This window comes from Paralichthys olivaceus, chromosome 19 (genome assembly GCF_024713975.1).
Source record: "Paralichthys olivaceus isolate ysfri-2021 chromosome 19, ASM2471397v2, whole genome shotgun sequence".
NCBI classification, from domain to species: Eukaryota; Metazoa; Chordata; class Actinopteri; order Pleuronectiformes; family Paralichthyidae; genus Paralichthys; species Paralichthys olivaceus.
In genome coordinates, this window is record NC_091111.1 from 9671034 (window position 1) to 10247749 (window position 576716).

The 576716-nt window shown below is 41.1% G+C and overlaps 22 protein-coding genes and 1 long non-coding RNA gene across 62 annotated transcripts in view; 11 read left to right on the top strand and 12 right to left on the bottom strand.

Moving 5' to 3' along the window:
- Positions 1–874: 874 nt before the first annotated feature.
- On the bottom strand, positions 875–8315 carry LOC109632333 (CSC1-like protein 2). Of its 2 annotated transcripts, XM_020091559.2 has the most exons (23): positions 8171–8315; positions 7661–7882; positions 7444–7523; positions 7295–7355; positions 7108–7145; positions 6831–6973; positions 6439–6484; positions 6198–6306; positions 5605–5675; positions 5394–5474; positions 4946–5063; positions 4642–4775; positions 4160–4297; positions 3799–3946; positions 3605–3711; positions 3416–3502; positions 3232–3297; positions 2771–2933; positions 2380–2485; positions 1990–2157; positions 1487–1602; positions 1351–1395; positions 875–1168 (listed from the first exon to the last, which is right to left on the bottom strand). In XM_020091559.2, the coding sequence occupies exons 2-23, from the start codon at positions 7844–7846 to the stop codon at positions 926–928; spliced, it is 2454 nt and encodes an 817-aa protein (XP_019947118.1). In that variant the 5' UTR covers positions 7847–7882; positions 8171–8315; the 3' UTR covers positions 875–925. The 2 variants fall into 2 exon arrangements, with proteins under 2 accessions (XP_019947118.1, XP_069370789.1); XM_069514688.1 differs by lacking the exons at positions 6831–6973; positions 7108–7145; positions 7295–7355; ... (1 more) ...; positions 7661–7882; positions 8171–8315 and adding an exon at positions 6709–6780.
- A 9146-nt stretch (positions 8316–17461) lies between these two features.
- rsph9 (radial spoke head component 9) lies at positions 17462–21458 on the top strand. Of its 4 annotated transcripts, none has more exons than XM_069514701.1 (5): positions 17462–17836; positions 17924–18080; positions 18794–18869; positions 19173–19319; positions 21169–21458. In XM_069514701.1, the coding sequence occupies exons 1-5, from the start codon at positions 17610–17612 to the stop codon at positions 21327–21329; spliced, it is 768 nt and encodes a 255-aa protein (XP_069370802.1). In that variant the 5' UTR covers positions 17462–17609; the 3' UTR covers positions 21330–21458. The 4 variants fall into 4 exon arrangements, with proteins under 4 accessions (XP_069370802.1, XP_019947031.2, XP_019947030.2 ...); XM_020091472.2 differs by having other exon boundaries at positions 17463–17836; positions 17924–18086; XM_020091471.2 differs by having other exon boundaries at positions 17465–17836; positions 18794–18923.
- Positions 21459–21536: 78 nt separating this feature from the next.
- On the bottom strand, positions 21537–24243 carry mrps18a (mitochondrial ribosomal protein S18A). Its single transcript, XM_020091473.2, has 6 exons — positions 23987–24243; positions 23534–23565; positions 23046–23150; positions 22824–22947; positions 22172–22244; positions 21537–22040 (listed from the first exon to the last, which is right to left on the bottom strand). Exons 1-6 carry the CDS (start codon positions 24132–24134, stop codon positions 21896–21898), a joined length of 627 nt encoding a protein of 208 aa, XP_019947032.1. The 5' UTR covers positions 24135–24243; the 3' UTR covers positions 21537–21895.
- A 56756-nt stretch (positions 24244–80999) lies between these two features.
- On the top strand, positions 81000–94885 carry vegfab (vascular endothelial growth factor Ab). 2 transcript variants are annotated; one of them, XM_020091775.2, is made up of 8 exons: positions 81016–81792; positions 83843–83885; positions 84856–85052; positions 85799–85875; positions 87617–87649; positions 90247–90321; positions 91902–92045; positions 93039–94885. In XM_020091775.2, the coding sequence occupies exons 1-8, from the start codon at positions 81739–81741 to the stop codon at positions 93058–93060; spliced, it is 645 nt and encodes a 214-aa protein (XP_019947334.1). In that variant the 5' UTR covers positions 81016–81738; the 3' UTR covers positions 93061–94885. The 2 variants fall into 2 exon arrangements, with proteins under 2 accessions (XP_019947336.1, XP_019947334.1); XM_020091777.2 differs by lacking the exon at positions 90247–90321 and having other exon boundaries at positions 81000–81792.
- A 24611-nt stretch (positions 94886–119496) lies between these two features.
- naga (N-acetylgalactosaminidase, alpha) lies at positions 119497–124340 on the bottom strand. Its single transcript, XM_020091773.2, has 9 exons — positions 124116–124340; positions 123502–123658; positions 122883–123023; positions 121590–121801; positions 121410–121504; positions 121162–121323; positions 120801–120998; positions 120550–120690; positions 119497–120148 (listed from the first exon to the last, which is right to left on the bottom strand). Exons 2-9 carry the CDS (start codon positions 123654–123656, stop codon positions 119957–119959), a joined length of 1296 nt encoding a protein of 431 aa, XP_019947332.2. The 5' UTR covers positions 123657–123658; positions 124116–124340; the 3' UTR covers positions 119497–119956.
- A 2480-nt stretch (positions 124341–126820) lies between these two features.
- LOC109632332 (adenylate cyclase type 3-like) lies at positions 126821–135955 on the top strand. The gene is made up of 20 exons (XM_020091558.2): positions 126821–127633; positions 128264–128413; positions 129714–129850; positions 129966–130077; positions 130260–130387; positions 130693–130851; positions 130927–131086; positions 131237–131344; positions 131564–131640; positions 131768–131929; positions 132092–132179; positions 132417–132533; positions 133226–133497; positions 133639–133720; positions 133906–134064; positions 134415–134561; positions 134700–134816; positions 134923–135049; positions 135124–135248; positions 135332–135955. The coding sequence occupies exons 1-20, from the start codon at positions 126950–126952 to the stop codon at positions 135512–135514; spliced, it is 3294 nt and encodes a 1097-aa protein (XP_019947117.2). The 5' UTR covers positions 126821–126949; the 3' UTR covers positions 135515–135955.
- A 1748-nt stretch (positions 135956–137703) lies between these two features.
- LOC109632482 (WD repeat-containing protein 26) lies at positions 137704–151154 on the top strand. The gene is made up of 14 exons (XM_020091786.2): positions 137704–138448; positions 140449–140548; positions 141699–141755; positions 143037–143173; positions 144487–144584; positions 144666–144822; positions 145149–145287; positions 145675–145815; positions 146184–146303; positions 146777–146922; positions 147267–147345; positions 147431–147560; positions 147832–148026; positions 148700–151154. Exons 1-14 carry the CDS (start codon positions 138144–138146, stop codon positions 148723–148725), a joined length of 1830 nt encoding a protein of 609 aa, XP_019947345.1. The 5' UTR covers positions 137704–138143; the 3' UTR covers positions 148726–151154.
- A 3154-nt stretch (positions 151155–154308) lies between these two features.
- On the top strand, positions 154309–164774 carry LOC109632532 (fasciculation and elongation protein zeta-2-like). 4 transcript variants are annotated; one of them, XM_020091856.2, is made up of 11 exons: positions 154315–154735; positions 157555–157663; positions 157796–157912; positions 158227–158368; positions 158986–159113; positions 159573–159722; positions 159935–160015; positions 160531–160606; positions 160735–160800; positions 161510–161537; positions 161951–164774. In XM_020091856.2, exons 1-10 carry the CDS (start codon positions 154425–154427, stop codon positions 161518–161520), a joined length of 1191 nt encoding a protein of 396 aa, XP_019947415.1. In that variant the 5' UTR covers positions 154315–154424; the 3' UTR covers positions 161521–161537; positions 161951–164774. The 4 variants fall into 4 exon arrangements, with proteins under 4 accessions (XP_019947416.1, XP_019947415.1, XP_019947414.1 ...); XM_020091855.2 differs by lacking the exon at positions 161510–161537; XM_020091858.2 differs by lacking the exon at positions 159935–160015.
- Positions 164775–165348: 574 nt separating this feature from the next.
- On the top strand, positions 165349–169032 carry LOC109632331 (dynein regulatory complex subunit 3-like). Its single transcript, XM_069514703.1, has 12 exons — positions 165349–165638; positions 165720–165836; positions 165952–166118; positions 166238–166384; positions 166538–166657; positions 166738–166850; positions 166947–167121; positions 167291–167422; positions 167587–167657; positions 168048–168171; positions 168491–168622; positions 168743–169032. Exons 1-12 carry the CDS (start codon positions 165500–165502, stop codon positions 168848–168850), a joined length of 1545 nt encoding a protein of 514 aa, XP_069370804.1. The 5' UTR covers positions 165349–165499; the 3' UTR covers positions 168851–169032.
- Positions 169033–170767: 1735 nt separating this feature from the next.
- LOC109632430 (dynein axonemal intermediate chain 1-like) lies at positions 170768–173286 on the bottom strand. Of its 2 annotated transcripts, none has more exons than XM_020091694.2 (2): positions 173127–173286; positions 170768–172949 (listed from the first exon to the last, which is right to left on the bottom strand). In XM_020091694.2, the coding sequence occupies exons 1-2, from the start codon at positions 173169–173171 to the stop codon at positions 170952–170954; spliced, it is 2043 nt and encodes a 680-aa protein (XP_019947253.2). In that variant the 5' UTR covers positions 173172–173286; the 3' UTR covers positions 170768–170951. The 2 variants fall into 2 exon arrangements, with proteins under 2 accessions (XP_019947253.2, XP_069370803.1); XM_069514702.1 differs by lacking the exon at positions 173127–173286 and having other exon boundaries at positions 170768–172719; positions 172841–172949.
- A 6892-nt stretch (positions 173287–180178) lies between these two features.
- LOC109632330 (estrogen-related receptor gamma-like) lies at positions 180179–208006 on the bottom strand. Of its 4 annotated transcripts, none has more exons than XM_069515229.1 (8): positions 207857–208006; positions 195564–195818; positions 195275–195432; positions 194433–194549; positions 188547–188657; positions 186986–187168; positions 182626–182895; positions 180179–182511 (listed from the first exon to the last, which is right to left on the bottom strand). In XM_069515229.1, exons 2-8 carry the CDS (start codon positions 195803–195805, stop codon positions 182267–182269), a joined length of 1326 nt encoding a protein of 441 aa, XP_069371330.1. In that variant the 5' UTR covers positions 195806–195818; positions 207857–208006; the 3' UTR covers positions 180179–182266. The 4 variants fall into 4 exon arrangements, with proteins under 4 accessions (XP_069371330.1, XP_069371329.1, XP_069371328.1 ...); XM_069515228.1 differs by lacking the exon at positions 207857–208006 and adding an exon at positions 207626–207766; XM_069515227.1 differs by lacking the exon at positions 207857–208006 and adding an exon at positions 200772–201143.
- Positions 208007–209837: 1831 nt separating this feature from the next.
- gpatch2 (G patch domain containing 2) lies at positions 209838–217590 on the bottom strand. Of its 4 annotated transcripts, none has more exons than XM_020109443.2 (10): positions 217406–217590; positions 216201–216444; positions 214922–215457; positions 214205–214269; positions 213806–214003; positions 213043–213163; positions 212597–212636; positions 212440–212504; positions 212138–212226; positions 209838–211150 (listed from the first exon to the last, which is right to left on the bottom strand). In XM_020109443.2, the coding sequence occupies exons 1-10, from the start codon at positions 217453–217455 to the stop codon at positions 210981–210983; spliced, it is 1578 nt and encodes a 525-aa protein (XP_019965002.2). In that variant the 5' UTR covers positions 217456–217590; the 3' UTR covers positions 209838–210980. The 4 variants fall into 4 exon arrangements, with proteins under 4 accessions (XP_019965002.2, XP_019964994.2, XP_069370922.1 ...); XM_020109435.2 differs by having other exon boundaries at positions 214919–215457; XM_069514821.1 differs by lacking the exon at positions 217406–217590 and adding an exon at positions 216972–217339.
- A 1129-nt stretch (positions 217591–218719) lies between these two features.
- On the top strand, positions 218720–236215 carry lpin1b (lipin 1b). 3 transcript variants are annotated; one of them, XM_069514818.1, is made up of 20 exons: positions 218720–218931; positions 225716–225919; positions 226010–226105; positions 228159–228445; positions 229831–229944; positions 230288–230411; positions 230531–230882; positions 231022–231121; positions 231216–231400; positions 231526–231619; positions 231718–231787; positions 232468–232560; positions 232713–232774; positions 232862–233000; positions 233308–233456; positions 233783–233869; positions 233982–234134; positions 234237–234351; positions 234510–234613; positions 234728–236215. In XM_069514818.1, exons 1-20 carry the CDS (start codon positions 218857–218859, stop codon positions 234900–234902), a joined length of 2778 nt encoding a protein of 925 aa, XP_069370919.1. In that variant the 5' UTR covers positions 218720–218856; the 3' UTR covers positions 234903–236215. The 3 variants fall into 3 exon arrangements, with proteins under 3 accessions (XP_069370919.1, XP_069370920.1, XP_069370921.1); XM_069514819.1 differs by lacking the exon at positions 218720–218931 and adding an exon at positions 223124–223384; XM_069514820.1 differs by lacking the exon at positions 218720–218931 and adding an exon at positions 225561–225616.
- A 664-nt stretch (positions 236216–236879) lies between these two features.
- gnpat2 (glyceronephosphate O-acyltransferase 2) lies at positions 236880–245105 on the top strand. Its single transcript, XM_020091534.2, has 16 exons — positions 236880–237016; positions 237952–238143; positions 238227–238403; positions 238495–238624; positions 238720–238847; positions 238947–239022; positions 239498–239649; positions 239794–239924; positions 241296–241537; positions 242524–242781; positions 242859–242938; positions 243172–243312; positions 243837–243936; positions 244016–244109; positions 244243–244304; positions 244468–245105. Exons 2-16 carry the CDS (start codon positions 237976–237978, stop codon positions 244518–244520), a joined length of 1992 nt encoding a protein of 663 aa, XP_019947093.2. The 5' UTR covers positions 236880–237016; positions 237952–237975; the 3' UTR covers positions 244521–245105.
- Positions 245106–248093: 2988 nt separating this feature from the next.
- On the bottom strand, positions 248094–283898 carry itsn2a (intersectin 2a). 6 transcript variants are annotated; one of them, XM_069515094.1, is made up of 40 exons: positions 283763–283898; positions 278044–278115; positions 272429–272521; positions 272235–272298; positions 271161–271336; positions 270734–270955; positions 269590–269683; positions 267783–267925; positions 267487–267550; positions 266607–266744; positions 266391–266494; positions 266044–266306; positions 265812–265961; positions 265580–265720; positions 265393–265480; positions 265162–265301; positions 263802–263882; positions 263005–263144; positions 262435–262867; positions 262075–262244; positions 261869–261929; positions 260809–261035; positions 260670–260710; positions 260406–260572; positions 260179–260212; positions 259948–260069; positions 258340–258436; positions 256956–257147; positions 256663–256707; positions 253055–253176; positions 252849–252955; positions 252422–252605; positions 252208–252306; positions 251928–252095; positions 251438–251650; positions 251115–251236; positions 250928–251010; positions 250228–250311; positions 249982–250155; positions 248094–249642 (listed from the first exon to the last, which is right to left on the bottom strand). In XM_069515094.1, exons 2-40 carry the CDS (start codon positions 278048–278050, stop codon positions 249491–249493), a joined length of 5205 nt encoding a protein of 1734 aa, XP_069371195.1. In that variant the 5' UTR covers positions 278051–278115; positions 283763–283898; the 3' UTR covers positions 248094–249490. The 6 variants fall into 6 exon arrangements, with proteins under 6 accessions (XP_069371195.1, XP_069371196.1, XP_069371198.1 ...); XM_069515095.1 differs by having other exon boundaries at positions 283712–283796; XM_069515097.1 differs by lacking the exon at positions 270734–270955.
- On the top strand, positions 257039–283925 carry LOC138405581 (uncharacterized). The gene is made up of 7 exons (XR_011239368.1): positions 257039–257170; positions 260793–260975; positions 263499–263682; positions 265198–265321; positions 281583–281656; positions 282882–283682; positions 283772–283925. It is a non-coding gene; the product is annotated as an uncharacterized lncRNA (long non-coding RNA).
- Positions 283926–285587: 1662 nt separating this feature from the next.
- On the bottom strand, positions 285588–292286 carry ddx1 (DEAD (Asp-Glu-Ala-Asp) box helicase 1). Its single transcript, XM_020091772.2, has 26 exons — positions 292180–292286; positions 292011–292062; positions 291839–291902; positions 291723–291752; positions 291414–291510; positions 291268–291315; positions 291042–291125; positions 290827–290910; positions 290665–290741; positions 290486–290558; positions 290297–290373; positions 290091–290205; positions 289794–289932; positions 289546–289606; positions 289348–289446; positions 289099–289188; positions 288649–288837; positions 288510–288561; positions 288207–288353; positions 287924–288012; positions 287766–287838; positions 287562–287634; positions 287384–287426; positions 287201–287296; positions 286463–286583; positions 285588–286196 (listed from the first exon to the last, which is right to left on the bottom strand). The coding sequence occupies exons 1-26, from the start codon at positions 292193–292195 to the stop codon at positions 286066–286068; spliced, it is 2220 nt and encodes a 739-aa protein (XP_019947331.1). The 5' UTR covers positions 292196–292286; the 3' UTR covers positions 285588–286065.
- nbas (NBAS subunit of NRZ tethering complex) lies at positions 292285–435949 on the top strand. Its single transcript, XM_069514751.1, has 53 exons — positions 292285–292602; positions 293018–293069; positions 293938–293974; positions 295884–295961; positions 296701–296748; positions 297881–297924; positions 300694–300827; positions 302196–302329; positions 304871–304969; positions 306621–306759; positions 306846–306911; positions 307005–307133; positions 307582–307645; positions 308154–308347; positions 309771–310046; positions 315612–315737; positions 316062–316213; positions 316719–316856; positions 320797–320875; positions 322481–322585; positions 322959–323095; positions 326859–326945; positions 328099–328252; positions 334209–334394; positions 336782–336955; positions 337309–337442; positions 341072–341134; positions 342785–342907; positions 342989–343091; positions 343394–343471; positions 343615–343769; positions 347666–347778; positions 350119–350232; positions 353592–353705; positions 355238–355395; positions 356377–356460; positions 358905–359069; positions 360071–360184; positions 361314–361437; positions 366348–366424; positions 367189–367326; positions 377495–377718; positions 377911–378021; positions 383175–383425; positions 387692–388032; positions 390164–390388; positions 393357–393559; positions 396394–396483; positions 397269–397452; positions 418000–418139; positions 422514–422661; positions 424457–424591; positions 434967–435949. The coding sequence occupies exons 1-53, from the start codon at positions 292510–292512 to the stop codon at positions 435240–435242; spliced, it is 7110 nt and encodes a 2369-aa protein (XP_069370852.1). The 5' UTR covers positions 292285–292509; the 3' UTR covers positions 435243–435949.
- Positions 435950–466217: 30268 nt separating this feature from the next.
- LOC138405589 (uncharacterized) lies at positions 466218–551379 on the top strand. 17 transcript variants are annotated; one of them, XR_011239379.1, is made up of 7 exons: positions 466218–466370; positions 467178–467253; positions 479543–479647; positions 484695–484851; positions 494050–494126; positions 506480–506624; positions 506742–507244. XR_011239379.1 is itself a non-coding variant. In XM_069515156.1 (7 exons), the coding sequence occupies exons 1-6, from the start codon at positions 466280–466282 to the stop codon at positions 507318–507320; spliced, it is 549 nt and encodes a 182-aa protein (XP_069371257.1). In that variant the 5' UTR covers positions 466218–466279; the 3' UTR covers positions 507321–507344; positions 549761–551379. The 17 variants fall into 17 exon arrangements, 15 of the variants coding, with proteins under 15 accessions (XP_069371257.1, XP_069371247.1, XP_069371256.1 ...); XR_011239378.1 differs by having other exon boundaries at positions 506480–506633; positions 506742–507243; XM_069515156.1 differs by lacking the exons at positions 506480–506624; positions 506742–507244 and adding exons at positions 507278–507344; positions 549761–551379.
- On the bottom strand, positions 473473–478568 carry lratd1 (LRAT domain containing 1). Its single transcript, XM_020091530.2, has 2 exons — positions 478388–478568; positions 473473–477930 (listed from the first exon to the last, which is right to left on the bottom strand). Exon 2 carries the CDS (start codon positions 477891–477893, stop codon positions 477105–477107), a length of 789 nt encoding a protein of 262 aa, XP_019947089.1. The 5' UTR covers positions 477894–477930; positions 478388–478568; the 3' UTR covers positions 473473–477104.
- Positions 551380–554213: 2834 nt separating the features above from the next.
- LOC138405591 (mitoregulin) lies at positions 554214–555315 on the bottom strand. 2 transcript variants are annotated; one of them, XR_011239380.1, is made up of 2 exons: positions 555009–555315; positions 554214–554490 (listed from the first exon to the last, which is right to left on the bottom strand). XR_011239380.1 is itself a non-coding variant. In XM_069515159.1 (2 exons), exon 1 carries the CDS (start codon positions 555230–555232, stop codon positions 555062–555064), a length of 171 nt encoding a protein of 56 aa, XP_069371260.1. In that variant the 5' UTR covers positions 555233–555313; the 3' UTR covers positions 554214–554490; positions 555059–555061. The 2 variants fall into 2 exon arrangements, 1 of the variants encoding a protein (XP_069371260.1); XM_069515159.1 differs by having other exon boundaries at positions 555059–555313.
- Positions 555316–555854: 539 nt separating this feature from the next.
- scml4 (Scm polycomb group protein like 4) lies at positions 555855–568769 on the bottom strand. The gene is made up of 8 exons (XM_069515210.1): positions 568579–568769; positions 567845–567915; positions 565009–565275; positions 561160–561362; positions 560527–560653; positions 558462–558674; positions 557996–558141; positions 555855–557810 (listed from the first exon to the last, which is right to left on the bottom strand). Exons 3-8 carry the CDS (start codon positions 565232–565234, stop codon positions 557685–557687), a joined length of 1041 nt encoding a protein of 346 aa, XP_069371311.1. The 5' UTR covers positions 565235–565275; positions 567845–567915; positions 568579–568769; the 3' UTR covers positions 555855–557684.
- Positions 568770–569302: 533 nt separating this feature from the next.
- sec63 (SEC63 homolog, protein translocation regulator) overlaps positions 569303–576716 on the bottom strand; it is an 11952-nt gene continuing 4538 nt past the window's right edge. The window contains exons 9-20 of the mRNA XM_020091778.2: positions 576673–576716; positions 576453–576585; positions 576052–576144; positions 575398–575543; positions 575165–575312; positions 574879–574961; positions 574623–574691; positions 574373–574528; positions 574101–574274; positions 573786–573986; positions 572509–572613; positions 569303–571693 (exon numbers count right to left, since the gene is read on the bottom strand). The exon at positions 576673–576716 is cut by the window's right edge and continues 51 nt beyond it. Coding sequence (XP_019947337.1) covers positions 571556–571693; positions 572509–572613; positions 573786–573986; positions 574101–574274; positions 574373–574528; positions 574623–574691; positions 574879–574961; positions 575165–575312; positions 575398–575543; positions 576052–576144; positions 576453–576585; positions 576673–576716 — 1490 coding nt within the window. The 3' untranslated portion in view covers positions 569303–571555. The remainder of the gene's footprint in view (positions 571694–572508; positions 572614–573785; positions 573987–574100; positions 574275–574372; positions 574529–574622; positions 574692–574878; positions 574962–575164; positions 575313–575397; positions 575544–576051; positions 576145–576452; positions 576586–576672) is intronic.

Here is a 576716-nt window from a genome sequence, read left to right on the forward strand (position 1 = left end):
TTACTCAGAAATCAAACCACCATCTACAGTTAGTCCAGAATGCTGCCGCGCGGGATTCTAACACAATCCATAAATATAACCATATCACCCACTGACTCCCAGTTTATTAAAAGGAGAATTTGCCGTGAGGGCCCCTACACTTTGAAACAATCTGCCAGAAGAGAAAAATCAGTGACCTTTGTTGTAAAGAACTTTGTTACTTGTATTGAAAAGCGCAATACAAATAAAGTTATGATTTTCTCCTTCCATTTTGCCTTTGGCACTGTAGAACTGTAGTTTTTAGGTTGGCGGCATATTAATAGTCCCTTAAAGTAGGGAGGGATATATTACGTAAGAGAAGTCTGTTTGTCTTTCCCTCAAGTTCTGGGAATATCATAGAGTCTATGCAATTTGTTTATAGTAATCAACTGCTTATAGTGATCATTTTGGCCTGGGACAAATGTGATCGCTATAAACAGCTTCCACTGTAAAACTACACATTTGCTTGTTCCATTCCTGTAATTGATTGGCAGGGACCTTACCTGGTTGGGACATAAATAGATAGTCTTAGATTGCTGTTCCAAGAGATATCAGTTTGCCCCTGATAACTGCCTTTAAAGCATCCCATAGTATAATTGGGTTTACCTCCCTATTGTCATTAAGATCAATTTAATCAACCAATCAATGTAATTTCAGATTTAACTTCTTGACTCCTTTGTTGTTAAGCAGACTTGCATTGTGTATCTAAATTGTTGTATTTAGTCTACAATCCAAATGTAATGCCAAGTAGTAGGTTAGGGATCTGATGTTCCTGGTTCTAATATCACTGTTCCAAAATGCACATTTAGAAAAGCTGCAAAAGCATGATAAAAAGGAGTCCGAATGGTACAGTGGCTCCTGTTGTATCTATTTACAAAAATTTATTTACAGTCAGGACTCACAGGGATCATGTCTCACAGATTAACTCCACTACATCAGTGTATGGGTCTTCCACCACTGGACTGGTTCTGATGGTCTGGCTGTTAGCTGCATCTTCAAAAAGGTCATGAATTACATTTTTTGCTGAATCAGACTGATTTTTAGCCACTGGACTGACTCTGATTTTCAGGCTGCAATCTGCAGCTTCATCAGTCTGCTGAATCATGGTGCGGGCAGGTGCTTCAGGATGAAGCACCCTAGGAAGGTAGACCTGTAATTATACCGTTCAAAAGAGAGAAATGAGTACCGAAAAAAACTAAATGGTTTTTCTCAATACTCACTTTTGTGTTTTCTTTTATTTCACTTTTGTGTTTTCTATTATTTTACTTTTGTATTTTTAATGCAATATTGCAATATTGTTATTTTACTGTGAATATTGTTTGATTACACTACCTCTTGTTCTTCCTCAGCTACCTCTTCCCTGTCTTCTTTTTTCACCTGCATAAGAACACAAACAATATGAGGACCGGCTCGTTCTGAGGGATGGTGAAGATCTGTCGGACATATGCACACACATGCAAAAACTCACCTTATAGCTGTGTGGGCTGAGGTATTTGAAATAGCCAAAGAACTTCTGTGCCATGCAGACGAAAGCAGTGATCAATGGAAACACCATGGTGAAGATAGCTATGGAGCTCCAGAAACCTAAAAACACCACACAGGCATTGAGAAATACTGACATGAGGACTTCTCTCATTATGTAGCTGCTTGTCATTTCAACACATTATAATAACATATATTTGGTCCACAGTTCACTGGAAGAATTATGGTGTGAAACTGGATCATCTGACAGATTTGTGTGTTACATTTGATCAAATTAATTTCCAGGAGCAAGCTGAAGCAACATAGCTAAAATTCAGTAAATGAATGTAGAGTGACCACATGCAACATGCAGGACATTTTGCTTTTGTTTTTAAATTTTAACATCAGGTTTTTAACATCAATAGATATAGTTCACCACTTGTGCTCATCTACCATTAGTGAATGTACTGAGGTTCACATTTTCAGGTTAGGCCCATGTTTGTTTCTCACCTGATGTGACGCCAAAGTAGAAGTAAAGCCACAGAAGGCAGATGATGGGTGCGGCCATGACCATGTTGATAGCTTCTATGTGGACATGGCTATTAAGGGGGTTGGGAAGGTAGGCAGAGTAGAGGTTGTGTTTGTCCACAAAGTGTCTTATTGACATGAACAGTAGACCTGATGGAGTCAGACACATATACACACACACGCACACACACACACACACACACACACACACACACACACACACACACACACACAACCTTTAAGAAGCACACCATGTAAATGACTGGATATACATCGTATGCATAAAAGTGAAAAGGGGACATTGAGGTGTCTGGTAAAGTGAATTGAGTGTGTACAGGTGCATGTTGGTGTAAAGCAGACCTAACTACTCACCAAAAGGCGTAATGATTGGACAAATGATGCTGTAAGTCGTAATAACGGTGAACACACAGAGGGTCCAGCCATACATGGATCCATATTGAGATGCGTAGGCCTGGTCCTGTAAGAGAAAGTTAAAAAGAGGCTGAGAATAAAGTAAATTGCAGAAAAATATTTCATTCTTGTTCAAATGTTCCTTAAAAAGACTAAATCTAAATAGTTAGAATAATATGAATAATTAAAAATTCCCTGATGGAAAAAGCCTGTTCTGAACATGGTAGCATTTATAATACAATTAACAATAAGTTATTAACTATAACTTGTAAATGTTATATATTTATATCCCTTTCTGCTTTTACTACGTGTCGGGTATGACATTCCTTTAGTGGACAATACTGTGACTAACCTGTTTGACATATTTCCTTTCAGCTGCAGAGCGTGCAAATATCAAACGAAAGATATAAACCAGTAAGTCTGGAAACCGCAGCAATTCCAACACAGAGCCCAAAAACGCTGCTGTGATCACATAGTTGACCACGAATACTCCCTGGTTAGGCTTAAACAAACACCTGGTGTAAGAAGGAAGAGGAAAATAAACAGTTAAAAACACAATGAGAAAAATGCATTAAAGACAATGAGAATTATGTTTACAAACTATAATAACCAGCAGGTACATTTTTGATGATGTGAATAGCACAACTGTTGTAAATGAGCAACTAAACCCGAGAAGACAATGTTAAATATGAAACTTGACAAAACCTGACTGCTACAGGAAGGAAAAGGATCTTGCTGTATGCTCAAAATTAATTATAACATTTTTGATTAAAGTTTAAAATAGCAAGAAGCAGAAAAGAGAAATTTACTTACGCAAACCTCAATGTCCCTGTGCCGTGGAAAAAGCGTTCAATCAGCCATTCTAATAAGCCTGCGATACTGAAAAATACAAATAAAAAGAATTACAAAAATGCACTAATTGCTAATCTCTGAATTACTGTACATATTATGGATGCTGGGAACTGTTGCTTATTAAATCTGGTGTAACACAAATTACCTGGTGAGTCCTAGTGAGGGGAGGATGAGCACCATGAAGAGCAGGAAAAAGTAAAGTTTACGCATCGTGGTCAGCTGCTCACTGGAGCTGAGAGACAGAAGCAGCAGGATTAAAACCTTTACTCTAAGGTAACGGGAATCATGTGCATGTGAGCGTGTGTGTGAGTTAGTGTTTGTACGTGTGTAATACCTGCTCCAGTGTGATTCAAAGGATGTAGAATGGTAAACTATGGAAGGAAGCAATGAAGAAAACACCGCCAGCAGAAGAGTGGGGAAGAACTGACTGAGAATGGGAACCTAAGGTGAAAACAAACATAACAAACTTTAGCTTTTAACCCAAACTCGTGCTAAAAATATATGTGTGTCTGCATGTGCGAGCCTCACCATGAGATTGGTGAGGGGTACTGTCACACTGTTCAATGCATTCACATTCATGGAGGGAGTCGTGAGGAATGTGACCAGGGCCAGGAGGGCCAAGTTGACGAGAAGAAATCGCCCAAACCATTTGAACCTCTGCACTGACAGATTCTTCCTGTAGGAAAAACACAAGCAACAGGAAAGTTACACACAAAGAGGATCTTATTCCTCTCTATTCCTCTTCATCAGGCAACTAAACCACAATATTTTGAATGTTGATATTTAGCTAAAGATGATTTAGACATTTGCAGATGACATTATTCACAGTAACTTCTAGAATGATGAGTGCATGGAGCACATACTGAGGGGTCGGTGTGGAGGACCTTACCAGTTGATGGATCTGGCAAAAGTTGCGAATTTGACTCTCCAATTCTTCACTTTCAGACCTTCACTTTTGGATGAAGACTTGGGCCTTCTTCCGCAGAAGAATGTCTTGCACTTGACAGCGTTGAAGTCTTTCAGAACTCTGGTGTGAGACAGCAACAGCAGTTGGTGATATCCATTAACCAGCCCTCAACACTAGCATGTACCCTGTGGTCTGTTTCCAGTAAAAAGAAAATTCATGCCATGACAATAAAACTGATGTAAAACTGTTCTGATCAGTCAATGGACAAGCACAGTCATTGAAAAATAAAAAGAGTGGCACAAAAGAATGGTCAAAGAAAGAAGCAATGCAGTTTGATCAATCCCTCGCTCATATAGCAACAACTAATGCTATTACACGCAAAAAATTACATTATCACTTCTCAGGTTGCTGCTGTTTTTCCAACCTGTAAATACAGACATATGCACAAACATATAGCTACTCACTGTTTGGCCATGGCATTGGTCTTAAAGGTCACAAAGGCCATCCCCAGGGGGCGTGGTAATTCCTTTTCCAGCTCCTCCCTCATCTTGTCCAAGAGGTGTTGTTCTTTATTTCTGTAGAACTCGATGGCATCAACCTGAGCGAACACACACAGACACAATGATTACAACTTCACATAATCTCTCGCTGTAAAATACTTTGCACATTTGCTTCACTTACTTTGCCTGCAAATAAGAAACAATGATACAACCTACAAAAACTGTCTTTAGTACAATGTATTTTGTTTTACCATAAATTCCATCTCACCTCCTGAGAACTGCAACAGCACCGGAGTTGGCCACACACACGAGGGTTGACCTTCCTAGGTTTTTCTGAGTTCTCTGGGATAGACTTGTAGTAGTGCAGGTGTTCTCCTGCTTTAATCCTTGAAAACAAACATAGAAATTGGTTGAAGTTAGTAAAAGTAAACCTAACCATTTAAAACTTCTATATATACTTCTAAACATAGAATTTCCACTTCATGCTGGTGCTTGCTACCAACTCCTTTGCAGACAAGCATATATGTAAATATTGAACAGTCTATATGGCTACAATGTCCAGTAGAGTTGCTGGGATCTATTACAATTCTCTATGTGGGTTTATAGCAGCAGGCTACCTATTTCACACATTCCTTATCAAAATGAATAATATATAGTTGCTCGCTTACACATGTTAGAATGTTTTTTTATTTATTTAGTTACTTCTAATTTCTTACCTGTCCTGATCAATGCTCATGAGCTTGTTCACGTCATAGCCCAGGGTCACAGCCGTAACTTCGCAGGTCGGGTACGCCTCTCTGCAGAAAAACAGGACATTGAGGTGAGGAGCAGTTGGCTACTGTTGACATGCAAATGCGGTGCATCAACACTAAATGTAAACTTTATACAAGATGGAGACTATGGGAGGAAACGTTTCAGTCTACTCACATGAAATGGGCATTGATATCTTCTACCGTTGCTGTTTTAGGAACTGAACGCACAAACAAGGTGTTTGTGGTCTGCAAAGTAAAAAAAAAAAGACACATCAGTCACGTTTACTCACAGGTGACATCAAATGAATGGTATTCACCACACTATAATCAGTTATAGCTGTCATTACGCATTTAGGTCCTCATAAACAGATGTAATCCAATATTAAGAGTAAAATGGAGGTAGAGCATACCTCTGCCAAGGCCTAACAGCTCTCTTAGGAAATCAACCAAAATGTTGAAAAAGGCCCGATCTCACAATGTTAAAGAAAGTGAAAAAAGGGACCAGCATTCAATTTCAATGGGTTCTGCTTTGAGTCATGCCCCACCCCTCCACAAAATTTTATTTTTGTGTCACCCTGCTAAATAACAACAAACAAATGCAGATATAACCTCCTAGGCAGAGGTAACTAATAGAAACAGTTTGGGAAAAAAAGTCTCTGAACTCCATAAATGTAAGTATCAGTGAGTCAGTTTAAATGTGGATGATCAGAACATTCTGAAAAATAACATCAAATCTGACAGTCTAGTCCCGAGTAATCGTAGACTCACCTTCTCTCTGCTTCTGTCTTGTACTTGAGATGTGTGACGTCGCAGCAGAATAATTGTCAGGATCAAGAAGATAACTGCAACTCCTGTGTGCACCCATAACAGGCTGTTTCTAGAAGCAAACAGAAGACACAGAGAAACATTTAGGTATGAGCAAACCACAAAGCTCCTCTACATTACACAGCTTTACTCATACATCCTTGTACATTTATTTTTTAATTTCATACTCTGATAGAGTAGTTACCCATTTGGAAGATTCCTGATAGTTAATCCTTCGAAATTAACATCGGCTGAAAGAGATAAACAGCACATTTTAAATTAAACTGTGGTTGAGACAAGAACGTGAACAGAAAAATACAGGCCACCTAAACCAGCGTTCAGTCAAAACCACTGACAAAATGAAAATCACAATATAGTGACAAGACACTGATTATGAAGTAGACACAGTTCAACCCCTCCATGTTGATTGCTTGATTCACTTGAAGCCACCAGAAACTATTTAGTAAATACACACCTGAATCAGTTTCTAACATCTGTAAAGGAACAGTCATTAACAGACACTGGATATTATTATCATTGTGTCATTTAGCATGTGTAAATTTGAGCTGTTATCAGAGACAGTGATGTCTAACACACCTAGTAGGTTTACACTCAAATTGATTGGCAGTATGACTGACAGGGAGATCAAAGTCATTAGGAACAGCAAGAAGATCAGATGGCGCTTAAAGGATAAGTAGTTAATTCCGTCCAGGCCACTTTTGGCTTGTATTTGTTCATCACTGTAACACACACAGAGACACTGATGAGAGGAAACCAACACATCTTGTATACGAATCATGATAAAACAGATATAGATGAGCCACAAGTTAAGAAACATTGATAAACAAGGAAGAATCAAACCATAGTCACTTACCTCAAATTGTAGGTGAAACGAATCCAAGACAAGAATCCCTAAAGACAAAGACAGATATTTGGATCACATTAACATACAATAATATTGATATCTGACTGGCTAATTGTCTAGCAGAGTGTTTTCCCTTTGCCATGCGTTATTTGCCCCAGGAGCATATATGGCAAACTAACTATTTTCTTTTAAATACCTTTTCAGCTGCAGTAGATGGAAGTGACGCATTTCCATTACCGTGTCCTTCCTCCATTACCCTGAAATACAAAGATCACAGCACTTTTCATATTCATTGTGTCTACCACACATAGCTCAAACCTCATATTTGTCAAGTTGTAAACTGACTGTGCATTGTCTGCAACCAGAGCTATACGCCCATGGTCGCAACACTTCGTCCTGATGAGGCAGAACAGTAATAGCAGCAGCTGTAGATAAAAAGAAAAGTCATTATAGTTTATTACATTTGTCTCTTTCTTTGACTTTGTTTGTATTTGAAGATGTATTCATTCATAAGAACTCTATATTAGTTTGATCAGAGTCACATCAGAAGTAAGATACAAACCAGAAAGCCACCACAATTGAGTGCTAAAACCATGGGCACTCCTCCGAAGAAGATTCCATCGAAACTGCTGTTGCGGCCGGAGCAGGTAGCATTTTGTGGGATGAAAATGGTACTGGCCTGTTGAATCGGGAAAGAGGGAGTATTGATGCCATTTTGCAACCAAAATTGTTGTTTGGGAGGCATCATTGGAGTAGAACCTGCTGTTTAATCTGAAGAAGGTATCTGCAGACACAAAAAATAGGAGAAATGACCTCCCAGAGCCAAAAGTGCTCCAACAGTGTGAAGAAAAACTTAATCTGTTGGTTTTTTTAATCCATACACTGCAAAACTGTTTTTACATTAAATGTGGGTCACAGTGTCCAAGGTCGAATCTGCAAATGTTTTGCTTCGTCAAAGCAATGGTGAAAAATATGTAATATACCATTTAAATTCTACTAAGCATCTTTTGTAAAATTTTATAAAAAACAGCTCTTTGCCACCTGTGAAAAGTCATTCCATAATTTGGCTTACATTAATTTTCTTTAAAATGCAGCGCTGCCTTTGAGAAGTAGAGTATGAAACATTGAAGATTCACTGGTTCTACAAAAGTAGACTTGTGAAATTGCTGAACGTCTTGAAACTTTTATGTGAATGTTATGGTGTCTTTCCCTTTCATTCACACACAGATTTGTCTTATCCTTTAATGGCATTCAACATCTATCATAAGCAAGTGGTCCTAGTTCAAAGACAGAGCAGATCAAAGCAAATAGACAGTTTTTTTTATTTATTTACAAAAAGGCAAAAATAATCTTTACAATAAATTCGGGCCCATAAAAGGTCAGCCTAACATAATTAAACTCAGACACCAACTGAGGACTACTTAACAGGACAAACTGACCTCCTCAACTAAGACACAGGGGAAAGGTATATAGGGCTGATCAGGCCATACGAACACAAAGGGGGATAGACTAAGACATAGTAAAATTTAAACAAACTACAACAACCACAAAACATAACAGTATAATGCTATTGAATAATAATAATAATAATAATAATAACTAAGGAAACATAATTAAACATCAAAATCAAAACAGTAAAACCAAAATTCTAAAGAAACCAATGTCCCTTCCCGTGATTATGAGGAACATGGTGCAGTGCAAAACTGTGGCTAAGGCTGAGGGGTAGAGTGGTCGTCCTACAACCAGAAGGTCTGTAGTTCAATCCTCAGTCTTCTCCATCTGCAAGTGTGAAAGATGTAAACAATTCAGTTGAATTATCAGTATCTTTAATTTCAGTTTCAGATCTACAATTGAATTCTGACTAGTCATAATTCAAGTTCTTGATATCTACAATAGTATTCTGATAAGTTCAAACTTAATATAAGGTATCTTGAAATGGGGAGAGTTAAAGATATATTAAACTTCAAGTACGACTAGTCAGAGTTACATTGTAGATACCTGAAACTGGAATTACAGTTTTAAGTAAGTTGCCAGTGTTTCTAATACTTATAGAAACATCCCTGTTCAAGTTGCTTTTCAAATAAACAGCTGGAAAGGATAAAATGTGAAATGAATAAGATTATTCAATTACCCCACAGCGGTTGTATGCCTTCGCCAACAAGTGTAGTTTTTGTCTACATACTTCAACATCTTTTTTTTTTTTTTTTTTGGTACACTGAAATCCTATCACTTCATCTTTGCATACAAGTTACAAATGATCAAAATTATATCACATTCAAGAGGCCTAAAACCTGTTTTTGAGGCCCTGTGACCTTGACCTTTGACCACTAATCAGGTCATCCATGAGTCCAAGTGAATAATGACAGATGTAACGAAATAGAAGTTAGGATACCACTGATTGTTGAAAACAATTTTCAAGGTGTGAAATAATCTGTTTGCTGTAAATATAGGAATACTTCTGTGAAACTTGTGCGTTATGCTGAGTCATGGATGCAGTGATAGAGGTCTTTATGCAAATGAAAGGAGAAGGACAGAACAAGTGACACACAACACAATTCAACAGAACCGGGGCCTGTTGTCTGTTGAGCCATGGTCCCAAATCCCTGGACTCCCAATGAGCAGGATTTGCCAGTGTGGAGACACTCCATCAAACAAATAAGCTTCAATACATTTCATATTGAAATTCTCTACTTCGTCTGGCTTCCTTTTCCAAACTGCCTCAAACCTTTCAGTGTAATGAGTCAGACAACATGTAATGGGCTGCCTTTGTGAGAATGCTGTGAGGTGCAATGTCAACAGCAGATGGCAGCAGTGACCACTCATAAAACAACCGTGATGCATCTGTACTGTCTTCAACAAATTTGACAAAATTGGGAGGACACAGGCATTTAAGGAACTTTATGCCATGTGGGTAAAATGTCAAGACTATAAGATCTCTGCCCTTAAAATTGATTGCACAGTAATTGGACATAGGAATGAGTGCTTTACAGTTAAATCAAGAGTACACAACAGTGGGCTTGTAAACAGCTCTGTAACAGTCACCTCCGGCACCCACAGTTCGACATGTCCTCCCACTTTTTGAGTGGTTTTGGCAAAGCTGATAATTCCAAAGAGAAAATGTTTCACCTGAATCTACCAAACAGGTGACTTGATGTCCTGATATTGTCATTGATAATTCTATCGTTTCCGATAGCCTACTTTATAGTCATTACAAATAGCAAATGTGTGGGCATTATTTTAGCTTCAATATGACTTACAGCATGCATTTTTTGGCATAGTTTGTTTGATGCTGTGACTCAGCCTTCATTATGTTTGTGTGTGCGTGTGTGTGTGTGTGTGTGTGTGTGTGTGTTGTGCAGGCTGGTCCATGACATCCGTTCCCCCGCCTTCAGCTCTCAGTCAGTCGGTTGCAGAGATGGCTCATCATCCTTCTCTTGGGCCTGAGGACAGTCCCAGATAATGGATGAGGGAACCAGTGAGGCTGAATTTAAAAAGAAATCAGATTATTTGATATGATTCATGAAATGGGGGGAACAAACTTTTAGCATAGGCCTTTTATTGTGAGTGACCACAATTTCTATATAAGAATGACCAACATTTTAGCAAGTTGTGACTTCTCATCACCTCCATGTATGGGAGCGAAAGGGGCTAAAAATTCACACACACAGGGTCTGGGCTGGCTTCGCCCCCACTCACACAAGCCTCATCCACCTCCACTCTCTCCCGATCGAGGCCCACATCAACTACATACTCCTCCTTCTCACCTATAAATCCCTCCATGCCCTAGCCCGACCATACCTAACTGACCTCCTCCAACCCTACACTCTGCTCCAAAAGCTGCTCCAAACACAGGTTTGCTCTCCATCCCGAACACCAAACTGCGAACCTTTTGGAGGCAGAGCCTTGTTTTTTTTCAGCCCCCACCCTCTGAAACTCCCCCTGCTGAAATCTGCAATGCTGCATCTCTGGACAGCTTCAAAAAACTCCTTAAACATCCCCTGTCCATTAAGGTCTTTGGCCTCAGTTAACGCTCCACCCTGCCAGTGTTCAGTCTATTTCTGTCCTGTTTTGTGTGAATTACTTTCTTTTCTCTGTCCCTACTGACTCATGTTTAATATTATTATTAAAATACAACAGGAGCAAAATATGCCATTCTTGACATTTGGGGGCACTGTTGAGCTGCAGCTGAGTAGCTGAACCTCTGAAATATTCATAAAGCAGCAGAGGGGGACAAATGCAAAGTGTTGCGTTGAGGATTTCTAACTTACTCTGACATTGGTATGAGACAGTTTACTAGGCTACAGTTCCAGTAGCTCCACTTCCTCACCTGATCTTTTAACATTATCTCCCTCTCTGCTCCCCTTTGCTTCCTCTGCTTCCTGCCCTTTTCCCCTTTATCACCACAGTACCTGCCTCAGCTGAGAAAGACCTCTGGAGTGTTTTTTTTAGCGTGACATATTTGCAGTGGATAGCCTGTACCTAACTTGTCAAGAATTATTTAATTGTGTGTCTGTATGTGTATTTATGTGGTTAAGCAAAAAGGCAGTATGCTCAGTGTTAAATGATTTTCAACATACTTGAAGTGGTAGCAAAACTCAGAATATGGCCCTGGTTCCTTGATGAATCACAAAAACATAAACTGCATGACTCCTATACGAAGAGAATTCAGGACAGATTTGAAAAGACATGCTGTACCTCAACAAAGTCACATGAGAAAGCTGTGCAGGGTCTGGATGCGAGGGCACTAATAACTTGCAGATATTCCCATGTGGCTCTGAGGATGAGCTGGGAAAGAGGTGGAAGTTTGATATCAGACACCTGATATATATGGTTGAATCTATTTAATGTGCATTTAATAAACGCTCGCTGCTGGAGACTGCCTTCTGCTTGCTCAGTGAAGGAGTAATGTGGATGTTAAGGCTGCCGGAGCCTGGGAACCAGCTTAGTCCCAATGGCAGCAGCTACAACTAAGTGCAAATATGAACAAATCACAAACACACCAAACTTTGATCTGATGGAAAAAAGCAAAAATTCACTGGCTCTGTTTCGACACACGTGGCTCTTGATTTCTTGTAATGGGTGTGTGAAAGTTTGATCCAATTCCCTGCGGACTATCTTGTTCAAACATCTTGATCACATATCCGCATTAGTCATGTTTGGTTTTGCACACGATGCAGGGCGGCAGACAGCACTGGTCTGTAATTTAAGGAATGAGTTAGTAACAGGTTATGGTGATGATTTTAAGTAATAATGAAAATGAACAATTCAGGCAATACAGGGTTAATGTATTTTTTATGAATGCATTTATTTTGTATTAATTAATGTATTTACTTGTGGGTTATTTTCTAATGTCCTATGTCTATAAACATATTTCTCATCATTGTGTGTTTAACAAGATTTGCTCACCAAAAACTGACTCTTATGAGTCTGAGTTCACTGAAAACAACTGAGCACCATGTGTATTTCCTTGTAATTCTCTTTAATCCAAATAGCAAAGCTCTTTTGAGGAAATGTCTAGGTAACCTGTAAGATATTTGTTGCTATAAGTTTCTTTACAATAATATTAGCTATGTTTTTGCCAAGTGTTTGGAATAAAACATTGATGCTACTCTCAGACAGATCACTTAGCTCAGTCAGGCACATAGCCAACTGTAAAAATCTGAATATTTTATTTATTTTAGAACATAGGACAAGATGGAGAATATCCCTTGGATGTTTGAAGGTCTACTCTACTTTAAGATTCCAACCACAAGTTGATAAAACATGATATTTAGATTATCACACTTTAGATGTGCTCAGACTAAGCTAGGGTATCTGTTTTCCCCCAGCTCAAATCTTTGTGCTTAGCTAAACTAATAATGCTACCTGTATAATTATAGACACAAGAGTGGCATCAACCTCATTTAATTCAGAAAAAGGGAAATACGAGTATTCGCTAATGTAGAGCTATTTATTTGCCCTGACCAAGAGATAAGACAGAAATTGTACTCTTAAAAAATAAAGCATCAGTGCTCTCTGGTGGACAAATTATGTGATGAAACATGGTGTATAATTTCTCTAATTTATCTTTTTGCAATTTTGCACTGGAATTCCTCATTGGATGACATATAGGCTAGACAGTAAGCTATTATTAGCATATTAGCCTCACCAATTTGTCAGTCTATTTCTAATCTTAGTGTAGATACTAATTAAGACGATATAGACAAATAAAAAATGAGAGTAAAAGAATATGCTTTGAAATTTGAGGAGATAAGATATAAATCCTATTAATTATAATAATTACTTTTTTTTAACAGATTGTTTTCAGGTCAAATAGGACTGCAGTGATCTGCAAGTCTGGGAGGTTTTACTAGTTTAACCAACACGCCCTTCTCCGGATCAAAATATTTATCAAGGCTTAATCCAAAACCTCTGTGACTGTGGTTTTTGTTTAGGTGTGCAACCCACTGAACCCAGTGCCCTCAATGCATTCTTGGTATTGTTGTGGTCTGTGCTATTGTACAGCACAGACACTATTATTTGGTCACTTCACTCCCTCTCTTTCAGTATTCACTTAATACTGCACTCCCAGGCCACTGGACTTAAGAAAGAGCTGCTGTGTTTGTGTGTACGTATCAAATAGGAATTAAACCCATTTAGAGTTCTGAGGTTTTGGGGTCAGGTTTCCTTCATGTCACCACCAAGATCGATGGATGTGACCTCTGACTGCTCCAATTTGTATATAAACATAGCACTGGCCAATCAGTGCATCGCGTGGGATCATGCCAACCAATGAGAGCGTCTAGCAGCATCGTGCTCTGTGGCACTCCCATCTTTTGTCCGTCAGGATTAGTGCCGTGGCAACGCTGGTCGCCTGGGAGGTGAGTTTCCCAGAGCAGTGGGACAAGGACAGAAACAGGCTGCTTCATTCCAAGTATTACTTCCTTCCCGGCCAATTGGATAACACAAATGAAGTGCTGTGTATGTGTGTGTCACTCTGTGGCTTGCAACTCCAAAACTTCCACCTACACTGCCAACTCTAATGAGGTGCCATCCTGAGCAACAAGCTCAGAGTGTGTTTGTCTGTGTGAGTGAGTGGAGGGGTTGGTGAGGGGCTGTCCTTGTGTATTCTCTTCTGTGTGGGGTACTTTGTGGTGAAGTCACCCCACTCTCCCTCCCTTTTCTGTTGGTGGACTACATTAGCCAGAAGGGCAGAGGGCCAGGCAGCTGAAATCACTGCTGCTGATCAAGCATGTGACTCCAGACCGAGCCCTTTTGTTTAGACAATTACAGCCAACACACAGAGCTCTGCAACTGCAGTGTGGCATGGGAATAGGCAAGCATGGGAATGAATAGACATTAGGAATTATTAAAACCTGCCTTTGTTTTTTTCCGATTGCGATTCTTGAGAGGAATTGCCTGCAATTGGTTCTAACCCTTAGATTTTCATTAAATTCGGCCCCCTATTTTGATACAAGTGATTGTTGACATTTAATGTAACTCTACCCTGAAAATTTCACATCCTACATGGTGCTGCCTCAAATATAGTGAAAAGCAGCAGTAGCAGAATATAATGTTCAGTTAGTATTAGCAGTAAGTTCACACAATACTCTGATACAGCTCTAAAAGGTAATTTGAATGATATCAATGTGATCAAATTAACAGTTAGTGCAAACATTTCTTAATTCTTATGAATCCCGTGCATGTGAAGACAATCCGATGAATCACCACTACCAGTGAAGATGACCTTCCAAAGAAGTAATTCGAATATATTGTGTCACTGGTAGGACATTACTGAGCAATGTGAATACTAAATGGGGTTTAATTAACTGAAAAAACTGTCTTCCAGCTTGAATGAGAACTTTTTGTTGTTTTGTTTTCCTACATTTAAATAAAGTTCTGAACATATACATGGATTTCAGGATCTGAAAAAATGTATACAGCTCAAACCAAGGGACCTAAACAGATTCAGATCGTCTTCAAACATTTGTTGGACAGCATCCAATCATGCTTCTCTAAATGTAACTTAAACAGACTTTACATTGCTTACACTACAACTGTTGGATCTGTTCCAGGGTAAACAAAAAAAACAATGTCTGCTTAATGTCTTACGAATGGGATTTGCAGGATACGCTTCCCTATTCGATTTGCAGGATACACTACACTACATGCTCGGAGCAACTCTAGATTTAGGCACTACTTGGTCTGCCTGAAATCAATCCACTGGAAATGAAAAACAATACTTTCACACAGACAATGGACAATGGTTTTGGCTGTCTTAATAAAGTGCCGACGGTAGAGGAGGATTCACCTTTTGAGCCAAGACACTGAAGCTTGTGGACGATGAGCGAGCTGCATGTTCAATTTCTCTCACGGACAAACGGATTTGACTGTGGGAAAAAAAACAAATGCATTATTCACAATATATTCACACAATGACAAAATCACACAGAATATACTGAAACTCAACAGTATCCCATTCTTCCTCCTCCACTCAGGCTAGATCACGTTTCAGCTATTTCATTTGCACCCAAAAACGCCTCTACAGCCTCAATCCTAAAACAGTCTCACAAACACAAACACACAGCCTCATTTTCCAGTAGGAAATCTGATTCATGAAAATGCCATAAGCCTCAAGGAAGATAGACTGTTGTGTTTGTTGTATGACTTTATATCATAAGCCAGTCAGTTATTATGACTTATAGGCCATGGGAACACATAATGAATTTACCTCCACGACATGTCATTGTTTATTAACGGTGAAGCTATTTCTATTCTCTACAAACACATAATGACAGTATTTAAATGGAAAATATATCCTGTGATTATTATCAAACACTACACTGACTCTTATTCCCATGCAGTAATATTACAGGGATCTGAGCATGCATCCTGCCAGCTGTGCAAAGGACTTAACCCTTTCTGTCCACCACACACTGTTCAGTGAGTGAATGTGGGACTTTATCTGTTAGAAAGAGGACAATTAAAAATCGAATCCACAACTGCATCAAATAATCATCTGCTGTCAATGAGCATAGTCGTACACTATTGAAAAGGATGCGTTTCATAAGCAGATGTGTGCTCCATCATCACATTCATTTACTGTAGAGAATATAAAGAATACAGTTGTGTTCTCAGGCGCTCTCCTGGCCTGCATACACTCATCACGTGTCAACACCTTCTTCACGACCAGCCTCAGCATTGTCCTTTTATACGATCACCAAATAGGAGCAATAATAAACAGTTACATTACAATACATAATAAATACACATCTATTTCTATCATAACCTGATCCCCTCCACTGCTTTTCCCTCCTGGATATCCACAGTAAATCATTCATTTTCTAATTGCAGGGATCACAGGTAAGTATCAATTTTACCTTTAAGATTAAGCAATTTCAGACACAGGCAAATTATTAATTGGAAAGTATTTAACACAACAGTAGTTGTATGACCTTGTCAGGTCCTTTTATCCTTTTTGACACTGAAAACTATCCGTAAACACTTTGATGACAGATAAGGGCTGCTAAACACAGCAAACATGACGAGGACTCTTATTTTGAAGACCTTGACACCGTTTTCAACTCTTAAAAACCAAGGCTGTAGCATTAGCAATGCTAACAACAATTCGCATTACTCAATTAGCATGACACTCTCATGACACAACTGACTACAGATCATCCAGAAAGATCCTGAATGTCCTTTAGTTTGGCTAATGGATTTCTCTCACTCGGCGCCCGCCATTTTGATTATGGCCAGCCGCCATTACTATGGTCAAGATGAACGTCTCGCATGTCAAAGTTACTCACATGAACTCGCATCGCCTGAGGTTGTGTTTTTAATCAGCTTACCTGAAAATATAAACAACACAGTTTAGTTCTCACATGGTTCTGACAACTTCTTCTCTGCCAGCGGCAGCCACTAAATTACCATCGTATTATGCAGGAGGCGCCCCCTGCTGACCATATTGTGCGTAGCATGGGTAAAGTAAAGTCAAAGTCTGCTTTATTGTCTGTACCTTCACATACACCAGACATACAAAGGAATCGAACCTGCGTTCCTAACTATCCCACGGTGAAGACAAGACGAGACATTTCCTAACACAAGTAACAGTAAAGTGCACAGGCACAACAAATGAAGACAGACATATGCTCACAAAAGTAGACAATAAATAAAAATAAAAATAAAAGACAGTTCTCAGTGAAAATGTTTGAGGTAGCAGCAAAGTTTTATAATATAATATAATATGGTGATATACAATGAGTTGTGATAGTGCAAAGACAAGTAGTAGAAGTAACCACATGTCTCAGTAAATTACCTAAAAGCAGAAAAGATACAGGCAGGTAACGCAACGCATATGTTTAGCGTTACTATAGCAACCACGTCGACGAGCGTCGTTGTCAGTAGCAACCACTGCAGCAGCGCTCGCACTGTGTTGTTAGCTGTTATGCTAGCTGGCCAGCAGTTGAAAACACCGCAGCGACGTTGAGACTCGGATTATTGACGCTGTGACCAGGTTCACTGGAGAAACAATGGATTCCCAGTCGCTGTACTTTTCCCTGGAACTCGTCGCCGGAAGTGGGGACACTCTGAATGTCGAGCAAAGAACCGCCCTGCACACTTCCTTGTTGATTCTGCAGAAAAACCACAAGTTCAAGCGAGTTGTGCTCTGGGGCAAAGTGCTTGGGTTGAAGGGGGATTATTTTATTGCACAGGGGAGAGGAGAGGATGAGATGAAGGACAGGAAGAATCTGTATAGGTAGGAGAATCTCACCCATGGTTCTGTTTCATTCATCTACTGTGTGTAGAAAAGCCAGATTGTGTGTGTTATGGCTGTTTCCTGCAGCTTGAACTGTGTGGACTGGTTCCTGCTGCCCCCTGCCACAGACCCTTTAATCGACCAAGTGTCCAGAGCTGCCAAGGGTGGCTTCACAGGAGACCCCTCACATGTGTATGAGCATCGGGAGATCCACAGGCGAGGAGGAGGAGATGAAGAGGAGGAGGTAGTGGTGAGCAACATCAGTACTGTGGATATAAAGTCCAAGTCACAGAAATACAAAAGTCACTTAGGTGCACAGTATAGACAAAGTGATCCGTGGTCCTGGAGGCCGTTGACAAATAAATCCATCCATCTATTTTTATGCAAAAGAAAGTATTTTAGCTCAGCGTCATGGATCAGAACTGACCTCAACCAAAAATAACAGCAAAGATGAATGTGGGACCTAAATTAAACATACAACTAGAATTGTGCTCAGTAGAGCACATACCTCTACCAAGGCCCAGCAGTCCCCTAAAATTAAAACAAGCCTTACAGCTAAGGCCACATTACATTACATTTCTCAACTGCACACCAGTGGTACTTACATGGAACCAAATTTAAATTCACTAGATCTAGAATTGTTGTTGGATCAGCATGCAGTTACACACTGTCATAGACATTAACCCCCTAGATATATTTTTTCTCATAAGGATTTGCACATTATTCTCTGAGTAATCAACAAAAATGTTTAAGAAAGTGAAAAAAGGTTTTCAGAATGTGCCCAGTGATCAAAATCCACCCAAAAATTCTGTCCAGTAGTTTTTGTGTAATCCTGTTCACTGTAATGAACACAGATGGCAGAAGAAGAGAGTACGAAAGAGTCTAACTGGAGCATTTCTGTGATTCGTTTCTATTGTTGCTATCTGAACAGTCATGAAAAGGTGCTCTTGGTTTCAGACCAAAGTGAATGAGGAGAGCAGGCTGGCAGTGACGGTTCATCACATCGATGAGGAAGTGTCTGTGGTACCACGAGGTGCGTTCATCAAGAGTCCGCACGGCCTTGTCCAGATCAACCGCAGCTTTAGTGGTAAACACATTTCAATGTTTCACATCATGTGTGAGTCTTAATCCTGTAGTGGAGCTTAAACATTTGCAGCTGCGTGTAAGGTGTTTCATCAAGCATTGATAAAATGTGGTATTTATGTTAATGGGACCAATACGTCAATCGAAACATTGGGAAATGTTTCATAAAGAAATGTATTTGGTTAACTTACAGTTCAGTACCCTGTGGAAAAGTTTATTTCTTTGTGAATTTATTTCTTATGTGCATTGGCAGGTCTGTCTCACTCTGAGGCAGGAAAGCTCGACAGTTTCCTACACTTCAGCGAACCAAAGAATCTGAAGAAGAAAAGCATCCTGGAGACAAGTCAACTCAACCCAGCTATTGACTTCCTGGATGTGCTGAGTGATGACATTCCTAAAGGTGAAGCCACAGAGCTCAGTTTACCCGACACTAAAACATGTCGCCGATTGTTCTGATGTCAGTCCCTGAACACTTGAGAGGATAGTTTTAATTCATGTGTCAATGAGGCCTTTACAGAGCCAGTGATACAACTTGAGGTTTTTCACTCACATGCTATATTATAAATAATGAGATGAGATCACAATATGAATTAGTATGGTGAAGGGAAATTCAAGAGACGTTTTTCAGAGTAAAACACCTACGTCATTCTAACTGTAAAATGAAATTGAGCAAGGCTACACTGATAAATCCCCCTGGCCTCCAGATTTCATGGGAATGTGTTGTAAGAAGTATCTCACTCGAAATGAGGAAGTTTTGCCTCTTGTGGTTTGATGACATCTCTGCTATAGATTTGATTTGATGAGAAATATCTTGGCTCTCAGTTCTAGATTCAGGGCCCAAGTACTGCAGGAGTAAAAGGTCTAGTGTGTAAGATTTAGGTGAAAGGGAACTCTTGGCAGAAATTGAATGTAGAATAATTCTCATGATGTTTTCAATAGTTCATTTCATCTAAATTGTATGAATTGTAGTTTTCTTTACCCCAGAAAAGGCCCTTTATATTTAAATACTTTATATTTACATCGGGGGCTCCTCTCTACGGAGGCTGGCATGTTTTTTACATTAGTCCAGACTGGACAAACTAAACACCTTTTGAGTTTTTATGACAATTAAAGGCTGCCACAGGTTCTTTTTCATGTGTGGAAGGAGAGGGTGAGGTGAGGGGTGTTCAGCTGCAACATGCAACTTCAACACTAGATATCACAAAATTCTACACACTGTACCTTTAAGTAAATGTAATCTAGGAGTGTGTGCAGTTTGATTAGATTTAAGGAGACTGTTGGGCCTGAGTGCCATGCCATTTATTTATTTGTCAATTTGTTATTATGTTATGTGGTTAAAAGCAGGAAATACTGATGTTGACTTTTTCAGATTTGTGTGGTCAAATGCTGAGAATTGGGTGTGTGGCTCTGCTTTGTCATCCTGGGAGGATCTTTATAGTTCAGTGCATGTCGGCAAGCAGCTTTTGTCTAGCAAGCCTGTGAGGTTGGTTTCTTGGCTGGATGTGATGTAGATTAAGTGACGTCCTGCATGTTCAAGTGTATGAGCGTCCAAGACTAAATGTGCAACAGATGTTTGATTTCAGAGCTTCCTCATGTGTATATGTTTGCGTGTGTTCTTTGAGTTGATACTGACGTTAACAGTGTCATCGCTGCAGCAGACACTACACAGCTGTCTCAATGCCACACTCACTGCAGCCGTTTGAACAGCATTTCACATGAGTTTGCTGAAAAGGAGACAGTTTTTTTCTTTTTTTGAATGGGACCTTGGGGAAAATGCAATATAATGCATCTCTACCAAAAGACAGATGTTTACTTCGAAGACCCCCGGGCTGTGCTCCACCTCTTTTCCACAACCATTGTGTCCAGCTCTCGATTTACAGCTTTAGATTTTTCCATTCTCCCACACCTCTTAGTCATTTATATTTGAATTGAATCATACTTTATCAGAAACAAAACAATGAGGGAAACTATTGTCTTGTTTCTCAGAATCATCTCCCTTTAGTGTAGTTCATGTTGTCTATGCTCTGGGTCTTTGGTTTGTGGTCACACCCAAACATTTTCAGGAACAGGTTCAACTGTAGATATCATTAAACACAGTGTTGATTGGCTGCCCCTGGCATACAAAACAGCATAACTTTCTTGGAGTGATTTCCAAATAGTACTCCAGCCGGCTACTCTAGTCAGAAAACATGACGTTGCAGCCTCTTGCATGTATCAAGTGTTTACAAGCTTTCTGCCCTTGTCTGCAGGATCATGGAGCCTCCAGTTTGAAAGTGGCAGCAAAGTGTGCGTTCTTCGCAGCCTGTTGTGGCTCGGTCTGACCTTCTACCACGTGCCAATGACGCCACAGCACGGATACATCTACATTGGTAATGGGGCCAAGAATTTGGACCTTCCCTTCATGCTGTAAAGAAACACTTAAAAACGTATTTCAAGCTGTAGTTTTCCATACAGCTCTTCAAAACCAAAGTCTCTTCTTTGAAACATATTGCACAACTGTTTGCCTTCTCTTAAAATGAATAAACTGTTCAGTTATGCACTTTGTGTCGACAAGCCCTCTCTTATTTAGTTCTCATGCATAAAGTCTATTTCTATACAGTAAACAAATGCTGAGAGGTAGAATAAACAGACATTTTATTTGCACATCTGTGTTTCCTTGAGTTTACACAGTCAACATACCACCTACTTTGAAAGTGTAACACTGACCCAGTTGTTGTTCACATTAAGTTGTCAGTGAGTGAGTTCACTTCAAGGCTTTTTGAAAACCCACAGAGAGAAATGGATGAGTCTGATGGGTCTGAGAAGTGTGACACAGTTTTATAAACAAAAGGTAGATTAACAGATGGATGACGCGTTTAGGCCTTTTCCCAGGGCACTATCGCAAAAGTCAGACGTGAAAATCCGCAGCATCCATGCGTAATTGGCCCACCTACTCTTCCGACAGCTGCTGTGCTGATTCGTCAGGCTTTTTGTCCTTCAGTGTTTCATGTAAAGAGGCTTGACACCATAATGCACATTGTCCTTGAGTGCTGGGTGGCCAACAAGCATTCGCTTCTTACACCACTTCAGTCCTTTTTTATAGATGGGTTTCACAGAGTTAATGGACCAACGAGTCAAATATCTGTAAAAAAAAAAAAAAAAAAAAAAAAAAAAAGAAAGAAAAGAAATGTAAAACATTTATCTATTGATAGACATACATGCTGAGAGTTGGTAGATGATGGTGAAAAACATACACACAGACACATGTATCACCTGTTAAGTTGTGGCTTGGGCCTCTTTGGGACATGGCCTTCAGGAAGTTTGGGTTTGTGGTCAGGTAGTAGACCTTGAGCAAAGCAAAAAAACAAGGAGTTGAACTCAAACATGTCAGCAACACTGTCATCAGAGAAAGATCGTCAGTGAGTACGGTGGGAAAAAACAGTTTAGTTGGATTAAATTCATGCCACACATTAAGAATCACTTTCCACCAAATTTGCGGTGAACAAAGGAATTACTTATCCCTGTCACCAACTTTCCTTATAGGTGATAGTGTCCAAAAATATATGGGAACCAGGATTGTGACAAGCAGTTCAAATTCAGCTTTAATACTTGAATCTATAATTAACATCTAACCAAATGTTTTTGTTTTACATACAAACAGTAATGATGCAATCTCATTTTATTAGAAAATAACATATTGGGGATTAGGGTTCAACTCTATCCTGCTTTCTTGACACAGTTTCCTGTTTGCCATTCGATAGAGTCAAACTCAACACTATCAACATTATCTTGACTACTTGTTGTCAATGTTATAAAGATACACCTACAGTTTCAGTGTTAAATCAGACAGACAAAATGAGGATATCTTGGGATCATAGTAGATAATAATGTATGTGAAACCACACAGAGGGGCAGTGACACAGACCTGCTCTGTGAGCCATCTGCACACAAATGGTAATCTTGCGATGTTCCTGTGGACAGAGACCAGTGATTCTCCTGGGCAACATCCCTCCATCTGACCTGATGAACTGACTGAGCAACAAGACGTCCTTAGAGAGGGAAAAAAATCCAATCAAACACCTTAAACAGCTGATAAAACTTTAAATAATATCTTATTTGGTCATTGCCTGCCCCTGAATGCATTTACAGTGTAGTTGTATTTGTGCTGTAGGTTCCATCTGTAGATAGGACATTTGGCTGTGGGGTTTGGAGGCTGTGGTCCCACTGGAACATCCACGATCTGTCCTTCGATCTGAGAAAAGATGAGCGTTACTACAGCTGGTCTAATACGGAGCAATGCCAGCTTCTTTTGGAGGCTCGCCATTTTAGTCGGTGTGATTCACCTTTGAAATAAAAACTGTTATGTCCAGTCACAGTCCTTTGAGACCCTCAACCAACTATATCACAGTATAACTGGTTGTTATAGAGGTGTGCTGATGGAGGTCAAATCAAATGTGAACGTCTTAGAAATATGTTGGTGTTTGAGATGCATGTCATAAAGCATTAAAATCACTATAATGGATACTGTATACAACAGATAAAAAGAGAATATATTTAACAACCAAAATAATACAGAATATAAATTGCACGTACACTATTATTGTCAGTTTACCATCACAACACTCTTTTACTTACCATCGTTGTTTTACCCTCCTGCTTCTCTACCACTGCAAAGAAACAGGAAGTAAAACATTACACAGTATTCATAAACACAGCTATTGCAGTTGCTATTTTTCAGGATTGGCCTCCTCGTCTGTGAGAGACAGTCATACAACCACTGACTTTTTCGATGGCAAGTAAATATATTTCACAGTCAGTCTCGAACTCTTCACAAACATGACAACATGTGTGTTTGAATAAAGGTTGTTTAAAGACAAGCAAATGAGTGACTCTCTGCTATATTCGTGTTTCATCTTGTTTTGCTTTCACACTAGGAGTTGAAATAAGCAGCGGATCCTCTGAGTTTGTTTGGTGGCTGCAGGTTTTTCAGTGAGGAGACATCTGCGCTGAGCTGTCAGTGCCTCTACATTAGCATGCTAGCTAACACACCGATAGGCTGAAACCGTCACGTGTGGATGAAACACTCACCCTGGCGGATCCCTCTGCTCGGGACGGTGATGGCAGACAGCCGAGGGACATTTACCGTCTGGAAAACTCCCACTTGAGAGGCTGCACTTCCTAATTTTAACCCCGCAAACGAGGTGTACACAGACCTCAATGCACCGCGGAGCGCCATGTTTAATTCTTGACCTTCGCCGTCATCGCTTCCGGTATGAAAGCCTCGCGAGAGTGGAAACAGCGACCTCCTCGGCGAAGACTGCGCATTACAAATACAGCAGGAATGAAACAACTCAAGACTTTCACAAACTAAAGAGAAAGTAAGAACAGAAATAAAGGTACATTCCTACCACGTTCATGTATGAAGTTAATAAATGTTTCATGAACTGGCTTAATGAAATAGGTCACTTTCAAAGTCCAGATAGATATATTTATGGGAAAGTGTAATGAATCTTTATCTAAAGCATTGCTCATGACAAGTGAAAATAAGATGAAAACTGGTGCATAGATGAAGCTAGAGGAGCCAAGAAAAAGATTAAGAAGCCATTTTCATGTAATTCTCTGCAAATAACGTGCAGTGTGCATGACAATAAATGCTGCAGTCCACACAATAAACTGCAGGATATATCTGTGGATCCCAGAGATTACTAAGAGAGGCTTTCATCCTAGTTTAGATGAGTTCATAACAAAGACAGGGGCCACTGTTCATGCCTCCATTCATACCAGGCTCATCAGATGAAAAGTAGGAGAGGCACCTCCAGGAGCGGTGTAGGAACATGCCAAGCTTTTGTTGCAGGAAGCAAAAGATACTGGCGGATTCTTCACACACAGAGGCTCGGCGAAGATAAAGGGCTAGATGCTTGATAGTGTTATCGTGAGGACACTATGCTATTGTCTAGCTGCTATGTTTTTGTTTGCTGTTTTTCAGGATTTACCTCATCGTCCGTTTGAATAAGAGAGGCATTAAGAAAGCAAAAGCAGACTGCAACAATAGAACAACAGAAGTGCTTCCGTAGATGCAGGAAAATACATTTATGTAACTTACAACATAATACAGCACCATGATAAACTGAAGATTGATATAACAACACATTGTCTGTTTAGCAGGATCTCCTACAATTGCACAAATGTGGGTCTCAACAAAATAACAACAATATGAAACACAGTCTTGAGTTTATATATTTCTTTTTGCTCATTTTTGGGTTCCTCCTCATCATAACTATTACAATAACACAACAAATGATGAATTGATGATTGAAATTATACCTAGTTATGGGGGTTTTGACCATCAGTGCCTTGAAGCAATGTTTTTTTTTTGGGTGTAAGAGGATTTACATAATCACACAATCAACTTGTGCAATCTGATACAAATCCCTGCCAAAGTTTTAATGTTATTCCACGGATGGTGGTGGTAACATTCAACAAACAAAGGTAAGGAAGAAGACTGCAAACAGGTTTAAATAGATTCAAAGAAAACAAAAGTTTCAAAATATACAAAGATCAGCCTTGGGAATGTTGATCTTTGTTTATTTCGAAACCTTTGTTTTATGAAGAAGTAATTCCATGCTCCACATTTGTTCAACCTCAAGGAGACACACCACCTAGTCAGAGTATGTCTGAAATGACAAAATAACTTTTGTTTGTTTAGTTGCACCAGAAAACTCCACTGTGTGACTTAATCTGTTGGTTAAGCATAGTTCATTGTGAGAGGAGCACAGTAATTACATGTAGGGCATGTCAGGATATTCACCATCACGGTTCCTTAGGTTCACAGCCAAAAATGCGAGCGATTTCTCAAACACCATCTTAAGTGTGGAACCAAAAAGAGCTGCACACTGGGATGCAAATAGCCTTTTCTGTGTCCATCTTGTCTACAGAGCAGAGAGGAGATAGAGATTACCGTCGCCCTGCCACCACAAAGCAGACATTGTCTCAGTGATTAGGTTCCTTCGTCAAGGACACTTAGGCAGTCACATTCCTCAAGAGAAGCCCCAAAAATGGCATTTAAAGTGTCTGGCCATCTCCTCATAGGCTTTGATATTCAAATGAAACATGGCCCTGTACAAACAGACGCCTCAGCTGAGGAAGGCAGGGGGAGAGTAAATCAGATAGGATTTCCCTGAGATGAAAAGAGCTCGCCTGACATTTTCACAGCGAGCACTGGGGGACACTGAGGCAATGTTGGTTTGATGTCATGGTGGGAAGTTATTGCTGTGTGGAAAAGGTTAGCATTTTCACCTCTGCCTCCCTGGATAAACGCTAAAACGCAGCATGGAACTAGCAGATGAGCTGAGACCAGAGAGAGGAAGAGCGGGCACAGTCTCATAACATAAAAACAAATCCAACCCATCCTGCTGCATTCCTCTTTTATTGTCACACTGGTCAGTTTGTTTGGCCTTTAATGTTTTTGGTTTAGACTGAAGGGCCCCTGGTGATGCTGCAGAGGAGTCTTCACAAAAAGAGCTGAAAGAGGATCTTAATAGCATAACTATGGGATCTGCAAAGTAGAATTAAAGGCCACATGCATACTACTATAACTTCATTTGAAAATAGTGTTTTTAGACTAAAACAGTCTCTGTCCACACAAGTATGTTGGTTCCATATCTGATATCTGAAAATGCATATCATGTGACCACTCACTTGCATGCACATGCCGGTGTTAACAGGAAGGCACACACGTCCCGCTGCACATGGAAATTGTCGCAGATTGCTCAAATAATAGCTTGTGTTATACACATGTAAGCAGTTGTGTCAGCAAAATGCAGAATTCAACTGCATAACAGCTGTTAGCAAATACAACAGGGTCAGCAACAGTTGTTGTGTTCTACACTGGTACCTGCAGCTGATGCCTTTTGTGTTCTTCTGGAACAGGGTTGTTATATTCGCTAACAAATTAGCGAAGGCTACATCTTGACCGAATCAGCAAGCGTGTGTGAGTGTCTGAGTCATTTCAAAATTCTCCGCTTTTGCACATCAAGAAATAAAACGTTCCCCCTGGAGTTTTCAAACTAAAATGGAGCCAGCAGCGTTTCCAAACCTCTCTGTTTAAGCAAGTCTAAAACTCTGGAGTAGTGTTGGCACCAGGCATATCAGTAGCACATGCAGTTGATTGCAACTGTTGTGGCATAGCTCTCTAATGTTTCCTCACATGCAGGATTTCTCCCAATGAGCACCAAAGGTTTTTGACAGAATATCTCATTACCATGCAGGTGGAATGTGTGGATTTTCGGCCGCGAAATTGATGGGCACAGTCTGGTATGCAATTAAGGCATAGCTGTCAGTAAGAGGCTTTCCTGGGTGATTAACTTGTAAGGGCTGTTGCATCTAAGGAAGTCAACTGAACACAATTAGCCTATTTCCAAGGAATGAGTTTGGTTAAAGACCCCTGCTGCTCGTAAGATGAGGTGAGAAGAAAGATGTTCTCTGAAGCAGACAACTGGAAATCAAGACGCAGCTTTCATGGACAAGGAGTGGACCTCAGTGTCCTGAGTGACATTCAATGTGCATTCATCGCTCCTCTTCTTCTTTTTTCCCTTTTGAAGCAGGGTAAAGCTTTCCTGCAAGTGACATGAATCTTTATCCATCCAAGTATCCGCCGGCCCCCCCACGTCTTCTGTTTCTCAACCCCCTCACTCACTACCCTTCCCATACTTATTTAGGCGTACGTGCTAAATGGCACTGGCTTCTCCAACAAATTCACTGCTCTTTGAAGAGGCTCTTATCCCCATTTTTCCTCCGCTTGGCTCTCAGAGAGTGGCAGCTTCTATCCTCCTTCTCACACACGTACCCACACACACTCAGTCTGTCTGTGAGCACACACACACACTCAATAAAAAACACAAACCTCTTCAGATGTTTGAAAACATTTTGTCCTCTCCCTTTGCATTTCCCTTCCTGCTGGGGATGTAGTTTTTGTTTTAGTTTGAAACTGGTTCCGCACCTCCCGAGGTCCAGTCTCCTTTGGCTGGGTTTTGTTTGTCTGACCTTTTAAAGATTCACCCCTCCACTTAATAGCAACAAGGAAGTCAATTAAAGCAGAGACGGGATAAGGTCTGAAAAGTTAAAAGAGACAACTAATTTGTTTTCGTCTGGATCACTGTCACAGATCAGGAATTCTCCCTCTCCATGTGTTTTAAATTAAAGAATCGTGTTCCACCTGTAGGAACAACAGCCAGAAATATAACCAGTGATTAATATAAGCTCGGAGCGATGTTTTAATGTGATGCAGGGATATCCCATGCTGTGCTGATTTCTGCAGCACTGGCCAGATTAGTTTCCCACCATTGCTGCCCCTGCTCTTAACTTCCTCCTTGTGCATGTTGCCATGATGCCTGCAGCAGCATTCTCACATAGACCAGATGGTTTCCAGCAAGCTGTGGTCCTCTTTACTAAAAGGCCATCTGCATGTGGTCATGTGACATATGAGGCGTCCATTTAAATTAAAGGAGCTGCAACTTGTTTTTCTTCATTGATTGAAAAAAACAAACCGTTCATCCTCTTCGATAACTAGGTTGCAATGTATTAATTCATTTTAGTCTTTAAGTTGTATTGATTGATATTTTGGTAACTTGGATTGATGTATTATCACCCTCAAAAATCAAACAGGAGATATCTGGCTCTTTTAATTCTTTGATTAATGTATATGTAATTGATTTAATTGACAATTGAATAGAGCAGCTTAAGACCAGTATGTTAAATAATATGTTATATCTGTGGTAAAGGCCTGCTCTGGTATGGCCGTCTGAATAAAAAGTGAAGACTTAACTCTTCTGCCTTTGAAACCAATTTTTAAAAATGATATACGTCACCATTGTGCTTGTGAACTGTTGGACAAACTAGCAGTTCTTGGCTGATGTTGACCATACATACTTCAGACAAGGTGTCACTTCATATTAGGGTTATTTTTGTCCGTTGACCTACATGCAAAATGAGTTGTTGACAGTTCCATCTCATGTCTCATAAGGTCCAGTTCCAGAACAAAATGAATAAGGGTGCATCTGAAATTAGTGGGGGTGCACTTATGCAAAAGCCTAAAACGTCAACTGATTATTGCCCAGGTTATATATGCCTACAGCTGCTTTTATTGGGGTCAGAACATGCAAATACACACAACTTTATGTCCGTCAGCATTCATAGCAGAGATATACAGTATCTTTGCATCTGTGAGTCTCTTGAAACTGTCAATCAAAGCCCAAGCAGTTTATAGCATAACCAGGTGTGACATTTACATGTTGCGCCCAACACATCAACAGAGTCTTGGAAAGGCAGCTGGTTTATCATCATAAATTCAATACGTCTGCAAGAGCTGACAAATATGAATAATTCTTTTCAAGCTGGGATTTATTGACAAGACTGGAAACATCTCTCCTTCCACATTAGATTGATTTCATGTGCTCAAGTTCGCCAGTTGCTGGAGACAAAACAATAACTTTGACTGAAAATTTCAACTAGTAAATAAATCTAAGAATGTAACGCAGATATATTCTAAGCAATCTCTCTTTTTAAACAACAAACTACAAAACAAATGCCTCACGCCACCGACAAGTTGGGTTTATTTTGATACCTGCACAGGCTCTTCTTTTGCAAGGTCATCCGGCACTTGTTGAAGCTGTAGGCCAAGGGGTGGGGATAAGTCACGAGTGAGCTGGTCACCAGCCAGTTGGCACTAAACTTGAGATGGCTTGGCTGAAGTCAACTTTGCTGCTGGTAACGTCAGCGTTGTTGTCATGAGGATCCTTGGTGTCCCTGGCTGTGAAGGCATTGTTGTTGCTGGTGTTTGACCTTGGACTCACCAATCAATTACGAATATCCATGTAAAGATATTTGGACGATTACAGACCATCTGCTCAATCCTGATAGATGTTTTACAGAGTGCATCACTTGGTTATGTAACCATCTTCAAGAGTTCCCACTTACCACCAACAAAATAATCTATCATATTTATCCCTTAAATGTTAACTGAGGCAGCACAATTTGAAACATAGGGTGCCTTGCATACTTTTACTTCTCTGTAGAATCAGGCCTTTGTTCAATGCTTATTTTACCGATGCAAATTTTAACACAATTATGGTCATCTTGACGTAGCATCAAACAGTGAAATTCCTTCCCTCTTTGATTCATATTAGAATTCGGTTTGAAACGATGTAACCCTACATAGCAACTTCATATATATACATCCATCCCTGAACTGCTTGCCTTGCAGCCAACAAGTCAATGTATCACAATGGTAATGTGGGATATTTTATTAATTGTACTCTACAATATTCAATATAATGGAAATCAGCCATAATTCTGACTATGTAATCTAACAGCTAAAAATGCGTTGCAAATGCTAGCTAAACTTTTGTCCAAAGCGCCAGTTCTGGCTTTGCTAGCTTAGCAAACTTAGCACACAAAACCCAGATAATTCACCTGACTTCCTCTACGATACTCCTCGTTCAGCAGTAACATTATTAGAAGGTATCAGAGGTCTGCTATGGCAAAACTGTGGTACAATCCCTCACTGTCTGAATGTCTCTGTAACACTGCAGTTAAAGTGGTCATTGCATTGACTGCTTAGTTTGTTGATGATCTTGTTTCATATATAAAAAAAAAATATTTCTTTTAACAAAGTTAAAAATCTGTTTTTCATTGGAGGAGGGTGATGAAAGTTACTTGACGTATCTACAGTACAACACACGACTCACCATCATTACCTACTTCACCAAAATGTGAATTGGTTTAACAGTTTTTCTTACAGTTTTCATACATTAAAATACACAATAGGATTAGAGTGTGGGGATATCTCTGGATGCTCTGTACCCCCTCCCCCTTTATGGTCGCCACACCTTAAATGAAAAGTATCCTGATGTCACACAAGTTCCCTGCAGGATTTTCTTGACTCTGTCTCCCACTGTTACTGAAACTGGGTTTAACAAATTGAAAAGTATAGAACTGAGAGCAGGCTCCATTGGAGACATTTCTAGCCCAGCAGGGGGCAGTAGTGATTACCAGGTGAATCTATCCCCTCCTCCTGTAGACTGTAACCCTGCAGCAGCCTGACCAGGTCATCAAGACCTTGTGGATTAAATAATAAAGCCTTATCAACAATTTCACAACTTTTGCAGCATAATAGCTTTCTGTGATTGACACATCTCAGGCAGTTCAGAAGGTCATACATAGAATTTAAACCTTTCAATAAATTGTTTCATAAATGTTAAACAAAGGTTATAATTGTCAGGTATCTAAATAAACAGTGTCCTCTTTACAACTATAATAAAAACTATTAAACCCTAAATGACTTTTCCTTCAGAGAAAAGTGTTTTCAGACCTTATAAACTCCTCTAACCTACCATGGGGAACATGATCTTTGTGCCTTGTTCTCTTCCTCTCCCAGTTGGGGGTCATTCATGGAAACAACTTGAGACCATCTTTTAAAAAAAAACTTTTACTACCGTCTTTTTTGTTGTATTTTTAACACCATGTCCAATACATCTTACCCTCTGAATGAGAACGTAAAAACCCTTCTTTCCGTGTGTGTCTGTGTGTGTGCGTGTGCATGCCTTGCCCTGGTGAGAAGAAGTCGTACAGTCGACTGCAATCAGTCAAGTGTTTCTCCAGTCCTTCTGCATTGGGCTTAATTGGGAGACATTCAGTCACACAAAGACACATGATGCGACAAAAGGTTGGACGCTGAAAAGAAGCAAACCTGAAGTCCTTCCATCTCCTTTTCATTCACATGTAGGCCTGTAAAGGACTAGGCAGTCAAACACAAGGCAAACTCTCCAGTAAAATTCCATCACTGGAAAACACAGGACTGAGCACTTGACAAAGGAAGAGCTTCTTTTTCCAGCAACTGCTTGTTATTAAGTGGGAGTGCAGACATGCATTTAATTCTTTCCATTAAGAACAAATTATGACGACTGCATGCAATAACCAACTGTATGATTCATGGTCAACATACAAGTTAACAGCTGCCATGTTTCAGATTTCAGGTCCAGCATTAACTGGCAGAAAGAGTCTTACTTTAAAGTGGAACTGTATAACTTTTGTGGCCATTGTGGCAACAAGTGGCAATTAAAAGGATAACTGCACTGCACATTGAACTTGCCCCCATTTCCCCAAACTCTCTTGAACCAGTTGCTTTACAGTCATCCTCCTGAGCACCTTGGCCGAGGTCAGCTGGAACAGGAAGACTTTTAATGGCTGTGACTCATTGTGTATGATGACCTTAATTATGGTAACAATACAATTAACAGATTAAAACATTATTACATTTATATTGAATACATAGACTAATTGGCTTTGGATTTGACTGCATGGTTCTATGATCTATATACCCACGCTAAATGGTAGAAGGCGGGTGTATTATAACTGGTGGCGCCTGTCTGTCTGTCTGTCACAGCGATAACTCTGGCTGTTTTAATCAAATTTGGATTTAATTGGTTGAGGGTAGGGTCAGGACTTACGCTATTTATTGTCTTTTCAAATTAGTGTAAGGTCAGTTATTTGTAGATGTTTTTTTCCTAATGGTAATGGTTGGAAAATGCATTAAAAGCACATATACACATACAATTAGAATTTAATTTATTCAGTTACAGGTTGTATTTACACCTTTCTGACACAGCATTGATATTCACAGTTATACCAAACATATGCCCACAAATTAAATATATTATGTTCATCAGGTCTCATATCTTCAATGTATTATTATTTTGCTGGGACGCTACCCTCTTATAATCGTCAAGTTATGATAATGTCGCCTTCAAAGTCAGCCTGGAGGAATAGTTCAAAGGGAGGTGCATGCTTAAGTTTCTCTGGTAATCATTGCAGCATTTGAAATATTAGCATTGTTGAAATTGCAATTTGTCAAAACTTAAGTACAGGTTAAAAAATAACTTACTGCCGTTTCACTGAACATCGTCTCACTAATTTTTCAAGGGCACTTGTGTTTTGTCCTTCTTCACAGTTTACCTTCTTCTACAGTTCAACCAGACAGCATATGAGGCAACAGGCAAAAATGAGCCAACTGAAACCTTCAGCTGTCAGGTCACATGACCTTCACCATGCAGGTCATGGGCTGTCCGTTGAGAATGGAACATTGACTGTATAAAAGATGGATGACGTATCCACTTCCTCCAACTATCCAGGAGCCAAAATATCCTGGATATGAGCACTGCCATCCTGTGCCTTTGGAGCCAGTCTGAACAGTAGTGACAGGAGGACAGAGTGAGGTGCTGCCCAATTATGAGTCAGGCTCAGCTCAGCTGTCATAATTGACATTCCTGTTTGTATCACATCAAATAACTAATTAAAATCAATTATTGACAGAAAAATTTAAACTCAGACATACATCAGTGTGTTGAGAACGACCTTAGTTGACAGAAACCATCGTTATACTTTGACTTTTTAGTTTGGTCCATGTCCCAAACATGGAATTGGCAGGATTTATGACCTATGCTGCAGCTAGCCACCAGTTGGCGATAAAGACACTTTGGCTTCACTTTTGGGAAGCTGTCATGCTGTTCATCTTCATATGCAGTCTAGTGATGGGAAAATGACTGTAAACATGTCACCTGGAGCAATGCAGTGTGTTCACCTCCTTGTCAGTAATACCAGTAAAATCTAGCCAGCTAAAGTTTCCATGTGCCACTTGTGATACAAGACTAAGGCTGTAGCAGCAAAACCACAGATTGTTTTTAATTTGAGATATATATATATATATTTTATCAAAGGTGCTATATTAGATTTGGATTGAGGCATTTTTCACACTAAAATGTTCAAACTTTCTTCTGGACTTCAGAAATAAATCTGGCTAATTTTACATGTGCTATACATTTCTTATTTGTGTTGGATTATTCTGTGGATTTTATTACTGGAGCTGGTTCCTGAGACCAAAGTGTCTTTGACACCTAGGCAAATCACCACTTTGGTTCTTATGTTGCGGACTTAAATCACATAATGTAAATACATTTGAAATATAGCACTGGTGTCAAATATTGTTCAGACTTAGACTTGAATTCATTCATAATGTTTCCATATCGTATTTTATGAATAATTATTTGCTATATGCTCTTACTGGCAGTGATCACTTCATTTTATTTTTTTCTCACATAAAATACCATAAAACTTTATGGTAGTTGGATTTATTTGGTCTTATAAAAAGGCTCAGTGTTAAACATCTGGCTGACATAGAAATAATACATTCATGAAATACTGTCCAAGGGAAAAACTTGGATGCGAAACAAGTCAATGTTATTATTAATAAATCCCCTACAGCTCACAAGAATCACAGTGATGATAAAAGAAATCTTCAGGATCTCACTCGACACTGAAGATCGGTAAATAGACACTTAGGACTTGCATCACTTGGATTTGGAGAAAGGTGTCAACTGTGTGAAACATCTAAAATCTAATTATGTCTGACAAGATGACACATTTCACCCTCAACCTACGCTGTTTACTGCTGTGATCCAGTAGAGCAGACTTCCTTTCCCCTGCTAAAAATCTTGTTTAAAAAGACCTGTCCAACTGGCAGCAGCCCATTTACAAATGTGCAATGTTGTTTCTTTGTTGTGGTGAGCATAATGTATCCCAAGCACCGGGAGCTCACAAGAGACCTTCGTGGGCTGTGGGCTGATGAAAAAAAGAAAGGAAAGGATTAAAGAGGCGAGTTAACAGCGAGGAAACAGTGAAGTACCACAGAGAACAAACACAAAGTCCTCTCAACTGATTTAACTCTCTCTATGTCTGATAAACGCCCCATTCAAAGAGTCTCCCCTTATGCTCGTATTGGGGAAATAATAATCACAAAAGCATCAAAGACTCTGGTCCCTCATGTCCCTACATTTGATCAGTGCACCATGTGCTCTTTCATGATTTGACCCCACAGCTGTTGTCTACCGGTGTGTTGTTTTTTTTCGCAGGGGTAATCTTTTCATTGTCATTGAATTATTTCACGAGAAGATCTTTATGGTGTTATGAATAGTTTTTTAAGATCCTTGGGAAAACATGAGTGATGAAGCCTACCTGAGGAAAACTTGAGCTGAATGTAATGCTTTGAAATCTTACTTTGCATGTTAAATGTCCTGGATAACTTTAACACAAGTGAGGAACCTATCAAGGACCATTTAGTTTTAAAACATCCTTCGATAACCATACTAAATCATTTAACAGGTTAGTGGCACTAATTGCATTCATGGTCTGTTTGGCGGGGGCCTCTGATGTCAGATGGTAGTGATGAGGATGATGTTAACAGCTAGTTCTCCAGGTCTGAGTCAAAATGTATTAAAAACTGTACATACTGCCTAAGTAAATGATACACAATAAAGTACTAGAAGACACAGTAAAACACTTAATATGATAGAACAATGAATAAGCCTATAAACAAGAGACTAAATGCAAGAGATGACAAACTATGAACAAGAGACAAGCATGCAAAGTTGCAGTAGTTGTTTAGATTTAAAGAAAATGTAATGAGGGAAACTTCTTGTAGTGTCCTTCAGGTGAATCTCTTGTAACGTATCAGTAATCTGCTCTGCAACACTTCTTCAAGACAAACTGAAGAACAATTTTACTCTGTCTGGTTCCAGCATTTCCATAACTGCAACAAGGCTCCTTCACAAATTTCATTTAAGCTGTGTGCTCACAAAAGACATAGTGTCTCTGTCATAATTCAGTCCTGTTAAAAACTTTCTGATGGGCACACAAACCCCTCTGAAGAGCTTTAACTCTATCCAAAAGCTTATCTTCATTAAATATGCTCAAAATTTCCAACTGTATAGATGCTCAAGATATGCCTTTCTCACCACTGTGAGAATGTCTCTGTAAACCAGGTTTAATGGTTTGTCTTCTACTCCAACCACATATATTTTGACAATTTCTCCATGGAAAGTACAACATTCTGCAGCTGCTTGTCTTTTCTTGAGGGAGGATGCATGTCAGTGATGACACATAACCACTAAATGCATGTTGCGTTCACCCTGAGAAGCATACAGCCAGAAGGGACCACCCAGGAAGAAATATTAATCTGCAATTTTTTTCATCATACATTTCTGAGTTTGAATTGGACAGACATCCCCCACCCCTGCCCTATAAAGAGGCTTGTTATCAGCAGGCCCTGTGAACTCTGGGTTTAGCTACTCGGCTATGAGTGTGTTCGTGTGAACAAGTCGGAGTTGTTGATTATAAGCAACATCATCAGAAACATTGAATTAAATACATATGACAAGAAATGAGCCAGGGATACCTTTATGCAAATTAGGTTTTGGCAAGACATATCTAACATGGGCAACATTGTCGTGCAGTGGTCAGCAGTGTTACTTAAGGTTATCGGTACGAATCCGGCATCGGCCGCAGCCTTGTGTTAAAATGTGTGCCCTCCCCAGCACTTTATGGGTTTTCTCCTGGTACTCTGCCTCCCTGCCACAGTCCAAAAACATGTGGATTGGGGTTAAGTTGATAGACTAAATTAACCATAGGTGTGATTGTGAGAGTGAATGGTTTATGTCGGCCCAGTGATAAGCTGGCAACCTGGCAACGTTGTACTTCGTGTACTTTGCCTCTTGAAATTGGCTCCAGCTCCCTTTCAACCTTTAAAGGAAAAAGCAGTATAGATGGATAGATGGATGGACATATTTAATATAATATATCTTGAATGACACCCTGCTGCCATCATCTAATCTTAGTCTGACTCCATTTTCTGTGTTTAGGTAGGTTTTTCTTAAAAATTGCTCTCTGGCTACATCTGGATCATGTCAGTGCTTCACTCCCTAGTAGGGAGAAGTGTTTCCACTTTTAAATAGATACTTATTTGGATTATCTCAAACTATCCATCCATGGAGAACTTTATTTTGACACACTCATGTATTCTAACCAACAGTTCGTTGTACATGTACACGTGTATGTATTTTTCTTTAATCACTGATAATATAACACTAAATACTGGGTTGCAGTCCTGTAAAATGTGTTTTCATCCTCTTGGAGCACATGCCATTGGTTTATCTGCCTTATTGTGCACATATATGTACAGCGCATTTTCCATGATACTGATTGAGGAAAATCTGTTTGCATAGACCGCTCCACCTGTTAGATGTTAGAGGAGCTCTCTCTGCTGTTTGTATAAGTATTCTGTGCGATTCAATCACTACTGGAGATCAGCTACAGCTGATCCCCAGGAAATCTGCAGATATTTGATCTGAGGAAGATCTCTTTGAAAGTTCAAAAAGATCTGGTGTCTCTGCTCCATGCAGAGCCAAAAGTTGAATGAAAGCCGGACACAATCCATGCTACTATTAGCGATTAGAAACAGTAACAAAGCATGTATATTCAATGTACATTTGAGATAGTAAAACGAGGATGTGTAAACGTAAAGGAACAGCTTGACGTTTTGAGAAATAGACTTTCTCCAGAGCTCAATGAGAACATTGATACTGCTCTCATGTTTGTTCGGTTAATATGAAACCATGGTTGTCGGCCAAGTAGCTTAGCTCAGCAGAAAGACTAGAAAGCTTAAAAAAGTCCACCCAACATCACATCTAAATCTTACTAATTAAGATGCTATATGCAATTAAAAGTCCCAGGCGAGACATTGTCAAGCACTTAATTCTCTGTCATTGTACAGACCTTACATGTTGTGATAACATATTACACAGAGAGCTTCATAGGTTCTAGTAGGAGGATTTTATTATTTTTGGACAGAGTTGGACTTACTGTTTCCCCCGATTTCTAGTTTTCATGTTGGCTCCAGCTACATATTTATTTCACTGACGTAATTTATTTAAACTCAAAATTGATCACATGTCCCAACTATTCACTAAAACACTGACAGACAACTGTAGAATATTTATAATTGTAATGCTGCTCTGCACTGTGGTCCACCAGACCAACGCAGAATAACCATCCGCTGCAAATTGACGGTATGATCCGAACCTGGACCTCATACATTGCAGCCCAGCAAGTTCCCCGCTCCCTGCAGCAGAAATGTGGGTCTGATTATCGGAGTTGTATGTTGAATGAGTTACTGGGTAAAACCTTGGGAGGTACGGCATAATGTGAAACAGACAGGTTATATCTTTACCACAATAGACCACACTTACAAGGAAGACATACCTTTGTCATCATCCAGAAAATCATATTAAATTTGTGCGCTCTGGGCTGTGAGCACCACTGCTCAAATCCAGATAGCAGACAACAGTCTCTGACAGTATTACCTGCCTGCTGAATGAGATTCTTTTCCCTGAAGTAATATCTGCTTAGCCCTGGGCAGCAGAGCGCTCACTGACAGGCGCTATAGAGTTTGCATGCCACTAGTAATAGGATAGTCCGACATCATTAACCACACGCACTGTCAAAATATTTGCAACTCTATTACAGGTAAGTGAAGGCTCTGGAGCATCTTAGGCAGGTTTTACTCTTTTTAAATGAAATATTATCAAGTATTAAGAATACTTTTCATTGACATTCAAAACAGTCAAATATTTTTATCATGTCGAAATTCATAATTTGCGAACCCCCATAAGTTTGCCCTCACTAACACGAGACTCCTGCAACTGACCTGACTTGTGATGATTTTCAAACCTTTGGACTGTTTTTTCCATATCGATAAAATCCACAGCATGGTAGATTGTTTTAAATGTAATGTAATGCAAAATAAGAAAAACATAACTGACGAGCACAAAACATTTCCAGGTTACCGGAAAGCTCCACCGATAAGAGACGTCGCTTAGACATGAGCATTGTGGGTAGTGTATTCATATGGACTCCTTATCATAATTTTACTATCTAGAAGCTTGTGTTAAGTCTACCTTGGATAGTTCCAACATTATGGCTGCTCATCAAAATCCCTATTCAGAAAACAAATGGGATTTTTACTCCTGGAACCACGCTTACAAAGTGATTTAAATAACCTGACTTGTCCGTCTGTTTTGTTAATAAATATGAGCTCAGGTGGAAAACTTCAGCCTGGTTTTCTCTGTTTCGGGTCAGTATTTGATGTCCTAACATATCTTTGCATGACTCTGGAGAGGATTTAAAAGTAAGCTGTCTATCCACACATTAATTCTGCTGAACAAGACACAGACAACCTCTAACCTGAGCATATACAGCGTATGAAACTTGTCTCTGAACATTTTTCCCTGGGACGTTCGCCAGATTGCAATCACGCTGACTGCCAATCAGAAAAAAGAAGCCCCCAGGGGTGTGTGTTTAGAAAGGAGTGTTTTTAGGTGTGTTTGTTTAATCTTTAAATTCATTTCTTTCTGACAACCTGAAACACAACAGCTTACTTCATCAGTCTGAAGTTTTACAATGGCCAGAATCCTTACACTATGTTTAAATTGTTCAGTTGGAAGCACTACAAGCACAGTTATCTTAAATCCCACACAGGGGTGTAATTTCCTTACCTCATTCATAAGATATGGCTGAATCCCAGCAGTGAACTGAAGGATAATGAAAATCACAAAACCCTATATCCCCATTGACTTATTAAGACGTGCACATAAGATTGTTTCTGTTGTATCCACATTAAATGGGTTTGGAACACAGTAAAAGTTTGGCAGGACCTCAGGGCCCATGACTGCGGGCTCAGCCGTCACATCCAGCTTTAAAACATGGAAGTAAAATTGAGACTGTCATCCTCTGCAGGTACAATAAAGACTTTTCATTATTAAAGACATGTACACAGAGTCATGCAGTGCTCCCAGCAGAGAGCCTGTATTGGGTCTGTGATCTTAACATGCTGGCAGGGGATCCTGGTAGATCCGCTCCAAGCAGAGTACGCCTCTGTGGACCGGGGGCCCTGCTGGAAATTAAATTACCGCTTCTCCATAGAAGCATGGTGGTCACATTTACAAAAACATGGAGAATGATATTACTTTTTAGATTACTAAAGATAATGTTGATGAATAGACACACGCTCCCTTTGGCAACACCACTTTACATTACATGCTCACTAAAACACACGGAAGGGATGTTTTGTCTGTATGCTATAGAACGGAACATATATCTGTCATGGAAGTTGCTCTAATTTCATGCCTGTTGCGCAGCCATGACTATTTGACCCCCTTAAAATTGAAGAACTTTCCTCAAAACACATGTAATTTATAATACATGTGCAGTCATGCATCAACTTTGTATTCAGTGTCTTCGTTGTCAAAACTGATAATGGAATTTTTATCAGTGTAATCAGGAGTTGTTAAGGGACCAAAGGATGACTTTGCTGCTGGGGAAAATCTTACATATGGCATCAGTTTTTCATGGTTCTCACTGTAACATAATAATAAAAAAGGGCTGGACATAAATATCTTTAAGGCGATTTCTGTTTATTCTGACAGAAAGAGCCAAATAGCAAAATCCTCTGGTTATTTATGTAAATAGGTGGATCTCCTATACAAATTAAATAACAGAAATGGGTTTCTTTACCCCCAAAGTGAACGTAGGGTACAGAAACTTTGTTATGAATGTTCCACATATTAACTATGGAAGCCTGGATATGTTAGGTAATAATTATTAAATGTATGTTTGACTCTTCCACAAACATTTCTGCTTAATATTTGGCATTGTTACATCAACAACTATGGGATGGTGTGTCATGAAATTTTGCACAGGCATTCCAAATCCCCAGGGGATCTTCAGAAAGTAACTGAAGTCACTTGGGGACAAAGTCATATCGTCTGACTTTCCCTATATGCATCACCAAAAGAACTTGATTGGATTGTTGGAATGTTTGCAGAATATGTTCTCACACACACAAAGATAAACTCTTATTACTTTCATCCTGCATCATCATCATCTGGTGAAAATTTTTAATTTGTCCAATAGGTTCGTCCAAACTAATCACATTCCCATCAGCCTCAGCTTTAGTTACTTACTCACAGAGACGCTAATGTGGCTGTAGATTACAGTTCGGATTTCAAGCAATTGGTTCTGCAAGTCAAGCTATTCTACAAGTTTTCATTCCAAGAAGCCTTAATCAGGCTTTCAGACATGAACTTCTGTTTGCCTTTCACATGTGAAGAACGCAGTAAAATGTTTGCAACATCTTTATATTGAGCTTGCATAAATTCTACTGCAGACACAGAACATCAAGAAGGGTGTTGGCCCTTATTGTCAAAATCTCTTGTCTGTCCAAGTTCACATCTTGATGCCATTTTGAGTTGAAATGAAAGCTGTAAAAACAGATATTTTTCAGATTAGTGGAAGAAACATAGGAGATTTGATTTGTCTTTATTCTTAATCCTGACTATACAGCTCTAACACAACCAGCACCAGACACATGAGAAGTGCAGAAGAAAATTGTATAAAATGTTAAAAGCAGAAATCTGGGCAGAGATTTAGAGGTCTGGAACCAGGCTATAGCCTTTGGATCAACTGTGAAATGTTGCCCCAATTATTTGGATTTCAATTTTATCCAAACATGAAACCAGCTGGAGTGATGTCTTCTAGAAAATTGTCTTCTAAAACAAATCAAGCAAAAAAGAGGAAAAGTATAAAATTCTGTAGTAGTAATCCACACTGACGTAGTCTATACTTATACTACTCTCTTTACATTTCATCTTGTTTCTTGTGATTTTCCTTACTCACAGGGCTCTTCGATAAGCTTCTGCTGTCTGTGTAGACAGTCGTGAGTAAGCATTACAAATTGTATAACTGATATCCCAGTCTGCTGGCCAGGAAGCATTAGCTCAGTCATTTGCTTTCATTATCGAGGAGTCACTGGTAGACGTCAAACCCACATAAAGGGAAGACATGTAATAACCCTGAGGCTAAGCAGAGATTTCAGATTGTAGGTCCAGACTTTCATGCCAGTTAAACACGGCCACATAATTCTTTCTGTGATTGTTGGTCTTTATTTCCCATTACTACATGTTACGCTGGGGAAACTCTGTCGGAAGAAGGGGTCGCAAACTAGAGAGGATGCCACATAAGTCATGTCTTGAGCAGAATGACAAAAATGCTCATCGTGCTGTGCCTCGACGCTGTCAGTGGCAGTGCTGTGGAGTATTTCGGCTTGTGTTGCTCGGGGGTCCCGGGGTCGCCTCGGATGAAAAATCTTGACAAAGACATATACTGAGAGGCTTCTTCAAAGTCACCGCTTGCTCCTCTCCGTCTGACCTCCATGCCTTTCATTCTTTTCCTCTCAAATATCCCCCTAAAAATGACAAGAGGGAATGGATGACCGTCAACCATGTGGAGCTACTGAAGTATCCGGTGGTCTTCCTGCCCCATCTGTTAATCAACACATCTCAACAAATCACCAGACACAACAAGATGGAACACAACCCGCACAGTGACATCCTGACAACCTCAACAAGCACGACCAGGACAAAGATTAATGAAGCTTTTTTGTTTCAGTCTAGAAAATGTCCCTTCATTCAACAAGAATGGTCTCTAATTAAGGTTTATTATTAAATTGGATAAAGTCAACAGAATAGTTCCTAAATGAAACGAAGGAACCTGCAGGAACGTCTCAAAGAGAGTATCTGTATGATGCCCTCTGGAAGAAATCAATTATATACGTCCAGTCTGAGCAGCAAAGGGTCACAAAGTCTCCAGTGCAGCACACTATGAGAGGTTTTCTTAACCCGTATACCATTTATTGTAGTTTTGAACAGTGTCTGGCTCGCTGCCTCTTGGCGATCCTACCCACAGTGTATTTATTTCCTGTCAAGATGCTCATCCTCATTATTCTATCATTCCCTGTGGTCCCACCACACAGACAGCACAGGCCTCCATCTTTCCCACCTCACCCCTGGAGGCAGCAACAGCCTCTTCACCCCTACTCCTCACTCACCCCGCAGTGTTCTCCCTTTCCCACCCCTCCACTCTCCCTTTCTCCCTGTCAGCACCATTTTCCCATCTCGCTGCTGCTGCACCTACCTCGTCCACGCCCTCGACTCTCAGTCGACTCGCACATCTGGGAAAGGTTAAGAGTGAAGAAATGTTGGCTTTGTGGTCATTTAGGTTAAGAGGTTTCATAAAGTGGGAGCGAGGTCCCTAATCTCACCCTTGTTCGTTAGACAGAGGAGGATTCATTCACCTGTTCAGTATTGCTTTTCAAATATTTTAGACTCTTGAGGATCTTTAAGTGGAATCAGGTCAATTTGTCTAATAATCTCTGGCTTAAATATTCTTAAACAAGAGTTTATCAGTCTGTAAATGCTTGGTGAAGTAATAAAAAACAAGGAAGGCATTTAGATAAAGGAGATAGAGTGTGCTGACTGGGTTGAAGAAAGAGAAAAAAGATCTGCTAAAAATCCTTTGTAACACGGGATGAGAAAAAAAAGCAATACATGATTATTAATTTATGGTTTTCCAATAATAATTTGCAGCAAGCAGTGAGATAAAGGATGATTTGTGGGGGATATCTCAGAGAAAGTGATTCATGGTGTTTTTGTTCCTAGAAAAACGAATCACTTCTGCATAATTGCTAATTCCTGTACAAAAGAAGAGTCATTGCCTTTGTAACAATACGGAAATTACCAAAAATGTAGACCACTCACATGTTGTTCTTTTAGTTACAAAGCAATAGATGCAGGAAACTGTTAGTTTAGCTTAGCATGAAGACTGGAAACAGGGTTTGTCCAAAGAGAAAAACAGTTTTCAGGATAGGCCGTGAAGAAAGAGTTTGGAGAAGATCATATGAGTGGGGAGATCCCATTCATTGAGGTGGGATAAGAACCATCAGGTGAGGGCAAAGGATGGGAAAGTGAAGCGTAATTAAGAGGCGTGGCGGGGACCTCCAGGTGAGCCTTACCTGTCTGAAAATGTAAGACCACCTTAGACGAAATGAAGACAAAGTGATACTTAGCCTTGTATCCTGAGGCTGCTGAGCACATCTGGTCCGAGCGTTGTTAAAAAGCAACCTGCTAAATCCATTATCATTGCAGAGTAGCTTAAATTACAGCAGGAGAACGAGAAGAAACAGCTGTGAGAGTGATAACCTGTGAGAAAACTCCGACTAACACAGGCCGGCAGGTTTACAGGGTGAGAGATTGACTACCAGTGGCAAAATAAAATCAGGGAGGGTGTTTCCATGTCAGTCAGAGCGTAATGCAATCCTAATGTCACAAGACACGGGAGGGGGAAGTGGGAATGGTCCTTCTAAAGCCACATTTTCAGTGTAGCAGCACATTTACATCTCATATCTTGTTATCTTGGATGTTAAGGCTTCTTGAAGAGAAGTCAGAGTAAAACTTCCTTCCTTGAAGACGTGCGCTACAGGAGAAATTGTGGGGCCTGACTAGAGGCCCCCGCTCTTAAGGGGGCCCTTTGGTATTTGAAGGATGGAGTGCTGACAGTGGGACACTGTTTGTGTATAAGGAGGAAACAAAGTGAAACAGCTCTGAACATGTCAGGCCGCTCTGCTCGTCACCTCACAAAGAAATGTGTGTTGACCCGGCACGGCTACTAAGTCTGCTAACCCCACAACAACACTGTTTGTAGTGTGCTGAGGTTTGTGTGTGAACAGCTGAGGTTTCTATTGAATAAATGTACTTGTTTCCATTTTGTTTATTTAGATACATATAAGGTAAAAAGTATTTTTTTATATATATGTAATTTCTGTCATCTTAATGTTCCTATTTTTTGTGTGATTTGTTCTTCTATGGAACCAACACTTAGAACACAGACTCACAAGCAAATGGAAGTTGTAAAAGTAATTTACTGCCGACTTATGGATTTCTAAGAAGGGGCGGGGGCAGGGAAGGGTGACAGGCTGGTCGGATTGGGAATGGCTGTTGTGGCGAAGCATGCATGGATAACTGCAGCATGATCCAAACGGATAAATGATGGGGGCTGAGCAGAACATGGCTCGATGGCAGATGTAGCCGGTTTAACATCAGGGGCAAACAATGTATAATGAAGGATGAACACATGGCCAGTCAACAGATTTGTCTTTCAAATGTTTGTATTGGCACTTGTCATGGATCACGATTATTCATTGCTGTTTGCTGCACAGCGTGAATAAAACTTTATTACAAAAACAGGATTTGGATTTCTTGATTGATAGACCCCTAGCAGCTAAAGTTAGATATGTATAATTTTTGTATTGATATACTGAGATGCTAACAAGTTTATATGAACTTGTTAAACTTACTTTATTGTTATTTTTGTAGCTTTTCAGGTGCTGTTTGGGAGAATTTTAGGCTGTCTCACCCAACGCACCCAAGACACATTTGAGACCGAATCACTGAGATCGCATCACTGAGACCACATTGGGAGGTGGTCTGAGATGCATGGGGCCACATTCTTTTTAGCTGTGTGAGCGCAAATGTGTCCTGGGCCACTTAGAAGGACCACCTACTCAGCTGACGTCCTTTGACCTGCCCAAAGTATTTTTACACCTCTCAGTGTTTCACATACACTGAATTATTTGTGACCACTGCCACAATATGAACACTGACCACCACATATTGAGTTTCTCTTTCCAAATGAGTCATCTGTATAGTAAAACTAGTTGGTCTTTGTAATTAGAAATGACGTAAGTGATTATTATTATTATTAGGGCGGGGAACTGAGATCTAATCAAAAGTGGCCACTGGAGAAACATTCAGGACACATGCTCATACCAGGTGTGAACTGATGTACTTAAAGCTGTCCACTTATGATTAGATCTCCCAGGACGGATGTTTATACCAGGTCTGAATGGGCCTTTATGCTAAGCTAAGCTAACCATCTCCTGGGTTCAGCTTCATATTGACAGGATTGAGACTGGTATCACTCTTTTCATCTGTCTCCCAGTAGAAAAGCAAAGATGTGTATTTCCCAAAATGTCAAAGTTCCTGAATTTTATTTTCATGAATTGCTAATTAAAGCAATATAATAACACTGCAATACATATATATTGTACGTCAGTATATATACTTTCCTGTGTTTAAATAACATGTAAACACCTCCCATCGGGGTGATCCCTGCTGCTAAAATCAAATGACCAAGTTCATGTTGCTCTGTGATCATAAAGTATGTATACATTCAGTTAAAATATGTCCACAGATGTACGTTGTCTGCAGCGTCACAACAGTGGAAATCATCCCATCAACATGCAGGGTCAGTCCCATGACACGTCTTTCGACCACACATCGACAGTCTTGATATAGCGTGTTTGTCATGGTCCGGCTCTGTGACCTTACAGGTTCTGGCAGATACACAGTGTGGAGATGCAAAGGGCATGGAAATGTCACAACACCACAAATAATGAAAACTACTTGTGGCATCCATGATACATTACTGTACCTCATGCTTTATGAGTACAGTCTCTCTCTCTAACACACAAACACCCTCTTGTACTTCTACCTTAGTGAGGACTATCAATGGCATAATACATTCCCTAGCCCCATACCATAAACCTAACCATAAAAACTAAATGCTGAACCCTAACCTTAGCCGTATTCTTCCCTCAAACAACCTTTGAAAAAGCAAGGACCAGTCAAATTGTCCTCACTCAACCCAAACCCTCAGATGCTTGAAATGGTCCAAACAAAGTCGTAATTACAAGTACACACACCTAACCTTAGACAAATTCTAACCCTAACCTTAAAAACCAAGTCTTGACCCTTGAACAGCCTATTGAAAAAGTGAGGAACGTCCAGAATGTCCTCACTTTCACAAACTGTCCTCACTCTATTTTTTGGTCCTCACAAACATATAAGCACAAGCATCAACACTCTCTGTCTCTCTCTCTCTCTCTCACACACACACACATACAAACACATACACACTCATTGTTCAGAAGCCGTCCTCAGTGTGTGTTCTGGTGTTGATGTCAGTCACCTGTGTTGTGAGGGTGCTGGGCAGGTGGGGCCGACAGCTGCTGGGATCTATTTTAGTTTGATCTGACCCAATGAAGGCATGAAGACATGGTTTGTATTTCTCTGCCTGTATCACGATGAAGATTAATTCTCTGATATATATCAACCAAAACAAACAAAAAGGAAACCTATTCTTCACCTTTGGTTTAGTGTTGAGAAAGCGTTTAACCCATGCTGAACTAGGACACTTATGAATGAATGGAATTTTGGAGAAAAAAAAAATTCACATGTGAAGTATGCAGCAGGACAGTGTCCCGGTCAGATGTGTAAACAACAACAGGAAAATGTCCAGAACAACAGTTTGTCCAAATTGTCCTCTTTGTCAGTGCCTTCAAAATGTATGACACCTCTTGCTAATCTCGAGATATTTGTATCATTATAATTTTTTAGACATTTTCCTGCTGCATTCGAACATGAGTTCACTACTTGGACATTTTACCAGGGGCTGGCCGTAAACCTCATTCTGACATTTGTGTTCTTGAAAACCGCATCTCTGGAAAATTTAAGAAAATTGTCAGTGCATGTCTGAAAGACACACACACACACACACACTGAGGCAGGCATGGTGGTCACAGTGTACTTGTTCAACCCTACTCTGTTTCATCTTGTACCTGCTGAGTTATCTGCCTGACAGACGGGAGTCGAGCTTGGCTGAGCAAGGGCTTCCCCCTTCATACTGTTCCTCCACCGTATCAAAAGGATGGTTTGTGCGAGTGAGATTGTGTCTGGGGATATCATGATCCAGTATGCAGAGCCATCCAAAAAATACTTTACAGGATATTTTCCAAATGAGGTGTCTTTTAGCGCTTTGTCCTTGTAAACCACCCACCTGTGCTGGCACCGGGAATGCTCTCCTCCTCCTCCTCCTCCTCCTCCTCCTCCTTCTGCTTCTCTCCAGTGGGGGACGGCAAGGGAAGAGTCAAAGCTGCGTTTGTGTCTAATCCTCCTCATGAGGGAGACGGCTCTTATAGCAGGAGCCAGCTTTGATCCCCAACAGATGAAGACAAAAAACACTTAAGCTACTTAGACAGCCCCCTTTTTCTTTCACTTCCTTCTTCATCTCTTGACTCATCCCTCGCCTCACTGCCCCGGAGATCTGTAACATCGAGGGACGAGGTCAATGAGGTTGTGCAGGGCAGCGGGCCCAAACGTTAGCATGCAACAGATGTGAAAGATTTAACACACTTACTTTTAAATAAGGGTGCAAATATTGGTCATTTTAATGCTACTTATTACACATTAAAGTATAAAATATACATATAGATACACACACAGCATTCTGGACGTCTTGCAGTAGCCAGAGGCCTGAGGAGTTTGTGTTCTTTGTGTACCAAATGAAGCTTAAAAGTAAATAAAAAGCAGCTGTGTTGAAACTAGTGTCAACACACACACACCTGCATGTCGGGTTCAGCGCGTGAGGTCAGGCGACGTGTTTCAATCAACTACATTTGCTGTTATAAATACCAGAAAACAGTGCGTGTTGTGCATTTATGTTTGAATTTGTGTCGACTGTTTTGGTCATAGGTTTGAGGAGTCTAAGTCTAGTTTGACTTGTTTGTGCGTGGTGTCTGCCACCGCACGGTAAAAGATAATGAGCACATGTGACTGGTGCCAGAACATGATGACAAGAAAATGATCGCACACATGTGTGCATGTCTGTTGATGTGTTTATTTTCCAGCTGCAGTGACACGGAGGACCTCTGCAGCGACCCTTGAAACGAAAAGTATACAGATACAGACATCCTAAAACCTCTATTCAAACTCCAGGTGTCCACACACACACCACACACACACACACAAACACACACACACACACACACACACACAAACACGAACACACACATGTACGGATACGCACACACGCACACACACACACACACACACAATGATGTACATTGAGGTCTGGAGAAGCTCACTGAGTTTTAACCATTGATGATGTACACAAACTATTACAGACATTACAATTCCCTCCTTCAGTCTTATTCTTTCTCTCTCTCTCACACACACACACACACACACACACATACACACACACACAGTTTGAGGGTTAAGGAGTACAGCTGGGAGCTGCAGCCAGACCCCCCTCCTCTGTCACTCTCAGTAATCAATCTGTCAGTATGGTAATTAACCTAGAGAGTAAAGTAAGCACGACTACTGAACTGCTCCACCCCATCTAACATTCCTCATCTCCTCCCTCTGATTCACGCTCCGACTCCCCCTCATATGGTGGCAGGCGGAGGTCGCTCATTTGCTGATTGTTGGGGTCTGTGATGTCTTCAAACAAGCGAGGGCCTCTTCCTCGACGCTGTTGCACGTTGAAGAAACTCACATATGACTAACCTCGGCTTCATCAAGCCCTGGTCGCAGATGACTTTATTTCTAGCTTCTGAGAGGATATTATCTGTTTAAAATGTCTTTTACATTGCTTCTTTTCAGTTTTGGCCACCAATTGCTTCAATTATGGTAAAATTGTACCCTCCAAAATTCTAAGAGCCAACGTTGCTACAACTAAGTCCTACTGAGCAAGAGATGAGCTGGAGAACAGTCAGTCAGGTTAGCAGAACTTTTAAACAAGAGGATAGAATCAGTAAATTTTAGGAACAATTGTGAAACTGAGTATAATTGATTACATTTAGAAATTTAGTTGTTACATTCCATCTGATGATCCCAATAACCCTGTTACTTTGAGATTTGTTGTATCACTGGGAAACTGATGGAGAGTTGATATCTGTTTGGTCTCTGTTCAATTGGCAGTCTGGTCCAAGATGTTGTTTGGGTGCAGAGAAGAAGGAGGAAGCCTCCACCAAAATAGACAAGCTGTGACTCCCAGTAATTATAAAGTTGCACTTTAAAAATAAGCAATGAGTGGGGGTGGACAATTCAGCTTTGTTTAAAGGTACCTGTGACGGAGCTCACAACTGACTAAAGAGAGTAACGTTACAAATTACAAAGAGTAATGCATTAATTTAACTGCTAAGTAATTACTGAATTAATGTAAGCACTCAATGTGTAGTTTGTAATAGATCAGTGTTTCAGTGTAACTACACTACCCGTCTAGAACTAAGTAGCAGGCCCGACTTGAGCTAAAGTGAACATCCTGGAGCAGCTAAAGAGACAGAGGCATTGGTGGAGACTTAAAACTGAGCTGAAAGCTGATTGAAAATTAGATTTAGACTCATCAAGTGGACACAAATACATCTCCAGAAAAAGCAATGTTCAGTATCTGGTGGATGTTTAAAAAAAACTTACAAACTAGCTGACAAAGTTTATCTATCACATATGTACTGTATAAGGTGATGTTGTGTCTGACATGTGAAGGAAAGCCGGTGACGCAGAGAGACTGAAATTCTGAGAAACAAGATACAAAGACAAGATACAAAGAACGGTTTCTGGCTTCTTACATGGTTTACTTTAAATCACCCAACAACACATTTCAACAGAATAACCATTGACTCAAAGCCCCTGCCCACTGAAAATGAATAACACACACACACATGAACATGGAGCTGTAGATGGTAAGAGTATCAGTTAACTTCCCTGGATGAATGAAGCTAAGAAAAAGCGGCTCACAGAGATGATGTGGGCAGAAACCACGATCCAGAATGGAAAATGAACTGTCTTCACAGAAGACTGAGATTGTTCTTGGACCTGAGAGCGAGGCTCAGGTAAAATCGAAATAGATGCTTTTGGGTCCACACAGCAACAGCAGGAAATTTTAGATTCTGTGAATGTGACGCGTCAGCCAATTGTTACGAAATCAATCGCCAAATCTTTTCATCTTATACTTAGTGTTATTGAGCCCATATGTTCTAGCCTGTTCCTGTCATTCCTTTTTCGCCAGGGTAGTTCAAGCAAAGGCAGCAAGTTTTGGCAGAAGAGTGAAGCTGTAGCAAAAGTAGAACCCAGTAAATTTTTCACTATTATGTGACGAGACGGGGTGGAGATCTCCCCTCTAGTTACCAAACGCTAAAATGAAAATCATTCATAATGATCATGGTATATGATATCTGCTAAATGTTAGCATGCTGATATTGTTTTTTTTTACATTAAGTGCCTAAAAATTAAAAAAAACAAACAGACAAACAAGACTTTAGTCTACATTCATGTCAGCTCCTCACTGACAAGGCTGTAGACTAAAGTCTTCTTTTGTTTTTTTTTAAGTACTTTTAAGGCAATTTGGAGTATATGAATTAACCTACACTACAATAGAAACCTAGCAAAGGAAGAAAGATTGGAGATGGAATGTAACCGATGTCCCAGGCCTTGAATCACTGCTGTTGAGATTACATGCTCACCATCTTCCCTATGCAGCCAAGATGTCCCATTCTTATTTTTTCTCTGTTTCTTTTTTGGTGAATGTAAACACATCTCTGTATACTCACATTTGACCTTTTCCCAGGCCAGTAGTTTAAGGTTGGATTATTCCATCAAAGCACTAGAGATGCTGTTTAAATGAAGAAATTATACTTATGAGGTAAAAATAAAAGCGCAGAGCTACTATTTAGCCTGACACTGTAACTAACTTTATCCAAAAAGAATCAGAAAGGCTGAAAGTTCCCTTCTGTCTTTCTGTGTTTGAATTTGATTCAAGAAGCATAGGTGGCTTACACTCAGGGCCATGGGCTCTTGAGAAGAGTGATGACAGGATATTCAGTAAGTGGAAAATGGCTTTTGCTGGTGTTTCATTAAGACCAGCTAATAACTGTAGGTAGTTGAGTACTTCCTTCTACAGGGACTTTGTTTGTGAGTTTACCATGGAAACCATCTAATATCACTAATCTGAGATCTGTCCTTGTTTGACTTCTTTTGGTTTTGGCAATGCTTCCACCTAACACAGAGGGTCATGATGTGAAGAAGAACAGGAAGCAGATTTGAGAGGAAGAGTGGAGAGGCAGATTCTTTGATAAACAGTCACATTCATTCATTTCTATGTGTGTAGTCTTGAACTTGCACTGTTTAGGTTCATTTGTTGCTCAGAATAAATCCCTATATAACTGTTTATAAACCATTATTTGCATTGGATCCTGCAAACTATTTGAGCATGGGGAGGGTGATCCCCACTGACCCAGGTTTCACTCCTAAGATACTTAACCAGGATAACACCGGCACGCATTATTACAATTATCCAGATACTCCTACTACACAATGTTGGAAAAAAGTTTATAATAAGTAACCATTAACATTATACCACTGTAGAAAAGTTCAAATTGGCCAATTTTTTTCCAATTCTTAATTCTGGAGAGTTGTATCACGTATCAATTTTGTCGTAGTATGGAGAATTCTTTGACTGTTTCTCATTAGCACAGCTGCCAAAATCTAAGGTCCTGTGTTAATTTCAATAAAACCAGAAATCCAGATCCAGAAACAAAACACTCTGAAATAACAATAAGAATATTTGAATTTAGGTCAACTTCATGTAATCTGGCAACAGTGAAATTGTTAACTGAATGCTCAAATTCCTTATACTGTAAATTAGACTGTATAGTCTCTACCATCTTTATCAAGCAATTGTTGAGAATGGGAACAAAATGACTGCTGACAGGTTCAGCTTCCAGAATTTTCAGTATAATAAACTGCTGTGCAGTTTTTTTGTTATTATTTAATTGGATCTGATGATTGGGGCTGTGAATAGTCAAACCTAAATATTGCTCAACCTCTCATTAACCTGGAACAAACAATGCTAGAATTTTGGTTTCGACCATAGACCGTATTTAAAGATGGACAACGTGTCTCTGTATATGGTGCCAGAGCCGGAGTCGGCAGTGATCAGGTGAAGAAGCCATGGTAGCAAAGGCCCAGCAATACAACCAATCACAAGTCATTCTCAGCTGTCAATCATGAAGTTTCACCTCATTTTTATAGCATCAAAAGACTAAATCAGAAGGATGAACACTTGGACAAACATCAGTGTGGTAACAACTACCTAAAATGACGAGTTGATGAGTACTGTGACTTTTTAGTTTTGTCCATGTCCAATCAGCTAACATTGAGGAGGAAGGATTTATGACCTGTACTGCCTTCAGAGACTTGGTGGCGATTGAGACTTGATCATCATGTCGTCCATCTCTGGTCTATGGTTATCACTCACGCCTCCTTTCAGTAGTTTTTTATGCAAATACAACAAAAACATTTTCACAAATATTGGAACTGTCAAAAGCAACATCAGTGTCACTCATGTTCATTTGACTGATTGTTGAGACTTTTTTCAGTTCACTATAGAGCTCACATTGCACTCACTGACGATTCCTATGTTGCTCCAATGAAAGTAAACATTTTCTTTACAGTAAGAAGTTGGATCCTCTGAATTTTTGGACTCCGTGTCTTCTTGGTGGGAGCAGCACAGCTTGCTTGGTTCAACATAACCTACAGGAATGACCTTGTCATGCACTGACGCAAGCCAGAATATGAATAGTGTGTGAGTAAATCAAACAAGTGAAGTCCACGTCTACTTAGGTACAGTAACAAATTACTAACTCTTCATTTGTTACTTTACACTCCTTCCTGTGTCTCTTAGTCAGGCATCCTCACTGTTGGAGACATCACGTCCTCATGCAGGTTTGTTGATACCGTATACACACAGATACATCTGCACATTCCTCTCCCACACAGACTAGACTGCACCTGTTTGGTGCTGTAATGGAAAGTATGAATGCTCTGATGCTACTGTACAGCAACGGGATGAGATCACATACAGACTGACGGCTGACGAGAGCTGGAGTCAGGCTTAGTGATTTATGGGTGTTGCTTTTTGTTTTTAAATAAAGCACATTTCTTTACTATTTTATCTTGAACGTGGCATAATAAGGGACTTAGATATAACCTTTTTTGAAAAACGACTAAATGATGTCATCTGCAATGATGCCATTTGTATAAGCATTTGGTTACAACACATTTACTGAGATCTCTTTTCACTATGTCTCCTCCATATTTCAGTATGAAACCTTTAGTTTGGGCTCATATCTTTAATAAATAAGAAATAGAGGGTGTTGAAGTTTTACACTTTTTGTCAGGAACTATGTATTACTCAGCACTGACACATTTAACTAAGAAAGGAACTGCACATTGATTCCGGTAGGTTTGCAGTTTGGCAATGACTTATAGCCATATTCACATTTAATTTTTGGTTTTATGTGTGTTCCCTGTCAAAGACAGTCAGTTTAACCTTTTTGAGGCAGCCCAATGATTTAGCCAGATAAATATTTAGGTATAAAACAGTGGCTGATCCTAGATGTTTCTAAATCAGGGGTCATAAAGGGGCCACAATTTACACAGAGGAACCAATCATGTGTCCAACATTTATGGTAAAAAGTCCTGATTCAGTAAGTCGAACATTTAAGTCATTCCTTGTCTAATATTTGCTCTATAGCTCTGAGCAAAGCCACATATCACTAAATGTATTTTTAAAATTGTTCCTTGTTTAAGCACATTGTGTTCTTAAAAAAAGCTTAGAAAATAAAACTCTTAAAAATAGTCATATTTATTGTTAATATTGTTTGAGGTATGGCTCATGTATATTCGTTAAAAGACCATTGACAGGACAGGGGCACCTCGGGGAACAAAACTAGGTTTTCACTGGGGCCAGTGCCCCCAGGGTCCCAGCCCTGGGGGCACCACTGAAAAAAACCCTGTATTGTTTGATAAAGGTGTCTAAAGCACTGTGGTATTATGTATGAGCAGTACATCAAGTAAATGTCTAACAACTGCTGACTAACATTACACAAAGCATAAGCTGTCTCCTCGAATAAAAACCCACAGATATTTCTACTGTTCAATGATGATCATTCAGTATGCTACTATTACCTAACAGTGATGTAACACATACAAAGTTATATTCTTTCAGCCAACTTCTAACTTCCATAGTGAACAGTAAGGAGAGTGTTGAACGCAGCCTTGCGGTTTCGCTACTGTTCATGAAACCCAGTAAACAGAGCGAGGAGTCATTTGTGAGCAAAACTGTCTCTCCAGGCTGTTGTCTCCCCCTCCAACTGTTTTTGTAGATGACTCTGTCAGTTATTTATGTTTCATATTTGAATCTTATAAACAGGAAGATTTCTTTTGCTTAGTGTAAGCAAACATTGCTAAATATGAACAGACGCTGTGGGTGTTCCAATGGAGTAGAAACATTGTCTTTAAAGTTTTGCTCACCAAGCTAAGTGTGAGTATTTAGCAACCACAGAGGAAAATGTGCCTGATTCATTGTTTTTTTTTTTTTAAATCTCTGGAAAAATACCGTTGACAGTGTAGGAGGCCTCATTGCCAGTCAGGCCAACCACAGCTGTAATCTGTCTTTGAAAATAAATCTTAAACTGTAGTCTGAGCGTCTACTCGAAATACTCCACCCTACTCAATTCAAGTGTCTCCCATATTATTAAAGCTGCTGTCAGACATGCACTGAACTCAGGACATTTTCCTGAAATAATCCGGAGGGGCTGTTCGTGAGAATACAAACGTCTGAGACAGTTGCACTAGAAATTTTCCTGCCAGCCCCTCTAGTAAAACATCCAGAAAATGTCAAAGTGACAATACAGCAGGACAATTCACAGCGAGAGGGGGCGTGTTGATGACATTTGTGACAAGAGATGGATGCCAAACTGAAGAAAACAAAAGGAATACAAATATCTCAGAATGAAAATAGCTCTCAAACATGGAGAAAATGCTGATGAAGATTCCGCCCAGGAAAACTTGCGCTGGGTTCACACCAAATACGAATTAAATGTTTATGCCTTGTTACCTGCGCATGTTTGGCCACATGATCATTTGTGTTTACTTGTGGGCCTTGCACCTCAACTAAAAACAACATGCGAATAGTAGACCGTTCTCTGGAAAAGAGGAGGACCTCTGGCTAAAGAGACAACAATTTCACTCTCTACTCCAGGAGTTGCATCTGGATGACTTACATTTCTAGTGATACCTGGGGTGTCAGGACCTGTCTATGCTGAGTTCCATTCTCAAAGCTGATTGGCTTTAGTGACATTGCATCATGCAAATATTTTGAATACTTGAACTCAAGGGAGTGAAGCGAATGACGTGAAGTACTCATCTTTGCATTGATTTTGAAGGTGATCTCAGTGACCTAAATTTTCGCTTTGCATTTGGTGTGAACGCACCATTAGAAACGTCCTGCTCCATGCTCTACTCAGGCTCCATCCTTCACCTGGGCACTTTTAGTTGTGAACAAATCTAACTCTGAAAATCTCCTGCTGTTTTATTCATATGTGAAAGACAAACTCCAGAAAAAACCCAGACCCAATTTTCTGGAGTTCATGTTTTGAAATGGGCTCTGTTTTCACCTGTTTGTTTTTTCAAACTCAACAATTGACATGTTGTATTGGCTAACTTTTTCTATCTTGATTTAAATAGTGCTCTAGAAATAACAATCGTGGTTGTAATTATCACAGATTTAAAAGAAAGAAAGTGAGCTATTTTTATGACCAAAATGAAGAAGAGAATAAGAGAAAATGCAGAGAGAGAAAGAGGAAGAGGTAAGTCCGGTATAAATATATGTGAATAAGAGACGCAGAGTACGAGTGAGAGCTTCATCCACTTTACCCAGCTTTGATCTCCTTAATGGGGTGCTGGCCTCTCTCCAGGTGGGATGTGTCGTCAGGACAACAGGACAAGAGGAGGCTGATAAGACAGGCGAGCTCCGGGCCTTTTTGGCTGCTCAGACAAAACATAGTCCACACACTGGCCTCCTTACTATACACTACTTTTAAAATGCAACAGCGAGAGAGTGAGATTTCAAGTCAGATCAGAATAATACCAGGTGTTTCTTTATTTTTTGGCACATTAGCAGGATGAATTTACAACTGTTGCTGGATACTTCTTTCTCCAGGAGCATGCATCATTTGGGAAACATAATGTTTCTGTAAAACTATGAGAAGCCTGGTGTTAATCTAAAAGGCTTAAGGAGTATTAGCTGATTTAACAGATTCAGCAAGCACGGGCTAAACAGTGGTCGGTCATCGGGCAAGAAGCACATTACAAAGGGTTTTATGCTCTTAATTTTACACTTGAACTCTCTTAATTCTTTCCCAGATCCTCCTCCTCTCCTTTTCTCTTTCTCCATTTCCTCTTTGAACTCCTCTCCCCTTTTCCTGACCTCTCTCCCTCTTCTGTCTATCTCTCTTCCGCAGTCACTCCTTCCATCTCTCCCATGAGAGGACTTTCTTTTGATATTCTGCAGGATTAGCTCAGAGCCTGTCTACATGTGCGGATGTGCCTGATAAGAGGGTGTTGTTCATTGCACACACACACATTTACAAAGACACATTCATACAAACAAAATCCTCACTATGTGTCACTGTGGAGAGATATTCCTATTTAGTAATTTAAATATTTTAAGAATATTTAATTATGAAGTCCAGGTTTGTGACTAGAACCCTGGTAAAACTGTTATTACTCTTTTTGAAAAGTTAATCCTAAATATTCCTAGATTTAAACATGACAAAAAAAATATTATTTTACAAATATGATGATTACAGATTCAATCTGATTAAGATAAAATTTCACCCCATAAGGAATGATTTGGATTTTTTTTTGCAGAGCAGTCAGCATCACCCTCATTGGCATTTGGATTACTTCAGATAATAATAAGCTCTGTGACAAACAAAAGATTACAATGCTTACATATTTTGTACAGATAATCTTTATGCTTAAAGCCTGACTACAATCACCAGGAACAACAGGCTAATGTTAGGCTCCAGACGAACTTCACCACTGTTGCACGACTTCAACACAAGAACTACTGAGCTTCCAGTCTTTTTTAACTTGTAATTGGATTTGATGCTATTTCCTCTTTTGCAAAAGTCTTTTCCTCTTAGTACTAGTTTGGAAGAGTGCAAGTGTAACAAGGCTGTAAAGGTGGACTAGTAAATCTGTTTCCATGTTTGGCATGATGTCCCTCGACAACCTCGGTAGTTTTCTTTAGGACACATAAAAGCTTTAAAAAATCATGGCGTATTTAGGCCTACTGATGTAGTTATATCTAATAAAATGTTTTACGCTTGTGTTAACCACAGACCTTAATTCAGGCATCCAACCAAAAACCCATGAACTTAGAGAAAAAATGTAAACTTATTTCTGGGTTTTAGGACTCATTCCTGCAGAGCTCTATTTTAGCTGTTTAACAAGTTGCAATACCCAGTGTCTATGGCCATGCTAGCAGCTTTGCGAAGCTATAATGCTCCTTGTTTAAAATAAAGTACGATAATTATTGTTGTTGTCCAAAGAAACTTGTAAAACTATGATATTTCCATCCGCATATCATCAGCTGAACTCCATGTTTTTTTAATCTTTCTTTAAGAGTGTGGTCTTTCAGTTTGCATGCAGAACTTATTTATTTCATGTTCAATTTTTAGTAATGCTTTTACTCAAATAGCCCCTACTTGCAGGATTTTGATCCGCTACTTAGATTTGCTCAGCTTGTGCTTCGCCTGTACACTTGTACTGCTTGTACAGATTTCTGTTTTTGTGCAAAATTCTCCAACCAATAGAATGAATCACATGACCTGCCTCACTCTCAACAATCCTCTATAAAACACACCCTCCTAAATCGTCCTGTTTAGACAGCAAAATTCCCCATCTTTGCATGCCCCCCCTACTGTTGTGCCAGTATTGCTATCGATATAGCCCCTTCACCACCCCAGCATCCACCTGTAGGGTCCACCGGGGGAGTGGGGAGTGATGAAGTTGAATCCTGAAATAAACATTTCAAACGTGAGAATAAACAAATGTCCTTAAGCTAAACATTTGATGACATTGTAGCTGCAGTACATCTGTATAGGTCACTGTTAGTATTTTAGCTTTGCTGTGTTTATTTACTGTATAGTTTGATAATCACGCTATAATAGAAGTGGACTGTGGCTGTCATACAAACATTCTCATGATATGATGATGTTAAGACGCAAAGGTTTAGCAAGTAACCTAGCGTGCTAGACTAAACATTTCCTGTTGTCTAACATTGGTTAACATGGGCTTTTGATAAGAACCAAGGACAATTTGTAGTTATGGCTCATCACTAGCTTCTCAGGTATCCTAAATTTGACCTCATGACTGCGCTAAGTGAAAAGAGCAGACTTACGTACGATCTTGAAGTCAACCATTTTTAAAACTGACATGTTACTTATTATAGCAGGAGGAGCAAAAGTAAAAACCACTTTTACTAGCAAGTTCCATGAAGTTTCTTAGTCAAAACAGTGAGTCAGCATGGACAATACAAGCGGACCTTAAAACTAGCTAAAACTAACAAACCGAAATGGAATGCAGTATTTCTTTATATTGTCAAACACACCTGCTTTTCCTCCTATGACATCTCACAAAGTCTGTAAACATGTTATGGACTAGCTGGACTATTCATCACCACCACGTACATTATCATGACTCTGACGTCATCATTCTCTCCTGGGGCTACAGTCGTCTCTTCTATCGTTTGATCTCGATCACCCTTACAGTCACCGAAATGTTATTCTGGTCTATGCAAAATATTATTTTATTTTCCATAAAGATTCCACATAACACATGAAAATAACAACGCGGGAAGTTCCAGAGAAGGGTTAATGGGCCGCATGTTAAAGCTCATGGGAAACGTATCGCAGACACCCCGGGAGGCTTTCCTCACATTGATGGAGAGGAGGGGGGTAAAGCAAGGTTCACTGGTTCCCAAACTCCTGTGGAGCTTCAGTAGCCTTCACTGCCACCCTGAAACTCCTCTTACCCCTCCTGTCTCCCCTCTTTCTTCCCCTTCACTGCCTTCATCATTCTCAAGCTCTTCCCCTTTCTTTTGTCCCCCCACCCCCACGCTCTCACCTACTGGCCTGTTACACCTTTTTCCTCTGATCTCTCTAGAAACTTCTTCCTGCCGCTCACACCTTTGTCCATGTTGCATGCTGTTCTGTGACCAGGATGTGTCTGCGGAGGGGGCGGGGCTCTCGTGCTTATGTCTCTGGGTTTTACTGTAGGCCCAAGCAATAAATTACATTAGATCTGACACGCTGCTTTATGACTGGAGGTCAATATTGACTTTCGACAAAACCAGCAAAGTGGGAGTGAGACATAAAAAGCCAGGGAGAGAGGGAGATGTGAGTGTGTTCTCTGAGGCTTTCTGCCCTTCACATTACATTATTGAAACTGGCATGTGCTCAAAGTCAACAATTTTAGGGATTTTCCTTCCTTTAGAAGAAGCTTTTTACTTCCATTTATTTATGTACTGACAAAGAAAAAACTTCCTAAGTATTGGAAACTACCCAAGCTACAGTAGATAACCCCTTACTGAAAATATGACGCCAAATATCATCAAAGCTGCACATACGTACACAGAGCAGATAGTCCACAAAAATATTTCAGGATGGACAAGTGAACTGTACACAGCTCATCAATCAGAATCCTATCTTGTACATGTTACACAGTGAGTGTTGTTTTAAAATATTTTTCATTCTGATCTAACGCGTGAATGTTAAAAATGTGCAAACATATGGCACAGATTGCAAACTGACTGATGGGAAATGTAAACCAGAAACTAGACAGTAACAAATGGAGTGTACTTCTAAATGTAATCTTTTCCACGCTGCTGGAGGAAAGGAGCTAAGGTCTGAGAAAGAAAACTAATCAAACTGAGAAATCTGTCTCTTGGGGCCCACTGTGCCGTGTGGATGCATAAATCCACACACACACACACACACACACACACACACACACACACACACACACACAAATACACACCTTCATACAGACCTACACACTCACACAAATGCACACACTCTTAGGCCATATTCTGTCAGGCCTGTCGTCTATCTACATCGCATACGAGTTTTGGCATGCAGCTTTACTCTGTGACAAAAAGCGCAGTCTTTTGTACATCGACAACTATTCCCCACATCCCTACATGGCCCCAGAGGGCCTTTTTTAGAGGTGCACGCAACCAAAACCACACAAACACACACACACACAGTTTTTTAAGCAGACTTTTTTTACACTACCTCTTCCTCACGTTCTCACGTAAAAAGCAACCTTATAGTTCGGACTCTAATTCTGCAAAAATTAAGCCCATAGGTTTTCTGACTATGCCTGCTTATTCTGGCCCATAGTTCAGTTTTATTGTTAGGTGACTTCTAATGGCCGTAATAGTCATGAAGCAAAGGAGGAAGTAAAGAGTTAAAAAGTTTATGTTAGAGGAGGTCAGGGTGGATGGATGGATCAATAAAATACAGGAAACCATTTGTCTGCATTGGTTGTTTCACTCATGAGACAACATTAGCTGCACGTTTATTATTGTTCCCTTGATGACTAAGCTCTGCCTCCCACTGGTGTACCCCTATGAGTCATATTCAAGGGAAGGGACATTTCTGGTTCGATGTTGCAATTTAGGCAGCGCACTTAAGAATTTCGTTTGTAATATGTAAATCCTGTCATCATCACCTTTATGTGGGCTGCATCTACCCTTACTGTCTTACAAGTTCATAGACAGGCGTGCGCCTGCATGACGTTGGCGTTTTGTCAATTTGGAAGGGTCTTAATCTTCCCATTGTGATGGAGAAAATCAATGAGCCGGTTCATTTAGTTACTGTAATATCATAGTGGTATTACTATCAGCATTACCAACTTCAGGTGCAGTACTCAACACTTTTGAATGCGCCAAATGAACGTCCTCAGACACAAATACTGCAAACAATACTCTGAGCCTGGGCAAATGTCAAGGCAACTTTCTGGAGAGACTAGTAAAACGTCAGCCAGTTCAAGTTTGAAAATTCAAACTATCCAAAAACGTGTTTTCACTCTGCAAATGAACCAAACCAGGTCAGTTTGATCTAGACCAAGACCACCTCATTTGGTCAGTCAGAATTTTAGTATGGACTGTGGTTGGAGGCGTGTTTCACACCTGTTATTTTGGTTCAGACTAAAATAAAAAGTCCAATGTTCCGGAACAAGCAGGGGAGGTGTGAAAGCTCCCTCAAACCTCTGCCATTGATCTGTATCACTGTCCCTCAGTATTTTTAAGACACCTGGATCTGTGTGTGTATTAAAAAAATCTTCTTTTGAATAAGAAATGACTGTCAGTGTCAAATAATTTAAATCATATATGTTACATTATTTGTGTGGAGACTACAAACTATAGTAACTGGTTTCTGTGTTAGCTGAGTCAGGCAGCTATATTAACAGTTCCATACAACGGTGATCCAGATCTGGTTGGATTTATATGAGCACGCTGTCACTGTCACAGTTTGCTTAGTATTTTAAAGGCAACCACGGCCTGGTATTTCGCATGCTTGCGTGGTTACACTCAAAGAGGTCAGGTGGAGAGGAAATTCTGTGGCTTACCTCAGACGTTCATCATGATGGTACAAAATCATGTGTTTTTCTTGTGCATGTATGTGTGTGCTGTAGGTGGTAAAGTTAACATCCTTGTGTGCTGAGTTTTCCCGACAGAGAAAATACACATCCATCAATGCGACCAGGCTGCCTGATGAGTTGGTTGTGTTTGAGTACTTCCTAAACCACCAGTGGTTGGCTTGAATATTTGAGGTCTGAGGTTAAGGTGGCTGCTGTTTCTGTCTGCATTGTTTACCTGCCCCAAATGTTTTCTTTTTCCAAACAGGAAGATCTAATCACGATAATTAGAGGAGCATTTTTTTAAATAAAGCTGGTGGAAATAGCTGAGCTCGTGGATATTTTGGTAACACAGATGCTGAGAGGCAGGGGCACCTCTTGGTATTACAAAATCAAGATCAGATGTTTAACCCTGGCTCTTCATTAGAAAACTTTTGAAGACACATGCGTCCACGCTTGTTTGACACTGCCTTTGTTCACGGACCACCTTTTCCGATTGGTGAGAAGTGACTCACGTGTTAACGGGCAGTGTTTTGGTTGATGCTGTTCACTGAAGGGATCCTTGCCTTACTTCAGCAGAGGTCATGCACAGGTCAGAGTAGTGGAGGGTCAGAAAGTATAGTCCTTTCTCCCGCTGTGTCCTCAGCCATGTGTAGAATGTGGGTCATCTTCAAAGAGGCTAAAGTATTAGCCTTCGACACAAAGCATCTGCAGCGTCCACAGCATCAGTCTGAAAAGCAACACGGGAGGCTGAGGCTGAAATGGGTCAGTAGTTTACTACAACACGAACTTCAAATTTACTCTCTTAAAACAGGTCAGAACGAAAAGGTTTTGTGTGTGAGTGAGTGTTCTCACCGGTGGATATTTATACTGCACTTGTGTTTTGACACATGAGTTCTGTGCACGCTTTCATTCCAGCCTCCATTCTTTGTGGAGCCTATGAGCAGCATGACATTTAACTAAAACATATACATTTTCACCTGTAGGAACTTTCCTACACATTTCCCACTCACCAAAATATATGGACTTAACCACGCAGCTCCTAAGGATTGATGCCGTCATGTCCCCAGTTGAACATAATTGTTATATGAGAGGGAAGTTGAAGGTGTTTGGACTGAGGTTCCAGTCCAAATATTTATTCATGAGTATTAAATCATCAGTGGAGGATGGTTCTGCAAGCACAGCAATAGGATTTTAGAGGTAGATTTAATGCTTATGGGGATTTCCTCCAGCAGAGGAACTTCTGCTGTAATAAGCTGATGTGACGTACAGTGAATATGTCTGTTTTGACGGTTTGACAGCATTGCCCATTGGAGGAGTCCAGCAAGTAAACGGTCAGTGTTGCTGCAATTCCTACAGTTTACTCCAGTGTGTGTTGATACAGCTCAAATGATCATAGAAGATGTATTGTTAAAATATGGGTGTCAGGCATGCGATTTGAAAACATATTGAACTGGAAGCGCACTCTGAAAGAAAATACCTCTGCCATGGCTAATGCCCTGTCTCGCCATTTTGAAGTATGTGAAAAAAATATACTGGATACGTCCATTTATCCAGATCCACACAAAATTGATTGGGTTCCCTGGATCATACCCCATCCTTTCACCTGATATACATGTAGTTAATATATGTGATCAGCAACTATGGAGTCCTCTCATGACAGAGAGGTTGAGAGGTGTCACTCTGAGCCTTATTGATTACTTCCAGATTACTGATTATTTCATGCTATTTACACAGGTGCCAGTTGTTCAATTGACATTCCTGCAATCTTTAACTTTTGATGCATTCGGCTGTTTCTAAAGAGAAGCCACTTCAAAAAGCATGGCTTGTAGCAGACAGCACTATGTGTAGTGTAGTGTTTGAAATGAACTGTATGTAGAAACGTTGGAAAATACCAGACTTGTTTTACGATTCATGAGACCTCTTCACTAAATATATTTGAATGGGTCAGCATACTTTCTCCTAAATGACCAATAACATTCATTATCAAAAAAGAAAAAAGTCTTAAACTCCTTCATTGCTCAAAAAGTGATACAGTTGTTCCGTCACTTAGCTGTAGCTCTGCCTGTGCAGGTATTTGGATTCTGCCAGAAACCTGGAGAAGATGTTCTGTATAAACATGTGTCCTGTTTTCTAATCTAGCGTGAACATCAGGGTTTCTAAAAAAATAGCAAGATATAATATTTGTTTGAGACAAACAGAAGAAACCTGATCATAATGGGGACATTCATGTCCATATAAACACACTCATGGGAAGCCAGTGAAGTTGGAAGAAGAGGGACTGGCATGTTATATTAATTTACTGTAAATATGGTTCAAAGTGTGCTACTTGGAAGAACTCCCAGTGCTTATTGTTTCATTTTTAATGTTGTTATTACCTCTGCCAAGGAGGTCATGTGTTCATTTGCATTTCTTTGTCTGTTTGTTTGCAAGATTACGCAAAAATTGCTGTATGGATTGACAAGTAACTTGGTGGGATGGTTTACTATGGGTCAAGGAAGAACCTATACAATTTTGGTGCTGATCCAGATCACAGGGCATTTTCACTCTCTCCTCAACAATGCGAGATGGGAGGGTATATTTTGATGTTTTCATTGATTTCTTGGATGCTTAGGGGTTTACGTTCTGGTTCACATGTCTGGAATAGCTAGTGGAATAGAGATATTAGCCTTAGTAACATTATTTAACATTGTAAAGGTAGATGCAGGTGTGTAGTTATACAGTTTACATGTCCTGCTTTTTTGTTATTATAAAAAGTAAAGTTAATATTTGGTTTATTGAGGGTAAATCCAGTGTCATCCAACCATCCACCAATTATCTATATTTCTTATCCTAACAAGGGTCTTCGCACCTATGGCCAATTCAGAGTTGACATCCATTTTCACAGTATGTATATTCACATTCAACCAAAAACCATGTCCCATGACTCTAACAACAGGGCAACACCTAGTAAACATTACACATCACTGAATAGCAACAATAACAAACAAGGACATCTGACAAACTTCAACATTGATTGACAGTGAGGAGCTGGGTTAGCTGCGGGACGTCTAATTAAGTGCTGCTATGGCTACAGGTGCTAGACTATCGTAGATGCGGGCCCTGTTGCACCTTATTAACTTGTGCCTGTGTCCTGAGGGCAACGATTAATCATGGCAGCCGAGTGGTTGAGTGATGTTCTGTGCTATTCTCGTTTATGTAGTTTCAAAGCAGAAACAAAGATATTTACAGTTGTGGCTGGTTGTGGAGGGGCAATGGGTTTCATTATCTGCTGTTCATACAAACTCTTCATTAATGAAGTTTAGAATTTAATGACCAAAAACGTCCCCCTCCATCAGTCGTCTCTCCTCTGATTAATAAATATCTGTGGGTCTAGATGACTTTTCATCATTTACTGATGATGAAGCATTCATTTAATAGATTTTCATGGATTTTCATCATCCATCAAGAAGGCTTTGAATAATCCTGATAAATAAAAAACATCAATGAAGACATAATCTGTTTGGTGGAGGTTAAAATAACTTCCTTGATGAAGTTAATTACTTGTCACTAATCAATTACCTCACTGATCATCAGCAAGAGTAATAAGGTAATTACTCTACATACCTTTACTTAAAAGTGACCTTTGACAGCTCTGTAGTTTCCACACCCTCATATTTGATGAATGAAACATTAGCTCTGTTCATACCAACATTAACAGGCAGTCTTGGGTGATTTGATCACAAACGGATAGCTCCAGGTGTGACTTTGAACACACCAAGGACCAAGTCATTTACCATCAGTTAGCAGTTTCAAATTACAGACACTTCTTCCCGACAGATGGTGACTAAAATAGACAAACAAGTTTGTCTTGGTTTCTTAAGCTAGTGATGTCATACATAATTACATCCTTTAATAAAACCACAGTTTGGATCATACATATTTTTCACTGTCTCTGCATGAATGCATTTGGAGGCCACGCTTCTAATCCTGTGTCTCCAGGAAATGTCTCCAGCCTGTTGCTATTGGCCTTTAATCAGATATAGTGGGAAACGGTGTTTACACCAGCTAATGGACCAGAATCACTATCATGCTTTTCATTGCAAAATTCCATGTTTTGACAGGAACCTCAAAATTGCCTTTCTCTCTCTCCAATTTTGCAATAAGTGTGGCTTTATTTGCCGCTTTATCTCACTCTGACTTATGCGTCACCAGTTAGCATCCAGCCAGTTAGCATCCTCTCCGCACTGTCTCCCGTGTGCTGCAGCTAACTGATCATACGGCCTCCAGAGGTTTATTAAGTGCAGTGTTATATCGTTAGGTCTGCGAGCAGACCACACAGAGCCGACGAGGGTGTCTGTGTCCTCATTAAAACTCTGCCTGGGCAAAACCAGAGACGGCCAATATACACAGCAGATAAGACAGTTAGCAGCTCGCTCTGATTTACGGCCGCTGCCTCGGGGAAGTGCTAGGACGAGGAGCGAGGGAGAACATGGTTTCATGTATCTTTTAATGTCTGGAAGCCAGATGAACGAAATGAGAACAATCAGTGATTATAAAAGGATATATACATACATATATATATGCAGAAAGAATGGGTGTGGAGATGGGGTGTTTGACAAACAGACAGGAGTGATTTTGGTTTACACAGATGTGAGTGAGAGTGAAAAGGCCAGAGGTGATGCAGGGAGGTCGATAAATGAGATGGATGGAGTGGTAGAGATGCTTGATGAGGAAAACGAGACAGGGAGAGAATTTAAATGTGATGCTGTAAAGGTGAGGCTGTGTCCAAACTTATGTCACATTAATGCGCTGCAAAGAAAAAGTCATATTCCACATCATCAATCAGTTGAAGACGTCACCGCAGCAGCTGAAAAACGCACCAACCTTCTGAAATACTGCAACACTCAGTCATTAGCGAACCCCAGTTTTACACCAAATGTCAAATGTTTCTTGTCAACACCAGAAATCAGCCTCCACAAAACCCCAACTTGATCTCTCACCTCGTTCACATAAATAACTCTCCCTCAAGAGCAGAGGTCAACTCCGTCTGATCCACCCAAACTCTCCCTTTACGTCCCTTTTGTCTGCCTTTGATTTACACCGGCCGTATTAAAACCTGGGCATCCTGTGCTAGAAAAACAGCGTCTTAATTTCTTCTGGGTAAATTTTAAGTGCCATGGGCTTGTTTGGCGTGTTCAGTGTCAGGTTTTGCAGACTCCCCAGTGTGCGGGCCCACCTAGTGTGACACTGCACCTCGTAAAGAAATAGAGCCACAGATTCGGGAGAGGCTTTCCTCCCCGAGCGAGTGTTGGGTTTCACTACCAGTCTGTGGATTCAGTCACAGCACAACGAGCAGCGCTAACTAAGACATGGCAATTTAGCCACCTGAAAGTGGATACACACACACATATACACACACACACGTACGGCAAAGTTCCTCTGCTTTCAATCACACATATTCTGTGCATTAAGTCTCTCATATTTCTTTTTTTTTCTCCTCAGGTCAACATCTGCCTCATGAAACATTTTTGAGATCATGCTTTTTTAGTTCAATCTGAACATTTTGAGGTCGATTGCGTGTCACTGGGAACATGTGTGGATTTTAAACATACGTTGTTTGGAAAACTATGTGTGCTTTTCTTTTCTTTTTTTCTTGCTTGTTATAATGCACACATTGTCTTAAAAATTAAAACGAAGTGTACAAAGAATATTCACACGTTTCTTTACACACACTTCCCAGCAATGTTGTCCCACAGGCGCTTTTATGCGCCAAGTCACTGGCACTGGTAAGAAAACCACAACCATCACAAACATGAATGCAGACCACATCAGTGCTCTACAATATTATTGTGTTTGAACTTTGTCAACCTCTGAGTTGAAATGCCAAATGACATTGGTTTTCTCTAATGTCAGGTTGAATGGATGTAATAGCAACACACAATTATCTGTTCTTTCTAGTGTTGCACTGATCCCAGAAGGGCAAACATAATAACATTGAGTGTTTCCTTTACTTCAACCACTATATTCATCTTTGGTAAACCAAAAACACAACGATGTGTCCTGCCATCGGAGCATCAGAAGGTGCGCTTGGCGATCATGTTTCTCCTCGCAGCAGGCAACTGTTCCACTGAAGTTGAGAAATCTGCTCCAGCTTTCTGAAGGTGATCTGACCTCTGACCTGATGACGGCCCAAATATGTTGGCCTCCTTTCTGAGAGGTTTTGCCTTCAAAATTGCAACAGTTTTTTTCCAGCATCTGGCAAGTAACAAAATCTTTCAGAAATAGCAGAGCTTCTTTTGATTTAGCAATTATCTTACCTTATTTTCACAACACAAGTCTCAACCTGAAGTGTGCAGCTGACTGGAGCAACATAGAGCAGACAAAAGAATATACCAAGGGCGAAAATGGAATAACAATAAAACTGGTACTCGGTAGAGCATAAATCTCCTGTAAGGCCCAACAGTCTTCTGTCAGTCAAGCTGCAACACATTGTCCAAACTCCAGTCTTCTAAATATAATTTATTTCAACAAGATGCATGAATTGTTTCCTGGGAAATCAATGAAAATGTCAAAAAATGACAAAATAAAGTGAAAAGAAATCTTGATCTGCACCAAAATTGTGTGGACTCATTCTGTATCCTTCCCACCAAGTTGTGTGGTAATCTGTCCTGCAGTTTAATCTTGCTTTTTCAAACAAAGAAAACCTACCAACAAACAAATGGACAGTGGTGGACATGTCTGAAAACGTTCTATCTCGCAACGTTATAGAAATAGGGGAACGACATCCTGGATTCGCCCCTTTGTCTGGATCCACTTAGGTGAGTTCTTTCTTGACCCATGTCCCATCCCTCCGCAAAGTTGCGTGGAAATAAATTGAGTAGCTTTTGCGTAATACTGCTGACAACCAAGCAAACAAACAGTGACAGGGTTGAAAACATAATCTATTTAGCGCAGGTAATAAAGAGATTACTGGTTTACTGAAATTATCTGTGTATAATCATACAGTTGATAGCAGCTTGGGAAGCCAGTGTTCATGTAGAACCACTGTTGGCTGTGAAATGTGAACTCTGTGATCTTACAGATGTTAACTTAAGGTCTGACGATCACTAATTGAAGTTACAGGACAGAATGCTACATTAATCAGCTTGGGGCACAATTTGAGTTGCGGAGAGCTGGCCTCCTCCTCGACATATATGATATATGGTATCAAGGGTATCAAATTACGCAGTGACTTTTTAGGAGCCCTATTTTCTGCAGGCACCACTAAACATGTCACATATTTGCACTCATATAGGTGCATGGTAGCACATTCAACTGCAGGGTGTTCCGAAAAACATTCTGTTTGTGTCTCTGTGGGTGTCCTGTCACTTTAATGGCAAAAAATACAGAACAAGAATGGCACTGAGTAGAGCATATACCTTCACCAAGGCCCAACAGTCTCTTTAGAATCAATCAAGCTGCACACACAAATATCAGTCCCCTAAATCCGCCCTGAATCGGATCCACACCAAAATGTAATGGGTTCTCCCCCGGCCCATAACGCATCCTTCCACAAGTTTTGTGGTGATCCATCATCAATTTTTGGTTAATCCTGTTCACAAACAAACAAACAAAGGGACAGGGGTGAAAAGATCCTTTTCTAACTTAAACATTTACCACTGCACCAGCTCAGTGAAGGGGAGTTCAAGAGGTGACCTGATGTTAAAAGGTGTAACTTTGAGGGGTTCAAAAATCAAAGTCAGTACCTGTTTCTAAAATTCAGGATGTTTCAGAGCTCATCCCTAAATATCTCGAAGTCAGGTTTCGGGAGATCATGTCCTTTTCATCGGAGCCGAACTTCCCTCTGCTCCCCTTATCTAATTCAAACCATGTACAGTATAGAGCCGCAAGGAGGAGGTTGTTTTACCCCAGTCTATATTTGAATTTTCATAACGTAGAAACATATTTCTAAGTAAGTAAAACTCATCTTACATTGAGATTTAAAGTTGAGTTGTTTTGAGTGTAGATTGGATAATCAAGTTATGACTATGCAACACTGTTTGTCTTAATTCAAGGAAATGTCCCTTGCCTTGTCTTAATTAACAATCTTATCTAACTGTAATGTTTTGCTAAAACAAGGGACAGTCAGGGTCTCCAGACACTTAGCTCCAAAGTTTCAAGACAAAAATATTTATTTAAGATTTAGACTTTTGTCCTGTATGATGGTATATTCTTAATGTTATCTTGAGGGAGAAGAAAGATTTGACCTTTTGTTCAGTAAAGCTCTTGTTTTTCAGCCTGTCACATTTTATTCCATCCACAACAACAGTGCTTTATTTTATGTTATCTTAAATGTTATACAAATCTATAGTCTCACAGTTATCATGAGACCTTAGACTCCTCTGCAATGAAGATAATTATATGAACCTGAAGAGCACATGTCACATCTACAGCAACGTTTTCAAACTTTGACTTACTCTAAAGTAACCCCATTATTGTTGTCAAAGGCCATGACCAATGAAGATGAAGATGAATACAGTGCTTTGAATTAAGTACTGAAGACTTTTATATACCTTGCCTTATAGTGTTTTCGTTAGCTTTAGTTTCTTTGTTTGTTAGCAGGGTTACTCAAAAACTACAGAAAGTATTTCTTTAAAAACTTTGTGGAGTAAAAGAAGCATGACCCAAGGAAGTACCCAGTAAATGTGTGTGGATCTGGATTAACAGGCAGATCCAGGAATCTGTTTTCACTTTCTGTGACATGGTGAGATAGGGCATCAGCCGGGGTATGCACTCTTGAGACCTTACTAGCCCAACAGTTCCCACAATGGACAAGCATTGGCGTTCATGGAGAGAAAAAACTCCCCTTTAACCTCGAACAGAACCAGACTCAGAGTGGGCGGAAATGGTGGAGAGAGGAGAGGGAGACCAGAAACAGTTGTGTCATATTGAAACTCTTTCAGACTGGTTGTCATAATGAAGATACAAACATTGATTCTTATAGATGTGATGCTGTTATTAACATTTTAAGAAATCTTATCATGACAAAATGAATTAAATGACTTCATCCGCAGCTGGATTTGTTTCAAACCAAAGAAAGTTGACATCAAACATCTTTTTACCTTAATATAATTTGGCTTTAATGCAGTTTGTATTATATCCTATTACATTTTCTGGAACCAGGAGCAATTGAATAAGCTCCACTTTGCAACAACTTTGTTGTTGTAGTGAAAGTGTCTGAGTGAGTCAATGCGGTAAGTGTGGTAATCCCTTTTATACCAACAGTTCTATTTCACCAGTAATGTTTGACTAAACTGTCATCTTCCAGGATTCAGACTGTAAGAAGCTTCTGCTGTTTCCAGCAATGAGTTGTGGAATAACCTTTGTTGTGACTCAACTTTACACACACACTATTGCAATTTGTCTCAGGGGAAATTATTTTTTTCTTTTGTCGTGTTTTGCCCTGCATTGAAGGGCAGAGACCCAGTTCTGACTGTAACAAAAGATTTTTTAAATAGTTTGAATTTGTTGTTGCTGCAAAACTGATGTTGAACAAGAAAGACTTTAAGTTTCCCAGCTTCATCACTTTCTCATCACTGACCCACCCACTGGGTGGTTCCATTATTCCTGCCAGGGTCACAGGTTCAGACATATGTCATCCATGGAAAAAGGCGGCTTCTGGAACAGGAGTGTGTGGGTGTTCACCGAGAAGTGGGATAGGACTTGAGATAAGTGCAGAAATAAAAGTTTCTCCATAACCTCTTCTCAAGAAACCGTGGTGGGAGGACACTTAGTATCTTCAGGTGGGCAAAAAAACATGACAAGATGGCACCTTTCCAGTTACACAGTTAAAAGAAAGTAGCCTCCTTGTGATGAAAAATGCATTTCTTACAGAGCCTGATTGATTAAAGCTTATAGCAACAAGACATTCTTTGGCAGCATTTTATCTTGAGGACGATTCCTGCTCATTCATGCTATATTTAGACAACCACTCATGATATTGACTCAGATAAGATCTAGAAATTATATTTATTTGGGACTTATCTAAATCTCTTTGATGTTATTTTACTCTTTTGTGCCTGCAGGCATGTGAATAACAGTTATATGTTTCATAAAGTAAGGATTAATTATTGTTTCTTGAAATAACATCCTGAGGGTTCTGTTTGACGGGAATGCATTGTTATGCTGTCGTAGGGAGGCCTGGAAATCTTGCTCCGCGTAGGTAAACACCTTAATATAGTGCCTCTTTGCCCACAAAGGAAGCGTCCTTTCAAAAACAGATTAATTCCTTTAGTAATCCTTTTTAGTTTGTTTGTGTGTGTGTGTGTGTGTGTGTGTGTGTGTGTGTGTGTGTGTGTAGGAGAGAGAGAAAGACTCCTCCCATGACAAGAAAGCTACAACACCAGTCACTGAATGTCAGTACCTTGCCCCATCAATCAGGTTGGACGTAACTTCACAACAGCAACAAACTCACACACAGTCACTCATGACTTGAACGCACCGGCCGCCTTTGAATGAATAGAGGTCATGCGTTCTGCAGATACCGCTTCTCAAACAAACAGAAGGAACACATGGCGTTGAGCATGTGACAGGCAGACAAATTGTGTGATCATTGTTAATTGCAGGTTGCTCTCTGGCAAAACGGCATACACAACCTTATTGGCAGGATGCGTCACACTGTGATTATGGTTTAGGGCTGAACCCTTTCGCGGGCAGGGAGAGGTGGTATATCATTACATTGCAACATTAAAGGAAAGTGTGAGGGGACATATATACAAGTAAAGGTGGTTTTGAAGATGTCTGCCCAGTGTGTCACTCAGCAGATCACATTGTCTTCAGCTTTGCTCTTTGCCCGTCAGTGTGTGTATATATGGGTGTGTGCATGTGCGTGTGTGTGTATGCAGTGAATAACTCACTCCAGAGGGAGGAGCAAGGTGGAGGCAGATACATATTCTACCTGCCTCTCTCACCTTGCTGGTTAATTTCCACACTTTTGATTTCCTGGAATTCCACTTGACGTGGTGAGGAAAAACACACACCTATTCAATTCAGTGTAAACATGTACAAAAATGCACACCTATTCCAGTCCTCTTTATGCCACATTAATACCACAATTAGTTAACAGAGTGTTCTAGGTGGAGCATCATAAACAAAACTGTGAAGTTTACAGAGCCAGTTTATACTTCAAGAGGTTTATGATGCAATTGTGGACTGTGTTACATTTTATGGGTAAGGCCCTTTTGATGTTCGGGGAGTAAATACTTGCGCAGTGCGTTCACTCAGTGCATGCTGTACAGTATTCTACATGTGCTGTCAGTGCTATGCAAATATGAACTGAGAGGAATCTATAAGCATTTTAAAATGAAAGTTCACATATTTTCAGACAATGATTTCAGCGAACCATGCAGCTGAACTACATGCCTGGAAAAAGCCAAAGTCATGAAACATGTGTCTGATACATTAACCATTAAATCTGAAACACAATGAAGGGTAACAAAGGTCATTAGTATCCGTGTTGGCCATGAGAGGTTTGCTTTCTCTACAAATACATGGTTAAAACTGGTTGAATAAAATTATGATGAATAAAATTCCGTTTAAACCAGTGTTGTTTTAAGCTAAATGCCAATGTCAGCATTTTAACACGTTACATGGACTGTATAGAATAATAGGCGTCTTCGCTCCATCCCCCCCCACCATCCAGAAACAAAGCCAAAATATTCTCCATATGAACGCTGCCATCTTGATTCAGTAACATCATATTGAGGCATGGTCTGAGCAGTAACGATTAGGGAATGGGGCTGCAGGATCCAGGTTCCCTGCTTGACCAGTCGTGAGTCAGTGATGACAGTTTCCCCCCATGAAAAACCAAACTTACTGGAAAAATTTGAACTTGAGCAAATGCCTAAAAAAACTTTTTTTTTTTTGAAAAAATGATTCAATATGTACTTTTACTTTTTAGTTTCATCCACGTTCCATCGACTAACATGGAAGAAGAACGGTTTACAATCTATACTGCAACCAGCCACCAGGGTGTCAAAACATTACTGACAAAGCCACACTTCAGAAGCACAAGCACAGCAGAGGTGAGCGACAACAGATGTTGACAATTCATAATTAATATGAATAAAACTTCAGGACAGTCCATCCAAGACATATTTCAGTCTTGATCAAAGTGGACAACTGTGGACATCCTGAGAGCCATGTAGAGACAACGATGTCATAGTGATGTCTTTCCAGACTCAGTGTGGCCTTAACTCTGGATTATCCATAACGCACGCTGTCAACAGTTCCCATAGAGACTATTTGTTTGATGGAAAGTGTCCAGTGACCCTCTGTAATCCACAGAATCCGGGGTTTAAAAATGGCCCAGGTATATTCCGGTGGTTAAATCAGCTGGCGTTTGTCTTAGCTCGACAATGCACTAATTAACGTGGGGTCAACCCTAAAGTCGGAGGTCAATGTTTGTGAGGAGTCGTGCAAACAAGTGGATGTGTGTTTGTGTTTGCGCTTAAGAGGACGCCTGTGTGGCCATCAACAGGCCAGGGTGGGAGAGTTGTGACAGGCCCACAATGGAAGGTACACACAGATAAGACTGCGTGTGCGCAAGAAGAGTGACTAACAGAGAGTTCCCCAAACACACCACAGAGATGTTCTCACAGGAGATAAAAGCCCTAAAAGCATCTAAAGCAAATACCATTCATTAAAAGGCTTGACATTTAGGACTGGATAAGATTTTACTTTGCGTTCACAGTGAGGAATTGTGCTTCTCTGGGGATTATTTAGACAGAGGGAGACAAACTCATTGATGCAGTTTGAGATAAGTCTCACTTAGCTCAACAAATGGAGAGAAGGTTTTTTCTTCTCATCTTTCAATGGTCAACATTTGGCAGCAATCGTTCCCGTATCTTAAAACTGAAGTAAACAATATTTGATATTAACGATTGGGAAATGACGACACTTAATGTTGCTCTTAGTGACAGATTTATCACCCAACGCTCCGAATCCCCTCAGATCAGTTGAGCGATTTAGCATCTTTCAGCTCAGGTCCGTAACTTTACTGCTTTCCTTCACTCTTTCCCCGCTTTTATTAATCTCAATTTATTTTCATAAGAAGACTTCTGATAAACCCACTGTGCAAACAACATGCAAAGTTAGCAACTGGTGAGCATAGTGGAGCATTTGGCTGCTTCAGGGCCAGAGAGAAGAGGACAGAGCTGTGTGTCAGTTCAGTGAAAAATGGTGCCATAGTATGAAGATACAGACAAAGATGTCAACTCAGACAGACAACGAGATTCGAGAGTTTTTGTGATAAGAGCCAATTTTCCAGCCATTTTCTTGAGTTCATGTCTAAAACTGCCAGTACAGGGTGTACATGATTGGTGGTTGACTGGTTGTCCACTAACTCTGCGGTTGATTCCAGGCATTTCCCAGTCTGCATGTCACATAGACAAGACATGTTTAATGTGCTATGTATGGCGAGCACTGTATGAATGACGTCTGCTGTGCTATATCAATGCTGTCCAATTCCAATTCGAAGGCAGCATCTCGAAATGAAATGTCAGTGTTTGTGTTGCATTGTAGGTAATGTGGGCACCACATATCTCACATGACAACAGGGCAGGAAGGGTGGAATTAAAAAAAAAGATATATCTGTTTCTGTTGCTTGGATTACATTTGTTCCATTCCAGCATGACAGTGTCACAGGAGTTCAACCATAATTCATTTAATTAAAGTGGCAGCACATAGTTCTGGAAGACTGAAAAAGAACCAAGTATGAAAATTTGTTCGAAGAGGAAAATTCAATTTACTTTCATTAAAACATATTTTATAATGTATCCCTACCTGGCAACTGATCCCAGAGACATGCGGTGACTTAGCTAAGCTCGCTAAAGTCCATATACAGCACCAACAACATTAAAAGGGTCACGCTGTACAAGTAGGAAAAACACGCAGGAAAAATACAGCATTTGACGTAAGTAGTTTCAGATTATATTCAAACAAAGACTGACCTGAACTCGCACTGTGCTGGTTCACAGTAACTGAGCCTGCACAAAGTCCAGTTAGGGAATGAGAAAATGCCCTGCAGATTTGCCTGTTTCTGTGTGTGTGTGACTTCCTGAACATGTGTTCCTTCAGCCCTCATCCCAACACATCGGATCATGATCGATGCTGACAGGACTGCTTTGGTCGGGTTAAAGCAGTTTATATTCTTCACTCTCTCTCGCTCCTTCCTTTAATTTTTCTTCTTCGCTGACCAAATGGGTTCATGACCTCTCTGAACCGCTTGACGGAGAGTACACAAAAAAAAACATCACACTTACTGGAACTGACCGAATGAGATAAACTGGAGAGGAGAGAGAGACAGGAGTGATGAGGGAGTGGAATATGCTGTTATCTTAAGAAAAGGGAGAATATGTAAAGAAGAAAAGGGGGAAGTCATTTTTCTTGCTGTTTAAAAAAACACTCAAACAGTCATTCTCACTTCATCTAAACGCTCATCTACTCATCCCAATAAGACTTCTTGGATGGAGGAGGGTAATGGAGGTCAGGTGGACGAGCGCTGCTGCCATCCGGCACGCTCCTCACAGCTGGGCAGGGTCACTGGCCGAGGCTCTGATTGGCTGAGGATTTATAAAGCCACTGTCAGGAGTGAGTGAAGTCATCTGCACCACATTGAATCCAAATGGGTGTCAGATGTTTTGCGTGAGGAATGGAATGACATTTGATGAATAGTAACAAAAATAGAAAGAGTTGCTTTGTCCCTGTGATTCGATAAAGAAAGACACAAAGATTCCTTCTTCTCCTCTTGTGTAAGAGTCAACTTCAGCGGGGGATTTCGATTAATCATTTAACGGCTGCAGTTACACAGCACAATCATATCCTCTCTTCCACTGAGTTGTTACAATAGATGTTGCTTTTTTAAAACCCCAATCTCAGACACACACACAATCGCACGTACACAATGAACACAAACCCCAAAACAAATGGACACACCTGAGTTCACAAACATATCGCACACTGCATCTCATTAATTCAGTCATCACCCCCTATGCATAAATGTGCACACACGTATGCAGCCCAGTCACATGGTGTTTGACAGCGAGCGTTATCAGGGCACATTATCGGGACAAGCGGTGAAGGTTAATTCCTGGATAATTTATACAAGATTGGTGAAGAGGTTGGCTCTGATAACGCACACACACTGAGAGGCAAAGACTCACTTCTTTCTCACAAAAAGAGAGCGCACAAAGTGGAGAAGGAACTGAAGGAACGGAGCGGAAGAATGTGTAATTTGGTGCCAGGTGATAAAAGAGTGTGGCAGGCAGCCATTCGGCTTTTGGTAATGGAATGCCTGTTACATTATACATTTACACAATGTGACTTTCATCCTGACATGCACACACAGACACACATACACACGCTCTCCTTTCTGTAGAGGGAAATCATTCATTGATAGTTTGAGCATTTTCAGGCTTAAAAATTAAATTTCTTTCTATGTGTATGTGAGAGTAAAATAGGAAAAATGTGAAATGTCACTCAGACAAAGTCATGATTATATAATTATAATGGAAAAATGTAATAATTGATTTGGATTTTTTTATTCTTAGCAAATTAGAAACTTAAGCAACTTGAGTGGATCTCAGTAGAGTGCATACTTCCACCAAGGCCCAGCAGTTAAAACTCAATCAAGCTGCACCAAAGTGCACACACTTATAGAGTGTACCTGATTGTTCCTTTGATCCTGGGAAATTGGTTTAAATGTTATAAAACTAAAAGTTAGATAAAGTGAAAAAACAAATCCTGGCTCCGCACCAACATTTTCTGGTTTCTTCCTTGGCCCATGTCACATTCTTCCACCAACTTTGAAATACATTCAGTAGTTTTATAATAGTGCTGACAAACAAACAAACCAATGAACAGACTGCTGCAAAAACCACAGCTCCACTTTTTCCCACTGTCCAGAAACGAAGCCAAAATATTCCGGATAAGAATGAGCCAGAGTCTGCACAGTATAGCAGTCGAGGAATGGAAACACAATCGCCAGTGGTCTGGCCTATACATACATAACCAATCACTTGTACATACTGTCCATCAGTGTGATAAAAACTACCTGAATGTACTTCAACTTTTCAATATCATCATACATGTTTTAGCAAGTGCACTTTAATGTACTACTATTTAATGTCCTATTCTGTACCTGTTTTTTAGAAGTTTCCATGGTTGGTGGCAGGATCCTCCATTTCTGCGTGGGACTCAAATTGCCATGCACCAGATTTACAGCAAACAACGCAAGCGTGTAATCCAACGTTACTGCTTGTAAATGGCCTCTGTGTTTACTGTTCACTCTCCCACAGCCATTATCAGAGCACTGCTACGTTACTGCTAATGTCACCAAGTTTAACGCTGAAAGTGCGTCTTTAAAGCGAGAGTCGGTCATTAGTGTAATGAAACGAGGAGCAGGCCGGCCGAGCTGTTAGATGAGGAGCTGCAGGCTGCAAACAAGTTAACCACGTCTCGTTATCGTGTCCGGCTGCTGTATGGAAAACTACTCGTGCCATGAACTCAAGACTGGGAAAAGGCCAAAATACAGACTTAAAACGTGACCTTGGCTTTGTTGTATTTCTTTTTTAAATACAGATTAAGGAGCTATAGCTGCTCCAATAGGAATCACACTGATTTCCTGTCACCATAATGACATTTACAAGCGTGCGTCAGCATGCATGTCGATGCAGGGAGGCTGTTTATTGTACTTTCAGGAAAGGACTGTTTCATTAAAGTTTGAGTGTTGACATATCTGTGTGTGTGTTTAGTCAGCACAAACTGGGATGCGCACATGCACACTGTCCCACTGTTACCTTGCACACACTCTGAGTCAGCAGAAACAGGAGCTCGATGACCCCACTAATGAACCCAAGTGTTATTCTTCAATTAAACTGGGGACAGGTACGGAGCCTAGGGGACTCCTCTCTCTCAGCACCGCTCCAGTTACACTGGAGCCCAATCCCTCTCTTCCTAAAAGCTCTTTCTCCTTATCCATCACCTCTCCTCTCTGCTTTCTTGCTCCATCACGCCTCACTTCCCCTCACTGTAAAGTCTCATTGTCTCCCTTGGCTTCTTTTTTTGTCTCTCTCTTTCTTTACCTCCCTCATTTCAGTTGAACGCACAGCGAGGTATGAGTTTTCGCAAGCGAGCTGAGTATGTGAGGCACATAGCTGCCAACTTATGTCATTACACACTTATCAGCTCTTTCCACTTCCTCGCTGTCCATCAATAAGACACACTTGCAGCACTGCAGATGTGTCCAGCAGAGGGCGTCACGACTATGTGGTGATACTAAGAAATATTAGAAATCAGGGATCTTTTTAATTGACAGGTTATTAAACATTTAACAAGAGATCGTTACAGATTAAATCTGATTTATTTGAGGGAATGAACCTGCAGGTGTCACACACAAATGAAAGGGTCTTGAACTCAAACATTTTTAGTTCAAAGTCTCTAATCTGAAACAGACGATGATTTAACTTAATAACAAACAGAAGAAAAAACTATTTAACTTATTTCCCCTCATTAATTGAACACATACCAGTGGTGGATGAGTATATTTAATAGGTTTGAGTTCATTCTACTTCACTTGGGTATTTCTATTTCACAACCTGGAACATTTATCTTTTTGTGACGCTTCTATGTACTTTTCAAGTTTGTTATACAAATATATGATGTGATTGTAAAATATAATATGTGACTAAAGAGTATAGAAGGCACTGAAAGTTGTGAAACAATACAAGATATAATGTTTACATGGTCATACATTAATTATGATAATCCAGGAACATAATATGTCACTGACAGGGGTTATTGCTAATTATATACCTATTCTTTTTATATTTTATACATGAACTTTTATACATGTTTGCTAATAATTTAATTGTATAAACTTTACTTTGATGATTGTATTTGTTTTAGAGTATTTGTTTGGTCAGGTACTGTTGCTATAACTCGTTTAAAAACAACTTTTCCACTTCGACACATACTAAGTCATCCGGTGATGAAGAGGATGTTGTTCTTCATCATCACCATCATCATTAACGTCACTATACCACAAATTGGAGTCACTTTCTTTTTCCAACGTTGCATCACAGACAGTGAATGAGTCGCTCGTCCTCCTCGCCATGAATTACCAGCTGATGTTCGGGGAAGAAGGGATTAAAAAAGGAGGAGGAGATCCGGACCATCGATCAATTTCCATCGGTCTTTTACCCCTGAACTGACGGGCAGGAAGTCACGAGTCACCGGTCAGCCCTTTCCATGAGGCGTGTGCGCACTGACCGGCTCGACGCGGTTAACGACTCACGGTCACCGACTGCTACGTTGCACTGCGCACGCACACCAATCCACTCACACGCACACACACAATATAACCAGGCTACGTGTCCAGACACACACACGCTCACTCCCTTATTTTATGCATAATAACTGCCCCGATCTCTAATCTATCACCAGCTATAAGGCATATTTATAATATATATTATATGACGTATAAATGTCTCATATAATATTTTACAACATCCTATGATTTTATTTAAAACACAAATGGTGCATTCAAAGGCACATGTTGATGCGTAAAGAAGAATTTGGTCATTCTATGTCTGTTTAAACAATATAATACAAGACTATGTGTATAAACTATGAATAGATGTGTATCCCTGCAGAAAAGTATCTGTAAGACATGTGTGGATGATGAAATAGATTTTAGAAGCATGGAAACTGTGGCTGATGTTTCATCCAAACGTCTTATTCTCTCTCTAAAAAGATACATTTTTAAAAGACTTGTGAACTCAGCTCTGTGGTTTCTTTTTTTTTAAAGCTGTCTGGTGATGGTGTCACATGAGTCGACGTTTTCGCAGATGAAAGTTTTGAGAGAGAGAGAGAGAGAGAGACAGAGAGAGGGAGACAGAGGGAGGGAGTGAGAGGGAGGGAGAGAGAGAGAGAGAGAGAGAGAGAGAGAGAGAGATTTTGAGGCCAGCGCTCATCATGAGGACACACCTACCATTTTCAGAAGATCTACGACTCCACGTCTGTGCTAGTAGAATCGCGCAGAGCCACAGTTTGGAGCGACCGCGTTGTGCCTGAACACCGAGGGCTGAGCTGACCCGCATTAAGTGCGCAGCAGTGCCGCAGGAGTAAAACAGCGGCCAGGGGCGCGAGCGGACAAAGTTTTCTCAGTGGGGACGAATATTTCTCAGCAGGCGGTTTTATTTTTCACTCCGCGTCACCCCTGGTCTGTGGCTTCAGATTGCACACAGGAGTATAAATTTCACATGGACACTTCTTGGAGACGCCTGGCGCAATGGGATTATTTATGGGATTTTTGTAATGTGGATTCCCACACCGGTGCAGGCAAATAGAGGTCCGCTGCAGAACAATGTGAGACGTTATGCGTCTTGGATTTTCGTGTTTCTGGATATTCTGAAAATAATTGGCAACAGTTGAGAAGGAAGAAGTTGTGCGCAAAGGATTTTACCCCTCCAGCCCCGGGACCAGCATGGATTTGCCGCTACAACCCCCTTCCCCCTGCGTGTAGAGTAGAAGTTTCAGCCGGTCCACTTTGTGTTGTTGTACTTGTTTGTTTATAAACTTCATGTTCGAGGACAAATCGCCACATTGGCCGCTTGGATTTTAAAACGTCGCCTGCCTTTGGGATTTTCCAACACCATGAACTTTATTGACAGTTTGACTCTATTATTTTTGACGCTGTCAGCTGTCAAGGTGAGTCCGGAGATTGTATTGGAGCAAAAAAGAAAAAGAAAAACACGGGACGACCTGAGTTTGCGACATGGTCATTAATGTGTAGCTCGTCCTTGTCTTTCCTCTGGCTAGGTCATCGCTCATGTTTAAACAAGCTGAGCTTTCGTGGCTTTGGGGGGATTTCAACAGCCATTACGCAGAGCCGACACTATAAACCAAACCCCACACACTCGTGGGTGGTGCGTTTTTGTGTCACAAATGTGCCTTAAAGGCTGATTTTTATAAATAATGTTGTGAAGTTTGACGCTAGGTGATCAGCAGGCCTGCTCTAACACCACCTTGGAGATATTATTACGCTTTAAAGGCGCAGTGGCTCCATTCTGAATTAGGACATGTGAACAGGTTCACTCCTGGCACTGAGGCGACCCTCATGGTGAGCCCGCTCCACTGAGACGGAGCACTACTTTTCACGCTGAATTTTAACATTCAGCCCCAGGGGAGAGGAGGGGGAGAGCGGGAGAGGGGAAAAAAAGAGAAGAACAGGCGTCACTCCACAGATTAATCGAGTTCACTGGGGAATTTTAATGGCTCTTTGAGAGCGCACTGTAAATCGTTTTCCATGTAATCATAATCTAGCTGCAGTGTGCCCGAGCTGGCTCTGAGCAAAGGTTCCAAGGTGAAGATATAACGCAACACAGCACTTCAAAAGCAGCATTTCTCTCCAGCACTAATGCGCTAAAATTATTTTGAAATAGTTTTCCACTTAAGCGCAAGTTTTAAATTGCAATACAGTACCTCTCATCCAAAATCCATCAGATTAATTTCCCTCCACGGTCCGATGAAGTGTTTATTAGACTTAACTGCTTGATTTAATAAGAGCTAATTCACCCAATCAACGCGGAATAGTATCAAGATGCTGCTTCAACTGCTCATTTCCAGTCAGCCTATCATCACTCGGTTTAAGGGTCGATGTTCACAGCTTGACACCCATCCATTAATAATACAGTACATATGGGTTTGGAGGCGTCGGGGTCTCTCACCCCTTAAGGCTGGACCCTCTCACGCCACCAGAAGTGGGTGGAGACTGCAGACAACCAACACAGCCTTTCTTTCTTTCTTTTTTTTTACTCTTTCATTTAAGGGATTGAAACGAGTTTGTGCGCTTTCCTCTAAGGCGCACACTCAGTGAACACATGCCGGTGCGAGGCTGTACAGGACCCGGGTCTCACGCAATATTGGCGAGACATTGCACCAATTGCGCGCGCTTGTGTGTGGAAAAAAAAGAAGGGAGGGAGAGGCGAGGAGGCGCGCGGGGTTGCGCGTGTGCGTGGAAAAAGGCGACAGGGAGCTGTGCGTAAATGCGCGCCACGGATGGAAAGTTGCCAGAAAATCCTTTGTGGTCCGACTGGTGTGGTGACAGCTATACGCCCCTGAGTAGGAAAGAAGCAGGCTGAGGTTCTTACCGGTTTTAATGGCAATACGAATTAATCCGTGTGGCCTGCAGAGGTACATTAAAAGCTTTAAAAAAAAAACTAAAACACAAGCAAACTTCAATGTGTGTGGGGGTTTTTTGTGCCACGTATGATGTGGCAGAATTTGGATCAGCTCGTTTGGCTGCTTGTACCTCTGGTCAAATATTTGGCCATATAAGGACTTACCCACAACACACACAAGGATTTATGACAGCAACTTAATAAAGCTTCATATTCTGAGATATGTTCAAAAATGTTCAATGGCACAATCTGGCTTCATTTTAAAGTTCCATGTTCAAGAATAAGTTTACAAATATGCTGTAAAACAAGAATCCTGCTCTTGGAAACTATATCATTTCTTTATTGCTTATAACAGACACTATATCAACAGTTGACCCTCGTTGCCCTCCAATCTGTCAGTCCAAGAAAAGGCACATAATGTCCCTTCCTCACATTTCTGTCAACAGAAATGTGAAAATACAAATACATATTTTGCGCAACTGTGGATAAGTAAAGGGCACGGGCTGCATTTTTCTAAGCTCTTGCACAATCTACAGTCACTAACGTCTGTTTTTCTGTTTTTTGTTTCTTCCTTGCAGAGCGCCCACATACCGAAGAGCACAGAAAGAGGTCCACATGACGGTAGGTGTCCCATAGGGCACCGTGGGAATACAGTGTGACTGGGCTCCATGGCTGGCACACGGCCAAACAGAAACAGGGCTGATCTGAGGTTCACCTTGACATTAAAGGCAAATTATCGCCTCCTGGTGGATAACTTTATAGCCTGACCCTGCCAAGAATAATCCCCCCCCCCCCCCCTTACTCTTTTGGTAGATAAGAACAGTTTCACCCATAAATTTCAACACGTGGATATTTTCATCTTGTAACAGCATTCCTTTTCGTTTGAGGTTACGCCAGGGGAAATGTTGTGGTGACCAGACTCTTATAGAACGGAATTTCACCCTCTTGGCTCACTCAAAGTTTCATTATATTTTTTGCACAATCCCAGCGTTGCCCAATCAAATTTGGAGAATCAGAAGCTGAACTTCATGACATGTTCTGGCCCCAGTGTGTTTGGTTTGGCTTCAGACTCACTAATGTTTCTGAGCGATATTTTGGAAGTGTTGTTGTAATATCTTTCTCAAGAGCAGAACCCCTGCAAAGATGACTGGAGGTGAAAGAGCAGACTAGAGGTTATTATTGTACAGCTGAAGATGAGCTAGAACATAATGGAGCAGAGGCAAAGCTGTAAAAAAAAAAAGAGGTCACACTCAAGTCCAGCAGAAGGGTTCAAAATCGATATTTAGACTAACAGAGCACTTGTTATTTCCTGATGGATATTGCACACATAAGTCAATCTCTATTTATTCGTGTAAACCAAGGTTACCAAGAGCTTCTCAATGGAATAATAGCAAGTAAAACGTGTGTGTGCATGCTTGCACGTGCTTCATCTCCTTCGCTCTGGCTCCCTTGAGAGCCTGCCAGTTTTTTTTAATTCAAAGTCGTTTTGTAGTTGTCTGTTACTGTTACGCCACAGTGGCATTCAGGAGTCGGTGGTTTAGTCTGGGGCTCCTCTGCCATTTTATAACTGTGCACCCTCTGTGTCTCCCAGTGATCCCTGTAATGGAGGTATACAACAAGAGCAGGTGCCAGCCTCGGGAGCTGCTGGTGGAGATCCTGCAGGAGTATCCGGAGGAGGTGGAGCACATCTTCATCCCGTCCTGCGTGGTGTTGACGCGCTGCGCCGGCTACTGCAACGATGAGATGCTGCAATGCATGCCGACGTCCACCTATAACGTAACAATGCAGGTCAGCGTGCAGTGTTATTTACAAGTGTATGACTTTGTCATAGGGGTTCCGAGGGGTGGGAGTGACAATAGGGGTGACCATTGCTGTAGCTTCTATATTTTTCTTCAACCGTGAGGTGACTGTGTTTGAGAAAGACACTTAACGCTTATTTTTGCCCAAATGTCACAGCTGAAGAGCACAGACAGTGGGCAGCGTCAAGTGTCCCTCTGATTGGTCCAGAGCCCTCCAAGTGCCCTTCTCTTTGGCACAAGAGCCCCTTCAAGTCAGTCTAAGTGCAGCCAGCGCAAAGGCTGCTCTTGCATCACATTTGGGCAAAAATGAAACAGATGCGTCTTTTTAAAAATGTTCACCTCTGCAACTCTGAGACTCTACCAACGCCTCTGCTTTAGACTGCATGAGGACTCTGGTCGAGCTCTTTTTGAACTTTGTATCTATTGATCCTTGTTCCTGCTCCGTTTGACACAATTAATTTATGACAACACGTTAATTTGTTAAATTTAACATCTTTAAATAGATGTTTTCAGGTCACCAAGAGTTGTTGTCTTCCTGCTCTTAATCCCCTGAGCCCCTGAACCTTCTAATCATCGGAGGAGCAGGGTTGGAAACACAGTGACCTCTATATGTCCGTTTATGTCCATCCTTTATGATAAATCCTTTATCATAACTCACATCTCAGAGGACGTGTAAAATGTGTGTAAACATGTATGTTATTTAACTCTGTGACCTTTTGTCTCCTTCTTTTGCAGATTAAAAGAGTAAGACACCACATACAGCAAAATGATATTTTCATGAGTTTTACAGAACACAGCGCATGTGAGTGTAGGTAAGAAACCCCCCAACACACACACATTCGCACACACACACACACACACATACACACACAAACACACACACACACACACACAAACAACTTCTGGAACACAAATCACTGTGTGATTGAGCATCAGACACATAGCGTCAAGTTTGACACGCTTAACAGAAACATATCGGGATGATACACACAGCGTCTTATCGTTGCCTCTGTCTCATCACTGATCTCAAAAAGACAGAGCACACAGATCTCAGCAGACGTCTCAGCACATTGCTCCAAGGTATCCTCATTCCATCTCGTTGCTTAAGTAAAGGAAACACATTTGTGTGAATGAAACCCTGTTTCTTCCCTCTGTTCCATCGAAAGGTCATCCTAGCTTTAGTTATCGATCTCCGAGATATGTTGTCTCCGTGCCCTGCAGTCACAATAAGCAACTTCTCCTGTTAGACCTGCTGCTCGGCGACGACAGATTTATAAAGTTCACTCAGTTTGGTTTGTTACTCTCGCTTTTGTTTTCCCAGGCAGATAAACTGTTTTCAATCTAATCTACTGAAGCCTGTTTTGTCTCTGAGCCAGATTTGAGCGTGTGTGACACGAATGAACTGGGACACAGCAGCGCAGGGGGGACGTGTATCATCCTCCCACATTTAAGGGCAGTTTGACAAGCAAACAAACATTCTAGGGAGGACTATTGGCCTGAGGGTCACAATCCGTTGTCACTTTGAGCCTCTTCCCAGAGCTACTGAGTTGAAAGTATGTTGAAAAGTTAGTCACTGTGTGCTCGGAGAGGCCCTGGCTATTAAGAAATGCCACTCTGAACTTTATGCAGTTCGGCTGTAAAACCATTAAGATGAGGCGTTTAGAGCACCCTTTACGAAAACACAGGCTGTAATCAATATATTTACTGTTTTGAAGTTGCTATTTCACTAAAGTGTTAATCAGAAAAAGAAATATGTAGCCTGATATATACTCACTATAAAATATACTCCAAGTACACTTCAGAATAAATTCTAAGCACTAGTATTAAACAAAAACTTGATGATATACTTTATTTGTATGGTACTTTTATGGTACTTTTCTTAACAATGTTACATAGTTCAAGAAATGGAAATTAAAATAATATCAGTTAAAGCTGTAATCACTTCATAAACCAGAGGAGAATAAAGTCGAGTTACACACTGAAACTAGTAGAGTGCACACCTCTGCTATCACTAGGATAATCAGTTACTTTAATACAGCACCGAAACAGTTGCAGGAGGCTATTACATCCTTTTGCTTGAATCCAACATCCACAGCTAGGAAATTTTAAATCAGAGCAGGAATGACGTGCTCCGGTTCTAAAAAATAAAAAGCTGATCTGCTTTTATTTTATAACGATTACACCTTCGAGCTTTAGTTATTGCACCAGTCTGTCAAATAGAAACTTGGCACGGTGTCTGTGACATCTGAAATTAATCATGATTCATTGCTTCACACTCCATGTGTATCGAAACAAAGCTTACAATCTCAAGTGAAGTGTGTGTATCCATCCTCTGTGTGAGCACAACACTAGTTCACTGGTATATAAAAGTGAGACTTACCACAGTTTCTGGTAAAGCAAGCTGATGTAACATGATTTGGGAAGAATGATGTGAGCTCAGCCCTGCCGATAATGAGCCGTCTGGTCTCTGATGATCTTGCTATGTATCTGTTTACGAGGAAACAACAGCAGGCCTTGATCTAATGCCATTTTTGTTTTGTTCCTGCGTTTCAGGGTGAAGACAGACGTGAAAGAACAGAAAGAAAAGTGAGTACAGCGCTCTCTCTGCATGGAGGCTGTTTTTTTTTCGCAGGGGGAAACAATGGGGGATTTGAGATTTGATCTCTTTTTTTTTTTTTTCCGGTTTCGCTCTCAGCCGTCTGCAACTCGACATTATCCCTCATGCTTTTCGTGCTCAATTGATCCGTCTGCTATATTCTCACCTTCATTTTCGCTGTCTCTACATTTTTCATCCACAAATACCGATTCAATCCCGCAGCAGACAAGGTACAATATAAGATTATGCTGAGATTAGCGTTCAGAGCTCAGGTGATAACAACAGGGAATATCGGCTAAAGACACTCAGGTGAATGAGTGACACTTGATGGGGTCATCGCCCTCTCTAATCCTGTCCTTTACACCTTCCTCTCTCTTCTATCTCTTTTTTACATTCCTCTCTTCTTTTCTTTACTGTTTACATCCGGTGTCTTCTTCTCTGATATATAGATAACAGTGTTTCTGACCCGTTAAAGGTTTCTGTTTACGATCCTCACTTAAGTGATCCTCTCCTATGCGTCAGAACTCAGATGCCGAGAATCATAAAACCCTTGGATCCTCCTATACTGTGACCAGTTGGTAATATCTTTCTATTGCAGAACGATGGGTTGTTGTATTTTGGTTTTATGTCAGGTTGCCTGTCGTATAGATAAGGCTTCGTTTTGATACCTCCTCTTTAACCTTGTCTTTACTCTTTACGAGTCCCACTTCGGAGGCCTGCTGCTACAAAGTGATATGGTCTTAGGGTCGTTCAACTCCTGTTTCTGACGCTTATATACTTTTTAGTTTTAACGTCGGCCCCTGACCCCTCGGAAGTGTGAGATATGCGATTCTGTCGGGATGAGTCTTCCCACTGAGGTTGTGAAACCGCAAAACTGTCAACTTCCACAGTGGAACTGACCTCTGAACAATCAAAAGAGGAAATTGTTACATTTACATGACGTCAGCTTCATCCAGTGTCTTTCTGAATGGGGCCTCATCTGTCATTGATTCAAAACTGTGTCTGAACCAGCCACATTTGTAACTGCAGTTATTGAAGTAATTGTTACAAATTTGCTACATGCTGATGAAGAGCTGTAAAAAAATTGTGTACATTTTCTTGGGTTTATTTAAGTTGCAGCCTATTTAGTGCTAAGTGGCTGATATTAGCATGCTGACAAACTAAAGTGAGACTGTGAACATGGTAGACATTATATCTGTTAAACATCAACATGTTTGCATTGCCTTTGTGCCCATGTTAGCATGCTGATGCTAGCATTTAGCCTAAAGCACTGCTTTACCTCAATACAAACTCACAGAAGCTCTAGCTCGGCTTTAGACGTTTTCACCTGTTACCCAGTTGTATTTGTTCTTTGCAAACATTTACATTTCAATTTGTCCATTGACTCATTTGGCAATTTCCACTGCCTATGCAGACAAGGAGAACCTCTGTTTATCACCAATATATGATAAATACTTTAAATATGTAACCTGCTGCTGGGTAACGGGTAAAATGAAAATTGGAGCACTGTGACCAGATCTTGGAGTAAAATATGCGAAGTTACAAATTGGGCTTGGTCGGACCCTATGATGTACTGTACACATGTCATTTTTAATTACTGGACATGCCGTGCCTAATCATGGTGCGGGCAAATTTTTATTTATTTCGTGTTTGTTATTTTTGGTTTTGTTTTACCATTTTTCTGTTTTTGTGTATTTAAAGATCAGCACTTATAAACTGCAAATATCAAGTAACTGTAGAAAAATACCACCAACATTGTTTTTGCACTTCTATTTGAGTATGAAAGTTTCTAGTATAGTTTTATACATACAGGAAAAAACTTGTGCAACTCAGCTTGCGCTTGAGCAGACACAGATATTTTGAAGCAGCCTGCACCTGTGAAGCTCCGGGTGTATATACAGTACATACATACATCGTTTGTTACTGAAACAAGTTGAATCAGCCACAAAGCACTGACCCAGATAATTTGCAAGATGCACTTTTGGTGTACAAGTCCAAGTTTAATATCCTCAACTCATGGGGGAAATTTTGGGGTCACTGCCCGAGCTGAACCTCAGACTATTATTCGTGTTCTGCTGAGTCACTGCACTGTTCTACAAAGCGTAGATTTGATATTTATAATATTTCATTAATGTATAATATAGATAACCATGTACAGTAATATGCACTACCAAGGGTGTGTCTTTGCAAATCAGGTCACAATGGTTGCTTCATCTTTCAAAAAAAAAATGGTTGTGCAAATTTGTCGTAAAATCAAATCCCTCACTGAAGTTGTTGAGATATGGTTGAGACACTCATGTTAACACTGCCTGATGCCTTTCTCATAATGTAACAAGTCATAATCCCAAACGATTCAATCATTAACAATAAACTAATCAAACAGTAACCTGTTGGAATTATTAATTTTTTGACTCCTGCATTTTAATTCATAGAAATCAAGAAAGAACGCCTTTAATCCATGTTGATTTTTAGCAATCGCCATCGTATAAATACATCGTTATCGTATTTAGCAATTGTTTTCCAAACACCTCAGTCCACCTCAGTCTCTCAGGCATCAATCTGCATTGTTGTCCTCTCTCTCTTGCAGAAAATCCCGGAAAGGCAAGGGCAAAGGCTTAAAGAGAAAACGAAAGAAAAACCGTGACAAAACAATTCATGATGCGTATGTCAGCTCTGCCTTCTCCACCTACTTGCACCTGAGTGTTGCACTTCTCATGATTAAACTAATTTGGGAGGAGCTCCTCTGTCCCTTTTAATTTTGCACCATTTATTTTGCCCGTTAGCCACATCAGTTAGCATGCCGCTCCCATGCATTGTCCTAACTTTGTCTCATCCGTCAATGTTACCCAGAATTATCAGTTGTTAATTTTGCCCTGTTTGCTAAAGTAGCATAAGCAACACTTTACATAACAGCGATGCAGGAGACTTGCTCTGGTCGTATTTCATGAGAAATGAACCATAACCCATTTCCACCCCTCAAATCCCCCATCTAATCTCGTCCCAGACTCTCCAGAACAATGTTCGAAAGAATGTCACTCCGTATTATGAAAAGAGAACGATGGTGGGGATGAGATACAGACACGTATCAAGAATAACAGTAGAAACCTGAGGTACAAGTTGCTCCTAGCATGTCAGATAGCGAGAATCGTGATTGATTATAGACTTGTTTTAAGAAACAAGTGTTGCATTGACTGTAACTCGAACCTTCTACTGAAACAAATCACAGCTCCACCAGCATGGCTCCACAGGCCGGCTCATACTGTTCTGGTATCTGTTCTGGGATCGCCAGGATTGTAATCACGCTCCTGTGTTCAGTGTTGAGTCTGTGCTGCTTTGCTGTGTCTCGCACCCGTCTGCTTTCCATTCGTTCTTCTTTTCATCTTTTACAGATTGTTTTTTTGCTGTCCCATGCATAATGCTGGTACTTTTCATGTAATGTGAAGATAAGTGATGGCCATCTATTGCCTTTTTATCCTTTGTTGCTATGGGGGACTTGTAAACCAGCAAATTGTTAAGAAAGCACAGTTTTTCGTGTCTTTGTTCGGTTGCTTTTTGTCTCTGAACCCATACAAGAGCGTCCCTATTCTATTCAAACATACTACAATGATGATCTTGTGTGTCTTTATTGCTCACAATGTGACAGGATACATGATTGTGTTGTTATTTGTAATTTGTATGTTGAGATGTCAAAGGAGAACCTGAGCCTTCATTTGTCAATTTTTAGCCTGTGTTCTGAATCTAATGTCTCTCTATGGGAAATGCAGTCTTCAGTTTTCACTCAATAAAATGAAACTTTTCTTAACGGAGAACCAAGCAGACCCTTGAGTCTTCTTTATCAACAGTTCAACGTCTCTAACAGTGAGAGTCGGAAGTGTCTTGTCACTCGCAGTTCCACGCAAAGATGTGTCGTTTTGTGTTGCAAGAAAAGGCCCAGAGCTTTTCTCACTGCATGTCTGTCACATACAAGGCATTTGCAAGCAGTCTAATCCACGCAGGGGTTGTGGGGAAATTTAGTGCTTGGGTATGTGCCTGCTCTGTGGGATATCTGTGTGCAACGCTACCAAACTGCCACATGCAGAACTTGTCAGGCAGTGGCATGAGAGAGCAAAAGCGGAGCATATAATAAGGTTTGGACTCAGTGTGACCTCTTTTATGGTTGGTTATAGAACATAATAATAATCTGCGTCTCTCCCTCTTCCTCCCCGTCTCTCTTTGTCTCTTTGTCTGTCTTTCTATGTCCAGTGTTTGTGAGCCATGTTGCGATACCTGCACAGAAAGGAGAAAGCGTTTGTTCGTGCAGGATCCTGCAACCTGCCGGTGCTCCTGCAAACACACAGACGAACACTGTAAAGAACGCCAACTAGAGCTCAACGAGAGGACCTGCAAGTGAGTGTTGAGGGTTTAGAGAACTGAAGTTACAAGTGAACATTTGGGTTCTGCACAAGAAGTTAAAAGAAAATACAGTTGGATAGATGAGATTTGTAGTTTGCAATTACAATTTAAAAAGATTCTCGGCCTGCCGCCAAACTATGTGGTTCATGTTCACGAACCACAAACACATGTTCATGACGTGGTTATATTTTTATAAATAGTGCTGGTTATATAAGAAGATTGACACCATGTCTTGTGTCTTATCCAACAACCGATTAGCTTTGGTAAAACTATGAACACAATGTGACCTAATCGCTTAAAGTCATAAACCTCAATTATCTGCAACTACCCTCAGCTTTGTTGCAGCATTGTTTCACCCTCAGGAGTTGGTGGAGACTAAAATGTTGGATGAATGTTGTTCATCAGAGCTGCTAAATATGTTGATAGCCAACTCTTTGCTATGAAGTTTTACATGCTAACTTAAAATAATCAGATATTAGAAGTGGAATCCACCCTCTCAACAAGTCTCTGCAGGAATGCAAATACGCATTTAGCCAAATGTGTGGCTTTAGACATGAGTTCTTGTACTAATTAAACCAAGAAGAAATAAATTTTGCTCTGGAGCTATTTTACTACTTTCACACAGAGCTGGGCTAAATGATTTGTCGCCGTTTCCAGTCTTAATGCTAAGCTAAGTGAACTGCCCTCTGGCTCCGGCTACATTTTTAGCATGCATGCATACATGAGAGTACTTTCTGATGTAACTCTCTGCAACAGAGTCAGGGCGTACATTTTGCAACACGTTGAACTATTCCTTTGACTTTTTTAAGGTCATGAAGGGTTCAAATCATAAATGCATCTATCGTATAATATGAATAGCTGACCTAGAAAGACACATCAAAAGAACCATGAGGAGATATTGCACTGAGTTATAGAAAGTTGTCAAATAATGTAGAAAATGCCCCAAGAGCTCAAATCTTTTGCTTTTCTTTATTTCTGCTTTCTTAGATGTGACAAGCCGAGAAGATGAGAGAGGTGGGATCACCAGATGTACAAGATGAAGGAATATTCTAGAGATATTTCACAGCACAGCACTTTGACCTTTGAACCGTAAGCTCTTCTTTTCTGTGGAAAGCATTCCCCTTGGACTGGCTGAGAGAGAACAAAAAGAAAGACTGAACTGAAGTTTCCTCCCACTGTATATCTCTGTGTATATAGACCATGATAAAAGAAAAAAAGAGTACAGAATTGTAATGCTGCTACAGAAACGAATAACTAAACCCATCATTTGACAAAACACAAATAGCCGCCATGTGGTTTTGCATTTCTAACAGGCTTGCAGTGCAGGTGTAGTCTCGTTGTCGATTCATTGTATGCAATTACTTCACTGGATATGAGTCTACTGTGGTTGTGTGTCAATCAAAAGTTGCAAAACCTCTCAATCTAAGATATATTTAACTACTAAAACAGTGGGTGAGGCTGAAGAGGACATGGACGCACCCTCCTTTCTAAAACGATGGATGGACTCTCGTCTGCAAATGTCTACTTTTGTTTTTGGATTATAACAGAAGGACACTGCGACAGACGATGGAAATCTTGAATCTGTGTCTCCGTGATATTGCTTCCTATCCTCTGAGGACATTGCAGGACTGGACAAACACAATATTGTCACTATTGTGATCATCTTGCAGGAGGAAAGACTCTGGAGTGCCATATACTTTTAAAGGGATACTGGTCATCGATGATAGCATCATATGTTTTGCTATATCCTTCATGAAAACCACTGAAAACATCCTATACTGTAGATTCCATTTGAAAAACTGTGCCTCACAAAATGTACTGAGAAATCTTTCGAGTGCTTTTTAAATTATTTTTTGTTTCCTTTTTCAGGAGAGGGGATTGTCAAAGTAGTTTTATTAGTTGTTGAACTCAATACAGAATCTATTGATTACATATCTTGTATCTTGTACATACTTAATATCCCTTTATGCCATAGTCCATTCTAGATAATTTATAATGTTATAGAATATTTTTCAGTATTCAGTCTTCTACCCATATTTAATTTGGTCTATTTATATATGCAGTGTTATGTTCATGTGGCTGTCCTATCTCCCCCCATTTGTAAGGTCACTGATGGCTACTCTCAGCATGGAGACTCTCTGTGCTTTTCTAAGACAAAAAAAAATCAAACATGATTTGTTAACATTCCCTTAATGGATCACTTGTATTGATGTACTGATGACACTCTGGATTCTCAACCCCTCTTATCTAAGGGTGTGGGTGCTGTGTAGAATTTTAATGTATCTGCGTGTTTGTGTACGTGTGTATGAATGTGTGTCCATGTGCATTTGCCCACATGCACATATGTGTGTAGGTGTTAGTAAGTTGTATTTAAGTATTTAATGTAGCGGACCTGTGTTCTGTCCGTCCTGCAAGATGCAAATACAAATAAACTACTGCTAGCAGCTCAGCATACACTACTACCACACAAAATTGGATAACAATCTGCCATCAGTCTTGGAGCCCTCATTTTTAGTTGTCTTTGTCTCTTCTTCACTATTAACATGTTTTCTGTGTCTATGTAAAACAGTAAAGCATATTTATTTTCAAATTATATTGTTTTTATATAAAATAAGGAAAAGGTTGCTGTGTTGTGAATGCTGTGTTTTCAAGAGATTTAAATAGGCAGCATGAGTTTTCCATGTTTTTTGTGCGGCAAGTTGATGCTCACACATCTGCCGATGCAGAATGTAATCTGGATGAAAACAGAACAGACGAATAAGAAATCCCTGCACGCTTTTCATGACAGACAGACAGACATTCATCCTTATGAATAAAATGGCACTTTGAAGTAGTGTGCAGTAATTAATCTGTAAAAAAAAACTCAAGGCAGCTGTTTCGGAGCGCCGGAGGAAGCAACACATTTTCTGAAAAGTGTTGTCATCAATAAGGATACATACGATTTTTCATTGACAAATAACAATAGCGAAAAAAACTGCTAGTTGTGGTCATTATTAATGGAAAAAAAAAACCTGCATGATATCCTTACATCCAGCCTACGTACCATGTGGAGTGACGGCAATAACAATATTGGATGTCAACCAAGAAGCAGCCACATAGACTAGAACTGGACCAAATCTGGGTCACACTGTGTTTTAGTCTGGTCCAGATTTGGTGATCCTTTCATATCCCTATCGTACACACATATGGTGTGGAATGGTGGTTCTTGGGCGGTCTGTTCCTATTTGCCAGATCTGGGTCAGAAGTTAGCCACAGCAATGTCAACAAAGAATGAACCAGGACTCGAGCAATGCTTTAGTGTGGTTAAAGTTGGGGTGAGAATATTGACTTTCTCTGCCCATAATTGCATAAAAACTTATGATTAAATCCACATTGAATCTCTTATTAGCCTGATGCTAACAAAAAGCAAATAAAGAAACATGATGCAGCAAAACGTTGGCTCAAGTTTGGTTGTAATTCAACATCATCTTCACCAATCAAAACATTTCTTGTGATCACTTCACTTCCAAGCTGATTCTATAATTTTCATAAAACTTTAAATATATAATCATTATGCCTGTCAGGTAACTGCACTATCCTTCCTCTTAGAATTATATCTGAAAACCCTTCAAACTCATGAATCTATTGCTTAAACTAGCCTTCCTGGATCATATTTGACAGACTCACTAGTCCCGGAAGCATCACAGTATCCCTCACAATCTGCTCTTTGCATTTGTTCATTCCTCGAACAAATCCTGAATGACAACAATCAGTAATTCCAGAACTGGAGGTCGGATTCAAAACCTCTCTTGGATTTACATCAAGAAACAATAATGCATCTTGCTTTCAACTCAAATGAATTGTACTTCTGGTTTGACTGCAGCATTAGTCGCCCTTTTCACCACAAAAACATTGCCAGGAATCCAAATCTGTAAGATTTCCCACCACAGAGGTTGCTAGAACGTGTTTCACGGTTCTCACATTTTGGGCATGTCTGAAATGTTGACGATGTGTATATTTATGAATGACAACAGGCTATGTTTCTACTCTGTTTTACAAGATTATCATGTCACCTGTCCCCCTCATCCACCAAGGAGGACAAAGAGCAGTTTTAGTTTTGAGTGTGGGATTAGTGACTTGTTCAGTGACACTTTAGCAGTGGCTGATCTCCAGGCCCCTGGAACAAATCTAACCCTTATGAATGTAGATTAAATGGAGGGTTTTGGATATTTGGCCATGTTTGTTTTGAAACTAGCTCCCTCTTAGCCCCATTGCTTGCTACTTCCCACCGGATTATCTCTTGCATGGCGCTAATGCTCTGCTCCGCTCTCCGTTACTCATGCTCTTTGTGTGCATACCAAAATATAAAGCACACCACATAGTCCCTGGAAATTGTGGGGCCCACTTCACCGGGTAAAACACCCCGAAGAATGCCATAAACCATCTAATCTGTGATTTACCAGGAACCTAGCAAGCCAGCTAGCTGCCTGTCTTGCCCATTAGTAAAACTGTGTTTGGACAGTTCAGGTGGTTTTAATCTGACACTTAACAGGAGGTAGTTACTCAGTTTATATACAAATATATATTTTTTGATAAAGAGGTTTCAAGACAAACAGTCTATCAGTTAAACTGAGTTGCTTTTCACAATCTTTGAAGAGGAGTGAGTTGTATCCTATAAATCGCCAGGTTGTTATTTCACAAAACTATATACATAAACTGTGATTCATCAATTCCAGATAACTTCTTAGTGTTATTATGGGAATCTATAATGATTGTTTTATGAAACCCTTTAAACATACACCCTGACCCTTTAAGAGTAGAGATAAAACCATATTATAGATACTTGTACATCAACTTAATGTGCAGGTGTTACTTGTGTTGCGGGGACCCTACACCTGTCTACTCAGCCACATTATGGGGATGAAAAGCAGGTTAAGGTTAGGGTATGTTAAGTTTAGGTTATAATAAAGTCAAGGTTAGGTCATTAGTAATTGGCAATGTTATTGTAAAGTTGGTTCAGATTCAAGTAAGTCAGTATAAGAAAGGAAATGAATAGCGACGTGTGTGTGTCTGTGTGTGTTTGTGTGTGTGGGGAATGGGTTTATCAGTCTTATCTCTTCTCGACTCCCATTTGGACATTGGACATTAATAGATTATGCAGAGAGAAGGGATTCAGGATTTATGAGAAACTGTGGTCTTATCAGGCAAAAGTTGAATTGAAAAGAGTTGAATGTAATCATGTGCCGTTTACATATGATAATGCAACTCTGCAAGAGAGTGACTAACAACTTAAAAAGCCCAAGATAACGAGGCAGCCCACCATCGTAACTCGGCCGAATGTCACAGATCATAGGTCTTTATAACTTTTTATAATTTGTCTAGAACTGGAATTAGTTTAGGGTATGATGAGTTTTTGGCCATTTGGATGCAACAGTAATAAACTGTAAATCACTGAAGTGCCATCAGGTAAAGCATAGTAGGCAGTGCCAAATAATAAGCATCAATGACAATGATACCAAAGTGGAAAGGGTACCTCTCTTTACATTTCAGAACAACATTCTGTTCAATAACACATCTGATATTGCCTGAAAGTATTCATCTCTTAATTTACTGCCCCATTGTGGCTGCAGGAGGCTGTTGTCTTTGGAAGCTCAGTTGACAACCAAGCAGTCAACTATATTGTTTATATATTTTTTTTGTGAATGGCCCATTGACAAAGGGGGCTCCATTATAGTGTGTGTACCATTGGTGATGGAATGACCATAATTTCAGTCTGTATTTTCCCAGCATAGGGTGTTACGGTCCATCACTGGTTGACTAGCTGATGGGTGTGGAGGTGGCCAGTGCTCGCTCCACTGCAGCTCATAATAGAGGTCAGCGGCTCACATGGGGCAGACACCTGTTCTTCATTGTCCTAATCCTCCCAGTGGTTAGTAAAGTGAACATGTTCGCCGTTGCTCTGCTTCACTTCGGTGTCTACCAGGTTGTTAGGGTTTGCAAGATTGTCTGTCTTAGTTTTGAGTCATTTGTAAACTGTTCTATAAAAACTTTCCATGCCACACCTCAGCTTTGTCTGGTCATAAAGGTTTTGGTGTGTTGGTATTTAGGCAAACAAAAGTTACTCATGTCAGACACCACAGCTGTTTTTTTTATCCAGACATACAAAGAATTGACGCAATACAGTAAATGGATGACATCAGATTCAGGAGCAAAGCAAGATGAAATGAAAATGAAGAACAATGAAAGCAGGTGTCATTAAAGGTTATAATAGCTTTACAATAGCTCTAAGACTGGCAGCAGGTTACGTGTTAAATCACCCCACACGGCTGATGTAAGCCGAGAGAAATCGCAACTCCGCAAAACCCCTCCCTGAGGCGTGTCGGCATGATATGTGCTCACTCACACGTACTACGTCTTTAAGGCTTCTGATCTATATTTACCCACGTTTCCGACTGATTGTGACACTGAAAATTATCCTTCGTGAGTCATGAGGCAGGGAACCAGAGAGGTGAGGGTGGGAGGGGAATGGGAATAAGACTGGAATCAGTTTTAAGAGGGATCACCGGAGCAGAGTAGAAAAGAGACTAATTGAGCAGAGGAGGGGGAAGAAAAGAGGATAAAACTGGGCTGCAGGAGAAGGAGGAAGAGAGAAGGGCGGAGAGGTGGGGGGGCTGTACTGATGTTGTGGCGCCTCATGTGCACGCTTGTGTTCTGATGAGGGGGGAAAAAAAGAGGGATAACTGGTGTGAGGATGCGTAAGGTAATACTCTCTTCCATGTTAATAAAGACTCCAGAGCGGAAGGAAACGATTTAACAATCTGTAAACACGCTACAACATGTTACAATGGTGGCTGGTCAGTTGTGTTTTTTTTGCCAGACTGGCTGCACCCACTCACCCCTCACATGGGTGTAGTCCAGCTTACACTCATTACCACAGCATTACCATTCACCAGGCATATCTGAGTGTGTGTGTGTGTGTGTGTGTGTGTGTGTGTGTGTGTATATGTGTGTGCGAGTGTGTTTGCATGCGTGTGTGTGTGTGTGCATGCGTGTGTGTGTGTGCGTACTTGCCAGAAGACAGGTTTATTGATTGCTTGGACACCAGAACAGATCCCCTATTTGCCTTTTCTCCCCCTCTCTTGTTAAGAAATCTGTGCTTTCTAAAATCACAAATTAAAGCATTACATTTTGTTTGTAAAAAAGAAACTAAGGAATTAAAATGGCAATTTTTGGGCCGCACAGTCACTTCCTATGGTCAGAGTGTAATATTTAATCTATAAACACAAAAATGGTATGAATCTCTTCATGTAACTCCTCACCAGGAACCATACAAGTATATTTCCCCAAAAATGTCAAACACACCCGTTTTCTTTTTCGATTTTTTAACAGAACATGCCCAAACAATTGTGATACTTTATCTTCTTATGAAAACTTTCCCTTTGCTCCAGCTCAGAGGGGAAATCGCAATGATCCAGAAAAAAAGCAAGGGATTAAGTGTCAAAATTCATACAGCTGGGGTTTGACCAAGTTTGTGAAATCTTAGCAATAAAATCGTGAGACACTTTCACTGTTTTTCTAAAAGTGATTTGTAGGCATTGTCATTTCAAATGCATCTGCTACATATGTCTACAAGATATGCGAAGAGGAAGTGATGTGAGCCGAGGGCATTACTGCAGATCAGGCAGGAAGGAACTGGATTTGTGATGTGTTCTTGTATTAGACAGGCCCGGCCTTGTTAGAGAATCCACAAGGGCTCAGTGTTAAAATTTGGCAGCGCTATCCGACTGCTGATCGACCACAAATCACTGCGAAAACAGGCTAGGAGGCCGACTTTGAAAAGCATGAAATTTAAGGATTAGAGATAAAGAACAACACAAATTGAAAAAATTAAATCAGTGATTAGAGGGTGGCGATGCTGGAGGAGCTTTTGTAGAAGGTGGTTGGAAGAATGCTCTCAAAGAGAAACTTGACTCTTCTAATCCCAAAGTCCAAGTGGGAGCTCTGACTGTATCTCTGCATGTGTGTGCATGCAAGTTATTGTTTGACTTCTTGTATGTCTTACTCTGTGTTTATTTGTTGTATTTGCAAGAAACCTTCAAAGAACATTTATCAGATTCCTGCGTGCATGAAAAACATTTCTGCGTAATAATGTAAAATACATCTAATAGAGTTCATACCTCCACCCAGGCCCAGTCTCCTTATTAAATCCACATTTAAATTCACTTTTTCCTGATAGTAACTGCTCCAAATCTGCTCCAAATTGCACACACTCATAAAAATCTTTTTTTTCTATCAATTATTCTTTAATTCATTTAATGCGTTCCTCCTTGGGTCATGCCTCACCTCTCTCTTCATGGTAATCTGTTTAGTTTTTGCATTTTCTTGAAACAAACACAAACCAAAACATAACGTCCTTGGCAGAGTTAACTTTGCAAGTTGCAGTGGTGGATCTAGGGTTTTTTAAATCAGGGGTCATAAAGGGGCCCTTATGGCCTTAACATTGCCTACATGTAACTCTTCTTGTGACTGGTTTCTATTAATATGTTGACATGGTCCTGCCTCTGCTCCTGGTCTCCTCACCCTGCAACCACAGCTCACCTGCAGTGGAGGAGCTTTTCCAGCTACTGAGCCCCAACTGCAAAGTGAAGGGATTGGTTTCTTATGTTTGTGACATCACAAACCCTGGCTGTTCAAATCTCTGTGAAATCAAATAAAATGTTGCAAAGCGCCCTGTTTCTCAATTTTATGAAGTGAACAAATAATCCTGCAACCACACTAAAACTAAATGGGTTCCTCCTTGAGTCATGCCTTGCCTCTCCATAAAATTTCATGGTAATCAGTTGAGTAGTGTTTGCATAATCTTGCTGACAAACAAACACAAATGAAGTTAACTATGCAAAGTTGCCGTGGTGGATCTCAGATTTTTCCAAATCAGGGGCCACAAAGGGGCCATTATTTACACAGAGGAGCCAATTATATGTCCAACCTCCGTGCACAATTCCTGATTTCAGTAAGTTGCACATTTAAGTCGTTCTTTGTTTACTGTTAATTTTATAGCACTGAGCAAAGTCACACTTCACTGACTGAAAATGTTTCCTTGTTTAAAAGCATTGTGTGGTTCAAAAAAGTTGAATTCTTAACAAATTGTCATTGTTAGTATTGTTTGTGTTTGACAGGAGAGGGATAATTTAGGGGCCAATCAGAGTTAAGATGGGCCCATGCGATGTTTATTCGGAAGTACATGGTAACAGAATAATATTTTATACTTATGTTATGCTGAATAATAGTTTGCTTGACTTTGTTATAAATAAGAAAATGTACATGACATCACTGTATAAATAGACCTCAGGTTTTATACAGCAGCGTTGTCTTCAACGTAAACATTTTGCTCCTTCTCCCACATACACTGTAAATCTTATACCCTCCATAACATCTGGCTTACATGTCGACTTCTTCACAAGGTGCCTTATGGAAACATAGGAATGATAAACGATGCCATGTGTATCGTCTGATCTTGCATCTTAATAATGGCGTTGTCTGTTTTAAAGGTAACTCTATACATTTTCCAGAGGTCCTGTTGTGTTTGACAGTGTTGTCTTGTGATGCAAGAGTGTGATACTAGCTCTTGCTGTAGTCGGTCAGAGTTGATGCCTGCTCATTATCAACCTCTCCCTTCTTTTCTATTCCTTTTTTCACCCATCTTCTTCCCCTTTCTCTCACTCCTCCATGACACAGTTCTCTGATCTCCCTCCCTCTAGGGCAGACACAAAAAGCTTTTTTCCTTTCAGAATGACGACCACAAACTCTGACCAGAATATTTCGCTGGCATCAGCTGCCCAGGACAACTAACATGTTGCGCAGTGTCTTCTTGTATTTTTTCTTATAACAAACAAAACTCTAGGAGGGGTTAACTCAGTGATTCTCAACCCAACCAGAGGGTCCATCGCAAAAAGTCTCCAGATTCATTGTTTAAACATCTATTGAATACATTTCTATTGTGTTGTTCTTTCACATAACTGAGTAGAATAAAAAAACTAACAGGATTTAAAATTGGCTATATGCTGAGGTAAAATGGTTGCCTAAAATTCCTTTATATAAACTTATTTGGTAATAAAAGAAATTGAGTTAAAATAAGTAAAGTCCATTTCCTGCCACTTCAAGTAGTAGTTACATTCATCATTAGTGTTGTCCCATTTATGTAAGTAACTGAGTTACATTATCACCTATAATCAATAAAAATGAAATGGACTTTAAACATGACAAACGGGGAGGGTACTAGACTTCATCTGACAGCACTGTGGGTCACCATCAGCCAAAAAAGGGTCGGGAACCATTTTAGAAAAGTATCTCAAATATTTTGAATTGTTTTAGCAGCAGATTATCATTGAACTTGATGCATCTGACATCATGAAATGGTATCTTGTGAAACCGATTGTTACACAAGTGGAAAAAAAAGATCTGTAAGTGTGTTTTCTACACACCTCTAAGCACACAGAGACATCTGCAACATGATCCGAGCTGTAAAGCTGTGTACAGGCTTCAGACAAGAAGAGCCACTTATCCATGATTAATGGCCACTTTGAAAAAAAAAAAGTGAGACGCCATAAAAGCGCTAGACGTCATGTCACTGAGCCACGCTTCGCTGTTTTAATGTACATGCTGACCCGTGATGCTGCTAATTAGCCATGGCTAATTTGTTGGTAACGTGTAGCACAAAGACACGGTGTCCGGGAGCAGCAGATATTTCTGGGAGATTAGCAGTTTGAGGGGCCAGTAAAAGGTTAGATTAAGACATTCCCTGCATGTTCTCTGTGAAATCGGCCTATTTGTGACCACTTAAATCATTAACATGTGATTACTTTCGCTTGGCTGATGCTTGGCAGGTCTATCGCGGAGGGACAGCGAAGCGGTCAGTTCAAGTTATTTGGTTAAGTGTCAGATTGAAGCAATACATGGAAACACAGCGTTCTCATTAATGTCCAAATGTTAGCTGTGGTCCAGGTCTGTGGTTTAACTGCAGCCAGTAACATGAAGCCTGTCTGTGTGAGAGTGTCTCATGACATTTGTAGATTGCTGTTTATAGTCAAGTGTTGAAATGGATATGCTCAGCTATAAACACTGTTTTGTATATTTGTGTATCTGATCGTTTCTTCTTGTTGCCTCAGGTCGGTTGCTTAAGTTCCTATGTCTACACAAAACCCACAAACCAACCATGTGATGTGATGTGATGCATCTTTGCTTATATCTGCATTAAAATACACCAAGCAGGACAAGAGAACCAATGTTCAGCTATACAATTCAAAACAAAAGGTCTTGTTTTTCAATTTGACTCACATAATGTGCGACCTTGTCGCATTACGTCTTATATTGTGATCATACAGTATATTGCCTATACATTAGGGTAATTATCTAAAACCCTAAGTGGATTAGGCATAATCTTCTTACTGTGCAATATTTAGGGATTTTCACATACATGGATTGATAGCTACAGCCAAATCCGGTCAGCAAATCTTGCACCCCATCACTCAAAGCTACATGCTAACGTGTGAAGCTCATGTCTGCGTCAGAGGGCCGTCTGCTGCGTCACAGTGTGGGCTGGAGCCAGCCCCAAGAGGACACGCAGAAGAGGAAACTGATGTATTCCCCCTGAAGCACACTGCTGCAGCACGGCACAAACAGCCACATCACAAGCCAAGTGAACCGCCGCAGCACGCGACCAGACCAGCTGTTGCATGTCATGGAGGGAACTGACTGCGCCACAGAGTAAACTGTTGCATAATGGGATGGGACTGATTAGATCTGTGTCTCCAGTGAGAGTTACCTAGAACATACATACGCAAGCTGTGTCCGCGACCACTCCTCCATCCACTCGTTTCACTATTCCCAGTATAACAGATGCTATTGTTTACTTAATAATGGACAATAAAATGTGGAACAGTAAATATTGTTCATGGATAGAGTAATAGGGAGTGATTTATGACACAGGCCTATAGCAAGCAGCAACAGTTATGCTGCCGTGGCAACCTGCAGTTTAATAAACCTGACTTAATCTGTACACTGAATCTGCGTTTGATTCCTGGCAGCAACGTAATTTCTGTGGCCATGGCTGAACAGGTCTGTACAGATTAGAGCTCTAATTATTCAAGTTATGTTCAGTATCATTAGCTTTGATTCATGTGATTTAGATGAATCAGAAGATTGAAATCAAGTTTCATCAAACCGTGGCACATAAAGGAATTTCCAGAGAACGGGAACTTTGTTTCCCCAGCCAAGATGATTTCACCTTTCACTCCTGTCCATTTGTTTGTTTGTCTGTAAGCAAGATTACACAATAACAGCAGATCAGATTTCTACAAAACTCATTCAATTGTGCAGATAAGATTGTTTGTTTTTTTCATTGCAAGATAGGATCTTCTTCAAAAGTTTATTTCCCCCATGGAATAATTTATGCATCTTGATGAAAAGAATCAAGCATATTTAGAGAACTGATATCTATGAGTGCTTAAGATTTACTGTAGCTTCATGGAATTTAACGTGACTGTTGGGCCTTGGCGGAGTAATGTGCTCTAGTGAGTGCTATTCTGGTTCTTTTTGCTTTTATTGACACGTAAGCTGTGTGTCAATTATGAGGCTGCATTTGAAGACATTGCCTTACAGCGATACAATAGGCTTTTCCATTGTAAAGGCTCCGGCAAACAAATGCGTCCTACCATTCCTGAGCAATGAAAAATCTCTTGGCTCAACCTATCTCACGATTCATTGTGCATCTGTGACAAAGCTAACGATCTAGCTATCTGGGTGACTGAGCAGAAGGACGTGCAGTGGCACAAAGTAGCTAATGATGCAACAGGGAGAGCGAGACAAACTGGTGACGCAAATATGAACTCCTCCGTGGCCCAGATCGTCTGGTTCAGCCTTCACGGGAGACTGAAGCGGCCCTGAATTGGGACACAGCTATATACTTTTCCCACAATGAGTTTATAAATATTTTCTTAAACTACTTAAACTTTCTTATCTTTATTGAAAAAGTGTATAAAAACCGGAAAGTGGAAACTTATAATCCAGTTTGTGTTTGCTCTTAAAAAAGATACTGCTTGATTTAATCATCTCAGATGTTTTACTTTGGTTGCAGGAGTTTCTGCTCTGAACATTTTTTCCTTTAAATCATAGAATTTCAATGTAATATATATGTAATATTGTTACAGTGTAATGTTCTTCATTATGATAGAGGTTAGTGTGGTTCGAGGATGAAGAGAACATCGGAGGCTGTTGTTCATTTTGAGAGCTCAGTTTCTTGTGACCACCATGATGCTGTGGTCATTCCCAAACCAAACCACGATCTTTCCACAATCCTCACCTTCTTGTTTTTGTGCCAACACCACTCAGAAACCACCAAATGCTTATATCCTGCTTCTATATGACAGTGCTATAATAATAACCTGCCAGTGCAAGCACACGCTCAGCTTGTTATGAAATACTTGTCATACAGTCGTAGTGACCCCTCGGTGTAAAGGCCTGCTGGATTCATCTGGCAAGTCCAGCGGAAAATACAGGATCTGATCAGTGTTGTGATTTTACTGGAAGTAGTAAGAGGAAGAAACGTCCAAGAAATACTGAAGAATTCCAACTTTTAAAAACATGATCCTGCACTGTGTATTCAAAGGCTAACCCAGGTTTGTCTGGCCGGCTCAAGCTCAAGGACAGACAGATAAGAGAACACACACACACACACACACACACTCAGACACACTGGGCATACATTTACACACACACACGCACAATTTTCCGAGACTAAATCAAATATTTATCAAATCCAGGCAAAAGTTACAAAGGCATGAAAGACTGCCTTGACTTTAAAGAGTAGACCAGTGTGGCTCATCCATGCAGTATTCATTAAAAACCATGTTCTGCTCTGTGAACTTCACAAGGCATTTTCAACAAGCTCCTATACGGTATATGGAACATGTCAGGTACTGTGAATGTAACCAACCAACAGCTACGTGGAAATAATGCTAAATTAAATGAAAATACAGTGTAACATAGACAGACCACTTTTAGAACAGCTCTAGTACCAGAAGTGAATTTCCCCATTCATTTTCTAATTGATTAATTTAAAAAAATCCTTATAAAAAGAGTTTTAAACTTGGAATCAGGCTGATCAGCTATGAGATGACATGATGTCATGAGCACAAAACATTTAATTCAGAGCAAAACATAAATAAAATTGAGGAAAGGTAAATGTAAAAAACTGTGAAAAAAATTATTGTGAGGTGTGAAGAAACTGCGCATTCCATAAACCCTTGTGAATGATCCATTAAGGACGACTCCTGCTGCTTCTGTTGTTTCACCCCTCTGGACTCATGTAAGAGAGGGAAATCACGTTTGCTCTAATGTAACGCGGAGCCATCCCCATATGCTTTTTGTGATTTTTATAAATATATCCATGGAAAGTGCGAGCTTCACCAATCAGACTGTTACACCTGAGGATTGTGATCCTTGACATTGCAAATAAAACATGTTTTTATTTAAAACACACTTACAGAGTTGTGGCGTCTCCAGGATTACAGCATTGTTTGCCTGGGTGTTAAGTAAGAAGGAATAAACATCAACTCATTGACGTGATCGACGTAGTCCCACTTTACACTTCACTCGCCTACTATACCTCCTTTTTCTCCCTCTGCTTCTCATACCTCCCATTCCTCCCACACACACATACCCCCCCCACCTCTCTGCCACTTGCTCGCCTACCCCTAAGTGTCTCATTTTAGCATCGACTATCTGTAAGCCAAGAGCTGCTGTCACCAGATCCCCCCGGTCCTGCAGGGTTCTCAGGAATGGCATGTGTTCCCAATTGGCAACTTAGCATACAAACCAGGGGCTTTCTGGAGGCCAAGGTGTGCTAAAGTATAGGTTGGGGCTCGCGGCGAATCTGTCCCACCAGGCAGGAAAAGAACTGCGAAGCTGGGATGCACCAGGGTCGGGCAGATACATGAGGTTTTGGACAGAGGTAATTCAGATGTCTAGGGAGGCTGCTTCATCCAAAAAGAGCTTGCAGGTTCATCAGCAGTCTTGTGATGGACAGGTGTTACTGTTTTGGTTTTTGAGCAACCCCCCTCCTTACCCTATCACTGCTTTCCAGCAGATAATGTCATCGTTACTTCTCAGGTTTCGGAGGGAAGCTGCACAGGGAGAGCCAGACGTTTCTTGGAATTGACGATTGAACTCTCCCAGCTTCACCATATGGCATTGTTGACTGTGCATATGTGTGGGTGTGATTGTGTACATTTATATATGCTTAAGGGTATTTCAAGCTAGTGTGCAATTTTATGTGTGACTAACTTAAAAAATGTTTATTGTGCAAAACACAACTCTTATGCATATGCAGGCATTTTCATTAACATTTTTTTCCTGGCACACAAAGAAAATAAATTATAGTTTGAAGTGTGTGCCACAAAATATCACAGGGGAGTGGCCACATTCAAAGGAAAAACACAGTCAATGGTCAAAGTGAACATGGAGACAAGAGTGGAAATATGAAATTGAATCATCATCGTTTTTCTGCTTCTCTCATTTTTTCCTCTAGAAACACTAGAAACATTTGCTGAGTCATACCAGCTGACTGCAGTGACTTCTCTGTTTCCCTCTTTTCTTTATTTGTTGTTCTCCCTTTGTTTGGGAGTCATCTTCTTCTCCTTTAACTATTCATCAATCACGCTGTCTCCCACCTCGCTTGCACTCATTAAGCAATAATTGAATTTTCTTGGCCTCCACACTCACACACTCTCGATTACCACTTGACCTATGACCTACTCTTCTGTGAAATTGTGTAATGATTTAACATCTGGCTTCAAATTAATCACAGTGTCTCAACAAACATTGGTTGGATTGCTATGAAATTTGCTGCAGTCCTTCATGTTACACCTCGATAAATTCTAGCAACAAAGGTTATCCTTTAATGCTTAATTTAGCACAATCATTAGGTCAAAAAATGTAATCACCCAGTACTTTTTGTTCAGGACTTATTTGTAAACCTAATGACATTATCACCAGCCTCTCTTCGGATTTGTGATTAGTGCTAATTAGCAAACATTTGCATGTCAACATACCAAACATGATGAACATACAAACATATACAAGCTTAACACAAGGAAGTTGGTTTGCTGACGTTAGCGTTTAGCTCAAATCACCAGTGTTTAAGTGCAGCCTTACTATGCTGTAGACTTTGAGTCTTGTTTCTTTATCCATCCCTTGGCAGGGGAAAAGAAAAACGGTCTTACAAAGCAACAGCGCAGAGTAACACAGGCCAAATATAAGTCGGAGCTGTGGCAGTAAAAATGGAGCGGGAGAACAAAAAAACGATATCTTAAAACAAGCGCTACAGTCGGTTGCATGACATATTTAAGCCTTCTCCCTCTCTCTCAGGCCACTTTGTCACCTTGTGTTGAATTTTCAGGCCCACTCTGCAATTCATCTCCATCTCATTTTATCTGAATGCAGCAGCGCACATATGATCTTTCTTAAAATAAATTTCATGAGGGGAATCATGCAGTGGTGCAAGTTCAGGGATTCCACTCACACCCCCTTACCCACATCCTAAAATCTCTTCCTCCTGCACACGGTGGCACAGCCAGGCTGGAAGAGAGATATGCGCACTCACACGTACACGGAGGCGCATACATACACAGAGGTAAGCCAGTAATTAGAGGTACTGTAATTGTGACTTAGCATTGTAAACTGCCAGTCCAGCGTTGCCAGGGAAGGTTTGTTGACTATGGGATTATGACAGAGAAGTTAAATGGTGTGTGTTTATCTACATTCTGCAGTGGTGAGAGCTGCCGTCTTAAATATCCTACAGGTCCACGGTAATGGATTTGGCTTAGGCTGTTAAGTTTGAGTCATCATCATCATCATTATCGTCATCATTTTTATCATCACCATCCTCATTGTAACTGGCAACATCTCTGCTTTATTACTGGCTCAGCAGCAGGATTTTGGACTTAAGTATTAAACTGTGTCAAGCAAATGAGTTACGTTTGTTATATTTGATTGTGTTCCAACTATTTCGTTTTTTTCCACAATAATGGCAAATTATATAGGGATAGGTTCAAAGACTACACAACGTTGTAGCAAATGAAGACAACGTTATGGGGACTCACGCTCCGGCTGGTCCCCGCAGGGAAAGTGATTACATTTTACGGTCTTGTTTTTACTTAATGCTTAAAGTACGTGTTGAGGTTGGACTTGTGGTTATGGTTAAATTTAAGGTAAGTACTGAGCGAGCTGAACTGGAAGCTGGTAGCTGGAAGGGAAAACCTGTTGGACAGAAAGTGTCTGAAAATATAACCTCATGCAAAACAAAACAAACGACTTTTACAGTTGGCTAGACCATTGTTATAATGTCAGAGCCTGAAAATAGAATAACTCCGGATCTGCAACACATTTTCCATAATTATATAAATATCAAAAAACTAAATATAGCTGATTATTCCTTTGAAAATGGAGAAAATGTTGAAAAAAATGCCATGTGATGCCGTGTTAAAAAAAAAAGTCATGTGATGACATGTTGAAATAAAATTTCCATGATATGCACCAAAACTCCAATGGGTTTTTCCCATCACTCCACCAAGTTTGGTGGAAATGGGAAATTGTGAGTGGAAATTGTTCCTGCTAATAAATAAACCGACAAACTGTAAGAGGTGAAAACCTGATCTCCTTAACAGTAAAGAAATACTTTTATCCTCCTTCCTTTAGGGGAAAAAGCATGAACAATGGTGGCTAGATAACCTTTCTAAAACTTTTTATTACATTTGTATTACAACCACTGTCTTTTGATATGATTCATTTTGTGGGTGTGCTCTTAACCGTCAACTTGACGGCGTCAAGTCAAGTTTCCTGGTTCCTATTTTCTCATATCTCAGTTTCAGACATTGATTGCATTTTTATCAATAATGATGTGAATAAATGAAATCTCAAAACAAAATCTTCGGGGAATTACTAAAGCTAATGTTATGCCCTCTTGTGCGATACATACAGGGGTGGTTAAGTTGCACACGGCAGCGAGGTGACAGCAACATGGACACTAATGCTAACTGTCAGCACATAGAATCAACAGAGGATAAGAATGTAGTAAGCTTTAGCATACTAGAAGCTGGGTAATGAGTGGGGAAAACATGAAGCCATTTGGGATATCAACATTTTCCTGAGATATATTTTTGAAATAGAGAAAAATTACAACATTTAGAGGCTACTATGTTAACTTGCTGTCCCATCAACGAACTCCCACGCCATTCTGAAAACATCAGTAAACATTTATGAAATCAGAGCAATTGAGATAATTTGAGGTCATGAATACCACAAGAGTTCATATGGACTCTGCTCCAAAACCCCTGTAAACATGACGCCATGAGAAGACCCTGCTGCTGTGTCTCATTTCACCTACTTTACACTCACACTTACTATTTTAAGGGCATAAGTGCGTTCACGCTTACAAGTATGGCAACATGCAGTGCACTGTAAGTAACCAGATGGTACACGCAAAAAGGTCAAAAATGTGGGAGTATAAACGACCGTCAGTGCCACATAATAAGTGTAATGCACAAATGGGTTAAAAGTTTCTTTCTAAGCCAAATACACGGAGCTGCGGCCAGCAGATATTTTGGCGGTGACAGTCGCGGACTCGTGTTGCTATCGTTATGTCCGACAAGTACACAATGGATGTTTTTAATATGTAGGAATCCATGCAGTATGTCAGAGGGTGTCCTGTGTACGCAGTGTACTGACTGAAATATCTGATTCGACACGAGACAAAGCACGTGCATGGGTGTGTGTGTGTGGAGGGGGAGTGTGAGTAATGACAGGTGGTTGTAATGACAAAGTCAGATATTTGACACTAGCTAATTACAAAGGTAGTCTTGTGACTTTATACAGTCATAGTTTCCAGAGGTGTTGAAAATTAGGCTTTTGCGACATGTTGTTAAACTGCGCACATGAATGTACACATGCTATGAAGACATGCACACACACGTGCACAGAGCCGTATATGCGAGTCTGTGTATGTGTGTAAATACGAAACAAGTAGATCATGACAGCAGGAAACACCCATAAAAATGGAATTTATTTTCTTTTCTTTTTTTTCTTCCTGTCCTTCGTTCTCACACACCCCCACAAATAAATCCTCCTGTAACAATATTTCCATTCATGCTGCTGTAAATCACACCAATCAAAGTCACACATATACTCCAAGCTATTATTCTTTTTTCATGGAATCCTCAAACTCAATTCCCATGTCCAAAATTTCCATATCACTCACATGAGTGGCCGATCAGCAGATTATTCTTTCCCTCTCCCCATTCGGAAATAAACAATAGCTGCTTTTCAGGACTTCAAAGTGCTGGAGGGGGTGAGAACAGGCTGCCGAGTGGCATAAATATCAAGGTGAGAGATTAGGGCTTATCACAGATTTCCTTTGAGAATAAAATGTTTCTCCGTGTGGTTTCTGCTTGACTGAGCAGCAACAATGGAAGTGGATGAGGTGTCCATGTGTCATAACAGGGTCACAGGGTCAACCACAGGTGGTTTATGAATTCTGAGGATGGAGCTTATGATCTGCACAAGTTTTCCCCTGGTTCTCCTCGCCTTTCTGCTTCATGTCGTTCTTTCCCTGGTGTGCGTTTGACCTAATGTACCCTCTGACCAGAAAAAGCCAAATTACAGGAGAGCGGTGACTTTCCAAGAAACAAACTTTTCACACACAACCGTCCACTTCTGATCCCCACAGTGCAGGCGAAGGGAGGGAACAAAAACGATCTCAAAACAGCCTGATGGCCTTTTTACAGTGATGTGGTCCAGCGGTAAGGTTTCGGTTTCCAGCGTGATTCATATGTGCGCAGACAAGGTCGGCTAAAACTGAGGTGATTGCAAATTTCAAATGCCAGTCATTCACAAAGGTTTGGCTCAGTCAGGCGGCAGACGTGTGGCTCAGTGAGTTCTGAAGGGAATTTTATTTTGGCTCAGACCCCCCCCCCCCCGCGCCATTGGTCAGGTAATACCCTACCGCCCTCAAGTGGTCATGGGGCAAATGTGAATGACCTTGAAGTTTGGGTCATTTAGCCAGTTGAATAGACATGAAGACATGAAGTATATGAAAATAAACTGTAAATAAAAGTCTTTCTAAGTACATTAAAAGAAGTAATTATCTTATCGGCCACTTTACATGTCCTTATGTCCTTAGTTCTCGTCCAGAATACACCTGGCTTGATACCATGTTATACTCTTGCAAATTATTTATTAGTCTGCTTGTTTTCCTTCGAGCCAGCACCAGTCAGTGAGAGAGAATGAAAAGCAGCAATGTGACTGTACCTGTCTGACACAGTGGTGCCATAAGTCGTACGTGACAACCTTCACACATAATATGACTTGACCCAAAATCTCCCCTGACACTGTGACACAGAGTAGGGGACTTTTACATCACAGTTTTGACAAGTAGCTCTTTTCTTCGCCGCGCACAAAGCCTCGACTGTGCTCGTAATGGACTGAGAGAACAGCTGCTCACATGTCAGCTCCAAGACTGTGAGCCACACTGACTGGCGTGAAGAAAAAAAAAAGGGCCCTGCACTGCAGGTGGTTTTGTGGACAACCAAGGCGCAGGTGGGTTCCTCTGCGCACAGGTGCATGCACACTGGGCGCCCGAGTGAACCAGGAGGACTCTGGTCAGGCTGTGCCAGTGCTGCAGTTACTTTCTGCACCCTGAACTCAACGCTGCAAGTAAGTGATTATGACTGAGATTACAGATTTCAAGCAGCAGCATCTTTCCGCTTCTGTCGTTTACAGTTAATCAATAACACATGGATAATACTTCACTCTAACCTAAATCTCATTTTAAATCTCCTCATATAGACTTACATAGCAGGACACCACACACCACTCATGTACACACTTTAAGTACACACACACACACACACACTCAGAGAGGCTCCATTAGACTAAACTGTGCCCAGTCCTCAGAGTTAATGTTTAGACGCACTGTGCCTGCTGTGATATACGCAGCGAGCAGTGGGGGCACAGGGCTGAAGGTCAGCCCCACATGTGCTGTTTGATCTTTTCCAGCCAACGGCGAGCCAAATAACATGGATTTAAGGACCCGGGGAGCGGGAGTGGGGGGTGTGGGGTGATGGTGGTGAGAGGAGGGTTTTACATAAAGGAGACACAATCACCTCAAGAGAAGTAGGTCGACGAGAGAGGTAGAAAGAAAGAGAGAAAAAGGGAGGCCAAGTTGAAGATAGGGAGTATAAATCAGTTTGGGATATGTCCAAAAGAATCGGATACTCAGGTGTCGTGTGTGTGCGTGCGTGCGTGTGTGTGTGTAGCAACTGTTGCCAAGCAGCATAAAGTCATCAAAGTATCAACTAGATAAACAAGAACATATTACCATAGTTTTCAAGCTGAAGCTATTTTGTTGTCTGAAATAATAAAATGAAAAATACAATGAATTTATGTTCCATTAGTTTCCACAATAGATCTGGTGGCACATTTTGTATTTAATTATATTACTGTACCAGAGACATATTGTCTTTGAATGTTTATGCGTTTGTCAATACAGCACTGAGCTGCAGACATTTTATAGTCTTTTTATTTTATAGGGCAAATGTTATGGGACAATTTTATATAAAACTATAAAATCTTAATGAATTAATAAAAAGTCTACACCCATAGAAGCTTATGAACCTGTACTTTGGCACAGTGGTGCATGGAGCTTAATGCTAACATTAGCATTCTAACATGTTCACAATGGAAGTGCAAATGGAGGAAAATCCCATGAAGCAAAGTTATTGCACAACAACACTTGCACGTTAAGGAGAACACTGCTCATACTTAATCACTGCATAAAGCAACTCGCACTTTCTCCCACAACTAATGTGTGACGGGCCAATTAAGCAGCACTTTTTTTTGTAATTCTTATCATGCTGATTAGCATCTTTAGCAGGTTTAAGGTTTGCCATGCTCACCATCTTAGTTTGTTTGTGTTAACATGCCAACATTGGCCAATTGGCACTAAAAGTACAGCTAAGACTGATGGGGATTAGGCTCCACATTTACATTGTGGGTATGAGCCTGCCATTAGGTGCCCACTTTACACGGCATTCTCCTCCCCCTCCTTGGCCTGCAACCATCTTCATAATGCGAGACCAACCTCCGTGTTAAGTTGTGGCGACGATTGGGATCGTGCACTTACACATTTGACATTCGTCTTTTATTGTTTTTGTGGCATTTTCTTGCAGGGAATCAGCTATTGTAATGACAATGGTTTCCTTACGTGCAAAGTTTCCACCAAGAAATGCTCTAACAAAGGAAATACATCACATAGGGACTTTGTCACTGGATCCTGAGTTTAGCGCCCCCTGAAGACGATTGTGATTGGTTAAAGAAGTTAAAGAGATAATTAGTTTCAAGGTATTGAGACTTCACCAAAACTCTGAAATTTTAGTCTCATGATGCCATGAGAGGAAAAATCAGGGGATTTCTAATGTAATTCATCATCTGGGAACCATATGAAGGTCTGGACAATGTTTTAACATTAAAGCATGGCTCACAGTAACACAACAATTTTAGAGCAGCATTAAGTTGTATGTTGCACAGGTGCAACTTATTCCAGTGAAAGGAACTGAAATCAAATCATGTTTATTTTATTGGTGTTAATTCACCATTGACAAACTGTGACCTCCTGCTCAGGACGACTTTACTCTGAGAACCAGTTAATCACAGTGCTACAGTACGAACAAGTGACAGATTGACAGACATGCAGGCGAAAGTGGTCTCATTGACAACAGTCTGACGAGCAGAGGGGGACGAGATGACAGTTTTGAATGCCGTTAAGAACATGAATCTGTTGGTAAAAAAAAGAAAAAAGCCTAAATGCTGATGGACACGAACAAAAATAGCACAGACAATCATGCACATGGATATTCATGGACCTGAGTGAAGGTTGCGAGAAGCATTGTTGACCGATCACGTCTCTGTTTTCGTTGGCTGCCCCCGCGTATGAACTCCATTTTGCAGACTAATCTTGTCTGTCAGAGTTTTCTACAGCATCATGCTGTGTTTCATTTTGAGCCTTTACCCAGAAATAGATGAACTATCAGCAGCAGCAGCCGAAATGGCATCAAGTTACCCAACAAGTTGTTGCTGTGAGAAGGCATATCAAATATCTGCTGGAAATCTGACATGCCTCTAATCGTGTGACTCTAACCACATGCACACAAACACACACAGACGCACAGATACACACACACACACAGACGCACAGACACACACACACACACACACACGAATTCCCACAAACACACTTGCCAAAAAACTCCACCTGCTCCTTCCAGTCCTTTCCAACCATTATCCATGAAGCCAATTCAGACCAAATCCTGCTGCTGTGTTGGCTGTGCTCTGTTCCAAGCAGTGAAAAGGAAGATGGGGTTTTGTTCTGCAGCCCAGAAAGGCTTCGGGATGTGACGCAGAAACCTCAGACAAGGAATGGGGTGGAACAGAGGAATACAGAGAGTAAAATGGAGGGGACCACACACACACTCTCACAGATGTAGAATATGTCTGTCGGATGGTAAATGTGGTCACAGAGCCCCACAGGATCCAGGATATGCATGATTTGTCCATGCGGGGCAGTGGAGGGTGAAATGCAAAGAAAAGAGAGAAAATGAGAGGTTCAGTGTGTGTGAATCTCTTTATAAACAGTGTGTGTGTGTGCGTGCAAAGGCAAGAAGAGGAGATACAGAGCTGAAGGGAAAGAATGAGATCATGACAGGGTTTTTGTGTGTGTGTGTGTGTATGAGAGAGAGAGAGAGAGAGTCTGACTTTGACCCACACAAACTGCCAGTGGGGAGGCAGCTGACAGTCTGGCCAGTTGCCATGCGAAGCCTCGGCAACGTGCAGCCTGCCTCGTACGCAGCAGCGTCGTGGAAACAGTTACCAGGCACGTCTGTTTCACTGAGTCAACAGCTACCACTGGTGGACAAACCCAGACATTCATTCATAAAAACGTGTAACCACAGAGGTATTTCACATGACATTCAGTGGCGTCAAGATATGTTAGACAGTGAAAATATTGCACACAGACACCATGTAAGGTTTCACTCCTATGAGATACAGATGAGCCATATCCTTTAAACACGCACACATATTTCCACATTTGCTGGAATATATGTCTTGCTCACACGCCAGCTAATTTACCCACACATTCTCACTCCAGCTGAAATAACATCATCACCATACAGTCAGCAGCAGGACATCCTCTGCTGTAATAGCAAATGGGGCAGAGGAGGACAGAACAACCTCCGCCAGGCGTCCAGAGTCGGAACCCAAATCGATTTAATGCCCCAGTACATTTGGATTAAAGCAGCGAGCAGATCAAACAATGAATCTGAAACAAGCACACTGTCCTCTACTTTATGGGTCACAGAGTCCAAAAGAACAAATGTGCCAAAGGTGTCTGGTCTTTGCCTAATGCATGAGTGAGTAAAAGTAGGAGGCAAAAGACGTCAAAGCGGCACTAAGAGAGGCAAGAGTCCGGTTGCGACAGAAGAGTCCCTGTTAAGTAATACCTTGCAGACTTTCCATGTTTGCATAAAGTAAAACATGTGTCCTGCACAGTCACCTGTAGGATATCGTCATTGAAATGACAAATCATTGCTTAATGCAAGTACAAACTGACCTCTTAACAGTGCAGCTGTAGTAAGTAGTGGGCTCCATGTTGTCTCTCTCACCTGCTAAACACAAAACAGAACCATTCAAATGTTGCAGTTACAGTTTTGCCACAAAGGCCTGATATTGACTTGTTTTACCATATACAAGTTATTGACCTATAATAAAGTTATAAAGCGGACAACGCATATCCACTTGTTGCACATTTGGAGGCATAGTAGCACAGTAGCAATCAGAGGATGAAGCTGTGGTAGCAAGGTCCCGTCAATACACATGCTCGACCAATCATGAGTCAGTCTCAGCTGTCAATCATCTGACATTTAACCCCATTTTCTTTTTAGAATCAAATGATCAATTAAAACCAAGCTTGCTGGACAAATGAACACAACACAGGAGTGTGATCAAAACTATTTAATGTGCACTTTTTTGTTTGTTCCATGTCCTATCCACTAACATTGAGGAGGTGGTATTTTTGACCTATACTGCAGCCAGCCACCAGGTGGTGATCACGACGATTTGGATTTTGGGGGGGCTGCCTTGTCGTCCATCTTTATAAACAGTCTACTTAAAATCTACAATCACTTTTCATTGCTCTCAATCTGGAAAATCTAAAGCTGAGAAACATTCTTTCTTCCGTTTACGCTTTCTGTCACATTCTACATAGAAGTTTGTGGTTAATAATCAGCCTGTAAACATATACAATCAACTCAGCCCGTACACCTACATATCTTTGACACGTTTATCTAAAAGCCATTAAACCCTTTTATGATGTCATGAGTCAGCAGCCACGCAGACAGACAGCACCGGAGGGAGTGATGATGTCACCACGATGTCACCTGGATGAGCTGCGTGGCTGTGACTGTGTATGACTGTACATGTAAGAATTTGTGCTCACAGACATAAAGGAGCTACAGTTGAATTACTTTTCTTTTACCGTACGTGGCACCTTGGGGGTATTGAGTGTGCGGCCTCCTTTGAGATCATGGATTAATTCTGACCTATATGCACGGCCCTGTTCGCATCCTGTCCACCCCGGTGCAGCTGCGAGTGTTCGACCCCAGCCCCACCACTTCATCCGGGCTGGATTTTAGAGGCGCATGGTAGAGAGTGTGACTACCAGCATGACAACAATGTGTCTGTAGGTCAACAGAACTGAATTAGACGTGTTGATTTTGGTGGGGGTGGGGGGGCACAAAGACAAGCGTGGCAACTGCGCCTCTCTGCAGCTGTGGGTGTATGTGAGCATCGGCAGGAACACTTTCGCTCCACGTCTCACCCCCCTCCCTTACTGGTTCCCTCCCCCTCTCACTCTCACTCTCATGTGCCCTGCCCCCCCCCCCCCCCGCTTGTTTGCACCCTCTAATTGACTTTTGACAGCCCCCCCCACCCCCAGACGGATTTCAGCAGAGGATAAAGAGCCCCCTCTTTGTCCTCTGCTGAAATCCTTGTACTGTTCTCTTTTTTTTCTCTCTATCATAATTCCCTCACTTCTCCTCCACATCATGTTGCCAAGTGGCGGGGACCTTGACAGTGAGAGATGTGTCGTGTTCGCACAGCCGACAGATATCTGAGAGCACTGAAAGAGTTAGAAGGGACAGCAAAAGATCACTTTTCCCACAGACACACACACACACAGACACACACGCTGAGACACACAGACAGACATTCACACACAGCCAATCTGGCCTAAAATGACCTGGAGTGTGCGAAGTGTCTGTGCCCATGGATCTGTGTGTGTGTGTGTGTGTGTGTGTGTGTGTACTCAACACAAGTTTACTGTGTCATACATACGCACATGCTGCAGCAAGCATGCCATCGCACACTCATGTGACCACTCCAGTATCTTGATACAGTGTGCAAACACCAGGCCTCTAGCCCAAGGTCAGAGGTGATACCACTCTCAAGATCTCGCAGAACCAGACCAGGTGGTGGAAGACGAGGACAAGGGGGAGGAAAGAAGGGAGGGATGAAGATGAGGAGGCAGAATGAAAACAACAAAGGATAAAAAAGATGATGGGAGAGGGGAGGAACGAAAGACAGAAGACCGTTTATACACTGTTATACTTTTGTAAAGATGGGATAGTGTGATGTGAGAGGAGACTAAGTCATAACACAGAGATAAAGGAGCGAGGGTGATGTCCTTGTGTTCAGACATTGAGCAGCGACAGGAAGGCCTGTTATGTCCTCGTCAGGAAACAAAGAGCAGCGCTGCCCTCTACTGGCACAGTATGGTTATGAGCATTTGTTACAGTGGATAAAATATATAAAATATCTCTAATTTATGTACTTTAACAAATATCAGTGTATTTGATTTTTGTTTAAAATCATGATGTATATTTACCAGAAATATACATAATCAGCCACTCTTCAGATGACATCATGCCTAAAAGGCTGAAGAATTATGTCAGATTATAAAGTAAAATAAATTAAATACACAAATGATGAGGACAAGAAAAGTTAAAACTAAAGCAGAAACCTGTCACACACAGACACACAGCAATGGGTTGAGATATATTTAGCAATTGAGAGTTACAACCCTTCAGTGAATAACTGCCTTTTACCATTTTTACATAGTTATTAGGATTCTTTCAGTGTTATTGGTGAATTATTGTCAGGTTTTTTGATTAAAGTAACTCCAGGTAAAGTATTAGTTGTAGGAGGGCTAACATAACCCATTCTGATCAGGTAATAGATGCCCAATTCTTCAAAAAGGCTCATGTTAAAAATGAAACTTATTTGTTCCAATGAATTCACAGAATCATTTCTTAATAAAATTATTTTAATTGTTCAAAAACACAGTTATGACAATTAACCTGAGCAGTGCATCATGTGGAGCTTGACAGAGCAAAAATTATGTTTCTTTAAAAAAAGCACAAAAAAAGCCAAAGAAAACATTTTATGCAAACATTCTTCTGAAAAACCAGCCTGACCTTCATCATCCTTCCTTTATTTGAAACTATAAGCTCCTATGCTCTGAGGCTCAGGAACACTCTGCATGTGTCCTTTAACACCACCTTTGAAGTGGGAAATGTTTTGAACCCTTTTACTTGATCAACAATGTAACTCAAGTGCAGAATTTGAAAAGATGGATTAGGAAATAATAAGATAGATATTGCCTTTATGATCTACTAATCTAGTTGTGGTTCACATAGAAGGTTTAAAATAAGTAAGTATCAATAAGAAGCTGTGAAGTGATTGTTCACTGATGAATTTCAGAGCGGTCAGAGGAAGACATTAGGAATAGCATTTTCATGATGGGCGGATCTCTGGAGTTTTCCACCTCTGAAGAATTGGAGATTCAGTTTGGCAGGTGCCGAGACATACCACATAACCACACCGGTGGGGTTCACTGACACCACAAAGTCAGTGGAGTCTTTCAGCATCACAGACTTGTCAGTGAACACATCAATGATCTGAGGAGGAGTAGAAATAAAACAGTGAGGGAAACAATGAGTAAGTCTCCTGCTATATTCATGCATGAGGTTAGTTACAGTATCTATATTAATTTAATTTTGAAACCAGACGAATAATTTTATAAAAACGATGGACAGATTCATAGAAAACATCTGATAATAAATATTTAATATTGTCAAGGGGAAAGAACAAATCTAGCTTGAAGGCAGCTTACAATTAATAACATTTAAAAAGCTGCACAGTATCTGAAACTGTCTGCTAATATAAGATAAACAGCATTTTATATTTTATATATACAGTAGTTTAATTAAATTTTCAACAAAGCCAAACTCTATATTTGTATGACAGAATCTTGAGTACGACAAAATATAACGGCGTAGAGGACTTTTAAAAGACGTACCTTGTAGCTGCCGCTCGTGAAGCTGAGTTTGCTGAGGGACGTTTTATAGCGATATGGCATGTCAGTCCGACGACTGAAGAACACCAAGGCACTGGCATTTTTTGACAGGGGGCGCCAAAACACCTGAATGCCACTTTTCTCCTGGTAAAATAACATGGAGGAGAAAATGTGAATAATAACAACAAGAATAAACATCATGATTACAGAGGACAGAGATGAGAACTTGCAAGATCCAAGCAAAAGTGCGTCACCTTCACAATTTGTCTTCCCTGAATGCCCAAGAGGTCCTGGCTGATGCCGATGGCCATTCTGTTCTGTAGGATAACGCGGGCCTCACTGCTGATGGTGCGTAGGTCATTGGACATGAAAATAGGAGCGGCCATAATCGCCCACAGAGCCATTTGAGCGCGGGACTGATCAATGCTGAGGCCAAAGTCTCCAATAACCAGCTTAAGAAGTTGAAATTAGACAATCGAGGAAAATGACATGAAATGGTAGATCGTTCCTCTCGGTGCTTGTACCATTGGTATGCTACCCTCTACCCATCCCTACCAACAGAGCATGTACTCATTAGTGAATATGTGAAAATGGTGTTATGTCAGATAAACAGACCATGTCAGGGTCGTTCCACCTTCCAGGACCCGCTGCAGGTGACAGGACATCCTGGTTCTCGAAGAACCAGTCAACAATGTTCAGGATGCTGTCCCAAGAATCCTGGATGTCGCCATAGTTACGCCACAGGTTACAAATCTCACCCAGCTGAGTGTAATTCACCTGGAAACGTAAATCAGTTTCACATCAACAGAGTCTTGAAATGTTTTCAGTGACATGAAATATGTTTAAACATATTCTGGTGATACCTTCGGTGGCAGGCCTCCCTGGTAGGCGGGCCAGCTGCAGGAGTAGGCAATGGGGCGGCCGGTGGCATTTAAAGCCTTTGACATAAGAGGGTAACCTGTCAAAGAGAGGAACGAGCATCAGACATCAGCAAATCAGTTACATATTGAAAACCACAAAGTAAAAGTCACGAAATGTCTCACCCTGCTCCTGCTGCATGACATCAGAGTAACAGCCATCAAATTTTAACATATCCACTTCCCAGTCTGCGAAGGTCTGAGCATCGATCTCGATCTTGTCCAGTGGGGTGCCGGGGTAGCCCCCACAGGTGTGCGTGCCCATGTCCGCGTAGATCCCCAGCTTGAGTCCTCTGTCATGCATGTAGCGTGCCAGTCTTTTGATGCCTCCTGGGAATCTAAGGGGAAGCATGATAAACAGTTCCTGTTTGTTTACAAAGCTTTAAATGGTCTTGCCCCTCATTATATCACTGATTTCTTAATCCCACATTTTGCCCCCAGATCACTTAGAAAATCCTCACAACTCCTCTAGTCCCACGTTCTCGTCCAAACACTTAAGGGACCAGCTTTTTTCTGTCCATCCCACATTAGGTCTTGTCCCACTATCGATACTTGAAATCTAATTTAAAGTCCTACCTTTCAATCTTGCTTTTAATTCAGCTTGACACTGTCTAATGATTCTGTTAGTGTTTGTCATTATTTTTACCTTTTTCAGATATGATGTGTCTCTAATTTTTCCTCTTTCTTTTTATCCCTACGTTTCATTTTGCCATGATAAAGCACTTTGGCTCAACTCATGTTGTTTTTTCACAAAGTAATACAGTATATTGATTAAGTGTGTAAAAGTCAATGCAAGGTTTTCAACTCGATGAAGAGTGAACTGTTCCTTTTCATCACTGCTTTTGTATAAATCATAGTCTGCAGCAGAACAACCAATGTAAATAACTCAACTGCATCATTCAGATGTCTCTATTATAAAGTTAATGTTAGGAAAGAATGAAAAAAATTAATTAACAATGCATTTAAACTATCATTTATACCTCTACTCATACATAAACTGAACAATATGGGTTTCCAGTCACATAGCGAAGCTCTAACTCACTAAAGCCTGAAGCTGTTCATAACTACAGTGTGATTTCCTCATCATGTATTTTCACTTCCACCTTTCAGGGAGGTGTGTTATGTTTTAATATGCTGATGCCGCATATAAAACATGTTGATGCAGTAACGCTGCACGCAATCCAATCTGCTGGTTAATGTTTTGGTTATATAAATGCATGACTGTCACTCTGTCTCACCAACCGTTTTATTGACATGCCTGTTTAAAGATCACATATAAATGTTTGCACTTTGGAGTAATGACCTGTGTGTGTGTGTGTGTGTGTGTGTATGTGTGTGTGTGTGTGTGTGTGTGTGTGTGTGTGTGTGTGTGTGTGTGTGTGTGTGTCGTTGAGCATATAGCGTGCATATACTATATACCTCTTTGGGTCCGCCTGCAGCCGACCCTGCTTGTCTCTCTCCATGGATGCCCAGCAGTCATCTATGTTCACATAGACGTAGCCAAGCTCCTTCCAGCCGTCCTCGAAGAGTCTGTCTGCCATGTCGATGAACAGATTCTCACTGGAAGAGAAAGAGTAACGTCTCATTAGAAGGTGTAAACAAAAATATGTCACTGTCATTTGATAAATGTATTGTTTGGACTTTTCAAAGAACATAAAGAAAAAACTAGGAACTGTGTCAAGTATGACAGAAGTACAAGGATTAATTCCCCATACTGAAGATAAAGTGAAGTAGCCATGTAGAGAATAACATTTGAAATGCCACATTAGCTCTTATACTACAGACAGAGAGCGTAGGTATCCATAGTCTTTCCCACAGCCAAGCTGATTGTGCTTAGATCAATTCTGACTGTGGCGTTGTTCTTGTTTACTGTTGGCTAATATCTTTATCATTGAGGAAGAACTACAAAACATGGAGAAGTCACAAGGTATGCGGTTCGCCAATAAACCCTGTTTTTAAAGCTCAATGGGATAGCATTAAATGAATGTTAACATAACATGAGATCACAGTGTGCTATGTTTGTGCTGTGTTGCCTCACCTGATGCAGTTCTTGGGGTCATTGTCGCAGTCAATATCACAGCGGTATCGCTCCCAAGCCAACCAGCCCATAGGAGGGGTCAGCATCAGTCCGTTGTCGAGGGCCAAGGTGGTCAGAGGGAGCGCCGAGGCGAGTAAGAGCACCGCCAGATGCATTCCTGCAGAGGAAAATAACATCAAGTTGAATCAGATGCACTATGCTGTACCCTGCACTGCATCAAAGTTAAATACAAGGCTACAGTGTTTTACAGTCACTATATGTTTGGTTCCTGCATAACCTGCAGCGAAACCTGCTTTTTCCTTTGTTCGCTGACAGGATCAGTCAGGACTGACAGGGTGTGACTGTGGCTGAAACACAGCTGATCACATCCACACTCAGCACTTACTGCAGAAAACAGCATGGCAGATATAATGCCTGAGCAATTAAATACACATCACACCGAAGCAAAAATCATTATCCTGACTGTTTCCTATTACATAAATTGTAATAATGTGCAAAGAATTAACAAGGAAAGTATAAAAAAATAATTGACTGAGGTACTTTAAAATAGTTTAACTGTCGGTGTTTCTGGTGCAGGTTCCAAACAACCAGTGGGAAAAGGTGAGTTCACTTACTGTGATTCAGCGGTGACGTGACGCTGCAGGAGGGAAAACTAAAAGACGAAGAGTTCACGTCTCCTCGATTCTTCTATTCAACTGAGCTCGGCCCGTCACACAAATCACATGCTGAACTTTAGAAAATGTCGACAACGGTAGATAAACCGAACTGCTGCCCGAGAAGCAGGAAGTGAAAGTCATGTGACGTGAAGTGTCAGCTGACCACAGAGCAGGAAGCTAAAGGGGATAGAGGAGGCGGGGCCGTTTAGTTTTTGACTCACCTCACTTTCTGTCATTTCTCATTTTGCTGAAGTTTCTCATCTAAAGTTTATATTCTCATCTTTTTAAACACAACTTCATAATTATGATAATGATAAAACTTGTATGGTGCTTCTCAAGAAACTCAAAAACACTTTCACAGAATTGAAAAGAAAGACACAGTAAAGATAAAAACATAGAATCATCACACATTGAAAGCAGTTCTGAAGAAGTTCTTTACATATATATATTATATTTCCCTTTATGTATAGTTAATTAGTCAGTTATTGTCTTTATTAATCAGTTCCAATATCTACAGCCAGGTTATGATAAAGCCTCCTTTAATATGATCTGTTTTGCAATTAATAGAGAGACCTCCAAAGTCGTAAAGTACCCATTTATGAAGCAAATGTTAATCAATCACCAATCAATCAATGTAGATAAATGATAAACGATTAATAAAGGCTTCACAGTAATCCATCAAGTTTGCAGTGGTATTAAGGCGTCTGGACTAAACATGGATTTTGGTCCTGCAGCCCTTCTCTGGATGCTATTATTGAAAAACACTTCAATTATGGGGTATTTTAATAAAAATGTAAGCAATTTATGAGAAGACAAATAAGGTGTCATGTTAATGGAGGATTTTCCACAACCTGGTAACCTTAAAAGTGGTTCTTATTGAAGGCCTATATTCATATGTGAGTTGTTAAATATATCTCTAGAACACTCAACTAACAGTGTCATGTTGTATTTCTCCATAACCTGACACAACAGGTCTTTTGGCTGTCACCTGTTACCCACAACACACTGAGTAAAGTTTTATCTGGTTGGTTCTACCTAAATGACCTAAGTACTTTCAACCTGTGGTGACTAATAGAACACACGTGAATTCATTCCTAATGTCTTCACCTCTCCCAGGAGTTTTTATTGTGGCGTCGACACGCAGGGCGGCAGCCTTTGCATTTGAAGGAAGTGTATTATTTGCAGTTGAGCCCACACTGACTGAAACAGCGACGCTGGCTGCTAGTCAAGCCGGTTCCACAGGCATCGGAGTGGTGACGGTGACGTGCCTTGTGTTCACCTCATTGCTTGTTTCTCTTGTGGGGGGTTTAACACAGCTAGCATTCTTCCACTGTGGATCTTCTTTGCAGCCCAAGTCGTCCTTGTCCTTGTAGTCTACTCATACTCGAAAATGATGATGTCTGGGCCCAGGGGTGACTGGAGAGGTCGCTGTGGGAGCTGCTATGATATCCTCAGTGTCACTGAGAGTTATTCTGGGATCCAGCTCATCCCTTGAGGCCTCCAGCAGCATGGGGGGGATGTAAGGAGCAGGGGTGTCACTCAGAGCTGCAAGTGTTGCAGCAAAACAAGCGTTTGCATCAAGAAAATCAACATTAGCAGTAGGTTCACTTGTTGTTGGTGCGATTCCTGCCACACAAGGCGTAGCATTGACAGCAACTATGTGTTCCACACTCAGGTGAATCTACAAAGGGGTCTTCTCACAGGGCCAGACCTAATTAAAGGAATCGGCATGGAGACGGTCATCGCAGCAGCGGCACCTATCGGAGCCGGGGCACTTGGGGCTGCGCCTTTAGGCACCGAGGCCCTGAGGAGACTGGGGACTGAAGGAGTTGTTGTGGCTGTATTGTTGGCCTGGGGAAGCTCTCTGAGTGCAGGTAAATCACACAGAGAATGATTAACGCTATCTTTTTCTCCTGCCTGTCATGCGCCTGATTATGCCATTTTATTTTGTAAAGACTGTTTTTTTTTTACTTTTGTTCCCTGTCTACACTGACATAAAAGTAATATTGTAATTGAAATTACTTTATTGTGTCTATCAGTTTTGAATAAACAGGTGTGAACTGTTAACGTGGTGTATTCACTCACTGATGTCATATTATTCCCTGAGAAAAAGGAAGACTGATTAATGGAGAGCATTTTAAACTGTTGATTGTTGACTTTTTTCCTGAGTAGCTTTAATCACCTCATTTCCACTCTTCTTCACACCATCACCTCCCCAGACGTGGTCACAAGCCGACAGTTACTTTGGTTTCGTCTTAGCAACAGTAACAGAGGACTTGGTGTTCAGAGAAGGGGGAGGGTGGAGGTGGGAGGAGGAAGAAGAAAAAGAGTGATATCAGAAGACAGAATAGATTAGAGTAGATGTATGTTGTGGAGAGCTCACAGTGATTAGAAGGAATATGGATTTGCAAACTAATATATGGTGTCATTTGGTTTGAGGAGTTGATGTGCATAGTGCAGATGGACGTCCAGCTGTGGCTCATGGTTTTGAAGATGCAAAAAGTTTTTCCTCCTGAAACAACAGAGAGATAAACAGCACTAAACTTATGGAGAAACATGGTAATAAACTCTTAAGGTAAGAGATTTTTCATGGTGAATCTTTTGGAACTCTTCACTCTGGAATGGGATTATCTTCTGCATTGAAATTGCATCACTTCCCTGCACCATTAAAACCTTGATAATGTAATCATCTCCAAAGATGGGACACAACACAGCTTCTCCGTGGGTCATCCAGTGCGCTTCGGCACCACTAACCCAGTATTACATGCATCAGGAGGATTAACCTCACCATCATGTCTGTGAACCGGGTCCACACCACAGACACGGAGCAGTCTGCAGGCTACTCTCCGGAGTATTCATTGCAGGTTCCCGGCAGTGACCCGGGTCACGAAACGGGCCTTGCACGGGAGGTGACTGTCCTTCAGTCCAGCTGCTGCCGCTGCCTGCCCCGCGCCGTGCGCCTCACCTTTACGCCCGAGTCTTTGGAGAGGCTTTACCAGAACTACTTCCGCCGCCAGAGACAAGAAAACCTGCTGGTTCTGGTGATGTTCGCCGCTCTCTTCAACAGCTTCATCATCATCATGTGCGCGGTGGTGTACACCGAGGACAAGCTGGCCATGGTGGTGGTGGCAGCCGTGGGTCTGGCCGCGGACATCGTCCTTTACGCGCTGTGCTGGTTCCAGAAGCTCCCTGCGTCGCCGGTCTCCCGTGGAGCGGTGCCGTACATTCTGTGGCTGATGGTCACCGTGCACGTTTTATGTTACATGGGACTCAACTATGAGCGTTTCTCTCACGCCAGTGACTCGGTGGGCTGGCAGGCCTTCTTCAGTTTCTCCAGCTTCCTGACGCTGCCCCTGAACCTGGTGCCTCTCCTGCTGCTCACGGCCCTGTCCTCCGGGATACACACCCTGGTGTTGGGGGTGACTGTGGCTCAAAGGTTTGATGCCAACCTGCAGGGGTCCATGCTGGTGAGACAGGTAAATGTTGCGTCAAGATTGCATATGGCTGTGGGTCACTTAAGCCAATGATGTAGAACTTCTGGCCTCTTGTGGCCCCTGAGAAAATGGATGAGCCTAAAGTTGTCCACTTGTAAAAATGTAAATGTGGCCCAAATATTCCAAAACAAATGTGGGCCTTTTTTGGCAAATATGTGTTGCTCTTGGGAAGTTGTCATCTGGATGTAAACCTAAGCTGCCCCATGTGATGAATGGTGAATATGGCACAAATAGCACAAAAACAAATTTGGGATACCATTGGCAGCTTTGGTTGACATGCAGTATGGATATGGTTTACGATGGCAAAAAGGAGAGGACCACCCAAGTGCTATCATTCCACACAATATTTCAGGCCACATGAAGTGCGACAGTGTGGGCCAGATCTGGGCCAAAACAATTTTGCTGTGCAAGGCCAAAAGTGTGTCACACAGATGTGGAGGAAAATTGGGAGGAAAGGGGAGCAGTTGGAAAAAATAATGTGTCACAAGATTGATAAGATAATATGAGTTTAAAAAAACTCTGTTTATTCTTTTCAAATTGTTTTTATATATAATCGTAGACAGTGGCAGCAAAGTGACAATAAACCTCACAAACACCTCTCTGCCTCCTCAGCTTTTCGCCAACATTATGCTGTACCTGTGTGCAGCCATGGTGGGCGTGATGTCGTACTACATGGCGGACAGGAAATACAGAATGGCCTTTTTGGAAGCGCGTCAGTCGCTAGAGGTCAAACTCACCCTGGAGGAGCAGAGTACCCAGCAGGTAAGTGGGACAGACACACACTGTCACGTGTTCTTTGCTTTCCTATTTTCACTGTGCACCTATGCACGAGGACACAAATATGCCAGTGAGGTAGAACACCCTGTGCTGCCTAATTATGGAGTGTTTTGCACGGTGCACGGCTAATAGGTTGATTAGAGAGACAGTTGTTTTCACCAGCAGAGACACCGTCAGGGACAAGACACACCGATACAACCTTTAGCAAAAACATGGCAGGCAATACTTCAATATTTTAAAAAGAATAGTATTTATTTTATTATTATTGTGTATTTACTGTCCTTTTGTGTTTGTGCCTTTACCCTTATTCTTCTAAAAGTGCACCACTTTTTTTTAATGCTGTTTTAGAATTGCTTCTCTTTCTATCCTTCATTTTGCAGCTACCTTTTCTCTTTTCGACCACAACGATTATTGCTTATAAGCTAATTATCTTAATTGACTTAATTGAGGCTATCATTTATGGTTTTCCAATAAGAGGCTGGGCAGCACAGTGGTACAGTGGTTAGCACTGGTACCTCACAGCAAGAGGGTTCCTGGTTTGAGTGTGCATGCAAATTGACCATAGGTGTAGTTGTTTGTCTCTGTATGTCGGCCCTGTGATACGCTGGCGGTCTGTGCAGGGCGTACCCCACCTCTCGCCCAATGTCAGCTGGGATTGGCTCCAGCTCATTCGGCGACCCTCAGAGGAAAAGAGGTATATATACCAGATGAATGGATGGAAATATGAGAATGGAGTTTGAAGGAGTGAACTTATAGTTAAGGCCTCGTAATTGTTTCGGTGAAATCATATCAAATTATGAGCAAACGTTTACACAGCCGTTCTATCCCATTATATTCTCCCTGTCAAGCCACAACTTGAAAATTCATCACTGCTTCAATATATTGAAGTTAAAGATGAAGTAACATACGTTGTCTGCAACCTTGATTATATTAATTTAATTCTTTCACTCTGGCTTTATTGTTCCGTGTTCCTGTCTGTGACAATCTGTTGAGTAAAGTGAGCAGACCTGTGAGAGTTGTTTAGGCGGGGGTGGATACGATGGGGATATGCAGACAAGAATGAAGAGACGATGGAGGTAGATTTCCCAAAGGGTTCTGGGAGAAGACAGATAGAAGCAGCCGACCAGAACATGTCTGACCAGTTGACAGGATCTCTAGAGGATCACTTTACCGCCTCAGTCATGCATTTGACACACACACACCAAACACACACACGGAGCAAATAATTTTTTCTGTCATTACCATCACAAACTCACACTTTCCTCGACTGTGTGTCCACATACAGGAGGAATTATTACTGTCCATCCTGCCCAAACATATCGCTGATGAGATGCTGCAGGGCATGAAGAACCAGGCCGATCAGCAGGAGGGGCAGCAGCAGCAGTTCAACACCATGTACATGTACCGCCATGAAAACGTCAGGTCAGCTTCACGAAATCACACAAATCCAATCCTTTTGTTCTGGGAAGTTTTAAAGTCAGGATGTCACGAGAGGGTTTTTCAGTGTCTCTTTGCAACATCCGTTCTCTCACTGCAGTATCCTGTTTGCTGACATCGTGGGCTTCACCCAGCTGTCCTCAACCTGCAGTGCCCAGGAGCTTGTGAAGCTGCTCAATGAGCTGTTTGCAAGCTTTGATAAACTGGCAGCAGTGAGTATCCGTGTGTATTTCACTGTATTTTCTGTCTGTCCTCCTGTCCAATATAGATTGTAAGTCATATTTCACAAATCAGGACGTTTTTATGACTGACACCATTTCAAGTAAATTCTACCAAATACCTCCAGAAACTTGATAACCCATTTGTTACATGTTATTTAAATCTCATTTAACAGCAACATCACCAATTGAGGATTAAGATTCTTGGCGACTGCTACTATTGCATCTGTGGTCTTCCTGACTTCAGAGAGGACCACGCTGCCTGCTCCATCATGATGGGCCTCGCAATGGTAGAGGCCATCTCGTAAGTAGTGACTTTACTTTCACACGTAAGACAAGATAATAAAACACAATTTAGAGACAAAATAAATTCCTGCAACATCAGGAATTTACAATCAATAATGGAGAAGAAAATAAAAGGAGAGAAAGAGAGAGTTAATCACATTTAAATAAATCAAGGAGAGATAGATGGGCACAGATAGCAAAGCACATTCAGAATAAGGACAGGGGGATTCATCAGGAAAGACAGACCCTTACAATAAAAAGGTTTTTTGTCTTATATAACTTCAAGGACACCTCATTGATCCTTTGCCTTCCCTCTTTTTCCAGTTACGTGCGAGACAAGACAAAAACCGAGGTGGACATGCGTGTGGGCGTCCACACAGGCAAGGTGCTGGGAGGAGTGCTCGGTCAGAAAAGATGGCAGTTTGATGTTTGGTCCACAGACGTCACCGTAGCCAATAAGATGGAGTCTGGAGGGATTCCTGGGTAGGAGAGAAATAAAGATTACATCTGGCCGACTGCTTGTGCCCTTTATTTTAAATCGTTTGTTATGTTACCCAGGAGAGTGCATATATCCCAGAGCACCATGGACAGTCTGCATGGAGAGTTTGAACTGGAGACGGGGAACGGTGGAGAGAGGTGCGAGTACCTGCTGGAGAAAGGCATCGAGACATACTTGGTTCTGGTGCCTAAACAGGTGGCAAATGGACCTAATGGAAAAGTGAGTGGATTCAGCGCCGTTCTCGTTTCACTCAGGCCGTGAGATTAATCATTCACACACTTAATGTTTGTCTTCAACGAAAAACTCCATGTAGAAAGAGATTACATCTTTATTCATGTAGCATTGTTTGTCCTGCTTCTCCTCCATCAGTCACTCAGCAGACTGTCCAACAGAAATTCAAACCAGTTGATCAACACTACAGCGACCAATGGGAACGCAGCCTCACCCCAGTCAACACCCACTGAGTGTAAACAGGAGGTGATCCGTCATAAATGTCTTTACTCATGGTGATGTCTATAAACCTGTGTTGAAAATAAACCTCTACAAAGACGCAGGAGTTCATATCAGACCTCATGGGGGATGCACATGTTTCAAGAGAAACACACTTCATTCATGATAAATATTCTGTAAAATCTCAGACGGTAAAAGCACTTGATAAAATGACCCCTATCTGATCTGTGTTTTACTTATACTCAGAGGAATAAGATGGTTGAGGAGCAAGTGATCAACAGGCGACTGCAGCAGGAGCTTCTGGAGAGAGAATCTCGACAAATGTAAGAAAACAGGTGAAATAAAAAAGGCATTGTAAAAGCAGAGGAGGCAGCAGAAGGGCGTTAAAGTTAGTGAAAAATGAAACAAATGTACACTGTTATGAAATGATCAACTCTGTGTCTCTCGCAGATTGAAGGATCATCAGATCAACCCTGTGTCATTGCGTTTTGTGGACGGAAAGCTGGAGGAGCATTACTCCTCAGAGAAGGAGAAGCGCAGCGGAGCGGCCTTCTGCTGCTGCATGATTGTGTTGTTTTTCATCACGGCGATGCAGGTGTTCATAGATCCACAGTGAGTTTACTCATATGACCTTGACATGTGCAAATAATACACATCTAATATGAAAGCTAAATTCATGAAGGTGGTAACTTTAATTTTGCCCAAACTTTATTCTGGCGGCAGTTTATTTGTTTGAAATTGCTAGAAATTGGCTGACGTGTGTTCTTGCTCTAGGTTGGCTGTGAACTATGTGACTTTCGTAATAGGAGAAGTTTTGTTGCTGATCCTCACAGTTTGCTCCCTGGCTGCCATTTTCCCCAAGGTGAGAGAGCAAAAATAATCGTCTGTGATTTTAATGATGAAACAGAATTTATTTTAGAATGTGTCAAATGGGCGATTGTACTTCTCAGTACTGATATTTAAAATTTGATTTGTAATTTCAGATTGAGGTCAATTTATAATTACACGCAGCATTTAGAGGATTTGCATAGGAATGAATGCTCCTTTTATTTATTACATTTATAGCCTGCTGACACTTGATCATGTTTGTTTGTCACAGATGTTCTCCAAGAGGTTGGTTTCTTTCTCAGCGTGGATTGATCGCACCCGATGGGCAAGAAACACATGGGCCATGGCAGCCATATTTGTTCTAACCATGGCTGTGATCGCTGACATGGTAATGACGTGACCAGATTCTGATACACTATTTACCTGTCTGTGTGTGTTTTTTATGATTGGCCAATAACATATCAACATACAAAAGTGATAACATATCTAAAAAGTGCAAAATAGTGTAGCCACTATTGTGTGTTGTATGTCATCATATCAGCTCCTCTGGGTGTGTGCGTCTCTCCAGTTGTGTGTTTCCACCTTGTCCTCATCAAACTATCACTGGCTTTTATGTGTCTGACTACATGTTCCCAGTGGGGTCCATTAGCCGTCTGTCTTGCCGCCTGCTGGTTCATGTGGCACGGCCCCACAGGAGCAGCTTGTTACACACACCGCTGCCTTCACAGTCTGACGACGCCAAAGTGAACATTCATTTGTCTGTGTTAGCTGTCACGTTAAGGTGACTGACAGTCACACTTGGAAAAAAGAAAGGAATTGACGGTGTTTTACTGCTCCTATTGTTGCCATGGTAGCAGCTTCTTTCACAGCATATTGTATCACCAACTCTTCATATGTTAAAACTACAAATTATGTTTTAAATGTGTCTTAGCCAGGTTCATGTTTGACCTTAATAAAATTTTAAAAATAATTTACTGAAAGAGTTTTCATGCTACAAATAACACACACACACAAACAAAAAAAGACACATAAGAGTTGTTCACTTATAATCACTCACTCTGTTTCTTTTTGATGCTGCAGTTAAGTTGCAGCCCACCAGCCATCCAGGTCTTCAACAGCACCTCAGGCACCATCTTGGAGTCAGTCGGTGACCAAAGCTGTGCAGAAAATCCAAAGCACTACAGCTTCATGGCTGTGATGTCACTCGTCGCAACTGCCATGTTGGTGCAGGTCAGCCAGCTGATTAAACTGGGCCTCATGGTGCTGGTTGTGACGGCAACTGGAGCCGTGAACATCTACAGCTGGAGGGACATTTATGACCTTTACGACTACATACAGTTTGCCACCTACAGGTGAGAAATTGGTCAAACGGAACCACGATTGACGGATTTTACTGTGAATGAAAATTCATATTATTAAATAAATACATTTTGATAAACAGCACATAAAGCTAAATGCGTTATTGCTAAATTGTTGTGTCTTTGTGTTTTCAGAACGTCTATAGTGCCATCTAAGTATCTGATGACCATGATGATTATCATCATGATGATTTGTTTCTACTTCTTCGCTCGTCATGTAAGTCACTGTGCTGCCCACCCACACAGTGTCACACATCGGGGTCTCAAAACTTCCTTTCTGCTCTTTGCAGACAATGTGACTCCATTTGCTTTGACAGACCAGATTGATGGATGGATGGATTGTCCATCTAAATATCTTGCCGACCTCCTCTCATCTTTTTCATGTTGTGCGTGTGTATGCAGCTGGAGTGTCAGTCCAGAAAGCTGTTCCTGTGGAAGATTGGCGTCCATGACCAGAAGGAGAAAGTGTTTGAGATGAGACGCTGGAACGAAGCCCTGGTCACCAACATGCTGCCCGAACATGTGGCTAAACACTTCCTGGGCACCAAGAAGAGAGATGAGGTACATACAGTATGAGTTATAGTATAATTTAGATATGTAGGTGTTTTAGGGGCCCATTCTAGGGTAAAGAAAAAATGCATTTGTACAATTTAGATGAAACACACTAGTGAAAACATCCCTATGATTATTTTATTTTCAATTTCTGCCAATAGATCCCTTTCACCTAAAGTAAAGATGGTACAATATGTGACACCTAAAATGCAATTCATTGCATAACAGTGCCATCTTGTGGTAGATTTCATAAAAACATATTAGTGCTCTGGTGTTTTTTTTTAATAATGGGTTTTATCAGAGAAATGAATAGAGATATAAATTGAGAGCAAACTAACATCTTCATTCATTATTTATAGGAGCTGTACAGTCAGTCTTATGATGAAATAGGTGTGATGTTTGCTTCCATCCCCAACTTTTCTGACTTCTACACTGAAGAGAGCATCAACAATGGAGGCCTCGAGTGCCTCAGGATACTCAACGAGATCATCTCTGACTTTGACAGCGTGAGTTCTGGCAGTATTTCTAAAAACGGTGGTAAATATTGTGATTTAGCAGTTCTACTCTGATGTGTCATCATGTTAACAATGAACTAAAGACGGTTTAAATGCCTACGACTATATGATGCCCACTTTCCCAAACAGTTGCTGGACAGGGACGAGTTCCGCTTCATCACTAAGATCAAGACAATAGGAAGCACCTACATGGCTGCATCAGGACTTACTCCTGAGAGCAACACCAATGGCTACAGCAACCGCAAGGTGTGACACGTCTACAGCTTCTACCTTACAAATGCAGCTTGTTGCAAATAGAACAATCAGCTGCTGATGACGGTCATCTTTAAAAATACATCCCGTTGTCCCACAGCCAGAGGACCAGTCTGTGATTGAGCGCTGGCAGCACCTCGCTGACCTGGCAGACTTTGCCTTGGCCATGAAAGTCACCCTCAACAATCTCAACAAACAGTCCTTCAACAACTTTATGCTCCGAATCGGTCAGTGTGTGTGTGTGTGTGTGTGTGAGTGTGTGTCTGTCTTGTTTATTGATTTCTGTGATGATCCCCCTCAGGTCTGAACAAGGGAGGAGTTCTGGCGGGAGTGATTGGAGCTCGTAAACCTCACTATGACATCTGGGGCAACACAGTCAATGTAGCCAGCAGAATGGAGTCCACTGGAGTGATGGGAAACATCCAGGTAGCACGCACGCACGCACGCATGCACTCACACACAGGAACATCTACTATTAGTTCCCTCAAACTTTCTTTTTCTGCCCTCAGGTGGTGGAAAGCTGCTATGACATCTTGAAGGGGTATGGCTTCCGCTTTGTCCGAAGAGGGCCCATATTTGTGAAAGGGAAAGGGGAGCTGCTGACATTCTTCATGAAGGGCAAAGACAATCGCAATAACAATGGTGGCCCAGTGACCACTGCTCTTCCACACCAGGTTGGGGACGTTTCTTGATTAATTTCACCAGCGGAAACGTCATGAACACGAAGATAAGCCTGGGCAAGACGACCATGTTGCTCCATTTCTCTCATATACACATTTTTTAGACTTTTTTCATACATAACTGTAGCAATGTAAAGCTTATGGAGGTAGACCAACACAACACAATAATATCATGAGCATTATAACAGTGAAATATAACTTCACCAACAAAGAAGTTTAAGAACAGAAAGGGATTTTGTAGCTGTATATAATTCAGGGATACACTTTAATATCTCACATGAATTCTGCATAAAAGATTTGTACTTGACTGATAGAGTGCTATGTGGATTACAAGCTTGAAACAGTCTAAATAAATTACTTTCCTATGTTGTTTTACCTCTAGGCAAGGTTTTGTAAAATAATGTAGGTTGATCAAACTGTATTTATACTGTGTTAATAAAAAATGTTTGCACTAAACTTGGTAAGTTGTTCTTGCCACAGGATGTAGATGGTTTTGTTAGAAGGTGGATCTGGGGTCTAGAGACAGTTATTTAACACATGCAGCTTTTATGTGGAGGGGTCTGGATTAATCAGATGAGGATGACACATGTAAGATTTGTAATCACATTTTGTTTTGCTGGAAAATAATCACAATTAATTATCTATGCTAAAGGCACCGGAGGCATTCATTATTTATTCATTAATTTAGTCTGATTGGTAATGTGAACTGATTACTTTGATAACTTATCTAATTATGAATACGATGGAATATTCTTAGGCCACTTGATGCTTGTTTATTCATTCATTAATTGATTCATTTGCACACAGGGCCTGCTACCAAAAACCAAAACAATTGAAACCCAGCTCTTATTATGCAGACCAGGTCACTAGAACGGCACACTGAGACAGGTTAATTATATTAGTTAGACCTGAGCTGTTACAGCTATGACTATTTAAATGTCTGCAATAAGAAGGGTCCTATTTTGTTAGTGTTTCTCTATATATATTTAATTTACCTAAGAAAAAGTATCACATATATTAAATTAATATTAATAATCAGAACCATGATATTACTGTTTTTTAAAATTATGTATAAATTAAGTGTTACTAATATTTGTTATCAAAACTCTGAGCTTTGCGTAGTTTGAGGGAGCAGCTTAAAGCTGCATAATGTATAGAATATATTCAAGTACTCTCAGATGAGTTGAAGTGAAGGCAATAGTGTAACTATATCCATGGAAAGTAGAAGTACCCAACACAAAGAGGGCCCTAAAAAAATGTTAATAAAAGTTAGTGTTTATCTGCAATTTGTAAATTAGACATGTTTGCCATGTAAAGTATGTTGGTTTTTATAAAAAGTTTGGCAGATTACTTTTGTCAAAGATTCATACAGTAATTAAAGCTGGTTGAGAAAAAGTGACAAGACATTTTGACATTTCAGATTGTGCAGATTTTTTTCAAATGCACACAGAACATTGTTTCTGGATTCCAACTATAACTGCAACAACAAGTCAAAACTGATCAGTTGATTGATACAAAATTATCCTGCAAATATTTTGTTGGTAAGCTGTATTCGGTTTTAAGCAAAATGTCAAACATTTGGGGCTTCCAGCTTCTCAAATATGAGGATTTGATTAATACATTTTATCTCCTTTTTAGAGGATTAATTTGGTTCCACATGATTTATTGTGATGAATGGTTTAGTTTAGAAATAGTGCAGCAATAATAAACTGTTGATTTAATTCAGTTGGTTTGAGTTTAAAAACAAACGATTAATCCATTGAGAGAAAATAACAAAAGAAATGAATGGTTAAAAAATTAACGCTGAAAATATGTGTGCTCACTTGTTGATTACATTTTTTTGCAAAGGAAGGTTTTTGGTTGGGGGTTTGATTTAATTCTAATCAGTTTCTCTATTTTTTTTTTAATGAATATTACTTTACTTTTAATTAAATTTATATTTTCTGAGGATTAATTTTGTGCCACATGATTTACTGTGGGGGGAATGGTTCACTTTCAAAATAGCGCAACGATAATAACAACAAACTGGACGAAGACAATACGACCCGTTATGCTGATGTCAAATTCCTGAAATGATGTTAATTATCTGTCCAAACAAACAGAGATGAGATTATTATGTCTTCTTGTTGTCAGATGATCTTTAAACTAAATTCTTATGCACCACCCATGGATTATATTCTACCCGGAAGCTTGGTAGTGTAGGAATTTCCGGTTACGTCAGGGCGTGAGGACTCCATTAGAGCTGCAGCTGTTTGGAGAGAAACAACAACAAAAACGGGCGAACTGTCAGGGCCGCCGGAGTGACAGTCCGTCCACAGCCCGACAACGAGCCCTCAAACCTGGAAGCGCAACCTCCATTTCCCACCCGGAGCTCCGCCGGCTTCTAACCACGGCCGCTCTCGGTGAGGAAACTCTGGCCTCCGCTTCCTCCTCCTCCGACTCGGACACCGGCGGTGCGTCGCCGCCCCCGCGGAAGAAGCACCGAGCCTCGGCGGCGGAGGGAGCAGGAGAGCCCGGGGCTTCAGCAGTTGTGACAGGCCTCTCCGGAGTTGCCCTAGGACTTGCTTCGCACTCCCCGCACTCTCAAGCCACCTCCGCCATCCAGTTCAACCGAAGCGTCGTCAACATCCTCAGCGGCAGCATGCAGGCAAACGGGGCAGGACAGGGACAAGAATCCTCGGAGCTTTCCTGCCTGAACAGCGCACAAAACGGGGAGTCATCCACGGCCGGCGGAAGCCACTCCAACGGTCTGCTCTCCAGCACAGACAACGGGAACAGTGTCGGTACCAGTAACGGGTCCTCGAGTGGGCCCGGTTCGGGGACTTCGTCTGCCTCCACGACTTCGGCCTCCGAGGTCGGTTCGCTGAAGAAGAAGAAACGACTCTCGCAGGCGGAGGAAGATGTCATACGATTAATAGGGCAACATCTCCACGGACTGGGGCTAAAGTAAGTTTATTCAGCGTGTCAGTCGAGGGAAAACACACAAACGCGTGTAACCCCCGGGTTGATCGCGAGAGGTGTGATGGATTTTACTGGTTTCTGGTGCGAAAGTGTGAAACTGCAGCTGGTACGGTTCCATCCGTGAGCCTGACAGACACAAACATGGGGGGATGGGGTAGTTAGCCTGTGAGCTCGGCTGTTGGTAGAAAGAAGGGGTCCATCTTGCACAATAAAACAGTTAGCTTGATTGCTAACAGCACTAGCCTGCGCTGAGGTGTTGTGTCCTGGCTTTAAACCCTTTAAACGCAAACATGGAACACAATCCAACATTTGGCAGCTTCGTGAAACCGTCGTGGGCTTAGATGTGCGTTAAATGGCTGCAGCGCCGCGATGCTCTAATTAACGTTGTAGATTTAGCAGTGAATTAAAGGCATTACATCATCTAACGTTAGAATCTCAGGGTTTACTCTGGGAAAGGAGACTTGTTGTGGTCTGCAAAGCGTAACAACAGGGTCATGAGAATGGACGAACTTGATTTAGCTTCTTATTTTAAGCACATGAGCAGGATTGTCGAGTGTTTATTTTTGTGGCTATTGCGCAAAAAAAAAAAAAAATGCGGAGGAAATGTTAATGTGCGGTTTGTCAATGTCGGTGGTTTTCTGCGTTTTTCCAGCTGGGATTGCCAAGGAAGGGAGGGGGGGAGACATAACACGGCTCTTATTGTGTGTGAGTCTACGGGAGGAACATTTAATAGGTCGGGCCACACTGTAATAACGAGCACGGTTATGAAATCCGTGGTGGTTATTTTGGTATTCAGGGTGCACTCTGCGCACGTTTTCAGCTGTCATCTCCAGCGTCTCTGTTATTCACCACATGCATCACCATTTTATACGAACGTGATGATTTGACCAGTAGATCCGTGTCTTTTATTACTTATCTGTGTGTCACTGCCAAGTGTCAAAAGAGTCAGTCGGGAACAGAGCGGGTCATGTGTTTATCTAAAGGCAGCAGCAGTCAATAGTCCTGGGTTGAACAGAATGTGCTTTACAGCAGCTGATGTAGAAAGTGTTCAAATCCAGTTTTTAATATATGAAGGAATGTTTAAACCCTCTTCTTCAAAGTGGCTGTTGGATGACTACACACCCCTGGGTCTCTGCTATCCAGCTGAGAAAGAGTAGCCTTCCATAATAAGGCATTATGGAAGACAACCTAACAGCACTGTGTTTACAGAGAGGGGGGTGGGGGTGCATGGCATTACCTTCTATGAAACGGAGCCCCTGCGTTTCAGTGGGGAAAACACAAGTGGAATGGTAGCAGCCAGCTGGATGAAAAGGCTGAGCTGCTGCGCCACTCCATTGATACCTGGGAATGATGTCATCATGCTGCTGAAGGTGTCAGCACCCCCATCCCCATCCCACTTACATTATCTCTCACACACACACACACACACACACACACACACACACACACACACACACACACACTAATCAGACGCTTCTCCGCTGACCTGTTTGTGTTGGTGGCATGTGTTTAGCTAAGATGGTGGTGTTTGGACAGATGGACATGGTTCATGGCTGACAGGCTCTGAAAGGATAATCTCAACTGCAGTGCAGGCCAGGTTCATGCAAGTGGACCTGCCATTGTCCACAAATAATGATCTGAGAAGGCTTCTTTTAATGTCATGTTAATATTGTCCCTATGCTAAAACTGTTGTAAGTCACAACAACTCACCTGTTTGCTTAAAAAAATAAGACTTTATCTCACACGGTGAAATGATAAATAATAAATGATTAGATCACTAATAAAAGTTGAATATACTACCTGGAAATGTAATTTCATATAATCATGTAATCCTGGCCTTTCAACACCATGGTGATTGAGCTCACATTTTCTTTGGCTCTACTCTTCAACTTAATGTCATTTTAAAAGTCACCCTCTCCTTTCTTTCATCTTATCCACTGTGTCTATATGTCGGTCTCACTTTGTCTTCCTCTCTGTCTCCGCAGTCAGACAGTGGACCTGCTGATGCAGGAGTCAGGCTGCAGACTGGAACATTCGTCGGCTACCAAGTTCCGCAACCATGTCATGGAGGGGGAATGGGACAAGGTTGGTCATGCGTTGCCATGGTTACATAACACCAAGCACTCTATGGCTTGGGAATTAGTGACACATTTTTGGGATCTGTTGTCCATATTGTGCTGTAACATGGAGAGCTTGGACAAGAAAGCTCAGATGCATCTAATATGAATTAGTAAAGTACATTAAGTCTGCATTCAGACTTTTTACAGGACGTGTACACATTCACAAGTTCCTTTGAAGTGACAGAAATTTGACATGAAACTATTTCCTTGACTTTGGAATTGGAAACTCTTGTACACATAGCTGTAAGGAATGTCCAAGCACAAAATGATTTCAATTTATATTTGTCAGAAAATATTTTATATGTTTATTAACTGTTAGAGGTCAGGGAAGAAATCTGATTTTTGGTGACTGGAAGACTTTACTTTAAGCCTCTGAGGCTGGTCAGTTGTTAAATATTGAAGGAGCAGTAAATTATAAAAGCAAAACCACTCAGTATTATGCCTGCAAGGTCTGGCAAACCATACCATGCTGCTTTGTAACAAAATAATAGGGCACATGCCTTGTTTTATGCATATCAAACATCATAATTAATGTTAATCAGAACACCCAAAGCACAAGCAGCATAATTGTTGAGGTGTTGTGTGAGGGTTTCATTAGATCTGTGGAATTTGAAAACATTAGTTTTAAATAATTACTTGGCTTTTAAATCACCAGTCCTAGTTGTATTAAACCATTCTTACAACAGAATAGATCTCAGCTGCCTTGTGAATCTTCTGGAATAATGAACGCATGTCACAACTGACGGCTGGAAAATTAATTCAGCCTTGAGCTGAGCGGTGATAAATCTTTGAATGTGGCACGTAGGTTTGAACTCTCTACAAACCAATAGAAAAGCAGCCATTCAATTGACACTCGTTTTGATCCTAAAATTACATTTTAGAAGCACATAGTAAAAGTGGGGAGTGTTTTATTAAGAGACACAAAGGTGCTTTGTTGCATTTCAGTCATTGTTAAAGCCTCTGTTTACTCATCTTAAATATTAATGGGACCATAGATGTGTATAACTCTTCCTTTTAATTTTTTGTTTTCCTGGACATGTATGGAAACTGCTGAGCTAACCCATTTCTCTCCCTCTCTCTCTTCCCTCTATCAACCTCCCTTTGTTTTGGACCAGGCTGAGAATGATCTCAACGAGCTGAGAGCACTGATGCATTCTCCCAATGCTATTGTGGTAAGCTCCCTTTGCCCAAACCTGAACCATCAGGCTGAATGACAGTCATTCGGTCAGTTAGCAGGCACAGCTGGAGGTTCCAGAATATAATACGTTATAATGCAGAGCTGCATGTTCTTGTTGTGGAACAGTGAACTCTAAAATGTTCTGGATGAAGCCTGGGAAAGTGTAGCAACAGGAATGGATGTCCTGTCGGATCAGGGAATGATGTTTGAGTCGGTTGAAAAGGCTTATTAATCGATTTGATTAACAACTGAAGATTATTCTGAGATTAATTTGGCTATAGAATTATTGTTTTTCAAGCACCAATTGCAAAGATTTTTGATCATTTCAGTTGCTTAAGTGGTACTAAAGGTTGGCTGGTCGGATATTTCAAGTGTTTGTGAAACAACACAGGCAATTTAAAGAAGTCACCTTCTGTAGATACTTGTGATCAGAAGGTTCCACAGTTTTCTGACATTTTATGAATCAAATTATTGTTTTTGAGAAATTATTATTATTGAGAATATCATGGCAGACTAATCAATTATGTTTTGCAACCCTGTTAAAAAATGAACCCATTATGTTTGATTGAAAGATGATTCGTTGTCTGAATTTGAAATATTGTTTATTCAGGTTTTACTGAAAGAGAAACAACTTGCATAGTTACTTGCCTCTTTAACTGACTAAACAGTTTAACATCAAATACTTCATACACTCCTTAGACTCAGCTCAGGTTAATTAGCCTTTGCTAGAATGCTAAATAGCTGACAAAATTACCTTCATAATGTTCCCCTGTGCCTCAGTCAGATGTTAGAAGTCTGTGTAGCTGCAACCACCATTCGTGGGTGGATGTTTTCGTGGGTTCATGTGCAGGAGGTGTCACTGCAGTTGCACCAGTTGTCAGAGCTGTGACTCTTACTGCATACCTGAGATAAAACAGAGACACTTTATATGACAAATGTCAATGATGACCAGCGGCAGCAACTGATAAACACTTGCCAGTGATCTTCAGTATGAAGGCTGCTGATGTTGACATTTCCATATGGCTTGTGCACATCTATAAATATATTCTCATGAGGTCATCCAGCCTTTGGAATATGGTACAGCTAGTTTAGATACAGATGACAGCATAAATTTCATGTTGGGAATTAGGTGATGTCAGTGTTCAGCTACACCCGTAGAAGTGTGAACATTTATGCCCCATAATAATAGTACTAATCTGTAGTTCAGTCTTATCCTTCTTCCTTCTCTACTGTTGTCATTTCTTATAAAATCTCTTGTTTCTCTTTCTCTGCTCAGCGTATGAAGTTCCTACTGCTGCAGCAGAAGTACCTGGAGTATCTGGAGGATGGCAAAGTCCTGGAGGCTCTGCAGGTGCTGCGGGGAGAGCTGACGCCTCTCAAGTACAACACAGATCGCATCCACGTTCTCAGCGGGTACTTTTACAACTTCGATATTGCATCTATCACACAGCAGATACGTGACAGTTCACCCTGAGAACAGCTACTGTGCGTAGCTCTTCGATACATCTGTAATCACTAATGATATAGTTGACATTTAAGTTCTAATTGGTTTATCACTTCTGGCATATTCAACAATTGCACAATTTTTTTCAAACATGACTGAACTCCGCAGTTCCTCTGTATTTTCTCTGGAGGAGGTGCAAGTCTATGGTATGAACGCACTTTTTCTGCCTGGCCTCCTACCATAATGTCTGTAGAAATCCAGGAGAATCCCATGTGTGAACACAGCAGGGAATCCCCCGTGGATTCACTGCGAGCGAGTGGGAGAGTTGATGACGCTTCTAACATGCGACAGGCACAAAAATGAAAAACAAAAAGAAGTTTGTGGTGTTAAGAGCTGACACCAGTGTCTGTGTGTTGTCAAGAAAATCCTGTGATCTACGCAGCAGAGTTAATACGTCACTTCCTGCCTCTGTCTGATGCTCCCGGTTGCTCCACCTCTTGACTGAATAATGCAGAGGAGTTGTTGCTGTTGTGAACGCGTCTGTGCAGAGAACCTCCCGCTACGTTGTGCATGTGTGAAAGGCAAACTCTGGGTAAACTCCCGCTGCGTTGTTTATGTGCCAATTCTCCGGATTGTACCTGCAGGTCATGTCTGAAACGGCTTTGGTCAGTTTCATTGAGTTTTTAAAAACAAGTTATTTACTCATGACTTTTGTTGTTGTCTGAACCTGCACTAATGAAAATTATATTGACAACATGTTAGAAATCAATGACTGATTCAACATTATTCAAGCTTGGTTCACTAATACACTAATTTTTTTCACAGTGTATAAAATGTAAAAGTGTCACTAGCAACATTATATAATGATTGAATACATAGTCGGATCAACACCTTGTCTTTATGCTTTCAGCTAAAAAGTATTCTCATTTATTGCCTTTTAATTAGAGGGAATTGAGCACTTGCTTTCACCTATAAGCCTGTTTGTTATAACAGTCTGTCGCTCACTTGAAGGATTGATTTATTGATCTGTTATCTGTCTTGGTCAATTTGTTAACTGTGTCCAAATGTGTCCTTAAAAGTGTCAAAGAAATAACTGCCAGCTTGTTCCTCATTCAGCACCTGCATTTGAGGTGCCTCATTTTATAGTCTGCACCATTCTGTGTTTGAGGCTACTAAAGTTTTATTCCGTGTTTGTCTGGTCTGGTATATGGGGGAAATGTTATACTACAGTAGTAGTTGGTTAATAGCTAAACGCTTGAAATGTGTTGTTGCGTCTGTGCAGGTACCTAATGTGTAGCCACGCTGAGGATCTGAGGGCCAAGGCGGAGTGGGAGGGCAAGGGCACCGCTTCACGCTGCAGACTGCTGGACAAATTACAAAGTGAGGAGCTGACAAACATCGTCACAGAGTTATACACACAACCCATATGGAGGTCAATAAGTCTTTAATCTTTCCATGTAGCATACCTGCCACCGTCTGTGATGCTGCCCCCGCGGCGGCTGCAGACCCTGCTGCGGCAAGCAGTGGAGCTGCAGAGGGACCGCTGCCTGTATCATAACACCAAGATGGACAGTAACCTAGACTCAGTCTCTCTCCTCCTCGACCATGTCTGCAGCAGGTTTGTACTGCACAGTTAGCATATCGCTCTCCCATAAAGGCCCTGCATACTCAGACTGCAGCATCTGATCAGTTAATAATGTTGCAACACATTTACTAAAACCTTGATTTGTGTTTATACATGTTGTCTCCCACATCGGGTATCTTAACCCGTCAACTCTCCATCATCTTACTAGTCTTGTTTCATGAGTTTTAACCTTAAGAATTTCCTCACTTTATCATTTACTAATTTACTGTTGTTGCACCATTTTGAGATAAAGACAATTAACGGTACCAGGACCAACCACGCAGTGAAGATTCTAACCCTAGGTCTTTTCCCTGTCACAGGAAGCAGTTCCCCTGTTACACACAGCAGATTCTGACCGAGCACTGTAATGAGGTGTGGTTCTGCAAGTTCTCAAACGATGGCACCAAACTAGCCACTGGCTCCAAAGATACCACTGTCATAATATGGCAAGTGGACCCGGTGAGTTCAAAAAATGCAAATAGAAACACACACACAGCCTCTTCTTATGATTCAGTCTACATTCTGCTGAAATGTAGTGATTAGGGCTACTTAAACATTTTTCCAGCAGTTTTGTCTTCTGACACATGACAGTGAATTGTTTTCTCTTTCTTAATGGTTAAAAGCACATATTCTGCAGCTGTATTACTTACAAACTTATTTTTCAGGGGTTTGCAAAGGTCATACTCTAGATATACAGGTGTTGTCTTTGAATGCAACCTTTTGTTGTTTCAGAACAGCTGTATCTGTTTTCCTGTTTGACATTTCACCAATGTGCTGGTTTAACTCTGGTTTGAATACCTGTAATCAAATTTTTATCATAATCCTCTTAATCCTGTCTTCATGTAGGAGAGCCACCAGTTGAAGCTGCTGAGAACCCTCGACGGTCACGCATATGGAGTCTCCTACTTAGCCTGGAGTCCTGACGACACCTATCTGATCGCCTGTGGACCTGACGACTGCTCCGAGCTCTGGCTCTGGAATGTGCAGGTAACATCTCTCTGTTTTCAGCTTTATTTTTAATCCCCCATTTACTTGTGATACCTCTAACAGTATTTTCATATGTCTGTCTCTTTTTTTTTTTACTGCATACTTGATTGTGAAAATGAGAAGTAAAGAGTCGTATCACTGGAGCCTTCTAATCTATATTCAGGGCAGTGGGAAAGAAAAACATGCATTGAGTCTTCCATAGATATTCTGTTGACTGTGTGTACTCAATGACCTCTCCGCTCTTCCCATCCCCTCCTCTTTTTTTCTCCTTTTATTCACCCCTCCCCCACATGTACTTAACGTTTCTTGTTGTTTCCCTTCCCCCTCATTTTTCTCCCACCGTCATTGTCAATCTTTTTGTTCACCAGACGGGGGAGCTGCGAAACAAAATATCCCAGTCCCATGAAGACAGTCTGACCAGTGTGGCCTGGAACCCTGATGGCAAACGTTTTGTCACTGGGGGACAGAGGGGGCAGTTTTATCAGTGTGTAAGTAAATTAATGATTTATTTGAATTGGACATTATTGTTTTAAAAATGCTAGTAAGTGCATTTTTCTGCCATTTTTCCATTGCATCATATGCAATGCTGTGACTTTAAACAGGTAGCGTTAAGATAAGTATATCTTTCAATGTATTGATTTTCCAGCCATGAACCCAATGATCGAGATGAGCAGGTCTCTGTGGTGTTGATAATGTGTTTACATGGTGCCCTGGAAATGATTATTTCAATGTATTTCCCACATATTTTAGTTAAGTATTTGGACTTATGCGAAAAGGTACAAGTACAGCCTAATTATTCAAAAAAGCCACTATCAAATCACATGTTCTTCTAATTCTGATTGATGCACAGTCTGGGTGTCAAGCTTATCTACTTGTTGGTTGTCCTTTTGTACTTTGTTCATGTTTTCATTCCCCTATCAAGAATAAGAGATGAGGGGGGTCTGCTGTCTGTCATTGACAGGACCTAGATGGTAACTTGTTGGACTCCTGGGAGGGCGTAAGAGTACAGTGCCTGTGGTGCCTGAGTGATGGCAGGACAGTGCTGGCGTCGGACACCCACCAGCGTATCCGGGGTTACAACTTTGAGGACCTTACGGACAGAAACATGTGCGTGTCAACCTTCCTACTACCTGTACTGATGCATGTGTAGATAAAGGTTCAATGTTTAGTATAGTATATAGGAGCATGTTAGCATGTTCCAAAATGACAGATTTTCTTGTGAAGAAAATTATTCTAATGTTGATTTTCAGTCCAATTTGGTTTGTCCTCCTTGCTGTCTGACAAGACACACTTCAGAGAAAGTTCAACCACAAATTCTGGGAAAAGCTTGCACAAGTTGGCAAAACAAACTGTACAAGTGAAAGGCTGTCTGTCTTCAAAATGCAAAGATTTCCTCTCTATTATACTGGGTGTAGCTGACTGCCTGTGTCTGTTTTACATGTCCTTTACAGAGTTCAAGAGGACCACCCTATTATGTCTTTTACTGTTTCAAAGAATGGAAGATTAGCTTTGTTAAATGTAGCAACTCAGGTAAGACCTTTGTCCAATCACTACATTTTACAAACACTACACAGGAAATGTCAGTAGTGACAATGTATTATTCTACCTTTTGTAGGGAGTACACCTGTGGGACCTTCAGGACAGGGTGCTGGTGAGAAAGTATCAAGGTGTGACCCAGGGCTTCTACACCATCCACTCATGCTTTGGAGGACACAATGAAGCCTTCATAGCAAGTGGCAGTGAAGGTGCGGTCAAAATATTACAGGTTGTAATACTTCATTAAATATATGTCGCTCAGTGTCAAACACTGTGGCTCTTAAACTGCATCTGCTAACGTTTTTCTAATTCAAGTCTTCAAGGACGTTCTTGGATTGTTCATCACCTGGCTTGTGAAAAAAATGAATGCATTACCCTGTTGTTCCCTTGTTTGCTTTAAACTAATGCATTTATTTCTGTTCTCATTTTCCCTCCCACTCACGTCTTTACTTTCATGTCGTCATCCCCCCCCCTCCACAGACCACAAAGTGTACATCTGGCACCGGCGTGGCGAGCTTCCCATTGCTGAGCTAACAGGCCACACACGCACAGTAAACTGTGTGAGCTGGAACCCGGCCATCCCAGGACTCATTGCTTCCGCCTCAGACGATGGCACAGTGCGTATCTGGGGTCCTGCGCCGTTCCACGACTCGCAAGAGGCGGACGGACTCAACGGTAAAAGCCAGATCTGTCTCTACTTTTTTTCACCACAGTGCAAGTGAACGTTGTTGGCTCAAATACTGTCATGGTTAGCATCTACTTGAGAAAACTTGACAAACTGTCTGACTGCAAGGGTCCATTTTTGCAAACCCACACCCAGGTAGCTCTGTACTGGACCCTAACCATTCCGCGTAATAATCTCTCATATCTATCCATTGACATATTACCCATGATCCATCACCCATTTATCAAAGCACATGCTACATTCACAGCCACTCATATGAGTGAGTTATGTCCTCTTTGTCCTCCTGTTGGTGACTGAGTTGTTTTATTGGAAAAGTATCTATGAATTGACGCTGCACCTGTGGTCCTGCAGCTGTCTTTGGTTCCTCAACGGTGACATTCTTTCCTTGTGACTATCAAAAGCTAGTGCTTCTTGCCACTTTTTCCAAGCAACAAAGCTACTGAGCATGTGTTCAGCACCGGCTATTTTAATGTACTAGCTAGATGGCTGTCTGTAGTGCCAATTAATTGAGCGGAAGTAATGTGGTCAAAGTTAAAATTACTGCACACTCATTTTTTATTTCTGATTTCTCCAGGGAAAAACTATTTTGCTCCTGCTTTTAACCACCAAAGTGATTGTGGTAATAACTAAATTTACCTGATGTTTCTCTTTTCTTTTCCTCAGAGAACTGCAGTAACATGGACAGTTGATGGTCACTCATGGAGCAAATAACATCTCTCTTTGACAACAATCCAAGAATCCCACAGTGAAACGAAATCTAAACTGGCAAATAAAATCCAACAATGGAAGCAAAGTCAAGACACAACAAAAGCCACCAAGACAAAAGAGAAAACAAAAAGCGAGAAAAACTCGTCTCCTGACTGGCCTAGACAAAATGGTGGAGGTGATGATGGACACTCTGAAAATTCAAGTCCTCATCCAAAACTTGATCTTGACCCAGAGGCCTGGAAACTCCAGTCAGTGCCCGTCGGGAATGCGGCCGACATCCAGTGGCGTTGTGACAGGCTGTTCCCCTCCCTCAACTAACCCTCCTCCCCTCCCCTGTCTCGCTGCATGGTCACCTGCCATGCTAGTTCCTCTTAGAGTTTCCCAGGAAACCCACCTCCACCTTGAGCTCGGCACACATCAAGTTCCTGTGACACCGCCAGACTGACATGGCAGACCAACCATCTACCTATTGGACTGCATTTGTCTGCCTGTTTTGTCTCACGTTACCTGTAAAATGTCTCAATGGACATGGGTGGGGGGTTTTCAGGGCAGGATGATGCGTAGGGGGATATAGCAACTTCTGTATGTATTCCCCCCCCTCCCTTTTTTGCTATATTCTTCACATTGTTGGACAAAGGCCGAAAATCCACAGTTAAAAAACAAAAACTGACCGACCAGCTGACAAAGAACACAAAAACAAGGCTATGCTTAAATGTTGGAAATTTATTTTAATGATAGTCATAGCATTTATTCTCATTTAAGAGGTGAATCTTAGCTCGAGAGCTTTAGCTTGAAGATTCCACTTTCTGTTTCTCGACATTAGGAAAACAAAACTTTTTATTCCTTAATTTAACTCCTAACACGGACAGTCGCTGCAATGTTTCCAACTTGACAGCCCCCCTCCACCCCAAATAAAAAAAAATCTCCTCTGTCAAGCTAGCTACCGCACAACTTCATTACATTTGCCTAAGAGGAGACGGACAGAGGGATTACAGGTCACATATCAGCAGTGAGGGAGGGTGCAGACGTTATACAGTCGCTATGATCCCTTCTCAAAAGACATGCAAGGGTTCGAGTGCAATTTCAATTGCAGGCCGGTGACTGCTGTCCCTCTGTGTGTGAGTGAGAGTGTGAGTGCAAGAGTTTATGCATACACACATTAATGTGAGAGATGACCTTTGTGGGCGCAGGTTTAATTGGCTCGTGTGTTTTTGTATGTGTTCAATTCACACCAGCAGAAAATACTCGCCCCTACCCCCTACGCTCCTATAATCCCATAGTAAAATTGTAAAGAGGATTTTAAACTGATTCTAAGTTATCCAAAGCCCCGTAAGGACCTCTATCTGTGGAACAAAGAATACTTGAGAGCCATTTTGTAAAAGAAAAACTTTTTTTAATCTGGGGCTTTGTTTTTTACATTTGTTTGGCTTTTCTCCTTAACCATGTGGCATTCAAACAGCACTGAGTTATTGGCATCCAATCATCTTTGTGGGGAGAAATTTAAGAAAGAGCAATTTGGTCGAGGCATGTTTAAAAAAAAAAAAAAAAAAAATGAAAAAAAAAAAAAGAAGCTGTTAAGTGTTGTGTTTATTAGCAAAGGGTCATTTCATATGGGAAGTTTGATGATTGTAACGTACTGAATGAGTAGTTAGCACGGCCCCAGAGAGAAGAAGGAGGCACCAATAATCACAACCATGCTCTGAGCCGGCAGAGTTAAAGAGCGAAACATACACATACACACACACACACACACACACACACACACACACACACACACACACACACACACACACACACACACACACACAACTGCCTTCCTGTTCATACAGTTGCACACAAACCTTCAGTATGTATGAAACCCCTCCCTCCACCCAACTGCACTCTGAGTGGTCACCTTGCCATCTTGCACCTACTGCAGTGGCATGAATCCTTTAGGGTCTTGTAGCCTTGCGGTCACCACGCTCGCCAGACTTTTGGCTTTAAACAAGGCAAAGACTTAAAAACAGGAAGGAGATCGCTAAAGGAATCCAGCCCTCTCTATGCATCCAAAAGCAGTGACTGATTATTACATTGTAAAACTCTTTGCATAAAAAGCAGCCTTCATCTGGAGGGTGCCACTCTTGGAGCTTAGAGAGAACTCAGCATTAACTCCCCCATTGCTCTCCAGCCAAGTACTTCAGTGGTCAGTGCACCATTCAAAGCTTTCTTCCTCCCTTTTTCAGGGTATGTAATGACTATTTGCTACAGACTGATATACAGTGGAAATGTTTAAAAAAAAACAGTGCTTTTCTGTCTGTTTTTATTGAAATTTTTTGTTACTTAAAATTTGTTTTGTTCACATTATATCATTTTTTTTTTTTTTGGGATTGACCTTTATCCCTGTATGATCATATTAAAATATAACCAGACACTTGGGAGTCCTCACTTTTTTTAATCTTTACAAATCCCTCTTAACTTTCTTTTATACTTTTTTTTTCTTTGTTTCTTTGTGTTCAGTTGAATTTTATCTACCACGACAATTACAAATGAATATGCACAGTAACACCCATGCCAATCGGAGCGGGAAGAGAATTTGTAGGAAGTGTGTTACCTATTATCAAATCAGGTTTGAACTATCCACCCCTCGCCTTTAAGAGTTTCCTTCATGTGAGAAGCTTCTTTATCGCATGTCTGTGTAATTAAGCGAAATCTCTCTCTTGGTGTGCCATTGTTGATTTGACAGTTGCCACTGCTCTGACCCGTATTTAAGCCAAATGACTTATATTCACAGTCTTGAAACCCTCGACTCCCCGACTGCAGAACGGACTCCGCTTCCACACTCACATCATTTCAAAAGACCCCAGGCAAATCACACACTAATGAACCCTAACAGGAGTTTCAGTAAAGTCCATTATTCACCTGCTGGTGGCAAATGCTATGTCTGTATGCAACCTGGTGTCTATTCTGTTCTTCTGTCTTGAGTTTACCAAGGGAGTTGTTTCTGATTTTAAATACGTCTTATTTCTCTCTCTGAGGTGAGGGTGGTGGTTGTGGGTGAGGGGCTGGGTGGGGATTACTAAGGGCTTGCTGTAGCATCTCTGAGTTCCTTGGGTGAGGGCGGGACGGGTGATGTGTGGGTTTTGCGTTCAGTGTGTTATTTACAAAAGTGATTGTACTGTTTTGTATTGTTGTGTAGGAAAAGTGTTATGTATGCATATTTTCAATAAAGCATTCAGGGTTTTGAAAAAAAAAAAGAAACATAGTCCATGGAAGTTTGATGGGGCAGGAGCTTGTGAGGTCTACCTATCAGATGCCAAGGTCGGCCCATCAGATGCCAATGAAGCCCCCCCCCCTCGCTGTGCAGATCCAGGTTGGCCCTGAACCACTGTCTTAGGAAAGAGCATGTGTCATGATGGAAAACACTGGGTTTGAATTTTCTGTTTTGTGAATTCAGTCTTGATATCTAAATGTTTTGACAGCAATGTGTGGGGCCAGACCAGGAGAGAGGGGATCTCCAATGCCAGAATAATTAGGAATGACAAGAACAATTGCCAATAAAGTGACATTATTTTGAGTAAGCTTTGTTGTTGGCCATACATTTCTATAGAAACGTCACCTTCTTGGAAACAGGTTCTCCAGGCATGGATACTGGTAAAATGTGAGACCCAAATTAATTTATAGTAAAATTATGAAGAAGCCATTACGGAAACAATCATAAAGATTAATGCACACAACATGTAATAAAACCTGTAACTGGAAAAAAATCCTGAAGATTTTCACTTGATTGCAGACAAATAAGAGACTTGATCCTGTTTGTCTATGTTGCTATGAATGTTTCATACTAAACAAATAACCTACACATGTTTTGACTTCCTAACTCTGATTTATAACAATGTAAAAAGAAGCAGGATGAAGTAATTTTATAGGATTCAACACCTATTGGATTATTTCACAATTTCATGGTTATATGTTATGTCTGATTTAGTCATATGGTTATTTTAGAATATATATAAAGGAACACTGGGGTCTCCATAAGTCAACATCAGATTAATTGCGCCACCTGGTGGAAGTCACACAATCTTGTCATTTTGGCATCCATCAGAATAACATTAATTCTAATGGTATTTATTCAATGAATCAGCATTTATGTATAAAAGCAAATGGTTTTCAAATGAGAGAAGCTCACTCTTTCAATGAGTAGTATCATAGGACGGTCAAAACTGAACAAGGACAACAACAAAGACTGAAAACAAATCTGGAAATAATATTAGGATTAACATGGTGAACATATATGTTAGAAAGCAATAAATAACATGTATATAAGTATATGTATTTGATAAATTATATCAAATATATGATTTATATGATGTGATAATCACAATTAATCTACTAATGGGTACTGGTTCTGCATTATATTGATATACCTACACATTTAATTTACAATACACTTCTACTTCTACTTTTATCTTCATTTATACATCGGACTTAATTCTTTTTTTTACTGTATTCTATTCTACTTTATATCATTCTGTACTGTTATCTTGGAGCAAGCAGGCACAACAATTTCCTTAGGTATTAATAGTCTTATCTATAACAAAATGGCAGCAAATAAGCACATGAGAAAACATAAAGGCAAATAACAAAACACAACAAATCACAAAACTTGACAATATTAACTTCTAACAGAAAGGAACTTGCTATTGACGACTTTTGATGATTCATTTATAAAAAGTGGAATGCTAATAAAACGTGTTTTAGTATTTAATTGGGTTTTTATTGTTTTTTGTGATTTGCTCTTCAGGGTCACCATATTACTGGACTGAACTGATGTCCCAGCCTGTGACACCTTGACAATTCAGTGTGCATAATTTAGTGGCATCTAGTGGTGAAATCGCATGTTGCAGCTGAATACCCCTCACCTTCCAAACATGACAGAGAGCCCGTGGTATCTTTCAGTTGTAATAGAAACTCCAAAGGTGTTTAAGTTTGTCTAGTTTGGGCTACTGTAAAAAAAATGTTGGCCTTCATAGAGAGAGGAGCTGCTTCTGATGTAAATATAAAGTTTAAATTTAAATGGGGCCATCATAGGGTAACAAAAACAACAATAGGTCCCTTTCACCTAAATCGTACACACTGGACCTTTAACTCCCTGAGGCAAATAACGGACTAACTGTACTTTGCACAATCCAGTCTGTAATATTTACTTACTATGTATTGCACAATCCCCTCCCCTGGTGCTTGTAGTATTTTTTATATTCTGTTGTTTTTTTAAATTATGTATACTTGCACAAATACACCACAGCACACTTCTTGTATGTGTGAACCAGATTCTGCTGCAGAGACCAGGACAGCAGATTTAAAGGGCTTCCTCTACAAAGCTCTATGTTGATGTTTGTATCTTTAATGCAGGAAAGATGCAACGTGTCTGTTCCGATCAGATGATTCAGTGAAGACGTTGTTTTGTGGTGCACAACGTAAACAGAGCTGCAGTCACGTTCAGTGTGAAACTCATCAGACCTGCTTTGTTTTGCTCCATCTCAAAGAGGCGGGGCGTCCACTCTGACGTCACCCCCTCTCTCTCTCTCTCCCTCCCTCTCTCTCCCTCTCCCTCTCTACCGTCTCCTCCTGAGTCCCACAGCCGAATCCAGAGCTCCATCGCCCGGGGAACGTTCGGGCTGTGTACCGAGCTCCCGCTGCAGTCATGGCGGCGCCGTTAGCCCACTTCGACGAGGACTGGCAGGACTTCAATGAATTCAAGGCGTCCTCCGCCGAGTCCGCCGACCGCCTGGACCTGCTCAACTCCAATGTGGGCGACCCGTCGTCGGGCCTGGACGATTTCTCCGACCTGGACCGCAGCTTCTCCGGGGAGATCTGCAGCTTCAAGTCGATGGAGGACCTCGTCCACGACTTCGACGAGAAGCTGACAGTGTGTTTCCGGAACTACAACACGGCGACGGAGAACATCGCTCCGATCAAACCCATCTCCGAGGACAACTACCTGAAAGACGACGAGTGAGTGCGGATTGTTTGTTAACTTTTAATCTCTTAGCTAGCTGGCTAGCCGCGTTAGCCTCTCCGGGCTACAGCCGGCGATCAGGAGGGGACCTCGGCTCAGTTTGAACTGTCGAGCAAAGGTTAGACCGCTGGTACGTGTTTGTTCAACGAGAATACACTTTCTGACGTATTATAAGAAAGTACGTTCCTCCTGTTTTATCATTTGTTAGTGTCTTAACTTCAGGCAGCCTTTCAGAAAGTACAAGCTAATGACTAATACTAGTTGTTAGCATCTTTTGACTGTCTGGTTCTTTTAAGGGCCAAATTAAGAGTCTTCATCTTTCAATAGTTGTCTTATTGATGATCTGCGTGTGTGTGTGTGTGTGTGTGTGTGTGTGTGTGTGTGTTTTGAAGGCAGGGGAGGTGTCATGCCACGTTACCAGCCCTTGATTTTTACTCTAGATTTGTTTGTATTAGCTGAATGTTGCTAACTTTGAATATGTGAAGTCTTGTGTTAACCCTCCCTGCTAACAGACACACCATGCTCTGTTTGGTGCATGGAATCACTGCTCTCTCAATGTTTACACTGCCAGCATCTCTTCTCACCACCACCTCTGTTATCTCAGGCAGAGGTCCTTTATATTACAGCAACACATTCGCATCAAATCAAATACACTCCATTGTCTTCATGTGGACATTTGTCTCGGGCCAAAGTGTTGCAGCAGCTGCAGAACAGCACATTGTGTAACAGACAACAAAAAACAGTCCGCAAGGACATATCGTGTAAGACCCAGATGACATGACAACATGGTATATCTTAGCAGGAACTAGTCTCAGCCATCCCACACATGAGCACAGACATGACTGTAACTACAGATCTGCATGAATCATCCTCCTCTTGCCTTCTGGCATCTCCTCCACCAGCACGACATTGTGACACTGTTGGATCTGGTCACATAATAAAGTCTCCTCTGCTCGGCCACAGTGAGAAGTCATGAGTGTTCACTTCTACACACAAATGTTGCTTTACATGAATCTTGCAGCCAGAATATTTAACATGGAACTCAAATCAAAGAATTTTTAATGTTGCTCGAAATTGTACCCAACTAATATACGGCTCACAGTTCGATGGAGGAACAGACAGTTCAGTTATATAAATAACTGATGAAGACTACAACAGATGCTGATTAGTCTTTCCCAATTCATGTACTGTTAGATTGTCCGTCACATTTTCCTGAAGGGTTTGGGTGCTGCCTTTTTTCTATATTTTGTTCAGTCAACTGTTTATAACCAAAACATATACAGTTTACTACCTCACAGTAATTAGTATCAGTTGAACAACTCCAGCTCTATATGTGTGTGAAGTAGCTGGTGTATTTTATACATGAGCCCTGAGGACTTGTGACTGGATTGAGAACAACATAGTTGCTTGGACCCTTAGTAATTAAACAGGAGCACCAGACGTTAATACACAGGAGGGTTTGTAGTAATGGAAAAGCACTGTCAAGGTTGTTCAAAATATCTCAGGGAATTCAGATGAGGAAAAAGCTTCAATGCTTGTTACAGGTAAAGAAACAGAGAAAGGGGGAAATGAAATAATTGGATGCAAGCCTGCTGAAGCCCAAAGAGCAGTGCCAGGCTCAGTGAGAGTCTTTTCTGGATGGCTGCGCTTTTTTTCCGGGACGTGCCTAGACCCTTAACAAGTTCTCCACTAAGAGCGAGGCCGAGATGAACAACGGGGCCTGAAAAGTAGGAAGTGTTTATTAAGGAAGTGTGTATTATGTTCCCCCATGTGCACAACAACATAAAACAGCATACATGTATTTGAGCAAATAATCCAGACAAATTGTCTCAGAGCTGAAGTAGAAACAAGTGAACTGGTTCCTCAAAATCTCGAGGAGGCTTGTTTTTTTAAAAATACTCTCAGTGAAACTGAAGCTAATTGTGCTTTCTGGCGTTCACTCGTGTCACGTGTCTGAGACCGTGTCATCGCTTGTGGCGCAAGAGATATTTCCTGCCAGCCTTTGCCCTATTTAGAACAACCCAGCAGCCCCTAACTCACCAAGCTGTGCAAGAGCACTTCAGGGAGAAACATGCAAGTTACATAAACATTTGTCCGCGTTTGTGTGTGGACGAGGGGGTATGACGATGCAGAGCCACTCTGACACATGGGTTCACAGCATCCATCCCCGCTCTGCTCGCAGCAGTCAGTGCCAAGAACAAAAACACAGAGACTCGCATGTGGTTATGAATTTTGATGCATCCTGTGTTTTTGTCATGGTGTTTGAAAAACATGCGTAATGCCGGCAGTTGTTAATGTATTTCTGCCACATTATGGCAATTTCGAAATCACCTGGAACCATGAACCTCAGCCGTTTTCAAACCAGGCTCCACTCCAACGTCTGCTCTGCTGTGACATGTTGTCTGCCAGCTTTCATGCTCCACAGTACTGCAAACATTAAACCATCTGCTGTTATAATGTACTGTTTCTTAATTAGCCGGTGTTAACTGCGTGTTAGTGATATAGACACACGGTTCATGGGCTATCAAAGCACACTTCAGTTTTAAGGTTGAACTACCGTCAGTGTGTCTCACTGGTGATTTGGGAGTTGTTACATTCATCAATGGATTCAGCCGACTGCTTTAAGATGCAGCAGTAGGAACACGGTGACGTGGTGAGGGGGTGGTCTGAAAAGAGGCCAGTAAAGCTGTGTCACAGTAAAAAGAGAAGGACGCAGGGTTTGTCTGATAACCCTTCGCTGTCTTGTTCAATTTTTTGATATGATGTTATTCCTGCAGTCCTAATTAAATCACTTGTCCCTTTTCCTTTGTTCCAGGGTGTGGAACGCTCTGACAGATAACTATGGCAACGTGATGCCTGTAGACTGGAAGACATCGCACACTCGCTCACTACACCTGCCCATCCTCAACCTCACAGATCATGAGGTATAACACCCTCACAGTGTGTGGGGAAATGTTTGTTTGTCTTAATGTTCTTCCTTCCACCTGCTCAATCCCATTTTTGTTCTATCATCCATGTTCTCTCTTTCTCTCTCTCAATCCTTCCCTGATGGACAGAAGTTGGATAACCAGTCTCTTGATCTGTCTGATGATGAGGAGCTGAGGGAGCAGATGGATATGCACTCAATCATCGTCTCCTGCATTAACGACGAGCCGCTCTTCACAGCTGAACAGGTGATACATGCATTCACACATATGTGCGTGAATTGAGCCCCTTTGTGTGAATTGTAACACATGGTGATTATAGTTTGATCACATGTAACTTTCATGAGAAGGAAACTCCAGACAGACTGAACTGAGAGGATCTAAAACAATGTTGCAGAATGAGTTTGATTAGATACCTGAAGCTGTTGTAACTATTTATATCTTAGAGCCGCACATACATTCCGTTTGACTACACATCGCCTCATATTCTCCTTTGGGCTTATGCAAACACTGGCTGTGGTGAGTAATGTGTGTGCGTTTGTTTTGTTTGTGGTGTTGTCTAGGTGATAGAGGAGATAGAAGAGATGATGCAGGAGTCTCCAGACCCAGAGGACGATGAGAGTCCCTCCCAGTCCGACCTGTCCATGCTCTCTCAGGACCTCCACGCTCTGAAACGCTCCGGCTCCAACACCAGCTACGAGGACCGTGAGTACCACGAGTACCACCGTGTACATTTACAGTGAAGAGAAGGAAAATCACAAAGCTTTTAAAGTAACTGTGCCCGTCGCCTTGTGAGCGCAATGTGCTTGCGCCTTTACACACTCGACAGAGCTTCACTCAATGAAGTGTGATAGGTCACATGCAGAAACAGCTACACACATGAGATACCATTCTTATGTAATGTGTAACAAATACAAACTGACAGCAGTTGTGTTATAACTATGTGTTATATAAACAACAGCATACATTTGGCCTGAACACAATTTCTATTCTCAGAGCTTATACTGAGCAGCAGAACCCAATTTGCTTTCAGGCTGTAGATTTTATCTCAGTTATCTGTCTATATAATTACAGTATGTTGTGTGTTTATATAGTAGACTGCCCCTAATGAGTGCGACAAAGTGTATTTACAATATTTATACTTAGACATTTGCTCTATCAGGTCGATGAACAGGTAGTTAAACATATTAAACGAGACGTGTAAGTTTACATCTTTTTCCTTTTTTAAGTTGAAATGTCCAGAATTGAGTTGAAATAAACTTTTTTCCTTCTAAAAAGAGTTGTTTATCTGAAGGGTCTGTCTTTTTATACACCATCTCCAGGGCTGCGTCAGCTGTCTGTTTCTGAGCTGACTGAGACTCTGGAGGAAGTGGAAACAGCCATTCGCCGCTACAGCGAGGAGCTGATCCAGGCTCTGGCCCTGAGAGATGAACTGGAATATGAAAAGGAGGTACTAATTCTTTTCTGTGTTGCATCAATGTTACTACAACAAGGCAAGAACACAAACAAGATCTGTGTCTGTTGAGATTTTAAAAGCGGACAACCTTGACAAAAATTACCAGATTATTTTTTACAGCATTCAATTGAACTTAAAATCAACTTTAAAGTAATGCGTCATTTAAAGGACCCTTTGAAATGTTAAAAACACAGTTTTGAGAGTTGGATAATTTGAACATCTGTTGTGCAGTGAGAGCAGACTGCAGTGCTCACAGCGTTACACAGGTCAGTGAGGAAGGTCAGCGAGTCGCTGGCGGCTTCATTTTACATTTTAGTTTGGTCATGTGTTTATCCTAGTCAATTTTTAACTCTAGATAAAAAGTGTCTTTGCCTGTGTAAATAAATGCAAAACGTAAATTTGAATGTGATGTTGAAATCAGCGTGAGTAAACCGGTTTTGTGTCTGAAAACAGGTGAAGAACAGCTTCATCTCGCTGCTGATCGACGTGCAGAACAGACAGAAGGAGCACCGCGAGCTGCTGCGCAAGAAGAAGAAAATCCGAAGTACGACTACGACCTCATCCAACGGCCAGAGGACAACCAGCACGCACATACCCGGCACGGTGAGTCATGTGATGATGACAAGTGAAACTGACATATTAACGCAACGCACTTGTAGTTATAATTAGGATGATGAAGACCTGACTGTTTGCATGGGGAAGCTGCTTATTCCAGCCCTGGGTTTGTGGCTAGACTTTTCCTTCTATCCTCTGTAGATACCTCCTTATCTCTCTTCATGCTCTTCCTTTCCCCTCTTTCCTCTCGCTCCTTTTAGCTCCTCACTTTGGAGGGACTCTCCAATGTCATTCAAAATGGTCTCCGTCAAACCTTTGGCAACACAGGAGGGGACAAACAGGTGCCCCTGCTTTTTATTCCCACTGCAGTAAAAATCGGTTTAATTTTTCTTTCTTTCTTTCCACTGTGGCACGTTTGTTTTCTTTTCTACAGCTTCCATCGCTGGCGTTTGGTGTGTTCTGTCATTTCTTCAGTCTGTCTCATCTTTGTGGTTGATTTTTCATTTTTTTTCTTCACTTCATATTTAAAACTTGATTTCAACAAAGCATTAATCACTCATCATTTTTATTTTGCAGATTTTCCTGTGTCATAATCCCATTTTCCTTTGTTTTAAACCAGAATGATACTGTTACAAAATCTGTGCTTTTAGATTTTTTTTTAATAGGCCCCTGAATGGCTAAAACCATTGAAATCTTCATTTATCATATATTCACATCATCTACATATTACGCTGGAAAACTGCATATTTTATACCGTTGTCACGAGTTATTCCTAATGTTCTTCTCAGTTTAAATTAGATGACTCTAATTCAAATATGAAGTGTCATTGTTTTTTTACATGATGTTTTCCTCTCAGTACCTGACCACAGTTATCCCTTATGAGAAGAATGCTGGCTCCCCGTCAGTAGAAGACCTCCAGATCCTCACAAAGAGTGAGTGCACCCACACACATGCACAGACACACATAATGACCAAAGTTAGATGTGGTCATTTTATTTGTTTTCCCTCAGTTCAAAATATAACGCACTGCTTTCTCTCTCTCTCTCTCTCTCTCTGCTAGTCCTCCATGCCATGAGGGATGACAGTGAGAAGGTACCTGCTCTGCTTACAGACTACATCCTCAAAGGTAAACACACTTAACTGTAGTTAAGTCAACATTGTTTCTCACAGCAAAAGTCTTTCAGGAGGAAAATAATTAGTTCCTAACAAGCGACACATATTTAGAGATAAGTGTGTCACAGCCTGTCGACTTTTTATCCCTGTTGAGACCTGGTATGAACATCTGTCCTGAGATCCGAACATTCGGACCACATTCAGAGATGGTCTAGGCAACATCCTTTTTACTTTTTGAAAGCAAATGCATCCTGGGCCACATATGAAAGAACGCCTGCTCAGCTGACGTCCTCTGACCTGCCACAGTTTCAAATAAATCAAAAGTATGCTCATGCTGCTCTGTGACCATCCATTGTTTTTTTTGTAGTCACTGACACCATGTAATGATTTCTTTCTTTCTTTTTTTCTTAAATTCTCAAACATAAATTATGTAAGTGTTTATTTGCATTGAATGGGGAAGTGAGATCCGATCGCAAAACACATGAGACGCATTCGGAATGCATTTTAGAGCTTAACTCTGTCAGCTTGTGATCAGATCTCTCAGGACGGGTGTTAATACCAGGTCTGAACGGGACCTTTGATTGTTTCACCTGGCAACGCAGAGAAAAGAAAACAGTAACACCAAATGTTTAATAAAGGAAGAAAACAGATTCTTTTCTTGCCGCACTTCACTGTTGACCATGTACCTTCCTTGTCTCTCGTCTGTGCTGCACTGTCCTTAGCTCTGGTATGAGAGCAGTGGAAACTGAGGTTTGTGAGGCACTGGCACATTAACACTGACTCTTCACCTTCAGCCTTCAACTCTCAGCCCCTTTTCTCTTTCTCTCTCTTTCTTTCTGTGTAGTAGCACTTTCTTCCTCCCCCTCAAAGCAGAGGCCTCCACTCTCTTGCTCTTCGCTGTAGCGCCTGTCACGCCGCGCAGTGCTTGTGGCCGCACTACACCTTCCCCAAAACGCCCCGAACACACTCACACACATAATATCCTTTTAACTGTGATCTTGTAGCATCAGCTGTTCTCATCCGCTTTTCATCAGTAGCTTGTTTCCTCACTGACCACCACCCCACACTTCTCCCTCTGGTAGATGCTCTTCCATCCTTCATAGATCTCACTGCTTTCACCGAACAGCACAGCTGATCAACAAGTCAACTTTTTGTCTCCACAGTTCTTTGTCCCACGTAAAAGCCAAAGGCGAGGCCTCATGTTTCCAGGACCTTCCACTGGACCATCAGAAGAGGGTTGATCTGGTAATCTGGAAGAATCTAGGCGATGGATTAAAATCCAAACCTCCTTTGTGGTATTTTTTTTTTTCCTCTGCCACATTGTTGTTCCTAAAATTTTAACTCTAGATATAACTCCCTGCTTTGTAAAGTTATTTTTAATCCTTTAATTTTTTCTACGACCTTCTATTTCCTGACTGTAAGATGACTTTGTCTAATGATGCCAGTATTAGTCTGAACACCTCACTTCCTGATTTGCCGGTGGCTCTTGAATGATGAAGGGTCAGGGAAACATGTCAGTGTTCTGTTTTTTACTTTTTTGATTCTGTGTGAGGGAACTGTTGTCCAGTTCATTTTGTATGTTTTATTAATTTGCATCTGTCTAGTTCAGTCCTTGCACAGAAAACACATACTGGTTGAATCTCTGGATGTTAAAAGAGCCAGCCAAGTCTCTATTAATTATAAATCCTGTTTTTCCTGCTTGGAAAACTTAAAGTAAGCCCTTTAATTTAAAAATCATTGTAGCACCTACTGTGTTTGCATGTCAGTTTTAAGTTGATGCTGAATATTAGCTGTTATTTTGAATGTTCAAAGGAAATATTTTGTATACTATCATTGCAGTTTTGGGATCGTTTCACTTTTTAAAAAAAGGGAACAAAGTGATTAGACTTAAAAAAAAAGGAATTGCTGGATGAACAAACATGTATAGAATATTTTTGGATAAGTTTTTTTTATGAGATTAGGGACTTGCCAGTCACTACTTTTGTGACCACGTCGCAACATCGTTTTGTAAATGCTGCCCGTTGACCTCTGAACCCTCGAGTAGTGACCCCATCCCAAATATCATCATCACCTCCTGTGAGTCATCATCACACGAGTCTGCAGATACCTCATGTATTGCATTTTTTTGCATCTGGTTGTATCTTTGGATGAATAGTGTAGTTAAGGTTTTGTCAGATATGATAATTGTGTAGCTTCTATAATAAGTTATGAGTTTTCTCTCTTATCTGTTCTGTAAACTTTAGGGATTATGCAGTAGCACTTAAGTCACTGTAAGTGTTCTGGTTGTGTAGTGGTGGAATATGTGATGAGCGTACTTTAGAGTGTGTCTCACTAAGTGTTAGACAAGGCTTAGGAACTTAGGCAAGTGGCACAGAAAACCTGTTCCACTGCATTTTTGTCATCATGTATCCCGTTCCATCTACTTATCAGTCAGCATGCAAATTAAGAGTCGTAAAAGGACACTCCACTAGTTTCCACACTTTCCAAACAAAAATCAAAACCAGAGGAGCTTTGTCAAAGTCGAGACTTAATGTTTTTCTTGGGCTTAAGAGTACAACATTTACAACTAAGTACTGACTGATTAAAACTTACGGCATGGAGATTCAAAGATGCCAGTGTTAGAGTCTAACAAAAACATGGCATCAAGTTGCATTGTGGTCAACGTAGTATCCATGTGATGGGCTAAAAATCAGGTATCTCATCCTCGGCCTCATCAGTTTTAACCGCTTTGTTTTTAGTGCATGTCTGTAAAACCATGTAACACCAAATCTAGTGTAATCTTAGGTATGCAATCAGGTGAACCAGAGTCTGTCGGATCAGGTCCAGTCGAGCTCTCCGATACGATTGTACAGGTTTAAAATCTTGTTTAGAACTCTACTGACTACAATCCCTGAGTCTGTGATTCTGACATTGTAACATCTAAACTTCAACTTCTTGCACTTTTGTCTTTTTCACACTAAATCTCATCTAAAACACCCGGAGCAGATGGAGGCGATCATGGTAGCCTCTTGACTAAATCAGGGTAGCATTACACATGCTGCATATGTCACGTTTGTTTGAAACGGTTCTAAAAGCCCTCAGCAATAGTAGTAGTATTAGTAGTAGTAGTACTGTAGGTGTAGCCAGCAGTTTAATGACACATACGACGGCCTCTCAGTAGCATCTGCTTGTTGTAGCAGTAACAGTTAGTGGCAATAACATAAAGTTGTAACAAGAGGAAAAAAAGGGCAGATGAGGAAGAAAAAGGGGCGATAAAGATAAACATGCGGTTTGGGGAAGATTGCACGAAGGGTTGACATTTTCCTCGTGCTATATTTAACTATTTATATGTACTGATGCCAGCTTTGAAAACATTCACTGCCTAGCATGTGCTGCATGCACTTTACTGCTGCGAACAGATTCTTCATCATTTTTGTTTACAGATATTTTGATATCACAAGAAAAAGGAAAGTGCATGTTGGAAGGTTTTAGGTTTTGAAATAGGGAACGGAAAACTCGAGGGTGATTCATGAGCCTTTTTAAGAAAACATCAATCAGCTGATCATAATCTGGGAAATAAAATTTCAGAGAAAATTGTTTTGACACCAACTTTGTAAATGAACTTTTTATCTTCTAATGAAATGGCAGTCAACTTGGAGGTCACTGCAATATCTAATCTCGGGCCTGAGCCGCTCTCCTAGCAGACATATCAGTGTATCTACAATTTAGAGATTTATATTTATATAAATGTACGACAGAACAAGCAACAGAAAAAAGGAGGCTGCCTTTGTAAATGCCTGAAACCTTTTTGTACTAGTTCCTGTTTTTGTTTTTAATGCAATATAATTTCCCCGTTTCATGTTTACTGTCTTGTGTGGTACTGCAGTATATTAATTTATTATGTAAATGTTAATTTTGTAACTTTATTGTTGACTGTAATGGTACAAGTGTTTGTGACCACATTGCATTGCATCTCATTTCAAATAAATTGATATGTGAAGACTTGAATGTGGTTTGGATTCTCTGTGTAAATCATGAAGCACATTTCCATCACAAACATTGCTCACCATTTTTATTAAAACAATTGTGTTTTTTGGGGGGTGCAGATTCAGGAAATTATGTATGACTTTCTGTAACATGCTTTGACGTTTCCTTTTTGATTTTTTTTAAAATAAGGCTTATTTAGTTCACAGATATTAATTGGTACCAAATAAATTGATTGAAATCCTATGGAATGGTGCAGGTTTTTGTGTCAGAGCTGCTCAGTGTTCACAGTCCATGCTCACCAGGGAATTGCACCTTCTGTGTACATGGTTGTCTCAGTTACAGGCCCTCATGGCTCTTTGCAAGCTGCAGCCGCAAGATTAATTCAAGTTCCCTGGGATCCATTACATAAACACAACACATTTTGGTTTTCCTTCACCAACAAGCACCCAAAGCATACCACTAGTGTTTGTATGTTGTTATATATGGAATATAAAACAATGCTTTCTCATTGATGAGGTGACCATTGATCACCAGATTTTCCACAACAGCCTTTACAACCTTTGATGTATTCATGTGCCACTTCTGAACTGTGACAACAAAGGCAGCTGCCTTTAAACAGTGTGGAAACATAGATGCCACCAGAAGCATGATTTGAGCTTGCTACTACTGCTAAAACGTGTTGTTTAGGCAGAAGTATTTTGCGTTCGAAAATTTCAGTGAAGTGAAGCGACCCAACCAACAGTAGCATGAGCTGGCAGTTTGCACCTCAACCCATTTTGATGGATGACGAGGTTGTGCAGAAGGCAGTGGATGAGCAGATTTCTCAAGATCAGGCTGGGAGAATTGCCAGGAATGAAGTCTCCACTTTATATCTGGACTTCAAATGTAAGAAAAAACATGAAAAGAAAAATATCACTGTATTAAAGTGAATTGTGCTTAGGTGTGTGTGATATCGTCTGTTCACAGACATCCTGAAGATTGAACACCTATGGGACTTCACATCCTTGACCAAGATTAATTTAAACAACAACCTAATAGAGAGGATTCGGGGCCTGGACAATCTGGTGAATCTGAAATGGCTCAGTAAGATGAAGTTTTGTATTTGCATTGTTCATGAAATGGTTTAAATAGAGAAAAGCACATACTGAGCACAACAACTACCAAGAATAACCAACATCATACTGAATGTGTCTTTTAGATCTGTCATTCAACAGAATCGAAAAAATCGAAGGCCTGGAGACTCTGCAGAAGCTTGAAGTTCTGAATTTGACCACCAATAGAATCTCTGTCATTGAAAACATCTACCATCTTGAGAAACTCACCCATTTCTACATTTCAAACAACCTCCTTGAACAACTGGATAATGTAAAAAAAAAATCCCTTTGTCTGTCACATATATTAAACGTACAATAGTGTGTAACATTTGTGTACTGCAGTATCTTTACACAACATATACCCTAATGTAATTCAAATTCATTTTAAAGGTGCTCTCTCTCAAGAAAGTTAAGAAACTGGGCGCCCTCAACCTATCTGGAAATCCATTGTCAAAGAAGGATGATTACAAATTATTCATTGCTGCCTTCTTTCCAAACTTGACGTGCTTTGACTACAAATTAATTAGTGCGGAGACTGTAAGTATAAATAATGATACAGTTGTAATCCATTGTTTTCTGCTTTGAAGCAAACATATATCAAACATATATTTTATAGCTAATGTTCTTTAAAGCCATGACAATGTCTACGTCTCTTTTCGTGTTGATATTGTATTAAAACTGTCTGTGCAGAAAAAGGAAGCATCTATCAAATACTCCAGTGATGTTGAGAAAATGAGAAAAGAAGAGCTGCAGAAACAACAAGCTGATGACGCTGAGCAAAGCCGGAAAGAGGAACTCCAATTACACATGGTAACCTAAAGCTCTTGTTCACTGTCCACTGAGCTCTCAAATTTGCAAAAGTGTGACAGGTCAGTTCTTTTGTCCTACAGGACGCCTTTGTGGAGTTCCTGAATGGATCTAATCTGTTTAAGAGCATGTTCAAAGATGATCCAGAAGCAGAGACACTACGTTCTGTGACAGAAGTGGCTGATCTGCTTCAAAGATATCCATTGATTGTTGGCTTTCTCATCCGTGCGGGTGTATTAATGACATATTAATCTGGGAAATCAGTCCTTAAATTCCTTGACCCAACATTTACATTTGAGCAGCAAATGGTGGAACTTTGTGAGCAGTTATTGGAAATAGGCTTGGCAGAGCATAAACAAAGAGAGGCAGAGGTAAACTCCTTCCTCAGTGGTCGCACAAAAGTTCTGACAGACTACAAGAAGGAAGCATGGCACAAATTGGAAGAATTTGAGCAAGAACAACACCAGGTGAGCTGGGCCATACATAACGTTTCTAAAGGACTTGCACTTTGTAATTTAAACAGATAATAACTCATTAAATCTGAAAAATAATTAGTAGATAAACATCGCTAATGACACAAGTGAATTTTCCTGGTGTGGAATCTATAAAGTTGATCATTATTTTATGCCTTTCTAGAGGATGGTGGAGTTGCAGCTGATATCAGACTCAGACAAACTGCAGGTCAAGATCAGCCACTGCGTTGATTCAATCAACAAGTTCTCAAACAGCCAGATGTCACTGGAGCTTAAGCTCAGCAGCCAGTTGGACGTAAGTGTGTGTGTGTGTTTATGTAAGCTGACAGTCAATTATTTTTAGAATTTAGTCATTGGAGTTGAGCTGCTTTTCATGTAACTGTACAAATTATTAAAGATGCTATAGATTTAGATTAAATATTATATATATATATATAAAGATTATTTTTTTCATTTCAGGACCTCATCAAAGAGTTGGACATCAACATCTCAGACATGGTTAGCAGCTTCACTGACAATGCTAAAGGAATATATCCTTTTCATTTGTTGAGACATTGTAAAGTCACTTTTTATTATATTTAAATGAGAGACAATATCAAGCTACATCTTAATACAATGCCAGATTAATGCACCAAAGCATAATGGCAAGAACTAACTCTGTCTACCATGATGAGGAATCAGAAGATTTGAATTTAAACTTGATGCATCAAAGAGACCAGAAAGTGCAACAATATACAAACGCTAACAGAGTAAAGTAGTAGTCTTACCCTGACTTGTGAACAAGATCTTAAGAAACCACCTTCACTTTCTCTTAATCCAATTTGACCTGGATTCTATTTAAATTGAGTCCTACTCCCGTCAACTGATTTCCCTGTCGATAATTAAGTCCTGTGTAAATTACATCTTTAACACAATCATACATTTGCCCAATGTCGAGATCTGGAGGATAATTATCATCAGGATATGCAAGATATTGCTTCGGCAACTCTTGAGAAAGTGGCCTCGGGCAGTGTGGAAGAGGACATGTCAGGTGACGTTAGATGGGTAAGTGTTAAATCTTTTGTACCAAACTGGCTAAATGACAGGATTATAGTCACTGTAGACTGCTATAGCCTCATAGTAAAAGCACTGATTACTGCATGTCACTGTCTGCACACTGACATGTGACACTCCAGTGTCATTCTATAGCCAATACTGTTAAAACCACATTTTCTTTCTCACTTCATGTTATATAGAGCAGAATTATAATCTAATGTCAACGCTGATGATGGAGATTAATCTCAATTGGTCAGATGATGCAAACACATGTGTCATTACCAGTGTCAGTGCCCTCACCCTCTCGTATCCTGTGGTCTCTCTGTAGCTGTTTAGAGACAAAAACATGGTGATGGACGCACTGGCAACTGGCCACAATAACCACCTGCAAAAGATCGATGACAGAGAGACTGAGATGGTTGCACGTGTCAATGCCTGGAAAGTTTCCCTCATTAAAGGGGTAGGGAGCTGGAATTACCTTACAACCAGCAGCCCAGTTCATATTTTTATCATTGACAAACCTCCTTCACAACTCACTGTCTTGTTATTGTTTGCTTTTTGTCTTTATGGCTTATTACAGATACAAGACACAGAACTGAAGCGGAACCGCACAAGCATCTCACACAACCTCAAATATAAGGAAGAGTGGTTGGAGCAGCTCGGAGAGTTCCAGTGGCAAGATCTTTGAGGCAAACATTGATTTAATTCACATCCTTGTTATTAACATGGAACAGGACATTCTCACAGCCTTCTGTCGGTTGTTTTATGTATTTGTTCCATTACCAATAACATATTTAGGAATAATTTCCCCTTTCCTTTTTCAATCTCTTTCCACCTGTTCTGAGACAATAAAGAAATCTTGATAACCAATATGTTGCTTCAGCTCTGTCCTTGTTCCCCAGATGAGCAAATATGTGTATCTGGTTTTACTGTGTTCACAACTCTCTTTAAAAACAAAGCTATTTAATTTGTATTGCAAGACAAACAACAAGGAGTGTCGACCAAAAAGAAAAATATATGGACAGGAATTAAAACCACGTGGTTGAGTGCGGGAACGCAGTAGAGGGGGGAATGTTTATAAAGTCATAAATGTTAATGTTAACATGTTATTGCATGTTTATAAAGTCCATGGGCCGTTTCAGAAACAGCGTCACCTCTAGCTCCTCTTGCTCGCTGAAGAATCGAGCTCTGCCCTTGTGGCGGTGGACAGCATTTGGGAGATGGAGACCCAGTTTGTGGATTCGTAGATCAAGGAACTTCTCTTTTACATCCAGGACAACATCTGTTGCTTTTGTGTCTGGCAGTTTGATTTTCACCAGCATGTTGTTTGAATCATAGTCCATGCGTTGTGACGTTCAGTGAACGTGAATGCTATTCCTGTTATCTGATATTACTATTTGATGATAGATTACACGTCTAATTACATTATTTCTAGCGAGAAAAGTGCCCTTTACTTTCACAATCTTCCACCAGTTCATGCTTATGGTATGTATCTTATTAGTTTACTTACTAACTTATTTTTTCAGATCACGCCAGAAAATTGTAGAACTGTAACGTTTTAATCGTCGCTATGGAGTTGCTACGGACTCTGCGATCCAAGAAACGGCGTGGTTGCGTGTTGTTTGAATCGTCGTCCATGCATCGTGACATTCAGTGTGAATGTTCACATGTCTATGTTTTTCCAAGTGGACCAACGTAGCTATTACACGTTTTCAGATGAGACTGGGTTGTTAATCCCAGAAATATTAGCTACTGCTGTTTAATCTCAGATAATAACAAAACGTAGAAACGCGTCACAACTGAAAACACTGCACACTGCTGTTGACACTCTCTTTCCTTGGAGACTAGCAGACTCTGGGGTTGTCACAGTAACCAGTGACATCAACGATGGAAATAAATGCTTCCTTTGGCAGTAAGTGGTGATATCGCTATCACTACAGACAGATCAACAGATCTGTTCAGGTTAAAAACACTCTTGTTTTTCAAGCTTAGGGGTAGTTAGAGTGGTAGCTTGTAGAGGCACTTCCTAGAGGTAACAGAAACTGCCACTGGTATGCGAAGGCAGCTGCCTTTGTTACCACACTGTTTAGATGCAGCTTCCTAGTAAAATGAGCTATCTGGAACACAAACACCTTGATAATCTAAATCATGTCCCAGGGCAGAAAAAAGATGCTATCAATTTACTCTGTCTCCAAAACACATCTGAACATGCATTAACATTATGTCATGGTCTAAACTCTGCCTACGTAAACTATCTGGACAGAAAGACATTGACACCTTGACACCTCTCTTTGAGAGAGATTCAAAAGAAGTAGGCAGATTTGTGCTGCTCAATTTCTTTGTTTACTTGGTCAAAACATGTCAGAGTTGCCAAACAATCATGCTGTTCTGCAGGGAGAAAATAGTTAGGAGGAAACAGGACTTTTCACAGGAATAGACGAGTCACGACAGCAGTCTCATAATCAACCTCTTGACTTCGGCTACATTAGCAGCTATGATATCTCTGATCATTCAGAATAAAATAAATTCTCAAATAAAATTTAAGATGTATCAACTGCTGCAATATCAATACATTAATTATTAATCAGTCATCAATCAATGAAAATGTATTTGTATAGCCTTTATTCACAAATCAAAATTTGTCTCATAGGGCTTTAACAAAATGATAGGAGAGTGAGGAAAAACTACCAAAAAAAAAAAATCCTTAACAGGGAAAAAAGAATGTAGAAACCTCACAGAGAGCCTCTCCTAAGACCTGGTATCAGGTTTGTGTGTTGGGGATAGAAAAATTAAACTGGGCTTTGCCGCAGCAGACTTAGCAGCTTCTCCATTTTGGCTTCTTCGAATTCTGGACCTTTGGGCACCTCCTGACCCTTCTTTACCTTGGGTTTCGTGCGAAGGTTAGGGGAAAGTTTGAAGCTGGTGACGTACCCTCTGTCATCACCCACTGTGATGATGGGATAGGTAGGGTTAAATTCCAGGTGCGTCAACTTCGTCTTTTCATCCACAACAGACTGCTGACAGATGGACTCATATTCGTTGATGCTGAGGTCAAAAACGTGAACCTTCCCATCTGCTGTGACAGCAGCAAATACAGTGGAGGAATATGGAGACCAGGAAACATCCCTGACAGCAGCTCTCAGGTTAAAGGTGAACATGGGCGTATTGATGGTATGGTCCCAGATCTTGACATTCCAGTCTGAACTGCAAGAGATAAAAACCTGTGGGTGGAAGTAGTTCCATTTCACAGTGTCCACTGTCATGCTGTGGGCATTATACGTCTCTAGGAACTGGCTGGAGTAAGTCTTTGAGCACTTATGTATTTTCCCTCCCTCTGTGCCAACCAGGAAGAGAGAGTCGATCTGTTTGTGGAAGTCAAACGCTCTACCATAAGTGAAGATGGGCAGCTGTGCATCTTCTGGCCCTTCAGATACAGCACCATTCAGTCTGATAATGTCTGTGTAGACCAGCTCATTCTTAACAAGTGTCCAAGACACAACTCGGCCATCAGATGACATAGAATAGAAATTGGTGTTGTTGTCCATGTCATTGTTCTGCCAGCGTACCTGCCAGACAGGGTCAGTGTGCTTACCAGTCTTAGCTATGCTCTTGTGCATGGGCTCCACTCCCTCAATGTTTAAATTGTAGACGGCCACACAGCCATCATAGAGGCCCACCACCACCAGGTTAGAATGCTGCTTGTGGATGTCGAGACACAGGACGCCAGACTTGGTGGGGTAGATGTACTCTGGAAATGATGAGTTCTTCAACGAATACAAGACAACCATGCCACCTTCCTGCTTCCTGGAGTCATACGATCCCATACCCACAGCAAACAGATCCTCAAATTTCGTACTCCAGCAGAGGGCAGTGACAGACAGTGTTTTAGCTTTGTCATATTGGAACTTCCACAAAGGGAGAAGGGTGCCCTCCTCATCCCTGAGCTCATCAGAGGCATCTTCAAAGTATTTGAAATTTTGTGCTATTTCATCAAATGTATTTTGATGGACCATTCTTTCAGACATCTTGACTGCTTTTCCTACTTTGGTGAGGTCTTTGTGCTCCATCAACCATTTTGGTAGTGTGGCTTTCTGCTTCTCTTTATTTTGTTCTTGTTTTTGTGTCTCTTCCATGTACGCATCATAGATCAACCACTGATTAGTAGTGGCAGAGAAGTCGCAGCAAGGAGGACGTACAGTCTGACTGCTTTTTTCCCTTAGTGGGTTATTGAAGGTCTGGGTGACCCTCCCACTGAAGTTGATCTGGTTAGTAATTTTCGGCTGCTTCTTGTCTGTTTTGAGGGCAACACTGTCTGGTCTTTCTTCTTCTCCAACTTCCTCCACTGCCCCTTCGTCTTTTACAGGTGTAGCCAGGGTGTCGGTTTTCTCCTCATCAGGTTCTGTTCCTGTTTCCACTGTTACAGCCTCTTCTGGGAGATCCCCCATGGCCCTTAGTCTTCTGGCCTCATCAGAGTTTCGATGTATAAGCCTTCCCTCCAACACAAAGTGAACAGCCATTTGATCCACAACAACAGGCATGAAGGATTGTTCCTTGAAGCTGTAGCGTACAACATTTTGGGGTGCATTTGGGTTATTGGCATTCAGGATCCTTGTGATTTCCTCATTTAACTCAGCCTCAGTGAGCTCCAGTTGATCTGCAGGTTTAGTAAGTCCTTTACCTTGAGTCTCATCCAAGCCAACACCCTTATCCACATGTTCCTCATCATCCTTTGTCTTTTGTGCAGCTTTGGTTGGCTTCACTGCAGGTACCTTCCGAACAATTGAGCTCTGTGTAAACACAAACAGCAAAAAACTTTATGGCTAAAAGTGATAGTGAAAGATGACATAACACTTACTTAACTAAGTGTAATGCTTTCAAGTAAGTTCAAGATAAGTGCTTGAGACAGAAAATAACCAGCTACAGTTAAATAAACGTATAAATAGATATCATAGATAGACACTCACCTTTCTCACAGAGGTTGTAACCTTGCGTTTCTGCACAGACATCATGACAGGAACCTTGTTTGTTGTTTTAAACAACAGTTGTTTGGCCAAGGTCTATATTTCCACAAAAAGTTATAAAAGTAAAAACCTGTTCTTTGCACTTAATGTATATTAAAAAAACTGTGTGCCTTTGTTGCCACACTGTTTAGAGGCAGTTGCCTTTGTTGCCATGCTGTTTAGAAGCAGTTGCCTTTGTTGCCACGCTGTTTAGAAGCAGTTGCCTTTGTTGCCACGCTGTTTAGAGGCAGTTGCCTTTGTTGCCACACTGTTTAGAAGCAGTTGCCTTTGTTGCCATGATAGCAAAGGTGCACAGAGATACCACTGCTCATGTAGCAATTTATTGACTACAACTGGACCAAAGTAGATGGAAATACCACAAAGGAACAACGTTTTTAGGAAAGGTAGAACCAGGCACAATCCCATTCGCATTAATTTTCTCTCTAGGCTGAATAAACATATTCAAATCAAATCAAATCAAATTTTATTTGTATAGCCCAAATTCACAAAACACATTTTGCCTCAGAGGGCTTTACAATCTGTACAGGTAGTGACACCCTCTGTCCTCAGACCCTCGGTTCAAGTGAGGAAAAACTTGCCCACAAAAAACCCATTTAACAGGGAAAAGAAGGTGGAAGTGTTTTTGTGTTACAAGAGAGCAAAGAGAGACACACAAAATTGTGCTTTCCAATTGCATATAAACCATTTACAGTTTTATTTACTATCTTTGGCCCAAATGTTTTCCTTATGACGGGGTCTCATAAGCATTCTCCAAGGACACTTAGTTAAATACACTAACATCCATAAGAACATTTAAAATTGGCTTACTGTTGGCTAAAATATTTTTTAAGAGTTCTGAACTTCTATGGTATAAAAGCATCAATGCATATACTAGACAAATAACAAACAAAGCTGTACACAACAAACAGCTACTCACCTATTACTTGTAAACCAAGTTTTTTTTACAGTGTTCAGTATTTATATGGATTTAATTAACTGACAATGACTCCATGGACAGCAATATTTATACAGGCTGGTTTATCCTGTTAAAATAAAGTGAAATGTACTGATATTAAAGCAAACTGTTTCCTGGTTATCCAGTAATTTCAAGTACATCTACACCAAGTACAACATGACTTTTTGTTTTTAACAATGGAACCTTAAAAGGGCTACAGAGCTGCAATAACAGACACAAACAGCAGGTTTTACATGTGTCAAAGATAGCAAAGGTATTTTAATAAGAACTGGGTTAAAGTGACTTTATTCAACTATATTATATATAACTATATTTATTAGACTATATTATGACTATTATTAAAACATCTTTAAAGTTCACAAGACACGAACATTAATTGGCTAATGATACATTAATAACAGCTTCTCACCATCATCATTTCAGACAGAGGAGTAAAGTCATAGCAAATTTGGGTCTTTTTATGTAACTCATTGAAAAGAAAGCAGGATTTCAGTTTCAGTCATTAAGCATCATGTTCCACTGACATCACTGCCAAGTCCTATGAAATTCATCTGTACCAGGTTGTTGTACATCGTTTTTCAATTCTCTATCAACATCTAAAAATGATGCACTAGCACAGAAAGTAACACCATTCCTTTTGGCATCAGAAACTGGTTACACCACCTTGGTAGTCTTGACATGATTTACCCAGAGACTATTCTGTGGATTGAACAACTGGGTCAGTTACACTTTCAAAGTAGGTCATATGTTGACTGTGTAAAAACACAGATGTGCAAATAAAATCTGTGTGTTTATTCTACCTCAGCATTTGTTTCTGTGTAGGAATAGACTTTATGCATAAGAACTAGATAGAAGAGAAAGCCTGTAGACACAGACTGAACCCCTAACTTTATTTGTTTTAGAAGAAGACAAAACGTTGTGCAATATGTTGCATAGAACATACTTGGCTTTTGGAGATTGAAATGAACAGCAGAGATATATGAAAAAACTACAGCTTGAAATACGCCTTTAGTGTTTCTTTACAGCATGAAGGGAAGGTCCAAATTCTTGGCCCCATCAGTTGATCCTAAACCATGCCAAAATTTAAAGGGTTCCTCCCTGACCCACAATACATCATTTCACCTTGGTAATCATCCCATTAGTTTTTGCATAATCTTGCTTAATGATAGACACACAGACAAACAAAAAGATAACCTCCTTGATGGAGATAATAATGTCATAATTCTAGGTTGAATTATCATTTTTAAATTCTTCTTACACATGAGTGACTTGTAATTTGCTGTGTAACCACATGATGGCGCCACACAGCTACAGCTGGCTGTGTTTTTGTGAGGCAGCCTCTAGTTTGATGAATCATTAGCATCAGGTAAGGAACTCTTTGTGAAACTATGACTGCAGAGCCTCTTATCTACACTCCCTGCTATTAATACAATAACATCATGCTAAGAATGCATGAATGGGTAATGATACTGTACTTCAATAGGTACAGTTCCAATAGGTTTATATGCAAAATTATGAAATTAGTCACATGTCAAGTGTCCTTTAAAGGTCCAGTGTGTAAGATTTAGGTGATTCATTGGCAGAAATTGAATGTAAAATAATCCTAGTGAGGTTTTCAATAGTGTGTTTCATCTAAATTGTAAGAATTGTTGTTTTCTTTACCCTAGAATAGACCCTTTATATTTAAATACTTTATATTTACATCAGGAGGGGGGTCCTTTTTTACAGTAGCCCAAACTGGACAAACTAAACACCTTTTGAGTTTTTATGACAACTGAAGGTTACCACAGGTTCTCTTTCATGTTTGGAAGTGGAGGGTGAGGTGAGTGGTATTAAGCTGCAACATGCACCTTCACTAGATGTCACTTAATTCTACACACTGAGCCTTTAACATGTACAGCTGTCTGTCTGCTGTGAGGGAACAATTGAGATTGACACAGAATTTGTGTGTTGGGGTGTTAGTGCTGCAGGGCAGTATGAAAGTTTTAAACGTGAGCAGAGAATATAAGGAGGTTGGATCAGGACCATTCTATCTCACTGCTTTGTGGTTGTGTTTTCTTCTTCTGCTAGAAAAGTTGCTGAATTAAATATGATGTACCAAGCAGCACTGGGCAATGGAGGCCTCTGAGATGATCAGATAATAATGAGATGTATTTTCTACTAAATATTAACGTTTCACCCCACACAAAAAGTAATGGCTTATATGTTGTTGCCTTATTTATTTCATTTTCGTCCCCTGAAAGAGAGTTTCGTTGCGCTCACCTTAAAGGGCAGTTGAAGAAATATTTGAACAAGCGTGTCAAAACATGTCTAAAACTGTGTTATTTATTTTTCATTTATTTATTATTTCAACCAGGAAAAAGGACCAGATTTAAAGAGTTTGTTGAAGTGGTTCAATTTCAAATTGCAATCAGAAATACATCTGATAATGTCCTAATTGAGCTGAATATGTTAAAGTTTGAATGGAGTCTCCATGTTGCAGCAAGTATCAGTTGTTTAGAATCCAGACAGTGGCAGCACAATAGAAAACTATAATAATACAGCATAATACAACATAAGCTGGCGATCTGTCCAGGGTGGACCCCACCTCTTGCCAAGAGTCAGCTGGCGTTATAGCCCCCTGTGGCCCTCAAAGGATAGATGGTGTAGCTGATGGATGGAGGTTTGGAGGTGATCTGACATTTTTGAAATTCAGTAAGTAAAAATTGTAATCATAGTAAAGCTGACACCATTATCACACCCATCCCAACATATCACCATTTTCCAAGACTATTTTTTTGAGATTAACACAGGGTTAGTTGAATATTAAAGGAAATTACCAGCTAACAAGGACAAATGTGATATCAGATGCGGAGAATATATGAGGACTAACTAATGATTTAAGATTTCTTTCGAATATTTAGTCCTTGGCTCCCGACATCACCGCTCCGTATCAAAAGGGCCCCAACATTAACTAACAGCACATTTGATTTATTTTTACACAGCAGCTCTCCTCTGTCTAATACCCTCATCAGCATTCATACCTTGCTGTGATGATTCGGGACAATGCTTCTTTATTGAGGAAGTGATCTCACCCTTGAGTGCCAGAATCAGCCTTTTTTACAGCCCATCTCCTCGGGGCCTCATCCATCACCAAGGTGTCTGGGCGACACGGCCACTAGACACATACTAACTCATTTAAGGAGCGGGACGCACGGGGACGTATCACTCAAGATCACTAACTCACTTAGTGACGGAGGATGTGCTGAAAAATCTCCAGCCAGCTCCAAGTCCCTTAGTGAGAGTTTTTGACCACAGGTAAATAAGCAGGTTATTTTGCTCCTGCTGACAGATAAAAAGGGACAAAGGACAAATGGCTTCATTTGATTTTTGATTTGTCTTTCTATTCATCCATCTTTACTCTTATATGGTTTTACTGACAGTCTACTCCTCCCATCTCCTGTTCAAAATTAAGATTCAAAATCAATTTTTTCCCGTATTGTACGAACAAATTAAATCACACGCTTCACGTTACAGACAGTAGTGACTGATTGCAGCTGAAGGCAAGCGTGTCCGTCGACTTAACACTTTATCGACTGTAAACTCAATCAAACACCATGTAATCCAAACTAAATATCTGTTTCTCCAATCACCTCCCTTATAAAAATACGGCTCTGCTCCTCAGCCTGAGAAATTTCAAATTACATTTTGAAAATCAACGCTGTAAAACATGGTGTACAGATGGATCCACCTCTAATAAATACTATAATCTACTTTATTTATTACATTTTAACATGTATTTAAGCCTGAGTTCTCTGACGTATTTGGATTTTGGATATTTTGATTAACCTTAATGATAATAAACGTAATGTTATTGTAGCTGAAGTTGCTGTTTTTAGCCCATGTTAAACTGTTTGTAAAACATGTTGTTTTATTATTATGTTTGAAATTGGAAATTGTATTATTTTCGTAACAAACAAACTACATCTGTTGCACTGGGCTCATTTTCATTCTCATTTGACTTTACCCATTGTGCTGCATCAAGCACTTTGAGCTTCATATGCAGTATTACTTTTATATTATGGCTTCTCACATTGTTTAATTCATCCATTTTCTACATTCTTTTGTGTAACATCTTTCCATTTTTTTAAATAATGTCATTTCTAATGTGCAATAAAGTTATTTATGAAGCTCCTAAGTTGGTTGTTTTATTATGAAGCATATCTGAAGTGAATTTTAACAAGATAATAATAAAACAACATCACACTGATGGAGGTTTTGTAGGAATTTCTTGTTAAATAAAAAGGTATTTCTGTGTTTACTTGAATAAACAGCAGTATGTGAGAGTGTTTATTAAATGATGTTGTCCTTAACACTGATATGAATAATCTAAAGATTGTTTTGCTTTTCTTTTTCATATATACTTTTCTATGAGGTTGCTAGATCAGAAATCTGAAAAAATGTCGTTGTATGGCTGTACCGCCCGGGTAGAGGATGGTATTTGGCACTGAAAACTTGAGGAAAAAAAGCATTACTGAAGAAGGAGTAGATGAAAAAATTTGAATTTTATTAACAAAAAGGTACTGCATGAGAAAGACAAAACAATCCCTGGGAAAGTACTCAAACTAAATCACACTAGAGACAGAAAAAGAGCACCAAACTATACACATCTGCAGCCTCACCACGCAAGCTGCTAACCCCCCCTCATCACTACTGACTGGCATTTGGCTTTATAGCCTCACCTGCCTGGAACCTACCACCTGCACTGGTAAGTATAAGGTGAGCTCAACAGAAAGACAAATAGAAACCACACTCAAGACAAGACCAAGTTTGAAGTCTGGGTTACTGCTGACCTCACAATTCAATCTATCGGCACAAAAACACGAGATACATGCAATAGGTAGGCTAAAGTGTAATTCAATGCAGCATACTTCACCCATTCTCTGTCACTTTGAGTGTGCCCAGCCCCTCCTTTCACAGAGCCCTGATCATGCAAACCTGCTGTCACTCTCCCTGATTGACCTGCTGATCTGAACCCACATACCTGGAAAAAACAAAAACCAGTCAAACAGAGAAACAGCACAAACATAACAGAAGAACTGTTAACACATGCAACACACAACCTGAAAAAGATTATCTACATAATTTATTTGATATTCAGATTTTTAAATAACTGATCAAAGTGAGACATGGCCTAGTGAAGAAGGAGGAGAAAGCACCCTTTTCACAGTCTTAGGTTTGTTTTATTCAAATGACTATGTTGAAGATATAAAAGTTGTTTTTAATAAAACAAGTAAAACAAACTAAAATATCACTGAAAATCATACTGTATCTCAATTTATCTCTCATCATATAGTATGTCAGCTGAGATAGATGGATGGATGGACAGTATGTTTGGAGGTGATCTCTTTTTGTTCAGTAAAATTCAGCACGTTTGTAGAAAAGATGGACAGACAAACAAATGGATGGAGGGATGGATGGATGAGTTTTGATCACAGTTTTAAATCTCAGTTAATGACTTGTACATGTGAAAACATCTATTGTAACTGACTGTATAAGGATTTGTTCTTGTGAGATTGTGTGATGAATTGGCAGAAAATATGATGGACACAGCTACACAAATTGAAATTGTTAAATATATAAACGGAAGAAATCAGTGTTACAAAATAAGCTAAACAAAAATACCCTTGGATGATTTCACATCGTGTTATAAACAATGTATAAAGAATCCTAATGCTGCCTATAAATGCAAAAAATTGAATAATGACATGATGAAAATGATGAATTGGCTGTGACTCCCTCAGCAGGCATCTGGTGACCAGCGCCCCCTGGAGCAACTGTTAGACATCATTATATTACAATTGTTAATTATTAATCTCCATCCAGCTGGGCTCTCGTGGCCTAAATGTGACATAATGGGCTTTACTTTGAAATGACAGCCCATTGTCAGACCATGCAGAATACACTGCGTCTACATACCATACCTTTGATTCAAAGCCCACCCCCCCACCCACCCGACACCGCTTCTCTTTATCCAGAAAGATGACACTCGGGCATAATATGAGCTTTTCATTATGGGGAACATCTTTATTGCCCAAGAATCCACCTGAGAATGAAATAGCACGGCACAACTCATCCAAAACAAAGCTTATTTGCATCTTTAAACATCTCTGTTGGCATAGGACATGACTTATATACAGCAAAATGTACAGAACATACATTTAAAACTGCCATATCGCTGCGCTCATCAAAAAATATGCATTGAGGAGTAAAATAAGGAGCACAGCTATTTGTTGAATTGTACTGAGATTCCTTCCTTCCGAGTTTAATCCCTTCATTTAATATGTGCAGCAAAGGACACATTTTCATATAGAACTACTCTTCACACAAAACACACTAGGTTAGCAAAGCGCCATCACCAGTTTACCCCAAAACGTTGTGGCTAAAAGCAAAAATAGTGCACAAATTTCATACTACACATCGATTTCTACCATAGAATGGACACAGAGCGCCTCCCAAAATCCAGATTATACAGTATGGCAGCCATTTTATTACATAGTTAAAGTTATATCTATGGGTCTACACATCCCTACGACATTATGGATCTTCAAGTTCAAGTACAGACTCCACTTATAATCATGTAGTCTCGATTCTTAATGATATGGTACACGTAGATATCAGTGCTGCAGCAGAGAAGCTAGTAAAAAAATTATCTTACAACGATATCATTTAAAAATCTTTAAAAAATTATCATCCACTGTAATTGCTTTAATCTACTCTTTGTTATATTAATGCCACGTTAGTAAATAAAAAAACAGCAAAAGAACAGAGCCACTTTTAAATAAATATCACATTACTGTTGTACCATTGTATTATGACATGTTACGTACTCATTCCCTGAACAGGAGGCCGATTATTGTGTTATATGAGACGCTGATAGCTCAGTCGCTCCCGTTTGATCGTCTAAATATATGAATGCAGAGACTGGATAGATATTTTTGCAGTGCGCAATAGAGCAGGGATGCAGGTTATGTGAATGTCTTACAGACCACATAATGTTGTGGACGTTTGCTGGTATTATTCAATCGTACAAGTCTTCACTCTTTGGCAAGACTTGGGCTACATCCACACTACTACGTTTTCAAACCACCTCTGTCCACAAGAGTATTATGATAGCTCCCCTTTAAAACACACATCCCATGACCACTTATGTGCACGTGCTGGTATTCACAAGAAGGCAAGTGCATCCCGCTCAGGTCCCGCTGGACACAGGAATTGCTGCAGATTGCTTGAATAATAGTTTGTCTTCTGCTGCACGACAGCTATTAGTAAAGACAACACAGTAAGCTTATGGTTGATTTTCTATGTTGTAATCTATACTGGTAGCCGAGGCTAATGCAAAATGTTTTCTTCTGGGAGGAGGTCATGTGATAGGAGCCTGACCAATCAGCGAAGGCTACAGCAAAAGACATGAATGTTTCCGAAACTCTGTTCCTGCTTGTCTTATACTAAAACGCAGTACGGGAATTTTCAAGCTAAATTGGGGTCAGCAGTATTTCCAAACTTCTCCATTTTAAAACTCTACATGAGTGTGGATGCCAGGAGTCACTGTAGCATAGTTTATGCTTTTTTAAAATGAAACCGTAGTAATGTGGATGTAGCCTTACTGAACCCCTTAGGACATGTTTCCCTTTTCCTATACAAAAAAGGCTCTAAATGCACTAGAATGCATATTAACAGGCTTCAAGATGGATGAAATAATCCACAAGGATCTTCAAGTATCAGGTGGTCTTTTGACAAAAGAAGCTCTACTTTTGGCATGTAACTGTAAATATCTCTAGAAGGCGATTTCTCCTGCTTTTATGTGTCTGGTCATCTGCCATCTGCGTTCGATGCAGCTTAGATTAGGGTCACGAAACAGCACAGATGACAAACGTCCGATGGCGTCCATACACTATATGCAAATATGACTGCTTTTCCAAACACTCATTGGGCATAGGAGGGGTGCAGCTCTAAAAATATATTCCAGCTGCTTTCTGCAAATTCAAAACCTTACTTTCAAATGCAAGCTGAAATGGACAAATACATGGCGTCACACCCCACCATTACCCGTTATCCTTCACTTTTCTGATCACTGTCTGTGCTCAGGTCAGGCTTTGGCCTCCAGCAGTTCGAGGAACAGTTTGTGCATAGGCACGCGGCCATCCTGTTTGATGCTGCAGAAGTGCTGGACTGCACGGGCGGCCGTCTGACGGAGAAGGGGCAGGGTCATGATCAGTTTGCCGGCACGTCGGGGGTCCTCTGGGTGGTGGGTGGCCTCATAATCTTGGAGGGCCCCGTGAAGGACGTCCTGCAGTCTTTGAACGGCCTCTGAGTCCTCGATCTGCATGGAGTCTAACAGAAGAGATGGAATTAAAAAATCAAAAATGCTTTAGAACAAAATACACAATACACAAGAGTGCAGGTAAAGAAGAATGAAAAAAGTCAGCCAAAGAACCCTGAGGATACCTGAGTTGGCGAGTGCGATGGCCTTGAGAATCACAAATTCCTCCTTCTCCAGCCCCATGGTTTTGTACTTCTTCGCCAGCTGCAGGATGGCGTTGTTAAGGTCGAGCAGGCCCGCCAGCTTCGACTGCTCCTCGTCCATTATGTAGTCCTCAGCATACACCAGCTTATCCTCCAAGGCCAGCGAGCGGAACACCACTCGCAGGATCAAGATCTCCATCCAGCCGCTCTGCAGTAGACTCATCTGGTCTGCGAGTGAGAGGGAGGGAAAGCCTAAAACCAGAGAGGATACAAAGGACCAGTTAGAGATACCACAGAGTGTTATAATTAATTAATTACATATATATATTATAATATTTGGTATTATAATAATGGGTTAAAACATCATGATTGGCAGCTGAGACTGTCTCGAGCATGTTTATCCACGGGACTTTGATACTACAGCTCCATTCCTCCATCGCTACTGTGCAGACTCTAGCTCTCTGGCAAAATGTACAACATATGACTTCTCCCAATAAAACAATGAGAAAGGTGTATTTTATGACACACTGAAGCAGCGTGGAATCATGGGAGTTGTTGCCTTCACCACCATTGACGATGAGATTCTACCTGATGCTCAGTTGTATTAAAGTGTTATTCACGTTTCACAGCAAATGGCAATGAATAATCGTGATCCATTACGTTGACCAAAACAAACAGTGGAAGGTTAAACAGCCGCCTGGCTAACTGGTTCACAGTGTGTTTTTCATACATCATCCATTGTTTGCCCTGAAAGTTAAAGCAGTTATGTGCAAAGTGACGGATGAAGCAAATACCACAAAATCAAAAGACGGCCAAAATGAAGCATCTTGTTACCTTGAATAAAACTGTGGATTTCTCTGGATATGAACATTGTTGAAAACATTTTGGATAATGTATGTACACAAATCAACAAAATATACAACAGAAGTTGAATCAACATTTTATGACGGATTGTTACATGTTATATGTTAAATATCACTGATAACGCAGAATGTGTTTGTGGCATTATTTATTTCAAAGCGTGCGACTAAGCAAAGGGCAAAACAAAGGACAGGAGTGAACGGGTGGTGGATTTAATCACTCTCTGTGGGACACACCTACTTTGATTGACAATTACACCCCACAGGAGTATGATTAAACTTGATCACCCTCTCCACATAAACCTGCACACACACATGCACGTTTACGGTAATTAAAAAGATGATTTTACAGAGCGAGGGGAGGCGGGGCGGACGTTTGTGTTTTTGACACCATCAGTGATGGTTATCAGGATTCGCTGCTCTTTACAATCACCACGGGAACGTCAGTGGCGCCCATTTCCCCACTATCGCTCCCTGATTGATTAGAAATGCTGTCTGTGCACAGTTTCATTGGTCGATAGGGATCGGTATTCTGGCACTGGACCATCGATCAGGGACAGGGACCTGTGTGAATGTGAGTGTTTGGGCCTGTGTGAAATCTCAGGGAAATACATTGATTGATTTTAAGGTCATATACGAGTTAAACCATCAATAAAGAGAAAAGAGCAGGAGACTTGAGGAAAAAACACTGAGGGCAATGAGGAGTGTTGACATTTTGGGAGAATTGCGTTGCCAGCGTTGGTTGTGTCTTATCAGCAACAACAACAGCAACACAAAGCTGCTCTCACACTCACGTTCGACGGCCAACTCACAGCACAGACTCATAAAAAGGCCAAAAGCAAAGAGGGCAGTTGGTCTTTGGCCAGCTCATCTGCCAGTCTGGCCCTCAGACTTCAGACCACATCACTGTCAATCTGCCTGATGCGAGCCGACACAGAAAGAGGGGGGGAGCAGCCAGGACAGTTGCCCCGTCACACTCACCTCCCCTCGGGCTGAGAACTCAGATGGCCCGGGCCACTTCGCCCAGGACCCTGGTTCTCATAGCGATGAGGGCCATGTGCCCTGCCACTCATCCAGAGCCGATGTGACATGGTTATTACGCTGCTAGGAGGGGACGGTCTTTTTCTGTTTAAATACCCATTCTTTCTATGTTTTTGTCTCTTCTGTTTACCTTTGTTTTTTGTCTCTTTTGCCACATCAACCTGCTTCTTGAATGATGCTATGGTCCCTTTTTGTCAGGTCACTCGCATATTTCCCATTTCTGTCTTTCTGCTCATCCCTTTTATCTCTATCTGCCCTTATCGCCATCTTTCTGCCTCTGTCTTTCTGTTTTTTATTTGTCTTTTTGTTTTAAACTGAAATAGCTGACCGGTGACACCAACCACAATTTCTCAGTCAAATGGGGGACAATGTTTTCAATTACACTGTAATATCAGTTTATATCGTAATATCAGCTGCAATTTCTTTTTAGTATTTATAATTGCTTTTAAATCTTTAATTAAAAGATGAACTTATGTGGCTGGTCGGGAGAACAGATTGTCTCTAATGTTTTATTTGGTGTATTTTTGTGCCGCTTTCGTTTATTTTTTTGACAAGTTCTATTTGATTTAGTCTACAAAGCCTGATAGGAAGAATGTCTCAGTAGAGGGCTGATTTCAATCAAAATGCACCAAATTTCACATACATTAATATTTGTTTAATAAAAATTGGACCTCTACAGGCCTGCTCCAGAAATGTTTTTAATATATCTGTACAGTGCTAATAAAGATTTCTTGAATATTTTAGATTAAAAGTAGTTTAGTCTTGAAATTAGCTGCAGTATTTAGAAAAGTATTTGTTTTTAGCTTTAAAAGAAATATTTAAAAACGAACTTATCCCAAAGTAGATCTTTAAAACTTTCTTTCTTCCTTTATCACATTTATTTGGCTTAAGTCACCTGATGGACGTTCACCCTCTGTTGCATTTTATTTTAGTGACATTTTAAAAGTTTGGAGAAGATGTGCCTGACAGTCGGATAAAAACACATCTTTCCTGTCCCTTCCTTCCTCACTCTCCCCTCCTCTCTCCCCCTCAGGTGGGTCTCTGCCTCTCACCACCGCTCCTCTTCCTCAGCTCAATAGCTCCACTGGCAAAGGGCTACAAATACCCCCATCAGTCGGACTCCGTCTGTCTAGTGCACTGACAGTAAAGAGCCGACGAGAGAGGCAGACAGCTTCAGCCTGGGGGGGTGAGACAAGGGGAGGGTGAGGACAGGGAATGGGGGGGGGTTCTGTTCTCCTCTTTCTTTAAAAAAAAAAGGAGAAAAGAACAATGGAAGTGCTGATGAGGGACATCAGACACCGACATACACTCAAACAGTTTCTTCATGTCCACTTTGTAGAAACAAAGGGACAAATATAGTAGGCACACGCACACACACACACACACACACACACACACACACACACACACACACACCTGCTTTGTTTGTTTTGTAAGCATTTCAGAGACAGGACATCAACAAAAAAGCCAGGTGTTTTCCGGGTGGTGTTTTGGGTGTGGATAACCTCGGCTGATAAAGCTGTCAGGGCTTCAGTTGGAGCAAAAACACGAGGGCAGAAATCGAGACAGGAGATAATGTCTCTCAGTTTTTTTCACTTATACAGTCTGAATCTAAACTCGTATAAACTATGATGATCATGATTGTAGTTGATTCATTGTTCAAAACCCTGAACGTCAAGCTTTCCCGATTTATTTGTTTAAAATATTTATAAACTTTGCAGTTTAATTTTAAATGAAGTGCTGTGGATTTTAACAAGGTCCGTCCTCACAGGTTTTCTTTTAGACTCACGGACAAGTTTCCGTGGATAAAATATTGAAAATGTCCATCACAACCTGCCAAGCTCACATGTGTAAATTGCCTGATTTGAATACAACTGTGAAAAACTCAACTATATGAAATTCATTACAATATAAATAAATTGATATTTTTACAGTTGAGAACCTGAAGCATTTTAATCTCACTAAGCTGTCAGAATACTCTTCACCTCTCCTTTCCACTCTCTCATCCGCAGTAAAAAAAAAGAAGATCTGGACGTTCCTTCTGCTGTTCCAAGTGTTAGGAGGATTTCCGTAATTCAAACAGAACAGGGAGACGTCTGCATCCCAGGAAATGAATTAAAAGGTCCAGGTGGCCACTGGTCATCTGGTTGATATATTAGGAACACACAGGGTTTGGCAAGGGCATGGCGCGTGCACACATACACACACACACAGAGCACAGACACTGACAGACAACACACAGTCGCACCAACTTGCCCTCCTCTCTCTCCTCTGGGCATCCAGCGAGCCTCTTGGCAACCACACATACCAACAATCTCCTCCTCTGATCTGATTATAGACTTAATGCGAGGTAATGTGTGTGTGTGTTGGATTGTGAGAGTGAACAACTGGCTCACTGACTGACTGAGTGAGTGACTGAGGACTCGAGCCTGCTGTAGTACCTGGGATGTGTTTGGCCCAGCCGATGTTGACCACCAGCTCCCTGTCAGCCAGGTCGCACAGTGTGGTCAGCGCCTTGATGTCACTCTCGGGCACTGTGGGGTCTGGCATGGCGAAGATGCCCTCGGGCTCGGCCACCAGCAGCAGAGACACCACTTTGTTCTCCACCACGCCGCCAACAGAGACTGAGAGAGAGGATGATATTTGTTATTGTCAACCATCTTTTTTTGATTAAACTAATCTGCACAAGGTCACAGTAAACTACATTATATGACTCTTAATTAATGCTGGTCTTAATATCATGGATTGAAAATGGCTCACAACCCCACCTAGTGTTTCAAACCATCTTTGAATTTGCAGGGCCAAAGTTTATGTAGAGTCGACCGTTTATAGAGATTAACACCCTCAAATCAAAGGTCGGCTCCACCAGTGACTGTTTGTTGGTATCTGGAAAACTGGGATCATTTTTAAATCTATGTCGAAACCAAACCCCTAAACATCACATCTACCATTTATAGACGTCCATGTCCAGGGAGGGTTGCATAGGTGTTTTACATTGAGTTTAGCGTCACATAAAGGTACAGTGTGTAGAATTTAATGATATCTACTGTTGAGGTTGCATGTTGCAGCTGAACACCCTTCACCTCACCCTCTCCTTCCAAACATGAAAAAGAAACTGTGGTAGCCTTTAATTGTCATAAAAACTCAAAAGGTGTTTAGTTTGTCCAGTCTGGACTAATGTAAAAAAACATTGTGGCCTCCGTAGAGATGGTCCCCTTGATGTAAATATAAAGTATTTGAATATAAAGTAATTGAATATAAAGGGCCTTTTCTGGGGTAAAGAAAACTGCAATTCATACAGTTTAGATGAAACTAACTAGTGAAAACATCATGAGGATTATTCTACATTAAATTTCTGCCAATAGTTCCCATTCACCTAAACCTTACACACTGGACCTTTTAAAGAGTTAAAATATTCAAAACTCGAATGTCTCCTCCCCAGTGGGACGTTATATTCACAATGTATTTTCTTTTTCTCTGTCCAGTGAATCTAATGAGGTGATTTAAAATGTTAAGTGTTCCTTTAGAGGCTGAGAAAATTGTCTCATTTCTAAGGCTAAAACAAAACCCCACAGGATTATGTGAAAAATGTATTACACCATCTAACAAAGCTGAAGAATTTCTTCTAAGCTCGTGAAAAGTTGAAGTTTTGGAGGGGAAGGTATCGCACCTACGGGGTTTCCACAGGACCACAGTGTTTTGCGTGAAGTTCATCACAGCCAATTCAACGCTTCCCACTTCTCATTTCAAATATTTCAGTTGGCAATGATTAATGCCAACTCATTAGCAAAGACCGGCTATAAAAATGATTCAGCGCTGTGACAGACAACATCACAGAAAAACATTACTGAACTGTTTGGAACTCACAACACAGATAAAATAAGAGCCTGTCACATCTACAATAAACTAATCCATTAAGGTGGGCCGAGTGCTTAACAGTTATGTATTGCACTCAAGTATATGTGCACCACAGTTAATATAAAGCTTTGTTTGTGTGCCTACATGTTTTTTTCTGGGGCAGGGCGTTCTGTGGGTGCAGATAAGGGCTGTTCTCGGCATCTATTCTCCTCTTGTACTTCTGTCTGCCGCCTCGCACCCGGTCCAGACGCACACCTACGGAAACACAAACACAGAAGACGTTAATGATGCACAACAGTCACACTCTGAGTACACACACCAGGTTGTCTTTATACCACAGGGTAAAATGCTAGAGACACATTAACCAACAACATGTATCATCCATCCATCCATCCATTATGTATTATCATGTAACGGGGGCTGGAGCCAATCCCAGCTGACACTAGGCGAGAGGTGGACTTGTTGCCAGAGTATCGCAGGGTCAATATACAGACAAACAACCCTCGGTCAACCAAGAGTCTTTAATTAACCTAACCTCAATCTGCATGTATTCAGACTGTGAGAGGAAGCCACAGTCCACAGAGAAAATCGACACAGAGGGAACATGCAAACTCCACACAGTGGGACTCCAGGCAAAATAAAGAATTTAGTAACTTCTCGAAAGTAACTTGTATTTCAAATACTAAGATAAATATGTATTTGATTAAAAAAAAGGTAATTATTATGCAAGGGCCATTATTTAATGATATCTCACCAAGGACACTTCAGAATGCGAGCTGGAAGAGCCAAGGGTTGAACCACCAACCTCCCTATACCACTGAGCCACAGTTGCTGTTTTTAATCAGTAAAGACCCTGATGACAGTTAATAGGTCATCAGCCATTAGAAAGAGCCGATGGCCACTCATCTGCTCGCATGTCTTGACGATCCCAAAGAGACAGAGAAGGAGTCATGTCTAATGTCAGCGCAGCAGCACGCATCCTGTAACACGACACCCAGCTGATGACAACTGCTCATCTTAACAAGAATTGTGGAGACCTCATCGCCATGGCAAAGGGGGATTTAAGTGTGTGTGTGTGTGAAGTTGAAAGTCACAGTCACCCAGTGCATCTCTAAAGAAAATGCACGTGTCCAGCGAGTGCGAACGTGACTCAGGAAGCCTTTAGTAGTGGTGTTGGGTTACCTGATCTACACAGTGTAAATGGCCACAGTGCCCCTGAATAGATCCATAATGGCACTTGCGTCTGTGAGAGACACTCCAGGGGTATTATTTTCCCATTTGACACCTCACAATGATCCTCCATTCCTTTGAGATGGCAGCCTCCTATACTGACTCTTACTTACAGATATTTATGGAGCGCACGCATCAGCGTCCACGGCATTTAATACCATAATGTCCTTTTAATCAGGCATGTAAAATGTTTTGTGGGGTTACAGCAGTTTATGGGCAGGTCCTTCGTTTTTTGCATCATTGGTTTGTAAAGCAGAATTAGAGGATTTCTGCTTTATTAATTAATGGATCGTGAACAGAGACAGGAGAAAGGAAGGGTGGAAAGAGGTGCCAGCGAATAACAATGTGATGGTGTGAGAATGTGGCTTGTGACCTTTGCTGTAAGCCAGGAAAGCCCTTCCATAAGAAATGCTCAGATGTTGTAGGACAGCACACTTCCATGTTTTGACATACTCAATGGAAACCTGTTTTTTGGAAGTGGGTTGTTGGGCCTTGATGGGGGTGTGTACTCTGGTGAGGGCCATTCTAGTTTAAGAATAAATGTACTATTTCCTTGACTAGTGATGGAGAATAAAAACCTCCAGAAAAATCTGGAAGGTGAACCTTGAGCGGGGATTGTCTTTAAACTGTACATTAAACCAGCAGTCAGCTTAAAGTCCAATGGTCATACTGTAATTAATCCTGGGATATAGATAACTAACTAAGACAGCCCAAGAAAGGAAATGTCACATGTTGGTGTATTATGATATGTTGCACTAATTGCAATCGAGATAAATGTAACAAATTATCAAGATATAAATCTGAGAGCAACTTGTTGAGCCATGTTTTATACTGTTCTGTGCATCACATCTGGTCTAGTGATGGTTTAATGGGGTAAAAAATTAGATGGCAGCTTTGGGGTTAAGATAAGGACGGGAGAGGCACTGGAGAAGATTAGTGGGGTATTAAAGGAGAGATTGCTCAGGTAAACTTAGTGCTCTCTGACCCTTCGATGACACACAAGGGGCAAATAGTAAGTGTTGATTAGCTTGGGTACTTGGCAGGTGTCACTCTGAGGTGTGTAATGAGGGATGAGGGATTTACTTGTGTGTTGACATCAGATTTAACACAAACTGTTGGCAAACACCGGATTAAATCAAATTCTACGAGTCCATGATTAGAAAACATGCATTTCATAGGGGTGTATTTATGTGTGTTTGGAGCTGACAGTTATTCAAACACACACACACATTAGAGCTAAGTGTAACTCTTCACAGTGAAATGTGCTGACAACCAAAAGGCCAAGAATAGCTGTGGTGGATAACAAAACAGACACACACCTCCTCCCCGTTCTTCAATATGGCCCATCAGAGGTCGATAAAGACGGACTACCAAGACATTGATCTATTTTTTGCCGCTTTCATCACTCAGCCTTCTTTTGAGGGTGTCTGGATGTTCACACGAGGAGCTTTACAAGTTCCCAAAGTGCACATTGTACATCTGGACATCCGGACGTGGATCCTGACTCATCCAGGTTCAGGCCATCCATTTTTCCTGCTGCCACCACCAGCATGCGTTCACTACAAACAATCCCACGCTTTTCAGATATTGCGACAAATGTACACTTGGCGGCCACCGACGCCAATGTGCTGTAAATTTTCCCAGTGCGCAGCTTGTGGTCGGCACATGAAAAGAGATTTGGAAAGTTGGCAGCGAAAATAACCCATAGTTCCTCTGTCTGATGCGTTTCTCAGAATGCAGATTAACACAGCACGATTAACACACCTGAGACCAAAAAACAGGATGTAAGGGTCAGAGACAAGAAGACAAGATGAAGAGAGGAGGTTGTTGAATGCTGCACCAACACCAGTGTTTCTTAGACATATAAAATTTAACTCCACAAAAGTAGAGAATTACCTTTTTTTTAAATATTGCACACATTTTGTTAACCTCCATCTTTCTTCAACCCTTTGGAGCGACGGCAACTGCAGAAATGGCCACTAAACAGGGGGTTTAATCAAATCCGGCCTGGGGTCTATATGTCTTTTAGCTGTGTATTTAATATGGCTCTGACTCCCCCCATTAAACCTCACAGCTCCTCTGTCTCAGCCTTTACTGCCACCTCTCCTGGGAAGAGGGGGCATTATGAGACACGATGAAGCGCGTTACGAGGGCGCTTACGACGGGAGTTATGAGGGGCAGTTCGCATTTCACGGAGGTCTAGGAATCCCAAAAGGCATCTGGAGGAATTTACGAGGGGGGAGGGAAAGCAAAGAGGGTGGCTAGGAGAGGGGAGGAGGGGGGAGTGAGAGGTGGAGTGGGATGCTATTGATGCCCCTACCCTATTAAAAGCAGCTAATTTAGAAAAAAAAGGCACAAACACACAGACACACGAAAACACAGTGGTGCATAAATGTGAGTGCAGACTGACATGTTTAATATAAGTCATATGCACAAACTGATTCTGTGTATACATAACGCACACAAGAGCAATAAACAGATGCTCCTATGTGTTTAGAAATGAGTGGGTGGCATTAAAGGATCATTCCAGTTTATCCATCTGGGATCTTATTTTCATAGTTGTGGCCATTATTTTTATCCGAGATGATCACTGTCACAAAAGTAATTGCCGAGGACTGGGGACATGGCAACAAGGCTACGACAAAGCTCGACAGGCCAAGAAACAAAACAATCAAACAAGCTGTAGACAAGTCGACAATTTAATGTGACATGAACTATTACACTTTGGTGCTAGCCCCAACAAAGCACTCCTTCACAAATTCTTCATTAAAATCAGGTTTTCGAGTTTGTAGCACTTCCCTATAAGCTCGGCACGCTTGGTTATCGTTACAGTTCGTCCATTTAGAAAACATGACAGTCTGCATCCGCTATTCTTTTATTGACAGTCGCTACATATGTGTTGTGTCCACCCTGACGTTGACCTAAGGGGCCAGCCTGAAGGACATGATTATGTGCTTTTTTTATTTCATTGCAGATTAACTGTCATTCGGGCAGTCAGCTTTTCCTATAAAAGCCACAAATCAGTGGAACACCCCACCTGACAAAGTGAGGAGCTGCAGCTCTTTCAGTAACTTCAAGAGTCTGTTGAAAGCTGCTCAGCAATGTTTTCACTGTTTTTATTCATTTGACTCAAACTCTTGTAATGGGCTATTTTTGTTTGTATTGTATTGTGTTCATCTTTGTATCGTCTAGCGTTATGTTGCTGTGTTGTCTTTGTATTCTAACCTGCCAAGCGACTGCAGTTTTGAATTAGCTTCAAGCTATAATTCAGTACAGTGGATCAAATGCTGACATTTATGTTTTTAACTGTGCATTCAAATAAAATAAACACATTTATTTTATTTCTGAGTGTTTTCTTCTTGTATTTAAGAATTGTCTCACAGACTTAAAGTTTCTTCGTGCGTATTAAAAGCCATGCATGGTCACCTAAACAATTCCAATTTCTTTTTTCTGTGATAAAATCAGCTGATTTCAAGATCAACTTTCAAAAAGATGGTTTAATGAATATTACAAATATAATTTTACAAATTTTGACCGGCACTTTAAGGGATTGGAGAGCTGGAGGAATGGTGGAAGTTGAAAGAAAAAATTGTGAAAACTCAATGCTACAAAAACCATTAGAATTAACTGTGCGGACCAATTTTCCCAATTTGTAATCAAGCCAACAAGCTGCTGACTGACGGTCATAAAGCAGTTGGCAAGATTTCCTTTTTACTTCCGCTTCAGTTTGTTTTCGGATCCTGAGAACGAATACAATCCTTCATCTCTACATTTACTGTCCCTCACTCCCACCACAGATAACACACACATTTTTATCAGCCCTGCTCCTTTCTTTATTATCATCTGTCGGCCTGACACCGCAGGCAACAAGTGGTCGGCACAGTAGGAGGTTGCTAATGTTTTCCTTTTTGAGTCACTTCTAAATTTGGACAACAATATGTCACCAGACAGGCACACAGTCAGATGAGAGGAGCACCTGACCGCTGTGACTGACTCTGTGGAATTTCTACATGTCGCCATCATCATTTCAGATTTCTGAACGTACACATAACGAACATCGGAGAAATTCGCTGCACCAAAAATTTGGGATCTAAACTTGTTTGGTGTGTTGGAGTGTTTTTATATATTTTTTTTATACATGTATTTATATATATTTATTTTACCTTGGGCCAGATGGGTTATTTGAACCCTATCTATATATCTATTACTTCTAAACTGCTATAAAATAATGAGAAATCAACTAAACTTAAAATAAATATCTTGATTTAAATAGATTCATTTTGTGCAACCACTTGACAAAATAAAATTCAGTAAACATAAACATAACATTTGTTGTAGGAGCCCCTAGCAACAACACACACATGCCCACACACTGGCAGATTTCCAGAAGTTATTTCTGAGGAGCAGTGGCAAAGCAAAGAGCTGCTAACACGTCTATGCATTGTTCGGCCCTGTTTACTACACATACACACACCTTCCACACAAATCACAGCTGCCACCAAGGGCCTGGAGTTTAATTGTCAGAAGTTTTAGGTTTCACTGGGGTTTACACAGCTACAGTATGGGCCATCGGCAGTTTATCAGGTGGGACATTAGGAGAATCTCAGCTGGTAATCAGGGTATTGTTTCCAGGAATGCACAACAAAGAGATTGCTGTGTTACCTCTGTCTGCTTTATCTTAACCGTTTAAAGAATGAAATTTAAACTTCTGCCAAGTCCAGCAACCGAACAATCCTGAAAAAAAGCAACTCAAACAATATTTCAACCAACGTCTGAGAGTGAATTTAGTATGTCGCTGACCTTCTCTCAACATGCCCACGCCCAGACATTTCACAAATCGACAGGCCTGGCAGGATTTCCTTCTCCTCTTGGTGATTTCACATTCATTGGACGCTGGGCAGCTGTATTCAATGTTACCTGGAACAGAAGAGAGAATATACAAACACATGTTTTGAAATTGCGGAGAAAATGGGGCATAATTCAGATTTGTGCTTCTCAAAACACTTATTAGGAGTGATTAGGGGTTGGGAACACACTGTGGCAGCCAACTGTGCAGGTTAAGCCCGATAGCATTCAGCCAGGTGCTCTCAGCTGCCACCCTCCATCAGAAAAAGGAAGCATCTGATGAGCCAGACACTAGATTTGACTCTTTGATCTGACAGCAGCTCAACCCGTTTGCCCTCTGAACCCATCTATAGTAGCCAGCTCTTGGACGCCTAAACACAGCGTTACCCTGCCAGGTCCTCGACCCGGGGCCGCGAGCCAACACCGCACAGGATGCAATCCCTTCAAAACACTCACACTGCTCCCCGCTGCTAATGCACGCACATCCAATGCCATATGTTATCTGAAGCTTTAAAGTCCAAACTCAAACATGTTGACTGTATACATGACACGCTGCAAGTTTAACCGCATATCAGCTGTTTGCAAACAGGTCTTTATTTAAAGCCTTTGTGCAGTTTGAGAGTTGGAAGCTGTGAGCTAACTGATCTGGCTTGTTTATACCAAAACATGCGCTCATGGTCCAACTGCATCTGCACCGTGTTGCTCGAAAAACAGGTTTATACGATGCAGGAAGGCATCATCAGTCATGTCCAACAAACTCTGTTACTAAGCATAAACCCTGCTAATTTCTCTCTTACCCTGGATGGTCCTCTTGAAGAACGCCTTGCAGGCCTCACAGGACGCCACGCCGTAGTGGTAACCTGAGGCCACATCACCGCACACCAGACACAGCCGCTTGGCCACTGAGCCCAGCATGAACTCACACTTCACTTGGCCTTCTTCTTCACCAAACCTCCTGGATAGAAGAACAGGATGAGAAGGGGAGACATTGAGAGGAATGTTCTCAGATAGTGGTATTGCTTTCATTTGACACCTTCAATGGAGCAAAACACACAAAATATGGGACGACACACTGTAAATACCAACCTGTTTGTTCCTCCATTGTTGGCCAACCCCGCCGTGTGACCGTAGAGGCTGGGGGAGTCCAGCCCATTGCTGTGACCGAGGCCCTTATTTGTCAGGGGCCCGTAGCTTGAGTTTGTGTCCGACGAGGTGCTTCCAGGGCTGGGTTGGGCCGGGCTGACGTCTCCCTGGGAGCTGGGGCTCGGGCTGGAGGGCTCACACTTTATGGAGGAGGGACAGGTGGGGTCCAAGCCCCTCACTGACATCCTGCCCAGGTGTCTGCAGGGAAAAAAAGTTGTAAGATTGCATACACACCTTCTTGTAATAGATATTCACGATGGCAAGAGATTGACTTTCAGGTCAGCTTTAGATAATGAGTCACCTTGGTCCAGTCATTACAGTAATATTAATGACCGGTAGTTCAGGTCTGTGGGCTGTGATTAGTTTTATTAAGTCAGGCACCATTTGCACAGATAGTAATCATGTAAAGTAATAAGCAGCTTAGAGAAATCATTATCGTTAATTTATGGCCTTATATGTGCATTTTCAAAAAACAAACAGAACTACAACGGCTCAGAAAGCTCAACCCATTTAGGGCAACCATTCTACCTCCACCTCTCCATCTCTTCATGCCTTCATCTATGCATCCATCCGTCCCGGCCTTTTCTAAACCAGCCGTTTGTGATTTCCCACATATGCAAAGCTGCTGTCCATTACACTGCTTTGTTTTCGGAGAAGAAGACTGCTTAAGCAAACCTAGGGAAATCCCCAAACCAGCAATCATCCGCACGAGTATCACCATTATATTCAATCCAAACAAACTTTTCTTTCCCTCTCCTCTGTTTTTCTCCCCTCTCTATTGTCTCTTTGTGTCAGTTACTCATCTGTCATGACCTGTCAAACGCTACAACAGTTAGCAGTTAACTCTTTTATTGTCAGAATATCTGGAGGCATCAGACGAGTAAATTCAATGAGACGAGAACAAACGCTTTGCAATATAACGATATCATTTCAGAGCCAGTTCATTTACATGGAAAATCAAAAATTCACGGCCTCTGTCACAAGAAGAAAAAAGTCATCTGATACCAGCTGAGGTGTACAGTGGGCTCGCAGGCATGTGATTCCCCCCCCCCCCCCCCCTTCACACACACACACCATGGTGTGGATGTAAAAATAAAAATCATAGACGGTCTCCCACACACTCACACTTCACATTCACATGATCAGGAACATGCTACAAGTTCATTGCACACAAACACACACACATACGCACACACTTACAGACACATTTTAAAGCATGTGTCTTCATAAACACCCCAACACATACTTGTAGTCGCCAGGCCAACTTTAAACCCGCTGCCGTCTCTCTCTCCGTCTCTGTCGTACGCGCCCACATTCGGAGATACTCAAACCCACACACACGCAAACACACAGTGTCCACACATCACTACGTCTCCCCAATCTAATCTTGGTTTGGTGACGTTGACGTCCGAGTCGGTCTGCTTCCTGCCATGTAAATCGGCTCTCTCGCAGCCACAAGTCATTTGGTAGGCAAAGAAACTGGCTGCTTTTAACCACCCCCTGAGTAAACCATGGTCACGCGCTACTGACCCCTCTACAAACCCACACAAGATATCTTCCCCCATATAAACAGTGTAAAGGTGAAAACACAAAATATATTTACACATCCGGCAAACATAGAGCAACATTAGCATTCAATTGGAGTCATGTTTCTGGTCACCTGCCAAATTTAAGTCGGACAATGGGCCTCACACTGTATGTTCACCCTAACAATGATGGCAAGATACAGTGAACTAAGTTTTCAAGCATGGAGTCAAAAGGTTGAGTGTGAAACACTCGCCATGTTGGTGATGTTACAAATGGGCAAGGAATGACAAGCAATTTTCAAACTCGAGTTATTTGTTGCCAGGAAGAAAGACGTTACACAGAATACAGCATGGTTTTCATGTGTAAAACATGGGGACACACACAATAAAGTAAAACGTTAGTAATTAAGACAATTCCAGTAAGTGGACACCCTAATATTCACTCTTCATGTTGCTGTTTTGGTCTCCACCATCCTCTAAAAGAAATATTTGTCTATTTAGCTGCTGCCAAACAAAGCTAGAAACGTTCGATGTTGCTAACTGTTTGTCGGCCTAACCTGGTGATTGTAGAACAAAATTACCGATAAAGTTGTACATTGAAACCAAAACAAATGAAGCTAAAATGCTTTAATGTTGTTAAGTGTTGTTTTCATCCAGGGAAGGTATTGGTATATGGTGATGTATCCCAGCTCAAGTCTTCTGCCCCCCAACCCAACTCGTCATTAACCAATGAACCAGTCTTATGATGCCGTTTGTTGCGTCGCTCCCTCCCTCCATCTTCATTTCCTCCAATCCACTTTGAAGACCATAAAAACAGTACAGTGAAGAGATTTCAGTTTCCTTTTAAAATGACTCACTGGTGCTCTGATTGGCTATCAATCCTGGCCGTCAATAATGCCGTGTCAAGTGTGACAGGTACAGAGTGAGATTTACTTTGTGCCCACCCATTATAATGCATCAAGGGGAGGGAGAGGAGGGGGTTGGGGGGCAGTGTTGACGTTCTGCCTTCATAATGAAATGGCATTAGAGTCGGGGGGGTGATCAGATGTGATGTGATATTCACTGTGACAGATTACTAATCTACAACTCCACATAAAAGCCCATCAAGGAACAGTTGCTGCAGCCTCACACAGTGGAGAAGAACCAGAGCGGATGTTGTGCGTCTGTGTGTCAGCGGATTTGTCAAAGCGATCATACCTTACTCCCTTTGTGCGCCAGTATCCAAAACAAGTCTAATTGCACCTCGGCAACAAAGGCCAAAATGCAGCGTGAAACGACAAGGCGAGAGGCGGAAGAGAAGAGGCGGGAGGAAATTACAAGAGAGGCAGACAGATAGAATGAGTGTTGAAAAAGTGGGGAAGGGAAGGAAAGAAAGAAAGAAAAGAAAGAAAGAGGCAGTCCTGTGGCTCATTAACCTGAGGGCGTTGAAAGAAAAAGAAAGAAGGCAACACTCACTTTCAAATGAGCAGAGTCATAATGCAGACAATGACCCACTGGGAGGGAGGGAGGGAAACAGGGAGGGAAAGAAATACAGAAAATAAGAGAGATATAAATGAGAGTGAAGGCAAATCTAAACCTTTTGGGAAGTGACAATAAAACACAAAGCGACAAAGATTCTCCCTGTGAATCTGCAAAAAAAACACTTTGCAGGACTGAACTTTTGGTTCAACCTCTAATCCGACCCCACGGAGCAGTTTTGTAGGTCAGTGGGGTCAGAGTTTTTTTCTTCTTTTTTTTAACTAATGAGAAGGTAGGAGATGAGCAGGGATCAGTGGCACCCCCAGCCTGCTGTAAGAGCCTTAGCCAGGCTTTGGACGAAGCTGTTAGCTGGGAGATGAGGAGCCTGCGACTGGAGCTCGAGCCTACGGGCTCTGTAAACATGGATAGCGTGCCATACAGGGGGATCATCTGCAGCCGTCACTGCCTTTTCCTCCTTTTCTTTATCTCGTTGCATCTGTCACCAGCAATCAGCCAACGTGGGCATCCACATGTCTACTCGGCTTGTGGCCTCCATTTTTTTTTTTTGGTCCTCGTCTGTTTCGCTCTGTCTTCCCCCGGGAAAGTTAATTTTGAATCCTGAAACGCTCGATGAGGTTTGTTCTTGTGAGGAGCGTGATTATGGCACCGCTGATAAAAGAGCAGCAGTGATGATAACTTTTATGATTACAGCCAGAAGAGGCAATCAAAAAAGAAAAAGGCAGTTTCTGGGTGATCACACAGCCGCTCTCACATCTTTTCACAGGCTTTCGTTTTCTTTGTATTTTTTGTTCGAGTTGATGGAAGATTTCTTTGGGTGACCCAGGACGCAGCCCCCCACCCCCCACCGGTCGTACCCACTTGCCATCACTATCAACAAACAAACACACAAACAAACACGCTGAACAATGACAATTGTAAGTAACGCATACAAACCTCCAACCCCCCCCCCAGAAATTTCCATCTAAACCTTCTCAAAGAAGAGAGATTTTAATTTATTTACATTTTGTTGCACCTCAACAGAAATAAAACACTTGTGGAATAACTGGATTATAAGTGGAGTAGTATAGTAGATATAGTTCCTGAAAATGATTAATGAACTACGTTGATTATTTATTAGTAGTTTGAGACATCGATGAAGCAAACCAGCCAAAGTTATATCAAGATAAAAAAACAGTCAATAATTATCACGATAAATGTCACATTATTATTTCAGTTTAGTTTAAAGACAGATTTTTGCTCCTGAGTGAAGATGGTATAAACTCTTCTTCATGGACAGACAATGACAAAGATTTGATAAACAGCTCCTTGCCCTGTTTACACAATGTAAAATCAATATATTGATATATTCGACTTTTGTTGTTTTGCTATTGATGAAATCTATATTCCGATAATTATATATAATTTGTTGCGCAGCCCTAGTTAATTTACAATTTTGGTTTTGCACTGCTCGTCCAATAAAATATGCAACTTAAACTTAACCTTGGGCTCAATGAAAGTGAAATGAGATTTAATTAATATTTTTTGTAGATTCCATGATAAATAGAGAAAATCATTACTGATCAATATATTAATCAATGATTAAAATAAAATCATCAACAGTGTAGAGCTGCAAGAACTAGAAAATACCTTGAACTGTAATTTTATGCAAATATTTGAATAAGTGTAAGTCAAAGGGAGATAAATGTCGTGAATGTTTATGGCGCAGAGGTGCATCATTGTTCCTCTGAACGAAACAATGAGACAGTAAATCATAATGAATGAAGAACAAATACTGTAAAAACATAAATAGAAAATGATGATATCGATAAGTTGTGTCTTGTAACACTTTTTGATTTTTGTATTAAACTTAAATCTCACACTAGTCTCCTGCGTGAGAGATGCTTGCTGGAGTTTACACAGATGTGTCAGGCATGGTTACAATCACAAGCAACACAATCACACACTAACACACAGGAATACAGAATATCTGAAGTATATTATGAGACAAATGTGACGTTAACACACAAAGACCCAACATCAGGCATCACAGAGAAGCTGTCAGTCATCAATACTGAACCTTCCACACTCGACATCCGTTTACACCTGAGACACTGGCTCAGGTGAAATCTCCCATCATCCCCTGTGGAGTCAACGAGAGAGGACTTACTCTGTGTCAGAGTGGTAGGTGAAGCACTCTGGGAGGTAGAGGTCGACTAAATCCATGTGCACTCTGCCACCATGCTCCGGACAAGAGAGAGAGGTTGAGTCCGGGGACGTCTGCTTCTGTCTGACTTCTCTCGATCTTCTGTCTGTTCTGCTCCTTCTCCTCTACAGCCTCTGGTTTCTCACTTTCTCTTTCTGAATCCAAACTTTGTCTCCATGTACTGCCCTCTCTTCTGCTGTATCAGACGTTCAGCTCCTCTATCTGTCTGTCTTCTTACCACTCACACTTCTCACTAGCAGCCTCAGGCCAGCTGTTCCTCTTTGAAGTCCTCTTTGTTGTGACAAGGGTCTCCCAGCAATGCCCCTGCCCTCATGAATACACAGCCTCACACATTTGAATGGCCTTCCTCCCACATGGCTGAGCTGGCAGCTGATTGGCTGCGGCCTGAGCAAATGAGAGGCAGCCTCTCCCTGGGGCAGGTGGATAATACTGTATGACGTGAGGATGTGGTAGTTTAACAGGTTTTAGTTCTTAGCACAAGAAAGGAGAAGATGAATTGTCACTTATTAGCAGCTTGTTTTGTCATGTTGTGTCAGATCACAAATGAGATTATAAAATGAGACAGGATACATGATCATCTCCCATTATTGACTGGCAACCTGTCCAGAGAGTACTCCACCTCCCTGTATAGATAGTGGATAGACGTTACGTTAATTTGTTTGTGGGTGTACAAATGTGTGTTTGTGTGTCTGCTTAGAGAGGGATTGTGGACGATCTGCTGTGGATCTGTCTGTTAAGTGGATCAGGACGTAGTGACCACAGGTTGCACAGGTCTCAGCTCCAACTCCGACTGTAACTCTCACAGGAGAAAGTAGTGGACTGATTCAGTGAATTACTGTTTCATGATAAATAATGGTACCGTTTAATACATTTCATGCATACAGAAATCCATTTAAGTTATATTAAATTGAATAATGATTTCAATTAATTTCATGCGATCAATAAAAACATATTTTACTTATTTTGAAGCAGTGGCACAGCAGCACTAGCACACGCTCTAAAGCCTACACCAATGAGCTTTAATATCAACACTGAGGTTAAATTACATTTCTAAACATTGCTCTGGTCTCCTTGTTTTCTGTCGAGCATAGTGCCAGGTACTACTTACTGTGCTTCTAAGTTTGTGTGCACGTGCCTGTTGTAAACGAAAGGCAAAAAACACCGCATTAGGCACAGGGCCACAGCTGATTAGATCAGATAAATGTAAAAGCTGGAAGTCAGTTAAGGTTAAAAACTTTCTACAGCCATCAGTCACAAAACACTAAAAACCCTGAGGCCTCAGCGTTATATTCTGGTATATGTGTGAGTGCATGGGATGGAACATTGAATAAATGTTGGTTATGGTGCAGTATTGTAATTAATACATGTACATTATTGGATCAGGATTAGGTATCCAGTGCTGAATGGAGAATTTACAAAAAGCGGATGTGGAAGATGCTGTTTCATATGCAAGGTCAGCTAATCCCAGAGATTTAAAAGTGAAAAAAATCAAAACACTGTTAATATATTGTAAATGTTTTATGTTTTTCTCTCCAAATATGTAAAATATCCTTCACTGAGCAAAGACAGAGTAGCTGAAAATGCTCCCTGCGTCTTCCAACATATGGCGAAGCAAGAACAATTGTCTTCAGTCGGAAAATTCCCCAGATGAATCACAGTTTGAAACCACATATCAGCCGTACACACGTCAAAGGGAGTTTGGTCCTCGAAAAGCCTCTGAGTTTCGGCTACTGTTTTCATGTCAGTCTCGCTCCGTCGCTTGCCATGACGTCGTGCTCCGAGCTGACCCCCGGCCTCACCGGCCTCCGCAGGAATGAAATCACCTGCGTTAATCTGCTGGCCAGATAAAGTGCCAGACAGCAGACTGCATGGAGTGGGCCTTATCTCATTATGCACCAACATGAAACACCCGGCCAGGGGAAACACACACCGAATTAAAGCGGGCCACATACACACATACTACATGTGCAAACAAACATGGACGCAAGCATGTGCAAACAGAGGAGGGAGCACATATAAAAAAACACAGATAAAGAGTCAGGTACTTTTATCTCAATCATAAAATACAAAAACCCAGACAGAGTGCTCGTGTCGTATCAAATCGAAAGTTAATGTATCACTTAAAAACATTATCTTCTATAAACCATTTAGGAAACTGAATGTTGATGTTAAGAGAAGTGGTTCTTATCTGTGCGAGGCTTTTTATTCATGAAGAGGAAATGTGCGTGTTGCAATTACAAAAGCGATTAATGATTTTTTATCAATGCTTGATATTTTCCTTGGCACCAGCTGAGCCGTCTTCACACAGCACAACAATAGTGCAGCACACTGGAGTCAGGCCACGCTGGCGTCAGGTGAAGCACTTGAAGGAAAGAACAGTTTATTTTCTCTGATTATGTCCTGAGGGGAGGTGATATAACTAAAAACTTGAGCTTAATCGGGTCGAACAATTATCATCAAACGAGTGCAGGATAATAAATTCAGATTCAAGCTGCTGGAGAAGGTTTTTTTTGTGTTAAATAAACGATCAAACTTTTAGCCATGGCTCCAGGAACCGATTACCATAAGATTTGTTGCAGACATTCATGGTGCCCAGAGGATGAGCCCGACTGACTCGTTCTATCATGAAGTTGATGTTTAGGGTTTTAGGTGAAATGTCGCAGCTATTAAAATGCCCTGAATTTTCTATAACAACCCCTCAAAGCATTTTACATCACAGTTTACATTCACTCATTCATGCACACACCCCTACAGCATGTGCTACACCTAGCGTTTTGTTCTAACACACATCCAAATCACACGTGGGGTCGACATGTGGACTGGAAAAGCCAGGAATCAAACGCACGATCCTTCCGCTTAATGGACAACCTGCCACAACTGTCCCTGGATATGGCATGTCAATTTTTATTCTTTTATTTATTTTCTTCCAACAGCTCAAAACTCAACTATGTTCCATTCATACTGATATAAAGCAGACGTCTTTCCTTGGTAAGTGCAGTTCTATTATTAATCTTCTGTTGTTCAATGAATAAACTACGTATCTAATTTACTGTATATATATATATATATATATATATACATATATATATATATGTGGTAGGATGTGGTATGGCACTAATAATGTAATTTATAGCAGATATATTGTGTCTGTATATATGACAATCAATAGGTAACGAGAAATGCAAAAGTTATGGCAATTTAAAAAAAAGAAATGAAATCATCAAAAGCACAGAAACACCCAAAAATAGCAGACTGTAACTCAATACACAAGAAGACCACATGAACCAAAACAAGACGATGAGATCCAGAAACGAGTTAAATGCAGCAAATGAAACCGAACACACGAGGCTACGGTTAAACATCAAAACTATTTTTACACTGTCGAGGCCGAACTGAAGACAGGAGTTCAATAACACAGCACCCAGCTGCTGCCAGCTATTGACCCAACACCAGATGCATCCAGTTTTCTCTGAAGACAAGAGAAACGTGTGTGTGTGTGTGTGTGTGTGTGTGTGTTCACCCCTTTTCCTCTACAGTCCCCTAAACTCATAGCCACCCAATCTCATCCTCTGGGGGACAGCTGTCGAATTGACTTCCAAAACTGGACAGTCACTCTGTAACTCCAACCCCACTCCACCACACGCACACACACACACACACACACACACACACACACACACACACACACACACACACACACACACACACACACCAAACACACACACACACACTAGCATCAGTCCTCAGCTCTGGTGAGTGTAATCTGCTTAGTTTATGCCTGACTCCCAGTCATCCATCAATTACTGAGACAGAGGGAAAGGCTATTGACACTGTGTGCAAACACCATTGTCTCGCTGCGCCGACACACACACCCTCTCAGACACATAAATGGGTTACAAAAGGGGGGAGAAAGAGAGGGAAGCAGCAGGGAGAGAAAGAGAAGAAGATGGAGATATGGCAAGATAGAAACCAAGATCTCTAATGATATAGAAATAGTGAAATCTTCAGTCTGAATGTTTTACAGTTTGATGTGGTAAATACTGCAGATGGATGGGACGGAAATGATGCATACAATGATGGACTGACAGATGAGCACTCGGAACAGGATCGGTTTCATTCCATCGATCTGTGGCGCACTGTGCAGGGATCAGAGGTCACACTCACTCACACTCACACACACACACACACACACACACACACACGTTCATGCCAGAAACCTTAGAAATCCTGTGGGAGAAGCTCAAAGCAACATAACCATAGAAATGTCACTAAGAGACACTGGGACCTGCTGCTGCTGCGGCTGCTCCTCAGCGGGTCAATGGTCATCAAATGGTTTTCACTTATCTTTAGACTCTACAGTCCCACAGGGGAGGAAGTGTGTCAGGGGAAACGTATACGCACAGGAAAGGCTTTCAGGCGAGCACGGTTTCATTACAACTAATTTGGGATCATTTTATGACTATTGGAGACTAAAACTGAGCAATGGCCGCCTCCCGGTTTACATAGTTTAATAACATGCCTGCATTGCCCCCTAGTGGAGGAATTTGTCTGGCATCCACAGCAGGTTTCCACAAAGACTTGAACTCACAGGTTTGATAAGGGCTGACTAAGGACTCTGATGGAACTACAGTTTGAACAGTTTAAAAAGAGTGTTGGAGCGTGTTTGGTTCTCTAGTGCCGTCGTCTTCTGCGGAAAAAGTTCTTAATGTGATTGTGAAGCCAAGCCTGTCCTAACATTAGAACGTGTTTAACCACAGAGGCAGCCCATTGTATTCTGGTCGACGTCTGCTTTCAGACATTAGCCTCAGTTCACAGAGCTCTAGATGATCTGAACAGGAGGGTTATTACCAGTAACCAACATTTTCTCTTTACCAAACTCATATGTTTGCACTTTATTGACCTGGCTCCATCATTCTGTTTCGTGATGTTGTAATTCTTGTCTAAGGATCTCTGTCGCTTTCTCCATTTTTATTTTGGACCTAACTGCAGCAGTTTATGTTAATAGACCCAAATAAGGAATTTTCCTTCTCTGCTGCTTTAATAATTCATTCAGTACGTTGCAGTGGTCCTTAACCTTTTAAGCTTGTGACCCTTTACATTGAAGTAGTCTGGAGATTTATAAGATTTACTCTGTAAACTTTGCAAATGTTTCATTTAAATCAAACAGTTTTAGGTCCAAAGACGTAAATATATCCAACATTCTACAAATTAAACAGCTTATTGAAGAAAAAATCATCATTGAATTCCTCAAATTTTTCCTGCAACCCTTTGGTTTATGTTGTGTCCCTTGACAATGTGTTGTGATAATGAATGACTAATCTACCAAATAAAGTAAAAACCACCTGAACCAACTACAACAGTAAAATTATCAATCAGAATTAACAATCTAATAAAATAATATTGTGTATATATATATATATATATATATATATATTCAATGCACATGCTAATTCACAAGTGAACCCCCATATACACCTGCTCTTAGACCTCAGGTCAGGAGCCACCAGTATGGGCAAAACAGACACTGAATCCTGGGAGTCAGCAGCGCACACACACACACACACACACACACACACACACACACACACACACACACACACACACACACTGTCTACTTATCACATAACTCTTTTATCTCCACAGGTGGTACATTTAGTCCTCTGACTGTCTTTCAGCATGTCTGTCAACACACATACACAAAAAAAACTACCCTGTCATGTTGGTTTTAGAAAGAAAGTCCACCTCAGCGTTGTTGCGTTCACATTCTAGCTTTCTTGTTATCTCCCCGTCCATCCAGCCCCCCCCCTGACGTGGCCTAACACATTCTGTCAGCAGCTCCACAGGTGAGCCGGTCTCATCTCCCGAAACCATCCCCACACCACGTAGAGAGCCAAACACCAATTCTCATCTGTCTTTCTCCGACTCCTTCTCCTCCCTCTTTTCTCTCTGTGTCCTTCTTTTTGTCTTTCATGGAAATTCTACGTAATAATTCCTTCCCGTCCCTCCTCATCTCATATCATCCTCATATGGCTGCATCCAGGGGCGTTGTGAGGATTTCCAGGCTTTCAGGCGAGATTTGACAAAAAAAAGGCCCCCTCTTCCTCCTCCTCACAAACTGCCTCATGGCTCCCCTCAACCCCACCCTTCTCCAGGCTTTAGGGGGGTCCTCTCTCAAGTAACCCCACCCTCGGCCAGTTAGCCACAGCGCGGCACAGTCCAGCGACTCCCGGCTGTGCCGTGGTACACCAGTCAAAACGTAATTTTCTGCAAGATTACACATGATAATGAGTCGCTTTGGAGGGTTGCCATAAACGATGACTTCCAATTATAGATGCATAACTATCGATCTGTCAACAGAAGCTGAGGTGAAGGAGAGTGGAGCGAGGAGAGCGGCGGCCGAGCTGCAGAGATGTACAGTAATGTTGTGTTTACTGACATCTTTGTACAGCACACACACACACACAAAGAAACTGGACGCTGCTGCGGACAAACTGAGAAATTGCTGAACTGCTCGCAAAGTCCCAAATATAGGTTCGAAAGCAAGTATCGATGGCAGCCAATAAAAACCTGACAGATGAGTTCACCTGGGAGCAGAGCAGACCTCTACCTGGTCAGGAACACACGCACACACACACACACACACACACACACCTCTGTTTCCATTCAAACACAACACTGGACTGTTTCGAAGCAGACAGCAACAAAAGCACATCAGTCCATTTGCTGCAATTAAGAGAAAAAACCCTGCGTCTACTTCTCCCCATTCTCTTGTCTTCTTGCTTTAGCTCAGTACTCACGGTCAGTTTCATCCACTGGCTGCTGCTCCTCCGCTCTACAGCTGCAGTCAGTCAGTCAGTCAGTCTCAAGGACAAACGCTCCAGCTCTCCTTGCCTCCGGTCTCTGTAGCTCAGCGATGCAGCAGCAGCATCTCACACACACACACACTCATATACACACACACACATTCCCCCCTTTCTCTCTCTCCTCCTCTCAGCATCTCACTCTGATCCAGTGCTGAGTTTACTCACCTGCCTGCCTGGCTTCACTCGCATGGGAGTCCTGAGAGAGAGTGTCAGACAGAAAAAAAGTGTGTCTAAGAGAAAGGGGTGGTGGGGGGTGTTTGTGTGTGTGTGTGTGGAGGACACGGCCAGCATTCCCTCACAAGCAGAGGGAGGTGGTGAGTTGAAGGGAGCGTAGAGGACACATGGATACAGAGGAGGGTTTTCTATTGCAGCCTTGCAAGGATGGGAGAAATAGGGAGAATAAAGGGGAGGGAGGGGGAGGTAGAGAGAGAGAGGGAGAGAGAGAGAGCAACATATTTCAGTGTTGTTGAGTCAGCACATGGATGTGATGCATGTGTTGACGGAGTTGTTTAAAGGGCATGTTCTTATGAACAGTTGTGGCTAAAAGCTTTTCTTTAAGACAGACACGAGTGTGAGTGTGAGTGTGTGTGTGTGTGTGTGGTGTCCCAGAAGCACCCAGACCAGAGTTCTCCTGGTTTGTCGTTGGTTTAATGGATGGGTGTCAGGTGAACAGGAGGCTGGAAATGAAACCAGCTTCATTCACACTGAACATGAAAATGTACTTCAACAGGTTCATTTTACAGTATTTTGTTTCAGAGTGAAAAATCAGACTGACAGGAAATTATGATCGACCAATAGCAAACCAGAGTGAGTTCCTGACATTTAACTCAATGAAAATTGCAGCATATGACCGTATTTGATATTGTTAAAATATTGGTAAATAACAAAGAAGGGAAAGATTTGTCTATGGTTATTCAGGAACAGTCCTAACAGCTTATTTTTCAGCTGTAGAATATAACGCTGTATAAGTATTTTGATGAAAAATATAAATTTTGGATATTTAAAGAATCCAAAAGGTTTAAGGTAATATTGATTTCATTCTAATAAACAGAGATGGTAAATTTAAGTCATTTCCTTATCCAAAACATTCGAGAAATAAAAACATGAAATTATTTTTTTCTTAATGTAAACCTGATTGTGCTGTATTTCCATCTTTGTCACTAAGAACATTAAACTATTATTTAATCCTCAGTAGTCAATAACCCATATCTAATAACTTCCTCTATTAAGGCTGTATGACCTTGTAGCCTGAGAGACAAAACCCAGGGCAAAAATCTACTCAACTCACTGCTACTCATTTGGCTACAGATCTATTTCATGGCTGTATTTATTTCATCACGCTCACGTCCTCGTACAGATTGTGGTGTTGTTGTAGGTGGCGATTACTGAAAGACCTGAGCCACCATTATTGTTATTAAGTCAGGTTGTCCTATATGACAAGTCAACGTGTCTGCTGTGAAAAGAAGATGAGAAAATCAACATATTTACTCAGATCAGTGATGGAGTCTGGACACTTGTAACCAACATACTAACCAAACTGAAATGTGCTGGGGACAGAAATACGATCTCGGTAAAACAAATTATCAAATGAGTCATTGACCATGATCCAAAATAACAGGATTAGCCACAGAGGACAATTAAAACCAAAATGTTTATGCAGTTTCCAGGTTTAAAAGCCAACATGAATAGAAGAAAAGAATACTGCTTCAGTGCAATTTCCTGTATAATTTCTCACTTATATTTCACTATTTTTCTGGAAATCAATGTCTCAGCTCGGCTTGAATCTATTTCACATCACTATTCAGAACATTTAATGATGGCAAGCCAATATGCAAACTAAACTCAGGCAACCTTGACCTCTGACGACCTAACTTTAGTCGGTTCATTCTTGAGTCCAAATTACTTTGTAATTAATTTGAAAGGACTCCCTGTCGAAGTTCCTTTGAAATCAAAGAGACAAGGGAAAACTGTTTTGCAAGGTCACAGCGACCTTAACCTTCATTAAAATCTGAAACCTTCTTTTTTACCAATTTTGAATAAACACACTGTTGTGTTGTGTTCTTGGTATCATGTTCATGAGAAGGAGACATACAACACGGAAAGACGTTCTGTTGCTGACAAAAGACATAAAAAAAGATAACTCAAATCGTGCTTCCTCTATTGCTTTAATCATATTTAGGTCCTTCGAATCCACAGTTATTTTAATTTCCATCTGATTAATGAAAACTACATTTTGCACTCATCCACAGTCCTGACAAAAGGTATAATAATCAAGCAAAACAAGTAAAACACCTATGAACCGTGGTTATGTAGGGTCCTTCAATGTGTCATTCAATATGCCATTTTGTCAAATTCTGCAGAAACTGCAATAAGCTATGTTTATTCAATCTCTGATAGAAACATTGAGATTCTTAACCTGATTGTTATACAACCATTTTGATGAACAGTATGTGTAACGTCACTGAGTATGGCCGTGGTAGGATAATACTGCAGGCTCAGTACAACAGTCAGGACATTCCCCCTCAACCCCAGATATGATTTCCTTATACACATCAGCAGAAACCTGCAGCAGAAACAGCTGCACATGCTTACAGAGAACTGTGTTTTTGATTTATATCTTTTCTTGTTTTGGGGATAGTTAAAAAAAATCTGATGACCTCCATTAAATGAACTATAAAATTGACAGGGAAACACACATCCATACAGTGTAGCCTAACTTCATCACAATAAAAGCAGCCTAAATCTCGAGGTATGACCTTCTCAAACAGTCTGATTCCAAAATTCTCCCAGAATATATGGAAAGAGCCATTTTCACTAACTGATACCACTGACAGAAAACAGACAGCTCTATCACCACAGCTGCTCTCTGTCAATGGTGAACAACACCCCGAGTCTGAGGCCTGTAACGCTGGCGTCTGAGGTAACAGGGCGGAGGCAGTGTGCCAGCTTAACACACCAACAATGAGGCATCAACGTCATTTATTTCTTCCTACGTAGAGTTTTCTTGACAGGATGTGTTTGCAAGAAGTTTTTTCTCCAGCTCAGCTGCAGTCTTTCACGTTCACACGCTTCTTGCAGTTTCCCCAATATGGGAAAGTTTCTCTTTCAGCTCAGACTGTTTCTTGGACAAGCCTCACTCCTGCTCTTCTGACTCACATCTGGATTATTCTGGACCTCTTTTTTTTAAATGTTCATCAGCCTGAGCAGCAGTTCATCTCTGTCTCTACTTGTGGCTCTTGGAACGTCTCGTCCCAGTCTCCTTCAGGTTCAGCATCCAGACACCGGATGTTCAGTTGAAACCTAGACCTGCTCCTTTGGGTCTCTGTGTGGCCCTGATGGGCTCTGTGATGCCCCTTCCTGCTGGACCCAGCCCCATCCCCGGGCTCCAGCCCATGCTCTGCAACATGCGGTTCCCCATGTTGGAGTCTGGGAGGGGAGGAGCATTCTCTCCGACCACTCCTGAAAGTAGAGGTGACAGGTGAGAAAAAGACGGAGACTCACACACATCTTTGATTGATGTAATTGTGATCAATTTTACAATTAAGAACAATTAATAGCATTATATCATAAATATGCAAATGTTAAGTTAACATTTAAACAATTTACTAAATTTATCTGCAACTATTTTTAAAAGTTAGCAATTTTTAATTTGTTTGTTTTACAGAAAATTGTAAAAACAATTCAAGAGTTCCAGCTTCTCAGTTGTGATAGTTATTTTCTTTTCTTTGTCTTATAAGAGAGAGTTAAGTGAATATCTTTAGCTCGTCAGTCCGACAAAACAGCAAATCTGAAAAAATCTAGTAATTGCTTTTAGGTGTTTAACTCAAGGATCTCATTTTCCAATGGTAGTGTAGGGTCAGGGATTAGGCAGAAAATGGGAGCTTACACCTGAACTCAAACATACGTGATTGTTGAGAAGCTTGTGTGTATAACTCTGGTGTCACATTGTAAGTTAAGATATCTTATAATGTGACTTTGGCCTTGCTGCCTCCACCTTCCTTCTCCAGGAGCATCAACCCACCCTGGAGAGTGGTTTGGGGGATGGGGTGCTGATACAAAAGTGTTACTGGCTAAGAGCTAATCCAGTATCTCGGCTCTGACAACATGTTGTAGCCAGCAGACTCTTGTCCAACAAAGTGTAGAAGCAAACGGGGTTTGGAGTTAAGCTGGGTTCAAAAATGAAAGAGAGGAAGATAGAGAGGAAACAATATAAAGATTCTCTTAATTAACCCTTTTAAAAATGTCAACTGAAAACCTCACTTCTTCTCCCAGTCCCCTGTGTTTGCATCAGCGTATGTGTGAGACAGCCGGCGAGGAGAAAAGCAGGCTGGCAAACATACTGAGCTTTATCAACAAGAACGAAAATGGGAGCCAAAAAAAAAAAGGGGGCAGTTGGTAATAAGTGCCAGATGGCATGCGAGGTGTAGCTAGGTGTGCGTCCAATACCTGGGGGGGCAGTGGAACCAAGGGGGGCTGCTTTTCGCCTCCGCTTGACATCCCCTGTACATAGAGAGCCCAGGTGCCCACTGGTCTGTCTGCAAAAGCCGCCAGGCAAGAGAAAAATATGGCGGCATTATTCTGATCTCAAAAAACACTAGTGTGTACAATTTGACTGAAAAAGACCATCAAACAATAGGAAAACATGTAGGGAGTTATGTCGATGAGACTGCGGCAGAGACAAATACGGCAATGAAAGGAAATTAATCTGGTCATAAATCATCTGTGTTTTAATTTAAATGTGGTTATACCTGCTGGCTGTTTTTACTGAGCAGCTCCTCCGATGCCCCCTGTCTGTCCGCGGGTCCCAGTGCAACTGAAAGTGGAGGCGAAAGAGGGAAGAGTAAAAACTAGAGTTCATTCTTGAAATTTGAAATTGAATAAATTGAAGTAAACAACATGACTCACCTGTCCGTGTTCTCTCCTCGAGCTTGAGCTAAACCAAGGCCTGTTGAAGACAAAAGAACGTAATTGATGGCTTTAATTAACTCTGGTACTACTGGTAAGGTAAAGTGCAAAAGAAAAGAAATTACATTTAATTCAACTCAATACAATCTGGTCGCTCTCAACAACACTTTAATTTCAAAGGCAGAGGAGGCACAATAACTACTATTGACAAACTGTCCAGTCTTCATCTGTAAGAAAGAAACAAATATTTTGTTTGATTTCGCCTGGTCTGCAAACTACATTTTAGTATTAGTATGGCAGAGTTGATTTTAGAACAAAAAACTGTGGCACCTGTCTTTTTCAGTCTCAACCATTTTAGAGCAGATAAAAGAACAAACATTAACAGTATGAACAAGAATATAAACAGAAAAGTCAGAGCAACAACTTAGAAAAAGACAGAAACTCACTCATGGGAGTCCTGGCTTTGTCTTCCCAGTCTGTCGTTGAAGCCTTGGCCGGAGCTGCCCTGCAGCCCCGCCTCAGACGCCTGCTGGTTTCCATGGAGACGGCTCAGTCTGGCCTGGAAACCTGACAAACATAGCACAGGGTCATTGGGAACAAAAGTCATGTTCTAGTGCATAATTAATGAAATAATTTGTTTTGTTTGAACACTGAAGCACTATAAGGACAACTCATCATGTCCCATTAAAGTAGATGTGTTACAACATAGGGAGGGGCCAGTGGGATATTCGTCAGAGTTATAATCAGGTTTAATTAATGGGAGACAAAAATCCCACTTTGTTTTATTACTTTAGCTACACAGTAAAGTGGCTGGTGAAGATACTGTATTGCATATTCCAAAGACTGGGGAGGAATTGCATGTTTATGTGTATAACCTTGATCACGAGCATTAATAAATAGAATTCAAATGTCGTGACCACTTTCTATTTTTAATATGAAGAAAAATTGTCCAGTATTGCTTCTCTTTGATTCTGCATGTTAACACCAACACAGGTAGAGGAGTTTTCTTTCTATAGTTACTACAAAGCAACATTTTATTGCCTAAATCCTGATTATTCTGTGTGATGTGTTTGCCCCCCACTGGTCATGAGTGAGACTGCAATAACACTGTAAAATGTATGCGAGTGTGTTTCAACCCTCATGAATATACTGTAAATGTGAACCATATAGATATAATACCGCAGCTTTAAAGATGAGCTTCCTCTGTACCTCTCTGTGCTCCAGAGCTCATGAGTGGGAAGGATCCTGTGAGGATGCTGTTGAAGACTGGGTCAGCTAGGTCCAGCTCCTCTGACCCTGTCTCCCTCTCCCACCAGGGAACCACTCCCGCTATCCCGCACGCACCTCCGGGCCCTGGACCAGAGCCCGGCTCACCCTCGTAGAACCAGTCGCTCTGCTCGTCGTCAGCTGGAAGAGGAAGGATAGAGACCCCTGGTTCATGAGCACTAATTCACATGCATTTTAGTTCTGTTGAAATTCACTTTCAGGCTGAACTCAAGCCAATAACAAGTGCCCCTTTCTATATATAACAATGCGATCTATACCGAACAAATACAATTGGGTGTTTCAGTTCAACCGATAATTTCTTAAAAACTCAGTACGTTTTACCTTGTCTTCCTTCATCATTGGTGTAGAGGCCACCGTCACTGCTGTTACTGACACTGCTGGTTTCACTGTAAAGGAAAAGGCAGAAATAGGAATAAAAAAATACATAACTGAAGACATTGAATACAGGAAGACAAACTTTCTATTGGAAGATAAAACAGAAAGCTCATGCACACTGGGCTAGAAATCCTGGATACGACCTATGAGTTTTACTGTCAATATAATTTTTTTTGACACATTATAAATATGTTTTCTGCAGAATTTTGTAGTCAACATTCTCAGATTTATATGTTCTCCAAAGGAAAAAGGAAGATGGTCTGAAAAACAAGTCTGTTTTTTCTAAAGTTTTTTACTCCAGGAACTTTCTGATCAAAGAACAAGTACACAGGGTGATAACAGTAACCTGAAATTCTACTCCAGCTCGTTTCTGATAGTTGGTGCAGTATATTTCTGTCAGAACAAGTCCTAGCTCGCAAACAACCTACAGACTCTCTCTCTCTCTCTCTCTCTCACACACACACACACACACACACACACACACACACACACACACACACACACACACACACACACACACACACACACACACACACACACACACACACACACACACACACACACACACACACACACACGTACACACACGTACATTCAGCGCACAGATCAAATGTCTTGCAGCACAAGGCATAAAAAGGAATCAAAAGTGAAAACACTAACCACCTGTCACTCATGTCCTCATCCGAGCCCTTTTGCTCCTCCAACTCCATTTTGTCTTTGGATCCTTCCATCGGAGAAGAGATGGCGTCCTCACTTTCCACCACCACCCCTTCATCTGTGGCCTCCATTCCCAGCCTGTGTGTGGTCAGTTTCCTCTTCTTCACCCTGTTCTTCCCTCCCAGACCACCACCACCCAACTCCATGGCAGCCCTGTCCTCGTTCATAACCAGTCTATGTGGCCTTCCACCAACACGGGCTTTGGGGACAGGTGGAGGCCCGAGCATGGTGGATGAGGAAGGTTCTGGTTCTACAGGTGGGTCTACAGCCATACGTTTGACCTTACGTCGTCGCCTGAGGCTGCGAGTTCCCTCTGCAGACCCCAGGACACCCAGGTCATCCGGCCAAAGTGGCCGCTTGCTTCGCCCGCTGTCGGCAGTTAGTGGTGTACGCCGTTTGGGGCCGAGCTGTTCATCTGAGTCACTGTTGTCCCGGGCATGGCTGTTGGCAGCAGAAACGCCTCCTGTACTGGCACGGTAGTCCTGCAACAAATGTTCACGTGGTAAATAATAGACTGTGATGCTGGCGCTAAATTAAGATTACTTGAAAAAAGAAGTCACTTTGGATAAACAACAGCAGACTGAGGCTAAATTAATGCAATAGCAAAACATTTAGATGGGAGGAAATTTATATCAACAAAAAATTGGATTATGTTAATATATATATGGATATTCTTAATTCCCATAAAACAACAAACAATCATAACCAAGAAGTAATTTGTGTGGTGAACAGTTATCTAGAGTTACCAAAGGATTAGACCTTGACCGGATTAAGGTTTAACTCCTCAGATTGAGATATCCATTCAGCCAAAGTGAGCAAATTGTGAAAGTAATTAAAAAAAAAAAACCTGAATCACAGACTAGATCTGTCAGTTACAGAACTTTAGATTCAAGTTTTAAGAAACTTAATTGGGACACAAAATTAGTTTCAGTCTGATTATTAGGGAAACAAAGAAACAGAGGGAGAAACTAATCTCTATTTATCTATGTATTTAACTCAATCACTAAATTAGGTTTTGTCAAGAGCACTAGAGAGACCAACACCAATGTTGTCCCTCCTGTTGTACGTTTTCTTTACTTGTCCTTCTCTAAAGAGCAGGGTGAGGCAACCTGTAAGTCTGTCTTAAGACTGTCGTGTTTTGCTTAAAGTCCCTTCAGTCAATTTGTTGACACAGGGTCTTAACAAGGGATGAATCATTGCCCTCCATCCACTCACCCCACCTCACCTTATGTTCTTCCACACTGGACTCTGAGCCCTCGCTGAGGTGGCCCGTCTCCCAGGGCGGGTGCGGGTTGTCAGAGCGCCGCTTCCTGCCCCTTCGCTTCCGAGCCTGCCTCTTGAGCAGGCAGCCCACTGCCAGAGCATGGTCCCCTCCGTCCCCAAACCCACCACGCGCTGCCTGCTCTGAGCTCTCCTCCAGTGCTGACACCAGGTCATGGACCAGCTCGTCCATCGTCCGGTGAAAGTGCCTGAAGGTGGAGGAAATAGAGGAGCACAGTTTAGTGTAAGTATGAAAATGTAAGACTTTTGTTTTATTAAGCAAATCATTTAGAAGTACGACTGCACAATATAACAATACAAATAATTATCACAATAGAATCTTTATCAAGAGCAATATAGCAAATATATATAAATCATTTTTCTATATTATATTTTTCACTTATTTATGCACCTTGACTGATCTCCACTCAGGAGCAGATATACGTAGAGATATATTATCCTGATATAATTTGTGTAAGACAGTTGCTGAGATTGTTTGCTCCGTTCGCTGTAAAAAAAAAGTGTTGACATTTTTCAAGTGAAACTGATTTGCCATCGGAGAAAGAAGCGTGACATCAACTTAAGCTGCAGAGCTAGCCATCAGAATTTAACAGCTTAAGATGGACGAAGCTATCTTAAAAACTCACATTAGCCCTGTGATTATTTGTTCACACAAAACACAGAGATCATCTCTTCACTGGATCCTCGCACGACGAGGTCACTCCTTAATACTTACGTTAATAAATCCACCAAAATCAATTATCGACAGGGACGACGTACGCAAGCTGAACAGCCATTGAAACAATTAGCGAGACTCTTTCTTGAATTAGCGGTTATGGTTGTTGTTAGCATTTCAGGCTAACGCTTTCTCGCTCGCTCGCTAGCTGTGTCCACCACGGCAGACGTCCAGCTGTGAAATATCGAAAGCTAATAAATCATCGCTGAGAAAAAACAGTCGCTGGGTTATTGTCTGGAAGTGTTAACGACTGTCGCCCAAACAACCAAGAAGAAACGCTTCCAGAGTAGCCTAGCTTGTAGCCTAGCTTGTGACCTAGCTTGTAGCCTAGCTTGTAGCCAGCTAACGCGGCTAGCTCCCTCTCCAGCCGGTTGGTTCGCCGGAGTGGACGTTAACAATATGTTACGTCTCAGTGATTTTCGAAGACCACCTACCAGCCGGTTCCCGCTTTGCCGATGGTTTTTAAATGAGCTGCTCGGAACATTAAAGCCTCCAAGTGCCGGGAACCTTTAGCCAGAAACAACGGACAGACAGCGACACACCGCCGAACACATCCTGACACAAATGCTCTCGATCAGCGGCTGCACGGATCAATACGCGACAGGAGGAGGACACCGTGAAGGCACCGTGCTGCCTTTAGGGGCCGCAGAGAAAAAGTACAACTGGCTTTAGCACATCGTCCAGTGATTATAATGTATTTGTATTCTACATGCATTTGTCACTACATTAAAAACAACAACTGGTGAGTGTGTACATGTGTGATCAGTCCATAGACAAACATTAATTAAAGCTAGATCAAACCTTGAATTAACCTGAGCAAGTTGTTTGTATGTAGCAGTGTGGACATATAGACACACTGACACACAGTCAATTAAATCAGATCAAACCTTTAAGTAAATTAGCCACAAGGACCGCAGTGATAAAATAGAATAATAATAAGATATGTCATTTAGAACTAGGTGTTATTATTATAATGATTGTTGTGATCTTTAGGATTATTATTATTATTATAATTCATGAAAACAGACCACTTATTTCTATAGGTAATGACAAAGATGGTGCAATTTGTTTTTATCCAAATTTAGTTTTAAATAAAAACTAAAGGTACATGAAGCTTGACAATGCTGTACTATACTATACCTATTTATTTGTAGGAGACTTTTTTTAACACAGCAAGTGAAGGCATCTTCATGCCCTGATCATCAAGTCTGCTGTACTTACCGTCTGTGAACAGGGGGGGGCGGTGCAGTCTACAAATGAATGCACCTCATGTCACAGATGGAGAGTGGGGGTGCAGGCCCATCAGATATTTACCAAAGGTCACCAGTTCAAACTCATCAGTAAACACAGTGTCGTATTAATTGCAGTGGTCAGTGGACGAGTCATCGGGCACCAGTGCGTCTTGGACAAATGCAACAGGTGCTCCATGAATTTGAGTGATGGGTCAGCAACAACACATTACATAATGAAATATTTACACGCTGAAAACACTGTTAAAACTGGCATTAGCAGGGGGAGATCTGTGAAGGGCTAATTTATCGTCTGACTTGCGACTGGCATGTGTTTACTTGCATCTGAGGAAGTTCACTCAAATGTACCTTCTGACAACCCCCCCCCCCCCCCCTCAAATGCCTCGGAAGTCATGGGGTCTGGTGCAGGATGACCCCTCCAGGACAGTCTCAGATTTCTGACCCAGGGGCTCAGGTAAATTTAGTAAAGACGCTGTCCACTGGCCCACAGCAGTCAGACACTTGACGTGGTCTGAGAGCGAACGCACGTCCTCCAGACAAAGACCAGACTTGTGGAGTTTCCCCCCACAAACACACACACGCCTCTTCTGAGAGGCCATAGATCTGCAGCCGGGGATCAGACACATTATGGAATCATGACATCAGCAGAGGATGATGAAGACTTCGATGAGACTGTTGAGCAGTATGCCACTGACAACACCTGGAGCTGGGTAAAGTGAAATGTGAATTCTATGCATGTGTGGAAGAAAAGCAGGAGTATGACAGCAGAGGAGAATGAACCTGAATGAGCTCAGTCAGTGCATGTATTGATGTTGATGCTTTTATGTGCTAATGTCTTTGAGTGCTGTCTTTTGTCAATGACAGCAGAGCCGGTCTAAAGACTTGAGTTTACGTCATTCAATATTTATCCTATTTTCATTCAGGCTTAACATGAATAAAATATCAGGGACAAACTTTTTAAAGTGCTGTAACTGGTTCCAAGTACAAGTGTGTGTCTCTATAATCCTGCTCCTGTAAGACAATCTGCCCCAGAGAAGAAGGATGGTGTGAAGGGGGAGACAAGGCTGTGTGCCTTGGATTAAGAGAACACATTTGTCCTACGAGAGGACAATTTTCATTCATCTCGTTGGGTGATATAAATACAACGAGATATTTGATGGCAGTTGTTTCGATATATTGTTGCAATGTATTTTTAATCAATCGCAATATAACAAAGGTTCAAAATGTATATATTGGTGTAATATGTATGCATTTGTTAAACACAGTGAGGAGGTAACACATAATTGATCCACCTCAGATTTGTAGCTACTCTTGTTTATCAAGTGTTATTCCTTAGGCTAATAAACATGTTTGGGACATTTGTTTTGTAATAAAAAGGCTGAACTTTCAATGAGCTCTCGATGTCAAGTGGTATGAAAGTGGTACATGACGATAGTGAACAGTCATTTTACTTCAGGTTTCAAATTTGGTCATTTGCACAAGTTGTAATCAAAATCCCCTTAAATATAGAGTAAACTTAAATTTTTTTCAGAGGCATTTCCATTCAAAATCTTGATTTATTAACAGAAAATGTGCTTTTCACAGTCTACAGCATTATGCCCAAGAGAGGGTTTAAAACCTGTCGCCCATGCTCATAATCTCACTAATTGGGCACAAAGAGGGATTTTTTCTTTTAATCCCTGTGTCAGAGTTTGCTTGTATCAGCTAATGTTTCAGTCAGGTATTAGGACTCTCAGACCAGAGTGGCCTGAGCCAATCAGAGGCCTTGATACAGATGACTTGATATCAAACCAGGAGATTAGGCAATTCATTTGCAACATGCCCTTGCTGAACCAAATGAAATGAGAACCACACAGAACAACTAGTACTTGGACATACTGTTTGTTACGTTTGTAGATGATGTTTTAGTCTAATTATTGTCAGGGTCCTGTCATTGCATTATTGTGTTTCTAAGAACGAGTCAGGTCATTTAAATTTGGATATTTAAACTGTAAATGAGAGACGTTACTTAAATGTGGTGAGTTGTTGACTTGTTGAATTGTGTGGTTGTGCACAAAAGTGAAAAGTTTGTTCTATGAGGGTAAATTAAATATCATTAAGACATCACAATTTTGGGAGATTTAAGTATCAAGTATCCTCTACAGTGGGATTGGTGCAAAGGGAGCAGTCGGGTTATAACTGCAAATCTCCTGCTGATAAATGTGGTGGAGTGGATCATATGTCAGCTGGTTTCTTGTAGTGCGATACCACTTGCACCCATGACCGTACATGTTAAAAATGAAATTGCCATCATGTGCTGTTTTGTGTCCAGAGCACATCGGCTGGGTTCAAATCTTCCTGGTAAAATGACTCGTTCTTAGAAACATATCAGGGAGGGCAGCTGAGGGGCTCATGTATCCTTGGAGAGTCCAGTGACTCTGAGGAGTGATGTGAGGACAGTGTGTGTATGCAGCAGTGCCAGTATAGACTTATCACTGGTAGTACTTAAATATCATGGTATTTGCCTAAAGCGTTATAAAGACTCTGACAATCGTCAGTCTTTACTTTGAAATCAAGACTGGAGGCTTCTCACGGGCAGAAAATCATTATCTTTCCTCTAGCTGCAGAGAGGAGGAGAGATTCCTCATACAATCTTTCTCCGTTGCTTTTATTTCAAATTTACAATTAAGGATATATTGTTTTAGAGCACACCTCATACAGTATATCTCACACCAAAGGCCTCGATTTAAACAAGGTGGATGGACAAAAGTGAAAAGCATGCGATGGTACATTATATTACAGAGATTATTATGCAGCGAAAGGAATCAGTGTTCCAGCAATTTTCCCAGTCGTTAAACTGCTCAATGTCAACTGAAGCTGCAGGTTGGTGCAGGGTCAGCAGTTTTACGAGAAAAAGTTCTCAGGCAGCAAACTGCAACTGAAACTAAATATAATGAATGTGCAAGGTCGTAGAACGCATAACATACACTCATACATGTAAATACACGCACACATGCACCTAATACTGGAGCAGTACATGTTGAGGCAGCAGCGCCATCACTGTGACACATAAACCTTTTGTTACACAAGTTACAAGTAATCAACCTGCAAACTATAGTTCTAGTTCATGAGTTCCTTTATTGTTGTATCTGTTGGCTTTTCCCCCAATTATTTCAATAACCTAATTCACAATAGTGTCACCAGGCCGGACAGTACGAACATTTCACACAGCTTTGATAGACTGTGATGGAAAAAAACAACAAAGACACACATTCTTCCTCTTCTGGTTTTGCCCAGAAAGACTGCTGCTTCTCTACAGCCTGGAAAAACAATTACCTCCTGTGCACACACACACACACACACACACACACACACACACACACTGAAGTGACACTTGTAGAAGAGCTGCACGTGAGGCTTCTTTAGTTCATCAAATATTTGAACTGTTGCCAAGGGGTGAAAAGAGAGGATTTACTGTGAGGAAGAGGGGTCTTGTTCTCACTCCATACACACACACAAGTTTGCGCAGCTATCCTTATTAGGACTTTGCATTGACTTCCATTCATTGTGGACATTTTAATCAAAACCTTATCCCTCACCTTCACCATGATTCAGCCATTATCTTAACTTAACCACGCCTCACATCTTAGCCCTAAGGTTAACCAAGACCTCAAAATGAGACAGACGGATGACGAATCACTGTTTTAACTAAGAAATGTCCTTAAGAGGGAACAGAGACGAGTGTACACACACATGCGCATCACGGGTACATGGTTTATGTTTTTAAGTTTGTAATAAAAAATAGAAACATCAGAAACAGTCATAAATTAAAAAAACATACAATATTAACTCAAGTGCTTGTAACAAAAACTGAATATATACAACGTAAACAGAAAATATTCTGTGAAAACAGAATATATGTGTTTACAAGAACTAATACAATGTAAATAGAATATATACTGTGTAAATACAACATATACAGTGTAAACAGAATAAATACCGTGTAACAGGATTGCACATGACATGTATATATATATATATATGTATATATATATATATATATAACCTGTTAAACCACTCTCTGTGTTTGTAAGTGAGTGAGTGATTGTTACTGTGGTTTCATTGGTGTTCAGCTCTGTATGAAGTCACCACAGGTCAGCTACTCTTACACAGTCTGGCTGCAGGGTCTCAGGTCTCAGGCTACAGCTGCTAGCATCGCATGTGCCTCCACGCTGAGCTGTGATTGGTCAGAAAGATCAGCTCACTGACTCGCTGACTTCCGACGCTGACGTAGAGAACCGACCACTTCCCACCGCCTGCTGCTGAAAACCATTTCCTCATGTAGCCTGGTGAGGTCACCATACCATGGCTTACATACCGTAAATAGAGTTCACATGGAAACATTAAGCATATATATGTATATCTTCATATTTAAATTTAGCATTACATTAAATACTCCCTGGTGAGCATTTCTGAAGTATTAACTTTATTTAGAATCAACGATAGCCAATACACATTATATATACATACTAAATATAAAACAGAATATATTTAAAATAATATGTATTTAAATATAATCACAATCGCAAAAGGTGTTGAAATATTTTAACAAAATGAAAAAAGTGATTTTGTGTTTATAAATTTGCATCTATGAAAAACAAATAGATAAAATGTAATAATGAATTGAATAGTCTGGATGCAATATTCCCTTATTGTTTATCCTGCAAAAAGTACTACGAATTCAATAAGATGAAGTAATAATTGGGGTGAAAAACCACCTATTAATTTATGTGAAAACACAGGAGGCGAGAGGCTGCTGTTGTTTTGCCACTGTGGCAACAGAAGCGATGGATTTTTCAACTCAACAGCTCAACGCTGATTAGTCAGCGGGCGGAGTGATGTCATCCACTGACATGACTCCCTGAGCGAGACATAGAGAGAGAATGGGAGAGAGAGAGAGAGAGAGAGGCGGAGGGACACAGTTAGGGGGGGGAGACACCAGCGTCGCTTTGGCTGAAATAGTCCGAGTTGTTTTCCGCTTGTATTATTATGTGACAGCTCGTCCGGCTCTGTCCCAGCCTCAGACTTCACCTCTGCGGGGAAACTGCTCCTCTGTCATGGCTCTGCTGTGATGTTGTTCGCCTCCCGCCTCTGCATGTCTGTCTGCATACTCCGCTTCTAAAGGTAGGAGCCTCCTCTGTGTATCTACTGTGTGAGAATGGACTTTATCTTCTACACATGCGATCGATACTGGGTCTCTGTAGCCATGTATCATTCATCATTCCATCTACACCGTGAGGATGTTATGAGTCAGCAACTCACATACACATGGTCCATTTATTTCCCTTTAAACGTGTTGTTTGACAAACTAGCGATGGCTAAACAGTTAATACTGCCAAGTACATATATCATCATGTGTCGTGGGATTTTGTTTTTAGCAGAAATGATCAATAATCAAGATACATTTTCCATTTCCAAGTTTATGCTTTTATTTTGTAGTGTTCATGCTATGTGTAGATAATAATCTCTGAGGTGTATGTGTTATGTCTGTGTAGTAATATGAGGAAGAGTTTTCTCTGATGAGTGGTCCAGCCAGATTCCAACCTACAAGTACAAACCTTCATAATTGCAGCTTGTCCATTTAAACTGATGAGAATACTACAGTGAAACACTGCCCTTATAAAACACTGGGGGTTTCCTCACAGGCTCAGTGAAGTTGGATTGTAAATGAATGATGTGATATTATCCCGTCTACAGGAGCACTCTCAGTGTGTTGAGACATTGTTCCCTTTTTCTCGTCTCATCTGCAACACAAGACAATCTATTTTTGGAGGAGGCTCTGCAGCAGCAGTGTGTGTAGTGTGGCATCGTATCACACCAGAAGTTCTCTGCTTTGAAATTCAGTTGTCATGTTGCAGCTCAGAGCCTCAGCGAAGCATAAAATTGATAATTGCATGCAGCGAAGGTCGTCCTCAAGATTAGGACACGGTCGCATCTTCTCACATTCACCAACTGCTCTAAAATTAGGGCTCTAATTTTTTCTATAAGGGGCCTCCTCACGTGGTGGCATATCCTCATACCAGCTGTACCAAGCCTATACATGCTATAATTGTTTTGGGGACGAAGTGAGGCAAGGTCATGGTCTGATGCTCTTCCTTGTTTCATACTGTTTTTTGGAAGATGAACAAATTTATCACTGGTTGTTTGTACAGAGCTATAAATAGTCTAGACAGCAAAGATAAGCCTGTGATTTAATATTTCATTACCTTACCTTATCTTACCATGTGCTAATAAATATTTGTATGTCATATGTGTCCACAGCACGTGAAGTAACGAGACTGGTACTTGAGCACAAGATTAAGACTGGAATGGAGAAGTTGGGGAATGTGCTTATAGGCCTGTATATGCAGTTAAACTTGCGTGTATAGGCATTTCATATAGCAGGCAGACCATAAAGAGTATTTTACCTTGAATTACCTTTGTCTGCAAAGTTTGACAAACAACAATAGCCAATGTATGTGTTGAAATAACAAAGAACATCAAAACATGTTACAACTAAGAGAAACATGTTTGTTTCACAGGTGGATCCAGGGGTGGGACCAGGGGGGCACTGGCCCCAGGTGAAATCTGATTGGCCCTTGATGTGACCTAGTCCTGTTAGAAGCCTTTAAAAAACAGAACAAAACAATAAAGATCGTACACTGATGTCAGACGTATAATTGGCCCCTCTGTGTGAAGTATGGCCCCTGATTTAGAAAAGATCCTAGATCTAGATCTTTCTAGTTGAAGTATTTCTCCATCACTCCTCTCAGGACAGTGTGGGATTGATTAGATTTCAATGACAGGGACCAAATAAAAACTGTCTTTAGATACGATTCAGACATTGCTAAATCCTAAGAGGAAGTAGATGAATTCTCATGGTGTCCCGACAAAACCGACAACATTCACAGTTCTTTTTCACATATGTTGCTGTTAACATAGACAAGGTGTTCTTGATTTCACGAGGCCTCGCCCTGAGTCTAGATCCCCTTTAGTGGACAAACACAGTCTGGTCTGACTCGGTCTGTCCTCTGACGTCTGCTGTCAGGGGTTAGCTGATTGGAAAACAGTTGTGTAGGATTTCTAGACTTATGGGGAAGTGTGAGAGAGGGCGGGGAGATCGAAGCGGAGTATGTGGGCCACAGACTGCCCTTGGAGAAATTACGAAAGAGGTGAAGAGAGAGCAGCCACCATCTCCTCTTTCCTCAGTCATACCAGTCCACTCATGCAGTGACGGAGAGTTAAATGTCTTCAGTGGGTTGATTGACTGTTTGAAGGATTCACAACAGCTGCTGGATAATAAACACCTCCTCTGTTAAAGGTTGACTGAGTTGGAGGCACGTCACTGTATGCCCAGTGTTGACTGATCATAACCGGGTGATTTAAGCAGCACATGTTAACCTTTTTCATATCAATGTTTTTTATAGTTTAAATTCTTAATAATTAATCTTGTTCTAACGTCTTCCCCTCCCTCAGACCCGTCAGACCATGAACTACGTGGGACAGTTGGCGGGCCAGGTGTTCGTCCAGGTCAAAGAACTGTACCGAGGCCTCAACCCCGCCACCCTTTCTGGCTGCATTGACGTCATTGTCGTGAGACAGCCCGATGGCTCGCTGCAGTGCTCGCCCTTCCATGTGCGCTTCGGCAAGATGGGCGTCCTCCGGTCCCTAGAGAAAGTGGTAACAAGATAAAGACACAAGGAATTTGTCTTCAAGGTAGAAGTGAATCATTCTAGGTTGTTCAGCTTCTGGATGCTTGTCTCACTTCAGGTTGACATGGAGATCAATGGGGAACCAGTGGATCTGCACATGAAGCTCGGGGACAATGGAGAGGCATTCTTTGTGCAAGAAACAGAAAACGATCAGGTATGGAGAACATTAGTTTTTCTTTATATTGCGATGGCTGTAATTGTGTCTGTATGTCATGACATGTTCTCTGTTTGTTGTATGTATGTCAGGGAATAACCCATAAATATTTTGGTGCAGATCTAGATCAGGGGACAGATCCACCATGTTTAAATGGAAGATAGAAAGTTCTTTGACATTTTCATTATTTCTCAGGGAATAATTCATGGATCTCAGTTAAAAAAACAGTCACATTTAGAGGACTGATATCTATGATTGGGTGGAATTTGGGGGAGCTTTCTTGAATGTAAGGGGACTGTTGGGCCTTTTAGTTATGGTTTTATTTGAAAGCACTTGTGAAGGTGGACAGGAAATGCGGGGAAAGTCATACAGGAAAAGGTACGGCCCATTTGGATTCAGACTTGCTGCTCGGGGCATGTGGTCAGGGTCCTGCCAATAGTTCTTAATTTGAAATGGAATTGCCATCCTTTGCACAAAATGAAAAACTGCCCTGAGTGCTGTAATACTTTCCAAAATGTCTCGGCTGTTATATCCGTCTTGATTCATGTGCCAAAATTACATGTCAGTAGCAAACGTTGATTCAAATGAAAAGAAGATTTAAATTAAAACATTTGAAACATCACTCTCCACCCACTAATGCGCTGAAACCCAGGCACACCCATGTTTACAACTGAGAGATGTTATCCAATCCACACGGGCCATAGTTTGAACAAGGTCACGCTGTGTGCAGAGTTGGCACGGCAGCCAGGACTGTCTTCCTTTCCCTTTTGGGTGAACAGCAATCCTCTGTTCATCAGCGAGTCAGAGTCCTCACTGCAGCAGTAACCCAGGTTTTCTGACCTAAGAGCCGTGGCCTTAAGATTGAGGTTATACCAAGAGAGGAAGTCCTTGGCTAAGAAATATGAGTATAGGAGGAGGTCATGTATTTGTGAATTTGGCTTAACTGAGGGAGGGTTGCAAAGTTAAATAGATGGAGTAAGAAGTTCTCAAATGAGAATCAAAGGAAAACAGATCAAAACTCAGTTTAAAATTCATGGGAGAAGTAGCCAGTTTTAATCAGGCCTTGGAAAGCTGCTGTTTCCAGTGTTTGCATTTGGTTTGCCAAAGGTCTTTAGTCACAGATTTTAAGAGCCACGTCATGCATACTATCATTTTGCTATTGTGTGCACGTGAGGATGTGTGCAGCTGAAAGACATAAACAAGTCTTGAACCAAGTGAGGGAAATGGCTGATTTATTCTCCCTAGAGAGGTGTCAGATTATTCCCAGGCCTGGAAGAGAAAGGAGAGGGGAGGAGCTCCGTTTCTTTGAACGCTTTTTCTTGGAAAAGGGAAGCAAAACGTGAGCGAGCATTGTGTGTCCACTAATCATATGGTTGTAGCTCCGTTTTTCCTCTCCCTCTCTTTTTTTCTCTCTCTCTTTCTCTCTGTCTACCTCTTTCCATACGTCTGCACACACACACACACACACACATCAACACAGAAATGTATACTCCCCCTGCTCTGACAGCAGGAGACCTTCCTGGAAAGACTTTTCCTTTCCTAGAAGGAGGGAAAAGACAGTGTTCTTATACAAACGTTGGGAGGGAATGTTTTGGATTGTCTGTTTCTGTTTACTGGCGAACTCTTTCAGCAAACAGTTTGGCAGTTTCTGTGCATATTTGTCTCGGACCACGAGAGAGCAAAACACTAAAAGTAGAGTTGGTTTCAGCAGGAGTTTTACAATCTTGTTTGCTAAAATAGTTCAAAAGCATATAAAGGTTTTATCAGTGCAGGACCTTTTACATCATTTCAGAACGTGTCCCACTGATATGGACTTTTGGGGGTCGATGCTGATACTGAAGTAGGGAGTATAAAATAAAAATGTATACAGTATATATAATATATTCCTTAATTGTCATTATCAAACGCTTATGACAAAGAAATGAGTATTGATATCTAACCCTGCGATTTCCACCCCTCATAGAAAGGCTCATTTACTTGAAATTTCTATATGTTGTTTCTATATGAATGTCAAAGAAAAACACTCTTTTACTTCTATTTCTCATCCCAACAGGAAGTGGTTCCCTCCTACCTGGCCACCTCTCCGATCATGTCAGACGGGGCCGCTCTCATGAACTCCTCTCTGATGGGGAAGAGCTCTGGGCCGCCCGTGCTGACGCTGGGCTCCGCAGGGAACAACGGGGAGCCCGTTGGTGGGATGATGAAGAAGAGGAGGAAGAGGAGGAGGAAAGCCAGGGCGGACAACGTGAGGAGGGAGGAGAGCGGAGACTACTCCGGAGACGAGGACATGTTCACCATAGACATCAGCTCTGACGAATGCGCGGAGATGGAGAGCAACAGGTGAGAAAGGGTAGAGACAGGAGTGGGGAGAAAATGTGTTAGTGGGTGAAACTGGAATGACACTCAGTAGAGCTCATACCTCAACCAAGGCCCAACTACCCCTCACTTTAGTGTTTAGTAGAAATATAAAAGAGAAAAGGAAGTGGTCTGATAACATTTATTCAGCATGTGGAATAAAATATAGTCCTAAACAGTGGACATGAAAACCAAATTAACATTTATTTCACTTAACTATGTGTATCTGCTCAAGAGAAGTAACAGTGTTGTACAGCAACACAAAATATGTCAGCTAGAAATGCCACGGATCCACCCCTTAATCTGCCTCCACACAAAAATGTAATGGTTTCTTCCCAAGTCCAGGCCCCATCCTTCAACCAAGTGTAGTGGAAATCAGTTTTGGAAGTGAGGGTAAAGGACAGGGAAGAGATAAAAAGTACCATACATCACTGAAATGAGCCTCGAGAGCAGCTGTAGAGGAGCTGGAGTCTGTCGGGCATGAATTAACAGACCAGTGTCTGTCGAGGAGACGCTTCCAGCTGTGGTGCTGCCACTTACACACTGATGAAGCACTTTAAACTGAACAGAAAACCCTCCATCAGCTGTGATTATCACTGGATGTGAAAGACAATCTTCACATACAGTATATGAAAAGAGGAATCACATCGTTGCTGTGTGTGTGTGTGTTTTTGTGAATGAGTGCTTGTTTACTTCTGTTGACAAACATGTGCCAAAGTGTAACTGAGCCTCCGCTGTGCATCGACGCACTGGATCCAAAATGGCTTAGCATGTGGAGTATGCAGGTCAGGCACGCAGCTATAGGAGTCGTATTGTATGTTGTTGGTCCACTTATCATGAATGGATACAGCAGCAGTTTTAAATACGAGCTGATGACAAGAGTTATTTTCCTCTCTGCTGCTCTCTACTGTAACAAAACAACAGCAGGAAGTTTCATGTAGGTCACGGTGAATACAGCTATTGGCCTGATGAGTAACATGAAAACATGACCTCCTAATTTTTGCATTTATGTAGTTTTTGATTATTGGTGATAAGTTAACTAACTAAATTGAGATTAAATACAATGAGGGATTTATTCTGTTGTCTAGAATATTATTGGTAAAGCTTGTTATAGAGAACAGATAGCCTCACATGACATTCAAACATCATTAGAGCAAAGTATAAATCTCACTGAACTGTGGCTGCATGACATGTTTTGAGTGGAACAAGTTAAGGCAAGATCTATGTGGGTCTTAAAACTTGCTCTGGGAAATATGTTAAAAGTGGAAGGTTAATTATAGCCCTGCGCAAAATAAAGGACGTCATACAAAACAAAGAATTGCACATGGATATAGTTACATGATGTTTTTCTGGGTGTGTGTGTTGTCCAGGTCTTCTTCCCGAGATGTTTTAAGAGACGAGACAAACGTCGGTTCAACCAGCGGCTCCTACAAACAGGCTGGAATCTACACCCACTCAGATGGAGAGTGGAGTCCCATCCATAGGTGCCTCTCCCATACACACTCGTACAAACACCTACAATTAAACGGAAAGGAAACAGATGTTTAAAGCCCCTTCTCCATTGGTCAGAAAACTCAGTAGCTCTCACTAACATCTGGCTGCAATTAACTCAGCAATAGACACATGTTTTTACCAGCTCTGGCTCCAAATGGCCCAGGATTGAAACATGACACCTGGGGGAAACACAAAGAACTCCTCTACTGGCAATGGAGAAGGGGTCGATCACCTTTTTTAACATGTTTGCACTCATTTAAAAAAGCTGCGTACACCCGCTGACTTTGGTATAAAAGACGTGTAATTGTTGTTCATCGTCTGTTCCTCTCTCAGCCCTGGAAACTCTCGTCCCACGTCCACTAAGAGTGACTCTGAATTGATGACCAAGCCGTCAGACGCGGACAACCAGAATCCAGCCATGCACTGGGCGTGGGGAGAGCTGCCACAGGCTGCCATGGTAACCACCATCCACTGTGCACACACAGAACAACAGTATAAAAAGTTCAGTTAGTACATGTTTCAGTGTTTTATTTATCATATCAATATCATCATTGTACACTTCCCTGTTTCTCCCAGCCGTCCTTCCTCCCAGTGAGGTCCGACCCTCCACCAGTGTGTCCCGTATCCATCCCCGTGTCTGACAGCACCCATTTCCGCGTGATTACTCGCGACACGTCTTCAGAACGATGCGGACCCCCGTCTGAAATACCAAGGCTTCAGCTGCTGATGCCGGACGACACAGTCGCCACAGAACAAACGGTTGTCACGGTTGGGATGGATTTAGAATCCACGAGGATGGAGTCTCAGACCGTCACCTCAGAGACCCAGGTGTCGACGGTGGAAAGTGTTGCTGCTCGTATGATGGCTGACCTGGAGGACGCGTTGCCGCGGCCGCTTGGCAAGTCTGACTCTCCATCCAAGAGAAAAGGTAACATTCAAAGGAATTTGAATGAAGTTGTGCACTTAGTCAATAACAAGCATAAGATTAATATGTTTTCTAGTATTTTCACTGCCGAGTTCAATATTCAAAGACTGATTTCCATAATAAATGACAATTTTTTGCTCAGTTGTAGACAAGAGGAGCCGCCATCTTGGTTCAGATGGGATTTACCTGGATGACATCACAGAGCTCGAGCCTGAAGTGGCAGCACTTTACTTCCCTAAGAGGTACATGGACACACACACACACACACACAGAGACGCACAAATGTTGACATGAAAAGTTTTCATGCAATGATATCTCCACTTCTTCTTCTCGTAGTGACGGCGGTGCAACCGTGAGGAGCATCTCAGACCCGGGCCTCCACAGCGCCAGTCTGTCCCCGCAGTCGATCAGCTCCGGAGGAGACAGCGGCTTAGACAGCTACTGCGACCACATGTCTGACCTGCCGTCTATCGCTGTCTCTCTGTGTGGAGGCCTCACTGACAACAGGGAGATCACAAAAGGTAAGATGCTTCTGCTTACCGGGGGATGACTGCACGCTAGAACAGAGTCCTTGTGAAGGACTCTCAGCTAAATGTCCCTCACCGTGACATGAACATGACCCGTGTGTGTGTGTGTGTGTTCACAGAGCAGTTCCACGAGAAAATCATCTCCTACCAGCAGTTCGCAGAGAACCCCTCCCTCATCGACGACCCCAACTTGGTTGTAAAAATCGGCTCCAAGTAAGACATGAACACTTGATTGACTGAGAAGAAAGTGGTAGAAAGTTGTAGCAGCGTTTATGGAAATGATATAAATATATTTTGTTATGCTCCCTCAGGTACTATAACTGGAGCTCTGCGGCTCCACTTATGCTGGCGATGCAGGCCTTTCAAAAGCCTCTGCCAAAGGTAAGACATCAATATGCAGACATAGCACAGATACTAATGACTCATTGGTTGGTTGCTTTACCTGAATACCACCCCCTCTTTTGGTTAAAACTGGTACTGCATCATGTATGTCTTCACCTTAACACACACGCTTCCCCTTCATCTACTCATGATGTGGCTTAATATCAAGTGTAACCTGAATCGCACATCTTAAATGTTGTGTTATTTCAACCTCACACTGACAAACATCCTCTGATCTGCTCTATTTAGATACTCGAGTTAAACTTTGTCCTCTCCTCTGTTCTTCTTCCCTTTTATTTTATCGCTCCCTCCTTCTCTAATCCATCACTTCATCCATTCATCCGTTATTTAGTTCTCATGCCTCACTTACATTTGTTCAGCCTTGGAGCTTCTTCTTTGTTGTCTGACTGGTGTTCTGGACTACAGCTCTGTACGTCAGAGTCCCCCCCAACTACACACACACACACACACACACACACACACACACACACACACACACAATCTTTATTTTCCTCATTTCAGCCGCAGATATGTCTTTGTTTCTAAGTTACTGTTTGTTGATTTGTGGTCGGGTTTCATTTTTTTAAGTGTTTTTTTATGGTGTTGTGTTGGTTGTGGCTGTTTGTGTGTGTGTGTGTGTGTGTGTGTGTGTGTGTGTGTGTGTGTGTGCTCCGCTCCAGGCTGCAGTGGAAAACATCATGAAGGAGAAGATGCCCAAGAGAGGAGGGAGGTGGTGGTTCTCCTGGAGAGGCAGGAACAGCAGCAACAAATCGGTATTTTCTACATTTTCTGTTCATAAATGAAATGTTTCTGTGGCTGTTGCACTTTTTGCTTCGTTGCAGCTATAGACATCACAAACAAGTGACTGTTACTTTTGCTAAAAAATGCAACTTTACATAAATTAACACAGTTTTTTCTCTTGTAGGATTCGATGTCGGAGTGTGGGGCGTGTGGCTCTGCTGAGCAGGCTGGGGAAATGTCAAGCAGGTAAGAAGTCTATAAACATATAAACAGCACTGAACAGCCTCAGTGGTGAACCGTTCTATAAATATCAACCTCTAAATCTGAAAATAGACACAAAGAAGAATCCTCCTCCAGTGATGAAGACCTCAGAGCAGCCAACCAGACCTCTACCAGCGTCCAATCTGAGCCGGGGCTGGCATCAGGGGGCGTGTCTTATAAGAAAGCGCTACGACTCACATCAGAGCAGCTGGTGAGAAGTTTTGTTCAAAATACTATCCTTTATTTAACCAGTCCTACATATTGTCCAAATCTCTTTTTAAAGGGAGACGTGGCCAAGAATAGCACTTAAATAGTAAAAGTAATTAAACACATTGATTAATAACAATCAGACTTAATCATATAAAACACTTGCACACAGACGAAGAAGATATTATACTAAAACTTTAATTGTGCAAAAGTTTTCAAACTGAGAATTAATCCGTGTACCATCACACATCGATTATTCTCATTTTCTGTCTCTCTCTCTCTCACACACACACACACACACACACACACAGATGTCTCTCCAGCTGCAGGATGGTCCGAACAATGTAGTGTTCAGTGTGACCACTCAGTACCAGGGAACCTCTCGCTGTCAGGGAACCATCTACCTCTGGAACTGGGACGACAAGATAATTATCTCCGACATAGATGGAACCATCACCAGGTCAGTGCATATACATTTCTATATATACAGTATAGAATACGTTTGTACGTATATGAAGTGAAAATAGGTGATATATGTTCCTATGGAGCAAAATGGCGTAGTCACATGTAAGATGTGACCTTCTATGAAATAAACGACCTTTTAATGAATGTGAGAATTCATATTTTCTTTTCACAAGTGTCATTTGTCATCTGTATTCACTGTAGATAATGAGGCACCTATTCCATTTTGGTTTAAAGATTAAAGTGAGCAGATGGTTTCATGGTATTTTTCATACTAAATAATAAAAACACAGTTTTTCAAATATCACTTGTGTTTGTCTCCAGGTCAGACACATTAGGTCACATCCTGCCCACGCTGGGGAAAGACTGGACCCACCAGGGCATCGCACACCTCTACCACAAAGTCAGCGAGTAAGCACTAATCTATCGACACACGTCTCATTGTTTTTATCAAAGCTTAAAAAGAATTTGAAGAAAGTATAGAGCAGAATTTACAACCACGACTGATCTATGCCTCCATTAGAAATGGCTACAAGTTCCTGTACTGCTCAGCACGAGCCATCGGCATGGCTGACATGACCAGAGGTTACCTTCACTGGGTCAATGAGAGAGGCACCATGCTTCCCGTCGGCCCCGTTCTTCTGAGCCCCAGCAGCCTGTTCTCCGCTCTGCACAGGTCTCACATCCACACAAGCACATAGATAGACAGCAGATAATTCTTCAAATGTCGTCGCTCTCTGTGACATTGAGGGTTGTTGTGTTGCGTTGTGTTTGACAGGGAGGTGATTGAGAAGAAACCAGAGAAGTTCAAGATTCAGTGTCTCAATGATATCAAGAACCTCTTCTACCCCAACACACAGCCTTTCTATGCAGCTTTTGGCAACAGACCAACGGTACACACACACAAACACACACACACACACACTGCACATATTTTATACAGTATTTAATTTTTTTGGATTATTTGATTATTATTATACACATCTCATCTGTTTAAATGAGATGTGTGTTATTTCTAACATTAAATCCTTCTCCTCTTGTATATTTGTAGGATGTATACTCCTACAAAGAAGTAGGAGTACCACTCAACAGGATTTTTACAGTTAATCCCAAAGGCGAGCTGGTGCAGGAGCACGCCAAGACCAACATCTCCTCGTAAGTCCTGCATCCACTGTACAACACCTCCACTGGAGGAGATGTTGTTATTACATGAAATGTTGAGTTTAATCATTTATCGTGTCTGACTCTTGTTTCCGCTCTTCTTTCCAGCTACGCACGTCTCGGTGAGGTGGTGGACCACGTGTTCCCCCTGAAGATGCGCACCTCCTCCTCGGACTTCCCCTGCTCGGACACCTACAGCCACTTCACGTACTGGAGGAATCAGCTCCCCCGGGTGGATCCTCAGGGTACGACACCCCCACAGGGTCCCGGCCCCCACAGCTGACCGCCTGAGGCCTGCTGAGCGACTTCTTGGCGGGCGGAGTGGACGGAGTGGACAGTGATGGTTATGTGTGTGTGATATGGATTTGTTTTGTAGATTTTTATGACAGAGGGAGAACTTTAACAGTGCACAGTGGAGCATCTGAGTAGTCGGCCATTCGGCTGTGAATAGTCTTACAATGCACAATATGGACGTCAGCGCACTTTGATGAAAAGATGGCCTCCGGTGTCATCTGTATGTATATGAGAAATAATCATAATTTATTCAGGCAGCTTAGCACATATTATTTTGGAGTGATTGTTGATTATTTCAGTAGATGAACTTTCTATTTATGCATAAATACTTAACAATAAGCGCTTCATCCATACTTTAGAAAGCAAGTTATCAAAACATGTAGAATTTATTTTCTTACTTGAAACTGTTAATGTATGATAGATACATGCAAGCTGGTTTTACATTATAGAAATATATACAGCATGTGTTATTCAGTTTGAAATGAATCAGTATTAGTTGTTTAGGACGTCACAAAGTATTACAGCGCACAATGTACTGTATGGAGAAGCATCTATGTAGCCGACAAAAGGTTTGTTATAAAGATGGTTTAAGTGAATATGTATTGTTGAGACAATGCTGATAAAACAACAAAGCACAATATTTTTAAAGGTCACAGCCATGACATTTCTCTGTATCTGCAGGAGGAGCTAAATCATGTGGTTTTGTTGAGAATGTCATTTCCATGGCAGCCTTCGTTAAGTGTCTTTCAATTTATTTATACGCAAACACACTGATCAGCTCTAATGTGTTTTCCACTTTTTTTTAACAAATGACACGATGTGCAACCGACTGACGTTAAAATGTTGCCCCCTATTGGTTCTTTTACTGTATTGTTACTGCCATTCCTTGTAGAATAGGACTCAAAGCAAACCTGACTCTGGAAATCCTCATCAGACTCAGACCAGAGTAGAGAGGACAGCAGGCCGTGGGATAAAAGTTACAGACATAGGAAGAAGAACGCTTATTTCTTTCAACACCAAACACAATATGAGGTCATTACTGTGAGCCGCTGTCGCCATGTCCTGTATCACTGACCTGATCGTCACAGTGGCTGCGAGTAAACCTGTAGTTTATGAGTTTGTATATAATGCTTTAATATGCTGATATTATTCTTTCTATGAAAGAGCTAAAAATAGCCTCAAAGTGTTTCATTTTTTGCCTTAACTGTGAACAGGATCAGTCATTTGCTCATTTACTCTATCGACCAGTTCACTGTTAAAATCTGTGTAATCAAACTCAATAAAAATGCCCTGGAACAACAACAAGTGTGTTTTAATTAATTTACTGCATATAACTTTTTTATAACATTGATGATTCATCTGCTTTCATATTTCACTTTCACTTGAAAAGCAGTTAAACACTGAATTAACATTTCAATTTCAGATTCAATAGTTGGTTGTGTACAGTATGTGCATGTCAACATACAGCATATTCAGGCACTTTTCTACTTTTCTATCTTACTTTTAGTTATCCTCAAGCATTATAATGTTTTCTTTTTTTTGTATTTTTTCAATTTCCTTTAAACTTTTTGTACTTTCCTCTAAATCAAAGCTTAAAATATACTTTTATCACATTCCCTTTCCTAATTTGACCTAATTCTAGTTTTTATCATTATTATGGTTGGTCTTAATTCAATTTTTATATTTTATTTATTTATTTGAATAAATAAGTTTTCATTGGTTTTTACTTGTGTTTGATTTTGAGAAGCACTTTGTAACTTTGTTTTGAGAATACATAACAATATTACTATCACTATTATTAAGGTTATGTTACTATGATGTCGTTGTAATCTCTGTCGTGAGTAATAATGAATTTAAATACAATCTTTAAATATAATGTGGGGGTTATTAGAGGTCATGGGGGCTGAACAGTTACAATATAGAGAAGGAGGAGTTTCCAATCCCAGCGACACCATTGGCAGTCTGCAGCCACCACAGGGCGCAGCGGAGGAAGGAATCTGAAACAAAACTAAATCTAAAGTGGACGTGGACAGAAACACATGCACCTGCAGCAGTGCGCGTTTGTGTGTGTGTGTGTGTGTGTGTGTGTGAAAGACGCAAACGGTAAGAGACAGTTTGTTTTCATGCAGATCTCTTGTTGCAAGTAGCTGCAAACCTTTTAAAACCTACTAGTGACTATTATTATAAAGTACATGCTACTCTGTGACCTTCCTGTGGTCTGTGGTCTTATTTGTCTGTAGTGAGGGAACTCAGATCCGAGCAGAGTTCTTTGCTTTTGTTACTGACGTTATTAGAAGTCCACGTTGCCTAACAGCTCTCACTCAGCATTAGAAGGTCAGAGTACAAAACACTGCAGATAGTGGGTCAGTGTGTTATTTGGTTCATAACTGGATAAATGCATTTGTGTTTTAAAGACAAAGTTCTTGCAACATTAGCGGTTTTTCTACAGTTCCACAAATGGCGTCCTCTTGTAAAGTCGATATTTATTAATACATTTGATTTCTTTCTTCAGCCTGGCATTCTAAAGCTGGACGATATGACCATTTATGAAAATGATGTTGCAATAATTATTGATATTGTTTTATGCCCAGCCTTAAATCATTCTATGGAGAGATACTCAGATTTTTTTAGCTGAAGTAATTTTTCTCACAGTTCTATAAACTTCATGTTTAATGGTGATGTAGACATCTATACTGAATGTAACTTCATCGACTGATTTTATAATATTAATTTATAACCCCTGTTTGAACCTGATAGTATAAATAAATATTAATGAATAGTAATTGAAATATGAGTAGTCTGTGTTGCTGGTTGTTATTTGGACCCACACCAGCGTAACCTCTCCAAGCATGTCTTATATTCTCATTTTGTTAGTTATTCAGGACAAAGAGCCACAATTATACAGGAGGACAAGACACAATCAGAGTAACTAACCAATAACAGACATAAGTGGGGAAGGAAAAATAGAGAATCCGGGAATCTTCTACTAAAGGTGTCAAACTTCAACTTAAACATCAGCACGTCTCCTCTCCTTTCAGCACAGTGCTTCAGACCGAGCAGGGATGGAGGATTTTGTGGATATCCTGGAGGAGAGGAGGCGCAGCTGTGACCTCGGCCATGCCCTCAGGACCTTTAACCCCCACCCCTACCAAGGAGCGTCCCCCTGCTCCACGGCTGAGCTCAACAAAGCCGTGCTGGAGTCCCAGTATCTACGCTACGTGACTGAAGAGGTGAGAATGTGGCATTTAAAACAAAAGGGGTTTCACTCTGCAGCTGAAACATTATGGAGTCACCTCCCTGCCTCCCTCCTCAGATTGCCACAGAGACGAGGTCGTCGGTGGTGGAGGTGAGGGAAGAGGCTTGCAGGCTTTTGGAAGAAATGTCTCACAACCTGCAGCTGGGCTTTATCCGGCTGATGGGCTACACCCTCACCAAGGTGGCCAAGAGGCTCTTCAGCAGCATCTACGTCAACATGGAGGGCCTCAGCAGGGTCAGGACCAACAACTGAATGGACAACTTCTCTCACAAACTGTCAATGACATGACACTTCAGCTGTGTTTCTAATTCCTCTGTCCCCACAGCTCCAAAAAGCCATCCAGGAGACGCCTGTCATCCTGATGCCCAATCACAAGAGCTACGTGGACTTCTTAATCATCTCCTACATCATGTTCACCTACGACATCCCTATTCCTGTTATCGCTGCAGGAATTCGCAAGTATCTATTAGGATTAAAACAACAGAGCATTATAGATAACGTAAGATCATATCAAAACACCTGCATTCATTTCTCTATTTTTCCCTTAAAGCTCTTGCAGGGATGAAGATGGTGGGAGAGATACTGCGTCGCTCTGGGGCGTTTTTCATCCGCCGCGCCATCGGCTCTGACAAACTGTACTGGGCAGTGCTGTCGGAATATGTCAAAACCATTGTCAGGGTAAGATGTGGCATTCTTCTCTGTCGTAGCTGTTTTAGAAAGTGTTTGTCAAAACTTGTTTGAAAAGATGCCTCCAACAGTTTGATGTCTTCTCTGCAGAAAGGATTCGCTCCCATGGAGTTTTATGTGGAAGGGTTGAGGAGTCGCACGCTGAAGTCGCTGACGCCGAAGTTAGGTGAGTGTCCGCATGTTGTGTGTTAGTGTGTCTGTGAACGTGAAATATCAGGAACAGGAATTTCATTACATCTGGCCCAAACACTCAGGGATGACCTGATTAAAAATGTGCAGGTCAACAGTTAAATGTTACTGTGACTTCACAAAACCGTGGACACGTTATCTTACAATCGCTTCGAGAGAATCAATTCAGTTTTGGCACAAGTGTTACTTGGACTCAGGTTAACTGAACGAATGTGGGTGGTGAAATGTCAAAGTAACGGTGGCTTCACAAAACATGTTTTAGCCTCTTGAATGTGAGCCTTGAGGGAATTTCTATATATTTTGACCAGTTGTCACTTGAACTCAAATGTTCATTTTCCTGCAGTAGACAACCGCTGCTTACATCGATGATTATTTGAAAATAATTTTATTACAAATAAAATGTAAAGTGGTAAAACGGCAGAATGGTTGTGTGCGTGTGTGTGTGTGTGTAGGTATGATGCACATGGTGCTGGATCCCTACTTTAAGAGTGAGGTGTTTGACATCACGCTGGTGCCCATCAGCATCAGCTACGACAGGGTGCTGGAGGAGTCGCTGCTCGCCCATGAGTTGCTGGGTGTCCCCAAGCCCAAAGAAAGCACTACAGTATGTCCTTGTTTCTTAAAATGTGTCCATTTATTGCATTTGCAAACAATCAGACCATGTGACTCCTACTCAGAAAGGTCATGTTTAAATAAAGCTGATTATTCTTGCTCGTGACGCACTCCCAGCCTCGCTCTCTCTCTGCAGGGTCTGCTGAAGGCCACCAAAGTGCTCCAGGAAGATTACGGCACCATGCATGTGAACTTTGGCCGTCCGCTGTCAGTCAGACAGATGTGTGAGGGCAAGATCAACCGCTGCCAGTACAACCTCACACCCAGGTCTGGAAAGTTCTTTACAAATCTGTGCTGCATCGTTTAGCCTCCAGGGAGTAAGCTGGGATTTTAGAAATGAGGAGGTCATGAGGTCTAATTCCTCTTTTACACTTTAAGAATTTAAAGTAAATCCCCTTCAAAAAAGTGCAAATTATAAATTGTAAGACAGCTCAGTAATTATTTAAAAAAGTTAGAGAATGACAGTATATTACTGATCTTCTGTTGAAGCGTTGCTGGCCATTCCAAAATCAAGGAGACAGAGACTTTGCCGTAGGGCCCCTACACTTTGGAACAATCTGCCAGAAGAGATTAGACTAGCAGAATCGGTTTATAAAAAAAGCTTTTACCATTTGATGTCTATGACTTTTGTTTATTTATAGTTTTACATGAGCAGAATTAATCGTGAAGTGTTAGTAATGAGGCTCGCTGTTGAATAATGACGCTTAAACCGAAGACATTAACATTCAAAGAGAGAGGAGACGTGACGATTGAGCAGCAGCTCCTTGAAAAAAACCCATCATGGCCTCAAAACAAAACACACCAACTAGAGATGTACATAGTTATCAGTTTAACCTTCAAGCTTTGACTGATTCATAAAAGTTTTTACATCCAGAGCAGGATGACAATCCAAATGCAGACGTCACACTTGAGGACAGATTCTAGAAACTTAAGTACATGGAAAGGGAGAAGTGTGCAAAAACAGCAGAAGTCATGGTCAAAAAACAAAATGTCTTTTATCAGAAGTCTGTGGACGAATCTTGATGCTGGAAACGTCACTGGCAAATACATTATTTTCAACGGGAGCTGTAAGGTTTAAGGATTCTCTCTTTTTCAAATGTTTGGTTGTGTTGATCCAGCAGCCATCAAAAGATTTTTGAACTTACATGAGGGAAACACCAGGAACCTGACGAGACAAAGAGGTGAGGAACACAGGGAGGCAACGAGACACAGATGGAAACAATCAGGGCGCTGCAGATTATCAGGGAAGGTGGAAATCAGACAGAGAAAGAAAGTGAGGTGCACTGACATGAGACACAAGGATAAGTTGCACAATTAAACAGGACTTAACTGAATGTGGAAGAACAGAAAAAAACAACTAAACTCAAGAAGCAAATGACTAAAATCCAAAAACCAAACACAAGGAAATAGTCCATAAATACCAAGAGTCTAACAAAAAGATCCCAACAGAAAGTTTTTTTTATTATTTAATTTATTATTCAACAAGTTATTCATCTTATTAAAACAGTTTAAATATTACCTAAGGAGCAGTAGTCATCTATTTTCCTGTCTAACTGCACATACAGTCTGTTTGACTGTTTGTCTCGTTCTTCCTCCTGCTCACTCCCTCCTCTTCTCCCTCTTTGTCTCTATTCACAGGGATCTTCCTCAGAAGCCCACTGCGGAGGCTCAGGCCTGTGTGAGCTGGCTGGCTCATCTCATGGTGCAAGTCCAAGAAGAGGGCTCTGTGATCAGCCCGTGGTCTCTGATGGCCTGCCTGTTGCTCCAGGCTCCGATCACAGTGCTAACTGAGGAGGGTCTGCTGTGGCATCAGCTCACTGAACAAACCCTCTGGCTCAGGAAGCTGGCGCTGGACCTCGGAGCTCGTCTGAACTGGCCTGGTGGGTGAGACTTAACTCACAAGCTACTTTCAGACATGCAGTGATGTAGTAAGCGAAAGACAAACTCTGCATTTATCATTGTACAATACTAATATAAAACCCATAGTGGGAGGAAGTTCCGCTTCTCCTGCTCTCAGCAAATACACAAGTGCAGGAGGACACTGTCCAGCTTTAAACCTCGGGGCGAGATAATGTTTCACAGCAGTTCCAGTAAGGGGACATTGTCGTCCACAAAGGTCCTGAGAGGAAAGTGTTTTTTAAATGTGACACTGTACAAAAGAAAATGCATCAAAAGCAATGTTAATGATCGTCAGTGACATATACCAGGCTGTGATAACCCTCCATTACAAATCCTAATATCATATAGTATACGGAAAATAATTAATTTTATGTGTTTTAATAAAAACTAAAAAATTCCAGTATTTTTTAAACTGATATTTAAAGGATCAAACTACTGAAAATAAGTTGTAGTGATCTGAACTCGTGTTGGTAAAAATAAGTTAACTGAAAGTGAAAAGTAACATTAATTCAGCTGCATCAGGACCAATCACATGAGTGGGATCAGTGTTAAGCTCTGCTCACTCTCTATGAGGATTACTTTCTCGTCCCTTTAGTGACCAATAGGTGGCGTTTTCATACTGCATTTCGAGCGAGCCAGCCAAGGTTGATGCAGAGGAAAGTAAGAGAGTGCAGAAATGTGTCAGCGTCTCACCTTGTGTGTCTGAACCTCAGCCTGAGGTAGATCAGACAGATTAGATGAATGTGAGTTGGCACAAGTGATCAGATTCACTTAGGAGATGTTCAGTGGATTATGCACTTAAAGGAACTTATCCTAAGAGTACCCCGCTGCACTGTCTCACTTTAGACGTCTTTAGTGTGTGAAGATTCACACACGTGTACATATATGTTTACAATCCTGACGCCTCCCTGACCTTCTGCGACTCCTGCCTATAGAAGACAGATCATTTTGTGATCGCTCTCTGCAGCACAAACTCCTGACCCGGACGTGATGTCATCCGCCGTGGCCCTCCACTGCTCCACAGTTCACCGGAAAGCGGGGCGTGTCTACCTGGTTCAGGAGAAAGAGCCGGTGAGGAGGCATCCAATCAGCCCACAGGAGAGTGTGATGAGGACGGCGTCTGGGGTGCTGATGCTGGCCTCCTACAGGAATCAGGCGCTGCACGTATTTGTGCGTCCAGCCCTGCTCGCCACGGCCATGCACATCACAAAGAGCACACAGAGAGGTGAGGATCAGACGTGATATATCTGTCAAACCCTACATGTTTTCCTCGTTCTTCATCGTGATCCGTTCCATTCACAGACGAGCTCTTCGCCTTCTTCTGCTTCCTACAGGACCTCTTCTCCTTCGAGTTCATCTCCATCCCGGGCGAGTTGTCTCAGGTAACACGCTCATCTGTCAGGGCTAAGCATCCTCCGAGCATCTCGGGACAGAGAGGATTATGGTCCTCTTAAATCATGTATGAAATGTTAGCTCACAGCTCAACCTCTGACATGTTAGGCTCGGTCAGCTGATAGAATCCCAGGTTATCTAGTTAAACCAATTAACCACTAATCTTTTTCTGCAGATGATTTTTGAGGTGTTATAGTGTTTGTGTGTGTTTGTTTATCATCAGGACTTTGAGAAGGCGTGCTCCCTCCTGAAGAAATGTGGAGCCGCCCGCATCAACCAGCAGGAAGTGACGCTTTCAGATACGGGGGAGGAGACGATATCGTTCCTGCGGGCTCTCATACAACCCTTCATGGATTCATACCAGGTCCTTTCACTTCTCCCATCGCTGATATTTCTGGTCATAGATTCCAGTTCTAGTTTTAAGTTGTTACTTCAAAACAGTCCTGGATCCTGATGAAAAAATGTTAAGAGGTGTTTATGATATTTATGAGTTTGTGCAATTTGGTGCAGATCCAAATAAAAATCTGGATCTAGTGAATTTAAATGTGTTTGTTATGCCGGGGAGTTATGCATTTTAACTGAGTGCCATTCTTTAGACAGTACAATCAAATGTGACTCCTTTCAGTTATATAAATAGTTTCTTAATCCTGTCATTAGCTTGTTAGCTTAAAGGCACTACACCCTTTTTAAATGGACTCTTATAATTGAAAAATTCCTTAGAGACTCTCTGTCGCTGACAATTGTTGTTTGGGTTTTTTGAGTCACAATTCCAAATCATTTTCTGTCAGCTTTTGAAATCGCTGCTTAAGACACAGTTGAAATTTTCACAACGAGAGAAAAAGAGAGTCTTGAGATCCTCTGCTTGATGAGGTGTGTTTTTATATGCAGGCGATGCTCAGGTACCTCTCTGAGGAAGGCGCTCACATGCTCACAGAGAAACAGTTCCTACCTGCTGTGAGAAACCTGGCTACCAGGCTCATCCTCTCAGGTAAAAACAGAAAGTGTGAGATACGACCTCTGACCTCTCCAACCACCTCCAGCGGCTAAGTGTGTCTGTTATATCACAGGTGAGCTGGACACCTATGAGGCCCTCTCATCAGACACGCAGAAAAACGTTTTGATGGCCCTGCAGCGGCTGCAGGCTGTGACAAAGTCCAGGGCGTGAGTAATGAGATCAGCCCCTGCAAGTCTGTTTGGTTTTAAGCTCATTTTCTGAGGTGGTTGAGAAGCTGCGTTCACTTCTGATGCCAGAGTTACGCACGTTAAGTTTCTGTATCCTGTTTTCTCATCACAGCTCAGAGCAGAACGAATTGAAAGTGAACAAAGCTGCCGTCAGAAGAATTGAAGACGTACTTTGTAAGTTGTGGGATTTTAAAGAAGATAGATGAGCTGTTTTGTGACTGTTGAGGTTTTGTATTTGAGTATTTTGCCGTAGTTTACCTTTTAAAATACTTAACTTTGTTTACCACGCCACACAAACAGCAGCCTGAGGGATTTTTCCTCTCCTCTCTCGTTGTAGCTGGGAAAATCCCTCCCCAGATGCTCCAGACGACACCTGACGCAAGACTTTAGTCTCCTTTTGGAACGGATCCATCCTCGGGAATCAGCCCACGGTCCTATTTACCCCTGCTTGACCCTTTTCACCCTTTCTGTCTTCACATCTTTCTTCCTCCTTGTCTTCCCTCTGGGTCTTTCATGCAACAGACGAAATATACTTCATCCTGCAACTTGGCTGCTTTCCGACTCTGTCTCTGGGAACTTTTTCTCATCCTTTACATATCTTAAAGAACAGAGCTAAGATAAAACGCAAGAGTGATATTATTGCTGATTTTTTAAGGCTATAATCAGAAAGTAATTTTTTAGGAGAGAAGTGTTTTTCTGGGCTTCTAACTATGAAACAAGCAATGAGGACACCTGTGGATTTCAATACTGAATTAATAACTTATACTTGTTTAATATATTTGAAAGATTCTGTCCTTGATTGATTATTAAATGACATGCTGACATGGTAAGTGAAGTTAGATAGTGAAAACTCAACTATGACCAATGTCCATAGCGATAAAGGTTTAATTACAACAACGATGTCGAATCACTTTGTTTGAGACGTTTATTTTAACTCAGTTACATCTCAATAAATGTAAAACAGTTGTAACAAAATGCACCAAGGATTCTTCCGTCTTTTTCACACTTGAACATAATTTCGTCTCTGACTGTTGGAACTATTCCCTCAGGTCAGAGGTCAACCTCCTGTCACATCTCTGCATCCCTGCACCAGTGACCCCTCAGTAGTTTGGAGAAAAGGCCTCATTATGTGCCATTTAAGTGCTGAGTTGCTGTACAAAGATTATCTATACACGGGTGGCACGTCGACCTTGATGCGTAAAGCGCTGACCGGGTCTTGACAGAACACCGAGATGTATTCCAACACTTTAGAGTTGAGCTTTTTCTCGCACTCTTTGGCTCGGACCCGCTCCTTGTCCCACCTCTCCTTCTCGCCGTTCATCTGGGAGAACAGGTTGATCTGGATGGTGCGTAGCGTCGCTGCCAGGACGTAGAAGCCTCCCTGCATCATGTGGCAAAACGCTGCGCCCAGGCTGAGCGCCGCGCCCATCAGGTTTGGCACCGTCTCGCACACCACGCACATGCACTCCAGCAGGTGCAGCGTGCCTTTCTTGGCCGGGGGCTGGCCCTGGTGGAGGTAGCCATGGGGGTTTGGAGGCGGCTGGAAATGGTTGACCAGGTACCGAGCGAAGTCGGCGAAGTGGGTGGCGGCGCGGCGCAGCGGCAGCAGGGCCAGGTACAGGTGACAAGCGGCTTTGGTCAGCGCATGGAAGAGCAGCCGCAGCTCAAGCACGGCGTTTCCTGGGGATAAGAGGGTAACAGGGTCAACTGGAGTCTAATTTAATACCGTGGCTAATGTCACCAACCATTACAAACAGCGTCTGCCACTGGATTAAAGTCTGTTCACCAGCCATGTGGGCGGCATTCATCACCTGAGCACGCAATGAAGAGAAGTGCGGTGCGTTTTTACGCACACAAGATCCATCCCCTGGTAAAATGACCACGATCAGAAACGTTTTATTCTGTTATATATCATAAAATCCAATTGTTTTCAATGGCATTCCATTTCTTAAGAATATGTCTTGCAACAAATAAGCATAAACACCCTTAAGTCTCAAAACTCTTTCAAATGTCTGGATTAAAGTCTGTTCACAAGCCATGTGAGCGGTGGCTATCATCTCAGCACGCATAGAGTGGCGAGGTGCTTTTTTACGCACACAGTCTGCACAAGATCCACCCTCTAATAAAAAAGCCACGATCAAAAAGGCTTTAATCTGTAATACAATATAAAATCCACTTTCAATCAATTACACTACCACCTATCTAAAGATTGTGTCTTGCAGTGATGGAGCATGTCTCCTCAAGAACCTCAATCAGACAGAACATAAACTCTGACGTGAGAAAGAGACGCTTTTATAGTAAGTATTCATTCGATGTGTGAGGACAAAATCCGCATTTTCGGGTTTCTGCACATACCCCAAAACATCTCTAAAAAGTTTCAGAAAGTGGCATACAGCTACAAATGCTGCAGCGTTTATTCTAGTCAAGCTCATTGCGTATAAAAGTGCGTAAAGTAAGGTCCCTTTGCGCCATGAATCCGTTGACAGGTTTTGGACAACTGATATTTTTAGGTTTTAGAAACCTAAAATGAAAAATATTTAACATAATATAAAACATTTTTTAAGTATCCTAATTTTAAAAGTCCTTATTTTTTAACACGCAGGACAACATTTAATGAAATCTAATTCCGCCATAAGAGAGGATATAGTTCCTGAAAAGCTTCCAAGTCCTCCACTTGTTCTCTTACCGTCTATGAAGCACAGGATCCAGAGCAGGGCAATACACGCTGCCAACCAAGTCCACCAATCCATGTAGCCTCCCCGCTGTCCTGGACCCGGCACCGAAAAGAAAGAAAGCAGTGAAACCCTTCAGGTTATGAGGTGTCCAAGCCCTGCCCAGTCTTTACGCAGCTAATACCCAAACATTAAGTAGTTCCATTCGACTCCGCAGGTGTCGCAGCCTCTGAACACCTTCACATCAGGCGTCAACAGGCGCATTGAGACGCGCAGAACCAACTGCACCTGACAGCTCTACAGGCTCCTCAGACATGGAGTCTACAGAGAACACTCTGCCCAGAGATTTCAATCATTTGAGGATTATACATTTTAAATACCAAACTGTCACCGGTTTAAAAAAAACTACTGACTTCTCTTGTCCAGATATTTCCAGTGTGTGAGAAAATTATGTCTGTCACCTGGTGGATAAACAGTCTGTGCCCATGTTTGTCTAGACACCTGTGCCAGAAGAGGTGGACGCAACCTTGAAGCACCTTAAAATAGATTTAAAAGCGACATATATCATTTATTCATCTATTTATTAAATCTCATAATGTATTAAATATTACTGATATTATATATATATATATAAATATATAAATGCATTTATTTAATATATATACACCCGTCAGTTTACATAATTTAGATACATGTGTTATTTTATTTGTTAAACTAAAAGTAAATATATATATATATATATATATGTTTCCTGTTCGAAAGTATGATATGTTACTTCTTTTACATGGACTCTCTCTCTATACTGTTGCCCTTTCACATAGAGAGTGAAACTGTGTTCAATTACTTATCACCAGTCTTTAAATGTCAGAGAGAAGCTGCACACTGTCAGTCTGTGGTGTTTAGAGGAGTAATGCATGGCTGCTCGTTTCCCTGCTCTGTCTCTCCAGTGACATTTCTGAATGTACAATGTCTTACGAAAGATGAATGAAGAAGGTTTGGAGTTGTTGATAGATATGGTTCAGCTGCTGTTTTCCTGACTTAAGTGACAACAGAATTAAATGCTTGGTGCTCAATACAACCAACCAACCACCTGACGACTTACCAACAGAAATCAAAGTATCCTGGTGCTGCCATCTTTCACCTATATAGGAGCCAGAGTCTGCGCAGTAGGAGTCAGGGAATGGAGCCTCAGTATCAAGATCACACACACTTGACCAATTGCAAGTTTTCAAAGCATCAAATGAAAAAAAAAAACAGCAGTTGAACAAATAAGAACGCAATAAAAACCATCTTTGAGAAAATCTGTTCTTTTACTTTTTAGTTTCAGCCAAGTCCCAACTACTAACACGTAGGAGGCAGGGTTTATAACCTCTACTGCAGCCAGCCACCAGGTGGTGATCAATACACTTTTGCATAGCTTTTGGTGAGCAGTCACTTAATCCAGTCTATATAACCAACCAACAACCAAGCATAGAAACCCACGTACAGCACATTGAATTAAGACAGTTATATTATTTCAACAAAACAAAAGGCACAGAAAAGAGTGGTCATCTACATTCATTCATTTCTCTCATGTCTCTCCTTATTCTGTCTGGAGTGAATGTGATATACTAATTCTGTTCAAAGACACAAAATTATACAACTTTTTGTTTTATCTCAGGAAGTAAATGCAGAAGGAGACAAGTGGAGAATCTACCTCAGAGCGATCGTCCTCTCAGTGAGTCTGTGACGCCTCAGGCCAACACAGTTCTACAGGCTTCCCCCAATTATCCCGTCTCTGCACCCAGAAGAACTCTCGCCAGCAGGTACAACATCCAAAGACTTTAATCATTGATAATTCACCATGCTTTCTGTAACGCTGGAGGATGTCAATCAACAGTGTGATACTTTAGAATCACAGCAGTAAGAAGTAAGAGAGAAGGTAAGAGAGAAGTAACTTTGTGCAAATGTCTCTCATGCAGGCTTGATAAGACACCATACCACATCAGTGCCACTTCCACACCGGATGGAAGGTGTGGTTAGACCGGCTGCTCACAAACAACCAGCTGCTGGAGTCCTCGGCTACTTCCAAATTAAATCACGCATCTCTATTCTTTTAACTACTTCATACTTATACCAGGAAATCGAGAATGTGTTGACAAAGTAGTGGAACAGCCACGTATTTTATTCCTGCCATTATTTTAGGATTTAATGGCATACTTCCTTACACCATGAGGTAACCTCTGAAATGATATTCTACAGTAGTGTGCAACATAGAAATGTATGTGTGGCATCTTGAATTTGTAACAGGGCACGTGAACACACATTTTGACGGTTGGTATCCCTTCATTAAAAGTGAAATGGTATTGTATACAAATTTGTATATATATGATACAAAAATATCACATTTCTAAACCCTGTAGGAAAAACGACCTGGTTACAATTTAAGGCATGTCTTAATAAGTTGTCTTCCAACTAACGAACATTCAAGTATTGGCAAATTATACTCATACTAAGAATTCCCTTTACCAGAATAAACGTCACTTCAGTGGCGGGAAAAACAAAAAGATTTTTCAATTGCATTGTTTGCACTGCTACAAACAGGCACTTTTAGTCTCTTTAACTGTAGCTTCATATTGAAAACATCTTCTGATCATCACTTTAAAAAGAGAGTCTGTGCTCGAGGGAGAGTGTTTCTGTAAGTTGTCCTCATTTGCTTGGCTCGTAAAGCTGTAAGTCTAGTTTGACCCAAACTTCTCCAGTAGGGACTTCATGTAGCAGCAGGCGTCGGTTTGCAGCACCTTTGCTCTCCATTTCTTTCTTTATTGTTGCCACGGGAACTTCAGTACGACCCAGGAAATCTGGAGGCAGAAAACGGATTGATTTTAACATTAATTTTATTAAACACATCAACGGCTTCCTTTCAATATTTGAAAGTTAAAAAACCTCTGATAATATATTGGCCGACAATGTAACATTTGGAAGCTGTTACACAATCACAGTCAAGGCAAAAAGGACACAAAAAATAAGACGGTATAATAGGACGACAGCTGAAGCTTTCTAGAAAATCTGTTCAAACAAAGCAAAGCAGTCAGATCCTGGCAAACAACCTGTGACCGTGTCTCCTTCATTCTGTACTGGCAGCACAAATGAAACAAAAACCCTCATATCAATTCTGTGTGTGTGTTTTCTCCACTGACCATCTGGTGAGAACTGGTCTTTCTCGAACACAGTGATACACAGGACGTCCTGGTAGAGGTCTTTGATGAAGAACTGGCAGTTAAAGTTCCACTTAGGGTTCAGAGTGTCGCTGACGGGCCGGGAGGTGTAGCACTGAGCCCCCATGGTCAGCTCACAGTACGGATTACTCTTACCTGCACAGAGAGGATAAGGGTGTTACTTCAACAATACGCACTGTATTCTTGTGTTCCATCATCGGACCTCACCGTTTGGTTTACAAGCCTTGAGCTCTTGAGCTTCGGTGACAGTCACCAGCAGTCGTCCGATACCGCTGGATTTCAGGGAACGTGCTGAAACAAACACAGTCGTTATATATAAATCTACAACACAGCAGGTTTTTGCCTCGTGAATAATGTGTGGGGGGCAGGGGACAAAAAATAGACTTTATGAGTAAGGGGCTGTAGGGAAATGACGCCCCTCACCTCATATTTAACCTTCATAAACAGGAATCACTTTGAAAACATAATCACACGAATACAAATGGTGGCTTTGGTGTGCGCTGTGGGTCACGAGCATGGACTTTTCTAGTACGCTAATACATGAATCTTTCAAGATACTTGAATAAAATCTGATCTTTTTTTCAAGTTTACTTTATATCATAACATACAATTATGTCTTATCACATTCAAATTAGAAAATTGCTCATTGCACTTCCTTAGAGTTGATGCAATGATGCTATGTTGAAGATTAATCACATGATTTATTGGATATTTAGATTAGATTACACTTTAATTCTTACAATGCCTCTTTTAGTCGTAAAATAATGATATTAGTTGTATTATGTCACAAGGTATTTTTCTTAGGATCCAATGACAACATCAGTCAAGTGGAGTTTTGTTTTTAGAAACTGAAATATAAGATTTGGACTCGTTTGGTGTGATTACTTAAAACATTTTCTGTGTTTACCTTGATAAGCCTTCTCTCTCTTTTTCTTCTCAGTTTCAATGAAATGTTCAGATGCTGCTTTGATTTTCTGGACCCATGTCGCCCTGTGAAAAAAAATGTCAGTAAACCTGTGAATATTTCAGACGGAATAATGAGAACAATTAGGTCTTTGTTGAGATTTGTGCAGATGTTTTATGTCCACGTGTACCTCTCGTTCAAGGTCTCAGTTTTGAGTGTGTGGACACGATCGATGTGTGAGACATGGAAGAGTGGTTCATCGCTGGACGGGTCGGGGGGGGTTTTCACCAAAACCTCATTCAGAAATAGTGGCTGGAGAAGAAAACAAACAGATGATGATTGCACACAAATTATAGAACATTTCAATTTGCTGCAAGCAGAGGTTTCCTTAAAATAATCCAAAAAATAAGTACTGCTTAAACACCATGTGGTTTTACATATTATATTCCTTTGTGTAAGAAAATTCACATCATATTCCCCTTGTGTAAGAATAGCGCCTCGCCTCTCACTTACTGTTTTGTACATCTTCAGCTGTATGTTGGTCTTGGGGCTGAATAGCTTGTCTGATCCCGAGGAAGAGAAAGGTTTGGCGCTGTGTGTGAGGAGGAGGAAATCACTGAAGAGGAAAGTCCACAGCTCCCTGCTGCTTTTGGTTTTGTACAAGCGGCCGCTGTGGAGCAGCTTGCGAGGCCCGAGGCAGTTCGTCAGCGAGTTGAACACCAAGTGCTGAAAGAGACGGCGAGACAGTAAAGTGAGAGGAGAGATGGAGGAAAGGAAAGAGCTACCGTAAAAGTAGCTCAGTGAATTATGATCCTTGGCTTTGCTACTGTATGTGTGCATTAGTTTCAGTGACAAAAAACAAGAATTCTGATGTAAATCAGACATTTTAGTGCAAAAAAAGTGTGTGTTGAGTTGTGGAGGCTGCAACTTTTCTATACAGCAACGATAACATAACCTGCAAATCCCATGGTTAATGCTGCACGTTTCATCTCTCTATGTTTACCTCTATAGGACCCTCACACTGGACGTGGCTCTGTATCCACTCCAGCCTGTCCGAGTTCTCCTTCTCCCTGACGCCCTCGTTGACCTGAGAGCACAGCTCCTCGGCTCGCTCCAGAGCTTGTCTCAGGGGCCCGCGGTCCACGTGGTCCTCTGGGGTGTGCTCCAGGATCTGACAAACAGGAAATGGGCGAAAGATGTGGAAACAAACAATGAGTATCAGAGAAAAAAGTGTTGGGTGTGGTTTATTGTAAATAGACACATAAAGAGCATGTGGCACATACATTCTTGATGATCAGGGGATAGCGTGTGATCCTCTGCATGGGCTTGAGGAGGAAGCTTGACAGTGGCATTCCTTTGCAGCGGTAGTTAGTGGCGATCTTCTGCTCAGGATGAGGCAAACAGTCAGAGAGATAAAGATTTACACAGAACCGTGTGTGCCCTCTGTGTATGTCACTTTTTTAATATGTCAGTTCCACACGAGGCACAACTTATTACCTTGAGAAAGTTTTTAAAGTCAGGCTGGTTGTGGGTTTTGCTCTGCAGCAGGGCGGCGGCGTTGAGCTGGCAGGAGCAGAAGCGGATGTAGGGCTGCATGTGGGCGAGCTCCGACGCCAGCAGGTCTCCTATGAGCTCAACCGGCATGTTCTCTCCTCCTGTCATTTTCCTGACCCGCAGGGCCCTGCGACACAAATAATGATGATGATGATGTTACACACATGTTACATCTTCATCCATTTGTACGGAGCCAGATGTAAAAAGTCAACCTAAAGGAATAACTCAAGCCCACAGAGACGACAGGCTTGTGGAAATGGACCAAATCTCAAGTGTCAAGTCTTGTTGCTCTGATTTTCAGCTCAGTGAGACAGTTGTGTGTGTTTTGCTGCTGTCAGACATGCACTGAATTTGTGTGTGTGGTACCTACTTCAGCAATTTGGTGTTACACATAATCAGCTCCCTCCAGTTAACAAATATCATAGCCATCTCAGCTTCTGTTAGTCGGCCTGAGTCAGACATGGGCTTGTAGAAAACCTAAAATACATCAACAGGAATAAACAGGAAGGGACAGAAACAACATGAGTCCAGAGAAATTCTTATAATGTCAAAAACTTTGAGCGTGCAAGTCTGTACCTCTAGTACCAGCTCTAGGTCCTCCACATAAGTCTCCTCCGTCTGGATGAGCTCGTGGACGTAGCCCTGTCTTTTCCTCTCCTGAGGGGTCATGGTGTCCAGCGTCATCAGGTCCGCACACCCTGTAGTGCACACGCACACACATGCCCATGCAAACAGACACACATGCAGACATGCATGCATGCACAAACCAGCAGCATGTGCCACGCAAACACACGCACAAACGCTTTGCCGTCAATCGCTGACATGGAGACAACACAGTAAACACTACATGCATCCACATGTTAAAATCTCCTTTTATTATCAGTTTTATGGTATTTTATTTACATTTAATGCACAGACAAGAGTGAGGCACGTTGTAGTCGCAGTACATGAACTTAAAGGAACATACCGGGCAATGCTAACACTGACAACACTAACAATGACTCCAATCACAGATAAATTAAGCTCCTCTCACTCCAAATGATTGCATAGGTGTGAATGAATAAAGCAGCTAATGCTTGGGTGGAAGAGCAATGGAAGACTCAGTTAGTAGTTCAAGTCTTTGAGGTTCAAACTTGGCAAATAGTTGTAACAATGTAAGACAAACATGTCAGCAGTGTGGAGTCATTATCTCTAACCCTATGCATAACAGTAGGTATGTGCAACAGAGATTGAGGGCCATGTTGACCTTTTTCTTTTTTGGGAGGATTTTGAGAATAAAGTCAGAAGATCAAGATCATAAAGTCACATTATTACGAGAATAAAGATGGAATGCTACAGAAATTAAGTTGTAATTTAATGAAAAATCACACAAGTCACAATATTACGGGAATAAATTCATAATTAAATAAGAAAAAATGATTTAGGAAAGAAATAGCAAGGAGAACCCATGCTCGCTGGAGTTCTGACGGGCTGATCTTCTGATGTTGCTAAAAATTACCAATTTATTTTGGTGATATTACGACTTAATAATATTGTGACTCAATAGACCCTTTTCACTGCAAACAATTTTGACATGAAATAGTTGTCAAATAAGTGTTACATATCACAATAATTAAGATCAATGTGATTAGTAATACCTGTGTTTACCGACTATTTCATGTTTAAATGGCTGCCGTAAAAAAGGTATATTCTCTTAATATTATGACTTTATTCCATCAATATGTCCCTAATACTCTGTTGTAATTATGCAAATATCTGTGCATGTTTTTTGCTGGTGATATCACAGTTCCATACAGGATGAGTCTCAGTTTTAAATACTTGGAAGCATTAATCATAAATCGAGTAAATCGTGTATGAGAAGCGACAGTAACACAATCAGTTTTTCATTCAAGCAATGTGTTAGCATGTAGCAATCAAGGTTACTGGTGATTTAAGCAACAGTGAGTCTTCACATTGGTCCATTTAGAGCAAGGTTTCAATGTTGTTAGTGCAAGACTGAGCGACCCTGTTATAAAACTCTTTATCGTACTGATTCATAACCTTAATTTAGAAAACTAAACGACTTCAGTCTGATTCCATTTATATAATTATTAAATCATAATCTGTAATCAAAGTTCTAGAATCCATATTTCCATCTTCTTCAGGAAAACTACACGTTCTATTCTTTTCATATCAGAGGGACAAAAGCTTTTCTAACTCGTGTCTAGCTGCCTCTGCCTCGCTCCCTTAGTTAGTTAATTGGTTAATTAAAGAAGCATCAATGGAAACACAGGCGAGGAGAGAGCGAGGGGGATCGGGGTGAGAAATTAATGCTTATTAATAGAGAAACGACAGAGGGGGAAATTTAAAGAAAAGAAAATATATAAGGTATCAAAAGCAGAGGAGAGCAGAAGATCACAGTCCTAAAGGAGTAAGGATGGAAAGCGGAGAGCTGGGCTGTTCTTGCCGTTGGCTGGGCCTCCTGTTGCGACAGGGCAATTCGGATTGGCTCAGACGGAAGGGGGGAGGAAGAGGAGTGGGAAGGAGAGGAAAAGGAGGAGAAGACGAGAGGAAAGCCGGCATTACTGTCCTACAGAGGAAAGAAAAAAACAAAACAGATGAAGTGGAGAAGCGGGAGGGGGGAGGTGAGTGAGATGAAGGAGAGACAGCAGACATTAATATAGTTTTAATATTAATGCCACACTCTTACATGCAGGTGCATTAATAATGCATTTTCTGGGAATGCAAATGTTACTGCGAGTCACGTCAGCCGGAGCGTGAGGGTCTTTTCTTCCGCTGTGTCTCTGTAGACCTTAGTGTGTATGAGTCAGGACGTGTTCATTAGCTTTCATTAGGGCTCCACATCTGTGGCTCAGACAAATTCACGGTAATTAAACGTCCAGTGTGTTCACGCTTGTTAACAGAGACACGCTGCTGTAAGAACACGTAAGCTACGAACATGATTTCACATGTCCTGCTGCAAAATGGGCTCTTTTAATTTGAAATTCCGGAGCAGTGAGCAGCGGATTTATACTCGAGCGGCATCACACCCATCCCAACAATGTAGTGATCGCACATCCCAGAGAAAATGAAACTTTAATCTAAAAAACACGATCAGGGAGGAGAGACGTTTCATTTTACCAGTTTAATGTGAAGCTTATCAATGTTTGTTCCATTTTCTTCACCCAGTGATTAGTTGGAAACACCTATTTAAAGGAATAGTTTGTCATTTTGAGAAACACTTTCAATTTCTCGCTGAGAGTCAGAAGAGACGATCGATCTATTTGTATGACTTTGGTTGTTAAATAAGCTGCTAAGGAGGAACCTCGATGGCGGCTAGCCTGGCATCAAGTCTGGAAACAAGGTAAAACAGCATTTTCAGATATAGAAGATATAATGTATGATGAAGCAAGCTTTACTGTACTTTACACTATTGAATAAAGCCAGGCTGCTTTCCTCTCACACTGATTTGTTAAATATGCAGCTAGCAGGCACTTCTATAGCTGCTAACCTAGCATAAAGCCTGGGAAAATAGGAAAACAGCTAGCCTTGTTAGCTAGCCTTGTGATACGTGGTTTATTTTTGTAAAGTTTAGTTAATGTACTTTATTTTACTTTTTACCTTTGAAAAACCTATCATATTCTTCATATTAGTTTGTTAAATATGCAGCTAGTAGGCGCTCATATGGTGGCTAATTTAGTACAAAAGCTAAAAGAGCTAGTCTTGTTACCATGCCTTGTTACTTTTGGTAACAAAGAAAAATACATAATGTATGATTTACAGTACTCTATTTTAAGTTATAACTTTGAACAGAGCCAGGCTAATGTTTCCCCCCTGCTTCCACTCTTAATGCTAAGCTAAGCTAATTGCCAGCTAGATGTATTTAGCCTCGTTAGCTTCATATTTAAGACACAGTCTTCATATCTAACTCTCTGCGGTTCCCAAAATCAAAACAAGAAGCCAAACTATTCCTTGAAATTATTTTTTTGTTATTGTGCAGTTGATTCATGGAAACTTAAAAGGCCTGATCCATTAATGGAGGACATTAAACATTTATTCAACTTTATTGTTCATTTAACAAGATGTGAGATTGAAGTATCACACAAACAAAATGTAGGGGATTGAGCCTTTTAAGTGTGATGGGTTTATGTTCACCAGTGACGCCACAGTGACTGACAGACACCACAACTCTTTACAAAACTTACCCTCACTCCCTCCATGCTCTGACATGGATGAGGAATCTAGCGAACCTGGAGTGAGCCAAGTCAAACCAATGAGATTTTACAGCAGCAAGAGAGAAGTTTGTTTATGTGGCTGATAAATGTGTTTCAACAGCCTCCCACAGTCTTATTCCTTCCCACCCAACAGCACTCCCCAGTGATTCAAACCTAATGTGTGAATTATTGATTTTCTCTCAAATGTTATGACGGAAAAATATTGTCCGCCTGAGAATAAATTGTTAATGAAGATTAAAAAAAACCCTGTCAGGTTTACTCACATTGCTGACTGGGGTCCGATTCTGTCGTCATCTTGACATAATTGGTGGGCAACAGGCCTGTGACCCCGTTGGCTTCTGCCTTCCACCAATCAGGGTTGGTCTTGTCCAGGATGCTGATCAGCTGACCCTTGGAGAAGCTCAGCTCGTCCCGACTGGCGGCGGCGTAGTCATACATCGCAATGACTTGGCACACTGAGGGATCAGCAGCACAGAAGGTGTGTTATTAAAGAAACTTTATTTTCAGAATCAGCTTTTTATAGGGGCAACAGGGTTCTACAGGAATATGCAAAATCTTGAGTATTTCTGCTTTTTTCACTGGTTTGAAGTAGGTGGAGCTTTAATGGAAAAATGTGATGTCATGTGCATCCTTAAACCAATCAGATAACTGTTCACACTTTTATCAATTTCAATTTTGAGCTTTTGATCTCTTAACGAATCAGAGATAAAGATTTAACTTTGATTTTATATAGTTTGTGTTTAGTCGAGAACATTTGATGATATGAATAAATGCTTTTGATTTGAAACTCCATTTTCACGAGCTTTAAGAAGTGAGTGTTGATCAACAGGACATTTCAGTGTAGTCAGGACTTTATTCTCCTCAATTTGTAGAATCTTTTTACAGATTATAATGGAAAAAATAATGCTACAGTAATTGGATATTTGCAAAGCTACAAACTATGCACTGCACCCAGCAATTCTGTATAACTTTGAAGGCTGCTAAAAGTTCACTCATTCCAAAGGTTAATCACTTACATGAACATGGAATAACAGTGATTTAGTGGCATTCGCACCACACTAATTTCATGCATGAATTCATGAGACACAGAATTGGAAACACAGTTATTAACAGGATTGCCAGGTCAATTGTAGCCCTGTCTTATTACAACCGCCAGGGAAGGTTATGTATTCGCTCTTTCCTTTCATTTATTAGTTGGTTGGTTTGCAAGAACTGCAGAACGGATTTCCACGAAAGGGAATGGGCCAAGAAAGAACCCTATACATTTTTGCACACTCGGACAAAAGGGTGGATCCAGGAATTTATTTTGACGGTCTTAAACATTTGCATTTTTTCAACATTTTCACTAATGTCTCACAGAATTCATGGATCTTGATGAAAATTAAAATCAGGCACATTAAAAGGACTGATATCTATGAGTGTGTGGATAATGGTGCAGCTTGATTGAATATAAAGGGACTGTTGGACCTTGGTGGATATGTGCTGGACAGAGTTCCATATCAGTTATTAACACACGTACCCAAAATTATTATGCATTGTGGTCATGAATTAAAATAAAACAGCAATCCAAGTAAACAAATATGGAAACATGCATCGTACTAAATCATCATGAATAGAACGTCATGTTCAGAGAGTGTCAGCCTTCACCTGGCAGAGGGGAGGGGGAGGGCTTGGTGCTGGTGGGACCCAGGAGCTTGACATGAGAGGAATGAAACCAGCCTCTCTGTCGCTTCTTACCCCGAGCCTGGAGGGGAAAAAAGCTGGTGAGAGGAAATCGATCTCCTGCCGCTTCACTTCTGAATTCTAACTCGAGACATGAATTGATTTTGTTGGGTGTGGTGCTGAAACTCCAAAATCTAAGCAGTGCAAGTAATTCAAGCTGAACTGTTAAACTGCGACGGATCTTTGGGGGAAATATATGTTCATAGCTTTCGTAAATCCAGCCAAAGGTTAGCCTCAAGTCTCTGTAATGACCAAAAGATACTGCTCAATGTCTTATCCTGCCTCCACCAAGCAATTTAGCCAAACATATTCGCTGCTGAGGTCATTGCACAGTTTGACAAAGCTGTGATCTCACTGAATAACAGTATTTATGTCTGTTCACCTCTTGCTGCTAACTTGACCCAACTGTCTCATTACTGTACACTCAGAAAGAGCTGTATAACCAGAGCCAAGGCTGCAGGCTCAGCACTGAACACTCACTGCTGTAGATGTGGAGACAAGCCTGAGATTAAATTCCTGCATAGGTTAATGGTCAAATTAACTTCACTGACTTCCCTATACTTCATTTCTACCAAAAGGACACATGGTTTCTAATTTGAATTTTAGGTCTTATATGGTTGTTAAAAATGTATATATTAGGTGTTTCATTACATTTTGGTAGGTCTTAATAATGTTAACACTACTTCTATCATGGTTTCAAATGAATGTTATCTTTTAAAAGACAATTTTGGTGCAGTGTGTAGTTCATAATGTCTCTGTCTGTTAGTAGTATTTCCTCAACAATACAGACATCAGCAAGCTGTAACAAAACTACAAGCAAGACCAACATGGGCCTGGTATCTGATCGTGTCGCTTGGCTTGGCTGTGGGAAAGATTATGGACACCCACTGTCACTGCCTGTGGTTTGAGAGATAACGTGGCATTCTCAATGTTTATTCTCTATTGGGCTACTTTACCTTATCTTCAATTATGGGGGGGTTTAAGTAACGATAATCCATCATCTCTGTCATACTTGACATAGGTCTTTAATTTATTATGGTATCAAAGTCCTAAATTTTACTTGTTGAAACCTGAAGAGTCCCTGGAACATTACACAGAAACAGGTGAACAACCAACTAGGGCTCCACTTAGCCATTATATTCTATTATCAATAAATCCAGAGATTATTTTCTGTCTAAACATTTATTTGACTTTAACGATTGTGTCCAAATTAATTTTTCTGCCTGAGAAGTGATCAATTAATCAATTATGTGTTTCAACACATTTTAACATAGTTTTAAACATGCATTACATAATTTTTCTCAAATAATTCAGGATGTTACATTCACATGTTCTCAGTTTCCTCCACACAGAGAGAAAGATCCTAAAATGTGGGCATCAGATTTAAGAGAGCTACTGTCTGACAGTTAAATAAATGGATATTGCAGCAAAAGCCTGATCATTGCAATGATAAAGTTACAGCAGCTAACATTATTCTTGCCTTTTAAATCATCTTAATTATTATAGAGCCCCACAAAGGCTCCAGTGACATACTTGCAGTTCCCCAAGCCACCAGCCAGTGGAGTTCTTTGCCAGAACCACGATCAGTTGCCCTGGAGACAGATGCAGCTGATGTATCATGGGGGTGACGGTGCCGGTGACCGCCTGGGCAATCTCTGTCAACCGAGCAGACAGAGTCGATGATGAATATAGATAAAGTAAACATCAACAGAATTAGTTAACAGTTAACCAGTGTTAAGTGTGACGCACTGTGCTTGTACTCACCAGGTTTCTTGGCCGTAGCTCCAGGTCTTGACAGCTAAATTAGTACAGTGGTGAAGTACATCGTTTGTTTGTTTAAAAAAAAAAAAAAAAATCCAAAAGTTATAAAGGTCAGCTAGCTGACAAATATTTGCACATCTTTTTAATAAACGATAATCAAACAGATCCATACGCAATCATTATTTATTCTATTATTATCATTAGAAAACATAAACATAAAGATGACTCACATCTGGCTCAACAGGTCGGACGTAGTTGGAGGGAAACACCCCAGTCTGGTCCCCGATGCATCCTCGCCACCACTCTCCTTCCCTCTCTGTCACCATGACAACATCCCCCTCAACAAACGTAAGGTCCCCCATCTCTGGGCTCTCATACGTGTACAAAGCCACGTACTCTATGTGGGATTAAAAACGAGAAAAGCCACACGTCACTGATGTGTTTTTAATTAAATTACTGATTATTGATTTTTTTTACTGATTAAATATACTTACCCTCCAGATGAACAGAGTCGGATGTGTCAAATGCATCCACACTACAAAGGGTACCACACAGTCAGTAATGATATTCATCTAATGGTTGACATACATTTTACAAAGATATGTGTGTGTCTGCAGGTGTGTGTGTTCATACTCCGTAATGCCACCCATCTCCAGAGTGACATAGCTATTTGGGAACCATCCCTGCGTCCCATTCAGCTGTCCCAACCACCACTGGTCCCTCTGCTGCAGCACGCTGATGACGTCGCCCTGTGAGAAGCTCAGCAGCGCAGTGATGGCTTCGCCGGCGAAGAGGCTAAGGTGAGTTTCTGAGGTGGCCGACCACGACGAGACAGCACGAGCCAGCAGAGAGACCGAGGACTGACGAGGGAGGGGAGTTACAACTGAACAGTTAATTTATACAATTCAGATATACATGAATTCTACATATACACATACAAGTACAAGGGATATTCACCATCTAGTCCTATATTCTATATTTTAAGCATGGCTGTAACTTGATCTGACTCTTACAGACCATGGGCATAACCTACAAATGCCAGACCTACAAACACTGATGATTATCTATGGGGAGAGAGAGATCTGTAAATGTCTGTGTGACCTGCTGACAGACACATAAACTCCCAACAGAGAACGGCTATAAATATACAGCCATGCAAGAGTATTAGCAGCAGTGTGTGTGTGTAACCCAGCTAGAACTAGTTCTTTGGCTGCCAAAGACAGTTCATAGCCCAGATATACTACGAAGGCATCACTACACCAACAGGAAACCCAGCTATGGTCAGGAATACATCTCACAAAATAGCTGAGGCCAATTTTTAGACCAAGAGGTAGGTAAATTAAATGCTCAATAATGTTTTAACCACGCTAGCTTTATATATATATATGAAATTGTTAAAACATTCATGTGCCCCTCAGGATATTCTCAAATAACCTTTGTGAGATCTTAACTTAAAGCAACATCACCTTTAAACATTAGCTCAAGTCTACTGTGCCTCCTTCAACATAATATCTGATCACAGAGTAAAGACAGAAACCCAGAAAGCCCCAAAATGATTCCTGTGTTGATCCTGAATAAAAATCACCTCCTCCTCCAGACAATTAAAGCTAATCTCTTAAGTGACACAGCAACAGGATAATGTTCTCGATTTTTAGAGAACTAATTCAGACGCAATGTACATTTTCCTTCTTACCTGTGAAGCATCTGATTGGACAGGAGCAGTGTTATCGCCTGTTGCCTCCACATCGGGGATTCTGGGTAAAACAGAGGGAAAACTAATATTAGAGAAGAGAAGAATAAAAATATATAAGTAGCATGACATAAATCACAATGTCCACAGTGATGTTATAGTGTTATAGTAGCCGACAGAGAAAAAGAAAAAGAAAAGGTGTATGTTACCTTTTGTTAAGTGGTAGCGGTGGACAGGACCTTTTTCCAGGAGAAGATGGCACCGTCTCAGTGGCAGAGGCCGTGGGACATTTCTCTGCATAACTCTGGGGGAACCAGCCCCTGTTTCCTCGGTAACTCCCGCATAACCATCCCGGCTCACCGACAGTCTGCTCATCCACCTGCATCATGGAAAATACAATCACACTCTTACTGATGACGGTCAACATGTTGTCTCTCTACTGCAGTGGCCGGGAGAAATCCCTTTTATACAGCAGTAACAAGTTATGAATTTAGATGGCACCGACACTGTGTGTGTGTGTGTGTGTGTGTGTGTGTGTGTGTGTGTGTGTGTGCGTGCGTATCTCATACCTCTATGAGACCGTCTGCTTCTATGCTCAGCTCGTCAGTGTTGCGGGCAACAAACGAGTACAGGGCTCTGTACGTGGTCGGCTTGATTGTTTGCTGATCCACAGATGTTGACTGCTCTTCCTCTTTTCTCCTCCTCTCTTCCTCCTCTTTTCGCTTTCTCTCTTCTTCCTCCTCTATTTTCCTCTTCTCCTCCTCCTTTATCCTCTTTTCCTCCTCCTCCCGCCTTCTCCTCTCCTCCTCCTGTGCTTTCTCCTGGGCTGCTCGCAGGCGAATCTGCGCCTCCCTCTCCTCCTCCTCCCTTTGCCTGGCCCTCTGCTCCTCCAAGAGTCTCCTCTGCCGGGCCTCCTCCTCTTCCTTCTCCCGCCTCTCCTTCTCCCTCTTTTCCTGCTCTCTCCTCTCCCGCTCTCTCTGCTCCTCCTCTAATTTTGCCTGTCTGTGGGAAGTGAATTCAAATTATTATTTAAAACTTTCATAGGCACACAAGTAGTTCACTGCAACAATCCGCAGACTGTAATCTGCCTGAATGCATCATACACAGGTAAACACACAGTATGTCACAATCACACTTACCTGGCCGCCTCCTCTTCCTCCCGCCTCCTCCTCTCTCTCTCCTCCTCCCTACGTCTTTGCAGCTCCCTGAGCTTCTCCTCTTTGACCCGATACAGGTCGTCCAGGACGGCCTGCTGCCTCACCTGCTTCTCTCTCAGCTCCTGAAGCAGCCAAGACAGATCAAATGCATCAGAGAGAAATAAAGACACAAGCGTCAACTAGCAGAACAATCACTGTATGGCAGCTTTAATTCCGCTCACAAAGCAGCTAACTGAAGATGATGCACAGTACTGGATATGGTATTTTTACTCAAACTACAGAAAGTACTGGTGTAGCTTTGGAGTTGCAACACTTTGTGGTGGTTTGATGCAATAATACAAATACATTCCACACATGCAAAACTGATGTTAAAATGGAGGCAGCAATTTACAGGAACATGCATATAGATGTACATATTAAGCTGAGATCATTTCTTTTCTATTTTATAACAGTGTTCGTGTGTGTTTTACCCTCAGATTGCATCCTGTTTACAAAGAAGAACAAATCCCACGCAGGAAACGACAATGAAAAAAGATGTGGGACAAGAAGCAGATGTCTGTTTCATACTGAGTCAGAAAAGCAAGGATGAAGTGAACAGATCAAACCACCACAGGATGAAGGGGAAAGATTGGAAGATTGCAGCCAAAGAGAAAACAAGAGGTGAGGTGGGAAAAAGGAAAACAGGGATGGGTGGAGAAGATGATTACACAGTGGGAGGTGGAGAGAGAGAGAGAAAGAGAGAGAGAGAGAGAGAGAGAGAGCGGCAGAAGAGGGATAACCTTGATGAGAAGGAAGAGCTGGTTGAGGCAGGCCAGCAGAGACAGAAGGCCCCGCAGGACACAGTCATCCATATCCCCAAGCTAAGAAAGAAGCACACGGCGTGATGGTGCAGGGAGGGAAACGGGGCGTATGAGTACATGAGCAGAGAAGAGAAGATTGAAAAATAATAAGAATCCAGAGAAAGGGAGGCAGAGGAAAAGGAGAGAAGGAAAGGGGTTAAAAGATTTAAAAGGCAGTTATGAAATTAGAACAAATAGAGAGAGCAAACAAGAAAGAGAGGATTTATTGATGCAGCAATTATTAGTTTCAGATTGGTGATAGATTGTGAAGAGGGTGTGACATCATTCTACACAGGTATTAAATCATAAGGATCTGTGTTTGTTTGTGTGTGTGTGTGTGTGTGTGTGTGTGTGTGTGTGTGTGTGTGTGGTGTGTGCTTTATTGTTTAGGTAACAATGTTTTCTTTGCCTGAGGGGTGAAACTTTAGATTTACTGTGACCATTAGAATGAGATTTCATGGCAGCACTTTAAAACTCTCTGTTTTTTTTTTTTTTCAACAAAGCCTGCATGGAAGCAAAGAGAAATAAAAAAAAAACTATTGAAGCCTCCGTCTATTTCCGTACAATTTTATACCATCACTGTGTGTACTAAAAACCGTGAATACTTTTTTTATCATACATACATTTTTAAATAAATAAAAATAAATACAAAATATTTTTTGCTGAATATTTTTTAATAGATGCTGAACATTTATATTTAAAATATTTTCTTTAAATTGAAGGCAGCAATCTGTTTCCATTGCTACCTCCAAAAACCAGCAGAACAGATTTCCATCAAACTTGGGATGGGACATTGGCCAAGAAAGCGAGGGAAAAGATTTTGGGCTCAGAAGCCTTCTGGTTTCTCCTGTTTGACCAATCACGTTTGAGCAGACTTTGGTTGCGCACATGTAGACAGTCTTGACCCAGCTACTCACTGTTTACACCACAAACCCCCAAATATTGGCCGTTGACCCCAGAAGTTAATTCGGCGTCACATAATAGCAGATGGGTTCCGAGACTGGGTATATGTTTGTGTGTTCGCACATCCATTCTTGATTTTCTGCCTCACATCAAGTGACTAATATAATAAATACAAACTTAATCAAACCTCCAATGTATTCCTCAAAGATTCATGGGGGATGTCACAGAAACTACATTCAAGTAACTCTACAATCTGTGTCTCTGAGGTAGTGTGATCTGGCTCGTCCCAGAATCCTTTGAATTATGTTAAATTCAAGTGGTCTGAACATTTTTGAGACATGCTACAGTAATCATCATCATTCTCTATATCCTGTATTGATCTATGTATATCGCTGACCTTAAGTTCTTTGTTGTACTGCTCCATCTGGGACAGTTTGTCTGTCGTCTCCCTCTCCAGAGTGTCCAGCTGGTCCTTCAGCCTCCGGCAGTTCACGCCTTTCTCTGTCACGCTTGTGGCCAGAGAGGTCAAAGACACAGCTACAAGCCAAAGGACACAGGTCAGAGATAACTGAGAATTCAGTGAACAGTATAATACCATGTATTGAGCGAGCGCACATTTGTTACCCACATGAGACTTTGTTCAGGTTGATGTTTCGCAGCTTCTCAGTCAGCCTCTGTTGTTCTGGGACGAGCTGCGACAGCTTCCTCTGCCAGTCCTGTGGCCCCATACAAATAAAAAATCTCAATTTAATCATACAAGGAATCATTTTATTGCACAAGTTTGACAGAAATGAATCGAAAGCGTTTAGTTTAACCTCAAACTGTAGCTGCAGCGTGTTGATCTCTGTGATGCGTTCATCCCTCTTCTGATTGATGAGGTCCACCTCTGCCTTCTGAATCCGCCTCTTGCTCTGAGCGTCACGGAGACGGTCTGAGATCAGCTTGTGCTTGTTTCCCTGGAGACCAGATGATACCACTAGGTTCTCATACCGTAATGAAGGAAGGTTGTTCCTAAGTGTGCACGTGTGTGTGTGAATATTGTCTCACCACAGCCTCCAGCTCCAGCTCTAGACTTCTCTTTTTCGCCCTGAGTTGCGAGATTTCTTCCTGCTCGCCCTCTTTTCTCCGGCCCAGCTCCTCCCTCTTCCCTCGCTCCCACTCCTCCCTTTGCTGGCGCTCCATCTCCTGCTTTGCCGCCTTAAAGTGTAAAGAAACATAGTCACCATATATGACAATCTAGCCACTAAGTATCTTCCGTGAGGCTTACTCTATTACTCACCTCCTTCCTCTCCAGCTCCCTCAGCCTCTCCTCCTCCCTCTGTCTCTCCATCTCTCTCTGCCTCTCCAACCGCCTCTCCTCCTCCAGCCGCCTCCGGTTCTCCTGCTCCCTGGCCTCCCTCTCCCTCCTCTCCCTTTCCTCCCTCTCCTCCCTGTCCCTCCGCTCCCTCTCTTTCCTCTGCTCCTCCACCAGAGCCAGTCTTCTTTTCTCCAGCTCGGCGCTGCCTCGTGCAAAGTTCTCCTTCAGCTTGTCCTCAAAGGACACTAAGAAGTGAAGGAAGAGAGAGGTATAACACAGGGCGCGATGACAAACTCAAATATGTACCAAGCGAGCAGAGCATGCCATACCACCGCTCTTGGTTTTCTGTGCAGCGTCCATTTCTGTCGTGTCTATTAAACAGGGAGTTATGTAGGGCCCCGTTCCATTAACAAGCTCAGTGGGCTTGACTCCTCTGGAACAAGAAAAAAGGAAAATATGTGGTTGTGTATGATAAAACCAGTAAAAGTGTCTGTGTGTGTATGTGAGAGTGTGTGTGTGTGTGAGAGAGAGTGTGAGTGTGTTACCTGAGAGTAGGAGGTACCAAGTCTTGTGGAAGTGTGAGTGGCAGAGGTCGGCCTGTTTTAGCCATGTCCACCAGGTGCATGGCCAGAATGAACTCATCGGCTCTTAGCTGGCCGTCCTTATCCACGTCTGCCAGGGTCCTACACATACATCACAAAAAGAGTCACATAGTAAACAATTCAACTGACATCTGTATGTTTTTAATGTAAAATACAATGATTCTATAGAAGCATCATCATCAACAACTTTTTTTGAATCACAAAACGACCATTCGATCCCATGTTAGACTTCCCTCTTCATTGTTTAATTTCATCATTCTAGAAAATAACTAAACAAGTTATCCAGATGGTACTTGAGAGTATTAGGGCCACTTAAAGGGGAAAAATTGGAGATTCCGAGAATAGAGTCATAATGTTAAGTTGTAATTTGAGTAAATTAGAGTAATTTTAATTCTGTGTCATTTAACTAAGGGAATATCAGACGATCAGTCTGTTGCCAGTGTTAAAAAAAGATATGTGGAGCATCTTGTAAATTTTTACTTTAGTATAACTTTAGAAATAACTATTTGGCTCATCAGCACCACATCATCAAAAGTTTATTGATCATTTAGAAACTATTTATTCTGAAGAAAGAACCACACAGATGTAGAGGAAATTGTGGAGGAGGAAACATTTATATTTTTATTCCTATTATAACCTTCTCCTCATTAAATTATGACTCTATTCTCATAATCATTTTTTTCTCTTCAATATGGCCCTAGCACTCAGTTCCAAGATGTATCATGTATTTGTGTAAATGAGCTGTAGCCTGTGGATGATATCATTAAAGGTTCACATCGGCATCTTTATGAGCTGGATTATAAATATAACACCTTATACTCACCAGATGGTAGCTAACTGAGTCTGGGTCAGGTTTGATGCCATCAGTGCATTTCTAACCTGTGGCCCTGAAAAGTAAAAATAACATTTAAAACAAAAGCAAAGTGAACTTCTCACACAAACTGATGTGTTTGTGTTTCTGCCTGCTAAGTGTTGCGTTAAGAGCAAACACAAGAGCATGTGAGAGTGTATGAAGTGAGACTGGCTCAGAGTTTGTTCAGTCAAACCTAAACAAAACCACCCAGGAGCAGCCAAGCAGCCATGAGTGTGTGTGTGTGTGTGTGTGTGTGTGAGATGCACCTGACAAGTAGCCACTCATGAGCTGGTCTAGCGTGTTGAATTGCTGACGGTACTTCAGTCTGGACGCCTGTGGAACGGCCCAGTCGCTCGTACCCATCTTCGGAGAGTTGCTGGCCAGCGACGTGGTGGAGGACGAATTTGAACTAAGAACAAAGAAAAGAACTTGTCAAAATGCCAGAATATCACCTAAAAGGAAACGTCCCTATAACATCATGAGGTCATCAGTGCCTTTCTCAAGCCTCGACTCAAAACCACTAATTGCTCCGAGACTCCCCGGTGTTATTTCTCGTCTCTTAATTAGCTGTAGAGGACGGCAGTGCAAACAACCACACGACTCTCTGCAAGAAGACAGCACTGTACTCTCAGGCAATGGTAATCAACCATTCTGTTTTTATTATAAACAATGCCTCTGCAAAGAATAGCAGGAGAACAGAGTAGGTCAATGGTGTTTCTCTTGAGAAGTATGTGTCTCAAGTATGTGTCTTTACGGCTGGGTGGGAACTTGTAAAACTCCTGTGAAATAAAAGAAGCGGTTTCATGGAGACAATGGGAGAGAAAGGGGGATCCTCCCTCTGCTCAAGGGCTTTTTTCCATGTGGGTGTTTGTATATTTGTCTGCATGAGTTTGGGTGCACATATAGAGACTAACACAGCTGAACTTCCTCATTATAAAACTTGTTATTTGTCTGAAAAATAGACAACAACATTATATCGGAGAGTTCTATGGTTAGAAGTCGAAGGTTAAAGTGATCTTGGAGCTGCGGATCAACCTGTATTTACTTTCTGACACTCTACTCTTGAGGCCTGCACCACCTACACCTGAGGTCAGGACTTTTTGTATGAACCACTGGGCCATTCACAACAATGAAACCAGACACTACTCTTACCATTTTCCCAAACCACACAAAACACCATGAGAAGCATTGAGGATATTAGATACTACTATTTTGTGTATTTTTTGAGATGGTGAAACTGCACCTCTCCTCTCCTTTGTTTACTTCTCACAACGTTCCACCACTGTGTAACAATTTCAGGGAGCGATGAATTGCAAACAGAAAGGAAAAGCTGACTAGCAAAGATGAATAATCTCATATGTCTTTTTCCTTTAAAGATTTGAGCTAAAGTTCACTGTCAGCTAACGTGTATCATTATGAGCAATGTGTTAAATTCTTCTGGTGTCAGGTTATTCCTGCTGTCCACTGTTTGTTTGTCAGCAGGATTAAGCAAAAACTAAGTACCTGTACTTTCATGGTATTCCGTTAAAGACAAAAGTGATGTACCCACTGATTTGTATCGCTAATAATAAAAATAATATTAGATGGAAACCATACAATAGTGACCTCTTCCTATAAGGCTGCCATTTGTTCTCCTCTAATGTTTAAGACTCTAAACAAGAGGACTTCCTACTGTAACTGACCAGAACATCTGATTTGAAAATTCCCTTCCTGTTTCCTCCTCTATCTGAGTATTTCATCTGCCTGTGTGCTCATTCCAAGTTCTTCCCTGTAAAAACTCTGCTCCTTTATAAGCACCAAACTAATAGGCTGCCTGTGACTCTAAAAAACCTGCATAATAAATGGTACATCTTTAAAAAACTAACTAACTTGGAAATGACATACTTTTGGGTCTAAATTTATATTTCATCCAGACCCTGATGTGCTGACCGAGGAAATGTGCTTTTTGCAAACGGCTGAATAATCCTGAAATGTAGACAGTAATTTGAGTATAACATAAGCACAAGTATCTTTAAAGGAGCATTCACACAGTTAGTTTGTGCAGCGTGAATTCTTGTACAGTCTGGGTCTCACCTGCTGGATCCAAGGTCCAGGAGAGAGTTGGCTTTTGACATGCCAGAGGTTGGAGAGAACGCCATGGGCGAAGAGAAGCCAGAAAGAGGGAGCACTGAAAAAAAAAGTAGGAGGGGGCGAGTAAATAGTGAAAATCTAAATATGACATATTGAAGGTAATGTGATAAAATGTGTGAGGCATTTGTGCATGAATATAAATACATAGAGAGTGTGCATGTATGGTTTTCTTACACAATCAATCTCTGATATACTGCAGTTGCCCTTGAACATATCTAATCTTATCTCTCACACTCTACAGTCACAGCACACAGAATTCCAGCAGCAAAGTTATTGACATCTGACTAAAAACAAAGCGGATCCTAGTTGTCTGCAGCATGGCACTAACGAGGACTGAGAACTGTATAAATTCTTGTAAGAAGAGACAGAGGGAGATAACCATAGAGAGGGAACGCCAACTAATAGAGGAAATTCACACTTGCTCTCATTAGATTGTTCATTTCACAGCCAAACAGGGAGAGTGAGATTAAAAGGAACATCCAAGGGAGAGATAGAGGGGGTTAGAAATAGAGTAGACTACTTAAAGAAAAGAATGACTAAATTACTCCATGTATACATTGTATATATTTTACATAGGTAAAGTAACTGTAGTAAAATGGATAGATACATCTCCTTAGTTATGAGAAGCAGCTCTTTCTTCATACCGCAACAGACACACACACACACACACACACATATATATATATATATATATATATATATATATATATATATATACACACTGATATATCAATACTCTGCAATGCATAAGACCTCAGGGAGTAGATAGATAAGCTGCAGCCTTTTCATGCTGGATATGTAATCCCTACTACACTGCTGCACCACTGACGCTCGGGACCTGAATAACTTACCCTGACACACTAAATATTACACTCAAGCACTGTGTTGCACAAGCTACACGTAATTCCATCACTACGATTATTCACAACGTTCGTCCTGAGTGGTTTCTATGAGGAAGCTTTAAATTAGTGATTGCTAAATGGGCAAAACCATTAAAACTTTAAAATCTTTCCATTTTGTATTTCTTTTTCTTTTCTGGTGATAATCTGTTCCTATCTGATTAGAAGGGTTCTGCTGCAGAACCAACCTGTGTTGTTGGGAACGAGTGGGGGGGTGAGGAGGCTGACATTGACGTTGGGGAGTCCGGCGCTTCCCAGGGAGGTGATGAGGGAAAAAGGCATTGGCGCCAGCGCCAGGGGTTGCCCAGAGGGCATGGGAGGGTTACCAGGGATGGGTGTTAGGATGGGCATGGCGGGCATAGTCGACATGGATGACAGACCAACAGACAGATTTGGCATAGAACCCATTCCTATAAGGAGGAAATACACAAGTGAATGAGTTAAAGATACTGAGATGAAAGTTACAAGTTACATTTATAAATGGGTTAATTTTATGATCACATTTTGAAACTAAACAGATCTAAACGTTCTTTTTCTAGTGCCACCGACAAAATGACATTTGAGAGATGTTATGCTCGCAGGGTAAAGGTGATATTTTTGCACTGTAGTTTTTACCAAAACGTGCTGATGACGGGGCAATTGGGACCGAATTGGAGACTGGAGGCTGCTTCATGATAATTGGCAGCACAGAAGGCATATTCCGGCCCTGAAGCTTGAGTTTGATGAGCTTCATAGCAATGGAGAACTCCAGTCTGTCCATCTTCCCATCACCGTCCATGTCGGCAAGGTTCCTACAGGACGGGGAGGGGGCGAGCGGCAAAAACATGATCCATTTATAGCAAATCGTACATTCCTGGTCATTTCTTTTGTTGTGAAAATAGAAACGAGGAGAGTTACACAAGAGACAAAGCTCTGCTGGGACTGAATTCCAGTCGTGTTGTTCACTCACTCACACACAAACACACAACCCTAGCTCTCTCTAAAACACATACACACAACCCTAGGTCACACACACACACACACACACACACACACACACACACACACACACACACACACACACACACACACACACACACACACACACACACACACACACACACACACACACACTAGGTGGGGCAGGCTGCAAAGGAAGTGAGCGCTCAATAGGAAGTTGAGAGCAGGCTAAACTAATTCTGAACAAAAACAAAGATTGGACCCACTGAACAGTTATTTCTGGATTACAAAAAACATTTCATTAGCATGAAGCTTCACTCCTTTATGCTCGATAATAGATTTATATACAAAACGGATGGAGCCTCCTCTACATACTCTGTGTTCATTTCGTCCATTTTTGGGTCTTCTGAGAGCTTGCAGATACAGATGAAACAGAGCAGTACCACTGGCAATCATTGGGGGGCAGTGTAGTAAACTGTTCAAGCGAGATGACCATAGAACACAAGTAGGACATTTATACAATGACAGAACTTATTTTAAGGAGAAACTTTAAGAGTTGGTAAGAAACTACCGTTCGACATGTTTCTTGTCAGAAAGTCTAGACTCTGTGCTGCCCTCTAGTGGATGTATTGCTTGACAACAATGCCAATGTAAAAGGGCACATGAAGGTACGTGGGCAGTGACGGTTACATTATTTGAAACAGATGTATCATTTCATAAATGAGCCTTTAGTCATTAGTTGATACTGACCAGATCTCAGCCAGGACAGACGGGGGCAAGCCAGACTGGAGGAAGAACTTCCTCGCTTGTTCTCCTGCAGATGGACAAAGAAGAATCACCAGGGTTTACAGAGACAGACATTTGATACAGGTAGCTCACTGATGACAGTTCAAGATGTTACTCATAAACAAGCACTTTGTCTGTTTGTTATGACCACAGCCTACCTGACACATAGCCAAGCACGTGGGTGAGGGTATCAAACTGTTTATCGTGTTTCCCCCTCTCCTCTGGAGTGATGGCCCACACACTGGCTCCACCTGGACAAAAGCAAGAGAGAAGGCAGACTTTTGAAAAGTTTTAAATTTCCATGCATCAAACCGGATTGTGAGAGCATCTCACGTCCTGAAGTTGGTGTAAATTCTGCTTTTATCTTTATTTTGTAATAACATCACATAGAAGTATGAACCACAGGGCTCCCCAGTAACTGACTGGTTAAGAGGCATGCCGCATAACCACAGCATCTATGGATCGAATTTGGACTGTTTTGTTTTCACATCTTACCCCAATTTTATCTCTAGTCTCTGTCCCAACTCAACTGTGGAAAAACAAGAAATGCCCGAAAAATAATCTTTAAACCCCCTTCCCAAGAACAAGGGATGGGAGGGTGAATACTGTGGATGAAAAAATAAGTCAGTTTTTATATAAATCTGTGAGAGAATGAGCCAAATTCTCTCTTGATTTATAATGTCAGTAATTATTTTAATACAGAGTTTATGGTCTTAATCGCTAGTTTAAAGTCTTACTCAATATGTCATACATCATGTTCATTTTTTAAACGATGGTCCTATTTAGAGTTAAATAGGTGATAAAGCTTAGTAGGCATCAGAGCATGGGTGTGATTGACAGCTTGACTATCCAATGGGTGCAGGTCGTAGGTGTAGGTGGACTTGCAGTGTCCTCTCTGTAATATGGTACTGGTTTAAAAGAACCAAGATGGTTGCCTGCCAAAATTCCGAACTCAAGGCTTTTAAAACTGCAGTTCACAAACCAATGGGTGATGCCACAGTGGGTTGCCACTTGGGACATAGATCAGAGTGGGGGACCAACCAATCAACCGATCATTCACCCAACTGTGTGTGAACAAAGAAGAACTTGAACCAATATAAACTTATAACAAAGATACAATCTAACACATGCACACACACACTGTACACACAATACAACACTGCTATAATATTCAATGTCAAAAGATGCAACTGGTGCAAATACAAGAAAATCTCACAACCTTAATAAATGCTACAATATTATTTGTAAGAAAATATTCAATATTAATGGGGAAAGCTCAACAATTTTACACCGTCATGTTTTTAGCTGAGCTTGACCCCCAAATCCACAGAAATCCAGCAACATTTCAAGTCCCCAAAGAGGAAATGCTGATACCAAATTCAGCTAAGTCTCTTTTTTTCAACTCACCCTCCAAAAAGTCTGCATAATTTCCATCCCAAATAAGATCTCCCCCGCAGATGAAACCACTCTTTACCAACTCCCGACAACGATTCATGTATAAAAGTGTACAGTCAGCTTTTTTTGCACTCCGCACGCATCTTGCATATCTCAAGGTAAGTTCAGGGTTGGCCATTAATTAAATATAAAGTCAAATGTGCTGTGGGGGGTGAGGCTCAGTTCTTACTCAGTTTCATGAGACGTCTTAAATAGAAGGGGGAGCTGATAATCAATTAACCATGATGGAATCCATGAAATTAATCAAATCATAGCACAATCAAGGGCAAACTCAAAGACTCGTCCTTCACTGCTTTAACTTCACAGCCATTTTAGAAGATAATTGACTGTGTGGACACTATGCACAGATGGATCTGTCCATATGGCAGCAATTGAATGACTAAGACGAAGATAAGGAGACAAAGACAGATAATGGGCGCAGGCAGCGGAGGAGAGTGATGCACAATAGATGAAGTTACACCAGAGTTACAAAGTGACGGATTCGTTTATCAACTGTAAACCACATCCAGAGAGCTCTCGTGCAGCTCACTTCAACCACTTCGTCTTTCTCTGCTTGACAGCGACAGACAGGCCTCCCAGATGCCACCGGTTGTCGCCATAGGAACCGCAGCGGCAACGCCGTCAAGCAAAATGTTTACACAGACTTTTCTCCATAGTGTTGATTGTGTTATTTAAGTTCTATATCATTATAAGCCCACCATTTAATAATTAACAATTAACAAAGAAGTAACTAGTTTTACGAAATTGAATTGAACCCAAAACTGATCTGTGACTTCAGGGAAAGATGTTAGCAGAAAATACTGAATATTAAATCATTAAAGGAGTGTGTATTATTCATTCTACAACATCTTTCTATGATAAATGTAAAGGAAAGGAATTAAACAAAGGAAAAGATGACTGCAAAGCAACATTATTCTCACTGTGGAAGGTTTTTCTCATCATATCAAAACAGGGCAAAAATTAACATTACAGATCTTAACTGGACCAACTCAACAAATGTTATGTGGCCTTGGTTATATAAATAAGACACGCACATATTCTAAAATATAATATTCACTGTTGAGCCATGAGAACTGTAAAACAGTGTAGCCATTAATAACAACTCTGACTCAGATTCTTGTAAAAAAAAACATGATTCTCTTTTTTCTGATTTCTGTTACATGTGTTCATACAGAAAGACAGAAAGCTGTGCAATAAGTGAAATATTATAAATGAAGAAAATCAAATACTTAAGAATGTGTCAATGGGTGTGTGTCTTTATAGACCCGGTATCCATGCTGTAATTTATTCACCCGCTTCAGGAAATACCACCCTGCCCATGATGGCACTTCCTCCCCAACACTAACCCAAACAACCCTCTGGCTCTTGTTGACCACACACACACACACACACACACACACACACACACACACACACACACACACACACACACACACACACACACACACACACACACACCTCTCTGAGGAATGACGAAATGGACTGCTTTGCTTCGGTAACAGCAGAGTCTGTAGCAAAAAAAGATGAAACTGGAGCAAGTTTAAAAAAGAAAGATTAAAGGTTTCCTAAAACAGTTTGTATGAGGGGATACAAAAACTGCTTGTTTCACTCAGAAACCTCTGTTTGTTAGCAAACACTGCCGATTGCCTTAAGCTGGTTTCAATATCTAACAAACCTGAACCACCAGAGCAACACCTGCTTACGTCGAGGCCTTTTCCCTGAAAAAGCCAATATCTGCAGCTCGGGGCACCCGACCTACTTCTGGCATTGTCAGCAAAACGCAGCCGTTAAACAGGAGAAAGTAATTAATCTCACACAGGGATGTGAGTATTCTTCACATTGTCTCTTTGGCTTTGACAGACCCCATTTAGAAGCTATTGTAAGTGAGATATTTAGCACAGTGCCTATGGGACATGTGGCCGCATCCACCATAAGCCTGTCAGTTGTTTCAGAATCAGTGTGTGTTTAAGTGAGGGCTGAATGCTCTGAGATAAGTGGGATGATGCAAAGCTTCTTACAAGGCAATGGCAGAATCCACAGTCTTCTGTGGCTTGATGATAGTGATGGAAACATATGGCAACTCAATGGGAGACCAGTTAAAAAGCTGCCAAAAAAGCTCAACGCTGAGTATGTAAGACTGGAGGGTTTTTTGAGCTGTAGTCTTGTGGACGTTGCGGCACTTCCTTGCCAACAGTTAGATGAAAAGGTCGATATCTCTCATTTGTATGGTGAAGCCGGAGCCAAATTAGCTTACCTTGGCATAAAGACGGAAACGGAGGAAACGGCTATCCTGCGTCCATTAATGAAAAATGCAAACAGTGACTTCCAAGTAATATTAGCTGCATTTCCACCACAAGAACTTCCCCTGGAACTGGGAACCTTTGCAGGAACTCTGTGCTTTTCAACCACAGGGACCAGGAACTTAATTAAGTTCCAGATACCCACCAAAAAGTCCCTGCCTGGTGGGATAGTGCTTCACAAATGTATAAAAACTTTAGAGGTGGTAGTTATAGCACTCAGGAAGCCTCATTGGTCAAGCGTTTAAGCACTTTCAGCTGGTAAATAGCTTGTAAAAATTACTTTGAGTCTAGCTTTTTGCTACTTTGAATACACTTTGTAACCAGTGCTGATCTCTTTTACGATCTACAGCAGTGAGATTTCAATCTCCTCCATGTTTACTGTAGTTGTTGTAGTATTGTAGGTTGTTCATATGTAAGACCGTTGTGTGGACTGTTGTAGGTCAGTGGGCAGAGCCAAGCTAGTTGTTTCCCCTGTTTCCAGTCTTTATGCGATGCTAAGCTAACCCCTCTTCCTTTAGTCTATTGGCTATTCCTGTCTTTGAGCAACCTTGTCTGGCATCTTTTTTCAATGCACAATTCTCCTCCTGCAGGCTACCACTAGAAATCCTTATTTCGTCTTGGTTTTTATGGCTAAATAGAAACATCAAAGTCAACAGATATCCCTTTATCCAATCCACACGTATCCGCATGCTGTCATGGCTACTACTTGGACCTTAGTACTAAGAGGAAACGTATAAAACAGCATCCTGCATATAGCAACCTAGAACAAAGACCCTCAGCAAATACACTAGAGCCTTTCAGACAGTATTGACACAATACAGTTTAACGTACAGTCTGTCTCCATTGCCGAATTTAAATAGACTGTACCACAGTTCAGCTCCTCAGCCGCTGCGACACAAACAGCCTGGTGTGGCTTCAGCTCCCTTTGTCAGCCTGTGGGTTGCCGTTGTCTAGGTGCCATACAGTCCACAGGAGATGATTGAGTCAAACCTCCAGACTCCCGGGGCACGTCTCAGGGGGGTAACTACCTCTCAGCTTTCATAACTATTTACATATCAAACACTTCACCTGGGGAGGACAAGGTTATGGTTCAGATAGCTACATTGGATCAACAGTCTCTATAAGCTGCAGCATTTTACACACAGACACACACCTCTCCCTCTCCAGGAGTGTTGCATACTATCCACCAGACTAATGGCTTTACAATTGCCTCATTGCAGATTCTCTGTGTTAATGAAGGTGCAGTAACTCAACGACACCCTCCTCCCCCCATACTGTACATTTCCACAGAGAAAGTAATGACATACTGAGTTTCTGTACTGCGTTCTCCGGTGTCTGTCTACTGGACAGAATTCAAGCAGAGATTATAGTTGTGGGGTTTGGTGGTTTTGTTTAACTCTTAGAATTAGTCATGTGGACAAGATGCACACACAAACACAAACACACACTTTGTCTGAGGCGTTTCTTACAGAATCCCTCATGGAGCTGCCACTGCCATTCTGCGATCAAATGCTGGAGACAAGGGGATTATTGCAAACATACACACACTGCTGACCAACTCTGTCCACACAGACAACACAGACGCAGTCTGCCACACAAAGCACACACGGAATAGCTCATGATTTGCATTAAATTAATTAAAATGATCTCAATATTCTTTCATGCCCTCTTTGCTAAGTTCGAATGTACAGCAACAGTGTCGTGGCATCAGAGATGGGTTCGTTTAAAGTCAGATTTTTCACTTCAGCACCAAATCAATACACCATTACCACAATCTCAGGTCCTGTCTTAGCCTGTCCCACCTGTAAAGCTGCAGGTTGCTGCGATCACACTGAAACAAATGCACTCATTTGCTGCTTATTGGTCAGCTCTGACTGTTTCTGCATTTTATTCCCCTCATCCATCAATTTCATTCAAGTTCATTTTCAGCCTGAGCGCCCTCCCCTTATTTGGCGGAGCATATTTGCCTCAAATGGAAAAATGTATCAAGAGCATACAGGAGAATAAAGTGTTCTTACCATTCATGGCTGCAGGTAGAGAGCGTAGGCAGAGAGGGAAGTCCTCTACTCAGCTGGCTAGCTCTCAGACATCTGCAGAGAAAGAGAGAGAAAGATGTGAGTGTTATTGTGTGAGTTTGTGTGTGTGTGTGTGTGTGTGTGTGTGTGTGTGTGTGTGTGTGTTTGTCGCCAGCATGCATGTGTGTAAAAATGGGAACAGAAAAGACTGAAATGCACACAAGAGCAAGACAAGAAAAAAAAATCTCATCTCTGTTAACAATGCAAGGGAAGGCACAGTCAGCGGCGAACACACTGAGGGCTGACAAAAAAAGAGTGAGGGATGGACAGAGGAGGTGGAAATAAAGAGAGAGAGGGGGGGGTGGAAGAGAAAGGGAGAGGAGAGGGTGTGGAGAAAAGCAGAGATACAGACAATGCAGACGGAGAGATGTAGGCAAGAGGAGGACAGACTGTGGAGGAGAAATGATGGTGGTCAGGGAGGAACGTAGCTTTCATCCCAGTGCTCTCATATCACAGACAGCAGCTCCAGCCAAAGATCTTCTCTAATCTTAGTGCCTCTTTATTTCTACACTGAATCATTTGTGTTTTTTTCCAGTTTTTTCTTTATGAAGATAGAATATAGGTATTTGTTGTGTTGGGTGATATAAATATGTGTATTTTTGAAAAATGTTAAATGTTTAGTTGTCGTAAATATGTGTTATTATTCATATATTCATTCATTCATTTGTCTTATTAAGGACATAAATATGTTAATTTCTAGTAGGACAATATTGCTAATTTATCGCACACATTAGATACGAATATTTTGTTGTTAATTTATTGGGGATATAAATATACATTTTAATTAGGAATATATAGTATATATTTGCCATATTATAATTTTCCATTCTTAGATAGAATATACATATATTGGAAACATAACATTTTTGTTTATATTAGGAATATAAATGTTTATCTTATTATAATATAAATATGCTTGTCTGAGTAGGAATATTTTAGTCTAAAATACAGATACTTATGTAGATAGGGTTATAAATATCTGTCTTATTATAAGGAATATAAACACTTTTCTTGAGAATATAAACTTCCATTCATTTTTTAGTGCTATAAATATGATAAATATAAAAAGTTATAAATCAGCATTTTACTTTACACTGTATATTCCCAAATGATTACACACACTGAGATAACATGGACAAAATGAAAATGCATGCATTAATTGAGTGCAGTCTACAGACACAGTGAGCTACAAGGAGCTGATAAGATTCCTCTTTTGGATTATTGTAGGTCTCCGGGAGCCGTGGAGGACAGACGTCATTTCATGTCTTCTTGATTTGTCTTTCTAATAATCCTCTTCCTTTGCTGTGCTGTTGTTTGTGATTCATTTTCAGTTCAATCGCTCTGGAAATTCACTACACATTCTTGATCGCTCATGCTTGATACATCTTCAAATTGAATATCTTGCCTTTCTCTATAGAGGGAATTTTCCTCCCTTTTCACACAATAGGCTCTATATCTATCCATCCATCTATCCATCTATCCATTCATCCATCTTTAGCTGTAGATAACCAGCAAGGTTATTCTCAGCTCTGATTGCCCTTAGCTCCAAGAAATCTCTGCTTTCACCAAATCACTCCTTCATGTTTTTCACCTCACTCCCCACTCTATCCTCCTCTATTTCAGCTCCTGTATTTGTTATTCATCCCTCATTGGAACTTGCATCCCCTCTTATAGGATTCACACCCGATTCCTTTTAACTCTCGTGTCGGTCCAGATACACAATGCACCATCACCGGCTGCCCTCTCCTCGTATGAATTCCTGGAGGGGAGACTTGTGGTGGCTGTAGTATAAATCATTCCCTGTTCAAGCTGAAGCTGCCAATTACTTCAGAGCAATGGACTGTGGCGTACGCCTGTGCATGCACTCGAATATTTGCAAGCACACACATATATACAACATGAGCAATAAACAACACACACAAACAAGCGAACAATGACACCTCCATGTTCAAAACCATAAATCCATCATGAGAAAATCACATGACATTACAAAGAAAGGAAGCTGTGACACAATTAAAATCTTGTAAATCATATTAAAGTAACAGTTAACTGTGTATTTATCCAGATTCATGAATCACTGCATCATAGACGGGGTTTTAAAAACTGTATCCACCCTAAATTCTTGTGAAATGAGACAAACTAATCTCAATCTTGCTGCATGTGTTCTGAGTGTGGAACTGTATCGACTATATTGTGCCCTCAAATACCACAAAAAAAATTGTGTCTGCCAAGAATCCCACAATGCAATGCTCCAAATTATATGCAGGAATTACCTTTCGAGTGACTTTAAATCTGACAGTGATGGTAAGTAATTGCCTAAAATGTGAAATCACTGTAAAAGATTTTCTTTTATATGATTGATTGTCAGCCAACCTAGCTGAAATGCAACAATACAATGCAATGCAATATAATACAGCTGACCTACATCAAGTCCTGGCTCCATGACAGATGTTCAGCTTAACAATTCAACTTTGTGGTCATTTTCGAGGATGTGATTTGTGGTGCTGTCAAACTGTGTTGCATTACAGGGACAAGGGTGATTCTGTTACTTTGATGACCCAACCAACAGGAAGTGCAGCTCATCAAGGCCCAACAGTCCCCGTAAATTCAATCAAGCTGCAGCAAATTTCACACACTCAGATATCAGTTGCCTCAACGTGCCTGATTTTTATAATCAAGATCCATGAATTATTCTGTGGGAAGATGCTGAAAATGTTCAAAAACTCCTGATTGACAATGTTAGAGAGAGTGAGTTACTGCATCCTTCCACCAAGTTTTGTGGAAACCTGTTCAGTTGCTTTTATGTCATTTTGCTTACAACCAAACAAACCAACTGGGGTGAAACCATAGCCTCCTTTGTGGAGGCATCAATAGTGCAGCGGAGGTAAACAGAAAATCACGCAGACAAGTGTCAGGAGCAAGTTGATATTTTCAGTAAATATCAGAATGCAGATTTAACAGATAAATCGCAGCAGGTATGACTGAGGTCTGAGTGTTTTCTGTTTTCTCAGTGCAGAGCAGCAGTTCGATGGAAACACCTTGTTGATGATCTGACGTGTAGCCGACAGAGGAGGCTATGGTAGCTAAGGAAACCAAAAATCAACAAATCGTATCTAATAGAATTTGATATTTGCAGCATTAAACATTATAGCAGACTCTCAAAGGAAAGTTTAGAAACTAGACCTGAAGCTGTTTTAAGAGCAAATGGAGGAACTACCAAATATTAGTATGCTCCTAATAAAGTGATCACATGAAGCTAAGTAGATATTGACAGACTATTCATCATTTGGTGAACATGTTCCTTTATGTCTGAGCTTTGCAGGTACAGTATGTGTATTTACTGAATGCGTACTGCTTACATTCCTTTCAGCAAACACTAGGTAAGATCCGCCCTCATAATCAAACACTTTTGCACCCTGAGGTGTGTGTGTGTGGCTTCAAATACAAGCTAGAGTTACCTATTGGCTTTGTTGTTCAAACAGGACACATCCTGGATGAAGAGCAACACAACAAGTCACAGAGGACGTCAACACTGAGTCCACCACCATCTCTACAGGTGCTCAATACACTCATGATTCCAAAAATGCCCAAGGAGAGCTCGGAGGAAAGTGAGCATCTCTGAAATCTCATTACGTGTTCCTGATTTGATTTCTCTTGTTGCTCACTCTGGCCCGATATGACAGCTGTAATGTTGCAGAGCGATAGTGGAAGAAATCAATTGCACAATGCAGACAGCTCACACCAAACATCTAAATGCTACTTCAAGTGAAGTCAGCCCTGATCCAACTTCTGAACAGCATTCTAATTAGACAAAAAACTATATAAGAAAAAAATGTTTAATTTTTTCATTTCAGTTTTAAATATGTGGTTGTATTTGTTGTTATTATTATCAACCATAAGGCTGGAATTGGTCGACCATCCATCTCTGATGTTGCTCCCTGTTGCAGTTGCAGCCACCAAAGTGAAGTATCCCCCGACATAGACGGTGTATTGATGTGGAGAAACGCTACACGTAGCACTTTTCAAGTTTCTGATTGGAGGAACAGTGTGAGTCACTATCTGGGCCAGGGGTTTACTGACCCACAGCACCGAGCGAGAAAATGAATCAAAGAACCTTTGACTCTGCCGTGCATGCTGATTGACACCTGTGTGCACCGAGTCGGATGTGCATATCAATGCATCGGCCTGTGTGTGTGTGTGGGTGTGTCTCTCACACACACACACACACACACACACACACACACACACAGAGGGGCACCCTGTTCTGGCAGACACAGCCCAGGAAGCTTTGCTGAGCCCGAGGAGGAAGAAAGAAGCCTGTGTGTGTGTGTGCTTATATTTTCCTGCTCATTCACAACAGCACAGAGGCACACACACACACAGCACACACACTCACACATACATACACACACACACCTTCCTGTGTTCTGCTGCAGGTGAAAATCAGGACGCTTCCACCTGAAAGAATTATTCTTATATTCATCCTTTTTATGTGGGTCACCTCGAGCAATGATACTCTCTCTGTACTCCCCTCCCCCAACTTTTAAAACGCACACTCAGCAGCATGCCCGACCTCAGAGTCTCTTACCTGTGTCACTTTGGCACAAGAATTTCAGTCTCGACTCCAAAAATAAAACTGTCACAGACACATTCATCTCCATGAAGCTTTGACTGTCACGTGAAAACCTTTGGCTCCCACTTCCAGTATGAAGATGATAGTTTGTGTGTGTGTGTGTGTGTGTGTGTGTCTATGTGTTACGTAATTCTTTGTTTCTTGGCAGGTGGATATGCAACAGTCCCTGGGATCAGGCCAGGTGCCATATGAACTACAGTTTAAATGGACTTTGCCACTTCAGCAAAGAAAGCCTCCTCCTTCTATTTTCACTGAGAGCAGCAGAACACACACACACAAAGCAATCTCTATAATTAGTCTATACTGCAGTGAATAAACACGAGCATATAAACAGCTACACCGGTAGTCCCAGACGAGAATATACAACTGACAATACTTTTCCACAGCAAACACTTTAGAACTGGGTGCAGTGAGATAACAACTACATGTGATCATGCTTCGGTTATATTTTCCATGCTATAAAGAGATATGTGAGTATTAGCTGTGAATATACTGAATGTGTGAGTGTCAGTCTGAGTGTACCTTTGTAAATGTTTTTCTGGGAAAAGTAGGAATAACATCTGGCGTTATTTTCTAAGGCAAAAAAACAACATGGATACACACGTCTGCTTTATAATCCACACATTGTGATATTGTCTTGACAACACAGAGGAAATGAGTTGCCCACCTCCCTTGATTTGGCACTTATGATACATTTCTCTTTAATTGAAGTCAGACTAGTTATGCATTTAATTAAAATACATTTACACAAAATGAGAAACACAATTCTATCCTGAAAACCCTTTTTTTTGTCTCGAAGGTTGATCTATAACCGAATAGAAGACACCAGGCTAATCCTCACTGAGGCAGCTTCAGGATCCCCATGCATTTTAAGGGCAGTCAAACACTGATCACATCTTGAGCTGCAGCCAGTGGAGCCCCAGTGTTCGTGCCGCTGCGCTGAGTGAAGGTGATGGTTTCATAAAGCTGCACACTTACCTGCATTTAGTCCTGATCTGAGCCACGTTCACATGGAGTCTGTTCATTTACCTGTTGTAGTGGAGAAGCTGAGATCCGACATCCAGGCTGGAGGACCACCTCACTGCTTCTGCTGCTGCTGCTGAGGAGGAGGAGGAGGGAGAGGAGGAAGAGGAGGAGAGGATCCTGCAGCCGGGGAGGTGTGCACTGGGAATGGGCGTGTCTCTCTCTAGACAGGGAGTCAAGCTGCACATTGCTACATACAGCACTGCTGGCTGTCTTTTTCAAAATAAGACTCACCCAGGCTCCTGCCAAAGCAACATTGTGATAGATAGATAGATGGATGATAGATAGATAGTTGGATAGATGGATGGATGGATGATAGATAGATGGATGGATGGATGATAGATAAATGGATAGATGGATGATAGATAGATGGATAGATGGATGGACGGACGGATTGATGGATGATGAATGATAAATAGATAGACTGACAGGCAGATGGACGGACGAATGGATGGATAGATAGATAGATTGATAGATAGATAGATAGATAGATAGATAGATGGATAGATGGATAGATAGATAAATAGATGGATAGATAGATGATAGATAGATGATAGATAGATAGATGGATAGATAGATAGATATATAGCTACTTTATTGATCCCAAGAGGGAAATATAGGCATATAGTAGCACACACAACAGTGTAAGAATAAAAAAGGTCAAGAATAAGTATACTGATGAAAGTGTAGCCACCAGAACTACTACATTATGTGCTAATGGAGATATTGACAATACAAATATTTTAAGTATGAGGTGATTGAATGATACAAGTAACCGAGTATTGAAGCCAAATATAAATACAGATTTAAAGATATATACAAAGTTGTGCATTAGACTAACAGAGCCTGTAAAAATGATGGTGCAGCAGATGTACGTGGATTTAAAAAAAGTTCAAACAGTGCAAGAGTAAAACTTAAAATACAAGACTAGATCTATTAAAAAATATAAGATCAGAGAAGATAAACATCGGCAGTAATGGTCTGCCACTGAACTACTGCTCTGCCTGGTGCTGTCAGGGGTGGTCTGTATTATCCAAAACTTTCATATGTTCAGATTGATTTGATAGGATGGAACCAACCAACCTGCCACATTCTATCCAATCAAATATCTTCTTTCCCCTGTACTTAAGGCTTTTATTTTGAAGGCACGTTCACTTATCTCAACATCAGAGGCTTTGTTGATGTTTGTGTGTTTGCTGAGACAGGTGTGATCCATAGATTCCCGTTGGACCTGAAAAGTCTAAGTCAAAGTCCAAATGTGTTGAGTCAAATCTGCATCATTTCCTCTTTTCTTATCTGATGTTTGACTTCCTCCAAGATTTCTCAGTATTTAATTGCATCTCCCTGGTTTACCGGTATTCATATATACATATATGTACATACATATATATGTACGTATAGACTAAAAAGCATTTCCTGTCCTTTAGAAGTATGAGGAAGGTTTCTGGTCTGGAGCTCCACCATCAGTCCAGTTTCAATATTACACCTGGTAAAGTAGATATGTGGCTGTTGTCCATAACCATCAACAACTAAAAATTCAAAAGTATAAAATGTTGGAAAACACTTTAAGGTTTAATTGAATGGAAAATATTAACAATATGGATATTTATAAAATAATTTCAAGTTATTCTAAAGCATAATACTCAACATCAGCATGTCCAAGTTTTTCTATGAAATTAAATGGTATTTTATAGTGTAGAGGAAGACTCCTTATGAATGTTAACAAAATAGGGGCAAGACAACATGTTCTAAAAAATATATATAAAGAGACAATACTGTAGTTCATTGAGACACTGTTAGTTATCAGCATAAGAAAAAATGAAAATGAATCTAAACTTTGCCACTAGAGTTTATTTCAGAACAGAAAACAATGGAGCCACTTAAATGCAATGAATCTCATTCAATCACAATCAAGAGGAACTTAAATATTTCACTCAGTTGAATTAATCAGAAAAAACCCATTCCATAAACTATAGTAAATTAGGTTTCCAGTTCAGAAAGGCCTTTGAGACAGAGTGCAAATATTAAATCTACATTGGGTGAATTGATTTGTCAAAAGTCTTCATTCTTCTATGGATGCTGAGCTACGAGAGGCTGTGTAATGTTGGTATCGTGAAACCTTTTGATTTAAGTTATTTATAAGTTATGTATGTGTTTTTATGTCTGAGAGGAAACCAAACTTAAAATATTACATAACATTGCAGCTCATTTACGCAAAGATTCAGCATCATGTAGCTGAAACGTGAAAATTTACAATTTTCTTCAATCTGTATCTGCAGCCTGTAGTGTCAGTTCTGGTGGGTGGATGCTCAGAAGGCTCTGAAAAGCTGGTTCGGCATGTATCCTAAGTGCAGGAAGGAAGACTGGGCTTCTCTCTCGAGGTTTGCCAGTTCCTGGACAGTTGGAGCGAGCATGTCCACATGACCCTTGTAGTTTCCACCTACAGAGGAGCAACAGGTTGATGGTCAATCTCAACACAACTACATGAATAATATTATCTAGAGCTTTTAAAAAACTAACCAACTTAAAAAAATTAAAATACACATTGTAATCACATTTATATGAAAACAGAAAATGCAATAATGTCATGCTATAATAATGAATGTCTGTAACCATGGTGTCGGACTATACATCTCTTTACAATTGATATTCAGCTGCTATTCTTGCAGTTAAGTGATGTAACACGTCATGTAACAGTTCTCATACCTCCCAGTGCTCTGCGCTGACCATACATGACCTTCCCATCGAACTCATCCAAAGGTACTTTAATGTCCGCCTCACACTGGGTGATGGTGCACTTCAGGTGCTCCTCAATGTCTGACAGGAGCTGTGATCAGGAGGAACAAGGGGAAAATGTCACAACGAGGATTGAGAGTGCACAATGAGTCTGTAATGACATCATTTAAGCCGCTTTCAGACATGAACTTCAGAAAGTGTCCACTTTGGACTTTTCCTAGAATTTGTCTTTCACATATATAGATCGCAGCAAAACAGGAACAGGAAAATGTCGGGGGCATTCAGACAAGGGGTGACATCTGGGCAGAGCACGCGAGAGGCAGGACATGAAGTAAAGCTTCTGTGGCAGAATCTTATATTTTTGTTGACATCACATCAACACCGGCGTCAGTTCTTATCATCTAAAAGCGCTCGAATCTCGGTGTCTCATTGATTATTCCCTCCCTTCTACGTGCATGACTCATCTTTTTCATCATCAGATCAGATTGTCCAGAGCAACTGCTGGCAAGACTTTCACCATGAATCCATACAGATCATTTACCCTTCAAACCCCAGAGTGCTGTTTCTGCCAGGGTGACAAATTCATCGGTTGCCTATCAAATCACTTGAACAGCTCTGTGCTGAAGCTGAGATGGAGCCGTACGTCAAAACACAATATGTAACTTGCTGCCTCAGCTTGATGACGTTTCTGCCTGCATCCTTCTTCACCTCTTTCTCGTTGTACCAGATGGTGCAACCGCCATCCTCCTTCAGTCGGGTGTTGTAGCAGCCTCTGCCTCGGTTCGCACAAACGTGGTACCACACCTGCACACATGGACAGATGTACCGACGAGGCAATCATTTTTAAAATCTATGTTTACTTCAAATCTGTACTTCTACCATTCAACCTACCTTCTCTTTTTCCATAGCAACTAAAGAGATGGCCAGTCCCATTCTGTGGGTTGAAGAGAAATTCAAATATTAATACTATCATTCATTATCTGTCCCTTGAATCGTATTATGACAAAAGAGATTTTAAAAACCGCACAATGAGACAATAATGAAAATAATGATTTCAACTCAGATTTACCTCTCAGCTCTTCCAACTCTGCCGATGCGATGGACATAGTTCTGCTTCTCATCTGGCAGCGTGACGTTAATCACTGGAGAAAAAAAAGATGAATGTTGAACTAGTGGCAGAGAGGACTCAAAGAAAGATATATAAGCATTTGAAAAGGTATGTAGAATAAGAGGTTTTGATTTTTATTCAGAAAGTCTAAAGCATTTCTCTTACCATAAGGAACTCCGTGGATGTCAATTCCTCTGGCGGCTACATCTGTGCAGATCAGAAGTCTCACCTCTTTTTTCTGAAAAAAATACAAAGATAACTTAAAATACAGGAAAGCTGGTGAAACTTTGTCAAAGAGTGCCGGTGAGTTTTCGTTCTTTCACCTTGAAACGCTCCAAGTTATTCTTCCGCTCATGAGGCTTGCGATCGCCATGGAGACAAACACAAGAAAACTGGCTTTTACTGTCTGGACCTGACGAAAAATAATTTATGAAAGGAAAGTCATTACAACATTATTTTATTGTCAAGTGTAAACTTGTACAAAGTACAAAGTAAAGACAAAGCTTCTGTTCAGACCTGGTGTCAACATCTGTCTCTGGTGATCTGATAACAGGTGGACCGACCACGTGTTCCAGACCATCCCTAAATAGCACTACTGCCTCCTACCTCCTCCTTGCTGGATGAAGTACTGCTCCATGTTGTCACAGTCGATCTTGGTGCGACAGAAGATTATGGCCTGGTCCATCTTGTGCTCTTTGATAGCGCGCACCGCGTACTCGCCCTTCAGAACCTTGATTGCCTCGGACCACATTTCTAAAACACAAAGGCTCAATGAACGATCAACATTTTTATTTACATCTCAACTTAACTCCGTTTGAGGAACACTTAACAGAAGATGTTGTTCAAAGGCTTGATGTTGAAGTTTGTATTAAAGTGATACAATCAAATCTGCTGCTTATCTGCTCTTACCTGCAGAATTGGCTCCTGGTCTGGTATTATCTTTGGCGTGGACTTCATCAGTCTGACGGCAGAAATCAAAGAAGTAAGGCTGTGTCAACACATTCATCTGCAGCAGCAGGAAGAGAACACACAAGCTCGTGGCACTTACCCGGATGTGATTCTTTCCCAGTCGCTCCCACAGACGATCGTTCTTAGGATTGACAGGCACCACCACGTGATGGACCGTCTCTGGAACAGAGTCCTCGCCCTTCAGGTCCACCCAGGTGGGGAAGTGCATGATGCGCTCGGACAACTTCTTCACGTCAAAGGAATGCAGAGTGGCGGAGCACACGATCACCTGGGGAAACAGCTTGAAGTTAGAAAATGAAACACACTCTTGGGATTTCTGTTACTACGATAACATATTTAGATTAATGTGCAACTTTGTTAACTGGCCAGACAGCGTTGTTTAATATTCATCTAAACCATCTGTAGCTCCCAGTTAAAACCATGGAAAATGGAGCAGAGCTACTTTTGGGAATTATACACAGTTAAATACTTTCCTAAGTTGTCACTGAAATGATTTTTGTGACACGTGCAACTTCATCTTCAGTGTTACCTGCAGTCTCTTGCCATCAGAGGTGACCTGTGGGATTTGGTTATGGATCCTGTTGATAAAATCTGTGTATCCTGCTGAGAGGAGGCCATCCTGAGGACACAGAGAATCCAAACACATGGTTATTGTCATCAGAGATAGTGAGGCTACAAACACTAACCATTAAAACAGCATTTGAACATTATTGGCTGTGACGATCTGTGCATCAGATGAAACATAAATCTTCAGGTGCAGCAGATGTGTTGAACATACACATTCATCCAGGACAAGGAAGCGGACTTGGGACAGCGTGAGCTTCCCAGTGGAAATGAGGTCATCCAGTCGGCCGGGGGTTCCCACCACAATGTCGATCTAGTGAACCATGAGGGGAAGACGGGAAAGATTAATGAGGCGTGACAGGGAGAAAGATGTTTTAATAAAAAGTGTGTGGAGAGGTGACATCTCACACACCCCCTGTTCGAGAGCAGCCAGCTGATCCTTGGCAGCCACACCACCGATCACCAGCAGTTCCCTGCGGTAACAGATGGATTTAATGAAACACAGAGCACTGACTCCATCTGCTGGTATCAAATTGTTATTACAAATATATTTGTAACGCAGACAAATGTAGTAGACAATGAAAGAGTACAACACAGTGGAATACAAAAAGGAATGAGGTTTGTGTCGACCAGTGTCAGAGGCAGCTCTGTATTACCTACCTGAGTTTGGGGTTATCCACATATTTCTGAAAATGTTTGACGTTGTTGAGAGTTTGCTCTGCTAATTCTTTGGATGGCTCGATGATCAGGGCTTTGGGTGCATTGGTTGTTGCTTTCACTTGACTGACTTTAGCAGTGCCTGCACAGACAGAAGAAGGACAGTTACTCAATAAAGGAACTGATCATCAGTCTTCAAAGTGGGATATTATTGTGAAGGGTTTTCAACTCAACATCAAATGGTCACTGATACTTTTAATGGTGATATTTGTGTGCGTGTGTCTTGTTGTGTTGACAGACCTGCCTGAGAGGATTTGACGGAGTGACTCTCTGGTGCCTGATTCAGTGCAACAAACCCACTTTTTGGGGTGTGTTTAAAACTCTCCCCTCCAAAGTTGAACTTAAGTTCTGCATTCTGGCAAACAATAAAAGAAGACATTTTTATAGTGTTTAATACATTGGTTATTTTTTTCAGACCTTGAATTTGAATTGTTCTGTTGTGTTACCTTTAGCACACAGGAGGCAAAGAAGCTCTGACTCCTCAGATTCTGAGGGATCTCAAAAGCCACACCGAGGTCGTTACCTACAAAAAAACCAGAGAGAAAGGGGCATGAACTATAATCTTTTTTATTTACTATCAACTACAGATGTCTACTTAAATAAAATAATGAAAATAAGAACCTCTGAGAACCCACCATTTTTTGAGAAGGACATTTGGCTGTTGTCTAGATCCAGGTAGCATCCAATAGTATCATGCATGGTAAACTCCTGCAAAGGTGCAAGATAACAAAAAGAGACCACGTGTTTTTATGATCTAAATTATCCTCACTTCTGTTTACAGATGTTAACACCACGATCATCCATCAACTGTTACCTCTCCATAACTGTCAAACTGCTTGTTGTTGGATTTCTTTCCAGTTCCTCCAAAACCAAAACCATATTTATCAGTTCCTGTAATGAAATGATTGAATTAGTCTTCTATTGAAAACCATTATTTTAGCTTGCACAGCAGGGACAGACAAGTGGAAGAGTTTACCCAGGTCCAGTGCTGCCTGACTGGTGGACCAGCCGACTCGGCACAGACCTTGATCGTGGCAGGCCACCTCGTAATAGTACTTCCCTGGACAACAAAACACACAAACAAGGGTAGGTCACTTTAACAAAGGAAGATATGATCTTTTCATTTTTCTTACTATATCAAATAAAAACTTATTTTTTGTGTGAAATGCATCTAATTCTTGCATTACATACCTTTGGTGACACCTTTTGTAGAGCGACAGCCATGCCACTCTTTAAACTCTCTGCTCTGGCAGCACACTCCATCTGGACCGATTGCTGGAAGGGTAAAAATATAAGGGGACAATGAGGAGAGGCGACACAAGAACAAAGCTGGAATATGTGGAGTTGGACTTATAACGGGTTGGACTGTTTTTCAGTGCTCGATTATGACACCACATATTTGATTTACTGCTCTTACCGAAGGCTGGACTGCGGTCGTAAGGATTCATCTGCCAGTTGTTGAAAACTGAAAACACAAAGCAAGTTCAACGTGAGCACGTTTTAGCTGCTCCATCAACCACAGACTGTAAACAAACAAGTCACTGATATTTAAGGTGGTCTCACTGGCTCCTCCGGTCTTCACGGAGGCTCGGCCCTTCTTGCCCTCCTGCTGATCCTTCAGGGTCTCGTACACAATCTGGATCACTGGGATGCTGAAGGCCTGAAGGTGGCAAGTATGACACTTGATCAGGTGTTCAAATACTAATTCATTAACAATTAAACAATATTTCCATTATAACAACCAGTCTGACAGAGATCAAATGTGATGGTTACACCACTGTTGAAACCATGTTTAGATAAGTGCTATACACATTATTATTATTTGTATTATTATTATTAATACAAACTGCACAGGTTAAGGTTTTAACTTACTCCTGTTTTGCCGCTGCCAGTTTCTGCAGCCTGAAAGAAAGAAAGGAGAATAAGATGTTGGAGTTGCACTAAGGAAAATCTGCGTCTGAAACAAGGAGATAAAGAGTTCAACTGACCATGAGCACATCTCCTCCACCGAGAATCAGAGGGATGGACTCAGCCTGGATGTCAGTAGGCAGCCTGAAATCCAACCATTCAAAGGAATCAGATAACAAACAACAACAAAGTGAACATATATAAACATTATATAAGAACACTGATTGTCCACGTTCAGCCTGTGTCACTCACAGCCATTCCATCTCCTCCACTGCCTGCGCGATTTCAGGCATGACGCCCATTTCTGTTCAGAAACACACATCCAATGACTCCATTAAAGTCCTGAGTCTTATAGGTAGTTTCACGTTAAGACAAATATGATGGCGACGCCATTATATTGAACTGAAGGTAGATTTCTTACCAGAAAACGCTGCCATTGCTTCTGCTGCTGCGACTCGACACCACAACCGGAACTAACGTGTTCACAGATTGCGGCTCTGTGCAGCTGCTAAAGAGGACTGGTTCCCTCGAACATTGGTTCCGGACAGCAAACTAGTTCCTTAAAGGGACTTTAAACACGCTTAGCTTCTGGGGCCACGTTAACACTAAATTCCTTATTTTTTAATTTATATAAAATTTTGCGAATCAAAATATGTTTTCAGTGGTAAACCACATTTTCCAAACGCGGTTCCCTGATGGATTTTGACCCCTGCCGACCGCCGTGGACTTTTGACAGCTGCACCAGGTAAACATGGCCGAACAGAGCCTGATTGACAGCGAAGAGGAAAATATTTTATACGACTTACTGGTTATTACTGAATGGCCGCCAGAGACGGACACTCAGGTGAGTCACCCTTGGCCTCTCCCCCGTCTCTAACTCGCTGTGTGGCTCTTGTGTTGATGGTGTATTTGTAAAAATGGCCACCGAAAGTTAACGAGCATCAGCCGCGCAGAGCCACGTAGCACAAAGTTAGCAACCGTAACTTCTCTACACAATCCAATCCTCGTGTTCTCATCTCATGTGTTGTTGTGGGGGAGCTCTCGCTTTATTTGAAGACATGCACGTCTTTCACTTTGTGGTTTTTTTTACAGGACAGCATCCACATGTCTCCCTGTCAGCCTCTCTGACAGGAACGCACCCTCAAGGATGAAATAGATCAATGGAGCCTTTGTTTTCATCCCTTACCAGCACACGTTGCGTCACTGTAACTGTATTTGTTTGAGTGATAAACCAACCTGTCTCTTTCCAACACGTGCAGGTGCGAGGCAACAAGGAGCACAACACTTCCCTCGTTGCTAAAGCTGTGACAGGTGAGTTCTGGTTGTTTTCTATGATCAACATCACAAAATGCTCTCAGCGCCTGACCGTGGCCATGGATTTGAGTCACCTGCTTAAAGTGCAGAGCGTTTCCAGTCTTTTTACATTCATTCACACACATATTCATCCAGTGCTTATGGTGGCAGAGAGAGCTCAACACACTGCAAATTAAGAAAACACATGCAAATAGAAAACAACACGGGCAGATTAAGAAAACTACTTCATCAACTTGAAGACACATGCGCTGCAAAAATGTCAGAATGAATGAAAATACAGAAAGGAGCAGAAAATAGAGCATTGAAATCTTAAGGGGACCTAGTGATGTAGCTGGCTGTAGTTCAATGCTTTGTGATCACCACTGACCAGTAGTAGATTTCTGGAAAGGTGTGAAGGTGTTCCAACTAATTCTGAAATCAAAGCATAGGATAGCACAACTTCTTGTTAAAAAATGTGTGTGCATGAATCACCAGGTAAAGAAATGATCCACTTTTAATCACCCACTTTTAGACAGCTCTGTCTGCAGGATATGACAACCTGCAATTACATGATTTATAAGTTATGCAAGTGCGAGTGTTTGAAAAAAATTTTCCTCGTGAATTCTATAGTAGTTTGTCCCAGATCTGTTGATGAGTGGTTGTTAGGTCAGGGTGAAGAGAGAAATGTTCACGTCCTGCTTGTCCTTGACCAAGACACTGAATCTGATCCCTCAGCAGCTTCACTTTATATTATCCCTTAGTCTCTGGTCTGATCTTACTTTAGAATGTGACAAAAGATTGATATGCACTGATTAAAAAAAATAAGACATCATCACACATTTACCAAGACTCTGCATGCTGACTAACTGTGATTCATTTCTTACAGGGCCGTTCCGCTTAATTCTGCACTACTTATGGTACAGGTGAGCTCACCATCATTATTCTAACACCAGAGGCTGACAGACAGTGACATGCGTTTATTCAGCCAATATAATGGAGGGACATACCATAACAGGCTGTGTGATATTATATATGGCTCAATACATTCGACTAAAGCAACATGAAAGCATAACTATTACTTAAATATGTATGATTTGCACATTTATATACAATTTAGCTTGCTTATGTATCCAGAAATCTTATTGCAAGAATATCTAAGTACTAAGTCCAGCTGCTACTCAAAAATGATTGAAAAGTAATAAAATCTGTAGTTTAAAATTCTGTGTTATAAAGTTGAAAATTGTTGTTAAAGCTGATCTCTATCACATCAAATCTACTGCACTAAACTTGCACCAAAGCTATCTTTTATTCGATAAGTTAATATCTTCAGATTTTTTAAATCATTCATATCAGCATGAACCTAAAAAAACACTGACCTTGTTCACTGTGCTCTCACTGCACAGTATCTGATGTAACGTGTTGGATGTGGCCGGCAGTGGACTGTGTAATTCTCTGCAGAATCAAGGCCTACTTATCCTCTCAGCAGGTGGTTAGCTTGTACCATCAATAACCTTGTTAAATATTTAAAGACTCCTCTAGCCATGCTTGTTTCTCAGCTCTTCCCTTTCGCTGGATAAAATAAGAATCAGGGGTTTTATTCGATATAACTGAAGAGAGTTGGCAGACTGCCCCCCCACCACATGTTGTGACATTTATTTGTTGAAGTTGGAGAAGTGTCGAGCAATTATATCATTTTTATGATTCTATATAGTATATTTATGTCAAACAGCAGCCATCTTGGTTACTATTCTACAGCATCATGATTTACTGGTACGAACTATTGTCTTTTATTAAAAAGTTAAATGATTCACAAACAGTAATGAAATGAAAAACACACTGTAACTTAAAGGTTTTGTGTCTAATGAGAATAACCTTGTTTCAAACAACCTATTGGAGTAGGAGAAAGCTTAAAAACCTAAAATACTGTATGAAGCAGAAATTATATAGGTGCAACAGTGAAGTTTACTGAATGTGATGGACATATGAAATTGATAATAATTACATCTGAAAGAATCACTGAGACTAAACAATATTAAAAATATAAAACACCCCTCCCCCCAAAGTAAGAAAGTGAATCAAAAATCCTTATTCTGGGGACATATTTTATTCAGAAGAAATCCCAAAGCTAAAAGTATCTGCCAAGGAGAAACTTCATAAAGAATTTTTGATATTTAATAAAATGTTGAAGTTTCTATGCTGGCATTGCTCGCTCTCTCTCTCTCTCTCTCTCTCTCTGTCTCTCTCTCTCTCTCTCTCTCTCTCTCTCTCTCTCTCTGTGTGTGTGTGTGTGTGTGTGTGTGTGTGTGTGTGTGTGTGTGTGTGTGTGTGTGTGTGTGTGTGTGTGTGTGGCTGCAGTATAGGTCATGTAAGTGGATAGGTCACGAACAAACAGAAAATTGATATGGAATAGATTGAACTCAAAGATGGTATAATTAGTTGTATGATGATTTAAAAATACTGTGAAATGTCATGATGGACAGCTGAGACTGATCACGATTGGTTGAGCTTGTGCGTCAGAGGGACCTTGATACCGCGGCTCCATTCCCTGATTACTTCTGTGCAGACAGGCTCCAAATGTGTTCCTATCTGGGATATTGTAGCTTAATATCTGGATAGTGCCAGGAAGTGAAGAGGCACGGTCCGTCTTTATACATGGTCTTTGATTTCGATACACTGTCTCATCTATAGCAGTGTGTCTTAAGAGGAACTGGAAGTGTTATTTAAAAGAGCTACTAGTTATCAGTAGGATAAGATTGTCAGTAAAAAAAGACCATCAGTTGTTAATGTGTAAATTTTCTGACGGCACGGTTTGTTTGATCCGATGAATTTCAGCCCCTCCAGCTCCTCTCTGCCTCTGGGTCTTGTCCGTCTGGCAAACAAGCAGATCAACTGGCAGCTGGTGCTTGCAAGGTACAATACGCACGCACGCACGCACGCACGCACGCACGCACGCACGCACGCACGCACGCACGCACGCACGCACACACACACACACACACACACACACACACACACACACACACACACACACACACACACACACTCACACTCACACTCTGCGATCAATACTTGATTGTGGGCTCCTCTGTTACTGACATCCACTAAACTTACCCCCTCTCCTGGTTTCCTCTCTCCCTTGAGTCCCCCACCTCAACTTTAATTGTACTCATTTGAACAGAAACCAAATAGAAAGGTGGAATTTAATTGGCTATAGATTCAACCATGTAGCACTGTGTTAAGCATGGTCCATTGACACTGCATATGTCCATTAGTTTGAAGTGCTTTATCCTTCCAATTTGATCTGTCTGCCCTTATATCTTACTCTCTCTTTTCATTCCCTCTCTAACTCTCTTTGCTCTCTTTAATGCTCCCAATTATTACTTCTCCTGCTCTCCGCCCAACTAGTTTGTGTCTCTGCCATCCAAACTCTGCTGCACAACACTTTCTGTTGTGCATTGCCACTGATAACCGTGAGCTATCTTCCCTAATCACCTTGGATGGTCTTTATTTCAGCTCCGACTTAGATTCTCTATTTATCGTTCGCTTATTTTTCCCCATTTACTCCTCTCACCTCCCGCTCTTTTTGTGTTCTCTCTCATTTGTTCGTTTCTCTTGTTCATTCCTGACCCCTTTCTTGTTTTCTCCACAGTAATGGCAAACTCTTGGCAGTGGTTCAGGACCAGTGTGTGGAGATTAGGTAATTACTGAAACCCCCATCCCGCCGTTTGAGGCCCTCAATCTGTACGTGAAAGTCACAGAGAGCCATGTAATTAAAGGGGTGATTTATAGCACCTCATGTTTCTTATCAAAAAGTGCTTAAGTCTCAGCTTGTGCAGAAACATTTGCCTCCCTTTGGTACTTCAGGCAACATAAAACTAATGCTAACAATTTAAAAATACCAGTGCTTCCAAAATGTTTTCATTATTTGTGTTTGTGTGAGAGAAAGAGTCCAAAGCGCACAAAAGTATGTTTGTGCTCATTTTAGCGGTTGTAATTATTTTCAGACAATTTCCCTCCTACACAGAGCAAACGCACTCACTCAGCAATTTGCTATATTGACACAATATATGGGTTTAAATGGAGCAAAATTGAAATGAAAATCAATAGCAATTAACCTGGTCGACAAATACAGTGGCTTCAGACAGTATTCAGAACCCTTTCTTTATCGTCTTGTAGATTTAAATGGAAAAATTGCAGTCTTTTGCCCTTCAATGTACACTCAATTACTCAAGTGAAAACATGTTTTTCTTCAAATGTATTCAAAAACCTCACTTTCTGAAGCTTCTGCATGTCTTGCTCTGCAGAGGCTAATAAGCAGCAAATTTGACTTTGACTCAAAAGACTATTTTCCTCTTGGCCCTTTAATCACAACTTATTTTCACACTCTGTTGTCCACTTAAATCAGATTAATGTTTATGTTGACCTGTTGTAATTGAAAGCATTAAAGTCTCCCCATTTATGCTTCTATCACCTCGCCACGATGTGTTGCTTTTCTCTTGTGTCCTTTGTTCACAGGGCTGCTGTTTAATCACAGTGTTTTATGGCCTTGTTTCATGGCATTAGTTGGTGTGAGTGAGTGTGATGTCAGCTCAAGGCCTTATCCACTGAGCTCTGTTAAGAGTCTGTCCAAACACCGGCTACTCTGAAGGCCCTGTCTGCTTGATCCATTGAGCTACTTGACTTGGCAGGCTATCAGTGGCTGTTATAACCTACCGTACACCAGGGCGTTTCAGGCTGTGTGTGTGGTTGCACCCTCGGGTGTGTGTATCCTGGTTGTGCTGTGTAATGAAACTGCTTTTTCACTTTGTGCATGTGTGTTTGCTCCTCAGGTCTGTGAGAGATGACTTTGGTTCAGTCATAGGGAAGTGCCAGGGTAAGACCCCCTCTACTGGTTCTATCAATCTACTACTGTAGATAACTGTTAAAGATTATTTTTTATACAGCTCAGCTCACTTCACAACCCATGTGATGTTATTGTTCTGCAATGTGTGTGGTACTTTAAGAGTGTGGATACTACTACTACTACTACTACAAGATTTTGTATGGCACATTTCTTAACTACGTTTGAAGTGCCTCACAAGAGGATTAAATGACAATAAAATAAACAAAACAATGGTTTTAGAAAGGATTTCAAAGCAATAACAGATGTAGCATTTCTGATCTCAGCTCTAAGTCCTTCCAGAGTTTGGGGGCTCGTACTGCAAAAGCACGGTAGCCTTAAGTCACCAATCAGGCTCTGGGAACTACCAGATGCCCACTATCAGCTGATCTAGGATGACTCCCCGGGTCATAGGGAGTTCCCCCTCCATGTACATAACGGCTGGATTGTGTAAAGCCTTAAAAGTTCTCAATGCAAAAAAAACCAGGAAGCTAATGCAGCTAGAGGGAATCAGTGCTATGTGGTCACATCACCAGCGAAGAGCTGTGACATACGTCCTTGTACTAGTGTTCACTGTGCATGTGAGTGTGTGTGAACTGTACAGAACAATGGATGTAGAGTAAGAGCTGGTTGATATGGTTTAAAAATATTATCACAATGATAATTATCATCACGATATAACAATAAATCTATTTTTCCAGTATCATTATTCATCCCATAGATGTTGTCAAAATCTCATAAACATGTTACAGGGGGAGGAAGACACTATTTAATCAATTATTATTATCACAATAAGTCAGCACGTCTTCACTAATACACATCAGAAAAACAAAGCAAGGGCTTAGTAACAAGCCCAGAATGAAACTTGTATTTTCTCCTCATCTTCTTGTGTCCCCTTAATTCCTGATTCTTTTCCAGCCATTTATCTCTCTCTTGTCTCTCTCACTATATTTGTTCTGTTCTGGCTAGCCGACATTATGCTCGTTGTTCTAATGGTTCATAGTGTGGATAACAGCAGACCCTGGGCCTGTGTAAACTTCAGCCTTCCTCTTCTTTTCCATTCCATTTAATCTCTCTCTCTCTCTCTCTCTCTCTCTCCCTCTCTCCCTCTCTCCCTCTCTCTCTCCTTTAATGCTACTTTTACTTCACTTCATTTCATGGAGATTTGTCGTAATGCATTTCGAGGTCATCCTAATGGTATTTGTTTAAATGGAGGATCGTGCATTCACCTGCTCTTGTGTGTACCCATCCTTTTTTTTCTTGAGTGTGCCTGCATATCACTCTCTGTCTCTTTGTCTTCCTCCCGCCTCATTCCCTGTCTGCTCCTGTTGCAGTAGAGTTGTCCCCCCGCCCCCGTAAATAATTCATAAGCACTGAAGCTCAGATAAATGCATCTGCAAGGCTTTAGATAGAAGGCATTTATTTGTCGGTCGTCTGGTGTAACTTCCGCCCCCATCATCGCTAGGAGGAGGAGGAGGAAGGGAAAACCAAAACAAAACAGGGCAGGACAGTAGCATCCAATTTTCCAGCTACCCAAAAAAGCCATCTATGTGGAAATGGAGGCCTCTTAGCTGCAGAACAACATACTGTACACAATTCATAGTGAGAGTGAGATAACAAGGGAGGCAGTGTGAGAGAGAAATATAGGAGCAAAGGAACAAGAGGAGAGAACAGGGCAGACGCTTGATACCTATGGCTCTCATAATGGCTGCATGTTCTCGTCTGCTCATGCGTCAGCACAGAGTCTCAAAGGTGTGTTAAATTGCCTACTTCCCGAGGTGCTCTCACATACTTCGGCCTTAAAATTTAGGGTGCTATTATTTCTCTCAGTGGGTGCTAGATTCATTGTTTCTAACACTCTAATTTTTTCCCTTCTCTCTCTCTCTCCATCTCTTTGTCTGTCTCGCCTCCCACTTCTTTCCTTTTGTTCTTCATTTAAAATTCTAGTCATACAATATCCGACGCCCCCATTCGTTTGCTGTATTGCCCACCAGGGGTTGCAGCAGCATTCCGCAGCCAAGAAATCCAATACAATAAACGCCAGTAGTGCTGTGATATAAAAACATTACTTCCTTTTTATAACTTTATTGCTTATCAGATAACAGCAACCGTGGCGGCATATTATGTTTTACACTATTTCGCAAAATGCCCCCCAAAAAAATCCTGCATTAAACTTTGTATCTAGTTGTACTTTAATATTCTCTCCCCTATTACCCCAGCGCCATTTCAAGTGTCATATAATCAGGTATTCAAAACAGACTCTGGATCAGAGACCTGCCAGCGAGCTCTGGCTCCTCTGTCACCGAAGAGTGTGACAGCGAAGCCTTGAGAAAGTGCCAGCAGGCAGGGACGTGCTTTATCACAGCGATATGGTTACACTCACAGCACAGCTGAGCCAGCAGATTTGTAAAACAGTAGCCTATACTTCAATAAAAACTGGATTTATGATCTCACTCCTCGCTTTTACCCCCACATATCCCGTCGTGACCGTGCATGTGAGAGTGTGTGTGCGCACGTCTTTTGAGAGACAATTATTGAGATGTATAACTCAAGCCATCCGTCATAGATGAATTGGATAGGTCCTTAGACACACAGTGCTGATGTATGGCATTAGCTTTATCCTCCTTCCATCTGCATTCGATATCTGCGTGCCATGGAAGACCTGAGGAGTATTCGTAGAGAGTTTTGTCATCTGGCTTGACAGGAAATCCTCAGCTAACATTCACTCTCCCACTTTCTTTCTGTTTTTTTTGTCTGTCACAGTGCCAAAGGACCCAAACCCCCAGTGGCGGAGAGTGGCATGGAGCCATGACTGCACCCTGCTGGCCTACGGGGACAGCACTGGCACTGTGCGCCTGTTTGACCTCATTGGCAGCGAGCTGTTTGTCATCCCGCCGGTAACCACGCATGTCCCTGCTCTTCAAAATCATCTAAGAAAAACCCCTCTATCTCCTTCAACCTCGTGTTTGATTTAGTTTTTCTTTTGCATGCAATGATATTAAAATGCTAAGTGATTAGGCATCACCTACGCAAACCAAACATTTATTGACATTATTACTTGCTGCAGCTCAGTTACTGGAGGTGACTTTTACAGTTTCAGAGAGAAAGCTGCAACCAGCTTCAATCAGGCAGGTTTAGAACAGGCGCTGCATTAGTTTTACTAATTTGAAATCCTGCTTGATTTGTCACAGAAAAGTTTCTATGTAGGCTGATTACATTTTTTTTGGGATGTAAATCAAATCATTGAAACTATGCTACAGCAGATGTGAGTGTATTTGTAACTTTTCAGTGACACAGTTCTGGGCTTTCAGACATCCATAATCTTTCCTCCAGAGATATGTCGGGACCATGCTCTGCTGTTGTAGCACAGATTTTACTGGGCTCTCTGAGCTGCCTGTCACCATTTGAAGAGAACATATCCTCGTCTTCCACCCCCTGCACTCTGTGTCTGCCATGTCTGCTTTCTAATTCATTATGTGTTGTCTTTTCTTCTCCCTTCCTTGTGCTCGTGGTGTTCCACCACTCTTTCTCCATCTTCATCACCTCCCCTGTTCAATTTTTCACACACACACCTGCCGCTCCCCCAGTCTTTCCTTTATCCTGTCGTTTTTTCTTTTTTTCCCCTCCCCCTGTATGTATCTCGTCCTCGCACCTTTAGGTTGCTCCCGTCGCCCTGTCACTTCATGTCTGTATTTCTTAACGCCCTCCGTATGCAACATATCATTCCTCCATTTCTATCCATCATTCCTCCCGCCCCCCTCTCCGACCTGTCAGATACCATTAGGGCAGACACATGTCCTTCTCCCCAGCTGCGCTCACATTTAGTTTTCTCTGATCCTCATTCTTTGAGTGCCACTCTACTTTGTTATGCATCTCTACAGTGTGTGTGATACAGCAGCACCCCTCCATTCTGCTGTTCTGTTTCTCTTGTTTGTCACAGTTAAGTACGTATACTAGTGCTATTTCAGGACATGATAAAAAAAAAAGGCAATTTGACCGAAAGTGTGCATGGATGGGAAAAATAAATCTCTCATCTCTCTCACTGTCTGTCTTTCTCTCTTTCATATTTTTTTTCTCCCTGTCCCATCATCTCCTCTTCTCCTTTAACAAATATGGCTGGTATGATGTTTCTTTGTTGTTTGCCCCTGTAAAAAAACTTGTTCGGGATACAAACTAAAAGATAATAGTAGATTTCATCTACTATTTAAATCAGTCACTTTCATTCCGCTGCTGACTCTTCTTTTCCTCTCTCCCTCTTGATCCAGGTGCTGAGTTTTCCAGGGGATTTCAGCTGCGCAGTAGCAGGTCTGATCTTCTTGGAGTACACAGCAAGCGCCCAGTGGTCAGCAGAGCTACTTGTTATCACATATGGTGGTGCTCTCAAGAGCTATCTAGTCAGGTGAGAGACGACACTGATACACTGAGAAATTACAGGGATTCCAAAGCACCAGCTTCTTATGTAGTGGGAAGAAAAAGCAAGAGAACCCTTTAGATTTAGATGAATTCTGCTTTAATTTGTCATTCGATACATGGACCATAAACGGTATTTTAAGATGGACCTGAGGGCTCCCAAAAGTGAAGCCAAAGTGTCTCCATCGCCACCTGGTGGCTGGCTGCAATATAGGTTATAAATCCTGCCTCATCCATGGTCGTGGATGGGACATGGACTAAAATGAAAAGTAAAAGTACACAGCAAATACATTTTCCTGTAAGTTTGGTTTTAGTTATAATTTTAGTTATAATATCAATATCAACCCACCAAAATCCACCTCGCTTGGGCTCAATTTAGAATATCTGATTGCAATGACTCTTGAGGTCATTCCACTTCTCTGTTGCAATAATGTCTGGGCAACTCCAAAAGTTTTTTTTAATTTGAAATCATTCTGTAGTTGATATTTTCACGTTCAGGGTCATTGTCCTGCTGCATCATCCAGCGGCTAATGAGTTTCATATCTCAGCCAGCCACTCAGACATCATTTTGTAAGATGAACGTAGGAATTAATTTTCCCCCTCCATGATAATTTGCTGTTCAGGCCAGTGGCAGCAAAATCCTGATGCCCCCTCCACAGTATTTCACCATTTTCATGTTGGTATGCAGTGCTTTTTTAACACCACACTTTGTGCTGCATGTTTTTTTTTTTATCAACATTAGTTTCATCAGTCCTCAAAATGTACACAACATGTTTGATGTTTATTCTAACCTTAACAGCACAGTGCATCCTCTGTGGAGCTTGATGATGCATTTCTATCTATATGTAAACGTTCAGCAGAATGACTTCTCTTTCTGAATACTAATTGCCATCCTTATTGAAACACACATTTTTAATATTTGACGTCTGATTTTGTGTGTGCTTACCTCATGTGTGCCTGCAGCTTCCCTTTTTTAATTTAGCACAACTTAATAGGCCATTATTTCAGAGATTTCACATTTCATTCTTTAAGATTACTGTCGTCACAGCAAGCCTGGGTGCGCTGACACTCCAAGACACAGGATGAGATTGTGCATGTGTGTTGAATCCCGATCAGATGGCATCCTGCACTCGGCGACATTGCTTCAGTTCTGCAGAGAAGATGAGAGGAAAATGCTGATTTATTTTTCCATTACTGGCAGATAAATAGTGAGAGCTGCCTTTAAAAGCCATCAGGGTGTGTGGTTGTGTGTGCGGGCTTCTTTTACTGTATTCATGAGGTCAGAAAACCGGGAGCCCATCTATACTTATGGGGTATTATGGCTTTGTGGGGACCAAAATACTTGTCCCCACATAGTGTGAATGGCTGTTTGTAGGTTAAGACTTGGTTTAAGTGTTCTAGCTAAGGTTAGACATTCAGATTGTTAAAGGTTCAGTGTGTAAAATTATTTGACATCTAGTATTGAAATTGCATGTTGCAGCTGAACACCCCTCACCTCACCCTCTCCTTCCAAACATGTCATAAAAACTCAAAAGGTGTTTAGTTTGTCCAGTCTGGACTAAAAAACATGGCGGCCTCCGTAGAGAGGACCCCCTCGATGTAAATATAAAGTATTTATATATAAAGGGCCTTTTCTGGGCTAAAGAAAACTACAATTCATACAATTTAGATGAAATGAACTAGTGAAATCATCATGAGGATTATTCTACATTAAATTTCTGCCAATAGTTCCCTTTCACCTAAATCTTACACACTGGACCTTTAAGTTAGGGTAATGGGTTGATGATGCCTTCCTTACAAAGATTGATACGTGTGTGTGTGTGTGTGTGTGTGTGTGTGTGTGTGTGTGTGTGTGTGGAGTTAATTAAGATGAGGGAGACATTTGCACCAGATTTACTCAGAAAGCGCTGGCTTGTTTTTCAAGGTTCATTTTCAATATGGAGCTTATACTCACTCTTCCTTTTCATATGACTGCATTCCAATATTGTCGCTCAAACACACTGAATTACAATTTCAGAATTATAGCTGAGCCTTGACAGTAAGTCATCTCTGCTGCTCTGTGCCAGCACTGCTGTGTATGTGTGTGTACGCCCCATAAACATACACACTCATAGACACACACACGCTGCTTTAATGTAGCACACATGTAGACGTCTGGAGGAAGCTGAACTGTTGGAGCCGTGCAGATCTCCCAGCTATTTCCCTGTTTTTCGCCTGCTTTACCTCCATCTCCTCTTCTCTCTATAGTTTAGGGAACATTTCCCCAGTGAGATATCCCACAAATTACACTCCAAATTACACAACATCTCCTCTAGTACCAATCCAATTTAGATGCCCACTTAAATCTAAAGATTATATTTTGCCATGTCTCATTTTAATTGCAGCTGGAATTGAAAATTCTAAGCCATAACATCTTTGTCGCACCATTAACATTTTTACTGGGAGTGTTTATGTTTTGATTGTTTATATATTTGGAGAGTTCAGTCATAGGTGGCTTGTCATGTGACTTTCATTTTCCCCTTTGTCTCAGTGTGGGAACCAATCAGAACTTTCAGGAGAACCACAGCTTCAGTTTCTCTGCCCACTACTCCCATGGCATCACTTCGGCTATTTACCACCCGGGCCACCGGTAAGTGAGTTGTTACCATCAATACGACAGCACATCTGTCTGTGGTGTTCGTAGAAAATAGCTGAAATAATGAATTAATATTTTTGCCAGCGTTTAGCTTTTAATCAATCAGTGGCAGTGTAACTACGGCTTGTGGCATTTACTTGACAACCTTACACATTTTATTTTCTCTGGCCCTCACAGTCCGAGCCTACTTCTATTAGAAAAGTGTTTCATCAGGGGTATGTTTCATAGGTTCATACTCATCTACAGGCATCATTATGCATCCTTTGAATCAATTTTTATGCTTAAACCCATTACTGATGATGCTACGTGAAGGCGTATATAGTTTAAATGTGATTTCAAACGCTTTCATCATTTGACATCTTGGGGCAATATGAGTATGTCGTCAATATGCTTATAAATAAACCTGATTTTTATACAGTCCACTTTACTGGAACTTCAATTTACCATGATGGCAGATTATGCAGCTGAAGTATACAGTTTATTCTATAAAACACTGCAATAAAAGTACTGAAAAAGGTTTTTATACACACATTCCTGCACAGGCACAAGATGTTACATTATGGAATAGGGCCAAGGGGCATACTCAGGAATAAATGAAACAATCACTTTAATGCAATACCTGTAGGAATAGACCATAGCGGTCCAGAGCGTCCTTGGCCTCCCTCACCATGCTGCAGTCAAAGGTATCAGTTATTTATGTCCAAATCGTGCCCTGTGACCTCACTGTTTTTCACCACACTCCCACAGTCTGCAGGAAAACCAGGCTTAGTTTGGCCAGTGAGCTCGATTTTGCAGCTTAATGGATTTTGGCAGCTACTGTCAAATGTTTGCCAACTGATAGATGAGATGAAACTTTAATGATCCCTTTGTGAAAAGTGGGTCGGCAGCAGAGAGAATAGGTTAGAGGCAAGTAAAAGACAAGGTGAGAAACTGAATAAAGGCAAAATAATTCAATTAGCTAAACCTACAAAAACTATACTACTAATATATTGATGAAGATATAACATGTTGTATATTATGGTGCACTATGGCTTGATATAAGATATTTTCATTATCATAAATTACAGACAGATTTATGCATGTATGTGCAGAATATACAGATTTGCACCAGGGGTGTTAGAAGAAGTCCAGCATCTGTTGTAATGAAACCTTAGATCAAATTTTACAGTAAATGTTATATATCAGACTTCAGCGACTACAAAAACACAAAAAACTGCTATCAGTTAACAAACTCACTTTCATATCTTGGCACTCACTTAATGTCCAATTCCTCTGCACCAGGGGGCAGTGTTGAGCTGAACAGCAATGCATCTTCCATCACACCCCCCCAGAGCCCAGTCACAGTGGCATCTGTTCTGATTCACTGCAAAGACAGACCTGCACACCACTGTGGTCATTGCGGTGTTGTTTGTGTCTTAACCTGGCAATTGATTCCAACAAGAAAAGAAAAAAGAATCTCTGATAAATAACTTTTAACCCAGTGCCTTGCAAAATGTAAAATTCAGATAACTTGGCTTGAATCAGAGCTGAAGGATGACCTCACAGTGACCACCTTAATTTGCTGCCCATGTGAGGTAGTGCTAATTGATTGGTTAGGGTGAAATCATGGAGGTGGTAACTGTGCATGCGTGTGCTTGTTTTCCAGATTGCTGCTGGTGGGAGGCTGTGAGTCTGGGGATGACAGTACGTCCAAGGCCTCCTGCCGTGGCGTCACAGCCTGGAGGACTCTCTCCGGCTCGCCGCACTACAAGCAGGTCACCAGCTATGAGGACGATGTCAATCCAGTGAGGAGAATACACACTAGCACATGTCTTCATGCTCAAGTATTCAAACGGGGTCTAACACACACATCATTCTTGTCCTCTGCTAGAATCAGAAGAGAGGTTTCTTTAGGATTCCCAGCTTCAGATTCTTTCCAAGACAGGGGGATGAAAAGGTACAGTGGCTCCATTCCCTCTGTTTGCCTCATTGTGATGGAGGGGGCATTTTCTCAAGCCAAAATTTCTGTGTGTGCATTTGTGTTGTCCAGGATGGCGTATTCCGCATGAGCCTGAGCCCCGATGGCACCCTCCTGGCCGTCATCCACTTCTCTGGCCGCCTGTCTCTCTGGGACGTCCCCTCGCTCAAACAGAGGGCCACATGGAGCCAGGACCAACAGGTACACCCCGAAGCTGCTTGTGTGTTTTCTGTAAGCTTGGAAGATTTCGCTTATGGAGGATAAAACCGTGTCCTGCTAATATTTTATGCATTAGCTGCTTGACTGACTGTATTAATGTAATCTTTCTTTGGCCCAAATATGAGAGTATGTGTGTATGCAAGGACAGCTTGTATGTGTATGTGTGTGACATTATGCATTAAGTCTGGTGGCTTAGAGAGAACTTTTTTTTGCAGACTCCCTCCGAATCATGGTGTGAGTGTGTGTGTGTGTGTGTGTGTGTGTGTGTGTGTGTGTGTGTGTGTGTGTGTGTGTGTGTGTGTGTCTGTGCGTGTGTGCTGTAAGAATAAACAGGGTTAGCAGATTAATGCCGCCCTCACCCTTCTCTTCCTCTTCTTCTGCTTTCCCTCCCTTCTTCTCTGGTGCCTACATCCTTCGGTCCTCCCCTCAGCCAGGATTTGAAGAGATAAACCCCGAGTGGAAGACATCGCTGGAGAGAAGGAAGAAGATAAAAGGTAGTTTGGCCCGAACGGTTTTGGAGGGAGCCGACCTTGTTGCTGACACAGTGGTACACACTGGATACAATTTAATGATCTTCGACACGTCTTATTCACCCAACTGTGCAGTTATTTAGACATACAACCGTATGCCAAGGCTAGCAGATATTTTTCTTCTTCAGTGTCCATGCTTGTGAGTGTGTGTATTCTATGCTTGTGCCTGTTTGTGCAGCTGTACCGCCTTTTTTTTGACAGTTTTGGGCCAGTGGTGATGACTGCCGTGACAGCTTGTGTTAGAAATAATCTGTGTTTAAGTCGTCATCTCATGCACGACAAGTGATAAACATGACTCCAGGTGTAAATATGTCTCAGAGGATGAAACCGTTAAAAAAAAAAAGTTTATTATGACCCAAAAATTTGGGTCGAAGTCCACAAAGTATGAAAACTTTAATACAGCTTTCACCCAGCCTCCCCTTGTGTCTGATCACATCATTATACTCCCTGTGTCTCTTCATATCTGTCGCAGATAAGGAGCAGTATTACCCGCTGGTGGATGTGAGCTGGTGGAGTGACAACGTGTTGATTATGGCTCGCTGCTCAGGCTCTGTCACCGTCTCATCTGTCAGGACACTCTGCAACCTCCTGGGCAAATCCTGCGAATGGTTCGAGCCTTCGCCTCGAGTCACTGCCGCGCATGACGGGGGCTTCCTCAGCCTGGAGGTAAATGTCAGGATGGGGGGATGCATTTGTGGTTGAAGTAAACAGAGAGAGGAGTTTCTAGGAATGTATGTGAGACTTTTTAAGCATCTTTTAGAACATCCTTTAAATAATCGAATTTTGGTGCAGATTTTTATTTTATTTTAACCAACTCAGGGAATAATAACTAATAACAGGAATGTGTGCATTGATTCCTGATAGATCCTGATGGGCTGATGGGTTTCCTCTAAGGATGGCTTTTTCTTAAAAAAAATCAAAAAATCTCAAGACATTTCTTCATGTTTGTAGTCATATTGAGCATCATTGTGTAAAAGCATGTGTGAGGGTGTGTATAATGAAAGCTATGATGAAATATTTATCACTGATTCTTTACCCCTCCCCCATAAAGACCCCAATTTCACATCACCCTTTCGCTCCTCTTTGTTTCAGTCTCCTTCTTTGTTTCTTGCCATCTGAAAGCAGCAAAAAAAAAAAAAAGATTTCTTTGCCAGCCAACTTTTGGGGAGATGTTTCATCAGCCTGCTTTAGCACGGAGTGGGAGAATGAACGCCTGCAATTTTATATGGGTGGAAATTGAAGATTTGGCTTTTAGTGGGTGCACCTCCATCGATGTGGAATAATGTGACATTGTGTATTAATGATGAAAAGCACATGTGCATCTTCTTGCGTGTGATGAGTTAGTGTAGCGTATTAGTGCAGCACTATAGACGCTCCACATTGATTAAGATGCTTAATGTTTTACAGGTGCTAAATGTTTCATAACAACCCAGCTGGGAGCAGAGCTCTGTTGGAAGGGCTGGCATTTTGTTTTTCTCTAGTGGGCTAAAACCCAGAGGGGCATCGCTACGAAATATGAGGGCTTCTCGCTACAGTGTGCAGATGATAAATGAGCAAATAATATTTTTCTTCCCCAACTGAGGCAATCACAAAACTAGAAAACAAGACTGTTGAAGTTGAAGAACGAACTTTGGCAGCTTGGATTTAGATTCTCTATCAAGCAGCTTGACCTCACAGTTGTTTTGTGCTCAGACAGCCCGCTGATCCTGCACGTGGGCGTGAAATTAAGTGTGTTTACCAGTGAAAGCACAGCTAGATGTAAACTGTGCTTCACTGAATCACGCGCTTCCTTTTTCACTCTTCACATGGGTGTTGGGTCTGTTCACTTTATGATCAGGATGACAAGGCAGATGTATTTTTATGTAATAAGACAACTGTGGCTTTATGATCTCTTTTAGGGCATGTTCGTTGTGCAATTCAAATTTCTGTTTTAAATAACTTTACTTTTCTCTTTTACCTGATCTTATTGTGAACTTTCATTTCAGCTCTTTAATACCCCTGCTTAAAAACCTCTTTTAACCTTTTGTTATTTCTGGGCACTGAGCCCACCCCCATCCCATTCCTAATGCTGGGTTTCTTTCATCCTCAGTGCGAGGTGAAGCTCGCCCAGAAGCGTGCGCGTCTGGAGAGCAACCTGAGTGCTGGGGCAAGCGAGGATGAAGAGGGCGACGATGGAGGGGACTCCGACTCAGACGAAGAGTCCTCAGCCAAAGCCCGCTACTTTGGCTACATCAAGCAGGGTCTGTATTATGTGACTGAGATGGAGCGCTTTGCCCCACCACGCAAGCGCCCCCGCACCGTTGTCAAGAACTACCGTCTGGTCAGCCTGAGGTCAACGACGCCAGAGGAACTGTACCAGAGGAAGGTAGGAGGCTGACACAGCTCGTGAATGAGGAATATTAGTTTTCACACGCGATTAATCTGTCTTGAAACTTGAGTAGCTTGTTTATAACATCGACAGCAGAATGTGAAAAACATATGAAAGCTCACAGAGCGCTCCTTCTGCACTTCCTGTGAAACCCGAATCCATATGGTGACCTGACCACTTTAAAATTTGAAAGTGCTTCATGACATAAAGGGAGAATAATGAGACCCTTGTGCGGTGGTTGTTTAACATGGTCATCATCGTACCTGCTTAACAGCATAATAGCATTTTCATGAGCAGCAAGAGCTCAGCGACTCTGTGGGGAAGTCTAATCACTAGAGCCTGACTTATCATATTAGCCAATATGAGCACCCATAACTTGCTCATATTAAATATTATTAAAACTGATTTTTCACCTCCCTCTTGTTCATGGTGACCTCCACTGTCAGTATGTCAAGTTTCAGAGGATTTTACTGTAGAATATTTAGAAAATTAAAGGCAAAGTTGGCTAAGTTTTCATTATAAGCTACACTTACAGTAACATCTACTGAAAAATGATTTCAGCTCCAGGAAAAAAAATCATTACCAAAATACTACCTAAGTTACAATACCAAAGTATTTACTGAAAATAATGTGAATGAGCCATCTTAATTCCGTCTCATCTCTGTTCAGAGTTGCACTTCCAGCTGTTTGTTTTGCCTCATCTGATCAGATGCTCTGATCTGCGTTTATAGAGATCGCAGATCAAACTAATTAAAGGGTGTATGAACCGATACTGTATCGGTGGCCGATGAATCACCCTTAATATTTGGTTGTAATTGGGTTTTCTTCTTATTTAAGTTTACAGTCAAACTGTAAACTAACAAGTCTAAATTAGATTTCTTTGTCATAATGGTTTGATGATGACATTGTGGGGATCATTGCTGTTTTTCCTTACACAGTATACTGTATATGAGCTGATATATTAGTATTGGCATTGACGCTGGCATATTTCCAGTCAGATTATTAATGTGATCTGTTTGGACAGGTACTTTGATTTAACAAGTTAGTTTTATCTGCGGTGTGTTCAACCCAGTAGGAGTCCTCAGAATGAGGCAGCATATCCACATTTGGGGAGAAAATGGAGAGTCACATTAGTGTTGCTGTTTACTTATTCATTGCAGCACTCGCACTACAAAACGCTTAGGTGACAAAAGCTTTACTCAGTGTTCATGCCATAATGCCTTCGTGTTTCCATTCCGATGTTCTTTCAGGTCGGTAATGTAAACAACAGTTCCAGTGCTGACGTGCACTTCTCTCTCTCATACGGTGCTTTAAATTAATTTTGCCAAATAAACTGATATCACCCATTTGGTTTCATCAGTGATACCTTGCACTTTTGCACATCATATTCAGACTGATACACAAAACACTATAATGTAAGCAATCCTTTTTTTAAGAGCAGTTGTCAGTATTCTTCTTTAGAGATTGATCTCACATTGAATTCATTTCTTTTGGCCGCCGATTTTAGCAGCAACTGAAGGACGTCATATTAATCTGTTTGGCCATTGAATGAATTATATCCGGCTGATCTGCAAAACTGGTTTCCAACTAAATAAATCCTGTGCCAGCTCAGTGAAGTGCTATTGTTTTGTTGGATCAGCTCCAGCACGCTGTTGAGGAGGAGAAATGAAAACCAAGCAAGATGTTCAGTCTGCTTTAAGGCTGTTGCTCAGTCCCAGGGGTTCTTCTGAAATGCTAATTGCTGCATTCGAAATATGGCTGTCGTTGCTGCTCACTACAAATTGCAGCAAAGACAACAACACGCTCGATCATAAAGCACAGCGAGAGTGGTATCGGCTCTCGACGGCCCCAAGTTTGAGCACGGTTCATCAGTCATTTTTATGACCCATCATCTGCTGCCTTCTTCATCATTGTCATCATCATTAGATGCCATTAGTCATCACCATCAATCCTAACAGTGGAGAGTTAGAAAGTAATACATCATTATTATCTCTTTGTAACACTTGGTAGCCACGGCACTTCACCAGCTGCTGCTTTCCGGTTGGGTTTTTGTCCAGCACACATACACCGCACATGTAGGCGTATGAGTGAAGAGGAGGAGAGGTGTCCGTAATGTCTGCATGCGTGTGTACGTCTGTGTATGCATGCACATGTGGTTTATTGTGCCTGTCAGTGCCTATCACTCGTTTTAGATCAGTACAGTTTGATACACACACATACTCATTCACACACAAACCAGAATGACCAGATCTCTCCTTGGATGACCTCATCTCTCTGTGAAGCCTCGCTTCAGTTAAGGTTTTGGTCCAATGGACTGTGAACAGTCCAGAATGGTTGAGTCCGGGTGATTTCCTCGAGTCGACCTCCTCCTGTCTTTAGGAGTTTGATGATGCATTCAATGGCGTAACCCTGCCTGTATATGAGTAGCACACTAGCAGGGCTGCTAACAGTTTTATTAGCTAAATCCAGAGAGAGAAGGAAGCAGTTTTTGATGTCCTCCTACGAGAGGTTTAACTGTGTGGGTTTCTTATTGCCCTCGAGGAAGCGCAGTCTGGCTAATGTGTTGCTTTGTACTCCTACACAGTGAGAGAGAGAGGGATACTCAGTGTGTCAGTCACGCATGCACTCTAATGCACATTGTGTGGGCCTGAATAAACTGAGGTGTCATGATGTTGCGGGATCAAATCATTTTGTGAGACACTGATACGACACAAAACCTCTTTAAGCACCATCATGTCTTGACATGTGTTACCAGGCTAATTCTGTATTAATTATGACAACGAGAACAACTGCTCCTACCTAAGAACTATATACATTATAGTAATAAGATGACAGGCTGCAGCTTTGACTGTACATGAAGATAAAACGGTGTGCTGAAGACATCTTCGCAGTAGTGATGGGGGGATGGAGCTGTCAATCATGATGTTTCACACTGACAAACAACCAATCACACTCATATTCACATGGTAAAGTTAGAGTCTCCGATTGCAGTCCCACGTAGACATGGACTCAAAACACATTAAGACCACAGTTAATCTTTTTCTGTCCCCTGATTCATCCTTTGGGTTTCTTTCAATGGCCTGGCCTCTGTCCACCTAGTCTGAACATTGTCAACATTTCTTTAGTTTTCCATCAGTCATGGTGGTCAGGTACTCTGCCACCATGCACTCTTTGTTTAGGGTTGAGTAGAATAATTTACTTTGTGAATTGGCGGTTTCGTTCCAATATAATTCGGTTACCTTGGGTCACATTGTTTTGCTGAGATCTTGTGTGTGTGTGTGGGCAGAGAGCTTTTTGATTAGCTGGCAGAGGGGACACTTATCTATGTTCACCTCTCGAGCTGAAGGGCCTTGCACTGATAGGAGTGTTGGTTGCTAGATTGGAGGTGTTTATAAAATTTGATGGCTCTCTTATGAATTTTAATTATAAAACTACTTGCACTATACTGCATCCATTTCAGTGGATGTTTTTTTCCATTTTGGGAGGTCTTGGCTGGTTAATGGACTCCACACCTCACCACCTTAAAATATTATTGGGTCTGTCACTGGATTTAGATTATTGAGCCAGTTCTAAACGTGAATATGAACCAGATTTTCTTTTTCTTTTGATGGCGTTAAAAACCCAATTTGCCTTCTCATCCAGCTCATTCACTGCCATGCCGAAATCTCCAGTGGAATTGATACTCACAGCCTCAATATGTATTATGATAAGTATACTCATTTTCCATATTTATAGTCAGTCCCATGTTAGCCTGAACTTGTGGAGGAGGTCCGGGCTCCATAGTAGATGTCTGTGGAGGGCAACAGGAGAGACTGGTCATCAGAAAACATTTGACCTCTGTTTCCTGCTGTTATACCACAGGCTGTAGATTTTCACAGCTGCTCTGCAAATTGATGTATATATGTTGAAGTGCTGCTTGAAGTAATTGGTTCTTTTGTTTCCATTGCACATCCGTTAATGAGACATAATAGATTTTACTCCCCCCTCCGTGCCACTAATAATTACTTAAAGGGACCCTCATGCAAAATACAGTGAAAAACCTTTTCTAAATCTACAATAATAGTTGTTTTTATTCAGTTGCACATGTGGCAAGAAGAAGGTTATTGGTTCGTATCCCAGTTTGAAGGCCTGTGCGTGTGTTTTCTCCAAGTGGAAGGAAATTGGGTTTAGCTTAATTAGAGACTCTAAAGTGACAGTAGGTGTGTATGTTAGTGAATGACTGTTGCTGGTGAAGTGACCAGGGTGTATCCCGCCTCTCGCCAAATGTCAACTGGGATTGACTCCAGCTCCCCATTGACCCATAATGAGGATAAGTGGTATACTTAATGTGTGTTAATGAGAGTGGTGAGGATGAATATATGTCACGTGTGCGATGGTTAGGCATGAATCCAGTCTGACGTTCATGGAGGACATTGTTGTCATTGAGGGATTTAACTACACAGGAGTTGGTGTTGTCCTTGTCCATACAGCTGGTGACACATGTGAGTGTCAAATTTGTCACCACTTTGAAATATAGCTGTAATTAGACCATTATTCCCCACATTCCACACACTCAGTATAAGTTTAGATCATTTTAAATAGTCAATTTGAATAATTTTGTTCTGTATTTCAGCATTTGGCCAACATGTTTTTCTTTTTTACTTTTGAACCTTACATTATGTTTTCGACTCATTTTTTATAGTAATGGGGAGATGGAAGAATTTTTGGTTTCATTAAATTTCACGTCCATAGTTTGAAGTTTTCAAGGACTTTTTGAGTTAGTAAGTCTGTTCCCTGCGGTGTTGATCCCAAATAAGTTCTGAAAAGTTCAGGCCATATGTCTTCATCCTGTATGACCAGCTCCTCGGGCTCAGACTGACTGATCTCCTTTTGCCCTGCAGATTTTCTTCCTTCAAATATCCCCAAAATATTTGATTCCCCTTTAGTCTTTCTCCTTATCCCTCTGCAGCACATCCAATTCAGTCTGTGTCACATTGCTACACAGATCAAAATCTGCATGTTTGAGTTGTTCCCATTCAGTCTTTGAGTATTCATTGTGCGTACTCAGGATTTTAGAAGTGCCATAGCTATTGCCCAGGCTCATTTAAAGACTTCTTTGTCCTTCAGTGTGATGAAAAAATTGGGCCATTAACTTTTCTCTCTTTACTCAGGGATTTGCTGTAAATATCAGATGGTTTTAATTCATTTAATGTATTTTAGTCATTTAATTCTCTTAAGAAACACATTGCATGAAGATTGAATTGGTAATATACCCCTGGGATGATAATTAGATATAATAAAAGAAACATTAAAAAGTATCTCAAAGAAAAGGCAATGAATTAATTGTTTTGCAGTTATGTTGTTTTGCTCCCAACTTTAAATATAACATCAGAAAACTTAATTTGCTACTTAATTCGAGCTGCTGTCTGCTTAGTTCCGACACTTGTCTACATCACCTTCAAATGATTATTCATGTTCTTGTCTTCTCTGATTATTCACAATGTTTCCGTGCTGTCTGTTCAAAATATGCACATATATTGATTTATGTCCTCATAATGTGTTTTATGTGCATTTCTTTCACAGATTGACAATGAGGAATATGGTGAAGCCCTTTCTCTTGCCCACGCGTATAATCTAGATTCTGATCTGGTCTACCAGAGACAGTGGAGGAAAAGTACCGTCAGCATCGCCTCCATCCAGGATTATCTGGTAAGAGATGAAAGAAATAAGAAAGACGGATGTGAGCAAATGAGGATCAGGGGTGGGAAAGAAGAGTAAAAAAAGAATTTTGGCAGAGCATTGGGATTTTCTTAGTATATTAGATGGCAGGTCATAAATATACAGTAAATGTGTTTGGAATAGCAGGAGAAGCGCACACTGAAGTGCAGCACGACCCCGTTACTCTATTTCACGCATCATTTTTACCAATTTGTTGCAAATTTTCACCCCCCCAATACTGTATCTCATTTTATTCCACCCTTTCTTCTGAACTCATCCCGGCTCCCTCTCCGCTCCCTACATTCCTTAACCCAGAGCAAGATCCGCAAGCGGTCTTGGGTGCTGCATGAGTGTGTGGAACGCGTCCCAGAGAATGTTGATGCTGCCAAGGAGCTGCTGCAGTATGGCCTGAAGGGAACTGACCTTGAGGCCCTGATAGCCATAGGGAACAAAGAGGATGGGGGCAGGTAGGGCACACACGAACACATGTACACACGAACACATGTACATACACCAACGCAATTCTTGCACATACATAATCAGCTATAGCAAAATCACAATTTGTCAGCTTCATCCTGAAGCTCATTCTGCCTGCCTCTTTTTTTATCACCTCCACCAAGTAGGTAATGGTTTGTTTTCTTGTCCATTAGGAAGCGAGATAATGCAATAACTACTACTACTATTCAGTGTTGATATTGATAAGCAAATTTTCTTTAACATTGCTAGATAGGGGGTTTTCCAACATTTTCTGGGATTTTGCAGAGAAATTCACGGATCTTTAAAAAAAAAAAAAAAAAAAAAGCAGGCATTTTTTATGAATATTTGCAATTTGATGCAGATTCAAATCCAAATCTAGTGAACTTTAATGTGATTTCATAAGGAGACTATTGGGCTTCGGTGGAGGGGTGCACTCTCACCCTTCTAGTTCATATTTACTTTGTGCCTCTATGTGATTTCACATCCTTCTCCTAGGTTTATCATGCCAGGCGATGTTGACCTCGATGACCTCCCTTACGAAGACATCCTGTCGGATGATGAGGAGTTGGAGAATAAGAAGGAGAGGGAGAACAGGAAGAGACAAGAACTGCTTGCCAAGGTGGACTTTAGCAGGTATGCAGCCAGTCGGACGGTTGGTTAGTCAGCCTGGTAGTTCAGTAAGGCAACGTGAAGAAGTCACAGCCAGCAGAAATCCTGCCATAATTCTAAATGCACAGAGAGGAGAGGAGTTATTTAAACAAATCACCAGCACTAGTAGTTACCCACACCATCCTTCAGCTGCAGGAGCCAGGCTCTTTTACAAAGCATTTGCCAGTTACCAAAGAGTGTATTTTAAATATAATTCTTTTGCTGGATAATACTCCTATTTTTTCACTTTGCTTTTATGACAAATGACTAATAACTGTGCACCAACACCAGCTTCTAAGTGTCAGCATAGGTTGTTGGGTGGGTGGAAAAATCCGACAGAGAAAAGCCGACACTGACCCATGTCATTCTCCTTGTTGGCAGGTTGTTACCTGCTGTTCAGAAAGATTCATTTAAAGTCATGATTACCTCCAGTATCAACGGGGAAGAGTGACTACCCTATTCAAAAAAAAGAAAATGAGAAATTGAGGTGAAGGCATTTAACAAAACCAGGAGGAAATGGGAGCGAATGCTGCCACATTTTAACCGTGATTGTTTGATTAGGTCGCACAGCAGAGAGGGGATCATAAAGGCAATGACATTAATGAGGATGAGGGAGCGAGAGAGGGGAAAAAGCGTTGGTGGAGATTAGTGGGTAATCTGCTGGAGGTAATTTATGCCTTTGTTGTTGAGTGCCCAGGGAAAGACTAATGAAAAACCCTTTAGTGATCACTAATCACCTCTCATGCACACACACACACACACGTGCACACATTCATGTACATGCTTAGACACCTGCATCATGAAACACTCCTCAGCCAAAATTCATAAACATATTACACGTGTGTGTTAAAATAACCAAATACAAGCAAAAGGAACATGTGCCTGTGCTGAAATGAATGATTTAAATTGCATAGCCGTATGTAATTACTGTACATTCAGGTATTTAAAGCTTGGTAGTTGGTCTCTATTGTTCTACAGATGAGCCAGTGAGTCTGCATTCAAATGAGCAGGAGCAGAAACACTGTAACATAAATCCCACAGTTCCCTTTTTTAGTGTCCTCGTCCCTTTACCCGTTTGATTTTCTTTCTGTTTAGCTCATTGTGTAATAAAACTGCTAAGCTTTATTTCAGGCCTGTAGTCTGTGGTAGATAGAGAAAAGATGGAGGATAAGAAAGAAATATAAGAGGGAGTAAAAACAATCGATTTACAAACATTAAAGAAACCATTACATTAAATCCTCAGTGAATTACCTCCTTTAAATATGCCTATTTTTCTTCTTCCCCTATCTCTGAGTCAGAGTGTCAACGTGCTCACACACATCCCCAAACTGTATTGTGTGTGTGTGTGTGTGTGTGTGTGTGTGTGTGTGTGTGTGTGGTGAAGCCCCTCACTAATGGTTTCAACCATGTTGCCTTGAGCCCCGTGGCCGAGGCCAGAGACAGATAATAATTCTCTTAATTTCTTTTTAACTACACCACCATTACAGAAATGGCTCAGTATCGATCACAGTTGCTCCGACCATGTCTGTGTGTGCTTGTGTGTGTGTTGCTCTTGTGTGTTGATGAGGACTGTATTTAAATATCGACTGTCACACAGAGTGCATCTCTTGTCCTGCTACATGTTTGAAGGTTGTGTGTGTGTGTGCGCTAGAAGAACATGATCAATCAGGTGCATTTTCTATCACCAGCCAGAATAGTGTAATGAAGCAGTGATTATTATCCTATAGGTTAAACAAAAGCAAAAAAGACTTTTTGAAGTCACTTTTAAAGTTTGCAGTTTGTCCAGGAGAGAATCACATTTTCAGTAACTGGAGTAAAATCAACTCAATCGACTTTTCTTGTCCTATAAAAGATACTAAAAGATGTTAATTTCCCTCTTAGTTTAAAGTACCCAATAAAATGATGGATGTTAATGTACTTTTCCAATCCTGTCTTGTTACTGCAAGGTATACTCTTCCAGCCCTAATCAATGTTTTGCAGTTATCCTGAAATGTAATGTCACATAAAATACAGACCTAGTCAGCACTTGGGTATTGCTTTCTGTTTTTATTCTTCACTGTCATGCACCAGTTCAGTGTCGTTTGTTTTGCACATTTTAAAACTGCCGTTTCGACTGCATGCAGATAGTTTCACATTTCAGCCTCTTTCTCATCAGTCTGCATAATAAAGTGATTCAGAATCCACCAAGGACCATTATAACTGCTGCTCTGGCTCTCTGCATGCAACACGAAGATGGACAATACTGCAGGTGTTGTGTGTACGAGTGTGTGTGTGTGTGTGTGTGTGGGAAAGAGAGAGAGGGTGAGCAGGACGGGCTGAAAGCGAGTGAGGATGAAAGTGTGCTGCAATGTCTTTTTGTTCATCTGATCAGATTCTGACCTCAGTCGGATGTCTCATTTTCTCATTTGCTCCAGCATTGTGTGTGTGTGTGTGTGTGTGTGTGTGCTTTTACTTTCACATCCACGTGCATTCAAAGTATTTTTGTCTGTTTATGCAGTCCAATTTTGTCCCTCGCACCGTGATAATCGCTTTTATCACACACCACATTACTGCGTGTGTGTTTCCGTGCCTGTATGTGAGTGTGTTGGCCTGTTTATGCATTTCAATATCTTGTCTAGTACAGTCATATTTGGGGTGTGTACAGAGATAGAGGAGTGATGCCATCTGCTTGTAATAACCTGGATTGCTTTGAAATGCAAGATGCACACAAACATGCAGGCACAAACACAAACACCTAATAGTTTTCTAATATCTGGTATCATCTCCGCTCCATCTCTCCTCTGCTGCCGCTCTCCTCCCTCCACCTCCACTTTTCTTACTTTGCAGTAAAGAGGCAGAGTAATAATTACCACCAGTGTGAGTGCTAAGCCGCCACTCTTTGATGTGCCAGAGAGTGTGTTCAGACACTGTTAATCTCTGTTAGCCCAATGTGGAGGAACCCTGATACGGCCTGATAGCGCACTCTGTAATGAGGGATTAAGGATTAAGATGGCGGTGAAGGGGTCAGCTCCCCAGTGTTCACACTGCGGTTGATCCAGGCCAAGTTTTTAGAGAGCTTTGGCCACCACTTCGCCTGCTCAAGTTATTTACTTATGGAGTGAACTGGGAGTGTGTGAGTATGTGAGAAGTGATGGGGGCACACCTGACCATTCGCTGTAGTTCTCAGCCTTGTGGCTCCTTGAGTGATTGAATTGCAGGTAGATCCCATATAGCCCTGTGCCTTGGTGTTCGTGGTCATCCAATTTATTTATGGTCGTGATTAAATGACATTGAAAATGGATTTGATTCACATGGGGCGATCACTCACCTCATTGACATCAAGCATCCCATACATAACACTGAAGGGTTCTTATGGTTATAAGAACTTGATTTGTTGCGCTTAGAAAATGATTAGATCTAGAGGGCACTATGTGGTACTGTAGTCACCGGTCCCAAGCATTGATATATACTGTAGGGCCCTGTGGGCGTACTGTATAGAGTCAATTTGCAGTTAATTTAAAGCCATTGTGTATGTGCTATGAACAGACTAGGGCCCAATCCCATTTCACCCCAACCCTACCCCTTCACCTTGTTTTCGAGGGTTATCTTGCCCCTTGAAATGGAGTTACAAGTGGTTAAAATCTTCCCCTATGTATTGGGACAGAACTTCAAGAAGCCGATACGTCATCAGTAGTCGTCAAGGGAACCCGACATGTCATCAGTAGTTGTTAATGTAAACAGACATGACAATGGGAAGGGAAGGGCTAAGGGGGAGGGAGAAGGGGTGAAATGGGATTGGGCCTAAGCCTGAAGTTGGATTTAGCTTTTTAGAAAAGAACACAAGTCTATTCAGATCTAGAAATTAATGAAGAGATCTTTGTGTTGTGTTGTGTTGAAATGCTTGTGTTGTTGATTTGTGTGTGTGTGTTTCTTTGCGCTTGCTTAGGCTTACTCTGGAGCAGAAGGAGCTGTGTCGGAGCCGACTGAAGCTTCTCTCCTACCTGGACCGGCTGGCTACATATGAGGTAAAAATAGCCTATACAAAATCACAATTATTGAAATACTTTAAATCAACACTTGAAACATAACTCTAAGTCGAAACTTTGATTTACATGTGTTTCTAGTAATTAAAATGTTGTTTTGTTCCATTAGTTAAGCAGAAATACAATGTCATTGTAATAACATTGAGATCTTAAATAAACCAATGCTGTTGTTTGCGGGTTTGCAAGCTTGGATGCTCTGCATTATTACACATGTGAATCAAAAGCGCACAGCTTCAGGCTGTTAGCAGTGGTCTGTGTAAAACCCTGCCAGGATGCTTTTTTATTAGAGGAACAGTTAAGTTCACTAACATCGCTGTTATACGCGGGTTCGATCGGGTGCATCGTGTGTCTTCAAAGAGAAGTGTCTTTGTTAGTATAAAGAAAAAGATGATGTTGAGATGTGGGGGCATGTGAGGATGTTTTCCAAGCTAATGACTCATTATGAAAAAAGGAGCTCACGGGATTGCAGCTTGCTTCTTGGAGACCTCACAGGAAGGAGGTTGTGTTTCAAGTACTATTAACTACAATTAGAATCATACTTTGAAGTTGACGTCTGTAGTTTGAAGGTCACTAAACAACCATATTATGTTGATTAGTGTTTGAATGTTTATATGAGCCGATATTGTTTGCGATTTGTCGTTTCCTGTCCAGTCAACCAGAGATCACACACTAGTTTGGTAATCTTACATCTGAGAGACACAAGAACATATGGTTTGACTATAAAACCAGTAGATATCCAGTGTATGAGTGTTAGTGCAGGATAGATGGATGGAAGCTTTGATTCAAACTTTGATACAGGCAACTTCCAAACACTCTGGATTTTAGATTTACGAGGAGCATTAACATGCACACACTTCTCATCCACAATAAATCAACAGTGAACAGGATGACACTTTCTCCTTTTCTGGAGAGGAGAGATCAGTTTTCACTCTGCTACATATTCAACACAGACAGAATGACGTCTCTCTTTTTATTCGGACATTGTCATGGTAACTGCAGCAATTTCCTCTTGCCCCAATCCATTTTCTCTGGCTGTCTATGAATATGATATTAGGGTTTTTATCATCCCGACTTCGGCCGGCTCTGTCTGCATACGGCCCATTCAAAGGCTATCCATCAAGACACACACACACACACACACACACACACACACACACACACACACACACACACACACACACACACACAGTCTGGCCTACAGTAGGCTACAGAGATTTTTTACACACGGACACACATAAATCCCTCCAAGCCAAAGGCCATGCCAACAAATGTTCCCTCCTGACATATGTGTATGTACACACACACACACCCACACCCACACACACACACACACACACACACACACACACCTCCCTCAGATGGTTCAGACAGCTGTACGCTAGAAAGTTTAAATAGCATCTCTGTTGACTTTGCCTTATTGGACTCATTTGCAGTCACATCGTCTCCTGACTCCTCTCCTCTCATCTTTAGTTTGACTTTCTATCCGTCCACTCACTCCATCTTCTCTGGAAAGATAAACATCTCCTTCAAAACCATCTTTTTATGAACCACTGTTATATTCCTCTTTCTCTTTCTGACACTCCGCAGGAAATACTCGGTGGCCCTCACGCAGCAGAGCAGAAATACGACGCAGAGTTCTTCAAGAAGTTCCGCAGTCAAAATATAGTTTTGTCTGCAAGGAACTATGCAAGGGTAACATCAGATTCCTGCATCATCCACTAATGTGTCATTTGATTTGTTCATTTTAGCTGTCTGCAACTCTGTTTAGCTCTAATTTGATATACAGTCAGTTATCAGTTTATTAGGTACACTTAGCTTAGACAAACACAGTCTAATACAACAGTCCTTCAGTAAATTCTATCATCATAAGGTTGATCAAGGTTAAAGTTAAAGGTTAAGTTTTTGTTCAAACAGTTTTAGAGAGGTTGTAATATAGTTTAAGTTGTGTTATACAAAGAGGTGTTTCTTTTATCTAGCCTCTAATTTATATAATAATAGAATATTATGTATGATTTAATTAATTTATAGTTTTTATCTGTTGGATCATAAATATTTTTTTCTTCAGGAGAGTAACGTGCAGGCTCTGGACATCCTCTTCACTTACCATGGAGCGGATCTCCTCCAGCACCGACTAGCCCTCCTTAACAATTTCCCAGAAACCACCTCTCCACACGAGTACACCATCCTGCTGCCTGAGGCCTGGTGAGACCCACACAAATACACATGGTCCTAAAGATATAGATCAGTTAAAATCTCACCTAAAAACAAGAGGTCGAACTGTTCTCTCATATCAATTTAAACATGTGTTTTAATGAGAATTGAGCAGTGTCCAGTCACCAATGACTCAGAGCTGAGTGTATCGGTGTCAATGACATGTTCTAGTTCAATTATCCAGTGGAACTTAAGAGAACATATGTTATTACACCAACAGCGGTCGCCAGAGGCATCATGCTGTCTTTCCCTCCATCTGTCTATCACATTCTAGTGATCATGAAAACTCAGAAAAACCTTGAGGGAATTTTCTCAAATTTGGCACAAACATTCACTTGCACTCAAGGGTGAACGCGTGAGATATGGATTGTACCTGCAACTCCATTGATTGGATGAGGTACACAGTTGTGAGGAGGTCATTCTTGTTCAGATTGTGTGTTTTAAGGTCACTGAAAAGAGCTTGAGATTTTGTCATTGTTAAATTCCAGATTTTGCCATTTTATCTTTGTCTAATCTGATCTCTAATGAACAAAAAAACTTTACATGTTCGATATGGAAGTTAAGGTATTTGAAAATATTTATTTTCTATAAATCGGTGCATTGGCTCAGTCTAAAAGGGTCTAAAAGTAAAAATGTGCACATTTACACAAACTGAAAAACTAGTAGCCTGTCATTTTATGCTCCCATATTATTATTCTTTGATTCTCCTCATACAACAATTGCTATTGTGGCATATACAGTAAAAACAGCATGCGTGACCACAGGGTCACATAGCTTTTCTTATGTCTGTAAATGAATATTTACACCTCTGGAACGTACAAGTCTCTTTTCACAACATCACAAATTGAAACCATTCAACATGAGATTCATATCCCTTATAGAGCACTTGCTGAAAGACCTTTCACACGTTGTCTTCTTTGTCTTCGCCTTTACACAGCTGGAGTCATCTTCTGTCCTTGAGAAACACACACAAACACACACACACACATACACACACAATCACACACATACACACACACACACACACACACACACACACACACACACGCACACACACACATACACACATACACACACAATCACACACACACGCACACACACACATACACACACACGCACACACACGCGTTCTTCCATTACACTAGTGTAAGCAACGGCTTCAGGGCTGACTCTGTCACACAGGAAAGAAAATAATAGGAAAGAGACTCAATGGCCACCTTTTTAAAATTTACATATAAAGTATGAACACCTTAAAATGATACAATACCGGCTGCAATAATTGCAACTGTAATTTTTGGTCTGCTTTTTCGACCTCAAAATACATTTCATCTGTGAGAATCAAAGAGCACTGAAGGGGAGAAGTTTGCGAGAGGGGATGTGACAAGGAGATGATGGAGTGTTTTGGAGGGGAAGAAATTTCTGATTGCCCTTATGGTTCTGTAACAGAGGTGACAGACTCTTCATTTCTCCTCACCTTTATCATCTTCCTTCACCATTCCTATGTTCTCTCATATACCACATCGTCATTTCTACAAATAAACACATGCACAAGTCTAAAGTCCCCTGGAGTCATGAGCTAAAAAACATTTACCATATAGAAATAACTCCTCATATAGTTTTTACACACGCAGGCACGCACACATACACACTCCTCTATACTGCACCCTTTTATTAGCCATGTCTGAGTTTGTATGGAGGTCAGGCGGCTGTGGCTCTGCAGTGGGCATCCATCATGGCTCTGCCGCTGTGGGGCAGTTTCCTATTTTCCCCAGCCTGTGAGCACCAACTGCTGCCTCAACAGCACTCGCTCCGACACTGCAGCAGAAGGAGCCGGCCCAAGCCATCTGTTTGGAGCTCACTCACTATTTATTTACTAAAGTCTTGCTTCACTGGAAGGGGGAAAACTTTCTCCTGCAATATTGATCAGTTTCTATGAGGGAACCCTCTACACATGGAAGAATGCAGAACAGTTGTGTTTTTGTTGCAAGAACTTTGCCTGCAGCTCGAAAGGGTGCAGCCCAGTGGAAATGAAAATAAGCTCAAATGCCATCTCCATATTCCTGCCGCCCCACTTTCGGCTCTTCTCTCTCTCTCAGGCTGAAGAGGAGTATATTAGGGGAGGGGACGTGAAATAACTCATTCCTCCCATCGATATCCGAGTGCTCACACCAATATTTACTCTCCACCCTCCAACCTGGCTGTCTTTAATGAAGAAAGAGGAGCACGGCGTCAGGGAACGACAGGAAAAAAAAAAAGAGAATGAGATTTTTAAGGAGAAGCAGTGAGATGTCTGGATATCTGTTAGAAGGGAAGAACTTGTGTTGAAGTGTTGGTTAAAAAACATTCCGTCTACTTTTGCATCCTGACATAAACCAAATCAGCTTCTTGGACACTTCTTATGTATTTTGTGATTGCATAGAATTTATGGCCGTGTTTCAAAACAGCTACAGCAGCGTGTGTGTAAGTATGTAAGTGTGTGCTCTTAGCTTGTAACTGCTCCAAAGTTATGATTTGTAGCCCACACTATCTCCTCGAGTTTTACAACAGTACTTATTTTTCTGTCTACAGACAAATAGATAAGATGAAAAGCTTTAATCGCAGGATAAGGGATAAAAAGGCTTCTGTTCATCCCAGTGAGTCAGTGTGTGTTGGTGCATTTATATATTTTGGTGTGTGTTTCTCTGTCTGAGTCATGTCAGCAGTGGCACACAAGGTTACAGTCATTCTTCACTTCCCTATTCATCCCTCCCTATTTTTCTTCCTCACACTCAAGGAGACCAGGAAGAAGTAAAGTATAGCACCAACATAGAGTTTAGAAAATAAAAGCCCTCGGTGTTTACAGCCGAGGCACGACTCAGACTCTTTTCGTTAAGTTCTTTGACTTGTTTATTGATGTGCTTTTGTTTTTTTTCGTCTACTACCTGTTCCTTCTGTACTATTCTCTGCTTTTTTCCATTCCCCATATGTTGCTGCCTTCCAGCTGGGTTTTCCTGTAGTTTACGACCATGTTTAGTACGAGACAGTAAATGTCTTTGATGATGTTTCAAGTGCTATGATAGGTGGGTGGGAAGGAGTGGTTTATTTTTGGACCCCTCCTCATATGTTTTTATGACTCCATGACAGCAACAGCCACTGGTTATAGGCGTTACGTTGTTGGGTTTTCCGCCTGTCCCATTCTTGTGAACATAATATCTCAAGAAGCCTTCCAAGGAATGTCTTCAAATTCAGTCCAAATGTCCAGTTTGACTAAAGGATGAACTGAAAAGATTTTGGTGGTCAAAGGTCAAGTTCCAGATCCCTGTTAACATTTGAATGCTTAATCTTAAGAATGCCTTAAGAAAATCCTTACGAATTTGGCACAGATGTTCACTTAGAGTCACATTTTAGATGTGGACGATGCATTGGTTGGCGGAGGCATTCAACTGCATTTGAGGTGGTGCCTTTTGACATTTTCACCGTTTTCCCAGGGATTAATTCATGGATCTTGATGGAACAAACAGACACACTGAGCTAACTCATATCTATGAGTGTATGAAATTTGGTGCAGCTTTTGATTTAATTTAAAGGGTCTGTTGGGGCTTGGGGGAGATATGTTCTCTACTGAGTGCCATTGTGCTTTTTCATAAAACTGACCCTTATTCCAATTGTGTATGTCTCTGTCCCTTTTTTCCTCTTTGTCTTACTCTGCTTTTGCCTTTTTTTTTTTTTTTTTTACTACATCTCTTTCTGCCTCTTTTTTTTCTTCTATTCCCAGTCTGGATGACGGAGGCGAGTTGGTACTAATTCCATGGGATGAGCAGAGACACAGAGAGATGGACTGGTGCGAGGCAGAGGACTGCAGGTAAACCGTGACATCACTCTCGATATAAACACGCGGCATCATGGCATTGCAGGGAAAGCATTACAATAAACCAAGCTTGGACAATAAAATACTGTGTATCATAATAAACTCTTACCCTACCCATGATAATAAAGCGTAGGATTGCAAGAATTTCTGCTCCATAACGGACAGATGCTTATGTTGAGATCATTATGTGAAACTTGACATCCTCTTATCCAAATGTTAAACAGAACCATAACAACTAATACCAGATCTCATTGCACCGCCAGTTTATGCCATTTGCCTGCTCCTGTACGGAGGCCAGCTTCATTTGCAATTTTATTTCTCAAGTTTTTTTTTTTATTGCTCTTTTGTTCACTGTCACATTATCAGTTGGCAGCTGTGGCATCCTTGGCCAGGAACTGCAGGGTGAAATTGTGATACCGTGTGGAGTTACGGTGATGCCAGCGATGTCTAAGACCGTGTTTATGACATGTGTCATCTCACACGCTTATTTGTTTTTCTTCCTCTGCTTCTGTGGTTTATTCTCCATATTTTTATTGTTTCTTTTTTCTCTCCCTTTTTGAGCTAACACTGTCTACTCCCTCTGAAAAAACAAGGCTGGTGATATTCTATTTTCGTTATTCTCAACAAACCCATGAAAAGACCAAAAGCAACAGTGTTAGTCTGCCACTTTCTGACAATTTTTTGACCTTCAGCCCTGAACCCATTGATCCCTACTGAGGAAGTCGTTAAAGTTAAAATATTCATTCTACCTATGGAAATTATATCTCAAGAACCTTTTATTTAATCAGCTTCACATTTGGCCAGAGGAATTGCACTGCGTCTCAGCTACTGCAGGTCACTTTACAGTTTCAGGTTCAGCTGCAACCAGCATTAGCACAGGCCAAGCAAGCAGCCAGGTTTAGAATGGGCACCGTCACCTAACAGTGTTACCCATGATGTGTTTCTGGAGACCTCTGTGGTGTAGAGGTTGAAGATATATCCGAAACTGGCTAACACATAAGAAAAACGATTCATTGTTGATTTAGGTATTTTTTTATTACAATAAATCAGAATACCACCAGCCGAATTGCTTCCCTAAAAAATATTATGAATAAAATACACGTTTGCAAAACACATTTAAAACGCTCCTTCCCAATGTCCTCCTCAGAGCGGTGCTGGAGCAGAACTTTTTTGATGATGACAGTTTCCTGTATGAGGAGGTTCCAGAGCTGCTGAGGTTCCGCGCAGCCACACCCTCCATCGAGCTGCTGACAGACTGGTATCACAGCAGAGCCCAGGACATCGACTCCTGCTCCAGACAGGTGCCAACATCAGTACACTCCACCTGTAGTGCTTGTTGGATGGTTGAACCTCCTTGCATCACAACTTTTCAAACCAATCTGAAAATGTGTGGAGTTACCACCCCCTGTGTTAATGTGGTTAATGCATCTTAGCCCTTTTCATGACGGCATTGTTTTTCACCCACGCTCCATTTCTTGCTCTCCAACATGGTTGGACAAGAAATCATAATAGCTAGATCATCAGTGTACCTCTTTACCATCTTTAAATCTTTAAGTCGGGGCTTTAAACTGTGAAAGTGCTGTTCAGACAGCTGGCTGCAAAGAAGTGTTCCTCAAGCGTTTTGGCTCTCAGCAGCTACCACTTGCACAGAATCATGGGACATTCTGTTGTCCTCATTTTCACCTTGTAATTAGTTTTTTTTTGTGAAAGTCCAACTGGTAGAAATTTCCCTTTTTCATGGTGAAACCTGTTTTCACACCCTGCTCAGGTTTCTTCTCAGGATCCTCAGTTGAAACTTCCAGCAGCAGAGAGGAATCAATAGACATCTGGCAAACTGGAAGATTGTTGCCGTGACACATTTCTTTCCTTCGTTATCTCTTCTTTCATTGGAGCAGAAAAATGTGATGAACAGGGGTTTAGGCTGCAGAAGAGATGTTGCCAACCTCCATCAGTCAAGGTCACTTTGATCCTATCTGTGACAGCCATTATCATATTTACCATATGGGCTTCTAATGAAGAGTAACCAAAGCTTCTGTCATGTGCAGTTCTGTTGCTGGAACTGAAAAATAGGACTTGATAGGACTTGTTTAGTGGAGTAATGGGATGTAACTGCCGGAGCTGCCTACTCTCTCCACCCACACCATCCACACCGCCGCTCTTTCGCCTCTTTGCCTCCCTTACAGTGATGGATCAAGGTTGTCACAGGGCTCTCTTTTGTCTTTGTGAAAGGACTAACTAGGGTGCAGTCATGTCTTTCCCCTTCATCTCTCCATTTCATCCCTTTCACTGGGTGTAAGGAGGATGAAGGAGGAAGATTTGGGGGGTGCGTTGCTCAATCTCGAAGACGACTGGAGAATCTTTCATCATCCACGAAGGAGAAATAGGAGACAGTGAGTGACAGAGTGTTTGTGCAGGAGCAGGTCTCCGTTAATGTCTAGGAAACACACAGGCTCTCTCTTTCATTCTCTCTCTTGTTCCCTTTTAATTAGACCTCATCTGGTTTTGCTCTCTCACGCGTTACTCCAGGAGCCTCTTGGGACCATCCCTAACGCTTATGTCTCCTGCTCTTTCACACAGTTCTTTCTCGCTTTCAAACCCACACGGAGAAGCGACATAGAGAGACGTTGGAACAACTCCCCCCCCCACACACACTCTTCCTGCCCTCTTTACTTTTTTCGTCTCATTTGTTCTCCCTCGTTTGCACCCTCCTCCCATCCTTCATCTGGCCATGTTTATGCTCGGGAGAGCGGTTTAATAGAGGAAAATGGGGTTTGATTAAAAGGAGCCACATCAGAGTAAGCGTGAATTCTAAACCAGTCACAGAGCGGCAGGAAGCGAGGCACTGAATGGGAAGATTGACAAGATGACTTAGAGACAGAAAGAGAGAGAGACAGGTTTGAAAAATCAGAGAATGGAAGCGCAACCAAAAGAAAGAAGAAAAGAAAAAACGCTTGGCCAGTGCAACATCCCTTGTTAGGTTAAAGTAAGTTACAAAAAAAGAAAAGGAGAGGACAGCACTAACAGATGTTGAGGTAAAAAAAGAAACTAATCTCATGGAAAGAGTTGTCTGCTGGAAAGAAAATAACCCGTTGTAAGGGGGTGAAAGGATAGAAATAAAGGGTGTTTAAAAACAAGTGTTGGTTGCAAAATGTCACAAAATGAGCGGTTGGATTTGGAAAAAGCAGACAGAGCAGAGACGGACATACACAGAAGGCAAAGGGCCAGAGTGAGAGTTCAAACAAAGACCAACCATAATTACTGTTGCACAGTTCAGTCAAGAGGTGTGAAGTGAGAGAAGATGCAAAAATTGAACACAGTTGAAGAGAACATGTGAAAATTATGTTTGGAAAAAAGGACTGAGATTGGACAGGCAGGAAAAAACAAAGATGGTTAAAAGGAAACTCGAGACAAAGAGGGAGGCAGAAGATAGAAGTTTGTTAAAGAGTAGGGAGGCAACATTTCAGTGCTGTTTCAATGGGCTTCATAAGTTATCGGGGACATCATTAACATCCATCCTGTGTTATCCACTAAATTGAGGTCTGAAGGCACCTAAATGTGTCGTGAATGCGTCCTGAGGTCCAATATCTCAAACCACATTTGGAGGTGGTCTGTGAACTTTAAATGCATCCTGTGTCATATATGACGTCCTACTCAGATGACGTCCTCTGACCCGCTCCCGTTTGACGATGACTTAAAGTATTTCAACACTTCACTGCCACAATATCAACACTGACCAACACATAATGATTTGTTTCATGCAGGTGAAATGTTTTGTTAATATAATGTGCAGGTTCCAGGCGCAGCATTGTTTAATCAAGCCCCTCCTGACACTGCTCTATCTCTACCTTTCTCTCTGACTCACAGAAACACACATTGACACGCACACAAGCAGAGTGACATCAGACATGTTGTCAGGTGTGAACAGGACCTCTGTTGATGTCTAGATTCCCACTTACTACATTGTCTTTCTGCAGTGTGATGGTAGACCTGTATATATTTTTTGAGAAGGAGAGCTAATATTGTATGGAGGTAGCTAAAAACAAAGGTTCCGCAGTATACAAGCATTACGCAAGTATGACCCTATAGTCTCTTCCACACAGTGAAGTATACGCTTATAATTAAACCCTGATATCAGATCGGTACTCTGCATCAGCTAATACCCAAAGCCCAAGTGCTGGTTTCAATCCCAGGAATGAAAAAGTTGGATTGTTGTGTCCCTATTGGAGGAGAGAATGAGAATGGGAGGTGGTAATTAAAAAGTGAGAAATTTTAACAGCTGAATACTCTGCTGTTGGCAGGGGGAATCTATCTCTTGAGAGCAGGGAAAGGAGATAAGGAGAGCGGGATGGTGAGAACTCAGAGGATCTTTACTCACAGTGAGATCAATAGATTCCTCTCTCTCGTGTCTAATTGCTCAGGCTCTAACTCAAGGTGTTTGTGTGCGCGCGTTAGTGTGTATGTGTATGTGTACATTTTTACAAATGAAGGCACGCAGTTATTTATTCAGCCAGAAACTTGTTGAGATAAACTGAAGAGGACGAGGTTGCAGAACCTCTGTGTTTGTGTGCATGTGCAAGCAAGACGCTACTCTAACCGCTACGTCAATGGGCTCTCCTCTGAAAGGTGGAGAGTAAGCAATCATCACTACAGGGGCCCAGCGGCATCTGCTATTGATTGGCTTCTATCCACAGGTGGATGAGCATCAATTGGCTGGGCAAGCTGCCAGCATAAAGGTGGTCGGATATTGATCGGTTGCTCTTCTGGATGAAATTTTATCAATGTGAGTAGTGGGAAGCCCCAAATCTTTCCTGTTGTGTTGTCCAACGACTAATGATTGGATATTAGTCGTAACTGATCTGTTCTATTTGGGTTTTGATTGGTGAGATATTGTTGTTTTCATTATGTTTCATGTGTTCACAGCAACACGTTTTCAATTATGTGTGGCTTTGCTTTGAAGAACGTCTGTTACTGCCCAAACAATAAAGACAGCACTATAAAGTACACAACATCAAAAATAACCACAAAGGTCATTCAGCATATGTCACAATGTAGAGATTAAACATCACAGGTTTCACAAATGTTGGATATCTGCAGAGCGTCTGTGCTGTGTTGTGTCTGACTATAGGGTCTATGTTATTTCTTCCCCATTCTGGAGTTTCCTTAATTAGATGTCATGTTGTTAGAAGTTGAATTTGAGTGGGATTACTTCATTATCCTCCAGGACTTCTGGAGTGACTTATTTGTTGTTGTTACATTAGTCATCTCACACTAAAAGTGAACAGGGTGGCAGAAGCTCCATGTTACAGGGTTATTGCAGCATTCAATAATCTGGATTAAACTCTCCTGATTTTCCTTCCTTGACATAAATCCTACATTTTATTCATTGTGGTCTTAAAAAGTCTTAACTTAAATTGTTGAAACCATGAGAAACCCTGCTTTAAGATGGAAGATATATTTGAAGAGATAGTTTTTAGTCAGTTGGTTTGTCAGTCCATCTCTTTCATCAAGTCTGAAATAATGTCTGAAGATCTTTTGGATGGATTGACAGGATGTTCTGCTGAGTTTAGTGATCAGACTGTTCCTAGTCCCTCCTGTCATTAGTGATTGAATTGAATTGTCTTCACAGTTGTTGGATTTTCATGCACAAATGGGCTTTGTGAACTTTTCTGATCACCAGACTTTTCATCTAAAACCATGATCACGTCACAACTTTGGTTTAAACTATATTTTGGTTTTGTTTGACAGTTTGGCTTCAGCTTTACAATACACATTAAAATGTCACAGAGCTGCTAGTATTGCTATATTCAAACAAAACACAAGAGCCTTTGCTAGTCCCAGACTCACACTGTTTTACCATACAGTGCACACGTTCACATACGTTATCGAATATGCTCACGACCATCTGAACACCCATGGGCGTCTTAATATGAGGTTTGGTGAGGCGCATTGTTGGTACATGATCTCGAGGCAGCAGGAAATGATTGCACTTGTAAATAACAAAATCCTGAAATCTGAAGTCCGCTGCATGGTTATGTGTAGTTCACTGTTATTTTAAGGCTGCTTTATCAAAAGAGTTATTCACACCTACATAGGCGGGTGCACAACACATGCACACTTGTTACACACACAGATGGTCTGCTCGCAATATGCCGAAGTGCAACGACATCTGGCTTTTTAAGGGAATTGGAGATGGCTCTCCATTTGGTTCATTGCATGTCATGCCCAACACACACCCATGATTAATTAAGTAGAACCCTTTTTTTAAAACGTGCGTCTGAAGAAGCAACACTTTCGTTTTCTGTGAAATGAGCAAAAGTGGATTGGACACATTTGATCGTTAAAATACAGCCAGCGAGACAAGACTTAAATAATGTACAGAGTGTTAAATATATTACACGAGACGAAGGATGCGTTTGCCATCACTCGATGCTGAAAAGGCATTCAGCATTATTAAATGGCCTTTCCTGAGGGTGGTCTGGCAGCATTTTTTAAAGTGGTAATGACACCGGTTAAAATGGCGGCTTTATTTACATCTTACGCCCTTGGTTCACGTGTGTGTGTGTGTGTGTGTGTGTGTGTGTGTGTGTGTGTGTGTGTGTGTGTGTGTGTGTGTGTGTGTGTGTGTGTGTGTGTGTGTGTGTGTGTGTGTGTGTGTGTGTGTGTGTGTGTGTGTGTGTGAATTTATTTTCTTTTGTTTTTAATGTCTTTTCGTGTTTATTGCCGTCATCACTCAGTCGACTTGCTGACCAATCCATTTGTTTCATTTTTATGCCTCTGACTGTCCATCTCATTCTCTTGAACACGATATCTCAAGAATGCCTTGAGGGGATTTTTTTTGGTGTAAAAAAACATTCACTTGGACTCAAGGGTGAACTGATGAGATATTGGTGGTCAATAACGACTCACAAAGCACATTTTTGCCTTTTTAATGTGATACCTCCGGAACACCTTGAAGGATTCCTATTAATAGTATCAAATAAGATCAGATTCTAGTATTAGCAGAAACACTCATTTGTATGGTTAATTACTAGGATAAGGCGGGCTGTAATTAGCTTTATCAAAACGGTTGTGGTTGGGATCAGCATCTGTCAGTACGACTGAAAATATTTTTACGTCAGCCATGAGGTTAGATTTTGGTGTGTGTTTGTTTGTTAGCAGGGTTGTGGTATGCACACTCATTCACTTTCATCTTCTGATATTCCTTTTTCATTTCTTCTCTTTCTGTCTCTCTCGTTGCAATTTGTTACCGCACACCAGGTGGACTGCGCCCTGTCACTGGTGCGCCTGGGGAAGGAGCGGGAGATCCCTGGGTTGACGCTGCTGTGTGATGACTTGGTCACCATGGAAACGCTTGTGTATGAAACATCATGCGAATTGAGTCTGACATTTAAAGACCTGCAGCAGTTAAGTGACATCGATAAGCTCCGCCTGCTCATGAAAAATGTAAGTTGCACAATTTTCACCTTTCAGGTTTCACACGCTCCCCTTTTCTTTGCCAGACGTTTTGTCATATGTTTCCTAACTGATAATTACTTTTAAAGTGACATTCTTATGTTGTAAAATTATTTTAATTTTAAATTGTTTGACGGGTGTTGCTCTCACTAGGCTGTCACAGTTTTGAAAAAGATCATGTTATTGAAATAAAAATATCTCTCTCCCCCTATTACATAGTATTTTGCATTCTAACATTTATTAATTATAATTTGTAGTTATTATAATTATAAAAAGTGTTAAATGTTCTAATTCACACTAACTGAGGTGTTAATTGTCTAAAAAAAGATAAGAATAATTTCCAGGCTATTTGCCTACAACTACATTTCATTTTAAAGCTTCATAGTTCTATCATTGACTTCAATCCTTGATTGTTTCTTTAAAGAACACAATGTTTAACTAATAACCACTTGAATGGGCAAAAACATCCATCAGAAAAACTGCAGCGTTGAATAGAAATCCCACAGTAAATGAGTTCCTTTTCATTCCTGAAATCCCTGATATTTGACTACATGAACTTGGGATCCAAAGGCAGCGATAGAGCTATGAAAGCCAGTCTGCAGCACTTAGTACAGTTACAAGTCCCCTTGGAGTACATAATATGAGCTGTCCTCTAAATTGTCGCTAATAACTGCCAGCTTTAGCCTGTGAGGACCACTGCCAGTAGGATCTGCCATATAGGCAGGCAGCCAGCTAATGTTGTTGACTGCACTAACACATGCTGTTTGACTGGTTCTCCCTTTGGGCACTGAGTGTGTCTGTGTGTGCGTGTCTGTGAATGTTTACCAAACTAGCTCAGATTAAATCTCCCTCCTTGCCTGTGTCTGATGTCTTTCTTTATCAGCGACGTAGTACAGCAAAGTAAAATGTTGGCGTGTGGGTGTGCAAGTTTGCATTTAGCACCTGCACACACCTCTCATTTTCCCCATGGGTGCTCTCTTATCTGTCGGAGCTGGCACATAGCTGGTGCAGAGCTCTGCACAAACCTGACATGCGTCCTCACGATCTGCAGAACAGCCCACATACAGTACTGGAGCTATTGTAGCTCAAGTTTAATCACATGGTAAATTTAGTTTCAAATACTTTTTAATGTTCTAAAAACATTACAACAGAGGAGATATTTCTATTTCCATGAACAAGGAAATGTTCTCACAGGGTGGGTATGTACTCTTATTTTTTCACCCAGCTTTCACACATAAGCTCTGAGGTAATCCTCTTGTAGCATGACCCTGTCACTCAATCACACTGTATTTCAAGGTTATGTGACAGAAATCTTTCCAATTGATTTCCCCAGAAAAGAAATGAGAAGTTTTTTACACATGGGGAATATATTTCCATTATGGCATCAACACACAACCAAACCAGCACTTGACCTCTGGGTTAACTGGACACTTCTGATGCTATAGCTTTAGCTGACACCATACTGTTACACTCTTAAAGTAAAAGGACTGTCCACCTACCATAGACCTACATAGACTCTGCATAGGGCACTTTTCTCCATTGCCACAATATGTCAATGGCCTGTAAACACATATGAGCTTTGTTTTTTCTGGATTAATAGCAGTAAAATCTTTAGCTCTCTCAGTTGATTTAAATTAGTTGTTTTTAATTCAAGGGTTTGCATATGTGCAGAACAAAAGTGTCTCCAGTTTCTTAGAATCTTTATAGTTGGGCCACAATCATTGCTCAACGTTTAACAGAGTTATTATCAATGTTTAATTTACATGAGCTTATCTAAATTCTGCTGAAAAATAGTTCATTAAGTTTGTCAAGCATATATTTATTTATTTCCCCCTTGGTCAGTATTTGTTGAGTTAACCATATATAATATAGCTATTTCATGAAATGTGCAGAAATCATTTATTGTGTAAATAAATGGCTGTATGGAAAAATCATTTCAGTTTGCTTGTGCTGAAGGTCAGATTTTGGTTTGTTCACTTTGCAATACTGAAGAAAAAAACGTCCCTGATTGACCATCACTGACAGAAAAGGAACTATATCAACAAATAGAATAGTGACACACAGGCAGTCAATTGCTTACAATCTCCGGTTCTTCTTTAGAAAGGACATGTCGTCTTCATTTGCTTTGTGAGGCTTTTTTTTTTGCTAATGTTTGAATCTCTTTTATATATGGTCTCAATACATTGAGGGCAGGAACTGTTAAAAAATATATGGTCAGTATTGTATTTTGAAAGATGGGAAAAAATGGATGGTCCAGGTTAAAAGGATTTGTCCTCAAGCATAAGCTTTAAGTGACTGCTATTAGTAAGTCAATGGGTGTGCATTTTTTATTATACTGTACAAAGTGTGTCTTTAAGAAAATGTCCTTCCATCACCAGTCTAGCACCGAGCGCTACGTGAAAGATGCTTTCCAGTGGATGGTGCCGTTCCTGCACCGCTGTGAGGGACAGAGAGAGGGCGCTGCTAAGTGTCTGCTCAGAGAATACCTGGTCAGCCTGGCCCAGCGAGACCTCGCGCTGCCCCTCGTCGTCTTCCAGCACTCCAAACCTGACGCAAGTATCCACACGCACAAGTGTAGAGGTCGTCAGGCTAGACATAGCCATAAACAGAAGGACGGCAAAATGGAAGCACACACTTGCACACAGTTCGTCATGTCAGGCCTAGTGTCGTAGCCCTGTGCTATAAATGTTATATTTATGAGGCCATAAGGGCGCAGCCAAGGACAGGTCCCCTGGCTATTAAAAAAACATGCAGCGCATCGCACAAACACTCAAACAAGAGGAATACACTCAAAATAATACACCACCACAGTGTGTTTGTACAAAAAGACTACAGGGTTAGTCATCCCTTCACACACAAAAACACGCTGACTTCTCCTCCCCCCTTCCTCTCCTCTCTTTTGCAGTGCCAGCAGAAGATCATCGGGGACCCGGACCAGCTGATGGTGGTCGCTCTGGAGTGCATCTACAGCTGTGAGCAAGATGACCAGCTCAGCCTCTGTTATGACATCTTGGAGTGTCTGCCGCAGAGGGGCTACGGGTCAGACACACAAACAAACACTCACAAAGCCACAACAACACACACACGCAATTCAAGTGGACTGATGCTGTTTAATTATGTAAACCATGAAGCATTTCACCACTGACACATTCACAAGAATCCACTGGTCCCAACCTCTGTCCCTTTTTTCCTTCCACCTTTCCCTTTCCTCCTCTCTCCAAGGAACTGTCTACTATGACTGAGTATCAGGGCCATGCTAAAGAAACAGATGTCTTAATTTTACGAGCATAAAGTAAATAAGTATCATTAGATTAGTCTGCTGCCTGTGTTACAATGAGGAATATGGAGCATCTTGTTAAATTGAACTTTAATATAGGTTTCACAAATAATTAGGGACTTTAAATTTTGCCAATAAGCACCACATTATCTAAAGTATCAGGACTTAGGAAAGATTATGAAAGAAACTGTTGATTCCGGAAAAAAAAACTCCACCTGGACTTGAGGGTTACATCTGCGTGACATTCAAACAGGTGGCATAGTTTCACAATGAGATCTGAGAACTTCTTTTTTCTTTATTCTCGTAAAATGACTACTTTATTATGTTAAGATTTTCTTCTCAATTTTAACTTTCTTCTTGTAATATTCCGACTTTATTCTGGCAACATTATTACTTTATTCTTGTAGTCTCAGAATTGTTTTTTTCCTTTTACGTACCGGATTGTAATCAACAAACCCAGCTATCATCTCGGTCACTCTTTCTCTCTCCCCCTCTCTCTTTCTCTCTCTCATTCATGCTTGACTCCCAGCAGCTGTCACTTGGCCTACCTTCATTCAGTATTTTTGTCCTCCTACTTTTTCTGTCTTTGCCCTCACTCCCCTTCTTCCTCTGTGACACATTTTATTTTATATGGCAAGAGGGCCCGTCCTTTAAGTCTCCCACGAGTCTGTGTGGGTAGGCAGAGCTTCTGAAGGAGAGTGAATGATAATCAAAGACTAAGAAGGAAAAAGTGTGTCATTGTGGTTTAAATGAATTCAAATGATGCATTCTTTGATGGATTACTAATCCTTTGTGCACCTTAATTGGAACATTGAATTACAACCATGAGGAGAGCTTGTTGTTTTGGCTGCAATGAAGAAACCGAACTTTTCAACAAATCATCTCTTGACCTTTTCAACTGGCTCATTTAGCTGCTCTGTGGTGTGCTGTGCTGTGATAATATGTATTTCCGCTGCACACTCACAGCAGGGGATAACTGCAGTGAAACAAGATTTTATGGAACTGCTTGGGAACAGGGACACTCAGCTAAGGAGTCTTGTGCTAACCTGAGCAAGTTTTGCTTTGCTAATTTGAAGCTAATCAGCTGCAAAGTAGTTTTATTGCTTTTGGGTAATCTAGAGTCAGTGGTTTTGTTCCACTCACCTATACTCTTCTTTTTTTAAATTTCTTTGAAAAAGCTTTGGTTTTGATTTCACTCAGCATTTGCTGTACTATCATTAGTCTAATTACATATTTACAATGATTAATATGTGAAGTACTGCTAATACTGGGCAGCACGGTGGTGCAGTGGTTGCCTCCCAGCAAGTTGGTTCTTGGTTTGAATCCTAGCTTAGACAGGGTCTTGTGGAGTATGCATGTTCAGTCCAAAGACATGCATTGAGATCAATTGAAGACTCTCAATTGACCAATGGTGTGAATGATGTGAATGACTGACTTGTCTTTGTGTATTGGTCCTGGGATACGCTGGCAACCTGTGCACGTTGTACCCAACCTCTCGCCCAGTGTCAGCTGGGATTGGCTCCAGCCCCATTTGCAAGCCTTACAGGATAAATTAGTATAGATAATGGATTGATGGACTGCTGTTACTGAAGAATTAATGCTTGTTGTTTTTTTCTGTCTAGCCATGTGGACAGTTTTAGATTTATGATTGGTGGAGGAAGTATCCGAACATTTTCCATTCATCTTCATTTCACATTTCATCTGTGCTGCTGCTGCTGCTGCAGGGGTGGGGCCTACTGTTACTGACCTGCTCTGATTGGATCAGTGATTGAATTCCCCTCTTGTGACATCTTATATAAAAAACAGTACCTGAAAAGAAGTACAGATACATGAAGAATGTAATAAAGTACTTAACAAAGTACTGTAATTCTACTGAGTTACATCCCTACACTGGGATTTATTTGCTGAAAGTTTAAAGATGTTTGCTTTGAAAGATTTTTGCTGCCAGCTCAACAAATTGGAAAAATGACATTTAACAAATTCAGCAGCCTTGTGTCTTTATGAAAAAGTCTGTTATAATGAACAGAAGTAGCTGTCAACAGCTTTTTAATGTTTACTCACCATTTTCCACAACAGAAAAATATTTCCTACTGAAACTGTAGACAGTGACTTCTGTGTTTCTGGAAGAGACCTAACTGCTGTTAGATGCAGAGATGCTCTGTGGTAAGTTCAGACATCTGAGCTAGAGCACATGTACAACACCGAAACAGCTCTGCTTCACATCCTTCCAGAAAGATAAAGAGCTTCTCGGTGACACATGTGGAAGAGACAGTCGACATAACAGCAGTAGCTAGACGTTTAGTCAAATCTTTTTTGTCTTGTTTTTATTCAGTTCAAATCGAAAGCGTACTTTATCTCACTGAAAACGTTCATAGACTCAGATGCGGCAGAATCAAATAGATCCTGTGGTGTTTCTCAAATCACAGCTGAACTGGCCACTGCACCAAAACTGACATATTCAGCGTTATTAAGATGCATTCTCTTAATTGCCATTTAATACTGAAGTATATCTGTTGAGCTTAATAACAAGTGAAAATTGGGTATTAAAAATACATGACTGCGTATAATACTCCCTTTGCCAGACAGGCCTCTCTTCTGCAGTAGTCGGATTAGCAATGCTGCAAGGCTGTACTGCGTATGCCATGCCTCCGAATTCACATTTCTCCCAGGAGTGATTTCTCTCAACTTACTAAGCTCCAAAATTGCCACCGCAGCCCAGAATATTACAGATTTCTGAGCAAGGAGAGAGAAATGACGACTTAGTAGTTTCAACCCAATTTTCTGATTTTTTTCAGCGAGACCGCTTAATTAGGTCTAAATCTGCTCAGAAGAATATAACATGCATTCTGCCTGGGAGAGTGGAAGGGAATGCAGAAATGGGCAGGGGATTAGGTGGTGTGTGTGTGTGTGTGTGTGAGGGAGAAAGAGTGTGTGATAGACTGAGGGAGAAAAGGGTTTTAAAACAGAGGAAGAGCAGAAGGTGGAGCTGAACAGACAGGCTGAGAAAAAGAAAATGATGCAGAGAGGTCAAGACTGAGTGTTTTTAACACACACACAAACAAACACAGAGAAGGTTGTTTCATCAGGGTCAGTACTCCAGTGGGGTACAGGCCAGCCTGACCCAGAATCCTTTGCCTCAAGGCAAAGCATCATGGGGTTTTATTTTTAGTGGGGAATTGGTACTACCTCACAGTGGTAGGCAACACCCACACACTCACACCTACACAGTTCAATGTGTACTTGAAGCATAAATACACACTCGGGTATGCACTCGCTACTTTTCTGACGCAGAAGAAATGTCAACTTAATATTCCTGATGTTTGTTTACCTGTGATGTATTTTATTAAATAAAAACAATAATCCAAGATTTTGTGTGTGTGTCATTCTACAGGCCGGAGACGGACATCACAGCATCACTCCACGATCAGGTGGACAAACTTGAGAAGCATCTCAGGTACATCAACATTTGGACCATCTTCCAGCTGTAATTGTCCCTCTGCGTCTCCCCGGCCCCTATCCACTACCAGCTGCACGGGCAGATTAGAGATGAATTTACAAACACTAGGTCTTTCCAGGCTGATATGGATTTGTTGCTTTTCTCTCACTTTTAATTGAATGTCCTCAGGTTCTGGACTGTTTGTTGAACTAGACAAGTATTCAGTCCAGGCGTGTAGTCCATACGTTTCTGTTGTACCCATTTTCAGGGGATTTAAAGTGCTGAAGAGAGCAGCCCTTCGGTTTGGTGATTAATACTGCGTTGCTTGGGAAATGTTCACTTTGTAGCAGTGCTTATTATTTCCCTCCCCCAATTATGAGCCTGATGGAAAACACAAGAGAGAGAAGAGACGTGGATGTACAGTCAGTACACACACACACACACACACACACACACACACACACACACACACACACACACACACACACACACACACACACACACACACACACAATCAAAGGACCACTGTCTATCCCATGGGTTTCAAACAGCCTCCGGCATTTTCTCTGTTACAGGTCAAAATCACCTACGTTCATCTCTCTCTCCGTCCATCCCTCTCTCTTTATTTTCTCTTTCTCCTTCACTCCTCTCCTCCGGGTGAACGTCTGCACATAGAGGAGTGACGAGGAGGATGGAATATAAAGATGAAGGCTGGGGTAGGGCAGGAGGGAGCCTGAAGGGAATGGGAATGTAGATGATGATGAGGAGGAGGAAGCAGCAAGAGGAAAGCCTGTGTTACAGCTCAGTGTTGGCCTTTACTGACAAATATTCACACATATTTACACACAGGCACACAGCGGATGCAAAAATACACCGCCTGGAGAACCGGGAAAGTGTGTTCATGTATATGAAACATCGTGGCTCACTCACTCACTCGTACTCAGATGAATCAGGTAGTAAATGTGAAGTGTCTGCTCTGCGAGTGCCTCCAGAATAAAAGCTGTTTTCAGCTGCTGCCACTACCACTTGCCTGCACATTAATATGTGCACAGGGAACATGCAGACACTCCCACACAAACATTCACATTCAAGCAAATATGCTCATGGTTGTAAATATCAGGGCTTGCTGTCTGTCTCTATCTTATGCTCACACACACACACACACACACACACACAGGCACCTGATTACTATGGTAATGAGCTGCAGCAGAGGGCGAACATCTGTAGCGGCACGACCCTGTTGAGACTGGGGGTGCCATGCTAATCCCACACCAACACACGCATGCACACGTGCCCTCTTCCTCTCTCGGTCATACATCACTACCGGTGTCAACACACTCTCACACATACACAAACACACAAAAAGCAGTGCTGTGTTGTTTTATCTTCTTGCTCTTCATTCCTGCTCTACACTTTATCCATCAGCACTGTGGCTGGCAAATGACTTTCTGCTGCCAAAATAATGAACAGCTTAGAGCGTACACATCCTGTCTTTCTCCGTCTTACTTGCTCACTTGGATCCCCCCCCCCCCCCCCACGTTTCTTCTCTTTTGGCTTTTTTCTGATACCTGCTGCTGCCAGCCTTCCTGTGTGCTCCGTTTGCTGATTGAACGTTCTGATTAATGTGACTCAACAGTGTATGCCTCTGTGTGTGCATATTCTTAACAGTGTGGTGGAGGTTCTTGAGAAGCACGGTCTGCAGAAGCCCATCTCATATGTGAGGAACAGCCAGAACAGCGAAGAGGAAGCCCACCAGCTCATGGTCAAACTGTGCCGCCACACTGGCCGCAAGTATGGAAATGCAGAAGTGCACTTTCATTTGCACAAAATCCCCTAAACATACCGAGTATTTACATGTTAATGTGTTTACAGAAACCCTCCAGTGAGTGAGATGGTGTGGAGAGGGCTGATGCAAGACCTGCTGGACATGCAGCAGAACGTCTACACATGTCTGAAACCAGAGATATGTCACCAGGTATTGCAACACAGCAAAAACTTCACTACACACAAAATACTCTGATATTAAAAGTGTAAGTTAAAGTGTTCTTTTAGTTTAAGGTGTAAAATGTGTACATATGCACATTTTGTACCTTTAATGACACTTATGTCCCTAAATAAACATTAAACTGCATTTTCCCACCTCCAGACCCTCTCAATGAAGAGTAAAGATTAAATAACTACAATGCTCCTTATCAAACAATGTTTAAACTTTTGTTCCCTTAAACACTATCTCTCCCAACATATCACTTTATCTCTGCTTCTCCCCGACTCCTCCAGGTATTTGTGGAATCTCTGTTGTGCTCCAGCCGTGTGGAGAACGTGCGCCTGGCAGGGCAGCTCATGCATTGCTCCCAGGTATATATTAAATATGACTTGCAGCTCCACTTCAGAGCTGCACTCACACCGCCTATTGGGGACTCCAGCTATTAAATCACACCACAATGAATGTTAATGCGTGCAATCTCATTGATGTCTTGATTTTGAATTAATGCTTCCAGGTCAGCCAAGATGTTCCTGTCAGCTTGTCATTCCGGGGCAAAGGTTACACTCTGAAGGTGGCCTATGACAACAGTGTGGAATTAGTGTTGGCTGCAGCCAGAGAATACTTCAACTCCTCCACAACGCTGACGGACCCCTGTATGGGCCTGGCTAGGTGAGGAATGAAATGAGGATGAGCATTTCCATCCATTTGAGGAGTAGTATTTTAAGGGGCTTTAGAAGATTGTGTGAGACTGTAGATTTCATTTGGTAAAGATTAGTAAAGATTAATGTTCTGTACTAGATTGCACTTTATATGATCAAACTCATACAATGCAGAAGTGTTTGTGTGCGATCTGAAACCTTGTGTTGATGTTATGTTTTAAAAACACCATTTATTTATGTGTGAGTGGATGTATGCTTTTGTGTTCTTATTGCTGGTGGCTGCTTTTATATCTCCTACATTATTTAACACGAAGTTTATAACAAGTATTTGTATGTGAGTTGTTTGTGTGTGTGTGTGTGTGCGCGAGTGTGTGTGTCGTTGGTTTCAAATCACAGAGGGTTGCGGTGGGTGTCTAACCTTACCGTCTGTTCCTAGTGGGGAAGTGGGACAGTAATTGGGTCGTCATTCATTTATAGTAACTAACACATGAGGCCTCCCTCCGCACACTTGGACAACATCATCCATTGTACCACTGTGTGTATTTTCTGCCTGTGAATTTGAGATATGACACAGAAAAGTAGTTTCTGGGCATATGCCCATCACTCTGAAATTAATCGTCCTTACTGACTGGTGGCCTTCATCCTTTAGATTAAAATAAACTGCTCCACAGACACATTTTATCCCGTGAATGAAATATCAATGACACACACACACACGTAATCAGACACGTGTTCTTCCCACAATCTGCACTTGACTTTGTCCTGTGAAGGTATGCAGCCCTGTGAATGGATGCTAAGCAAAAGTTTACACAAGGACACAATTGCTGGGGATCCCTTCTAACTATACCACAGTGATCTCACAGCATCACTCAGGAGAGACAGACAAGTGGCACACTCACATAGAGAGACTGACAAACAAGAAAGAGACAAGCAGGGAAGTGGAATGTACTTCAAAAACTGAAAACTCAAATATTACTTAGAATCCAAAATGACAAAATGTTTGTCAGACGCTGTTTGTCCTACATACGCGTCATTATCAGAGCCAGACAAAGATCAATACATATGCACCTCATCCATATTCATTTTAGTATATGCAGTAATACTTGATATCGTCACTCTATTAAATCTGTTCTTGCTTTTCAACTCAACTCCCTCTTAATTTGTGTGCTTTAGTCTTCAGGCTGGTTCCAGGGAACTTGCTGTCAGTCCTGTTCTAGATAGATGAAATGTTTTCCAAATGTCTCGGGTGTAACATTTTGGAACTCGCAGGGACTCTGGTGACAGAAATGCACAGATTTCAACAGTCATTATGCAGAAAATAAAGCCTAAAAGGAATGATTTGTTTTGTTGCTGGTTGTCTCTCTGGTATTTGAGAAAGCTCATCTTACGAGACCTTGAGTGGTGAGAGAGCTGGAGCAGAAATGAAATAGAGATGAAGAAAGCATAGGAAAAGAAAACTTTGAGGGGATTGCGTCAGTTCACTGCTGCCCGATGGGCTGGTGTTCGGCTTGGTTTTTGTGTCGCATTGTTTTACAAATATTAACTTGTTTTCATGTGTGTTCAGCGTAGACGATTTATCTGCAGATTACAGAGCTCTTACTACAAAGGGACGCTGGAAGTAGGGCTGCTGAGGGTGATGCAGCATTACTTACTGGTTGGGAGCTTTAACTGCAAGACAAAGAAGATTAAACGAATTACATTTAAATAATATATCGATTCATTTGAATGATATTTGATTTTAAAACTTTCTCTGGATGGTTCAATGGCGGCTAACCGCTATCAAATCGCCCCGAGCCTTAACTCCGTCGCTATCCCTGTACAGCAGTCTCAGTCGACAATCAATCGTGTGAAATGTCCATAGCTGAATATGGCGTCATGCTGCTTTGACTTGCAGGACGTTATTGTTCAAGTTTGCTGTCTTCTGTAGCGTAAAATGTGCTAAAACAAATGTAAGTTGTGGTCATAGAATCAATATAAAAATCTTCCCTTTTGTGCTACATTCAATGATGCCATTATACAGAAGTCCTCTTCACACCCTCAACTCCGACTGACTTCCATCATCCTTGGATTGTTGAACCTGAGACTGAGTTTTTTACCATAGTCTCTTTGAACACCGTCCACACACGCGCCTGCAGACACTTCACAACACGAGTACATAATCAACACACTCTCTCACTATCTCTCATTCGCTCATCCACAGCTCTTTCCTCTGCTGTCATTTGCCAGGACAAACCTCTTGTTCCTGGCAAGAACGCCGGCCGATACTCAAAGAGTGGTAGGCTGAGTGCTTTGCCGAGTGCATGGAGTCACGCAGTTTATTAAGATGTGTGGGTTTCTCTTATTACACCGATAAGGACTCTTCTTCCACATTAGCCATCTTTGTTTTGCTCACTGCGAGGGTCAGAGAAAACTGCGGTTCCGTGTATGTTTCCTCCTCGAGTACACATCCCAAGGACGATCCCCTCTTCTCTACTCCACTGATGCTGGTGTCTTTAAGCCGCTGATTTATGTGGGATTTATGTTAATCGAAAATTTATCATTTTATTTTTTTCCCCCACTTCTCTGCGTCTACTCTGTATTTTGCTTTGCTGTGTAATTGTTTGATGAAAAACCAAGAAAATGTGTGCACTTTAAAAGAGGCACACTCACTTTCACACAGACAGTCAGTGTCCTGTTACATATGCCAAGTGATGTGCTACATAATCCTATTAAGGGTAATGAGTGTGGATTGTGTTGCAAGAGAAACCTCCCGTGTATTAAATCTGTCAAATTAGTCTAGACTTTGTAAATAAATCCATGCGAGTCGTGGGAGCACGTTTCTGATCTCAATATTGAAATGTCACAAACTTCACGGAATTAAAGTTAACACCACTTTTCTCAAAATCTGTACCAAAATGAGCAAAAGCCATTAGTCCTTCCTCCTGAGTTTGTCGTTCAGTCGGCTCTGTTGCTCCTGCTTTGCAGACATTTTCTGCAGGATCAGAGTGAAATGTACGTGAGAATTTTTAAGTGCCACCATCACTCCTGTTTGAACCAAATTCCACTCATGTAGAAAACAATTTATGATTTGAGAAACTTTTGCTTTTCTGATAATTACTTCCACCAAGGACGTTATGGTTTCATCAGAGTTTGTTAGTTTGCAGGATTACTTGAAAACGACTGATCGATTTTCATGAAACTTTTTGGGGGAAGAAAGAACCCAGCAGATACAGATAAATGGGCAGAACTTGCAAATTGTTGTCATTTTCTATGGCTTTATCCTTTGTGGAGGTATACACTCCCAGAGAGCCCCTCCAGTTGGGCAGTAGTTTGACTTTTTACCCCCCCTAAGGAGGTTTTGTTTTCGACCTGGCTGTTTGTTGGTTGGTCTGTTTGTTTGTGAGCAAGATAACAGAAAAACTACTGGACAGATTACGTATGTGGGATTGGTCAGGAAATATTCCATTACGTTTTGGTGCAGATCTGGATCCAGGAATCTTTTTATCACTTTCTTTAACGTTGCAGGGTTCTTTTTCCAAAACTGATAAGGAATAATTAACGGATCTTGATCAGGCATATTTAGGGGACTGATCCCTAGAAATGTTTAGTGTGGTGCAGCTTGATTGAATTTAAGGGGATTATTGGGTCTTAGCGGAGGGATGCACTTTTCTGGTTCACTCTGTCAGATTTATTGATGACAAGATTAAAACTGCACTCGTATCTTTCCATTTAATAAATCTAGATCCAGCAAGAATACATCTCACTATAGCTCTTGTCCATATTAAACAATTGTAATAGACATGTTATTAGTGTGCTTTAGAGCTGCTGCTAGGTGGATTTTGCTACACTGACTGGTTATTCTAGGGACTGATGAGTAAAACAGACTGAAAATCGTTTGCTGCCTCAACTGGATGTCGTGTTTTTCAGGGCGTGTCTCCAACTGATCTCGGACAGTCCTCCGGCTGTCCAAGAGGAACTGGACCTCATCAGCGCTCTCGGCCAACTGGAGGACTTCAGTGTGAACATCCTCCCGCTGCAAGGTAGAGAGAAAAATGTGTCAGAGAGAAAGACATAGACGATTTTATCAATCAACCACAAATGTGCAGTTGTGTGAGTCATTCAAGTTTTTTTAAATAAGATTTAAGACTTCCTTCACCCATCCACCATCCAGCTTGTCTCCCTCTCTGCCGTCAGCTCCTCCAACCCTCCATATGTCACCTCTTCTCACTACTATATCTAAATATATGGTTATTTATGGATCAACTGTTGAGCAAACAACATCTGCCTGATGGCCTAATTAGGATTGAAGTGTTTGGTCTCTGCGTGTGTGCTCTCTCTCACACACACACACCCCCATATACCAACAAACACACACACACACCTCCACATCTCTTTTTTTTTTTTTTTACAAATGTTCTGTTTCATCTGTAAACCTGACCGATCAGTATTCCCCTCCACGCTCGTTCGTTCTCTCTTTTTTTTGGCTCCACATTGGTACCCAACCGGCATGGCTCTCTGTTAAAGGAAACTGTGGAGCCAGAATAAAGTGGCTTGGCCCCCTCATCGCCTCACCTCTGAACCGAGGTTTTGTTTGCCCCTGAGGCCTCGTCCCCATCTTTGCCCTCATCAAACTGAGCTGCCAGCATTAAACCCCTGTGACAGAAAGAGACATAAACTGTCATCTTTCTCTCTCTCTCTCTCTTGTCCTTTTTGTCCTTTCTGTCTTTGCATCACTTATCCCTTTGTTTTTTTTCCCCACTTGTTTTTTGCCCCCCTACTCTTGTTCCATTCCTCCACACCCCTTGCTCTCCACTTTCCAATTATTACTGTTTTATGTTATATCAGTGAGTATTCTCTAAATCCTGTTTCCAGCACTCAGAAACAGAGTATTACTGTATTGCTGATAGTGCTCTTCTTCACTTGAATATTATTTATACTAACTCAAGGACACGTGCACTCATACCTCATACACACACAAGAAAATACGCCTTATTTTTCTCTTCCCCCAAAAGTAAAAGCCCCATCCTGCACGCAGGGTTTGCACACTCTAAGATAAACACTAACAACTATCAAGTGAAAAGATTCGAGTGCAGGTAATCCATCTCAGGCTGTCTCCTGCCGCTCTCCTACAGAGCCTAAGGCGAAGCTTCATAGACACCACCCTCCCTAGAATTCCCTCTAGGCCTCGCCCAAAGTGATGCCGAGCCATAAAGATCCTCAGCAGGATGCAGAGGAAGCACAGAAGCCTGTGGAGGCACTAAACACGCCAGGTTTCAGTGCAAGCTTAGAAAAATATGGAAATTGAAAGTTTAAAACCTGTCTAACAAAATCACTTCCATCCTGAGAATTGAGAAGAACCAGAATGCTTCTAAGTATTCTCCAAATGAAATTCATACACTGTAGTTAATATTAAAGAATACGCTTTGAATTTCAAACACCCAAGAACTTTGTTTTTATACCCACAGTAACCAGTTTACGAGGTTTACAGCTAAAACTAATGCAGTCTGATGCAGAAGACAACCTTCATGAAGGTTAGAATATTTAGTATATCTTGAGGTTTTGGTTTAAATTCACGGTTTTAAAAATAAGACCAACAAAATATTAGGCACATCTATTAGTATAATGTAACGCAGTTCGACAGCACTACAAAGTGCAGCCTTCAAAACGAGCATGAGGCAGAATCAGCACCTCTCTAAAGCAGCCTAAATTAGAATTGAATATTATAATCATGAATAAGGTGCTGGACTGCATTTTGTCAAGTGAACCTAACACACTGATCAATGATTGAATTAACTTCAACATGTGTAAAAAGAATGTGTTGTTGTTGAAGGCACAACATGAATACTGAATATTGTATTTGCAGTCGGATTATTCAAGCATTACCTTACGATACATTGAACCTTCAATTTTTGTTTATTTGACCATTGTATTTACATATTTCAGTTTTGATGCACTTGTAATATCTGCCTTATGTTTCCTCCAGGACTGACACTTACAATTATTTAATGGGGTTAATCTGTTTATTATAGTCTTGTTTTGTCTATGAATATCAGCAAAAATGTAAAAAATCACAGTTCAAGTCCAAGATGTGGACAGAACATTCTTTCTAATTGATGTAAGATTCATCGGTTAATATCTGCAGCTCAATTTCTTTATTATGATTATCAAATTTTGACATATGTATTTGCTTATTTTTAGTCTTAGCCCAAATGTTCTTATATGTTTTTTATGGTTTTGTTAAAAAAATCATCATCAATATTGGCTAATGTATAATGTTCATGTACTATACAACATTTAATTATTTTCCTGACTGTTCTTTACTGTAGAGTAATTAGTGAAACATGCCTGACACCCTTCTCCCTTCCTTCTCTCCTTCCCAGTGCGGCTGCGATCAAACCGTCTGTCTCTGATAGAAGAATGCTTCGTCGACTGCCCCATAGCGTACAGGCAGTCCACCACTCTGCTGAACCTGGCCTCACTTCTCCGAGTGGCAGGTACTTAAAGATTCAGACGCAACAAGTCATTTTCTGACACCACTTACCTCATCACATCATTACAGCCCTATTCCACTTTTTAAAATTTTTTTTATTCCATCATGTAGAAAATGTGTTTGACGTTAACATCAGGGATCCAGACGATTCTCTGCTCTGGTGGCAGGTTCATGTTAAAGCTCATGAGATGAAGTGAGAAAGTGTGGCTGACACGAGGTGCAGAGATGTGCCCCAACATGCGTGGGCACTGACAGATCTCACACAAGAGGGGAATTCATCTTCATGAGTAGTGTTTCAGCTCGCAAGCAAAAATCCATACTAAAGCACTTAAGTGGCGCACACACACACACACACACACACACACACACACACACACACACACACACACACACACACACTTTGAAGAAATGAGCAGATTATTTTTTTTATTTCTCAGTGCACATACCTTGTTTACTCTTTAAACCCATTTTTTCTGTGCTCAACTTGAAGTAGTTTTGAAATTCAGGTTCAGTGGGAGGCCATTATAGGGATAGATCACCCAAAAATTTAAATTCACCCATTATCTACTCACCACTATACAGATGAAGTGTCCACAAAACACTTTTGGAGTTTCAGGGGTAAACAACTCTGCAGCCAAATCCAATACAATTAAAGTTAATCATGACTGATTCTTCAAAAACAGAAAATGTAAAAAAAAAACAGAAAAAAAACAGAAAATGCCTCTATACTGCTCCTGTGGCATCATCCAAGTGTCCGTAAGCCCCGACATACAACTTTGAGTCGAAAAGAGGTCATTCACACAAATGACCTCATTCCGAGTTGAAGGTAGAAAGTATGGAGGCATTTTATGTATTTTTTACATTTGAAGAATTAGTCAATTGAATTGGATTTGGCTGCAACACTGTTTACCCCTGCAACTCTAAAAGTGCTTTGTGGACTCAAACACTTCTCCCACCCCTCCATCGGCATAAATAATGAGTGAAATTTCATTTTTCGTTAAGTTGATTCAGTACTAAAAGATATGCAGCTTCGATAGACAGATGAGAATCAGCTGCCATTAGATTCTGTCTTGGCTCTAATTGACTGTTGTTTCATTCTGTGGTCAAAGTTGTGGTCATTTGAGACTCATTATTCTGTTTTTCATCCTGTTAGCTCATTAAATTTCAGATGGTTTTTGAGACCTGAGCTTAATTCATGTAGAAAAATCCGTAGTGCTTTGATTTGTGGTACCTAAAATTCGGCACCCAATCTTTGCTCTTTTAAACTCCTGTGATGACCTCATGTTTCTTTTAAAACCCACAGAGAAAAGGGGTTTAAGCTCAAACACAGGACCAGACCAGCAAAACCAGAAATCAACACAAATCTAGCAAACTCTGCCTATCAGGCCTCTGGCAATCCTCATTTACTGTGCTTTTAATAAACAGATTCAGTGTCTTTAAGCTTTATATTCCTCTCCGGAGGTGTTACCATGATTCAACCTCTTTACAGAGAAATATTTTCAAGTGTAATTTTCCTACTTAATTTATTTCATTTGTGTGTTTGTGTGAGCTCTCGTATCTCACACTTGGGATTACTAAGTACAGAAGTGTATCACAGCGAAGGGTAAACACAGCAACACATGACCAGATTATGTAAAGAGAAAAACACAGTTCTATTCTATATTCTGATGAAATGCATGAAGTCCTACCTTTACAAAACTACCAACTGATAACTTAAAGGAAAGAAGATTTCATCCTGTTACTTCTCATCTCCTAAAGTTACTCCAACATTTCGTTCTTTTATTTTAAGTTTCTGCTCTTCAAGAATCTGAACTCAACTCTCTGCTGCTCTGTTGCCTCCTTCTCTCTTCTGTCCTCCGTCTCTTAACCCGCAGCCTGTTCTGTCTTCCCTCTCTGAGGCCTGTCACCAGCTAAAGGAAACCTGATAACTGGCCTTGTGGCATTTCAGTGTCTGTGCCGCTCACATTCAGTTAGCAGGCAGCTCTCGCTGTGTGGTTTCAGAAAAAAAGAGGCACGCGGAGATGAGAAGAGGAATAAACAAATTTTTAAATAAATAAATACGGGGGGGAGGCTTTTGAAGGGCGCATAGCTGCGGGGCTCTGTGGTGAATATTTAATGTAGGTATCACCAGCACACCGGTTGAAAACCCTGAGGATTTCGCTCCTGCCTCAGTCTACAGAAATGCTCTGTAATTCTTTCAGTGTTATAGGCAATGGGTAAGAAAATACTTGTTTTGGTATGAATGTATCAATAATTATTATATCCCAAATCAAAATTAAATCGTGCTGATTTGGAAAGGATCCCTGGGATGATCGAGTGAAGGGAGTAAAAACTAAATGAACTGGAGGGTTTTCTATTTGTTGTTTTTCTGACGTTGCTCACCTTTTCACCCCATCCTTTGATGGGTCCATCAACGACAGGTAAAGGCTGCAATTGGATTTCCAAGATGTCTGACTTATATTGGCTTGAGATAAGGGTCGATAAAAGCATTTGGTCTACAAGAACACAGGGTGAATGAAGTAAACACACACACACACACACACACACACACACACCTCCTCTATATTGAGGTCTTAACAGCCTTTGAAGACGTCCCTTCACTGGTCACCCTGAAAGTATTTGACCAATAAACCCCCACCCGTCCGTTGCTCACTCTGCACACAAATAGTCACATACTGGCACACACACACACACACACACACACACACACACACACACACACACACACAGAGAGAGACACACACACACACACAGAGGTCAATCCATTGCCATCACATTCCTTCATCTCTATGCCGCTGTTTGATCTCCAGTGTACAGTTTTGTTCAGAAGTCCTGTTTCTGCCCGAGCCTCTTTTGATCGTCCTGTGCTCTCCTTTTTGTTTATCGAGCTTACACTGCGATCAAAGGTTGTCCAGATTCGCCACGTGAATGTTAACACCACAACTAATCCCATCGACATTAAGATATCAAACTCTGATTTATTCCTCCTAAGCCAGACAGTGAGAATTGTTAATATTTCATTCTCCCTCTTTGAGATGAACAGACGCTGCAATAACCTCATTTATACCAGACGCCGATTAATATGTATTCTCGGGCTCGGTCTGTGATGCAGCTAATGCATCGAGACATCCTCGCGTTACAACTTTCAGGTTGTGTGTGTACATGTGTGTGTGTCTGTAGTCTGGTGGGGATTTAATAAGATGTTGCACTGTATGTGTAATGCAGGATGACGAGTTTTACTGTGTAAGCTTTGACATGTTGACATTTCTCAAGATGAAAAAATATTAAGATTGTGTTTTTGAGTTGCATCTCTCAATTGTCGATGTCTGCTGGAATAAAAAACTACGATGTGTCTGTGTTCAGGAGATGACGAGGCCACACGAAAAGGCCAAGTGCTGACCCTGCTGGCTGAGCAAGCTCTCCAATGTCCGGACTTCAAGACCTCTTACATCCACTGTCAGGACCTCATGGCTGCAGGTAGGTACCTTAGATGTCGCTGGAAAACTGTGCAGCATTACACAGCCGGTTGTAGACGTGTCACAGAAGTGCACTTAGGCTTGTAGAGAAGCTAATGTGACTTTCCCTCTCACCTGTCTGCTGTTTTCTCTTTTGACTCAGCGATAACATTCCAGGAGGGAAATGCTGTTTGAAAAATGATTTGAATTTTTACCAGCAGCCAGTCGCTCCCTTCTAATCTTATGACAAGCTCCAGGGTCAGTGTCATAAAAGTGTTAAAATGTTACACATCCTGTTTTGCTGTCCGTCAGCCCTCAGTTAGCTGTGGTTGTGCACAGAAAACTAAGCTGTAGTTTCATGACCTTGGTTGATAGAAGCTCCCACTTTTTTCCCCACTGAGAAATCATATAAGATCCACTCACATACTGAGTGAGCTCAGCACAGTCAGATGTGAGCAGCACTCAAATCATCAAGATAGTGTCCATTTTATTATTATGATTTAGCAATTACATTCTCATTCACTATTCTCAACAAATCTGAATTTCAGGACTGAAATGAAAACACACAGGTTGTAAATGTACGTGTGTATGAGTGGGTGTGGAATGTGTGTGTTTATTAAAGTGGGAAGACCCGATTCAAGATGAATCAAGATGAAAATCCCAAATTTAATAAATATTATCTGAGCGTCTGGCATCCACAAAGGTGTGTCTTCACATGGTAATATAATTATAACTCACTCAGAAGTTTGAGTGTGTTTTTGTTCTTTGATATTTCTTTAAGTTGGCGTCTATAATGTTTTTTCTTCTGATTTCAAACACTTGAAAATGACTCACTTTGGGTGTCTCCAAGCTCAGAGTGATTTAGTATCTGTTCAAGCACAGGAACAATAATAAGGATTTTGATATCACGGTAATATTCCTCCTTCTTCTCTTCTCCTCACACAGGGATTTAATGTGGTCACTGAGATAATGATATTTTGTCTGACCTTCCGTTTCATGTTGCGCCACGAGAAAAAACAAAATGAAGATGAAAAAAAATTTCAGTTCTTCAGAGTCTTCCCGGTGCACGGAGAAACGGTGTAGATGAGGAAGGTGTCATGGTGAAAGGGAAGGTGTAATCAGATAAGCACCGGTGTTCTCTGTCGGGGAACGCAGTGGGAGTAGTTGAATCTGTTTGTAAGAATGAAGTCTGGGCGGCGTCTTGGTTTTTGACTGTGATGAAGCTGGAACAAATGTAGCAAAGTTATTACAGCACGTCTGACTGATATTTCCCTTCAACGTGAAACTTGCAGGTTTCAATATGTATTAATATCTCAAGGGCTCGGAAGGTGACACCTTATTATACTGTCATATCTCAGCTTTTTTTCCTTTGCATGTTTTGGATTTTATACAGAATGAGTGTGTGCTCTAACTTGTGTCTTAACATGGCTGCTGTTATCTCCTGCACTCAATCTGACTTTTATTTAAAGCCACGTGATTTCCCCCCCCCCCTCCTGCCCGACTTCACCTCACCTTTCCTCCCCCTTTGTTTATGTCCATCTGTTCCTCCTCCAGGTTACAGCCCAGCCTGGGAGGTGTGCAGTCTGCTCGGTCAGCAGGAAGGATACTCGGACCTGGAGGCTCGGCAGGAGCTTTTAGCCTTCTCTCTCACCCACTGTCCCCCAGACAACATCCACGGCCTCCTGGCTGCCTCTAGTGACCTGCAAACTCAGGTTAGTCTCTTTGGTATCGTCCAACTGGCTTTGACAAACATAGATTTTTATGGATCAAATCATCTATTGATTCACCCATATGAAGGATTCACACGACACATAAGGAATTGGGGGGGAGTGGGGCAGCAGGTGTGTAGAGGGATGAGTAGATCAAAAACTGCGATAAGAGCTCCTGCACACTGTCCAACTTGCAATCAGTGATTTGTTATGCTGCGTAGTACTCGACCTTCATCAGGCAATGAAAATAATTTTTAAAATGCTGTCTCAAACACAGATTTGTATCTATTAAACCTAATTCTGATGATGGTTTATAATTGAATCAAGTTAGCTCTGGTTCACAGCAATTTCTGTGTCCAATTTGCTTCAAAATACCATGGGACAAAGCATCTCAGGCAATGGCTGAGAGAAGCAATTCACGGTTTGATGAATAGCTAATATAGAGAGAGAAACGGCAGGCGAGACAAATTAAACCATTCTGTTTACATAAGGAACAGGAGAGCAACACATATAACTGCTGAAGAAAGACAATAACATGAGCTTTGAACAAGAGGCTAATATCAGTTCTTTTACGCTAAGATGACCATGAATTATTCCTTTCTAAGATGCTGCAAGATGATTTGATTGTGCCACAAAACATAATGTAGGCCTAAGAAGGGAACATCACTTTTTGGTTGAATGTGTGACTATGAATGTAAATTCATGCCGAGTCATGCTTTGGTGTAAAGGGTCACCAGCTGAAGAGTTTGGGAACCTGTCATCCAAAAGACAGAAGAATTCATTTTCAGTGCATTTCCTCGTTGTCTTTCTGCTCAAGCTGAAAGAGAGAATTCTTTTAAATAAAACAATGAAACCGTCTGCTTGTTGACTTTTAATCAACCGATTATAACCCCATCCAAGTTTTCCCATTATTGTTTGGCTGTGTAAGAAAATAACAAACTCTTCTCTTGTTCTCCCATCTTCCTCCGTCTTTCTGTTCTGCAGGTTTTGTACCAGGCAGTTAACTATCAAATGGAGCCTGTTATCACCGAGAGTGGACGAGAGGCTGATGAGACAGACTCGGTGAAGGTTTGTGTATTTTAAATTTCATATATACAGTGTATGTTATTTGGGGGCGCATTTATGAGCATTCCGCACGTCTGCTCTTTGTCTGAAGGACTTTCCTCTATTCCTGCGAGGAAGTCTCTCTGTCCTTTCATTGTGTTCGTGTATGTTTTTCTATTGCTCCATATTTGATGAGGTGTAAATCTAGTGTTAAGGTTGCTCAGCTCTCTTGGTTTATTTATGCCTCCCCCTTCTCCTCCCCTTCAGCACTGCCAGCTTTATGATGCCTTTAGTGGCTGTTAATGTTTCATGACTTGCATTGCATCCCCTTTGTGTGTGGATAGCTTCTCATTTGTAGCTGACTGTTGTCATTTTACTGTTGTATTGATTTCCCTAATCCTCACTCGTCTATACTTAAGCCCTCTAGATGTTTGTGTGTGCGCACTCATGAGGTGGGTTTATTTATTTGTGCTTTTGTGTGTGTGTTTTTTGCTTTTTTTATTTTTTTTTACAAATGTCTTCACTGTTATGCGTGTTTGGGTTCCTTTCATTCCCTGACCCCCCAGTCCCCCTCCAAATTAAGTATTGATGAAAGGCACTAAACGATTTGGCTCCAGCCCACTGACCCTCTAAATGTGGTTGTGAAATTCTTTTCAATTGTGCCATATCCAATATACCATGGAAATTAGTGATGTGCTCACAAAAACACATTTGAATGTATTCACAGCCCAGTGCACCATTCATTTGTTCATTTATTTATTTTTAAAGGTCATGCAAGTAGTCAATCTGGGTAAGCAATATCTCTGTGGGTTCTTTTTTGTTTTTTAATTGAGAATTAAAGAATATATATACTTTGTCCTGCTTTGTGTTACAGGAATCATTTTTTGGGAGATTGGCCAGTTTCCTTTGGCATATTTTGTACTAATTTATTCCAGACGCTTGACTATTCCAAGTAACTCATAACCCTATTTCGTAGTAACATGTTTCTCCCAGTGTCAGTGCTAGCAATGTGTCTGCTAGCAGCATGTACTGCATAAAACTATTACCAAGCATAAATGTCCCTGTGTGAGAATATGATGAATAATGAATAATGGATTACTTTCCTAATTTGGTTAGGGTTGGCTTGTTTGGCTATTTAGATTTTTGTGGTAATGCATTTATAATAATGAGATAAAAAACACACATATTAAGAATTAAAATACTGATTTGGCCATTGATTACCATGGCAACATCTGAAGCTTTGATTTTTCAAAGCATTTGGGTCCGCCTTTGGACCTCCACACATCCACAGTGATGTGAATAAACTGCACGAAATAGTAAATAATTCGGGGGCGAATTTTGACGCACCAGACTATTCACAATAGGCGTGACACAATATGGTGAATAAATTATAAGGATTAAAAAGAAACAGGCCTCCGGAAAAAAAAGATGGAATCAGCATTGAGCGATGATGATCTGATAAAGATGAACTACCTTGGTACACCCTATATAAACGACGAGATGAGAACTTTGTGTGTTACACTGCTTGAGTTAGCAGCTCAGACTCTGCCACAACTGCTTCAGGATGAATTTCAAAATGTCCATCAGACACTATGGCTGCAGCAACTGCACCAAGATCATAGCTTTCTCTAGCATATTTCTTCTGCTGTTGATTCATTTTGTTCAACAGGAGTTTTGTCGCCTGTTGCAAGTCGGCAAAAATAAGTGTGAACAATGGCTAATATTAACAAATATGTTGAATAAATCGAGAATTAATAATATGTAAAAAGATGTGTCTAGTGTGCAAACACCACCGAAGAGCAACTTTCCTAAAAACATCATAAATTGTTTGCGTATTCTGTACAAAAACAGTAGAATCAGTGAAAAAAAATTACCCTGTCCTTTTTTTTCATGATAACAGCCAATTGATTAAATTCCCCTTGTTTCTTCTCATATAATTATGCTAAGCTAACTGGCTGCTAGCTTGTGTATTTAACAGACAGATAAATGAGTAGTATTGGCCTTTTTGTCAAACACTACACAATAAATCACACAACTTAAGCCTTGAGAAACAAGCAGTTACATGTTCAAGGTGTTTAGGTCATTGAGGAAAAATCACAGAGCTGCTTTGAGTAATGAATTGGTTTTGTGCTTCTTGAGAGGTGCATTTTGTAACTGCACTTTGCAGCACACAAACAAAGTGATATACAAATAGAGCCTAGCTCCTTTCAAGTGCTTAAGAAAAAGCAGAACACAACCATGCCTAATACCACACTGATACTCAAAATGCATCCTTTGGTTAACTGTAACATTACAGATGTAGTGATCACATAATTCCTCTGATGGTGCTTGTCATTTGCAAAAATGGAAGTGCTAATTCAGGATAAAGTCAAGTTGTAAAGAAATCTCTGTTGCCTTCTACTGCAGAGACGCCAGCCTGACATATCAGAATAACATATTTTCCTTTGCTTTCAACTGCGTGGCTCCAGGCTTCTGCTCCAACTGTGGGGACCGCGGGGGACCTGCTGCTCCGGACTACAGCCAAGACCATGAAAGTGCTGACCACTACAGGACTGACCACGAAAGCTGTGCTGACCGCAGTCAGCGACCACCGCTGGTGGAAAGAATCAATCAACTACCTGCGGCCGTTGCACGTAAGAACACTTTCACTAGTGTCTTTTTAATTTACATGACCACTAGTGAAGAGGATTTCCACATCAGGGACAGTAAATTTCCCAGAGTGAACTAATTAAGTAACTTGTGGGTTTATATGCCTGTGGGCTTTTGTGTTGTTGTATTGACCTAAGTGTGTTTGTGAATGCATGTGTCGTAAAAAGACATAATCAGGCCTATTGGCCTCCTGGCTGCACAGTGTATGTGTGCTTCCCAGGGCTGGGCGATATGACATCAAATCAATATCATGATTATTTCAAACTTTTATCTCGATTATGTTTAATTTCTGAGTATTTTACACCCACCCCCCAAGGATCGTGATCTGACAAACGTGTCTCATAAACTCAACAGCGAATCAAACAAACACAAAGTAAAATTACGTAAAAGTACGTGTCCTAATAACTTCTGATTAGTGATGGTGTTTATTGATAATGTGCAAAATGAGCGCAGATCAGTGGGGGACTTAAGAAGGAGGACTGATATGTGGTGGGGTCATACAGCGACAAGGTTTGTGAATACATTCATTGGGGAAAGTATTAACCGAATAAATGAGCAAGATTAAGTTGGTTAGGGGCTGTAAATGTCGGTTTCGATATATTTTCGGTTAATTGCCCAGGTGTACTGCGTCCCGTTCCTCTCACCCTCCTCCTCACAGACCTCATATGCTGTATCCAAAAACAACCAATCAAGAGCTCATCTCTTGCATAATTGATTGGCTCGCCTGTTGGATATCTGATTGTTGCCGGCGGCTGGACCGGTACAGTGGTTGCCGTGGCGGGGAGAGATTAATGGCATCTCTGGTCTCTGCATCCCTTTGTGTATCTGTGGTGGGTGGGGTGGAGGGTGGGAGGGCTGTTGCTCGTGGTCACAGGTTTCGAAAGGAAAGAGAATAAACGGAGAGGATGTCAGCTGTGGGACAGAGAGAGATGACAGTGCTGTGGGCACGTTGTGAAAGTTTAATGATGTTATGATGGCTCCTCAGGGTCAAGACGCGGGGGCCACCAGTCAGGAAGGGGCGCGTGAGAACTCAAACCTGGAGCGTCAAGGCTGTAGTCCCTTTTATCAGGAGCTCATTGAGGACCCCTATGCAGACCTGGTGAGTGGCTAGTGGCTCATTATTGCCTCTTCCTTTTATTTCTCTTGTCCTTTTTTTCCTCCCTCAGTCTACCTTCTTAAATTAAAGCAAAAAATGCCTGAGTAGCTTTATGACTCAAGGCATTTAATTAGACCCCCCCCCCCCCCCCCCCCCCCCCCCCATGACTTATAGATTCCTTCAAAAAACAGTGCTGAGACCAAATGAATATTGATTTCAGTAAGTAATTTTAAATTCAAAAGCAATTTGGAACAGTGCTTTCCAAGAAAAGAAGAGTAAACTTAGGCGTGACAGTATAATAGCGACTAAAATTAGAAATGTGGTCAAAGGTATAAAGCCCCAAACGGAAGGAAGGATGTTGACAGAGGGAGTATAAAGGAAGTAAAAAGGAAAAAAAGTAAGAAAAGGAGTAGTTTGACCTTTATGCCTAGAAAATGGTCGCCCTGGGCTATGACTGGGCTTTTTACTCAGAGGCACAAATCATGTAGATAGCTAAAAGAATGGACGCGAGGGGAAACAGAGAAGGCCGATACATCTCTTCTCATGACATTTTAATAGGCCTCTTCGAATCCTTTCCTCTGCTCCATCTCCAGCGCTCATCCATCTTGCATCATCCATCCACCAATAATGGCTCCCCACGTCCTTCTGTCTATGAGCCAGCTGATCAATGGGATTGTTTTTTTTTTTACCTTAACACTTTCAATGAGGGAAGTGGGGCGGGGGGTAGGTAGGGGCTGATTGAGAGAGAAAGATAGACAAATGCAACAAGACAGAGAGATGGATGGATGGATGGAGCGAGAGCGGGGGAGATTGACAGGAAACATTCAGTGTTAAAGTGATAGCTCTGAGGCCTGTGAGAACCCAAACGTCATTGTTCACCTCTCCAGCACTTGAAAGATTACTCGCTCTACACGGATCCTTTAAAGGAATCATCAGAATACCTCATGTTGAGAAGTATTACTTGGCTCTGAAGTTCATTGGTTTACTCAGTCGCTCATCTGTCCCACTTCCTGACAATTACAATGCTCTGTCACCTTAATCACATCTTCCTTTGCCATTTTTTTTCATCTGCTCTTCTGTACTGTGGGGACGCCTTCACTGTATGTGCTCTTCTCAATTGTTTCCCTTGTAGAGTCAAGATGTGTATTCATCCTACAAAGACCTGCCCCAGGAAAACTTTGCAGAGGTTTTGCTGAGAACTGGGAAACTGGCCGAGGCCAAAACTGAAGGAAAAACCCTGTTCCCTGCTACAGAGGGTAAGCAGATAACACACACACACACACACACACACACACACACACACACACACACACACACACACACACACACACACACACACACACACACACAAAAGGAATGTTTAACATGTGTAACATAAACCTTTTACCTTAAATTTTAACCCCAACCTCTCATGCCAGGGCCCCTATAGCACTTGTTCTGTACATCACAACCTCTATTGGAGGTTTTACTAAACAACCATGCCAATGTAAAGGATGCATTTGAAACTGACATCTCTTTTCATACATATAGGCAGCATAAACCAGCCTTAAGACTAATTTTAGACTGACTGACCAGAGCTTATTTTAGAATGGGATCAGACTTTCCCACAATGTTAGTTTTTCACAGTCTGATTCTCCAAATGACTGCAGTCAAAAAAGTCGTACTTTACATGTTGTAACTGGAGCCTTCTTTAAACAGATCTTTTGTCACAGTACAGACCATCTGTGTAGCACTCTTGAGGATTTCTTGTTGTTGTTTGTTGGAATAATTTTTAGTATGAGTTCAAAAATGATCTAAATATCCATTTTATTTCCCAAACTGTTCTAGTGCACTGTACACTCACTGAGCACTTTATTAGGAACAACTGTACGTCTTCTTATTTGCGCTTTTACTAAATGTGGCCACAGTGCAGTGCATCAAATGCTCTAAACAAAGGTCAGTAGCTTCAGTTAATGCTGTCTGATATATTCACATGTGCCAGTCCCTAGAGTTTATTCAGAATAGTGACAAAAATAAAAAGCATTCAGTGATATTCCTGTGAGCAGAAAACCCTCCACAACTGCGGAGAGTAGGAAAAACTCTGGAGGTCGATTATCTACAACAGCAGAAGACCAAATCCCCCAAGAGCAGATTTTTTTGGAATGTCTCTAACTGGTTTATGAACATGACAGTGAGTTCTGTCTGACTTAGATCTGGTGACTGGTTTGGCCACTGAAGTTCACAGAACACCTGTGGGATGTGGTAGAGCAGGAGATTGGCAGCGTGAAAGTGCAGCTGACAAATCTGCAAAAAACGATGTGACGCAGTCATGTCAACATGGAGCAGAAACTCAAAGAAAAGTTTCTGACATCTTGTAGAATCCTTGTCACAAAGTGCTGAGGCTGTTTCGAGTGAGAAAGGAGGAACTAACCCATTAATATATTTTAATAAAGTTCTCACAGAGAGTTTGAATATTTTGTGCACATTTGAGCCCTTCCATGTATTTGGCGACCTCCTCTTTTTTTTTCTTAAACTGTGAATTAGAACACGATCTCAAAGTGTTTGAGGAAGAGTGAGTGAGAATTATTTAATTCGAGTTTCTCAGGGCTTAGTTTCAGTGAATCTATCCTCTCCTGTCTCCTCTCCTCTCCTCTCCTTTCCTCCATCTGTCCAGCTGGGGACTCCCTCTATATGGTGGACTCGGTTGGAAGAATAGCCTCATCCTGATTAATTAATGTATCCCCAAGTATCCCCCGGCAACAGTAAATAATGACACCGTCACCGGCGCCGCAGCAGAGAGATAGCATCAAGTCAAAACATCAAGGCCATGTTGCGTGATGGATCACAGCAGCTCGCCAAAATCAATGGCACTACAAAAATATAGAGCAAACGTGTGTGTGTATATGTTGACACTGAAGAATGCAACCTACCATGGAGTGCTTCTGACACACACACATAAACATGTTCACACCCCCACATGTTCCACCAGATCAGAGCCCTCTTTCCTAACTGCCGTCTTTCAAAATAATATCTCTAGCCTTAAAAGTCACCTTCCCCTCTGAGCTGCCGTGGAGTGCGACGTGTTGAGAAAGGGAAAAGCCCATCCAGACGGCATTGCGTCTGATAACAACCTTCGATTAATGACTCCTCTAAGGAGCAACGCCGTCCGTCCTCAGAAACAGACTGGGAGATGGCCTTTAAAAAAACCAAACAAAAATAAATACATTGATTTTTCACCTGTCCCAGATAAGGTGCAGGTAATTAATGATGACACGAGTGGAAAGTAACTCAATGGGATTGAGCAGAGTAAAGTGCAGACCCAGGGACTCGGTGGGAGGGAACACACACACACACACACACACAACATGGAGCTGCTGTCATTGGTCACGCCTTGACCAGGCTGTAATCAGTTGTTTTTCACGCTGGCTGCACAGGTGAAGTAGTAACAAGTCACTGTCTCACCGTTCTGCTAACAATGTGCTGATTTAGCTGACACAGGAGCAGGACACACACACACACACACACACACACACACACACACACACACACACACACACACACACACACACACACACACACACACACACTCTCACACAGTCCCATGTACCCACTCCTTTTTCTCTCTCCGTTTTTCTCCCTGTCTCTCACACACTAGCAGAAATACCATATGCTTTAAAGTCAGTGCTATCTATTCTGTGTGTGTGTGTGTTTGTGTGTCTGCATGGGTGTGTGTGTTTACCCCTCTGGTAATTCCTGTCCCGATGGTATCAGTAGCTTTAGAGAGGCGTGTAATCAGCTCATTCTGAGGTGTAGCTCATTGAAACCCGGGAGGTAAGAGAGAAGGGGATGGAAAAAAAAGAGAAAAGGCGGAGTGTGGGCACTCTGCTTAAGAGAGCTGTTACACTTCTTTAAACTGGTGCATCACCCCCCCGATACATGCACACATTGAATCTCCACACTATAAATATCAGGTATCAACCCCGCGTGTGCACATGTGCCGAACAGTGTGCATTTTGTTCTGCAGTGTACATGTCTCTGCCTTTGCCTCAGTCTCTCTCCCAGTGTCCATGCTCTACTTTTCTCTGTCTGTTCTATTTTGTCTCAGGCTCTTATCACCAACACAGGCTTTTGTTCTCCTTGGGTCTGGGACTACAAAGTGATTCTGTCTGCGCTGCTCCTCTCTTCTCTCTCCTCTTCTCTCTCCCACTGCTTTCTCACATCGACCGAGTGAGTTAGTGAGTGATTAAAGATGGGAGTCTGTGTGTTTACAGCGTTTGGGGTTTTGTCTAGTAAATCTACTTCTTCAGTCATATCAGTACGAGTGTGATCGTTTGTGTGTGTGTGGGTGTGTGTGTCCTAATGTGTGATTGTCGGGCCCTGAGGCCACAAGTTTGGGATAGAAATCTGTCCCTGTGCCCAAACTTCTGTCTTGACTTCAAATCCCATCAGCCTTAGTGGCATTACAATAACATGGGACGTGTTCCAGTTCAACACTGTACATAATTCTAAACAAGAATTGAGAATACAGCGTCCACATTTGAGAGAAAAAACGTGACATCGAACAACTTTTGATTTGTAAATTAGCGCTGTTGGTGAACACTGTCATCCCACAATGCAACGCACAAAATAATTGGCGGCACTGCTCACAGCTGCGGAGCATTAAAACTAATTGCAGATGGTTATAACGCAGCTTGAGAAAATGTTTGGATGTTTGGAAAACATCTTTTTTGCTCTTCATGAGCTTTAATTGGCAGTGGCATTCCAAAAGTTGCCATTTTATTTATGTCCACTGGCGCAATTTTTGCATAATTTGCTGTTTGTACAAAACGACTGAGTACATTAATTTATTTTCTTGCTAGTTGCAAAGTTGTTTATCATATCAATAAATGTATAGTTGGACAAAATAATCACAGCTTTAATTTCAATAAATAACTTTCGAGCTTTGAAGCGCATCACAAGGCTTTCATCAGCAGATGGATTCTGCCTGTCATCGAAATAGAACTATTAAAGGCAGGACGATTTTCAGTCACGATTAATCGACTGTTTATCTTCTTGATTAATCAATTGATTGTTTAGTCTATTAAAGATCAGTGATGTATAGAATTTTAAGGAAAACACAAAATATTCCTATTTGACATGGTCGAACCAGTCGCGCTATTGTTTTTCATTTGTGTATCAAAATGTTTGTAGTGTTTTGAGTTCATCTATAATTGTGGAACAAAAAGCTTTTAAATGGACAGTGAATTAGTCAGATTAATGAATTCTTACCACTATTTCAAATTAAGTAATCGATCTAGTAATTCTGGAAATCTCTTTCTTTCCGTCTGTCGCTGGCATATCACAAGAACCGTTCATCTAATTGGTTTCACACTTGGCCTGTGTATTGTCAGGCCAAGGTAGTGCAGTGTCAAATTGTGTGTGGTTTGTACAGGACAACAGCGTGTTCACAACAACAGCTGATCCTCCAGAATCAGGGTTCTGTTGTGCTGAGTCCTATTATAGCTGAATCACCGCAGGTCACTTTTACAGTATTACAGGCCAAGCAAACAGACAGGTTTAGAATGACTACATACACATGCACAATTACATAGAATACTGTCTGCAAGTCGTATGCATTATGGAACTGGGACACAGCAGTGATTTGTCCAAGGGAACCTTCAGGTAGAAACTACTTATTCCCAGCACGCTGCCCTCGGCCAGATCACTGAATTAAACAGACAAGTGAAAACCCGTGAAACACGGATCGTATGTGATTCCTATAATCAAACTCTGCTTCCTGTCTTTGCTGTCGATAGATATGCATGAGCTAATTTGACATTCAGGGGACTCGACTTTAAAGTGCACTTAGATGAAGTTTGGACTCATCTGGAGAGCACTTATTACAAGTGGGCATGTACTCTTTGAATAATAAATGCTGCTCTGTGCAAGAAACCATGTGCATGCAGGCACAGACACACAACCAGTCGGTGCCTGTACACAGCATATACAAACACAGTCAACACAGACGTGCACACAATAGCCCAGAGACAAGATGGACACAATCCCAACATGGGACAAGAGTCATCCAAAAGAGGAGGGATGGGAGAGGGGGTGGCGGCTGTTAATCCTCAGTGCTTTAGTTAAAGTCTTTTCTTCCCCCTCTCTCTCTTTTTCTGTCTCTCCATCTCTCTCCACCATCCCATTCCAGTTCTGCTGCAGCTGGCCAATGATGCATTTCCCAGGGACATGATGCTGGCTCTGTCCTACTTACTGGCCCTGCCTCAGGTAGGTGGACACACACACACACACACACACACACACACACACACACACACACGCACATGCACAAACACGCACACACACACACACACACACACACACACACACACACACACACACACACACACACACACACACACATACTTTTCTTACACACGGGAACATTTTTATTGTAGTGAGATTCTGACAAATGGCAGTTAATCCATATCTTCTATTGATCTTTTAAGTTTCTAGATTTGCTTCAGTCACACTTAAAGGTCACTGAAATGCTATTCGTCACAGAACACGTGTCATAATCCGAGTAGCAGCATGTCTCCCTCAGTTCAGTCAACACACATGCTTTAATCTTGCCCACCTCATATTGTGTTGCTCCTGGAGGCCGTTCCTAGTCAGATGTCAAAATAAAAGTCTGATATTCTCATGGCTACCATTTCTAAACAGCAGTAGATTGTGTTCATGTGGAGGTAGTGAAATCCCTCATGAGTCTTAATTCTTGCTGCATCACCAGTGAAAGTAAAGGATGTTACATAGACATATCTGCAGAGCTTGTTTGCTCCAATCAGATTAAAGTGACATGAGTGACAAAAGTGAGGAGTCTGCATGTCATGATTGATACACAGGGCTTGTTGGCTTATTCATGGATGTTTCAGAATTGTTGGAGAACAGGAGCATTTAATACTTGCCTCACATTTTCGTCCATCACAGCAAAGTGTATATTCAGATCATGACAGCATCTCTGATACTTCTCTTCTTATATTTGTCATATTCAGGTGTTGGATGCAAACAAGTGCTTTGAGAAACAGTGTCACTCTGCCTTGTCGCTCCAGCTGGCGGCTTACTACTACTCCCTGCAGATCTACTCCCGCCTTAAGCCCTGCCTCAAAGACAAGAACCACACTCTGTACCAGGTTAGTGTGTGTGGGTGTGTGGGTGGATGGGTGGGTGGATGGGTGGGCGAAAGGAGGAGCTGGGTATCATGAATTTGAATCTTTCTGGTCACTTCAACCCTGATGCCCAGGCTGTGAGCATCTCATGTTGAGTGTGGCAGGTAAACTGTGTGCACACAATATGTTGGGCTTTCTTTTCAATGTGTTGAAATGTGTGACCTCTAAATTCTAGAGCTAATTAAACAAGCACAAAGTAAACTTCAAGTACTATTCAGTATAACAGTTTATTAAGCAATGAGAGCGCAGGCCAGCAGAAGAGCGGGCCTAATGTGCGTCTGCCCGAATCCTGAAGCATCAGTGACCACAATAAACATCCAGCAACGGTTTCGTGGCAAAATGTACATAGCAGAAACTCACAGCAATGAAAAAACCTCTTAACAACTTAAACCAACCAGCTAACTTTTTACCTGAAGAGAGTGATGAAGTTGCTTCATCATCCATGGTTCAACTTCTTCAGGCGCTGGCTGCAGGGATGGTAAGAGACATAAACACTGCTGCCGCATCTCCTTGTGCAAGATGTGTTTACCTGGACACCTTTGCATTTCACATGCTGCATGTGCATCAACTCGACTCGACTCAACACTGAACTTTTAACTTTTGAATCCACCTCACATGTTATTTGAAGACTGTTATATTCCCTTTCTTACAAAATTATGAAAATAATAAGCAGAGAGGACAGGAACTGGCAAAGAGAATTTATGAGTAAGAAGAAGAGGAAGGAAAGTGCTGGCAAAAGATTGGCTGCATCGTGATTGGAGGAGAATAAAGAGAAGAAATGGCTCTGACCTTTTCCTTGAGTGGACTGTGGCTCTCGTAGATTTTAGCCCAGGTGGAAGGAGGGGAAGTGAAATGTTGAAATAAAAGAACAGAAGAGGGAAAGAGGTCAGCAGAAGAAGTGGATAAGTGCTTCCCAGTTGACATTCAAGGTCAGGACTGTGCACAATAACATGTACTGTACTTGTTCTCAACATTGCACACATCCCCACACACTCTGACACATCACATCCTAAATGCAGCAATCAGTCCCCACGTCCATTACTTTAATATATATTCAGCTTTTGTCCTTTGCTCTATAATTTGGCATTTGTACCTCCTTTTTGCTGATTTCCTCCTTTTTTTATCTCTAATTTTCTTTGAGTTCTTTTTACTTTTCAATGTGCTCTACTGCAGTGAGTGCTTGTTATCGTTCTGTTCCAGGTCTTGCCTTCACTCAGCTCTTAATGATGAGTTAGTGGCAACTTTTACTCTCACACGATAGACGCAGGAGGGAAGAAAACCTTTCAACCCTGAATTTTTTTTCTCTTTCTCTCCTCCGCTATGTCCCTCTCCTTTCCTCATTTTTTTTCTCTGTCAGTCGGGTTTAAAGAATTGCTTTGTTGGCATGCCAGTTCTGTTTTTAAGTGTCTCCCTGCTACTTCTTCCTGTCTACATTATGTTGCTTTTCCTCCTATCATTCAGCCCTCCACTCTGTTTATAGTCTTTCCCCCCCCCCATAGGCCTGTCTCGCCCTTGTCGAATCTCGGGACTCTCCCTCCACAATCCTATCTTGACTGTGCATGCTTTATACATTTCTCTTGTGCCCTCTTTTGCACTCTCGCTTTCTCTTATCTTTTGAGGGCACGCATTGTACGGCGTGTGATATTTAATTTCAGATATGTAGGAATTTTGTGTGTGTGCTTGGTTTGGATTGTACGTTAGGTTAGCAGGAAAAAAAACATGACAGATACATAAACAATTAGTACTTTTTACACCTTTGTACAATATGTGCAGGTTGCCTCATTTGCACTTGACTGTTTGGTAACGCCTTTGCATGCTTCAGTCTAAGATCTGTTTTCATGTGACTGCGTGTGGTTGTATTGTGTGAGTGTGTGTTTGTGTGTGTGTGTTGTGGTGTGTCAAACTGTCTCAGAGCGTTTCCCGCTCTCCACTTGAATAGCAGTGTGTCTCAATAACTCTCACGCTCTTTCAATTCTCTTGTCACTATCGCATAATTTCATACCCAAGCAGTAACAAACCAAACATTCAAGCCGCTGAAGTCATTCAGTCGCAAATAGGAACAGAACCCTCGGAGGGTGTCCTCGAGGTGTTGATGTGTTTTTGAAACCTCAATCATCAAGACTCTTTCCTCGCTATTTAGTAGGTAAGAAATGTTTTGGAACTAAAGCTAGATCTGTGAAACATACGGTGAAAGAAACAGTTAGATTTAAGACATTTTTGGCACATGTAGTTAGTTCTATAACATAAAATGTTTGTAACACGCAGTTAAAGTCTAAATAAACATATCCATATCAGATCTACTTCAGTTAAGCTGTTAATAATCTAAATGTACATACAGTCGTACATAAGCATTCTTATCATAAACAGCAACCAACAACCAATAATGTCCTCATAGCATCATCATAAATGAGTATACAGGGAACACAGTGAGCTCCTAAACAGACAGTTTTTCATTAGTGAAGCACATGTGAAATTTACATAGCAGGGTGCAGCTTAATCATCCAGTACTTTTAATTAGCTTAGGACGAATGACCTGTCATTTTACAAATGCCACATAGCCTGTTGAAAATATAAAGGAAATTAAAGGAAATTGCTCCATAAGCTCTTACCCTCTCTCCATAAACTCTTACCCTACCTACCCCTTACAATCAATCAAGCTTTCCCAAATTTCACACACTCATAGATATTAGTCCCCTAAATTTGCCTGATTTTTCTTTCATCAAGATGCATGAATGATTCCCTGGCAAATCAGTAAGAATGTCAAAAAACACCCTCTCTCAAGGTTAAAGAAGTCCTGGATCTGCCCCTTGATCTGGATCTGCTCCAACAATTTAGTTTCCTCCCTGACTCTTATCACATCCTTCCACTAAGTTTCTAGGTTATCTGCTCAGTAGTTTTCGTGTATTCTGTCTGACTTACAAACGTAGATGAAAACATAACCCCCATGTAGGAGTATTATTATAGGAATGGAGTGGCCAGCTGAACTTAGATAACAGGAAATGTTGTCTTGACCCTGGGATCAATTGTGCACTACACTTGCGGTAATACTTGTCAGCTAATCTGAAAACAATATACCGATGTGTAAAATGTATCATGTAGCACATTAGTTAACTTTATTGATCCCTGTGGATAAATTTGCCCTCTGGTTTTGACCCCTCCTTCTTCACCTATTTAACAGCAGTGGGTAGCAACAATACAGCCCCGGGAGCACTTCAGGTTTTGAGGCCAGTATTTGACTGAGGGGAGTGACCCCAGAAACACACAGAACTTACATGCATACATATGTATACGTATGTATGTATTTTAGACCGTGAAAGAAACCCCACACGGAAAAAACAAAGCTCTTATGTTATATAAATGTAAAGGTAAAATTATCGCCAAATCTGTTTGTTGGAAATCTATCACATTCATAAAATGTTACTGCCACTGGATGCTTGAATATCCTTCGGGATCAATAAAGTATCTTTCTATCTATCTAAAATAACATGTATGATATAATACAATCATATAACAATCACAGTACAGACATTGATTTGCCGTCCACTAACATATTACAGATTTTCCTTTGTGTTCATGTTGTTTTTTACTTGCATTTCTCGCCGTGTCCCCATGTACCAGCTTTCATTTGTGAGTACAGCTTTATAATAACCAATACATGTAATGGCCAAAAATGATAAAGCCTGAGTTGCTCATAGAAAAGCTTTCAGTGGAGTGCATGCCTCTGCCAAGGCCGAAGAACCCCACTAGTCAGTCAAGCTCTTATAAAATGAAAAAGGAAGTAGTCTGATAATCTGCACCAAATTGTACAAATTTATAGATCTTAACAAACATAAATGTTTTGTACATCGAGGATCCACACACTGATGAACAGCATATAACTAAAAATTCCTGGATTTGGTCCTTTAACCTGACCGACACCATAATTTGATGGATTCTTCCTTGGCTCCTGCTTCTTCACACATTAATTTTGGTGCAAATCAGTACTTTTTGCCCAAACCTTGCTGGAAAATAAACAAACACCAACCAAAAACAAAATCCCTAACCTCTGAGATTGAGGTTAAAAAACTGGATTAAGGCTCCATCCTTACCTCTTTCCCTCTGCTCCCCTTTAATAATTCAGACACCTTTAGTATGTTTGCCCCAATCATTAAAGATCATTCTTACACAAGAATGGCATGCACCCAGTACAGCATATACCTCGGCTAAGGCCCAACTCAATCAAGCTGCACCAAATTCACACACTCATAGATATCAGTTCTCTATTAATTATTCAATGTCAAATGTCAAAACATCTCACAAGATAAAAAGTTCCTAGATTCGCCCCTTTGTCACAAATCCGTGCCAAGATTTAATGTCGAATTCTTCTACCAAAGTTTGTAGAAAGCTGTTAATTAGTTTTTGTGTAATGACAAACAACAAACCAATAAACAAACAAACAGGGACATGGAAACATATCCTCCTAAGCAGAGGAAATAATTGATTAGTCTGAAAGGTTTGCAATTATGCAGGTCTGCCATCATATTCTACGTATTAATGCTCAACCCTTTTAATCTAGGGATATATTTCTTTTCTAATTTTAATATACTGCTCTTTCAACTCAAATGCGGTCTCACGATCTTGTGTTACCCAAAGGCAAAGAGGTCTACAACACTCAGCCCTCTGCTTCTAGAAGATTCTGTTTCCCACCATTGACTTTCAAGGTCTTAAACTGTTACTCTCCCATCCGATTACACCTCCGAGGCATGACGGAGCAGCATCAGGCTCAGTGACATGGAGGCTGGGTTTTCCATTATTCCCCGAGGCATAATGAGCCGATTTCCACTCGCTCGCATTGAAAGTTTTCATTATACAGGGCTGAAGTGCCTGTTTGCGAAATAGAGGCGCTCTTTACCATAATTGTACGCTGGTGGTGTTCACACGATGCTGCGCGTATCGGCCATGTTTATTTAAAGGGCTACGGTTTGTTTACCTGTACTTGTCATAATTTTTAATGTGTGAGATTTACCCTTGATTGTGTTTGTGTGTGAGAGTCTGTGAGATAATTGTGTTAAGCATGATTTAGCTCTGAATTTGCAGCAACGTGCTGACTAAAGAGATTGAGATTTTCCGCTCAACCATTTATCTTCGCCTGCGATCAAGTATTGATTGCTCACACACACACACACACACACACACACACACACACACACACACACACACACACACACACACACACACACACATGCCTTTGAATTGTACACAGTTGTGCCATAGACACGCAAAGCAAGACCTCAGAGTTATTCATGCTTAAAACTGCTTAGTTCCCAGAATATCTCATTACAACATTTTGTTCTGTAATAAAAGACCACAGTTCGTTGTTAGGTGCTGTACTCGCAATTCACACACTTAAATGGAGTCTGTGAATTGGAAAGAGTTTATTAAGGACACATGTTTCTACCTGACAGCACTCTGACAGTGTGGACACAGTTTTCCAGCATAATAAATCACAAAATTTACCACAGCCCTCAGCAGATACACACTGTATTAGTACCAAACATAAAAGCAATTTTCATAGTAGCAGAGAGACCACTTAATAAAACAGCAATTTTCTTACATGCAGTGACAATTTACCCTTCCTGTGGTCAGCGCTGATTCTTTGCAAAGTCTCCATTTTCGAGATTCGAGTTGCCGGTGCCGGGATCTGACAGTGCAGGTCGCCGGACCTGCAAGCCGGCTCCCTGTCGTCAAAATGACGGGAAAAATGAGTATAGACTGAATGACTTCTCTTCCCTCTTTTTGAACAAATTGTACACTTATACAAATTTCACCCGTGTACCACAATCATTAGTAGTCTACACTTTACCCACAGGAGCACTGTGGAGTAGAGCAGCAGCAGAAAGGGCCCTATTATACAAATACGCACTCTAAATGCACTGTAGCAGTTGACTGGGAACGTTCGGGACTAAGTAGCCTCAAAAGCTTTGATTTCGATGCACTGCTTTGACTGTGCTGGGTTACTCCTGCTCCTCTTGTTTGTATCTTTGCAGTCTTCTTGCGTCTTGCTTGTGATCATTCTCCTCCATGGTGCGCCGTGACCCACGCTGCAGCCGAGCCAGTTGATGGAGAGATGATTACATACATACATACATACATACATAGAGTACACACAATTTGATGAATTAATGTTAATGAGGCCACAGACTGTATAGCTAAGTGTCGGGGCAGACTAAACACAACTCATTAAGATCATTACTAGCTAACTCGTTCTTCTGTGACCTCTGTGTGATCCTTACCACGCAAAGTGTGTGTGTGTGTGTGTGTGTGTGTGTGTGATATTGAATGATCTAAACCCTTACCTTAATATGATGCACCCTGTAACTGGGGGTTGGTTTGTATGTTTTAAAATAAAGAAATGTTGATCATATGCTACTTTAATGATTATAAATATAGACATGGGCTTCATATGCATTTAGATTGCTAGACTGATGAGAGTGTAGAGCAACACTCCAATTTATGATTATTGTAGCCACTCAAAAAATGATCTCATCTCTGAATTAACCTATAACATGTTCATATAGATCTTTCTTGGTATTAAAATTGTACAGAGTACTTGCCTGTGCAGTTAGTAGAAGGGTAGTAGAAGGGACATTATATACAGTATGATATAATTTTAAGACTTTGTTAAACACAATAAGGAAATTAACTGGCTCAAAGTGCTAACATAACAATATTTATTTCACGTCTTTACCCAACCATCTAGGGAAAGAAGCAAAGGGATTTCTAAAGGGTGCAGAGACTGAACCGTGATAACATGGGAAATCAAGGCTGAAAATGAGAGAACAAGCATGACTGAACTGATTTGAAACCAAGATGTAGACTTTTTTCTTTTTTTCCTCTCAAGCAGCATCACAGGAAAGAAAGGAGCAAAGATAAAAAGAGCCTGTGGCAGCAGTGGAACAGCTGAAGGGGGAGTTGGAGGAAGTTGGCTTCCTCCCAGCGATGTAACATCACACACTACGTTATGCAATTATACTTTTTATGCAGTTTATACATTTGTCGTTTTGAAGAAAGACTAGAAATGTCTCTTGGAGATGCTTTGAAACTAAATAAGCAAGAAATTAGATAAGGCGAAGAATAAACGAGGAATTAGCGTTGTCTGTGCTTAATTTTCCTGAAAACTGGGATTGCAAAGAATCCTTATTAGCGTGAGAACAGACTCTAAGTTCCATGAGGGAGGGCAGGTTAAATAATAAAGAAAAACTAGTGTATGGACAGGAAGGAAGGACAAAGTACTGCAGATGAATGACGGAGAAAGAGAAGGCAAACAGAATTTCATCATGAAAGCCTTATTTCAATAAAGTTCTTCAAACACGGGCCTGTCCATCACAGCTCCAGCACACTTTCTTCTCGCTCCCTGTGTTCTCCCTTTTGTGTCATTCTTCCTTGTCTGAAGATGGCGTCCAAAATGGTGCAAGCATTATCAATTACCATCCTCCTTTTTTCCCCTCTCTTTCCCATTATTTTCTTCCTCCCATCTCCGGGCGTATCCTCCCACCCACCCCCAACTTCTTGTCACTTCCTCTCTACACTTTTAATGTTCTCTCCTTTCTACCTTATCTCCTCTTCACTTTCTTCTCCCCCATGTCCTGCTTTTTGAATTTTGGATCTTCCACCACGACTGCCAGTATGGCCACAGCAGGAACAGTCTTACAGGGACACACACACACACACCTCTGTTCTCAATCGCACACTTTTCCAGAAGCCATAATTACCTTATGCAAATAAGATCAACAAATAAACCGTCACATCCTGCTGGGCGACAGCGTTTAAGATGCCAAAAACCAAATTCAGGAGCTCATTTAATGAGAACAGAGGTGATGAAAGAGATACAATATTTACCCTCAGTCTCACAAATTATTCCAATGTCTTATTCCCCATCGGCCCGAATTACGGTAGCAATCAAGATTCTTTATACAATTAATTATTATGTTATTTTGAGTGTAAGTAAAAGGGTGCATTCTGAATTGCCTAATTTGATTGAGGTGCAAGTGTCAGTGTTTTCCTGGAAACAATTTGCTTCATTAGTTGCTCACAGCAAAGCAGATGAAGACATGCATGCTGTTTGTATCTCAATGTTTGACATAGATAAATGGTGTCTTATGATAACGGAGGTTTTTATTTGGTCAAACCTTGTCATGCATCTTCTGTGTTGCTTTATTGTTAACATTTGCTGGAAAGTGAAGCCAATGTGGAAATTCCTCAAACCTCTAAAATTATGGCGATTCCACAGGTTACAAAAAGTCAGTTTCTGTTGTATATGAGAAAATGACTCAACCTTACACCATTTTTAGAGTTTTAGTCAATGTTAATTTGTAAATGATGGTACCATTTAGAGTAAAATAGATGATACCTTGTAATTGACATCCAATAGGTTCAAGTGGGCATGCAGTGTCTCTCAGTCTGGCTTAATCCCTGCTCCTCCTAACATGGTTTCTTCTGGTTCCAATAATCCAAGATAGCACTGACCAAAATGCCAAACGCAAGGCTCCAGTCCACAAACCAATGGGTGACATCACAGTGGTTGCCTCTTGTTTGATTAGAGCAGCAGATGACAGCAATTTAGGGTAAAAATATATAGAGAGGCAGAGGGAGTTTGTATGTAAGATCCTGCTTCTTGAATACTAAGTTTATTTTCCATCCACTGTGACTTAAATTAATCATAACAAATGAATTCATAATGGAAAAAGTAATAACCAATCTTTATTGCAGTTCAGGTTGGTTTATCAACAGTCTCAACAGTTACACAGTATAGTCTATTGTGTAATGGTGGCCCATCAGGAAGCTGCGTTTTGTGCAGCATAGGATTTGTTTTTTATAGTAGGAGTGACCTCTGGGACAAAGCTGAGTGGTGGCACTGGTTCCAGTCCAATGAAGAGATTGTAATGTCTTTCAAATGAATATGAGTTTTCAGTGTGATACAGTTTGTCTATCATGCTCACAAAAGCTTTTCCATCATTTGGGGTCTTGCTCCCTCTTTTTTGATAATGTATTCCTGTTGTGCCCTTTTCTTCTGCTATGATCTAATGGCACTCGACTCAGTGTCACCAATTGTTCACCTCAATGCCGAACTCTAAATATTTGCATACCAACAGTGGATGGGAGCACATTTTAAATTTCTTTAGCAGATATCACAGTGTCCCTCTTTCCTACATCGACCTTGCATATTGAGCTTGTGCAATTTTCATATCGTAATAAAGATTCTTCCTAACCTTTAAGAGTGTATTCTAAAAAGGAAAGTGATATTTAGAAGTTCAATTTTGAGACTATAAACAAATATATTTCAGCTTTTTCTTGACATTATTATTTTCTTTCTGATCTATTACTGCAAATTAGTCTTAACTTCATGGTGATTCATGAGAAGGCGGAAATTAGCATAAATCATAGATATGTGGTGTCAGTAGAAGATTTTGGATTGAGGATTTTATTTTATTTTTTTACGTGATTTTAACAAGAAGTACAGAAATAAAAGCAGTTGTACCACATCAGTAACACAGTAGGAAGAGGAAGACTTCAGGCAACCTTTATTGGCAAATTGCACTTAATAAATGGGCTTAATGTTTGCTGTACATAGGCTAAGTGGAGTACGTTTTAAAGCTGGCAAGAATTTTAAAGGTTCAGTGTAAAAGATTTAAGGTGATTTATTGTTGACAAGATTTACAACTGTGATTTAATTCGCATTTACTATCTGAAACTAGGAGTTAATGTATTTTCGTGAGCTTAGAATTACAGCAGGTCCCTCCCACAGAGCCCACCATTTGGCATACTGGCATCTAAAGAGGGCTTTTCCTCTTCTTTACATCACCTGAAGGCCACCAAATTCTCCTAAATGCTTGGAAAGGCAGGGGTATTCTGTGGTACTTTAAGTGGTCAGATCAGTAGCCATCATGTTTATTCACCTATGGCAAAGGGGCCAGATCTACTAGTCCACTTTTTTTATTTGCTTTTATTCAGAGGGAGTGGGGCGTGATAATCATTCTAAGGATTACCACATTCTGCTCTTAGCACAGTATCCATCCAATATCCCTCGAAATAACCCAAGCATGAAATAACCCATTGTGTGTAAACAGGAGAATTATATTCCACTTTTTCACAGGCTGACCCCAAGGAGCTGATTCGATTGGTGACGCAGCACGTGTCTGCTTACTCGAGTTGGCCGGAGGATCTGCAGAAGTTGATAGGTCAGCTGCATGTGTACAACGAGCGTCTTACTGACTTCACCCAGGCCCAGTTGTTGCAGGGGCTGGGCCGCGGCGTAGACGTCCAGCGCTTCAGCTCAGACTCCGACTACAAGAAGGAAACCATTCTTGGCCTAACAGAGTAAGCAGGGAAGGGACTGAACTGCACCGTTATTACCATGTTTCCTAATTTGAATTATTAACCTTTGCAATTTGACATAATCATTCCTACAGTCTGTCTGTGCTTGAGTCATTTTTTACAACACACATTTTTGAAATCTAATCTTTTTTTTTCCTCCTTTCTGCTTGTGTGTGGTTGTCTGTATTTGTTTAGGACTCTGGATGACAGCGTGTACAGAATCGCTCTGTCTCTGGCTAAGCGCTACAGTGTGCCTCTGTGGGAGGTCTACATGACTCACCTTGAGTTCCTCTTTACAGATAGCTGGTAAATGCAATCACACACATGCAAATACAACACTTTCACATTAGCTCTCTCACATTGTTCCCATCTCATTTCCCTCATCTGTGTCATTCACATTGCTTTTGTCATTGCATCAGTTTGAATTATTTTGCCCCTCTAATGATGTTTTGGGAAATAAATATGTGTGGCTCATGACTATATGTATTTCCATCCCTGTAATGATCTGTCATGCTTATGCACACACAATAATCCCTAAGTTAAATGAAAGAATAGGAAATTTAAGGCCACTTTCCAGTTGAGTTACAACTAAACATGGCTCGTAAGCACAGTAAATCAAGAGTGTGTGTGTGTGTGTGTGTGTGTGTGTGTGTGTGTGTGTGTGTGTGTTGAAGAGAGAGGGAATGTAAGTGTGTCTATAATTTATTTGTCCTCTGACTTCATACCCATGGGATCTGACTAGCTCTGCACCTTTCCTTGTTTTAATAGAATTCCTTTTCAGCGCTTTCAATATGTGTGTGTAAGTGTATGAACACGTGTGTGTGAATCTGTGATAAATATCCCCCTGTCACATTCTGATATAGGGAAATGGTTTATGGACTTCTCTTAACGATAAATTAAAAAACCTAGCCCCTCAGAAGACCCTACCATGTTTTGTGTGTGTGTGTGTGTGTGTGTGTGTGTGTGTGTGTGTGTGTGTGTGTGTGTGTGTGTGTGTGTGAGAGAGAGTACAAGAGAGATTTTTGTCCAAATTCTCAAGAGTGTGACAAATGCACAAAGAATATTCATAACAATATCTTGCATCTAAAATATGCATATTGATTTAACACATGGCTGGACGCAATGACTGATATAAATTGAGTAGACGGTGGAAAACTGCAGACAGAGGCACAGGTGCAAGATGGAATTTAGACTTTCATTGATCCCTTCAGGAAACTGTTCTCACACACACACACACAAATGCGTCCTTGTAGTTCTGATGCCACTGTGGATATCTGCACCACTTGTAATAATACGGTGGAAGGGTGATAAATGAGAAAATGAATAAATGTGCAGTATTTGTGAAGAAATGAATGGAAAGAGCTGCTGAGCTTTCAGCACTGAGCTTTACAAACACACAGGATGGAGGGAAAGGTCATTAGGGAGAGAGAAATAACCCTAGAATCAGTGAGTGCAAGGAGGGAGGGGCAGATAAATGGAGGAAGTAGAGATGGATGATAGAGCCGGAGTGTCCCTGCACCACTGTTAACACAGAAGAGATGCTTTGGAGGAATCAATGCACTGCTAAACACCGCCATCGTCAGCTAGCCCATTAGGGACATGAATTTCAGCAAGTAATGACATTTTAATGACCCCTATTAAAACCATTTAAATAACTTGTCCAACACAGAAAGCTGAAGATGTGTTCTCAGAAGTCACCTGTCAATTCGCTTGTAGCATATATGTGTTTTTTAAGCTTTTTCTTTAAGCACGATCATTTTTATGTATTTAGTTTGGTTTCAACTGTTGCAAACTCAAATAACATGTGAGCGGAAAATCAGTTTTCTCCAAGTGAAAACTGCATGCTACTATCTTGCAAAACGAATGCTTGCAAAGTTTCCTCCAAAATATCACCATTAAACGCAAATTTTTACATAACATCACTGATACTCGTCTTGCTGGAGTTGTTATTGATTTATTTTGGTTGAATGAAATGAACCGTGGATGACCTCAGGCTGCACACACAGATAATGTAGTTTATTATGTCCCGAATATTTTAAAAATATATTAAGTCTGAATATTTTGAAATTCAGCTTCTCTCTCTTTCTGTTGCTGCAGTTTCACCATAGGTGTTATTTCACAGTAAGGGAGCGATTGTTGATTTTATCAGGTGATCTCTATAAATGAGTTTAGACGTGTGCATGAGGATTGTGACATGCTACGAGCTGTCACCTTAGAGCATTCTACATTTAATAATCTGGAATATTTCTCTCAAATGAAGGAACTGTATCGTGCGTCTTGCTGTGTGCTTATTTGAGTGTGCATAGCATGCTAATGAGCTTCCCTGGAGGAAAAAATATATATTTGTAGCATTCAGTGTGAATGTGGCTCATGCTGCTGCTACACACAGGTTGACTACAGTTCATGTGTTCAGCTACAGTCGTGCTGTTATTTAGGGATTATTGATGTGCTGTGACCATGACCTTGAATGTGACTGTAAGCATGCTGCCTGGAGTCATGGTGGAGAACCACCAAGAGTAGGACCTGAACTGACAAATATAATTGCATAACCTTTGATTGAGTAATGGTTTCACTTGTACAAAAACTGTATTTCTGACTGACTTGAAACGGGGACTACTTCAGACACGTCATGCCAAATACATGGTTCATGGGCAATTAGGGTTGACATCTCAGACAATGCAATCAGGCCATTTCCACCACCTGCTTCTCTTTTATCCTGCTGTCACCCTGCTGGTGCTTTTGTGATAGAATGGGAATATGAATATTCGTTTCCAGCCTGAAAGGCAGGGGAAAAAATAACTACATATATTTAGCCGTGCGAGCAGAAGGGCTCTATGTGCAGCAATATCAGGTCTGTTGGTCACTATTAATCTAAATACCATCACCTTGTGTCTTTTGTCCAAATACCTACAAAACTAACTAATCCCATCGGTGTTAATTTCACTTGCGTAAGCATTATTATAGGTTTTATGGCCCGTCACTTTTCTATTTTGACTCATATTTTGTTGATGCAGCAGGGACTTGTTTTAGCAAAAATATTGATTATTTATTTAATGTTGATTTGTGTGTGATTGTAATCACACATGTTTAATTGGGTAAAATCTTAGTTAATTGTCCTGTTTTGATATTATTAACAATGGGGACTGGCAGAATAAAGCCTGACAATCAGCTGTGCACATCTGACCTGCTGAAAAGAAATTAAATGTGCGTGCATTGGTCGAAAGCGCTTTTCTTAGTCTTGGCTACCAATCAAAACACTTTACTCTACAAGGCTCATTCACACACATATAGCACTTCTATCACACAGTAGCTACCAGGGCAATTTGGCATTCAACGTCTTGCCCAAGGACACTTTGGCATGCAGACTGGAGGAGCCAGGGATCAAACCACCAACCCTCTGCTCAGTGGACGACCCACTCTACTGAGCTGCCCGTGCCCTGAACTCTCCCATACAAATGCACTTTTGCACCCCCTGGACTGTAATTTGTAAACAAATTAGCAGCACAGATCATAAAAGAGGAATAATAAAAAAATACAGCTTGCATCAATTCTAACAACAATGATGTACTGAATAATCATCAGTGCTCTCCCAGAGTTTTATTCTAGTTGTCTGATTACCATGGTAATTAAATAGGCCTCAGAATTTAAGAATATTATAAGCTTGATGCTCAGACCTGACAGAAGTGACAAAGAAACACAATGTGGTAATGTGATACGGGGAAGAAGGGAGAGGACGTGCATGGAGAATACTGATTAAATTGGTTCCTCACTTCGGCTTTTTGAAAAATAAAAAGATTGTAATGAGAAGCTCTGACATTAGAGCCTCACGAATGCAACCGAAACGGAGCAGGAAACTGTGAGAGAGAAATACCACCAAGTGAGCAGCATCAGCACAGGAAGCGTGCACTAGACTCATAATACAACTATCAGGGACGGAGATGCCGAACAAAAAGATGCTGAAATCCACGAAGAAAGAAGAGAGGAGGTGCTTGCAACCTGAGCAAAGAGAGTCGCAAAACATTATTTTGAAAGAGATGAGGATACGCAGGCGTGTGTTTTCATGCCTGTGTGCACTCCTTACCCTCCTCAAACAGCCGTTATACCATTGTTCTCTTGCCTTTCAGTTACTTTGGAGCTAATGTGATTAAAAAGTGAAACATCAAACCTTGACTGGGGTCTCAGGCCTCCTGTTTGTTGTGCACTTAGCAGTCGGTTGTTGTGTTGACTCAAGTCTTATTGGAGCCCCTGTTGTGAGGGTGATTAATGCTATTTACATTATCGAGCCCATTGTCAGCTGCTGCACGCCTGCCCCTCTGTCTATACTTTCTTCATTAGCCAGCTGATGGAGTGCCCAGAGGAAACATTGTCCTCTTTGATGTCGTCCAGTTCCCACAGATAAACTGACTCGCACGTTACCGCGCTCGCAGACAAGCCGCCGATCGCTCTGAGCACCGCGGCAGCTGCCAACAGCTAGCCTCTCCTCGCCTTTGCCTCTAAATTCTTTGCATCGTTCCATGTTTCAATTGTTGTCTTTGCAGATCTTTATTTTGTTTGTGTTCTTTTTCATTTGGCCTCTCTTGCTCAGGCCACCTGCTGCTGTTGACTTTTAGTTCTGTGGTGTAACACATATTTTTTATTTTATGAAAGGCAAAGCAGTGCACAAGCTGTACAAAACCTGAACGAATTGCTGAATAGGTTTCCGCGCAGATCTCTTCCACTCTATGAACTCAGTATTTCACCCTCATCTTCACCGCCTTACTGATTCTCTTATATTTTTCTCTGTCGCTCTCTCTCATTTTTTCTTCTTTCTCAATTTTGCCATTTTCATATCAGAGCTGACCAAGTTCTTCAACGTTTTCTCAAGAGTAATCTATAAAATCCTCAACCTTTTTTGGAGGGACTGTATCTTTGGTGATAAGCTTGGAGATTGCTGTGCTGTTTTTTTTTGCACAGCAGTTTCCATAAAGCACCACCAAATATTCTCCAGTGCTGTTTTCTTCTCCCTTTGATGGTTGAGGAAATTTGTTTTTTCGTCAGTGGTGCTGTTTTGTCTTATCTTTTTCAGGCCTGGTGGCTGCTGCTTCTAATGTGTACAACTTAGATCTTCACATGTTTTTCTATCAAACAAACTGTTTCTGATGCCAGAATCTTAAAGTTTTTCACAACCGGTAAAACCAGACGATATTTTCTGCAGAGAGGACGTATCTCACACAGCAGGTGTTTACAGCAGCAAATGTAAAAAAGTTCTCAAAGCTTTGAATACAGGATAGACCAGGTTATTATTGTCTTTATTGGTATCAAAACATTTTGTATTATTACTGCACTTTCCATTTGAAATTGCCAAATACATTAATTGACATAAACTAATTATTTTATCTATTTTTCTTTATTTTTCTTCCTTCCTACCTTCCGTCATTCCTATACCTCTCTTCCTCTTTCTTTCTTTCTTTCTCCCCCAGCCTTTCTACCAAGGATATTGAATCCCGGAGCGAGTCCCTTCGTCTCTTTGACACTTTGAAGACTAACCCTCAGGCATTCTACGGCCACATGACCAAGTACGTTCTGCCGACTGTGGAGGGAACCGACCTCGGCCGCTTGCTCTACTACTACACCCTCCTGGACACTGCAGGCTGTGAGCCTCACGTCACGACCACCATCAAGCCAGACTCCCATGTCAAAATGCTCAAGAAGCTTCGAGCTGTCGCCAATGGTGAGATTCTTGTACTTTTTATTTCTGTGCAATTGTGATGCAGATGGTGTAGCTGCTTCATAACCAGAGGGCAGAGTGCGAGAAGAACAAAAGGCAGGAATAGTATGTCTGTATCACAAAAAATGTGGCCAATGTGTAAAGAGAAATAAGCTTTACAAATGTGTACAATCATTGCTCGCAACTGAGTGTTCAAATCCACACACATACAGTTTGCCAGCCAATTTGTGCATATATAAAGCAGTGTCACAAACTGAATATAATAAATATATTTCTCACAGATTTTTTACTTTAACTGATCTAATTAATGTTCGGCATAGACGCACACAGATTCACAAATGCATGTTGTGTGCTGGGGCATCTGGGTTTTCAGTGAATTTGTATATCTAATTTTGGAAAAGATGGTTGTCTAAATGGACAGAGTTGTTAGTTATTCTGCTTATAGTCATATAGACAGACAGACAGATGTTTACATAAAACGATGACTAATAATGATGTGGATGTAATATTTGCTTTAAAAATGCATAATTGTCTCTGTGAGTCAGAAGGAAAACATTTCCAAAAGCTTATACTATTTAGTTTGAACTCAATTAGACCGCGAGTAACAGAACTGACAATGGCCCTAATTTGTCAGACAACCGTGTGTGTCTGAGAAGTGAGAAGCATTTAAAAAAAAAAAAAAAGCAGTCAGATTTGAAGAATTAATGCAACTCTAATATTGGTGGGAAATCAGCCTGAAGACTTTAATGTCAAGAAATCAATCCCCAATGACATGATTGATGACTCACAGACAAATGCTGATGTCCCCTCTGGCCGGTCGATAACCTCTGAGCCACAGATTGTCATGTAGAGTTTAAAAATACAACAGCTGCTGTTTTGCTGCTTGATAAAACAAGCAAATATTCTTACATTTTTCTCTTGAAACACATGAAATACTCGTAATGATTTTCTTTTATCTTGACCTCGTCTTGTCTTTTGATCTCACTGTTCCTCTTTTGCTCCACCAAATCTCCTGTAAAAAAATTCTAAAATTGAAAACGCGATTAAAAAAGACAAATATTCACTTTCCCTATAAACGCAATGATAAATCCACCCCTGTGCTTCCGCTCAATATGCACATCGATCTCCTGAAACGACGGTGTCACAGTGAGATGCTGCTTCCGCTCAAATTTCCGAGGCTGAACCCGCTCCAAGGACATCATGTCCAGGTTGCAGCGTGTCAGCGTGCTTAAACTTTGTTGTGTACAGGTGGAGGTGGTGTCACCTCTCTGTGAAGTTCAGTAAAGGTCAGCTGGGTGTCAGCTGTGTTTTCACGCCTCACTTCTTCCTGCTGCTCCAAATAACACCACAGCTTTTACCGGTGACACATGTCTCTGTTAAACACCCCTCAGACATACACACACCTGTGAGACATCCACTTCAAGATGCTTTTTTTTCTACATAAACCAACAAAAAGTGGAATTGGCTTTAAACTCACACTGCCACTGCTGCATTTCAGTTTCACTCACATCACTGCTGTACATAAGCAAAGTGTTTGTCAAGCCCCAGATACTTTTTACCCACAATTCTTCTTGATTTGTTTTTTTTTCAAAAGAGTGGTTCTTCGATTTCAGACAGTTAAACAAAAGAAGCTATGGGCTGAACAGCTGATTGCAGGATTTGTCAGCTGTTGCGAGCTAGGAATTTAGGCTAACTAAAGTTTTTTTGTTACGGTAAATAAATGACCTGGATTGTTCTTATAATGTTGTTTATTTGTGCGAGTGTTATAAGTTATATAACGGTTTGGTTGCTAGCTTGCACACCTGTTGATAGTTTTAAACAGTTTCACTATTTTGATTTTAAAGGTTCAGTGTGTAGAATCTAGTGACATCTAGTGGTGAAGTTGCATGTTGCAGCTGAACACCCCTCACCTCACCCTCCTCTTCTAAACATAAAAGAGAATCTGTAGCAACCTTCAGTTGTCATAAAAACTCAAGAGGTTTTTAGTTTGTCCAGTCAGAGCTACTGTAAAAAACATGGTGGCCTCCGTAAAGAGGACCCGCTCCAGATGTAAATAGGGCACATCCCTGATCACTGCTGCATAGACTCTGGCTCCATATGCACAAGATGGCAGTGTTTGTATTCAGGATATTTTGGCTTCATTTCTGAATAGTGCGTGTCCCTCTTTGTGTGTACAAGGGTTCACAAGGGTTTTTTACAGAGTGTAATCTGAAACACCACATACTACTAGAGTGTTGATGATGTATTCATAGGCATTGGATGTAGAGCTTTGTAACTAAGTTAGCTAGTTTTTCCATTGCCCATTCAATAAAATAATAATAAAAAAATAAACAAATGATTTAAGCCTTTGCCGAAACAAAACTATTACTGTTGAATTTTTGGCTGTGGCAGGACAAGCTTATATGTATCTCTCGTACTACAGCCACATGCAAAATCTAAAACAAGCTACAACACATACACACATATAGGCATGTACTTCACCTAATTAATTATAGACTTACTGATAATAACTGATAATAACACTCTCTGAATCACACACATTCACACTCCTGTAGCAAAACTGACACACAGTCTGTTGCGGTGTCTCCAGGGCCACCAACTTTCTACTAACGCTATCCAACTTTGACACATACACACACACGCGCACACACACACACATACACTTACTAAATTACTAATTTTCAGTCCTGAACAGACACATGCAAACTAACCCACACAGACCCACTTACAGAGGCATACAGACGCTGCAGAGACAGGTGGTGTGTGACCAATATTCATCACAATTTCAGACACAGTACCAGGTGACTGTCTGAGAGAGCTCTCCTGAGGATGAGAATGAGATGCTGCTCGGGTTTGGAAGAGACAGAGGCAGCGAGAGGAGTGAGACAGGGGGAAAGAGACAGAGAGTACATGTGTAAGTGCATGTAAGTCTTATCTGCAGTTAAAGTGTCCGTCTGGGCCTGTCTGAAAGTGAGTGTGTGTGTGTGCGTGTATATGAGTGTGTGTGGGGGGGAATTCCGATCAGGGTTGACTGAGCCCTCCCCACCGGCAGACCAGTCTTAAATATTTAAAGCCCAGACAGGCTTTGGTGTTGCCACAGTAATGTGTCTGTCTGATAGTGCAGGATGCCACCAGCTCTCTCGGTTTGTGTCTCTCGCTCTTTCACTCACTCACACACACACGTTTGTACAGCTATCTTAGTGAGGACACTCATTGGCATAATGCATTCCCCAGCCCCTTACCCTAACCATCCAAACTAAATGTCTAACCCTAACCCTTAACCTAACCTATTTCTTACCCTAACCGTTAAACCAGGTCTTGACCCCCAAACAGTCCATTAAAGGGGGGGGGGGGGGTGCTCACTTTGACAAAAATGTCCTCACTCAGTGGGTTAAAGGCTAAAACTGGTCCTCACAAAGATAGCTGTACAAACCCACACACACACACACACACACACACACACACACACACACACACACACAGTCTGGGGGATGTGATGCACATGGACAGACCCAGAGACAACCTCTACACAGACAGCAGCACTTTCACACTTGGGTCACATGCAGTCTATGTTGCGTACTTCAACCTTTTACTGTCGTCTGTTATTCATGTCTCCTCTGCCACGCCTTGTTTCAGTTATGCGAGGGAATACTGAACATCCTGTGCATTTTACTGTAATTATCCTGGAAGTGCTGCACGGTTTTCACATATGTGACTATAGCAAGTACTGTGCTATGTACACAGCATTAAGTGCCTTCAAATAGGCGTCTCTGACACATAAGAATATCCGGCCTCTCAGACAATGCTGCTGTTCTATTGTGCCTCTGCCTTTGTGCTAACTATATGTGCAGTGCCGAAAAATGCATCTTGTGTTTTTTAATATACATGTCATGTCTTGAATTGTATTATGTACCATAATAAATAAGTTGTTTTATATATTTCACAGTGTACAGCCAAACACAAAAGCCGACCTTATATTAAACTCCTACCTCTTATTACTTTGCTGAGCTTTTGAACATATAGATTGCATTTAATAGCAACACATTAATGGCAAAGTCTCAACAACCAGGGCAAAGTGCTGTGGAAGGTGATGTGTACAAGTACGTGATGGAGCCCTCTAGTCTGCATGATATTTTTTATGTACATACAATGAATTATAAGCACAGGGAATTGATTAAAGGAAAGCACATGTTCTAATTGTGTTCAATACAGTGTATAAATGTCAGCATACATTTAAAGCATTCAAAACAAATGTCCATCTATTTGCAGGCTTAGATTATCGCAAGCTGACCGATGAATCCTTGGATCCGCTGGTCACTCTGAAGTCAGTTCTGACCAGTCAGAACGTACTGTCCATCTCCAAACTCGCCAATCGTCTGCCTGTGCCTGGTGGCGGAGGAGCAACGGTGTCCCCCAGTGCAGTCCATTCAGTGTGGCTGCAGAAGCTGTTTTGGAAAGGAGACCCCCAATTGCTGAAGAGGCCCCCACAGAGCGACCAAGACTACCTGCAGGCTTACGACACCTGTGCCAAGTATCTGGACAGGCTGGTCCCTGCTGACATGGTTCACCTCCTTGATAATATCACCTTTTCACCTGACGCAGCCAAAATTGTGAGTCTGGGCCAGAAAACAGTATTGATGTTTCCTGAATTACAATATTTTCCATATGATTTACTTTTTGTCAGATAAAGATGACTTGGAGAACACAGTACAGTATGAAAGAGGCTACAGTGTTTCACACAGGAACTGGTTGGGGAGATGGGATTCATGTTGCATGGCAGAAAAAATTGTGGGGTTTTCCGTCACTACATCATATTCCTCTGTCAATGGCTCTAGGTTGTTTTATATACCTCAGACTAAATTTGTGGATCATCAAAACCAGAAGAAAATATATTATTCTGTTCACCTCTTCACTCGATAACTTTATGATTCAATTAAATTTATAATATCATGAAATTGCACAAGACATATCTGCGACAATCTTGCAACACTGTCCTGCAGAGTATTTAAACGTACAATAGTAATTTTGGCCAGTAGGGGTCTCTCATTCAACAATAACAAAAGAGCTAGTTTGATGATGTCGTGAAGCAGCGTGGGATTATGGGATTTGTTGTCTCAACCAGCACTTCTTGTCCCATAGTCTTCTTGTGTCACGTTCCCTTTACTGGGAGAGCTTCGGTGACAGAAAGCTCAGAATGGCCAGTAAAAACAATGGCAGGAAAAAACAGCCAACTAGCTAACTGACTAGCAGTGTGCTTTTCATTAGTCGTATGTCCTTTACCCGGGAAATTGTAGCAAAGATAGACACAGCCATGGGTAAAGACGAAATATGACGCAATTAAAATGTGGAGAGAATTACCCGTCTTGTCACCTTAAATAAAATTGGTTGATTTCTGTGGGTTTACACATTGTTGGTAATATTTTTGATAATGTAAGTATTACACAAGTCAACAAAATATGGAGAATAGGTCTAGTTTTAATAAAGAATTGTTACATATTATATATTAATCTTTTTTTACATTTGCACCTTGCAGCCTCACCTCTCTAGACACTTCCATTTCTCATACCCCATCTTTTTCCCCATAACCCCAGGGGAGCTAATTGATCCCTCTCTATTTCAGAGCCAATTAAACCCCAACTCCCAGCAGGCTTTGTTTTCCCACTGTGCTTTTTAACATGCTGAGTAACTTCCTCAGTTAATACTCTTTGCTCCTTCTTCCCTCCCCTTCCTTCTCTCTTTATTTTTTTTTAACCTTTTTGAACCCTTGAAATTGAGAACTGTGACCCCCCTCATTCTTCAAAATGCATCTGACCTTTTGCATCCCCATTGCCCCCGATGATAGATTGATCCATTCCCCACAAGGCCAAGGGGCGAAATGGTGACAAGACTTAGCTTACCTCATACTGGGCATATTTTTAAAGGGAAATGTAGACTGTTGGCATTTTCCCTCCTCTGAAGTATTGATCTTTGATAACCTCTTTAGTAGAGATGTCCTCTGTTCCCCAACCTCCCAACTGGTTTGTCCAAGGCTTGAACTGACATTGGTTGTGAATGTCTATATGTAGCTCCACAGTTAAAGACCAGCTTGCAAATAAAACAACAGACCACATAAAGCCTTACACACAAATGCATACACACACTTCCCCTTCAAAGAAATAATAATGGTTTGTCATGAAACTCCATTTTAGAGATTGTCCTGTCTTGGCCGTCAGGCTGTGTGTGAGAAGTATTTATCTGGGTGTGTGGCTGGGATAGCTGGAAGTGTGAAGCTGGGTGATTTTTAAGTGTCTTCTTGGTGTGAATGTGTGTGTGGGGCCTGTCAGCGCCTGTGTGATTTCATACAAGAGAGTAAAACCTGCTACAGCCAAAGGCCTTCTCTTCTCCCCATGAATGGTTAACCTCCTCTCACCGAATAGAATCAATTACACCAGACTGGCAGCTATGATCTCAACCTCTTTCAAATAAACACACACTCCTCACACACACACACACACACACACACACACACACACACACACACACACTACTTTTAGTTCCTTATGGTACTCTGGTGCTGATAGAGTAGGTTATACCTATCTATCTTTGACATGTTAAGTGTGAAATTAATGCTCATAACCTGTGCACCTCTCTCTCCCTCTGCTCCTTCATATGAACCTGATCCCCTACCAAATTCGCTTACCTTATCCCTCTCCTCCTCTTCCGCTGTCTATTCCCTATACGTCCATCCTGTCCCGTCTCCAGCTGAGCATCCAGGCGAGGTCGGAGGTGATAAAGCGAGCCACTAAGGCCCTGCGTCAGCTGGCCGAGAAGAACCGGAAGAGAGGAGGCGATGGTGGTGGGGAGCACGAGGGGACGGGCCCAGCGGGGATGACTTTTGATGAGGCTCTAGCACACCTGCAGCAATCTCAGGCCCACCTGGACACTCTGAGCCATGATTTCATTCTGTCGTTCAGAGACAGCCAGCAGGTAGACCCCATCTTTCCAGACACTATATCCTACAGAATATTTATTTTTGAAGTGTTGTCAGAGATTTTCAATTGTTTGATATAATTGTTATGTTTTTGTCTTTATCTTTATTGAAGATTGGGGTCTTTCAGTTCAAGAGCCCTCATTGTGGGTGCGTGAGTTTTACTTCTGACGGGCAGCCAGTACACGACTCTGAAAGAAGTAAAGCAACCGCACCCATGGTGAGGGCGGAACACTACGTCTGGCATTCTGTTTCTTGGGTTATATTGCCAGACTCGTCGCACAAAAAACTCCTGCTTGCAAACTGAAAGACCACACTGTTGAATAATGATGAAAAAAAACCTTAAAATGTCAGATAATGCGGATATAGACCCTTAATTTTTTGCTGTAGGTATCCATAGTTACATTATACTTAATCATCAGTATGATTTTAATGGGTATATGTAAGAGACTCTAGATATTGCATTAAAATGTTGCCAACAAAACAAAAATCCTGTGCTTAAGTGATAGTGGAAGAATATGTGCTTTGTCATCCTAATACAGTTCCAGAATTAGACTTACTGTAATTACCTCGATGGACTTAATTATATACTGCACTTAAGTTATGAATTATTGTACAGACCATATCATTATAGTAACTTTTTTTATTACTAAAATGGCACATTTCTTACACTAGATAAAGCAAATCACCTTCTTTATCATGTAACTCTGAGTGACTCTCAAATCCTGTTACCCAGTTTGTTCATTAGGTCACCTTTAATTTGACATACAGGTTGTGTTTGTACTTCTTGTGGGCCTGCGTATATATGTGTGTGTTTGTGTGCGTGTTGTACATTTCTGGGGTTGTTCTGCTCGACTGAGCTCTTCCCGGTCTCACTGGGACCAGTCAAGGGTATATTAATGGAAATCTACGGGCTGCTGTTTCAAATGAGCCCTGCCGTATGGCTATATATACAGTATGTACACTGTGCTGTATCTCATTAGGCAAAGTCACAGTGACTTACCCCCGCTGTCACCTCCTCATGGCTGGCTATCTCTCTGTCCCTTTCTGTGTGTGTGTACATGGAGATGCACGCAGAGATGTTGAGAGTGGACGTTACGATTTGACAAGCCGAGCGTTGCTATGCGACCCTGAGATTATCCATGAAAAGTGGTCATTTCTGAGCAAGTTAATAACAGTAATAAAAGTAATGTTTAGCTCTTGGTTTATCTGTGTTTAAAAAGTATATACCCTCCACAACAGAGAGGAGGATACAGGCTGCACAAGAGCTGAGCTGTAGGCTAAAGCTTTAGATGCACACAAACATGTGGATGCACACCGCAAGCTCTATAATAAAACTTACCTTCTACTGGTGCAGGAAGCAATTGTATCCTTGGAGATAGATGAAAAGGGTATAAGGATCAGGAAAGGGCAGATTGGTAGAGAAAGATAGATAGAAGGAAGGAGCCCTGTGTGAGGTTCTTTTTGCCTGTACTGTGGTCATTTATCAAGTGTACGTGACCAGCTGCTGGGAATTATAGTGGATCATAGAGGAATCCACCACAGGTGCCTCGACCTGCTTCGAGGACAGCAAATTACCCACTGCAGATATTGTACAATATGTGGCACAATGGTACACCCATTGTAAAAATGTGTCATTATCCAGTACCGGCACAGAATAGTGGTAGGAAAGTCAGCTCGGTACAAAAATGTACAGATATAAACATGCATCCATCTGTCCTTCTTGCCAACTATATGTGTGTTTTTTCACTTTATTGAAAGTAATACAAATTCATCAAACAGCAGACACTCTTTGCATATAAGCAAATGCTAATTAGAATTTAAATAAATAAATAACAGAAAGTCTAGCAAAGACAATGACTAATAAACTAAGTCTTTAAATCATTTTCAAATGCAAAAAAGCCAGCCCAAAGCTGCCCGAAATGTCCTCATCCCCGTTTATGTGACCAAACATGAGGGTTAATGAGACTGACAAATTCAGAGCTTATATTTTGTAGCTCAGCCTTTAAAAAGAATCTACAAAAACATTCTCCAAACACCGGCCACAGAACACTGTGGGTTCAAAGATCATTTTCTCTTTCTAGATCTACAACTGTCAGATTAATTTCCAAGAGTCTGCCAACCTGCAACACCCGAGACACCACAGTGATACATGATGCAGCAGCATCTGTCATTCCCCTGGCAAACAGCAAAACTGTGTATTTCCTACATCATTGTGCATCTAGCTTTTTGGAAACCTGTCACACCTCCAGGTTTTCACTGCAGAATGTTTCCTCCATTGATACTTCATTTACTGTGGCCTTTATAATCCCCCCTTTCTAATCCCATAAATGAGGCTCTTGAAAGGCTTCACTTTAGTGTCAACAAGCATATTATTGTGTTGCCTCTGTGACATGCATCACCCACAACCAGACTGCAGCTGTTTTAATACTGCAGATATAGATAGAGGTTATAAATAGAATCTAATCGGACTCCATATGAAATAAATAAGGAAATGTAGACATAAATAAATAAATGTAAATAAATTAGTGTAAATAAATGGATATTGAAATGTATGAAACAATTGAATACATTTAGAAATAAATTTAAAAAAAAAAAGATTAGAAAAAACTAACGCAAACAAATAGATAAATAGTCCTTTTCATCGCATAATACTTTATGTAGTTATTTATACTTATGTCAGTTTTTGTCCTTTATAACAGTGAGACTCACACCTAGGGGTGAATACAATTAAATTTACAAAAAGAAAGGTACAAACTGAGGTCATTTTAATGGTGTAAAGTTAAGGAACACACACATGCAAATACACAACACATACACACAGCAGAACACTGCGACCCAGGACAGTGCTGCTCTCTGAGTCAATAGATGACTGTCATTCACTGAACTTTAAACTTCCTCCACCACCCTCCACCTCTTATCTCACTGTCTTTCTCTTCTCTCACTTGTTTTGTTCCTTATTTCCAGGAACAGCTCCAGAGTTACAGTCAACTTTATGATTTGTCTCGGTCCGAGAGGTCAAAAGTACATGAGCTGGCGGTCACCATGGCAACTGATGGACAGCCTCTGGAGTGCATTGGGAAGCTTCTGTGCGTTGCTGTTGGGCCCCTAGACCTGTCCGTCAAAACTGTGCTTCATGATGGTGTGGCGAGAGTCGTGGCTGCGCTCAGGTAATTATCTCTGGCTGTTTTATTATTTCTTCATTACATACACAATAAAAAACACAGAACAAAGTCAGAGGTGGTATCATCAAGTCACAATAGACATGTACAAAACTTTCCCTAAATGATAACATTTGAAATACAATTCCCCCAAGAGGGTAAAGATTCACTTTTTGGGAGCTGTCATGTCGTCCATCTTTACTCAATGAGTTAACGCATCAGTCGAGAAGACCCCCGGGTCAACTTGCATTTAGTGAGTTGACTCACTGCAGTGTTCTTTGACTGGCTCACAGTACACAGAGCAATTCAGGAGCAACAGTGTCCTAAAACTAGTTGTGATGGAAGTGGAGACAGGTGATGGAAATGGAGGGCAGCACAATGCAGGGCAGCCCGACTCGTCTCTGTTGACTGCTCTAATACTCTGAGCTCCGGTGTCTGTGCTGTCAACAGCCCGGCAGGAGAGACACTCTGCCGTCTGCCAGAATTTCATATCCCGCCTTTGAGCAAGATACCGGATTAAAAAAAAACCTGGATGCTTTTACATCCCTGACAATGAGTTAAAACATGAAATCGTGTGTTTCTAGGTAAATGAAACTGATACTATGATACTCATGTACATTACATAGGATTTTGAATTATTTATTGTAGATATTGTGTAATAAAGAGAGAAAATACATTTGTAAAGTGAAAATAAATCAATAAATATATATGAGGGAAACAAAAAAAAGACCCAACAAACATCAAGCACCCTTTTAAATGAATATAATGAAGATGGATCCACACATTTCTTTGGTCCAGGAGTCAGAAAGCTTTAAATCCCTCATATGCCTCTGCAACTAGTGTTTACTTTTTTGGTTATTTTCACAGGGTTTTAAATAATAGATGATATGATATGGTATATATGGCTATGTGCACCTCTTTCATACCTATCTGCTCGGGCACTGTTCATGAAACATGCATTTTAACAACAACTCATGTTAAGAGAAGTATCTATATCCAACTCACAATCGGCCGCAGCGATGTATATTCTAAAATATTGAAGGCCAACTGAACACATCACCTACTACCTGATCTCTGTCAGTCTGAAAATCTTAAAATATACAGTACTGTGCTGTGTAGCGGTCCGCTTTGGGCTCGGCAAGGTGGTGGGAAAAACATTGTCAAAACAAATGCCTGAAGTGTTGAATTGAAGATACAGTAGCTGCCTGTGGGAGTTACGCTCACAGCGTTTTATTAGTGTCTTCCTGCTCCCTGCCTTCAAAAGAAGGAAAAGAAGACCCCCCCCGACATGTTTGCAGAGCTGTGCTGTTTTAGGGGACATGGGAAAATGTTTGCATCCAAAAAACATGATATTTTGATTTTGATGATTGTTATCAGGGCAAGTTGTTTTTTTCATAGCATACACTTACAGTCTTAAATGGAAGGCTCGTGTTCACATGTTTTTAATATTTGTCATAAGAATCATATGTGCTAATAGTGATGAACCAGTGAGCAAGGTTTTTCTGAAAGTGCCACATATCACTGGGACATCTGATTGACTTGATAAATGAATATTTCTGCCTCATGTCCTGCTGCTTTAAGGCAGCTCAATGGTGCATGGTGCAGATACTGTAGGTGGCACACACACACACACACACACACAATCTTCCACTTTCTCCGATTCATTATCTTCTTATAATTAATGCAGCCTGATACAGCTGTTCACTTGCAGATCTCTCTTGGTGCCCACACACACACACGCAGCCTCATGTATTCACTGGAGTTCTTTCCCTGGAACATGTCACTCAGTGTTCCTGCATATGAATATCCCTTTATGCATTCAGGTATGACTCTGTGTCACATGCACATTGTGTGTGTGTGTGTGTGTGTGTGTGTGTGTGTGTGTGTGTGTGTGTGTGTGTGTGTGTGTGTGTGTGTGTGTGTGTGTGTGTGTTGTTGCGGGGCTTTCTCGAAGCCATGTGTTTGGCAGGTAGGAATGAGCTGCACTTGTTTCTGCCTCTATCTCTTAGCCTTCAGCTTGCTGCAGCAGCAGTACCTGAGCCTCACACTAATGGCCGTCTTTTGTACCTGTCATAGCGAGTCTGTGTTTGTGAGTCTTTGAAGAGAAAATGCAAGTGGTAAAATTCAGTGAAGGAAATGCTTTGTCATCTTTCTACCTTATGCCTGATCGTTTGTACATGTATACATAACATGTATATGTGTGTGCCTGTGTGTATTTATATACAGTATGTATGAATGAAGCTGGGTGCATGTTTGCAAGCCCAGCAGCAAAGTGGACTTGAGTCAAGGGAAATCACTCTTTTTTTTCCCTTTCTGTCTATGTGAAAAATTGCCTCCTCTTGCACTCACACACACACACACACACACACACACACACACACACACACACACACACACACACACACACACACACACACACACACACACACACACACACACACACACACACACACACAAACTGTAATGGAGACAGGTTTCAATGTATTTCTCTTATTTTTGTGCTTTGTATTTTAAGGGCTTTAATAATATTTATTTCACGGTGATTACAATTTTTTTTTTCAAATATTTAATTTCTGCTTGTTAAGAAATATATATAATGGTATATTGCACATAATACATTTCTCTCCTCTAGATATCATCTGTCTCATGTAACTTAAGTCCTCTAGCTCACTAGATTTCCACCACACTGCCAAACACAGCTTTTAAACTAACTCTGTCCCTGACAAGGACAAGAAGTTTTTTTTTTCTTTCCCTCAGTTCCCTTGACATTGTGGTTATTTGAAAATCGTATCTTAAGTAGCATATTATGTAAAATGATTGTATTGATATCGTTTGTTTTTCAGTGGAGACCCAGACGCCCTCTCAAATTACTCACAGCCCCTCAGGGTCCTGGAGGCCATGGTCACCACTGTGCACAACAATGTCCAGAGTGGGTAGGTATCTGCACACACACTGGCATACTAACTACAATCGTACTCTGTGTACTTTTTCTGAGAGACATTTACTGCTTTCCTTAAACTAAATCTAACCCTAACCCAAGCACATGTGCATGAAATGTGTGTTAGTGTTTAAGTCCTGCATAAATCACACCAGCTCTCCCACTTTTCAGCTCTAATCAAAAGCCAGTAAAATAAATTAATCGATAAATGGCACCTGCCAACCTGTTTGGTGGTTTTTGGTTTTTTTTGAGATGACACAGAACCTGTTCCTGTTCTTTGAGACCATTGGCCAAACAAATCAAACTAAAACAATGGGTCTGTGACAGAACATCCTCTAATTGTCTGCCTTTACTGTGGTTAAGCACAAAGCGATGGCATCAAAGCTTTGTTCCTTGATGTTTGGATCAGGGTTGGAACTTTTTTAGTCCAGTAAAATGTCAGAAAATCAATGGAAAAAAAACCCATTGCAGTGTTGTGAAGCTCAAGGGGAAATTACCTTTTTATCTAGTCCAATATGCAACAAGTACAAAACAGACACTTGTGTAGACAAAAATAATTCCCGAAATTGCTTTTTTATTTAGTTTTGGCAAGAGTTTGAAATGTAAAATTTTCACACAATAACTTTTGAAAAATATATATTTAAGAAAGTTAACTTAATTTGGGCTAGAGTTAAGGTTTTACTTTTTCACAATAATCTCTTCACCTTGCCTCTCTATTGCTGTCTCGCCCTCTCTCTCACCCCACGTCTGTCTCCCGTCCCTCTCACCCTTCTCCCTCAGTGACAGCACGGTGACCTCAGACGACCTCCTGGCTTGGCTGCGTCCGTTCTGCGGGGACTCCTCGCTCCCCGTGCGGCCTCGGATTGATGTGCTTCAGATCCTGGAGAGTAACTTCAGCCTGCGAGACAGCGATGTCCGTCTTCTCCTGCTCTACAGGACGCAGGCTGTTCTCAAAGACAGAGAGGTAACATGCACAGACGCTGTCGCACATGCAGCTATGAGTCATCAGGCCTCATTTGAGAAACGACTTAAATCCCATGCTCTCCCAAACACTGATACTTGATCTGAAGGAGGCTACAGATGTCTGGAATATTTTCTCTTCTCTCGCTTTTCTCTTAACATCAAATGCCATGTCATTCATTTTGTAGAGGGTACTAGCCAGTGTTTGTCACAGAATGACATCCTATCTGTGGCAGCAGCTGCCAGCTCACCTACTCATGTTGGTGAGGGTTGATTATTCTGATTGGCCAGTGACTATGAACGCAGCCTGAACAACCTGAAAGTTGAATGGATAGGGCTGGTGTTACACCAACGTCTGCCTGCTTGCTGAGAACTGCATTCCCATTTCAGGAAATAGCACAGCTAAAGCAGAAACTACCAGCTTTCATCCAAGTTCTGCCTGTTTCCTGAAGACAATAAAAACGTCATGTACTTTTTGACAGTCCATTGACCCAGTGATGCGGTGGGATTTTTCCTGATGGTCCCGATGGCCTGTCTCACTATGATAGACGAGTCTGTTGTCATTGTGAGACAACTACACACAGGTCTATGATAAAGCATTGCTGAAGAACACATTAGAGATCTATTATGTTATTAGGAGGAGAATTAGGCAGATGCCAAGAGGGTGGATAAATTACTCGCCCACCCAAAGAGAAAACAAGTGAACGTTGACATATACACACATATCCCATTATGCAACAGTATAAAAGGTAGAAAATCAGAAAGGTTGTTGTACTCCTGAAGGGAAAAGTACGATATGCGTTAATATCAGTATAAAATAGATTGACTGCACATTTGATCTGAGAGCTGAGACAGTGATTGGGTTTTGTTTGTTTTGCCAAATGTATGCTGCACTCCCTTCAAACCTTAATTAAAAGTAACTATTATTTTCATCATAGAATGATTCACCCATGCTTTTTCATGATAGCTTCAATTTAAAAATGTATTCATTTGTCTCAGTCGTGAAAGACCCAGACAAATGCAATTTTGGAATGTCTAGGGCTGTAACCTCTAATTGGATTGGTCGATATGATCTCGTCCAACCATATTCTCATTGGCTGGACAATGGCAGATGTTACATTCATGAGGAGAAAAGCACTACATCAATAGCATTCTAGGATTAATACGTTATCTCCTGCAGTTGGGGGCCAGTCTACCTGGGAAAAAGGTGAAAAATATCTATTAATATATGTGTTCCATTGAAAAAGACTTAGGATGAGATATATATCCAGTTAAAGTAAACCTGCATCTACCGTACACCAACAAACCATAACAGTGAGAGGAAAACATCTTATTGTATTGGTTTTTTTTGTGATATATCATTTCATAGCAGAAAAAGATTTGTATAAAATGAAAAAGGAACATAAGAAAGGATTTAGCACTTAAGGAGGTTTTTCGTAACTTTAAGTGTTTTGGCAAAGAACATCTGGCCCCTTTATGTCGTACTTATGGAGATAAATGTATTTGCTCATTTGTTTGTTTTTGCACACACACCATCACATATATTATTATAAAGATTCCTTTATATATCTTTTAGGAGTGTGTGATATAGGCTGTGCACAGTGTCTGTGTTTGCATGTGTGTGCACAGTATTTGTATGTGGCCCTGCCTGCTCTCTCCTCCCTCCCTGGTGTAACTTACCATTGAGTGGCTAGTCATTAACTTTGCTGAGTGACTAATTAATGGCCCGAGATGGTTAATTAATGTGTAAATGTATGCGCACAGCCGTGGGCCATTGTCAGCACAGGTAGACAGGTGTGTGGGCCTGGACTCTTAAACTAATTGGGTGCACTCCCGACATTTGGCAGGATCTGACGAAACGCACGCACACACACACACACACACACAGGGGCAGGCAAACACATGCGCTCTTAAGGGAGCGCACACCCAGGGGATCAGTTAATTAATCTTGTAAGAGAAGTCCTGGTGTAAGAGCGAGACTTGTTTCAGATGAAGTGCCACTTTCTCTTGTCTCTCCCTAAGGCAACCAAAAGGCCTTTACGCGTGTGAACAGGGTTTTTGTTGCAAAGTGTCTCAATTAAGTTTGATTAGTCAGTGATTTTTTTTTTTGTTTCAAAGATTTTCCATATCCACATCTGTACTGACACACAAATCCAAAGCCATCCACAAACACATTTACATTTGCCCACTCAATTATTTATAACATTTTGCCTCCTAATTGGAGCGACACTTCATTGTTTCCACTGGCTGTCGCCCGGCTGAAAGCTTTAGTGCAGAAGTAATGTCGGCGAGGCTGGTACCTCCCATAAGCAGCATGCTGGTGCCTCAAAGCCATTCCATAGACTGGGTAGTGCCCCTCTCTGACCATGTCATGTCAGCTTATAACCAGAAAGACAGGGGGAGGAGGAAGAGGAGGAGGCATTGTTCCCCTTCTGTCCCACTGGTCCCTCAACTAATCAGCACAGCTCCCTTCTAACTGTGTCCCACAGGCTATCCAAGAGACACACTAACTCACATTTACACAAAACCACTGTATCCATCTTTCCGCTGCACACTCAGCCCTCCGGTTCTGTGCGCACTCACACGCACGCGCGCATGCACACAGTCTGTCCGCTGCGATTTCCATGACAACTGTGCTGTCAAGCCATGGTGTGTGAATGAAACGGATGTCGGTAGTATGTTTAAGCCAGAGCTTCACTCATCTTTGCGTTCCCGCCACTGTCTGTTTGCTGATGACAAATGTCATCTTATTAGCGCTGTCGTCTGCCATCAAAGACGTCTGCAAAGTAGCACTTGCATAATCATGCTGACACACACACACACACACACACACACACACACACACACACACACTCAGCTGTGCACACATTCCCATGAATCTAGATGCATTCCGACATACATGGACATAACTTTTAATTAATTAATTCAGGAAACAGACAAGGTTTAAGAAAATGTAATTGATTTCAAAAAACAAATCCCTCCTCTCCTCATCCGTCCTTTTCTCTTTCTGTACAAAGTGCAAAGTGCATAACTCCACCTCTCCACTTCTCTCTATCTTCAGTATGAACAGGACTGAAAGGCCATTGATGAAAAGATGAAGGCATGGCTTACTTCATACACTTATTTTCTATTCATTTTTTTTATTGAAAGCTAAAAGCCATAAAACTAATACTTCAAAAGTTTTGTGGAAAGAGTCATTTCAGAAATGAGCATGAGACAAAAAATGTAGTTCATTGATCAACAGAGAGAAGATCAGACGGGATGACACTACAGGCTTTTTAGTTGATCGTGTAATTATTCAGGATCAGAATCGCTGCAAATCAGCTTGGTTAATTGTCACTGATGAATCACAGACATTATGCTGGACTTGCATTATATTCCATATTATTTTTTTATTCTCTTGAAATCAGGCATGGGATTGATGATTTAGTTAAAATACAACACTGGAATTGAAAGTAATAAGTTAGAGCGTCTGTAGAAAGACAAAGGCTTTCGCTGTTAGGCCCCTTTAACGACACTCAAACACTTTATCTTATTTTAAATCTTATTTGCTATTTTTCTCTCATTGTTTTTGCTTCCTCTGTCCTCTAATTTCATTTCTTTTCATGAGGAACACTGGAATGTTTTTAAGAAGACACTGACTGTGCCGTTTGTGTGTAGGTGCCCCGCTGATACAGAGAAGAAGAGATCATAGACACAGATCAGATCAGTTTCGTAGTCAGACTGATTTCCATGGGCTGTAGTTTTAAATAAAACATTCAACTAGTCGAGAGAGAACGCTGCAACATAAACAGCTGTTTGTATGACGCTCATCCCCTTCTCCCAAAGAGAGCAGGAGAGAGATTTCATCAGCACATATAATAAATCAATCAATCACTTACTGCAACATCACAGGATTATTTACACAATATTTTATTAGTAAAACATGATATCAGCTCTCATTTTGCTAATTAGAAGAATATTGTGACACCTCTAGTATTAACTGTTGATGTTCATTTAGAAATTTCAGCTCAGACGTAACTCACTTACGTGCCTCCGCTCAAAAACTTAAATAAAAATGGTTCAACATTTTGGGATATACCATTATATGCTTTCAGGCCAAGTGTTAAATGAGAAGATTGAAGTTAGTTTAATGTAGTTTATCTTATCTTAAGAAAATTCTGATCTTGCTCTGTCCAGTCGTACAAAATTCCCATAACAAACACCTTCTACAGCTAATTAATTAACATGATTCATCTGATTTGTTTTCTTTGTTAATCAATGATCATTGATTGGAGATAAGGTGTTCCCTATTGTCATTCTAAGATTAACTAAGATGCCGGGAGTAGCTTCAAGTTTAACAAACAAACACTAGAGGAACAATATTCTCATCTAACTCTCGACAAGAATGACAAACTATTCCTTTGATGTTGAACTAAATGAACTTAAGCTGCTGTTATATCTTTCTCTTGTATTTGTTTTCTGTTCTGGCTTGCTGCTGTTTTCTGATGAGCTGCCAGCATGCTCTCTGATCTCTGACCACAGGGGCTAGGAGCCTGAAATAAAGTCAAACCACCTTATTTAAAATAAAGAACAGTATCCTTTCCATCCTCCAGCCCACATAGGGCAGGAACAGAACTAATTCCTTGCCAGATTTTTATTCAGGGCACAGTGTCTGTGGTTTTCACAACTGATTTACCTCAAAGATTATTGGCTATAAAGCTTTCTCTTTGTTTCCCTGTCTCCTGATAACCAGGTTGTGTGTGTGTTTCAGGCTGCTTTTGAATTCCTACACATCTGATTCACTCGCTGTGTAATCCTCCATCCTTGCCTCATTGGCACTTTGATACTATGTGAAGAAATCCTCAGATCCTCATAATGTCCATGTTGCACATTCGTCTGTCGGGTCAGTAGAGATACAAATGCAGATACACCAGTCACTCGCAGCTATCAGCCATTCACCCTGTTTGTAATGAAACTTACCAGAATAATAAACACGCAAACATTGGTGTGAAATGAACAACGGAAATTGACAGAAACCATTTTTAAGACTAATTTATGTGCCACAATTTTTTTATACAATATAGGTCACAGACCTCAACTCCTCCATGTTAGAGGATGGAACACAGACCAATACGGATGTGTGTTCAAGTGTTTAAGTTTGGTTAGACACCCAGCGGGAGGAAGTTTTGATTTTTATTTACGGTCCATGGTCTATACATCCTTATCCATATACAGTGACATTTTTGTTTTATACACCCACACAGACAAACACATGCATTACAGCTTGGCAGCCTGTGTGAGGAGCAGATGAATACTATTGTGATGGATGCTGTTCAGCTCTGTGGTGTCCAGACTGGGTCAGTCCGGGCCATGTCAGTGGAAAGGCCACTTCATGATTCACAGTCGCTGCCTCACACACAAAAACACACACCCAGCGATAGTGAATCAGAAGGAAACACAGAGAGAGAATATCAGAGGGGAGAGATAATGATGGATCAGAGACATAAAGCGAGGGAAAGATTCAGAGATGATGATCCTGCTGCATCCTAACACACACTAGATACCTAAAATAGGATGTATTAATGAGCCCAATTGAAATGCTGACATTTAGGTGTTGGGGTTTGAAGGGAGGGGGGGTGACGTGTGATACTGGAGGAGAGGAAGAAAGGGTTTGAGAGGTGAAGCCAGGGATGGATTTTGTGACTTCATTTTGGCCGATTAGTCATAACAGCACGGCGTCCAAATGTCACCACTGTCAAGATTGGACAGTCTGTTTTGTTGCTTTGCATGTCTGCGCGTGTATATTGTGAGTTTGGCCTTTATGTCACTAATAACAACATACTTAGCATTTTTTTACTCATGGCATTTCACAGACAACGAGGTGGCATCTGAAAGCAAATATGTGTTTAGGTTGTGGGTATAGGTCCTTATACTGCGTTGTGGTGTACATATGTGCTGTGGCCTTGATTTTACAGTGTGAAGTGGGTAATTACTTTGCTTAATCCCATGACAGTGCTAGCGTTAATGCCCACAACAACACACTAACACACACTGGGTAAACGGAGGTGAGCCCGGTCACTGCGTCAAGGTCTTCACGCCTATGTGCACTCTAAATGTTGCAGAGCAAAGGCGAAGGTTGCGGGGGAGAATCACCTGCACGTGCACGAGAAGTCCTCATCCAAGCTCATCAGCAGTGATCGCTGACTCATGCTACAAGCCCCTTTCCCCCTGTCAATGTCACAGATCATTTGCCGCGGTGTTTTCTGTTTCGCCGCTGGGCTGTTTGGCCTTGCAGCGCCCCATCTATCTAATATGGATGAACTAAGCTGAACGGAGCAGAGAGAACCACGCTGTGTACTATAGTTGCACTCTGTGAGCTTCCACTTCTGCATCTCCAGACCCCGACATGTTAACCCTGACCAAGCCTGCTTTGTCTTGTGGCAAGTCTTCATTCGTCTTGTTTTTCAGTTCATCTTGTCCTGAGCTTTTTTTTTTCTCTTCCACTTTAATGATAAGTCAAATTTTATTTTCAAGAAGATAGATATTCACTTAAAACAGAAACACTTAATTTATTTCCTTTTATGGTTTCTCTCCTTTTTTCTGATGAAAGGTTATTCTTGTTTCTTAATACTTCTGACAAACACATTTTTATTTTATAGTACTTACTTACTTTCATACAGTATTCTTCATTTAGACCCCTATTAGATCTGGTATGAACATCCATATTTAAGGAACGCCTACTCAACTCTGATCCCCTACAGTTTCAGTATGAATCAAGTGTTTTTACACTTCTCAGTGATTTGTTTTCATCACTGCTACAATATCAACAGTGACCAACACATAATGACTGATACTTTCCTGGCAGTAGTGATCATTTACATAAAGCAGCAAGAGGTGAGATCAGATCACAAATTCCAAATGCATTTTAGGAGCAGTCGTGGCTCAGAAAAAAAGGGGGGAATCATCTACTGACCAGAAGGTCGTAGTTCAATCTTAGTTTCCCTCATTCTCTTGGGAAAGATAGTGAACCCCAAATTGCCCTTAAAGGCTGTACCAGCACTTTATGAGAGCAATGTGTGTGTGACTGTGTGTGCCTATTTCAAAATGTCTCTTCCACTTAGCACATAGCCTCTTTCCTAATTCCTGTCTCCACCTTTGTTTCTTTTTCTGTAGAAAGATAGGATGGTGATTTATTCACCAATTAACAGAACTACAGAATTAAATTGTTTCTGTACACTAGAGTGAAGCGTATGCACACTGCATACCCACAAACAGACCTCTCTCAAGGAAATGCACATGGTAATTGTAAATAGTATAAGGGTTTAAAAAAATCTTAAGAACTATGAATATTTAAAGTTTGAGTTTTCGTGAGTGTAAATGTGTTTTTGCAAGCTTTTATTTTCTGTGCGTCCCTCCCTGCCTGTGTGTATCTCCGCTCCTGCCATACCGCAACATAACCTACTGCACCAGCTGTATATTTAAATATTAAGGCTGCCGTTTGAAGTATGCAAAACCAAAGTGGCATGATAAGCCGCAGCCTTGACACATATCCAAGAGAGACAGAGGAAGAAAACAAGACGAGCTGCACAGATGGATGCTGCACTTTTTTGTTGTAACTGCAGTATTTGTTTGATATGATAGAAATATAAACAGAAACACAAGTGGGAGTGTTGTTGCTTGACAGAACAATGTGTTGTCATTAGGCCCCTGTGGTGCACGCACAAACATACACATACTCACATCGCATATTTTCAAATGAGAAAGTTGAAAAGGAGTTGAAAACTGGAGGAGAACTTCAGGAGGAGTCACGAGGGATTGTCGAGAAAAAAAAGAAACGACAGAGCTTTTCCAGAGGTGAAGGCCAGGTGAAGAGAAGGAGCTGTACAGAGAAGCAGAGGAGGATTCGTCTGATGAAAGTGAATGAGGCTGCACTGGAAGGGAGAGGGTTACACAAGAGGAGTGAGAGGGAGCAGAGTCTCTGTCCAAGTAGATAAATAATAAATGTGATGGGGTTCAGGAATCTTATGGCCACACTCTAATGCAACAGGTCAGGGGTCACAGCCGTGATAGTCGAGCCCCCAGCAATAATTTCACTTGTTTTGTAAGCTTTCATCTCTACTCGCTCCGTTCCTTTACGAGAAAACCCAATTTCTTCTCCATTTTTTTTAACTCTGAGCCAGAAAAGAAGAGAGCAACACTTCATCCACTCTCCGGGATCGCTGATGATTCTGCAAAAAAAAAAAAACACACCAGAGAGTAGACAGTGCGATAGAATAAACAAGAAAAGATGTGGAGGGCGAGACAGACGAGAGGAAGAATAAGGAGAAAAGAACTTGAGGACAGTTGAAGCGGTTGTTTGTCTATAGGTCCAAGTACAGCCTTCACCTTAACTGAGAGGATTTAGCCTGATGTGTGAGTGTATGTGTGCATCTGTGCTAAAACATCCATTTTAAATCTTACATTTTAAGCATTTAACTGAAACTGGGCTCAGACCACAGGAATTTCAGGCCACCTTAACCGCAATTTGCCAAAAGGAGAAATCTGTTCTTCTCCTGAACTGCCCGCAGAATCATCAGAGTCGCCCGATTTCAAATTCCTTTTCATCTGGAATTATTTGTATTCTTTTAGTTTTTTTCAGACTTGCATTTGTTGTCTGTTAGAAAAGTAACTGAATGATCTGGATATTCCTTGCTTTATTCTCACATGAGTTAGCTCTGACTCGGGGCGGTGGAAGAAGAAGTTTGCAGCAACTGAGCTGGTCATTTAAGTTTTCTTGTACACCCTCTCCGAAACATTTTTGATGTTTATGATTTAAAAACAGGATGATTATGTCACTACTCTCCGAGCAGAACCAATGAGAGAGATGAGTAGAGTTTTTGAAATGGCGAACGCAAAACTATACAGGTGCACGTTAGCCAGGCTGCCATTTTCTCATCCTGACTTGTTTCTTCTTGTTCCTTTGTCTTATTTCCCTGCAAAGCTCACTGATGCGAGTTGTCGCACCACGCCAGTCTCCATCCTGTTTGTTTTTCATTTGCGGCTTCTTCCTCATGAGACCACGTCGGAGAGGTGAAGTAAGGTGGTGGGTCACTCCCTTCTGGAGCGATAATCTCAATAATATCCTGTAGTGTGTGATGGGCCATTATTTTCTAATCTTTTGGTGTGTGCATGCTTGAGTTAAGAGAGAAGAATATCTGCAAAGATTCTCCTCTAGTGTGTGATGCCACCTTATTTCAAACCAGATCCGGATTTTAAAAATCACATCTACTGATTCTTAACTGAAATGTGGAGTCGTGGTTTTTATGAGTTAGCGCACACATAGCACATTATTTAGCATCGTCCTTTCTACTACTTCCTCACACCTCCCTCATCAGCTCCTTCATGCATGCATGATTAAGGAGAGGTCAGAGTATTGGTGAAAATTGTTTTGATATTAATATATACAGTAAAGGCTGTTCATGCATATGCTTCATGTCAAGGAGCATCATGTCAAAGCAGGTTTGCGTCAGCGTGGTTTCAGCGTACAAGCTCGTTCTCTCCTCCTAACCTCGATCTACTCTTTCTGTCGGGCCACTCCCCTGCTTTGTTTCATTTGTCTTCTGAGTTCCCTCTGTCTCTTATCTTCATATGCTCAAGCTCTGCTTCCTCTCTTGAGGCGTGTAGCGTTATGTATACTCAGGTGTCATGTCATACAGTGTGGATCTACCCCAGACTGCAGGGAAGGAGCGAGAAACGGAACAACAAATAGAGGGAGAGGTTAGAGGAGCTGCATTTGTTTGCCGTTACACTCATCTTGTCATATCACACTTTGAATGCACAGTGTGTGTGTGTTTGTTTGTTCTCCACAGCCCTGTGTGTCTTTATCGTTGCGCTTATGTTTCCCCCCTGCATGTTTTATAATGTTTCACTTTCAAGTCGTAATAAACTCCCTCACCCCTCTACAAGCCCCGAGGCTTTGCCCTTTTGGTGTTTCTTCTCTCTGCTCTCATTTTGTCTGAAACCTGCACTCTCTTATCATCGCCCGCTCACAGCATCGCTCATTCTCTCCGCCGCTCTCCCCCGGCCTCCCTCTCCCTCGTGTGAAGTGTGCGACCTCTGCAACTTTATTCTGCCCGTCGCCGGGGACATTAGCCAGAGCGGGTCAATGAATATTGATGAGCTCATTCAGCACCCGCTCGGTAAAGGCCAGACACGGAGCTCTCCGGAACTCACAGCTCCAGCGGCATTCCCAGTTTGATACACTGACGTGCCCACCCACATCCTGTGTTCTCCCCCTCATCCTCCCCCCTCTCTCCCGCCCTCTCAGGTCAAGGACTGAGATAATTACCAAGTCAGAGAGAAGATTATTAAGCAGATTTGTTGATGGGAGCCAAAGTTCACTTGTGTTTCCCTAACAGCTCATACAAATTCAGGGAGAAATGACACATCTTTGACTTCACTCAGAAAGGCTAATAATCACATTACCTTGATGGGTGCAGTGTTGGCTGTGATACAGATATTTATAAATAGAGAGTATCTCAAGATAAAACAATAAAAAACTAATTAACATTTTCTAAATTATTTAAAAGTATTTCTTCCTGTTATTATGAGATTCTTTGTCATTTTGTCACCAATTAACTATTTTAGAATCACTGTAAATCACGAGCTCAACAAGATTATTGGTTTTGTAAATCACTTATTACTTAAACCTGGTAAAAGTATATAAAATTAACAAACAGTTATAAAAAAAAAAAAGTATTTATAATACGAAATCCTGCAAAACAATATAGCTCTTCAGTGTTATTTAGCATAAGTGTTGCCTGGCAACACACAGATTCAGCTGCACCAACACAGTGGGAAGTATGTTTAAACATTTGGAGCATTAGCAGCATTTATCTTGACATCGCCAATAATTGTGCAATTATGGAAGTAATGTTCAATTATGTTGACATTAGTCTTGTCTGACTGTAATTCAGTTTGTTGTTCAACATAAAATGCAGCTAAATCTACTCATTTTTGAGAATAAATAAATAAATAAAGTGTTAAAGCAAAACGCTAAAATGATAAATGCAAAAGGCAGTTGTAAAGGTCTAAGTAGTGTAGTTTTGTAATGTTGAGTCACAGTAAAAAAATGAATAACCATCTGTATTTATTTATTCTTTCTATGAAAAAAGAACAGGTTGAAGAAAAATATTTTACCTGCTCATTTCAAATCAATAACATGTCTGTAAGTGTATCGTTTTGAAATAGTTTTTGGATTTCACTGTGTGACATGTGAATAGGAAATAGTCTATTTTCTTTCACAATATAACAACAAAGCTACTAGAATTTTGCATTTTGCTTGTGTGAACTGCATTTTCCCCCTTTTCCCTTCTATAAAGATTATCCAAAGGCAAAGTGCAGTATCTGCATATTTCAGGTATTATGTGAGGCAATATTTTTGGGGGTTGAAGCCTTAAAAAAGATGAAAACATTAAATCCTTCCTTTCTACACAGCTTTCCAGCCAAGAAACCCTCGTTCTCAGCCTCACTGCCTCTGCAGGGACTGCTTCCCTGCAGGTGGGAGGAAGATTGGGTCGAGTTTCCATGTTCAAAACCTGTCTCTGTCCAAATGTGAAAAAATGATTTCTCTTTCAGGGCCGACAGTCAGAATTTTTTAATATCAAGTAATATGCAACGAGTAATGACAGTCCTAATTGTAAAACCTCCGGAAAACAATTATCTTAACAAGGAGCTGGATGATGGCACTTTTAATTTAGATGATGAAGTTGACTCTGGAGCGTTTTTGCATGTCAGGATATCTAATAAAATCTGAGCTATTTTCCATTTATCCTGTCGATCTGACAGAAAGGTGGAATTGACGGGGCTCGCCACCGTGATTGGCAGCAGTAATAAGATGTGACGAGTGAGTGGGGAAGAGCTGTCAACGCCAACCGTGATAGTAACACTTATCATTAACCTGTCTACCACAGTGTCACGTACTGAGGTGATGATGTGTTTACCACATTCTTTAAGGAGTCGGCCACAGGGTCGGCTCTTGTCAGCGGTGAAGACGTGTTTCCTGGGACTGTGTGTGTGGCATCATGTGGTAACTGCTCAGCTGTAACCAAATGAGTCTGTGTTTGTTTGTGTGTGTGCATGATATTAACGTGTGCCCATCATTTCTTCTTAGAAAAGTGGTCATGAATCTCATTTTCCATTACTTGGATGCTTCATTTCTTCTTAAGTAATCAATGGAAGCTTGACTGAAAATTCCAATAGGCTTTTTTTTAAATGTTCCTCTGAGGCAGTTAAATTGTGTTTTGAAAGTTTTGTCTTGCACGCAGGAGAGAAATCATTATATAGTTGTATGAAGTGAGGCCAATCGTCTGTATTTTTAGCCCTGCTAGCTGTGAGGCTCCATACATGACAACCGGGTGTTGGATGACTTCAGTAATTCAGACTGAAATATCTCAACAACCGATTTATTTATTTGTCTCAAAACCTCAAAACAATGTCCTAATTGGAAAGCTGTTTAAATAGCCGTTTAGAAAATGTATGGAAAATTGGCAGTAAGGAATCTTAGCGAACGAAGGCGAGGGGCAGTGTCTCAGTAGAGCATGCAGGAGGCAGGATGTGATGTATAAATACTGCCTCGGAATTGTTTTTTACGTCACATTGACACCGGCATCACCAAAAACTCTTGAATTTCCTTGTCTTTCCAAGTTGACATCTTCTACGTGTAAGGCCCCTCAGGTTCAATAGTGTCATGTTAGAAATGTCAAAAACACTCACACTCGCTGCTGTATTCCCGCAAGAGCTCACCCTGACATATTCGTCTCACATACAGCCTCTCAAAACATATCAGAAAAAACTGTCAGCTCATTATGCAGCTTTTCTCAGTTAGATAATTGACCAGCACTGATGCATTAGCAGTACTCTATGTGCCAGAGTTGCTTGGGACAATATGTTTATTTTTAGTTTTTAAAAATATGTTCTGTAAATAGTACGTACCAGCATGCACACACAGATACAACTGAACACACATACATGTATATGCTGGGTTGCCTGTAATCTCGTCGTGCAATCCACTGGCAGTTGTAGTTAGTGTGATTTGTTTTGGCTGAGGCTGAGTTGTGACTCTGTTTGCTCCTTTGTCAAATGAACCTCTAATTAGAGCTATTGATGTTAAAAAGTTCAAGTGTTCATTTTAAAAGTTTGAACAAAGTACGACCAAGTGCTTGACCGGCAGCGTTGATTGTTATGTCTAACAAGTGCAGCGCTGTTCCTCAGACGTCCCCCTGCTGATTGTGAGTGATTGAGCTGTTTGTCTTCAATGCTTCCAGACTCGAAACAACTCAGGTCCTTTTGTTTTAAATTCACTGCGTTGGTTTAATTCATTAAGAGCAAAGCATATGTACGATCTGTCAGCTCGGTTGATCAATCACTGTAATCTTCTGAGGTGGATCTGATAGACTTTGACTGTAATCAATTTAGTCTCCAGATGACTATACAAACAACTGCCTCGCGTATTAAATATATATATACTCAAACATTTGCTGCTTGAATTAGTCGCTGTCTGTTTCACTGAGGGTTTTTTGGGCAGAAAACTGTTTTAGTTACACATATTTGCAGAGACAGTTAGCAAGTTTTTGGAGGTGGGCCATATCTTTGATAAACAAAAACTGTGGAAAACCATTTACCCGTCATTGCACTTCTCACTGTGTCAGTCAAAAGTGAGTCTCAGTTTTTTGCCCTGTGGCTTTAAGACCCTTTAGTACCCTTTCACAATCTTTCAGAAAAAAACTATTCTGAAGCCGCTGTGTTAAATGAATGAACAAAAGACATGACCAACCTCATCACATGTATTTGGTCGACACAACATGAAACTGTCAATGTGATTTAAATCTTGGTTAAAATGTTTCAAGGGATCTCTCCAAGTCAAGACTAATGATAGTCCATGAAAATAATGAATATGAACATGTGAAATTGTCCGATCAATAATTTCAAACCAGACAAATTCCATTTCAAGTTCCCTTTTATTTACTTCCAAACATCCGACTATTTCTCTATGGAAATTACCCACATGTGTGTTTCTTGTGTTTCAGGCAAAATGTTTAGGGGACCATTATTTATGGGTTTTTGCAATTTGGTGCAGATCCAAACGAAAATCAGGATCTAATGTATAGGTGGTTTGTTGGGACTGTTAACAAGGAAGACTTGTGATTATGAGACGACCATTGATATTTGCTGTTTATTTTAGATTGAAGTCAAATAAACAGCACCATCATGTCTTCTTTGTAGTGTCTTCAAAAGATTGACCTCTTCTCTTAATTTGTTTTGACTATCAAATCATGTTTTCTTAATCAACACCGGAGGAGGTTTCTCATTACTAGTGGAATGAAATTATTCAAACAGGCCACTAATACACACATGGTGACTGACACTATCATTTTCTCCTCTAATATCTGAGTGTATGATGCTATGAATCCTCAGGGCACAGATCAAATGGTGCTGGACAAAAATAACCGGGGGCAGGTGATACTCTCATTTCTGTATTTTTTATTTATCAGCCTTTAACTCTTTAATTATATATCCAACTTTATATATATGTTTGAATGAAATTGCTAACTCTTGCTGTCATTAACATTTAAAATTGCATGTTCGGTTTATCACAAGTCATTTAACCTTTAAAATCCCTTGCTTTCTGTGAGGCTTTTTTGACTGCAGTACACAACAATAGACTTAGTTATGACAAAGCAACAAAAGACAAACAATCGACCAGCCAGTTAACAAAGGAATGGCAGTAAATCCACTATGCTCGGATGGACAATTAAATATTAATCCATGTTACTAAATATTTACATTGTTGTTTTGGGGTTTTTATCTTCTACTTGTCTTGCTGATATCTACTGTGTATTTGTGTTTGTTTAAGGTTTGGAATAACTAAACTTAACAAGTACTCTAACATAGTTTAATTCACAGAGTATTCCCCAGTGCTCATTACAGACAGAGAAGCTTTTCAGCACCATGGACAGCGTCCTTTTAAAGCCCGTGACAGTGCTTTATGAGTTGTGAGAAATCAGGAGGAAACACCAGTCGTATGTTGACAAAATGAAAAAATTGCCAGTCTGCTCCTTTTCACCAGGTTGGTAATTACTCAGTGCAGCTCTGTGAGGGCTTGACCTTGAACATTTATGTCTTCCAGGTAGCAGCTGACAATAAATGGAATCGCCAAAGAAATTGCTATAAGGATGTGGGTAATTTTACAGAAAAAAATAGACACGGAAGTGTTTTTAGGCTGTTTTCGGGACTGAAGTTTGAGTCAAAGCTGATGCGACATTAATCAAAGTGACACATTTAGTAAAAGCCTTATTAAATGGCAGCTTGAAGCTTTCTATGCATGTTGGCACCATGTCCCTTGCAATAAAAATGCTAATTTTTAATGAGTCAATTTTTGGGATTGCATAATTGAAAACACACAGGACCCTATTTGTGTAGAGTTTAAGGAATGCTGTGTATTTTTTTTACTTTTTGGATTTGTCTCCTATGAATTGAACCATCAACAATGAAAAATAACATTAATCAAAATAAATAAATGTCAGAAATGACTCAAACCCCCGTGGATCAAACATAAGCGCATGTTACCATTGAGCTGTTGTTGATAAACATGTTTATTGTCTATAAATAAGTTTGGTCTTCAAATCACTGGGTATGCAACTTCACTGTTTACTCTGTTAGAAGGTGTATTTCATAGCAGGGCATCTGCAGTCACTGTGTGTGTATGTGTGTCTGTGTGTGTGTGCACGCGTCTAAAATTATCTACAGGATTTTACCTTTAAGTGTCACCTGTGCGTTGAAAGCAGTTCATATTCAAAAGACCTCAGTCGAGCACTTTGATGTGAGAATATTTAGTGAAAGAGTTTATTCCTTTAGGAAAGATGGCGACATGGAGGAAGTTATTTATTTTTATTGAAGCTGTTTCATTGGCGTTCGGCTGATTGTTTTTGATTGTGCACGCACACCGGCCTGTTTCTATGGTCCTTAGTGTTTGTGTGTGAGTGTGTTTGTATGGTCCCCATCGTGTTTGTGTGTCCCTCTGAAATAAGTAAAACAAGTCTCATGCCAGTGATTCCCAGGAGGAAAAGATGACTCCACTTTCATCTGTCTAGCCGTCACTCCCAGTCTGGCACACATACACGCACACACGCAGGTACAAAGATATAAGTACAGACACACACACACACACACACACACACACACACAGTTTTGCTTTAGAAAAGGAAAAAACATCATCTGGTCTAGGTCCTGTCTACTGCAGCCTTTATACCTATATACATCTCCATTTCAATCCTTTGATGAGTGTGTGTGTGTGTGTGTGTGTGTGGGTGTGGGTGTGGGTGTGTGTGGGTGTGTGGGTGTCTGTTTTCAGCCACGTGCCTTGTGACAATTTCTGCCTGCCCAAAAGCACCTCCCTTCTCTCTCTCTTTCACACACACACATACACACACACACACACACACACTCTTACTCTTGTGCACTTCCTCTCTTTTCTCCCCCTCTGTTTTATTATCATATGCTGATAGCAGGGTGAGACTGCATTGCAGGTTTTAATCAGTGGAGAGATACGCTGTCACACTACACAAGCTTTTTCGGGCAAACTACAACACACTGTAATTGCTGTTCAACTTACAGAGATGTGCATGTGATTGTGTTCCTTTACGGCTTCATAAAACTTTAGATGTCATGATATTTTTAGTAAGTCTTAATCAGTGGTAGAGTAAACGTGTTTGTGTGTGGTGCATATGTGTGCATGTATGTTTTTACAGAAATAAGGTCAGTGTCCACACTGTAAAATCACCATTAATAACCTGATATTTTTGCCAAAGAACTATGGTTGAAAATGCTCAACACTTTATGAAATAGATCACAACCATTTTACACTTGTATCACTTCACACACACATTCAACAAGGATCACTCATGCTCCCTGCATTCTCTGGGTTTCCCCATTAAAAACAAAAACACTAACACCAATTCATTAGTGGACAGGATGTGAGCTGTCATCAAATTCTTTCATTGTTTCCAGTGAAGTCATTTTAATTTGCTCTATACATTAGCAAACAGGCATAAGTGATGCTTGTCTAAAAATGTTTTCTTGTTCTGCACACTCTGCCCATTTTAGATTTAACTCTGATTTCGAAAACCCTACTAGCAGCTAAGTACAAGCTAGATTGTAAGACAAGTTCTGACAGTAACTGCAAGCTAGTCAATGAGCGTGTCTCAATTCGAGGGTTGCGTTCTTCTGATGCTGCATTTGAAGACTGATTGCATCAAAGAATCCCAGGATTCACTGGGCTAAGGTGATACATCGTTCTTTCAAAGCTGGGGCCTCAAGCAACAAGATACCAATACTTGAGTTTCATTCTTAAAGATCTGCGTAGACTGCGTCCTCTGAGGGAGGTCATCCCTGAGTTGGAACACAACTAGAATCAGACACAAGCGGAGCAAAAAAACAACAAATCAATGTCATCAGTCAACTCCAACATCAGACAATGAGATAACAGCATTGTCCATGTTTGTTGTCCAAGGCTTTATTAGGACTAACCTGTGAGTTTTGCAAATGTAACGCTATCTTACATATTGTTGGAGTATCCAGAATCAGCTTCCACATTGTGGGGAAATACTACATAGTGGATGTGATATTCATTTTCATCAATTTCCTACCAGAGGAAACGAAAGAAGCCCTCTAAATTCTTTAACTCTGGCCATCACTGTATGTATCACTTTAACACTATACATACAACTTTGTATTGACAAGAAATGCAATGCTAGACAGGCCTGCTGGGTTTAGTTATTTAATAAACAATGAAAGAACATTTGCTATTTGGGCCATAAAATCTCAGCGTACAAATACATGAGCCATTAATGTTTATCCTGCCGTCTAACTGATAGGGAAATTGAGATTGAAGGCATGAGTGGAAAACCGAAGTGGATCTTTTTAATGAAAAGGGAAAAAAAGAGTTGAGAATGGATAAAGATGTACAAAGAAGTGGGCAGATACGTTCGTGCAGTATGGATATATTTCATTCAGCGGATTCACAGAGACCCATTCAATTCATCTGCATCTCACAGTGTCGGCCGACAGTCTTGTCCCTCTTTCTCTCTTTCCCTCTTTCCCTCCTCTCCCTCCTCTTCCTGACCTCCTGCCCTCCTGTTCTTTGTACAACACCACAGAGGATATGTTGATTTTAATCACCAGGCATAATTAATTGCCATCCTTCCTTGTTAAGAAAATAAAAGCCTCACAGCCACATAGTAATTGGCAGCAATATCATCTGTGGTCTAATGTCGCTGGGTTTGGATGACTGTGTGTGTTTCTGCGACTGAGTGTGTGAGAGAGGATATGCTGGAATGTATTTGTATGTGAGACGATTGTGTTTGTCTATATTTGCTATTTGTAAAGTGTCTTGCGGTGAGAACATGCGGTCAGAATATTATCAGGGAATCCCAAGGCCTTGCATACCCTTTAATATTGCAAGATGATGAATAAATGTGGCTGTAAAACCTATAAAATGCTTCAATGGCAACAAAGTGTTCAGTATTCAACGTTCATAACGTGGTGCTGCAATAACAATGATGAACAGGCTTTGGGTTGCAGTTTACAGTCAGTGATGGATTTGAGAGCTTTAGATTGCAGTCAGGGCTTTTTACAGGTAGTTAAGATTCCATTTCTGTTTCCTAAATGACCTCCATTTCCAGAGGGTCCTGAGCTTCACTTTTACTCATTTATTGCGCCAACCCCCATCATAAGCTGCTTCACTAGGACACATTACCCTGTGCTCTTATGCATAAATTATTGTGTTACCGTCTCAAAACCGAAGACTATGTTTAAAGATGGATGATGTTTTTCCAATTGCTTGTGTCTTAGACATACATGAAGCCAAAATATCCTGGATACGGGTGCTGCCATCTGGTGAATTTGATTTATTTTGGAGCCAGTCTTCGAAGTATTGAAGCTGCAGTATGGAGGTCCCTGCGATGCACACTCTCAACCTATCTTGAGGCAATCTCAGCTGTCAATCATGATGTTTCATCCTTTTTATCAATATCAAATCACTAGAATGCCACTCAGTCAAGCTAGTTACAGCTTTATGGTCATATTTGTTAACTGACTGCGGAGGCTGCCATGTTTTTTACAGTAGCCCAAACTGGACAAACTAAACACATTTTGAGTTTTTATCACAACTGAAGGCCGCCACAGGTTCTCTGTCATGTTTGGAAGGGGAGGGGGAGTTGAGGGTTTTCAGCTGCAACATGCAACTTCACCACTAGATGTCACTAAATTCTACACACTGAACCTTTAAAGACATCATCCATTTTGTGTCACACAGACATTGGTCATTAGATAATGCAAGAAAGTTTCCCCCTGAAAACACAGTTGGGTTCCACCATGTAGTTTCCATGGAGCTAAAGCATAAGGAGGCCTAATCTACTTAGTCTGCATAATGACCTACACAGCATGAAACAACCAGCTGTAACCCCCCCTGTGGAATTTTAACAAATATCTCTTGGTTGTGTGTTGTGATTAAAGGTATTGTAATCCAATGATGTATGTATGACACATGCACTGTAGCTTGTGATCCTTAAAAAATAGATATTCAGATGTTCAGACTTTAATACTGATAAAATATCTCCAGGCTTTATATCGAAATCCAGTCATATAAACTTGAGGATGCCACTGAGGCTAAACTATGTTTTATGAATCAGACTGCAAGTGATCCATGTGCTGCGTGTTTTTCCTCGTGCTTGTGTGTGTGCGTTCACGTATGTGTGCGTGTGTGACAGAGCCCGTCGAGGCAGCAGCCATGCTTTGGCAGGTTGTAGTTTTCCCCTCAGAAATCAGCTGCTCTCTGAACTGTTAAATCACACTAGAAGCCAACCTTTGAGAAGAAAATTAATTACTTTCCCTCCGCCTCCTTTCATTTTCCACATTTACCCTCCCTCATTCCTTTTCATTCTCTCTTTCTCCTGCTCTCCATCCAGATCTCTCTCTTTTCTATCATAATAGTATGAAATAATTTTCACCACAGGTGACATTTATTTAGACTAGCGCGTAAAATGTGCCATTACGAGAGAAGCCTCCCTCCCTCCGCCCGCTGCCCTGTTTGAAGTTTGAAGGCTGTGATGCTAGTATAGATCGACTGTGTGTGACGGCACAGTTCATTCAGGTCTCGCTTTGGCTGGAATGTCTAACTGACAAACTCCGCTGCAATCATTAGGTTGTCAAGTTTGTCGGGAGCACACTTCATTTGAAATCAATTAAAAACTGCTCTCCTGTTTCTCTTGTGTTCGTGCTGGATGCAAATAGCAAATCTCTGGGATACACTCCTCCTTGGATGATGCTGGCATTTATCATCAATTTTATCCATCACATTGCACATGTTACAGATATGTACTGAAACAGATGAATTATACACTTCATTAGTGATTTATTTTAAATTAATTGGGGATTTCTTACAATCAGAAACTTCCCAGCAGGCCTTTGTTTTTTGGTCTCAAATGTATTTACTGTTCTCACCTGCCTGCTTCCTCTCTTCTTTTTGTCTCAGGTCCAGATAGAAGACGTAGAGAATGAGGACAAGCGATACACTCTCTTTCTGGAGCTGCTGGACGCTGCTCAGAAGTGGGAGGACTTTCAGCTGCTCATGCTTCTCCTCCAAGCATGGCCACCGATGTTGAAAGAGGATGTGTAAGACAAATGACTTATTTTTATTCTTTCAAGGTTAAGTTTGACATTGTGCTTATTTATAGTCTTGCATGGAGTTAGCATATTCTCCAAAACAATTCATACCTCATTCAAAGATTCACACCACAACTACATATTCAAATAAAGGCAGATTTTGGGGGAAATAAAATGCAGACGTCATCACACCTTACCTCAGTTTTCCTTTTTTGTAACCTTTTCTGTCTGTGTGTCGGTGCCCTCTCAGTCAGTTTTTAAAGTTAACTAATGGCATTCAGTAGAGCTCAGACACATTAAATCCAATCAAACTGCACCAAATTGCACACACTCATAGATATCAGTCCCATAAACGTGCCTGATTCTTTTTCTCCTAGAAATCAATGTAATATTCCCTGGGGAAATTGATGAAAATGTGAACGCTGTATCCACCCCAATATTTAATGGGCTCTTTCTTGGTCTATGTCTCGTCTTTACACCAAGTTTCATTGAAATTCGTTGTATAGTTTTTGCTTAATCCTGCTAACATCCAACAAATAAACAAATGGACACGAGTGAAAGCGTTATGTCCTTGGTGAAGGTCATAATGATCGCCACTTTACTAGTTTGGGTCAAAGCAGCCTCTTATCCTCCCTTAAACTCGTGTAAGTGCTAGCGGGTGAATTCAGGGACATATGAGGATATATCAATTTGTTTCTTCTGTGCAGTGTGTTGTCATTTAAGTGAGAGTGGAAATGGAAAATATTGGCTGAAATCACTCTGGGGCATGTGTTGTACATAGACTTTCAGTTGGAAGTGAATACAGGTGCCCTGACAAAGCTTCAGGCTCCGGGCTTCTTCGCACCAGCGTCCGTTGTATTATCGATAAGTGCCTAATGATGCGATTGCTCTTCTCTTCTCATGCTTCATTGTTCTCAATTAAAAGTGAGGCCCTCTGAGACGATACAGGGGTTACGCTGTCTGGAGTTTGTCCCTCCAGCTCAATCAAAGCAGCCTGAGTATCAGACAGTTTCGATCAGCAGTTTAAAGTGGACTTCTTCTCCAGCAGTTGTTAAAAACTTAAAAGGGTGTGCACAAAGCTGTGTGTAGGTGAATTAGCTTTTGATTGGACAAAGACTTTTTGGTGATGAACAAGATTTACATATGTTCATTACTGATGCTTCAGTTAAAGGTCAACACAACCTGGCTGAAACACTGTGCCAGGATCAGATTATTTAATATGAGATCAGGGAACAACCCTGATGCATCTTCATGACTTCTCTGAAGTATAAAGGTGAACAGGCAGGAGGAGCAGAGAAAAACCTCCTGGATCAGGTATGTCAACAACCCTGGCTTTATTGATCACACCTCAGACTAAATCAAACCAGGGGCAATATTGTCTATTATCCTTTTTGACCAAACAGTTCCAAATTCTGCAAATACAATTTGATTAATAATATCTGTTTGAAAATCACCCTGTTTTTTGTCAGAGAGAGACTCTGATGTTTGAATGGATAGAAAAGATGTTGAGGTTGATGGCTGTTTGTTTTGCTCTGGTCTAGAGCATAACCAAAATTATATACTGCAAATGTTTCCAGCACATTTGGGCATGATTTTCTTAATAATTTCTACTTTAAAACTAGCCAGGAAATAATTGGTATTGATATTTGAGTCACCCTGTGCTATTCATGCCTGCAGGAACTTTAATCAATTGACAACAGTCATAGCAGTACCAGACGGTACTTGAGCCAACAGAAAGCATAACTGCAGGAAGATTTTTGGGGCCAGAAAACTCTGAATGACTTTAGATGTCAGTTCCTTCAGCTGAAATGCAAATGAGCTTCCTGAGTTCCTGAAAAGGTTCCTGCGCCCCTGGAACAGTTCCTGTAGTGGAAGTAGTTTGCATTTTTTTCCAGCTCAGTTTGGTCCATTTTCAAGCTGATATGGTTTAACCTGATCCAAAGTAACAGAAAGTAGCTTAGTGTTGAGGTGAGAACTAAATTTCTGACAGCGAGACAACTGAAGTAGAAATAGGTGAAATGCTTTTTATAGTTGTTGTACTGTAAACAAACAAAGAGTGAATAGTATCAATGGAAAATATGGAAAGGTTATTGTTTATCAGAGTATGTTTAATACAAACAAACTAGAGTTGGTGAGAAGGTATTGTCTCTCCTGGTACAGTCAACTTCACCTGAGAAGCATCAGTAGAGAAAGGATTAGGTTTGGACAACACAGCTGCTTTAAGTTCACCCCCCAATTTTACAGACTCTGACTTTTCAAGAAGAGCAGCTGTAGCCAAAGCACTGGCGCCGGGCGACAGTCGGCTACAATCAATTCTTTTCACCGCAGACTGAGCCGGTGGATTGTCTCAGATTTAAATGCAAACATAACGCTGAGTACAAACTCAGCCTCTGATTATGGATTTGTTTTTTCTCTCTGGTCTATTTAGTTGTCCTCATTTAAATCTCTCAGGGTAATTTGCTGCCACATGCACACACACATGAACCACGCTGAAACGTGCCTTGTCTCTTTGAATCATAGAAGCCTTTAGTCCGGTCTGCGTTAACCGTGCATTTTATATACAACTGCAGTGCTGTATCCTGCTCTCGTAATTTGGGACACAAAACTCAGAATAACTTAACCTTCAAGCGATGGAGACTTGAGGACGTTATCTCTTACACCGTTAACCTTTACCACTTGTCTGACTCAGCACTTGTGTGTGTGTGTGTGTGTAGAAAGAGGATTTGTTCCAGCAAGACTACAAGAGGCTGTTTTGGGAGCTATACTGAGCGTTGCATCTCAAAAGCTTATCCTTTAGTCTGCATAAATTGAGTCATGATTCAAAGCACGCATGGGGGCTGGCTATGACTCACGCTGCACCCTGTGACAGATTTTGGCGAGTGCCGCAGACACCAAGCTGCACTCAGCTGTACCCCTCCACCCCCGATAAAAGCCCAGGAGGCGGCTGTGTGCCAGCGAGTGCAAGTGGACTCTGTTTGCTCCCGTGGCCGCATCATCTGAAGGTGAAGCGGCCTGTCAGGATGAGACATGGCTGCATGGAGAGCTGGCTTTTCTACTGACAGACACTCAGAGGACCCCTGCTGTCTCTCTCTCTCTCTCTCTCTCTCTCTCTCATTTACCAGCTCTTACCACAGGGTATCTTCCTCCAATCACGCCTATTTAGGACATCAGACATCCACCATTTTAGAATTTCTCATCATATAACCAAGGATTTACCACCTTTTTCATCATCTACCTTTTATCGTGTAAAAAACAAAGCACACGTTAAGTTCAAACCAGATCCTCCTCTCATCGCAAACCTCCTCCATCTGTTCAATATTTAATTCCCTGCTAGTCATCTTGATCACAAACAGTACATAACATGTGCTAGCATACTGACGCACATTTTCTGGCCACTGGAAGCATGTCCCCTCCCTTCACAGTGTCTCTGCGCTGCTTGTCTCTGATAGATGAGTGACGGCACTGTTCTAAATCTTAAATCTTACGTTCTATGAATATTAAGGGTCTCACTGAAGCTCACAAATGATGGTTTCCCACAGATCTACTAAGACCTTGGCTTTGGATTAACAAGTGCAACCTCCATAACCGCTAACAGGAGTGTTAGACAGCACATATAGGGGCTGACTTTTCGCCATGCTAATTATAATGCTAATAAAACAACCAAGATCTAATTACCAGATAATGAATAATTTTCATCAATCATTTTTCAACCCATGCCTGATGTGTACACATAAAGTGTGTGCGGGTCGTGCTTCCTTTGTATCCCTGGCGTTCTTGCGGTCCTCGGTGCGAGTTAATCTGTGACTCAGGAGGCTTCGGAAGAGCTCATGAAGAAGTGTGTAAACAAAGTGACACTCCTCACCGCTGGCAGCTGCTCCCCTGTGTTCTCGCCGACACAGAGAAAATGCAGCGTGTAGTCGTTTAATATTAACTGCAGGAGTTTTGTGGTCAAACATCTTTCCTCCTGGCTTACATGTCAACGTCAGAATTCATTAGATCGCCTGGAAACCTCTTGATAATTCTGTCTGCTTTCATGTCAGCCAGTGATGTGAAGGGTTGATGTTATTCTTATGTGGCTGTTGTATTTGTATTATTCATAGTGTACATTTTCATGCAATATGGGGCACATGCAGAAGTGAGCTGCTGTAACCTGTTCATTGACGAACAGGATTAACATCAGGTGACAGAGGACTGTGGAGAAATGAATAACCTTATTGGATTTTTACTTGTATGTGAAATTGATTTTACTATATTCCTATATTATTGTATTCCTGAAAGACGTCTGTCTGTCACATGCTTACCTTTATACCCATCTATGTTTTCCCTTTTTTCACCTCAGAAGACACATTCATACTCAAAGCTTGTTTTTCTCTCTGTCCCCAGATCAGAGTCGGAGCGTAACCCCTGGGTTGTGCTGACCTCGGCCCTGCTGACCCGGTGCCAGGGGTCAGGGGTCAAATTAGACCTGGGTCAGCAGATAGTCGCCATGGTGCGGACTCTCTACAACACCAAGCACAAGCTCCCTGTTCAGGTAATCAGAACACACACACTAGAACATATACACACGTAAGAGTTTGTGTGCAGAGACTCTTTTTGTGTAACAGTGATCTGAAAAGTGCTGTAGATCCATTTATTGTGAAAGTCCACTTTACTTTCAGGGATTTTCCCTTTGCATAGTCTAAAACAATCGGCCTCATAGAAGAACTGCTCTCCTCCAACAGATTTATTATGTGTGATTCAGACCTCTGTCACGTAAGCTAGTCTTCTGTTATCAAGTTTTAAATTGATAAGATTGTATATTGAAGTACTTTTTGAGCAATTATAAGTAAATATATAAATAACACTTCAAAATTACATCACAATTATTCTTTTGAATTATGAAACAATTCTAAAATGTGTCAATGTTACTGTAAAATGTCTCATACGCAACTCTTTTGGGCTGCAAAATAGCACAGTTGACATGCATCCTGCAAACAGCGCTTACAGAGATGGCCGACTGGACTGTCACCATGAAGCTCATTTCCATAAAATTAATTCATGGCTGATGTTATATTTAAACTCTGCCTCATGTGGCCTTTTGTCAACCTACAGACAATAGGAGTGTGGGTCATATGTGCACTCGTACCCTGAGTGCTGTGCTGGTGTGTTAAGATCAGGTGGATGTGTCTTGACTCTTGTGGCTGCTCGACCCGCCAGAGACAGCATGTGAAATTATTATAGCATGCTGGGTAATGTGTTATATTGCCATGGATGAAGGTGTTCCATTGCCAGTGTAACATCACCTATTATAGCACGTAGTTTTTCATCCCACATTACCTTGACCTCTTAAGGTCGCAGTGCGATCTCTGAAATCAGGACTTCAATCTCTGAGCTCGCTGTCATGTTTATGACTCATCATTTACATTTTTCTGAAGTTAGAAGCGATTGTTGAATCTGACGTGTCATGTTCATACAAACTCACTGTACAAACAAATATAAGAGAAATTTAGGATAACAATAACATGTTCCTTCAGGAGGCACATTAAACAGCGTGTCATCAAAATAGGTGGGTCTGCCTGTTTGCATTCAGTGTAACCTCGGTGCCGCGCCACCGTTTTACCAGTTAATACATGAGCCTAAAGCTATTAACCATGCAACCCACAGCAGCGTGTTAGCATCAGCTCAGTGCTTTCTGCGATGTACCATAGGCACTAGCCGCTCTTTGATATCTGACAGCCTCTAATGCTATTCATGCCCTGCTGAGCACCATGGCAGTGGTAAGCCTAATGCCATTCTGTATGTATAGCTCCAGCTGACTGTGATATTAGTTTAGCGTAAATGCTATTCAGTGTGAATAGGCTAGCATCTGCCTTGCTGTCTAATATTAGTGTGGGACGGGGGTGGGAGGTGGAGCCCTTTTACGCTCTTCTGAAGAGCTTTAATTTGAATCTGCTGGAATGAAACTGCCAGAGCATGGGGGAGTCAGATTGCATTGTGATATCCATATATTACAGGATGGGACTGCAACAGGACTCTGTGTGCATGTTTGTGTGTAAATCCTTTTAAATGTGTTATGTGGCTGAGTGTCTGTACAGTATATACACATCGATTAACCTCCACTATTCCTCGCTTCCTTTCTTCTCGGTCTCCCGCTCTCCCCTTTTGTTCTTTCCTCCTTTTTGTTGCTCCGTCTTCTGATTACATTTCCCTATTTTCATCACACTTTTGCTTTTATCTCATTCCTACTGCTTTTCGCCCATTCATCTGTACGTCTATCCATCCCTCCCCTCTCTCTCTCTCTCTCTCTCTCTCTCTCTCGTCCCTGTGTGTCTCCTCCTCCTCTCCAGTGTATCAGACACATAGCCACCCTACTGCTCCAGAACCAGCCGAGCCTGCAGCAGCCCGCTCTCAAGCTGATGGCTGAAAGCGGCGATGAGGAACTGCTGAAGCTGACTCTGGATCAGATCAACAGCATGACACCGGTAAGTGTTGTTGTAACAGTCTAGTGTGGTACATATTCAAATGGACACCAAGTCGACTCCATTTTGGATTGAAACTCAACATTTTGTTTGGATTGTTACTATCAATTAATATATTAATAATTTCCATATTTGATAAAAATTTATTCCTAAAACAAAAATGCACATCACAACTTCCCAGAGCCCAACATGACTGATGAGCACGTACCTGTCAAGGCTAATCCCCTATCTCGCCATGTCAAAGCATTGTTTACCATTAATTGCAACATGCAACTTCAACACTCGATATCACTAAATTCTACACACTGTTACTTTAACTGTTATAAAAAAAGGAAGTTCTCTAAATGATTCCTAATATTGAAAAACCCAACCTTCATATTTTTGCTAACTGTCCTCTAGTTTTGGGAAGCCACAGCCAGATAAGAGAGTAATTGTTTGAGACTGTGTGGGCCCACTCTCCACTGTTTCCAGATCAGATAAGCAACCATCACAAAGTAGGCCTCTCAGACCCAGCAGACCCTCTCTTTGTTCCTGGATCAGATAAGAGAGAGCCTCACTATTAAGTGACAGAAACCCTATTAAATGAAACGTTAGGGCTCCTACGTGTATTGGTCCACCTGAGCAACAGATATGTAATTTGGACGTGGGAAGAGAAAATCAAATGGAGGAGTGAAAGGCGTAGGATGAGAAGCAGGGGTTACAAATGTATGAGAATGTGACCTAGGCTGAGGTGGAGAGAACAGAGCAGAGTGTCAGACTGAAGACACAGGAGTTATATCAGGGAGTGATAGAGCAGGGTTATATGAATACTGTGAGACGGGTAGTGTGTCACGCTGCTTTGAGAAATAATCTTACCTCCATCACCTCAGATCTGAATGAGCAGGGCGTGTTCGGAGCAACACAGAACACTGTTCCTCCGCAGATAACATCAAGAGAGACAGAGAGAAATCGTCTTACATCTAATACATCTGATAATGTGTTGCAAGCGCGGTGGAGCTGCATGCATCTAGTGTGCATTTGTCTATGTGTGTGTTTCTTCAATTGAGAGAGTTTCTCTCTGGCTGAGTGGGAGTGCATTCCAAGGTGTGTTTACATCTACTTCATTTTAGAGTAATGTGTTTTTGGGTATAGTGTTTCTGTTCCCTGAGACTATTTTAAAGGAGCTGTTCACCCAATTTGACAACGTTTGGTACGTCGGGCCAACAGTTTCTGTCCGATTACTCAATTCAGGGCATCTATAGCCAGTGCTCTTTTCTTTGGCACCAAGTTGTTCCAATAAAAATTGTGAGGTGTAACCAGGACACCATCCATATATCCATCAATTGTCTGCTGCAGTTCAGCATAGTTGATCAGGAATTCACTGTGTGTGCAGAAAGCTCATCTGTGACCTGAATGTTGTTATTCAATCCCTTAAGCATTTCATTTGTGAGCTTGATACTTTTAGGAGTATAAAGCATTAAGAACTTCAGGGGTGCAGTGAAAATTTACGAATAAAAAAAAGATTCCATGAAACACCGCTCTTAATTTATTTACCTGCCTCCTCGCGTCTACATTGACAAGCCTGAGGTTGATTTTGCCCACAGCGCACCTTAAATTTATAAACTCTTGCAGTCTTGATTAAGTATGTGAAAATAAAATGTCAGTCTGAGTGAATGACAGGCCTTATCTTCAAACACCCTGAGTGAGTGTGTGTGCGACTGTATTCTCCCTGGCACTTTGCAGTGTATCTGAAGTCACAGACTACTGTGCACATTGTTTCCCTCAGTCCCAACGCATTTTTTTTTTCATGGAGGAGATGCCCATGAGATTACAGCTGAAAAAAAAACAGATTAATTCTGAAGATTAGTTTTTAATTAAAATGGTGTTACAGGATTGCAGGGTGGTATAAGAAGTAAATGAAAGAAAGGTAATTATTTATTTGGCTGTGTATATTTTGCTTCACATTTTACTGCCTCTTGCTTCGTTGCCATATGAGGTTAGTAGGTATGATCAGATCTGTTGGTGTGGACCACTCTGGGTGTTGGGGAGCGAGGAAAGACAGAAAGATATATAAGACTGGTGGAGGTGATTTGAAAGGTAGTGCGTGTAGAGAGCAGATAATGGAGAAATAGTTTGTATTGTTCTTAATGATAAAGGAAAATACAGTGCAGGCATGCATAGGCTTTTGTTTCCTTTCACTGGAAGCAGAAAGCACTCATGTCTTTCCACAAAGTCCCTCCCTCCATCATTTCTTCCTGTCCTCCCTTTTTTGCTTTGCCCCTCATTGGTAAAGATGAATGGGGCTGTGGAGGAGCAGAGGGGAGGCAGGGAGAAAGGGAGTCAGGGGTTAACACCTGCCTGAGTAATGGGAGACAGAGGTATAGGCCTGATAAAAGCAGTCCTGCCAATATAAATGAGCTGTCAGTGCATTTTACAGCATATATACTATAGATCCTGCTGCGTGTGTGCATGTGTGTACAGTCTATGGTGCAAACACATGTGCTGTAAATGTGACAAATGCAATGTTGTCCCAGTATTTGTCTAAGGACATGCTACAAGCAGGGGAAAGCATGGTTGTCATGAGTAGCTAGCTAACTAATCTAACATTAAAAAAACATATTTTTCTGATTGACCATCTCACTCATTTTAAAAAAGTTTAAAATATGAATTTAATGGCTACATACATAATAAAAGACTCAAGCTTCATGTCTCAGGCAGAAAGATCATGTAGAGGAACCTGTGCTGGTTCTCATAGTGGATACTTTGGTCACTTCCCTAACACAGTCCACTGTGTACTCACAGTGCACAAAGTCCGACAGTGTTGTCTAAAATCAAACACCTCCAGTTTGCACTTGCTGTAAATCACAATTGTAACATGTCATCACTACTGTCACCAACTTAACTTTCTTGTGTATTCCCCTTGTTGTCAAGCAACATGGAAGTTTTGCCGCCATCTCTGCAAGAGTGCAAGGCTGCAATTTTCTATCTGAGTTTGTCCGAGCCTGAGAAAACAAACTGAAGCTGACCCAAACCTGATGTTTTGCTAGATTTCAGGCAAATACCCAACATGAGTCCAACCAACCTGAACCAGCATATAGTTTTAAAAAGTGTATTCAATCCTTGCTCTGGTCAGGTATTCACAGTCAAACCTGCACCAATGATTGTATTCTTCTTCTCCTCTCCGTCATTTTGACAAATTTGAAAATCCATTGGTGTTGACCCCTAACACTATAAACCATTAGACCACTTTTAATGAACCGCATGTTATCATAGTTGGAGTGAATGCTCTCAAAATAGCAAGTGTAAGGATAGAAGTATGTGAATTGAGGCAAAGCAATGAAAATAAAGTGTTGTTTTTGTATTGGAGAAGAGCCAGGTAGTTGATGTATTACAGTTCAAATATAAATGTAAAATCTATTTATTTCGCTCTGACCCGTACCTGTTTCGGTGCTTAGCTCTATATTAACAAACTGTAGTTTCACATCGCAACAGAAAAGGCTTTTAGAATGAAGACTAATTAGTTGGAAAAAATAATGATTTTGCCCTGTACAGACACGGACAGAGCTGCTAAGTCTTACTAGCATCAAGGAGCAGCTTCTAAAATGTGAGTAAATACGTGCCTGTCATAACGTCAATCATTTGGCAACTCCACACCTCTGTAGTAACACCAGTGGACTATATGAAGCAAGATATTTATCTGCACGTTTGAAATTGCATCTTAAATTGCAGAGACAGACACTATGTTCTCCAGATCCTGACAGTTTTTGCTTCTTTGCTTTTTAGTTTTGGAAAAACTACAAAAAAAGACACCATCATCCTCAGTGTGACATGTCGAAAGAGCCAGACCTTATCAGAGTTGCCATGTCTAGTTACAATAGCTATTTATGTTGTTTATGGATCTGTTGGTTTCATTATTCAGGAGCTTTTTTTTCTTCGTCCTTGTCAGGTTCTGTTTTTATCACTTGCTTTTAAAATGCTTGTGTCCTTGTGTGCGAGTGTTTAATCGGGTTAAAAACCACTTCAAGGCCTCTCAGACAAACTCAAACACCTTGTCTAACTGCCTGCTGAAGTGAAGACAACAGGCCTGTGTGTGCGTGTGTTTGATTGAGTGATTATGTGTCTAATTGCTTGTTTAAGTGGGCTTGTTTACAGCTTTGGTGCCATATTGGACCTGTTAATCTCACTGTGTTTGCTTGCAACTCACGTTGATCTTTGATTTGCTCACTGCGCTTGTTGTGTGTGTGTGTGTGTGTGTGTGTGTTTGCTCGTGTGCGTCACAGCCCACTTTTATTTTTATTTTTTGGCTTCACTGCCTCTTCTTCTGCCACTTTCAATCATGTCACGCTGTAACCAACGACTGTTTGGTGTTGTGTGTGTGTGTGTGTGTGTGTGTGTGTGTGTGTGTGTGTGTGTGTGTGTGCATTTGTGTACATGCTGTGTGTTGCGCCACTACGGCCTAGGGACAGTGAGGATGGAGGGATGAGAGACAAAAAGAGCCTGAGAGGAGGAGAGAAAAGGTTGACAGGAGGAGGAGTGGAGATAGTTATGTGTTGTCTGGCATTCCAAGGAAGCTTTATGATTGAAATGATAAAAGAAGGCTTGGCCATGAATTATGTATTAAGAATTGTACGTGAATAGTAATCCCAATTAGGCTTTCAGCCGGGTTTAGATTGAGGAGAGCGAGGGAGAGTGGAGAAAGACATACACAGGAAATGAGAGATGTATAGGCCAAGAATAGAAAACACGAGTGTGAAAGATGGACCAGGCCAATCAGGCAACATTTAGCCGCCACTGACAACAAGAAGGAAATACAACCTTGTCTGTCTCTCAGCAGTGAGGCAGCAAGAAATGAGAAGGTAATAACAAGAGCGAATGGGGGGTTGGACATTGTATGGCTTCAGTTTGATATGTCAGTTCTCTTGTCATGCTGAGTGTTCATCCACTCACAGCACACGCCAGCTGTGAGCGTGCACACACACACACACACACACACACACACACACACACATACACACATACACACATAGAGGAGGCAGAAGATGCCTCTTGTTTTTCGCTTCACTGAAAAGTCAAGACAAGGTTGTGTTTGAACCTTTAGAGGAGACCTGAAGGGGCTTTTAACCTGACACACACACACAAAAATACATACACCCCAGGACAGGTTTTCATGTTCTCTGAGCCGTTGACCTTTCGGTCAGAGAAAGGTAGGCATGATGGATGTATTCCCCCCTCAATCAGATCCTATTTGCGCTGAACTCTTTGTAAAATGGCGAGGCCTGGGCAGACCGCTGAGGAAACTCAAAAACTCAAAGAGAAGGAGGGATGAGGAGGGAGGATTCACTGGAGGTAGGAGGCAGGAGGCAGGACAGATATACAGGTTTGTTAGAGCAGATGGGATGGTGAGCTGCGGAGACGACTTGGAGGTTGTGTCATAACCGCTTTTTACATCGACATCAACCCGAGCACAAGGTTAACACTGCTGAGGTGTCCCTGAACAGAAAACTACAACCCCTCCAACCCCACGTCTACATTCAGACATTAAGTCAAAGAAGCATCTGTCAACATCTGTCATTGACTCCCATTAGGGAAACAAACAGAAATAATATATACACTTCACTACCAACTTTGCCAAATGAAGCTGAGCTGCGTGTCATTGGAGGACAGAACCATGTCAATATTATTTTCATCTGCGTTGGATTGCAGCAATGTGGCGAGCCAATCACAGCTCACCTTGAAAACCTTGTGACGTAGAAGTGAAAATTTGAAGCAGTTGTGATGCAGTTAAAAAGTACAATTTCTTATTATAACAATATGGCAAGACACATTTAAAACTGGAATTGCACTGAGAAAGGCCCAGCAGTCCCCTCATGAAACCACATTTAAAATTTAATAGATCCAGATTTTTTTAGATCTGCACAAAATTGCACAGACTCACAAATATCAGTCCTCTAAATGTCTAATCTACAAAGTCCTGCATCTGTCCCTTGATCCATATCAACACCAAAATACCTCATCTTGCAATCTTACGCCCATATCCTCTATGTGAACAAACTCTTCACAGGTAAATCAATAGAATAGAAGTAGGAAATTTTAATTTGTTGTTGTTATTGAGAGCTCAGTGAGGAGATTTATAATTAGAGAATTATAGCTTAGCATATCGTAAATACTAAAAGTCGAAAGGAGACCGCTAACCTTAAAAACTAAAATGTATCCTTTTTTTTTAACTTCATTGTTTATATCGAATAATCCTGTTGTACCCTCATAATGAGTGAGGTGCTGCTGGACTGCTTTAGTTGCTGCCGGACGGAGACAAGCTAGCTGTTTTCCCTTGTTTCCAGTCTGGTCCTCAAGATAAGGCTATCATGTTGCGGCATTCGCTGCATATTTAATGGATGGATATGAGAGTGGTATTGACTTTCTTTCTCAACTTTCTGCAAAGTATTTTTTTCTCTCCATAATGATGAATTATTCCTTTAATTACAGCCTGTTCAGAATCATTCATTTCGACAGCGGCAATTTGCAAAACCATTGACATGATGTGATTATATTGTGATAATGTGATTCCACTAAAAGAGGGGAAATGTACATATTGAATTATCACCCATCACTCTCATGAAAATGTAACAATTCTAATTATTACAAATAAGTTATTCAGTTCAGTAAATATAATTCTTGAGTGTTTTCTTCAGCGGAGGGAAGTAGTAAAATGTCTCATGTGATGTCTACAAGAATATTGTAGCGATGAGGGGTGATTAGGAAATGTTCTTTTCAAGACAGGCTGCATGTGTAGGCAGGGATCGTCTGAACTTTGTCGTTATTCTCAGCAGTCTACCGTTTATTTCATGCTCACGGTATGTGTGAACGCTGCAGGAGGAACAGCTGTGCCTGAAATGCGGCGCTCCTACTGTAAAAAGGACATAAAGTTATCTGCTCCACTCTGATATCAAGATTCCCCTCCATCCCTCCGTCGCCCTGCCGTGCCTTCACATCTATTTTCAGCTCCACTGTCAATCTGACTGACTCAAATCTGCTGTCTCTCTTGACACCGTCAAACTGTAATAGCCTGCCTGCTGTACGGGTGTGTGTCAGGGTGTCAGTGTGTGTGCAGAACCAGGCCTGGGCTTGTGCTTTTCTCTCTTCCATAATGGACCAGGAAAGACAGAGTATGTGTGTGTGTAGAGATGGCTGGTGTTTTATGTATATGTGTGTGTGTGTGTTTACTATATGTGCCTATTCCAGTCCTGATATTGGCCACAGTGCACGGCAACACTGTGCCTTGGCCTCTGAATCTCAAAATATTTCCTGCAGCCTGAACACATAATTTATGCGTATGTAGATCTTTTCTAAACTGGTCGTCCGCGCTGTATTACAGGTGTGATATCTGAAGCATGCACAACGCTGGCACCTGTGTTTCGCTCCCTGTTGTTTGATATCCTGGCACATTTCAGTCAGAGTGACATAAGTATGCTCTGCGTCTCACTTTTGGAAGCCACCTGAGCGTATATATGTAGATCCATGTGGAGGTGTGAGCTCTCATTAAACACAACCTGCAAGCAGTGTAGTGCCAGTTCACACTAAAAAGAACTAGTTCAAAGTTCAGTTCATACAGATGAAAATGAACTGGTTCTTGACAGCAGGAGAGTGGAGGGAGGACACAGGAAACCCCAGCACGGTACACTGCATATCTCAATATCTTGTTATTGGACTGCCTAGCCTAACTTTTTATAGACATGAATTAATCATGGTCTCCAGAGGATGAATCCTAATAACTTCATAATAGGTTGAAATTTAATTTTTTTTAAGTGAAATGTCTCAGCAGCTTTTGAATGGATTGCCAGGGAATTCGGCACCAACATTAATTCCAACTTCAGCATTAATTATAACTTTGCTGGACCCTGCACTTCCCATCTAGTGCCATCTGCAGGTCAAAATTAAAAATCACATTCGCAAATGTAACTACAATTCCATTAACCACAGCTTTATCTGGAATTCAGTGCAAAACTGCAACTGTTCTCATGTTAACACACTAAACTCAGCATGTTTAATGTGGTAAATATTGAGCATGTTAGCCTCACAAAGCTGATAGCTCTGGACTTTTGGTTTGGTTCTGACCATCATTTCTATCTGTGCTGAAAAGTTTGCATTCACCAGTTTATAGCTGAGATCTGGAAAAGTAGCAATGTTGGTGGCAAAAAGCTGATTTGATCCACAGTATGTGCTGTAGTTGTATTACATTACTGATGCTGTCACTTTACCTCAAACCTGCGGGCTTATCTGTAATACAACTGATCGGAGTGATAGCCTAAACCACATTTCTTTGCGGTGTAAAAATATCACTCGATTCTTGGTGCACATCTGGAAACTTAAAAATTCGATAATATTGCCTTCACACTGAGAGATGTACTTGCTCCTCTACCCGTCAGGTTTAAAATTGTCTGTGTGTGATATTGAGCTCAAAGAAATATCAATGTTCACTGCAGCTGCACAACTTCCATGTGGAACATTTGTTCTGGGCCTCTGCTGAGGCTCCACAATCAGGAGTTTGAAGCTGGAGCTGTTAAGTTGTTTTGAAGTGCCTCTCCCTGGTTTTAGTGTGCATTTCATTCTTGGAAACAGTTGGTGCACTTAGAAATGTATGTATCTGATGCTTTCAGTGCCTGTCTGCCTTCCACCTCTCCAGCTCCCTCCATCTTTCCCCCCGTCATTCATTTTCCACACTACTAAGCCCTCTGGTCTGTCTCATCACTCTTTCCCCCCTTAATTCTCATTATAACCAGACGACCTCCTCATCCGCTTCTTCCTCGAAATTTCTGTCTGTCTTTCTCTCCGTGGCCTCCTCCTCCCTCCCCCAGCATGTCATGATTCATCTGGACTCGTCTCTCAGTGAAATTAAATTATTATTATTATTAGTCATGCATGACATACTGTACTGTATCTTTTTAAGTGTTATGTGTCAACCCTACGTCTCCTTTTCATCCTTTACCAAAGCCACTATGAATCTCTATTAAAATGAGAATTTCATTAAAATCCTACAGAAGCAATGAATCTTAGGAAGCAGTGATAATTTTCTCTGCTTGTGTTACTACGATGTAAGTGTTGTTTTATGTGCGAAGAAAATATTCAGTAACTCCATCAGGGGATGATGTCATTGCCAATGACAACAGTTGAATGTCTCTCATCTCTCACGTGAGCCGTTCAGGTTCTATCATCACTAACGAAGTGATGCGTTTTTACCAGGTTTTATGTTTTTACGGATGAATTGTCCTTCAAGGAGACAGAAATGGAGCGAAGCAGACACCGAGATGAGAGATTTGAGAGTTGAGTTAAGAGAGAAATTCATTCAGCTCTCTTCTCGTTCTCCGCTGCAGAGGAGAAGACATGAGCTCTACATTTATAATTGATCTGCCTCAGGCCCAGATATACACTGAAAGGGACTCACTGTTGTCTGTGTGAGTTTGTGTGTGTTCACATGAAGTGTAAAGTTCAAGCTTAATAATGGAGACTGCAAACAGGTGAGAGTCACAGAGACATAGAGACGACCTTTAAACCCCGGCACTCTGGCCTGTAATCCAGTGTACCAGTGTCCAGTGCGTGCGTTAGGTCACCTGCCGTGAGAATGGTTGTGGTGCCCTTACTGACCTGACACTGTGGCCTCATCAGGTTTCTAAAGGCATCTAACATTGTCACCACACACAGACTGAAAATACTGCAGGAGGAGGCTACAGTTACATGTTGCTACACATCACTGTGGCATGAAAATCACTCACATCAGCCAATAAAGCTTCCTTCAAACAATTTGAAATGTTCCAGAGAGGCTGGAGAACCCAAATGTCCGAGACAGTTGCTTTTCCTTTGGGCTTCTTTGTAAAATGTTTGGAGAACGTGTGAGTGAGCTCATGTGAGGACACATTGGGAACACTTCAATACTATTTACAGTGGGAGTGGGCGTGTTGATCTTTCAAACACACAACAGATGCAAATCTAATTAGAACAAATAAGAACTTCTATATCTTAGGATGAAAAAGAGGTGACATACACGTAAAAGATGAAGATGTTAACTTGAAAACATAAGAGCTGTTGACTGTGAGGGCCGGTGCTGGTGTCAATGTGCTGTAAACAGAAATGAATTTATACGTCATGTCCTGCCTCCTGCATGAACTGCCTAGGTGGTGTCCTCTCCTGCTGCCGTCTGCATATGTGAAAAACAAAGTCCTGGAAATGTCCAGACCTGGAGTTCACATATGAAAACGGCTCCACCGTGTAGAGACTGTCTGCCGAATGTTTTCTAAAACTTCTGGAGGTTTAACTCGTTCTTCACAGTGATGAAAAAAGGCAATCACACTTGAGAAGGAAAATCTCTCCTGACTCTGTCACCATGTGTCTCCTCTCATCCTTCTAGGAGACGGCTTCCTCCAGCGATGCCGAGCTCCTGTCACTGCTCCTGGATGCCGGGCTCCTGGTGGGCTGCGTCTCCTCGGCCCTGTACCCCCTGCTCAGTTCCCACATGCTGTCCCACCAGCAGGAGGGGGGCTGGGACGTGGAGAAGGCCGCAGCTGAGCTGATGGCGGCGGGCCACAGGCCCGAGGCGGGCTCCCTGCTGATGGCTCACCGCGGAACATACCAGGCCCAGTTCACCTTCAACTCTGCCTTGGCTGTTCTCCGGAAGTGGCTGTGAGGGGGGAGTGAAGCAGGAGGTGAGGGGGCAGTTTGGACCACGGCCACGGACCACTGTGATGAAACAGATTTATAGAAGAAGAGCGGGATGGCGTTGAGAGAGTTGGATTGGATTTAAGTGGAGAATAGAAGCGATGTGAGGCCGTGCCTCAGCATTTGCTCTCAAGGTATTAGACCAAATACCTTTAAGAGTGAAACATCCACTCGATTACAAAGACACACATTCATAAATACACAAACCTCTGCTGTCATGAATGAATATTCAGACAAAGCTGATCAGAAAATGCATTTTTCTGTTGCATACGTCCATCCATGCATCCGTGCATCTGATTGTGCGATGGAGTAATTGTGCAGTAGCCGTGGAAACAGTGGGTGGATATTAGCCTATTGTTCTGTGACAGGTTTGCCTGTTTGAGGTCCCATTGTTTAACACCATGCCTCTGCTCTATTGTTTTCCCCCTAATAATGTCTAATTAATTCCTGCTAAACAAATTAGCCCCGCAGCTGCCCCGCACCCCGTCTGTGCAAACGCACAAATACTGTACACGAGCGCAGACACCCCGTCGTTATCATGTAGGGCTAATGATGATGCGGACTAATAGTATTTGTGTGTGTTTACGCATGCAGTGATGCTGTCAGCTTGTTTCACTATCAGGTTTTAGTCTGTTCCACCGTTCAGAGCTGAAATAAAGACAAATAATAACATGAGCTGTGATTTGAATTGTGTTAAATTCCTTTTTATTATAATTGTACATACACACAATTGTGTTCAAATGAATGAGTTCCATCTCATTTTGAATGCACTCAAATCGTTTGCATTATAATTACAGCAATTTTACATTGTTCTAAGAAAATTACATCCCTCTGATCATGTGCCCCCCCCCATGTTTTGTTACACAATCATTCTTAAGCAGTTTAGCAGTTTAATAGTTTTCTCTCGTCAGCACGCAACTCCTCAGAGGCTTTGGAGCAACCAAGTGCTTTCACCTACACTAGTGTCGCTAAAGCATTTTTACCTTGTTTCTTCTTTCCAGCCCTTTAAACTGATAATTGTTTTTTTAAAGAAATTAGTTGCAGGAAAAGAATTGAGGGAGAAAGAAAAATCAAAGTATCTAATTTATCTTGTTTGCCAAAGCGATTTTTAAGACCAGGTTCAAAATGAAACATAGAGTGGTGCTGACTTCAGGTCCCCAGAGCAGCCAGTTTTTTGAGGATGTGCAAAAACAGTGAACCTGCCTTTCAAAAACAAACATGATCTTAATGAAGAGTGGGGGGAAGACAGGATTCGATTAGTTCAGATGAAAGATCAGCTTTTTCCTTCCAGAATTGTTTTTATCCAATTGCATTGCAAAGGAAATAGCAATACCTCAGATATTAATGCTGGTTAGCACTATCGTCTCACAGCAGGAAGGTTCTTGGTTCGAATCCCGGTTTGGTCTGGTGAGTTTGCATGATTTTGGCTTTTCTTCAGGTACAATTCAGCCATTTTCAGAAATGACCTGCGGGTAAACTCCTGAGAATCTACAGAGTTTACCTGCAGTCTGCATTTCACACATGAACAACACAGCAGGAGGTTTTCTGCACAGCAGCAACGAATCCTCCACATTGTTAAGGCAAGAGGTGGAGCACAGCATACTGTGGGGGCCAGGTGGAGCAGGTCAGAAGAAACTGACATCTCAATCTGACATTTGCGTTCACACAGAATGTCTGAAAGCAGCTTTGAGTCATTTGGAGACTCATAATTGAGCACTGGTTTGAATGAGAGCGCTAATGGTTGTTTGTCTCTGTGTGTCAGCAGCTTCATCCACACTATTACATGTCTGTTAAACATGTAGAAACTCTACGAATACTTGTATATATATTAATATTTGACTGTGCACACGTATGCCCAGTGTACATTAGCAGTCACATGATTTGCAATTTCAGGCAAATCGCTTGTGTGGACAGAGATAGTTTTAGTTTGAAAATCTATTTACCTGCCTCCTGGTGTCAGCTGAGTCCGGCTCCAGGCCCCATCCCCACCCACGACCCTTCAGTGTAGGTAATGGATGGATCAACACTGTGGTCACTGACATTAAACACAGTGAAAACATAAATCCTCTCTCAGCTTCTTCTCCGGATGGGCTCCTACATGAGCTCATAGGGAAAATGTTTCTAGGGCCTTTAAGATTTAAAACAACTTATCAGTGGCCTTTAAAAAAAAAAGCTGCATCGTGCTTGAGTTAATTATCCAGATGCAGCTCGTGGAAGATAAGCTGTAACTGTACTTGATGGCTACCGTATGGAACTGTGGCACTGATGGCTTCAAGGCCTGTTTAAATCTGTTCAGGCTGTAATAAGCAGATCATGTTTCCACATTTGCTTGTTAACTTTCCGCTGCTGCACTTAATCCCTTAATTACTGCGTATACGCTCCGCAATGATTTCTGCATTCACTTTGGCAAAGACTTTTTTCTTTTTTCTGCCACCTCCATTGACAAAATAAAAGTTCATTTCTTTTCGTTCTTGCTTGGATAAGTTTCTATTTGGTCTGTTTTGTTTGAGATTCCCTAATCATTTTCTCCATGAGCACCCAGCGCTGCCTCCCTGCTTAACCCCTCTTTCATTTGTAAAAAGTTAAACACCAGCCAAAATAAGAAAATAGATTATTTCAGCACTGTGAAATATTCCGCAGTAATTCACGAAGGCATGCAGCAGTTAAAACAGCTGCCGGAGCAGAGCAGCTCGTATTCACTGACAGGCCAGAAATGAAAGGGCAGTAGCTCGGAGGTATTTAGCTGCTGTGTTTGGAGCCCATTCATAAGAGATGAGGTGGGGGGGGGGGGGGTTCTCTCTGCATTGAACAAGAGAGTAATGGGTCTCGTCACCTGTGGAGGGGTTACGAGACAATGCTCGTGTCAGTGATGGGGCCACAAGAAAACACAGCGCTTTCAAATGGGCTTTCTGCAGATCCGACTGTGCTGAGGAAGCATCAGCATTTTACCAAGAGAAGGAAATAATACTGCAGAGATTAATGGTTCAATTTCACTGGCTCCGAATCCTACTCTCATGGCTTAGCATAGCATAGCATGCAGCTTTCACACGACTCTGCACCAGTGTTGGATGTTTCATATTATTCTGGGCTTTGCAGACAATACACTGATGTTCATCCCCTGGGAACAAACAAGTTCCTATCAACCCTGCAAAGTGAATTAAATTGGTCTCCAATGGAAACTGACCCAGGTTTGTTGGAGCCCTCGAGCTACAACAGGAGACCACTCATGGTCCTGGCCAGCGTGAAATCAAGTCTTTGTCCCAAACTAACGAGATTACATGAGGCCTGTTGTAATCAATCCTGGAGTGTTAGATCCTCCACACATACACACACACCATTGGGTTTAATGCTGTAACTAAGTGGTACAGCTCAGATAACGATTGAGCGAAAACTACAACATCAGGCAAAGAGTAAATTGTGTGAATGTGTGAAAGAAAATATGTAGAAAGCTTGACTGAGGAGGAGGGAGGTCTTAAATACTGATGAAGAGAGAGAATGAGGTTAGAAGATTTCACAGAAGAGACAAAAAACAGAAGAAAAGAGGGACGGATGAAAGGGGACAGGGAAGGACGAGGTCCGAGTGGATAAGCACTGCAGTGTTTTCACCGGCAGACTGTTTTGACCTGTCTTGATTAGTAGTGTTGACCCCTATAAACTCTGGGGACCGTTCCTGCCGCTTGTTTGTTTAAACACACACACACACCTGCAATACCAAGCAGCCTCTACTGGCCGTCCACACAGCCCATGCATCTTAATTCTCAGCAGCTGTTGTTTCAGCAAACACACAGGGTGAAAATAATGAAATGTGAGGAGCTTCATCACAAATGTCTTCCCAGTGCAGCCCCTGCTACAATCAATGCTTCATTAAATTAAGATCTATCATTTGACTCCTCAGCTCCAACTCCAGCTTGCTGTTTTGGTACCCGGGCATGAGAACAGGCCCCCATAACAATTTTGCGAGCCCCCAAATGCTGACACCCTTAAATACCGTGATCAGCTGTGTACAGGAGACTGCAATGACACCATGATCGGAGACCCCGGGGCCCCGTGTCACGAGCTTTCTGCCAAAAGCTTTTCGAGGATTAGTTGAAGACTGGATGTTTGTGTGGGATGTGTCTGGGATGGTGGTGGAGGTTTGCACTAAACTTTAAACTGCCTGATGAAGAAAGTATTTTAGCCTCCAAAGGGATTTTTTTCCTCAGGAACCGGTTGAGACCATAACGGAGCTGAAAAGAGGAGGGAATATTGATTTCATATTAGGTGAGAGCATCCCTGCTATGTTAACCATCAAAATCTGCTCCGGAATGTTATGGGTTCTTCCTTCCTCCCCTCTCCTGTACATTGAATAGAAATTGGAAAATGTGGTTTTGAGTAATCGCGTATAGACAAACAAATGGATGTGAACAAATGGACTGAAATAAAAACGGAACCTCTAGATGGAGGTGATTAATGTCTGTGATGATCAGCATCTGCTGGATGTGTGAAGCAGGCAACACACGATTCATCAGTAGGAGAACGGACTTATCAGGGAAAAGCCCTAATCCATATATATGTTGGTGTTTTTTCTGCAGGAACCTCATTATGTCTCAGATAATATTTGTACCGAACAGTTGAAGCTGACAAAGCCATGCTGGGGATAAAAGGGCTTCTTTCTTTATGGATCTCAGCCTCTCATAATTACCTGAAGTATAATTTGGCTTTTATTGACTTCCAGCTTCATTTAACAGTCAAGTCAGACCCCTCGACCAACATGTTTCTCCTTCACATGCTGCTGAACATGAACCACGGGTCCCATTCATACTTGATGACTGTTTGATGGAGTTCAACTGTGAAATAAACTTTTAACGTCAGAAGTATTTGTTCTTAAGAAACAGGACGACGATCTTTTGGAGGGTTCTGCTTGTTCTCGAGTGCTTGTTCTCCCCTCCTCTCGCAGGTTTAGAAAACACAGTGTCGTAAAGTTACAGCGTTCTTGCTTCATCTGTCAGACGATGCTCCCAGTGCCGGCGGTGTGAGCCGTCTTTACGATCCAGCCAGACGGTAAGAGACACAAGTTTTCTCTCGGAAAAAAGGGCATTTAACTTGTGCCCTATGTCCTCTGTGGAGAGTACAGGGGTGAGAGAAAGATGAAACATGAAACAGGTGAAAGAAATAGTGTTTGCACTCCAGGAAATCCCTCACACACCCTCCACACTGTCAACACTCTGAGTCCTGGGAAATCATTCACCCTCCAAGGCCCCGTTTGTTACCTTTGCCTTTATTCTGCGTCCATCTCAGTTTTGACCTGCGACCTTTCCCTCCACAGAGAAACTGCCTGTCAAGCAACTCCTGCACATGTAGTACAGTGAAACACACATATATGGAAAAAAACACCTTGTTAACAGAGGCCGATTTGAAAAGAGAGAGAGAGCTATAGAATTTAATATAAAGAACGGAAGAACAATGAGGAGATGGAATTTCTGAAGGTCAAAAAAAATGTAGAGGAGACAAAGAAGATGGAATTTCTGAAGGTCTTGGTGGAGGATGGTGCTGCAGGGTTTCTATCATATGGGTGGGTGCTCTCAGAGAAACAGAATTATTGAGTTAGGTTGAGTGTTGGTTTGAGTTCAGATGTGTTTCACTTCATTCAGAGACCCACAGTGTTAACAGTGTCCTTGTTAACTCAAGTGGACACAATGAAGATCCCCTTAAAGACACTGCTCCACAGCACTACTAGTGGTTAAAATGAACCATGTCATCTTTCTATCTGCTTGACTTCTTCTCAAAAACTATTTCTTTTATTGAGCTACAACGAGAACATCTTTGATAGGTGTCATTTGACCAGGCTGCTTGTGGAGCCCTCACTTCAATTACAGCCACTGATGCCAAATTAAGGTACTGGGAGAGTGTCGATGTCCTGATAGAAGCTTTGCCACAAAGGACAGAGACTGTAAGTTCCAATAAATGATGATAATCTACTATAATATTATGAGCTTGCTTCTGAACATAGGAACAGTATCTCTGTGACTAAGGGCTCCATGATGTGGACTCTTTGGTTACCAAAAATCTGTCAAGTGTCACAACATATTCCTTCGTTACACCTATTGATTTATGATTTATGGATTTTAAATTTTTAGCGATTTCACATTTCACTGCAGAGCTGGGCTGCATTGACTCACATGGTCCCCTGATGGTTTTATCTCCCGTGCTCTGCATTTGATTGGCTGATACTACTACTACAAGAAAAATGTCATGGTCTCTGTTAAACTTGCCCCTCTCACCCTAAATCAATGGTGGAGGAAACCAATACCAGTCTCCTACATAATAGAACTGCATTACCAAGGTACAGCTAGAAAATGATATCAACGATGGTAAAGTTATAGATAGATAGAGAAGTCACATTCTTGATACGATTTATGTGGTTCATTTTAAATGTGTACCGCTGAATGATACATTCACATAGTCAATATAAAAGTGATAAATTAGAGGAGGTTTATGGAGGCATTTAATCCCTCCATTCCGTTTTAATTGAGGTGTCGTGTCTGAGTTAAATGGGCGGAAGCACTCAACAGCTGCCAGGTAATGTTTTATCTACAAATTAATATTTAAGTGGCTTTAAAGTGAAATTCCCCAAATATAATCAAACCACTTGATTCATACATCTCCATATAAAAAGTCACTATGTGGATGCCGCTGTTTATTATTAAAGTGAGTGTCAGACATTTAAAATTCACACTGTCGAGCTAAAATGGCCCAAAATAGGAAGATGTTAACACATTTGACTTCTGTGAGGACAAATCATTCAACAGAGTTCATCTTGTTGCTTCTAACATTTGTGTTACCTGTTGTTTTTTCAGATGACACATTGGTAATCGAGAAGCAGCACAACATCTAATGTGAGTATCATCATCTGAATCATGTGAATAGTTGGTGTTAGAAACTGTTGTTGGGGCAGTACCAACTTCGAAATCTCAGATATGAGGGAAAAAAAACTTGAAATGAATAACTGGCACAGTAAAAAGTTTTCGGTGCTCTGGAACGATGTGCTGGTGCCTCTAAATGACAAAGTTACACAACCAGTGCGACTAAAAGATTTGAGTATTGAAAGGGTCTCTGTCTCTGTGATTGTGTTAAAAAAAAAATCAGTGGAGACTCTGTCTCGTCATCTCTGGTGTCAAATTCAACTTTAAAACCTTTTTCAGCTTTTAGAATTTCTTAAAACAAGTGAAACATTTTGCCAGCAGCGTGAGGTTCTCCTCAAATGTTGAACCGTGGCAGAATGAGGCCGCAGCTAAAAAGGAAAAACGTCAGTTGATTCGATGGAATTGATGAAACGAGTTGATTTGCATTGGAGCCACGTGCGTTTAACTCCCACAGCTGGTAAAAGTCTGATGGATTGTAACATTTAATAATAGATCAATATGGTGTGTTTGTGCAGTGACGCAATCAAAGCTGTTCAGAGCCGTGAATATTAGAATAATGAAAGAAACGAAAGCTGCATTATAAAACCTGCCTGATGACACAAGATGGAAGCAAAAACATCTTTGTATCTAGAAGCATCACATGTTTCCACAGCAGCTTTGTTACGCCGTGGATAGAAAAATGTCAGTAATGGGTTGTATTTCACACCTCGACATTAACACCCGTCCTCTTTTACCGGCATGTTTCACATCCTCATAATCTGTCGCAGACGGCCGTATGTTCCTCACGCTGGCAGGTTGCTCGGTTGTTTAGGAAAATAGAGGAGAGAGCTGCAGAGGAGGTGGAGAGCTGGTGTGAGACGAGGGGGAAGAACAGTGTGGGTGGAGGTGCAAAACTGGAGATCCAGGAGATCCAGAATGACTGGAGGAAATACAATTCTTGCGAATATTCCCTCATCACAAATATTATTGTCTCACACATGGGTCCAAAATCTCCCATAAGTGTTTGAGTGGGTTGAGATCTAGTGATTGTGAGGGCCATAAAATGTGATTCACAGATTTGCACAATTTATTTACTCATTGATTCATGTATATATATATATATATGTATATATACACTGGATTTGGTTGTATGCTGGCTGTGGTTTTAAGCACATCAACTGGAGGAGGATTGGAGAAAAGGAGTCTGGGTAATACTTCATACTAAGTGGAGTAAAAGTTTCATCAGCTGTGTGTGTGTGGCTGAGGGAGGCATGTACCTACGTGTGCATGCATGTACGTACACTATATGATTGCATGTGTGCGCTCCACCCACTTGTGCTGAATATCAATTCTGCTCCTCTTCTTCGTGTGCAATTGTGTGTGTTTCTCACACTTTATGAATGTGTGTGTGTGTGTGTGTGTGTGTGTGTGTGTGTTTGCAGCATTTAGTATCTCTTCTCCTGCAATCAGAATTTCATTGATGTCGATCTCCTCGGCTGAATGTAGCAAATTACCAGCTTTGCCAGCAGCTGTTATCTTCTCTGCTCCAGTGTTCGAGCTCTGACTCAGCCTCTAACCCCAGAACTCACACTTCGCTCACACACAGGGAAAGGTTCAGGAGACCTGTCTGAGTGCCATGCAGGATCATCATGAGTGGAAGGGCTGTGTTTTATATGTCTTCTTAAATGTCTGAGTTGTGCACATGGTGCAGATCTCTACAGATACAGTATGTGCATCTTAATTGGATATTCTTTGTGATCTTTTGTGTCCTTTGCATAAGCCTGGGTCTCACTCGGAATAAAGATTTTCAAGAAACAGATGATTTGTTTCTTAAATGGCAAATGTGTAATACAATTAAAAGCTGCAGATCAGGAACTTAGTCAGCTGGGGGGGTCTTGATGAACCATCGCAGAGCAGATGGCAGAAGATATTAAAAAAACACTGACGGACACAGAGAATTTTCCCATTCGTTCACTCTGGCCAGTGAGGAACCAACAGACATTACAGTCACCAACTGGCAAGTCATTTTTAATGTGTGGGATAACGGCAGAGTTTGATATTAGGGAGTAATCACCGACTTTACAAGCTTTGCATGACAATACAATTTCAATGTGTAGAATTTAGTGATATCTAGTGGTGAAGTTGAATACCTCTCACCTCACCCTCCACTTCCAAACATGACAGAGAACCTGTGGCAGCCTTCAGTTGTCATAAAAACTCCAAAGATGTTTAGTTTGTCCAGTCTGGGCTATTGTAAAAAACATGGCGGACTCCGTAGAGAGGACCCGCTCCTGCTGTAAATATCAAGTATTTAAATATTAACTAACCCTAACAACATCACTAGGATTGTTTTATATTCAATTTCTGCCAATAGATCCTTTACAACTAATTCTAACACTGAACCTTTAAGCAAATTGTTATGGCTGAAGGCAGCTCTTCGTACAATCATCATCTTTATCATCCCCATCACTATCATCTGACATCAGACACCTGCTGAAGAGAAGCAGTCCCACTCATTGCATCACAGAGGTTAGTGTGATGTGACAGATAGTTGGTAAGTTTTATCTGCGTATCCCCTTTCACAGATCAAATCCCACAGTGCTTTATGTAAATGATACACTTAACAATGTTAGAAAAACAGAATCAAATCACAAGCGATAGTTGAATTCATAATGAACAAATGAGGACAGAGACACACAAACTTACAAAATACAGGTGTTACATAATTTAGTTTAGCTTGTGAAGGATGTTTTATAAATTTAATGGCCCTTAATAATAAAAGGTTCCCCACCCATGTACAAAACCGGTCTTATGGTGTGATGTTTTATTTTTTTGTCTTCAATCCAACTGTGACACTGTTATGTCGATCCTTACAAACTCATACTGTGCAGCCAAGATTTATTCTAAGCTCTGAAATTCTTCATTTCAGATTCCTAGTGTACATTTCAGCGTTTACAATGATACCACATTTCTCAGGCTGGAATACGGGGGGGTAATGTGCAAAATGATGCATAAAACCAAGAGAATATTTCCACTCCACATAAAATGATGCAGTCTTAATATTTCGGCGGTCTTAATATTTCCCTTAATGTAGACATATGGCTTTTAGGTACTGGTAGGAGAAAAAAATAAAACCCATCATCACAGTAAGATGTTGATTGAGTAAAAAGCTTTTCAGGGTCTTTAAAAAGTTAATTTCGACAAAGAAGAATGTGTGTCTGCTCCAAGCAAGACTTTTTCAAATCCGACGCACAAATCGAAGCTAACCCAGGATGGCAGCGACAACAGTAACAACAGGTGTTTGTGTTTCTGAGGGATTCGAGCCAGAGGAGAATGAGGCAATCAGTTACCATGGCGATGGTGAAGGAGGAGAGGGAAGAGGAGGAGGAGGAAACAAACTGTTTCGTTTGGAGAGTGCCACTTACAGGCTTTGATGATGATAAGGGCTGCTGCCGGGGTAAACAACATCACAGCATTAAAATACTGAGAGAATTGGGGACTGGAGAGGATCAGGTTGTGTTCAATGACATTTTTTTCCTCATCCTTCTTACTTACCCCCAACATCTGCCCTCAAACACAAACACACACACGCACACACTAACTCATACACACACAGCTACCTGCGGGTGCCCTGCTGGCCTTGTGATGAACAGCAAGTATTGGCGTAACCATGGCAACACTCTGACACAGACTTTCATCCGTGTGCAGGGTGGGTTTTTGGACAGAAAAAAAAAAAAAAGATATATATCTCTAAATATGTTTAGTTGGTGAGTTTTTTGGTGTGCGTGTGTCCGACCTTGCAGAGAGGGAAGCTGGTAAAGTGTTCATCTGATGCTCTTTTGGGGGAAGGTCTGATTGGGGGTTCTTTAATGCATCATGGTGAATGTATGTCACACTGCCACTGGATAGATGTCATCGAGCGTGCTCCACGGACTCTCTCACTTTGGCAAATGTGAGGACAGGGGAGGTAGAGTGTTGTGGGTGGGGGGTGTGAAAAACCAGCGAGGCAACAATCACAATGGCAGGCGTAGACGCTTTTCAATCCCTTTGGAAGATAAAGAAAAAGAGAGGGCAGTGAAAAGAGAGGCGGCAAAATAAAAACAGTGATGAGATAACAGTCGTGGTAAAAGCAGAGTGGGAGGGTGAGCCAGAGCAAGACGAGGAGAAGTGATAAATTAAGAAAGGGATACAGTGAGAACTGCAAAGGAGATACGGGCAAAGTGTGTGTGTGTGTGTGTGTGTGTGTGTGTGTGTGTGTGTGTGTGTGTGTGTGTGAGGCTGAGCAGGCGAGAGGGTGAGGTAGAGATGAGAGCAGTGGAGGATGTTGAGCTGAAATCTTAACTAACAGAAGCACTGGCACCACACTGAGAGGAAGAGCTGAAACCAGACCTCAGGGCTTTAGGCTAATTAAGAAAAGAAAGAGGCTATGTGTGTGTGACTGTGTGACTGAGAGTGTCTGTGTGTGTGTGTGTGTGACTGTGTAACTGAGAGTGTGTGTGTGTGTGTGTGTGTGTGTGTGTGTGTGTGTGTGTGTGTGTGTGTGTGCGAGGAAAGTGTAAAACCAAGCTGTTTATGGATGTGTGTTTGTTTGAGTGTTTCATTTTGAAAAACTGTAACTTCATGTCACCTCTCTCCCTGTTCTCTTCCATTTGGTTTAATGTCTCAATCTCATCTTTGTCATATGTCAAACATCTTTTACCTTTGTGTGTGTGTGTGTGTGTGTGTGTGTGTGTGTGTGTGTGTGTGTGTGTGTGTGTGTGTGTTTGTGTGTGTGTGTGTGTGTGTGTGTGTGTTTATCTGCTGTTGTTTTATTGTCTTAATTACCTGAAGATATCTATCTGTCTGTGGAATGAGCTACAGAGTCACCGGCAAAACAATATTGTCTCCTTGTTAGTCGGGTCAAAGTGCTGATGACTATTCAACGTGACTAGATAACAGTTAGATCACATGACATTGTGTGAGCCGTGATCAATATGCTATCAAAATGTTTTTAAAGGGACATTCCACTTTTTTTGTGCAAGCCTGTTTTGATGCTTTTGGCCATCATCCCATTAGTTTTGACAGCACTTTACTCACCAACATCATCGCTGCAGTCTGGGGACAAAGACACGTCAATCACTGTGTCCTCCAAACTTAATGACTTAATGATGAAACTTTCAGGAGCCATGTTTTTTGTAGAGCTCCCTTACTGCAAGCTTTTAAACTTTTCAGACTGTTTACATACTCAAAAACCTTAATAACGCACAAGAGGAAAGAAACACTGAAAAATAATAACTTTTTTCTTGATTCTATTTCTGACAAATACCCGTGAAGCTTTTTACTTTGGTTTTCAGCCTCGTTCTGTGCATCTGACTTCTTGGTTCCCTCGTCTCTGAAGTCGGTGTCTGTGCTTCATCTGTCTTCTCCGGCTGACTGAACATGTTTGTCTGTGTCTTGTTGATTCCAGAAGTCAGAGCATGACTTAAAGGCAGTTTCAGCTGTCACAGTGTGTCACAGGTGTCCCAGTCGCTGCCGTGGTCATTTTGAGTGACACTGACCTCGTCTCACCATCCGAATGTTCCACATGAGTTGTTGTGTTCAGCTCTGTCGTGTTCTTCCTCTCTTGGAGCATCAACAAGCACATACCATCATATTTAATGATGCCAGGAGGGCTTTTGTGGATTTTTGGCAAACATTTATACATAAATACATAAGAGATGCTCATCACTTGTCCACTAACCAGAAGGTCAGTGGTATTACCCTTGGCTCCTTCAGTCTGCATGTTGAAGGGTCCATGATCAACACACTCACCGCAATGTGTGTCTGTGCCTTAAACTGAATTACATTCACTAATATATAATCTATTTTAAATAAACCTGCTGTAGCTTTGTGTCTGTAAAGATCAATGTGCATTCACAATCCCAACTTAGCCATGGTGGTGCTGCTGCTTAAAAACCACATCTCTGTTTGCCTACACGCCACCTGTCAGGACAAGTCTCACAGCTCACGCTCATGCTAGCACATTTAGTTATAACACACGCCACCACAAATTAATGCATGTTCACATTTCAAATGCATTCGTCACCTGCCGTCAATCAATGTAGCCCAGGAATCGGCCTGCCTGATTGGTTTGGGCTGTGACCTTGGTACCACAGGGAGCTGCAGCCATCAATGGGTTTAAAAAAATAAGAGAATGTGATGTCTCAAGAAGAGAGAGAAAGGAGAAGTGAAAAAAAAGGCAGATTGGCTCTGGCTTGTTCGGCTTTCTGAAGCAAATACGGTGTCGATTAAGTTTGAAAACTCTAATTGAGTTGAGCCAGATTAATGCAGCTCTCCAGTGACTAATTAAGTTGACATCTGCAGCGATTTGTGTACTTGCTAATTCATCCCCTCAATGAAAGCTTTTTTCTAGTGTTGAGGCCCTTTCCAATATTCCAATAGTGAATAAAAGGCTCACTAATGGATGACACACTTACCTGCAGAGAGTGCATCAGACCCAAACTCTCCTTTTCTTCTCTCTGCCTCTGTTTGTGAAGCACCGCATTAAGATTATTTGTCTGTTGCTACCAGGCCGAGGCTTCTCGTCTCTTTGTGTACAATCAGCACAGCAATGGAAACAATAATGTAAAAGCTTTCTTGCAATTTACTCATCCCATTTCATTGCCATCGCAGCTGAATGTAAAAACAACAACAACCCGGATTGTCTCATATTTTGTCCACTGACTTCTTTGATTGGGGAAAATAAGAAGCCAAAATGCAAGTACACAGAAATTTTATCATCAATTATGGACCAAAGACTGTGTCACAAGTGTCAAAGGCTGAGTGGGCACACACTGTAAGGGCTCTACTTTTGGGAAAACACTACTCAAGTCCTTCCGCATGTTTGAAAGCGAGTGAAGGTCCCTTTAATTTTTGAAAACAATAAAAGATAGAGCACTGTGGTTCTTCTTGCCTTGAAGACACTTAGCTGTTGTCATTGGAAATTTGTCTTCTAACCACAGTCTAATGGAGCCTAAAGGTGTGTGTGTGTGTGTGTGTGTGTGTGTGTGTGTGTGTGTGTGTGTGTGTGTGTGCATTTGTGTGCGCGGGGACAGAAATAAAATTCATCAAAGCAAAAACAACAGGTCTGTGATTTTCCAATTGAATCTTCCTGCATTTCACTGATGTTTGTGAATATGTGATTTAGAAATATGCATCTAAAAGTGTGTGTGTGAGTGTGAAACTTTGTGTGTGAGACTTTGTGTGTGGGGGTGTGTGTACTCTTCACTAAATGTATTCCCAAGTCTTCGGTGCCTGAAAGGATGATGACTGTAATCAAAACACTTGCCTTTTCATCACATCGAGCTCAAATGCAGTGATGACATTTCCGAAGGTGCAAGCGAGATGGAATATGAAAACGCTGTGTCACGCCAACTCCTTTAATGGCCTGTCTTTGTGCCTTAAAAGACGCTTGACATTTCCTATAAGGGTCCTCTGCAATTTGATTTAGCTTTCTGAGGCGTCAAAGTTTAATCAGTTGTTTAGGATTTTTACATGTTTTGTGTGTGGTAGTTTTTTTCAGGTGAGGTGACCAAATGGGTATAATCAACATTCATGGATTCATGATGGATGTGTCACCTGGGCGAACAAGCTAATTTCTTCCTTGTGTTGTACTCATTGTTTTTTACATCTTGTAAGAACAACTTTAATATTTTTCTTTTTAGTGTACAAAGTGCAACTCCGGCAAGACAGCTTGAGAGCTTCTCAGTTTCCAGTGCATTTGCTGAATTGAACATGACAACACAACAAAAACTGTTTAACTTTTTAGCAGGTTTAACCACGTTTAGAAAACTTGCGTTAACCTGCTTATTGTAAAGAGGTATAAAAAGTAGAACGTGAAAGAGAATTGGCCTGAAGTTAGTGTGTGTGTGTCTGTGTGTGTGAGTGTGTTAACAGTAGGTAGGTCAGCACTGTTCCATTACTCTATCAGCTTGTTGACTGAAATGAAGTAGGACATCCGCGAACTATCGCCCTACCTGCAGATTTGAGAAGTTCAGAGCTAACAGCTTACATGTCTGCCAAAAACGAAAACTAATCCCTTGGTTTCTCAGGTAGTGAGTCATCGTGTCTTGTCACACCATGCTGCATTATTGCCCTTATTTTCCCTATGTCTTTCTTTTTTTCTGCAGCGGCATCTGTTGTCCTCTGTCCTCTCTCCATCCTTTCTCATCCCGAAGCTCGTTTGCTTGCCGAGGCTCATCCAGGCGTCAGAGACGTGCTCGGAATCGATTCTCTGATTACTACAGGAGACAAACACAATTAAAAATTGATTTGTGGCTCATTATTGACCAATGTGAATAATTGACCAAGGTCTCTATGGCCATGCATGCAGGGAGAGTGTTCTCATGTATGGTTGGTGTGTGTGTGTGTGTGTGATATTTTACTGCACATTCACATATTGCAGATATGCTGCAAGTAGTGGCACTAAGGCTGCACACACACACACACACACACACACAGTTCTATCTTAAGCTGTTTTCACACATGACCTCCAGGTAAAATCGAATGCCTTTCACACATGCACAACACAACAGGAGGTTCTCTGTGCAGATGCATCCACAACAGCATCAAATCTGAAGGTGGAGCACGGGGAAAAACTGTCTGCTGTAACCCTAAACCTAACCCTAACATAAATCTAACTCTAACTCTAACCCAAAACACACACACACACATGCACACATAGATCAGCTGCTATAAATCATGAGTGTTAAATTACCTCTGCTGGTGTGTTTGTATGTGTGTGTGTGTGTGTGTGTGTGAATGTCTTAAATTGTCCCCTCTTAATGAGTGTCTATGTTTCAGTGACATTATAAGTGCTGTTGACTCTATGCCTGTGTGACTTTAGGATAAAAGTTTAGTAATCACACTTATCAAAGTTGTTGAAAGCTTAGTGTTGATTTCACCCCATGTTCACGAGGACTTATATAACAGGCGGAGTTTATCTTATTTATTTCAACACAGAAGCTTTTTACAGCTCCTGGTTTTGGGGCTGATGTGTGCGTGTGTTGACGGGGGATGTTTTGCAGGATGAATCCATTTAGTCATTACAGACAATGCTGCACCTCTCAGAGCTCATTGGTCTCATCTGGAGCAAACATGGGAGGATGAATTCTGACACTTTGCTCCTGCAGTGGGGAGACGAAAAAAAATCACACCGACAACACAATTTGGGGATGTCAGAATTTTTGACGACACTTTGCTGGAGCCACTTTAGACAAATTTAGGAAGATGATATATTTTGTTCTGTAATTTGCAGAACAGACACCAAAGGCGTTGGACTGATGCGTGGGTGTGTGTGTACTTTAAAGTAAATGTATTCCCAAGTCTTGGCTGCTTGAAAGGATATCTGGGATACTTTGGCTTTCTCGATAGTGTGGAGATGTGTTATCCATCTTTATTGTGGAGACCAAGTGTTCGTATTCATCAATTACTGTTAAACCTAGGTTGTTTTCTGGTGAAGACCAGATGAGCTGATCCTGCCTGCAGAGGCTTATGGCCTGTTGTTCCTTTACATGACCTGAAATGGGTTTATTTGTAAAACTCGAGCCATATCAGCCACGAATTTGTAAAAAAAAAAAAAAAAGTTCCCTCTGCTCACTGTCACGTCTGACAATTTCCACATCCGCGTCCTCACAATCACCTATCATTGTATTGTCATTGCCTCCACCGTCCTATTATGTACAAATAGAGGAGAGGGGCTGACAGTTTGTCAGGGTGGGGAAGATAAGATGGCCATTTACCAGGCGTTTGCTCTCCCGTCATCCGTCGAGATTTAATTACACCATTAGCTCTGCTCCGAGGGAAAGGCTTAGAAGTCAGTATGTCATGAGAGCAGAGACACTGCATGTGATCTGTTGTAGTGGCAACTGTACAGACTTTGGGGAGATTTAGGAAGGATTTGAATTCACGGCAGCCTTTTCACTTTGATATTTGAAATTAATAACGGTTTGATTACGTTAAACGTAAAACCTATTCCGCAGACTTAAAAAGTGCCCTGTCGTATTAAGACCCTGATTTCATGCAAATCTGCCAAATTACAAGAGCGGCTGCGTCTGTGGCAGCTGCTCCACTGCAGAGTCTGAATGCAGCACTCCCATCAGGACAGTACACTCTGTAAAACATGCACTGCAGTCATAGCCTGAGGCAAAAGAGGAGCGACCCTTATAAAATGTGAGGATACAATGTTGGCGGTGGTGTGTGTGTGGGGGGTGTCATGCAACGAGCGGGGAAATTATCCTTCCAACCAAAGACCTGAGCTCTGGTCGACATTCAGCTCCACTGAGGAGAATTTCCTGGACGGGATCAATATTTATTATTGTGGCTCGAGTGTTTTCGATCAAGAGGAAACAGAAAGTATGATTACAGCTATAAGAAGTCTCTGCATGATTTCCCTTAGATAAACACACACACTCTTGTCCAGCCTGATAATCTGAACGGTGAGGGAAATGGATGTAAATTGTGAAATTGAGTTGTCCTCCCCTTTAAACTGCAGAGATGCACTTTGTGTGCTTTGGGGTATTTTTCTCATCAGTTTGTAGTTGTTGTTGCTCTTTCCCTCCTTCCTCTCCTTTTCCTGTATCTATTGTTTCATTAGACCCAACCTATTGGTTTGCTTTTGCTCTTTCGGGCCCAAGCTCCTTTTTCTTTCCCTATCTGTTGTTTACCAGGTGGTGAATCTGTGAGAGCTGTCTGATTTATAGCGGAGGAGAGAGAGCCATCCTGGACAGGATACGTCCACTGGGTATTCAGTCAATGTGTGAGTGTTTGAGAGAGAGAGAGAGAATCAGTGTGTGTTGGTATATGCAAGGGCAAAGAGAAATGTAGCTTTAAAATGTCTCAAATATAACTCCACACTTCCATTCCTGTGCCTCCACCCTCTCCTCCGAACTCATGGCTCAACTGCAGTGTAGGGGCTAGAGTGTTCGATAACTGTCGGGACTAAAACCCATCACGTTCAGGTTGGGTTCAGTCACGCTGGCCAGGCATCTACTTGATTTCTCTGCACTCCAAGTGCCTGTAGGCTTGGGTCAGGATCGTTCATAAAAGACCAGAATGCATCGGGTTGAGGTGAGGGCACGGTTGGGCAGAAAATTGCGGCCGAGGCTGGACTCTAGTTGGAACCTTTTCCTGCAACTGAGCCCCTCCCACATATTGTCAGGATTGGTTTATTAAGACTGGCATTTATTTACTATTGTGTTAAAGGTCCAGTGTGTAAGATTTAGGTGAAAGGGAACTATAGGCAGAAAATTTAATGTAGAATAATCCTCATGAAGTTCATTTCATCCAAATTGTATGAATTGTAGTTTTCTTTACCCCAGAAAAGGCTCTTTATATTCAAATACTTACCAACCCTGACCTGTAGGATACGCCTTGATTTGCTCATTTGCCGTGAGAGTGTTACACCTACTGAGTGAGAAGTGAAGGTGAGAAGATAAGACAAGCAGCAACATGACTCTTATAACAGATATTTTCCTCCTGTGGTGTCGCATCAATCTCTGGTATCTCACACAATTTGGCTGCCATTAAAGAGAGGAAGACTTATTACACGAAGAGCAACACATGTGATGATCTTATTGGTCCATCATGATTCTGTTACAGGACAAGGCCTGTTTATTTGGAAACATGAATTTGAACACATCCAGACTGAATATTTGATTCTCAAAAGGAGGCGACCCTGAAGTTTAACTGTCTTCTTTTGATTCAGTCTTTTTTTTTTAGAGGACACTTTCGGGAAAAGTAAATATGGGAGAGAAGTGACAGTGACGTTGAGTAACAGTTAATTGTGTTTCCAGTGAACATTAATCACACGTGTGTCTCTGTTTGCAAGTTATGCAACGTCTCTATTTATGTCTTATTGTCTTTCTTAAGTTTACTGCATGTCCTCATATACGTGCATTTGATTTATATCTATTCAAAACAATTGTTACCTGTATTAACCTTTGCTGATATCCATGTTTCCTGTGCTGCATGGTTTCAGGGGTTGATTTCCAGCTCTCTGTCTGCAAGTCCTCAGTCCTCTCTTCCACAACAAATATATCTTTGTCTTCCCTTAACTTTTACTAGATATTGCATCATTTTCTTGTTTTTTGGAAACTTGGGCTCCACTTTACACTAATTGGGATACAAATGCAAGTGATGCTGATCTGTCCACCTGCCTGCCTGTCTCCGCTGTACGTCTGCCCGCCTGTCAACCGATTTGCCTGCCGCGCTCTCTCTCTCTCTCTCTCTCTCTCTCTCTGTATCCAACATTTTCTCACAGTGATATAAAGCAACCAAAAGGTGCTAGGTTGCTAAGGTAACCAGTCTTCCTATAACTCCAGGATCTGTCACAAGTGTGTTCAACAAGCCAGTTTGGGGTCGAAATTGGACAAATTGAGTTCCTCTCGCAGTTAATGGTCTTGGAAGAATTTTAAACGCAGACATCTACTAGCAACCTCAGTGAATACTAAAATACTCACATATATTAAAAAAATATATATATATTTTTTTTTTCTTAGTCTAACACCCTTTTAAAGTCAGACTTTTATATATGGGTTGGTCCATTTATGAAGCATAGTGGTAGATTTTTTACATGTGCATATTGGGATCAAGTGTTAAGTCCTGCCACATATTATTTTAAACTATATTCATGTTTGTGTTGCAGGTTTCAAAATGAGAACTACAGGTTTCTGCAGGGGTGAAGTGCTGTTTGAAAAAGAACCAGGACCAGGAAGCACCAATGTCAAGTAAGTTTCACATTTTTGGTGGTTCTGTAACTATTCTACCTTCAAGTATATGTACATCAACACTATCAAAGACACCATCAAATGTAAGACTCACTGAATACTATTTATTTATAAAATTAAAATTTGTCAATGAGGATTATGTCCATATTATGTTAAGTTAAAGTTACAACATAGCTTTTCAGACCACAGATGGATTCTAGTATTAAAAAATTATTTAAAAAATAATTCTATATTTTAATATAATTATTTGTAATGTATTGTAAGAAGGCAAGAAGAAATAGCATGAATGAAAGTTGACACTCTATAGTCAGTGAATAAAAAGCTCAATGCGTGTTGAACCCAGTTTAAACTGAGGTAATCATAGGAACCAATCATTGCATGGTTATAATTGATAATTTACTTTATGAACCTTGAAAAATCAGTTTATTGAAACCCATATACAATTACTGACATGTTCTGTCTGATGCAACGCTTTCAGTGTTGGTATGAAAAAGACATGAGGCCCTTATGGGGCCGGCATGGTTCCAAAACCCATCAGTAGACAGCCTGGTCTTTACACGCTTCACTATCCTGGTTTATGTGTATCCCACCAGGCATCATCATAACCAGGGTATGAGGTTATCTACTTCACTGTAAAATGTGATGGGGACCAAATCACTGATGGGATCTTTCTGGTCATAATATAACTCATTAATGTGCAGCAACGTTTGTTATAAGAATTCTTTATCACAATTTAAAAAATAAACAGACACTGACACTGATTGTATCTGTATAACTAGGCCTTCAGGGTTCGTTTCATTCTCTTAATTAACTTGCAGGTATATTGAAACTAATGAAATATAATGAGCCCAGAAATGACAACTACAATGTAATTGGCACTCCATTGTCATTTGCTTTTATATTGATGTTTATGCTGAAGATTTTCAGGAATGTGGTGTCAGTCAGAGAAGAACCCATTAAATGTTGGTGCAGATCATAAAGTTTATCCAAGAATTTCTTTCATCACTTTCATAATATTGCTTGGTTTTTTTCACAGATTTCCAAGTGAATAATCAGACGTATCTAGGGGACTGATATTAGTGTGAGAGATTTGGTGCAGCTTGATTGAATTCAAGTTGAAAATTAGGTGTGAGGCATGTACCGCCACATATATATTGTAGTTCTCCCTTTTCATCAAGTTCATTAAGTTTAATTTTATGGTCATATAAGTATTTTTACATTTATCATTCAACATCACTGCAGGTTGTTATGTGAAAAAAAGATTGTGAATTAGTATTGAGGTTATACAAGTAGCCTAGTACTATACAAGAAGAGCAGGCAGAGCACAAATAGGAATAAATGGCTGAGACCTTCATGACTTAACTCAGAGCTACAACCAATCAAATTGATAATGGGTATGTTGAATTTAGATAAGGTGTGTGATTGAAGTAAAATCAGCTAGAATGCCAGGGCAACTAAATAATAAAGAGAAACCCTGAATCTAATGCTCACCAGCAGTTTATCAACTAGCCACCAAGCATCTGGCCTCATCTATTTTGCATGACTGAGTGAATGCCACTTTGTGGTGTGACCGCAGCTTGATGCTGAGCGTCCCTGTTGTGCCTCATTCAGGGAACAAATTATTAAAGAACACAAAGTCAGGTCCTTCAGAGAATGAGCCTGAACCTGAGCTGGGAGATGATCCACTGATATACACCCATTTTCCACTAATTTGCATTAATAGCTTCTGACATATTGGGTTCGACTTAAATCTGGAAGTTGCTGATGTAAAACTACTGGAGAGCAAAGAGAGAGAAAAACAAACATCAATACTGACCTGAAAATTAAATAGTGTAATCAAATCTGTAGTAAAGCATGTGTTTTATCAATGTTTGTGAGTTTTATAAGATCTCCTTTGCAGAGTTTGTCCCTGTTAGAGCACAGAACACACACGCACACGCACACACACACACACACACACACACACACACACACACACACACACACACACACACACACACGCTCACACTCACACACTCATGCAAAGAGACACACTGGGGGGAAAGTCTGGCAATTGTTAGGAGTTAATCAACCTGTTAATTGCCCCTCTGTGACAGGTTGGTGTTTTTGTTTTTATCTCTCTCTCTCTCTCTCTCTCTCTCTCTCTCTCTCTCTCTCCTCCCTTGATCATCTCCTCCTCTACGATCCTGTTGCGGTAAAAAATCGGACCCAATCAGTCATTCGCAGAAGCAATTAACTGCAATTGGCCAGGGCTGGATGGGAATAGTGCTCTGCCTGTAGTGACTCTCTGTGACTTAATGTTTTCCTTAGCATTCATTCAGGAAAAAGCTCAGGGAGGACTCAGGCTTCTGTTGCCTCCACAGAGGTTATGTTTTCACTCATGTTCGTTGCTTGGTTTGTATGATTGTGAACAAAATTTCATAAGAACCACTGCACATATCACTACAAAACTTGGTGGAAGGATGTGGTATGAGTCAGTAAAGAACCTATTTAATTTTGGTTCCCCCCCCGGCTCATGGGGCAGATCCAGGGATTTCATTCTCACAATCTTAAACCTTGCATGAGAGGGCTTTTTTTGACATGTTCCCACAAATGATTGATTCATCTTATTGTAAAAAATCAGGCACATTTAGAGAATGTGTGAAATTTGGCGCGGCTTGATTGAATTTAAGGGGACCGTTTTGTTGGACCTTGGCAGAGGTATGTGCTCTACTGAGTGCCCTTCTAGTTCAATACTGTTTAAATATTTGTTATATTAACAATTGTCCTTTCATAAATGATTTAAAAAATCATAAAATTAGCTTCATAAGTGTACAGAAGCTCTTTGAATTTAGGTTTTGAGTATTTGATATTAATATTAATGTTTTGATTACTAACCCAGAGAAGACTTTTCAATGTGAGACACATTTTGTTCCTTTTAGAATCTGTATTTAACAGAGAATGTGACTTCTGCAGAACATCATCATGATTCCTTATATTATAAAGATGTAGATACTATTGTTATTGCTTTATAACACAGTTTTTTATGTTTTGAACTGTAAATAAATGAGGATGAATTTGAAATTTCACAGATTTCCGAGGGAAACATTTATGGATATTAATGAAAAAATTATATCCTACCACATTTTTGTAAATGTAATCTATGAGTTTGTGAAATTTGGCGCAGCTTGCTTGAATTTAAGGGAACTGTTGAGCCTTGGCGGATGTATACGCTAAATTTAGTGCAGTTCTATTTGCTAAAGAGAATATTCAACAAAGTAAATTCAAGCTAAAGAATGTGGATTATTATAATTTGTAACTTTAATAGCTTGCTTAAGTTTAATTTAAGTTAGGTTGATTCATTATTTATGCTGCCAACTGAAAAATACTGTACATCTCAGATAACATTTGTTTTCCCACAACACACCGAAGGCAAGAAAGAACAAGAAGAGAAATACTGAAAAATAATTAGTTCCAGGTATTACATTTAAAGGTCAAACACACATACATTATGTAGGCAAGAAAAATAAGCCTTTACTCTGCTAGTGATAAAATGTCTCTGAGGGTTTACGTTCGCTGTGATTGTCTTCCAGTGTGATCTCTGCACCACAACTCCAGGGGGGAGAAAAACCTGATTGGTCGTGTATGTGTCAGCTATTGGTGTTACTCCTTTGCAAAACAAATTAATTAAAATTGTTAAAGATTGAGAGCCCCTGTGGGCATCAGCAGGAATGGAAAAATGAAAACATTATATGAAACAAAGTTAGATTAAATTAGTTTTTCTCCATTATTCTACATATCTGATTTAATTTCCTTTCAAAGCGGTTATTGTTCGGTGTATGTAAAGGCCAGCTGGGTCTTATTAAATGAAAGTCATAACACGTATATACCAGCTGCTGATGTTATAAGAGCAAGTATCAACAGATAAGCAGATGTGTTGAATGTGAGCATGGGTTGGCCGTCGCTCCCTCCTGCCTGTTGTGTTCGTGTTTTCACTCTGATGGTGATGTGGGTTGAGCGCTTGTCTTTGTTCCGCTGTGATTCTTTGCTTCTAGTGAGACTCCAGAGGTCTCGAAGGACTCTATGAAAACATGTCTTATTTCACTTCTGTTGTATATTATCACATTGACTGTGCATGTGGTTGACCTCAGGTTGAAGATGATGAAAGAGGATCCATTTTTCTTGTAGTGGCTACCCAGAGTATTTCACAGAGAAAGGAGATTTGGACGATAGCCAGATGCTATTTTAGTTTGAAAAGCTCTTCTGGGAAGTGGATGGGATATTTTTATGCTGAATCATGGTTTTGCACTAAAATGCCATAGAGCGTGTGCATACAAGAGTATATGTGATTTACGTATCTACTTTGATATAATGGATGTGTGTGTGTGTGTGTGTGTGTGAATATGAATGTACGTCCTTTGCCCATCATTCGGGATGCAGAACCGCTCTATTTTTGTGCCTCACGTCTCATCAATATTTCACTTCCTCTCCTCCCTATTCTCTCTTCTTTCTCTCCCTCTATCTCTCTCCCACTCTCTCTTTCTTGGGTATCAGAATAAGGTTTTATCTATGCTTCACCACACAACATTGAAGGACGGGCTGCCTCGAATCCCGTCAGGACGATATGAGTTGTGTCTGGTGCTATAAAGAATCTGTCGCTGCCAGATGGTTGCAAACAATCCTTCCGCCTTTTATTTTGAACCTTTATTAACACCACACTGGCTTTGACGGAGTCTGACACATGCTCACATATAGTTCTCCACTATCCACGGAGAACTTTTCCGACGAAAACCAATTTCTTTTGACATAAGGTCATTTAGCAGTCAAGGGCAGGTCAGTTGATGATAGCTGTTAAATATAGTTTTGTCCAATTCTCCCACTAGTAATGTCAAATCATACCCCCCCGCTGACTCAATTCCTGCTGCCCCATCAACACTAATAGCAGCACGCAGACAGAAGAAGACAGAGGGAAGTTAAAAGAGCAGAGGGTCCATGTAGCGCACCATAACAGCAGCGTGCTCCCCATACTGATAACACAGGTCAGATGCTACAAGTGCAGCTTAAGCCTCAAACGTTTGACCTTTGGATTTATCTGCAGGTGGAATGAACGCTTTCAGTGTGTTTCTCTGTTTCTGTATTCTTGCAAGGGCGAGTCAAAGCTGTGTGCACTTCACTTCGAGAAAATTCCTCCTTTTAAACACAACACGATTAAACTAAAGGTTATATTCATAGCAGCCGAAAACGATTGTCTATATAAAGATGTAGTGGAGTCATGGCGTGCTGAGCAGAGTTGAAGTCGAGCCCTGCGTGTTTGTTGTTAGATTATATATAGAGATGGACGACGTGATGGCTCCCCAAAAGCGAAGCCAAAGCATCTTGATCAACCCCTGGTGGCTGGTTACAGTGTAGAACTCAGTTTCTCAAAGATGGTATCTGTTATTTTAAGTTATTTAATGCTATAAAAATGTGGTCGAACTGCTTAAATGACTGACTTGTAATTGACTCATTCATTGGTACCTTCGGCCTCATTCCTGGATTGTGGGAGGACATGGAGACAGTGTCCAGACTAGATTCAAATGTCCACCCTTCATTTGGAGACTAGACTTGAGGTACTCATTCTGTCATCTACTCATTGTCATCAGGTCCAGTTTTGAAAGCTGCATTAACCCCAATTCTTTTTTCAATGCTTTTGTGTCATCTTTCCCATATGATGCAAGAAATGTTTTATCATCTTTGTATGTTGTCATGCAGTTTTATTTTGTGCTGACAATTAAAAAAACATTGTGTCTCAATAAATCGTGAGCAGTTCAGTCGGAGAAGTCTTGTGAAGCTTGAATCGCCAGCAGACTTCCTAGAAGTCTGTTGAAAGTCGACACAAAGACCCCATGCAGACTTGATGAATTGTGGATCTGGACAGTCTCTTGGCGCTCCGGGGAATCTCTTTCAAGTCTGCAGGCTGTGGAAGTCCAAACATTTGGATTCAGCCACGGTCTCCCTCTCACGGTTTGTAGATATGACAAACAGTCTGGGAGCAGAGAGAATTGCATCTTTCATGTCGTCCTGTTGCAGCAACTTTCAGTGTCAGACTGTTGGCCAACCACAAAGTTGGATGTCCAGTGAACCTGAAGAAGACTCCTCATTAATCAAGATGCTGAGGGATCAGATCTAACCCTGAAAGTAAACACAGAGTCTGAAGTATATTAACTTTAATCATATACATGTGGATTAATTTAAAAACAAAGGGATCACTGACTTGGAGATGATTCAATCATTGGAGGTTGAGATGATCATTTTAATATTAAAAGTTTAGACTTGGTTCATCATCTCGGCTGCAGACACGTTGTGACTCTCATCACCGTATTTGTTGAGATGATGAGATAATTGAACCGTGAGCCCTGATTTGAAAAAAAGAATCTCTGTTTCAGTTTAGTGAAGTGATTTAATCCAATTAATCACCTGACTAAACACAAAGGTTTGGCAACTTCCCTGCATATAATGATGTTTGCAGCTGAAATCTCCAAAATAATTTATATCCCTAAATTACAGGAATAAGTGAGGCATTCACTGCACTTAATTATACTGTATATTGTGGTAATTGAATTAATTGGTCATTGGTAATGTTGTCAGACTCTTAGCAAAGACCCAGAACAACAATTCCAGTCTTTAATTGGTGAAAATAGCTATTTTGTGGACTGTTGCAGTTGCCCCATAATTTTACATTGAAGCAGCAAGTAGTAGTAGATGTACTGGACTGATCCTGACATTCATTTACACACTCACATTTACAAACACAGGGCCAAGGTTGAAAAAAACAAGAATTCCCCTTTAAGAGGGAACGCCTATTAGGTTGATTGTTATCTTTATTATTTAATTCCAAACACATTTTTGCCGGATTTTGCTTCATCACTGTATCACTGTATTGTCATGTTATATGTTGAATCCTGCAGGAAACATGTGGCAGGTGCTTCTACCTCCCTACAGCTGCCACCTGATTGACAGCAAAAGCATGCTTAACTATAAGGCCACTTTCGAAAACCTGGCTGTGCTTCAGCCATGTGTGTTTGTGCACTTTATATTTTTTACCTTATGCGTATCAGAATAACGGTGCCATTATAGATGGCATTAGCCCCTTTGCCTGCTTTTATTAGGCCACACGTGAAGCGCCTTATTTCATCAGATCCGACACCCTCCCAAGGAGTCGTTTCTTTTTGCAATTTTCTGCTCGGTTTCATGTTCCATTACCGGCAGATTACGCTTTTTCTCTGTCTTGCACATACACACTTATTAATGGATGAGCTCACGAACAAACATATTTGCAGTACGCACACACACAAACACACACACACACACATACACACACACACACACACACACACACACACACACACACACACACACACACACACACACACACACACACACACACACACACACACACACACACACATTGTGTATGCTCATGCTCCTGTGCACTGTCATTACTGGACCACTGGTTGCTGAATGGTGAATGTGTGAGCTTGCCTAGAGGAGAGGATGATAGTTAAACAGTGAATTGCTTCCTTTACTATGTAAGTAAAATCAATTCCAAAAGCCATTACCTGTATGGATGATTTAAAGGCACTTTTTGAGAGGAAAGCTGAGTGGTTTTTCTCTATTTCACACTAATTTCACTCTATATGTTTACTTTAGTGTGCAAGGGAAATTGGCAGGAACATATTGACTCTTATTTTTCTGGTTCAATATGTAATATGGTTCTTCTAAAAGAGTACGCCCAACAGATTTGTCAATCTACTTTTCATAATGAATAAAAATCTGTTTTATGATGTTGTCAGTAGCTCTAGACTGGCTTTGACAAGTCTGACAAAAAATTAGTCCTCCATAAGTTATGAGAGGATGAATTGTCTTGTGCATTTTAATGTAGTTTTAGCCAAGATCAAAAATGAACATGTCAGTCAAACTTCACTAAGCTGCTTCCAAGTGATGTTTCATTCAATTGATTTGACACTGATAGAAAAATGAAAGTAGGCCACAAAATGATAAGTTGTATAACTGTGAATGCAGCTTTGCAGAGGCACCGTCTTAAAACATGTGTGAGGTTTTGACAGGACTGTACAGAAAGGTGTCAATATGTCTAATGTTGTAGACCTTGTAGTGTTCAACCTGACACCATCACAGCCTGCCTGATTAGAAATGCTCCATCCAGAGGAATTTTTTAAAACCAGGTTTAAAACTGGTGCCTTTAACTAGGATCATACATCATCGTATTTCATACATTTTTTATTGTATTGTGTCTTTTATTTTGATTGAGTATTATTTTTGACTGTGCTTTAAGATTTTAAATTGTTTTTAATGTTGTCTCTGTGTGTTGTTTTTCTTTAATGTTTCAGTACAACACCTTCAATCTACTGCTGTGTATAAAGGGGCCTTGCTTAGTAGAGTACATTTTTTTGCTGTTCACCACTATTTAAACAGATACATTTGAAATTATTAAATCTTGGTTGTGATTGGCCATTTGAGCCCAGTACAGGAGCATGCACAGCCCGAGATTGACAAGGCCAGTGAAAACTTTATGGATTTTTTTGATGACCCACCAGGAACTGTCCTGGTACGCATGATGCCCAGTCCAACTATAAATGAGAACAGAAAAAGAATGGCATCAGCTGTGAGTGGTGAGAGTCACATCAAACAACCTTTAAGGATCTTTTAAAAGTCAAACTGTCTCCAATATTTTTTCATCAAGGATTTCCAGCTGTCACTGACCCAGTGTTTCAAGAGACCACACTGGCAGCTTAGCCGCTAAGCTCACTAGATACACTATACTAGTAAGTCACCCTGTTCTACTTTGTTTCCCTTATAGCCTGTTAACTCAAAATATTGGTTTTTGTCCCCTTTTTTTAACCAATTAGCTTTAAGCCTTTACATCATCCCAAAAATAATTTAATCATATTATGTACTTTTATTGAAATGTGTGCTTTGTGTTTTGCTTATCAATCAATTTATTGACAAGTTAATTAAATGTACTTCCTTCAAGATCCCTATTGACGTCACCAATGTTCCACATTGTGTCTGGTCCATCGTGGTCCATGTATTAAATGAACACAGAACAGACACGACAAAAGCAGAGCAGAAAAACATGACATTACCCTTCATGCCAGTTCCTCCTCCTCAGGGAAAAGCAGACGATTGTTTTTGTGCAGCCCTCAGCCTCCTCGAGGAACAGAAGAGAAGAAAGTTCATTTAACCTGAAGAGCAAAAAAAGAGAACTCACTCAACCTTTTGTGTATGTGACTTCTGCCTTCGCCTAAGAGCAACCACAAGGTGATGTTGCTTTTGGATTTTCATCCACCCAAGGGAGGACAAAGACAGACCGCTAACAGGAGCTCTTGCGTGTCAAGATTATTCAGCTTTGGCCAAACAAGGCACAAGAAGGGGACTGGGCGGAGGGAGTGTGAAGGAGGAACACAAGGAGGACCAGCAGGTCAAACCCAAAGAGCTTGTCTGCATCTTCATATTTCAAGATTCAATAACAGAGCTTAAGGATCTGACAGAGGAGACTTTATGAAAGAGGCTGATACCACCCTCACCCATGCTCTTTTCATTCTGTGTTTTTCTAAAATGTGTTTCTGTACAAATGTCATTGTATTTTCCAACAGAATATGAGTTCAGCTTTACTTTCTTAACCAGGTTTCCTCTTAGTTTTTCTCCTCTTTAGGTCCAAGTCCCAACCACAGGCTCCTGACAGCTGCTGTCTGCTTTAAACCTTTGATCCTCACACCGCCACGCTGAGTTTGAACAATACTATGGCGAGGAGGCACAGATGTCTTTGGACTGCAGAAGATGTAAGATATGTTTCTTTTTCTGGATATCAAAGTTTTAAATATTTCTAAACAATGATTTTTTTCTTCTAAAAAAATCTAAATAGTAATAATAATTTGTGTTAACTTTGACAAAGAGCACAGTCAAACATGAACGATTTTGTGTAATATGTCAACTGGGATCTTGAGCTACTTAAGACAGAGGTGGTTGATGCCTAAGCTCTGTCAATATTGTCTAATTGATCAGGGAGCTCTTCAAATCTAAGACTGAGCGATGCTGTTGTATCACGAGACTCTAAAAGAACCGAGATGAGTAGTTTCTGCGTTCACGTGCAAGCTCTTCAGGATTATCAGCAACGATGTGGAGAACATCTTGAACTTTGGCAGAATGGATGTCTTTTAAAAAAGGAAGGGAAGGCATCATCCAAGGTTTACCTCATGCTGAGGGACACAGTGGACTTTATACAGAAAAACTAGTTACTTGAGATCGATCTGACCTGGGTGAAGAGAAAGAGCGCCCACAGCTAACCCTCAGCCCTGCAGACAGCTGATCCCGAAACATCCTCAGAACAAACTGCCTGTAGACTTTCTCAGACAAGGGATACAGCCTCGGGCTCTGCTCCCCGGCCCGAAACTCACTGTGCATGAAAAGCCACGTCTAACTCTGGACAAGAGGGGAAGAAAACGACAGCCAGCTACAGCCAAAGAGAAAAGAGAGTGGCTCCCCTCCTGTTAAACCCTCACTCACAGGAGGACATGGAGACCTTCTCTGAGGCCATGACTGATAAATATTTCAACACAAACAAGTTGAAAGAAGCCCCCACACTGCGTGGCAGAGCAAACCGACCCCTCCATCCTCCATGTGGTTGTCAGGTCTCAGCGGAGGGAGATGGGCCTGCTGCTCCTCGAAATGCACAAGTCAGGAGTCCTACCAGCAGAGCAGATCTATTCAAGTCGGCGAGAGATCTCAGAAGTCACAGATTACATCTTTGCCGACATGCCTCACATTTGGCACAGCCTCGCTGAGCTTATCAGCCCCATGCTGCTTAAGAGAGGCGTCTCCATGGCTGAGCCCGCTGAAAAAATCAGGACTATCGTGCCTCTTGAAGAAGGTAGTGTGGTGCAGGAAGACATCCTCTCTCTGATGTGACAAATCATGAAGTAAACAACACCATCCGTTGGGAATTTGCATTTTTGAGCATATGATTGGTCAGTGCAACACCTTGCTGGATGACATCATGTTGAGCCTGATTTCAAAGTGGATAGTAGATGAAATAGCATTATCACGATTCTGTCCCTGTTGTGAACGTTTGAGCAAATATTTTGTTTGTTGTTCTGGAACTAGTTTGGATTTGGTTGTTTTCTGTTGTATGGACTTTTGATTTTTTTTTTGAACTTGTCTGTCAGTTGTATGCATTCTGAAATTCTCAGTTCATGTTTTACCTGGTAATCATATCTCAACGTGGACGTTTGATATCATGTCATTTTTTATTTCCTGTTTTACTTTGAAGTCACTGACCTTGTGTGTCTCCTGCACGTTTGACTTCCTGTCTTTGTCCTGCTTCCCGCTCGTCTGCACCTGCTCTGATGAGTCCCACCTGGGTTCAGTCCTCCCTGAGCTCCACCTTCTCCTTTGTCACTTCACTTGTGCACATGCTGGGATTCACAAGAGTTCCAGGTTTGTACCCTTACATTTTCTCCTTTAGTCTTTTTTGCTTTTTAGAGTCTTTTGAGTTTGGATGTATTAGTTCGTCTGCCTGCAACCTGTCAACTTAAAATGTAAGCCTGTTTTTGTCAAATAAAATAAACATCCTAAACAGCTGCTTTACTGTCTTGTCTTTGTCTTTGTCTTGGGTCCACCAAAAACTAAAATGTGACATTTATGATCATTTATGAATGTGTATGAACCTGTGTTGCTATGTTTGTGCACAAGTGTCTTTTGCAATGATGCCGACTGGTCCATTATGCATGTTAGATCCACGGGGCCTTGTAGGGTCCAGTGCCCTCGTTGTTTAGCTCTAACCACTTGTGTATGTGTTGTAAAAGGCAGAAACCACATAATGTAAACTGCACTGAAGTTGTGAGGATTGACCTTTTATTTGTTTGTTTGCCATGTTGTGTCCTGTTGTATCTTAATGAGTCCGGTTCAGTGAATGTCTCGTGTGTTATGTTTGTGCCAGAACAACATGGCTGCGATGCTCATCAAAGGTTTGCTTACACTAGCGGTCACATTACATATTGGTGTTTCCTGAACCTGCAGTAAAATGTAAGGCAAGACAAATCTAATACATAACTAATGTCCTCACACCAAACACTTGGATACATTGGATATTAACCTCATGGAAACAACAACCATGACACAAGACTAAGCAAAGAGCAGAACCTGTTACTTATGAGACCGTTTATTTAAAGCTTCATTCAAATAATCTGTGTGTCACGTGCCGTTTAATGAATGAATGATGAAGTGTTTTCCTCTACTCCAAAGGTTATTCTAACGGTCGGAGGTCATTCTGGATCCTGAAAGAATCTTCAGCCCTGATCCCAGGTCCCAGAGGTGAAAGGTCAGTGAAGTGACATTTGAACCATAGCAAACATGTCAAATAATTTGCGTTTCTGATTATTCATCATAGAAATCATTGTTGTATTAATTAAAAACAACAGCCATTGAACTGCATTTCTTGCTTACATAAAGTATTAAGGAGCTGAATACACACAACCACAAGATGATTAATATGTTTGTTTTTTTACTTTCTCGCTTGTCTTTGATTTTAGGTCAGATATTGAATCATTTTACTTCATTTACTGAAGTGAAACCATGTGAGAAATCATTAAATAACTGTTTGGTGGAGCTGTTCACAGCTTGTATATATAACACACTGCTTTTTGTAAGACGGAGGCATAAAAGGTTCAGAACCGCATGTTAAATCTTTAACTGTGTTTAAAAGCTTGTTGCATCATCTGTTGTGAAAAATGGCATCTTAAAAGTAGCTTGTAACTAAAGCTTTGAAAAAGATGCAGTGGCTTAGAAAGTACATTTATTCTACATGGCAGTGGAGTATAGTGGAATACAATTTAAATAGTTATGTACTGATGTTTAAGTACCTCAAAATTGTATTTCAGTACACGTTTGAATGCATGTACAGAACATACTTTCTACCACTGTGCAATAGTGTACACATGGTCGGGATGAGTCAAGCATGCAGCAGGAGCAGTGAACTGCACAGCCAGGGGGAAAAGAAAATTCACTGATGTGAATGTGACTTTTTTTTCCCATTTCCATCAAAACAATGATTTTGTCAACACTCCTATATATATATTTTTGTTAGTGATGTTTGAAGATTCTCTCAGTCGTAGTAAACATAATAAATACATTATTTGGTTAAGTTTACAGTAACATGGCCTGAAAGCCAGAATGAAAATATTGTTTCAAATTAAATATATATATTTTGAGTTGTTTCTGAAATAATTTCTCCCCCTCAATGTTGCTTGTACTCTATATTTTCACTTCTAGCAGTGCATCCATCTGTCTTTTTTCCTGCGTGTCCTGTTTTGCTGCTGAAAAATTACATAAATACATATGTTTTAAAAAAGAGGATATTATTTGGAGGCGTGCAGATGGAGAGAAGAGGAGTCTGAGCCAAGGAGAGAGAGGGAGAGAGAGAGCAGAGCCAGTTCTTTTGGAGCAGACTCTGGTGTGATGGTGGGCGAGAATAGAAAACCTGCCTGGGTCACAGAGAGGTGATGGTGAGAGACTGAGGAGAGGAGAAGTGATAGACAGTCTTTAAATGAGTGCAGAGGAGGCAGAGGGTGAGAAAAATACCAGCAAAGTAGGATATTTGAGGATTTTAGTGATTTTTCCTTTTTAATAAAACACTCAAATGGTGTTTTTCTCAGCCGGCTTGTGTGTCACCACTGGAAATATGAGGCAGGATACAATTATTGTCAAATGAAGTAACCACTTGTAGCCTGGATGTGTGTTAGAGCTTTGGCAGGTGTTGGTGTGTCATCATACATTTTATGCTTAAGTAGCACTCAACTGGTGTGTGTTCGTGTACTTGTACTTCTATCCTTTGTGACGACTAGTTTTCGTTGCAGATTTAGAACTGGGGGTGTTTTGACCAACAAAACACCCCCAGTTCGAGAGTTCAGACACCAGGTCCAGTTTAGAATTAGGTTTAAGGTTCAGCATTTAGTTGTGGCGTTGGGGTAGGGAAGGGGACAAGGCATTGTGTTACTGAGGGTCCTCACAACTATAGATAATATAAGAACTTTGTGCATCTATATTTGTTTTTGTTGACTCTTAAGGATGTTTTCCCCCAAAAAAACTTGTCTATGGAATATATAATTTTCTAAATGACCTAGTTATGGTTAGGGTCAAGATACAGTACAGATTTATATATTTGTCCCTCTGTTAAGTGACAAGCCCTAAAGTTGGGGATTAGGATATGGAAATAAAGAATAGAAAGGACGGAAGTGAATGAGTAGTTTCTAAATTAGTTGTGGTTATAAGAAGTGTTGGATTCACTTTGCATGTACTTACAGATGTTAGGACCTGGTCATGTTAATGTTAGGGATAAGGGTTTGGTTATGCTGACCACAATGAATAGAAATCAATGCAAAGTCCTATTAAGGATAGCTGCACAAACCTGTGTGTGTTTGTAGAGGCTTGCACTTCACTGAGTATTTCATTAAGCTCAGTTAAACAACATCAACACTAATGGTCGAGTGTCAGTGGTGTTATTGACAAGAGAGCTGTGATTCATTCTCGACCTCTTCATCCGTTAACCTGCTGCTGCTGGCTGATGCACATTCCTGGCTTTGACTGTGTTTTATTAGAGGTTCTCATTTCATCCTTGAGTTTTTTTTTTTTTTTTACATTTATAATTTACAACAGAGATAACTGAGAATAATATGACGTGTACACTGGAGAAATGTTTTTACACCTGAAACTGAGATATTTTTGGCTATTTATTTAATGCTTGTCTTATCAAGTATTCAGGGAATAGAACCCACTATTGGTAATGCCACTTATTAATTTACAGTACTTCACTCAGGTACTCACTCAGTCAAAACAACTGTGTCTCTGTAATATTCTTTTTTTTAAACAATTAGAATGCAGACTAATTAATGTAGTTAGGATATTGGATGTATTTTGTTTCACCATCTCTTGCTTTAAATTAAAAATATTACTACAATATGCATATCCATATACATACGATGTAGTGAAACACTACCATGTATTTATGATTCTTATTATCTTTGGGTGATGGGCAAGATCTGCACACATCCAAGTATTTTATAGCACAAGAATTGGGTTAACATTAATATTTCATAGTGACTTGGTGAACTTTTGATGACAAATGTCCACACACACCTCAGTTGAGACTCAAACTCAGTCTCAACTGGTGTGTGGACATTTCTTGTCTTCGAGGTGATTGGATTTTTGATTTGAAGTTGCTGCGTGTTGAGGGTTTTCGCCCTGCTTGTGTTTTTGTCATGTACATACACATGAACTTTATTGAGACGTCCATGGAGCCAGAACATGAATGACCCAGAAACATGCTTAGTTCCTGACTTTTTATTTGAATCCATTAAATCCATTTAAAACCTTAGTTATATTGTGTATTGCATATTTAGTCTTTTCTGAAATTGTTACAAATATATGTACAGAGGTCCTTTAGATTTAACTTGTCAATTTTCATCATTTGATATTAACATTTCTCCTCGATGCAAGACAGGCTTTGTTTCTTTTCACTCAAGAGTACAGTGAATCATCAAGATAAAATATATTTATAATTTGTGTGCTATTGGGCATCTACAGGCCTGCTCCTCACAGAATATCTTACTACTACAGTGACAGTGAAGATCAGCAAAGATTAATGGACCTGGATGAGCTTTATGTTTATTTATCGACTCCTCACCTGATAAACAGCCTGTGCAGGAGACACACAGATTGTCAAACAACCACATTTGTCTTTAGCTGCACACTTAAGTTCTTGTCCAGGGAGAGACAGACATATGGAGATAGAGATTACCACAGTCCTCATATGAACCTTTCTGCTGTGAGACACACAGAGAGAGAGAGAGAGAGAGAGAGAAAGAAAAAGGATCTCGGCTCAACACTCCTCCTGTGAAAATGAATTCACTGAGGGCATTATTCAACACTGTGCAATTGTAAGAGATGCAAGTGAAATTTCCGTGTGTAAAGAGTAACGTCGGAGAAAATGGTCAAATGTGGACCTTTACTGAGGAAACACTCGGGAGCACATATAATGACAAAATGTTATAAGAGTGACATTTAGCGGGCGGGTTATCAAGAGCAGGGCAAGCAGCAAGGTTGTGAAATGCTCGTAATGACATTTACAGTAACCTTTTCCTGTGACTTTTTAAGAAGGGTTAAAACCACAGAGACGGAAAGATGGGGCCGTGTTAGGTCCTTCCCATTAATCAAACCGTGATTGCGCCATGCCACAGTCCGAGGGCAACTTCTCCACTCACTCGTTAAAAAGTGAGGAGGAGGAGGATGAGGGTCACATACTTTAAAACAGTCAGGGCTGCCGGGTGGAGCGATGGTCACAGTATTTGTGCTTTTAACCAGTCAAGCCAGGATCCAGACTTAGAGCTAGAGCGTCAGAGTGTTTTTAATGTTTCTGACCTCCACAGGGAGCCACAGTGCGTTAATTCAAACTGCTCACTCACTGTTCTCATGGAAGATCAAGCTGCATGAATGTTTTATCATCATCAAATTACTCATTACCATGTACAAATGTGTGTTTTAAACTATTAATTAATTAGGGTGGAAAAAAGCTGCTAAATTGAGGTTATTTAAGGAAAATGAAATGGGGGGCTGCTCCATAAAACACTGATATGAAAGAGCTGAGAGCAAATGTGATAGGACATTAACATTTCTGTAAATGAGATCACTCTACTGTACGGTTCTGTCTAATTTAAGTGTAGATATCAACTTTTTGAAACATTAACCTATCTGTATATTAATATTATTTTTTGCAGGATAATTCCATAACTTAAAGATGTTGAAAGTTAAATTACATAGAATCCTATGTAAAAAATAAACATCTTATTGCTGAATATTTGTATCTGCATTAAATCATTTTACAGTGTATGGCTTATCCAAAGAAATGGGGAGTGACTTCTGTGGTCCCAACTTTTCCTTTTAATCTACTCCAAATTAGATTTCACCTTAATTAATGCAGAGATGCTCCTACACCATTTCAAGCGTCCTGTTGATGACGTGCTGCCGACATTTAGCGGTGGCCGTTTCCTCGCGGAGGAGATGCAGAGCCACTGAAGACTGCAGCTGTGGCAGAGCACATATCCTGAGGCGGTTCAGTCCCTAAACTCAGTGAAGCACAGTCAAATGCTGGAACACCTGCCTGTAGAATAGAACATTTATGAGCTGCTGCTGTTGGGCGGTATTACCTAAAAGCTTTTTTTTAGCCACTGACCTTTAGAAATCTACCCAAACACATTGCTGTACTAATAACGCCACGCTTGCTGTGACGACAACGTTGACTCGTAAATCTATGGTTCAGCAGTTACCTCGACATAAAGTTGGTGAAAAGGAAAAGATTATGGGTCCCTTATTTTACAGCAGTTACTTTAGTTACCCAAGTTATTTTACTTTTTTCAATTTATGCCAATTTATAGATTTACATTTCAGAGGGAATGATCATGTTTTACTCCACTACATATATTATACAGATAAAGTTACTAGATATTTTGCAGATTTAGATTTTACAAACAAAACCATAATAATGCACCATCATCTCCACCTTGCCCAGTTCCAACAATAAAATATGATACATGTTAAATTTCTGCTTTATCATTACTCATTTATTATCATTGACACATTGAGCATTCTCCATAATTAATACTTCTTACTTTTGATATTTCATGTGTACCCTAACCCCCCTAACCCTGGCTGAGACTCTTAACAGATATTATGTTTCAAAAGTACTTTCAGTGTAAAAGCTTTTAATTGCAGAACTTATTTACTAACTTCCATGTGAGTATTTTCAAAATGTGGTGCAGCTGTATGTCAATAATACATAAAAGAATGAATGACCTTTGACACAGAAATATTCTGTCCTCGTTCTAACCTTATATTTGCATGTTGAGACAGTGAAGCGAGAAACCAGCTCTGTAACAGATCACGTCAGATCATGGGTGTAAACAAAGGAGCCTGTTTAAACAGACAGTTGGAGCACCTGTTGTACCTGAAGGGTTTGTTTGCTTACAGGGTTTTTTCCAGTATAGGAGGAGCTTTTAGTGTCCAACTTCTCTAAACCCACTGCTTCTTCCCACACTTTTAAGTGTTGTAAAAACATGTCAAGTTAATAGTTAAATTCACTAGGCTGTATGATTTATAAAAAAGCTGGCATCTGCAGTTTCTGAAACAGATTTTATTTATAGGAGTAAAAAGCTGGTTTGTTGTGTGGATTTGTTTTCTAGTGAATATCTACTGCAGCAGAATGGTGAAAACGGGATCAACTGGGACTAACCTCAGTGTCCGTGTTTGTCGTGTTAAGTAACGTGTCACTCAGCTCAACAGCAGGGCTCACTGATGTGTTTTTAATCATCACCATTGACAACATGGCTTTGTATAGAATGGAACATGTTGTAATTAGGCTTTGGAATTTGGGGGAACTTTGTCAATGGGATTGAAACGTAATTGTTTTGGGGTTTTTTTCATTGGATTTGTTGACAAGGAGAGAAAAAGACTTTATCATGTGCAAGAATTTAGTTGAGACAGACAGAGATGCTGCATGTTGATTTTATGTTGCAAAGAATCAGTGCCCGACAGCGGCGAGTTAATTCACTCCTCGTGTCTTTACCAACCTATTACAGGTTTAATCAGTCTCACACTAAAACGATTCTAGTTGGCCTTGTAATTCAGATTACAAAACTCTCACAGCGTGTAATCGACTTTAAACGTCATTTTGTAGGTGCAAGTTCAAACACAGAAGCACTGCATGTAATGTCTGCACACACTTTACAATGTGCGTTTAGAGGAAACCATCATATCTGATGGTTTAACAGCATGTAACCCATTAACCGCTGCCTCATTTCCACACCACCTGTGTTTTTGTCGCTGTTAAATATCAGGGAGAGGAGATGTTTGAGTCTACTGGGAGTCCAGGCCAGTGTCTAGATTACAGGGAGATCCTCTTAAAGGCATCACACAGACAGGATAGTCTGTCTTGTTCCCTCCTCCCAAGAACATTTCCTCTGAGACCAGTGATTTAGCTGGCAGCAACAGACTAGCTGTGATCCGCTTTGACCAGATGTGCACGCTCTCACACACACACACACACACATCCACTGAAGACAGTCCCCGATGCAAAAATACATCCATGCCAGTACAAAAAGCAACAACAGTGGGTCAGAGATGGTGAGAGAAATATTTGGTCGTCATATATTTGTCTTACATGAATAACCACTGAGACTCACTACTATCTTTGAGATGTGCAGTTTGCTCAGTCTCACACACATGCATACAGACACATGTTTCCCTGGTAACAGCATTTTACTTTCATGCTGTCGCTGATGGATTCAAAGATGCAGACCTTCATAAATATACAGTACGTGATTGCAGCATATGGCCAATATTCTCTACACACACACACACACACACACACACAAAAATAACCTGCCAATCACAGCTTCTGTATTTTGGTCTCACACTTTCACACACTGGTATACAGTGCATATAGAGCTGAAACCAAAATGCTCGTGCAGGCAATGTCTTGTCAGATGGCAGGAGCCGCATCTTGAGCTAAAAATGTGTTGTGTATTATCTGCCTGGAGCTGTATTGCTCACACACACAGACATCAGTAAACCTTTTTCTGAGGCCTATTAGTCACAGACCACAAACATACACACAAACTGGAACACCAGCTGCCCCAGTACCCTGATTTTACAAACTCACAGGGGAGGCTGATGCACCCACACGCACACACACACACACACACACACACACAAGTGCACACCTGGGACAACCTCAATTAACCATCGAGCATGCTCAAAGCAGTCATTAACGGGCAAAACAGAAGAAAGAAAAGGTTTAAAACAGCAGTAACTGAGCATTTATCCTTTTTTAAGCATGAAAAACATCTTTGAATTATTGAAATATGACTAAATTCTGACTAAAACACCCAATTCAACCTGAAACATTTGTTTGAATATGTTCTTGTTTTCTTTTTGGGTTTTATAAAGTAATTGCATGATATATAACAGTGATTTTGGCTTTGGTGAAACAACGAGAGGTGGAGACAGTAAGGAAAGGCAGAGCAATAATGAAGAAATACTGGCCAATAGTGGCCTGCAGAGATTTGAAGTAGAAGAAGGAAACAAGAGAGGAAATGTGTCATTAAGAGCATAGCCAATAGAATAAAGTATTTGGGTCAATAGCTGGAGAAAATCTTCTGAAGGCACATTTACAAGATTCACAATCTTATTAGTCTGTGTTTTTTGACATGATAAATGTGGAGGGCTGAGACTGCAGCATGCACGCACAATGGACCAGAGACCTGTGTCTGATTGAGCTTGTCAGTTAAACAAAACATGACCTATTCTAAACTAAATCTGTCCCAGCAGACAAACACGCCTCCTCCATCCGCTCCTGGATTAACCAAAACCAAACCAACAGCTCTGTTATTTACGACAAACAGAGGCTTAATTTAAGATTAACTGGAGGTGCAGATTCAACGGGTCTAGCTGTATATTACGAACACCTCCCCATCTCCACAACCAGTCATGCCGCCCATTCACGTACGTTTCAAAGATGAGTCAGGAGACAAACATTTCCATAAATCTAAACTGGTCCTTTCAGACTCAATTAAGGTGCGGAGACGAGCGAGAAGAGTAGACGGACGTCTTGCAGCTCGCTGAATGATTGATCCCACCTTCACTGATCCTACAGCAGATCACAGCCCTGAGACAACAAAGGCTCTCACACGGCAGATAAGCAGCAACATCAGTCCAGAGATAAAGCCACTGCAGACTCATAGAACACATGGTGCCATAATAACACGGTGATAAGCTTAATGTGGGGTACATCATGTTCACAATGCACATGAGCTGTATAAGAAGGCAACATAGCTTGTAGCAGTGCTTTTGTGAAGAATGGAAACCCACATAGGAGAGATCAGCAGGCCTGTGAATGTCTAAATACCAGCAGGATAAAACCCACACAAGGAAATGCAGCCTGTGGCCAAATACTGCATGTTCCTATTGACTCCATACAGCTCCCTATATAACTGTAGCTCCCAGATACCATATGGATTTTTCATAAAGCCTTTATGGGTTTGATGCAGATGACCATTTTATTGCCTCCAAATACTATGGAGATATATGAACCCTATTTGGCTTGAGGCAGTTCAGGAGGCACCAGAGCGTCAATAATTCATGCATCTCCACATGTGTGTGCATGCGTGAGTGGGAAAGGGTGCGAGGTCGTGGAGTTGCATGTGTGGAACCAAACAACACCTGCTTAGACCAAGTTGTTATTTTCATATTTCAACCTCCATTTATTTGAACCAAAAGAGAGAGAGATAGATCAGGGTTAAATCCACTGAAACTTAAATACAAAAATAAGGGACTCAAATCAATAGGAATACAGCTTACACATACATCCAGTGCTGTGGATCGAGGATGATGACAGCATTGTGGAAATGACAATACTCTCAATATGGCCAAAAGGAGAGAGCTTGGACAAGCCAAGAAACACTTCGCTTTATAGGCAACTGTGTAGCCTGGGACTGTCAGAGGTCTATTCAGTGTTAGTGGCTTGGGGCTGTGTGGCATGGTCTTAAAGCTAACAGTAAAAAAATAGAAGGGAGACTTTTCCAGAGCCACCCCAGATCCTATGTTTCACCCCCACCACCCCACCTCTCATCTCACCGTCTGGTCTGCCGCAGCAGGCGCCCTTTGCAGAGAGAGAGGGGCCATTATTGTTATTATTTCCATTATTATCCCGAGAAATTAAAAACAGAAAACCAAACCGAGCCTTGTGCGCAATGTGGTTGTAGAAGGTGATTATTTCTCTGTTCGGGGCAATGGATTGGTTAGAAATCGTGCGTCCCCGCCACTCAGCACGATTTCTAATGTGAAAGGGGCGTTGTCTGTTTATGTGGCCGCACTCTCTCAGTTTGTTTTCAACAGAAATTCCACAGGACGCCTCGTGTGGTCCAGACAGCAGCCCGGGGTCCGTGCGTGACAAAGCAGACAGTCCAACAACCCAACAGGTCTTTTTTGCATGTGCGTGCGTCTGTGTGCTTGTATGTGCGCAAAAGAAACTGTGCGTCCTTGCGCGCTGGAGGAGACGAGGCAGCTGATGGGGGAGATGGGGGAGAGGCTGGTGGAGGAGAGGATATCAAACGGAATCCCTGATCACTCCTTGCCCCCGTTAACCAAAGACAGCTCTTTGAGAATTCCACTGGCGTCCACTCGCCTCCTCTCCCGGATCATGTCCTCCAGGCTGCGAAAGACCAGAGTGTGCACCCCGCTGCCGCTCAGATGCACTTTGAGGAAATACTGCTGCTCCGCCGAGTGCACCTCTCCCCCGGCTTTAAACTCCCGTTTCCCAAAGCGACACCAGGCTGCGAAACTTTCCGAGTTGGTCCAGCATATCTCCTCGCTGCGCAAGCCCAGGTGTCCCGCTGCGTTCTGCATCACCAGGTCAGGGGGGAGCGGCCGATACCGGTACCGATTGTTCACTATCCTCCCGTGGCGACCGCTGCTGATTTCAAGCAGGCTGTCCTTGCGGATCTCGCCCTTGTGCAGATGGATGACCTGGTCGTCCTGCTCGCAGATGGCCCAGTGGGGGGCTTGCGCCGCGGCCACCAGCTCCAGCAGGTCCCCCGGTTTGCACATAGTCAGCAAAGTTTTGGCCGAGTACACATTCAAGTCCTCGTTCTCCCGCAGTTTGGAGAAGATGCATTCCTGGGAGCAGAACGCGGAGTACTCCACCTCGCTGACCGAGAACGGTCCCTCCTCGGCCGGGCTGTGGTCCTTGGTGAAGCCGCAGTCAGACGGAGTGCGGTCGTCCACCTCCTCCTCTTCGTCAGAGAAGAAGTAGGCGACGCCGACCCGAAGCTCGTCCTTCTCCAGCCCGGACGGATCCCCCGTGGGCAGCTCGCTGTAGTTGAGGTGGGTGATCCGATCCAGTTGATTTCCCATCAATGACCTGGCAAGGCAGAGGCATGGACTGCGGTGTCTGAAAGAGAGGATGAAAGACGGAGAGATAGAGAGACGTGTGTCAATAGAGTAAAATGCAACGTCAAGCAGAATATAGTCACTTTCACGGGGCGCCACACATTACGCACAAAGCCTTGGCTGCGTTTAAATCCCTATGGGCAGTTGATAAGAGAGTAGGCTAAGAAAGCACTCAGCACTTCCCAGCAGACACCAAATAGACAGAAGCGCTATCTTGTTATTGAGCCGAACGAGTACACACAAACATGCCCCTTGCGCACTTTACACCCATTAGTCAATCATTAATTCCAGAGGAATGTACAAAGAGACAGCTGCCCCGCATGCAGGAGAAGGAAGCGGAAGAGGTAAAATTGTCTAAGTTGCTGCGTAAAAAGAGCGTGGAGACGGAGAGGAACTGTAAATAAAGGCCACTGTTGTGCCTTTACGCACGGCGCAAAATGAAAAGAAACACAGGATACCTGTGCGCTCCCCGGGCAAGCGGTTAAATATCCTTATTGTCCATTAGTACAGAGGGCTGCACGGTCCCCTGCTCTCCTCCTTCCCTCTTTCTTCTCACACTTGTGTGTCACGCTTCGCGCCGAGTACCGGCCGCTCCGGCTGTCGTGCGTGCCAGTACTTCACTTCTCTCAGCGCCAGCTCCGTTTAAGTACCAAGGAGAGCTCTGCCTCGCCTGGCGCGCTCCGCCCTCAGTGGGTCTCACTGGTGCACAGTCTCGGGTCCGTTACGCGCCGAGCCAATGGAAGCCGCGGAGGCGCACGTCAGTCAAGCAAGTGATCCAATCGAGTGCGAGTAGGGCGGCAAGGGGCGATAGGCGGCTGTTACCGTGGCATGGTTTTTGTTGTCAGAGGGAGCTCTGGAATTCTGTACATGATCAGCGGAGTCCGTATAGGCAAGTTTAAGGCAGCAGTCGCCGGTGATAAGAGGCTGCATATCTCAAGAGGAGCTGGAGCTTTTACTGCGCTCTGATGTGCAATAAACATCTCTGCTATCTAGAAAAAAAAAACGCTCCAGAGCTGCGCCCTTATCGCGCGCACACTGTTGCTGAAGGACATTACAAATGTGTTTCCACCTTTCCTAAATACACAAGTAGCTTCTGTCCTTCAGCCCCAATGTTTAACTAGTAGAATGATTACATCTATCTGTGAGTGTGTGTGTGTGTGTCTGCGGCTGGAGGGAGGGGCTGGAGGCAGGTGTTTGTGCACAAGGTGGGAACAAAAGAAGACTATACACGGAGATTAATACAAACTCTATCATATTTTATTTTGCATTGATGTCATGTGTAGGAGCAAAATATGACTGGAATGAAATGCATATCAGATTTCAGCCAGCAAGTCACTTTTGCATGCATAATGTAGTGTTACTGTGCTTGGAAGATAAATGTGCGTACACTTGTGTCATCCACACTCTGCTGCCATTTCTCCTTTAATCACCACTGCCCAGAGCAGAGAGCCACCTTGCCTTTTTAAATATCTAACCTTTATGTGGAAGTGAAGGTTTGTGCGTCGACTGCACATCAGAGATCTCTTCATCTGTTTCTCTATTTTCTTTTTCACCCCCTGGCAGCATCCAAAGAGCTCCAGTAAGAGTATCTCTCTCTTCTCGTCCTCTCCCAGATGGTGTGGAGATAGCAGCTCTCCAGTTGCTGACATAGAACAGTCCCTGGTCTTTGTTTCCTCTGGTGACAGGCAGAGCCGGATGGTGGCTTTTTTTCCCTCTAGGTGAGATATGATTGTGTTGATTTAACACCCTCTCTCCCACACACAAACACACACACTACGCACGTACACACACTCATGCGGCTACGTGTACATCCTCCTGCATTGTTTACATTTTCATGAGAGAGAGAGAGAGAACAGGTGTGCATGAATCTGGTTGATCGCCTTTTAATTAATAACTGGAACTGACTATGATGTTGTGCTTTGTGTGTGTCCATGTACTAAAAGTCACACTCAGGGAGATATACAATATATATGAGATTGATTTTCTGTTTTCACTCCATGGGCGCGGAGTTGGCCTCTGAAAACAGAGCCACACACAAGGTGTCACGGGACTGTCAGCAGCGGGTTTGGCTGCAGTTTCTTTGGGCATGTGGTCGCGACACCTATAATCTATGAGCAGAAATGAGTTTCCTTTGTAGACGCTGCCTTTTCTGGACACACACATACCCACAGCACAAGCTCTCCCTCACTTTCTTTCTGTGTCTCTCTCTCATTCTCTTTTACACACACACACCTCATCATATATGCTGCTGGTGTAATAATAAGGCAGGGTGCAGACAGTACTGGAATAACTACTGAGACAGGGTGATATTTCACAACCCCAATAATTGGATATGACTCGATTCCCTAATTACTAACTAAATCATATACGCCGCAGCGCCATACCATGCAGATAAAACAGACTGGCACATAGACGTTCAGCTGTCCACAAATTCATTCAACATCTGTGTGTGTGTGTGTGTGTCTGCATCACACCGAGCGCCTCTCCTGTGAACATAAATGTACAAATACAACTCACAATTTTCTCTGTTTGTTGTGCATGATACTGTAACATGTGTTGCACCCCTACATGCACTCACTGACCATACGTTTGAGTGAGACTGCCTTTGTTTTACTGTCTACATGCAATATGAAGGTTGTGTCTTTTGCGAAGAAAAGACTCCACATCAATTTATAAATCCTTGAAGCAGAAGAGAGGCCTGTATGTTTTGTTTGAGTTCTACAGAACTAAAATCTGTGAGGAGAGATTTTCTGCTGTGTGCTCTTTTTTTGAGTGTTGGAGCTGCAGCACACAGAAACGTGTCACGTGAATGTTTCAAAGGTGTGTTAGTCAGTATGTTGGTGGTGTTTACGTCGGCCCTCAGAGGTCAACACATGCAAAAAGACAAAACACAAGCAAATGAAGACAATATCTTTATCTATTATAATCCAGGTTGTTCACTTTCTTAGACTGTATTTAAAGATGGACGATACAGCAGCTGCCTAAAAGTGCAGCCAAAGCATCTTGATTGCCCCCTGGTGACTGGCTGTAATATAGGTTATAAATCCTGCCTGGTCATGTTAATGGATGTGACATGGACCGAATAAAAAAGTAAAAGTAGACGTCAAATATGTTTTTCTTAAAGATGGTTTTGTCATTTTAGGTATCAAACTGATGATGATTGTCCAAGTGCTCATGTTTCCAATAAGTTCGGTTTTGGTTATTAGATGCTATAAAAATGCAGTGAAACGTTCTGATTGACAGCTGAGAAAAACTCAGCTGATTGGTCGAACGCATATATTGTGGGACCTCGCTACTGCAGTTCCATCCCCTGATTGCTACTGCACAGACTTGGATCTCCATATGATATTCAGCAATCTGGGATATTTTGGCTTCATTTCTGGGTAGTGGGAGGAAGATACATCCTCCATCTATATACAGTCTATGATTCAGTTTTTTGACTTTATTGAAGTTAAGTGTTGGAAAATGTGTATACGTAATCCAGGAGGGTTCATTACTGTCCCTTGAACAGCCCTTTATTGCTGTCTGTATTATTTGCAGCACATTTCTGTAGAGGGTAGTGTATATTTGCACCGAATCTTTCTTTTGCTCCTGTAGCTGTGTGTTTCAGGTAGGTCAGAGGGCAGGGTCAGCTGGAGGCAGTGTTAAGCAAAAGTTGTGCATCACGCTCAAGACTGAGTCAGGGGTCAGCAGTTTCATGTGAAATATTGGGTAAGTTTGAGTCTGAAGTTGTGGTAATGGAGCAGTGAGCTCGTACACCTTCAGTTATAGCCATTAAAATCTCCTGCGGGGTATTCTTCTCTTGAGAGCCACTGCTCTCTGTGTTCTCTCTCTGGCAATTTTGTGACAGTGTGAAAAGTTTGAGAAAGATCCACCACAAAGGTTTCTCCCGAGAGGAAAGTGAATATCATTTTTGTGGAAATAAATATATGGCACCATCAATTAAGAAAGTGCTTGGGTACTGAGTTTTTCTGGTTGCGGGAGAGTTGTTGCCCAGCGTGAGAAACAGTACGTGATCTATCAAGTCAAGAGCCAAACAGAACAGGCAGCAGCAAAGATGCTGCCGCTGCATCTACAATTACTTTGCCATTACCTTGTCTGTTTGTGTGTCATGGTACATACAGACACTTATGTAAATTATTCACAGCAGCATGCTCATAGCTGGAATGGTTGGTGTAATGTATTTTTCTCCTATGGATATATAACAGTCAAATTGACAGTGTTTTTATTGACAGCGTTTTTATTGACAGTGTTTTTATTGCAAAGTATTTCAGCTCAATTTCAATCATTAGTTGTTTTAGGGCATGTGTAAAACATTAAAAGAATCTGATGCTGCTTTTGTCAGAAAATGCTGCACAAAAACAGTTACACCCTCCAGCATATATTTTGTTTATAGCTGTAATTGTAGGTGCTTATATGCTGCAGATGGCAGCCATCAACATAACCATCATATCTATAATCACAGTCGAGACTTTCCCACAGGGGGTTATTTCTTCACCTGAATCATAATCTCAGTGGGATAGAATTGTGGAGCTTGGTGTCTTTGCTGGGTTTAGCAATATAATAAGCAATCATAGAATATGGTATTTTATGTTATCAAGCTACATAATGTTCTGTTGTCTTGTTTTATTCAACGCTATGTTGTTGTACGCAATACAACATGTATTATGCTGTATGTTATGCATAATGCTACATTATGTTATGATGTTATGCCATGCATAGTTATGGTATGCTATGCAATGTTATGGTATAGCAATGCTATGTTTATTTCTTCTCTGCTGTGCTATGTTTCGTTATGCTATGCTATTCTATGCTATGTCCCCTCCTGCTATGCTTTGCTATGCTCTGCTATGTTTTGCTATATTTTATGGTATGCTATGTTACGTCAGGTTATGCTATGCTATGCTATTCTAGGCTATGAAATATAATATGCTGGGCTGTGCTATGTTATTCTACCTGTATAATAAAGTGTGACACTGTATTTTTCAGAGTCTGTTTCCATGTCATCACTTCTCTCTGTCAGCCCCCTTTGTTTGGATTCTGGATGAAAAATAAACACTGGCTCAAATCAGCGTAAATAACCAGATACATGGCAAAAATCCTACTGTTAATCAATTAGGCTGTCAGAGCATATTAATTATCCCATAATTGGAAGATGCCACGTTGGAGCATCATCTGTTTCTCTAAATGAGAGAAGAGAGACATTTAGAGATAGTGGGCACTGCAAAAAGTTCTTTTTTTTTTTTTTTGGTAAAGTTCATAAACTGATCAAGCATGCTTGCATAAGGACAGTATAGCTTTAATATATGTTCAGTAGCATAAAAGCAGTTGACTCTATCACCGTCTTAAACACACTGGTTTACATCCAGGCTGTCACATATGGCGTCAAGCTGTCCCAAGACATCTTGCAATTCAGCAGGGGAAGAATTGGAATAGTTTGGTCATGAAATGATTCTTTTGCCAGGAGGAAGGATTGAATTGGCACAAATGTTTCTGTATAACACCAGTTCCAAAAGTGTCCCTCCATGCTCCATCCGAATACAACCCATCCGCCCATTGTGATACATAACAACTTCATCTGTCTCACTGTGTTTATCTTTGTGCAACAATGTCCATCTAAAAATGGATGAATGTGTTTGATGTTGTGCTTTTGTTTTCAGCATGCTATGGGTTTTTCAGGAAAACAAAGAGTCGGATAGAAGGTTTAGTCAGCTGCTGAGATTTAATGTTGTATAACAATGATTTATTTTGGCTTTGGCATTATTTGATTTTCCAATTTGCCTATTTCTTCTTAGAAACGTTCAGTAAAATTCATTAGTTCTATTTACCTCCTGTGACAGACTGGGATATTCCAACATAGATATTACATTTAATTCAAATCCTCTTCTTTTGTCTAACGCTACTTCAATCCTATGTGTGGATGGTTTTGTGTGTGTGTGTGTGTGTCATGTGTTTTGTTCCAACTCCGTCTATTTCCCACAGAGAAGCAGGTTTGCCGTCAGGTCTTATCAGCTCTCCTCAGACTGTGAGTCATTCAGTGGGCCCTCGCCTGACACATCAGAAGCCCATCGATGTGGCTGTGAATGTTAACTTGTGCAGATTCAACTCGCCTCCATCTCCAACTTAATGCTGCTACAGTCGTTCTCTTCTGAAAAGACTTGTACCTTTCACAGTGAAAAGCCAACACACTGAATTCCACTGAACTGACAGAGGAGAATTATGGTTTAGTTTGATCTTATGTAGTTAAAAAATAATAGTGTGAATGTTCAATGTGCTGAGTTGCCAGACGGTCGTAGCTCACTTTAAATGTACGGTGGCATAAATCAAGTAAGATCTGTTCACCAATCGTGGTTTATTATCTGCTGAAAGTGAAACCTTTTATCTTTCCTTTTCTTTGCCTTTTAAATGAGTGTAATACCCTTATCCTGGGGTGGTCAAAAGAAGTGATATACTCATCTCAAAACAATTTCACAGTATGAAATCAAGAAATTGAACAGGGAATGTTGCTTAATAACACCTATTCCATGAACTGAAGTTATTCCAAACCAGTCTTCTATAGAGCTGCATTGACTGGACTCCTGGGTTCTGGTGTTAATGTAATTACACTTATGACTAAAAGTCCAGCCTAAGAACAAAGCCTTTTTCAACAGTATTTCATTTTGCTCACCTCAAATAATTGAAAAAGCAGGATATCCTTTTGAAATGAAAAATCACATAATATTTTTGCCTTTTAAAACTTAGTGTTTTTATACATTCTATTTTCAGTGGGCTTTACACACACTTTCCACAAAACCCTTGGGCTGGGCTGTGGCTCAACAGAAGAAAGGAGTTTGTGAACGAGTCATGGAGCACATCGTCTTCATCACTACCATCTGACATCAGACGCCTAGCCAAAGAGATGCAGCTCCAGCCATCGATCGAGGTTAGTGTGATATAGTACACAGTTCATTTGTAAAGCACCTTTCAGACACAAAATAACAAATTCTTGACACCAATAATAAAATACACCAAACAAAATAGCAAATCACAACAAAGAACAGAAACAAAAACAAGTATGTAGTAGTAGTAAGTAGTATAATCTATGGTATGTATGGTAAATAAACTGAATCGATTGGGAAGAAAGCATTGATCCTTTCAGAGATTATTCTTTCAACACATTTTGCTTCTACAGCCGTGGGCACACTGACCCAATTTGCATGATCCTGACGCAACTGTTTTGAAAATGATTTGAGGACGACTGTAAGGAAATTACTAAACAATCATTCAGAAAATATCACAAGAGGCAGTGTTCATGGACTCTCCTCCTGAACATGATAAACACACCCCCTGTTGAAGAAGCTTAAAATGTAGAAAAGGGCAATTTTATTTTTGAGGTACCTTTCATACACAGAGTTAGATTCAACGTAATGTACAAATAAAACTATAATTTCAAGCAAAATAAAATATTGAAATGAATAAAACAGGTAAAATAAATAAGAAAGAGATTTATATCAAAATTTTTAAATAGGTTAAAAGTGAAAATTCATATAAAGAAAATAGATAGAAATATAACAAATTAAAACATTTAAATGGAATGAAATGCGAGGTTCAACCTTGTAAAAAAAGCGTAGTTAAAGGCACTTTCTACCTTTTGCAATGAGCATTCCTAAGATCATCAGGCAGTTGGTTCCAGTGCTGTGACTAAAAGCTGCTTCTCATGTTCAGATTTGACCCTGGGTACCTCGAGCAGACCACTCCCCAGTGATCTCAGGGGTCTCGCAGGGTTTTATTGGACTAACACGTCTGTTGTGTATTTGGGAGCAGCTCCATGAGGAGACTTAAAAATGAGCACTAAAACTTAAAAAATCATTCCTGTAGCTCACTGGCAGCCAGTGCAGAGATTTAAGAACAGGGGAGATGTGAGCAAGAAGACAATGTGAATAAAAAAGTTGGGGAAGGTGAGCAACACTTACTTCAAGTCCAACGTGAAATAGATGTCTATAAAAATGAAAAAACAAAAGTATAAGGAGGGGAAAGACATGATTGATACAACATGAGGGATTCATTCAGATAAACATACTCAACCTGAGATCTCTGAATATAAATATGCTTTTAAAGATCAATACTGCCAAGACTTTATATTATTGTGCAATTCATCCATGAAATATACATTTCCTGTTCAGACTTTCACAAATCACAACCATTATTTACAAACTGATTCTGTTACCACAGAAATTTAATGCACAAAGGAAATTGAATTATGAATTGCGATCAATTATTTTATTTTATTTATTTATTTTTTGCCTCACCTTCTGACTTTGCTGGCCTGGCCAAACAATTCTCTCTGATCCTTTCCTCCTCCCTTTTTTTTTTTTTTTTTTCCTTACCTTTAATCTCTCACTCTTTTAGTCCTTCTTCATTAATTCCCCCTCTTCCCCTTTATCTCTCTCTGGTTGGTGTAGTCCATTGGTATGCAGGGTGATGTTGGCTGGTGTTTGCAAGGGAAGGATAAAGCGGTAATCAGTGCCAATGAAGCAGCTCTTGTCCCAGAGCACAAATGTGCCAAATCAGCAACACCACCAGACCGTGTGTGTGTGTGTGTGTGTGTGTGTGTGTGTGAGATTAAGGGTGCAGTATCAAAGAGGTCGGACAGAGGTCATTTCCTTGGACACAAATGTTATGTTATTCCTTGTGCACAATGCCAGCGGTGCAATGTGATCGCAGCCATCAAAACATAGTGGTTAGCTTCCCCTTTTTAAGAGTCCTCTCTGAGTTTTGACCACACTGAATCAATCAGGAGGAAGAATCGATCCAGAGATTATGTTATACTCACTGCACACACATTTTGCTTGTACAACCTTGAACACACTGACTCAAATTGCTGTAGCTGATGCAACTGTTTATATTTCGAGGATGGCTTTGAAAATATAGCACAAGATGCAGTTTATTTTTGTGTTTGCTTAACATTGTATGTAGGCATCGACTTAAGCAAACAACAAGCTAAAAATATTATTCTCACATGATATCTAAGGACGATGAACCGCCGACGAACACAGCATCAAACCGTCAAATGTTTCAGTAAACCGGCTCCGAGGTGAAAGACCGTGTAGCTTCCTCCGCATGTCAAAGTGTTTTTAATCAAACTTCACTCAGATAAATAAACGTTAAAACAATTAACACTTGGAGATCAGTGGCGTTAACTATGATTGTCCTCCTACGCCGTTCAAACAAAAGCCCGTTCACCATCCTGCACATTAGCTGTTTGTTTTTTCCATTTCTCTTATCTCCGTCAGCTAAGTTGTTTGATTGGAGCTGCTCACCGAACATCTGGCGGAGTGAAAAGTGTTGACTGAGACAACTGGTCCAGATGATGGATGATTCATGGTGAAGCTCATATTCAATGTATTGTTTCTCCGTGTGTCTTCAAGTTTCACCGTCTGCAACATTTCTGCAATGTTCGCTATGGCTGAGGGGTCACGTGAAGATCTGCGGCATGAAAATCAGTCACATTGTAACAAATACTGAAAAAAATTATGTGAACAATAACAAATGTTAATAAAAGTGAAGACGAAGAGGACAAAACTATTCAATTTTGATCTATTGTGATTTGATTGACATAGTGAAGCAGCGTGGGATCATGGGAGTTATTAACGTCACCAGCAAGGTTCATTCACATTGTCCCCGGAGGTTATAGCAGAGAAAGGGCGACTAAAATGAAACGTCCATCACCTTAAGTAAAATTGGGGATTTCTCAGGGTTTGAACATTGTTGGAAACATTTTGTATAAAGTACACAAGTCAACAAAATGTGTAACATTCAATGATGAAGTGTTGAATATTATATCTTTAAGATCTAACAGATGGACATGTAGTACCTGTTCTCCTGGTTTTGCTGTAATAAATAGGCACACATGCATCAGAAAGGACATTAGGATTCATTAGAAACAACTTATTATACAAAAAAAAAATTCCAATCATGTATTCAAATGAGTTAAATGACTCCGAAGGGTCAAAGATGTGAGTCAGCAAGTCTTTCCGCAAGTAACAGAGGAATTAATGTTCATGAATTTAAATTACAAATTGGGCTTTTATTGTCAAAAGATGGATGATACTGGGTGCTTTCATTTTGTGATGGCCCGCGGCCAGGATGTAAGCGGATTCTTGAACGAGCTGCGTTCTCACCTCCACGTGGTTGTTTTTATTGACTTGCTGTGAATTTGACTGCGAGGACAGGCACAGTGGGAGTTTGTCTGTTATTATCAGGCGCCCCAGTACAATTTTGATGTCAAGCATTTGTGCACTTCACGATTCCCACCTGCTAAGTCCATGCCCAAGGTGCACTGCACACGGCTTCTGTTCTACAGAATGAGGCAGCAGTTTATACTGTTGCTATGGATTAACTTTTTAAAATGTGCTCGTGAACAGCCTTTATTAAAAAGCACACAAAATCGTTGAATGTATTTCATTGATAGTCTACATATGATTGTAAATAGTTTTTATATGTTATGGTATCACCATGAGGTTGTGATGTGAATAATTGATTTTATCTCATCATAAACTTTACCTCTGTGTTGTTTTCTCTAAAGTGTTTACAACAGTGCCACTGAATCCCAGTACCAGTTTTGGCAAAAGCATTATCTTCTCCAAGTTCATTTAATTTAAGGTACTGTGTATTTACTTCTGCACCTCCTGCACAACAACATGAAGTTCCCCTAGAGAAAGACTGTTTTTAGGCGACTGTGCTGTAAAGTGCTCTCATCAGGAAATGCAGAGTGATCAGCGTTTGCAGCAAAGTAAAAGTAAAGAAAATGAGATTGGTCATGATGGCCGATGGCAGCTGCTGTCTAAACCTGCTTTCAGACATCCATCGGACCCCGGATTTTCTCCTGAATTTATCTTGAGTAATAGTGAGAAAATAAATGTCAGAGTCAGTTGCTCCAGACATGTTTCTAGCATGCAACACACTCAAAACTGGAGTAAACAAAAATAATACAAATATCTTGGGAGGAAAAAGATGTTAGACGCTGACAAAGAAGTCAACACGGAGAGAGGGGATACGAGAGCAGTGTAGATGTGCCGCAAATCAAAACATTTCATTTGAGAGGAATTTCTTCTTCTTTCTCTTGCTCTAGACACCACTCCTCATCTTAGTGCTCTGGCTATTTCCATGATAGTGTCCTCCTCTGACCTGGAGTTCATGTCTGAAGACTGTAACTACCAAGTCGATTGCTGCTACCTGATTCTCAAACACAGAGCCTGTACTTTGTTTTCTGCTGCACTGTCATATTTAACCATCTGAGTTGCTTCCACCATGACTCAACAGGACTCACATTGAGGGTCTGTCTTCAGAAGGTGTTTCTTTTTTCAGTGTGCCCATGAACCCTGCGTGCGTGATGTAGCATGTGACTCCCTCCTGTGTGGCCTGGTCCCTTGTCTAACACGCCAACCTAATCTGCTATCAAACAGCCCTGCAGACCTTTGCCTTGTACAGTGGCTGCCTCGCCCTGATTAGTGTGTGTGAGAACGGTGACAATAATGCGTGATGTAGAGGGTTCAAATCAGGGGCAAGGTAGAACAATCTTGTTATGGATTGCAGGGCCTAGAGACTGTACACACACACACACACACACACACACACACACTGGTGCTTGCATGTTCAAACTCATGCATGCCTGCACTAACAAGTACACAAAGATAAATTAGAAAGCGGGGCTGCATGGGGGTGTCTAGTACATTTCACTGTGGTAACGTTGTGGTGGTTAAGATACGATCCCTTCCCTAGAGCCCCCTGGTGGCTCAGTTATGTCAGGAGCATCTATTATCACAGCTATGGAAGCAGTTGCTTTAGGAATAAACCTGTGATGGCTCGTGTCCCTCGGCCTTCGTAACGTCTATTCCTTGTGTTCAAATTCTGCATCCAAGCACTGTTTCACTGGGGTTTTTCATTTTCACCTTTCACTATGCACTCCATGTTGAATTTGGGCACAGTGAAGCCGTAGCATTAGTTTGTACTACATTTATTAGGATTTCAAACACAAAGGTGTTGACTTAAAAACTTGGATCCAAGCTGAGAATTGAAACGGAGTATTCCTTAACAAAAGCATTAAAGTAGCATTAGATTGGCATCGGCTTTCTTTGTTACCAGTGGCTGATTCAGCGGCTGTTTGGCGACTCACTGAGCATTAATGTCCAGTTATATTCATAAAGGTGTCCACTCATCATTAGGGCCCAACTGTTTCATAACTGTCATCAAACCATCCGTCCATTGCAGAGCAGTTTTCACCTCAACAGAGGAGGGTTGAATAACAGTGACCGACATCCATTTTGGAATTTATGGTCCTTTGTTTCCTTTGCAAAAGTATTTAAACTTAATTTATTCACTGTGTTAAGCATTTTCCTGCAGTTTAGCTGAGTGATTAGAAATGTGTCCATCTGCACCCGGAGTGCAGTTTTATTATTTACTTTCCTTTATTAAACAATTTTGCCATTTTAAATGATTTGTCTTCATTCTGCTGTGAACCCCTGCTACCAACACCTTTGCTTGTTGATTTTACTAAAATGAGTATTTATGTATATAGCTACATATATTGAATCCCTTTATTGAAATCCTGCCTCTTTAATCTTGCTTTTAATTCAGCCTTGTTCTGTCTCATAATTCTGTTAATATCTTTTTTTGCATCTTCTCTCTTGCTCTGTTTTTACTTTTTCATCCACTCTTGTGTCCTTTGTCAAGCTGGCCAGTCCAGTGATACAAAAGGCGATCCTGGGTATCCAGCCAATTAACCGTTTTAAAACAAAAAAAAATGCCCATGTCTCCTATCGTGCAACGGAAACTAGAAAGTGCGTAAACGTCAACTGTGAAAACTGCAGGATGCCTCTAAGATTGTGTGTTGTCCAGCAGCAGAGTGGACCCTTCCGGTGATGTTGAGACGGGGGCTGTCCCTGCACTGGCTCTGCTGCTCGCTGATGCTGCTTACGGGGGTTTTGATCGCCACTGGTGTCTGTGGGGAAGCTGGTGTTTGGCTCAGAGACACAAACTCAATCCTCTTTGCTTTGTCTTTGCCCCTTTCTTCTCCCTCTCAACTGCAGAATCACAAAATAAACGAGCAGCAGCACAAACCACAACTGTCCCCGAAGAGGGCTCTCTCCTCAGCTAACCTCCCGAGACGCTATAATCCCTCACACGCTCATAAACCCTCACAACAGCACAAACTCCCATGTTTATATAGCAATAATCTGGCATTCAGCAATATGAAGTATCACTCCTTAAACAGCTGGGTTTTCTCTGTTATGCGTTTCTTTGTATAGGCGATAATCACATTATATAACCATGATTTTTGTTTTTGTTTGGTTGATTATCTCTGTTTCTCTATTTCATTGTTCACTTTGACTTATCTCAAGTTTATATTCTCCTTAGAGAGAAGATAAGCACACAATTGGGAAAGAACAATTGTAACTCTCTTACATAAAAGTTGGTTTGATTAAATTATTGAATAAAAATAATAAATGTAAACTTGTGCTTTGAGATGATGATTTGCTAGTTTGCTATGCATTTTTGGGTGTGAGCAGCAACCAATGCAATTAATGCAGCGTCCCCTTTGTGTTTCTCTGTTTTTGTTAATTAGAAAGTCAACACAAGAAACAATATACAGCTTTTTCACTTTAAAGCTTTTTAAATAGTCTTTTCTAATGTCGCACTTTACATCAGTTAAAAAGACTTAATAACAAAAGTTTATCTCCAAAAGTCGGTGAAGAATGTGTGAAGAATTCTAAACAGAGTTTGGTATATTTGTTACAGTGGCAACTCTTCTGGTTCAGGAATGGGATACGTAAGGATTATTTTTTGTCTACATGAAAACCAGCATGTGTGGCTGCAGAGGGCGCTGTCAATCACATTTCTATTTTTAAGTCTGGCACAATATAGTTCCAATAAAATGAGAAAAGCTATAAAGCCCAATCTTGAATTGCTGTAGCTCTACCAAGGAGTTATTAGAAAGTTGCCAGAGATTTTGTGATCAATTATCTATGGTAAATTAAACAGTGCAGACAGCCAACTTGATCTGCGCTGCTTTAACAACCCACAATCCTCTGTAACACACCCTCTCAATTTGGCGGTCTATTTAAGCTGCAAAGATTTCCTATCTTTGGCTTTGCTTCTCAATGCCTCTTCTGCCCTGCGTCAGTATCGTGCCTGTCGACTGAGCCCCTCCGTCACCACAGCATCCCTATTACGGTAATCTTATCCAGGGAAGTGATGATGTTGAAACCTAACTGAACTGTATTTATATCCTACTTTACAAGTCTTATCAACCACTCAAAGCGCCTATGTCATAGTTTTATTTTAAGCATACTCACACCTTAAGTCAATGTCCAGAATGAGTGTTTTTTTTTGTCAGAAAAGTCCATTCAGTAGTTAACAGGTAAATGTGAATGAAATCATTCACCTTTTTAAGAGTGAAAGTTGTTTTATAGTACATCCACTGACCTTTGACTCAGGACACTACGGTTGTTATTCAGAGTGACAGTGTCCTGTGCTGAACCTCAGAGCGAGCGGAGAAGGTTGGGAGATGTAGGGCAGAGAACTCTCCTCCCACAGAGCCGCCAGGTAAAAATGGCTGCTCTGTCAGTTGGAGGTCAGACACGGCTTGAATGAATGGATGTTTAATTCCAGACACAGTTAGTGGGGGAAGAGTGCGGCTACCCGCTCTCCCTAGGGCTTCATGTAGCCTGTTAAAATGCTGAAAGATAAATGCAGACACACATGAACACATGTACATGCTCTCATGCACACACATGCACACAGTGGCATTGCTCAGAGCAGCCTCTGATTTCCCAAGTCGTCCTCCTCTGGTTTACTGGTAACTGCCTGTGAGCATGTGCGACTTTACTGTCGTCCTGCAGAGGAAGTCTTGAGTGTTTCCTCCTCCAGACCTTGTGTCCTTGGCCAGTCCCCACCTCTGATCTTAAAAAACAAATGTTTTCCTCTCCTCCTTCACTCGTCCCTCTCTTGTTCTCCTCCTCATCCCACTTGTGCATACACTTCACCTTCCTCTTGACTTACTCCCTTTCTATCCTTTCCCTCTTTGAATCTTGCTTTTTTTTCATTCAGCACATTACTTCAAGTCTCTCCTTCTACTTCCTCTCTTCTTTTCTCTCTCCATCTGCCTGCTTCTCGCCCGCAAATGCCTTCTCTCCCCTTGCTGACAATTTTAGTCAATAATCTCAGGATACACCATGTGCCTTGAATCTAAAATGGCCTGCCGTTTTCTGCAGCTTGAGGTGCTTCACTCCGCCTCCACCGGCTTCCAATGTCCATTTCCTATTCCCCCCCTTCCATTTCTTTTCTCTCTGAATATGCTTTTTAAAAAACTCTCCGGCAATGTCATACAGTATCCTTCAATTTCTCTATACTTTTCTTTTTCCTTCATTCTACCCAAATCAATCCCTCCCCCCTTCCTCTCGCTGTGTTAAGGAGCCTTTGTTAAATGTGTGAAAGGAGCAGAAGGAGAACTTGGCAGAATAAGAATTCAATCAGTGAATGCCACCAAAAAAAGAAAAATAAGCACAAAAGGTGAATGTCGGCTCAGCCAGACAATAAATCCATGAGTGTTCTGAAAGACAGTAGCATCTTTTTCAAAATATATCTCCATAGTTTGTGGTAATGGTATTATTCACATTCACTGTGAGAACATTAGCTGGCCTGTTACACAAACAGCATTTTAATTGACTTTGTATGCAAGTTAACTCCATCTGTTCACCTCCAGATTAATCAGATATCAGTGGGTAAAATCTTAATGTGGCATATGAATGATAAACATAATTTAGTTCGTTTTTCTTTGCCTATTAAATCTACAACTTGTTGACATAAGCGTAGATGTTTCAAAGAAAGAAATGATTTGAAGGAGAAATAATATGTGCTATATATTCTTATGCTACTAGTATTAAACTGCTTTAAGTGTAGTGCTTTAATGTTAAATACTGTTGGTCAGACATTGGATTTTTGATGTCTGACCAAGCGGCAAAGACAACGAGCCTAATTTATGACTGTGACTTGCCACTTGTAACAGCTACAAGGCCACAACTTCTAACCTCAACATTTCAAAACAGATTTTTTTTTCTCTCTTTTCTGGCCTTATGCAAAGGTTTTGTGTGCAGGTGATCCTGAGGCAAAGACCAACATTCTGGCGAGGAGGTGCGGAGCGGCCCTTAAATACTGCCGGTGAGTGAATGAGTGATTTCTGAGTGAGTAGGTGCCTTGAGGAGCAGGAACCAGAGTTCAAGGCCAGTCAGCACAGACACAAGCTTCATGAAGGAAGGCTGAACCATGATGAGAACGTTTGACCTACAGAGGATTTCCCGATCTGTGTTGCCAGCTCATCCCGCCCTTAAGGCTATTGCCTAGCAACAGCTCTGTAATTAAAGTTTTAATGCCCTTTAGATCTGTACTGTTAGCTGTTTGGTCTGATACTTCCATTTAAAGTGGCACTATTATTTCTTTGAACAATAGTTCGTCACCAAAGTGCAATGAATCCTGCGATAGGTTGGCTGGAGAGGGGTCCTTGGAAGGATGCATTTGTTGGCTGCATTTGTTGGCTGCATTTGGAGGACCCTTCGAAATGGGACAGCCTAGTCATGCCATTGTTTTAAAATGCAGTCTCAGAAGGATGTGGCTCCTGCATTGAGACACAGTCGGAGGAAGAAACAAAACAGGGAAATAAATCCACCTAATGTCCAGGAACTAAAGCAGAATGTGCCCAAACCCCATAATCCTTACAAAAGCACTCAACTGTTGTTGAGCTCTTGATACAAGATCTTGTTTAGTTTTAAGTAAGTTAATTAAGTTTTTGTTGAAAATGAAATTTCTTGAAATAACAAATGCATTCTCTGATTTGTTTTCAAACAGAATGTGCAGTGTTTTTTGTCGGACACCTCTTCGATATTGGCCTTTTTCTTTAATGTTGCTGTTCTGTATCTCTGAGGACCTGGCTGTATGATTAACAAACATTATCACGGGGGCCTGGTGAAAATTCAGATTTGTGTAGTTTTTTTTCTCTGTAGCCGCAACAGTGTTCTCTCATACAGTGGTCTCTGCCTGTAGGCTGCACTTCACACACAAGCTGTTATGTGCAATGAAAGCTAGCGATGAATGCCGCAGCACAGTTTTCTCTTCACCTTTCAGTGCGGATGGTTTGTAGAAACTCTTTATGCAAGTCCAAGATGGAGCCTTGACAAGGTTTCTCTGCACATACCTCATGAATATGTTTACAGTGGAGTGTATATGTAAGGGATTGTGTGAGCCTGGTTGCATCTGGCGCCTTTAATATCTCGCTTTGTGGCTGTTTGTTTAGTTTTTCGCTTTACATGTGCGAGATTAGACGCGTCTGCTCGAAGCTCTGTGCAGGGACTCGTTTTGTCTCCGAGTCCCTCCCTCCTTCTCCTTCACCTCTTTCCACATCGCCATCCATCCTTCCCCTCACTTTCAGCGTTTCCTATTTTCCTCTCGCTGTGATATTTCCTCACCGTGTTTTGCCTGTCATGCGTTTTGCTGTTGTCGGTTCAGCCAGTCTGTGGCCTATGCTGCTGTATGCATATGCAATTTCATTATGGATGCTCCCCGCTGACAGCAAGTTCAGCTCTGTATGGCCCTCTGCTTCTTTCTAATATCCCAGGAGATATTGTCTTGTGGTGAGAGAGTGTGTGTGTGTGTGTGTGTGTGTTGATAGATTGTATGTTCTGAGCAGATTCCTACTTGAGCATATTTCTGTTTGTAGGTGGACAGTTCATTGTTATTGTTGTATTTATGGAATGCAGTAATTATATATTGAATACATCAAAAACACATCAGACCCTTAGAATGATTTTTCTTTATATACAGTCAGAAGTCTACTGAAAATGGATGTGAATAATCAGTGCAAACAAATACAAAACATTGTACATTCAATCTGATGTCATCTTCACACGATAGATGTAGTGATAGTGCTAATCTCTACAGGTGGATTCTGGATGTGAATATGTAGAATCTGTGGGTGAGGGACAAGATTTTGGGGCAGGAAGCCTTCGGGTTTCCATTTTTAGTTTGACTAATCAGCAGGTGTTGGTTGCCCGCAGGTAAACAGTGGAGAGGAAAAGATGCAAAACATATTTACAGAATTGCATCGGCTATCATCCTTTTTATTTATTTGCATTCATATTTAGATAGCTGTTAATAGAGCTTAGACAATTTGTAAAAAGAAACCGGTTGGACTGTACGGCAGGGTATCCACACTGAAAGCAACAAAATATTGGCAGATCATATAAAAATAAGAGAGTATATACAAATATTTTGAGATCATATGTGCTCAGGACACCATGGCTCATGAGCTGTGTTCATCCGTCCGAGCAGAAGGTGACAGACGGGCTGTGAGAGGTGGAAATAGAACAGACACTTGGACATAATAGCTCTCGCTGAGGGACAGTCCTAATCTCGCTGTACGCAGACAGGTCGTCATTGGAGAGACAGCCGAAGCAAAAGGCGAAATTAAACTTGAAACTTACACTTGTTTGGCGCTGGCAACCATTTGCATTTAAATGTGTGTGACCTTCTCAGCAGCATGGCCCTGGTTCTTGAGATGAGGTTGGCAGTAATTACGCCCAATTACGAGTATCTGTTTCGTCTTTTCTTTTAATTCGCCAGTCGCTCATGCATGAGAAAGAGGACTTGTGTCAAGAGTCTGTCATTTAAAACTAGCAAATTAAAGACAGGCCTGTAGATCAGAGCGTATTGCCTCATTTTCCCTACATGCGTGCGTGCAACACAATCTCAGCAGTATTGGTTTCATACAGCCACGTTGTTTCGTCCTAGGAAGACCTTGAGTTGGTGATTGGTTTTCCTGGTTAGTAATTCTAGCGGCTATGCCCAGAGTTGAATAATTCAATTCAGACTTGTATATCCTCTCCTTTTTTTTGCCCTGCCTTCTTATGAGTCCCCTGTACACCTCAAACCTTCACTTGATCTCATCTATCTGTAAAGGGGCCAATCTCTCTGTCTAAAGTATTCAAGCTGTTCATTTAGTACCGAGCAAAAACACAACATGCAAATACCGACCTGTCGTGCAGGATGTATACCCACAGTATTTCCAAAATCGAGGATGCTTCTTTTTCTTTTTTTAAACAGCAGACTGATGTGAATGCATGATGTACATGGACCAGTGAGCTCTATGTTGGACTTTTGGTCTTGTAAATGTTGGCATATTTTCCTCCTCTGGGTGATTACATTTTCTTTTATATTTGCTCATTTGGCAGAAGCGTTTATATCCAAAGCAACTTACAACTGAGGGACAGTGCTAAAGCTCATGATATCTTCACATGAGCACAAAGCAGCCGTTAACACACTGCCCACTTGGGCGTGTTGGTGATGAAAACAAATGGACCCTGCCCAGCACATTAGAGACGGGTACTGATGCTGTGGGGTTGACAGAGGACACAGGTAATCACACAGGATGGACGTTGACTGTGTTTGAAATGGTCTAACAATCTGTAGACTATAAAGACATGAATTGAAAGCAAAGGAGGAATGACGCATACCCTGTGTGTATTCTGGATATATCCTCATCAGGGAATACTGACTTTTTTTATCACATTATAATGTATGCAGGATGTCATTATTCTACCGTATGATCATGAATTATGTTTTGATCTGTACCAGATTTACACCATGTCTCCAGTCCCATAGGATTCAGATACCTGGAAATATAAAGTTTTAAACCATGCATAATGTAATTTATTGCTTCACTTATCCTGTATTTATGATTGGGAATCATTTTTGAACAATATTAGTTTTAGATTGTCGCTCTATTATTTGAGGAGATATGTTAGAACATGTGTTTCCAGACCATATTTCTGTTGACCTTTGTCCAATCAGCTCCAAAAGATAATCCTCTGGAGTCATGCAAACAAAATAAATAAATACGTTTAAAAAAAAAAAAAAAGCTTTCATTTTCCAACAAAACTGACGAATAGCCATCAGTATGAGTCACAAACCATGGCAACAACAAGCATGTCTCAGTGGTGTTCATCAATGTTTCTGTGTCCCTGGGAAACACTTCCGTTATGTTATTGGGCTGTGTTGGGATTATTTAGTCACGTTGTGGACATTTTGTTGGTGTTGCGAGTATGTTGTAGTGTGTGTTGTGAGAACACATTTTCTATTTGCCGCATGTGTCAAGCTGATGACGTTTCCTCTAATTGCATGTGTTTTCTTAAGTTGCAGTGCATTAAAGCCCAGGTTTAAAACGTTCCTGGCATTCTCCATAGAACATGTGAAAAAACGAGTCTAAATCTTTAATTCTGAAAAAGATCATTTCTCAATGTGTAATTAACCCTAATCAGACCATGTTCAATTAATTTGACCTGTTGACCCAGTGCTGTTTTAAATGATTTATCAGATCTCAGGTAGTCCAAGTATGTCAATGTCGCACCTCCATACCCATTCTTTAGACACAATTCCCTCGCTGTCCCTGTGTCAGCCTGGTTAATTTTGGTCCTGAATTAATACATCTTCTCATTACTCATACATCACTTAATGATACAGGCAGTTTTGGCCTTGTATTGAAAGTGGTTTTCAATAGCCTTGACACAGCTAATGTTTCAGCTCATTTTATACCAGCTCTCTCAATACTTTGTTGTCATTACCACTCCATCAGCTAATGACACTTCTGACCGTGCTGTTGTGTTCAGTTCCCATTCAAACCTGTTAAAGAAATTTCATGCTCTGATAACTAGAGCTTTCAGGGACAATGTGTTTCAATTTAAACTTTCCAAATAGTTATTTTTACATCCCCAGTTTGTCTTGTTGGTTCATAAATGTGTGCCATCGATGCTTTTCACATCCCACACATACATTTTAACTGAGTTGGAGGGGTTTCAATCAAAACCCAATTATAGGAACATTCACACACACAACAGAATGAAAATCCTCTGGCCTACAGTTATTGGATTCTGTGCCCTCAACTGCACAGAGTATCATCAGCTGTATAAATGTTTTTCATTATATTAAATAATTGCCTGGAATCTTTTGAGCTGTCTGTACATCGCCCTTCACCTGAGGATTCGTTTTGTGACTTTTTTTTCCTGTGGGCGTTATTGTGTACATGCACATGTTCATTGTCAAATGTGTGTCGGATCAACAACTTGCTTAGATTCTGCACACACATACTCGGTCACACATACAGAGATCTGTTAAGATTACAACTACGAGAAGAGCTTTTATTCACATCTGACACAAACAGGAATTCCTGTTCCTCACACAATTGTTGAATGTGCAGAACACACTGTGCTTTACGCGGCAGTGGATGCTGCAGCTTGTACCAGTAATAATGAGCGAGTGCAGCAAAAGGCCCATTCATGAGTTACTCACACACCAAGGAACACGAACAGCAGAGCACAGAGGTACAGAGAATGAGTTGGGCTGTTTGTTCCGGTGACACACATGCTTTATCATTTGAGATTTTTTTTTTTCCGTGTAATAGCTGAAGTGCACTTGCATTTGTCCTTTCCCCCGTTTGGCAAAAATAGCTGATAGTTAAGAAGTGGAGCGGGAGGCGGAAGAAGCAAAAGACAGTGAGAGCAAAATAGACGGATGATAGAAAACAGAACATTGAAATAACCACGAATGGAATTAAAGCTTAGCAGTGCTGACACAACGGCGAGGCAGAAAGGACATTTTTTCATTCATTTCCACTGGGGGATGAAGAAAATCCTCCCTGTGATGAAATACTATAAAACAGAAGCAAGAGATCAATAATGTGCGCATGTGATGGGCGGGGTGGAAAAAAACAAAACCTGGGGAGGCCCTGTGAAAACATCTCTAAAAAACAAACAAGACAAGAGCGAAATTCAAGTTGACAAGCAAAGACAAAACTGCACCGGATAAGAGAATCTAATTGACAGCATGAAACAACATGGTGGAAAATAACAAGATCTATGGAATGAGCGCCGTGGACATAATACAGAAGAACGCAGTGTCACTCCTGGGGAAGAATACATGGAATAGTTGGTATGTGCAGGAGAGAATGTTTATGTAATGTACATTGTGACAAATTAAGACTTTATCATCAAGCTGAATTAATGTCAATACTTCTTGGAGAGATATAGGTTATAAAAAATGACTTCAGACGTACTGCAAATTCATTTTGTTCAACTAAAGTTAATACATTTACACAATCGCATACTTGAATTTGAAAAAACACTGATTTGTGTTACAAAAATGTGAGTTGTTTTTTACTATTTCTGGCGTAGATTTAGAGAATAAAAAAAAATTAAACTGCATCATATTTTTCTGTCAACACGTCATAAAACATGAACTGTATTGTATTTGTGTCTCAATTCAGGGGCTGCATCCTTCGTCCTTCCCTCATTTTGGTTCAGCCTAGCTGGTCTACATGGCCCACAAAGACCACGTCCTTCGTGGGCTGCATAGACGGCATCCTCTGAAGAAGGCGGCCCCATGAATTTTGACACATTCTGTGTCTCAATTAATTATATTTGGAAGTTTTAAAATCCGTTTATATATTATGATTTGCTGTGAAAACAAAGACAGTTTATTACATTCAAACTCAGATATGCCAAGGTTATTTAGCCCACTTGAGTTAAGTTGGAAAAAATGCATGAAAACTTGGTAATCTTGCAGAACGCCCACATGAGCACGGTAACAAACAAACCACAGAAGATTCAGGGATGAAATTCCTTTTTTTCTGTCAGATGTTATTCTCTCATTGGTTTGACAGGAGATGTGTTTATTTTCAATGACACCGACAAACCTTTTGTACTATTACCTTGAAATTATTGCAGAGGCAATGTTTAGTCTGAAGGAGAAGCACTTGTGCAAAGCAACAGCTATAAACATCTTCTGATTCGTCCCTTCCCCTTGAAGACCATGTCCTTCTGTGAAAATGCTTTTATATATTGATTTTCGTCTATTAAAATGAAGCACATGGATTTGAATGCTTTTTCCAGGAGAGGCCTTGACTCATGTCAGGTTGGAGGAACACCTCTAAGCCCAGACTTTTTTGTAAATATATATATATATATATAATACTTTGTGAATTTTAACATTTACTAATAAGAATATGATCTAATTTCATCTCTGTAAAAAGCCTTTAGCACAAGGGAGAATTTCTGGCTTCTGCCCTGTGATTCAGTGAAAGTTGCATTTGCAATCAGTGTCAAAGCAGCATCCAAAATGCTATAGGGGATAACCTCAAACTAATTCATTTCATGCAAATTTTAAAATCTGAATAATATCGCATGAAGCAAGAATAATTTGGTGCCTTTTTAAATGCATGAACAGATGCCTGCACGCTCTGTTTCCTCCCATAACCCCATGCATTACCTCATGTCTGCAGCTGGCTTCCCGTTATGTTTTTATTTACTGATACATCACATCATCTTGGGGAGCGATATACATAAGGATTTTTCAATTTTCAATTCTGTAATGAATTTGTTCTGTGACAATGTAACGCTCATTCAGCTTCAGTCCAGATTTAGATAATCTTAGTTCAACATTAGTTCTCAGTCAATAAAGCTGACCCTGTAGCAGTAAATACTATGATTCTTAAAGTTACTGGCAACAGAAGAAATCACACAATAACAGTTTGAAACACAAGAACACAGTTAAAGCCAACTTCTGTCAATTAATCAAGATTTCAGTGGCAACACAATACAGATATTTCATCTCCAATTGTAGTTTTGAAACACTGGAATTTATTTGACAACATAAAACTTCCACCCAGGGTTATTTATTCATTATGTTTCCGTCTGCATCTGGATGTTAGATAGCAAGATGACTTAAAACCTGTTCAATGAATTTCCATCGAAGTTTGTGGGGGTGGGGCATTAAGGTAGAACCTATCAAATCTTGGTGTGGATTTAAATCATTGGGAGGATTCATGCAGGATTTTTTTTGTCCGAGCTTCTTTAACATAGTGCAACTGGGTGTTTTGCAACATTTTCATTGATTTCTCAGGATTTAATGGATCTTGAGAAAAAATAAAACATGTTTAGAGGTCTGATATTTATGCATGCTAAATCATTTTTTTGTAATTAAAACAAGATTTCAGTGGCAGTATTTTAAATGTATTTGAAAATAACAAAAACACTGCTCTCCAACTTTATAGCTTTAACACTGCACCTAATTTGCCAAATTATTTCGAGAAAAAACTCAATTACCTAAAAAAGTCAATAACTTGTACTTTACTAACACTTGTGCAACTTTTTACCAGAGTCCAACTTATCTTTTTAAGAGTTTCTCAATCGTGAAGTGCTTCCAATCAATTTCCTTTTTCAGCTGCTTTGAGCTGCCAAATGTTGTATGTGCAGAGTTTGACACGTGAAGGCTGGTTTCACATTCATGTTGATGTGGGAAAGTTTCTCTGTGCTCACTGGAAATCAGAGTTTAACACTTGTGTAGATCACAAACTGGGACCCAATCGTGGTCGAGTATCCATCATTTAAAGGGTGTGATGTGGAAACTTGAAGCTTCCAGTGCACTAACGCTGAAGAGGTTTTTTTCAGTAGGAAAGTAGGAAACCTCTCAAGTCAAGTTGTCATTTTGAAATCAAATTTGAATGATGTGTACAGATTCAGGGTCTTTCAATGAGGCAGAGGGTTGAGATGTCATTTTAAGAATCTTTTAACCAGAAGATTGAACTTTATTGAGGTACAACCTCAATTATAGACACAATTATTCAAAATAGAGTAGTTTTAAATGACTTAAAACATTTCTGCTCAGTTTCGCGTTTTTCTTTCTTTGTGCAATTTGTATTATGATCTTATGCAAAATGCTTTGCCAAAACAAGCATGGATAAGTTCTGCAGAGGATGTATGGCTTAGTAAAGTGAAGGATGAGGCAGACAGACTGAAAGATGTCACGAGAGATTCAGGGGTAAACAGAGCCGCACTGTGTATAACCACATTACTGCTGCCTTTTGTCTCACTGTCTGTCGTTTGAAAAGACATTTTTACTATGACGAAACATTCAGTTTTATATTGCATTTTTTGATTTAGTATCTGTATATGTTTTCTCTTTTTATGAATTGCTTCTTCTCTTTTTTGCATTTGATTTACTCCTGATGGGTCCGTCACAGAGAATGAACCACTGTGCACAATATACACGGGGATGGTTGTGTGCACTGTAGGTGCAGATGGACAGAGGACAGGGGAAAAGGCTCTTGCCTGAGGACATGTGTATGCAGTGGTGCTCATGTGTATTCTCAAGTGCAGCATGTGTGTGGGCTCTGGAGCATGCTCACACATATATCAAAATAATAAATGTTAAATCTGCTCTCACAGAACCTCGCTTCCTATGCATGAATATGTGTTTACACTATCCACTTGATGCAAGGCTTCCTGTATTGATTACTGTGCCGGACCTGCACATGAATACAAGTGTCCATTCAGTTTCTCCTTCTTCTCCATGGTCTCATTTGCGCTCACACACACACACACACACACACACACACATACACATACACATACATGCTATTTGAATTTCAGAGGCAGATATGCATCCTCGTTGAATCCACCTGGTGGAAAGTCCTCACTCCTACAATCTTAAACACCGAAGGCCAAGAAGAGACAGATAATGACGCTTGTCGGCGAAGCGATGGAGTGTTGGATGATGAAGATAACTTAAAAATGCATGGGGATTGGAGGGTGGTGATGAGAGGAAGGGGGTGGAGGAAGACAGCAGGGGAAGAGGAGTGAGGAAGAGGTTGTAGAGGTGGCTGCCAAATCCAGGATGATGAAAATTAAAATGCGTGTTAGAGAGACAGAGAGGGCAGAGAGACAGAGGGAGATGAGGGATGGTGTCACAAGAATGCTTCCCTCCTTCCTCTACAGTAAAAGAAAACCTGCAGCCTGTTTGCTGGTCATGCCCTCAGCGCCCAATGCTCATCCTACTGAAGCATTACATTAACTAGTTTGTGTGTGTGTGTGTGTGTGTGTGTGTGTGTGTGGTTAAGTCAGATGGAGGATTTCTTCCTTCATGGACACTGATCTGGGAACAGCTCTCTCTTAAATCAAATCCTTATTCTAACCAGCCAAGCTGAAATGGAGCCACAGACTTACAGCCAACACACGTGACCATATCCCCATTCCTGTATCAGCAAGTTCCATCTTTGATGTTATTTTTCTCATGGTTGACACATTGACTGCCCACAACGCCTGACAAGTTTTTGCTTCTCTGTCATTTTCCGCCTGTGTGTGTGTGTGTGTGTGTGTGTGTGTGTGTGAATGTATGGTGTGTATGTAACAGTTCAGTGCCATCTGTCTGCTCTGTGCATGAAGCAAAACAACTTCTGAAGGCAGAGATTAACATTTTCTGCCCACATTAACCAGTTAACGTTCACATTCAGCAAACAGTCGGTCAGTGTGGACATTAACACATAGATATTATGTATGTCTGCTAATTTATCTGGTTCTCTTTGACTCCACTCCAGCACCATTACGACGGCTCGTGCAGACATGAGAACATGTGAGGAATTCCAATGATCATGTGTATGTAGTTTACCTGAAAATACCCATGTTCCTGTTCTCACTGATATCACTGGCTTAATTTGGGCCCATGCCTGAGAATTCATGTGCGAGTGTGTATCTGTTGACTTTTGCCGTGTCCGTGTGTGTGTCGCTGATGTGATGTGTGAGGAGGCTGACCTTTGGGCTCGCTGATACTAGATGAATAGTTCATTAAGGTGCCGAGGCAGTTTCTCCAACAGCGGACAGGCGCTCTGAAGAGACCAATTAGGATTGATCATCAGCTCCTATTAACGTTGTTATACTAGTGACGTGGTGCGATTGCATAATGAGAAGAGTCTCGGGAGAGAGGAGGGGATAAATGAAAGAGAGAGATGGTGTTTCAGCCTCCTTTGGGGAGACTTGTTCCCACTGCACTCTGTATGATATTTTAGTGGGTCATACAGGGGGCGATGGGGAAGGAGGGGATGGACAGATTAATGATTCTCTCACTGTTTCACTACATGTTTATGTATTTTACATAAGGATCATTACAATCACTGTTGATAAACAATTGTAGTCTAATGATAGATAGAAAATCTTTATTGTCTGACAGAAATTTTTCTAAAACACATAGAACCAGATAATTTGAAAGTTAGAACGAATTCCCAGTGCCAGCTGCTATATTTGTGTAATGTAATTTAATTTTAACTTTGAGGTTACACTGCAAATTATTTTTTTAGCTTTTATTTACAGGTAGCAGGGTTAGTAAATGCAACAGGCTTATATCCAGGGCATAGGTTTGATAATGTATTTCTGCAATTGTTTAAATGTTGATGACATGAGAGCTTAAAATCACAAATTTTCACAAAGTGGGTAATTAATCGGGTGTCCCCAATGTATTTATTGGAATATATACTTATATTTCCTATACATTGTTCAATATGTGACAAATATACGGAGTAAGTGACCTATATATTTATAAGAATCACTATTTTCTGTAGGGATATTAGTCATAGTCATAAAAATCTGAAAATATAACAATATAACAAAAAAGTATATACATATATATACAAACTATCTTTCTGTTTTTCTTGTCAGAATTTTCTGTGGAGAAAAAAGGCCTTTATAGAAAATCCTGGCTTTTACCTTATTTATGTTTTTTTCCCATTGATTCCACACAGAGATTCATGCCCACCAAAGCGTTGGAAATGCTCCGACTCCCAGTCACCTGTGCAGCAAATGAAATTGCTCGTCTGTACTTCATCCTGAAAAGAACTCTGTGAGTTACTTACAGCTCCGCAGGGCACAGCAGTGTGAGAGGTAACTCACAGAGACGACTGGAGGAAGAGTTTGTTTCATGTGGTATCTCAGAAATTGTACAGTCCTGGTGTAAATATCTGTACTGACTGAACTGATCGCAAGTGGTCAGTGCTAAATCCACCCTGAACCTGTCGTCACTGAGATCCAATCACTCGGACCGCATCCGGAGCTGGACTGGGACACGTGGCCACATTCTTTTTGCTGTGTGAACGCAAGTGCTCCCTGGGCCCCGTATGAAGGACCAGCTACTTAGCTGACATCCTCTGACCTGCTACAGTTTCACAATGGACTGGACCTTTTTCTTCTCAGTGCCCATAAATTGATTTGTTCGGCCCGTTTTGAAGACTTGACAGATCTTATCATGGGTTACTTAAGGGTCGGGGTCTCAACCATCCCTCGTCCAAAACACTTGACAATCGACACTGGGCTCCGTTGGGTACTCAGAAATAAAGACACCAAATTTGGAGTTGATTGGAAATTAATGGAAAAAAGACAGCTATTTCTCCAATTATTAGTATGATGTTGCGTTTAACAAGGCAGTGCTGTTTTTACACCAGATTTTAAATAACCAGCATGCCTTGCAGCTATGCTTGGATAATTCAGTAAGCATGCCTGTGGCGAGAAATACACAAGGCCTCAAAAAAATCTCCTGAGTAAAAGGAAAACAGTAATGCAGAGGTTTTCAGAGAGCATGAAGACATCAGGAGAGACGTGATTTCTGATGAATGTTGGACTCGTCTTTATTGCTCTCGCTCCCCTTAGGCCTCCCTCCGCTGCTCCGTCTCCGTCCTCTTCCCCCGCCAGCCGTGCTCTCTCTGTGTTATGGTGACGGACCCGAGTGGCACGGCTTATCCCGGCATTCCAGAGCGGCTCTTTGGATCATCAGACTCTGTGCTGCTGAGACCTGGTGATGAGAGTAGGAGCTGCAAAGCCTTTTTTTTTTTTCTTTCTCCCCCTCCCTCTTTCCAACACAATGGAAACGTATGATTCCCTCCTGTGCTTTGTTCTTTTGTTCCCCTAATAGTGAGCATTCATGGATCCCACGTCTGCTGCTGTGACTCCAATGACGATGACACCTGCTAACTCACAAACCTTTGTAACAGAAGATGGGAGGAAAAATTCCATTTGGCAGCATTATTGAGGAATACCTGTATTGCTTTTGCCATGAGAGCCCACACCTTTTCATTCAATATTGTATTTCACATTCCTATACTGTAGGGCATTTAGCAAGTTGATACCGGAACATGCAGTAAATAAAAATGTAGGCCGTGATTGCAAAGCTATGATTTTCTTTTATTTCAGCTCTCGCCTCGTGAAATAATCAATAAATCATGAATTGCTCATGCGTTAAATAATTAAACATTCTCTGTCAGATTTTACTTTCACCTATCACTTCTGTTTCTCCGTTGTCAAGATGTATTTCTGTTCCTTTCTCAAACGATCAGACTTCTTTTACTACTATATGAAGGTTAAAAAATTGTAAAAAGGTAAAGGTTGATATCATTGAAGGAACATTACAGTAACGGTGCATCATATTCATGCCTTGCTTTCTTTGTGTAGGTCATTTGAAACCAGAGCATTTCATGGTGGACTTCATGATTAAGGATGGAAACTGCTGCACAGAGAGGTAATGTGCACATTGCTGATCCCTCGGGTCCTTCTTTACGTTCACCTCAGTGCTCATCAGTAATGTGATTGTTCATTAAACTCAAACTTCTACTTCTATTTTCCAACATCCGACACTGATCGCCTGTCTTAATGTTAACAGTCAATTGAAATCAGCCTAAGATGTCATTTTCTGCTAATAAACAAAGTTACACCATAATAATATTAATATGCTTAGTTTACTTTCACATGTTGGCGTTGGGTCACCTCAGCTTCTATGTGGTGCACTTTAACGTGCCTCCTCAGCTTTGTGGTTTTCTCCCCGGTGATTTTGTAGCAGCATGGCGGCATTTTATTTGAAATGGCTTTAAATGTCAACTTGTTTTGTTGCAGTCATGTTATTTTCCTTCACTGTATTTTACCCGGCCTCCTGAGTGCACAGTTAGGTCCATCTGCCATTTCTGGTGGTGTGTTCACATACTGCTGGTTTTCAGAATCCCTGCAAAGAAGGTTCACAATGAAAAAAAGTTGAGAAATTCACATCTTGTCATCGTCTTCTCTGAGTCATGGAGAAAAGTTTGTTGATAAATCATCAATGGTTTTGTTTTAATACTAATTACATTGTCTTAAAAAAAAAACCTTGTGGTTGTAAAAATCCCATTCATTTTGTGAATAGAGATTTTGATGATCAGTCATAATATTGTAACCATCCAAGGTGACTCATCACAAGCTATGAGATTGTGAATCGTTCTATCCTCCAGTAGAAGCCACAAGTCTGTATAACAACTTCAAGAAAAACTTTTATTTGCGATGTCAGCAATGAGTACTACACTACCCACAATCCTTGGGTCTAGTAGCAACGTCTCTGATTGGTGGGGCTTGCAGTCATTTTACTACACATTTTAATACACTACGATGTGTAGTAAAATAATTATGTACACAATCTTTTTCCATTTTCCAATATTTATTTTTGAATGAAATGTTTTATGGTCACGATTCATCTTGTAGTTGGTCGACCAGGTTCCAGACCTTAAACTCGTTTTATAAATGTTATCTGAAACTTTGGTGAAAATGTACTGCTGGAACCAGAGCCGTCACTGTTGTGCTCTATTACAGATGATAAAATCAGTTACTATCTTATCTGTTAATTTTGAGACCATATACAAAAACTGTGATATAAACTTCTGGTTTTGACAAGTTATCACACACTGCTCTTATCTGCTGCTTCTTTTGATACATCTGCCTAGCCTTCCTAGCTTTCGTAAATATTTCCAGCAGCACATCCTGAAATAATATCATCTAGGAACAGCGCTCTTAAATCTTTATGTCTCTTTAGACAGGTCACAGGTATTAAATTTAGCAATAAAGCCAGTCCATTATTTCTTGGCACTCTCAGCTGGGTCACCTGGAGGTTTGCTTCTGGTTTCCTTTTCAAGAAGACAGAGAGACGCCTCCCTTAACGATGAAAGAGCCCTAATTAAATTTTCATATTAGTTACTTTTTAAATCTAACTCTGGCCAATAGGCCCAGGGTGGTGCTTTGAATGTGCGCACTAATGTTTTTACACTCTCCCTCACCACCGGCTATGATTTAATAATGTCTTCCCCAGCGCTATGTCCGGCTTTTCTTTTTCTTTTTTTTTTATTAGAGAGCCTTAATTAGCCACAACTCTGAGCCCATCTCTCCGCTCCACTGTTTCTCCCTCTATAGCCCGAAGACAACGACTGTCTGTCACTCTTCTCCTTTTCTTCTCTTTTCTCTTCTCTTCAATTCTGTTTGCAACTTTGTCCTCCTCGCACCCTCTGGTGACTCAAACGTATAAATAACACGTCGCAGCTCTGGGCCATTAAAGTCTGAGCAATGTCTGTGTTTGCGGGTGATGCTGGAGTAAACTATATTACAGCATTCATCAGCTTGCCAATCCCTATCTTATTTCTTTATGTAGTCAACAGAAGCCTAATCGCCCCAACTCTGTGCCAGAAGCACTTTGGTACAACTCCTGGAATCCTAGAATAAACTTTATTTATCTGGTTGTCAAGTCATTTTCTTATTTCTTATCTTTATACATCCAACAGTAGCCCTTCCAACTATGTGCCTCAAGCACTTTGATACAACTCTGGTTGTTTTTTTTAACTCTGCCAAGCAAATTTAGCTGATGAAGAGCATAGTTACTGCTCTCAAGCGAGTATGCAAGTGTACAGCTGGTAACAAAGCGTCCAGTGACAGGGTTGTGCACTCAAATTGGTGGATGGCTAAGCTTAGTACCCACACATGTTACTTGGGAGGAGGGTCCCATCCCCTCCTGACAAAAGTCAAAATCTTATTATTAGTGTTCTGATGAGGTCATGCAGGAGGTCTTTCGCATGGTGGCCTAAAGTTTTCGTATGTATTGTTTTTTTTTGTTAGTTAGCAAGGTAATGAAAAAATGTAATATGGTGGAAGGATGTGTTATGGATCAGGGAAGAACCAAATAGATTTGGGTGTGGATGGGGATTAGTGGTCGGTTCCAGGAATGTTTTGTCGTCTACTTCTGTTTTTCAACACATCTGTTGATTCCTCAAAGAATATTTCATATATCTTGACGAAAAAACAGCCATGTTTACTGGACTGGTATTTAGGAGTGTGTAATTTGTGTGCGCTCTGATGCCGTCAACGTCTCCGCTAGCTAACAGTGAAATGTCTTATGGGATCGGCTGATGACTCAAATCTGCTGAGCACCGTTAAAACTAATTCGGAAAATGAGTAGCATAGGAATCCCTGGTTCACTTGCTCAGGAGCTGACGGTGCACTCCTCACAGTGGCTTATGGGATCAGTAGAGTTTACAGTCTGTGTCGCAGCAGTACACTCGGCAGGAGACGCACTCCTGTTCCTTGGCCTATTTTTTGGCAAGAACATAGTTCATTCACAAATAACATTCTATGGGCAGAATATTACAGAAGTGTCGTGACTTGTGCATCTGTTGCAGTTCAGTGATTCTTTGGACCCAAAGGCAGGCGCAGGCAGGCAGGTGCAGTGAAGGTTCTTTAATATCAACAGAGAATGTCCAAAATTTACTGGCAGGTTGAAGCACTGGTAAAAAGAAAAACAGCCTCAGGAAAATACACAGAAACAAACACAAAAACAGGAACATAGAGACTTAGTAAACACGGGGGGCAGGAAACTGTTTGAGGAAAAACAGGTTTAACAAAGTCTGAGCTGAACTCTGAGCTGATGAAGCCTGAAATAAGAAACTAGGCTCCAGAGCAGCTGATCTAAGTGACTTCAATAAACTCTGGAGTATCTTCGGTGTGAGTTAAGCGCGCAGACGAACGCTATCATCAGTGGAGCGATTACTGCGATTCACTGTGGCCACGGGTGAATAAAGAGCAGAGCCTGTAATCCAGTGAAGCCAGAAAAAATGCGTGACAATACACATTTATGTTTAATAAACAAAGCAGCAGCAGTGAAAGAACATCTTGGAGATAAGAGCCAATAAATGAACACCATTACATTGTGTAGTCCACAACATCACATTATTTACAAGATTTTAATCTTTAAGTGCTGAAATCTTACTGGTTGTGGGATAATATGTTCATTTATTTTTTTCTGGGGCTACATGATGGTTATAATTTGCAACTGCTAACTCATTTACATCTGTACCTGAAAGACGGTGAAATTAGGCAATTATTGTTATTAGACATTATTTAATATACAATGTGAACAACTGTAGCTGAATTATACTTCACACATGGACTAATAATACTAATAATTACATTTCATTAATATTAATATTAATAATAAGTGAGTATAGCCTGAAATGGGGTTCCACTGCAGGCTCACTCAGTAGCCAGTCACTTAATGCTGTGTATTTATAATAGTGGGCCTCTCCACCTTTTATAATATTTTACCTACACAAGACATGACAAAGTGATAAATCTTACAGCATATAAAATGTACCTCTTTGGTCTTGCTTTTGAATAATAGTCTTTCAGACATTTTTAATTTTATGTAACAGTTTACTCACTTTTATAATATTAACTACTTTTGCTTATTCTTACTGTATCTCTTTTACCTCAACTTTTATTTAGCTCTATTATTATTTTCATTCTTATTTTATTTTAGTTTCCTAATTTAGTTTTTATTCCACAGTCTTTTACCACTCTTGCCTTTACATTAGCCATTTTATTATTTTAAAATTAAAAATTTTCTATTCGTTTATTATTTTGTCTCTGTATTATTTCATGCAGTCATCTGAAATAGTTTTAATTGTTTCTGTTATCTTGATGTTTTTTTAAATCCTATGTCTGTCTTATTACATGTCGTCGATCGTATGTGAAGAGTTTTGAACTGCACTATCCTGCATTAAAGGTGCTGTATAAATAACAATTGATCGATTGAAAGTTTAAAATTTAATTTGTATGCCACTGCCGTTTATAAGCACTATATCCTTATGGCATCGACTCTAACCTGAATGTAAAGCAGGACCAAATGAGCTGCTAGTCCTAAAGCATCTGTGGTCGTTTCATACAGATGTAATAGTTCACAAGAACTGTCACATAAACACACTGTACCATACAGTTTGATGGATGAATGGATGGATAGGCATGTGTACAGCAACTTGTCATATATGAGTGGCAGCAAAAACCTACACATCTTTAAGATTTGTTTTCCCCATGATGATCATAACATTTTAAAGGCTTCACAAAATCAGTTGTAATTTATGGTGAAACTCCTGCTGTGAGATCCGATGGCAGACATGACAAAAGAGGAGTTTATATCCAACAATAATTACCAGAATTAACAAACTTGATGAGCACATTCACAATGCATTTTATTTGATCTAGTATATTTCTGAGCATGCATCCTGCTGTCCGTGCCTTAGATCCTCACTGGGGGGATCAAAGGAGAATTTGAAATAGTCATGCCTGTAAAATTGTCCCATTAGTTCCTGCTGCGTGATTTTTGTCATGTGTGAAACGCTTTTGTCCCCAAATACAGATTTGACATTAGCAGAAAATTGGCTTCAAAGGTTTCATCACCTCTTAGACATCTTAATAACGTGCCTGTGAGGCGATTGACGTCGATTGGCTGAATCGTTTGAGACCTCATACTGGTCTGATATTCACATGACCTCTCTTTAACCTGTGCATGTAGCAAACCACAGGGGAACAGCCAAAAAAGAGAGATACATAAAAATAGTTTTACAGTTTGTAAACATGGAACAAGGAGTTTACACCTGTGGACATTGAAAAGAGAATGGCAGAAAGAGAAGACAACAACACAAACAGACGAGTAGTGAGCTCGATAAAGAGACAGATAGACACAGAGAGCGAGAGAGAGAGAGAGATTCTTTTCAAGCCCTTGCTCTTACAGCAGGGTGTGCTGAAATAGCACCTTTTTTTACACACCTCCAAGATGAGGCCTGTGTGTGTGTGTGTCTGTTAGCATGAGTAACACTGTAAAGCAGAGCAATATCCATGTTGGGCTGCATGTAGGTGGGAGTGTGTGTGAGACAGACAGATGCATCAGTGTGTGTTTATAAGTTGTGTGTCACAAACTCATTTTTGGAGAATATCAACGTGATAAATAAATCTTTAAATTGCATATTCACAGTAACCAAACTCCCAGGCCACATTGCAATGACTTGATTAGGATGATTGTGGACTGTAAATGAACACACACTCAGACACACACACTCAGACATGCAAACACAAACTGATTGCATCTGCTGAAAAACAATCGCTCCCTATAGAGGAGCCACTATTTGCCGATGGAAGAATGGTGGGAAAATTACCAGTCAAAGGCGGCAGCCTCAATCCTGCAGTTCACAAAAGTCTTTCGGTCTTATTTGAAATAATACTAATTTAGAGTGAGACTTGCAGACGCTGTGTATTATCCCTCCATGCTATAGTGCCTGGAGAACACTCCACTAATCAGGATTTGAGTAAAGTGTTTGTCTGCCTGCACAGACTCTGGGCGTGAAGGAATAGAGAGATTTCAGCCCACACACATGGCCCCTGTTATAATGGTGACTCCTTGAGGTGCTCTGAATCACAGTGGAGGAGAGTGTTCAACACAATGTGGAGTATGTATAAACTGGAAGTTTTGCTCATGTAAAGGAAAGTATTTGTGAGACAGACTTTTCGCCGGCATTTTTTCAAGAATGGTTGATGTTGAAGGCTGATTAGATTTACTGCATCAAAGCTGAATTTCTGTGGGTTTTACATCTTGCAGCTTGTTATGAAGTAGAAAGAGTTTTTTTTATTGTGTCTGTGTTGTTGAATGTGTTAGACTGCAGCTTTATATCTTCCTTAGACCTTTCTTTTTTGTGACCTCGTGCGTCCCAGCATTCCTACACACAGAGACTGTGGTGGAGAATGAGATCAGATATTTCTATTATTTGGTCCATTAGTTCCCCATTCAGGGGTTGTGTCCTTCCCCAAAGGTCACTATGAGATGATAAGAAAAGAAAACAAGATATGTGTTCATTTAATTTAAATTTCTGTGAACGTATGTTTTTTCTTCTTTAGGCTTCAAACAAGTATTTACTGAAAGCATTTGTTAAGTTTAGTCTTCAATGCACGGTGATGACAGCGACTCACATTTGAAATATGACAAGTGGCATCAACTAGTTGCTGATTTTTGTCAGTTACCATGACGAAAAAATAGATAATGTAAAATCCTGATCTAAAGGAAAACTATAAACTCTAATGAACTGGAGTCAAAACTACAGTAATAGTACATCGTAATTGTAGAATGCTGACATGTACATTTGTGTGTGCAGCACTTAAGTGAATGTACTTAGTTTCCATCGCACACAGAGCTGCATGCACATTGTATATTCTCAAATGCAGCCCCACAGACGCACACACACACAAAGTTCGAGTGAGAGTCCCAAAGTCTTACTATTCAAAAGCTTCTGTCTCGGCTCTTATCTGCAGCCACAGCAGTGGGATGGCTTTAGAGAAGGTTTGTGAGAGAAATGAAAAGTATTGACTTAATTTAAGGGACCTTTGTAGGCGTCATTACTTTCTCCTGAGAGACAGAAAACACCAAACAAAAGAGAAATGGCTTAAATCAGCCGAAGATTTCATTGAATTGAAAATGAAAAGCGGGAAATGTATTGAAATGCATCTAATCCTTTGACTCCTCGTCACTTTTTCGTCTCTCATGCATTTTGACGGTCTCACTTAGTTAATGTCTCTTATTAAATCTTTTGTCACATCAGCGATCACAGGTGTTCCATAACATTTTATCACCTCACACCCCCTCTGCTGCAAGTCCGAACACATGATTCAGTCCGTCCCATGGTCCGTCCTCCCCTCCCCACCTCTCCGTCCTCCCGGCCAAAACAGTTGCAGCTCTGGCAATTTTGACCTACTTCTAAACAATAACCCATTTTTTTTTACCCCCTCTCTCTCTCTCTCTTTGCTCAGCACAGTTTCGAGGAGGACGAAACACTCATGGGGAAGTCGGCGCTCCCCTGTGTCTGAATGCTTGAGAGGTAACCTATTTAGGGGACAGGGAGAGAATGAAAGATGGCCGAGCTGAACATCAATGCAGTTAAAGTCTATTGGGTCAAAGCTCTTTATATACAGTCTATGGGTCAGAGGCATTTAGTGTATGTGACTGAAATGACATGGGAAACAACAGAGGGGAGATGTGGGTGTTAATCCCCACTTACTCTGTTCAGTGCAGCGCCTGAGGGAAGGCTATATGAATGTTTTATAACAAAATCAATAGAAGTGCACGGATCATGTTCAGTGACTCCGAACAGAAAGATGAGAGTGCACTGAAGGGACCTTGATCCTCGGTTTCTTCTAACTTTACATCAAATCTACTGTGCACAAGGATGATGACTGAAAGTCTCCCTGTTCTGTAGAAGTAGGGACGATATCTCCTCAGTGATGGAAGAAACCTTTCCAAAGAAGGGCCAGACATGGGTTTGCTGCTCTGAGAAAACATTTGACTCCTCATCTGTGGAAAAGGTCCAGACTAAGCCTTTTACGTATAAGAACCCAGCAGGAGATTGTTCAGGTCAGAGGAGTATTCAGGAGGTCTCAGGGTCAAGCATGCAGGTGGCATGGAAATCCCTTGTTTTTGTTCACAGCACATCTACACCAGCATTGGCCCCCTACTGCCCAAAGCTCTTAAATCCTGTTCTTTTTCCATGTTGACATTTTTGTTATAGATTCACAGTCATCTGGGTCACGGTATCTTCAGAAGTTGCACAACTGCTTTCTTGCGTTTCTTGAAGACATTTCACGTCTCATCCAAAAGGTTTCCTAATTTCTAACCGACTAGTCGAAGGTTTCAAGTATTTAACCTCTGCTGGTCTGCACCTGTGCAGTTTTGCACTCGTCAAGTGTTAGAATCATCATCAACACGTCCACTTATTCGTTGTGAATTTTTCCAGACATTTTCCTGCTGTAGTCTTACATGGGCCAACTTGGAAATGTTCTATCTAGAAAATATTTACTGAATATTATTTTTCATAAAATAAAAAATATCTGTTGATGAGTTAATTTCATTCAAGTGGAGCTGAAGGCAATCTTCATTCAAGTGTTTTCTTCAATTGCAATTTCTCATCATGATACTAACGGAGCTAAATTGCCTCCTCTTATCTTGAATTATAAATATATAATTATCTGAAGGTCCAGCCACTAGAAACACTAAAGGAACAGTTTCATTCCTGTGGCAGAACTTTTCCAGTTTTTAGGATTTTTTTTTTTTTACAGTTGAATGTGAGACTTAATGACTTGTAAAGCTCTGTAACTGTTGCAGTGAAATTGAGTTTTATTGCGCTATGAAACTAATTCTAGACTGCAGGAGACGAGATAACATGCTGGAGTGTATCTCAGGCCAGCCGAGAGTCCCTCGGAAGGATGTTATCCCTCTGCTTCATCTCCGGTCACGTCGTCTGCATATCGTGCACTTTAATAAAAGTGCATTTCTTTCACCCCCCCATCAACCCACTGACAGTCTTTAGCCTGGTTTTCCAGATGGCACAGTCGGCAGACCACAAATCTGACAGCGGAGGCATGAGATTTTCTCTGAAATCCTGTCAAAACCCAACTTTCATCAGAAATACAGACGGCCTTTAAATGTGTTTACGGTGCAGTGCCACACTGAGAGAGACACTTTGTTTATCTGAGAGCGTCGGTGAAAGTCGTTCAGCACGAGTGAGAAGTCAGGAGAGATATTCATTCAAGATATAATGGATACAACGTGCTGCGTGGGTTTTAACACAGCTAATCAGAGAGATGTGCTTGTGTTTGGCTGCATGCGCTCTCACGTCTGAACCGATGGTTCCCTGTTACTGGGAGCAACCACCTCATCTCAACAGTATTGATCAGTGCAACACATACAGCTGAGGGCGCAATGCAGGACACAGCAGGCTAACAAGAAACATAGCAGCACAAGGTCAATTCCACAAAAAACCAGGATATGAGCAAAGACAACACACTATTCTCATTCCTCCTCACACGGCGTTACCGAGGTCCGACGCACAGGAGACGTCTGAGATGTGTACTCTCTGTTGTCTACTGTACATTATTAATAAGATAATAGTTAAAGACAAAGATGTTTTTCTCTCTTCTCTTCTTTCCCAAAAAGTGACTCAGTCAGCACGGCCCAGGAAAGTCAAGTGTGTTCAGCAAAAGGGGAAATTAATAAGATACAGTAAACATTAAACATTCATTTCCTTCAGGGCATCTGCTACATTCCATTATTCATCTAAGAGCATGCTATATGTAAATGAACAAATTCTGCTCGACTGCGACATGAAACATGAACACTTGTATCCCTCTCTGCTTTGTGTATGTCTTAAATGAAGGAGTTGAAATGAGACATCATGCATATTCATAGTTTGAAGCTTCCTTTCTTTCTACACTGCCAGTAGGTATTATAAAGGGCGTGTGTTTTTGCAACAATATCACCGATGTCTGCAGCGTTTTAAGACAGTGTAACTTGAGTTCAAGTAATATTGTGTGTGTGTGTGTGTGTGTGTGTGTAATATTTTCTGGAACATTTTTTTTTAAACCAGCAAGCATGCACGCATATTTTGAGTAACATCCCCAAATTCTCATAATTCAATGTTCATACTATATATATATATGCTAATTAGCTGTGATCTTTTTTCACATATTAAAGATGTGCTCAAGAAGAACATATGTGCAAAATTTTCACTTAAAATACAAAATATTGTAACTTGTAAATATTGTGAATGTATCTGCAATGAAAAAACTCCTAAAGTTTTCAGTCTAATTATGAGGAGGAGACCTGTTCTGCTCAATCAGATTCATGATTTTTATAGTATAATGGGTTATTACTTGAAAAGGTTTACATGTCCACATCACTTTCCTCTTACTGTCCACTGCTGCAGCTCTTTTCAGTCTCTGGAACGCTTGGTTAGGTCGTTCATCCATGGTCATTCTTAACTTTACATATCGACTGCTGCATTTTCACCCAAATTCTTTGTGCTGCTTTTTTTCTTTATTTGTTTAAGGTCTTAACTGTTTAAACTATCTCAGCTCTGCGATTGTTTCACTTTTACCCTCAACTTCAAACTGAAATTTTAAGTGTTTCAGCTACTTTTAAACAGTTTAATAAGTGACTGCTGCACTTCAACCCACAGAAATCGAACTGCTGTTTTAATTTTAATGTATTGTCCTTCCATCAGTTTGTCGGATTTTATGTTGTACAAGTGAGCTGAAGGCAATATTCCACCCTTGGTCGACAATAAAGTTCGGGTCATTCATTCATTTTAGTCCGTGTCTATTTAAGCCCACTCCTGCCCCCCCTGGAAAAACGCCCATTCTGTTGTGATTGGTAAGCCGCTTCCTGTAGGGAAGGTCAGCCTCCGCTCTCGCTTTAACCTGGTGTTGTTAGGAGGTGTGCCGGACAGCTGCTCGGCATGCATTATGTAAATGTAGGGCATCACAACATTGATCTTTAACACACACACAGAAAAAAACCTATAACACGCTACAGGACAGAAAAACTGAAAAAGCATAAAGTCTACTCAAAAAAAAAAATTATAGCAGCAATTATATGTCTTCAAAAACATATTCAGCAAAGCCAATGAGAAGTTTCTAGTGGTCTTGTGTTTACTGCAGGTTTCTATGCTACCACTGAACTGAAAGTCATGTTCACCCCCTCAAACACAACTGGATGTTTCAGTCCCTGCACTGATAAACATGTATGTTAGTTTATGCAATCCCTCCAGTAATACAGGGCTGCATGTTTCAATCCCCTCAGATGTGGAGCTGCAGCTTTGGCCCCGTAGGGCACATGCACCAAAAATACAACCAGCAGCTTGTGAAAAGCTGACCCCAAATCTGACCGCTATCTCCAGCCTAGATTCCAGGCGAGCATTGACCCTCGACACTGGAGGAAAGAGAAAAAAGATGCCGCTTTCCCTTTGGCAGTTCATAATGCTCCTTTAATCTAAAGCCGCCTGTGTATTTAGCACATGCAAATGTTCGTAAGCTTGTACAGAGACTCACTTAAGTGGCTCATTGCACACACTTCCCCCGCCGTGCGCTCTGTCAGTGTACCTGGCAACACATCCGCTCAACGCCATTTACATTTCAAAGTCAAACACATTTGCACAAACACACATAGTTACCATCTGGTATTCCTGGTTTCTCTCACACCCACCCGTTGCTTTCCAGACCAAATGAGTGAAAGCCTACATGGGGCTTGCGGTGGGATAGGCAGCAGTAGGAGTTGATGTTTCTGCATGTTTTCTTTTGTGTTCAGCCGGGGTTTGTGTGTGTCACCACCGGTGGCTGTGTATGTGTGTTTAAGTGCTTGTTTATACCGACAGTTTATAGGCATCCAGCTGTGCGTGTCACCAGCGCTTTCCTGTGTGTTCTGAATATGCACACGGGTGTTGTGCACGTCTGTGAGTGTGTGTGTGCGTCTGTAAGTGTTTGTTTGCTGGCTTATGGTAGAGGCTGTGGCATTGAGGAGGCCTTATCTGTCATGTTCAGAGAGGTAGCTCTCACTGGAGATAGAGCTCTCAGCCGGAAGCATGGGCACCACTGAAAAGACTTCTGACACACACCTACAGCTCTGGCTCAGACGGCAAAGGAAGGAAGCGAGGGGAGATGTGGCGGAAATATCGAGAAAACAAATTTCAGTGAGAGCTGGGACTGGGAGAATAAATTATTGAGGAATGTGTGTGTGTGTGTGCTTGTAGTCTGTGTAATGTATAAATCTAAATGGTTCCCAATCTAAAAGAAATAGGCCCTGCGAATGTATGTGTGCATTAATATTACTTTATACACGTGTAATCTTGCTTGAATATACATTATCTCGATTTAATGCCTTTCATTTATGAATGCATTTATATCAGTGTGCCCTCCAGAGTTGGAGTGTGCATAATTTTCCATGCAACATGTGAACTTGTATGTGCAACCTGATTTTGTGTACCAGCATTCCCAGACCTCTGGGGCGTCCACAATGTGAGTCAGGGTTAATGTGCTCACCCCTGGGCGGATGAAGCAGCTCTCACTCTCTATTAAAATGTCCTTCATGTGGGAGAAGATGAGCCTCATTATATCACAGTCCCCAGCTAATGACCACTAATTCCTCCCTACTGAGGGAAAAGCGAGGGAGAAAGAGGAAGTTCGGCAGAGAAAAAGCTATAAGCTCTGAAATGTGGAAAAAAAAGATGGATTGAAAGTTGGAGATGAGGGAAAGAAGAGGAGAAGGAATGTGACTGGTGGCGGACATTTATATTCTAATGTTTGGCTGCAGCTATTGACCTCTCCCTCTCTGCTTCAATTGTAGCCGGACACACACACACACACACTCCCATCTCCGTCCTCTCTCCTTGGTTCCATCATGCAGCGATCAGTGCGAGGGAAACGGACTGTGAATGCATTAGTGTCATCATCATCATCATCAGGGGACACAAGGCTTCATCTGTCATCATCCTGCGACAGCTAGGGCAGTTCTCCACAGGGCGGGCTATTACTCTCCATTACCCATCACACATACACACTGAGACTGGTAATGATAGGGTACATCCGGTTGCCACTTGGGCACATCGGTGGGTGTCCTTGTCCTCCAAAAGCTGATATATTATGTTTTTTCACCACTGTCTAGTTAAAAATGTATAAATCAATTTCCCAAAGTATTGCGCCATTGACTATTACAATTTTTTTTTACCGCTGATGAAATCGTCTTCTCCCAACAATATTGGGCCAACATGGTTACTGTTATCACTCAAAGATGGAAAAGAATTGTCACACACGCACGCCATGATGAAGATGAGGGAGAGGCGAGGGAGAGACGAGGTGGGGAGATGAGAGCTTGAAGATGGCTGAGTCAGATTGAGATTTTTGGTATGATCAATATTTCTCTATTTTCCATTCTATTAGCTTGGCTCAGAAACAATTTTATGTTCGCCCTCACTGGAATAAAATCTTTCTCTCCCAACCTCTCTCACTCCGGCTTCAGTTTCACTCTCACGCAGGGGTGACAGATGTGGAACCCTTCTCATTAGTTACAGTGGTGGTTGGTTGTTATTAGTAGAACAGTGTGCCTGTCAAAGTGAGAAGACAATGGAGAAACAATGTGAACAGGCCAAGTTCTACTAGTGGATCTTATTGTAATAACACATGTATAAAGACTTGAAGTGGATATTATCAAGTGGCATTTAAATATGTCAAAGCATAATCTCGATTGCAGTATATTACCACTGTAAATTCAGTCCAAGGAAATCCCTCATAATAAGTGGGAATCATAATCTCTTCTCATTAGGAGATTATCCACTTGTTTCAGAAGTTTAATTCTAATTTTACTTAATAATTTAAATACTGCCAGGATTTTAATAATTTAAGTACTGCAAAGAAGTTAAAAAACTGTGTTAAAATGGGTAATTTTTTTTCACAAGCACAAACCACTTGTACTCATATCTCAAACAAACCATTCAAGGACATGTCAGTTCTTGGCTCATCAAGACGGCACAGCAATTTTCTGTAACGATTAGCCAAAGCCAATCACACAGGCGCTGATGAGCACTTCAGTTCCTTCTCTGGTTGGTCACGCTCATTTCCAGGAATGAGGAGGCCATCTCTGGGAAAATAGCAAAGGAAGCACTGACACATCAACATGCACACACAAAACACACACAAAACGGAAAGCTGTCATGCTGAGTCATAAAAAACAAACCAGGAGAAAAGGGATTTGAGAGGAGCAGAGTTGTATTGTGAACTTTCTATGACACCGAGAGCCATCAGTCAGTCACACTGATTGTCGGGTGTCGGGAGATTAGCCAGAGCTGCCATTTGAGCGTGTCAGAGGAATAAAGGGTCAAAGAAAAAAGGACAGAATTGAAGATCAATTGCTCATTAGAAACCCATGCTTTCCCTATTACTTGTGTGCCATTGAGCAAATGTTTATTTTCGAATCACTGAAGCTGCTTGAATTGATCTGCTGAGAGAGGGTAGAGAGGTAGAGACAGAGTAAATGTTAAACAGGACGACGAAAAACTTTGTGTGTGAGTGGAAACGAGATGAATACAGAAAGAGGGAGAGAGAGAGAGAGAGATAAGGAGTAGAATTGATGGACAAGGTGTTCGCAAAGGAAGATTTGCACAGTATTGATCTGTTGACCCCATGATCACTTTGATTTAGTGTCGCTCCGTTCAACCTGATTCCATGATTTAATTAGGAGCGGTTGAATTGATAGTGTGTGACGTCGCAGATCAGAGTATCCCTCTCCTTTCAGTTTCCTTCCTTCTCTTAGCCGGCCCTGTCACACTCCATTCAGTTTAGTTCAGCAGCCCTTTTCAAAACAACCAGGCCATCATTAAATCCGTGAAGTGCATCCAGGGCAAAGTTAGTATTTCTGAGTCCCACGCCTGGCGGATTGGCCCTTTTGATCTCACCGAGTGAGATTCTGGGAGTTTACTGTTGTCAAAAACTGTGTCTCATAAGATGTGTTTTTGGAACTTTTACTGGTTTTATTTTTCTTCTATTTTCCCATAAGATAAAAAGGTTTCTATACACACAGAATGAAGGTCTGGCACCTTTTAACAACTCCCATTATTTACAAGGGCTATTTCTGGGTCTGCTATTGTCACTCAAATGTCCTAATCCTCTACGGATGCAATGACCTGTGGTGGAAATCCAGTGGTGTGGGACTCAAAAGTGGACGGACAGATGGATGGATGTGCACAAGGATGCGTGAAAGAAGGTGCCCTGAAAATTGGATTTCTCGTGGCTCGGCCTCTTAGACGAGGGAGGCTTAAAACAACATGAAAAAAGAGGGGGATCTGGGAGCGGTGATGGAGGGTTATCGCCAGGGGCCCTGTCAGAGAACACGCAGAATTGCAGAGAGGCTCTTTATTTCCCTTGCCCAAATTCCACACCCCATTATCTCCCTGTGGCTACACCTGCCCATAGGCACAGAGGTTGGTGGGGTGGCTTTGGGTGGTGGAGGAGGAGGGTGACAGGCGCACACACCCAGACACACCTTCCTCTCAAGACAAGCTGTAACGGCGAGGCAGGAGTGTCGAAATGAGGACTCGGTCTGCCAGATGTAGGACGCAGACGGAGCTACTCAAGTGAGCCGGGGAGAGAAAGAGGGATGGAGGGAGGAGGAGAGGGAGGGATGGGTTGGAATGGAATACACCACTCATGATAAACACATCCATCCTCATTATTGTAATAACCCGCCTGCCACGCACCAATGCAGCCTCTCGCTTTCCCACCATCTCTGTCTCTCACCATCGGTCACTTGTTCTCCTTCACACACACACACACACACACGTACACATACATTCATACAGATTGCCAGCAATACATTTCAAACGGACGTATCCAAGCAAAAAAGTCCCCAAAATCCAGTTTTGGACTCCGCTCCTCCTCTGCTGTCTGTGCAGAGACAAACTATCTAATCTCAGAAATGCAGAACAAAATCACTTGCTGGTGCGGTATTGTCGGAGTGAAGAGGTTCCACAACAACACCTCTGCTATAGATTATGAATGGATGTGTCCTGTGGCTCCTGCATTGTAAGATCATCACCTATTCTTACTCTGTCCGCAGCCATGAGAAAGGCTGAGGCAACCACGGGGGGGGATTAGTGCACTAGTCATAGAGCTTAAAATACTCTTGGTACTCTGTTACCTGCTAACTCTACTTGTTTGTCTTTCAAGATTGATTTTGGTTTGTGACTCTAAAGCCGCCTGGATCTGAAGCTGTGAAATGCAAATCAATTCTAAATATTACTTCACTTATCCTCTATGTTCAGAATCGGGTTTTTATTGCCGAGCAAGTTTACAAATACAAGGATTTAGCTGTGGTGTGTTTGTTCAAGTAAAAATATATAAAACATAAAAAATAGGAAACAGTTATTAAATATATTAAATATAAAATCCTCTGAGCAGCAGGGGAGGGATTTTGCAATGTGTAGAGTTAGTGCATAGTACATATACCTGCAGATATGTGCTGTAAGTTAAGTTGTCCAGGAAACAAATTGAGAAAACCGAGTGCACTTGATAAATTTGTTTAATACAGGATGTTGGTGTTGGTTCGGTTTTTTGTTGGCTCGTCAGAGAGTAAGACCGAGAGCCGGGATAGATGATCGGTGCAGGAGAATCTATTTCTCCAACACTTGTGTTTGTATGACCGTGTCTGGATCTCTGGGAACAACTGGCCTATCGATCCCAGCAGCAGACAGAGCAGAGAGAAGATGGGGCAAGAGATAGGAAACTATTGGGGTGAAAACTAGGATAAGACTGAAGTGAGGCTGAGTCAAGTAAAGGAAATTTGTAAACAAAGCAGTGGGACAGGAAGTAATGAGTTAAATAAAAACATGGTCCAAAAAGAGAAGGTACCTTGGTAGAGCCATCAGGATCCACATCATCCATTTGAAGGATGTAAGGATGTGGTGGAGAAATATGCTTTTCTGTTGGGAATAGGCATTCATAAAACATTTTTCAGAAGGTATAATATGTCTGGGGAGACAACAAATAGGTTGGATACGGAGGGAGAGGTTGTTTCATTTGTTTTCTATCTATGTTTTTTGCATTGTGACTGCATGCATACTACTTTAATTGATGTTTTACTGCTGTAATACTTAAGAGAAACACTTTGCAGCCCAAAGGCAATCAGCAGGCACCAAATGGAATTGGAATATTTTCTTCCTTGTTACTTAATGTATGAGTTGACGTTGTGAATCAGTCAATGATGAATGTCTTGAATATCAATTTGACAACTTTGACCATTCACTTTCTTTTTATTGGCTCTCTTGTGTGACATATGCTTTACAGATAATTGGATCTTGGAATGACGTATGTGAATATCAACCGCACCACGCAAACCTGCAAGAGAAAGTGGCAGTGAGTGTTGTTCTGTGGTGCTCCGCAGGGGCACTGCACCTATAAGCACAACTTTAAACAAAAGACACAAAACAACACAAAGGTGTTGATCAGCGTTTCTTTGTGCTAGTACTTCAAGTTCAGTGTGGTGTGTCAGGGTCTGTACAGAGGACAACAACAGCAGTTAAGAGAGAAAATGGAAAAAGTTTTTTGGGCAGCAGGCGATTGAGAAGGCCAGAGAGTGCCGACCCAGCCGTCCAGTGTGTTGGTGATCTCTCTGCTGGGGGTAACTGTCAGTCTGACAGCTGGTATAGATCCAATCTAGCCCCACTCCGTCTGGCAGCTTTAGTAATTGTTCGTATAAAACCGTCGCTTCACAGCTACAACAAAGACTGTATGTGTATGTGTGTGTGTGTGTGTGTGTGTGTGTGTCGATGGTCAGGGACTTTGGATGCTTGTGCAGAGCACATGGCTGGCCAGCGTAGCGGCTGCCCTCTGGCTTCAGCAGTGCCAGGTGTTAGAAATCACCTGCTGCTCATTGCACAGGTTGCAAATGTAGACACGCACACACACACACACACACACACACACCGTCATAGGATCATCTAACATTCAGTTACAGGAAGTAGAATATCACATAAAATGTGCATAGAGATGTAGTAGGAACGAGAGTTTACTGCAAAGACAGAGTGGCAGGAGGCATTTTCTTAGACATCATCCATTTGGAGTTACAGACGACCAGATAATCCTTCCCCCGAGTCAGTGCTTGCAAGTGGAATAGGGCAAATTGCAGTGTTGTAAGATGTGCCAAGACAGAGTGTGAAGACCAAACATTCAGCTCCGCCTGCTAACATAAATTTATTTTAAGTCAACAGGGAGGAATTGGCTTATTAAAAAATCCTCAAAAAGAGGAGAATCTGTTTTAAACTAAAGCTGTTTTCAGATAACAGAAAGTTTTCCCCAGCTTAAATGATACATATTAATTGACTCAAAAAGCTAAAATATCAGATTTTTTTCTTGCTGCTTGGAGTACACTTGTATAATTTTGCAAATTTATTCAGCCCAGCAGGAGACACGTGTTTTTTGGACCCTCCTAATGAGAATTTTTTAGACCCCAAACATCATAGAAAAATAAAATGTGATTGACTAAAACAGAACATTGAGGGCATCTTACCATGGTGCACAAAATCTCCACATGCTTTCTCAACAGTAATCATAGGCCATCAAAGTGATTTGATGTTTGTGGAGGTGGAGTAAGCCAGCAGGGACACTTGTGCCTCTAGCCAATCCGCACAGATGCAGACGATGTGACGACGCTTGCATCTGAAATCCAGAGCTTACTTTAGAAATTAACGATTTGATGACAACCAACAAATGTAACACTAAATAAATACAGGATTTAGGGGAGGGAAAAAGTAGCAAGGAAGGTTTTCCAGAGATGAGAAAACAAATCCTGCAGCAACATAAAAGAAAAAAAACAAAAGGATGATGCTACACTATGTTGTAGCTTTGAAATACAAGCCGACACAATCTTAAGGTTCATCGAAGTGTAGAGAAAAACTTGTTGGCACAGCCAGAGAGTAATATTGCAGGACAGATGCAATAAAGAGTGGGGGAGCTTAAGGCTCTGCATAGAGCAAATTTGATGGAGTCAGTCAGGAGAAGAGAGATGGCCATGAAAAAAATAGATCTGCAGGTGGAGAGAGATAACGGTGTGTGCAGAGCGTGTCTATCAAGTAAAGCAGGGTCAGTGCACGACCTGAGAGAATGAGAGGGAAGAAACATGGCTGAAAAACTGTGTGAGGTGTAGTGAAACCAAACTCTATTAATTACACCTGCAGCCTATGATGGGCTGTGATGGAGATTTGTGAGGTGTGTGGGGCGCTGGGCTAGAAGATTCTCTCATGAATGCACATGCACCCTGGCAGTGATATGTCTGAAGGTCACAAACAACTAAATTTGTTTGTGAGGATAATTTTATTTTATCCTCACAAAATACAATGAATATTCACAATAAAAGAGTCTGCTTCTCAAGTCACAGTTCATTATGTTCATGGTCTGGCTTTGTGAGATTCTCAATGAGACATCTTGACAAGATCTTGATCTGATCCATCATTTGCTTCAAGTCTGTAATCTGACAGTCTGGGATGGTTTTCTGTGAAACAGGATCGGATCTAGTCTAAATTATATATATATTACATTATATATTTCACCCAACTAACCAAACAGTAGACAATAGTTAGAATGCAGTGAAACTTTAGTGCACCTCTGCCAACCAACTGAACATCCAGGCCATGGATGGAGGCCAGAGAACAACTGCTGATGCCTTATTATAAAAACTGTTGAGTGCAATGGTGCCATCACTTCAGCATTTTCAAAAATCTGGTATTTCTCCTGAGGGACGGCACAAAGCCTTGCAGAGACTCAGCGGCTAACACACTGGAAAGAAAAACCCCAACCTCTGATGAGTTCTCCACAAATCAGTAGAGAATTTGCCATGTTTAGAGCTTTCAGTTTAAACATTTGCCCGATAGCATGCATTTGAGACATGCATGTTCTCACTGAGCCCTCAGGGCTTTTCTCCAACAATCCAGAGACATGCAGATTTGGTTAATTGGAGACTCTAAATTGCCTGTAGGTGTGAAACATGAACGGTTGTGTGTCTCTATGTCAGCCCTGTGAACAACAGGTCATAGCCTGTGCATAATGACCGACGACATGGCTGTCAAATCTCCATATTGCCTCCTTCTGGCTGGCTTCAGTATAGGTCATAAACCCTGCCTCCTCCATGTTATTGAATGAGACATGGACCAGACTAACTGAAATACAATTATTTTCTCACAGAGGGTTTCTACTGTTTCAGTTACTCCACTGATGTATTGTCAAGTGTTAATTTTCACAGTAGGTTTGGTTTAAACTAGTTATTTAATGGGTGTATTGACTGGGCCTTGTTACCGCAGCCCCATCCCACGATAGTTTCGACTCTGGCTTCAAACATGCAAGATGGCCTTGTTGTTAGTGTCTTCTGATGCTGCATAATAAAACTCCAGCCAGTGTGAGCATGACAGCAGACAGGGGGAGATTCTGGGGGAGAAAAAACTTATAATCTCTCAGGAAATAGTGAGCACTACCTTAAGTGTCAGACTTGCTGTTTGTTGTGGGCAGAAGTGCAGCAGACTGTATATTTCCTGGAGCTCACAGTACCATGAAAGGGCAAAGTAGACAAGCTATATGAAAAGAAATTCTTAGCACCACTGAATCTGCAGTAAAAGTGGAACAGCAGGGTCTGAAAGCTCCTGTGTTGTCTGCTGAGATTGGGTTGTGGCAACAAAAAAAAAATCATCTACAGCAGCAGATAGAGCTGTGATGGGAGCTAATGAGATGCTGGTGAAGAAACTCACTGAGACGACGTGTGCTCTTGTGTACAGGTACCAGCCTGCGTGTGTGAGGATGGTAGCCAGGGAAATGTCTGCAGATATACTGGTGTTTGCATGCTCATAGCAACTGCATGTTAATAATGTTGGGATATTTTTCTTTCTATTTTGTCAATTAAATGATCACTTGAATCCTAATAATGTAATCCCTCAATTTAAAGGGGCATTTTAACATTTTTACAAATTAAATTCAGTTTAACTTCCAAAAGAATGAGTCAGACTCAAAAATGTGTAAACCAATTGAATAGAACCTTGAATCTGTTCTGAGGGCCTATGGTGGAACAAAACCTCACCTAGTTTTCCTATAATACGTCAACCATGTGTGAAGTACCGACAGCTGACAGCTCTTAGTTAAGCTTTGTATTCCCTGATAGAGTTTGGTTTTCAAATAGCTGAGTGGGCTTTTTCAATCAGCAGGGTCAGCCATCCAATTAGCCTGTTGTCGAGACTAATAGTGACTTTAGAAATTATTGAGTTTTGTGTGAGAACAAGCTATAAGTCAAAGTGTAGGGCAGCGTTTGTTATCAGTGAAGAGGGGGCCTTTCCTGGGACGTAATAATGGAGCCTGCTGTTGGTGTCGTTGGTTTATCTTAGTGAAATATTGGTGAGGGAATGAAGCTTCTTGATAAAACCAATGACAAATGCACACCCACAGCTAGCATTTTTAGATTAGGAACTAAATGAATGGTGCTGTTCAGCACGTGGTCTTGTAGATCCCTATCTATGTATCTTGGTGTCTTCGACCATAACCATATTACCTAGAATAGTGTACTTGTGTGGAGCTGCTGTGTGTATTTTTGTGCCAAGGATTTTTACATGATTCTGACATTTGAGAAATAACGCATCGAAAAAAAAGATAAGGTAAGAATGAAATTAATAATTTCTGTCTCCTTGGTCTCCTTCCCCTTTGTGCTCCGAGTCCTTCATCATCCAGTGAATCCCTGACAGTAAACGTGTACATGCAGCTGTGAGTCCCCAGCAATCAGGACAGTGAGAGATAAAGCAGCGTGCCCATAGGCTACTGGTGGTTTACATTGGCGAGTCAATTCCAAAAGGAACAGATGTGCCTGGTTTTCCTGCTCACACTGCAGAACGGATAGTACGAATCCTAAAGGTAATAAACGAACGCGTCAAACACGTGTCTCTATTCCACACAGGATTGCTGTTGTGCACAGGACGTGTTCTCTGTGATAACATCCACAAAGATATAAATTACTGATGTTGAGGGGACGCATTATTCATGCACACAAGATAGTTGTGCACAGATGTGAAAATTGGATTCACACTTAATGGAATATGAAAAAGAGGTGATAGAGATAGGTCCACACACTGATATTGGTTACATACCATTGACTGAGACATGCTATTTTGCATCATTGTAACACAAGATATACACACGCCAGAGATACACACTTTACACGTTATACTCTGCTCTGTATATTGAGCTGTTGGAATTAAAGAGGTAGAATAGCTTGCTCAGGGATGAGACAGGAAGTCTACATGAGGGACACAATAAAAGTCCAGCCACAGTTATAAACATTCGTTTCCTGTGATTCAACATTGCAGATTCACCAAAAATAGGAAAGATCATTTGTGAGAAATACAGCTTTGCTCTCATCTGAAACCTTTTTCCAGCACAATTTCTTTTTATGTATTTCCATGAATAATGTAGGTAATACAACTTTCCTATTTAAGGCTGGTTCACCTGCTCTGCTGAGTCAGTCAGGGTTTTTATGTGACCTGAATGAGTTCAAGTAACCTTTGATCGGAGTGTTTAGATGTTCAACAGCTACGTGCTTTAGAAGCCGACTCCCGAACCAGTGAGGCCCTTTGTGGGCCACATGGACCACAATGGCTGAACTGAAATGAGACAACCGGGTCTGGGGAAGGATTTCCGTCTCCAGCTTGTCTCGCCCTCACCGCCATTGCTTAGCAACAGAGCTGCAGTTAGACACCATGAGAATGTTTCAATGCCCCTTGGTTGTTAAACATGGTATATCAGCTGTTCGATTGAGTTGAAGCTGGATACTTTAAAAGTGAAAGCATCAGGCATTATGGTCTCGTCGCTTGCAGCGTTGATATCTCTGAAAATGTCACAGAAGCCCAATGAATCCTGGGATAGGCTTGCCTGAGAAGGGTCCACCTGTTGGAACCTTCAGTCGCTCTGTGATGAAATAACACATATGTCGGCTGCATTTGAAGGAGACGATGAAATGAAACAGCCAAGTTGCATGTGAGAACTCCAGGGTTGTGTTTTGGTATGGATGGGCAGAAACTGAGACATTTGAAAAAGCAATAATGTTGTCACCTACATTTGCTTCCTGATTGGGTCTTATGAGTCACGTCTCTTCACTGGTGAATGCAACGTGTAAAATGTACTTTCTATCTCACCATCGGTCTAAACAAAAAAAATATTTAGTTTTTTTTTTTTTTGACCAACTGCAAATAGACAAACTGCTTCCTGTTTACACTGGCACATGCATGAACAGTGTTCGTGAATGGTCACGTGATATTTCTGGTGTGCTGGTATGGACGGAGATAACTAGCCTGTGGTGAGATTGTTTTCTCTCACACTGATTTTTACTCACGCCAGTTTTAGAGCAGGTCGATCACAGGAAAACAAATAAACAACCATTTTACCTTTTCTCAATAATTGTCATCCAGCAAAGTCTTAGATGTAAAAGAAGAGGAAGCTGTTCAATTGTCAACTGCTTGCATTTGCTCCACCAGGTTTCTATACAATTTTCTATTTATTTCCAACATTGTATTAGTTTCAAGTTCATCCTCATTGTTTTCCCTCTTCGCTGCAGGAAGTGGGACCATAGCTCTGTCCCCACTTTCATCTGAGACACTCCTCACATCGCTGTCATGGGAGTTGTCCCAGTCCCTGTCTGAAAATTCATCCCACCACTCAAATCCTGTACTCCTAATTCCCCTGTCCTCATCTTCATCTTCATCGTCTCTGGATGGTTGTTTGGATCCACCAGGCAGTGATTCATCCTCTTCAGCAGGCAGGTTGATTGCTACATCAATCTCTTCATCCAGGCCGACATCATATATAACATGAAATTGTTCACATGGTCACCACTGGCATTATGGTGACGTCAGATGCCTCCTATAGACACCTATTATAAAGATAAGGAGGATAAGTGGGACTGAACAGGCTACTGACGGAGGGAAAGATGCTCGCAAAGGGTGGGGTGAATGTTGTTCAGTGGATGCAATCTGCAACCTCCAGACCTCATTTAATCCTGCGTACTGGTCCTTTAAAATAAACTAATTTAGCTTCTGTGGGTGTGTACAAAACTGAACAAAACCATATGAGTGTTTTCCATCTCTTAAATTGGTTGAGACAGATTCAGCTGACACGCATCAAAATATTGAATCTCATCATCGGTTTCCTTCTCTGCCTCGCTCCTCTCTGCCTCCTCCACCATTCACCCCGTCCAATGTGCTGTCAGTGCACAAGCACAAACTCAATCTGCTTCTAATGATTGCTTGATTGCCGAGGCGAGGGCCTATTCACTCACGCATGCCCACTACAACTACAGATCAAATCAGTTGGAGAGAGGGGGAAAGCCAGTGGGAGAGGATCTGAGATATATTTACTCTGAACTAAATGTACACTTGACTAAATGAAGGTGAACTTGGCGAAGTTTGGAGCACTGTGTGGCCAAAATATAAAATAGTTGTATTTTTGAATGCTGTGTATACCACATGTTACACATTTGAGGAGGCACATCTGTTACAGAATGGCCTACAGCCTAAGGAGGCACTGGATAAATGCCTGAAGGCTCATTTATGCTGCCTTTAAGTACGAAGTATCTTGCTCTGACCATATACAGTACTACCATGTGCTTTTTCCATGTCCTTTAGTCTGGCATAGTTATTCAACAAGACATCAACACGAGGGCAGTCCTCAAACAGTTCTGCCATTGATAAAAGTCCTTCCTATGGTTGTCTCGTAAAAAATGTTGGCGAAACTGCCCCCCCAAGGTTTCCAGTGGCATTGCTCTGTTTAGTCAGTTTCGTCTGTGAGCTTTCAGAAGGATGAACACAAATACGGACAAAATAAACGCATTGTACAGACCGAAGCCTTCGTTCAATTCTTCGATCAGTATATGCCACCTAAAACACACGATAGACCATTTCTTAGACATTTCAGTGTATTTGTTTATGACATCTTTATTTTCCTGATGGATCGGACCATTTCTCATGAGGATCTAAATCTCTTTTTTTTCTCCATATAAACCTTCAATGTGACCCCACAGTGATTATCATATCTAAGAGTAATTGTTGACAGCCAGTCTCAGCCACCATAACAAGATTAAATCTCCGTGAGATGCCGCTTAAATTGAGCTTAGAAACAAAGAAAGCATTGCCCACCCACTTGGATCACACTGAAGTATTGTGTCGCCTCACAAGCGTTAAAGTATCTTGTTAGATCTTGGAATATATGCACACTGTGAGAAGTTATTGCTGCTTCTCTCTCGAGGCACAAACACTGTAGATGCATAGATGCAACATGACAGTCGTGACGGCTTGAGAAACTTTTTTTTTTGCACAGGGAAGTTTTAACCTGCATGATCCGAGAATAAAATTGGTTTAATTTGCATTGACTATTCCCATAGCAGATATTTTTAATGGATTGTATTAAATAAATAAATAGGCAACTACAGTTTGAATCACAAATTACATTTGTCCAAAGGACTTTTATTTTGACACCAGGAGCATGTTACTAAATATTGCATAACAGAGACATTAGCATAAACACTGATTATGTATTCATGAGATCCTGAAACATGTCTCGAACCTTTTAAGAAAGTGCTACGCAAACTCATTTCAGGGATAAAAGATTCAATCTTTCATTTCAAAAGGGACTGGTGATCCCAACACTGGAAACTAAAGTGAAGCTCAGCCACAAGAAAAAAATCTCAAGCCATCTGATCCCAGTATCTCTGAGAGCGGCACAGCTCAGACCGAAGCACATGAAAACGGTGGTGGAGAAATAAAAGCAATTTTTATTTATCAGTTCTGAAGATAAATCTGCAAACGTCCTGCTCCTCCTGACACAGCGAGAAGTTTCTCTATCACTGAAACACACAAGAGAAGTTTTTTTTATTGACATCTGTTTTTTGCAGCTTGAGGACAAGCTGCAATGCAGCGATGTAAAAATACATTGTTGTTGTTTTGTTCAGCGAGTGAAGTGGTAAAAGGTCAAAATGCAGATGATATTGACAAAGTAGTTTGTCACGGATCAAGAGATATAATTGTCCTGCAGTGGATGTTTTTAAAACCAAACTGTGCCCACATCGTGTATCCACCCTCGACTTTGCACATTTGAATAATGACTAAGCAACAGAAAATCGTGCGGCATCATTTATCTGCACCGTTCCCCTGCAGATGCGTCTCCAAACAAATCCCCATGTCCCCGCTGTGTGATATAGAGACGGTGAAAAGTCCTTCCCTACAGAAACTCTACAATTTGTTTCTGTACATTGGAGAAAAAGACATCAAAGTGTGAGTGTTTGTGTGACAGATACAGAGTGTGTGTGTGTGTGTGTGTGTGTGTGTGTGTGTGTGTGTGTGTGTGTGTGTGTGTGTGTGTGTGTGTGTGTGTGTGTGTGTGTGTGTGTGTGGTTGTGCGTGTGTCACTGCTGTAGAGCCTTGCTGGGGCTGGAGAGGATGAAGTTGCTGACTGGCGCTGGAACAGGCCTTGTAAATCTGCTTTTATTCCCCTCCTCCACCTCCTCTTCGTCTTTGTCTCATTTCAGATGCGCGAGCCATTCCAAGAAGAGGATCCCTGATTAGGGGTGTGTGTATCAGTCCTCTGTATACATGTGTTTATGTGCGTGAGGAAGAAAGAGGATGGGAAATGGATGGGTTTTTGCCTGTGTGTGTGTGTGTGCGTGTTTGTGTATGAGCGCCGTTCAGCTTGAGCAAATAAAGCCCTCATACTCGTTGTTGTGTGTGTATGTTTGCGTGGGTATTTGTGGTGTTTTGTGAAAGCGAGAGCATCACAGATTCCCCTCAAAAGCTTCCCTCCCTGTTTTCCTTTGCGGTTTCATTTTGACGCCACCGCTGCCAGCAGATCCTCTTTGTATTGTACATCTTTGTGCAGAGACGCACACACCCTGCGTTTGCACATTAGACTGCAACTTCAGTGCAGGGCATGTAACACATTTGTCTGATTTCAATGAGCAAGGAAAGCCAGTGTTTGGGGGAGGATTGTGAGGATCACCCTGTGGATGGTGAGAGCTGCTGAGACTCGTCAAATAAATGACTTTGATACAAATGGATGACAAACAAATCGAAAAACCAACATAGAGAGTCAACATCTTTAAAGCTCCATGTCTCTGATCAGATTAACAGCTCTCTTCTGAAAGATTCCCCTCGGTTGATGATGGTGTCAGAGAGCGGTCCAGAATCACCCATAGGTGTTATAACTCGACTTCTGTATCTGCGTAGGCTCAAGCATGTTATTTAAATCATTTTCATTATCATCAAACCAGCTGCTGACCCTCGTGGCCTGTGGGCATCTGCATTCGCACAATTCCCTCAATCTGTCACCCGCTGACTCATACATAGTCAAGGAGACTTTTGCATAAGATTGAGGCAGCAGGCACATAAAGAGGGGACAGCTTTAGAAGGAGCTGTGAAGATAACTAGCCCCTATAGCAACCGACAGGAAACAAGGCTTTATGACAGGGACCCTTCTGTATTAAAATATACTGTATGATTTCAATATCCATATTAGAAACATTTGGGTTTTCTAATTGTGTTTAAGACGCAAATAGCCAAACTACTGTGTCAAAATAAGCAAATAGGTGAGACCTCAATGTGTTTCATGGACCTACACGTATGTGGTGACACTATATGGTGAGCATGATGATGATTGACATCACCCTATTCAAAGTGAATGGGCAGCGTTGCGGTTGACACGTCCAGAGCTTTGGTGTGAGTCAAGCATAAAATCTGTCTCTTGCTTCACCAGCTTTCAGTTGGAATCAGTTGGAATTAAATTACAACACATTTTGTAGCTCAGGTTTTCCAAAGTCAGCTCAGCGACTGTAATGCAAAGTGAAAAATCAGCTGTTTCTGAGCAAACTATTTGAGGATGTCAGGAACTGAATTGGGGACTGACAGATCTCTTGTTTATCGACTGAAGAACCATTAAAAGTAGGAAGCATAGACTGAAATTCAAAAGAAATGCTGACAGCGTTTTAAAACCCATTTTTCACACGTCATGATGAACTTCTTTGTGTTTGCTGTGACCTTTGACGTTTTAGCAGATTGATGAGCAAATGAAACAGAGTCTCACCCCCTCAGACCGTCTCTCTCCAGAGAATAGTTACATGTTAATACGATGAAACTATAGCCAAAGCAATGTTGTACTTATTTTTTTAACCATTTTGTTCACTGATACCATAACAAGTTATTCCTATTTCAGTAAGTTTTCCAGCTAATATCCTGAATATAATAGATGTGTACATTTAAGAACTTATTTTTAAGGGAAAAGTGTAAGTTACAATACTTATTAATGATCTGCTGTGTTTATTTGATGGGTTAAAAACATAGGAAATGGACCTACAGTCTGATGATGGATACGGCAGTTTAAAGTCATGGAGAATTAGGAAATTAAGATTTTGGTGGATATTGTATGGAAGCTATTTTCACTTACAGACTAAATTCTTTTATTTTGAAAAAACATACATTTTTTAATTTTACTGTTGACCTTTTAAATATCATTTGTAATGCTGTTTTTTTTAGCATCACAGATGAGAATCCGTACACCTCCTTGGTAATTTCGTGGCAGCAGACGTCTCAGATATCCCAGGACTGTATATCTCAGGGACGATTCACAGATATCTGACTTTTTACCTTCTCCAGCAAACGTCTTCACTCCCCTGTCTTGACTGCTGCCTGTGCACTGGACTGTTATTCATGAAGATTATAAATAGTTATATATGTCAGGTGTGTGAAAAAGAGGGGCTTTCTTTTAATAGTTGCTCATTTGTCATGTGTCAGCTGCCTATTACTTTACCTTGGATTTATAAACGGGTGGCAAAGATGTGGTAAACACTTGTCAATTAGCTTTTGTCACCACTTTCACGCACATCAAGGTTAAGTGGTCAGTCACTTGTGATTTACAGAGCACTTGCTCACTTGTTTAACATTATGACTGTTAAAGAGTGTGCTTCATCCGTGCAGATACACATCTAGCGTGTGTGTGTGTGTGTATGTGTGTGTGTGTGTGTGAGACGGCTGTAAATCGTACGTTTGATGAGAACTTCATCACCACTGTTTATGTCTCTTTATTCACACATTTACTGGCCTCTTCATCGTGATGGATTGGCAGATGCAGCAGCAAAATATACAGAATTTTTGTTGAACTGTAAGAATAAATGAATGTTTGGAATGTGAATAGTCTACCCTGCAGCTTTTGTTTGTGGTGCTCTGTATGTGTAAGGTATGGGGGGGGTCTGACATTAAAACATTGTCTTTGGTTCAGGTTCAGTCTTGGCCGAGCTCAGGCTTAGATGAATTGAAGTTGGCCTGGAGCTGAAATTTCAGGTCTCTCCCGTCGGTACGTGAAGACTAATGAGGTGTCAGAGGCATGTTTGTTGTGCACTGGCTCTTAAGGATTGTGTTTGTAGTGTGAGTGTGATTTGTTGTTGTTGTGCTGATTATATACGTCCAAAAAATGTATGTGTGTGTGTGTGTGTCGTACAGTAGCCGGCACAGTACATGAAAGCTCTGCATAAACAATCCCATCCCCTCCTTTTTGTTTGATGTAGCTTATCGGATCGGCCCCGTCGCAGCACCGCTGAGAGGCTGACTTTGTTCAGCGGGAGTGACAGCACGCATTTATCACAAGTCTCCGGAAATTAGCATGTTAGCATGCGCTGGACGGCCAGCGCTCGCTCCTGGGGCACCTGAGTTGTTATTGTGCATTGAGTGAAAGCATTATCACTGGCCTGACTTGGTGCTCTGACACTGGTTGAGGCTAATCATCCCCTGCAGGCGAATCAATAGCCGGAGCAATTCACTGGGAGGTGGCTGGAGGGAGACGACGAAGCACAGAAGGGATGATAAACAGGATTTAGCACAAGCAACATGCCAACAGCAACACAACAACACAAGTACAGGCCTGGTCAATGTCACAGAAATGTTACGTGATTTCACTGAAAAATTCAAATGAATCAAGTGAAATTAAAAATACGGAAATATTGAAATGTTTGTTAAAGACTTAAGACTTTTTGTACAAAAAAACACCAAAATTGCAGTGAATAAATACACCAGTTCTGCACTTTACCTCTTTAGGGGTATTTAGTATTCTTCAGTTAGACACAATGTCAGGATGTATAGTTGTATGATTGTCTTGCAATATATTGATTATCTCACAGTAGCTGTGTGTCATGACATTATTGTAATGTATTGCGTATAATGAGTTACCCTGCGATTGCCACCTCTAATTTAAACTATAATGAAAGATTCATATTCAAGAACCAGCTCATTATTCAGCTTCATTTTTGAGATCAGTGGACTTTTATTTTTCTTAATTTTTAAAATATTTTGTTCTGTTCGATTCAAGTCAGGGGAAATACTTTGGCACATAATAGTTTTTTGAAATTTAAAAACTCTTGTGTGATAATCGGAGGGTGTGTACTTTTAATGCAGCGTTTCAATACACAAACATGCATTTGTTGTGCCATCTATGAATGCCACCTCTTTTGCACTAATAGCAGCACCATATCATCACACTCCCACCTCCACATCTCATCAATAGACAGTCAGCCATTTACGTTCATTTTGCAAAGTTTAATCTCTCAGTTTTATGCCATTTTATGAGTAATTGGTAATTAATTAAGTAGTTATTCTTGGATGCCGCCTATAGAGCTTGTCTTCATGCAATGTCCTTTGTCTGATCAGTCACTGAAACACCAGTTTCCACTGCTAATTCTTGTGTAAGGGTGCATGGTACTTAACCATCTGTTTTTCAATGCAAGCTTGCGTAAATAAAGATGTGTGGGGTCATTTTTCAAAGACGGCCACGGCGCCATTTTCATTAAACTTATGGTTTTCCTATCCCCCGCTACCCCTCCACTGCTGCAAGTACGTTTTACTTCACACTCAGTTGCCTGCCACTCATGAATCCACTTTCATCTTTATGAAATCTCACAATCTGGCTTCATGCAAATTCCATTCCATGTTGAATTAAACAAAACTGTAACGTTACTTAAGATTAAAAACCCATCTGATAAGTGAGCCTCATAAATGTAGTAAACAGGGTTTGAGAGTGACATTTAAAAGTGAATCTGAACAAGCTGTCATACATTCCATTCAGATGAGAAGCAGTGTTATGATAAACACAACTGATATAATTAAACACAGGTAATAACCATACTATGTTTATAAAGATGGTTGATATCCAGATATGAAGCCAAGATAAGATGACATGTGGAGGCGATCAAAAGACGCATTTGGGAGAAGTAATGTTTTCCATCTTTATTTACAATATATGGTAGTAGCAGATTAGTTTTTCATGATGTTAAAAATAAAGCACTGTTTTTAACAATGTTACACTATCAAGGTTTCTCTCATTTAAAACAAAGATTAAACTAAAGGATGTCTTTTTCTTCTTCTCCTGCAGTGGTGTCACATCAGCTGCCAACAGAGCAGAGGACCTCAGAGCCGACTTATTACCTTTATCCTAATCTGGTGAAACCCTTATCATATTACCTCCATTACAGATTCTAGTTGATGGCACTTGTGTTTGTGACGATGTTAATTGAGATGATTCGCTCTTCCATTAAATAAACAGGTTTTCCACACTCAGGTGTGTGGTGCTGACAACACTCAGCCTGGACTTGAGATTCTGCTCATTTTGGTGCGTGCTGCTGTTAAATGATTTATTCAGCTACTGGAAACCACTGCACTCAATTCCATACCTCTGCTGCCTGCAGGGTTCGGCTTACTAGATTTATTATTATTTTTTTGGCTTCATTATTAGATTGGATTTTGCTGCTCTCACATTCTGTTACTGAATTTTATTTGGTTCAAACTTTGTGGTTCTCCAGTAACGACCACATGCATAAATAGCATATATATATATTATAATATTCAGCCTTGTATTCAATACTCATTCATACCCATAAGGGCCACAATCAATGATGTTGAAAAGGAAAAACGACCTTTGTGTTGCAAGTCCTCATTTTAGTGCTTAATTAACTGAAGCTTTAAAAAGTGACTCATGCTGTGTCCTTTCAGAAAAGCAATTAGTAAAGTTTAGGTTTTGTTTTTTGGCATCATTTGATTTTAATTCAGTTCAGCCTGGTTTTTGACTTTCTCTTTCAGTAAATGTATTTACAAAGATCCCAAACCTGTATCAATCAATCTGCCCGTTCTCACAGAGAATCAAACAGCGTAAATCCAGACAGAGCACCTCACTGAGGTGGCGTCTGTTTATTTTAAGTCTGGACCAAAGTCTGCAACATGATTTATCAATGAATCTGTGTGTTTAATTGTCAGTGAATTATTGGACCAGAGGGAATAACCCAGACAATTCTCCAGAATATAAGCACAGACACACATGGCTGAATATTCGAAAACAGACAAGAAAGCAAGATAGTAGTCTCTCTCCCACTGTGTGTGTGTGTGTGTGTGTGTGTGTGTGTGTGTGTGTGTTTTATCTAACTGCATTTGGGCAAAGTGCCTGAACCAAAGCAAATTAATTAGGCAAACAAACTGCATACTGGGGGAAATTAGACCTCCACTTCTGTGGTGCATTCATCATTTTCGCCTTTGTCTGTCTTTCTGCTGTTCCAGTGCTTGATGTCGCAGGCGAAACGCACACACGCGCACACACACACACACACACCTCCACAGTCCGCTGTGTGTTGGTGAATATTTTGTTCTGCCTCATCAGTATAGTTTGTCAGTAGGAAACCAACTAGGGCCTATTGAAATATTGACTATTTTTAGGAATAAAAATCAAACAGTAGAACTATTGCTTTGAACTTTCTGATAATGAAGATGTGCCAAAGAATGAGAAACATTTAAATTGAATGAATTTATATTATTTTACAATAAATGTAAATATTGCATCCATTTGAAACTATAGAAATGTGGAAATGTTACAGGTAATATACGGGACAAAATAGAGGAATAAAAACTTTTGAGTTATCCCACATTATTAATGTTCATGCTTCCGTTCTTGCCTTAACCCACACATGCACCGGTGGCAGCACTGTAACAGAGTAAACAGCCTGAATGTGACAGCTAATGGACAGCTCACATATTAGAGCAAAGACATCCTGCTAATCCTGGTTTGGCAGCCTCGGAGCAAACCCATTCTGACTGTGGCCTCTATGCTCATGTCAATATTGAAATAGAAATGTAAAAGCGAACATGCGGTAAAGGGCAGAGCGAGCCATGTAATTACCATGCATAACTTCACACACTGCGCTCGCCAGCGAAATCCCAGCAGGCACTGGCATTTTAATATGCTCACATATAAGCTTTGTGTGTGTATGACGGTTACTCTTCATATACATGCTCAGGGAATGGTGGTATCTGTGATTAGCCGGAGAGCACGAATCAATATAAACACAGACTTAAACAAAAAAAGGGAGGAAAATCAAGGCAACCAGGTCGGAAGGTTCTAAGTTACAAACACCACACTCTATTTCAAACTGATAAATCAGCAGTGGAGAAGTTGGGTGAGTAAAATGAAGAAATCCTTGTCTCTGAGACTATTAAGTTACAAAATTAGTAGTTTTTCTCCTCCCATTTAACCATAAATATAACCAGGCTTATTTTTATGTTTCTGTTGCCCAGCAGCTGATTAATTTAAAGCAACACTATGTAACAGACACTGAGCAACAGTGCCCTCTGCAGCCACATATGGTGATTAATCAGTCAGTTTCACACTTCTCACAGTAGATTGTACCCACTTATCAAGTTACATAGAGCAAGAACAGACGTTCTGGGTGAGGAGTGGGAATAAAATGGCAACATTGCACCTATTCTATATTCACCTATATAGTCAGTGAACCTTCCAACTAATTTTGAAGTTGCTATTTTAAGTTTAAAAAGTTGCGTAGTGTTGCTTGTTTTGAACTTCCCCCAGTTTAAAAAAAATCCCCTTCCACATGACCTTTGTTGTACAAAATATCTCCATCAAATATCTCCATCCAGATGAGAACACAAAAACGACTATAGCTCAAACAAGCATGCTGGGCCAGTAGGTGGTTGATGACTACATCAACTAACAATCCGTCAAATACCAGAGAAAAACTTTGCAGGCTTGCTTAGTGAGCTTATTCTCCTTTGGAAATAGCAAGCTCAAAACCAAAACAATAGTGGTTCATCATTTCCTTACCTGTATTGTTGCTATTTATTATTAGACATTTGTCTTGTGACATTATCCAAGGGGGCGTATGCAAAATAAGCTGTGAAGTCATCATTTCCCAAAAGCACTGTTTTACACACAGATACACTGAGTTTAAAAAAAAAGTCTGTACTGTGGAAGGCGTGAAATATTCATTTTAGTTTTGCATAATAGTGTGGACAAGGCATATGTTAGCCTGAGGACTGGAAATAGGAAAACAACCAGCTCTGCTCTGAACAGTTTCTCATACAGAGACTCCATCACTGTTTAGGTGTCCACACTGTATGAAAGCTTAACGGACACCCAACAGGTTTTTAGCCTTGACAGTATCTGGTCGGATTAGATATGTTCTGACTAAAAACTGAAGTCAGTATAGTTTAAATAAAACTTTTATTGGAGCCCTTAAAGCTCAAGAATCAGACGATTGGCTCTCATATTGATTACATCACTTAAATTAATGTCCATCACTGTGGTAAATGTGTATGAAAGTACATGATGGAGATCAGGATGTGCGTCCATTAGGGTTATAGCACACTTAGCAAAATTAAGGACATAAAAGTGATTTCAATCAGGGAAATATCTGAAGACATTTGACATGTGTCAAGTTGGCAAACTTATGCAGATAAATTGTTTCAGCCTCTGCAGAAATTGAGACTCTTTACCTCCTTGATTAAGGAGAAAAGTTTCCTTCCTCGGAGATCAACACTTCTCTGTAATCACTAGAGCATTTCCCTCTCCACAGACACTTAAAATGTGAAATAATTGAGAATAATCCATCATCACAGATGCACATAAACAGCCTCTTTGCATCTATATATTATCCATGTTCATATACATTATGAAAGACTTGCCAGAATCTAATGGGCCCTCACTGCCATTCAGCATAATGAAAGTGGTATCACTTGCTAATTTCTTATAAAATATATAAACACTAAAATTAATTTAGATAATGGCGACTAGTAGAACGACAGCAGATTACAAATGTGCTGAACATGAAGAGACGGCTCCACTTATCTCACTCAAACACCTTTAAGCTCCTTGAGTGAGGAGAAAAATAAAATGTCTGTCGCTCAAGTGACAGTATTGATAGGCATGCCTAAGCTCACCTACTCTCTTATGGAAAATCAGGACAAATTGTAATAGCCTGCAATGTTACAGCACAGTGATATGGCCTTAACTTTAGGAGAGTTTTTTTTCCGGTGAGAGATGATGTTTGCCGTAGTTGTGGCGTGTCATCTGTCTTCATTTGATTATGCAGACAGCCAGAAAGATGCTCGCATTGTTGGGACATGAAGGACTGAGTGTGTGTGTGTGTGTTGTGTATAGACACACAAGCACTAGTGCAGGAGGATGTGTCAGCCACTGAAGTGATGCTGCGCCTTATCAAAGCCAAAACATCAGGAAGCTAATGCAGTCCAAGTAACAAGCGGCCTTTGATGTCACGTTTGATGGCGAGCAGCTGTTGTGCAGATGTCGGATATATGCACCTTTTGTGTGTGTGTGTGTGTGTGTGTGTGTGTGTGTGTGTGTGTGTGTGTGTGTGTGTGTGTGTGTCTACGTGTCTACAATTTTTCACTAAAAGCCCGACACTTTCTCCCTCGTCCCTCTTTGTCTACAGGTGTAAGTGCTGTGGCGGAGTGGGATCGCAGAGTCACAATATGTAAGATCAAAGTCAAAAAGGGAAGAGAGGACAGAAGATGAGAGGGGGCAATAAGGCTGAGCACAGCTGAGATGAGTGGGTTTCTGCCTGCTGCATTAATGGGATGTATTGTCATATTTTGGCTTCAGTGTTCCTCATCCATCTGTGACTATCGGCCGTTTTGCAGTAGACCCTTCAGAGTTTGGATTTGTGCATGTGCTATAAAAGCCAGAGTGGTTGCAAAGTGTGTTCATCCCCCTGACAAACATCATGTCTGACTGTGATTACACATTTGATTAAACTGCAGCTCTGTCACATTTGAGGATGAACGAGTGATTATGATCGACCTTTTTATCTCTCATAAATTTTGCACATAATCCACAATACAATACAGCTCAACAGCCTGGTGTTGTAAGTAAGATTTAGATTATGACCCATAATATTTTAACCATCCAAGGTAGACTTACCTCAAGCTACAAGAATGTGAAACAAATGTATATGCTCCTGTAGAAGCCATAAGTCTGTATGATGCCAAGTGCTTTCTAAGAAAGACATGTTTTATTTCCAATGTCCACAAGAAATGCTACACTACCCACAATCCTCAGCTACGTCTCTGATTAATGGAGTTCGCTCCTACTATGGAAATATTTATCACAACTATGAAAATCACAAAGGCTACGATCAGATGGTTCAGCATTACATTACGTTTTCTACAGATCAACCATCATTTTTTAAGAGAGGGGGGTAATTGAAAGGGGTGACATTCACTACAACAAGGTTAAATTCTTTGGAAACAGGTATTCACAATAATTATGTACGCAGTCTTTTACATTTACCTTTTACTGATTTTCCAATATTATTTTAGTTCGGAATTAAATATTTTTGGGCATGATTCATCTGATAGTTTAGGTAGGTTTAAATCTCTTTTTAAATATTTTTCTGAAATGTCAATAGAAAAATCAAGCTAAAGTATTGTGTTAAATATAGTGGTTTCCCCTGTGAGTGCCTGAATGTTGGGCTGGGAACCACATGGGACAAAAATGGTTTTGTAAGGATTTCATTAGATTGGGACCATTAATCACTTTCTCAAATTTATTTTTTCTCCAAGTTATTTTAACCTATTATTCCCATTAAGCAGAACTTATTTTATTACAATCAGGACAGAGGGCTACCAAGTGAAGCAGTTAGGGAGGGGGAAATACCTTTTTAAAGGTTTATTAAATCATTGAGCAAAGGACTGATTAAGCTGTCATGACTGTAGTGAAACCGGGAGCAAGAAAAAGAAGGAGCTGAATGCCAAAATCCATTTTTTTACTGAGATGCTCGTTAATTCTATTTTCTTCTTCTATATGCACCAGTGAACCAGCTAAACTGTGATGAAAACAAGAGGCAGGACAAAAAAAAACACAATGGGGTGTGGAGGGTGAATATGAAAACCAACGTTTAAGGAGTATAGAATAATGGTTTTATTTTAATTTTATCTGTTTTAATCATTTTAAGTTTTTCATTCATTTTCAAACATTTGGAGATACCTACATAATTTATTCACAACAACAGACAGAGTGACTTTTTTGGCTACAGTAAATCACTGAAAACTGTATCTCAGGGAAGAACTGCACAAAGAATGGAATAAACTGCACATGACCACAACATTGATCCCCATTTCTATATTGCACATTTTTGAAAATATATTTTGTATCTAATATTTATATTCCCACTTTTACTCTTACTGTATTTTCCCCTTGCACTGCTACTTTCTTGTGCTGCTGTGTCATTTGTGAATGATAGATTAACGTACATCTTAAACAGCACCTAATACCCAGCACCTGCCACCATTTGTGGGATTTAAGTGAGAGGTGATTTGGTCAAGTGTGATGATGAACAAAATTGTCATTTAAAGTTCACTTAAAACGAATTTACTTCTTACAACAGTTGCAAGTGTAGCAACCAATTTTCTTCTTGGTCGTTAGAATTAGTCAATGTGAACAATGTTTCATTTTATCTTTGCCTGTAGCTCACACGGACGAGAAAATGTTACTGCAGAAAAACGGGGAGCAATCCTCCCATTTATTCATTTGCCAATACACCTGTGACAGGACCATATCTCAGACTGTGAGACGCAGTTGAAAGCTCCTGTTACAATTGTGTTTATTTTGCTGGTAAATTGACCTCAGAGCCTTTTTAATGAACACATTCGTCAGGCTTATTACATGAGGGATGAACAGCGCAGGATTGAATTGGAAGGTTTGACTGTTTAAATTTGATATCCAGCTGATCCTAAACAAAAAGTCATACACATTAAACAACAAGAGCTTTCCTGTTATTGGTCCATGCACACCCCAATGACGCACTGATGCGTTTTTATCACAATTGCTGCTCTACAACTATGTCGCTTGATTTCTTCATCTCCTCCTGTTATGTTTCCGACTGACACTAGAGGATGTTTCAACCAAAAAGTTAAGTATTAGAGACAGAAAAAAAAAATCTGATTTTCGATAATAAAGTCATAATTTAATTAGGAAAAAAGTCACCATAGTTGGAGTAAAAGGGGGAAAAAAGGAAAAAGGCAGCAAAGAGAACTTGAGTTCCATTCACTCTGGAGTTAAAATCTTAAACCAATCTCAAATGTTCCTGAGGAACTAAAACCCATTTTAATATCACACAGATGAAACCAAGTAAAGCTTAAGATTACTTTTTTTCACCAGTATATATTTTTTTCCTTTATCGGCTTTTTGTTATTATGTCATTTTTCTCCTGGATCATGAGTAAGATCAAAGCCCCCTCATTTGTGTGTGATATATGCTGCAGTTTTACTTCTGTATCCTAAATATGGCACAACATTTACAAGATCAACAGACATTTATTTCCTTTCTTATACCTTAATCAACCTAAACAATAGATGTTCTTCTATAATAGTGCCTGTCTACTGTGTTTCATAAGCTTATTCTTTAGCTTTGTTCAGCATATTTATGTCTAACTTCTTTAGTTCCAAATTTCCTTAAGAGCAGGATAAGTAAATCAAAGGAAAAAATATACAGATTTTTTTTTCACCAGTACATCACTGTACCACCACCACCACCACCAAAAAAAGGCAGCAGACTCCCTTAAGTAATAATAATCATAATAACAATACTTTATTGATCTGCACTGAGAAATTCTATTTTAGCTAACCCCTCACACCGGGCGATCCCACCGCCTTGAGCCAAAGACTGCAGAGGTGGAAGGGAAAGCAGGAACTCGTTCTTTCTCTGTATTCATTCTCACTCGACAGCTCTCAGTGAAGAAGGGAAGGGGACACTAAGGGCTTTGAATAGTGTTTGGGTGCCTGTTTGAAGCCGAGCAAGAGTGACACAGATTATTTCTGCGGCAAACGGTGCACAATTAGGCCACTCCACCCGTTGAAGTGGCATGACGAGAAAATGCTGTAAAGAAATGTTGTTTGTTCTCTACTGTAATTGCCCGGGTGTATTAATGTGATTGCAGCCATTTACTTTCAGTTTGCATACACCAACAGGGTGGCTCTCTGTGGGTGTGTGATACTGTTTTATTCTGGGACATAATTAAGATGCACTTTAGATTCACTCCAGTCCCTCAAGTTGCTGCTCGGTGAGACTTGTGGGTCCCTTCAGCAAGTTAGACTTGTAAACTCATCCCGTCTCTCAATTCATTTTACTTTCAGGAGGAGAACGATGCAGAACTCAATAATGACAATATGCAAAAAAGGCCCCGGAATCTAATTTCTATTCTATCCATCTGAATTACAATGCCGTCATTATTATTCCAATGTTGGAATTATACACTCCATCAGCTGGAATAAGCAGTTTCCGCCGACGAGCTGACTTTTTGTGCATATTGCCCTTGTTGGAGCTGTGTGTGTGTGTGTGTGTGTGTGTGTGTGTGTGTGTGGCATGTTTATAAGAGAAAAGCACACAATTTAAGCTTTCACACACACTGTACATCTGCATTTTCTTTTTTTTAAATTTAGGACTATGGTAATTATACCAAGGTTATTGCCCGTGTCAAAATGCACCTTGCTCAAAAAGGAGTAATTGCCAACTGTGCAAAAAATGTGCAACGTGACATCCAGTGAATACAGAATACACTAAATGTGATGGATTTTCCTTTGGGAGCAACCGTGCATTTATATCCTGCAACGTTGATTTGAAGTAAAGCAAAGTTAGACACCACACTCTGGCCAGCTGTGTTTAAATGACACTGTCTGCTACTGTCAACATGTCCTCATATCTTATTTGCATGTATGGTCACAAATAAAAAAGACTGTGTTATAATTTAACTAATATTTCCATAAATTAATGAAACCGTTAACCAGCTGCTGGCTGTACTGTAGCTTCAGATTGTCTGTAAAGCAACACCATAGTCAACGTACGTCATACAGACCTGGAAGTGACACAACCTCTTTTATAGAAAACATCTTTTGTGCATGAAAACTATTTTGCAATTATTATTGATATCGGTGTATTGCCCAGCTCTTGGGCTCAAATCAAAATCCATCCAACAAATCTGAGATTGACATGTTGAAGGTCACAGTGTGAATATATAAATATTGGTTGAAGGATAAAAACCTATTGGTCAGGTAAAAGTCATTAACTTTGGGTTCCAGGTTTAAGAGCAGTGTATGAAACATACATGTGGTGGTTCTGGTTTAAAGTCTTAACAGACTAGTAAGTACATATGTTTTTTCGTCAACATAACCGAGGAGCATAAACAACAAACACTCCCTCGCATGAGCCCAGATTGTTGAAGTTTTCTAAAACAGAGGGTTAAGAGGATGTGTGCGGAGCTCTGTGTCTGTGTACTCCAGCTTAATGCCACATCTGTCATTCATTTGGTGCTTTCATACACAGCATCTTGAGAGCATCCATTTAGCATGAACGCTCCGAGTGGGAAATGAGGCTGTAACCCTGAAGTGCCCCCGCCGCCAGGCCATTACACCACTGAGAGCACGCTCAAAAAATAGCAGGTTGACAGGAAAGCAAAATGTCCTGCTCAATGGAGAAAAATCAGTTTGGTGAGAATCATAAAGGCCAGAAACCTGCTGAACCAAACTATTGGAACCAAACTGCTTAAATATTGGCGATTACCTAAAGCTGCACTAATCAATATCTTTAAAGATCATAGATTGAAGTTCTTTTGAGCTTTTAGCATCTTTCTGCTCATTGTTTTGTTTTTGTTCATTAGGTGTCTATGGGATGTGTAAATCACAGACTGTATAAAAAGATGGACGACACCTCTTCACAGACTCTCGTTTTTGCAAAAATGAAGCCAAAATTTCCCAGACACGGTTGCCGCCATCTTGCAATTTTGACTTAATTTGGAACCAGAGTCTGCACAGTGGTGATCAGGAGATGGAGCCACGGTAGCAAGGTCCCATCGCTAAATGCACCAATCACAAGTCAGTCTCAGCTGTCAATCAGAAGGTTTCACCATGTTTTTATAGCATCAAATAACTACTTTGAAAAAAACATATTGACAGTACATGTGTACTTGAAAATAACTTTATTGATATTATAGTACACATGTAAAAAGCTTTAGAAGTCAATAACAGTTTTTATTTGCCACATGATCGTTAGTAAAAAAGGCGAATGAACCAAGTGTCATTGTAGAGGTGGCTAAAAACCCATTGCAATTAAATTCACGCCTCTTTGGACAAAAACACCTTGCAAATTAATGTGATTAATTAAATATGCATTATAGAATGAATATTTCTCTACAATTAATAAGACATTATTGCAAGCTTATAAAGTTGAGTTTAGAATAAGAAGGTTGCACTGAAGCAACTTTAAAACTGTGAAACAAAAGAAAAGCCTGTTCTTGTGGTCCACTTTGAGTAATTATATTAGAGACTGATTACTTGGAGAAGACATTTCTTTCAGTGGTCGTAAGACTGATTCGCTGCTGTTGAAGTCTCTCTGCATCTGGAGAGCTTGTCACAAAATGAGCCTCGATCAAATGGAGTGAAACGTAATTACAGCAATATTTAAATGGAAGTCTTTGCAGCATGTTACTCCAAAGTCACAGTCCCCAGGACTGATCTGAGACATGGTCCAGCATAAGCACTCTTCCATGTGCGAGATGTATTGGATTGAAGCTCAAGTGTGTGTGTGTGTGTGTGTGTGTGTGTGTCTAACTTGTGTATACTCACGGAATGTTTATATTTGTTGCTGTATGTAAAGCATTAGAAAGAGGCATGTTTTCTGCTTTATTACACATAATCGTGGAGTATTTCCAGTGTACTTGCATATTGACTCATACAGGAATATCTTCCCGAAATACGTACGGATGTCTTAAGTTGATTGTTAGTTGCGATACTAACATACAAGTATGTGGATGAACATTGTAAACAGTGCACATGCTCAATATCAACATTATCAACTTGAGCATGTTCATGTTAGCAGTTAGCTCATAGCAGTGCTGTGCCTATGTGTGGAGCATTGACTGTTTATAAAGATGGCTGACATGACAGCTCTCCAAAAGTGAAGCCGAATTATCTCGGTGCCACCTGATGGCTGGCCGCAGAATAGACTAAACAAAAAAGTAAAATTAATTTTTCTCTAAGATGGCCTCTGTCATTTTAGGTAGAATCCTTATAACATGTATGTTCAGCTACTCATGTTTCCTCGGTTGTTTCTGCACAGACTTTCGGGCAAATGTGCAAGATGGCAGCATTCGTATGAGGGATATTTTAGCTTCCTCCCTGGATAGTGGAAGGAAGTGGAGACGTGTTGTCGATGGTGGACACTCACAGAGCGGCTAATATGGCTGGAACATCTGGTCTTGTATTCCACCACTGTGAGCTGAGGCCTTTCATTTTATTTCATTCTGTGCTCACCCTCTATCTTTTGTGTAAATTGTCTCTTGCTCTCCTCCTCTCTTCTTCTCTTCTCTCCTCTCATTTTCGCAGTCACCCAACAGCCAGAGGGCACAATCACACAACCAGAAAGCCAATCAGGAAGCTTATTAAACATGACACTCACTGAGCACACTCAACAGAGGCGAAGGACATTGGCTCTGAGGTCTACGTGCCAATTAGGAAAAGTCTGATCAATCATAGCAGTCAATGTGAACCCTCTCTCGCACTCTTTTTTTTCATGTCTCTCGTACATTATCTCCTCTAGTCACCATTCCTCTCGTCCGCTTTGAAAACACTTCTAAGCCATAAGCACCAGCACGGCTGTTGCACACAATCGTGCACACAGCTTGTTGCAAAGTAAACAGAGAATAGACAGTCGCCATCCACACATTCGCACTGCACACACTTCAGCGAGCCATTCATCACAATTTAGCCGAAGCATTAGACGTGGAGGGATGAAAAAACACCCTCTCTAGCATCCAAAACACAAACAGCTACACACTTCTCCTCCCATGACACTCATTTCCCCCTCCATTTGTCATCCCACTCTCTCGCATTTTTTAATTCCTGCTAAGCTGTCTGTCATCCCTCTTTTTTCTCCCCTTAAAAACTCAGCTCTAACATTCAAGTGAGTTTAAAGAGGACGTCGACGAAACTGAAAAATGCCTGAGAACGCTGTTTTGTAACAATAATCCATGTATAATGTGACCACATTACAAATTGTTGTCATAATCAGTTGAGTATAGTCTGTTTATATGATTTGTACTGTGTTCTGTAATCTGTTTTTCCTGTGTGAATTGAAGTGATGATATGTTTTCTGTATTCAGGCACAGTGAAAAGGTCATTACAGAGGTTTACACAGGAGAGTGCTGCTGTTAGGCCTTAGTGGGGGGTGCACTTGTTTGTGTTACCTCTTGTGGACCTTGTCAGGACCAGTAGACCTCATGGGGACTAAAGTCAGGTCCTAATGAGACAAAGTCATTTCTGACATCCTGGTTGAGGGGAAGATGTGAATAGTGTTTATGGGTAGGGTTAGGCATGAATTGGTCATGATTGAGGTTGTAGTTATGCTGTGCACAATGAATAAAGTCAATGCAAAGTCCAAATGAAGGATATTAGTGGAGGTATGATGTTGGGGACCAAAATCTGTTTACACAGTCACATTAAGGAGACAAAAAGCAAGTCCCCACATCTTAAATCATTACATTTTAAGGTAAAGACATGTTTGTAGATTAGGATAAGGCTAGGTTTAGGTTAAGGTCAGGTTAGGGTCAGGTTAAGGTTAGGTTAAGGGTTTGGCAAGTAGGAACTATGATCAAGATTAGAGCAAGTCTCAAGGAAGTCAATGTGTGTCTGTGTGTGTCTGTGTGTGTGCGCGCTAATAAATAAATTTTCTAATGAGAATTATCTGAAATCCTACTTCACAGGGAAACAGATTCACCAACATGTGGCCATTTTGCACTTTGTTCTGCGAAGTTAAAACTGAAATATATTCCAACCGTCCATTATCTAAACCACTCACCCTTTGAGGATTGAGCAGGACTGGAGCCAGTCCCAGCTGACATTGGGCGAGAGGTCACCAGACCATCACAGGAGCCAACACAGAGACTAACAACCATCCACACTCACACTAAACCAGAGTGTCCCCTATCTCTCTGGAGTGTGGGAGGAAATCAGAGACATCATGCAAATTCCAGAAATGTACAGCCAGGTTCGAACCAGAACGAACCACTGCACCACTGTGCCACCCACCAAATATACGCAGATGGACAAATTCTAAGAGGATCTGAAACTCACAGATCCTTTGTGTTTTTCTGTCACCTTAACGTCTCCTGATCCGTCTCCAGTCTCGGTCGCTGATGAAGAGCTACAGGAAAAAGGACATGTTGAGCTGGCTGAGAGGTCGTAATAGGGCTGCTAGACCGCTGATGATGACAGAGAGAGATCCGCTCACAACATCTAATTTCAGCGCCACTGAATAGAATGCTGTAGGCAAAAACTTGTTTTGTGTGCATTAGGTATTAAAGTGCACTTGCGCCACCTATTGACAATAACTTTATATGTACGAATCTAAGCAAATAAAAATCAGGAGAATAAAAATCCACTGTGTGAATATCCACACACAAACGTATATATCTAAACTATTCAATTCACACTTATAGCTCATCCTTTACACTGGAAACTGTTGTTTAACATAGAGGTTTTGGCAAAATGATAATCAGCAGCATCTCAGTCAGATGTGGATGAATTAAAACGTAGTGAATGAATTTGAGTGCAGATTTTTACAATTTATTAGGGTGATGATGCATCATGGTAAACAGGATTTCCTAAAGTCGTCTCAATTTAAAGGTGCAGTGTGTGAGATTTGGTGAAAGGGATCTATCGGCAGAAATTGAATATAAAAAATCCTAGGGATGTTTTCACTGTTGTGCACTAGTGTTTTTTCTAGATTTTACGAATTGTTGTTTTCTTTTCTCTTTATATTTAAATACTTTATATCTGCATCAGGAGCGGGTCCTCTCTACGGAGGCTGCCATGTTTTTTACAGTCATCCAGACTGGACAAACTAAACATCTTTTGAGTTTCTATTACAACTGAAAAACACAGGTCCGCTTTCATGTTTGGAAGGGGAGGGGGAGGGGTCTTCAGCTGCAACAACCAACTTCACCACTAGGCTACAAACTAAATCTTTAGACGTTTCACCTCACACGTCTTGCTTGAATGACATAGTTTAACATTTAAAATCATAGGTGATACTACTGACACACTGCTGCAGCAATGTGATTGGTGCATGAAAGAGCAGAGTGACTGTGAGTGTGATTCTCACTTTCATCCAGCAGATGGTGCCCTCGCTCAAACTAAAACCTGTAATGTCTGATCTGAACTCATTATAGTTTTTCTGCATTGTCAAAACACTGACACCCATAAACAAAACCATCAACAGGAAAAACAACTTTATCAAATCAATCACACAGCTGGCAAAACTGTAAACACAGTTCATCTGGTTAGAAACAACTGGCAAACCGGAATCATTCATTTTGCAAAACTCTTAAACACATTTTCATTCACTGAACAAATTTAGCCAGAAAGAAACACAGAGGTCCCAAAGGTTAAACCCAACTCACACCCTGTTGTTATCGTTCAGCAAAGGAGAGGATGTGCCTGTGATGTAGATGAAGTCCTGTGGGCTGACCCGGCCCAGAGGCTTGGTGCTGAGGCAAAATGAATGATTAGCATTTTTTTTGTGGGTTTTTTGCTGCAAGTTTTCTTGTTGCATACAAGTAACCACAGGTGCAGGATTGTGCAAATATCCTTTTGTGTGTGTGTTTTGCATCTATTTATGCAGTGCAGTGTTTATGCATGGGCTGGCTTTGTGTGTTATCTAACAATCTGAAATTGTTTTGAGTCAATTGTTCGATTTTGCAAGACAAGCCAAAGGTTTTGTGAGTGTAGCATGAGTTTTGTGTTGAATTTTGTGTTTACTGTTTTGAGAAAAGGAAGTTTCAGGAAATGTGTTTATGAAATCCAGAAAAAAATGTGAATTGAGCTTTTAATATGAATAACTGAAGAGGGTGGAGCTGGTCAGGTTCAGGTCTAGACTAGGTGAGGAAATGTTTGCTGGTATATAAACTGCATTTATGGAGCGCAGTTATAAGTATTTACAATTCTTCACATTCACCATAAGATGAATGTGTCACAAACGCACATTTAATCAGTGGTGGGGCAGCAGCAGTTCTACGCACTATGAATTTGAGCATCAAGGTAACTGAACTACCACCGCTATGAGAAAAATCTGAAATATTTACTTAATTACATTATTTATGCATTTAAAGTCTGAGACTCTTGAATCACCTAAAATGTGTTTTTGGTTTCGTGGTTTATTCATTTCAGTGTAATCAAAAATAAAGCAGAACAATTCACTTAATCATTAATACTATAGACATTCTCTAATGAAAAAGGAGCAGGAAGATAAAAAATCTTGTTACCTGTAACTTTCATTTAAATAACCCAGCATAAATGCAGACGACCATGCGTTTTCTTGATTTCCTTTTTTCAAAAATGACCAAACAAATAAATTATTCTCTTATCTATACCCATCAACATAACATAGATAGGACTCAATACGTTCATAGTTTCTTTAGTTTTCTTTGTCCATTTTCTTAAATTGAATAATATTTGAGCAACTTGCTACACAGTCTGTATTTTCTGGCTCTCCAAATGAAAAACCAAACAAGATAAACATGAAAAACACAATTATTTATTCGACCAGATGTAGACAGAGACACGCTGAGAGGGAAAATCACTGTAGACACAGTTCATATATGTGTGATCGCACTAGAGTCTGAGGGCAGACAGGAAGCTGCCACTTGTAGGGGTGAATGGTTGTGTTTCCATACAGTATATATCAAGTCCAGTCTTGAATTAGAGGGTGTGGCAGGAACATGGAGGCAGTGCAGGTAGATCTCAATGAGGCGTCTTCTCCATTCATCCAGGAAACAGCAGCTTCTTCCAAATCTGACAGACGAGGAGCAAACACAGTGATTAGACACTGATCATGATGGGAATGATGACAGGAGGGAAGTAATATATAAAAAATTAAAAACAGAGTTTACAAGGTGCTTTGACAGCAAAACAAGAAAAGTAAATAGAAGAGAAATAACAATTTGCAGAATGTGACAAGGAGGCCAGACAAGCACGTTTAGCTGGTTAGTGTTGTAATTAAATGAAGACGTATACAGCTGTGTCACGTGGAAGCTTAAACACATAAAAGCAGAAATATGACATATAATGAAAATAAATGAACACGTAAAATAAAAGGTGAAAAGAAAACGACAGAAACACAACAGCACATGAAAGCAAGTCTATAAAATGGGTTTTAAACAGTGATTTAAAAGAATATATAAATATTGAAGGACTAAAGCCATTAGCCTGGATCTAGTACAGGTTATATAATAGTATATTGTTGTGTATGGTAGTGTGTATATATATATATATATATATATATATATATATATATATATATATATACTGACTTCTGCTTTGAGTACAGGCCTGTAGTTGTACTCGCACTGGTTCTCCTGACCTCTCAAGCCAGGTCCAGTTTCTTCTGTGTCTCTGACAGTTTGTCTTGCAGCCTCTTCTTCCTCCAGTCCAGGAACCTCCTCCTCATCCTGTTGGCCTGCCAGCCCGCCGCGAAGCCGGCGGCGAACGACACCAGCACGGCCACTTGCAGCGCTCTGTCCGAGACGTCTGCCATGTTCACCTCTGGAGCTCAGGCGGTGAGGCTGCACACGCTGGGGGCGGCGCCATGAAAACACTCAAACAGGAAGAGATCCGCTCAACTCCCGCGATACTACGGCGACGATACTCTCGTGGTCTCCAAAATAAAAGTCCGGAAACCATTGACACCCTGTCAATATTATAATAATAACAATATAATCATTATTATTATATTGTTATATTGTTATTGTATATTATTGATAATACCATAATAATAATAATTAATATATGTCATTGAATGTGATTTAGAGAAATAAAAGAAGCATGAAAAGCATTTAAAGGGTAAAACATCATAATTATTATTATTATTATTATTATTATTATTATTACTTCCACCCTGCTACTACCACCACCACCACACTACTACTACTACTACTTCTAATAATAATATTAATAATGTCTTTTCAATGTGATATAGAGAAATAAAAGAAGCATGACAAACATTTAAAGGGTAAATCATTATTATCATTATCATTGTTATTATTATTACTACCACCATCCTACCACCCCCACCCCCACTTCTACTATTCATTTAAATAATAAATTAATAATAGTAATAAGAATAATAATTGACATTTGACTTGTCAGACAATACAAAATTAGCTTTTTAAAAACAAGTTTATTTTTTTCTGGGAAAAGAGCGCTTTATATAAAAAAAATTCCTGTAAAAAGGAAGCAAAGGTAAATAGGGAGTCAAAATCATTTAACATGAGCCAAATAAAAACTTGTGGGAATCATTTTAAAATATTTTGGTTTAGGGAAACAATACACCTAATTCCCTTTCTTCCAAATCATTGAATTCCAGTTGTCAGATTAAGTTATTCTGAAGATGACAGTAGTCCATAGCTGTAGACACTCATGGAATACACACAGAATTCATACATAAACATACATGCTGTACATCACATTACTCTGTTTTGTGGCACACGTTTTTTTAACAAATTAACAAAAATGTATATAAAACACAAAATATCTAATATTGAGTACTGTACATACATTTCAAAAAAGCATTGTTAAATCACAAATTATACAAATCTGTCATATACTGCATGAGATTAATCATTAATGTTGTAGTTGTACTATTCTAAAAGAACAAGTTGTGTTTGATGGCTTCAAATATTATTAATGCTGTCGCTCTTAATGCTCTTGATTTTCTACCTCACATATTTTACAATTTAGAGATGAAATACTGCAAAACAAAACAAAACTGAGAGAAATGGGTAGTTGACTGGAGAGAAGTTGAGAGGAATATAAACTGTGGCTTCATCAGGAAGTCACACAGACAGTCAGAGGTGTAGGAAGAGTCATTCAGTGTGGTGGCAGTGATGGTTTACAACTTTGATGGGTTTGCTACCAGTTGCTATGGCTCACATCACTTTGCAACCAGCAAGTGTAACAATCCATCTCCTCTTCCTGTCATGTTAATAAACAGCGAGTGATCCTAAGCAGCACAGCAGCATAGTGAAATAACTCATGGCTTCACTGTTTATTCACTCAGCACTCAGCTGTGGTTTGTCCCAAAGACTTTGTTTCACTTTTCTAGGAGATGATACAGTACATTGTTGTTTTCTGGAGTCTTATGTTATTTGATATCAGGATAAAGCAGAGAAGGGATCTAAGGACTTCTATTTTACCAGCAGATACAGGTTTGATAGCCTCCAAACGGCACAGTCATTGTGCAGCTTTCTTTTTGATTTCTTAAGACAGAAGCTTTTACCAACTGCTTATCAACCTCATAAAGAGTTTGAAAGTGACCTGCATGACATAGCAGCAAGAGGTCTCTAAGTTACAACATGCTACTGAGGTAAAGAAGCACCGTGTTTTTGGAGATCCCTGTCTTTGGCCCCCCTTCGGACCTGGTACTAACATCTATCCTGAGAGATCCGGTCACATGTGGAGTCCTGAATGTGTCTCCTAATCACGTCCATCATTTGTGTTCGCGAAGAAAAAAATGATGCTGCTGGCCACAAACAAGTCAAATGTGAGCATTGCAATGCGTCACAGACATTCAGATCTCAGGACGAATTGAGGATGTTTCACGTCTATATTTCAGGCTTGTGATCGGATCACTCAAGATGGAAGTTAATACCGGGTCTGCAGTGTCCATGATGGTTCACATTCACACAGAGTCATATTTAAATTAAACAAAAGCTGCCATCTGCGTGGAGCTGAACTATTTATAATGTAAAACCAGATACCCAGTAAACAAAGGTAAAAAAAAAAAACACTTAGCATCAGCTGTAAATAGTCTTATTATTTACAGTCAAAGTGTCCAATTTGTCAACATTATGTGATGCAGATGCAGTAAAAGCCGTCAAGTATGCAATCTCAGTCCGAAGGCGCTCATGAGCTATTGCTGATGGTTGAGAAAGTCTGAGAGATTCAGTTTTAATGAGTGCTGCTAAGGTGTTTGGCCCTTTTGCAGAAAGTCACAACCGATTCTGTTTGAGCCTGTCGATGTGGTAGCAGAGTTTGACCGCAGGGCCCAGCTTCAGTCCCAGGTACTTCATCATCATCTCGCTTTTCAGCAAGAGCAGAGCGTCTCCATCTATCTCCTGAAACACATGCAGAGAGACTTCACTGAGAATCTACAGTATAACACACATTTTACCTGCGGGTTGCGTAGTTAACTTTACACGTGCAAAAGTAAAATCGTACAAATATTACATGCTGGGGTGGACAGATCTGTTTTCCATCAGTCGATGGCCATGGGCTACAATATAAAGTCACTTGGACTCACATGTTTCCTGAAGGCATCGGCGTGAGGTCCCAGGGCTTGGGGGTCTGCGTCTTTGATAAACCAAACCACCTCCTCCACACCCCAGCTCGATGGGTCTTTACCAGCAGGACGCTTGCACTCTCCAGAGTCCGGCATTGAGCTGCAACCTATGTATCACAGAGAGAGGATTTCATTACCAAATGCTGAACATCATGGGAATCCAAATGACTTTATTTGGTTTCTTACAAAGACTCTGATGAGAATATAGATACAACTCTCATGTCTGTGTATGAAATTCTCACAAATTTGTCATTGCTGTGCGACCTGCGGAGACTTTTGTCACTTTTACAGATTTCTTGCAACTTCTTTCATAATTATCTTTAGCCAATTCTCTGTGGAAGCAATACTAAGGAATATGCATTGTTTATGATCAATGAAGATGGTCAAGAGTGTAGCAATCTTTTTAAAGGTTTCCCTCGAGCCTCACCATTTCTGTTAGCGTCCTGGAAGCTTCCTGGGCTCGACGCCTGTCTGCACACAGCCATCGGAGTAGAGCAACTACTGCCACGGTAACCATAAGAGTGCTTTGTTTGGTACTGTGACGTCATGACATTGAAGGCCGAGTCACTGGGATCGATAGCGTAGCGCTTGGAGTCCACTGGTGGGTCACACAAGAAGTCATCAGGCATTGGTGTCTCCGCTGGAGAAACAACAGGAAGTGAAAGGCCATGAGGAAAATATTGTCTTTTTAGTATGGTGATAGGGTAGATAGAGGTTTTGTGCATGGTGGTACATGCATTGATGTCCATTTAGCAATAAAATAACAACTTTGTACAACAGATGACCATAAAGAATGTTGAAGCCAAATTATAGGCTGGATAAAAAGATGGACGGCATGACGGCTCTTTCTATCATTTCTGGTAGACTTTGGTTCCAAATGTAATATCTGGGATATTTTGGCTTCATCTCTGGATAGCGGGAGGAAGACATGTCATCCATCTTTAAAAACACAGTATATATAGTCTAAGGTTTAAACACAAACAATTTACCTTTCCGTCCGACCAATAAAACATCTGCAGACTTACATGCTGCAATAGAGAGGAGTTACATTTTCCATATCCTTCAAATACTGAGTAATGATAATAGCTATTAATAATAAAAAACAAAATCTTGAAGCTCCTCAGTCTGTTACTGTGTGGATGTGAAACAAATAAAAGGTTGTCAGGAATTATAATGAATCCCCTTTCTTTGTTCAAATTCAGTTTTTAAGCTAAGTAAAGCAGAGCAGCTAAAGATTTTTAAACTGGGAAATACTCCAATTAGTTGAAATTGAATCACCTCAACATTTTGCCACACAAAAGTCTAATGTATTGTATTATCCTCTAAAAGGTCGGTTGGTGAAAAGATCTGCATGTGATGTGATTGTGGAGGGTTATTTACAGACCTGCCTTTAAATCTTACAGTCAACCTTCATATTTCAATATGAATACCATCATTTTATTGCATTTTTAGATCCTAACCTTTCAATTATTCTTAAATATGAAAGAAGAAAATATCAGAATTTATAAAAGATTATACTCAACATAGACAGTATCCCAAATAGTATGTTTAAAATGCAGGGACTGTTTTTGAAAGGCTTCTCCAATTCTACCAGAGAAGCGACATGCACACTGTATCTGTCTGGGTGGCACCACAGGGAGTAAACTGGTTTTGATGTGTGTGAGTGTGTGTGTGTGTGTGTGTGTGTGTGTGTGTGTGTGTGTGTGTGTGTGTGTGTGTGTCTTTGCTTTTGTATGTCTACAGTGTGACATCAAACACTTTTCACGATTTGGAACAAAGAGCAAACTGCTGGTCCTTATGAGATTCCCGTTACCACCTCAAATACACTGAAGGCAGTCTCTACATATTTGCAATTTCTGAACAGGACAGACCTTGGGGGGGGGGGGGGCAGAAGTGAAAGGTGAAAGATTTCAAAAAAAATTCTCCAGAGGCAAAGCAGAAGAGGAAAGCTAAGCAGTGAGACAGAAGAGAATTTGAAATATGATGTGTTTGGTTTTTGTTTGAAGGCATGCATATCTCATTTGAAAGCATGTAAACACAGAAGAACCCACAAACACTCGTGCTGGTTTTGATTCAACATGCAGACATGAAGAAGAGTCAGTGTTTTACACCTAAAGAATATCCCCTCACAGAGAACGAGGGACTGATGTTTTAAGGGAACAAAGAGGAGAGAAGATACACTGACTGAGCTGAATAAAAGTCAGCGAGGATGAAAAAGAGAAGATATAAACATGAGAGAGAGGAAGGGAGAGCACATCTCATACCAGAGTCACACTAACAAGTCAAGCTGAGTGTAAAATATGTGCAGAAATGTTAAGACCACCTTCCTCAGACTGAACAGCCCCAAGTCTGAAGCTTAAAAAATGAGACCTCGTAACTTTTCAGATATCAAATCACTCAGTCAATCAATCACACAATTAATTACCTTGTAAAAGTCAAACTGTGTGTGTGTGTGTGTGTGTGTGTGTGTGTGTGTGCGTGTGTAGTGTTACCTGTTAGGACCTGTGGTGTGGTAGAGTGGGGGACGATGGCAGCGTCCTGAGGGACTGAACCCATTTCAGGTTCTGGTGTGCTGTTTGGAGAAGAGTTGGCCAGGGACATCACCATCCTAGGCTTCAGCTACACACACAAACACACACACACACACACACATCAATCAGTAGTGTCCCCTTATAGCTGTCTTTTCTTATGGCACATAAGAAAACAATATTTTGTATTGAAGAAAATTCTTGGATCTTTGGCTAAAGCATTCCACGTTGGCAAATGTAGCTGGGACTTAAATATATCCTTTGGTACAATGGAGGAAATATTAGGGTTTAAAAGTGTGATTCATAAGATTACAGTGTAGCCACTGCCACTTTGTTACAGCTGCTGGCAGAGGAAATCTAATGGGCTGATTGAAAAAGATTTCATAAGTGTCATTTATTTACACACCCACATTTGAATACATTGGGCCCGGGTTGAAAAAACTGTAATTAATAAATAAAAATGGAGGGTTTCATACTAATTCCACTATTAACAGGACCACCATATCAATAAAATCAATGTGACCTCCACTCAACTTAATGCTCTGAATTCTTTGTTGAAACACACAGAAGCTTGAAGCTTGGTTTAGTTGAATTTACCTTGAAGCCAGGTTTCCTGCCTCTCTTCTTTGGGACTTTGAGTGGCGACAGAGGCTCGACATAGTGACTCTGGAACTCCAGTTTACGGATGGGAGGCCGCCCTCTCTTTCTGCCGGGCACCTTCCCCGGCGGCCCCACTGTAAACTGTGGGCCGGGGGCTGGAGTCTGCATTTCGGAGCCGACAGACAGGGCACTCATCAGACCTGACAGAGGCAGAGAGATTATTAAACTGAGAGTAACAGGAAGTGGCGGCTTCAAACTGCACGCACCACTGCCTCTGTGTTAAAGTGGAGCGGAAGCTGAGATGTACATGTCAGACTATAACCCTCAAAAAACACACACACACACATGCAAACACAAACACTCCCCCACAGAAAATATAGGAAATAGAAACAAAGCAACATAAAGCTTTGTACTCTGCCACACCCCTCCCCCCTCTGCAGCTGCAAAGATTGCAATAAATATCATTACTGCACAGAGAGAGACAGACAAAGACACACACACATGCACACACACACACACACACACACACACACACACACACACACACACACATTACATTGCCAGTGTTAGGAGCCAGCATGTGAGTTTCCAGCTGAGCAGCACCGCAGAAGTTCAGCAGAGGATGTTTTACTAATTATCTGTCTCATACCCATTATTCTTTTGTCTCTGTTTGGCTAATTAACACACACATGGTTTTGCTTCATTGCAGAGCAGTGAATAATAAAATCATCTTCCTGCTTTGAAAAACACTTTGCAGAATGCAGAGAAACAGGAACAGAGACAAACAGAGCATGTGAACATGCGTTATCCCCACCATCCTCTCACTCACATCAGATCACATAGAGAAAACCTCAAGATGAACACACACACACACACACACATGAATCAACGTGAGTGTTGCATTGCCTACCATGCACACGGCCGTCTGGTAATCACTGCCTGTGTGATGCTTCACCCAGCAGCAGCTTTCTGGATATTCCCCTGATGGATCTCCAACCCGTCTGCCTCTACACTGTTCTCTACTGCTGCTGCTGCTGCACACTTTCAAGACACCGGCAACTCTGCGCACCTCTCTCACACACACACACTCTGCCTCTCCTTCTCTTTCCCTCTGTCTGTTCCTCAATCTCCGACCACCTTCCTCTAAAACATCCCCCTCCTCCCTCCTTCTACCCTAACCCCCTTTTTCCTCTGTGTCCCCTTTCGGTTGTCATAGCAACACGCTTCTAACATCCCGCGGTAGCCGGCAGACGTGCTGAGCTCAAAGCAACGTATATGTGCATGTGTGTGTGTTTCTGTTTTTTTGGGGACAGATTTTAAGGTTGGGGGTAGAGTTATGATTATTATGAAGGTGTTTCTTCAGGGAATGAATGTAAAATCCCCTAATGTGACCTACTGTGTGTGTGTGTGTGTGTGTGTGTGTGTGTGTGTGTGTGTGTGTGTGTGTGGGATCGTAATGTAATTACAGCAGGTTCTTCCTTGTCTGTTTTCGAACGGCTCAGAACAAGTGACAGGGGATTCAAGCTGTGCAGAGTTTTGCACTACAACCGTTCAGGGATTAAGAACTGTGAAGGGAAATAATTTCTGAGTAAAATTTCTGCACGAGAAGCCTCTTCTCTTGATGAGCTCCATCAACAATATTTATATATTGCACCAAAATCTGAATAAATGAAATATTTTAAGTACTCGTAAATGTTTGGAATTTTCCTCTGCACGTAAAGAGATGAATTATTTTGTCAAAGGCTTCAAGCAGAATCTCGTCAGGATTATATGACTGTTGTTGTTATGTGAGAAAAGATATTTCCCTTTTTTTATAGACTTCTTCTGTCTTTGTGTCACCTCATGTATGTGGCTTTTGTTTTATGTCTTATAAAAAACCTGTGGAAAGAATAAAAGGTTGTGTGGGATTGGTTTCCCTACTGAGCTGCAGGTATTGAACAAAAAAACGTAGCCTTGCATGTTCTTATTTGCTCTTATAGGCTCCAAGCATGGGGGACAACTCAGGCTTTTACCCGCTCGCCGCCACATATCGATTAGCTACGCTCAGGTTGCTATGCCGATTCCCATTTGAAGCTGAGTTTGTGGGGTTTTAACGCTCAATCAAAATCCGGTTAACCTTTCAAATGGGGGGGGATCAAACGCCTGCGCGGCCTCGCTGTGCACAAACAGCCGCTGCCAGCAAGTAAAGAGATTTGTAAAGGAGTCGGACGTGAAGGGGTGACTCACAAGATGTTTCAACACAGAACGTGACAGGCCAGACTAAATTTATTGTTTCATTGCTAGGAGCCCAGACATTATGATGAAATAAAGGGACAATAAAAATCAGAGGTTGGGACAACAAGGCTATGATACAGAGTGTTGGCAAACAGTCACACACTTAATCTACAGGGACTGTCGAGAGTGTGTGTGTTGGGGGGGGGGGGGGGGGGGGCAATAAATCATAAAGTAATTACACAGTGAGATTAGTCCTGATGTCCCTCCTCAGTCAGTCCTGTCCCATTACAGTGCATCACATTACAGAAGGAGACAGAACAGATAATCATCTTTTACTTAGAAGGAATTGGACGTGGGGGATGGGGGGGTGATTAACACCCACATTTTTTTTTCCTCAATATTTTTTTTGGGGCAGATGAAGGAAAAGCGGCACCAAGACGTTTTGAGATCGCAGCTTCATTTGTTTAAGGCCAGTTGAGCGATTATCAGATCAGTGAACCCAGTTTGATTTGATAGTGTCCCCAACTGTCTCCGTCTGTCTCCGTCTGCTGAATGTAGGAGGAAGACACTTGGTGTTGTGGCGGCCGCAGTAACAATGATCAGCCGTGATTAGCATAACTTAATCACTAGTTGCAGGGCATGAATTTTGTATCTGTTTTCACTTGTGCTCGGGCGAAATTGCAATGAAGTGTTATGCTAATGCGTCTCTGAAGTGCACACCCACACACACACATACACACTCACACCAAGATACAGGCATGACACCTCTACATTCAAACAAGAAACTATACATCCTTTCTTTGTGTGTGTGTGCGTGTGTTTGTGTGTGTGTTCTCTAATCAATGTAACAAACCCCCCACCCGAATTTATTTACAGCTCAGGCAGGGCGTCGCCATGGTAACAGACAGTAGAATCGGATTCTGCACCAAAGTCATGTGATAAGGTGGGAATAAATAAACACATAAACAGCTATGTGTGTATTAAAGAGGCGCAATCACACACACACACACACACACAATGTCCCCCCCTTACAGTGGCTGAGACCATTAATAACACAACACACTCCACAGGAAAGGGAATGTGAGGAGTGTTGCTCTTTTCTTCAGCTTCGTCTCAGGAATACAAAAAGGAAAATTTGATAAAACCCATCCAAGAATCCTTAAATGACCTTGTCTTCAGACATACACTCACACATTTTCCAGTTGAAATAGACGACATTAAAATTAATCTTCCTATTTTTCTTGGTGTTATAATGATGTTCAACATAGGCAGTATATTTACTCTGTACTGTGCTGTAATTTAGAATTTTTAAGGTAAATGTATTTTACGTGAGTACTTGTATTGTAGTTACTTTACAGATTTTGGATTTTACTCATACAAACGTAAAATGTATGACTCTGGATAAAACTACTGTTTAATTTAGTACACTATAATATGATGGCCATAATAATTCTATATATTATAATTATAATTTTATTTTAATTCTTATTTGTATGATAATTATGGTTGTTGTTATTAATAATAATAATAATAATAATAATAATAATAATATAATTGTATAAAAAATACTAAAAATAGATTTCACCAAATCACTTCAAAATAAAGTGCTGAGATATTTGCTGAAATATTTACTCTGTTCAGGGGCCCAGCTCCTCGCTCTCTGCACAGCTGGCCCTGGCTCCGCCTCCACGTTGACCAGGTGCCAGCAGCCTCGTCCCTGCTGGTCCCGGTGATCCAGACGCAGGCGCAGCCGCACGCTCTCGCCAAGGACGCTGGGAAACCAGGAAACAGGTGGCGAGGGAGGGGCCAGATCCAGTTGGGAGTCAGGTTTGAAATTCTGCCGTCCTCCCAGTCTCATACCCTATCAGCCCACCAGGACAGAGCAAAATATACACCACACTGGAAGAAATGAGAGGAAACACTCAACAACCATAAACTGTAAAGTGTCTGGCCAGTTGCAGAAAAGGTCATAAATCCCACCTCCTCCTTATTAGTGGACGAGACACGGAAACAAAATAAAAAGTCAAAATAAAACTCAAATAACTTTTTCTCACAGATGTGTTTTTGTCACTTTAATAAATTGTAGTACACGTTGATGTATGTCCAACTCTTAATTCTTCAGGGTAGTTTGGTTGTATTGGTTTATTTGCTTGCTGCCGTGATGAAAGAAAGAAAGAAAGAACAGGGAGGGTATAGAGGGAATATTTAATGACAAAAATAAATTGGCGGTTGTCTAATTACAGCAGCGCGTGCGTGTTTAGAGGTCAGAGAACTAAACTGAGAGCTAATGTGAGAATATGGCTTCACTAATGATAAAAGTGTTGGGGACAATGTGTCTATTGTGCTGTAAAGTGAATGCAAATTGGCCTCTAGGGCTCTGGACTCACTGATTAAGTTTAACTAACTACGCTCGCAGTCTCCTCTGAATCGGATGGAACAAAGGAGGGTGATGATGAGAGAAGAAGGCTGTGAGGCTTGTTGTAGCTGATGGAAATGTTCACAATATCACCCTGTCACACTGTTGAACAAGCCCCTCTTATCTTCTTTTGGGCGACAGTTCATCCTGCTGGAACTAATGTCAAGAAGAAGATTTCTTTGCTCCAGATCTTTATGGATTGTTAGCAAATGTTGTTTGACAAGACAGAAGGAATCTTATCATAAAACATAATTGCTCCTCTGACAAAATCAATTGATTTAAAATGCAACCTGATAATATGTGAAGCAACTTGATTTCCTGAATAAACACACTCCCATTAAGTCTTCTTCGTTCAGTGCAGCAGTGAGGAGAGGACAGAGAGACAGTTTCAGATTAATGTATATGAGACGATATTGGTGTTTGTTTGTTTGTAATTACACAAAAACAGCTCGACGGATTTCTTGGTTAAAAGGATTTGATGTATGACAGGAAGGAACTGATTAAAATGTACGTGTCGTTCCAGAATATTTTTTCTATGTCTTTAACATAACATTAATGAAATAGAGCAAATGTATTAACATTTTCCCTGGGAATAATTAGTGGATCTGGATAAAACAAATCATGCATATTCAAAGAACTTGATTATAATGGTACTGTTGGGCCTTGGTTGAGGTAGTAATGTAATGTAGTAGGTAGTAATTGTTATAGTAATGTCAGTGTAAATCAATAAAAACAAGAACACAGCCATTTGGTCACTGCAGCCATTATAGTGACTTTTTGAGCTGGACTGAATGCAAACATCAGTATACGTGTACACAGTATGACCATGTTACCATTGTATGCATAATGTCAACATGTTCACCTTCATAGTTTATTGCATTGTTGTGCTTTTATAAGAAAAAACAACATGAACTACAGAAAAGCCAGATGAGTGCCATTAGTTTACCAAGTGTTGAAATTTGATCAGAAATCAAAGTCAGGTTTGTCCTCTGAGAACCATGCAACAAATATCGAGGTAATTAATCCAACAGTCTATTCAAAGTTGCTGAGAGGTTTCACTAAAAACCTGATGGTGGCGCTATAGGAAAAGTCATCCACTCTATTCCTAATCGCTTTGTGCAAACGTTCATGGACAGTTGTTGTTGGAATGTTAACATTCCCACTAGGGTGAGTTAGAATGACTCAAAAAGCACAAGCAGACAAAAAGCCACAGTCTCTAACTTTGAACTGATCCCCTTTAATCCTGGGAAGGAAAGAATGAGGAGATTGAGACACAGATGAGATGAGCTATGGAATAAAGAAAAATGCCCAATGAGAGAAAGTAAGAGACGAGGAGAGGAGAGGTTTACAAATGGTTAAAGAAAACACAAGAGAATGGCGAGAGAAAATGACAATGGAGGAAAATTCAAATTATTTTCTGTTTGAACGAGATGCAGTGCTTTTTTATTTATTAGTATTGTGTGTGTGTGTGTGCAGGTAAATATAATCAAAGGAAAGATATAAGAACAGAACAGAAGGAAATGGGTCAATACAGAAGAAGGAGTGAAGAGAAAATAAAACGCTTTCATCTGCGGACTGTCTGAAAATCGTCTGCCCTCAACCCCAATATTTCATATTTACCAAAAATCAAAAACATCAAACGGTAAAAAACATGAAACAGACTGCGCTCTCTCTCTCTCTCTCTCTCTCTCTCTCTCTCTCTCACACACACACACACACACACACACACACACACATGCTGTTCATTATTCCCACAAGCAGCGATGGAGAAATCACTGGAGAAATTTTATGAAAATGGTTATATGGCATCTGTGTTACCACTGAGAGCGTGAATTTGGTCACTTTAAATATTCTTTGTTTAATTTTCAGGCTCGGGTTAGAACAGTAATTCTTTTAAAACATAAATAATTCAGATGATAACGACAGCGATGAACGATGAAGGAAAAATATTCAGACATGAGATGAGTTGACAAAATGTGATTTGTCGTATCTGCTGTGCAGTAAAAAAAATTTGATGACTGTCGGTACATGGATGGTGTGGTCAGTTATTACCATAGCGATGATGACATCATCAGGGAGTTGACACTGCAGAGCTGGATTATTATGAGATCATGTTTGGTCGCCTAGGAAACAAAAAATTGCACAGTCAAAGTATTTCACAACAGAACTAACTGTAGTATTTTTACTTCACAACACAGCTCTGTCAGCCTGAAGTTAAGTTTAACACTTTATTTCACAGGATCATTTTGATCAGTTATTTCTAAATGTGAAGCCGAGCCCAACATGCAAATGTGATCAAACCTCATCAGAAAGAATAGAAATAAATTAACTTAAATAAAACTGATGAGTTCTTGAAAAAGCTCTTGTTCTAACTGTAAAAGAATGAGTTAAAAGTACACCCTGCAGAATCAGGAATTGTGCACAGATGTCGGACATATATTTGGCCTCCCTGTGTAAATTGTGGCCCCCCGACTAAGTAAAATCCTAGATCTGCCACTGCTTTCATAGTCTTAAAAACACACTTTGTTCTCAGATATTTGAGGTAAATAAAAAAGAACCAGTGACCTGCAGCTCAGCACAGTCAGGTCTGTATAATGTGTCATTCTGAAAATAATAGATGAGGCCTAAATAATGAATTAATAAATAATTGAGGAGTTGAATATGACCTTGTTGTATTTGACAGAGCATTTAGAGTGAGTTTATTGTGACCTGGTTGTAGGTTAAACTCGTAAATCTATTTAAACAGCCAAGGATTAGTTATTTAATCACATTGTTGGTTTCTTTACCGATTTGATCCGTTGCTCCTCGGCTGGCTGCGTCCGGACAGCGCCTCCCGGTTCCTCCCAGTTCCCCCGGTTCTTCCCGGTTCCTCCCGGTTCGGTCCGGGTTCCTCCCCTGCAGATGCGGCACTGCGGCGCGCAGAGAGCCGCTTGGTGCTGGAGGCAGCGGAGCCGCAGTTTCACCTTAACGCTTCTGTCCGGAGGTTTTTTATTTTAGGGCAGGAGCGTCCTCAGGGGCGCAGGTAGAGGAGGAGGAGAGGGGGAGTGTGGCTCCTGGTTTGGATTCTGTTTCTATGTGTGTGCTGCTGGTTTATTAGAGAGAGAGAGCAGTACATGAAGCTGCAGAGGTTCAACCATCTTCCATGAAGGTGGGGTGGTTGTTTGAGCTCCAACCAGAGGAAATAATGAAATTCTGTGTAATACTTACACTTGTATTTCCTTTATAACTGTTAACCGGCTGCCTCAAGTCTAATTCTGCAAAACTCTCTCTGGCAGTGTTTCCTGGTACAGATATTATTTTAACCTACAGAAAAATATGTCCCCACGTGAAAATTTAAGAGAATAAAGCAGATTTTCTGGGGCAGACTGGATGAGACAGGACCAATAAACAATTCAGGAAAAGGCTCATGTGTCTGATATTTGATGTGGTGGTAGTCCATGTTTTTAACCCACACACAAAAAAAGTGTGTTTAATCACCTTCCTTCAGCATATGGAAAGTCAACAAAACCATTTCATTTAAAAGTTTTATTTGAAATGATTTTAAATACAAATAATATATTTTTCCATTTACAATGACAGTTCCTTTGTAAACAAAAGTGGCAGATAGATAGTCATTGGGTCGTTTGTCCAAACTGAGTCGGCCTGCTGGCCAGTCGCCTGGACGAGGTCTGTCATGGGGAGAGATGGTGTCGTATTTAACCTCACTGCAGTTTTTTTTCCACACAGCGTAAAATCACTGATGCTACATTCTATTGCAGAGCGATAAATACTCAGAGTACAATATAACCTGTTAGCATACACCTGCTTTAAAGATGATTACAGGAGGGTGTAGTGCGCGCAATTTCTGTTTGTTTGTGTGAGTGTGTGTGTGTTGGGAGCGCATGCCCACGGATATTCAAACCTTTATCGCTCCCACACTTGCGTGACACATGAATATGCCATATTGTTGTTGAATATTCAATCATGATGAAACATTTTTATATATATCGTTTGAAAACTGAACTGTCAAGTTGTCAACATACAGTGAGAGCCCACAGAGCAGCATGAGGAAGCTCCGATTTTTTTTTTCTCCACTCATGAGTCAAAAAAGATGGAAAAAAACGAAATAGGTTAGAATGGCAAGAACAAGAAAAAAAGACCTATGTGTTACATTTGTTATAACTAGTTTAACGGAGACAAAAAACAGAGACAAAAAGAAAATAAAAAATACACCAGGAGATTTGGTGGAGAGAAATTTCCACGTGAAATGGCTGTAATTACAAAACTAAGCTTGTTCTGCTTGAATGACTCAAGAGAGAAGGTGCTGCACAGAAATGTCTCATACGACAAGTTGCTTTCGACAGGTTTTTGTTCGAGACACATTTCCAATTGTGTAGTATGTGTGTCAGGGAACCTCACACTCCAGCCATGTCACTCGACTGCTAACTCTCTTTCACCAGACAAAACTGTACTCGTGGCGAGATCAGAGATATGCATGAAGACTGCAGAGCTACAGGTTCTTATGAAGACTCATTCCAAACTGAAACAAAAAGGAAAAACTCTAGAATATTTTACAAACGCACAAACAAATATATTTTTTCTTCTCTCCCATGATTCACTGGGGCATTAGCACCCAATGACTTGTATGTCGTGGTGTTTCAGTTGTATTCATAAGGCCTTTTTGGACAATGAGCATACACTGGAATGTGCGGCAAAAAAGATGGAGAAAGGAAGTCACTTCTCTGAAAAGCCACGAGTATGTATCTATATATTATATATTTCAGAATCTGTCACAACTTTTATGTAGTTTACGAAGAAGGAGGAAAAAAATCACAACACTGCAAGTTTTGTCATTTTCGCCTCATTTAACTTGAGGTTAGGATTCATTATTAGAGCAGCCTGCTATCAACCGACAGTCATCTCCAGTTTGATGTGGATCATGGACAGGACTGACAGGAAATCAGTATCTATCCCCTTCAACATACAGTAATTACAAGTACATACACATGACTGGCTGGCTAGTGTGACCGAATAAAAGGAAGAAAAAAAAGACGAGATTTAACTGTGCCCCTGCCAAAGTGTTGACTTGGACGTGATCCCAGACGAACAGGGCTAAAGCTCACACCTCTGCAGTTTAAGTGTACAATAGAAGGTATCATTGACGTGGAGAACATCGGTGCATGAGTGATTTTTTTTTTTTAAAGTTTGGAGCGCGAGTTACGTCATGAGGTCGGGTGTTTTGTTGTTTTCTTCTCGTTTGTGTTGCAAAAAACAGAATTAGCTGTTACACATCCCCTCTCCCTCCTCGAGAAAAGAGCCCAGATAATAGGTCCTCCAGTCCACAGTGTGTCAACCGTTCATACCTGTACAAACACATACAAGGCTACAAACACGCAGCAAACACACCCGCGCACACACACACACAGCCTCACATGCACACCCACTCGCACACATGGGCCTGGTTACGTATTCACAGAATTCTATTCCGCCAGCGACGGAAAGCGAAGGAACGAGTCTCTGTAGAAAAGAGGAAATGGTCACAGTCCATGTCATTGTAAGGGTAAAATAGACGAGGAAGAGCAGGAGGGCTCTGTGTGTATACATTGCCCTAATGATTCAATGTGTGTGTGTGTGTGTGTGTGTGTGTGTCAGGCAGGGCATCGCTGCTCCTCGCTCGCTGCTCTCTCTCGAGTGCCGTTCGTGGGGTCAGGGGTGGGTGTGTGGCCAGTCCATGGGAGAAGGCTGAGCGTGTGTGTGTGTGTGCGCGAATGTGTGTGTCCCCGTTCAGTCGTTGTCCTCGTCGTCGTCTTCACTCTCCTCGATGCCGTCGCTGTCCTCTTGCTCCTCGTCCTCCTCCTCCGTGTCGGGGATGTCCCACTGTGGGTGGTTGTCCAACATGGCCTTGGCCTCGTGGACCTCCAGCTGAGAAAACACAAGGAACACGGAAAGTTTAAGACACAGCACTTGTGCTCTAAACATATTTATACATTTAGAAAACTGTGCACCCTAAGTTTAAGTAATTTATTTTTTACTTTCATTAACATTGCGAGTTGACACAAATCCAAATAAAAATCTGGAACTAGCAGATTTAAATGTGGTTTCATAGAGGAGCCAGATTTTTTCAGCCACTGTACAGTAACAAAATTTGGTGCAAATCCAGACAAAAGTGCAGATCCAGACTTTTCTAGTTAAAACATTTTTACAAAAGAAATGTGGCATGTTTTTAAATTTTACATTTAACACTGAAAAAAAAAGTTTAATTCTCATCCACAATGAGCACAAGAGAGACCATGTGCCAGCCAGCCTGTCCAAGAAAAATGACTTATTTCCTTCCTCGTTAAAAATTTTAATCTAATACTGTTGCAAAAAAGTCTTATGAATCTCCAGTTCAACAGTTCTTAACATTTAAGATACAGCACAGCATAAGAATTCAGATCAGAATTGATTGATTCACACTCGCACTGCAATAAATGTCAAACATTTTCACACATACTGCAAGAATACATTTCATTTATTCTCTGGTTTGGCTTGGAACAGTTTCTTTTATTCCTAACACCTCGGCAGGAATTAACACCATTGTTGTTCAGCTATTGTCTCGGCTGTTTGGCAGAAAAACAACCATCGTATCCAGGACAATTTACACTGATTTGGCTGATGGACCAGCAAATTACTGTAGCCACCAGTGAACATCCCCCATGAAACCACACAGACACACACACACACAGCTCTATTGTTACCTTAAGTGGTTTGATCTGGTCCAGTCCCAGGTAGGAATCAGAGCGGAGGATGACTGAATACTGGTAGTTCCCTGTTTTGGACGGAGCTGGGAACTTCAGCTCCACCTGGAAAACAACACACACACAGCCTTGGTTCATTCTAATCACAGAAGCATTAGCAGTGAACATGACAACTTGACATATTAAGTACTTCATGACATTAAAGCAGAGGATTTTAGGACTTGTCAAAATCATGTAGAAAACAAAGTGTGTGTCATCAGCATTTAACAAGGTTCGACTTCTTTTATTCATCAAAACCAGAAACACTTACAGGAGCAGCACACACACTAACACGGCCAAACAACCTTAAAACACATCCGCTGTTACTGGTCTATCTAATCATCTGGCTGCACCGGGATGCAGTGCGGGAGGTAATCACACACCATCAATCACCCGATGATGGGGTCCAACTGTAAATATTAGACCAGCATTACCTCAAGCTGTGATTAGCATGTCGTACAATTACATATGGCAAACATCTCATTATCAGCACAATGAGGCTAATCATTATTCAGTGCGTGGGAATGAGCCGCGAACACGGCGGCAAATTCACTGATGTGCCTTGTTGATGAACGCGGCCCTTCTGCCCTCGCTATCCAAAGAAAGAGAACACGTCTGTCAAACACGCACACGGCAAATCAGCGTTCCCACTGCTCTAACAACAGGAGGTTGTTGAAGTGACAATAATTGATTGCTAAACAGTGAACTGTTCTGCACGTGCAGGGTCACCTCTGGCTCTTACATTCCTTCAGAGCGGTGACAGCTGGTCGTGCAGAACGGACCTCATTAAGCTTTTACCTCACCGTCGATCCTTGTAGCTGCTTGAGAGCAGCAGGATCAGAGGTGCAAATTGTGCATAATAAACACACACGCACACATACACACACTACTTTGAGGAAATAGTGACAGAAGTGCAAATGGTTGCCTAGCAACATGGTGTGTAAGGGGGTACGGTGCACAAGAAATACACACCTTAAATTAATAAGGTGTGAACACTCACACACACACACACACACCTTAACTTTCTGCTCCTCAAGGGTTTTGGCGAACTCAAGTAATTAGAAGATTTCACCTTGGGCTCTCCAAAAATATAATGCACATTTTATGAACTGAAAGATTCATTAAAAAATGACAGTCACACACTTAACTCATGTGGGCTGCTAATTGTAATCTGCACTTCAATTTTGTCCGTGCAAGTGACACAAGTTTCCATGAATAACACACACCCACACGCTTACCTCTTCTGTGTCTTGTAGCGTGCACACATGGTATGGCACGGAGACGAGGGTCTGATCTCGCCTGTCGGCGATGTAGAGCCACCACCACTCCTGCTTTTCCTCTGGGAAGTAGAGGCTGTAGACGGGGTGCGTCACCTTCGACTTGGTCTCGAGCAGGGCCCGCTCTCGCCGCTGGATGCTTTGCTGCAACGCCTCCCACTCCTGAGGGGGAGATGTGGACAGTGGAGGATGCAGGCGGTGTTTCCTTTAAACTCATTAAACGTATAATATGTAAATTGGATCATTAGCCTATGAACCCATGTAAAGTTCTCTGACCTCTTCGTCGTCTCCAGCCATCTCATCCACTTCTGTGTCGCTTTGCTTGTCGCTGTCTTCGTCTCTCTCGCTGGGAGAGTCCTTGTTGGCTTCACCCTCGTCTGATTCGCTGCCCTTGTCTGATGCCTCATCCTCTTCCTCCTTTACTGCTGCTGATGTTGCTGCTACGACTTCCTGCAACATCAATATGTGCAACAGGAATGTATCAAATAGGCAACATGTTTATATGATATATAAATGACATTCCAAGTCAGTTGTCGCTACACACATACATTTCCTGCCACGTTGCCGTTGGCCTGTTTGGTTTTGGCAGGCGCAGGAGTGGGCTTCTTCTTCATTAATTTTTTCTTCTTGGACTTGGCTGTTTTCTTGGCTCCTTTACTCTTGTTCTGCCACACTTTGGTTTTGGCTTTACTGGAGTCTCCTTGCTTTAAACACACAGGAAGGTAAGGTGAACACAAAATGTCTAAGTTATAGATCAGTATGAGTTGGTGTTTATGTGTTTGTGTGCGCGATCCTTACTGCTTCCTCTGTAGTGGCAACCTCCTCTCCTGTACATGGTGTTGACTCCTGCTCTTTTTCAAACATGTCCTACACACATACAGCACAAGTTCAAATTGTTTTTCAACCATGGATACAGTGAACAGCACTCTCTAGTGGTCCTCTATGGAACTGCATGCAGAGGCAGCAACTTACTAAGTACATTTTATTCACACAAAATTGTTTTCTGTTAACACACAATTATGTCAGTGTTTAACCTAATGCCATCATTCCTTACCACCATCCGTTTTCTGGTTAAGGTGACAGTTACTGTGACGATAGAGCCTGCGGTGATGTTATTGCTGTCTTCATCATCCAGGACTAGGGAGAGAATAAAAGGAAATGTCTTAAAATAGACACAGAAAACTTCTAACATCTGGTTTGTCTGACACTATGCAGGGAGTTAATTCAATTCAAGCTTTCACTCAAACCTTATCACAAGTTTACACGATTTTTTTTATCACTTATTGCCCAAGCATTGCTTGAAAGAATTAATTTTCCAGGTCAAAGACTGTAAGACTGACCCTGAAGTTTGGTATCCATATTGATGTGAGGGAAGCTGCCCAACACAGACATGACCTCATCGTACTTCTCCTCCCCCAGGAAACGCAACATGCTGCGTCTGTCCGAGTCCTTGAGACTCACCAGGTCCTGAAGGCTCCGAACTTTGTACTGAAGAGTCAAGGACACATAATGTAGTTACTTTAAAAATCTCAATCACAGTGCATGTGTGCACATACAGACAGGTGGCAGGTACCTTCTTGGAGATGCAGTAGCGGAGGTGCTCCTCCTCAAAGTGGGGGAGCTGCAGAAGTGGTGACTTTGACTCCTGCAAGCCCTGCACGCACATCTGGGTCAGTTTCATGCAGTTCTCTATGGTAACCAGCCGAGGAGCGTGGAAACCTGCACAGAGACGTGACCGTGTGCACATGTCAGCATTCATGAAAAACATATCAATGCATCACAATATATCAATTTGTCCATCCAAGAGAAGCATTTGCATACAAGACATAAATTACTAATAATAATTTTATTGCTTTTGATTATTTATTTTTCCCAAGTTCTGAATATGTACAGTAATCCCAGAAGAAGATGTACGTGTTTGTAAATCAGGGTCGTCTTCTAACCTCAAAAAAGGGATGTGCCAAAAGGCATTGGCCTGACACATAAATACAAATATATGTATGTATACAACAAACTGTTTACTTTACAGTGTTTAGTTTTATAGATACACAGCTTCCCTGCTTTTAAAGATTCACAGACTATGATTATTTAACACTTGAAAATGCAGATCAAGCTTGTAATTACTCCCACACAACACAAGATAAAAAGCAATGACTGACCAAAGCATTTCTTAAATCAGTCAGTGTGCGACTTTTGACTATATTAATATATATATTATATAATTTACCTCCTCTGCTGTTGGCCATCATAGTGAGCTGACAGCCGACGTTGATCATCTCCTGCAAGAGAGCCGGACTCTTCCTCACCACAAACCTCTGATCTGAAAACAGAAACATACGTTCTGAATAACATGTTCCTGTGTCATGTTTCTTACGATAATAGAGAAAAGCACTACGATGCAGATCATTCCTGAAAGCTGTCCAAACACCCCAATTTTGGAAATCTTAAGAACCAGTTACTTCTGTTGCTTTGTAGAAGTTTGAAAAGAGCCGCAAAAACAAACTCACTGAGATCATGCAAACGAGCAGGTAATGACTTGAACTGAATTGTTTTGTTAAGCATCTCTCTCTTAAAACATGTAAACAATGTAATCAATCAATCAAAGTATTTAAATGTTCAGTGTCCTACCTTCCTCCAACTCTTCTGATACATCCATTCGGGCCAGGTGAGCGAGCACCAGGACCCTGGCCTTTAAACTGTAAGGATAACAGAACGGAGGCTCCTTCTTCTTCACGTTGATATTTCCTAATTCACGAATCAACTGGAAGACAAGGGACAGGTTGTTTATTCCACACACTCAAAGAATTTCCCTTTGAATTCTACACAATCCATCTCTTCCTGTAAATACCTGTGGCACTTCGATGTTGTCTGTTGGTCGTATTGTAGCTTCTT

What these genes read in the sequence shown, in the direction of transcription:
- scml4 (XM_069515210.1), bottom strand. Translation starts at nt 565,234, where the DNA reads ATGAGACTGGGAGGACGGCAGAATTTCAAACCTGACTCCCAACTGGAT. An exon ending in GAGCTGGGCCCCTGAACAGA is followed by an intron (nt 561,363 to 565,008) that starts GTAAATATTTCA and finishes TGCCTCTGTCAG; the next exon opens with GTCTGATGAGTGCCCTGTCT. An exon ending in CACACCACAGGTCCTAACAG is followed by an intron (nt 558,675 to 560,526) that starts GTAACACTACAC and finishes TTGTTTCTCCAG; the next exon opens with CGGAGACACCAATGCCTGAT.
- itsn2a (XM_069515094.1), bottom strand. An exon ending in TCCGACCTGTTGAGCCAGAT is followed by an intron (nt 260,213 to 260,405) that starts GTGAGTCATCTT and finishes GTACTAATTTAG; the next exon opens with CTGTCAAGACCTGGAGCTAC. An exon ending in AGAGCATGGAGGGAGTGAGG is followed by an intron (nt 253,177 to 256,662) that starts GTAAGTTTTGTA and finishes TGTGCACTACAG; the next exon opens with GGTGTGCGGACCTGATGACG.
- mrps18a (XM_020091473.2), bottom strand. Translation starts at nt 24,134, where the DNA reads ATGGCGCTCCGCGGTGCATTGAGGTCTGTGTACACCTCGTTTGCGGGG. An exon ending in GAGCAGAGGGATCCGCCAGG is followed by an intron (nt 23,566 to 23,986) that starts GTGAGTGTTTCA and finishes GTTTCTTTGCAG; the next exon opens with TGGTAGAGAAGCAGGAGGGT. An exon ending in GCAGATGGCTCACAGAGCAG is followed by an intron (nt 22,245 to 22,823) that starts GTCTGTGTCACT and finishes GCTTTGCTCAAG; the next exon opens with GTCTACTACCTGACCACAAA.
- vegfab (XM_020091775.2), top strand. Translation starts at nt 81,739, where the DNA reads ATGAACTTTATTGACAGTTTGACTCTATTATTTTTGACGCTGTCAGCT. An exon ending in CACAGCGCATGTGAGTGTAG is followed by an intron (nt 85,876 to 87,616) that starts GTAAGAAACCCC and finishes CCTGCGTTTCAG; the next exon opens with GGTGAAGACAGACGTGAAAG. An exon ending in GACAAAACAATTCATGATGC is followed by an intron (nt 90,322 to 91,901) that starts GTATGTCAGCTC and finishes TTCTATGTCCAG; the next exon opens with TGTTTGTGAGCCATGTTGCG.
- LOC109632333 (XM_020091559.2), bottom strand. Translation starts at nt 7,846, where the DNA reads ATGATGCCTCCCAAACAACAATTTTGGTTGCAAAATGGCATCAATACT. An exon ending in CCCTCACTAGGACTCACCAG is followed by an intron (nt 3,298 to 3,415) that starts GTAATTTGTGTT and finishes TGTATTTTTCAG; the next exon opens with TATCGCAGGCTTATTAGAAT. An exon ending in AAAGGAAATATGTCAAACAG is followed by an intron (nt 2,486 to 2,770) that starts GTTAGTCACAGT and finishes TTTCTCTTACAG; the next exon opens with GACCAGGCCTACGCATCTCA.
- LOC109632330 (XM_069515227.1), bottom strand. Translation starts at nt 200,827, where the DNA reads ATGGATTTAGTCGACCTCTACCTCCCAGAGTGCTTCACCTACCACTCT. An exon ending in AACAATGGAGGAACAAACAG is followed by an intron (nt 195,433 to 195,563) that starts GTTGGTATTTAC and finishes TCTTCTATCCAG; the next exon opens with GAGGTTTGGTGAAGAAGAAG. An exon ending in CATCGCACTCGCCAACTCAG is followed by an intron (nt 182,512 to 182,625) that starts GTATCCTCAGGG and finishes CTCTTCTGTTAG; the next exon opens with ACTCCATGCAGATCGAGGAC.
- LOC109632331 (XM_069514703.1), top strand. Translation starts at nt 165,500, where the DNA reads ATGAGCTGGCAGTTTGCACCTCAACCCATTTTGATGGATGACGAGGTT. An exon ending in TCCTTGAACAACTGGATAAT is followed by an intron (nt 166,119 to 166,237) that starts GTAAAAAAAAAA and finishes TTCATTTTAAAG; the next exon opens with GTGCTCTCTCTCAAGAAAGT. An exon ending in AATTAATTAGTGCGGAGACT is followed by an intron (nt 166,385 to 166,537) that starts GTAAGTATAAAT and finishes CTGTCTGTGCAG; the next exon opens with AAAAAGGAAGCATCTATCAA.
- rsph9 (XM_020091470.2), top strand. Translation starts at nt 17,610, where the DNA reads ATGGATTCCCAGTCGCTGTACTTTTCCCTGGAACTCGTCGCCGGAAGT. An exon ending in GATCAACCGCAGCTTTAGTG is followed by an intron (nt 18,924 to 19,172) that starts GTAAACACATTT and finishes GTGCATTGGCAG; the next exon opens with GTCTGTCTCACTCTGAGGCA. An exon ending in GAGTGATGACATTCCTAAAG is followed by an intron (nt 19,320 to 21,168) that starts GTGAAGCCACAG and finishes CCTTGTCTGCAG; the next exon opens with GATCATGGAGCCTCCAGTTT.
- LOC109632332 (XM_020091558.2), top strand. Translation starts at nt 126,950, where the DNA reads ATGTCTGTGAACCGGGTCCACACCACAGACACGGAGCAGTCTGCAGGC. An exon ending in ATACAGTTTGCCACCTACAG is followed by an intron (nt 133,498 to 133,638) that starts GTGAGAAATTGG and finishes TTGTGTTTTCAG; the next exon opens with AACGTCTATAGTGCCATCTA. An exon ending in CAACTTTATGCTCCGAATCG is followed by an intron (nt 135,050 to 135,123) that starts GTCAGTGTGTGT and finishes GATCCCCCTCAG; the next exon opens with GTCTGAACAAGGGAGGAGTT.
- LOC138405591 (XM_069515159.1), bottom strand. Translation starts at nt 555,232, where the DNA reads ATGGCAGACGTCTCGGACAGAGCGCTGCAAGTGGCCGTGCTGGTGTCG.
- gpatch2 (XM_020109435.2), bottom strand. Translation starts at nt 217,455, where the DNA reads ATGTTCCGAGCAGCTCATTTAAAAACCATCGGCAAAGCGGGAACCGGC. An exon ending in GAGGACATGAGTGACAGGTG is followed by an intron (nt 214,270 to 214,918) that starts GTTAGTGTTTTC and finishes TTTCCTTTACAG; the next exon opens with TGAAACCAGCAGTGTCAGTA. An exon ending in CAATGATGAAGGAAGACAAG is followed by an intron (nt 214,004 to 214,204) that starts GTAAAACGTACT and finishes TTCCTCTTCCAG; the next exon opens with CTGACGACGAGCAGAGCGAC.
- ddx1 (XM_020091772.2), bottom strand. An exon ending in CTGGCAGCGGCAAAACAGGA is followed by an intron (nt 291,511 to 291,722) that starts GTAAGTTAAAAC and finishes TGCCACCTTCAG; the next exon opens with GCCTTCAGCATCCCAGTGAT. An exon ending in TGGGAAAGAATCACATCCGG is followed by an intron (nt 288,562 to 288,648) that starts GTAAGTGCCACG and finishes TTCTGCCGTCAG; the next exon opens with ACTGATGAAGTCCACGCCAA.
- LOC109632430 (XM_020091694.2), bottom strand. Translation starts at nt 173,171, where the DNA reads ATGATGTCTGTGCAGAAACGCAAGGTTACAACCTCTGTGAGAAAG. An exon ending in TTACAACCTCTGTGAGAAAG is followed by an intron (nt 172,950 to 173,126) that starts GTGAGTGTCTAT and finishes GTGTTTACACAG; the next exon opens with AGCTCAATTGTTCGGAAGGT.
- lratd1 (XM_020091530.2), bottom strand. Translation starts at nt 477,893, where the DNA reads ATGGGAAATCAACTGGATCGGATCACCCACCTCAACTACAGCGAGCTG.
- nbas (XM_069514751.1), top strand. Translation starts at nt 292,510, where the DNA reads ATGGCCGAACAGAGCCTGATTGACAGCGAAGAGGAAAATATTTTATAC. An exon ending in AGAACCACACTCTGTACCAG is followed by an intron (nt 367,327 to 377,494) that starts GTTAGTGTGTGT and finishes ACTTTTTCACAG; the next exon opens with GCTGACCCCAAGGAGCTGAT. An exon ending in CCGATGTTGAAAGAGGATGT is followed by an intron (nt 418,140 to 422,513) that starts GTAAGACAAATG and finishes CTCTGTCCCCAG; the next exon opens with ATCAGAGTCGGAGCGTAACC.
- gnpat2 (XM_020091534.2), top strand. Translation starts at nt 237,976, where the DNA reads ATGGAGGATTTTGTGGATATCCTGGAGGAGAGGAGGCGCAGCTGTGAC. An exon ending in ACATGGAGGGCCTCAGCAGG is followed by an intron (nt 238,404 to 238,494) that starts GTCAGGACCAAC and finishes CTGTCCCCACAG; the next exon opens with CTCCAAAAAGCCATCCAGGA. An exon ending in GCTGTGACAAAGTCCAGGGC is followed by an intron (nt 244,110 to 244,242) that starts GTGAGTAATGAG and finishes TTCTCATCACAG; the next exon opens with CTCAGAGCAGAACGAATTGA.
- lpin1b (XM_069514818.1), top strand. Translation starts at nt 218,857, where the DNA reads ATGACATCAGCAGAGGATGATGAAGACTTCGATGAGACTGTTGAGCAG. An exon ending in GCGGAGATGGAGAGCAACAG is followed by an intron (nt 228,446 to 229,830) that starts GTGAGAAAGGGT and finishes TGTGTTGTCCAG; the next exon opens with GTCTTCTTCCCGAGATGTTT. An exon ending in GCTGGGGAAATGTCAAGCAG is followed by an intron (nt 232,775 to 232,861) that starts GTAAGAAGTCTA and finishes ATCTGAAAATAG; the next exon opens with ACACAAAGAAGAATCCTCCT.
- LOC109632532 (XM_020091855.2), top strand. Translation starts at nt 154,425, where the DNA reads ATGGCGGCGCCGTTAGCCCACTTCGACGAGGACTGGCAGGACTTCAAT. An exon ending in AACTGGAATATGAAAAGGAG is followed by an intron (nt 159,114 to 159,572) that starts GTACTAATTCTT and finishes GTCTGAAAACAG; the next exon opens with GTGAAGAACAGCTTCATCTC. An exon ending in ACACAGGAGGGGACAAACAG is followed by an intron (nt 160,016 to 160,530) that starts GTGCCCCTGCTT and finishes TTTTCCTCTCAG; the next exon opens with TACCTGACCACAGTTATCCC.
- LOC109632482 (XM_020091786.2), top strand. Translation starts at nt 138,144, where the DNA reads ATGCAGGCAAACGGGGCAGGACAGGGACAAGAATCCTCGGAGCTTTCC. An exon ending in ATTCTCCCAATGCTATTGTG is followed by an intron (nt 141,756 to 143,036) that starts GTAAGCTCCCTT and finishes TTCTCTGCTCAG; the next exon opens with CGTATGAAGTTCCTACTGCT. An exon ending in ACTGCTGGACAAATTACAAA is followed by an intron (nt 144,585 to 144,665) that starts GTGAGGAGCTGA and finishes CTTTCCATGTAG; the next exon opens with CATACCTGCCACCGTCTGTG.
- naga (XM_020091773.2), bottom strand. Translation starts at nt 123,656, where the DNA reads ATGCATCTGGCGGTGCTCTTACTCGCCTCGGCGCTCCCTCTGACCACC. An exon ending in GGTGGAACGACCCTGACATG is followed by an intron (nt 120,999 to 121,161) that starts GTCTGTTTATCT and finishes CAACTTCTTAAG; the next exon opens with CTGGTTATTGGAGACTTTGG. An exon ending in TCACGAGCGGCAGCTACAAG is followed by an intron (nt 120,149 to 120,549) that starts GTACGTCTTTTA and finishes ACTCCTCCTCAG; the next exon opens with ATCATTGATGTGTTCACTGA.
- LOC138405589 (XM_069515142.1), top strand. Translation starts at nt 466,280, where the DNA reads ATGAGTCCCACCTGGGTTCAGTCCTCCCTGAGCTCCACCTTCTCCTTT. An exon ending in GCGGCCCTTAAATACTGCCG is followed by an intron (nt 494,127 to 506,479) that starts GTGAGTGAATGA and finishes CGCTCCCCTTAG; the next exon opens with GCCTCCCTCCGCTGCTCCGT. An exon ending in CTCTGTGCTGCTGAGACCTG is followed by an intron (nt 506,625 to 506,741) that starts GTGATGAGAGTA and finishes TTCCCCTAATAG; the next exon opens with TGAGCATTCATGGATCCCAC.